General features: G+C 48.7%; 15 protein-coding genes, 12 long non-coding RNA genes and 1 pseudogene across 133 annotated transcripts; 15 read left to right on the top strand and 13 right to left on the bottom strand.

The window, feature by feature from the left end:
* Positions 1-8,629: 8,629 nt before the first annotated feature.
* Positions 8,630-29,296, bottom strand: CEACAM5 (CEA cell adhesion molecule 5). Of its 3 annotated transcripts, none has more exons than XM_077976282.1 (10): positions 29,098-29,296; positions 27,850-28,209; positions 22,664-22,942; positions 22,009-22,263; positions 20,175-20,453; positions 19,520-19,774; positions 17,684-17,962; positions 17,016-17,273; positions 11,188-11,316; positions 8,630-9,673 (listed from the first exon to the last, which is right to left on the bottom strand). In XM_077976282.1, exons 1-9 carry the CDS (start codon positions 29,159-29,161, stop codon positions 11,228-11,230), a joined length of 2,118 nt encoding a protein of 705 aa, XP_077832408.1. In that variant the 5' UTR covers positions 29,162-29,296; the 3' UTR covers positions 8,630-9,673; positions 11,188-11,227.
* A 16,025-nt stretch (positions 29,297-45,321) lies between these two features.
* On the top strand, positions 45,322-60,517 carry CEACAM7 (CEA cell adhesion molecule 7). Of its 5 annotated transcripts, none has more exons than XM_028838900.2 (5): positions 45,322-45,506; positions 46,387-46,746; positions 49,847-50,125; positions 56,342-56,469; positions 59,086-60,517. In XM_028838900.2, exons 1-4 carry the CDS (start codon positions 45,443-45,445, stop codon positions 56,431-56,433), a joined length of 795 nt encoding a protein of 264 aa, XP_028694733.2. In that variant the 5' UTR covers positions 45,322-45,442; the 3' UTR covers positions 56,434-56,469; positions 59,086-60,517. The 5 variants fall into 5 exon arrangements, 3 of the variants coding, with proteins under 3 accessions (XP_028694733.2, XP_014979571.3, XP_077839234.1); XM_015124085.3 differs by having other exon boundaries at positions 59,066-60,517; XR_013410720.1 differs by having other exon boundaries at positions 45,323-45,506; positions 56,342-57,929.
* Positions 60,518-69,365: 8,848 nt separating this feature from the next.
* Positions 69,366-100,358, top strand: CEACAM4 (CEA cell adhesion molecule 4). 19 transcript variants are annotated; one of them, XM_077983082.1, is made up of 11 exons: positions 69,366-69,576; positions 74,223-74,296; positions 74,927-75,067; positions 81,461-81,648; positions 82,013-82,142; positions 88,986-92,504; positions 93,429-93,788; positions 97,640-97,757; positions 98,770-98,822; positions 99,155-99,186; positions 99,661-99,969. In XM_077983082.1, the coding sequence occupies exons 6-11, from the start codon at positions 92,198-92,200 to the stop codon at positions 99,784-99,786; spliced, it is 996 nt and encodes a 331-aa protein (XP_077839208.1). In that variant the 5' UTR covers positions 69,366-69,576; positions 74,223-74,296; positions 74,927-75,067; positions 81,461-81,648; positions 82,013-82,142; positions 88,986-92,197; the 3' UTR covers positions 99,787-99,969. The 19 variants fall into 19 exon arrangements, with proteins under 19 accessions (XP_077839208.1, XP_077839202.1, XP_077839213.1 ...); XM_077983076.1 differs by lacking the exons at positions 74,223-74,296; positions 74,927-75,067 and adding an exon at positions 83,904-84,158; XM_077983087.1 differs by lacking the exons at positions 74,223-74,296; positions 74,927-75,067 and adding an exon at positions 79,644-79,687 and having other exon boundaries at positions 81,571-81,648.
* A 21,420-nt stretch (positions 100,359-121,778) lies between these two features.
* Positions 121,779-209,343, top strand: DMAC2 (distal membrane arm assembly component 2). 11 transcript variants are annotated; one of them, XM_077983110.1, is made up of 9 exons: positions 121,779-121,839; positions 130,989-131,192; positions 197,793-197,993; positions 199,633-199,722; positions 202,393-202,586; positions 204,978-205,058; positions 207,445-207,581; positions 207,684-207,846; positions 208,261-209,343. In XM_077983110.1, the coding sequence occupies exons 5-9, from the start codon at positions 202,414-202,416 to the stop codon at positions 208,436-208,438; spliced, it is 732 nt and encodes a 243-aa protein (XP_077839236.1). In that variant the 5' UTR covers positions 121,779-121,839; positions 130,989-131,192; positions 197,793-197,993; positions 199,633-199,722; positions 202,393-202,413; the 3' UTR covers positions 208,439-209,343. The 11 variants fall into 11 exon arrangements, with proteins under 11 accessions (XP_077839236.1, XP_077839237.1, XP_001102507.3 ...); XM_077983111.1 differs by lacking the exon at positions 130,989-131,192; XM_001102507.5 differs by lacking the exons at positions 121,779-121,839; positions 130,989-131,192; positions 197,793-197,993; positions 199,633-199,722 and adding an exon at positions 200,585-200,614.
* On the bottom strand, positions 154,375-157,645 carry LOC144337540 (uncharacterized). The gene is made up of 2 exons (XR_013410746.1): positions 155,633-157,645; positions 154,375-155,321 (listed from the first exon to the last, which is right to left on the bottom strand). It is a non-coding gene; the product is annotated as an uncharacterized LOC144337540 (long non-coding RNA).
* ERICH4 (glutamate rich 4) lies at positions 194,416-196,141 on the bottom strand. Its single transcript, XM_015124110.3, has 2 exons — positions 195,864-196,141; positions 194,416-195,180 (listed from the first exon to the last, which is right to left on the bottom strand). The coding sequence occupies exons 1-2, from the start codon at positions 196,035-196,037 to the stop codon at positions 194,962-194,964; spliced, it is 393 nt and encodes a 130-aa protein (XP_014979596.3). The 5' UTR covers positions 196,038-196,141; the 3' UTR covers positions 194,416-194,961.
* On the bottom strand, positions 202,392-204,997 carry LOC144337557 (uncharacterized). Its single transcript, XR_013410765.1, has 2 exons — positions 203,853-204,997; positions 202,392-203,555 (listed from the first exon to the last, which is right to left on the bottom strand). It is a non-coding gene; the product is annotated as an uncharacterized LOC144337557 (long non-coding RNA).
* A 3,181-nt stretch (positions 209,344-212,524) lies between the features above and the next one.
* B3GNT8 (UDP-GlcNAc:betaGal beta-1,3-N-acetylglucosaminyltransferase 8) lies at positions 212,525-215,893 on the top strand. Its single transcript, XM_015124102.3, has 3 exons — positions 212,525-212,658; positions 213,684-213,958; positions 214,432-215,893. The coding sequence occupies exon 3, from the start codon at positions 214,464-214,466 to the stop codon at positions 215,655-215,657; it is 1,194 nt and encodes a 397-aa protein (XP_014979588.1). The 5' UTR covers positions 212,525-212,658; positions 213,684-213,958; positions 214,432-214,463; the 3' UTR covers positions 215,658-215,893.
* Positions 215,894-216,248: 355 nt separating this feature from the next.
* On the bottom strand, positions 216,249-246,610 carry BCKDHA (branched chain keto acid dehydrogenase E1 subunit alpha). Of its 15 annotated transcripts, none has more exons than XM_077983041.1 (9): positions 246,493-246,610; positions 233,271-233,450; positions 233,080-233,166; positions 227,364-227,472; positions 221,814-222,061; positions 218,895-219,138; positions 218,495-218,636; positions 218,096-218,267; positions 216,249-216,812 (listed from the first exon to the last, which is right to left on the bottom strand). In XM_077983041.1, exons 1-9 carry the CDS (start codon positions 246,598-246,600, stop codon positions 216,642-216,644), a joined length of 1,461 nt encoding a protein of 486 aa, XP_077839167.1. In that variant the 5' UTR covers positions 246,601-246,610; the 3' UTR covers positions 216,249-216,641. The 15 variants fall into 15 exon arrangements, 12 of the variants coding, with proteins under 12 accessions (XP_077839167.1, XP_077839170.1, XP_077839171.1 ...); XM_077983044.1 differs by having other exon boundaries at positions 221,835-222,061; XM_077983045.1 differs by having other exon boundaries at positions 221,847-222,061.
* Positions 223,639-226,752, bottom strand: LOC144337532 (uncharacterized). Its single transcript, XR_013410735.1, has 2 exons — positions 224,896-226,752; positions 223,639-224,234 (listed from the first exon to the last, which is right to left on the bottom strand). It is a non-coding gene; the product is annotated as an uncharacterized LOC144337532 (long non-coding RNA).
* On the top strand, positions 227,793-230,822 carry LOC144337552 (uncharacterized). The gene is made up of 2 exons (XR_013410759.1): positions 227,793-227,852; positions 229,166-230,822. It is a non-coding gene; the product is annotated as an uncharacterized LOC144337552 (long non-coding RNA).
* A 422-nt stretch (positions 246,611-247,032) lies between the features above and the next one.
* Positions 247,033-278,208, top strand: EXOSC5 (exosome component 5). Of its 4 annotated transcripts, none has more exons than XR_013410724.1 (6): positions 247,033-247,245; positions 251,469-251,582; positions 252,778-252,899; positions 254,838-255,189; positions 269,894-270,060; positions 273,570-278,208. XR_013410724.1 is itself a non-coding variant. In XM_015124026.3 (6 exons), the coding sequence occupies exons 1-6, from the start codon at positions 247,098-247,100 to the stop codon at positions 258,148-258,150; spliced, it is 708 nt and encodes a 235-aa protein (XP_014979512.2). In that variant the 5' UTR covers positions 247,033-247,097; the 3' UTR covers positions 258,151-258,390. The 4 variants fall into 4 exon arrangements, 1 of the variants encoding a protein (XP_014979512.2); XM_015124026.3 differs by lacking the exons at positions 269,894-270,060; positions 273,570-278,208 and adding exons at positions 257,189-257,278; positions 258,058-258,390 and having other exon boundaries at positions 254,838-254,978; XR_013410722.1 differs by having other exon boundaries at positions 269,894-273,814.
* Positions 260,660-268,408, bottom strand: TMEM91 (transmembrane protein 91). 8 transcript variants are annotated; one of them, XM_015124017.3, is made up of 5 exons: positions 267,779-267,935; positions 266,146-266,384; positions 261,779-261,928; positions 261,107-261,178; positions 260,660-260,879 (listed from the first exon to the last, which is right to left on the bottom strand). In XM_015124017.3, exons 2-4 carry the CDS (start codon positions 266,353-266,355, stop codon positions 261,119-261,121), a joined length of 420 nt encoding a protein of 139 aa, XP_014979503.1. In that variant the 5' UTR covers positions 266,356-266,384; positions 267,779-267,935; the 3' UTR covers positions 260,660-260,879; positions 261,107-261,118.
* A 2,906-nt stretch (positions 278,209-281,114) lies between the features above and the next one.
* Positions 281,115-290,962, top strand: B9D2 (B9 domain containing 2). 3 transcript variants are annotated; one of them, NM_001261075.1, is given in 4 exon segments: positions 281,115-281,328; positions 281,743-281,834; positions 287,365-287,490; positions 290,385-290,962. In NM_001261075.1, coding segments are annotated over 3 exon segments (528 nt in total). In that variant the 5' UTR covers positions 281,115-281,328; positions 281,743-281,746; the 3' UTR covers positions 290,699-290,962.
* A 410-nt stretch (positions 290,963-291,372) lies between these two features.
* Positions 291,373-315,633, top strand: TGFB1 (transforming growth factor beta 1). 2 transcript variants are annotated; one of them, XM_015124025.3, is made up of 7 exons: positions 291,373-292,686; positions 296,874-297,034; positions 300,150-300,267; positions 303,062-303,139; positions 303,279-303,426; positions 314,275-314,428; positions 315,337-315,633. In XM_015124025.3, exons 1-7 carry the CDS (start codon positions 292,332-292,334, stop codon positions 315,493-315,495), a joined length of 1,173 nt encoding a protein of 390 aa, XP_014979511.1. In that variant the 5' UTR covers positions 291,373-292,331; the 3' UTR covers positions 315,496-315,633. The 2 variants fall into 2 exon arrangements, with proteins under 2 accessions (XP_014979511.1, XP_028695614.1); XM_028839781.2 differs by having other exon boundaries at positions 291,374-292,686; positions 303,276-303,426.
* On the top strand, positions 305,972-313,710 carry LOC144337531 (uncharacterized). The gene is made up of 2 exons (XR_013410731.1): positions 305,972-307,725; positions 309,187-313,710. It is a non-coding gene; the product is annotated as an uncharacterized LOC144337531 (long non-coding RNA).
* Positions 315,634-321,549: 5,916 nt separating the features above from the next.
* CCDC97 (coiled-coil domain containing 97) lies at positions 321,550-335,777 on the bottom strand. Of its 12 annotated transcripts, none has more exons than XM_077983066.1 (6): positions 335,682-335,715; positions 332,643-332,927; positions 329,709-330,164; positions 326,508-326,786; positions 325,901-326,030; positions 321,550-323,780 (listed from the first exon to the last, which is right to left on the bottom strand). In XM_077983066.1, the coding sequence occupies exons 3-6, from the start codon at positions 330,013-330,015 to the stop codon at positions 323,660-323,662; spliced, it is 837 nt and encodes a 278-aa protein (XP_077839192.1). In that variant the 5' UTR covers positions 330,016-330,164; positions 332,643-332,927; positions 335,682-335,715; the 3' UTR covers positions 321,550-323,659. The 12 variants fall into 12 exon arrangements, with proteins under 12 accessions (XP_077839192.1, XP_077839195.1, XP_077839193.1 ...); XM_077983069.1 differs by having other exon boundaries at positions 332,677-332,927; XM_077983067.1 differs by having other exon boundaries at positions 332,643-332,923.
* LOC144337539 (uncharacterized) lies at positions 329,406-333,163 on the top strand. The gene is made up of 2 exons (XR_013410742.1): positions 329,406-330,845; positions 331,337-333,163. It is a non-coding gene; the product is annotated as an uncharacterized LOC144337539 (long non-coding RNA).
* LOC144337542 (uncharacterized) lies at positions 333,496-339,167 on the top strand. Its single transcript, XR_013410748.1, has 2 exons — positions 333,496-334,039; positions 334,920-339,167. It is a non-coding gene; the product is annotated as an uncharacterized LOC144337542 (long non-coding RNA).
* On the bottom strand, positions 338,691-387,413 carry HNRNPUL1 (heterogeneous nuclear ribonucleoprotein U like 1). Of its 25 annotated transcripts, none has more exons than XM_077982959.1 (15): positions 385,154-387,413; positions 379,378-379,500; positions 374,559-374,712; positions 372,604-372,677; positions 370,719-370,858; positions 367,925-368,024; positions 365,852-365,964; positions 354,556-354,822; positions 352,609-352,731; positions 352,383-352,511; positions 345,041-345,209; positions 343,468-343,752; positions 342,163-342,452; positions 340,174-340,430; positions 338,691-339,704 (listed from the first exon to the last, which is right to left on the bottom strand). In XM_077982959.1, the coding sequence occupies exons 2-15, from the start codon at positions 379,493-379,495 to the stop codon at positions 339,512-339,514; spliced, it is 2,412 nt and encodes an 803-aa protein (XP_077839085.1). In that variant the 5' UTR covers positions 379,496-379,500; positions 385,154-387,413; the 3' UTR covers positions 338,691-339,511. The 25 variants fall into 25 exon arrangements, with proteins under 25 accessions (XP_077839085.1, XP_014979495.3, XP_077839092.1 ...); XM_015124009.3 differs by having other exon boundaries at positions 338,691-339,628; positions 340,209-340,430; XM_077982966.1 differs by having other exon boundaries at positions 340,149-340,400.
* Positions 357,044-359,532, bottom strand: LOC144337533 (uncharacterized). Its single transcript, XR_013410736.1, has 2 exons — positions 358,509-359,532; positions 357,044-357,581 (listed from the first exon to the last, which is right to left on the bottom strand). It is a non-coding gene; the product is annotated as an uncharacterized LOC144337533 (long non-coding RNA).
* On the top strand, positions 359,227-361,466 carry LOC144337537 (uncharacterized). Its single transcript, XR_013410740.1, has 2 exons — positions 359,227-359,510; positions 359,646-361,466. It is a non-coding gene; the product is annotated as an uncharacterized LOC144337537 (long non-coding RNA).
* On the top strand, positions 366,055-370,935 carry LOC144337551 (uncharacterized). Of its 2 annotated transcripts, none has more exons than XR_013410757.1 (2): positions 366,055-367,369; positions 370,180-370,935. It is a non-coding gene; the product is annotated as an uncharacterized LOC144337551 (long non-coding RNA). The 2 variants fall into 2 exon arrangements; XR_013410758.1 differs by having other exon boundaries at positions 366,073-368,756.
* Positions 385,954-431,138, bottom strand: AXL (AXL receptor tyrosine kinase). 8 transcript variants are annotated; one of them, XR_013410707.1, is made up of 20 exons: positions 430,881-431,138; positions 429,510-429,732; positions 429,122-429,222; positions 428,320-428,496; positions 418,829-418,909; positions 418,578-418,693; positions 411,406-411,616; positions 410,951-411,090; positions 410,240-410,390; positions 409,961-409,987; positions 406,527-406,659; positions 405,518-405,609; positions 399,907-400,002; positions 399,696-399,773; positions 395,652-395,744; positions 395,127-395,248; positions 394,388-394,497; positions 391,418-391,598; positions 390,411-390,580; positions 385,954-388,160 (listed from the first exon to the last, which is right to left on the bottom strand). XR_013410707.1 is itself a non-coding variant. In XM_077982951.1 (20 exons), exons 1-20 carry the CDS (start codon positions 430,963-430,965, stop codon positions 387,809-387,811), a joined length of 2,889 nt encoding a protein of 962 aa, XP_077839077.1. In that variant the 5' UTR covers positions 430,966-431,138; the 3' UTR covers positions 385,954-387,808. The 8 variants fall into 8 exon arrangements, 5 of the variants coding, with proteins under 5 accessions (XP_077839077.1, XP_028695607.2, XP_077839078.1 ...); XR_013410705.1 differs by having other exon boundaries at positions 385,954-388,224; positions 390,333-390,547; positions 391,439-391,598; XM_077982951.1 differs by having other exon boundaries at positions 390,411-390,547; positions 391,439-391,598; positions 410,951-411,114; positions 411,226-411,616.
* On the top strand, positions 395,484-400,425 carry LOC144337556 (uncharacterized). Its single transcript, XR_013410764.1, has 2 exons — positions 395,484-396,655; positions 399,088-400,425. It is a non-coding gene; the product is annotated as an uncharacterized LOC144337556 (long non-coding RNA).
* LOC144337548 (uncharacterized) lies at positions 412,287-417,621 on the top strand. Its single transcript, XR_013410754.1, has 2 exons — positions 412,287-413,418; positions 413,552-417,621. It is a non-coding gene; the product is annotated as an uncharacterized LOC144337548 (long non-coding RNA).
* Positions 431,139-443,247: 12,109 nt separating the features above from the next.
* On the bottom strand, positions 443,248-511,644 carry CYP2S1 (cytochrome P450 family 2 subfamily S member 1). 3 transcript variants are annotated; one of them, XM_077983030.1, is made up of 9 exons: positions 511,448-511,644; positions 511,007-511,164; positions 509,967-510,083; positions 509,570-509,730; positions 508,231-508,405; positions 449,216-449,359; positions 447,002-447,189; positions 444,678-444,819; positions 443,248-444,506 (listed from the first exon to the last, which is right to left on the bottom strand). In XM_077983030.1, exons 1-9 carry the CDS (start codon positions 511,627-511,629, stop codon positions 444,298-444,300), a joined length of 1,476 nt encoding a protein of 491 aa, XP_077839156.1. In that variant the 5' UTR covers positions 511,630-511,644; the 3' UTR covers positions 443,248-444,297. The 3 variants fall into 3 exon arrangements, with proteins under 3 accessions (XP_077839156.1, XP_014979491.3, XP_077839157.1); XM_015124005.3 differs by lacking the exons at positions 508,231-508,405; positions 509,570-509,730; positions 509,967-510,083; positions 511,007-511,164; positions 511,448-511,644 and adding exons at positions 453,506-453,685; positions 453,772-453,932; positions 454,471-454,620; positions 457,663-457,828; positions 458,927-459,369 and having other exon boundaries at positions 449,216-449,357; XM_077983031.1 differs by lacking the exon at positions 511,007-511,164 and having other exon boundaries at positions 511,428-511,644.
* A 5,887-nt stretch (positions 511,645-517,531) lies between these two features.
* Positions 517,532-522,365, bottom strand: LOC100425177 (cytochrome P450 2F2-like; annotated as a pseudogene).
* Positions 522,366-524,379: the final 2,014 nt, after the last annotated feature.

Genomic DNA, 524,379 nt, shown 5'->3' with positions numbered 1-524,379 from the left:
TTGTACAGCATGGTCATTTTTGCATTTTACTTTTTTGAGGGGGACCTGGGATTCAGTGGAATCCTTAATGTTTAAAGATCTAAATACTCTGCTTTCCAACTGTGCCCACTTTTCCCATATTTAAATTATTAGGCCCCACAAACTGCAAGTACTTTTTTGGCCCTTCTCCTTAATGGGCTCCATCCTGAGCTCAGTGGTCCAGCTGGAAAACACACACCTATCTAAAGAAAATAAATCTCCTCGTAAAATCCTAACGTAAATATCTATCATTTTGTGTTACCTTGGTGTCTATTTTTTTCTAAGCTAATTAACACAGGAGGCATCTATTTTTAATGTTCCTTTAACACACCTTAATTCCTTGAAGAGGCTTAAATTCTCTCTCAGTGCTTTGAGGTGTAAATTTGTTACCCATTTTATCTTAAAACTTGGTGAGGACTTCTCCAGATAAATGTTAACTCTTTCCATTTCCAAAGGTACTATCTGAATCCAACTGCTCTTTTAAACCAGTGAGTTCTACTGGTCCCATGGCTAAAGAAAAGCAAAACTCTGAAGTCTTTGTGTCTGTCTCTGTCTTTATGTGTGTATGTGTATGTTAAATGTTGTGTCAGACATATAAACATATGTCCGTACATATGTTTATACATTGTCTACACATGGTATCAAATTAATATAAAGATAAATGAGTACTCATAAATTAAACAAGACCAAATGCTTTTCAAGTTCATGCGATTTTAGCAATCTTTGGTAAACAAGAATAGTTTCAGAATTGTTGGTAAAAGAAAGTAGAAATGTCTTCAGAATTTAATGTAGACACTTTTGCCTGGGTCTATTGGACAGACAGGCCTATACTCTCTCTAATAGATGTTTTAAAGTCATAAAATTGTTGCTTCTATTATGTTTATATACATATATACATAAAGCAAAATATATATAAAACAACAATTATATATAAATTAAGCAACACTTACATATATTACATATTTATATAATAAATTGCTTAATTTGTCTGTGAGTGTACGTATTCGGATACAAAGGACCGTGATGAGGTCTGCGGGCAATACCGGGCCTATCTCCCAGCTGTGCCTCTTGCCCATGCTGAAAGAAATTAGACCCTCCAGGCATGATCATCAGAGGTCTGACATTTGTCCTGCATTCATTCTACATCTGGTACATGACTAAGATTGCTTACTTCCTATGTTTTTCACTGAAAATAAGGGTGTCTAAGAGTTAACAATGTAATGTAGGTATTTAAGACTGTTAGATATAAGAGAAACAATTCTATAGCAGTGTATAAGGAAAGTTAGGATGTGTTTCTGGTCAAACAAAATGTATAAGAAGTGATAAAAGTATAATATTTGTTAAAGGAAGAGTAATTTTGCCTAGTTTAGAGCTTTTTAAGGATTATTTTAAATTGAAGGAATAAAAAGAATGGTGGGTAATACTGAGTGGAGTCAGAAAGTTGGAGAAAGAAAGAGAATGAACAAAATTATAAAGGCTATAAAATGTCTTATGGAAATCTTACATTGTAGTCAAAACTGATACAAATTAAATAGACTTGTTTATAAGGTTTTATTAAAATTAGCTTCAGCATTAATGATACATTAAAACAAAGGTAACACTTGTTTTTTTTTTTCTTTTGAACAAGATTTTCATGTAGCATTAATAGGAGATAGTAAATTCTTTTTGTTTACCTTTTGAGAAAAAAGCGGGGGCAGAGACAGATTCAGTTTGCCTCGTGATGTCTTTATTAAGCCTTATGATTATTTGGGAAATAAAATCTCCTGTCAGAGTACATTTTCCTCAAAGAATGAAAGTTTTTGCCGGTCAGGCATGGTGGTTCAATGCTTATAATCCTAGAACTTTGGGAGGCCAAGGCAAGGAGATGGTTGGAGTGCAGGAGTTTAAGATCAGCCTGGGCCACAAATAGAGACTCTGTCTCTAGAAAAAACAACAATAACAAAATTAACAAGGTGTGGTAGCATGCACCTGTAGTCTCATCTACTCAGGTGTCTGGGTTGGGAGAATTGCGTAAGCTCTGAAGGTCAAGGCTGCAGTGAGGTATGATGGTGCCACTGCGCTCCAGCCTGGGTGACAGAGCGAGACCCTGTCTCAAAAAATAAACATAAATAAATAAATAAATAAAATAAAGATTTTTCCCTCTTAAAATTTTTGAACTATCACTTTGACTAAATTAATAACTATTATTTTACAGTGACCTATGACCAGTTTTGAACAGGTGTCTTAAACCTTTGATATTTGACAAACTTTCCAAAATCAAAATTTCAGGCCAAGTATAAGACTAAAACTTATTTTGCAAATAATTTGGGTCCTACTACAATTTGCCTTTGGTACAAATGGGGAACTGGCGAGAGAAAACATTATGTTTCAGAAGAAACTACAGTACAGCTGTTATTAAATTCTGGTGTTGCTCATTGTTTTTGAGTTTTGTTATTTCCTTACAATTTGTACTGAATCCTAAATTCTTTCCTGGATACAAGTCTTGAAACTAACATTTTCTTTTTTCTTTTCCTTTTTCTTTTCTTTTCTTTTTTTTTTGTGAGACGGAGTCTCGCTCTATCGCCCAGGCTGGAGTGCAGTGGTGCAATCTCAGCTCACTGCAAGCTCTGCCTTCCGGGTTCATGCCATTCTTCTGCCTCAGGAGCCCGCCACCACGCCTGGCTAAGTTTTTGTATTTTTAGTAGAGACGAGATTTCACCGTGTTAGCCAGGATGGTCTCGATCTCCTGACCTGTGACCCGCCCGCCTTAGCCTCCCAAAGTGCTGGGTTTACAGGCGTGAGCCACCACGCCTGGCCGAAACTAACATTTTCAAGTTTTTCTTCCATTTTTCTGACTTGGAATCATTAGAAATTAAAACTGTGCTTTTTCCTAAAGCCATGCAACCTGAAGCTAGACAACTTAAGTGAATTTCAGGAGAAATTACAACTTATATAGCAAGAACCTTCGTGCCTGCTAATATATGGACTACTCAAAAGGTTCACTTGACATCTCATTCAGACTACAATCCAGAGCAACCTGCCACTGCAATCTGAAGGTGCTTCAGAGGCTCTAGAAAAACTAGTCTGTAGGCTGCTCCAGATATTACAATTGAGCCAACATACAACTGAAACGGTTAGGGTGATGATTGCTCAAAGAATTGCTTTAATCGAAGAGGCAGCTGTGTAGCCTGAATAGGGCTCCACAATTACTTTCCCTTTGTTCCTGTAACTTGGCTTTGGTCCTTTTCTGAGGCGACTTCACTCCCTTCTCCATGAGACACAACTTCCTAGGAATGAGCCTTCCTAGTGATGTGGGATCAGATGAAACATACAACCACAAACTCATATTTTCCATAATGCGTTCTCTGAAAGATTTTGAGGAATAGGGGTTGGCCAGGTGCAGTGGCTCACGCCTGTAATCCTAGCACTTTGGGAGGCTGCAGTGGGTGGATCACTTGAGCTCAGGAGTTCAAGACTGGCATGGGCCTGTAGTCCCAGCTTCTACTTGGGAGGCTGAGGTAGGAGGATTGCTTGAGCCTGGGAAGTGGAAGTTACAGTGAGCCATGATTGCACCACTGCACTCTGGCCTGGGTGACAGAGTGAGACCCTGTCTCAACAACAACAACAACAAGAAAAAAAAAAAAAAAGAAAAGAAAAGAGAGAGAGAGAGAATAGCAGATCAGGGAGCGGGTAAATGTAAAGGGAAAGAAAAACTTCAGGACCCTCTTCAGGTCACAGGGAAAGTTAAGCTTTGAGACTGAGTCGTGAAACACCATCATCATTTCCGCAGATGGATCGCTGTTACTACAAAACCTTTTGTAAAAATGTTGTGCATTAGCCAGACCTCCATAGGAAGGCAAAAGGCCTTAGGTATTTCTGGATGACCGCCCTCACAAATTGCTCTTTGCTGGCCTTAAAACTTTCAAGATGTATATCCTCCCATATAACAAGGACATGTCGATTGTATCTTCGGTTCTAAAATCTAAGTCTGGTTCCTGAGGCTTCAGTCTTAGTCCTTAGGATTTCAGGCTGATAATGCTTATCTTTCTAGGCACAGAACAAGGACAAGAGCAATCATTCTTCCACCTACCTGCCTCTTCCTACCTGCCTCCCCCACTTTAAGGCCTCCTGAAAACTTCTTCAGAGAGAACACAAGCCACAGAGGTTTTCTGTGACTTGTGTTTTCCTAGGGCGTACCCTCAAGGTCTGGCTCAGTAAACAATTCATTTAGACGCTTGCCTCAGTCACTTATTTTGGGTAACCACCATTAGTTCTGCACAGCCCTTCAATAAACCATTCCCTGCCCAGGTGACGTGTACCTAGGTGACTCAGGTCTCCATAAGTCAAACACGCTTCTCCCTTTTCAGCTCCTCCACCCCACCACTCAGTGCTGTGTGCACTGGTCTGGCCCCAATTCCAAGCTGATAGTATTGACTTAAGAAAGCAAGGCCGGGTGGGGCGGGTTGAGAAGGAAGTCAGAGGCCACCAGCCATGGAAAGAGGCAGGTGGGGCTGTCACTGCTTAAAGATCTCACACTCTAGGTGTGTTTTATGACTGTTTCTGGATTTGAAATCTCCTCTTTGTGACCATTCCAGTGACTCATGCTTTTCCTACTTCCTTCTCATTACACTTACTGTTCCTAGTACACCTCATTTATGGACAGGAATGGCTGGGCAAATAGTTGACAGTGGAGTAAAAATGACTTTATGATGACTGGGAACCTGGACCTATTTTTTCTCCAAAGAGACTGAGGTTCATAAAAGCTAGTTCTTATTCAGGGCTGTGCAGTTGTGAGTGTGGCGTTAGGGAACAGCTGCATAAGTGAAGGGTGAGACAGAAAACAAAATGCTGGCTGTTTGTCAAATCCTGAGAGTAGAGGGGGCAAAAATCACTCTGGAAGGTGGATGTCATTCAGGAGACCTTGGAAATCTTAGGATGTCCTCTGCCCCATGGGGAGGGGAATGAGGTTAAATTATGGGGCTGGGTGACAATGGGTACACTACTTCACGTCTCTGCCTCAGTTTTAAAAATCTGTAAAAAACGGGGATGGTGGCACTCAGGATGTTTTGTGAGGACTGTGCTAGCTGGAAAGCTCTTAGGATAGTGCCTGGTGCATAGTGAGGGCTGCATCAGTCTGAGCTATTATAATAATGGGAATAGGCAAAGGTACCACCCTGGGCATGGAGGATGGGGAGGTATTTCCCAGCCATAGTCCTGGCAGGCCAGCTGGAGATGAAGATGGTGAAGGGGGAGGCTTAACCTCCAGGAATGGAAGGATTGGGAAACAGTAACTCATGCACAACATTCTGTGAAAATGCAGCAGGTATACTTGGAGTGGGTGTGGCTTCTGTCACAGTTATTACCTCCTGGGGTCTAGAATGTGTCCTAGAGTCAAATGATTTTTCTTTTTTTTTTTTTTTTTTTTTTTTGAGACGGAGTCTCGCTCTGTCGCCCAGGCTGGAGTGCAGTGGCCGGATCTCAGCTCACTGCAAGCTCCGCCTCCCGGGTTCGGGCCATTCTCCTGTCTCAGCCTCCTGAGTAGCTGGGACTACAGGCGCCCGCCACCTCGCCCGGCTAGTTTTTTGTATTTTTTAGTAGAGACGGGGTTTCACCGTGTTAGCCAGGATGGTCTCGATCTCCTGACCTCGTGATCCGCCCGTCTCGGCCTCCCAAAGTGCTGGGATTACAGGCTTGAGCCACCGTGCCCGGCCGTCAAATGATTTTTCTAAAAGCCAAGCCTAGAAACAGGTTTCTGGGGTGCCTTGCAAATTAGCATTCTTTACGCCAAAAGAAAGCATTCATCTTTTTAAAGGGAAGCATTCATCTTGCTAAAGGAATCCCCTCTTTTGGCCCAGCTCGTTATTTTTGTACTATCCAAATGTATAAGGTGTTAAGAGAAAGACTGAAGAAGAGTGAAATAAGAAAGTGCATGTATAAATTAACAGGGCAGAATTGGGACTGGTATGTGTAAATTAAGAGGAAACATGTATAGGTTTTACATGAACATAAAAAGGACTTGTTTTAACCAGACATCTCCATATAAATAATGTGGGCTCTCTCTCATGGATAACAGACTTCATCACGAGAACATTCCAGCAGAATCATGAGAGAATGGGAAGTGTGGCTTCTTTCCCAACTGGCAGCTTAGACTGAGTAAGTCACTGAAGAGAACGGAGATGAAGGAGTAGATGGATGAGGGTGACAGAAATAGGGTGGTGAAAGTAAAGAACTGCAAAGAATGTTTACCAAGGGCTCATCAGGTACCAGGCTCTGTGTCTAATGCCTTACACATCTTAGTTTACCCTTTCATGTAAATTTTCTGATGCAGTAAGAATCACTCTTGTGCTTCAGATGAGAAGAGGCTGAGAGAGGTGGAGTGAGTGGTCCAGGGTCATCCAGCCAGTTCATAGCAGAGCTGGTGTGTTTCACCCTCAACTTTGTGCACAGACAGAAAAGTGAGACACAGAAGGCAGGCAAAGCAAATTTTTGTTGTGGGTGAAGTTTATAAAAGGTACCTGTGTTGGGCAGAATAATGACCTCCTAAAAATGTCCACATCCTAATCCCTGGAGCCAAGGCATAATACTTTTATTTGGCAAAAAGACTTTCCAGATGTGATGAGGTTAAGAATCTTGAGATGGGAGGTTATTCTGGATTATCTGTGTGGGCTCAGTGTAATCAGAAGGGTCCTTGTAAGGGAAAGAGGAAGGCAGGAGGGTCAGGGTGAGAATGATGCAGCCTGAGAGACTCCACTGGCCATTGCTGGCTGTGAACTCATATCAAAAGACAAAATTACAGCAGCTTTAGTTATAAATCTAATTGGCTTTTATTTGGGATTTATAATTTGGGGCAGGTCCCACTTTACAAAAACAGTGATAGTTCCCCTTTGGCAATACAATAAACAGAACAGTGGGTTTTGTCAAATTTGAACAAGAAAAGAGAGCAGTAGAAATAAATGTATTGGTTAACATCAGGTTAATTCAGGTTACTTTTTTATAAAAATTAAAGTAAGGGGGACCTCAAGTAGATTGGAATCTCTTTTTTTTTTTTTTTTTCTGAGGTGGAGTCTCACTCTGTCATCCAGGCTGGAGTGCGGTGGCGCAATCTTGGCTCACTGCAATCTTTGCCTCCCAAGTTCAAGCAATTCTCCTGCCTCAGCCTCCTGAATAGCTGGGATTACAGGTGTGTGCCACCACACCCAGCTAATTTTTGTATTTCTAGTAGAGACGGAATTTCACCACGTTGGTCAGGCTGGTCTCAAACTCCTGTCCTTGTTATCCGCCTGCTTCGCCCTCCCAAAGTGCTGGGATTATAGGCGTTAGCCACTGTGCCTGGCCATTTTTTTTTTTATTTGTCTGTTTTGGGATCTATCTGCTTTCTTAAAATTTCAGTTGGAGTATGTAACATTTAACATCAGTGGCTCTATTTTGGAGTCTTTATACACTCACTTAGGTGAGAGTGTGACCGAAACTTAAAGCATTGACATTACTCTCAGCTACCATCATTTTGGGCTTCCATCATTCATAGGTTGTGATGTCTTCCTGATCACACATTCCTTTGAGTTTTGTCACCAGCCAAAGAGAGACCATTTGACATTTGATGGATAGCTGCATGCAAACATTTAAAGCTTTTAGAGATTACAGCACACCAGGGAGACTACTAGTGTGACTATCAGGAGAATAATACCAAGAGTTTGGAGTATGCACCTTAGGCAAGATGCAAACCAACTAAAATGGAATAAAGAATGAGCCAGATGAATCTACCCATTTTAACCAAGCAGGATGTTTGTTAATTTCTGCAACTGAGTCTCTGTATACCCATTGTATTTATTTATGTGCAACAAGAAGTGTCAGAAACAGCACAGGCTCTTTCCTGTTCAGCTAGTAGGTAGCAATTCTATTATCTAGCATCTCATGCCTGGGTTACATTAAAACAGGGAGTGAGAACAGGTGAGTCTAGAAGTGTAACTCTAAAAGGGACCACCATACATTTGAACCAACAGTTGTATTAAAGATGCTGCTAATGTCAGCCATTGAGTGGACTAAAGGATCTCTTATGTAAAAATTTGGGAGTGATATGAGAGATCTGATACTCTGTTAAGCTACCCTCAGAAGATACTTCCTGTGAAATTCTAATGACAGCATTATCCTGCCAAGTGAAAGAGGCAGCAATGAGCAAAGACAAATTAAGAGGGGTAGGAGCCTCATCATGGTGGGAAGCCTTGTTCTGACATCTTGAGAAAAGCTGTCCACAGTGTGAAGTTGTCAATTTCTTGTCCTGGTTTGCAGTTTCAGTGTCTCTAGTTATGGTGTTGAACATATTGGTGAGCTCTGAGTGGCCCACACCTTAGGCATGAGCGTTTTCTCATGAAATTTACGTTGAGTTATCCATCTGTAGCTTATAGAGCTTCAGGAACAGAGCAGACTTTGTTCTTAGTGATTCCATGACAGAAAATGGGATTGAAGAAAGTGAAAGAACGCACGGTCCACTCTAGCCTACAGGTGGATAATAAAAACTCAGTAACAATGTACAAAGTGACAGCCTCATAACAGGTGTACTATAGTTTTTCTTTTCAACATAATTTCTCTCCATAGGCATCTCTATTTCTACCAAAGATAACCCCAATAAGACAAATTTGTTTTCTTTTAAATAAGTTTATTTTCATCAAACTTGGCCTCATTCTTTTCATAACTGCGGCAAGAGTAGCGACTGACCACATAGACTTTTTAAAAGTTGCTTCGCTGGAAGTTTTAATAGGGAATCTCAGATTAAACTTTTAGAAGTTTAGTTGACACTAGGAAGCCAAACCAAGGCTGACTTCAGACTTTGTCTGCAGTACCTATGGGTTTATTACCTATGGGTTTATATCCTCAAATAATGACATTATAGTCAAAGTCTTAGTAATATAATCAATGTTTTCAAATGTATTCTATTATACAAAGAGCAGAGTTATTGAACTTGTACAATAAACATATTACCATACAATATAAATATTCATGAATAGTTTCCCAAGTCTGGAGCGATCACATAGGGAGAAAATGTAAATGTCTCAATGTTTATTCACAAAAGTATATTTTATCAAATTGTTGTAAGCTGTAGATAGCGCAAAGGAAAAAAAGTTTCCTGAAATCTGGGAAACAAGACATTTAAAGAATCAGCAAAATTTCAAAAAAAATTTATGAAAATATTATCCTCATTAGTTCATTTGGTCCCATGAAATTAATTATTTTCTCTGCTTGATCTTGGTCGGCAGTTTCATGAAGCTGTCAGTTTGTTCATTACGTTTTGGAAATTCTCAGACAGTCCAGTGGTATCAGAAACTTTCATTCAAGAGTACAGGTCAGAGTCTTTTCTTTCATATATATATATACTTTTTTTTTTTTTTTTTGATATGGAGTCTTGCTCTGTCGCCAGGCTGGAGTGCAGTGGCGCGATCTCGGCTCACTGCAATCTCTGCTTCCCAGGTTCAAGCGATTCTCCTGCCTCAGCCTCCCGAGTAGCTGGGACTACAGGAGCACACCACCACGCCCAGCTAATTCCGTAGAGATGGGGTTTCACCATATTGGCTAGGATGGTCTCGATCTCTGGTCAGAGTCTTTTCTATAAATATCCTTGGTAAAGAGGCAATTTTAGACTGTAGCTGTTGCAAATGCTTTAAGGAAGAATCAAAACAACTGTCTGTGAATGACAAAGATTTAAAATGAGTATGGTTAAAAATCTGATGAGAATTTATTATAGTAAGAACACAACTCACATAGAAATTTAGTTACTTCTGTGGCATATGACATTATGGCTGACAACCTGTTAGATTTCTAGAATTTCTTATATAACTTTTGGAGCACTCACATCAATAACATACCCATAAATATAACTTAAAGAAGGCTTAGCATCACTTATCATTTGACAGTGCTTCCCATATAATTTAACATGTCAAATAAGATGGCCTTTCCATTTAGCTTCTGTTTCTCAACTGGATTCCTGAGTTCCTGATGGAGCCCATTAATGAACAGGGCCAACAAAGTATAGGCTTATGTATGTTGAAAAACTCCATAGGCAATTCTAATACTCCTAGCTGAAAGTCATGGGTATGCCCCAAGTCCTACCTATTTAGAACAGGGTTTCTCCACCCTGGCTACACATTAGTAGCATCTGGGGAGGCTTAAAAACTATAAATGCCTGGGTCCCACTCCAGATCAGTAAATCAGAATTTAGGAGTGGGGCTTAAGTATCCATTTTATAAAATGTTTCTGAGTGATTCCCACGTGTAGCTATATTTTCCATCAGATTTCTCTGATTTCTCGTGACGTTCACTCCTTTCTATTTTGGTATTACGATTATTTTTCCGGTTTTGTCTCCTGTCATAGAATTAAGGACCTTGCCTTCTTCATTTCTGTATCTGCTATGAACACATGAATTGGTTATCAGGAAAAGGTTCTCAGCCACAGGTAGATTGTGTCCTGAGCTTAAGACTCATATGTTAATGCTACAGTCTTTGTTCTTCATGAGGTCAGAAGTTGCTTGTGATGAAGGGTGTGGGTAACTCCACAGTGCAGGTGGTGGAAGGAGGTCACCCTGTTTGACATGTTTTTAGGTGTAACATTGGAACTAAGAATTCTATGTTCATATGGGGTGGAGAGGCAGGGATGTGTAGAGAGATAGATCTAATTCGGATGACGGAATTATACAAGGGAGTGGTGGTAAAGGAATTGAGAAAGCTTAGTAAAGAGAAGAAATGTGAACTTATCTAATAGACCACAGTAGGTCCCTGTGTCTTCTTGAGTAGGCGAGTGAACTAGATTTTAGGAAGGTAATGAGGCAGTCATATGCAAGAAACATTTCAAAGACTGGCAACAAGGGGTCAAGCAGGACTTTGAGCAGTTGTTGAGGTTTATGGGAATGGAGAGAATGACACAAGTGAGAGATGTTAAAAAAGGACCCAGAGGCTTTGACAATGTATTGAATTTGGGAAACAAATGAGCAGAGGCTGGGGATAATTATGTCTAAGAGACAGTGGGGTACAGGGAGCATGAAGACCAGGGAAGAAGAGACCTGCAGGAATTAGTGCTGAGAAGCAGGAGCTTGGGGGTAGGAGGAGGAGATCCAGTCCCAGATACAGGCGAAGAAGTCCTTTCTCTCTCCCAAGCATGGCAGTCGCACTGCAGGAAACCGAACAAGAGGAAAGGCTGTCATACCTACCAGTCTTTCTTAATTGCAGGAACTACACCACGGCTGCTACATCAGAGCAACCCCAACCAGCATTCCAATTATGATGCCGACAGTAGCCCTAGCTGAGAGACCAGAACTTCCAGGTGCTGAATCGCCTGTCATGGAAAGAAAAGAGAAGGAATGAATGTGATGTTATTTTGCAGTGGAGTGCCCCAGGTTCCAGCTCTCAGCATGAAGTAGCCTCTACTTGTTCCTTCAAGGAATGCATTCGTTTTGTGGGAAGGTTGCAACTTTTTTTCTCTCTCACTGTGTTTCCAGTTGGTGATCAGTCTTCTGTCAATTCCACCCTGGCCTTTCTGCACTCAGATATTTCCGAAGGCTTTGAAATTTGAGAAAGACTGATTGCTATTTTTGCGTGGCATTAGAACTTTCTATCTTTTCATGGTTGCATCTTTTTCTCAGTGTCTCAGTTGTGGTAGGCAAAAATAAGAGTCTGTTGGGTCTCCATGGCAGAGACTTGATTGACAGAAAGCCCAGGCTAGTGCATTCTGTATTTACTGAGTCCGTTGCACAGAGAACTCACTTCTCATGGGTTCCCAGCAGGCGAATGAAAAGCCCAGTTTTGGGAAACTCTGCTTCTCTCTCATGGGTGAGGGGCTTGAGGATGCCCCACCAGCCTTGTGGAAACTCTGAGAACTGCATCACTATCTAAAACTCTCTCCTCTTTCTCCTTTTCAGGAATCAGATCTGCATCGTGGTCTGAGGTCTCTCTTAGGCTCCTCCCACTTCCCACTTTTCCTCATGGTGGTTTTCTCCAGTAAATTATCTTGCATCTCTAATTCCATCTTGGTTGCATCTCAGTGGATGAAAACTAACATACCAGGCTTGATTCTTTGCACTTAACTTTTTTTCTCTCCCCCATTTTTAGCCAGTAACCATGTCCTAGTGGGTTTTCATTTGGGGCTTAGCTCTCACCAGTCAACTCAAGCTGGTGATTAATGCTATGTTAGCTACTTTAAATGTTTTTCTGGTATCTCATTTGATCCATACAATAACCCTGTTGGGTAGGCATGATTTCCATTTTACAGATGAAATGACAGAGGCTTGGAGTAGTGAAAAAACTTATCCAAAGTCAAATGATTAGTGAGAAGTGGATCTAGGATTTGGCTCTAGAACTGCCTGACTTCAAGCTAATAATACCAGTAGTGATAATAGCAGCTAATATTTATGAAGTTTCCCTCGGTGTGTGGCATTTTGCTGAAGGCTTAATCGAATATTACGTTAAATCTTTAAAACAATACTATTGAACAGTCACTCTTATTGCAATTTTCCTTTTTCCCTCCATTTCCTGGTGATGAGAATTATTACAATTTTCAGTTGAAGAATTGAAGGCTCAGAGAAGTTAAGAATCTTGTGTGAGAAATTTAAAATGGTAAATACGTTAAAAATAAAGAGAGATCTCATATTAACAACCTAACTTTACAACTTCAGGATATAGAAAAAGAACCACCTCAAACCACAGATAGTACATGAAGGAAATAAGGATTAGAGTTGAAATAAATAAAATGGAAAATGGAAAACAATAGAAGGAATCAATGAAACCAAAAGTTGGTTCTTCAAAAAAGATCAACAAAATTGACAGTCATTTATTAGACTGGCTAAGAATAAAGAGAGAAGATTCGAATTACTAAAATCAGAAATGAAAATGGAGGTATGGTGGCTTACATAATTAATCCCAGCACCTTGGGAGACTCAAACAGGAAGATTGCTGGAGGTCAGGAGGGCGAGACCAGCCTAGGCAACATAGGGAGACAGTCTCTACAAAATTTCTTAGAAAACTATCCAGACATGGTGGCACATGTCTGTAGTACCAGCCTCTCAAGAGACGGGGATAGGAGGATCACTTGAGCGCAGGAGTTGAGGCTGCAGTAAGTTGTGATGGTACTACTGCACTCTAGCTTGGGCTGGGCTACAGAGTGAGACCCTGTCTCTTGAAAAGAAAAAAAAGAAAAAATATTGAGATATTGCCAGCAATGCTACAAATTCTACAGAAATATTAAGGACTACAAGAGTGCTATGAATAATTGTATGCCAGCAAACTGTTGAATGACCAAGATGAAATGGACAAATTCCTGGAAACACACAAAAAATTTAATTTTAATAGACCTATAATTAGATAGAACCAATAAAAGCATTTGACAAAATTCACCACTCTTTCATAACAAAAACTCTCCAATTATGAATGGAAAGAAACCACCTCAGCATAATAAAGGCAATATGTGGAAAGCCCAATACTAACATGATGCTCAGTGGAGAAAGACTGAAAGCTTTCCCTGTAAGACCAGGAACAAGACAAGAATGCCTGCTTTTGCCACATCTATCCAACATAGTATTAGAAATCCTAGCCAGAGAAATTAGGCAAGAAAAAAAAAGACATCCAAATTGGAAAGAGGAAGTAAAATGATCTCTGTTATCAGATAACTTGAACTTACATGTAGAAAACCCTAAAGATTAAAAGAACCTGTCAGAGTTAATAAATAAATTTGGTAATGTTGCAGGATACAAAATCAACATGCAAACATCAGTTGTACTTCTATATATTAACAATGAACAATCTAAAAGGAAATTAAGAAAAAATTTCCAATTTACATTAACATAAAATAGTATAAAATAGTTAGAAATAAGTTTAACCAAGGAGGTGAAAGGATTGTACCCTGAAAACTATAAAACATTGCTGAAAGAAATTAAAGACAACATCAATAAATGGAAAGACATTTTTTTCATGAATGTGAAAACTCAATATTGTTAGGAGGACAATACTGCCCACAGTGAGCTGCAGGTTCAATGCAATTCCTACCAGAGTCCCACTGACATTTTTTGCAGAAACAGAAAAACCTATCCTAAAATTCATATGGACTCTCAGGACTCTAAATTGCCAAACAACCTGGAAAATAAAGAACGAAGCTGGAGGACTCACACTTCCTGATTTCAGCATTTGCTATAAAGCCACAGTAATCAATACAGTGTGGTACTGGCATAAAGGAAGATATTGAAACCAATGGAATAGAATATAGAGCCCAGAAAGAAACGCTTGCATATATGGCCAAATTATTTTTGACAAGGGTGCCAAGACCATTTAATGGGGAAAGGATATTTGTTTCAATAAATGATATTGGGAAAGCTGAATACCCACCCACAAGAGCAAGTTGAATCTTTGCCTGACACCATATATGAAAATTAACCTAAAATGGATCAAAGACCTAAATGTAAGAGTGAAAAGTATAAAACTCTGAGAAGAAAACAGGGAAAAAAGCTTAATGACATTTAATTTCATGGTGATATCTTGGTTATAACAAGTAGGCACCAAAAGAAAAACATGGATAAACTGGACTTCATGAAAATTAAAAACTTTTTTTTTTATTGGAGTCTTGCTCTGTTGCCCAGGCTGGAGTGCAGTGGCATGATCTTGGCTCACTGCAAGCTCCGCCTCCCGGGTTCATGCCATTCTCCTGCCTCAGCCTCCCGAGTAACTGGAACTATAGGCACCTGACACCACACTGGGCTAATTTTTTTTTGTATTTTTGGTAGAGATGGAGTTTCACCATGTTAGCCAGGAGGGTCTTGATCTCCTGACCTGATGATCCACCCACCTTGGCCTCCCAAAGTGCTGGGATTTACAGGCATGAGCCACTGTGCCCAGCCTAGAAAATTAAAAACTTTTATATATCGAAGAACATTATCGAGAAAGTGAAAAGGCAACCTATGAAATGGGAAAAATATTTGCAAATCATATATCTGATAGGGAATTAATTTCCAGAATATATGAAGAACTATTACAAATCAACAACCACAAAAATCCAAAAACCCAATTAATAAATGGACAAAGGACTAAAGTAGAGATTTCTCCAAGGAAGAGATACAAGTGGCCAACAAGTACATGCAAATATGCTCAACATCACTAACACTTAGAGATATGCAAATCAAAGCCACAATGACACTCCACCTCACACACATCAGGATGGCTACAAAACAGTAAGTGTTTTCAAGGAGGTTGAAAAATTGGAACTCTAGTGCATTGCTGAGAGAAATGTGAAATATTAGCACCTATGGAAAATGGTATGGTGGTTCCTCAAAAGATTAAAAAAATAATTAACATTTGATCCACCAATTCCACTTCTGGACATACACCAAAAAGAATTGAAAGCAGCAATTTGAACCGACATTTGTATACTGATGTTCACAGCAGCATTACTCACAATAGCCAAAAGATGGGAACAACTGAAAAGTCCATTGAAAGATAAGTGGATAGAAAAATGAGGTATGTCCATACAATGGAATGTTATTCAATCTTAACAAGGAATAAAATTGTAATACATGGTGCAAAATGGATGAACCTTGAAGACATTATACTAAGTGAAATACAGCAGATACAAAAGGACAACTATTATATAATTCCATGTATGTAAGCTCATTAGAATAGTTGATTACCTAGAGACAGAAAGTAGAATGGAGGTTACCAGGGTTTAGGGGGAGAAGGAGTGAGAGTTACTGTTTATCGGGTACAGAGGTTTAGTATGTTTAGATGAAAAAGTTCTGGAAATGGATAGTGTGGTTACACAAGAGTATAAAGATACTTGATTTATTTTTCCTTTTTTTTTGTGACAAGAGTATCACTCTGTCACCCAGCCTGGAGTGCAGTGGCACAATCTTGGCTCACTGCAACCTCCGCTACCCAGGTTCAAGCAATTCTCCTGCCTCAGCCTCCCTAGTGGCTGGTATTACAGGCATCTGCCACCATGCCTAGCTTTTTTTTTTTTTTTTTTTGTATCTTGAACTCCTGACCTCAAGTGATCCACTTGCCTTGGCTTCCCAAAGTGCTGGGATTACAGGCATGAACCACCACACCGGGCAATATACTTGATTGATATTTATGCTGTGTCACTTAACTGTACACTTAGAAATGGTTAATGGTAAGTTTTATGTTAGATATATATACTGGCTGGTAGACTTACCCTCTCTATAAATCCACACTTTCTGGCACTGCCCCTTCCCTCCCATGCAGAGCCCCTGTGGCTGAATCTCCCTATTTCTCCAAGTGTGTGCCACTCACTGTCCTCTGTGCTGTGTCCCATGTGCTGGGTCCACAGCCTTATACAGCCAGTGACTTCAGAGCCAGGACACAGCTCAGGAGTCTGTCCCGAGGCTCCCTCTTTTCCCATTTCCCTGCAACCTGACCCGAGGGAGGCTGTGCTGTGGATTGGCAGCTCGATTTAACCAGATTCAGAACAGGCCACCTTTACACCTTCTCCACATGCCCCGGTCCCACACCAAGTGGAGCCAAGGCAGAGCCAGTCACCAGGTGAGCCGGGCGCAGAGCAGGGAGCAGAGTCTGAGTTGCTCCACCTTCATCCAAGGGGCTTCCTCCTCTCATTTGCGGAAAAAGTGTGAGCTTGTTTCAAAACCTCCTTGTTCCTTGTAGCTCGTAGAGTAGGTTAAAAAAACACAAAGAGGTGACAGAAAGGGACATATTGGTGATAGAGAGGAGAAACTCGACCTTAAGAACGCTTCTTTCTCCTGGACTATGAAGCCCCTTTCACTATAGGGGGCCTTCTGGGGCTAAGGGAGCCCCCTCCCCACATTCCAGGCTGGACCCGAGGTCAGCCATGAGATATCAGAGAAGCCGGGGAGGAAAGAGTCAGCCGAGATGGAGTGAGAGGGCTCAGGGTAGAATTTGGGATTTCCTTGTGCCCATGGAACACAGACTGGGCAAGAAAATGTCTTCTTGGCTCTTTTGTGAGAACCAGATAGACTCCACCCCAAAACGTGATGCTGGTGCTCTAGAGAAGCCACTTACCAGAGGAGACTGAGATGTTCTTGACTATGGAGTTATTGCGACCGGTAGCCAAGTTAGAGACAAAACAGGCATAGGCCCCGCTATTGTTTGATGTGATTTTGGAGATAAAGAGAACTTGTGTGTGTTGCCGCAGTGTCCCATTGATAAGCCAAGAATACTGCGGGGATGGGTTAGAGTCCGAGTGGCAGGAGAGGTTGAGGTTTGCTCCCGAACGGTAAGACAAGTCTGGGGGGGATATGATGGGGGTGTCTGGGCCATCTGGAACAAAGAGAACAAAACCACAGGTGATGTCATCAGAGGAAAGGGGAAGCTCCTGATTGTAGAAGGGCCACAGTGTCCTTCTGAGTCCTGTCCCAATCCTGTGTTAAAAAGTCCAAACCATAACCCTCATGTTCCCTGAGTCTGGGTCTGAGACATTCACTTGTTTCTCCCATCACAGGCTGTGGACCCTGAGCCTCCCAAGACAGGAGCAGCTCCTCCCCTCTTATTCTTGGTCCAGGCTGGGTTTGCCCTAGTTTTCCCAGGGCAGGAAGTTATGGCCAGCCTGGGTGTCCAGGAGTGGCGGTCTGGTCTGAATCTTTGGACCTGAGGAGAACTGAGAGTCCTAACCTCTGGCTGTATGGATTTGGATTGGAAACCAGGGCCACAGAGGAACAGAAGATACTCACAGGTGACATTCAGGGTGACTGGGTCACTGCGTTTTGCACTCTCTGAGTTCTGGATTCCACATTCATAGGGTCCTGTGTCATTCCGTGTGACACTGAGTAGAGTGAGGATCCTGTTGCCATTGGAGAGCTGCAGCCTGGGACTGACCGAGAGGCTCTGATTGTTTACCCACCACAGGTAGGTTGTGTTCTCAGCCACAGGTTCACAGGTTAAGGTCACAGCATCCTTGTCCTCTATGGGGTTGGAGTTGTTGCTGGTGATGTAGGGCTTGGGCAGCTCCGCTGTGAAGATAACAGAGAGAAGATTGCCCTGTGTGGCACCTTTGATTCCTCACAGGCATCTTTCAATCAGAGTTGGCATCTCCCACCCCTCAGCCCACCTGAGTCCTTAAAAGCTCAGGGCAGGTGTGTGTGTGTCACAAGACAGATGCACAATGATCTGAGGGCTCAGAGACTGTAAGGCTCGATGCTTTCTGTGGGAGAAGCACAGACTTTTCTCAAGTGTGAATTGGGCAGTAGCGTTGGGTTGTGGACAGACACAGGACCGGGGGTCACAGCCCCCAGCACTTCTGGTCCTTTCCTGACTGGCTGGCTGCCTGGCCCATTGGGGTCCTCACCTGGAATTGGAAGGAGCTGAGTTTCTTCCAGCTGCACGGTCCCGCACCACCCAGCCAAGGTATGTTCTCTCTGAGGCTTTGCTATTTAAGGACATCCTAGAGATGGGTGATGATGGGGATGGGTGTTTGAGCAGAAATAGTGCAGGAGACTAGGAGCAAGTCTAAAGGTGACAAGTCAAGGGTCAGACTGTGGGCCACAGGTGGGGCAGCTCTGCCCAGGAGTTTGATGGGAACAGAGTTTCATTTTGGGAGGAAGAAGAGTTGTGTGGACAGATGGTGGTGATGGTAGCAGAACAAGGGGAATAGATTTAATACCACTGAACTGCACGTGTAGAAAGGTTAAGATGGGAAGTCTGTGATAGATATGCACTGTTACCCTCTGTATAAATACACAATTTTTGACACTGCCCATTCCCTGCCATGCAGAGCCCCTGTGGTGCATCTCCTGATTTCTCCAAGTGTGGGTCGCTCGCTGTCCCCTGTGCTGTGTCCCATGTGCTGTGCCCACAGCCTCATATACCTGATGACGTCAGAGCCAGGACACAGCTCAGGAGCCTGCCCTGAGGCTCCCTTTCTTTCCATTTTCCTGCAGCCTGACTGGGACGACGGGAGGCTTTGGTGTTGATTGGCAGCTTGATTTAGCCTAATTCAGGACAGACCACCCGGGCTCCTTCTCCACACACGTGGGTCCCACCCCAGGTGGAGTCAGACAAGGCCAGTCACGGCGGGGGGGAGCCCAGAGCAGAGCAGGGAGCAAAGTCTGAGCTGTTTCTCTCTTACCCAAGGGGCTTCCTTCTCTCATTTGGGAAAAAAGTCTGAGCTTGTTTCAAAGCCTCAAATGTTCCTTGCAGTTCACCGAGTAGGCAAAAGAGCACAAAGAGGTGATAGAAAGGGACAGATTGGTGACAGAGAGAAGCAACTTGACCTTGAGAACCCTTGCTCCTTCCCACTCTGTGAAGCTTCCTCCACTATACAGGGCTCGGGGGCTGAGGGAGCCTCCTCCCCACATTCCAGGCTGGACCCGGGGTCAGCCATGAGAAATCAGAACAACACAGAGAAGAGAGTCTGTAGAGACACACTGGGGAGGTCCAGCGGGAGAATCTGGGATTTGCTTGTGCCCATTGGACACAGGCTGGGATAGAAAATTTCTTCCTGGTTCTTCTCTGAAAACCAGACAGACTCCACCTCAAAACGTGATGTCAGCGCTCGTGGATCCACTTACCATAGACTGTGATCGCCGTGACTGTGGTCCTATTGAGGCCAGTGGCTGAGTTATGGGCTTGGCACATATAGGATCCACTATTATTCACGGTGATGTTGGGTATAAAGAGCTCTTGTGTGGATTGCTGGAACGTCCCATTGACAAACCAAGAGTACTGTGCAGCTGGGTTAGAGGCTACGTGGCAGGAGAGGTTCAGATTTTCCCCTGCTCTGTAAGGTGTGTTTAGAGGGGAAATGGTGGGCGCATCCGGGCCATCTGGAGCAAAGAGAATAAAGCCACAGGTGATGTTGTCAGAGGGAAGTGGAAGTTCCTGGTCTGTGGAAGGACCATGGTGTCCCTCTAAGCTGAGTCACAACCCTAAAGTCTCAACCAAACCCCTCTTGTATCTACTGAGCCTGAGTCTGAGACATTCACCTGTTTCTCCCATCACAGGGTGTGGACCCCGAGCCTCCCCGGACAGGAGCAGCCCCTCCCCTCCTATTCTTGATCAAGACTTGGTCTGCCCAGGTTTTTCTGGGGCAGAAAGTCACAGACAGTCTGGATGTCCAGGGGTGACGGTCTGTGTACTTGAACCTGAGAGGGACTGAGAGGCCCGGCCTCTGATCCTGTGGATTTGGGCCGGCAGCCTGGGCCAGAGAGGAGCAGAGATACTCACAGAGGACATTCAGGGTGACTGGGTCGCTGCGTCTGACACTCACTGGGTTCTGGGTTTCACATTCGTAGAACGTTGTGTCGTTTCTTGGAATATTGAATACAGTGAGGGTCCTGTTGTCATTGGACAGCTCCAGCCTGGAACTGACCGAGAGGCTCTGATTGTTTACCCACCACAGGTAGGTTGTGTCCTGAGTCTCAGGTTCACAGGTTAAGGTCACAGCATCCTTGTCCTCTATGGGGTTGGAGTTGTTGCTGGTGATGTAGGGCTTGGGCAGCTCCGCTGTGAAGATAACAGAGAGAAGATTGCCCTGTGTGGCACCTTTGATTCCTCACAGGCATCTTTCAATCAGAGTTGGCATCTCCCACCCCTCAGCCCATCTGAGTCCTTAAAAGCCCAGGGCAGGTGTGTGTGTGTCACAAGACAGATGCACAATGATCTGAGGGCTCAGAGACTGTAAGGCCGGCTGCTTTGTGTGGGAGAAGCACAGACTTTTCTCAAGTGTGAATTGGGCAGTAGCGTTGGGTTGTGGACAGACACAGGACTGGGGGTCACAGCCCCCAGCACTTCTGGTCCTTTCCTGACTGGCTGGCTGCCTGGCCCATTGGGGTCCTCACCTGGAATTGGAAGGAGCTGAGTTTCTTCCAGCTGCACGGTCCCACACCACCCAGCCAAGGTGTGTTCTCTCTGAGGCTTTGCTATTTAAGGACATCCTAGAGATGGGTGATGATGGGGATGGGTGTTTGAGCAGAAATAGTGCAGGAGACTAGGAGCAAGTCTAAAGGTGACAAGTCAAGGGTCAGACTGTGGGCCACAGGTGGGGCAGCTCTGCCCAGGAGTTTGATGGGAACAGAGTTTCATTTTGGGAGGAAGAAGAGTTGTGTGGACAGATGGTGGTGATGGTAGCAGAACAAGGGGAATAGATTTAATACCACTGAACTGCACGTGTAGAAAGGTTAAGATGGGAAGTCTGTGTTAGATATGCACTGCTACCCTCTGTATAAATACACAATTTTTGACACTGCCCGTTCCCTGCCATGCAGAGCCCCTGTGGTGCATCTCCTGATTTCTCCAAGTGTGGGTCGCTCGCTGTCCCCTGTGCTGTGTCCCATGTGCTGTGCCCACAGCCTCATATACCTGGTGACGTCAGAGCCAGGACACAGCTCAGGAGCCTGCCCTGAGGCTCCCTTTCTTTCCATTTTCCTGCAGCCTGACTGGGACGACGGGAGGCTTTGGTGTTGATTGGCAGCTTGATTTAGCCTAATTCAGGACAGACCTCCCGGGCTCCTTCTCCACACACGTGGGTCCCACCCCAGGTGGAGTCAGACAAGGCCAGTCACGGCGGGGGGGAGCCCAGAGCAGAGCAGGGAGCAAAGTCTGAGCTGTTTCTCCCTTACCCAAGGGGCTTCCTTCTCTCATTTAGGAAAAAAGTATGAGCTTGATTCAAAGCCTCGAATGTTCCTTGCAGTTCACGGAGTAGGCAAAAGAACACAAAGAGGTGATAGAAAGGGACAGATTGGTGACAGAGAAGCAACTTGACCTTGAGAACCCTTGCTCCTTCCCACTCTGTGAAGCTTCCTCCACTATACAGGGCTCGGGGGCTGAGGGAGCCTCCTCCCCACATTCCAGGCTGGACCCGGGGTCAGCCATGAGAAATCAGAACAATACAGAGAAGAGAGTCTGTAGAGACACACTGGGGAGGTCCAGCGGGAGAATCTGGGATTTGCTTGTGCCCATTGGACACAGGCTGGGATAGAAAATTTCTTCCTGGCTCTTCTCTGAAAACCAGACAGACTCCACCTCAAAACGTGATGTCAGCGCTCGTGGATCCACTTACCGTAGACTGTGATCGCCGTGACTGTGGTCCTATTGAGGCCAGTGGCTGAGTTATGGGCTTGGCACATATAGGATCCGCTATTATTCACGGTGATGTTGGGTATAAAGAGCTCTTGTGTGGATTGCTGGAACGTCCCATTGACAAACCAAAAGTACTGTGCAGTTGGGTTAGAGGCTGCGTGGCAGGTGAGGTTCAGATTTTCCCCTGCTCTGTAAGGTGTGTTTAGAGGGGAAATGGTGGGCGCATCCGGGCCATCTGGAGCAAAGAGAATAAAGCCACAGGTGATGTTGTCAGAGGGAAGTGGAAGTTCCTGGTCTGTGGAAGGACCATGGTGTCCCTCTAAGCTGAGTCACAACCCTAAAGTCTCAACCAAACCCCTCTTGTATCTACTGAGCCTGAGTCTGAGACATTCACCTGTTTCTCCCATCACAGGGTGTGGATCCCGAGCCTCCCCGGACAGGAGCAGCCCCTCCCCTCCTATTCTTGATCAAGACTTGGTCTGCCCAGGTTTTTCTGGGGCAGAAAGTCACAGACAGTCTGGATGTCCAGGGGTGACGGTCTGTGTACTTGAACCTGAGAGGGACTGAGAGGCCTGGCCTCTGGCCCTGTGGATTTGGACCGGCAGCCTGGGCCAGAGAGGAGCAGAGATACTCACAGAGGACATTCAGGGTGACTGGGTCGCTGCGTCTGACACTCACTGGGTTCTGGGTTTCACATTTGTAGGATGTTGTGTCATTTCTTGGAATATTGAATACAGTGAGGGTCCTGTTGTCACTGGACAGCTCCAGCCTGGGACTGACCGGGAGGCTCTGATTGTTTACCCACCACAGGTAGGTTGTGTCCTGAGTCTCAGGTTCACAGGTTAAGGCCACAGCATCCTTGTCCTCCACGGGGTTGGAGTTGTTGCTGGAGATGTAGGGCTTGGGCAGCTCCGCTGTGCAGGTAACAGAGAGAAGATTGCCCTGTGTGGCACCTTTGATTCCTCCACAGGCATCTTTCAATCAGAGTTGGCATCTCCCACCCCTCAGCCCACCTGAGTCCTTAAAAGCCCACGGCAGGTGTGTGTGTCACAAGACAGATGCATGATGATCTGAGAGCTCTGTGTGGGAGAATCACAGACTTTCTGTGAATTGAGCGGCAGCACTGGGCTGTGGACAGACACAGGACTGGGGGGAGTCACAGCTCCTGGTGCCTCTCCTGGTCCCTCCCTGACCAGCTGGCTGCCTGGCCCACCTTGGGGTCCTCACCTGGAACGTTCAGGTGCTGAGTCCCTTCCACCTTCAGTTCTGCTTTGTTTCCCTAGGTGTATTTTTTCTGCAACTTCCCTGTCTAAGGACATCCTAGAAATGGATGGCGATAGGACTTCCCATTGTCCTTAAACCCTGTAGATATTGTACAGGCTGGCCTGGGACTGGATGTTTCAGCAGAAATAAGACAGGGGACACCAGAGGCAAGCCTGGAGGTCAGCTCAGTTGTCAGGCAGTGGAGGCACAAGGTGGGGCAGTTTTCCCCAGGTGTTTGATGATGACTGACTTGAGCCAGTGACCCCTAAAGATAGAGTGGAGTCCAGGGAATGATCTAGAAAAGAGTGAGGTGACAGGCAGGAGCTGCCTGGATTTAACAGCAGAACCATATGTATGTTCTTTGTCTTTGGTCTTTTTTTGTTTGTTTATTTTTCAAGACGGAGCCTTGCTGTGTCGGCCAGGCACGATCTTGGCTCACTGCAACCTCTGCCTCCCGGGTTCAAGCAATTCTCCTGTCTCAGCCTCCCAAGTAGCTGGGACTACAGGCACCCACCACCATGCCTGGCTAAATTTCATACTTTTAGTAGAGATTGGGTTTCACCATCTTGGTCAGGCTGGTCTTGAACTTCTGACCTCAGGTGGTCTGCCCACCTCAGCCTCCCAAAAGGCTGGGATTATAGGCATGAGCCACTATGCCCAGCCTGTCTTCAGTCTTTAATGTCCCTTCTCCCCTTGCAGAGGGCAGGCGAGGACCTGTGGATCTCTCCATAAATACATGTAGACATTTGCAAATGCAGAACTGACTGGTGGAAAAGAGAAAGCATGAACTGCTGGAAATCTGGCCCTCAAGGACCACGTGTGTTTGACAGTTATGAGATAGAACTTTGAGAAGAAATTTTGCAATTATTTTCTCCCATTCGACATTATGCTAAATGAAATAAGCCACTCACAGGGCAGATACTGTAGGATTCCACTTATATGAGGTCCCTAGAGTAGCCACACTCGTGGAATCAGAGAGTAGAATGGTGGTTATCAGGGCCTGGGAGGTGGGGGAATGGAGAGTTGTTCATGGCTCTGCAGTTTCAGTTACTCAGGATGAAGAGGTGCTAGAGATCTGCTGTTCAGCTTGGTGCCTATAGTTCATACAGATTGAGTATCTCTTATGCGTAAGGCTTAGGACTAAAAGTGTTTTGGATTTTTGACTGTTTTTGAGTTTTGAAAATATTTGCAGTATACTTACCAGTTTAGCATCCCAAATCTGAAAATACAGAATCCAAAGTGCTCCAGTGAGCTTTTCTTTTTTTCTTTTCTCTTCTTTTCTATCTCTCTCTCCCCTTCCCCCACCTTTTTTAAAATTTGAGATGGAGTCTCGCTCTGTTGCCAGGCTAGAGTGCAGTGGCACGATCTCAGCTCACTGCAACCTCCACCTCCTGGGTTCAAGCTATTCTCCTGCCTCAGCCTCCCAAGTAGCTGAGACTACAGGCACACGCCACCACACCCAGATAATTTTTGTATTTTTAGTAGAGATGGGATTTCACCATGTTGGCCAGGATGGTCTTGATCTCTTGACTTCATGATCCTCCTGCCTCGGCCTCCCAAAGTGCTGGGATTACAGGCGTGAGCTACCACTCCCAGCCTCCAGTGAGCATTTCTTTTGAGCATCATGTCAGTGGTCAAAAAATGTTGGATTTTGGAGCATTTTAGATTTTGGATTTTTGGATTTGGGATACTCAACCTGTAATACTATAATTTGCCCTTAAAAATTTGTCAGTAGTTTTGATCTCATGTTATTTTCTGACTATAGTTAAAAAAAATGAAAGACATTTGGGGGAAACATTAAATTTTTTCCAGAAGTGGAAATTGTTGTTAATGGCCTAAAGATCTAAGATCAGTTGCTGGAAGTAGTACTTCTCTTGATATTATACGAAGGTTTAGGTCTGCTCTCAATTCCAGTGGGATCACATTATGCTCAAAGGCAGATGCTGAAGGTGGTTTGAAATCAGTGACTCCCTGAGTAGAGAGAAGGGTATGAGTCCTGTTAGGAGGACAGAACTGGTCAGAGAGGAAGTCTTAGGTGTGTCAATTACATAAAGGGAGAAATGATGCCAAATTAGGAGAAGCGATGTGTGTTATGTTAGTAAGTTTAGAAAGCGCTCCCTGCCCCTGGTTCCTGTGCAGAGTTAGGCAAAAAGAGGAGAAGCCCCAAATCAGGCATGTGAAAGATTTTCTTCCTCTCCTATCAACCTCAGAAAGCACAACTAGAGTTTAAGTTTGTATAACTGGGCAAAGTCTAAGTGAGACGCCAGTGGCTGGTGCACTTCTCAGTCCAAGGGACCCCACCTTATGACAATGGCATCATCACGAGGACACAGGTATATGTAGAATGGACAGCAAACCCATCAGACAGCACCTGCTTGGCCAGCTGCACCTGGGGGAGGCCCCAGGATCCACTGGAGGATGTGAGCCCCACACCAGGATGAAGATGGAGTAGGTAGTGAAATGGGTGGAATAAGCATGTGGGCTTTGGGGACTGCAGACCTGTCCTTCTGCCTCTGACCTCCTGGTGAGTCAGTGTAGGAAGTGGATGGAGGAGTTGCTCATCCTTGTCCTGCTGCCTGTTCTGCGTGTTGGCCTCATGGAGGTAAAGAGCCCTGGGCGGGGACACAGCGGAAGCTCATTCTCCTGGTGACCTGTTGACATTGACTTGTGATGGAGCCTGGCAGGAGCGGCTGCTCCAGCTGATTTCTGTGCCTTCCCTATTGCCTGGGAAGTGGGCCAGGCCACAGTGTGAGCGGGAAGAAAACAGGACAGCCAGCCTTGTTCGAGGGAGTGTCTGGGGAAGGCCTAAGAGTGGAGGGAGATGTTCAGGGATAGGCATCTCAGCTGGAATGAAGAGGGAGGAGCACGGAGGAACAGGAGACAGTCAGAAATGCCCATGGCAATGAGACATGTGGGGTATAGTGACCTCAGAGACCCCAGGAGCAGGAGTCCCTTGGCTGTCCTGACCAGGACCAGGGAGCCTTGAAAACCCTCCCATGGCCAAGGAACCCCAGAGTCACATGAGATAGGGTTACTTTCAGGACAGGGAGTCAGAGGAATGGTACATGGATCTTAGCCCCTGACGGACAGGCAACCGGCCAGAACTTCCTAGGATTCTGCATCCAGGATCCAGTCTCTATAGAGATTATGGATCATTCCTTCATTCATTCCCTCCTTCATGAGAGAGCTACTGAGCAAGAGTGTGTCTCACTTTGGGCCTGTGTTGGCGCAGGGATGTGAGTGCGGAGAGAAAGCGAAATCCTTTCCTTTATCCTCCCATGGGAGTGACACTGACAAATCGGGAAACACAGGATTTCAGGTCCAGTGAGGGAGCTGTGGATCTAAGGGAGAGGCCTGGACAATCCTGGCACTGACCCTGACAGTTGAGGTGATTTAGTTCTAGAGTAAAACTGATTAGCTCTCCATTTACTTCTCACTCTCCAGACCAGAATCTCCACTTCTGAGCTGTGGATGCACAAGACAAAAGGAAGCAGACCCATGACTGGTCTCAGGTCTGCAAATGCCTGACAATAAACAGCCCCGCCCACCCCGGGTTGAGGAGAGGAGGCGGTTCTGGCTGCAGACAGACCTCATATGTCTCTAATCTGCCATCTATAGCCTGTGTGACCCTTTTTCGTGACTGTCTCCCTGTGCCTCAATTTCCTTTCAATAAGTAGGATAAGTGTTATTTGGCTGTGAGATTGTTTGTGAATTAACCTCAAAATATTTACTTTCACTTGATCTCAGCTCTGCACAGAGGAACTGCCCAAATGAAGAGCATTTATGTTGATTTGCCTCCAAGAGAGAGGGCCCTGGGCCTGATCCCTGGTGGACAAGGAGCTGTCGGGAGCATCTTCTCTCCTCTGTTCCTCCTTCTGAGGACACTGAACTTCCCATGGAGTCACCTATGTCCCCAGGGCAATGGACTGATGCCCTAGTAACCTTGTCTATCTATCCTCCCCACATTGAGTCTCAAGTAAAGGACAAGGCTCTGTCCTTGCCCAGATGAGACTCTGGGGACAGGGAACAGGTGTGGCCAGAAACTCCAATTCTGCATCCAGAATCCAGCTCCAGGAGCCACGGCCCTTGGACAAGCTGGTAAGTCCTTCCTCCCAGTCAGCCCTACCCAGGAGGCCACAACCTAGCCCTGGCACAGGCTCCCCTGGGTCACCTGGAGTCAGGAGCCCTGGGGCTGAGCTTCTCTGTGAAGATCCCAGGAAGTCCTTCAGGCCAGGCCCTGATCCAGTTCTCCAGGGTCTTTCTCAGGGTCAGGTTTATGGGGAAGGCATGGGGTGCTAGGCTGAGACTGACCTCCCCCTGCTGAGTCCCCCCATCAGACTGTCCTTCCTCTGCAGTGAGTGTCTGCAGGATCTGGATGCCAGAAAGGAATTCTGATCTGTGGAAGTTTGTCTCTTCTGTGTGTGTCCTGCACTAAATGTCCAAACCCTAACACGGCACGTAATACAGAGAGGGCACAGGCACAGCCCAGGCCTGAGAATCCCGTATGTGGGAAGTAGAACTGAACCCCAACACCCAGAGGTCATGGGGAATCACTCACGGTATACCCGGAACTGGCCAGTTGCTTCTTCATTCACAAGATCTTCCTTTATGACTTGTATGGTGTAGGATCCTGTGTCACTCTGGGTGACATTGTGGATCAGCAGGGATGCATTGAAGTCTATTGTCTCTCGACCGCTGTGTGCGGGCCCTGGGGTAATTTGTTGAGTTCTTATTACACATGATCCAATTCGACGGCTGGCATCCACTCTTTCTCCCTTGTACCAAATGTAGCCAAAAAGATTCTGGGACACATTGTGGGCAAGTAGAAGAACCTCCTTCCCCTCTGCAACATTGAACGGCCTGGATTCAATAGTGAGCTGGGCAGTGGTGGGCGGGTTCCAGAAGGTTAGAAGTGAGGCTAGGAGAGAGGAGAGAGCATCGGTCAATATTGGGACCTATGCATTAGGGTGGAAAAACGGGGCCCTGGGTCCTGAGCAGGTCTCTTCATCCCCCAGCCCCGGAGTGAGTGAGTGAGTGTGTGTGTATATGTGTGTCCTACTGGATCAAGGTCAGCAGCATGACTCCTATTCCTTAGCACCTCCGACCTTGGCATTTCCCTCTGTGGAATGCTGCTCCCCAGGGGTCTGCGCGACTGCCTCCCCACTGGCCTCAGGTCCTGCTCACATCAGGGCATTCTTGGGAGACTCCGTCCCTGACACCTCCTCTAGAGACCCTGGTTCTTTTCTTTCTGACCTTTCCCTGCTCTGTTCCCACCAGGGCTCTTGTCAACACCTGACCTCACATTCTAGATCTCTTTGCCTGTCTGCCTTCCTCCCCATGAGAGCATGAGCTTCATGAGGGCAGGGACTTGTGTGATCTTGGGTGCACATCAGTGCCTGGGACAGGCTGCAGACTCCTGTGATGAGCTCATGAGCCTTCTCAGGGCCCTCAACGGCCTGGGGTTTATTTTCCAATGTCTGCGGTAGGCAGGTGAGGACAATGTTTCATGCCCTGGTTATGTTTTTATTTAAAGTGTCATCTGATGCAGTTATTACGACTTTTAAAAATGTAGTGGCCAGTGACAATTAACTAGGAAAATAGAACGCTTGAGATTTTCCTGCCCTGTTCCAATTCCAGTTCAATTTGATTTTTCTGGTGTGACTCCTGTCCCTCTCTGATGTCCTCTTCCTTATTCAGGCTCCAACAGGAGCCCTCTGTCCGTCTCAGAGCCCTGTCCTCCCCGGGAGACCCCAACCAGTCTCTGTGCCGCCTCCTCCCACCCTCTCCCAGGTTGTCCTCCCCTCACCTGTGAGCAGGAGCGTCTGCCAGGGGATGCACCATCTGTGAAGAGGGGCTGAGGGAGACCCCATGGTCTCTGCTGTCTGCTCTGTCCTCTTCTGTGGAGAAGATCCTGAGTTCCAGGAACGCTCTTGTCAGGGCAGCTGTGACTGCCTGGTCTGCTGTCCTTCCTCCCTCTGTCCTGAGTCTCCTCCTACAGCAGGAGTACTTCTCGGCATCATGTGGGTCATGGGTGTGGTCTCTATTCAGGTGTCCTCTGTCCCCTCCCCTCTCATTTCTGCCTCTTTTGTCCCTCCTCCTTTTTCCCTTCTATTTTCAGTTCCCCAGACAAAGCTTTTTGGCAAGGTGGATGGACTCCCGTCCCCTGGGAGGACAACCTGCCTTCCCCAGTGCTGAACTCTACTGTGTTCTGGCCTTGGGTCTGTCACACCAGGGGGATTATTTTCCTTTGTCACAGAGAAACCCAGCTGGGCTCCGGGTCTCCCCACGCTCTCCAGTGCTCTGGGAAGGTGGGATTGATGTTCGGTAGGAAGGTGACGGAGGTGGCTCTGGGAGATAGAAAAGGGCTCACTGGGTGGTGACTGGGGAGGGACCAGCCCTCTGTCTCTAGTACCACCAGCCCGGCCTCTGACCCAGGGATGGAGACCCAGGCCCAGAGGTCTCAGGAGTCCCCAGCTTCGGCGTGTGGAGAGGGAGGTGTCTTGTGTGTCCTGGAAAGAGAGGACTGTGGTGGAGGGAGGTGGGTGGCTCTGAGCTCTGCTGTCCTTGGGGAAGGCTCCAGGGGGACCCTCCCTCTCCGTATCTGTGGGCTGAGCTGTGACTTAGGGCCTGTCCGTGTTCTCCCTGACTGTCCTGGGTGGTCTCCGTCCTCTGCGAGGCTGACTGTCCTGTGGTCACCCCACGTTCCCCATGGTGGTACCAGGAGGGAGTCGGGAGTTGCACAGGGACCCCTGGCAGAACATGGTACTCATAGAACCCAGAAAGGTACGAGAGAGAGATCAGAAGGGTCTGTTGGAGCAAGGGATGGAAACCAGGCTCCACCTACACTTCCTTAGCAAAGCCAGGTTCCTGTCCAGGGGAATCCATTTTCTGAGTGTTGTCTGTCTGCGATGTCGCCCCCTGGAGGGCAAAACGAGACCTGCGGCCTTGTCTGGAACTGCCCTAGGGATGCTGACCAGGGTCCACGTGGTGTGAGCTGACCCTGAACCCTGGATTAGGCTGCAGGGTCGGGGCGGCCCAGGTTCTATTCCATGCAGGCCTCTGTCCTCCCTTCTGAAGCTCCGGGAGTTGAGGACTCGTCCCTGGGGCAGCCGTGGGCACTTGCTGGCCTCCTCCCAAGCTGGTGCCAGTGCCCCTGTGTCCACAAGGAACAGACTCTGACTTCCGGGGGCCACACGGAGGTGATATGCTTCTTTTTAGATATCTCCCACACATTTAACCAGTATTTATTGAGCATCTGTCTCATGTCAGGCACTGGACTGGGCCCTGGGATTCCACAGAGAGCAGGACAGGCGTGGACCCTGCATCCACAGAGTTTTCCTGTAACAGGGAAGCAGGCGCTCAGTGAACTTCGTGGGGCTGAGGAGTTAATGGTAATGAGAGAAGGGCTGTGAGATGACAGCATTGGGGGCGTCGGAGCCTGTGAGAGACTGAGCTGTCCGGACATCACAGGGAGCTGCCCTGGGAAATGCCCTTTCAGCTGAGCCTTGGGAAGAAGCGGGTGTCGGGGACAGGAGCTGCCTGCAGAGGGAGCGGCCTCAGGTGGGCGGCCGCCGGGCTGCAGGGAGGAGCTGACAGAGTCTGTGTGGGGAGCTCGGAGGGCGAGGAGGACGTGGGCCGAGGTGACCCTGGTGAGGGTGGACCCTGCTGGGCTGTGGGACCGGTTGAAGGAGGTCAGCAGCCTCTGGGGAGGCTCCAGGTTGGGAGGAACTCTGCCGCCCTCTGGTGGACGGGGAGGGAAGTGGGGACAGCAGCGACCCCAGACCAGGCTGTTTTACTCAACACTGATCTGTAGACGTTGAACACGGGTCATGCACGTGTTGTGACTTTGTTTTTGTCTGCAGGAAGCTGCACTGTGCATGCCCCCAGGGGCAGTGATGTCTGGGGCTGAGCGCTGTGCGGGGATCTGGGAGTAGAAGATTGTATTAGTCTGTCCACGCATTGCTATCAAGAAATACCTGAGACTGGGTAATTTATAAAGAAAAGTGGTTTAATTTGCTCATCATTCTGCAGTTGTACAGGAAGCATAGTGGCTTCTGCTCCTGGGGAGGCCTCAGGAAACTTACAATCATTCTGAACGGTGAAGGGGAAATAGGAACGTCTTACATAGCAGAGCATGAGTAAGAGAGAGAGAGAGAGAGGGGAGAGGTGCTACACATTTTTAAAGAACCAGATCACGTGAAACCTCTATCACAGAAACAGTGTCAAAGCAGAAAATCCACCCACATGATCCAATCACTTCTCACAAGGCCCCACCTCCAACACTGGGGTTTACAATTTGACATGAGATTTGGGCGGGGACATAGATCCAAATCATATTAGAGAGGGAAGGGCATGAGGGGAAGGTGAATGTCAGGGGAGCAGAGAGGAGCAGGGGCAAGTCAATCTCACTTCTTATTCCCTGGGGACCAGAACAGGGGATCCCGACTCTGGGGACACAGCACCACACACTCTCTGTGTCCCTGCATCAGGGGAGGTGAGAGTTTGTTCCCTGTTCATGGGACCTGGCCTCACCTGCTGAGATGTCTTCACACTTACAGTCCCACCCTGGGCTGCAGCCACAGACTGGCCTGTGTCCTCCTCTCCTCTCCTGCCCATTCCTGGGGTTTTCTTCCTGCGCCATCTTCTCCCATCTGTGGCTTCATCTGCCCCTGTTCCAGGCAGCTACCCCTGGATCATTGCCCTGTCACCATATCTGGGCTCACTGGCCTCTGCCATTTGTTCTGAGCCATGAGCCCTGAGCCCTGTGAGCGAGGAAGGGTGAAGCTGGGGGCGGGGGGTGGGGGGTGGGAGCTGTCCAAGGTGCTGCCCTCTCTGGATAGCCTGAGTAAGGGACCCTGATGTGTCAGCAGGGAGGAGGCTCCGGGAGGGAGCTGTGTCAGGGATGCCTGGATCAGGGGGTGGGGGCACCTACGCCAGGGTGAGCTGGACCTGTGAACTGCAGGGACCCCGTTCTGTGTCATCCATCAGCTCCTCCAGCCCATCTTCCTCTCTGTAGCTGATTCTCTGGTGTGATCCCTGAGCCCATGCTAGAGTCCTCCTCACAATGCCTGATGGTTAGAGCTGTGTGTGGAGACTTAATGGGGCGGGGGGTCTCGTGTGCTCACACAGAATGCCCCGGGAACAGGCTTCATGACCTTCCTTGTCCCAACCCCACAACAAGATCTGGACAGTGGGCTGGGTCAGATAAAGTCAGAATCCATGAGAAGGGGGTATGTCCTGGCAGTGCTGAGGTTTGTGCCTCAGTCTCTTTGCAGATATATTTGTGTTGTGCATCTGCAGTTGGCTGGGAAGCCTCATGTCCTTACATCCTCGGTTATTGCTGTGCAGAAGGTCATGAGGGGCCTGTACATGGGTACAATGAGGACCGTCTGATTAAGACGGATGTATTTTACATGGTGGACTTTCCCTCTCCCAGTGTTTTTTAGATGTAGTAAAATATATAAGATAAAATATGCCACATTAATCACGTTAAGTGTACAATTAAATGCCATTAATTACATTCACAATATTCTACTTTCTCACCACTATATTTTTTTCCAGAAAATTTTCATCATCTCACATAGAAACTTCATACTATTAATCAATAACTCCCCACTTTCCCCTGCCCCTAGTCCTTGGTAGCCACTGATGCTACCTCTATTTTTTTTTTTCTTGAGGCAGAATCTCGTTCTGTCACCCAGGCTGAAGGGCAGTGGTATGATCTCAGCTCACTGCAACCTCTGCCTCCCAGGTTCCGGCAATTCCCCTGCCTCAGCCTCCAGTGTAGCCAGGATTACAGGCATGTGCCACCATGGCTGGCTAATTTTTGTGTTTTTAGTAGAGACGGGGTTTCACCATGTTGGCCAGGCTGGTCTCGAACTCCTGACCTCAAGTGATCCACCCACCTCCGCCTCCCAAACTGCTCGAATTACAGGTATAAGCCACCGCGCCCAGCCATTGATGCTATCTCTATGAATCTGCATAGTCTACATGTTTCATATAAGTGAAATCATACACAGGTATCATTTTGCTTCTTGGCTATTTCTCTGAGCATAATGACTTTAAGGTTCACCCACATTATAGCTTCATTCCTCTCTATGGTTGAGTAATATTCCAACGTACCTCATTTCTTTACCCATTAATCAGTTGAAGGACATGTTTTTTTTTTTTTTCCTACATTTTTGCTACTGTGAATAGTGCTGCAATAAACATATACCTAGAAGTATCTTTTTGAATCTTTGTGATTATTTATTTGGGGTATACTTAGGAGCAGAATTGCTGGGTCATATAATTCAATGTTTAATTTTTTTGAGAAACAGCCAAATTGTTTTCCACAGCTTGCTGCGCAATTTTATCTTCCCACCAGTAATGTACAAGAGTTCCATTTTCTCCACATCCTTGTCAACACTTGTTATTTAACATCTTAAAAAAGTACAGCTGTCCTTGTAGATGTGAAGTGGTATCCCACTGTTAGTTGGATTTTGATTTCCCTGATGTCTAATCAAGTTGAACATGTTTTTGTGTGTTTATTGGCTATTTTCATATCTTTTGTTGGATAACTGTTTATTCCAGTTGTTCACTCATTTAAAAAACTGGTTGGCCAGGTGCGATGGCTCACACCTGTAATCCCAACACTTTGGGAGGCCAAGGCGTGTGGTCTGGAGTTCAAGACCAGCCTGGGCAAGATGGTGAAACCCCTCTCTACTAAAAATACAAAAAATTAGCCAGGCATGGTGGTGGGCGCCTGTAATCCCAGCTACTCAGGAGGCTGAGGCAGAGAATTGCTTGAACCTGGCAGGCAGGTTGCAATGAGTTGAGATCATGCCAGTGCACTCCAGCCTGGGCGACAGAGTATAAATCTGTCTCAAAAACAAACAAACAAGCAAAAAAAAAAAAAAACCCACAAAAAACAAAAACAAAAACAAACCAACAACAAAAAAACTGGTTATCCTTTTATTATTGAGTTGGGGTAATTCTTTATATATACTTGATACAAATCTCTTATGAGATATATGATTTGCAGATTTTTCTTATTCTGTGGCTTTTCTTTCCACTTTATGATATCCTTTGAAGCACAACACATTTTTAACTTTGATGAATTTCATTTATCTATTTTTTCTTTTGTTAGTTGTGCTTTCGATGCAATATCTAAGAAATCATTGCCTTATCCAAGGTCATGAAATTTTACCCTTATTTATCTGTTCTTCTAAAAGCTTAATACATGTTTCTATTACATTTTCGTATTTGATACAGTTTGAGTTAATTTTTGTATGGGCTGCAAGGGAAGTGTCCAATGTCATGACTTTGCATGTGGTTATCCACTTGTCCCAGCACCATTTGAAGGGAGTATTCTGTCCCCATCAAGTAACCTTGCCACTCATGTCAAAGATCAATTGACAGCAGTTGTAAGGGTTTATTTCTCGTCCCTTAAGTCAATTCCATTGGTCTATATGCCCAGGCTTATGCCAGCACCCACACTGTTTTAATTAGTATAGATTAGTAGTCAGATTTGAAACTGGGAAGTGTGAGTCCATCGCTTTTGTTTTTTTCTCCCCAAGATTATTTCAGTTATTTTGTTTTTTTTTTAATTGTGTAGCTCAAGTTTAATGGTTTTTAATAAGGGGCCATTTCCCCCTTTCAGGAGAATTTGGCAGTGCCTGGAGACAATTTAAGAAACCTTTATCTAAGTAGATAAAATATCTTCCGTTTATTTGCTGAGTTGCTAGGTGAAAGCGTGCATTGCCTCCCATGGAAGAATTGAGAGACCCTGGAAGCACTTGTCCACATGGTGAGGGACAGTCAGTTTCATGATGATGGGCACAGAGGACATTGTTTGGGACACAATGTTGTTGGTGGAGCTGTACGCATCTCTACCCCTTTGTTTCTCCTTATTGCCTGTGTCTCCACTAGACATAGTAGATGCTGAAATCCTTGTTTATCTTCTGGAGTCTGGGTTTTGTTCGATCTGTCAGCTGGAGCTGGAGGAGGCACCTGGCAGGGCAGTGACCCCTGTAGGGAGAAGGGCTCTGTGGTGTGAAAGTAGCTGGGACCCAGAGGCACCTAGATGGCCTAACTGCTAAGAGTCTTGGCCAGCAGGTAGGTGTCCTAGGCACAAATGTGCCCACCGGACTGGAGGAAGGTGAGAGGCCATGGGTATTCCATGTCCTCTCCCAGCTTCCCAGCTCCTGGGTTGGTGCTGTCCTGCAGTAGGCAGGGGGTAGATGGGAATGGCCGCACATTAGGCTGGAAAACATGTGGTTCTCTCAGGCACTGTCACTGCAGAGGCCCGGTATGGGCACATGGGAGAGACCACCCTGTTCTCATCAGGGGCTTAGACACTGGTGTTCCCGCTCCTGGTGCTGCCTGGCCCTCAAGGAAGAGTGGCTCCTGGTCAAAGCTCCATCTCTCTCTCTGAGGCCTCAGCATGGTTTCACTGGTGCAGGGGTCTGGATACACCTCAGAGAGAGAGGCTCTGCAAAGCTTAGACACTGGTGTTCCCGCTCCTGGTGCAGGGGTCTGGATACGCCTCAGAGAGAGAGGCTCTGCAGAGCTGGACACCTGCTGGGGATGCAGAGGGGCCCCCACCACGCTCAGGGGGAGTAATCCTGAGGGTCCCAAGGCTCCTCACCACTACCAGGTGCCAAGAAACTCCCAGCAAATTGGGGCTGCCTTGTGGCAAAGCACCTCCAAGCCTCGCTGCCTGCCATGTGCAGTGATTGGTGGATCCCAGTTGGGGGCTTCTTAGCAGGTGGTCACAGATTCAGGGCTGGACCTGGTGCTCACAGTCTCTGTGTAAAATATGTGTTGTAGACCCCAGGCAGGGTTCTGTGGTGCGGTTTCAGATGTTCACGGATATCTGCCCCAGAGGAGTGGGCAGTAATTTGACTTCCAGAAATTCCTGACGTCTGCAGATCTGGGCGACAGCCAAGTGTTCAAGATTCCAGCGACCATTGGTGTGAGGGCACAACGTAAGCATCAGGGGCACTGCTGAGGCTCACCACCCTCCAGGTTGGTGCCCCTGGGAACAGCAGCGACATTCTGGGAACACAGCTCTACTAAGGTTAGGCTCCCTAGCCCCCTACTTTAACCAGGGAAGTTCAGGCCTCTGCTCTTCGTGATGCTGGTTGCAAACAGCTAACTTTGGGGAGGGGGCCCAGGAGCTGCCTTTAGTTTTGCATTTAAGATTTAAAGGGAGAAAGGACAATACATTCTGCCAGGGAACAAAAATTACAGGCAGCATATTGACTGAAGGGCACTCCTGTCATCACTGCAACACACATGGAATGCTTTTTCTAAGAAAAAAAATATCTGATTTAGTTTTACCAGCAACTGTGATACATGCTTTACTATTCTGGTTTGCTGTTAATGTAACTTTTGTAGTTTTAGCACTGGTAATAATTTTTTGTGGGCTGTCTTAGGATTTTAGACTCTCATTCATTCACATAAAGGTCTTCTTCTCTCTGAATAGTAATGCAGAGTCTCTTTTTCTATTTTCTCTGCTTATTCCTATACACAGATTACAGTCACATTTTCCCCAAGAGGTGGAAAGCATCTGACTACCAGAAAAAGGGTCCAAATGCCGGTAAGGTAACGATGATGGGGCCACAGGTGGAGGTAATTCAAAGAGGTGTGACAAAATTTATCTTGAGAACCTTCTCCTCAAAGTCACATGCAGAAGGCACCTCTTAGGCCTGTCACATTGTTGGAACGGATAAGGGACAGAAATTCAAGGATCAAATCCAAGAGTAGGCAACAGATTCTTCCCAGTGTCTAAGAGGTGGACGGGTGAATGGTGAGAATGTTAAAAACACCCTTCTTCTCTTCCTCCTAATGAGGGAGCACCCAAGGCTCTCAGGAAACAGAGAGGGACCAGGGCTGGGGACGCAGGTCACTGTCACCACACAGGGGCTGGGAGTGAGATGCCAACACTGTCCAGTCAGTGATTACATTTATTTAGGGGGATAGATTCCTCTTTAAGGAACAATATAAAAGTATATGAATTTGAACTTAAAGAGAAAAAAAAAGCATAAAGCATTTCTAGCCTATATTTTTCCTCTTAATAAGACATGTTTTCTAATGACAGATGTGGTTATGTTCATGTCTGAGATGTCTCCTAGATGGTGAGAGCATCAAAGTGGACAGTCCACTGCCTTGGACTGTGGGCTCATGTCACACATTTCTCTTTCCAAAGTCTACAGAATTCCCCACATCCCACTTTGTAATGTAACCCAGTGAGTGTCATTCCAGTTTGTGGTTACAGGCCCTTGGAAAACCCACTCTGTTCCTGTTGTGAGGTACAGGCAGCCGCGTGGCATCAACTCTACATATGTCTTCTCCTGGGACATCAAACTGCTGATTAAGTAAAACTGTTTTGAAAGATGTTGAAGTCTTCAGTTTCTACCCCTCTCACACTTGTGATTCTTCTCCCAAGAGGTGAAGGATTTCGCTGGTGAGTCACTTTTAGAGACTGATGTAGATCGGTGATTCCGCCAGAGGCAATTTCGCCCTCTAGGGGACATTTGGCAAAGTCTGGAGACATTGTTGGTTGTTAGAGCTTGGGGAGAAAGTCTTGCTGGCATTCAATGGGTAGAGTCCCCAGATGGTGCTGAACACCCTACAACTTACAGAACCCCACTAGCACGACCACCCCAAATGTCAATGCTGAGGAGTGGAGAGCTCTGCTGTACCCTCTCCCGGCCTCCCTAGGGCTTCCCCTTACTTGCTCCTCCCATCTCTCCAGACCACTCCCCTACCTCAGCCCCCTCTTTGCACCTCAGTCCTCTCCACCTGAGCCTTAGTACAAGGCCAGCCCTGATCTCTCAGCTCTCCAGGTCCCTTTTTGCTCATTAACAGGAGGCGCCCACTAGAGGGCGCCCTGGCCCTTCTTGGAGCGCACGTCCTCCCTTTCCTTCCTGAGACAAATGTGGCTGCTTTTACTGCCACAATCCCAGCCCTCCACACTCTAGATTTGCTCAGGGGGCAGCTCCTGGACAGGCATCAGGGACTCAAGGGAGGACCCTCAATCTGGAGATTTTGGTGGCATGGACTGGAGACCCGGAGCCACCCCAGAGCTCATGTCATTGGGGGAGGGGCTGGAGCTACACACTCAGGGTCCAGATGCCCCTGCTCTGTGTGGGCACTGGAGACATAGCCGTGCGCCTGTGTCCCTAAAAATTCTGTCACTCAGGATCTGTGTCCAATGGCTTTAGCTAGGCTGCTGTGGAAACTTTCACACTGGGACTTTCCCAGTGGGGGATGAGTCTTCCCTGGGATTTCAAGGTGGGCCCTCAGCTGGAAGAATCAGGAGGTATGTGGCAGTCTCCAGGGTGCAGGATCCCCTCAGGGACAGAGGGAACCGGTGGCCTCCAGGCCAATCCGTTACCCCGAGAGTCAGGCTTCCGGGCATGGGGGGCGTGTGATCCTCCCGACCCCACCTCCACAGGACCCCGTTGCTGGGTGGTCTGTGGGAATGTGACCTCCACTCCTTGCAATGCAGGAGAGGGACCCCAGAGGCCCTTTTGTGTGGAGTGAGACAGGAAGGATGCACTCTGGGGCAACAGTTGTGTCCCTGGAGGTGGGAGCTGTGAGAGGATGGGCAGCGGGGAGGCGCACAGCCCACCTAGTGCTGCAGGCTTCATCAGGGGTGGGAGCATTTCCTTGAAGCACTCAGCCTTGTCCAGAACATTCCAGAACTTCCCACTTCAGTACTTCTTTCCCACTGAGGCTCCTCAGGTCTGTCCCTGAACTCTCAGCTGAGCCTCCTGACCCGTCTGAAGCCCTGAGCCCTGTGTCACCCTCTGCCCCCGTCATCTTGTGAGGCTCTGTGGGACTCCCAGCTCTCCTGACACCCCTAGTCTTCAGAATGGAGGCCGAGTCCTGCCTTCCTGTCAGTCATGGGGCCAGCTCTAGGCTCCCTCGTCCTGACCATCAGTCACCCCCAGAAGGGGCGACAGTTGTGCTGAGGGGAGGAGCAGGGACAGGTGTCAGCCACCCTGTGCACCTGCAAGTCAGAGTGGGGGAGTGGGAGGACCCCAGGAGTGACTGAACTTCCTGATTTAGAGGGTGCTAGCCTGTGCTTAGGGAATTTGAGATTTAGTAGAAAAAGGAGGGTTATTTCCTATTTCGTAGGCACAGTAGTTTAAGTTTGGAATCACAGATTCCCCTTGTATGTCACTGTCAACCGCAGTCCCACCCACTGGGGCACGAAATTCGGAATCCACACCCTGGCCCAGGGCGGGCACAGGGGCTCCTGTGTCTGTGCAGCTGCTGCAGGAAGATGTGCTCTCTGTTGGGAAGAGTGCTCTTGCCTCCCTGGAGGGCAGTACCCAGCTCCCTGCAGCCCCCTCCCTGGAGGCTCCACCCTCTCTGAGTTTACCCCCTGCCTAGCCCCATCTCAGCCCACCCAGGGTCTCTGAGTTGATGGGGCCCAGGGCACTGTGTGGGTCATTCACGCTGTTTGCTCTGCCCGTGAAGCCTGCCTGGTGCTGTCCAGGATCCTGCACTTTCCCTGAGTGTGTGTGTGTGTGTGTGTGTTTGTATGTGTGATGGGCCTACACACAGGTGAGCTCTCAGGGTGAGGGAATTTGAGTCATTTAACAAACATTTATGTAAATGCAGGAATCATGGAGCAGGGCTTCTTCTTATGATAGACGATAGTTTGTGCTGTAGGTTGGACCACCCTTCCTAACTGCTCATGGCCTCTCTTTGCACCGACTTTGGGTCCCATCACTAAAGGGGATGCTGTTCCCCTCCTTCCACATTGGTCTTGGGCTTGGCCATGTGACTTACTGAGGCTGATGCATGCAGAGGAATGGTCTGGGTCAGTCACAGCCTTGCCATGGGGGCCTGGCATGGTGTCCCCACTCTCTCATGATCTGCCACGAGAACAGGGTCCCCTGGTGGCCCCTTCATCTCGGGTGCATTCAGGGATCCTGCTGTGTGTCACATCCCTGAGGTCCCCTCAGAGTCACCCTAGGAAAGGCCTAGAGTGCCGGCTCTTCCCATGCGGGCTCTGAGGTCGGAGCCTGGTTGCCCCCATCCATGGAGCCGCCTTCCCTTAGGCCTGGGTGTCCTCAGGAAACTCTGACCCCAGCAGCTCTGCTCTCCAGCCCCCATGTCTCTGGCCTCAGCTCCTGCCATGTGTGGGCATCACAGGGCTCTGTCCTGACCTCATGCTCTCCCCACGTGGTGGCCAAAGGAAAGCCTCTGCGGGAGGTTGAGGCCCATGGGTTGGAGCCTGTGTGGCCATCACAGGCAGCCTTGCCTGGGGCTGACTAAAGGGACGTTATGGTGATTCACTGGGAAGATGGGTGCTTGCTGGAGCTGTATGGACATGTTTACCAGGTGACAGAGGTCCCTGTTTTCATTACTTGCCATTGGCGCCTGCACTGTCTCCGTCATGATGGAATGAGGTGGAATTTCAGGCAAGGCCAAATTGCTTCCGTTCTGCTAGTTGTATTTTTTTCTAGCTAATCTGTCTATGTAGTAAAGGCAATGACTGATTTTCCGGTGTTAAAATCATCTTGCATACCTGGGGAATAAACTCAACGCAGTAAATCCTGGCTCCTTTTGGTCATGTTTTGTTTGTGGATTTTCCCTCTGTTCCCAGGTAGGGCCTGCAATTTTACTTCCTCATTGTGTCCTGGTCTGCTTTTGACATGAAGGTTTTACTGCCACAAAAGTGAGTTAATGAGTATTTGTGTTTCCTGTCCTCTGGGAGAGTTGTGTAAGTTTGATAAGAGCTGGTGTTTGTTTTGTGGATCTTTTTTTGTTTAACCCAAAGAGATTTTATCCTTTTTTTTTTTTTTTTTCCTAGTCTCGCTCTGTCACCCAAGCTGGGGTGCAGTGGTGCAATATGCTTATGCAACCTCCGCCTCCTGGGTCCAAGCGATTCTCCAGCCTCAGCCACCCTAGCAGCTGGGATTACAGTCACACACCACCATGCCCAGCAAATTTTTGTATTTTTAGTAGAGGGGAGGTTTCACCATGTTGGCCACGCTGGTCTCGAACTCCTGACCTCAAGTAATCTGCCCACCTCAGCCTCCTAAAGTGCTGGGATTACGGACATGAGCCACCACGCCCAGCTGATTTTACACTTCTTTTCCAGTGAAGTAAAATGAACATAGCAGTAATGTCTGCATTCCTTTGTGCTCATGAAAGCCCTGCCCAGATTAAGATATGGCACATTGCCTGCACTAAGTGACACTCCCATGACCCTCACAGCCATTGCAGGGCACAGGTCACCTCCACTCTGATCTCTAGCAGCAGAGTTGGATTTTCCTCTTGGAAACTTTATAGAGGTGGAATTGGTGATCATTTTCTATCAGCGATTGACTCCTTTCTTTCAACTCTATGTGTGAGATCATCCATGTTCTGTGCAGCAGCAATCCCTTCCTTTCTCATGTTCTAAAATATCCCTCAGTTTGAATGCACCACAGTTTTATCCCCTGCACTGTTGCACATTTGGACTGTTACACTTTTTGATTCTTCTGAACCATGCTGGAATTTGACACAGATTCTCCTGCCCAATAGCTGAACACATCTAAATTTCCACAAGCAACATCTCCACGTCCAGTTGTTCCAACTCTTGGTGTTGTCAATTGAGTTTTAAGCTTTCTCATATGGATGGATGAAGATTTGATGATGAGATTTGAGACATCTGTTTGTTGGTTGAGATTTGGGAAGGAGGAGGAAGTCAGAGGAGGGGCAGGAGCTGCTTTCATCTCTGGACAGAAGGATCCTTGCTGTGCCTCACAAAGCAGAGACCCTCAAGGTCCTGAGTTCTCAAGGACAAGCATGTGCTGCCCCTGCCTGCCCCAGGCACAGCCTTGAGGCCTGGTCTCCCAGGAAGAAAGAACTGGCCTCCCCTGGGTAGGGACTGTCCGCACATGTACTGTACCTGCAGGGCCTAGGGCTGGGGTTTTGTTGTGGTTTCAGGGTAACTGGGACGGATGCAGAAGTCACTGTGACCACCCAGTGTCGACCCTCTCAGTGGCAAAGGGAGGAGCTGGGGTTCTGTCCTCATTGCCCAGTCCTGGAGACCAGGGGTGTTTCCTGATGTGCCTTTCAGACTCTGATGAGAGTGTCCCCAGAGACTCAGCTTCTCCCAACACCTCTCAGGGAACAGGTCCAGGTCAGGGCTGTCCAGGGCACCTGGAGAAAGACCCAGAGTGGCTGGAGCAGAGAGGGTAGGAGGTGGGCAGAACCAGCAGCATCTGGCTGGGTAGAGGCACCCCTTCTTGGGCAGTGTCCCTAGGTTGTGACTATGGGAGGGAACGCGGCAGAGCCCAGGGAATCCCATGTGCCCACTCCCACAGACCCCCCATTCCTATCCCCCTCTCTGATAGGGCAGCCTCTCCTGACATCCATCTCCCCATCTGGGCTCCTGTGCCTCTTCAGACCAGGTCCTGCCTGCCCTTAGGCTTCTCTCTTGGGTGCCCCCAGCACATGCCATGACCCCTCCCAGCAACACAAGCTCCTGGCTTTACATGGACTCCCCAAAACCCACTGGGTAGATGTGGTCGGATTCTGGATGTTCCTTGAGGGAATCCCGATGGACAAAGGGAGAGGCCAGCCCAGGTGGGCCCTGCATGCCCATTCATCAGTCACCTGTCTGGGTGGGACACTGGGGTCCTCCTATCCTGGGATCCCCTGTCCTGCTCCTTCTCTAGCTGAACCCTGGCCAGCTGGTTCTATGGGGCATGGAATCCCCCACCCCATATACAGAGCAGGAAGCCACATGCTCCCACTCTCGTTCGTGGGACCTCATCTTACTTGCTGAGATGGCTTCACACTCACAGCCCCACCCTGGGCTGCAGCCCCACAGAGCCTGTGTCCTCCTTTCCTGCCCATTTCTGGGTTTCCCTTCCTGCATCACCTCCTCCCTGTGGCCCCACCTGCTCCTGCTCTGGGCATCTGCCCCTGGGTCACTGCCTGTCACCATCTCTGGGTTCACTGGCCTCTGCCATTTATTCTTTGCCCTGAACCCTGTGCGGGAGGAAGGGTGAAGCTGAGATGGGTGCTGTCCAAGGTTCTGTCCTTTCCGGACCGCTTAACAGTGAGGGACCCTGATGTGTCACCAGAGAAGAGGTGTGTGTCAGGAGTGCCCAGATCATAGGGGGCAGGAAAGGCTCGGGGAACGAGGGAGAAATCTATGATGGGGGAGAATCAGCGTCCTATTTTGGGAAACATATGCTGCTTGCAAGAGACTCTACTTATTCATAAAGATACTAACACACTGAAGGTAAAGGGGTAGAAAAAATATTCCATGCAAGTGGAAACCAAAAGTGAGCAGGAGTAGCTATATTTATATCTGTCTCTGAGGATGGGTGTGGGGAGACTTGAGGGGTGACAGGTGGCCCTGAAACCTGATGTCTCTGCTAAAAAATCTCTGGGTGGGTCCTTAAGGAGGCCCAGGAATTCTGCTGAGGAAGAGGAGGGGGAACTCCCCAGAGAGAGGGAGGAGGAGGAGGCACAGAGCCCCAGCCCCATCCCTGGATTCTGATTTCATCAGCCTCTGCTCCCTTATTCTGAGGACTTTTGGGGTCAAGTGGAGCCTTATCCACTCGGACACCCTGCCTCTTGTGAGGATACACGGACACGAATCCTCCCTTCTACCCACACATGCTCCAGCCAGCCCTCAGGTGTGAATACTGTGCAAGATTCCCCTAAGTGCACACAGAACTTGGCCTGACATAAGACTACAAATCTGATTTTGATGATTCGTTGGGGATAGACTAGAGAAGAGCTTGCGTGAGAGACACCTAGAATGTAAAGCATGCAGCAAACATGTGATCAACGCTTAAAGATCATGCTGAGTTAAACCCATCCTTTTTCCGTCTACACTTTCTTCATTGTCCACCAGAGGGCGGCAGAGTCCCTCCCGGCCTGGAGCCTCCCCAGGGTCTGCTGGCCTCCCTCAGCTGGACCCACAGCTTCCCCAGGGTTCACCCTCACCAGGATCACCACCTCGACTCACCTCCTCCACGCCCTCCAAGCTCCCCAGACGGACTCTGTCAGCTCCTCCCTACAGCCCCGCAGCAACCCAACTAAAGTCACTCTTTCTGCAGGCAGCTCCTGCCCCTACATCCTCTCCTCCCCAGGGCTCAGCCGAAAGGGCATCTCCCAGGGCAGGTCCCTGTGATCCTCAGAGCACATTCACAGCTCTACTCTCATTATCGTTAGCTCCTCAGTCCCACGAGGTTCACTGAGCGCCATGCCTTGCTCCAACAGACCCTTCTTGTCTCTCATGTTCCTGCTGTGTCCCACCTCTTCCTTCCTGGGGCCTCTGAGGACCCCGCTTTGCCAAGGGTTTCTGTGCAGCTCCCCATTCCCTCTTGGCACCACCCATGGGGAAGGCGGAGTGACCACAGGACTGTCAGCCAGACAGAGGCTTCCAGGTCAGGTAGAACATGGAAAGGACCTGAGCCACAGCTCATCCAAAAGACAGGGAGAGGGACGGTTTCCCTGAAGCCTTTCCCAAGGACAGCAGACCTCAGAGCCATACACCTCCCTCCACCACAGCCCTCTCTTCCCAGGACACACCAGATGCCTCCCTCCACACCCAGGAGCTGTAGCTCCTCCTGAGACCCCTGGGCCTTGGTTTCTGTGCCTGGGTCCGAGGCCAGGCTGGTGATACTGGAGACAGAGGGCTGGTCTCTCCCCAGTCATCCCCCAGTGAACCCCCTTCTATCCCCCAGAGCCACCTCTGTCACCTTCCTGCTGGGCATCATCCCAGCAGAAACCCAAGGCCCAGCTGGGTTTCTCTGTCACAAGGGAAATAATCCCCCTGGTGTGACAGACCCAAGGCCAGAACACAGCAGAGGTCAGCGCTGGGAAAGATTGGTTGTCCTCCCAGGGGACAGGGGTCCATCAGCCTTGCTTCTCATAGCTTTGTCTGGGGAACTGAATATAGACAAAAGGGAAAGAGGAAGAAGGACAAAAGAGGCAGGAATGAGAGGGGAGGGGACAAAGGACTCCTGAGCAGAGACCCCACCCCTGGACCATGTGATCTTGGAAAGTGCTCCTGTCCTGGGAGGAGGCTCAGCACAGAGGTAGGAAGGACAGCAGAGCTGACAATCACAGCAGCCCTGACAAGAGCGTTCCTGGAGCCCAAGCTCTTCTCCACAGAGGACAAGCAGGCAGCAGAGACCATGGGGTCCCCTTCAGCCTGTCCACACAGAGCATGCATCCCCTGGCAGGGGCTCCTGCTCACAGGTGAGGGGAGGACTTCATGGGAGTGGGTAGGAGGAGGGCCAGAGAGACTGGCTGGGGTCTCCTTGGGGGAACGGGGCTCTGAGAGGGACAAAGGGCTTCTGTTGAAGCATGAATATGGGAGAGGACACCAGAGAGGGACAGGAAACCAGAACAGGAAAATCACATTGAACTGGAATTGGCAAGGGTCAAGAAAATCTCACGTGTTCTCTTTTCCTGGTTAATTGTCACTACTTGCTACATTTTGAAACATGGTAATAATAACTATATCAAATGACACTTCAAATAAATACATAACCAGGGCATAAAACATTGTCCCTTGCCACCAACCTCAGACATTGGAAAATAAGCCCCAGGATGTGGAGGGCCTTGGGAACTCTCATGAGCTCATCCACTGGAGCCTGCAGCCTGTCCCAGGCACTGGGGTGCAATCCAGATCACACAAGTCCCTGCCCTCACAGAGCTCACACTCTCATGGGGAGGAAGACAGACAGGCAAAGAGATCTAGGATGTGAAGTCAGGTGTTGACAAGATCCCTAAAGGGAATAGAGCAGGGAAAGGTCAGACAGGGAACACCCAGGGCCTCTAGAGAAGGTGTCAGGGGAGGGGTCTCCCAAGGATGCCCTGATGTGAGCAGGTCCTGCAGTGTGGAGAGAGCCATGCAGATCCCTGGGGAAGAGGATTCCAAACAGGGAAATGTGAAGGTCAGAGATGCTGAAGGAATGGGGTGATGGTGCTTACATTGACCCAGTAGGACACACACACACACACACGCGCACACACACACTCTTCAAGATGGGGGTGGGTGAGGGAACCTGCCTGCTCAGGATCCAGGGCCCCATCTTTCCACCCAATATTGACTGATGCTCTCTTCCCCTCCTAGCCTCACTTCTAACCTTCTGGAACCTGCCCACCAGTGCCCAGACTAACATTGAAGTTGTGCCGTTCAATGTTGCAGAGGGGAAGGAGGTCATTCTGCTAGTCAGTAATGTGTCCCGCAATCTTTATGGCTACAACTGGTACAAAGGGGAAAGGGTGCACGCCAACTATCGAATTATAGGATATGTAACAAACAAAGGGGAAAATGCCCCAGGGCCTGCACACAGTGGTCGAGAGACAATACACCGCAACGGATCCCTGCTGATCCAGAACGTCAGCCTCAGTGACCCAGGAATCTATACCCTACACGTTATAAGCGAAGATCTTGTGACTGAAGAAGTAACCAGGCAATTCTACGTATTCTGTGAGTGATTCCTCCACGACATCTGGGTGCTGGGGGTCAGTTCTACTTCATACACACGGGATTGTCAGGCCTGGGTTGTGCCCGTGTCCCCATCTACACTTTATCCTGTGTCGGGGTTTGGGCATTTAGTGAAGGACACATACGGGGGAGACAAACTTCAACAGATCAGAATCCCTTTCCTGCATCCAGACCCTGCAGATACTTGCTGCAAAGGAAGGACAGTCTGATGGGGGGCGGGGGACTCAGCAGGAGGGGATCAGTCCCAACCAAGATTCTGTGCTCTCCCCCTGAAAAAGACCCTGGAGAACCGGGTCAGAGCCTGGCCTGAGGGGTCCCCTGGAATCCTCACAGAGAAGCTCAGCCCTGGAAGCACAAGTCCCAGATCCCTGTCCCAGGGCTCTTGACTCCAGGTGACCCTAAGGAACCTGTGCCAGGGCTGGGTTGTGGCCTCCTGGGTTGAACTGACTGAGAGCAAGGATTTGAGCTGTTTGAGGATCATGGCTCACGGAGCTGGTCACCAGCCTGGTCAACCCCAGGGCCTCATCTGGGCAAGGACAGAGCCTCATCCTTCACCTGAGACTCAGCCTGGAAAGGACAGATGAACAGGATCACTAGGACCTCAGCCCCCTGGATGAGGAACTTAAGAGAGGTCCTAGGGGAGTCAGTGTCCTCAGGGGGAGAAAGGGAAGAAGAAAGATTCTGCTTTAAGTTCCTTGTACACCAGGAATCAGGTCCAAATAACCCACTCCTGGGGGCAAACAATCAGAGATGCTGCTTATTTGGGCAGCTCTTCTACGCAGGGCTCTCGTCCAGGTAATCGTGATTATTTCAAGGTGAATTCACAGACAACAAGGCAAGCCAGAGACCATTTACGCTTTATCTCATTTTGTTAAAGGAAACTGAGGCAGAAGGAAATACAGCCACTGAGGCAGGCTCTCACAGACTGGGCAGACACATCAGAATCCCCAGGTCTGTGTCTGTAGCTACAGAGCTTCCTTCCTAGGCATCCATGCCAGAAGTGGGAGATTCCGGTCTGGAGAGTGAGGAACAAATGGAGGATTAGTTTTTACTTAGAACTGAATCTCCTGCCTCAACTATCAGAGTCAGTGCTGGGAATGTCCAGGCCTCTCCCTTAGATTTACACTCCTACCCGCCCTGGACCTGAAATCCTGTGCTTCCTGATGTGTTGGTGTCACTTCCACAGGAGGATAAAGGAAAGGACTTTGCTTTCTTTCCCCACTCACACCCTGCCCAAGCCAGGGCCCAACGTGAGACACAGTAGTTCTCTCATGAAGGAAGCAGGGAATGAATGGAGGAATGCATGATCCATAATCTCTTCAGAGACTAGAACCTGATGCAGGATCCTAAGAGGCTCTGGCACCTGTTCCCTGTCCCTCCAAGGGGCTGAGGCCCATGTTCCACCCCTTTTATCCCCTGCCCCTAAAGCCATCCCAGTGGGAGACTGAGACAGGAGGGTGTCTTGAGCCTAGGAGTTCAAGACCAGCCTGGGCAACATAGCAAGATCCCTGGCTCTTAAAAAACAAAGAAGCAACCCAGGTGTTGATTCTTATGACTGTGTAAATGCTTGGTCATGGGACGGGGATGAGCAACTCCTCTCTTCGCTCTCTACACTGACTCACCAGGGGGCCAGAGGCAGGACAGGTGTGCAGTCCCCAAAGCCCATAGGTTCATTCCACCCATTTTACTACCAACTCCATCCTCGTCTTGCTGCGGGGCTTAGGTCCTCCAGTCATTCCCGGGACCTCCTCCAGGTGCAGCGGGCCAGGTGTGTGCTGTCTGATGGGTTTGCTCCCCATTCCACATACACCTGTGTCCTCATGATGACACTATCATCATAAGGTGGGGTCCCTTGGAATGGGAACTGCACCAGCACCGTCTCACTTAGACTCTGTCTAGTTTGGATGAATTTGATCAAACTCTAGTTGTGTTTCCTTAGGTTGAGAGAAAAGGAAGAAAGTATTTCTCATGCCTGTGTTGGGCTTTCCTCCGTTTTGCTGGCTCTGCACAGGAGAGCTGGGGACAGGGAGCTCTCTGTAACTTTCCTAATATAACATACATCTCTTCTCCTAATTTGCCTTCATTTTCCTTTTTTTTTTTTTTTTTTTTGAGACGGAGTCTCACGCTGTTGCCCAGGCTGGAGTGCCGTGGCGCGATCTCGGCTCACTGCAAGCTCCGCCTCCCGGGTTCCCGCCATTCTCCTGCCTCAGCCTCCCGAGTAGCTGGGACTACAGGCGCCCGCCACCTCGCCCGGCTAGTTTTTTGTATTTTTAGTAGAGACGGGGTTTCAATGTGGTCTCGATCTCCTGACCTTGTGATCCGCCCGCCTCGGCCTCCCAAAGTGCTGGGATTACAGGCTTGAGCCACCGCGCCCGGCCTTGCCTTCATTTTTCTTGTTATGTCATTGAGAATCCTCAGATTTTCAGCCAGCCCCTGCTTGCCTCACTCACCCTTTATCTTCTTTTGGACTCTGCTGTGCTTTCCTGGCGGTCACTAGCTCTTGTCAGTCACCATCAAACACCCGGGCACTATCAAACACCTGCCCCACCTGGAGGCCCTGCAGTCTGAGTACTAAACTCACCTCTAGACTTTTTCCTGGTTTCCTCTGCTATGTCTCCTCAAACACCCATTGTTATCATCACCCGTCTCTGGGATACCCTTGAAAAAAAAAGGCTCAGAGAAACACGCCATGGCTGGGTGGTATAGGAGTGTTCAGCTGGAAGGAACTCAGCTCCTGCACATGCCAGGTGAGGACCCCAAAAGGCCAGGTAGGCAGTCATCAGGAAAGGACCAGGAGAGGCACCAGGGGCTGTGACTCATGGTCCCGGGTATGTCCATGACCCAAAGCTGCTGCACAATTTACACTTGAGAAAGTCTGTGCTTCTCTAAGACAAATCAGGCAGCCTCACAGTCTCTGAGCTCTCAGATCATTGTGCACCTGTCTTGTGATACACACACCTGCCATGGGCTTTTAAGGACTTGAGTGGGCTTAGAGGTGGGAGATGCGAACTCTGATTGAAGGATACCTATAGGGAAACCAAGGGTGCCACACAAGGCAATCTTCTCTCTGTTATCTGCACAGCGGAGCCACCAAAGCCCTCCATCTCCAGCAACACCTTCAATCCGGTGGAGAACAAGGATATTGTGGCTTTAACCTGTCAACCTGAAACTCAGGACACAACCTACCTGTGGTGGGTAAACAATCAGAGCCTCCAGGTCAGTCCCAGGCGGCTGCTCTCCGCTGACAACAGGACCCTCGTTCTACTGAGCATCACAACGAATGACAAAGGACCCTATGAATGTGAAATACAGAACCCAGTGGGTGCCAGGCGCAGTGACCCAGTCACCCTGAATGTCCGCCGTGAGTATCTTCTGTTCCTCTGTGGCCCAGGCTGCCAGCCCAAATCCACGCAGCCAGAGGCCAGGCCTCTCAGTCCCTCTCGGGTCCAAGTACACAGACCCTCACTTCTAGTCACCCAGGCTGGCCATGACTTCCAGCCCCAAGCAAGCCTGGGCAGACCCAGCCTTGACCAAGAGTATGAGAGGAGGGGCTGCTCCTGCCCTGGGAGGCTCAGGGTCCACAGCCTGTGATGGGAGAAACAAGCGAATGTCTCAGGCTCTGCCTCAGTGAACACAGTCGGGGTTTGGTTGGGACTTCAGTACTGTGATTTGGGTAAGGGGGATACCGCGGCCCTTCCACAGACCAGGAGCTTCCGCTTCCCTCTAAGGACATCACTTATGGCTTTATTCTCTTTGCTCCAGGAGGCTCGGACACCCCTGCCATTTCTACCCCAGACATATCTTACCAGTTAGGAGCAAACCTCAGGCTCTTCATCCCACCCACACAGTATTTTTGGCTGAGTGATGGAAAGCTTCTGCAACACATGCAAGAGCTCTTTATCCCCAAAGCACTGCAAAGAATAGTGTATCCTATACCTGCCATGCCCACAGATTGGCCACTGGCCACAATAGGACCACAGCCAAGATGATCACAGTCTGTGGTACATCGACCCCTGGACCATTGGCATCGTATTTTGAGGTGGGATCTCTCTGGTGTTAAGGAAGAGCTGAAGAAAATTTTCTTTTCCAGCCTGTGTCCCAAGGGCACAAGCAGATCCCAAATTCTCCCCTCTGAACCCTCTCACTGTGTCTCTGCAGACCCTCTTCCCTGTGCTTCAGTAATTTCTCATGGCTGATTACGGATCCAGCCTGGAATGTGGGGAGGGGGCTCCCTCAGCCCCAAAGCCCCATGTAGTGGAAGGAGCTTCACAGAGGGGAAAGCAGGAAGGGTCCTTAAGGGTTCTCTCGGCCATCAATACGTCCCTTTTTGTCACCAATTTGCGTTCTTTTGCCTAATTCATGATCTACAAGGAACAAGGAGGCTTTGAAACAGGCTCACACTTTTTCCCCAGATGAGAGGAGGAAGCCCCCTTGGATGAGGGAGGAGCAGCTCAGACTCTGCTCCCTGCTCTGCTCTTGGCTCACCTGGTGACTGGCCCTGCCCTGACTCCACCTGGGGTGGGACCTGGGTGTGTGGAGAAGGTGCTTGGGTGACCTGTCCTGAATCTGGCTAAATTGAGCTGCCAATAAAAGGCAGAGCCTCTCCTGGGTTAGGCTTCAGGGAACTGGGAGGAGAGGGAGCCCCGGGGCAGACTCTTGAGCTATGGCCTGGCTCTGAAGTCACTGGCTTTATGAGGCTGTGGACACAGCATAGAGCACAGCTAGTGATGAACATTTGGAGAAATAGGGAGATTTAGCCACTGGGGCTCTGCATGGGAGGAAAGGGGCAGGGCCACAAGATGTGTATTTATGGCGAGGGCAAGAGTACCAGCCACTATATATTCATAAAGGTGAAACCCTCATAACCTGAAATTTACCATATTAGCCATTTTACATGTACGGTTTAGGGCTGGGCGCAGGGGCTCACGCATGTAATTCCAGCACTTTGAGAGGTTGAGGTGGGTGGCTCGCTTGTGCTGAGGAGTTCAATACCAGCCTGCACAACATGGTGAAACCCTGTCTTCACAAAAAATTAGCAAAACATGGTGGCACATGACCTGTGGTTCCAACTACTTGGTAGGCTGAGGCGGGAGGACCACTTCAGCCCAGAATGTTGAGGCTGCAGTGAGCCTTGATTGTGCTACTGAATTCCAGCCTCAGTAACAGAGCGAGACCCTGTCTCCAAAAAGTATGGTTTAGTGATACCAATTATATTTATACTGCTGTGCAACCATCACCGCTATCCGTTTCCAGAACTTTTTCAACTTACCATACTAAACCTCTGCACTCAATAAACAATAACTCTCCACTCCTTCTAACCCTAGTCCCTGGTAGCCATTATTCTACTTTCTGTCTTCCTGTAATTGACTATTTTATTAATAAGTACCTCACATCAATAGACTTACACAAAATTTGTCCTTTTGTGTCTGGCCACATTTCACTTAGCATAGTGTCTTCAAGGTTCATTCACGTTGTAGTATGTATCAGAATTTGAGTCTCATGACTGTGTAAATGCTTGGCATTTTATTTTATTTTATTACTTGTTAAGATTGAATGAGTTTCCATTGTGTGAATATATTTCATTTTGCCTCTTGACTTATCATTCAGTGTACTTTTGGGCTGTTTCCACATTTTGGCTATTGTGAGTAATGCTGCTATCAACGTGGGTGTATGAATATCTTTTCAAATCCCTACTTTCAGTTATTTTGGGCATATGACCAGCAGTGGAATTGCTGCATCAAATGGTAATGCTTTGCTTAATTTTTTTGAGAAACGGCTTTGCCATTTTCCACTGTGCCTGCACCATTTCACACTCCCATCAGCAATGCACAAGAGTCCCAATTTTCCTACCTCCTCAAAACACATGTTTTGTGTTTTCTTTTCTTTCTTTTTTTATTAAATCCTAATGTGTGTGTGGTGGTGTGTCATTGTGGTTTTGATTTGCATATCTCTAAGTATTAGTGATGTTGAGGATCTTTGTGTGGGCTTATTGGCCATTTGTATATCTTACTTGGAGAAATCTCTGTTTTAGTCCTTTTCCCATTTTTAAATTGGGTTTTTGGAATTTTGTTGTTGAGTTATATTAGTTCTTTATATATTCTGAGAATTAATCCCTTATCAGATATGTGATTTGCAAGATTTTTCTCCCATTCCATGGGTTGCCTTTTCACTTTCTCGATAACGTCCTTTGATATAGAAATCTTACTTTTTATGAAGTCAAATTTATCTATTTTTTTTTTGTTGCCTGTGCTTTGGATGTCATAGCCAAGAAATCATTGTGAAATCCAATGTCATGAAATTTTCCCCCTATGTTTTCTTCTAAGAGTTTTACAGGTTTAGCTCTTACATTTAGGTCTTTGATTCATTTTGGGTTAAGTTTTGTATATGGTGTTAGGTAAAGATTCAACTCATTCTTGTTCATGGATATCCAGCTTTCCCAATATCATTTGTTGAAAAGACAACTCTTTCCCTATTGAATGACCTTGGTACTCTTGTCAAAAATAATTTGACCATATATGCAAGCATTTGTTTCTGGGCTCTCCATTCTATTCCATTCATTTCCATGTCTTCCTTTATGCCAGTACCACACTGTGTTGATTACTGTGGCTTTGTAGCAAATGCTGAAATCAGGAAGTGTGAGTCTTCCAGCTTCATTCTTTCCTATTATTTGACTATTTAGAGTACTGATATTCCATATGAATTTTAGGATACATTTTTCTATTTCTGCAAAAAATGCCACTGGGATTCTGGTAGGGATTGCATTAATATTGTCATCTTAATGATATTAGATCTTCCACTATGAAAATGGAATTTCTTTCCATTTATTAATATATTCTTTAATTTCTTTTGGCAACGTTTTATCATTTTCAGCTTACAAGTTTTTCACCTCCTTGGTTAAGTTTGTTCCTAAGAACTTTATTCTTTTTGATGGTAATGTGAATCAATTCTTTTCTTAATTTCTTTTCAGATTGTTCATTGTAAGTACATAGGAATACAACTGTTTTTTGGCTGGACGCGATGGCTTACACCTGTAATCCCAGCACTGTGGGAGGCTGAGGTCGTCAGATCATTTAGGGTCAGACGTTCGAGACCAGCCTGACCAACATGGTGAAACCCCGTCTCTATTAAAAATACAAAACAAAACAAACAAACAAAATTAGCCAGATGTGGTGGCACATGCCTGTAATTTCAACTACTTGGGAGGCTGAGGCAGGAGAATCATTTGAACTGGGGAGGCAGAGGTTGCAGTGAGCCGAGATCGTGCCACTGCACTTCAGCTTGGGCGATAAAATGAGACTCTGTCTCAAAAACAAAACAAAACAAAAAAAAGACAGGAAAAAAAGAAAAAAGAAATACGGCTGATTTCAACTGATTTTTGCTTGTTGATTTAGTACCTGCAGTTATACTGAATCTGTTTATTAGTTCTAAAATTTTGTTTTAATCTTTAGGGTTTTCCACACGCAAGTTCCTGTCATCTACAAACAGAGTTCATTTTACTTCTCTCTGATTTGGATGTCATTTCTTTCTTCTTGCCTACTTTCTCTTACTAGAACTTCCAATACTACATGGAATAGAAGTGGCAAAAGTAGGCATTCTTGTCTTGTTTTTTGTCTTAGAGGGAAAGCTTTCAGTTTTTCTTCCTGGAGTATGATGTTAGTGTTGGGCTTTTCAGATATTGGCTTTATTATGTTGAGGTTGTTTCCTTCTTTTTACAATCTGAGTGTGTTTATTATGATAGAATGTTGAACTTTGTCAAATTCTTTTATTGGTTCAGTCTCCCTAGTAGTTATTAGTCTATTCAGATTTTCTGTTTCTTCATGGTTCCATTTAGAAGGTTTTATGTTTCTAGGAATTTATTTTATCCAGGTTCTCTAACTTGTTGGCACATAATTATTCATAATACTCATAACACTTACTATTTCTGTAAAATTGGTAGTAATCACTTTCATTTCTGATTTGAGTAATTTCTATCTTCTCATTTTTTTTCTTAGTTGATCTAATTAAAGGTTGTGAATTTTGTTGAACTTTTTTGAAGAACCACCTTTTGGTTTCATTGCTCTTCTCTACTGTTTTTCTAGTCCACTCGAAACTTTATTATTTCCTTCATTAGCTATCTTTGGGTTTCATTTGTTTTTCTCATATATCCTTACATTGTGAAGTCAAGTTGTTGATTTGAGATCTTTCTTCTTTTTAAATGTAAGTATTTATAGTTATACATTTCTTGCACAAGATTCTTAACTTCTATGAGCCTTAGATTCCACAATTGAAAATTGCAATAAGGTGCCTGCTTCACAGTACTGTTTTGAAGATTTAATGTAATGATCAATGAAACATTCAGCAAAGTGCCACATGCAGAAGAAATGTTTCATAAATGTTAGCTACTGTTAAAGCTACCATTATTATTAGCCTTGAAGTCAGGTAGTCTTAGAGTCAAATCCTAGATCCACCTGTCACTAGCTGTATGACATTGGGTAAGTTTTTTCACCACTCTAAGCCACCTCTGTTTTCTACCTGACACTGTTATTTTACAGCTCAAATGAGATACATGTAAATAATTTAACATAGGGACTGACACATAGGAAGTACCCCTCAACAGTAGCTAATATTAGCGATTATTAATCATCGGTCTGAGTTGACTGATGACTGATGAGAAATTAAGCCCAAATTATTGCAACAGAAATAAAGAAGAAACAGAGGCAGAAGGTATTATATATACATTATATATATATTCACATATATACACACATATATACGTATACATATACATGGGAGAAAGAGGCATTTACACAAAAAATCCACTTGGATATGGTTACTGATTGATATGGGAGAGGGAAAAGAACAGAGTTAAATATGAAGTCTCAAGCCTGGTATGTGAGTTTTCATTCAGTGAGATGCAGCCAAGATGGGATTAGACACACAATATAATTTTGAGAGAAAAACACCTGTGAGGGAAAGTGGGTTGGGAGGGGGAGGAACCTGGGAGAGTCCTCAGATCATGATGCAGATGTGATTCCTGTGGAGGAGAAAGAGAAAAAAAAGAAAGTTTTAGATTGCAGTGCAGTTCTAAGAGAGTTTGTGCAAGACTGTTGGGAATTCTTCAAGCCCATCACCCTTCAGAGCAAAACAGAGTCTTACAGAACTTGACTTGCTTTCACACACCTGCTGGGAGCCTGTGGGAAGCGAGGTCTCTGTGCAAAGGAGGTGGTGAATTCAGAATGCACTAACTGCCACAACTGAGACACGAAGAAAAAAAAATGCAACCATGAAAAAGTGGGAAGTTTTAATGACATATAAGATTAGCAATCAGTCTTTCTCAAATTTCAAAGCCTTCAAAAATATCTGAGTGTAAAAAGGTCAGGATAGAATAGACAGAAGACTGGTCATCAACCTGGAAACCTGGTGAGATGAAAAACCTGAAAGAATTTAGTTGGCAAATCATCTCCCAGCAACCTTCCCACAGAAATAATGTATTCCTTGAAGGAACAAATAGAAACGACTTCATGCTGAGAGTTGGTTCCTGGGGTACCCCACTGTAAAATAAGATCACCTTCATTCCTTCTCTTTCTTTCCATGACAGATGAATCAGTACCAGGAAGTTCTCCTGACCTCTCAGCTGGGACCGCTGTCAGCATCATGATTGGAGTACTGGCTGGGATGGCTCTGATATAGCAGACCTGGTGTAGTTTCTGCATTTCAGGAAGAGTGGCAGATATTATGACCTCTCTTCTTATCCTATTTCCTGCAGGACTGACTGCCGTGCTTGGGAGAGGGAAAGGACTTCTTCACCTGTATCTGGGACTAGATCTCCTCCTCCTCCCATTACACTCCTGCTTCTCAGCACTCATTCCTGCAGGTCTCTTTTTCCCCGGTCTTCATTCTTCCTGTACTCCACTGTATCTTGGACATGACTACTTCCAGCCTCTGCTCATTTGTTTCCCCAGTTCAATACACTGTGAAAGCTTCTTGGTCCTTTTTAAAACATCTTTCACTTGTGCTTTTCTCTCCACCTCAACAACTGCTTGAAGTCCTGCTTGACTTCTTGTCTCCAGTCTTTGAATGCTTCCTAGCATATGACTGCTTCATTACCTTCCTAAAATCACCTACTCAAGAACCTGCAGGGGCCTACTATCTCCTATTAGATAAGTTCACTTTTCTTCTCTTCACGAATCCTTTTTACTTCCTTTACCACTACTCCCGAGTATAATTTCTCCATCCTAATTAGATCTGTCTTCCTATACATCCCTGCCCCTCTGCCCCATATACACATAGAATTCTTAGTTCCAATGTTATGCCTAAAAATGAGGTAACCTTCCTCCACCACCTGCACTGTGGAGTTACCCACACCCTTCGTCACAAGCAACCTCTGACCTTGTGGAGGACAAAGACTGTAGCATGAATATGTGAACCTGAGAGGAAACAACCTAAGTGTGGCTGAGAATCTTTTCCTGATAACCAATTCATGCGTTTATGAAAGATGCAGAATTGAAGAAGACAAGGTCCTTACTCCTGGGAATATAAAGCCTAAGACAGAAGATAAGACAAATGGCCAGGTGCATTGGCTCACAACCGTCATTCCAGTGCTTTGGGAAGCTGAGGTGGGAGGATTCTCTGAGCCCAGGAGTTCAAGGCTACAGTGAGCTGTGATTGTGCCTCTGCACTCCAACCTGGGCAACAGAGCAAGACCCTGTCTCCAGAAAATAAGATATGAAAAAGAACTGTAATACCAAAATAGAAAAAGATAAATTCCATGAGAAGAAAGAGAAATCTAATGGGAAATATGGCTACACACTGAAATCACTAGGAAAGAACAACTGATTCCCAGGCTCCACTCATACATTTTGATTTAATGGTCTAGAGTGGGACCAAGGGCATTGTTATTTAAGCTTTCCCACATGCTACTAATGTGCAGACAGGATGCAGAAACCCTGCTCTTATAGGGAGAACTTGGGCTTAAATCAATGGTTTGTAGCTAGGGTTATATATCAAAATTACCTCTGGCTTTTTCAACATACATAAGCTTATACATTGTTGGTCATGTCTGTTAATGGGCGATGCCCTGAACTCAGTAATCCAGTTGAGAAACAGAAGCGAAATGGAAATTCACCTTATTTGATTTGTTAAATTATATGGAAAACACTGTCAAATGACGTGATGCCAAACCTTCTGTAAGTTATATTTGCGGGTATGTTATTGATGTGAATGTTTCAAAAATTACATGAGATTTCTAGAAATCTAATATGTTATCGGTCATAGTATTACATGCCACAGAACTAACCAAATTTGCTTGCGAGTGGTGTCGTTATCATCAAATCTATCAAATCTGAAGTCCCATCAGATTTTTAACCATTGCCATCTTAAGTCTTTGCCATTCACAGACAGTTGTTTTGACTCTTCTCTAAAAGCATTTGGAAATGGTTACAGTCCAAAACTGCTTCTTTTCCGAGGATATGTATGGATAAGACTCTGACAAGTTGTCTTGAATCCGGGCTTCTGATAACTGTAGAATCATACCGTTGGGCTAAGAATTCCCAAAACTTTAATGAAGAGTCGTCTTCATGAAACTGCCAACCAAGGTCAAGCAGAACAAAAAATTAATTTCATGGGACTAAATGAACTCATGAGGGTAATGTTTTTATGAATTTTTAGTTGAAGTTTTGATGATTCTTTAAATGTTTTGTTTTCCGGATTTGAAGAAACATCTTTCTTTTAAGCTATCTATGTAGCTTACAGAAATTTGGTAAAATACAACTTGTGAACAAAAATTGAAACATTAATTTTTCTCCCTACGTTTTCCATCCAGAATCAGGCAACTGTTCATGGCTGTTCACATTGTTATGAGAATAGTTGTTTTCATAAGTTCGCTAAGAATCTGCTCTGTTTATAACAGGATACATTTTAAAAATACTGGTTATATTACCAAGACTTTGGCTGGGATGCCATATTTGGAAATATACGTAGAATGAACCCATAAGTACTGAGATGCTGCAGGCAAAGTCTGAAGTCAGCCTTGGTTTGGCTTCCTAGTGCTGAGAGGTTTTTAAAAGTTTGATCTGAGATTCCTTATCAAACCTTCCAGCAAAGCAACCTTAAAACGATCCTATGTAGTCAATCGCTATTCTTGCTGTACTTCCTATATAAAGAATCAGACCATGTTTGATGAGGCTCTACCTATTTTGTAAACAGGTTAGTCTTACTCTGATTAACTTTGGTAGAAACAGGGAGAGATGGAGAAAAGTTATGTTCAGAAGAAAAACTGTAATACAACTGTTATTGAATTGTAGCCCTGTATTTTGTTTTCAAGTTTTTATTATCTACTTGTAGACCGGACTGCCTGTTCCTTCAATGTCGTTTTCTCCTGTGGAGCCACTAATGATAAGACCTGCTCTCATCCTGAAGACTTATAAGCTGGAGGTGGACAACTCAATGTAAATTTCAAGGGAAAACCCTCATGCCTGAGATGTGAGCCACTCAGAGCTCACCAAAATGTTCAACACCATAACTAGAGACACTCAAATTGCCAACCAGGACGAGAAGTTGATGACTTCATGCTGTGGACAGTTTTTCCCAAGATGTCGGAACAAGACTTCCCATCGTGATGAGGCTCTTATCCCACTCAATTTTTCCCTGCTTATGCCTGCCTCTTTAATTTGGCAAGATAATGCTGTAACTACAATTTCACCATCAGTGCCTTGTGTAGGTAATTTGACAGAGTGTTGGATCTGTCATGTCATGTCAAACCCAAATCTTTACATGACCTAACGGATCCTTTATTCCACCCAGTGGCTAACTTTAACAACATCCCTAATACAACTGTTTGTTCAAATGTACGGTGGTCCCTTTTAGAGTTAGACCTCTAGACTCACCTGTTCTCACTCACTATTTTAATGTAACCCAGCCATGGGATGCTAGATAATAGAATTGCTCCCTATTAGCTGAACAGTGAGGAGTTTGTGCAGTTGCTGACACTTCTTGTTGCACATGGATAAATACAGCAGGTACTATAGATACTCAGTTGCAAAAATTAACAAACATGCTGCTTGGTTAAAATGGGTAGGCTCCTCATGTGGCTCATTCTTTAATCTATTCTATTTTATTTGGTTTGGCTCATGGGGTCTCTACCTATGGATCATACTCCAAACTCTTGGTGTTATCCTCCTGATTGTCACAATATTAGTTACCCTGGTGTGCTGTATTCTCTAAAACCTTTACATGTTTGTAGGCAGTCATTAGTCAAATGTCAAATATTCTCTCTTTGACTGGAATGACAAAAACTCAAATAAATGTGTGATTAGGAGGACATCATAACCTATGAATGATGGAAGTCCAAAATGAGGGTAACTGACAGTTGTGTTAATGCCTTATTTAGTCAAACTCTCATCTAGGTGAGAGCCTAGTGACTCCGGAATGGAGCCTGTCATTCTAAAGGCCACATACTCACACTGAAACATTGAGGAAGCAGGTAGATCTCAGAACAGACAAATTTTTCCTAAAAACAGGACAGTCCAGGCTATGTCAGCACAGTAAGAAAGTCCTTTCTGCTTTAACTCTTAGAAAAAAGTAATATGAAGTATTTTGAAATTAACCAATCAGTTTATTTAAATGAGTTTATTTATATTCTTCTGTTCCTGGATTCCCATTTTACAAAACCCACTGTTCCACTATTGTATTGCCCAGTGGAAGCTATCACTATATTTTGCAGAATGGAAACTGCCCTGACTCATGAATCACAAATAAAAGCCAATTGGATCTATAATTGATTTTGTTGTAATTTTGTCTTCTGATGCATGTTCACAGCCAGGGACAGCCAGTGGGATCTCTCTGGCTGCATCATTCTCACCCTGACCCTTCTGCCTCCCTCTTTTACTTACAAGGACCCTTCTGACTACACTGAGCCCACCCAGATTATCCAGAATAACCTCCTATCTCAAGACCCTTAACTTCATCTCACCTGCAAAGTCTTTTTTTTTTTTTTTTTTTTTTTGCCAAATAAAGTAGCATGCACAGGGTCCAGCGATTAGGATGTGGATATTTTCAGGAGGCCATTATTCTGCCCAACACAGGTACCTTTTGTAAACTCTACCCACAACAAAAAATTGCTTTGCCTTTCTTCTGTGTCTCACTTTTCTGTCTGAATCACAAAGAGCACACATTTCGAGGTGAAACACACCAGCTCTGCTATGAACTGGCTGGATGACCCTGGACTTCACTTCACCCCCTTCAGCCTCTTCTCATCTGCAGCACAAGGGTCACTCTTACTGCATCAGAAAATGACAGTGAATTGATACATTAATATGTGGAAGGCATTAGACACACAGCCTAGTACCTGATGAGCCCTTAGTAAACTTTTCTTTCAGTCTTTTCCTTTTGGCATCCCACATTCTCTCACCATCGCCCATCTTCTCCTTCACCTCCTTTCTCTTCAGTGACTTACTCAATCTAACCTTCTATTTAGCAAAGAAGCCACACAATCCCTTCTCTCACGACTCTGCTGGAATGTTCTGGTCATGCAGTCTGCTATCCACTCAAGGCAGTGGATATTATTTTTATTTTTATGCAGAGGTCTGTTTAAAACAAGAAGTTCTTTTTTTTTTTTTTTTTTTTTTTGAGACAGGGTCTCGCTCTGTCATACAGGCTGGAGTGCAGTGGTGAGATCTCCACTCACTGCAAGCTCCGCCTCCCGGGTTCACGCCATTCTCCTGGCTCAGCCTCCGGAGTAGCTGGGACTACAAGCGCCTGACACCATGCCCGGCTAATTTTTAGTAGAGACGGGTTTTCACCATGTTAGCCAGGATAATCTCAATCTCCTGAGCTCGTGATCTGCCCGCCTCGGCCTTCCAAAGCGCTGGGATTACAGGCGAGAGCCACCGCACTGGGCCAACAAGAAGTCCTTTTTATGTTCACATAAAATATATACATGCTTTCCCTTAATTTACACATACTAGTCGCACTTCTGCCCTGTTAATTCATACATACACTTCCTTATGTCACTCTTCTTCGGTCTTTCTCTTTACAATTTATAAATAAGGATAGTACAGAGGCAAAAAACCCTGACCCAGACCATAAGAGGGGATTTCTTCATTAAGATGAATGCTTTCCTTTAAAAAGATGAATGCTTTCCATTGGCAACATAAATGCTAGTCACAAGGCACCCCTAAAGCCCATTTCTAGACTTGACTTTCAGCAAAACCTTTTGATCCTAGGACAAATTCCTAGACTACTAGGAGACAATATTTGTGACAGAAGCCACACCCACTCTGGCTGTTCCTGCTGTAGGGTAAAGGTATTTTTCACAGAATGTTGTGCGTCATGAATATTGCTCAAGATTCCAAATCCAGAAACATATAAAGAGGGCGAGTCCCTGGAATGATCACAAAGGGGAGAAGATTTCAAATCCAGAAACAGTCATAAAACACACCCAGAGTGTGTGGCCTTTGAGCAATGACAGTCCCACTGGCCTCTTTCCATGCCTGTTGGCTTCTGAGTTCCTTCTCAGCACTGCCCCCCAATCCTTCCACTGTGGAGTTTAAGCCCCCTTAACCATCTTCATCTCCAGCTACCTGCGGGGACCCTGACTGGAAGGCACTCTGAATGCTCCGGGTGGCACCTTCGCCTATTTCCATAATTATAATAGCTCACACTGATGCAGCACTCACTATGCACCAGGCACTATCTTAAGGGGTTTTCAGGTAGCTACAGTCCTCATAAAAAATTCTGAGTGTCAGCATCCCCATTTTTACAGACATAAAAAAACTGAGGCAGAGAAGTGAAGTCATGTGATGAGTGTCATCCAACTCCATAATTTAACCTCATCCTCCACTTCATTTGTGCAGAGGACACCCTAGGGCTTCCAAGGTCTCCTGAATGACATTCACCTTCCAGAATAATTTTTGGATTATTTTAGGATTTGATCTACTTTCAGGATTTGATGAACAGCCAGCATTTTGTTTTCGGTCTCACTCTTCACTTATGCACCTGTTTTCTAACACCACACTCACAACTGCACAGCCCTGCATTAAAGATAGCTTTTATGAACCTCCAGTCTCTTCTGGGAAAACACAGGGCGGGCCTGGCTGCCAGTCAAATTACTCACAAAAAGTAACTTTTACTGAATTGTCATCTAGTCACACAGCCAGTCACTGGCCATAAAAAGGGTGCACTAGGGACAGAGGGTGCACTAGGGACATAAAAAGGGTGCACTAGGGAGAAGGAAATAGGAGGAGGGTGAGTCCCTGGAATGGTCACAAAGGGGAGAAGATTCCAAAACCTAGAAACAGTCATAAAACATACCCAGAGTGGATGGCTTTGAGCAATGACAGCCTCACCTCTCTCTTTTCATGCTTGGTGGCCTCTGACTTTCCTCTCAGCTGCCCGTCCTGGCCTTGCTTTCTTAGACCAATACTAATGGCCTGGGAACTGGGGCCAGACCAGAGCACACAGTAGTGAGGGTAGGGGAGCTGAAAAGTGGGAAGAGTATCTCACTCATGGAGATCTGACTCACCCATGCACACATCACCTGGGCAGAGAATGGATTAGTGAGGTGCTGTGCAGGACTCATGGTTTAAGGGATTGTACTAAGGAGTTGCATTTCTTTGATCCTGCCTGACTGAGAGCAAACAGGTAGGTTCAGAAGGCATCACAGCTTTTTCCTACGAAGGCATGGGTGTTATTTGAAACCATTGTGCTTCCCTTCTCCCTCTCTTGGGTTACATTTTTCTATCCACTTGTTTACTGAGTTGTGTTCCAGGAAAAACAAATCTCGGTTGAATTTTTTAAAGTCCCAAACATTCAGTTCAGTTCAGTTCAAGGTTGTCTCTCATCTTAGTGATGGCCAGACACAAGACTTTTTAAAAGGCCCTGCAGAAAATTTTGATAAAAGCCTTTGCATCACCCATAACACCTTTGGGGATCACTGAGCAACAAAAATGGTGAAGAAGAAATCTGTTATGTGCTGGAGACCTTTGTTTGCACCTCATCTAATGCTCACAACGACCCTTTAAGTAGGTACTATTATCCTTCTATCCCAAGACATCATTAACTAGTATTTTATCTCAGAATTGGTGAAAGGTGGAATCAGAATTCAGACTCACATATTTCTGAATCTAAAGCTTATATTTCAGTCCACACCACTGTACCTCCCAGAATTCAAAGAAACAAAGGATGACGGCTTCTAACACAAATAACCATACCAGCTTCAGTGAAGAGACAGGGACTGAAATGAGCTTTAAGATGAAGAACAATTTAGGAGGTGAGCAGGCAGGTAGGCATTTTATATGAAGGAGTCAAATAATTGGAAAGTGTTTAGACATGAGAAAGTCAAATGTGGGTCAAGTCCTTCCATGTAGATCAAGGAAGTAGATAGGGGTCGTGTTATGGGGGCTTTGAATGAGAACTTAAGAAATTGGAATTTCATCCTATAGATGATAGGAGTCACTGGAAAGCTTTGAGAAGGTAAGTAACATCACAAACAATATTTCCAGGAAGATTACTCTGACAGTATTGGGCAAGATGACTTAGGGAAGTGGTCTTCAACTCTGGGGACTCAGGATTATCTGGAAGTTTTTTCCCCTTTCTTTTTTATAACTTTCATTTTGAAATAATCTTACACTTCCAAAAATGTTCCAAAAATAGTCAGAGTTCCCATATTCTTTTCATTCAACTTTCCCTAGTATTAACTTTATAGATAACCAGAGTATAATCATCAACATTAGTAAAATGATCACTGACATCTTACAACGAATGAATCTGCAGACCCTATTCAAATCCTCTCTGTCTTCCCACTAATGTCCTTTTTCTGGATCAGGATCCATACAAGAACACACACTGCATCTCATTGTTCTGTCCTTTCAGTCTCCTTCAGTCTGGGACAGTTCCTCAGAATTACTTTTGCCTTCATGACCTTAACATTTTAAAAGAGTATTGGCGAGTTTTTTTGTGGAATGACCGTCAGTTTCAGCTTACCTAATATTTTCTCATGATTAAACTCAGGTTATCCACTTTGGGCAAAAATGCCACAGAGGCAATGCTGCACCTTCTACATCTGTCATATTAAGATGCCCAGAATTTCTCTATCTTTGATTATTGGGAATGTTAACTTTGAGTACTGGGCTAAAGTTCCTTCACTGTAAAATGACTATTTTCCTTGGAAACATTTTTAAATGACCAAATCCCAAGCCACACCATGGGGCAATCAAATTAGACTCTCTTTGAGGAAGGCACAGGCATTGGTATGTTTTAAATTCCCACACGTGGCTCTAACCAGTAGCCACAGTTGAAAACCAACAACTTATTCAGTGAAAATTAGAAACCTAGAAATCAGCTAGGAAACCGTTCCTCAGGCCCCTCTTTTAAAAAATAACATCAAGTTCCAGGCACAAGTAATTATATCTGGACTTCAGTAATTATATCTGAACCCACGGTAGGAGAATGGGAAGGTCAAAAATGATGGGTGAGTAGACTGCTGCTCAATAAAAAGAGAAGGCAGGACATCAAGTAGTGTCCAGCCCTCTTGTCCCATTGTTTCCTTAAACCTCAGAGAAATCTTTGCTGCAGTGAAACAACACACCATATAATTTTACTATCCTAAGCTTTATGTGAGTTCCTAATTGCCACTGACAGGGAGGGAATTATGAAGCATATGATAGAAATGTATGACTGCACATGCAAATATGCACACTTCCAGGTATGATTGAATGAACATCACGGAATCCAGGTCAGAGGTACACAACCTCTCCTAAACAACCTTGTCCTCCCCATCTGGTCTTTTGTCCTTCATCTCTTCTGAAGTAAGAGAGGAAAGACTCTGGTGTAAATTTCACGAAGTAGGAAAGTGAACACAATTTCTATCACCAGGCTTTTTAAGCAAGAGGATACTGTGCTCAACTTCCTTAGAGTTATTATCCTGAGGTTTTCATAAAGAAATGTCAACAATCTCTCCCTTGGAAGAATGTTTAGAAAAACTCTAAAACTCATTTTATCTCATTTCACACCAAAACAATCATCAACACAGAATAATTCTTTGACCAAATATGGGTGTCCAGGCACTATGCACCAGGCACTATCTTAAGGGGTTTTCAGGTAGCTACAGTCCTCATAAAAAATCCTGAGTGTCAGCATCCCCATTTTTACAGATATAAAAAACTGAGGCAGAGAAGTGAAGTCATGTGATGAGTGTCATCCAACTCCATAATTTAACCTCATCCTCCACTTCATTTGTGCAGAGGACATCCTAGGGCTTCCAAGGTCTCCTGAATGACATTCACCTTCCAGAATAATTTTTGGATTATTTTAGGATTTGATCTACTTTCAGGATTTGATGAACAGCCAGCAGTGTTGAAGTGTTCCCTTTTCACCGCATCCACAGCAACATCTATTATTTTTTAATTTTTTGATTATGGCCATTCTTTGGGAGTAAGGTGGCATTGCATCATGGTTTTGACTTGCATTTCCCTGGTTATTAGTAATGTTGAACATTTTTTTCCGTTGGCCATTTGTGTATCTTCTTTTGAGAATTGTCTATTCATGTCCTTAACCCACTTTTTGATGGGATAGTTTGTTTTCTTCCTTCTAATTTGTTTGAGATCCTTGTAGATTCTGGATATTAATCCTTTGTCAGATGCACCGATCGTGAAGATTATCTCTCACTCTGTGGGGTTGTCTGTTTACTCTGCTAACTGTTCCTTTGGCTGTGCAAAGGCTGTTTAGTTAAATTAAGTCCCATCTATCTATGTTTTTGTTGCTTTTGCTTTTGGGTTCTTGGTCATAAAATGTTTGACTAAGCCAATGTCTAGAAGGGCTTTTCTGATGTTATCTTCAAGAATTTTTGTAGTGTCAGGTTTAGATTTAAGTAATGATCCATCTTGAGTTGATTTTTGTATAAGGTGAGAGATGAGAATCATTTCATTCTCCTACATGTGGCTTGCCAATTATCCCAGCACCATTTATTGAATAAGGTGTCTTTTCTTCACTTTATGTTTTTGCTTGCTTTGTCAAAGATCAGTTTGCTGTAAGTATTTGGGTTTATTTCTGGGTTCTCTATTCTGTCCATTGGTCTATGTGTCTACTTTTATACCAGTACAGTGCTGTTTTAGTGACTATGGCCTTATAGTATAGCTTGAAATCAGGTAATGTGATGCCACCAGATTTCTTCTTTTTGTTTAGTCTTGCTTTGGTTATGTGGGCTCTTTTTTGGTTCCATATGAATTTTCAGGTTGTTTTTTCTAGTTCTATGAAAAATGATGGTGGTATTTTGATGGTGATATGGTTTGGCTCTGTGTCCCCAACCAAATGCCATCCTGAATTGTACTCCCATAATTCCCACGTGTTGTGGGAGGCACCCAGTGGGGGACAGTTTCTCCCATACTGTTCTTGTGGTAGTGAATAAGTCTCATGAGACCTGATGGTTTGATAAGGGGAAACCCGTTTCACTTGGCTCTCGTTCTCTTTTTGCCTGCTGCCATCCACACAAGGTGTGACTTGCTTCTCCTTGACTTCTGCCATGATTCTGAGGCTTCCCCAGCCATGTGGAACTGAGTCCAGCTAAATCTCTCTTTTGTAAATTGTCAAGTCTCAGGTATGTTTTATTAGCAGCATGAAAACTGGCAAATACAGTAAATTGGTACCAGTAGAGTAGAGTAAGGCACTGCTGAAAAGATAGCTAAAAATGTGGAAGCGACTTTGGAACTGGGTGACAGATAGGGATTGGAACAGTTTGGAAGGCTCAGAAGAAGACAGGAAAATGTGGAAAAGTTTGGAACTTCCTAGAGACTTGTTGAATATCTTTGCCCAGAATGCTGATAGCAATATGGACAATAAAGTCCAGGCTGAGGTGGTGTCAGATGGAAATGAGGAACTTAATGTGAAATGGAGCAAATGTGACCCTTGTTATGCTTTAGCAAAGAGACTGGCAGCATTTTGCCCCTACCACAGAGATTTGTAGAACTTAGAACTTGAGAGAGATTATTTAAGGTGTCTGGTGAAAGAAATTTCTAATCAGCAAAGCATTCAAGAGGTGACTTGGATGCTATTAAAAGGCATTCAGTTTTATAAGGGAAGCAGAGCATGAAAGTTCAGAAAATTTGCAACCTGACAATGTGACAGAAAAGAAAATCCTGGCCGGTCACAGTGGCTCACGCCTGTAATCCCAGCACTTTGAGAGGCTGAAGCAGGTGGATCATGAGGTCAGGAGTTTGAGACCAGCCTGGCCAACACAGTGAAACCCCACCTCTACTAAAAATACAAAAATTAGCTGGGCCTGGTGGTGAGCACCTGTAGTCCCAGCTACTCAGGAGTCTGAGGCAGGAGAATCACTTGAACCTGGGAGGCAGAGGTTGTGGTAAGCTGAGATCATGTCACTGCACTGCACTCCAGCCTGGGCAACAGAGTGAGACTGTTTCAAAAAAAAAAAAAAAAAAAGAAAAGAAAGAAAAGAAAAGAAAATCCCGTTTTCTGAAGAGAAATTCAAGCTGGCTGAAGAAATTTGAATAAGTAATGAGAAATCAAATGGTAATCCCCAAGACAATGGGGAAAATGTCTTCAGGGCATGTCAGAGGTCTTCATGGTAGCTCCTCCCATCACAGGCCTAGCCTAGGAGGAAACAGTGGTTTCATGGACTGGGCCCAGGGTCCCTGTGCTGTGTGCAGCTTAGGGACTTGGTGCCCTACATCCCAGCCGCTCCAGCCATGGCTGAAAGGGGCCAATGTAGAGCTCAGACTATGACTTCAAAGAGTGAAAACCTCAAGCCTTGGCAGCTTCCATGTGTGTTGAGCCTGCAAGAGCACAGAAGTCAAGAATCGAGGTTTGGGAACCTCCATCTAGATTTCAGAGGATGTATCAAATGTATGCCTAGATGTCCAGGCAGAAGTTTGCTGCAGGGGTGAGGTTCTCATGGAGAACCTCTGCTAGGACTGTGCGGAAGGGAAATGTGGGGTCAGCGCCTGCACACAGAGTCCCTACCAGGGCACTGCTTAGTGGAGCTGTGAGAAGATAGCCATCATCCTCCAGACCCCAGAATGGTAGATCCACTGACATCTTACACTGTGTGTATGGAAAAGCCGCAGACACTCAACACCAGACCACGAAAGCAGCCAGGAGCGAGGATGTAGCCTGGAAAGCCACAGGGGCAGGGCTGCTCAAGACCATGGAAACCTGTCTTTTGCATCAGCATGACCTGGATGTGAGACATGGAGTCAAAGGAGATCATTTTGGAGCTTTAAGATTGGACTGCCCCACTGGATTTTGGACTTGCATGGGCCCTGTAACCCCTTTGTTTTGGCCAATTTATCCCATTTGGAATGACTGTGTTTACCCAATGCCTGTACCTCCACTGTATCTAGGAAGTAACTAATCTGCTTTTGATTTTACAGACTCATAGGTGGAAGAGACTTTTCTTGTCTCAGATGAGACTTTGGAATTTGGACTTTTGAGTTAATACTGAATGAGTTAAGACTTTGGGTGGCTGTTGAGAAGAAATGATTCGTTTTGAAATGTGAGGACATGGGATTTGGTAGGAGCCAATGGTGGAATTATATGGTTTGGCTCTGTGTCCCCACCCAAATCTCATCTTGAATCATATTCCCATAATTCCCATGTGTTGTGGGAGGGACCCAGTGGGAGACAATTGAGTCATGGGGGCAGTTTCTTTCATACTGTTCTTGTGGTAGTGAATAAGTCTCATGATATCTGATGGTTTGATAAACGGAAATCTGTTTCTCTTAACTCTCATTATCTTTTTGCCTGCTGCCATCCCCATAAGATGTGACTTGTTTCTCCTTGACTCCTGCCATGATTCTGAGGCCTCCCCAGCCATGTGAAACTGTGAGTCCAATTAAACCTCTTTCTTTTTCTTTCTTTTAAAAAACTTATTCTTTACATTCTGGGATACACATGCAGAACTTGAAGGTTTGTTACGTAGGTGTAAATGTGTCATGGTGGTTTGCTGCACCCTTCAACCCATCACCTACATTAGGTATTTCTCCTAATGCTATCCCTCCCCTAGCCCTCCACCCCCTGACAGGCTCTGGTGTGTGATGTTTGCCTCCCTGTGCCCATATGTTCTCATTGTTCAACTCCCACTTATGAGTGAAAACATGCAGTGTTTGGTTTCCTGTTCCTTTGTTGGTTTGCTGAGAATAATGGTTTCATTTCATGTCCCTGCAAAGGGCATGAACTCATTTCTTATGGCTGTATAGTATTCCATGGTGTATATGTGCCACATTTTCTTTGTCCAGTCTATCACTGATGGGCATTTGGGTTGGTTCCAAGTCTTTGCTATTGTGAATAGTGCTGCAATAAACATATGTGTGCATGTATCTTTATAGCAGAATGATTTATAATCCTTTGGGTATATACCCCATAATGGGATTGCTGGGTCAAATGATATTTCTGGTTCTAGATCTGTGAGGAATCACCACACTGTCTTCAACAATGGTTGAACATTCCTGCCAACAGTGTAAAAGCATTCCTATTTCTCCACATCCTCTCCAGCATCTGTTGTTTCCTGACATTTTAATGATCACCTTTCTAACTGCCATGAGATAGTATCTCATTGTGGTTTTGATTTGCATTTCTCTAATGACCAGTGGTGGTTTAGCTCTATGTCTGTGCATATGTTTGTTGGCCGCATAAATGTGTTCTTCTTTTGAGAAGTGTCTGTTCGTATCCTTCACCCACTTTTTGATGAAGTTGCTTACTTTTTTCTTGTAAATTTGTTTAAGTTCTCTGTAGATTATGGATATTAGCCCTTTGACAGATGGATAAATTGTAAAAATTTTCTCCCATTCTGTAGGCTGCCTGTTTATTTTGCTGATAGTTTCTTTTGCTGTGCAGAAGCTCTTTAGTTTAATTAGGTCCTATTTGTCAATTCTGGCTTTTGTTGCCATTGCTTTTGGTGTTTTAGTCATGAAGTCTTTGCCCATGCCTATGTCCTGAATGATATTGCCTGGGTTTTCTTCTAGTGGTTTTATGATTTTAGGTCTTATGTTTAAGTCTTGAATCCATCTTGAGTTAATTTTTGTATAAAGTGTAAAGAAGGGATCCAGTTTCGATTTTCTGCATATGTCAAAGATCATATGGTTGTAGATGTGTGGTGTTATTTCTGAGGCCTCTGTTATGTTCCATTGGTCTACATACCTGTCTTGGTACCAGTACCATGCTCTTTTGGTTACTGTAGCCTTGTAGTATAGTTTGAAGTCGGGCAGCATGATGTCTCCAGCTTTGTTCTTTTTGCTTAGGATTGTCTTGGCTATGTGGGATCTTTTTTGTTTCCATATGAAATTTAAAGTAGTTTTTCTAAGTATCTTTTTAGTTATCTAAGAACTTGCTTTATGAATCTGGGTGCTCCTGTATTGGGTGCATATATATTTAGGAAGTGCATATCATTGAAGAAAGTCAATGGTAGCTTGATGGGAATAACATTGAATCTACACATTACTTTGGGCAGTATGGCCATTTTCACAATATTGATTCTCCCTATCCATGAACACGGGAGGGTTTTCCATTTGTTTGTGTCCTCTCTTATTTCCTTGAGCAGCGGATTGTAGTTCTCCTTAAAGAGGTCCTTCATATCCCTTGTAAGTTGCATTCCTAGGTATTTTATTCTCTCTGTAGCAATTGTGAATGGGTATTCACTTATGATTTGGCTCTGTTTGTCTATTATTGGTGTATAGAAATGCTTGTGATTTTTGCACATTGATGTTGTATCCTGAGACTTTGCTGAAGTTGCTTATCAGCTTAAGGAGTTTTGGGGCTGAGATGATGGGATTTTCTAATGTGTAATCATGTCATCTGCAAACAGAGACAATTTGACTGCCTCTCTTCTTATATAAATACCTTTTTTTTCCTTTCTCTTGCCTGATTCCCCTGACCAGAACTTCCAATACTATGTTGAATAGAAGTGACAAGAGAGGGCACCTTTTTCTTCTGACGGTTTTCAAAGGGAATGTTTCCAACTTTTGACCATTCATTATGATACTGGCTGTGAGTTTGTGATAAACAACTCTTATTATTTTGAGATATGTTCCATCAATACCTAGTTTATTGAGTGTTTTTAGCATGAAAGTGTGTTGAATTTTATCAAAGGCCTTTTCCACATCTATTGAGATAATCATGTGTTTTTTGTCACTGGTTCTGTTTCTGTGATGGATTACATTTATTGATTTGCATATGTTGAACCAGCCATGCATCCCAGGGATGAAGCTGACTTGATCGTGGTGGATAAGCTCTTTTTGTGTGCTGCTGGATTCGGTTTGCCAGTATTTTATTGAAGATTTTTGCATCAATGTTTATCATGGATATTGGCCTGAAATTTTCTCTTCTTGTTGTGTCTCTGCCAGGTTTTGGTATCAGGATGATGCTGGCCTCAGAAAATGAGTTAGGGAGGAGTCCCTCTTTTTCTAGTGTTTGTAATAGTTTCAGAAGAATGTACCAACTCCTCTTTGTACCTCTGGTAGAATTCAGCTGTGAATCCATCTGGTCCTGGGCTTTTGTTGGTTGGTAGGTTATCACTTACCACCTCAATTTCAGAACTTTTTATTGGTCTTTTTTTTTTTTTTTTTTGGTTGTTAGGCTATTAATTATTGCCTCAATTTCAGAACTTGTTATTGGTCTATTCAGGGGTTTGGCTTCTTCCTGATTTAGTTTTGGGGGGTGTATGTGTCGAGGAATTTATCTGTTTCTTCTAGATTTTCTACTTTATTTGCATAGAAGTGTTTATAGTATTCTTTGATGGTAGTTTGTATTTCTGTGGAATTAGTGGTGATATCACCTTTATCATTTTTTATTGTGTCTATCTGATTCTTCTCTCTTTTCTTCTTTATTAGACTGGATAGTGGTCTATATATTTTGTTAGTCTTTTCAAAAAACCAGCTCCTGGATTCATTGATTTTTTGAAGAGTTTTTCGTGTCTCTATCTCCTTCAGTTCTGCTCTGATCTTACTTATTTCTTGCCTTCTGCTGGCTTTTGAATTTGTTTGCTCTTGCTTCTCTAGTTCTTTTAATTGTGATGTTAGGATATCGATTTTAGATCGTTTGCACTTTCTCTTGTGGACATTTAGTGCTACAATTTCCCTCTAAACACTGCTTTAGCTGTGTCCCAGAGATTCTGGTACGTTGCATCTTTGTTCTCATTGGTTTCAAATAACTTATTTATTTCTGCCTTAATTTTGTTACTTATCCAGTAGTCATTCAGGAGCAGACTGTTCACTTTCCATGTAGTTGTGCAGTTTTGAGTGAGTTTCTTAATCCTGAGTTCTAATTTATTGTACTGTGATCTGAGATACTGTTTGTTATGATTTCCATTCTCTTGCATTTGCTGAAGAGTGTTTTACTTCCAATTATGTGGTTGATTTTAGAATAAGTGCTATGTGGTGCTGAGAATAATGTATAGTCTATTGATTTGGGGTGGAGAGTTCTGTAGGTGTCTATTAGGTCTGCTTGGTCCAGAGCTGAATTCAAGTCCTGAATATCCTTGTTAATTTTCTATCTCTTTGATCTGTCTAATATTGACAATGGGGTGTTAAAGTCTTCCACTATTATTGCGTGGGAGTCTAAGTCTCTTTTTAGTTATCTAATAACTTGCTTTATGAATCTGGGTGCTCCTGTATTGGGTGCATATACATTTAGGAAAGTTAGCTCTTCTTGTTCCATTGATCCCTTTACCATTATGTAATGCCCTCTTTTGCGTTTTTTGATCTTTGCTGGTTTAAAGTATGTTTTATCAGACATTAGGATTGCAACCCCTGCTTTTCTTGGCTTTCCATTTGCTTGGTAACTCTTTATCCCTTTATTTTGAGCATATATGTGTCTTTGCACGTGCAGTGGGTCTCCTGAATACAGCACACCAATGGTTCTTGATTCTTTATCCAATTTGCAATCTATGTCTTTTAATTGGGGGATTCACCCCATTTATATGTAAGATTAATATTGTTATGTGTGAATTTGATCCTGTCATATGATGCTAGCTGGTTATTTTGCCCATAGTTGATGCAATTTCTTCATAGTGTCAATGGCCTTTACATTTTGGTTTGTTTTTCCAGTGGGTGGTACCGGTTTTTCTTTTCCATATTTAGTGTTTCCTTCAGAAGCTCTTGTAAGGCAGTCCTGGTGGTGACAAAATCCCTAAGCATTTGCTTGTCTGTAGAGGATTTTATTTCTCCTTCAGTTATGAAGCTTAGTTTGGCTGGATAGGAAATTCTGGGTTGAAAATTCTTTTCTTTAAGAATGTTGAATATTAGCCCCCACTCTCTTCTGGCTTGTAGGGTTTCTGCAGATAGATTTGCTGTTAGTCTGATGGGTTTCCCTTTGTGGGTAGCCCGACCTTTCTCTCTGGCTGCCCTTAACATTTTTTCCTTCATTTCAACCTTGGTGAATCTGATGAATATGTGTCTTGGGGTTGCTCTTCTCAAGGAGTATCTTAGTGGTGTTCTCTGTATTTTCTGAATTTCAATGTTGGTCTCTCTTTCTAGGTTGGGGAAGTTCTCCTGGATAACATCCTGAAGTGTGTTTTCCAACTTGGTACAATTCTCCCCATTACTTTCAGGTACACCAATCAAACGTAGGTTTGGTCTTTTCATGTAGTCCCATATTTCCTGAAGGCTTTGTTCATTCATTTCATTCTTTTTTCTCTAATCTTGTATTCATGCTTTATTTCATTAAGTTGACCTTCAATCTCTAATATCCTTTCTTCCACTTGATCAATTCAGCTATTGATACTTGTGTATGTTTCATGAAGTTCTCATGCTGTGTTTTTCAGCTCCATCAGGTTATTCATGTTCTTCTCTAAACTGGTTATTCTAGTTAGCAGTTCCTGTAACCTTTTATCAAGAGTTTTAGCTTCCTTGCATTGAGTTAGAACATGCTCCTTTAGCTCAGAGGAGTTTGTTGTTACTCACCTTCTGAAGCCTACTTCTGTCAATTTGTCAAACTCTTTCTCTGTTCAGTTTTGTTCCCTTGTTGTGATCCTTTGGAGGAGAAGCAGCATTCTGGTTTTTGGAATTTTCAGCCTTTTTGTGTTGGTTTATCCTCATCTTTGTGGATTTATCTACCTTTGGTCTTTGATATTGGTGACCTTTGGATGGGGCTTTTGTGTGGGCATCCTTTTTGTTGATGTTGATGTTATTGCTTTCTGTTTGTTAGTTTTCCTTCTAATGGTCAGACCCCTCTTCTGCAGGTCTGCTGGAGCTTGCTGGAGGTCCACTCCACACCCTGTTTTCCCAGGTATCACCAGCAGAGGCTGCAGAACAGCAAAGATTGCTGCCTGCTCTTTCTTCTGGAAACTTCATCCCAGAGGAGCACTCACCAGGTGTATAAGGTCTCTGTCGACTCCTGTTGGGAGATGTCTCCCAGTCAGGTGGTATGGGCATCAGGGACCCACTTGAAGAGGCAGTCTGTCCCTTAGCAGAGCTCAAGTGCTGTGCTGGGAGATCTGCCGCTCTCTTCAGAGCTGGTAGGCAGGAATATTTAAGTCTGCTGAAGCTGTGCCCATAGCCACCCCTTCCCCCAGATGCTCTTTCCCAGGGAGATGGGAGTTTTATCTATAAGCATCTGACTGGAGCTGCTGCCTTTTTAAAGGTATGTCCTGCCCACAGAGGAGAAATCTAGAGAGTCACTCTGGCTACAGCAGCTTTGCCATGCTGCTATGGGTTCTGCACCCAGTTTGAAGTTCCTGGAGCCTTTGTTTACACTGTGAGGGGAAAACTGTCTACTCAAGCCTCAGTAATGGTGGACGTCCCTCCCTCCATCAGGTTCAAGCTTCCCACATAGACTTCAGACTGCTGTGCTGGCAGCGAGAATTTCAAGCTCATGGATCTTAGCTTGCCCGGCTCTGTGGGGGTGGCCTCCACTGAGCAAGACCACTCAGCTGCCTTGTTTCAGCACCCTTTCCAGGGGAGTAAATGGTACTGTCTCCCTGGTGTTCCAGGCACCACTGGGGTACCATAAAAACTCCTGCAACTAGCTCAGTGTCTGCCCAAACAGCCGTTTAGTTTTGTCCTTGAAACCCAGGGCTCTGGTGGTGTAGGCATCCAAGGGAATCTCCTGGACTGTGGATTGTGAAGACTATGTGAAAAGAGTAGTATTTGGGCCAGATAGCACCATGCCTCACAGCACAGGCTTTCATGGCTTCCCTTGGCTAGGGGAGGGAGTTCCCCAACCCCTTGTGCTTCCTGGGTGAGGTGGTGCCCCACTTTGCTTCTGCTCACCCTTCGTGGGCTGCACCCACTGTCTAACCAGTCCCAATGAGATGAGCTGGGTACCTCAGTTGGAAATGTGGAAATCATCCACCTTCTGCATTGGTCTCACTGGGAGCTGCAGACTGGAGCTGTTCCTATTTGGCCACCTTGCCATGCCCTCAATTAAACCTCTTTCTTTTGTAAATTGCCTAGCCTCAGGTATGTCTTTATCAGCAGCATGAAAATGGACAAATACAGATGAGAATTGCATTGAATTTGTAAATTGCTTTTGTCAGTATGGTAATTTTCCTAATATTGATTCTATCTATTCATGGGCATGGGATGTGTCTCCATTTGTTTGTGCATTCTGTGATTTCCTTCTTTCAGCAGTGCTTTGTAGTTTTCCTTTCACAGATATTTCACCTCCTTGGTTAGGTATATTCTTAAGTATTTTATTTTATTTTATTTTTGCAGCTATTGTGAAAGGGGTTGAGTACTTGATTCAGTTCTCAGCTTGGTCACTGTTAATGTATTAGAACTAATGATCTGTGTACATTGATGAATTCATTTATCAGTTCTAGAAGCTTTTTGAAGGAGTCTTGACGTTTTTCTAGGTGTACAATTAAATCATCAGTAAACAGCAACAATTTTATTTCCTCTTTATTGATTTGAATGCCCTTTATTTTTTTCTCTTGTCTGATTGCTCTGGCTAGGATTTCCAGTACTATGTTAATAGAAGTGGTGAGAGTGGGCATCATTGTTTTTTTCCCAGTTCTCAGAGGGAATGCTTTCAACTTTTTCCCATTCAGTATTATGTTGACTGTGGGTTTGTCATAAATGGTTTTTATTACATTTTGGTATGTCCCTTGTATGCTGATTTTGATGAGGGTTTTAATCATAAAGCAATGCTGGATTTTGTAAATGACTTTTCTGCATCTGTTGAGATGATCATGTAATTTTTGTTTTTAATTCTGTTTATGTGGTGCATCACATTTATTGACTTGTGAAGGTTATACCATCCCTGATCCCTGGTATGAAACCCCTTTGATCATGATAGATTATATCTTTTTGATAAGCTGTTGGATTTGGTTAGCTGGCATTTTGTTAAGAAATTTTACATTTATCTTCATCAGAGATATTGGCCTGTAGCTTTTTGTTTTGTTTTTTTTTTTGGTTGTTGTTATGTCCTTTCCTGGTTTTGGTATTGCAGTGATACTGGTTTCATAGAATAATTTAGAGAGGGTTGCCTCCTTCTCTATCTTGTGGGAAAGTGTCAGTAGAATTTATACCAATTATTCTTTGAATGTTTGGTAAAATTGTGCTGTGAATCTGTCTGGTCCTGGACTTTATTTTTTGTTGGTAATTTTTTGGTTACCATTTCAATCTTGCTGGTTGTTACCGGTCTGTTCAGGGTTTCTAAATCTTCCTAATTTAAGCTAGGAAGGTTGTATCTTTTGAGGAATTTATCCATCCTTTCTAGATTTTCTAGTTTATGCACATAAAGGCGTTCATAGTAGTCTTGAATGATCTTTTGTATTTCTGTGGTGTTGGTTGTAATATCTTCTGTTTTATTTCCAATTGAGCTTGCTTGGATCTTCTTTCTTCTTTTCTTGGTTAATCTTGCTAATGGCCTATCAATTTTATTTATCTTTTCAAAGAATCAGGTTTTGTTTTATTCATCTTTTGTGGTTTTTTTTGTTTGTTTGTTTCAATTTCATTTAGTTCTACTGTGATCCTGGTTATTTCCTTTCATCTGCTGGGTTTGAGTTTGGTTTGTTCTTGTTTTTCTAGTTCCTTGAGGTGTGACCTTAGATTGTCTATTTGTGCTGTTTCAGACTTTTGATGAAGGCATTTAAGGCTATAAACTTTCCTTTTAGCACCACCCTTACTGTATTCCAGAGGTTTTGACAGGTTGCATCACTACTGTTCAATTCAAAGAATTTACAAACTTCCTTATTGATTTTATTGTTGACACAATGATCATTCAGGGGCAGGTTATTTAATTTCCATGCATTTGCATGGTTTTGAAGGTTCTCTTTGGCATTGATTTCCAATTTTATTCACTGTGGTCTGAGAGAGCACTTGACATGATTTCAATTTTCTTCAGTTTATTGAGACTTGTTTTGTGGCCTATCATATAGTCTATCTTGGAGAACGTTCCATGTACTGGTGAATTGAATGTATATTCTGTGGTTGTTGGGTAGAATGTTCTGTAAATATCTGTTAAGTCTATTTGTTCCAGGGTATAGTTTAAATCCATTGTTTCTTTGTTGACTTTCTGTCCAGATGACCTGTCTAGTGTTGACAGTGTAGTATTGAGGTCCCCACTATTATTGTGTTGCTGTCTATCTCATTTCTTAAGTCCAGTAGTAATTGTTTCATAAATTTGGGAGCATAAATTTAGGTGCATATATATTTAAGATTGTGATATTTTCCTGTTGGATAAGATCTTTTATCATTATGTAATGTCCCTTTTTGTCTTAAACTGCTGTTGCCTTAATGTTTGTTTTGTCTGATATAAGAATAGCTACTCCTGCTTGCTTTTCATGTCCATTTGCATGGAATGTCTTTTCCCACCCCTTTACCTTAAGTTTATGTGAGTCCTTATGTGTTAGGTGAGTCTTTTGAAGGCAGCAGATACTTGGTTGGTAAATTTTTATCAATTCTGCAATTCTGTGTCTTTTAAGTGGAGCATTTAGGTCATTTACATTCAATGTTAGTATTGAGATGTGAGGTGCTATTCTATTTATCATGCCCTTTGTTGTCTGTATAGCTGGGTTTTTTAAACTGTATTTTTGTTTTATAGGTCCTGTGAGATTTATGCTTTAAAAAGGGTTTTGTTTTGATGTGTTTCCAGGATTTATTTCAAGATTTAGAGCTCCTGTTAGCAGTTCTCATAGTGGTGGCTTGGTAGTGGCAATTCTTTCAGCATTTGTTTATCTGAAAAAGACTGTATATTTTCTTTATTTATGAGACTTAGTTTTGCTGGATACAAAATTCTTGACTGATAATTGTTTTTTTTTAAGGAGGCTGAAGACAGGGCCCCAATCCCTTCTAGATTGTAGGATTTCTGCTGAGAAATCTGCTGTTAATCTGATAGGTTTTCTTTTATAGGTTACCTGGTGCTTTTGCCTCACTGTTCTTAAGATTCTTTTCTTTGTCTTGACTTTAGATAACCTGATGACAATGTGCCTAGGTGGTGATCTTTTTGCATTGAATTTCCCAGGTGTTCTTTGATCTTCTTGTATTTGGATGAGTAGGTCTCTAGGAAGGTCAGGGAAGTTTTTCTTGTTTATTTGCCCACATATGTTTTCCAAACTTTTAGATTTCTGTTCTTCCTCAGGAATGCCAATTATTCTGAGGTTTGGTTGTGTACCATAATACCAAGTTTCTTGGAGGCTTTATTCATTTTTAAAATTCTTTTTTCTTTGTCTTTGTTGGGTTGGATTAATTTGAAAACCTTGTCCTTGATATCTGAAGTTCTTTCTTCCTCTTGTTCAATTCTATTGCTGAGACTTTTCAGTACATTTTGCACTTCTCTAAGTGTCTTCTTTATTTCCTGAAGTTTTTATTGTTTTTCATTTATGCTATCTGTTTCACTGATGATTTCTTCTCTCATATCTTGTGTCATTTTTTGGATTTCCTTGAATTGAACTTCGCTTTTATCTGGTGCCTCCTCAATTAGCTTAATAATCTATGGTCTGAATTTTTTTTCAGGTAAATCAGGGATTTCTTCTTGGTATGGATCCATTTTTGGTGAGGTAGTGTGATTTTTTTTGGTGGGATGGGGGGAGGTTGTTAAAGAATCTTGTTTTGTCATGTTACCAGAGTTGTTTTTCTGTTTTCTTTTTGTTTGTTTGTTTTGTTTTTGTTTTTTGTTTTTCCTCATTTGGGTAGCCCATGTCAGAGGAAAGATCTGGGACTCAAGGCCACTGTTCAGATTCTTTAGTCTCACAGGGTGTCCCTTGATGTAGCACTATCAGGGATATGGCTTCCTGAGCACTGAATTGTAGTGATTGTTATTTCTCTTCTGTATCTAGCCACCTAGCAGGGCTACCAGGCTCCAGGCTGTTACTGTGGTATCTGCACAGAGTCCTGTACTGTAAACCATCTTCAGGTCTCTCATCTATGGATACCAGCATAGTATTTGGGCTGTCTCCTGGGTCCTGCAGGAGCAATCTGCTTCCTTCAGAGGGTCTGTGGATTCTCTCAGCTTTCCTGGTATAGTCCTGTAGTTGTTCTGGAGCAAGAGTTCCCAGCGTGATTCTCCACACACTGCTCTGTCCCTCTGAGCTGGAGCTGCAATGTAGTCCTGCTTCCTATCCACCATCTTCCCATAAATACCTTTTAGTGACAGATAATATCTGGGGATTTTTTTTTATTCTGGCACGAAGAGCCCAAGTGGAAAATATGAAAATCAATAGATAGGTCAGAATCTCTTCTTTCAGATTCAAATCCTGCTTGGCTCCCTACATGTACATCTCCTAGCACATGACGTATAATGCAGTGGGGTCAGAACTGTCATAGGAGATAGCTCCACACCTCTGAGATAGCTGCCAAGAATTGGGACAGCTGAAGAACATGGAGCTGGAGCTGAAGCTGATGGCTCCTCCGTGGCTGAGGATGTGCTGGAGGACTGTCCTGTCCAGGGACAGCACTGACAGCATTTTGGGGCATCCCCTTCAGTGCTAAACTCTTGTGTTTCAGCACACTGAGGGTGTGCAGTGGGCTCAGCCCACTGGAGAGGTGCTGTTCTGGCTTGCCGACCACAGAAACCCAAAGCTCGCAGTGCACTCGCTGCCTTCAGCCCTGATCACGGGGTCACTGCCGGTTTTTCCCTCCCTTCTTGAATTTTTATTCATCTGTCTTTGTCTTGTTATGTACATTTATGTTTATGAAGGGGATTCCCTGAAGGACTTGTTATCAGAAGCTCAGCAGGCCTAACTCTGGGAGCTCTGTTTGTCTGGCTAGTCACATTTGGTGAGCCCTGAAGGAATCGCTAGTGGAAACTCAGCCAGCCTAACTCAGGGTGACAGTCACTTTTCCATCTTTCCCAGAGACCACCCATTGAACTCCTGGTCAGAGGTCATATCCTCATACCTTGAATGGATCAAAGATGATATGGGCCAACATGGGCAAGTTTGAGCTTTTTTTTTTTTTTTTTTTTTTGAGACGGAGTCTCGCTCTGTCGCCGGGGCTGGAGCGCAGTGGCCGGATCTCAGCTCACTGCAAGCTCCGCCTCCCGGGTTTACGCCATTCTCCTGCCTCAGCCTCCTGTGTAGCTGGGACTACAGGCGCCCGCCACCTCGCCCGGCTAGTTTTTTGTATTTTTTTAGTAGAGACGGGGTTTCACTGTGTTCGCCAGGATGGTCTCGATCTCCTGACCTCGTGATCCGCCCGTCTCGGCCTCCCAAAGTGCTGGGATTACAGGCTTGAGCCACCGCGCCCGGCCAGTTTGAGCTTTGTCAGGTTGATACGTGGGTGCTGAGTTGGGTGACTAATGTCTGTGTTTTGTTATGTGTGTACCACTTCAGCCAGAATGGGAAAGGTTAATTTGTCTCTCCTGTGACTGCATCTTGCAAAATTGGGAGGCCTTTTGCTTATGATTCCATGAAGTGGAAAAGGATGATTTTCTTTTATAAAGTAGCTTGACCCCAACTCTGGTCTTCTGGAAGCCACAGACAAAGGGAACCCAGGAGAAACCTGACAAGCTGGCAAAAGGGTAAGATTTTTTTTTTTAACCAGTCAGGCTTCTGGCCTTTATCTCTGTGTGCAAATCAATTGAGCAAATGGTAAGAACAATTGTTTGTCTCCTCTATAATGTTTTAATTAATAAAAAATTTTAGAAAAAAATCTTCTGTAAGCTGAACACTGCCTGCTTTGGATTCCTTCTGGGAATAGCGATGGAGACTGCCCCACACTGTAGCTCAGTAGCTAAGGTTTGCCCTCTCACTGCAGTGGCCTGGGTTTGATGTCTAGTTCTGGCAGATTTTTCTGGTTTGATATCTGTGTGCCTTTTGCCATTTATTGATCTTATCCCCTTTCATGGACAGCTTCTGATTTCTTGGCTTGAATTTCTCTTTCAGTGAGCTATCTTTGGAATGAGCAACCTGCATTCAGAGATTGAAGTTGACTTATAGAGCCAATAAAAGCCCCTTGGAAAACCTGGTCTTGTACCTTGTCTATGTAGTCCCTTTACAGGATTTCTGATGTGAGGTAAGTAAAGAATGCCACTTTCTGACAGGCCCAGGAACCCCAAGTTACTTTGGGACCCTGCAATGGAGGAATTCACCCAGTTCATACAGGTATCTGCAGGCTCTGTTAGGATGAGCCCACCTATGTCTCAATAGCCTGCATATCAAGGGCTCCTGCTTACTGGGACATTTTGTAACTCCCTTCTCAGCCTATCTTCACAGTGAAAAATTATACCTATTTCCCCATAGAGCAAAAAGAGGACTTCAGGCAGATATCAAGATACCTGGTGGCAGAGCCTTCTAGGGATATTGGTTCCTAGTTATGGAGTTTAAGGCAACAGAGACATGATCAGGAATTTGTCTGCTACCTTTGGATTGATTGTTGAGAAGAAACTGCAAGAAGCCTTAGGGTTCAACAAAGGTCCCTCAATTTGCTAGCTCACGTAGTCCTAGACAATCTGTTGGCTACACAAAGGGGAGTTTGTGCAATTTGAAACATCCTTTGCTGCACCTACATAAACACCTCAGGAGAAGTTGAAATCTGGATAGAAAGAAATTTCCAAGAAACTTGATGGCTACCGCAGGTCTCTACCGGTGACCCCATGTCTGATTGGTTGGTTCTTGGTGTTATTTATCTGGATGCCTTAAAACTTCAGATCACTTCCACAAGAACTCTTGAGACTTGGGCTTTCACTCCCTATATTAGGGCTCAATACTTACAGTCTGCTGTTCACTTAAGTACTATGCTGGGGCTGGGGATGTGAATACTAATATCCTTGTCATGCAAAACTTGGGTCCCCAACCAGGCACTCATGAATATAGGAAGAAAACAACAAGACAGTTTCATTTCTCCTATCCTGGAATAAACCCCAATGATGTCCCCTATCATCAGGAAGAAGTTAGAGTCGTTATCAACCCCTCCCACCTCATCATCTGCTCACACCTCAGGAATGAGGAATGCTGAAGCCCAGGGGGGACTGAAACCACCCTTGCAAAATTATAATAGCGAGAGAAATCTAATGTAACTGGCTCCATCTTGCTTCTAACTTCACACACTATCCACCTTTGCTTATTCCTGTACATAGGCCAGCCTAACTATAGAAGGAATTTATAGTTTAACTAATCCCCTTCTTGTTCCGGAATTGAAACCAACTTTGTAAAACAAATGAAATGTCGCAAGGTTAGAATTATGGTAGGGGCCTGAATTCACCTAGGATATAGGTAGAGTTAAACAGGAAACAGTCATTGCTCCCCATCTATTGTTTTGTTTTGTTTTGTTTTTATAATTACCTACTGCTCAGGAGTCACGTAGCCAGTGGGCACAAGATTTATATGTTCTTTAATTGCTCCTATAGATTCTATTGCTGTTGTGAAATTTAAGTCTGGAGTTTGAGATGTTGTTTAGACTTTGCATTCTGGTGGACCAATTGACACCACCCAGACTGTTGACCTATGCTAAGAAACTAGCTCAACTTGTCCTGTGAGCTCCACCCAGGAACTTCCTTAGTGCACAAGACAATTTTGACACCCTCTGATTTCATTTCCAGCCCAACCAATCAGCAGTGTCCATTTCCTAGTCCCCTGCTCGCCAAACAATCCTTTAAAATCTTAGTCTCCAAATTCTTGGGGAGGCAGATTTGAGAAATATATCCCATCCTCTTTGCTTGGCCACCTTGCAAGTATTAAACTCTCTACTGCAACACCTTCTGTCTCATTTTTTTGTTTGAGAAATTTTATCTCCCACATTTCTGGAAAACACACGATCTAATTTGTTACTTAACAGGAAGGCCAGCATCACCTCACCTGTTCTCGCCCTCAGATGGAAACACTGACCTGGGACTAAAGCGTAGACCACCGGGCTGTGTACCCTGGCCTGAGCCATCCCCAGATATCAGGAGCCTCCAACCGGGAAACTTCCATACACTCTCCAAGTGACTTATAGCTGCACCAACAATTGCAATGAAAGTTCTAATCTCTTTCCTCCTTCTGTTGCTGCCACTAATACTAATGTCCATGGTCTCTAGCAGCCCAAGTCCAGGTGAATAAGATTAATTGCCTATGAATGGAAAAAAGGGAGGAGAAAATGTGGCACAGTGGGCCACATATGCATAAAAATGTAGCCTCTTTCAGTTACAGGGGTTTAGGGCAAGTTAGCCTTTCCCAATGCCAGCTTCCCCTTTACCAAAAGAAGTAAACCGTACTTATATACAAACGGTGTTAAGAGAGTTAAATAAGATAATGTATGGGAAAGTGTCCACAACTGTAGCTGGCAAATACACACACACAGCAAATCTTTGGCTCAACAAAGATTTGCTCTCTTGCCTTCTCCTCTAACCCCCCAGAAGAGTAATGCATTTCTCTGGGGCCAAACATGGTGGCAGTGGTGGGAGGGTGTTAAAGGCAACTGTACATGTATAGAAGGTCAAGAAGTCCTTGCTTATATTCTTTACAGTGCACCATACATGCCGCAAACATGTCTTAATGCTATTTAATGGTAAAGTAATAAACTAGAAAAATCCTGTCACCAGGTAGTGTCCATATTTATAACTTTATCCATAGCAGGCCCTGCTGTAGCAGCTCACATTTTGGGTAGCAAACCTTTGCCTAGGGGTCTCAAATTGCTCTGGGTTTTCACTATAAAGTGGTCCAGCCTTTCACAGAGCAACCATGCAGAAGAGAGCTCACCCCATGTATATTTTCACCTGGGAACACCATCTACCCAAGGGCCACTTTGATGTGAAATGGGTTTGTCACATACTCAGCATGAAATTGGTCCTAAAATCAAGAGATGTTTGCCCTTCTACACTACGATTTCCAACGTCCCCTTCTTTGTAGAGAGAGCACTTGGGAAGCTGCTGAGCCCTGTAGCCCTATGGCCTAGACCACCATTCAGAGAGGAAAGGCTTTTTTATCTCTATAACAGACACCCTGGCTTGAGTCCTCAGCCTGGACTCAAAGCTCCAGCCCCAATCTGCTTTTCCAGCGTGTCCCTCTCTACTCACTAAAAAAATACTCTCTCCCCACCCAAACTAGACTATTTGCCCTTCCCTCTACAGGTCTTGTGTTTTCCCATCAGCTCAACTTTGCTCATACACCCAGCTCAAAACCACCTTCCCACAGCTTCCCTCAGTTCCTCCCATAGCCAAACATGTGGTCTCCCTCCTGAGAGCTGGCTTAGCCCTACTGGACGCTCTGTTCTTGGCACTTATCATCTGCTGCCTGATGTTGAAGGCCTTCATGTGCCTCTCCTGCCTCCACCCCCTGCCTTTCTAGGCCGCAGCCTCCTTGGCAGCACAAATGGTGCACTGTTTCCATATCCCTCATGCTGTCCAGCTCAGCACTTGGCAAACATTAGCTCACTGCAAGAATGCATCCTCAGGTTTCTAAGTCCAACCAGGGCTTCATAGCAGCTCTACTGACATTTGGGCTGAACAATTCCTTGTGGTGGGGGCTGTTGTGTGCCTTGTGCATTGTTCAGTAGCATCCACGTAGCCTTTCTTCGCTAGATGCCAATAGCAGTCTTCCATCTCTCCCATCCCCACCCCGGTTATGAAAGCTAAAAATATCTCCAGACATTGCCACTTGTCTCCCCGGGGGAAACCACTCCCAATTGACAATACCTGCTCTACACCAATACTTCTCCACCTGGATACACATTTAGATTCACCTAGACATTTACACTCAGCCTGGAAGTCAGGGGGACCTAGATCCAAATTCTGGCTCTGCCACTCCCTTTGAAACCCTGGGCAAGGCAAGTTGCTTTACCCTTTAGAACTTCAGTTTTCTCATCTTAAGATGAGTAAATGCTCCTTCTCAGTCAGTTTTGGTGGCTCAAACTTGTAATCCCAGCACTTTGGGAGACTGAAACAGGAGAAGCATTTGAAGCTAGGAGTTTGAGACCAGCCCTGGCAACAAAGTGAGACCCTGTCTCTAGAAAATTTTTTTAAAAATTAGCTGAGTGAGGTGGTGTGCCCCTGAGGTTCCAGCTATTGGAAGGCTGAGGCAGAGGTTTATTTGAGCTGGAGGTGGTTGAGGCTGCAGTGAGTATAGTAACACCATTGCACTCCAGCCTGGGTGACAGAGCGAGGCCCTGTCAAAATAAATGAATAAATAATAATAATAAATAATCGATAAAATAAATGCTAAAAACACCACTTCTCAAGTCTCAACAGAGACATGTTGTGAAGATTAAAGGATCCACAATGTGAGCTGGAAAGGGTTCAATAAATAGACCGAGTGGAATTCTAAAGTCACTCCTACCAGCCTAAGTGCCCGTCAACCAACAAGTGGACAAAGAAAATGTGGTATATATACAACATGGACTACTAACTCAGCCATAAAAGGGAAAGTATGTCTTTTGCAGCAACTTGAAGGGAACTAGAGGCCATTATTCTAAGAAACTCAGGAATGGAAAAACAAATATCATATGTTCTCATTTATAAGTGGGAACTAAGCTATGAGAATGCAAAGGCATCGGAATAATGTAATGGACTTTGGGGACTTAGCCGGAAGGGGTGGGAGAAGGGTGAGGGATTGAAGACTACACATTGGGTACAGCGTACACAGCTTGGGTGATGGGTGCACCAAAATCTCAGAAACGACTACCGAAGAACTTATCCATATAACCAAAAACTATTGAAATAACAATAAAATAAAATTAAATTAAATAAAATTAAAAGTCGCTCCTAAAGCACGAGGGTGAGGAACCGGGAAAGCCCGCTGCGCCGCCAGGGGGCGCCATCACAAACCACGTTGGGTGGGTGGCAGCCTGGCTCAAACTTTGTTTCCTAGCCAAAGTTTTGCAAACCGGCCTGAGTCTGAGCTGCTATTAGCGGCTAAAGGAAATAATAGCTCCTCTATCCCCAAAATAATTCTCAAAATAAAACCCAATCTTATTATATACATATTTTTTTTTCTTGAAACGGAGTCTCACTCTGTTGTCCAGGCTGGAGTGCAGAGGTGCCATCTCTGTTCACTGCAACCTCTGCCTCCCACTTTCAAGTGATTCTCCCTCCTCAGCCTCCCAAGTAGCTGGGATTACAGGTGCGCGCCCACCGCACCCGCTAATTTTTGTATTTTTAGTAGAGGCGAGGTTTCACCATGTTGGCCAGGCTGCTCTCCAACACCTGACCTCAAGTGATCTGCCTGCCTTGGCCTCCCAAAGTGCTGGGATTACAGGTGTGAACCACCATGCCAGGCCTAATCTTATTTTATATCTTCAAATAACCACGTACATGCTCAGTATGGATTTCACAGCAGAGAGGAAAAAATATGAGAATATATGAGGACATTAGGCAATAAATTACTTAGATTACTCATTCCTTATAACCTTACTTATTAATTATAAAAGTACTTATAATAATAGCTGACATGTTAAGAAATCCTACGTCACAAGCATTGTTCTAAGCACTATACACTCATTTTGGCCTTACAGAAATCTAAAGCATTTAAAAATTTTTTTGACTTCTCATTTATCACGTTTATTTCTAACAAAAATCTTTAAAAATAGAGTTCCAGTTTATCCTTTATCAAGCTTTTTTTTTTTTTTCAAACAACATCTTACATAACCAACATAATTGTTCAAATCAGGGAACTAGCCTTGGTGCAATAATATTAACTAATCTGCAAATATTCAAATTTTGCTAATCATCCCACTCATGTCCTTTTTCTGGTCCCGACTCCAATCCAAGATCTGACACTGAATAACACTGTCACATCTCCTAGGCCTCCTCTAACCTGGGGGAGGTTCCCACTCTTTCCCTCTCTCAGGACCTTGACACTTTTGAGGAGGTCTGGTCCGCTGTTTCATAGAATGCCCCTCAATTTGTGTTTGTCTCATGTTCCCTTGGGATGTTTCAGGTTGTGTATTTTGGGCAAGATTAGCACAGAAGTGATGTGTCTTTCTCAGGACATCCCAGCCGGAGGCGCAGGATGTCCATATCTCTCATTACTGATGAGGTTCACTTTAAGCCCTTGGTTCAGGTGGTGTCTGCCAGGTTTCTCTACTATAAATTTACCATTCATCTCATTGTAATTAATAAGTGTCTTGTGGACAGATACTTTGGGAATAAGCAAGTAGCCTGTTTCTTCTCACCATACTTCCTTCCACCCCTCCTTGGTACTCAATACTTACAGCATCATTTTACTATTACCCATTAATTTTTAGAATCTATGGATGTTTCTTGATTCTTGCCTATAAACAATTATTACTGAGATGTTAGCCAGATAGTGATTTTTTATTTCCATAATTCCTTCTACATTTATTAATTGGAATTCTGCTATAAGAAAGAGCTATTTCTTCTTTCTTATCTATTTCTTTGTTCAATTATTTATATCAGCATGGACTCATGGATAATTATGGGTTGGAATCCATTGCTATCATTATTTATTATGTTGCTCATGTCCCAAAATTGGTAATTCTAAGCTCCCTGTTGACATCTGTAATCTTTTGAAACATTCCCATAATTTTTCCAGTGGTTCCTTACTTTCTGGCCTCACAAAAAGCTCCAGGCTTCTCTTGTGCTTTCCTGCCCCAGCCCTGGATCAGCTAATTTCTCCAGGGAACCCTTTCATGGGAGAATGATGTTTGTAAACCACGGGCACTGACACGTCCATTGCCAGTGGGTGCCCGTGCTTCTAGGCCCTCTAGTGGTCAGAGCTGGGAAATAACACACACTCACACTAGTGTACTGTTACCCACATTTACAAATTAGGTAAATGAGGAACAAGAAAAGTTAGGCAACTTGATCAAAATCACAGAACACATAGGTAGTGGAACTAGGAAATGAAAACAATGACAGATGCACCACAAGTCCTAACAAGTGGAAGTAACTTTCTTTCTTTCTTTTTTTTTTTTTTGAGACAGTCTTGCTCCGTCATCCAGGCTTGAGTGCTGTGGTGCCATCATAGCTCACTGCAACCTCCACCTCCCGGCTGAAGCAATCCTTATTCCTAACAGCTCTGCAAAGTGGATTTTACCATCATCATTTTTAAAATTGTGGAATCGAGTATCAAAGAAGCCAAGTGACTCGTGCAAGATGGCACAGTTAAGTGACAGAACCAAGCGAGTCCCAGGTCTCTCTGGATATAAAGTCCAAGGTTATTCCACTGTATCAGTGTTTCCCAAAACTGACTTTAGGTAGAACATAAATAAGCTTTTAAGAAACTTTAATAGTTATATGTTTATTTTAATGCATGTTAGAAACAATTTTAAGCAAATCCACAAAACCTCTAATTTCATGGACAATATTGCAAAGGACAAGGATGTTTTGTTTCAAACTCCTGGCTTCAAGTGATCCCCCCACTTTAGCCTTTCAAATACCTGGAATTACAGTGTAAGCCATTGCACGCTGCTGGGACAGGATGTTTTGTAAAGTAAATTTATTTAGAATAATGTATGAAGTCAATAATAATAAAGGTGGTACAAACTGTAGAAAACATTATAGAGATGGTCTATAAGTATCTGAGGCTTGGAGACATAATACTGTAGTACCAGGCTTCATCTTCAGTTACATCTGTAAAATTAAAGTCTCATAGTGCTGCAGAAAGGAAAACTAAGAATCTTAGACATGGATGTTAGCCCCATGTGTCCATTTCTAGGAACCCTCTCCCTGGACATTTCTGTGACCTCCTTGTTGGGAGTCAATCCAACCTTCCCCGCCATTAGAGAACACTAGGAAGACTCTGAATGCACAGAGGGGTTTCTGTGTCACAGAGAAAAAAACTGGGTTTGGGGACCCTAGGGACTCTCTGTGTGGTGCATAAGAGATCCACACCCAGGACACAGCGGAGGTCAGCACAGAGGAACGCAGCTCATCCTGTTATGGGACAGGGATCCAAATAAGAGTTGCTTCTCAAAGCATGTTCTGGGGGAGCCAAAATGTAGACACTGCACTCGTGGGAGGAATCGAGGTCTTGCAGATGGAGGATGCCCTGGGCACACAGCCTGGGACAGTTCTGATGCCCAGAGCAGGAGGTGCTCCAGGTTTCTCAGTGGGCTTATGGTATGCAAGGAAGTCTGGTGGACAAAGATTGATGCCGTAGGAAGTGTGAGGTGTCCTGGTGTCTCTGGATGACTGAGTGGCCCTAAGAAGACGGGACTTGTTGATGTCTTCGCAATTAGAGCTGGTGCCATTGTGGCATGCAGGAGGGGATGATCTGATTCTCTGTCCTCCTGGACTTGGGACGTCAATTCTGTGGGCTGTACATGGCCTCAGTGGGACCCACCCACAGGGGCTGGAATCTTGCTTTAGAGTGGTACAAGGGCAGGGCTGGAGCAGACCCTTAATAAACTCTATTTGCATTAACGTAGATAAATGACACAAGAACAGGGCTTTTACCCTAGTAGCATCGGGAGGGAATTCAGGGTCTTTCTAACAGTGAGGGGTCAAACCCAATTAATTCCCTGACATCATTCACTGACATCCCCTCCAGCCTCTAACATATGTCCTTCTCACAAACACACTGAAACTGGCACAAACTCTGGATATTCGATCCCAGGTGGATCTTCCACCAGGGCAGAATGACCACAAGAAAGTCAGGGAGTGACTCCCCACCCTCAAGGTCCCCAGTATTTGGGACATCTGCCTACGGTCCTTGCAGACATTTCACCAGGGGATCCAGGGGAACTTCTCCTGCAGGAGGGGACAGGATAACCCAGGATCTGCCTTTGTTTCCATCTCAGAGGGACTGAGGGTCATGGGGCCTCCCCTGTTCTAACAGAGGAACCAGGTATCCCTTTGTGGAGTCTCCAGGTGGGAACTGCCCCAGCTCCTGGGCCCTGTGGGGAGGCTTGGGGCAGACGACAGACAGGGACACAGACGACCTGGAGGTGGAACCCCCAGTGTTGTGATGGAGGAACACAGGGCACTCTGGGGACCACCTCCCAGGCCAGTGTCTTCTCTCTAAAGCCCCCAGAGACACCTTCCTGGGCCCTTCTTTTGAAACCTTGGGGACGGATGGCTGTTTCTGAGGCAGCCCATCTGCCTGCAGGACAGTTCTCCCAAATCAGGACCAGGAGTGCTCTGGACAACTCTCGTCCTCTCCCTGAGCTCATTCTGCACTGCGTGGAGTTGGGCATCCTGGGGACCCGCAGTGAACAGGACCAAGGGTAACCTGACCCTGCAGTCTGGAGGTCAGAGCCCACCTCTGCCCAGGGGCCAGGGCCACTCCTACCACATGAACCCTGGTCAGCATCCCTGGGGAAGTCTCTGACTTTTACCACAGGTCTCTTCTTGCCCTCCAGGGGCAACACTGCTCACAGACAACACACAGGAAATGGGTTCCCCTGGACAGGAAGCTGGCTTTGCTAAGGAGGTGGAGGTGAAGCCTGGTTTCCATCCTTTGCTCCAGCAGGCCCTTCCAGTCCCTCCCATGTGTCTGCTCTGTCTCCCCCGCTCCTTCCTGGAGCCTCTGAGGATCCTGCTCTGCCGGGATTCTCTGCTCAGTTCTCCACTTTCTCCTGGCACCATGCCTGGGGAAGGCACAGTGACAACAGGACGGTCAGCTTCGCAGAGGACAGAGGCCACCTGGGATGGTCAGGGAGAACATGGACAGGCCCTGAGCCACAGCGCAGCCAACAGACACGGAGAAGGAGGATCTCCCTGAATCCCTCCTCGAGGACAGCAGAACCCAGAGCCACCCACCTCCCTCCACCACAGTCCTCTCTTCCCAGGACAGGCAGGACATCTCCCTCCACATCCAGGAGCTGGGGATCCTCCTAAGATTCCCAGGCCTGGATCTGTGTCCCTGGGTCAGAGGCAAGGCTGGTGACACTGGAGAGAGAGGACTGGTCCCCCACAGTTGCCCCCCACTTTCTATCCCACAGAGCCACCTCTGTCACTTCCTTGCTGGGTATCATCCCACACTCCCTGAGAACTGGGGAGCATGAGGAGACCTGAGGGCCCAGCTGGGTTTCTGTGTCACAAAGGGAAACAGTTCCTCGAGTTTGGGAGACCCCAGAGTACCTCTGTGTGTGGTGACATTCCCAAAGGGTCAGTGCAGGGGTGACAGGTCACCCTCTCTGGGGACAGCGGACTCCATCAACCCTGCTTCTCAAAGTATGGTTAGGAAACTGTAATGTACACAGAAGAGAAAGGGGAAGGAGGGACAAAAAAAGGCAGAAATGAGAGGAGACGGGGCAGAGGGGTGACCTGGGCAGAACCCCGCCTCTGCCCCTGGCCCTGGGAAGTGCTTCTGCCCTGGAGGAGGCTCAGCACAGAAGGAGGAAGGTCAGCAGACCTAACAGTCACAGCAGCTCTGACAAGAGCATTCCTGGAGCCCAAGCTCCCCTCCACGGAGGACAAGCAGGCAGCAGAGACCATGGGCCCCCCCTCAGCTGCTCCCCATGGAGGGCACAGGCCCTGGCAGGGGCTCCTGATCACAGGTGAGGGGAGGACTCTCTGGGAGTGGGTGGGAGGAGGGAGCACGGAGACTGACTGGAGTCTCTTGGGTAGGAGGGGACAGAGGGCTTCTAGCTGGGGTCTCCTGGGGCTCTGAGAGGGGACTGAGGGCTTCTGTTGGAGGCTAGATAAGAGAGAGAACATCATGGAGGGGCAGGGGTCACCACAGGAAAATCTCAGTGAACTGAAATTGGTAAAAGGCAGGAAAATCTCAAGTGTTCTTGTTTCCTTGTTTCCTAGTTAATCATCACTGGCCACTACATTTTGAAAAATGAGAATAACAACTATTATCAGATGACACTTCAAATAAAAACACAACCAGGGCATAAAACACTGTTCTTAGCCAACAACCTCAGACACTGGGAAATAAACCTCAGGACTTGGAGGCCCTGGGAATGCTATGAATTCATCCATAGGAGTCTGCAGCCTGTCCCAGGCACTGGGGTGCAACCAAGATCACACAAGTCCCTGTCCTCACGGAGCTCACACTCTCATGGGGAGGAAGACAGACATGCAAAGAGATCTGGAATGTGAGGTCAGGTGTTGACAAGAGCTCCAGAGGGAGCAGAGCAGGACAAGTTCAGAAAGGGAAGACCCAGGGTCTCTAGAGGAGGTATCAGGGGAGAGGTCTCCCCAAAACACCCTGATGTGAGCAGGATCTGAGAGTAGCGTGGAGGGAGCCATGCAGACCCCTGGGGAAGAGGATTCCACACCAGAAAATGCCAAGGTCAGAGGTGTTGAAGGAATGGGGGTAGTGCTGCTGACCCAGGGGGGGACACACACACACGCGCGTACACACACACACTCCAAGACTGAGGGAGGAGGAGACCCGCTGAGGACCCAGGGCCTTATCTTTCCATCCCACTACCTAGGTCCCGGTATTGACTGATGCTCTCTTCACCTCCTAGCCTCACTTTTAACCTTCTGGGACCTGCCCACCACTGTCCAGTTCACTATCGAAGCCCTGCCGTCCAGTGCTGCAGAGGGAAAGGATGTTCTTCTACTGGCCTGCAATATTTCAGAGACTATTCAAGCCTATTATTGGCACAAGGGGAAAACGGCAGAAGGGAGCCCTCTCATTGCTGGTTATTTGATAGACGTTCAAGTAAATATCCCAGGGACTGCATACAGCGGTCGAGAGACAATATACTCCAACGGATCCCTGCTGTTCCAAAACGTCACCCTGGAGGACACAGGATCCTACACCCTACGAACCATAAACGCCAATTATGACTCCGACCAAGCAACTGGCCAGCTCCACGTACACCGTGAGTGATTCCCCCATACCTCTGGGTGTTGGGGGTCAGTTCCGCTTCACACACATGAGATTGTCAGGCCTGGGCTGTGCCTGCATTCCCCTCTGCATTTTGTGTTGAGATTTGAGCATTTAGTGCAGGACACACACATAGGAGGTAAACTTCAACAGATCAGAATTCCTTTCCTGCATCCAGACCCGGCAGACACTCGCTGAATGGAGGCGGAGTGGGGGGGCCTCAGCAGGGGGAGGTCAGTCTCAGCCAAGCACCCCGTGCCCTCCCCATGAACCTGACCCTGAGAAAGACTCTGGAGAACTGGGTCAGGGCCTGGCCTGAGGGGGTCCTGGGATCCTCACAGAGAAGCTCAGCCTCAAGGCTCCTGACTCCAGGTGACCCCGGGAAGCCTGGGCCAGGGCTTGGGCGTGGTCTCCTGGGCAGGGCTGACTGGGAGCAAGGATTTACAAACTGTCTGTGGGCTGTGGTTCCTGCAGCTTCTCACCAGCGCCGGCTCAACTCCCAGAGTCTCATCTGGACAAGGACAGAGCCTACCACTTTACCTGGGACTCAGTCCGGAGAGGACAGGTGGACAGGATTACTAGGGCATCGGCCCTCTGAATGGGGAGCTTAAGAGATGCCCTTGGGCAGTCAGTGGCCCAGGGGTAGGAAGAGAGGTGAGAAAATGTTCTCGGCAGCTTCTTGTCCACCAGGGATCATGCCCAGGGGTGCTCTCTCATGGAGGCAAATAATGACAGAGGCTGTTGATGTGAACACCTCCTCTGTGCCAAGCTTCATGTCAGATCCTGTGAATAATTTAAAGTTCATCCACAGACAAAGTGGCAAGCCACAGACCATTTCCCATTTACATATTGTATGGAGGGGAAACTGAGGCACAGAGAGATACAGACACTGGCCAGGGTGGGCAGATCGCAGCTGGCAGAGTCACGGGAGGACTGTCTGCAGCTACTGCCACGTCCTCTCCTTCTTCCCTGGTGCCTTATTAGGTGTCCGTGGACCTCAGAGCAGCCACCGGTTCAGATGTTTTCTTCTTAGGTGTCTACAGCTCAAAGGGGGAGATTCTGGTCTGGAGAGTTACGAGTAAATACAGAATTACTCAGCTCTTTCTTGACTAAATCACCCGCCTCAACAATTAGTCAGTGCTGGGGAAGTTCAGGCCTCCTTGCTCAGGTCCACATCCCCATCTCTGGACGTGAAATCGTGTGTTTCCTGATGTGTTGGTATCATTCCGATGGGAGGATAAAGGGGAGGACTTTGCTTTCTCCCCCTTTCACACCCTGCACCAGCCAGGGCCCAGGGTGAGACACATACTCCGTAGTTCTCTTATGAAGGAGGGAGGGAATGAATGAAGGAATGATCTATAACTTCTTCAGAGACACAGACCTGGATACAAGATCCTAGGAGGTTCTGGGCCCAATGTGAGACACACACTCTGTAGTTCTCTTATGAAGGAGGGAGGGATTGAATGAAGGAATGATCTATAACCTCTTCAGAGACACAGACCTGGATACAAGATCCTAGGAGGTTCTGGCCACCACACCTGTTTTCTGTCCCTCTAGGGGCTAAGACCCATGTCCCATTCCTCTGGCCCCTTTCCCCTAAATCTGCCTCTGGGAGCTGAGTCTCATCTGACTCTGGGGCTGCAGGGCTGTGGGAATGTTTTCAGGGGAGAGATCGGGCTTGCGGGGAGCCCCACACTTTTGCCTTCCGTCCTGCAGCTCTACCTGGTTCTCACTGTGAATATCCCATAATAATCCCCCCCATCCTTTCTGGGGAGCAGAAAAAAGTAAATATTTAAAATATGCCAGAGCATCTGTTCTTCTTAGCAAGTCCAGATAGTTACTAGCTGGCAGGAATAAATTGTTATTTTACCAGAGTCTAACCTGCTGGGGGTTTATGGGAGCCTAACTGACCGAGGGGAGGGGAAATATCCAACTTCAGTCCCCTCAAGCCATCATGTCCCACCTAAGGGGGAGAAAAAACCAAGAGGCACTTGTGACATTCACAGCCCAGGGCACAGACTCCATCCAGGACCACAGAACCCCTCCCTCCCGATACTCACCACCGCTTCACTGAACGTCTGCTCACCCAATTTCCTGTTGCCCAGTATATCATGTCCTGGCTTTCAACAAAAACTACAAGACAAACTAGAGCAAAAAGAAAAAATAATAATTCAGTTTGAAAGACAGAACAAGCATCAGAACCAGATGCAGAAGTGGCAGGGATATTGAAATTATCAGACCAGGAATTTAAAACAACTCTAGGGCCAGGAGCGGTGGCTCACGCCTGTAATCCCAGCACTTTGGGAGGCCGAGGTGGGCGGATCACCTGAGGTCAGGAGTTCGAGACCAGCCTGGCCAACATGGCGAAACCCCGTCTCTACTAAAAATTAGGCAGGCATGGTGGTGGGAGCCTGTAATCCTAGACACTCGGGAGGCTGAGGCAGGAGAATTGCTTGAACCGGGGAGGCAGAGGTTGCAGTGAGCCGAAATCACACCACTGCACTCCAGCCTGGGCAATAGAGTGAGATTCTGTCTCAAAAACAAGTAAACGAATGAAAAGGCAACTCTAGCTAATATGCTAAAGGCTGCAATGGAGAGCATAGACAATGTGCAGAACAGAGGGTGATGTGAGCAGAGAGATGGACAGGCTAAGAAAGAATAACAACAACATACATCTATCTATCTATCTATCTATCTATCTATCTATCTATCTATCTATCCGTCTATCTATCTGTCTATCTATCTATCACCTATCATCTGTCTCACTACACATATGCTAGAGATCAAACTCACTGTAACACCTGGATCTCAGGGTGGTTGTGAGGATGTTTATTAGGAGATTAAAGAGATTAAAGCAGAGTTACACACAGGGTGTGAGCTCCCTTGATGCTGTCAACTAGGGTTCTTATTTTTTGATATTGTTGTTATTAGCGATAAAATCAGGAACAATGCAGTAAAAATTTGGTTGTATCATGTACGAGTTCTGTGACCTTCCTTGGCTTACTGAGGCACCGTAAGTCTCAGATGCTAACTCTGCAGCTGGAGGTGACGCCCCCTCCCTCAAGGTGATGGGAGGATGAGAGGAGCTGTAGGTAGGTTGGTGCCCACTGGGCCTGGCACATCCCCTGAAAACAGTCAAAGAGCATCATCCCTGCTCATCAGCATTGAGCTGATGGCGAGGGCTCGCTGTCTATGACAATCATGGCATGGAAAAGAAGAAACAGAAAGATGACTGGGCATGGTGGCTCATGCCTATAATCCCAGCACTTTGGGAGGCCAAGGCGGGCAGGTCACCTGAGATCAGGAGTTTGAGACCAGCCTGGACAACACGGTGAAATCACTACTAAAAATACAAAAATTAGCCTGGCGTGGTGGCACACACCTGTAATCCCAGCTGCTTGGGAGGCTGAGGCGGGAGAATCACTTGAACTTGGGAGATGAAGGTTGCAGTGAGCCAAGATTGCGTCACTGCACTCCAGCCTGGGCGACAGAGAATGGCTCTATCCAAAAAAAAAAAAAAAAAAAACAAAAAAAAAAAAAAAAAACAGAGGGAAGAGGCATGAAGTGAGAGGAAGAAGGGATTTAAAGGCACAGGAGCAGGACGAGGTGCAGGCACCTGTGGGAGAATGTAGGAGTCAGTGCATCCCAATGTTTCAAGCCTGAGACACAGAAAATGGTGCAACCGTGGAGAGCAAGGGAGTCAGCTATGAGGACAGCACAAGAGACCGCACTCAGGCTCTGGAGCATTTCCTTCCTCCCTGACCGTGCCCCTGCCCTGCAAGGCCCCTCATGGTTTCCCTTGGAACAGACTTGGGCCTTGTCCCCTTTGCCTTCCCCTTTCTGCAGAAAACAACGTCCCAGGCCTTCCTGTGGGGGCTGTCGCTGGCATCGTGACTGGGGTCCTGGTCGGGGTGGCTCTGGTGGCCGCCCTGGTGTGTTTCCTGCTCCTCGCCAGGACTGGAAGGTACCACAGCTTTTCTGCAGCCTCCTCCCACCCCCCAGGCTGATTCCAGTCCGGGAGGACGGAGACCCCGCCCTGTATTCAGGGCCAGGCTCTCCTCGTCCTCCCAAGGGATCCTTCCCTCTCATTCCATGGCTCCTCCCTTGCCAGCTGCTGATCCTAGGCTGCCTCCTCCTTTATGAATGTGGCACCATTAAGTTTGCACCCCTGAGTGTGGTCCTAGTTCCCTAACACAGCAAAGTCACAGCTGCCTGGAGGGAGGAAGGAAGGGAGGGAGATAGGACGGGAGTGCTCAGAACCTGGTACCTCCTGCTGTTCATTGAATTTACCCACCCAGTGAGGGGGCGATTTGCAGGCTTGAGATCCAAGGTGGGGGTCCTGGAAACGGTCATGCAAAGCCTGGACAGGCTGGGTGGGGTCAGCATCCTGCCGTGATTGATGCTGTAACTGCTGTTACATGAGGTGTGAGACGGGAGAACCTGGACCTAAGGACCTGCTGTCCTTTATGTTTCTTGCCAAGGGGTGGAGAGAGACAGGAAAAACCCATTGCCCCATTTCAGCATCTCCAAGCCCGAAAGGAGGGTCTGGCCACGGCAGAGACACTGAGCTCTGGGAGAATCTAATGCATACTCCTTGCCTCCTCGTGCCCCCAGCTCCCCCAGTGTCCTGCACACACGGACGGCCCTGCTTTCCTTCTGGGGCCTTGACCCTTCCTCTCAGGCAAACCCCCCCGGTGGTCTGATTCCCTCCCTGTATCCTCAGTCCCTTTCCTGGGTCCCTGGGTCAATGTTCTCCTCACCCGGAGTCTGCCTGGGGGTCCTTCCTCTCTGGCCAGGACAGATGTGGCTGCTTAAGGCCTTTCCTCAGCTCCCCTCCTCAGCCTACCACGAAATTGATGGAGACAGGAGGCCTTCACTCCAGTCCTTGAAAATGGAATCCCTTCCTTGTCCTTATTCTGCCCCTAAACGTGTGATTTCTCCCTGCACCCTCATCAATAACCCTTGACCTTTCCTAGGGCCAGCATCCAGCGTGACCTCAGGACGCAGAGGCCCCCAGCCTCCACCCCCAGTGAGTGTCCCTTCAGCCCAGGTGTGGAAGGCCCTAGGTCTGCCCTACAGTGTCCACTCCTGCCGGTCACCCTCTGGGGGCCTCTGACCCTTTCCTTGGGGCTGCAAGGAGGATATCAGGAAACATGACACGGAGGACCCCGACTGGCTTAGTCAGACTGATCTGTGGGCTCTGGGTCGTGGGTCACCTCCTCAACCTCAGCTGCTCAGGTCTCCCCTGGGAAGAGGTTCCCTCTCCCTGATTCTCTGGGAGCTGAGGACCCTCACACCCTCCTGCAGGAGGGGTCCACGCCCTCCTCCCACCCTGCTGCTCACTCCTGTCTCTGTCCCCAGGCCACGGTCCCTCTCACAGATCCGCCTTCTCGGCAAGCCTGTTCCCTCCCCAGCCCCTTTCTACTGGGGTCCCAGTAGTGCAGGCTCAGGGCAGGGGGACCATCAACCCCACAGCACAGCACAGCCCCACCTTTCCCCAAACAGTCAGGTCAAAGTGAGCCCCTCTGGCCAAGGTCCCGGCCTCCCTACAGGGCCAGGACCACCCATACCCTGTGCTGACCCCACCCTGGGACCCTCCATCGCCTGAGGAGACCCCTGGAGTCCAGCAGGTGCAGAGTGGACACTGGGAGCATCAGTCAGGGGCCCACATTCACAAGGGTGTGGGGTGGGCCCAGCCAGGACAGGGGTCGGGGTACTGTGTCCACATTGGGAGGCTGAGCTCAGGGGCAGAGCTGGTCACTCCTGAGGGAAAATGCCTGGAAGTAGAGGCAGGGAAGTAAGTCCTGGGCTGGGCTTCCATGGATCTCCCTCGCTGTCCCCTGACATCCCCTCTCTCCCCTGCCCAGGCCCCCCTACCTGGCCCCAGGACAACCACTCCCCTGTATGAGGTGAGTGTGGGCCATGGATGTTCTGGTCCCGCAGGCCCCAAGGGACCCAGGATCTACCCCCAACAGCACCTGGCTGAGCTCTGAGATTCAGGAAAACGCAGTGAAAATGAGAACAGGGGGTGGTGAGCAGAGGAGGGAGGGGCCTGGGAGCAGGAATCCCCTGAGCACAGCCAGGTTCAGCACCAGAGCAGCCCTGGGTGGGCTCAGAGCCTGGGAGATGCCAGACCCTGTTTTAGAAGGCCACAGGGGTCGAGGCCTCTTCTCTGTTTTTACAGGAATTGCTACACTCTGACGCAAACATTTACTGCCGGATTGACCACAAAGCAGATGTGGTCTCTTAGGTTCCCCCAGGAGCTGCTCCTGTGGGTTGACGGAGGTACCCAAAGACTCCAGCCCTGGGGACAGGGAAGGACATGAAGCCTGAGCCAGAGAACCAGCTCTGAGTCCTGAGAAGACACTGGCCTGGGGACAGGGAGGAAAGGGGCCTCTCCTAAATATCTGGAGACCCTGACAGGCTGCCCTAGGCTCTGGATGGGCTGGGAAAAAGGCCTCCCATCACCACAGGAAGCGGGGGCTTTTGCAGGGAAAGTGAATGGGCCTGTGGCCCACCCAGAGTCACCTGGAAAGGATCTGAATAAAGAGGACCCTTCTTCTCATTGGCTCTTTTTCTGCTCATGGGAACTTAGAAACTCACCTGAAACTCCATGTCCATTCTCTCCCGGGTCACACAGGGAAAATATCTCCACCTTATCTCAACCCCAGTCTTTCTTCCCTGGGAGGCAGAAATAGGGGGTTGGGGGTCAGGCTGGAGTGGACCCTACACAGGAAAGGGTGGGATTCCCAGGAGCCCTGCCCAGCCAGCTGAGCGCTCGGCTGTCCTCACACCGCCCCAGGGACCAAGGCCATGCACAGCCCCAGCCTGGCTCCCTCTGTGAATGCATGAGGTGTCTCAGGAGCGCGGAAGTTGGGGCCATCTGATGTCCACACAAAGGTGAGCAATGCAGGAGCGTCCATGGGTGGTGCAGATCATGGGTGTGACCCCCACACAGCCTCCAGTGTCCTGAGCCCTCCTGCCCTCTTCACCCAGGCCCTGGTGGCCCATCTATCACTGTCCTCTGCAAATGAGCTTGCCTGTTCCCAAATCTAGGATCCTGGATACTTAGCCCTGGCCACCAGGTTCTCTGTCCCAGTGGCTACTGCTCAGGACATCTTGACTCTGGTGGGACACAGAGAGGGGCTGTCAGAGTAACCAAGGTGAATACAGACCCATAAGTCAGTCCTTGAACACTACCAAGGACTCTAGCCCCTCATTGCCCATCAGTTCCCACTTTACCCCCCGGCATGGATCTGACTGAGCAAGCCTCCTCTCCACACAGGAGCGCCCAGGTCAGAGGAGCAGGGCTCCCCCATCTAAAGCTCGTGCAGGCTCCCATGGAGATGGGACAACCTGTCTGCTCCTCTCCCTGGCCCACAGCCCTGCCTCACCTGCAGCTCCTCCACACACCTGGGCCAGCGGTTCTCAGCCCTTCCCTGAGGGCCCCTAGAAGGGTGATGGTCTCATGTAGGTTCACTTGAACCAAGTGCCACCTTCCCACAAACAAGCCAGTCCCTGCACTAAAGCACAGAACCACATGGTTCCCAAGGGTGTTCTGCCACTGCCACGGGTTCTTCATCATATGAGACTTAAGAAAACAATCGGCAATGGGTTGTTTTACATCAGGATTTGCATCGGGATTTAGCTCTAAATGACCCCCGATCCCACCTGCACACAGCATCAGATGAGACAAGATGAGGCCTCTTTAGTTTCCTGTGGATGCTGTGACAAATTCCCACAAGCTTAGTGACATAGAAACCTGAACCAAGGTGCCCACACGACTGTGTTCTTTCTGAAGAGCTCGTTTCCTCTCCTTTTCCACCTCCTAGAGGCCCCCTGCAAACTTGACTGTGTCCTCTTTCTCCATCTTCAAGGCCAGCAGTGCAGCATCTTGAAACTGTTCTGTGCCGTTTCCAACCCCACATCTCCACCTCCTCCTGCCTCCCTCTGTCACTTAAAAGGAAGGAGCCTTGTTATTTTGGATGCACCTGGGATAAACCACAATAACCTCCCCATCTCATGATCCTTCCTTTAATCTGTAAAGTGTCCTTTACCATGTGACATGTCCACAGATCTGGGGATGAGGATGTGCACATGTTTGAAATGCCCTTGTTCTGTCCATCACTCCTCTCAAGGCCATCTTCTCATCATCGTTCACCACAAACCACACACGGGCACCTGGTTGGGGTCATCCTGACTGTGGCGTCAGTTTCTGCAGTGACATCCCCAGCACCATCCAGGTCCTGAGAGAGGGAGACGGAGGGCTCTCCGTGCCCCTAGTACCTCTGCACCTTCTTCTTGGTGACATGCTCGGTTGCTAAGAATAAAAGAGAGCAGAGGTGACTGAAAGATCACAACTCACCGGCCCTTCAGTAGTTCCTGGACATCAGCACCACGGACAGTGACCCAGTGAGGCTCTTTTCCGGGGTGGCAGCAGGGAGCTTGCAGATAGGAAGGAACTGCAGGAAAAACTGCCCATTCTATTCTATATGAGAAGGACTGTAAGAAAGAGGACGCTATTACAGAGATAATGCTATTATTCTCCAATCCACAAATTGCAAAACATTTGCATGTCTGGACATCATGGTTGTTAGCACATCTGCTGCCACTCCCTGCAGGACTGATTGCTGCACCCAGGATGTGGTCTCTGAGGGGCTGAGAGCCTGCTTTGGCCTCAGGGAGAGTCTCTCTGCCCTTGACATTTAGGCCACTGTCTCTGCCTCCAACATGGTGGGAACCTTCCATGATTAACGTCTGATTCTCTGTGCCTGACCTTTGAAGCACATCCATCACTCAACCTGGAGCCTCTGCTGAGCTCAGCATCCTGCTCCTCCATCACCAGCTGAGCCCTTGGGGAGATGCTTGAGGGGATCTCCTGGGCTCCTCTGCCAGCTCCTCCAGGCTGAGTCTTGTGCTTGGTGTCAGAGGCCTTTGCCATCTGCTTGTTCTTCCCATAGGCAAATAATCCTCCTCAGGGACAACTGGGGCCTGAAGATCTATCTGAATATCTATCTATTTATCTATCTATATATCTATCTTTCTATCTATCTATCTATCCAAATATATATATATATATATATATATATATATATATATATATATACATATATATAATGAGAATACTTTATTAGGCAAAACCACATACTATGAAAATGTTTTAAAATGCAATAGGAGGAGATGTGAAGACACAAAGAACAAGTGTGTAGTGACACACGGCTATCAGAACACACTGAAGAATCCACACCGCGTCCGGGGGCAGTGGGTCACGCCTGTAATCCCAGCACTTTGGGAGGCCAAGGAGGGGCAGATCACTTGAGGACAGGAGTTTGAGACCAGCCTGACCAACATGGTGAAACCCCATCTCTACTAAAAATACAAAAAAATTTAGCTGGGCTTGGTGGCACATGCCTGTAGTCCTGGCTACTCGGTGGGCTGAGGCAGAATTGCTTGAACCCAGGAGACACAGGTTGCAGTGAGCCGAGATTGCACCACTGCACTCCGGCCTGGGAGATAGAGCGAGGCTCTGTCACACACACACACAATCCACACTGCTTCCCCACTTCACTTTACCCAGAAAAGAAATGTTCTAGGCCACTTCCTCCTCAGCACACATCCCCAGGGAACTAAAATATGTTCATAGTCACCCTCATCTTCCTCATTCCCATCATCTCCTACCCACAGAGGTATCTCTGGTCCTACAGACCCAGCCTTGCCTTCAAGAGGCACAAGTCCAACCCTTCCAGTGTCCCTGCTGGTCACACACAGCACTCAGGGTACACTGGAGGGCTTCTGTGCCTTGGACGGGAACAAACCCCACCTAACATCCCACACCTGAGAAGTCACCAGGGTCCTCTCTGCCCTGTCCTCATACTCAATGTCTGTCCTGGGTCACCCTTGTCATCTCTCCTGGAAACAGGCATGGCCCTTGACAGGTGAGGTTGAGGCTTTGTCTTTTCCGGAGTCCCTCCCACTCTGAGCTCAGCCCCACGCAACCCTCTCTCACCAGGGGCCTTGTTCTCTGGGTCCCTGGATACCTGGGTCCCTGCCATGTACATTTCAAAAAATAATGACCATGACTCTGGCCCTGACATCCTCATCCAAGGCATGTGTCTGACAAGAATCACCAGGTGAGACACCTGTGGCTCCACACACCTGAGGCTTCACTGCACAGGGGTGCCCTCATCCCTCTCCTCCCACCCCTAGGGACAGTGAGCATCACAGGCTGCCTTGGACCACCAGCTCCCCCTCCCATACACAGCCTCAGATCTATACTGACCTGCTGCATGGAGAGGCTCTGATGAACAGCAGGCATTAGGAAATCCCACCGAACCAGGGGCCACTCGCGGCCCCACCCCTCCTCATATCTATGACTGGGACAGACACACGTAACACACCTGTGCTCACCGCCCAGCCCCCAAGGTCAATCACAGTCTGCTTCTCCCCTAGACCCACTGCTCCCCACATCTTCCCTCCCCAGCTGCAGTCTGGGTGGCCTCCCTGCTGTTCTAACAGGCAGGTTCCAACCTTTGTAATGTTGCCTGCAATGCCCACCTTTTCCCTTCCCCATCCCCTTCACCATCCCCTTCCCCTTCCCTTTCCCTCTCCCCTTCCCCTTCCCTTTCCCCCTCCCCTTCCCCCCTCCCCTTTCCGTCCCCTCCTCTGTCCCTTCCTCTTCCCTTATCTTCTCTTCCCTTCCCTATAAACCCAAACATACTCACCCACCTACCTTGTGGTCAAAGTCATCAGCTTCCTGCTCCCCTCAGTCTTCTCTGACCCTGCATATGGAGGTGATGGCCCCTCCTAGAACACCCACCACTCACTGTCAGCCTTGCGTGTTAATCACAGGTTCTGCAGGGGTTACCTGTGTTCGGAGGTGTCACCTGTGGAACCAGAACTCTTGGAAGGACTGGCAGAGGGAACTGCTTAGGATATCTCAGGGATCCTGGCATCTGGTCTACCACAGAAATATTAACAACAGCACTTAGGGACAGGTGGAGGATGGACAGTTAAGAGGGTAAATATGGTTGATGTATGGGCAGAGAAGAAGAACACAGGAACACATGCAGTACTCAAATAATTATGCCAAGAAAGGTGAGGACATGGAGATGGACATTCCCATATACTTCTGATGGGACTGCAGTTTAGTCCCTACAGCAACATTGGCCTCATCATGTTTAATGTGCACACTCTGTGACCACTATCCTACTTCTGAAGACCTCCCTGTGCTGTGAGCTCTGAGAAGTCCGGGCTTGCCTGTTCTGTCTCTGCTAAAGCCAGAGACCAGCCAATAGCCCAGCACAGGGTACTTCATAAATACATGTTGAATGAATGAGCTCCGGGAACAGTACTCCACATGGTAGAGATATGTGCACGGGGATGTTCACTGCAGAATGTCTTGTCAGTGTGACAAGTGAGGAGAAGCCTCAAATCCAGCAACAGCAGTGTGGGTAAAAGATCATAGTGTAGCCATGCAATGAAACCAATGGAAAAACCACAATTAGAGCAAATCCACATGGATTAATGAAGGAGGTGCCCTCCACACATGCTGTACCTAACAGAATGTTGCCAAGTAAGAATGAAAGTTGATGATATTTGGGCCGTAAAAACTAGAAATCATCAAAATAAGAATGCATAGAAAGTATTTGAGAATGTTTACAATTTTACAATGCCTTGGCATCCGTTTTGGATAGAAGTTGGACTTTCTCCTACCAGAAGCAGGGCTCAGTCACCCTTGAAATGGCTTCCAGTTCTCCACCTCCTTCCAGTTCCTCAATGTGACTGATCAGATATCTGCTTTATACAACTGCCTCCTGGTGACCTTCTCCCTATGGGACTTCCAGATATAGCCTGTGTGACTGCCCCACTGACTCCACACCCTCCATGCTGCAGTGACCACCTCTAATCACCTGGATCTCGTGTCTGCTTGCATTAAACCCACCAATTAAAACTCTGAGAAAAATCTGTTTGGATAATACTCTGTACCCCAATAAAGGCCTTGGCCCTTGGGCTTCCCCTCTGTCCTCCCCATACTGCCCCTGAACTCTGTGTGTGTGTGTGTGTCCTCCAGACAGGACCTATATCCCCCAGGACCTGTAAGTAATAAATCTTTATTTTTATCTTATGTCTCTCACAATCATTGGCAAGAGCTCTGCATCTTAAAGATTGCAAATTTAAGCAATTGGTGTAGTCGGCACAATAGAGAGTACCTCTTCTGATTAGTACAAGATATCTCGGAGATACTGAGGCTTTTAACATCCTAGCTGGTGTGGCCGCCTCACTGGTGAGGCTGTTCTCTCCAGCGCAATTCAGTTGCTCCGCTTTGTGCTGCTGTGTTGCTGCTGTAGAGTGCAGCCAGGTTGTTCTCCCCAAATTGTTACTGAGTAGGAACTTGTAATGTGCTTTCAAAGTGGTCTACCCCATGCGAAGGGGGATTCTCCATCTAGGGCAAGGGCTAGGTGTGTTCCTGGAATCCTAATAGGGAAGACATCCACAGAGGGTGAACTCCACTCCTCCTTGGAATGAGGAGTGACATTTCCCATTTATTTTCCCCATGGAGGTGCCATGTACTGACTTTTTCTTTCACTGTCCCAAGGTTGAGCCAAGGTGAGCTATTGGGACCAGGGCAGGGTACCATTACTGTTAGCAAAACAAATGGGTGACAGCATGTGGAGGAGCTGTGGTTCTCCTTTAAGCAAAATCTTTAAAATGGCTTGTATTTCTAGATGGCTAATGTATATATATGTCTTTTCCTTTTTCTCCTTTTTCTTCTTTCTGTCTTTGGATTCTGGGGTACAGAATATTATCCAAACAGATTTTTCTCAGAGTTTTAATTGGTGGGTTTAATGTAAGCAGACATGAGATCCAGGTGATTAGAGGTGGTCACTGAAGCACGGAGGGTGTGGAGTCAGTGGGGCAGTCACACAGGCTGTATCTGGAAGTTGTAAGATTAAAACAACAGGGGGCTTTGGGTACCATCAGGAACTTGTCAAAAAAAATCCAAAGACAGAAAGAAGAAAAAGATATAGATAGATAGATAGATAGATAGATAGATAGATAGACAGAGATAGATATAGATATAGATATAGATATAGATATAGATATAGATACAGATATGCTGTCTAGAAATACAAGCCATTTTAAAGATTTTGCTTAAAAGATGGGCCTGGGTTGGGAGCAGTGGCTCACACCTGTAATCCCAGCAGTTTGGGAGGCCAAGGTGGCTGGATCCGCTGAGGTCAGGAATTCAAGACCAGCCTGACCAACGTAGGGAAACCTCGTCTCTACTAAAAATACAAAAAATTAGCTGGGCATGGTGGCAGGTGCCTGTAATCCCAGCTACTCGGGTGGCTGAGGCTGGAGAATCGCTTGAACCTGGGAGGCAGAGGTGACAGTGAGCCAAGATCACGCCACTGTACTCCAGCCTGGGTGATAGAGTGAGACTTTGTCTCAAAAAAAAAAAAAAAAAAAAAAAAAGGACGGGCTTGTTTCATTGTTGTTGTGGAGTCATCCCAGAGGGAGGCTACATCCTCCTCCCTCTTTTCCTCTTATCATTCTAGAGACAGAAAACTCAGCTTCAGGTGGCTAACCCCACCCCCCAAGAAAAGAAGCTACCACTTTGATTGACTACAAATCCAAGAAAAATAAAAGAGAAAGTTTAAACTTTAAGTACTGAGCAAACCACAGGTCTAGCAAACATAATGCTAGCCCTAGGTTACTTATCCATTTACAACAAACCCCTAGATATAGGAGGAAAAAATAAAAGGTAATTAAATATATACATATACAATATTTTAATATAAATATACACTAAATAGTTAAATTATGTATGTATAATATGTAACTAAATCAGAGTAAAGTTTCATACTTTGATTCTATTGGAAATTCAAAATTCATTTATTAACTTATATATTAAGGAGTTTATGTAAAAAAATATTTTTAAAAGGGCACCAATTTGCTTTTGTGCCTCTACAACATAGGATCTAATTTAACTTCACATTTGCTAAATACACTAATTGACAAATATTCATGGATTTAATCAATGCTGGGGCTCAAACTATAGCTAGCTGAAGACAGCAAGCCCTGATGGATGGCCAGCAGGCCTACACATAAAAGATGTTGAAGAGGGAGGCTGTTCTGATGGTTAGGTGTCAGAGCAGGCTGGGTGTTGTGATGTGGTCACCTGCAACTCCAGGGAGGTGTTCACTTGGTGTCCTACAGCCCCACTGCAGCTGGAACATAAGATTCTTATTCTATCCCTGAGAGCAACACTGTGATTGCATCCATTTTTATCCCTTCTCCAGCCAGATGGTGTCACCTCTTGTATAGTGAAACACCACTGCGGTTTGCCATGATAGTCCCTGGGTTTCTGTGTTTTATGTCCAAGTGAAAACTGGAAAGTTCCTGAATTCTCCTTTATGGAGCACCACTCATGAGATCTACACCAAGTAACCTTCTCTGGGTGGAACTAAACCCATTTTATATGATATTTTCTACAGCTGCCAACTGATTTTCTATTTACACCCATTATGTAAGGTCTTCTCTCTTGGAAAACAAAGATTCAGCCTCCATCATGTCTGTCGGCAGAATAAAAACATATCCTTCCATTTCTGTCTTTCCAATATTTTCCTATGACCGATATTTACTTATGAATGTCTATGTAATGTTATTCATATTCCAGTTAATTAGCTGTGATTTCTTCTGCCTGTACGCTACTTGTATTGTAGGTTCAAAAATGTGTATCCCTGAAGCACATCATGGCTCCAGAAGAGCCTGCTCTGAGCTCCCATGGAGCAGTTTACAGACTCATAGTGACACAATACTGTAGGACAGCCAGTCATCCAGGATGAATAAGGGCCACTCCAGATTGCCCTGATGGGCTGCCTCCCTCTGGTGACCAAAGACCAGATTGTAGCCCTGTAAAGCCTCCGACTTTTCCGTACTCGAATGAAGCTCATCCATCCAGTGACATTCTTACAACTTGAATTAGCAACCTACTCTAAAGTAAAATAGTAGGACACAGGGCAAAGTGAACATACACGGCTCCTTGTCAAGACTCATTAATGATCTTAAAATGGCGAAACCCAGTGGTAAACTAAGCACACACCTTTCAAAGTGACTTTGTGACTGCACAATTTGCCAGCTCATGATTCTGCCATCTCTGCCTAAAAGGACAAATGATAGCTTGATCTTCCATGCAAATAGCATGTCAAACTCAAGCCATGGGGCACCTATGGAAATGGTGAGCTCTGACTGTTTTAAACTCTAAAAGTAGGGCTTTCTTCCCTTTGAAAATTTTACATTTTGGTGTCTGAAAATTATGAATTTTAACCTTGCTCTCAACACTCCATTCCTTCTCTCATACCCACCTGCACCTGGAAGAGTGGCTGGTCAACTTCACTCTGCCAGCTTGAGTTACTCTCCCAGGAACAGGTAGGTCATCCCCCACTCAGAGTCCTCAGCCCTTCCTAGGATTTCCCCAAAGCCACTTACTTGCCAATCTACATTCTCCTCATCCCCAATCATGCCAAACACCAACATTCTTCACTCAATCCTTATGATTTGATTTGCATCCACTGCCTAGGATCCCAGACCTCCAAGACATCCTACACTTGTTGCCCACCTCTAGTTTCCACACCTCACCTCATGGGCATGTCTCTCAAGAATTCATTAAAGCACCCTGAGCTCAACACGAGAAGTCACAACGGCCGGTGAACCCAGATGGTGGATTCTATTTCCTACATCCCCTGTCCTGTTCATATACTTGGTTTCACAAAGTCACACTGAGTTTGTAAAAGTGATAAAGAAAGCAAAAGAATGAGAATGTAAAGTCAGAACTGAAGTGGATGACCCTGGCAGGAACCAGAACACACCCCGGGCAGTGACAGTGTGGCTCAATCTTCACTCTCTGTTGGTGCAAGCGAGGTTGCGCCTCCCATGTCCCCAAAAATTCATCTTTTTCTTTTTGCCTTTTTTCTCCTTTGCTTTCTTTCATTCTTTTCTTTCTTTTCTTCTCTTCTCTTTCTTTACTTTCTCCTTCCCTCCTTCCTTCCTTCCTTCCTTCTTTCCTTCCTTCCTTCCTTCTTCTTTCTCTCTCTCCTTCCTTCTTTCTCTCTTCCTTTCTTTTGTTGTCCTTGTTTGCTTTTTTCTTTTTGTTTTTGTTTGTTGTGTTTTTTATCATTATTTTACTTTAAGTTCTAGGGCATCTGTGCACAATGTGCAGGTTTGTTACATATGTATACACGTGCTATGTTGGTTTGCTGCACCCATTAACTCGTCATTTACATTAGGTATTTCTCCTAATTCTATCACTCCCCCTGCCCCCCACCCCAGGAAAAACCCTGGGGTGTGATGTTCCCCACCCTGTGTCCAAGTGTTCTCATTGTTCAGTTCCCACCTATGAGTGAGAACGTGCGATTTTTGGTTTTCTGTTCTTGTGATCGTTTGCTCAGAATGATGGTTTCCAGCTGCTTCCATTTCCCTGCAAAGGACACGAACTCATTCATTTTTATGGCTGCGTAGTGTTTCATGGTGTACATGTGCCATGTTTTCTTAATCCAGCCTATCATTGATGGATATTTGGGTTGGTTCTAAGTCTTTGCTATTGTGAATAGTGCCACAATAAACATACGTGTGCATGTGTCTTTATAGTGGTATGATTTATAATCCTTTGGGTATATACCCAGTAATGGGATCACTGGATCAAATGGTATTTCTAGTTCTAGATCCTTGAGGAATCACCATACTGTCTTCCACAATGGTTGGACTAGTTCACACTCCAACCAACAGTGTAAAGGCATTCCTATTTCTCCACATCCTCTCCAGCATCTGTTGTTTCCTGACTTTTTAATGGTCTCCATTCTAACTGGTGTGAGATGGTATCTCATTGTGGTTTTGATTTGCATTTATCTGATGGCCGGTGATGATGACCATTTTTTCATGTGTCTGTTGGCTGCATAAATGTCTTCTTTTGAGAAGTGTTTGTTCATATCCCTTGCCCACTCTTAGATGGGTTTGTTTGGTTTTTTTCTTGTAAATTTGTTTAAGTTCTTTGTAGATTCTGGATATTAGCCTTTTGTCAGATGGATAGATTGCAAAAATTTTCTCCCATTCTGTAGGTTGCCTGTTCACTCTCATGGTAATTTCTTTTGCTGTGCAGAAGCTCTTTAGTTTAACTAGATCCCATTTGCCTATTTTGGCTTTTATTGCCATTGCTTTTGGTGTTTTAGTAATGAAGTCCTTGCTCATGCCTGTATCCTGAATGGTATTACCTAGGTTTTCTTCCAGGGTTTTTATGGGTGTAGGTCTACCATTTAAGTCTTTAGTCCATCTTGAATTAATTTTTGTATAAAATGAAAGAAAGTGATCCAGTTTCAGCTTTTTGCATATGGCTAGCCAGTTTTCCCAGCACCATTTATTAAATAGGGAATCCTTTCCCCATTTCTTGTTTTTGCCATATTTGTCAAAGACCAGATGGTTCTAGATGTGTGATGTTATTTCTGAGGCCTCTGTTCTCTTTCATTGGTCTATATATCTGTTTTGGTAACAGTACCATGTTGTTTTGGTTACTGTAGCCTTGTAGTATAGTTTGAAGTCAGGTAGCGTGATGCCTCCAGCTTTGTTCTTTTTGCTTAGGATTGTCTTGGCAATGTGGGCTCTTTTTTCATTCCATATGAACTTTAAAGTAGTTTTTTCCAATTCTGCGAAGAAAGTCATTGGTAGCTTGATGGGGATGGCATTGAATCTATAAATTACCTTGGACAGTGTGACCAGTTTTCATGATATTAATTATTCCTATCCATGAGCATGGAATGTTCTCCCATTTGTTTGTGTCCTCTTTTATTTCGTTGAGCAGTGGTTTGTAGTTCTGCTTGAAGAGGTCCTTCACATCGCCTGTAAGTGGGATTCCTAGGTATTTTGTTCTCTTTTTTGCAATTGTGAATGGGAGTTCACTCATGATTTGGCTCTCAGTCTGTTATTGGTATATAGGAATGATTGTGATTTTTGCACATTGATTTTGTATCCTGAAACTTTGCTGAAGTTGCTTATCAGTTTAAGGAGATTTTGGGCTGAGATGACAGCATTTTCTAAATATACAATCATGTAATCTGCAAACAGGGACAGTTTGACTTCCTCTTTTCCTAATTGAATACCCTTTATTTCTTTCAGTTTTCTCAGCACCATTGCCTGATTGCCCTGGCCAGAACTTCCAACCCTATGCTGAATAGAAGTGGTGAGACAGGGCATCCCTGCCTTGTGCCAGTTTTCAAAGGGAAAGCTTCCAGTTTTTGCCCGTTCAATATATTGACTGTGGGTCTGTCATAAATAGCTCATATTATTTTGAGATACGTTCCACCAATACGTAGTTTATTGAGAGTTTTTAGCATGAAGGGCTGTTAAATTTTGTCAAAGACCTTTACTGCATCTATTGAGATAATCACGTGGTTTTTGTCATAGGTTCTGTTTAGGTGATGGTTACATTTATTGATTTGCATATGTTGAACCAGCCTTGCATCCCAGGGATGAAGCTGACATGATCCTGGTGGATAAGCTTACTGATGTGCTGTTGGATTCGGTTTGCCAGTATTTTACTGAGGATTTTCACATCGATGTTCGTCAGGGTTTTTGGCCTAAAATTCTCTTTTTTTGTTGTGTCTCTGCCATGCTTTGGTATCAGGATGATGCTGGCCTCATAAAATGAGTTGGGGAGGATTTCCTCTTTTTCTATTGGTTGGAATAGTTTCAGAAGGAATGGTACCAGCTCCTCTTTGTACCTCTGGTAGAATTCAATTGTGAATCCATCTGGTCCTGGACTTTTTTTGGTTGGTAATCTATTAATTATTGCCTCAATTTCAGAGCCTGTTATTGGTCTATTCAGGAATTCAACTTCTTCCTGGTTTAGTTTTGGGAGGGTGTATGAGTCCAGAAATTTATCCATTTCTTCTAGATTTTCTAGTTTATTTGTGTAGACTTGTTTGCAGTATTCTCTGATGATAGTTTGTATTTCTGTGGGATTGGTGGTGATATCCCCTTTATCATTTTTTATTGCATCTATTTGATTCTTCTCTCTTTTCTTCTTTATTAGTTTTGATAGCAGTCTATCAATTTTGTTGATCTTTTTAAAAAGCCAGCTCCTAGATTCATTGATTTTTGAAGGGTTTTTTGTGTCTCTATCTCCTTCAGTTCTGCTCTGATCTCAGTTATTTCTTGCCTTCTGAGAGCTTTTGAATTTGTTTGCTCTTGCTTCTCTAATTCTTTTATTTTTGATGTTAAGATGTCGATTTTAGATCTTTCCTGCTTTCTTTTGTGGGCATTTAGTGCTATAAATTTCCCTCTACACACTGCTTTAAGTTTGTCCCAGAGATTATGGTACATTGTGTCTTTGTTCTCATTGGTTTCAAAGAACATCTTTATTTCTGCCTTCGTTTCATTATTTACCTGGTAGTCATTCAGGAGCATGTTGTTCAGTTTCCATATAGTTGTGCAGTTTTGAGTGAGCATCTTAATCCTGAGTCTTAATTTGATTGCACTGTGGTCTGAGAGACAGTTTGTTGTGACTTCTGTTCTTTCACATTTGCTGAGGAGTGCTTTACTTCCAACTATGTGGTCAATTTTGGAATAAGTGTGATGTGGTGCTGAGAAAAATGTATATTCTGTTGATTTGGGGTGCAGAGTTCTGTAGATGTCTATTAGTTCTGCTTGGTGCAGAGCTGAGTTCAAGTCCTGGATATCCTTGTTAACCTTCTGTCTCATCGATATGTCTAATATTGACATTGGGGTGTTAAAGTCTCCCATTATTATTGTGTGTGAGTCTAAGCCTCTTTGTAGGTCTCTAAGGACTTGTTTTATGAATCTAGGTGCTCCTGTATTGGGTGCATGTATATTTAGGATAGTTAGCTCTTCTTGTTGAATTGATCCCTTTACCATTATGTAATGGCCTTCTTTGTCCCTTTGATCTTTATTGGTTTGAAGTCTGCTTTTTCAGAGACTAGGATTGCAACCCTTGCTTTTCTTTACTTTCCATTTGCTTGGTAGATCTTCCTCCATTGCTTTATTTTGAGCCTATGTGTGTCTCTGCACATGAGACAGGTCTCCTGAATACAGCACACTGATGGTTCTTGACTCTTTATCCAATTTGCCATTGTAGGTCTTTTAACTGAGGCATTTAGCCCATTTACATTTAAGGTTAATATTGTTATGTGTGAATTTGATCCTGTCATTATGATGTTAGCTGGTTATTTTGCCTGTTAGTTGATGCAGTTTCTTCCTAGCATTGATGGTATTTACAATTTGGCATGTTTTTGCAGTGGCTGGTACTTCTTGTTCCTTTCCATGTTTAGTGCTTCCTTCAGAAGCTCTTGTAAGGCAGGCCTGGTGGTGACAAAATCTCTCAGCATTTGCCTGTCTTTAAAGGATTTTATTTCTCCTTCACTTATGAAGCTTAATTTGGTTGGATATGAAATTCTGGATTGAAAATTCTTTTCTTTAAGAATGTTGAGTATTGGCTCTCACTTTCTTCTGACTTGTAGTGTTTCTGCTGAGAGGTCCGCTGTTAGTCTGATGGGCTTCCCTTTGTGGGTAATCCGACCTTTCTTTCTGGCTGTGCTTATCATTTTTTCCTTCATTTCAACCTTGGTGAATCTGACAATTATGTGTCTTGGGGTTGCTCTTCTTGAAGACTATCTTTGTGGTGTTCTCTGTATTTCCTGAATTTGAACGTTGGCCTGCCTTGCTAGGTTGCAGAAGTTCTCCTGGATCCTGAAGAGTGTTTTCCAACTTGGTTCCATTCTCCCCGTCACTTTCAGGTATCCCAATCAAATGTAGATTTGGTCTTTTCACATAGTCCCATATTACTTGAGGCTTTGTTCATTTCTTTTTGCTCTTTTTTCTCCAAATTTCTCTTCTCACTTTATTTCATTAATTTCATCTTCAATCACTGATACTTTTTCTTCCACTTGATTGAATCAGCTGTTGAAGTTTGTGCATGCGTCATGTAGTTCTCATGCCATGGTTTTCAGCTCCATCAGGTCATTTAAGGTCTTCTCTACACTGTTTATTCTAGTCAGCCATTAATCTACTTTTTTTCAAGGTTTTCAGCTTCCTTGTGATGGGTTCAAACATCCTCCTTTAGCTCAGAGGAATTTGTTATTACCGACCTTCTGAAGCCTACTTCTGTCAACTTGTCAAAGTCATTCTCCATCCAGCTTTGCTCCACTGCTGGTGAGGAGCTGCAATTCTTTGGAGTAGAAGAGGTGCTCTGGTTTTTAGAATTTTCAGCTTTTCTGCTCTGGTTCCTCCCCATCTTTGTGGTTTTATCTACCTTTCATCTTTGATGATGGTGACATACAGATGGGGTTTTGGTGTGGATGTCCTTTTTGTTGATGTTGATACTCTTCCTTTCTGTTTGTTAGTTTTCCTTCTAACAGTCATGTCCCTCAGCTGCAGGTCTGTTGGAGTTTGCTGGAAGTCCACTCCAGACCCTATTTGCCTGGGTATCACCAGTGAAGGCTGCAGAACAGCAAATATTGCAGAACAGCAAATATTGCTGCCTGATCCTTCTTCCGGAAGTTATGTCCCAGAGGGGAACCCATCTGTATGAGGTGTCACTTGACCCTTACTGGGAGGTGTCTCCCAGTTAGTCTACATGGGGGTCAGCAACTCATTTGAAAAGGCAGTCTGTCCATTCTCAGAGTTCAAACACCATGCTGGGAGAACCACTGCTCTCTTCACAGCTGTGAAACAGGGACTTTTAAGTCTTCAGAAGCTTCTGCTGCCTTTTGTTCAGCTATGCCTTGCCCCCCAGAGGTGGAGTCTACAGAGGCAGCAGGACTTGCTGAGCTGCAGTGGGCTAAGCCCAGTTTGAGCTTCCCCTGCTGCTTTGTTTACCTACTCAAGCCTTAGCAATGGCAGATGCCCCTCTCCCTGCCAGGCTGCTGCCTCGCAGGTAGATCTCAGACTGCTGGGCTAGCAGTGAACAAGGCTCCATGGGCATGGGACCCACTGAGCCAGGCACAGGATATAATCTCCTGGTGGGATATTTGCTAAGACCATTGGAAAAGCACAGTATTTGGGTGTGAGTGTCCTGTTTTTCCAGGTACTGCCTGTCACAGTTTCCCTTGCCTAGGAGAGGAAAATTCCCTGACCCCTTGTGCTTCCTGGGTGTGGCGATGGCCCACCCTGCTGCAGATTGCCCTCTGTGGGCTGCACCCTCTGTCCAACCAGTCCCACTGAGTTGAACCATGTACCTCAGTTGGAAATGCAGAAAACACCCATCTTCTGCATCCATCACATTGGGAGCTACAGACTGGAGCTGTTCCTATTCAGGCATCTTGGAACAGAGTCATCTTGCTTTTTTTTGAAACACTATCCCTTCTTGTCATCCAGGCTGGAGTGTGATCATAGCTCACAGTAGCCTCAAACTCCTGGCACAAATCATCCTCCTGCCTCAGCCTCCTGAGTAGCCTGGATTATATGCAAATGTTTCCACACCTAGCTGATCTTTCTTTCTTTTTTTCTTCTTTCTTTCTTTTTTCTTTCTTTCTTTCTTTCTTTCTTTCTTTCTTTCTTTCTTTCTTTCTCTTTCTTTCTTTCTTCTTTCTTTCTTCTTTCTCTCTCTTTCTTTCTTTTTTTCATTTTCTTTTTTTCTCTTTCTTTCTCTTTTTTTCTTTCTATTTTTTTTTTTTTTTTTGTGGCAGAGATGGGGTCTCACTATGTTGCCCAGGCTGTTTTTGAACTCCTGGCATCAAACAATCCTCTCATAGTTGTCTCCAAAGCATGGGAATTACAGGTGTGAACCACCATGACTGTCCTGAAAAATGTGATATTTAGCTTTCTATGCCTGGCTTGTTTTACTGAAAATATTGACTTCCAGTTCCATCCATGTTGCTGCAAAAGACATTATTTTCTACGGTTTTATAACTGAATAGTATTCTATTGTGTATATATACCACATTTTCTTTATTCATTGACCTGTTGTTTGACAGGTAAGGTGATTCCATATCTTTGTAACTGTGAATAATGCTGTGGTAAATATATGCGTGCAGCTGTCGTTTTGATCTATTCCTTTGATTAGATATCCAGTGATGAAATTGCAGGACTGAATGCTAGATTTGTTTTGAGTTCTTTCAGAAATCTCCATAATGCTTGCCATAAAAGTTGTGCTAATTTATATTCCCAACAACAATGTAAAAGAGTTCTTTTTTCTCCACATTCTCACTAACATTTGTTATGTTTTTATCTTTAATAATACGTATTGAGGAGTAAGATATCTCATTGACATCTCATTCTGCAGTAAGATATCTCACACTGACTGGAATAAGATATCTCATTATAATTTTAATGAGCATTTCTCTGATGATTCATAGGGTGGAGCATTTTTTTTTTTTTTTTTTTTTTTTTTTTTTTTTTTGAGACGGAGTCTCTCTGTGTCTCCCAGGCTGGAGTGCAGTGGGTGATCTCGGCTCACTGCAAACTCCGCCTCCCGGGTTCACGCCATTCTCCTGCCTCAGCCTCCCAAGTAGCTGGGACTACAGGCGCCCGCCGCCACGCATTTTTTTTCATATATCTTTTGGCGATTTGTATGTGTTCTTTTAAAAAATGTCTCCTCTCCAGGCACGGGAGCTCACACCTGTAATCCCAGAAGTTTGGGGGGCAGAGGCCAGTGGATCACTTGAGGGAAGGAGGTCGAGACCAGCCTGGCCAACAAGGCAAAACCTTGTCTTTACAGAAAATACAAAAAATTAGCCAGGTGCAATGGCACCTGCCTGTGGTGCAAGTTACTCAGGAGGCTGAGGCTTAGGAATTGCTTGAACCCAGTAGGCAGAGGTTGCAGTGAGCCAAGATCATGCCAATGCACTGCAGCATGGGTAATGAAGCAAGACCTGTCTCAAAAAAATAAATAATTCTGCCAGGTCTGGTGGCTCATGCCTGTAATCCCAGCATGTTGGGACGCCCAGGTGGGCAGATCACCTAAGGGCGGGAGTTTGAGACCAGCCTCACCAACATGGAGAAAACCCGTCTGTACAAAAAATACAAAACTAGCCAGGTGTGGTGGTGCATGACTGTAATCCCAGCTACTATGGAGGCTGAGGCAGGAGATTCGCTTGAACCCGGGAGGCAAAGGCTACGGTGAGCCGAGATCTCGCCAACTGCACTCCAGCATGAGCAACAACAGCAAAACTCCATCTCAATAATAATAATAATAATAAATAAATAATAAAAAATGTCTCTTTATGTTGTTTTCCCACTTTTTAATGGGATCCTTTGGAATTTTCTGTGTAGCTGAGTTCTTGTATACTCAGAATATTAGTCCTTTGTCAAATGAAGAGTTTACAGATAATTTATTCCATTCTGCAGGTGATCTGCTCACTTTGTCAAGAGGATTATTTCTTTGGCTGTGCAGCAGCTTTTTCGTTTAAACAAAGCTTTTGAATTTAATTAATGAAATTTTTCAGTTTTGTTTAAATTTGCATGGGTCTATTTTTTTATTTATTATCTGTACTTTTGAAGTCTTAGTCATGAACTCTTTACTAGACAATGATCAGAAGACTTTTCTCTAGATTTCTTCTCATATTGTTACCATTTCATTACATATATTTAAGTCTATAATTCATCTTAAATTGACTTTTGTAAGTATGGTGAGAAATAGGAGTCCAGCCTTATTCTTCTGCATATAACAATTCAATTGTCCCAACACCAATTATTAAAAAGGGTGTGTTTCCCCAATGTATTTTCTTGTCAGATTTGTCAAAGATCAGTTGGCTATAAATGTCTGGTTTACTTCCTGGGTTTTCTAGTATGTTACATCAATCTGTGTGTCTATTTTTAAACTAATACCATGCTGTACTGGTGACTATGGCTTTGTATTATAATTTGAAGTCAGAAAATTTGATGCCCCAAGATTTGTTAATTTGCTTCAGCTGGAAAGACTGAGTTGACAATTGCAGAGATGGCAGTTGCCCCTCCCTGCAGGTGCTCCATCTCAGAAAAACATCCGGGTTCCCACGACCACATAACCCTGGCTGCAGTTACTGAAATTCCCAAAGGAAGGTCCCACCCAGTGAGGAAAGATGAATCAAGGTCAAATTTAAAGAAACAGTCTGGCCACAATCAGGCACAGCAGCTGTGCTGCCTTGTAAGGGACCAGACCACCTAGATTCCTTGGAGCCTGCAGGCTAGAGTGTCTGAGTCCATAGAAACACAAGGATGGTGGCCGCTCTCACCTCCCCAGAACACTGTGGTCTCAGGTAGTGTCCATCCTATTGCCTCTGATTGGCTGGTATTCCAAGCCAGTGGGTCTTAACATGACAAGTACCTTGGAAGTGGGGCCCACAGAATTGGCTCCCTGGATTCAGGGGCCTTCCTGAGGGAAAGTAGAGATGGAACTCCTGACTTGCCCAGCTTTTCAAGGCCAGAGTATATATTCTTCCTGGGTCTCTGTGTGTGTCTGAGTGGCTGCTCCGCCAACACCTAACACGGCTCTGTCTATCAAACAGAAGGCCCTTATAGCATGAGCTAATGGGAGGATCTTTTGAACCCTGGGTTGCAAAGATCCATGGGAGAAGCATGGTTTCTGGGAGGGGTCACACACTCAGTAACTGCTTCCCTTGGCTGTGTGTGCAGGTTCCTTTGACTCTGTGCCAAAGAGTTCTCTAGTCTTTTACAATGATCTGTGTGTCTGTTTTTATACCAGTAACATGCCATATTGGTGACTGGCTTTGTGATATAATTTGAAGTCAGAAAATGTGATGCTGGCAGCTTTGTTCATTTGCTTCCGCTGGAAAGATTGAGTTGACAACTGTACAGATGGCAGTTGACCCTTCCCCCAGGGCCTCCATCCCAGAAAAAGATCAGGCTTCCCACCAACCATATAACCCTGGCTGGAGTTCCTGAAATTTCCATAGGAAGGACCTATCCATTGAAAAGGGATGAATCAACGTCAAACTGAAAGAAACAGTCTGGCCACTACCAGGCACAGCAGCAGTGCTGCCTTGTGGGGGAATCCTTTCTGCTGCAGACCAACTGGACTCCCTGGAGCCCACAAACTAGAGTGTCTGAGTCCAGGGAAACACAGAGATGGTGGCCGCCCCAACCCCCCAGATCTCGGTAGTCTCAGGTAGCCTCCAACCTATTGCCACTTGTTGGCTAGTATTCCAAGCTAGTGGGTCTTAACCTGAGAGGGGTCTTGGATGTGGGGACAGTAGAATGAGGCTACCTGGCTCCCTGTAATATGGCTCCGATGAGTGCAGGAACACCAGGGCTGTTGTTTCACACATTGAATTGAAGAAAATTACACAAATACACGTGCAGTGGTTTTAATGAGCACAGAGTTTAACAGTCAAGAAAGAAGGAAGATACTGTCCTCATACAGAGACAAAGGGAGTGGGGGCTCTGAAGCCTAAAGAGGAAACCCGGAGTGCTGGGGATACCAGCCAGTTATATTAAGAGGCTGTGGGAGGTGGTGTTTGATTTGCATAGGGCTCAGGGGATTGGTTTGACCAGGCATGTCATTTAAGTAAGCCCGCCTAAAAACTGGCGCTCCCACCCCAGCCTTTGAATATGCACATGCTTGGGGAAATGATGTCCTACACACATGCGGATATGTGGGGCAGCCATGTTGCCAGGTACAGGTTGGGAGAAGGGCCAGGTACAGGTTGGGAGAAGGGCCAGAAGAGGGCGGGAATCGCCATGTTTAGGTGGACCCAGTTTCTAATGGCCGGCATTTGCAGATCAAAGATTCCCAGAGGGCTCTAAGAGCCCGGGCTTTCCTGCTAGACAAGAATCCTTTCTGGAGTTGCTTCAAAAAGAAAGGAAACTTCCCAAGGACATCTTTTCCTCTATATCTGCCTAAAATAATTTCTTAACAACTCCTATAACACGTGAATTCAGCCCCCTTCCTGGCGGAATGTACAGACAGAACTCCCACCTTTCCCGGCTTCCCAATGCCAGAGTATGTAAAACTCCTGGGTCTCTGTGTGTGTCTGAATGGCTGCTCTGAAAACACTCCACACAGCCCTGTGTACTGGGCCCAAGGCCCTTATGATTTGAGCTCATGAGGGGATCTCCTGATCCACGGGTTGCAAAGATTCATGGGAGAAGCATAGTTTCCAGAGCGGGGTTACATAGTGATTCAATGCTTCTCTTGGCTAACGGAGAATGTTCCTTTGGCTGTGTGCCAATACCAGGTGGCTCATCACTCACCTCCCTTTTCTTTGTTCTGGTGGGACAAGTTGTTTGCCTAGTGAGCCCCAATGTGAGAACCTGGATATTTCTGTTCACACACTTATTTCAAAATTCACAGCGCTTTTCATTCACAGGAAGGCAGCTGCTTCTAATCGGCCATCTTGGCACGTGCCCTCCACTTCACCTTCTATAAAATGACGCCTGCTGTCCAGGGATAATGCCATTATATAACTTTGCCTGAAACCAACAGAACTCTCATTATACTTATGATGGGCTCATTTACTTCACTTCCAATGAATGTGGCCATGGAAATGCAAGTGGATGAAGTGGTCCATTCTCTTAAGGATGAGATAGAAACATGGTGTACTGACCAATTAATGACGTATGTCTGAAAACTAGCAAATGAGAACCTCAATCACCGTGTTTACATTTCTAATCAAGAAGATGCTCATCTATGTACTCAACAACCCAGGTTTCCTTGCATCTGAGCTGCTGAAGCGCTTCAAAAACAACATCTCATGTTTCCTAAAGAAGATGATGCCTGGACAAGCAGCACAAGTCGTTCAGGTTTATTTTCGGTTCATAAATTCAGCACGACATTTACACAATTGTCAGGAAACCTTATCAGCTAACGAGTCCTGCATGTTTCCTTTCATTTCAGGAGGAAGAGGGTAATTCAGTTGAGTTTCCTGAGCTACCCAGCTGCCGTGATTCAATAACCACCAGGAAATTTTGATGATGGTGCTCTCCTGAGCTCCTCCCTGTCCCAGGGAAGACAAAATCATTGAAACTGTGCAAATAAAGTGTTGCTTCGCTGGAATGAGGTCTCATGGCTGTTTATGCGGTGACTGGCTGCTCAGGACAGGGTAAGTCTCTGGGCTGTGCACTGAGGAGGGGAAACTCTCAATCTGGAGAAAACCCATTGCAGGGGACACCTCCATGGGATCTGAGGGACTGAGGATGAGGAGCTGGACTGGGTGTAGGGAAGGAGGAGGTTTCAGAGGGCAAAAATCTGGAAGTAAATCCTGGACCTGTTTGAAAATTTTCTCCCTCAGAAGAAGATTCAGGGAGGAATAAGGACAAACTGTGGGTGCCTTAAGGGGCATTTACTAATTTGAGATAACTCTAATGGGAAGCATAGTGACATTGGCCTCCTTGAGGTTTGAGGCCCCAGAGTAAATGAGGCCCAGATCCAGTCCATGGGGGTTGAGACCTTCAAGGGACACATTTTGATTGGGACAGAGTAAAGCGTAGCTGCAGAGGAAGCCCTGGCAGTGTGAAAGCGACCTTGGAGGGAGCCGGTGCACTCTGAATGCTTGGGAGCCCCCATCCCCTGTCCCTGCCTCTTTTTCTGGATTGTTTGGGCTCCGTGGTCTCTGCCATCTTCTGAGCTCTCCACGCTGCCCTCTTCAGGTTTCTCTTCTGGGCTCCAAGTACTCCAAAATCTTTCGGATCTGTATCTTTACTCCTGTTTTTAGCATGTGTGGGGCCCCAGGTTCCAGAAAATTTCTGGCCTGAAATCCACCTCCCCAGTCGCGGCGGATTCCACTTTAGCGAATCCGCACTGGGCAAGATCTTTCAAGCCCTTGGGGAAACTGACAACAACTATATGTGATTTGCCTTAAATAAAAAAAAAAGAAAAGAAAGAAAGAAAAGAGAAAGGAAGGAAGGAAGGAAGGAAGGCAGGCAGGCAGGCAGGCAAGCAAGAAGAAAACTAGTAAAAACGCTTTTCCTTAACTTCATCCTACTGCTTTTTAATTTGTTGTTATTTCTATTTATATCTTATTGTATTGTCTATTTCTTCAAGAGTTGCAGCAGTTGGTATTTTTTTTCTTGGTTCATCATTTAGTCTTTTTACTTAGAATAACAGTAGTTCACACACTACAGTTAAAGCGTTATACTCTTCTGCATTTTTCTGTGTACTTATGATTTCCAGTGAGATTTGTACCTTCAAATGATTATTGATTGCTCACTGATGTTTTTATTTTCCTGATTAAAGTGTTCCCTTTAGCATTTCTTATAGGACATGTCTGGCATTGATGAATTCCCTCAGTTTTTGTTTTGTCTGTAAAAGTATTTATTTCTCCTTTATATCAGAAGGATGTTTTTGCCAGATATTCTATTGTAGGGTAAAAGTTATTTTCCCTGAGCACTTTCAATATGTCAGGCCTGTCTCTCCTGTCCTGTAAGTTTCCACCAAAAAGACTGCTGCCAGATGTACTGAAGCTCCACTGTATGTTATTTGTGTCTTTTATTTTGCTGCTTTTAGTATCCTTTTCTTATCCTTGACTTTTGGGAGTTTGATTATTAAATGCTTAGAGGTCATCTTTTTTGGGTTAAATCTGCTTGGTGTTCTATAACCTTCTTGTACTTGGTTATTGATATCTTTCTCTTGTCTTGGGGAGTTCTTTGTTATTATCTTCTTAAATAAACTTTCTGCCTCCATCGCCGTCTCTACCTCTTCATTAAGATGAATAAATTTTAGGTTGACCCTTTTGAGGCTATTTTCTAGACTCTATGGGCATGCTTCATTGTTATTTGTTCTTTTTTCTTCTGTCTCCCTTTACTGTGTTTTTCAATTAGCCTGTTTTTTATTCAGGTTGATCCATTCTGCCTTTGAAGGACCCTGCTGCATTCTTTACTAGGCCTATTGCATTTTTCATCTCCAGGATTTCCGCTTGATTCTTTTTAATGATTTCAATCTGTGTGTTAAATTTATCTGATAGAATTCTGAATTCCTTCTCTGCATTCTCCTGAATTTCTCTGAGTTTCCTCAAAATGGTTCTTTTGAATTCTCTGTCTGAAAGGTCACATACCTCTGTTTTTTCAGGATTGACCCCCAGTCCCTTATTTAGTTCATTTGGTGAGTTCCTGTTTTCCTGGATGGTTTTGATGCTAGTAGATGTTCCCCGGTGTCCAGGCACTGGAGGGTTACGTATTATTGTAGTCTTCCCTGTCTAGGCTTATGTGCAGCCATCTTTCTTGGAATGATCTTTCACATATTTGAAATGACTTGGGTGTTACTGTAAAGGAAAACTGAGGCTGGAGTCGAACCAGGAACGAAGACACAAGGCAAATGGCAGTGAGAACAGCTTTTATTAGGGCTTGCAGGCGAGGTTCCTCGGTCCAAAAGTGTAGCCCGAGGAAGTCGCACTGAGGAAGGAGGGTAGGGGCTTCTTATAGCCTGAGAGGTAGGGAAGCTGGTTGTGCAAACAGGGCCTGGGAGGTCTTGAAACTACTAGGGCAGGAGTTGAGTAAGGGTCATGAGGAAGGGGTCTTTGGAAACTGTTAACCAAAACTGCTGTTTACAAACTTGTGGAATGCAGGTGAGCTGCAGGTCATGGGGGAGTGTGGTTACCCAGCTGGAACCTCTGACCTATGTAAGTCTGAAGGCGTGTTCAAAGAGGAAAGGAAGTCTCAAACAAAGGGCCTGCTTGAACAAAGGGCCTGCTACGCCAACTGGTGCCACCATGTCGGGTCTAGATCCCTGCCTAACATTCCAACCTCTTTCTAATAAGAAAAAAGGGGTGATGTGTTCATCTGGCTGCTTCCTGCTATTATGGGTCGTCGTGGGGTTTTTCGGAGGTCGGAACTTGGGTATAGGGGTGGAGCAGCATCTGATTGACAGTGATCCGGGAGACTTCTTTTATGCAGTTCTAGAGGAAGCGGAGGATACAGGGAGCTATGAGCAGTAAGAAGCCAATGATTAGTAAGGGGCTTAGGAAGGGTAGGACCAGCCGGCCATGGACGACAGCCACTACCTGAGTGGGGACTCTAATCCTGAGGTTTTTTTGTGGAGTCCTTCTCGGACTTTTTCTAGAGTGAAGAGGTTGGTTTCTACTAGTCCTGACTCATTGATGTAGTAGCAGCATTCTTCATTGAGGAACATACAGGTCCCGCCTTTGTCAGCCGTAAGGAGATCGAGTGCTCTGTGATTCTGGCCTGCCACCTGGGCCACTGAGGTGATCTGTCGTTGGAGGGAAGCCAGGGATTCTGCCAAAGCTTCGATTGCTACCTGTAATCGGGCTGAAAGGTCTTGAGAGGATCGGACAGAATGAGTTAAGGCTCCAGTTCCAAGGCCAGAGGCCACGAGGGATTCAGCTAAAGAGACTCCAATCATTAGCAGAAGGAATACTGCTCTTGCCTGGCGGGGGCGGGTAACAGGCAGAAGAGAGGATAGCTCAGCTTCACTGTACAGGGTGAGGCTGGGGACTAGGGAGATGGGAACACATAAGGTAGTGTTGGAAGCCTTGAGAGTTTTTGACAGGGTGGAGTTGCACCAAAAATACCCGCCTGGGGGTGCAGTGAGATTTGGAGGCGCCCATCCTGTCCAATTGCACCAGGAAGCATTAGGGGTGGAGTAGCAAAAGGGGAGTTGTTGTCTAAGCGGGTCTTGGAACAAAGAAACTTCCCCCAGGGTTTGGCCGGGATGGGGAAAGGAGGGGGTTAGGTTAGAGGAGTTAAAAGGGCTAGGTAAAGGTACCACAACCAGTGGGGGCTTATTTAATGCTGCACACAAGAAACAACGGGAGATGTTGTGCACTCTGACCATATGTACTACCTGGGCCCCTTCTCTGACTAAGGTTAGCCAAGAAAAAGGGTTACCACTGCCCTGAGGCTTGTTGTCTGAGTTGGCTGTGTTGTCTGGGTTGGCTAGAACTGAGATGACTTTTTCTTGTTTGATGTTGGAGGCCAGGCTGATGAAGCTGCTTGTGACCCTGACATAGGCTCTATAAATCTTGAGTCAGGCTACGGGATAAGATTCGTAGCCGTGCCGGTAAAGGCGAGCCTCTATACCTGATGCCCACTGAGGGTCCCACGGGTCAGGAATGGTAAAGAAGAATGTAGGCACTTCTCGTCGTATGATCTGACTAACTGAACTGTTGATGCCGGTTGCTGCCACTTGGTGTATGACATGTCAAGGTAAGTAAAATGCCTGTTACAATAATGATATGGACACCCGCCGTTGGTTTCTACCCAGTAATTGAGACAGTTATATTCTACCTGATCATAGAGAAAGCATATGACCGGGTTCCACCAGTCGGGGCAACTGTTAAAGGCGGAGAAGTTAAAGGTAACCTGACTCTGGCACTCTTAGGACCGGTAGTCAACTGTGGTTAAGATGTGGGAACTTATGTGATTGTTTTGGGTCCAGGTCTGTGACAGATAGAATCTCCAGCGGAATGGGTTGACGGGGGAAGTTTGGGTAGGAGTCTTACCTAGGCTCAGGAGTACTGGATAGCCGAGGAAGGTTAGGCAGAGGGTCGTTACCAGCACGCATAAGTCGTAGTTTAGTAGGGGCAACAGCCTGAGCTGTCCACCTGGAATCATGCTGGGTAGGTGCTTTTTTCAGCTGGGACAGATGATACCAGGAGGGAAGGCCGAGGAGCTTGGCAGCAGTGGACGTGGTAAGGATCATGGTATACGGTCCTTCCTACCGGGGAGATAAGGCTCGGGGCTGCAGCTGCTTGACCAGTACCAGGTCTCCTGGTGCTACAATGGCGGGATTTTTAGGGTTTGGGGAAGCGGGTGTGGGGAGACACGGGTCCGCATGTTTTCTTAGAAGCTCGCCTAGGAGGGTTAAGTAAGGGAGGTAGAAGCCTAAGGGAGGGGAGAGGGCTGGCAGCTCCTGGAAGAGGAACAGGCGTCCGTACAGTAGCTCAAAAGGGCTGAGCCCTGTGGGGGCCCAAGGAGCTGTCCTGAGAGGAGTAAGAGCCAAGGGAAGGAGAGTTATCCACGAGAGGCAGGTTTCTAGAGTGAGCTTGGTTAGATGAAGTTTAAGGAGGCCGTTTGCGCGTTCTACCTTACCAGACGACTGGGGATGGTAGGGAATGTGGAGCTTCCGGGTAATCTGGAGTGCGGCTGCCCCCTGCTGGGTGAGTTTGGAAATGAAAGCCGGACCATTGTCTGATTGGATGGTTCAGGGGAGACCGAACCTGGGGACGATGTGCTCTAGGAGAATAGTTGTCGCGACTTCTGCAGTCTCTCGAGTGGTGGGGAAAGCCTCAGTCCATCCTGAGAAGGTGTCAACTAAGGTCAGCAGGTAGCGAAATTTTTTATGTTGGGGCATGTGGGTAAAATCAGGTGGCCAATCTTCTCCTGGCTGGTGGTCTCTTAGCTGATGAGTAGGCCCTGGGTGTCTGGGCCTACCTTGGGGGTTAGTGGCTGAACAGGTGGCACATTGCTGATGTACTTTCTTAATTTGGGCCTGCAGTGAGGGAAGGTGAAAGGTGGGTTCTAGGAAGTTCTACATAGCCTTGGGTCCTATGTGGAGAGAGCGGTGTGTGTCAGTCAGTATATGTACTGCCTGAGTCTGAGGGAGTGTCATTCAGCTGTCAATGAACACCTACCCATCCTTGTTTCAGGTAACACTGGGGTGGGCCATCAGGGTTTGAAGTTCCTGGGAAGAATAGTCGGGGGAATATGTAGGGGGAAAGAAAGAGTAAAGGCACTCGGGGAGGGGAGGAAGTGAGGGCAGTGGCCTGTGCGGTGGAGTCAGCTAGGCTGTTACCTTGCAACACAGGTCTTTAGAATGCTGGTGGCTTTTGCAGTGGATGATGGCTACCTCTTTGGGGGCCTGGAGAGCATCAAGAAACCTCTTTATATGTGGTCCATTGACTACTGGCGTCCCTTTGGTGATAAGAAACCCGCACTCTTGCCAGAGAGTGGAGTGAGTATGTGCAATAAGGTAAGCATATTTAGAGTCTGTATAGATATTAACCCTCTGCCCTTCGGAGAGAAGTAAGGCACGGGTAAGGGCAGTGAGTTCAGCCTTCTGGTAGGTGGTGCCTAGAGGCAAGGGCCTGGTTTCAACCGTTTGGGTTGCTGTTACGACAGCGTATGCCACCTGTCTGCGGCCACTGGGGGTTAAGACAGAGCTCCCATCTATGAACAGGGTACGGTCTGTGTGTTCTAACAGCTGTTCAGAAAGACCAAGGCGGGCGGATGGCAAGGTGGTGAGAAATTCCGGGCAGGAATGTGTGGGGGCGGAATCGTATCCTGGAGTGGGCAAGAGGGTAGCAGGATTTAGAGGGGGTGAGGTGGTGAGAGTGATGTGAGGGTTTTCAATGAATAGCAGGTGGAACTGTTGAAGCCGGGACAGGGTGAGATGGCTGAGACACGTGTGTGATGAGATCTGACAGTCAGTGAGAAGAGTAGACTGTGAGAGGATGTCCTAGGGTAAGCTTGAGGGCCTCTTGGGTAAGTTCTGTGGCAGCTGCCAGGGCTCGCAGACAAGGTTGCCAGCCCTGGACTGTGGGATCTAACTGCTTGGAGAGATAGGCCACAGCCTGGTATGTGGATCCAACCGGCTGGGCTAGGAGGCCAGTGGCTACCTTCTGGCGCTCCTCGGTAAATAGATGAAAGGGCTGAAGGGGGGTGGGGAAAGAGAGAGCAGGGGCAGAAAGGAGACAGTCCTGAAGCTTCTTGAAAGAGTTGGCAACCAAGGAGAGGTTGGACAGCTGTCCGGTGGGTGTCTCCTTGGAAGCCTGGTAGAGGGGCTTGGCTAGGACCCCGAAGTTGGGAATCCAATGCCTGAAATACCCTACCAGTCCTAGGAAGGACAAGATCTCTTCCGCATCCTGAGGAGGCTGGAAAGTTTTAATTAGGCTTATTCTATCTGCCGTAAGGCTTTTTGTAGTGGGTGTGAGTAGTATGCCTAGGTAGGTGACAGAAGGGGTGCAAAGTTGAGCCTTAGCCGGGGTAACCCGATAACCTCGGTCACCTAGGAAATTTAAAAGTGTAGCAGTGTCTGCAAGGGAGCACTCCCAGGAAGGACTACATAGTAATAGATCATCTACGTATTGTAGAAGGGTGCTATGGGTTAGGGGACAGAGGAGGATGTCCCCTGCCGATGCCTGTCTGAAAAAATGGTGGCTATCTCAGAACCCTTGAGGCAAGACAGTTCAGGTCAGCTGGGAAGAAACATGAGTGTCTGGGTCTTCCCATGTGAAGGCAAACAGAAAGTGGCAGTCTGGGTGTAGAGGGATGGTAAAGAAGACATCTTTCAGGTCAAGGACAGTGAAATGAGTGGTGTCAGGGGGAACACGTGAGAGGAGTGTATATGGATTAGGAACAACTGGAAAGGTAGGGACTACTGCCTCATTGATGAGGTGTAGGTCCTGCACGAAGGGACAGGCCCCAGAGCTTTTCCGTACAGGCAGGATAGGAATATTGCATGGTGAGTTGGCGGGAACTAGAATGCGCTGTTGGAGCAGGCGTGTAATGATAGGTTTTAATCCCTATCGATGTTCAAGGGACATAGGGAACTGGGGTCTAGAGGGAAACTTGGAAGCGTCTTTTAGCTGGATGCGGACCGGAGTATGGTGCTGTGCAATGATTGGGTTGGAGATGTCCCACACCTTAGGGTTAATGGGGACTGGAACAGGAGTAGGAGGTCAGCCTGGCGGGGTTTGTCAAGTGAGAGGAGGGGGAAGAGGAACGCGAGGTGTGGGGAGGGGTTGGGTCAGAAGTGAACTGAGGCCCCTAGCTTGGAGAGGAGGTTTCATCCTAACAAGGGGACTGGGCATGAAGGAATGATAAGAAATGAGTGCGAGAAGAGGGAGCCATCCAGGCGGCAAGACAGAGGAGGAGTCTGGCAGTAGGTGGAGGGAGTGCCATCAATTCCCATGACTGTGACAGTGGAGGGGTGCCTGGGACCACTGAAGGAAGGCAAAACAGAGTAGGTAGCCCCCGTGTCCATAAGGAAGGATATGGACTTACCTGCTACCTAGAGCATGACCCTGGGCTCAGCGAGAGTGAGAGGGGTCCCCGAGTCCGAGTCTGGGCCTCTTCAATCTTCATCAGTGTCAAGGAGTTGGAAAGCGCCTCCAATACCTGGAGGAGGGTCGTCACGTGGAGGTGCAGCGACCATCCTTAGGTTGGGGCAGTCTGACCTCCAGTGGCCCATCTGCCAACATTTCGGACAGGGGCGAGTTGGCTCCTCTGGGTTGGGGCACTGCCTGGCCCAGTGGCCTTCGTTGCCGCACTTGAAGCAGGCACCAGATGGCGCTCGGGGAGTACCTCCTTTCTGGGAACTCCTGGAGCTGGCCAGCCTCAGGGCTGCAACCAAGGCCTGGGTTTGGAGTTGTACCTTCTGTTTCAGCCTGGCCTGTCATTGGGCCTCAGCTGCTTCCTCCCTGGAGTTGTAGACCTTGAAGGCCAGTTTGACTAAATCCTGGATGGGAGTTTGAGGGCCTTCCGGGTAACACCACCATGTTGCATCTAGATTCCTGCTTAACAGGGATCTCTTGATCCATGGGTTGCAAAGATCCATGGGAAAAGCATGGTTTCCAGGGTGGGATCACAGGCTCACTCACTACTTCCCTTGGATGTGGGTGAAGATTCCTTTGACTCTGTGCCATACCAGATGGATCATCACCCACCCCCCTTTTGTTTGTTCGCCTGGGTCAACTTGTTTGCCTAGTCAATCCTAATGTGACAAACTGGATATTTCAGGTCATGTGCTTATTTTGAAATTCATCACGCTTTTCATTCAGCAGAAACGTCTTGCTTCTAATTGGCCATCTTGGCTTGTGCCCTCCATGTCACCTTCTATAAAATGCCCCGATCTCCAGGAAGGATGTCATTATATAACTGCCTGGAACCAACAGAATGCTCATTTCACTTATCGCGGGCTCTTTTACTTCACTTATAATGAACGTGGCCATGGATGTGCTACTGGATGTAGTGGTTCATTTTCTGACAGATAGAAAAATGGTTTGCTGACCAATTAATGACATATGTCTGAAAACTAGCAATGAGAACCTTAATTGCCATGTTGAGGTACTAATCAAGAAGATGCTTATCTATGTACTCAACAATGCAAATTCCCTTGCTTATGAGCTGCTGTAATGCTTCAAAAACAACATCTCATATTTCCTGAAGAAGATGATGCCTGGACAACTGGCACAAGTTGTCAAGGATTACTTTCTCTTCATAAATCCAGCATGATATTCGAACGATTGTCAAGAAATCTTATCAGTTAATGAGTCCTGCACCTTTCCTTTAATTTTAGAAGGAAAGAGTAATCCGTTGAGTTTCCTGACCTATCCAGCTGCTGTGATTCAAAAACCAACAGGAAATTTTGATGATGGTGATTTTCCAAGCTCCTCCCACTCCCTGACAAAGGAAAAGGCATTGAAAATATGAAAATAAAGTGTTATTTGGCTGGAGTGAGGTCTCATGGCCGTTTATGTGGTGGCGTGCTGCTCAAGACATGGTGAGTCTCTGGGCTGTGTGCTGAGGAGAGGAGCCTCTCAAACTGGAGAAAACATTGCTAGGGACACCTCATGGGGTCTGAAGGGCTGAGGATGAGGAGCTGGACTGAGTCTAGGGAAGGAGGAGGTTTCAGAGGGTAAAATTCTGGAAGTAAATCCTGGGGGTGTTTGAAAACTTCCTCCCTCAGAAGTAGAAAATTCAGGGAGGGGTAAGGACAAACCGTGGGTGACTTAAGGGGCATTTACTAATTTGAGAGGACTCTAATGGCAAGCAGAGTGACAATGGCCTCCTTGAGGACTGAGGCCCCTGAATAAATAAGGCCTAGATCCAGTCCATGGAGGATAAATGCCCCCATGGCATTTATGCCCCCATGAGACCTTCAAGGGACATATTTTGGTTGGGACAGAGGAAAAGTACAGCTCTGCAGCCCTCCAACCCCTCTTTTTCCCCCATGCTGGCTCCGGGATCCTTCTGTGCTCAGACAACCTCCTCTGTGTCCCACTCTGATTTTTAGGATGCTTTGGGGCTCCCTAAAGGTTTCTGGCCTGAGATCCACCTCTTTCCAGGCTCCCTTCTTCTCTTGAAAGCCTTCCTGACTTTAGCCCCACTTCTGCCTCCGAGGTATGGACACCATCCTCTTCATCCTCATTCTTTTGACCCCCAGCTTCTTCAGAATCCTACCCTCTGTCTCATCTCATGAATCCTGTCCAGGTGTTTCTTGGCCGCTTCATCTGATACCCCTGACGTCACATGGCCAAAAGTCTACCCCTTCCCCAGCAACATGGGAAATAGACAAAATCCCAGGAATTTTACCTCAAAAGTGAGTGTGCCCACAGGGGCTCTTTTTATTATTATCATACTTTAAGTTCTAAGGTACATGTGCACAATGTGCAGGTTTGTTACATATGTATACGTGTGCCATGTTGGTGTGCTTCACCAGTTAACTCATCATTTACATTAGGTATATCTCCTAGTGCTATCCCTCCTCCCTCCCCCAACCCCATGACAGGCCCCGGTGTGTGATTGTTCATTTCCTATGAGTGATAACATGTTTTATTTGGTTATCTGTCCATGTGAGAGTTTGCTCAGAATGATGTTTTCCAGCTTCATCCATGTCCCTACATGAACTCATCTTTTTTATGGCTGCATAGTATTCCGTGGTGTATATGTGCCAAATTTTCATAATCCAGTCTATCATTGATGGACATTTGGGTTGGTTCCAAGTCTTTGCTATTGTGAATAGTGCTGCAATAAACATACGTGTGCATGTGTCTTTATATAGCATGATTTATAATCCTTTGGGTATATGTCCAGTAATGGGATGGCTGGGTCAAATGGTATTTCTAGTTCTAGATCCTTGAGGAATCGCCATACTGTTTTCCATAATGGCTGAACTAGTTTACAATCCCACCAACAGTGTAAAAGTGTCCCTATTTCTCCACATCCTCTCCAGCACCTGTTGTTTCCAGACTTTTTAATGATTGCCATTCTAACTGGTGTGAGATGGTATCTCATTGTGGTTTTGATTTGCATTTCTCTGATGGCCAGTGATGATGAGCATTTTTTCATGTGTCTGTTGGCTGCGTAAATGTCTTCTTTTGAGAAGTGTCTGTTCATATCCTTCACCCACTTTTTGATGGGGTTGTTTGATTTTTTCTTGTAAATTTGTTTAAGTTCTTTGTATATTCTGGATATTAGCCCTTTGTCAGATGGGTAGATTGCAAAAATTTTCTCCCATTCTGCAGGTTGCCTGTTCACTGTGATGGTAGTTTCTTTGCTGTGCAGAAGCTCTCTAGTTTAATTAGATCCCTTTTGTCAGTTTTGGCTTTTGTTGTCACTGCTTTTGGTGTTTTAGTCATGAAGTCCTTGTCCATGCCTATGGCCTGAATGGTATTGCCTAGGTTTTCTTCTGGGGTTTTTATGGTTTTAGGTCTAACACTTAAGTCTTTAATCCATCTTGAATTAATTTTTGTATAAGAAGTAAGGAACGGATCTAGTTTCAACTCTCTACATATGGCTAGCCAGTTTTCCCAGAACCATTTATTAAATAAGGAACCCTTTCCCCATTTCTTGTTTTTGTCAGGTTTGTCAAAGATCAGATGGTTGTAGATGTGTGGTGTTATTTCTGAGGGCTCTGTTCTGTTCCATTGGTCTATATCTCTGTTTTGGTACCAGTACCATATTGTTTTGGTTACCGTAGCCTTGTAGTATAGTTTGAAGTCAGGTAGCGTGATGCCTCCAGCTTTGTTCTTTTGGTTTAGGATTGTCTTGGCAATGCGGGCTCTTTTTTTATTGCATATGAACTTTAAAGTAGTTTTTTCCAATTCTGTGAAGCAAGTCCTTGGTAGCTTGATGAGGATGGCACTGAATCTATAAATTACCTTGGGCAGTATGACCATTTTCATGATATTGATTCTTCCTATCCATGAGCATGGAATGTTCTTCCATTTGTTTGTATCCTCTTTTATTTCACTGAGCAGTGGTTTGTAGTTCTCCCTGAAGAGGTCATTCCCATTCCTTGTAAGTTGGATTCCTAGGTATTTTATTCTCTTTGTAGTGATTGTGAATGGGAGTTCACTCAAGATTTGGCTCTCGGTCTGTTATTGGTATATAGGAATGCTTGTGATTTTTGCAAATTGATTTTGTATCCTGAGACTTTGCTGAAGTTGCTTATCAGCTTAAGGAGATTTGGGGCTGAGACTATGGTGTTTTCTAAATATACAATTCATGTCATCTGCAAACAGGGACAATTTGACTTCCACTTTTCCTAATTGAATATCCTTTATTTCTTTCTCTTGCCTGATTGCCCTGGTCAGAACTTCCAACACTATGTTGAATAGGAGTGGAGAGACAGGGCCTCCCTGTCTTGTGCCTGTTTTCAAAGGGAATGCTTCCAGTTTTTGCCCATTCAGTATGATATTGGCTGTGGGTTTGTCATACATAGCTCTTATTATTTTGAGATACGTTCCGTCAATACATAGTTTATTGAGGGTTTTTAGCATGAAGTACTGTTGAATTTTGTTGAGGGCCTTTTCTGTGTCTATTGAGATAATCATGTGGCTTTTGTCTTTGGTTCTGTTAATGTGATTGATTACATTTATCGATTTGCATATGTTGAACCAGCCTTGCATTTCATAGATGAAGCCAACTTGATCTTGGTGGATAAGCTTTTTGATGTGTTCCTGGATTTGATCTGTCAGTAATTTATTGAGGATTTTTGCATCGATGTTCATCAGGGATATTGGTCTAAAAATCTCTTTTCTGGTTGTGTCTCTGCCAGGCTTTGGTATCAGGATGATGCTGGCCTCATAAAATGAGATAGGGAGAATTCCTTCTTTTTCTATTGATTGGAATAGTTTCAGAAGGAATGGTACCAGCTCCTCTTTGTACCTCTGGTAGAATTCAGTTGTGAATCTGTCTGGGCCTAGACTTTTTTTGGTTGGTAGGCTATGAATTGTTGCTTCAATTTCAGAGCCTGTTATTGGTCTATTCAGGGATTCAACTTCTTCCTGGTTTAGTCTTGGGAAGGTGTTTGTGTCCAGGAATTTATCCAATTTTTCTAGATTTTCTAGTTTATTTGCCTAGATGTGCTTATGGCATTCTCTGATGGTAGTTTGTATTTCTGTGGAATTGGTGGTGATATCCCCTTTATCATTTTTTATTGCTTCTATTTGATTCTTTTCCCTTTTCTTCTTTATTAGTCTTGTTAGTGGTACATCTATTTTGTTGATCTTTTCAAAAAACCGGCTCCTAGATTCATTGATTTTTGAAGGGATTTTTGTGTCTCTATCTCCTTCAGTTCTGCTCTAATTTTAGTTATTTCCTGCCTTCTGCTAGCTTTTGAATTCATTTGCTCTTGCTTCTCTAGTTCTTTTAATTGTGATATTAGGGTGTCAATTTTAGATCTTTCCTACTTTCATTTGTGTACATTTAGTGCTATAAATTTCCCTCTACACACTGCTTTAAATGTGTCCCAGAGATTCTAGCACATTGTGTCTATGTTCTCATTGGTTTCAAAGAACGTCTTTATTTCTGCCATCATTTTGTTATATACCCAGTAGTCATTCAGGAGCAGGTTGTTCAGTTTTCATGTAGTTGAGGAGTTTTGAGTGAGTTTCTCAATCCTGAGCTCTAATTTGATTGCACTGTGGTCTAAGGGACAGTTTATTGTGATTTCTTTCCTTTTCCATTTGCTGAGGAGTGCTTTACTTCCAATTATGTGGTCATTTTTGGAATAAGTACAATATGGTGCTGAGAAGAATGTGTATTCTGTTGATTTGGAGTGGAGAGTTATGTAGATATCTATTAGGTCTGCTTGGTAGAGAGCTGAATTCAAGTCCTGGATATCCTTGTTAACCTTCTGCCTCCTTAATCTGTCTAATACGGACAGTGGGGTGTTAAAGTCTCCCATTATTATTATGTGGGAGTCTAAGTCCCCTTGTAAGTCTCTAAGGGCTTTCCTTATGTATCTGAGTGCTCCCATATTGTGTGCTTATATATTTAGGAGAGTTAGCTCTTCCTTTACCATTATGTAATGGCCTTCTTTGTCCCTTTTGATCTTTATTGGTTTAAAATCTATTTTATCAGAGACTAGGATTGCAATCCCTCCCTTTTTTTTTTTTCTTTTCATTTGTTTGGTAGATTTTCCTCCATCCCTTTATTTTGAGTCTATGTGTGTCTCTGCATGTGAGATCAATCTCCTGAATACAGCACACTGATGGGCCTTGACTCTTTTTTTTTTTTTTTTTTTTTTTTTTTGAGAGGGAGTCTGGCTCTGTCGCCCAGGCTGGAGTGCAGTGGCTGGATCTCAGCTCACTGCAAGCTCCGCCTCCCGGGTTTACGCCATTCTCCTGCCTCAGCCTCCCGAGTAGCTGGGACTACAGGCGCCCGCCACCTCGCCCGGCTAGTTTTTTTTGTATTTTTTAGTAGAGATGGGGTTTCACCGTGTTAGCCAGGATGGTCTTGATCTCCTGACCTCGTGATCCGCCCGTCTCGGCCTCCCAAAGTGCTGGGATTACAGGCTTGAGCCACCGTGCCCGGCCCTTGACTCTTTATCCAATTTGCCAGTGTATGTCTTTTAGTTGGGGCATTTAGCCCATTTACATTTAAGGTTAATATTTTTATGTGTGAATGTTATCCTGTGATTATGATGTTAGCTGGTTATTTTGCCCGTTAGTTAATGCAGTTTCTTCCTGGCATCAATGACCCTTACAATTTGGAATGTTTTTGCAGTGGCTGGTATCAGTTGTTCATTTCCATGTTTAGTGGCCTGGTGGTGACAAAATCTCTCAGCATTTGCTTGTCTGTTAAGGATTTTACTTCTCCTTCACGTATGAAGCTTAGTTTGGCTGGATATGAAATTCTGGGTTGAAAATTCTTTAAGAATGTTGAATATTGACCCCTACTCTCCTCTGGCTTGTAGAGTTTCTGCTGAGGGATCCTCTGTGAGTCTGATGGGCTTCCGTTTGTGGGTAACCTGACCTTTCTCTCTGGCTGCCCTTAACATTTTTTCCTTCATTTCAATCTTGGTGTATCTGACAATTATGTGTCTTGGGGTTGCTCTTCTTGGGAGTATCTTTGTGGTGTTCTCTGTGTTTCCTGAATTTGAATGTTGGCTTGCCTTGCTAGGTTGCAGAAGTTCTCCTGGATAATATCCTGAAGAGTGGTTTCCAGCTTGGTTCCATTCTCACCGTCACTTTCAGGTACACCAATCAAACGTAGATTTGGTGTGTTCACATAGTCCCATATTTCGTGGAGGCTTTGTTCATTTCTTTTTACTCTTTTTCCTCTAAACTGCTCTTCTTGCTTCATTTCATTAATTTGATCTTCAATCACTGATATCCTTTCTTCCACTTGATTGAATCAGCTACTGAAGCTTGTGCATGTATCACGTAGTTCTTGTGCCATGGTTTTCAGCTCCATCAACTCATTTAAGGTCTTCTCTACACTGTTTATTCTAGTCAGCCATTCATCTAATCTTTTTTCAAGGTTTTTAGCTTCCTTGCCATGGGTTCAAACATCCTCCTTTAGCTCAGAGAAGTTTGTTATTAAAAACTTTCTGAAGCCTACTTTTGTCAACTCATCAAAGTCATTCTCCATCCAGCTTTGTTCCATTGCTGGCGAGGGCTGTGATCCTTTGGAGGAGAAGGGGTGCTCTGATTTTTAGAATTTTCAGCTTTTCTGCTCTCGTTTCTCCCCATCTTTGTGGTTTTATCTACCTTTGGTCTTTGATGATGGTGACCTACAGATGGGGTTTTGGAAAGGATGTCCTTTTTGTTGATGTTGATGCTATTCCTTTCTGTATTTTAGTTTGCCTTCTAACAGTCAGGTCCCTCAGCTGCAGGTCTGTTGGAGTTTGCTGGAGGTCCACTCCAGACCCTGTTTGCCTGGGTATCACCAGCGGAGGCTGCAGAACAGCAAATATTGCACAACAGCAAATATTGCTGCCTGATTCTTCCTCTGAAAGCTACATCTCAGAGGGGCACCTGGCTGTATAAGGTGTCAGTTGGCCCCTACTGGGAGGTGTCTCCCATTTAGGTTAGACAGGGGTCAGGGACCTACTTGAGAAGGCAGTCTATCCGTTCTCAGAGCTCAAACACTGTGCTGGGAGAGTCATTGCTTTCTTCAGTGCTGTCAGACAGGGACGTGTAACTCTACAGAAGTTTCTGCTGCCTTTTATTCAGCTGTGCCCTGCCCCCACAGGTGGAATCTACAGAGGCAGGCAGGCGTCATTGAGCTGTGGTGGGCTCCACCCAGTTGGAGCTTCCAGGCCATTTTATTTTCCTATTGAAGCCTCAGAAATGGTAGATACCCCTCCCCCAGCCAGTCTGCTGAGTTGCAGTTTGATCTCAGACTGCTGCACTAGCAGTGAGCAAGGCTCCATGGGCATGGGACCCACTGAGTCAGGCACAGGATATAATCTCCTGGTAAGATCATTGGAAAAGCACAGTATTCAGGTGGGAGTGTCCAGATTTCCCTGGTACAGTCTGTCATGGCTTCGCTTGTCTAGGAAAGGGAAATCCCTAGACCCCTTGTGCTTCCCGGGTGAGGTGATGCCCCACCCTCCTTCAGCTAGCCATCCTTGACTGCACCCACTGTCCAATCAGCCCAATGAGATGAACCAGGTACCTCAGTTGGAAATACAGTAATCACCCATCTTCTGCATGGATCAGGATGGGAGCTGTAGACTGGAGCTGCTCCTATTCGGCCATCTTGGAGTGGCAATCAATGTTTGCTTTTTACATTTGAAAAAACTGCTGTCAGCTACCTAGGTATTAATAATTATTGCATCCTCTTGCTGATTCACCTCTTTATCATTAACTAGTGACCCTCCTTGTCTTTTGTTGTTACAGTCTGTGGTTCTAGTCTATTTTATCTAATATGAGTATAGCTACTCCAGCACTTTTTTGGTTTCCAGCTTCATGAAATATCCTTTTCTATTTCCCTGTTTTCATTTCCCTTTCAGTGTCTGTATAGGTGAAGTAGATTTCTTTAAGGCAGCATACAGTTGGGTCTTATTTCTTTATCCATTTAACCATTTAATTGGAGAATTTAGAACACTGTCAGCTTTACTATTCATAAGTAAAAACTTAAGACTGGGCTTAGTGGTGCACACCTGTATTTCCTGCAATTTAAGAGGGTCAGACAACCTGATCTCCTGGGGTCAGAAGTTCAAGACCAGCCTGGTCAACATGATGAAACCTTGTCTCTACTAAAAATACAAAAATTAGCCGAACATGGTGGCAAGTGACTGGCAAGTGACTGTAATCCAGTTTACTTGGGAGGCTAAGGCAGGAAAAGCTTGAACCCGGGAGGCAAAAGTTGCAGTGAGCTGAGATCACACAGACAAGTCATCTCCACTCTCCTCATCAGAACCTCTAGTTTACAGAATTTGTGAGCACAAATCAATGATGGTTATTTTTCTACTAATTAGGGATATTTTATTACACAGCAATAGACTTCAGCCAAAGGACTCATCGTATACTTACATGTCCCTGTCTGACAGCACTGAAGAAAGCAGTGACTCTCCCAGCACAGTGTTTGAGCTCTGAGAATGGATAGACTGCCTTCTCAAGTAGGTCCCTGACCCCTGTCTAACCTAAATGGGAGACACCTCCCAGTAGGGGCCAACTGACACCTTATACAGCCAGGTGCCCCTCTGAGATGAAGCTTTCAGAGGAAGAATCAGGCAGCAATATTTGCTGTTGTGCCCTGCAAGTTGACAGGGCTGGAATTATCACGGAAAAACTAAGGTGGCTATACTTGATTCCAAATGTCCAATTTTTCACAAATAAAGAAATTTGTCTTGTTTTTCCCCCCGAAATGAAGTTTTGCTCTTACGCCCAGGCTGGAGTGAAGTGGCACAGTCTCAGCTCACTGCAGCCTCTGCCCCCCAGGTTCAAGAAATTCGTCTTTTGAACAAGGAGACATTAAGGATACACTATGTGTATGCTAATGGTGTTTACAGGAGACTCAGAGAAGAGAGAAAGTCACTGGCCTCATGCAACTGATATTCTCAGGAGAAGAGAAAGGCAGTCAAGAAGGAAACATGTTGTATTTCAGATAGTTGTAAGTCCTCCACAAGAAAAGAAAGCACGTGAGGGACATAGGGAGTATGTCAACCATAAGGTTCCTGCTAATTCTATAAGTTGGTCAGGGATATCCTCCAAGAATAAGTGGCATCTGAGCAATCACCTGAAGGGAAGAAGGAAGGAAGGCTGTGCTTGGTGGCTCATGCCTGTAATCCCAGTACTTTGGGAGGCTGAGGAGGGCAGATCGCCTGAGCTCAGGAGTTCAAGACCCCCCAGGGCAACCTGGTGATACCTAGTCTCTACTAAAAATACAAAAAAAAAAAAAAAAAAAAAAAATTACCCAGGTGTGGTGGCGTGCAGCTGTAGTCCCAGCTTCCATTCCAAACTGATTTCTCTCTCTCTCTCTCTCTCTCTGTCTGTCTCTTTTATTTTTTGTAGAGATGGCATCTCACTCTGTCACCCAGTCATCAAGTAATTCTCTCATTCTTTCCTACTGTTTTCCAAAAGCATGGGAATTACAGGTGTGAACTACCCTGCCGGTCCTGAAAAATGTGATATTTGGGTTTTTCTGCTTGGCTTATTTTACCCAAAATAATGACCTCCAGTTCCTTACAGGTTGTTGCCAAAAACATGATTTTCTACTGTTTTATAACTGAATAGTATTCCAGTTTGTATATATACCACATTTTCTTTATTCATTCTTCTGTTGATTGACATGTAGGGTGATTCCACATCTTTGCCACTGTAAATAATGCTGCAGCAAATATATGTGTGCAGTTGTCGTTTTGATCTATTCCTTTGAGTAGATACCCAGTAGTGCAATTGCAGGACTGAATGCTTGTTTTATTTTTTGTTCTTTCAGAAATCTCCATAGTGTTTGCCATAAAATCTGTCCTAATTTACACTCCCAACAACAGTGTATAAGATTTCCCCTTTTCTCCATATTCTCACTAATATTTGTTATGTTTTTGTCTTTTTAATAATACCCATTCTGACCGGAGTAAGATATCTCATTGTCGTGGTTGTTGATATTTTTGAGACGGAGTCTCACTCTGTTGACAGACTCGAGTGCAGTGGTGCCATCTCAGCTCGCTGCAACCTCCACCTCCCGGGTTCAAGCAATTCTATTGCCTCAGCCTTCTGAGTAGCTGGGACTATAGGCGTGTGCCACCATGCCCGGCTAATTTTTTTGTATTTTTAGTAAAGACAGGGTTTCACCATGTTGGCCTGGATGGTCACAATCTCTTGAGCTAGTGATCCACCTGCCTCAGCCTCCCAAAGTGCTGGAATTACAGGCATGAGGCAGTGTACCCGGCCTCATTGTGGTTTTAATGAGCATTTCTCTGTTGACTCATGGTTTGGAGCATTTTTTTGAAATATCTTTTGGCCATTTGTATGTGCTCTTTTAAAAACTGACTCCTGTCCAGGAGTAGTTGCAAACACCTGTAACCCCAGAACTTTGGGAGGCTGAGGCCAATGGATCACTTGAAGCAAAGAGGTAGAGACCAGCCTGGCCAGCAAGGCAAAAGCCCGTCTTTACTAAAAATACAAAAAATCAGCCACGTGCTGTGGCTCGTGCCTGTGGTGTGAGTTCCTCAGGTGGCTAAGGCACAGGAATTGCTTGAACCCAGTAGGCACAGGTTGCAGTGAACCAAGATGATGGCACTGCACTGCAGCATGGGTTATAGAGCAACACCTGTCTCAAAAAAAAAAAAAACAAATGAATTAATAAATAAAATAAAAAATTTAAAAATTGTCTCTTTGTGTCCTTCGCCCACTTTTTAATGGGATTCTTTGGAATTTTCTGTTGTTTACTCTGGGTATTAGTCCTTTGTCAAAGGAAAAGTTTACAAATAATTTATCCCATTCTGCGGTTGGTCTGTTCACTCTGTTAAGAGGATTATTTCTTTGGCTGTGCAGCAGCTTTTTGTTTCAGTAAAGCTTTTGAATTTATAGAATTAAAATGTTCAGTTTGGTTTAAATTTGCATTGGTCTATTTTCGGTTTTGTTGTCTTTACTTTTGAAGTCTTACTCTTGAACTCTTTACTAGACAATAACCAGAAGAGTTTTCTCTAGGTTTCTTCTCATATTTTTATTATTTCAGTATATATATTTAAGTCTATAATTCATCTTCTATTGATCTTTGTAAATATTGTGAGAAAGAGGAGTCCAGTTTTATTCTTCTGCATATGACAATTCAATTGTACCAGCACCAATTATTGAAAATGGTGTGCTTTCCCCAATGTATATTCTTATCAGCTTTGTCAAAGATCATTTGGCTATAAATGTGTGGCTTTCTTCCTGGGCTTTCTAGTTTGTTACATCAATCCATGTGTCTATTTTTATACTACTACCATGCTGTGTTGGTGACGATGGCTTTGGAATACAGTTTGAAGTCAAGAAATGTGATGCTCCCAGCTGTGTTTATTTGCTTCGGAAAGGCTGAGTCGACAACTGCAGAGATGAAGCTTCCCCTCCTCGCAGCAGCTCCCCCTCCTCGCAGGAGCTCCTTCCAGAAAAAGATCACGATTCCCACTGACCATACTGACCATATAACCACATCTGGAGTTCCTGAAATACCCAAAGGGAGGCTCTACCCAGTGAGGAGGGATGAATCAGGGTCCCACTTAAGGAATCTCTCTGGCCACAATCAGGCGCAGCAGCTATGCTACCTTGTGGGGGACCAGACCACCTGGACTCCCTGGAGCCTGCAGGCTAGAGTGTCTGAGTCCTTGGAAACACAGAACTGGAGGCTGCCCTCACCTCCCCAGAAAACTGTAGTCTCAGACAGTCTCCAGCCTATTACCACTGGTTGGCTGGTATTCCAAGCCAGTGGGTCTTAACTTGAGAGGTGCCATGGAAGTGGGGCCCACAGAATGAGGATCCTTGGCTCCCTGGATTGAGCTCCTTTCCTAAGGGAATGTACAGTTGGAACTCCCGCCTTGCCTGGCTTTCCAAGGCCAGAGTATATAAAACTCCTATGTCTCTCTGAGTCTCTGAGCGGCTGTTCTGGCAACATTCTACATGGCTCTGTGTATCTGTCCCAAGACAGACCCTTATGGCATGAGCTAATGGGAGGATCTCCTGATCCATGTGTTGCAAAGATGCATGGGAGAAGCATGGTTTGCGGGTAGGGGTCGTGCACTCACTCGCTGCTTCTCTTGGCTGTAGGTGAAGGTTTCTTTTGCTCTGTGCAGATACCAGGTGCGTAATCACCCACCCCCTTTGTTTCTTTTCCTGGGTCAACTAGTTTGCCTAGTCAGTCCCAGTGTAGGAACCTGGATATTTCAGTTCAAAGTGCTGAATTCACCACACTTTTCATTCAGTGGAAGGCAGCTGCTTCTAATTGGCCACCTTGGCCTCTCCCCTTCAAGTCACTTTCTATAAAATGCCTGCCTCTCCGGGAATATCCATTACTTAACTTCACCTGAAACAAACAGAAGGCTCATTTCACTTATCATGGGCTCACTTACTTCACCTATAATGAACGTGCCATGGAAATGCTAGTGGATGACGTGGTCCATTTTCTTAGGATGAGATAGAAAAATGGTGTATGGCTTTTGAATCTAATTAAAATTTTAGTTTGGTTTAAATTTCCATTGGCCTATTTTTTGTTTTGTTGCCTGCACTTTTAAAGTCTTACTCATGAACTCCTTACTAGACAATGACCAGAAGAGTTTTCCCTAAGTTTCTTCTCACATTTTTACCATTTCAGTACATACATTAAAGTCTACAATTCACTTTAAATTGATTTTTGTAAACATGGTAAGAAATAGGAGTTCAGATTTATTCTTCTGCGTATGACAATGCAATTGTCCAAGTACCAATTACTGAAAAGGGTGTGCTTTCCCCAGTGTATATTCTTGTCAACTTTGTCAAAGATCAGTTGTCTGTAAATGTGTGACTTTCATTCTGGGTTCTCTCGTCTGTTACATCAATCTGTGTGTCTACATTTATACTTGTACCATGCTGTATTGGTGACTATGGCTTTGTCACATATTTTAAAGTTGGGAAACGTGACTCTCCCAGATTTGTTCATTTGCTTCAGCTGAAAAGGCTGAGTCCACAATTACAAAGATGGCAGCTGCCCATCCCCGGAGGACCTCCAACCCAGAAAGAGATCAGGCTTCCCACCAACCCTGTAACCCTGGCTGGACTTCCTGGAATTCCAACAGAGAGGACCTTCCCAGTAAGGTGGGATGAATCAAGGTCAAATTTAAAGAAACAGTCTGGCCACTGTCAGGCACAGCAGCAGTGCTGCCTTGTGGGGGAGCCCTCCTGCTCCAGACCAGCTGGACTCCCTGGAGCCCGAAGGCTAGATTATCTGAGTCCACGGAAACAGAGATGGTGGCCGCCCCAACGACCCAGAACTCGGTAGTCTCAGGCACTTGGCTTGGTATCTTGCCACTGCTTGGCTGGTATTCCAAGCCAGTGGGACCTGAGAAATGCTGTGAAGGTGGGGACCACAGGATGAAGCTCTCTCGCTCCCTGTGATATGGCTGTGATGAGTGGAGGACCACCAGGGCTCATGTCTCACACCGAATTGGAGAAAATGACACAAACACATATACAGTGGTTGTTTTTATTATTATTATTATTATTATTATTATTATTATTATACTTTAAGTTCTAGGGTACATGTGCACAACGTGCAGGTTTGTTACGTATATATACACGTGCTATGTTGGTGTGCTGCACCCATTAACTCATCAGTTACATTAGGTATATCTCCTAATACTATCCCTCCTCCCTCCCAACTCCCCATGATAGGACCTGGTGTGTGATGCTCCCTGTGTGCATCTCCCTGTGTGATGCTCCCTGTGTGATGCTTCCTGTGTCCAAGTGATCTCATTGTTCAATTCCCACCTATGAGCGAGAACATGCGGTATTTGGTTTTCTGTTCTTGTGATAGTTTGCTGAGAATGATGGTTTCCAGTTGCATCCATGTCCCTACAAAGGACATGAACTCATCCTTTTAAATGGCTGCATAGTATTCCATGGTGTATATGTGCCACATTTTCTTAATCCAGTCTGTCACTGATGGACATTTGGATTGATTCCAAGTCTTTGCTATTGTGAATAGTGCTGCAATAAACATACGTGTGCATGTGTCTTTACAGCAGCGTGACTTATAATCCTTTGAGTATATCCTCAGTAATGGGATGACTGGGTCAAATGGTATTTCTAGTTCTAGATCCTTGAGGAATCACCACACTGTTTTCCACAATGGTTGAACTAGTTTACAGTCCCAACAGTGTAAAAGTGTTCCTATTTCTCCACATCCTCTCCAGCACCTGTTGTTTCCTGATTTTTTAATGATTGCCATTCTAACTGGTGTGAGATGGTGTCTCATTGTGGTTTTGATTTGCATTTCTCTGATGGCCAGTGATGATGAGCATTTCTTTCATGTGTCTGTTGGCTGTATGAATGTCTTATTTTGAGAAGTGTCTATTCATATCCTTTGTCCACTTTTGATGGGGTTGTTTTTTTCTTGTAAATTTGATTGAGTTCTATATAGATTCTGAATATTAGCCCTTTGTCAGATGAGTAGATTGCAAAAATTTTCTCCCATTCTGCAGGTTGCCTGTTCACTCTGATGGTAGTTTCTTTTGCTCTGCAGAAGCTCTTTAGTTTAATTAGATCCCATTTGTCAATTTTGGTTTTTGTTGCCATTGCTTTTGGTGTTTTAGACATGAAGTCCTTGCCCATGCCTATGTCCAGAATCGTATTACCTATGTTTTCTTCTAGGGTTTTTATGGTTTTAGGTCTAACATTTAAGTCTCTAATCCATCTTGAATTAATTTTTGTATAAGGAGTAAGGAAAAGATCCAGTTTCAGCTTTCTACTTATGGCTGGCCAATTTTCCCAGCACCATTTATTAAACAGGGAATCCTTTCCCCATTTCTTGTTTTTGTCAGATTTGTCAAAGATCAGATGGCTGTAGATGTGTGGTATTATTTCTGAGGGCTCTGTTCTGTTCCATTGGTCTATATCTCTGTTTTGGTACCAGTATCATGCTGTTTTGGTTACTGTAGCCTTGTAGTATAGTTTGAAGTCAGGTAGCGTGATGCCTCCAGCTTTGTTCTTTTTGCTTAGGATTGTCTTGGCAATGCAGGCTCTTTTTTGGTTCCATATGAACTTTAAAGCAGTTTTTTCCAATTCTGTGAAGAAAGTCATTGGTAGCTTGATGGGGATGGCACTGAATCTATAAATTACTTTGGGCAGTATGACCATTTTCACAATGTTGATTCTTCCTATCCATGAGCATGGAATGTTCTTCCACTTGTTTGTGTCCTCTTTTATTTCACTGAGCAGTGGTTTGTAGTTCTCCTTGAAGAGGTCCTTTACATCCCTTGTAAGTTGGATTCCTAGGTATTTTATTCTCTTTGAAGCTATTGTGAATGGGAGTTCATTCATGATTTGGCTCTCTGTTTGTCTGTTACTGGTGTATAAGAATGCTTGTGATTTTTGCACATTGATTTTCTATCCTGAGACTTTGCTGAAGTTGCTTATCAGCTTAAGGAGATTTTGGGCTGCGACAATGGGTTTTCTAAAGATACAATCATGTCGTCTGCCAACAGGGACAATTTGACTTCTTCTTTTCCTAACTGAATACCCTTTATTTCTTTCTCTGGCCTGATTGCCCTAGGCAGAACTTCCAACACTATGTTGAATAGGAGTGGTGAGAGAGGGCATCCCTGTCTTGTGCCTGTTTTCAAAGGGAATGCTTCCAGTTTTTGCCCATTCAGTATGATATTGGCTGTGGGTTTGTCATAAATAGCTCTTATTATTTTGAGATATGTTCCATCAACACCGAATTTAGTCATGCAGTTTAATAGGCAAGAAAGAATGAAGAGTACCCCATACTGAGACAGAGGGAGGGTGGCTCCAAAGCCAAAAGAGGAAACCCGGAGTGCTGTGGATACCAATGAGTTATATGAAGAAACTGGAAGACGTGGTGTCTGATTTGCATAGGGTTCAGGGGATTGGTTTGACCAGGCATGTCATTTATGTAGCCCACAAAAAAACTGGCCCTCCCACCCTATCCTGTGAATAGGCACTTTCCAGTCACCCTGATTTCCTACACACATGGGGATATGTGGGGGTGGCTATATTGCCAGGCACACGTGGGGGCAAGGGTCAGAAAAGGGCGGGAATCGCCATGTTTGGGTGGATTCAGTTTCTAATGGCCGGAATTTGCAGATCAAGGTTACTGGAGAACTCTAAAAGTCGGGCTTTCCTGCTAGACAAGACCCATTTCTGGAGCTGCTTAAAAAGAAACAAAACTTCCTATGGACCCCTTTTCCTCCCTGTCTGCCTAAAATAACTTCTTAACGACTCCTATGACACCTGAATTCAGCCCCCTTCCTGGGGGAATGTACCAACGGAACTCCTGCCTTTCCTGGTTTCTCAAGGCTGGATTGTGTAAACCTCCTGGGTCTGAGTCTGTCTGAGCGACTGCTCTGCCAACTCACGAGAGTTGTGACATCAGCTCATGTGAGAATCTCCTGATTAATTGGTTGCAAAGATCCATGGGAAAAACATGGCTTCTGGGGCGGGGTCACACACTCACTGCTTCCCTTGGCTGTGCGAGAAAGTTCCTTTGGCTCTGTTCTGATATGGCGTGGTTCATCACCCACCCCCGTTTTCTTTGTTCTCCTGAGTCAAGTTGTTTGCCTAGTCAGTCCCAATGTGAGAACCTAAATATTTCAGTTCAGGCGCTTATGGTGAAATTCGCTGCGATTTTCATTCAGGGGAAGGCAGCCGCTTCTTATTCGCCATCTTGGCCGTCCCCTCCATGTCACCTCTGCACTTCTAGTTGGCCATCTCGGCCACTTCCTCCACGTCACTTCCTACAAAATGGCCACTTCTAATTGGCCATCTTGGCCCCCCTCTTCCACGTCACCTTCTGTAAAATGGCCCCCCTCTCCAGGAATGACACCATTATATATCTTTACCTGAACCCAGCAGCACGCTCATTACACTTTTCATGGGCTCATTTACTTCACGTATAACGAAAGCGGCCATGGAAACGCTAGTGGATAAAGTGGTCGATTTTCTGATGGATGAGATAGAAAAATGGTTTGCTGACCAATTAATGACATATGTCTCAAAACTAGTAATGAGACTCTTAATCGCTGGGTTGAAGGTTCTAATCAAGAAGATGCTCTTCTATATATTGAACAAAATAGCTTCCCTTGCTTCTGAAACACTTCGAAACATCTTACGTTTCCTGAAGAAGATGATGCCTTGACAAGCGGCACAGGTAAGGTTTACTTTCCGTTCATAAATATAGCACGATATTTGCACAATTGTCGGAAACCTTATCAGAAAATGAGTCTTGCATGTTTCCTTTAATTTTAGGATGAAGAGGGTGATCCGGAAGAGTTACTCGGCTTTGGTGTTTAAACAACCACCAGGAAATTTTGATTACCGTTCTCTCCGGAGCTCCTCTCTTTCCCCAGAGAAACAAAAGCATCAACACTAAAAAAATAAAGTGTTATTTGTATAGAATGAGGTCTCATGGTTGTTTATGCAGTGGGTCGCTGCTCAGGACAGGGTGAGTCTCTGGGTTGTGCACTGAGAAGGGGAGGCCGTCAAGCTAGAAAAGAATCCATTGCAGGGGACACCTCCATGGGGTCTGGGGGGCTGAGGATGAGGAGCTGGACTGGGTCTAGGGAAGGAGGAGGTTTCAGAGGGTGAAATTCAGTAAGTAAATTCTGGGGGTGTTTGAGAACTTCCTCCCTCAGAAGGAGAAGATTCAGGGAGGAATAAGGACAAACCGTGGGTGCCTTGAGGGGCATTTAGTAATTTAAGACGACTCTATCAGGAAGCAGAGTGACAATGGCCTCCTTGAGGACTGAGACCCCTGAATAAATGAGGCCCAGATCCAGTCCATGGGGGATGAGACCTTCAAGGGACATATTTTGGTTGGGACAGAGGAAAAGTGCAGTTCTGCAGCTGTAGATGAAGCCCTGGCAGTGTGAAAGCGGCCTTGGAGGGGCCCTGTGCACTGTGAATGCTTTTGAGCCCCCATCCCCTGTCCCCGCCTCTTTTTCTGGATTTTTCGGGCTCCGCCGTCTCCGCCATCTTCTGAGCACTCCACGCTGCCACCTTCACGTTTCTCTAATGGCCTCCAAGTACTCCAAAATCTTTCGGATCTGTGCCCCTACCCCTGTTTTTAGCATGTTTTGGGACTCCAGGTCCCTGAAGGTTTCTGGCCTGAAATCCACCTCCCCAGCCTCATGGATTCTGCTCTAGAGACTCCGCACTCCGCAGGGTTCCCAGGCCCCAAGGGACAAAAAAGTGATCTGTGCACTTCAGGGCTCCACACTCGGCAAGGCCTTTCAAGCCCTCAGAGTCCCCTCCTCAGGTTTCTTCACATTTCTGGACTGTAGTCACTCCATAAATGCCGGGATCTGATCCCCACCCCAGTGATTTGTTTTAGTTCCATGAGTGATGCTAACTGAATAGTCATCCTGAGAGTGATGAGAGGTTTTGAATTTGCGGCAAGTTTTAGAGTAGTGTGAGTGGCCTGAGATCGCGAAATTGGGGCTAGCGTTGGATGTGAGGTTAGGCTGGTGGAAAAATTTGCCCAGAACCAGAGGAGTGTGGGCTCACTGCGCGTGGTTAGGATCAGAACAGAATTGTACGGATGTATAGCTTTGGGGTAAAGAATAACATGGTTCAGAAGTGTATGTATTAGTCTGTTCACGCATTGCTATAAATAGTTACCTGAGGCTGGGTAATTATTTATAAAAACTCAGGTTTAATTGGCTCATGGTTCCACAGGCTGTACAAAAATCATGATGCTGGCCATCACCTCAAGTTCTGGGGAAGCGTCAGAAAACTTAGAGTAATGGCAAAAAGTACAAGGGAATCAGGCTCATCTTCCATGGCCTGAGCTGGAGAAAGTGGTAGGAGAGGTGCTACACACTTTCAAACAACCAGATATTTTTAGAACTCTATCACCAGGCAACACCTACAGTATGGTGCTAAATTATTCATGAAATATCGACCCCCATGATCCTCTCAATTCTCACCAAAGTCCAACCAGCCCCACCTCCACCACTGGGGATTACAATTTCACGTGAGGTGTGACTGGGGACACAGATCCTAACTCAATCAGTGGCATCCTGGATAGGGTCTAGTATAGAAGAAGAACCAGGAGTTGACTATGATCCTTAAGACTGCCCACAATGGCCAGGCAGGGTGGCTCATGCCTGTAATTCCAGCACTTTGGGAATCCAAAGTGGGTGGATCACCTGAGGTCAGGAGTTTGAGACCAGCCTGGCCAACATAGTGAAACCCTGTCTCTACTAAAAATACCAAAAAAAAAAAAAAAAAAAAAAAAAGACAAGTGTTATACTAGATGCCTGTAATCACAGCTACTCCGGAGACTGAGGCAGGAGAATCGCTTGAACCTAGGAGGCGGAGGTGGCAGTGAGCCCCAATCGCACTACTAAACTCCAGCATGGGCAACAATACCAAAACATCATCTCAAAAAAAAAAAAAAAAAGACTGCCTATGACCAGTGAGAGGGACACCAGCATCGCTGAGACGCAAGTGCTGGACATTCTTCATAGGTCAGAGCTCAAAGCAGGCCACACTGTTACAGAGATGGGCTCCATTCATAGCACCGAAGTGGTGAGATGTGGGAATGGCAGAGGCCAGCACTTTGCCATCAATGCAAGGTGGGTATAAGAAGCTGGCACCAGTGCTAGAGTGCGTCAAGGGAGGACTGCTTTGCAATATCTAGCACTTACCTCTTAGAATAGGTTTCATTAGGGACAACAGATACAAATGGCAGACAACTATGTCCCTTCACTAACAAGAAATAGAAGTCATCAAGATGAACAGAAAGCAGATGTCAGCAGCCCTCATATAAAGTCATCATACTTTATCCAGGTAAAACCTGAGACAGTTCTCACACAAGAAGGCCTAACCCAAAGAGACTGGGTTCTCATGAGGCAGGTTCATGCAAAACCAAGGGAAGCTTACAACTTTGGGATTCTCCAGTTTCCCTTGGAAAAGACCTACAATCATTTGCTTAAGTAAATGAGCACTGAACAAAGGTGAGTATTGTTATCTTTCAGAAGCTCTTGGCCATGAAGGTCTTGTTGGCATAAAACCCATGGTTTGGAAACATCACCATGACCCCTGTTAGAGTAATGGCCTAGGGCGATGGTCAGGAAACTGATGTATTCCTTGCCAACTTCTGCCTCTAAGTGTGTGCACTCTGTTCATGAACCTCTCTCCTCTATAGTTATGTTCCCAGGATCTCATGTACAATCAGGAGTCATAGACTTAGAAAAGGCAAAAATACAGTGTTTCTGTGGCCTGTGAGATATGACTTATAATTCTAGGAAAAAAAGAATTGCAGATGGAAAGCCTAAATCTGTCAATGCTCACCCAAGACAATATAATCAATAAAAATCAGTATCAACTCCCAAGGCAAATTATTTCTTGTATATAGATGGCAGAGATGATCACCACCATCAAAAACTCAAGGACCAGTGCTGTTGGTCCGGTCATCTCTTTCATGGAATTCACCAGTCTGGTATCTTCAAAATCCAGAAGGATGATGGCAGATGGCAGGAAACTAATGTGAACACCACCAGTTGTACCTCCACTGTAGCAGCAGTAATGGATGTTATCTCTTCATTATAATATCCAGGGAGAGGGAGAGGATGATATTATTCCCAATACTCTAAACACCCTGAGTGTACAGCCTCTGTGATATTTTTTATAATATCTGGGGGGGACAGAATTGTATTACTCCTAATATCTCAGGGGACGTGCCCCTCTGTGATAATGTTCCCAATACACAGGAGGGGAGATGATATTACTCTTAATATCACAGGGAGTGTACACCCCACTGTAATATTGTTTATAATATCTGGGGAGGGGGAGAGAATGATATTACTCCCAATATCACAAAGTGTACACCAACCTGTGATATTATTTGTAATATCCGTAAGGGGAAGAATAATATTACTCTCAATGTCACAGGAAGTGTACACCCTTCTGTGATATTGCTCAAAAGATCCAGTTATGGAGAGGATGATATTACTCTCAATATCTTAAACACCCTGTATGTAAACCCTCTGGGATGTTCCTCATAATATCCAGAGGGAGAGAGGATGATATTACTCCCAATATCGCATGAGGTGTACACCCTTCCTGTTATATTGTTTCTGATATCTAGGAAGGGAGAGGATGATATTACTCCCAATATCGCAGGGGGTTTACACCCCACCAGTGATGTTGTTCCTAATATCCTGGATGGGAGAGGATGATATTACTCCCAATGTCACAGGGGATGTACACCTTCCCTGCAATATTGTTCGTAATATCTAGAAAAAGAGAGGATAATATTATTTTCAACATTGCAGTAGGTGTACACCTTCCTTGTTACATTGTTGCTAATATCTAGGGTAAAAGATGATATTACTACCACTATTGCAGAAGGTGTACACCCCCCCGTGATATTGTTCCTAATATCCAGAAAAGGAGAGGATGATATTACTCCCAATATTGCAAGGGGTGTACATTCACCCTGTGATATTGTTCCTAATATCCAGGAAGAAAGAGAATGATATTACCCTTAATATCAAAGGGAGCGTCCCCCGCCCATGATATTGTTTCTAATAGTCAGGAAACGGAAGGATGATATTGCTCCCAATATCTCAGGGGTTGTACACCCTCCTCTTGTGATATTGTTCCTAACATCCGGGGGAGGTGAAATAGTATTATTCCCAGTATCACAGGGGGTGTACACACCTGTCGTGATATTGTTCCTAATTCCCATGGGGGAAAGGATGATATTACTCTCAATATCTCAGGTGAATGTACACCCTCCCTGTGATATTGTTCCTAATATCCAGGGTGGAAGAGGATGATATTACTTCCAAAATCACAAAGGGTGTACACCCCTCTTGTGATGTTGTTCCTAATATCCAGGGGGAAGCGGATAATATTACTCCCAATATCACAGGGGATTTACACCCCCCTTGTGATATTGTTCCTAATATCCAGGAAATGAAACGATGATATTACTGTGAATATTCCAGGGGGTGTCCTCCCCTCTGTGATATTGTTCCTAATATCCAGGTTGGGGAGACGATGATATTTCTCCAAATATCGCAAGGGGTGTACACCAACCCTATGATATTGTTCCTAATACCCATCGGGGGAGAGGATGATATTACTCCCAATATCAAAGGGGGTGTACACTACCTTTGTGATATTGTTCCTAATATCCATGAAGAATGAGGATGATTATTACTTTCAATATTGCAGGGGACGTACACGCTTCCTGTTATGTGGCTCCTAATATTCAGGCGAAAAGAGGATGATATTACTCCCAATTTCGAATGGTGTGTACACCCACCCTGTGATTTTTTTTTTTTTTTTGAGACAGAGTCTTGATCTGTTGCCCAGGCTGGAGTTCAATGGCACAATCTCGGCTCACTGCAACCTTTGCCTCCCAGGTTCGAGCAATTCTCCTGCCTCACCGTCCGGAGTAGCTGTGATTACAGGTGCCTGTTACCACGCCCGGCTAATTTTTGTATTTTTAGTAGAGACACGGTTTCACCATGTTGGTCGGGCTGGTCTTGAATTTCTGACTTCAAATAATCCACCCGCCTCGGCCTCCCAAAGTCCTGGGATTACAGGCATAACTTTCCCTGTGATATTCTTCCTAATATTCCAGAAAAAAGAGGATATTACTCCCAATATCGCAGGAGGTGTACACTCCCCCTGTGATATTGTTCCTAATATTCAGAGGGGGAGAGGATGATATTATTTTCTGTATTGCAGAAGTTGTACACCTCCCCCGTGATGTTTTTCCTAATACCCAGTGGGGGAGAGACTATTAGTCGCAAAATCACAGAAGGTGGAAACCCCCGTTTGATATTGTTCCTAATATTGGGGGGTGGGGAGAGAATGATATTACTCCTAGTATCTCAGGGCATGTACACCCCCACTGTGATATCATTCCTAATATCCAGAACGGGAGGGAATGATATTACTCCTAATATCACAAAGGGTATACACCCCTGCTGTGATATCGTAAATATTCTGTGTGTACACTCCCCCGTGTTATGGTTTGTAATATCCAGGGGGGAGAGGGTGATATTTACCCCCATATTATGGGGGATGTACACCCTTCTGTGATATGGTTCATTATATCCAGGGAAGAAAAAGGTAATATTGCTCCCCATATCGCGGAGAGCGTACACCCCCATGTAATATGGTTCGTAATATCCAGGAGTGGAAAGGATGATATTGCTCCTTATATCAAGGAAGGTGTACACCTTATTGTTATATGGTTTGAAATATCCAGAGGAGGAGAAAGTGATATTGCTCCCCATATCGCGGAGGGTGTAAATCCCCCGTGATGTGATTGGTAATATCCAGGAAAGAAAAGGGTGAAATTGCCCCCAATATCGCGGGGGGTATACTCCCTTCTTTGATATGGTTCATAATATCCAAGAGGGGAGATGGTGATATAGCCTGCCCTATCGGGGAGGGTGTTCACCCTCCTGTGATATTTTTCGTAATATCCAGGGAAAGAGAGGATGATGTTACTCCCAATATCGCAGAAGGTTTACACCATTCTGTGATATTGTTCGTGATATCCAGGGAAGGAGAAGATGATATTACTACCAATATCGCAGGGGGTGTAGAACTCCTGTGATATTTTTTGTAATATCCAGGAAAGGAGAGGATGATATTACTCTAATATTGCAGAAGGTTTACACCCCTATGTGATATTGTTCATAATAACCAAGGAAAAAGAGGATGATGTTACTCCCTATATCACAAAGGGTGTATACCCATTTGTGATATTGTTCATAATATCCAGGGGGAGAGAGGATAATATTACTCCCAATATAGCAAGGGGTGAAAACTCCCCTGTGACATTGTTCATAATATTTAGGGAAAGAGAGGGTGATACTACTCCGAATATCACAGTGGGTGTACACCCCCCTATGATATTGTTCCTAATATCCAGAAGGGGACAGGATCATATGATTACCAATATCGCAGAAGGTGTACACCTTCCTCTGATATTCTTCGTAATATCCAGATGGGGAGAGGATGATATTACTCCTAATATGACAGGGGGTGTACACCCCCTTGTTTTATTGTTTGTAATATTCAGGGGAAGAGACGATTGTATTACTCCCAATATCGCAGGGTGTGTACATCACTCTGTGATGCTGTTCATAATATCCAGGGGAGAAGAGGAAGTGTACACCCTCCCGGTGATATTGTTTGTAATATCAAGAGGTAAAGAGGATGATATTACTCCCAATATTGCAGGGTGCGTACACCTTTTTGTGATATTGTCGTAATATTAAGAAGGGGAGAGGATGATGTTACTAACAATATCACAAAAACTGTACACTCCCTGTGATATTGTTCATAATATCCAGGAGAAGAGAAGATATTACTCTCAATCTCGCAGAAGATATATACCACCCTGTGATATGGTTCATAATATCCTAGGGGAAAGAGGATGACATAACTCTCAATATCGCAATTCCCTGTGACATTGTTCATAATATTCAGTGGGAAAAAGGATAATATTACTTTCAGGCCGGGCGCGGTGGCTCAAGCCTGTAATCCCAGCACTTTGGGAGGCCGAGACGGGCGGATCACAAGGTCAGGAGATCGAGACCAGCCTGGCTAATACGGTGAAACCCCGTCTCTACTTAAAAAATACAAAAAACTAGCCGGGTGAGGTGGCGAGCGCCTGTAGTCCCAGCTACTCGGGAGGCTGAGGCAGGAGAATGGCGTAGACCCGGGAGGCGGAGCTTGCAGTGAGCTGAGATGCGGCCACTGCACTCCAGCCTGGGCGACAGAGCGAGACTCTGTCTCAAAAAAAAAAAAAAAATATTACTTTCAATATCGCAGGCGGTGTACACATTCCTGTGATATTATTTATAATATCCAGAGTGAGAGAATATATTGCTCCCAATATCACAGGAGGTGTACACTCCTCTGTGACATTGTTTGTAATATCCAGGGAGGGGAGAGGATACTATTACTCCCAATATCTCAGGGGATGAACACCCCCCCTTTGATATTATTCCTAATATTCAGAAGAGGAGAGGATGATATTACTTCCAAAATCGCAGGGGGGTGTACACTCCCTCTGTAATATTGTTTCTAATATTCATGAGTGGAAAGAAAGATATTACTCCCAATATTACAGGGGGTGTATACCACACTGTGATATTGTTCACAATATTCGGGGAGGGAGAGAATGATATTACTCCCAATATCAAAGTAGGTGTACATCTCCCTGTGATATTGATCGTAGTGTCCAGAAGTAAAGACGAGAACATTACTTCTAATATCACAGGGGATGTACACCTTTGAATACTGTTCATAATATTAAGGGGGGAGGGGATGATATTTCTCCCAATATCGCAAAGTGTGTGCACCACCTGTGACATAGTTCCAAATACCCAGAGGAAAAAAAGGATGTTATTACTCTTAATATCTCAGGGAGTGTACACCCTCCTGTGATATTGTTTGTAACATCCAGAAGAAAGAGGCTGATGTTACTCTTAACTTCACATGGGGTGTACTCCCCCCTGGATATTATTCATAATATCCAGGGGGGAAGTGGATGATATTAATTTCAATATTGCAGGGAATGTACACCCCTTGTACATTGTTCATAATATTTAGGGAGAGGGTGGAGTGTACACCCCACTGTGATATTGTTCGTAATATCCGGGAAAGGAGAAAATGACATTCCTCCCAATATGGCAGGGGGTGTACACCACCTATCATATTGTTCAAAATATCCAGGAGGAGTCCCAGCTACTCGGGAGGCTGAGGCAAGAGAACGGCGTAAACCCGGGAGGCGGAGCTTGCAGTGAGCTGAGATCCGGCCACTGCACTCCAGCCTGGGCGACAGAGCGAGACTCCGTCTCAAAAAAAAAAAAAAAAAAAATCCAGGAGGGGAGAGGATATGTCTCCAAGTATCACAAGGGATGTACACCCCACTGTAATATTGTTCCTAATATCCAGGGGGTAAGAAGATAATATTACTCCCAATACTGCAGGACATGTACACTCCCCTTATGATATTGTTCTTAAAACTCATGGGGAGAAAGAATATTTCTCCTAATATCACAGGGGGTGCACATCCACCCTGTGACATTGTTGCCAATACCTAGCAATGGAGAGGATGATATTACTTTCAATATCGCAGAGGATGTACATCCTTCTGTAACAATGTTCATAATATCCAAAGCAAGAGAGGATGATACTACTTCCAAAATTGCAGGGCGTGTACACCTCCCGATGATATTGTTCCTAATATCCAGTGGGGAAGAAGATGATAGTACTCCCAATATCGCAAAGGGTGTACACACCCCCTGTGATATTGTTCCTAATATAAAAAGAGGAGAGGATGATATTATTCCCAATATCACAGAAGGTGCAAAACCCCCTGTGATATTGTTCACAATATTTTGGGGGAGAGGATTATATTGCTCCCAATATCATAGGGTGTGTACATCCCCCTATGATATTGTTTGTAATATTCAATGGAAAAGAGGATGACATTTCTCCCTATATCACAGAAGGTGTACACCCCCCGTGATATTCTTTGTAATATCTAGAGGGGAAGAGGATGATATTACTACCAATAAAACAGGGGGTGTACACTTATTGTTATATTTTTTGTAATATTAAGGGGGGTAGAGAATGATATTACTTCAAATATCGCAAAGAGTGTACACTCCCTGTGATATTGTTCCTAATATCCCGAGGCGGAGAAAATGATGTGACTCCCAAAATCGCAGAGGGTGTACACCACCCTGTGATATTTTTTGTAATATCAAGAAGAGAACAAGATGATATTACATAATATCCACGAGGGGAGAGAATGATATTACTCTTAATATTGCAGAGGGTGTACACTTTCCTGTGATATTGTCCATCATATTTATGGTGGAAGAGTAGAGTATGATATTACTCCCAATATCGCAGGAGGTGTACACCCCCTTGTGATATTGTTTGTAATATCCAGGGAGGGAGGGGATAATATGAGCCTCAATATCACAGGGGGTGTTCACCCCGCTGTGAAATTGTTTGTAATATCCGGAAGAAAAGAGGATATTATTTCCAATATCCTAGAGAGTGTACACCCCCCTGTAATATTGCAGAGGGTGTACACCCCCCTGTGATTTGGTTAAGGGAGTGTACATGCCCCTGTGATTTTGTTCATATTATCTAGGGGGAAAGAGGATGATATTACCCCCAATATCACAGGAGGTGTAGAACCCCATATGATATTGTTCATAATATCCAGAAGGGGAGAAGATGATATTACTCCCAATATCATAAACACCCTGTGTGTACATCCCCCTGTGATATTGTTTGTAATATCCAGCAGGGAGAGCATGATATTCCTCCAAATATCACAGATAGTGTACACACCCCCATGATATTGTTTGGTATATCTGGAGGGAAAAGGATGATACTACTTCCAATATCACGGGGCCTGTACACCTTCCAGTGACATTGTTCCTAATATCTAGGGGGAAAGAGGACATTACTCCCAATGTCACAAGTGTGTACACACACCCCCGTGATATTGTTCCTCATATTTGGGAAGAAAGAGCATGATATTAATCCCAATATCACAGGGGATTTACACCCCTCACTGTGATATTGTTCCTCATATCCAATGTGGGACAGACCTATATTACTCCTAATATTGCAGGGGGTGTACACCCCTCCTTTGATATTGTTTTAATATCCAGAGGCAGAAAGAGTATCACTTCCAATAATGCAGGGTGTGTACACACACACTGATATTGTTCTTAACATTCAGATAGAGAAAGGACAACATTACTCTCAATTTGCAGAGTGTGTACCCCCTCCCTTGATATTGTTCCTAATATTCTTGGAGGAGGAGATGATGATATTACTCCCAACATCACAGGGTGTGTACACCCCCTTGTAATATTGTTCCTAATATACAAGGGGGAGAGGATGGTGTTACTCCCAATATTGCAAGGGGTGTACACCCCCCTTGTGATATTGTTCCTAATATCTCGAAGGGGAGAGAATGATATTACTCTCAATATAGTAGCAGGTGTACTCGTCCCCTGTGATATTGTTCCTAATATCCAGGTGACGAGAGAATAATATTACTCCCAATACCGCAGGATGTGTACATCCCCCTGTAATATTGGTTTTAATATCGGGGGTGGGGGAAGGATAATATTACTCCCAATATCACTGGGTATGTACACATCCCTTGTGGTATTGTTTCTAATATCCAGTGAAGAAGAAGATAATATTACTTTCAATGTCATAGAGGGTGTACACCATCTCTGTGATATTGTGCCCAATATCCAGGGGGGAAAGGATGATATTACTTATCAACATCCCATGATATTGTTTTTAATATCCAGGGGGGGCCGGGCGCGGTGGCTCAAGCCTGTAATCCCAGCACTTTGGGAGGCCGAGACGGGCGGATCACGAGGTCAGGAGATCGAGACCATCCTGGTTAACATGGTGAAACCCCGTCTCTACTAAAAAAAAAATAGAAAAAACTAGCCGGGCGAGGTGGCGGACGCCTGTAGTCCCAGCTACTCGGGAGGCTGAGGCAGGAGAATGGCGTGAACCCGGGAGGCGGAGCTTGCAGTGAGCTGAGATCCGGCCACTGCACTCCAGCCTGGGTGACAGCGCGAGACTCCGTCTCAAAAAAAAAAAAAAAAAAAAAAAATCCAGGGGGAGAGAATAATATTACTTCCAATATCACAGGGGGCATACACCTTCCCTGTAACACTGTGTTTAATATCCAGAAGGCAAGAGGATGATATTACTCCCAATATCAAGAAGATGTACACCCCCCTGGGATATTGTTCCTAATATCTAGGGGAGGAGGATTATATTACTCCCAGTATTGTAGGGGGTTTACATGCCCCTGTGACATTTGTTGTGGGAAGTCAGGGACCCTGAACAAAGGGACCTACTGAAGCTGCTGCAGAAGAATATAAATTGTGAAGATTTCATTGACATTACTAGTTCCCGAAATTAATACTTTTATAATTTCTTACACCTGCCTTTACTGCAATCTCTGAACATAAATTGTGAAGATTTCATGGACAGTTATCACTTCCCCAATCAATACTCTTATAATTTCCTATACCTGTCTTTACTTTAATCTCTTAATCCTGTCATCTTCATAAGCTGAGGATGTATGTCGCCTCAGGACCATGTGATGATTGAGTTAACTCCACAAATTGTTTGTAAAACATGTGTGTTTGAGCAATATGAAATCTAGGGACCCTGAAAAAGAACAGGATAACGACGACGTTCAGGGAACAAGGGAGATAACCATAAGGTCTGACTGCCTGCAGGGCTGGGCAGAACAGAGGCATATTTTTCTTACTGCAGAAAACGAGTAGGAGAAATATCACTGAATTCTTTTCCCAGTAAGAAATAACCCTGGGAGGCCGGGCACGGTGGCTTACACCTGTAATCCCAGCACTTTGGGAGGCCGAGGCAGGTGGATCACGAGGTCAGGAGATCGAGACCATCCTGGCTAACATGGTGAAACCCCGTCTCTACTAAAAATGCAAAAAATTAGCCAGGTCCGTGGTGGCAGCGCCTGTAGTCCCAGCTACTCGGAGGCTGAGGCAGGAGAATGGTGTGAACCCGGGAGGTGGAGCTTGCAGTGAGCCAAGATCGCGCCACTGCACTCCAGCCTGGGTGACAAAGCAAGACTCTGTCTCAAAAAAAAATAAAAATAAAAATAACCCTGGGACGGGAATGCATTCCCAGGGGAGGCCTATGGACAGCCACTCTGGGAGTGTCTGCCTTATATGGTTGAAGATAAGGGATGAAATATGCCCTGGTCTCCTGCAGTGCCCTCAGGCTTGCTAGGATTAGGAAATTCCAGCCTGGTGAATTCTAATCAGACCATTTCTCTGTTCTTGAACCCTGTTTCCTGCTAAGATGTTTATCAATGGCAATGCATGCACAGCGGGACATGGAACCTCATTAGTAATTCTAATTTCACACTAGCCTTGTGACCTTGCTCTGCCCTTCTGCCCTTGTGATCTTTTATTGCCATTTGAAGCATGTGATCTCTACGACCTACTCCCTATTCATACCCCACTCCTCTTTCGAAATCCCTAATAAAAACTTGCTGGTTTTACAGCTCAGGTGCACATCATGGAACCTGCTGATACGTAATGTCACCCTCGGAGGTCCAGCTGTAAAATTTCTTGCTTTTATACTCTTTTTCTTTATTTCTCAGACCAGCTGACACTTAAGAAAAATAGAAAAGAATCTACATTGAAATATTGGGGGCTGGTTCCCCGATAGACATTATTCCTAATATCCAGAAAGAAAGAAGATGATAGTACCCCCAATATCACAGGGCTTGTGAACCCCACCTGTGATATTGTTTCTAATATCCAGGAAGGGAGGGAATGATATTACTCTCAATATTGCAGGGAGTGTGCACACCCCCTGTGATATTGTTCTTAATATCCAGGGAAAGAGGGGATGATATTACTCCCAATATTGCAAGGGTTGTAAACCCCTCCCCGTGATATTGTTCTTAATATTTAGTAGGGGAGAGGATAATATTACTCCCAGTATCACAGGGGGTGTATACACCCTCTTTGATATTGTTCCTAATATCCAGGGGGGAGAGGATATTACTTTCCATATTTCAAAGGGTGTACACACCTCCCCGTGATATTGTTCCTAATATCCAAAAAGGAAGAGGATGATATCACTCCCAATATCACAGGAAGTGTACACACCCTCTTTTATATTGTTTCTAATATCCAGGGAAAATGAGGGTGATATTACTCTCAATATAGCAGAAGGGGTACACACCCCTGGGATATTTTTCCTAATATCCAGGGGAAAAAAGAAGTTGATATTCTTCCCAGTAGAGCAGGGAATTAATTACCCCTTTGTGATATTGCTTCCAATATCTAGGGGAAAAGAGGATGATATTACTCCGAATATCACACTGAGTGTAAACCTGTGACATTGTTGCTAATATCAAGGGGGGAAGAGTATGATAGTACTCCTAATGTCACAGAAGGTGTACACTTTCCCTGTGATATTGTTCCTAATATTTGGAAGGGAAGAGGATGATATTACTCCCACTATTGCAGGGTGTAGACCGCCCCTGTGATATTGCTCCTAATACCCAGGAAAAAGGAGAATGATATTACCCCAATATCTAAGGGGGTGTATACCTTCCCTGTGATATTACTTCTAATATCCAAGTGGGGAGAGGATGATTTTACTCCCAATATTGCAGGAGGTGTACACCCCTCTCCGTGACACTGTTTCTAATACTCAGGCTGGGAGAAAAAGTATTACTCCCAATATCACAGTGATATTGTTTACCTGTGATATTGTTTCTAATATCTAGTGGGGGAGATAATTATATTACTCTCAATATCACAGGGGGTGTACACCCCCTGGGATATTGTTTTTAATATCCAGAAGGGGAGAGGATGTTATTACACTCAATATCACAGAAGTGGTACAGCCCCCGGTGATATTGTTCCTAATATCCAGGGGTAAAGAGGATGATATTACTGCCGATATCACAGGGGGTGTACACCTCTTTCGTGATATTGTTCCTAATATCTGGGGGGCAGAGAATAATATCACTGTCAACATCACAGAGGGTGTACACCCCCTCTGTTATATTGTTCTTTATATTCGGGGGGTAGAGGATTATATTACTCCCAGTATTGCAGGGGTTGTACACCCCTCCTGTGATATTATTTCTAATATTTAAGTGGAAAGAGAATGATATCACTCCCAATATCAAAGGAAATGTGCACCTTTCCTGTGATATTGCTTTTATTATGTAAGGGGGCAGAGGATGCTATTAAGAACAATATCACAGGGGATGTACACCCATGTATTGATATTGTCCCTAATATGTATGGGGAAAGAGGATAGTATAATTCCCAGTATCGCAGAGTGCGTACACCCCCCTGTGATATTGTTTCTTATATATACAGGGGGAAAAGATATTTCTTCCAATATCGCAGGGGGGTGTACAAACCCCTCTGATATTGTTTTTAATATCCAGTGGGGGAGAGAAGGATATTACTCCCAATATCGCAGGGCGTGTACACAACCCCTGTAATATTTTTCCTAATATCCAAAGTAGGGGACAATGACATTACTTTCAATATCGCAAGGGTTGTACACTCCCCTGTGATGTTGCTTCTAATATCCACGAGGGGAGAGGATGATATTCCTCCTAATGTGGCAGGCTTTGTACACCTTCCCTGTGATAAGGTTTCTAACATCAAGTGGAGGAGAAAATGATACTACTCCCTATATCACAGAAGGTGTACACTTTCCCTGTGATATTGTTCCTGATATCCAGAAGGGGAGAGGATAATATTACTCCCAATATCACAGCAAGTGCACATACACCCTGTGATATTGTTCCTAATATACAGGGGTGGGAGATGATATTGCTCCCAATATCGCAGGGGTGTACACCCCCCAGTGATATTGTCTCTAGTTTCCAGGGGGGGTAAAGATGATATTACTCCCACTGTCACAGGGAATGTAAATCCCCCCATGATATTGTTCATAACATCCAAGGAAGAGAAGATAATATTACTCCCAATATCACAGGGGTGTACAACTACGTGTGATTTTTTTTTAATATCCAGAGGAGTAGAGGATGATATTACTCTCAACATCGCAGGAAGCTTACTTACAACTCCCTTGTGATATTGTTTCTGATATCCAGGGAGGTAAAGGATGATATTACTCCCAATATCACAGGGGATGTATGCCCCCCCCGTAACATCGTTTCTAATAACCAGAGGGTGATAGGATGATATTATGCTTAATATGAAAGGGGGTGTATACACCCTTGTGATATTCTGCCTAATATCCAGGGGGGAAGAAAATTATATTAATTTTAATATTTATGGGGGAAAAGGATGATATTACTCCTAATATCACAGGGGCTGTACACCGACCTTTTGATATTGTTTTTAGTGTTCAGAAGAGAAGAGGATAATATTGTTCCCAATATCAGAACAGGTGTAAACTCCTTCTGTGATATTGGTCCTAATATCCAGGGAGGGAGAGAATAATATTACTACCAATATAGCAGAAGCTGCCCACCCCCCACTGTGATATTGCTCCTAATATCCAAAGATAATAAAGGTGATATTACTCCCAATATCACAGGAGGTGTACACACCCCTTGTGATGTTGTTTTTTAATATGCAGGGAGGGGAGAGGATGATATTACTCCCAGTATCGCAGGAGGTGTATACCCCTGTGTGATATTTATTTTAATATTTATGGGGGAAGGATGATATTACTCCCTATATCACAGAGGGTGTACACCCTCTGTAATATTGATCCTATTATCCACGGCGGGATAGGTGAGATTACTCCCAATATCGCAGAAAGCCTACACATACACACACACCGGTAATATTGTTTTTAATATCCAGGAGGGAGGGGATGACATTGCTCCCAATTTCGCAGAGTGTGTACACCCACCGTTTGATATTGTTTCTAATATCCAGGGGTAAAGAAGATGATATTACTCCCAATATCACAGGAATTGTACACCACCTCTGTGACATTCTTGTGAATATCCAGGGGAAAAGATAATAATATTACTCCCAATATTGCAGAGTGTGTACACCCCTCAGTGATATCGATACTAATATTTTTCAAAAGAGGTTGATGTTACTCCCATTGTCACAGGATATGTACACTCCCCCTTGTGAAATTGTTCATAATATTCGGGGGGCAGAGCATAATATTACTCCCTATATCAAAAAAGGCGTCTGCCCTCCTTATAATATGGTTCCTAATATCCAGGATATTACTTAATCCAGGATATTTGTAATATTCTAAATATTAGGAACCACATCACAAGTTCCCGTGATATGGGGAGTCATATCACCCCTTCTCCCCCACTCCCCGGATATCACGAACCATATCACAGGGTGGTGAACACCCCCACGAGATGGAGAGTAATATCACCCCCCTCTCCCGCAGGAGGTGGACACCCAGGATCTTTAAGATATATTAAGTAATATCATCTCCCCTTCTGGATATTACGAACAATATCACATGGGGGTGTATGCTTTCTGCGATATTCGGATTAATATCATACTCTCCTCTTTTGGATAATATTAGGAACAAGATCACAGCAGTGTGTACACCCTTTTCGATATTGAGAGTAATATCTTCTTTTCCCTGCCTGCATATTAAAAACAGTTTCAAAGGAGGAGTGTATGCCACCTTCAATATAGGTCGCAATATCATTTTCTCCACCGCTGAATATTAGGGACAATATCACAGGGGAGTGGACACTTCCTGCGATATTGGGAGTAATGTCATCCTCTCACCCCCTGAATATTAGAAATATTATCACAGGGCGGATGTGCACTCCCTTCCATAATGGGTGTAATATCATCCTCTTTCTTTCTGGATATAGGAATAATATCACATGAGGATGTACATTCCCTTGATTTGGGGGTGTAATATCATTTTCTCCCCCTCTGGATATTAGGAACAGTATCACAGGGGGGTGTACATTCCCTGCAATATTGCGGGTAATATCGTGCTCTCCCCCTCTGGATATTAGAAACAATATCACAGGAAGGGTGTATACCTTTTGCGATATTGGATGTAATACCATCCTCTTCCCCATTGCTATTAGGAATAATATCACAGGGAGGGTGTACACTCCCCTGCAATATTAAGAATAATATAATCCCTTCCCTACATGGATATTAGAAATTATATCAGAGGGGTGGTGTACACTTCCTGCGATATTGGGAGTAATATCATCCTCTCGCTTTATTAATATTAGGAAAAATATCACAGGGATGGTGTACACCCCCTGCGATTTTGCAAGTAATATCATGATCTCCCCCCACCACTGGATATAAGCAACAATATCACAGGGGGTTTGTACATTTTCTGCGATATTAGAAGTAATATCCTCTCTCTCTTGAATATTAGGAACAATATTACAAGGGGTGGGTACAACCCCTGAGAAACTGTAATATCATTCTCGCCTTCCCTGTATATTAGGAAAAATATCACGGTGAGTGTACACTCCCAGCGATATTGAGGGTAATATTATTTTTCCCCTTCTGGGTATAAGGAACAATATCATGTGGGGGGGGTGTACAATCCCTGCGATATTGGGAGCAATATCTTCTTCACCCCCTGGATATTAGAAACAATATCACAGGAGGGGTGTACATTCTCTGCGATATTGGGGGTAATATCATCCTCTCCCCCGCTGGACATTAGAAACTATATCACAGGGGTGGTGTACATCCTCTGCGATATTAGAAGTAATATTATCCTATCCCACCGTGGATATTAAAAACAATATCTAGGAGGGGGTGTTCACCCCTTATGACATTGGAAGTAATATCATCCTCTCATTTCCTGAATATTGGAAACAATATCACAGAGGGCGTGTACACTTCTCTGATAATGGGAGAAACATCATCTTCTCCCCCTCTGGATATAAATAACAATATCACAGGAGGGTTTACACCCCCTGCGATATTGGGTGTAATATAATCCTCTCCTTCCCTGGATATTAGGGACAATATCACAGGCGCGGTGTACACCCCCTACGATATTGGGCATAATATCCTCGCCTTTTCTGGACATGAGAAACAATATCAGAAGAAGGGTGTACACCCCCTGCGATGCTGAGTGTAATATCATCCTCTTTTCCCCCAGATATTAGGAACTATATCACGCGGGGGTCTACACCCCCTGCGATACTGGATGTAATATCATTTTCTCCCTTCATAAATATTAAAAACAATATCACAGGGGCGGTGTACACCCCCTGCGATATTGCTCATAATATCAACCTCTCCCGCCCTGTGTATTAGTAACAATATCACAGGGGGGTTGTACACCTTCTATGATATTGGGAGTAATATCATCCTCTCCCCCGCTAGATACAAGCAACAATATTACAGGGAGTAATATCGTTCTCTCTTTTACTGGATATTAGACACAATATCACAGGGGTAGTGTTAACCCCCTGCGAAATTGGGAGCAATATCCTTTTTACCCTGGATATTAAAAACAATATCACAAGAGGGTGTACACCTTTTGCAATACTTGGAGTAATATCATCCTCTCGCACCCTGAATATTAGGAACAATATCACTGGATGGGTGTACACTCCATGTGGTATTGAAGGCAGTATCATCTCCTCCTCCCCTGAATATTAAGAATAATATCACGGGGGGATGTGTACACCCCCTGCGCTATTAGGAGTAATATCACCCTTTCCCCTCTAAATATTAGAAATAATATTCCAGAAAGGGTATACACCCCCTGCGATATTGGGAGTAATATCATCCTCTCCCCGACTGGATGTTACGAACAATATTACAGAGGGCGTGTAAAGAAAGTAATGTCATCTTCTCCCCCTCTAAATATTAGGAACACTATCACAGGGTGGGTGCACACTCCCTGCGATAATGAAAGTAATGTCATCCTCTCCCCCTCTAAATATTAGGAACACTATCACAGGGTGGATGTACACTCCCTGAGATATTGAAAGCAGTATCATCCTCTTCCAGCCTGGATATTATGAACAATATCATGGGGGGGGTGTACACCCCTTGCGATATTGGGAGTAGTATTATCCTCTCCCTTCCTGGATACTAAAAGCAATATCACAGGGAGGGTGTTCACCCCCTTTGATACTGGAAGTAATATTATTCTCTTTTATCCTGGATATTAGGAACAATATCACAGGGGGTGTGTACACCTCCTACAATATTGGGAGTATTATCCTCTCCCCTTCTGGATATTAGGAACGATATCACAGGAATGTGTACACTCCCTGCGTTATTGGCGGTAATATCATCCTCTCTTTTCATTGATATTGGGAACAATATCACAGGAAGGGTGTACACTCTTCCTGCGAAATTAAGAGTAACATCTTCCTCTCCCTCCGTGGATATTAGGAACAATGTCACACAGTTGGTGTACACCACCTGCGATATTGAGAGTAATATCATCCTCTTCACCCACTGAATATTAGGAAAAATATCACAAGGAGGGTGTACACCTCCTGCGATAGTGGGTGTAATATCACCTCATTCCGCCTGGATATTAGGAACAATATCACAGGGGGACGGGACATCCCCTGCGATATTGGCAGTAATATCATCCTCTCTCTTTCTGGATATTAGGACAAAATCACGGGGGTGTACATTCTTTGCGATATTGAGAGATTGGGGTGTACACCCTTTGCGATATTGAAAGTAATATCATCTTCTCCCCCTCTGGATATTAGGAACAATATTACAGGGGAGGTGCACACCCACTGCGATATTAAGAGTAATATTATCCTCTCCCTTCCTGGATATTAGGAAAAATATCACAAGGGGATGTACACCCTCCTGCGATATTAGAAGTAATATTATCCTCCTCATCCCTTCATATTAGGAGCAATATCTTGGGGAAGGGTGTAAACTCCCTGTGATATTGAGAGTAATATCATCCCTTTTCCCCCTATATATTGGGAACAATATCACAGGGGGTGTGTACACCCCGTGCGGTATTGCAAGTAATATTGTCCTCTCCCAACCTGGATATTAAAAACAATATTACAGAAAGGGTGTACATGCCCTGCCATATTGGGAGTAATATCATCCTTCCCCCCTCCCACCCCGGATATTAGGAACAATATTACAGAGGGAGTGTACGTCCACTGCGATATTAAGAGTAATATTGGCCAGGGGCAGTGGCTCACGCTTGTAATCCTAGCACTTTGGGAGGCCGAGGCTGACTGATTGCCTGAGCTCAGGAGTTCAAGACCAGCCTGGACGACACGGTGAAACCCCATCACTACTAAAATACAAAAAATTAGCCAGTCGTGGCGGCGTGCGCCTGTAATCCCAGCTACTCAGGAGGCTGACGCAGGAGAATTGCTTGAACCTGGGAGACGGAGGCTGCAGTGAGCCAAGATCGCACCACTGCACTCCAGCCTGGGAAAAAGCGAGACTCCATGTTTAAATACATATACACACATATATTTACATAACAATATTACAGGGGTAGTGTACACCCATTGTCATATTAAAAGTAATATTATCCTCTCCCTTCCTGGATATTAGGAACAATATCACAGAGGGAGTGTACACCCCCTGCGATATTGGGAGTAAAATCATCCTTCTCCTTCTGGTTATTAGGAACAGTATCACGGAGGGGTGTACACCTTCTGCGATATTGAGAGTAATATCCTGTCCTCCCCTGGAGGAGAGGAACAATATCACAGGGGTGGTGTACACCTTCTGCGATATTAGGAGTAATATCATTCCATCCCCCTCTGGATATTAAAAACAATACTACATGGGCGGTGTACACCTTCTGCAATATTGGGAATAATATCATCCCATCTCCCTCTGAATATTAGGAACAATATCACATAGGGGGTGTACACCCCCTGTGATACTGGGAATAATATCATCCTCTCCCCCTGTGAATATTAAGAACAATATTACAGGGGCAGTGTACACCCTCTGTGATTCTGGGAATTATATCATCTCCCCCATTAATATTGGGAAAAATATTACAGGGGCGTTTTACATCCCCTGCGATATTTGAAGTAATATCATCATCTCTCCCCTTAAATATTAGGAACAATATCATAAGGCAGTGTACACCCTTTGCAATATTTGGAGTAATATCATCCTCTCCCCTTTGTATATTAGGAACAATATTATATAGGGGGTGTACACTCATGCGATATTGGGAGTAATATCATATTCATCCACCCTGGATATTTAACACAATATTACAGGGGGGTGTATGCCCCCTGCAATATTGGGAGTAATATAATCGTCTCTTCTTCTGTATATTAAGAACTATATCACAGGCGGGGTGTACACACTGTTTGGAAAAGCTGAGTGTTTGGAGAAGCTGAGGCAGGGCTTCCATGTCTGACATAATGTAAAAAAGTCTTGGAACATGTCCGGGGTCCAGGGTCTAAAACCCCTTGTGGTCTTTGGAACACCAAGCTCTGTGCTAAAGGGTGGAAGGCTACCCTGATACACCATAACCTAAGCCCAGGGCATAAAACCCCTTGTGGCTTGGATAGAATCCAGGGCTCGTGGCTCTGGAATAGACTTGCTGGCTCCTTGCTCCTTGCTCTCCCAGGATCCATTGTATCTTGAGTTAAAAGAACCTGCTCTCCATTATCTCATGTGCAGAACATATGTTAAACTGTCACAACTGTCAATCATGTGCTTAATGCAACATGCCCTTTTGACCCCCACCTTCTCACCACCTGTTTCTTTGTTTGATCACCAATAAATAGTCTGGGCTTCCAGAGCTCAGGGCCTTCACAGCCTCCACACTCGCGATGGCCCCCTGGACCTACTTTCTCTCCCAAACTGTCTTTTCTCATTCCTTTGACTCCGCCAGACTTCCGTCACCCCCACGACCTGGTGTTGGGTCCGATCACCCCCACACACACCCTGCAATATTGGGGATAATATCATCCTCTCCCCTCCTGAATATTAGGAATAATATCACAGGGGTGGTGTACACCCTCTGCAAAACTGGGAGTAATATCATTCTTTCCCCCCTTGATATTAGAAACAATATCACAAGGGGGTGTACACCCTTTGCGATATTTGGGTTATTGCCATACTGTTTTCCCCTAGATATTAGGAACAATACCACAGAGTGGGTGTACACTCTCTGTGATATTGAAAGCAGTATCATCCTCTTCTCCCCTGAATATTATGAACAATATCACACGGGAGTGTACACCCCCTGCAATATTGTGAGTAATATCCATCCTCTCCCCCTCTGAATATTAGGAACAATATCATAGAAAGGGTGTACACCCCCTGTGATACTGGGAGTAATATCCTCTTCCCTTCTGGCTATTAGAAACAATATCACATTGAGAGTGTACATCCCCTGCAATATTGGAAGTAATATCCTTTTTCCCTCTGGATATTAGGAAAAAGATCACGGCAGGGGGGTGTACGCCACTTCGATATTGGGATTCATATCATTTATTCCTCCCCTGAATATTAGGAACAATATCATATGAAGGGTGTACACCCCCTGCGATATTGGGAGTGATATCATCATCTCCTCCCCTGGATATTAGCAACAATATCAAAGGGGGGGTGTACACTCCCTGGGATATTGAGAGTAATACCACACTTTCCCCCTATGAACAATATCACAGGGATGGTGTACCCCCTCTGAGATATTGGGAGTAATATCATCCTCTCCAGCCTCTGTGTATTAGGAACAATATCACAGAGGTAGCGTACACCCCCTGTGATATTGGGGGTAATATCATCCTCTCCACCCCTGGACATTAGGAAATATATTACGGGGGGGGGGTGTAAACCCCCTGCAAGTAATATCATTGTGAGTAATATCATTTTCTTTTCTTTTCTTTTCTTTTTTTTCTTTTTTTTTTTTTTTTTGAGATGGAGTCTCGCTCTGTCTCCCAGACTAGAGTGCAGTGGCCTGATCTTGGCTCACTGCAACCTCCACCTCCCAAGCTCAGGAGATTCTCCTGCCTCAGCCTCCCTAGTAGCTGCGACTACAGGTTCGTGCCACCATGTCTGGCTAATTTTTTGTATTTTTAGTACAAATGGGATTTCATTATGTTAACCAGGATGGTCTCGATCTCCTTACCTCATGATCCACCTGCCTCAGCCTCCCAAAGTGCTGGGATTACAGGCATGAGCCACTGCGCCCTGCAAGTAGTATCATTTTTTTTCTACCCCCCGGATATTAGAAACAATATCAGAGGAGGGTGTACAGTTCCTGTGACATTGGGAGTAATATTATCTTCTCTTCCCCTGGATGTTAGGAACAATATCACAGGGTGTGTACACCTCCTGCGATATTGAAAGTAATATCATCATCTCCTTCATTGGAAATTAGGAACAATATCACAGGGGTGTCTAAACCTTCTGCAATATTGGTAGTAATATCATCCTCTCCCCCGCTGGATATTAAAAACAATATCACAGGAAAGCTGTACATCTGCTGTGGTATGGAGAATAATATCATCCATCCTCTCTTCCCTTGGATATTAGGAACAATATCACAGAAGAATGTACACCTCCTGCAATACTGGGAGTAATATCATCCTCTCCCCCACTTGATATTAGAAAAACAACACAGATGTGCACACCCCCTGTGACTTTGGGAGTAATATCATCCAATTCCTTCTGGATATTAGGAACAATATCACAGGGTGGGAGGTGTAGGCCCCCTGCTATATTGGGAATAATATCATCCTCTTCTCCCGTGGATATTAGAAACAATATTACAGGGGCTGTGTAGACCCTCTGCGATATTGGGAGTAATATAATCATCTTCCCACCTGGATATTAGGAACAATATCATAATGGGGGTGTACACCCTTTGCGACATTGGGAGTAGTATCATCCTCTCCCCCCCGGATATTAGGAACAATATTATGGGGGCGGTGTACACCCACTCTGATATTAAGAGTAATATCGGCCGGGCGCGGTGGCTCACGCCTGTAATCCTAGCACCTGGGGAGGCTGAGGTAGGCGGATTGCCTGAGCTCAGGAGTTTGAGACCAGCCTGGGCAACACCGTGAAACCCTGTCTCTACTAAAATACAAAAAATTAGCTGGTCGTGGTGGCGTGCGCTTGTAATCTCAGCTACTCAGGAGGCTGAGGCAGGAGAATTGCTTGAACCTGGGAGACGGAAGTTGCAGTGAACCGAGATCATGCCACCGCACTTCAGCCTGGGAAACAGAGCGAGACTCTGTCTCTTAAAACATAAAAAATTATTTAAAAAAAAAAAAAAGGCGGGCACGGTGGCTCACGCCTGTAATCCTAGCACTTTGGGAGGCCAAGGCGAGCGGATCATGAGGTCAGAAGATCGAAACCATCCTGGCTAACACGGTGAAATGCCATCTCTATTAAAAATACAAAAAATTAGCCGGGCGTTGTGGTGGGCACCTGTAGTCCCAGCTACTCGGGAGGCTGAGGCAGGAGAATGGCGTGAACCTGTGAGGTGGAGGTTGCAGTGAGCCAAGACCGTGCCACTGCTCTCCAGACTGGGCCACACAGCAAGACTCTGTCTCAAAAAAAAAAAAAAGAAAAGAGTAATATCATCTTCTCCCTTTCGGGATATTAGGAACGATATCACAGGGGGAGTGTAGTACACCCCCTGGGATATTGGGAGTAGTATCATCCTCTTCACCCCTGGATATTAGGAACAATATCACAGGGGGTGTACACTCCCTGCAATATCATCCTTCTCCTTCTGGTTATTAGGAACAATATCCTCCTTCTCCATCATCCTCCTAATAAGGAACAATATCACGGGGGGTGTACACGTTCTGCGATATTGGGAGCAATATTATCCCATCCCTCTCTGGATATTAGAAACAATACCATGTGTACACCCCCTGTGATACTGGGAATAATATCATTCTCTCCCCTCATGAATATTAGGAACAATATTATAGGGGCGTTGTACACTCCCTGTGATATTGGAAGTAATATCGTTTCCCCCGTAAATATTAGGAACAATATCACAAGGGGGTGTACACCCTTTGCGATATTTGGAGTAATATCAACCCCCCTGGATATTAGGAACAATATTACAAAGGGAGTGTACACTCCCTGCGATATTGGGAGTAATATCATCTTCACCCACCGTGGATATTTAACACACTATTACGGAGTGGGGGAGGTTGTACACCCCCTGCGATATTGGGAGTAATATCATCTTCTCTCCCCCTGTATATTAAGAACAATATCACAGGTGAGGTGTACACCCCTGGCAATATTGGGAGTAATATCATTCTTTCCCCCCTCCTAAATATTAGGAATAATATCACAGGGGTGGTGTACACCACCTGAGATATTGGGAGTAATATCATCCTCTTCCCCCTAGATATTGAAAACAATATCACAGCAGGGTTTACACTCCCTACGATATTGGTAGCAATATCATCCTCTCTTCCACCTGATTCTCTGTAGGACACGCACAGGGACTTTGTGAGAACAACAAAGAAAGCCAAGAGGTGAGAACACAAATGTCTGCCTTTAGGAGGATGCCCAGGCCGGTGCTGGGGCAGGGAGCCTAGGAAGGCCATTCGGGTTGACAGCAGCCAGGATCTGTGTGTCCAGTAGAGGGCGACCCTTCACACTGCTGGCTTTGGAAAGACTCCTTCCATTTTACAAAAGTGTAATTAAAACAAGGCTGCCATTAGGGGTTGCTAAGGTGATGAGCTCTCGCCTCTTCTGGCTTGTGGAGGCTATGACATTCCTTGTCTCATGCCCACATATCGCATTGCCCTTTCTCCCCAAATTCAGGCTCACATCACCTTCTTGTGAACTTAATCTCTCTCTGCCTCCCCCCTTATAAAGACACTTGTAGGCCAGGCGCAGTGGCTCATGCCTGTAATCTCAACACTTTGGGAGGCTGAGGCAGGTGGATCACCTGAGGTCAGGAGTTCAAGACCGGCCTGGCCAACATGGTGAAACCCCATCTCTACTAAAAATACAAAAAATTTAGCCAGATGTGGTGGCAGACGCCTGTAATCCCAGCTACTCGGGAGCCTGAGGCAGGAGAATCACTTGAACCCAGGATGCAGAGGTTGCAGTGAGCCGAGATGCACCATTGCAATCTCGCCTGGGCGACAAAAGCGAAACTCCATCTAAATAAATAAATAAATAAATAAATAAATAAATAAATATTTTTATAAAGGACATTTGTGATTCCATTAGGGTATAGCCAGATAATCCAGGAGAATCTCCCAACCCTGAGATATTTAACCTAGCCAGGCATGGTGCTGCAATCCCAGCACTTTGGGAGGCTGAGCTTGGAAGATCTACTGAGTTCAGTTCAAGACCAGCCTGAGCAACATTGTGATACCCTGTCTCTACTAAAAATACAAAAATTAGCCAGGCATGGTGGCATGAACCTGTAGTCCCAGCTACTCAGGAGGCTGAGGCACAAGAATCGCTTGAACCCGGGAGGTAGAGGTTGCGAGTGGAAATCACCCCACTGCACTCCAACCTGAGCAACAGAGGCAGACTCCATCTCAAAAAACAAAACAAAACAAAAAAAGGTATTTAACCTTATCACATATGTGAAAGCCCTTTTGTCATAGAAAGTCACTTTCACAGGTCACAAGCTATAATTCCCATTTATGTGGGGGGCCCTTATTCAGCCCACCACACAAGAGAAACTTCAGAATACTCAGTCCATACACAGAAGCATTTGAATAAAAGCCTCCATTTCCTGCCCTGCATACTAGAGCATGGTAAAGTCTTTTCCTCTTAGTCATACCTCCTTCTGCTGCCCCGGAAGTAGATGGGTTCCCTTGCCCCTCTCCAGCTCTAACGTCTGAAATTGGCGCCATTTTACCACATCGTACACTCATTGACAGGCCACTTTCTGTCAGATCGACGTAAATCCCACGTAACTTCTCTTCAGGGGTTAGTCATAACGTAACTTGGTGTGAAACCAACAAAACCGCCTATTATGTTTGCCATGGATTCATGTATGTCATATATACAGAACAGGATCATGGAAAGTTTAGCAGAGTTGGGAGCTGATTATTTCACCCAAGAGACAGGAAAATTGCTAGAAGATAAATTAATGGCATATGGAATGATCGAGGCGACTATCTTAAGGCTGATGCTTATGTTTCCAGTCAAGAAGATACTGGTATATGTACTAAGGAAAACAGCTTCATTTACATGCAACCTGTTGTACACGCATTCTAAAGACGACATACATTTCTTCAAAAAGATTATGGGACACCAACCAAAACAAGTAAGTGTTGCTTAATTTCTGTTTATAAATCTAGGATGATCTCTGCATTATAGTAGGGAAATCTTAAAAGACAACATCACATACTAATGGTAAAAAAATGATGCGACATGAAAAAGTAACAGCATGAATACATCCAATTGCTATTTGTGAATTGAAAAACTAAATTTTAAAAAAATTAGCAGATTGTGAATGCGTTACTAATGATAAATTCTGTATATATATATTTTTTTTTTTCTGAGACAGAGTCTTGCTCTGTCACCCAGGCTGGAATGCAGTGGCACGATCTCAGCTCACTGCAACCTCTACCTCCCGGGTTCAAGCAATTCTCCTACCTCAGCCTCCTGAGTAGCTGAGACTACAGTCATACACCAACAGGCCTGGCTAATTTTTGTATTTTTAGTAGAAACAGGGTTTCACCATATTGTTCAGGCTGGTCTCAAACTCCTGACGTCTGGTGATCCACCCATCTCGGCCTCCCAAAGTGCTGGGATTACAGGCATGAGCCACCATGCCCAGCCAAATTCTGCAACTCATACCCATCTTTCTGCGACTACACTAAAGTTTTTCTTCCTGAATTGACGATGTTTCTGTGGTCTTACATATCACCGCAGAGCAATTTACATCGTTACTATTACTTTCATCTCACTAACTCCTCCTCCAGTCAAAAAAAAAAAAAATTGTCTTTAAGCTATGGAAATGAAGTGTTACTCAGCTGGGGTGACGTTACGTTGTGTTTCTGGGGTGTGACTTCCTGCTCATGTTGGGGTGAGACTGTGGGCTGTGGGCTGTGTGCTGAGGAGGAGGTCTCTCGATCTGGAGAGAACCCATTGTTGGGGAGACCTCCAAGGGGCTGAGGGGCCATGAGCCTGCCCGGGTTTAGAGCGCAGGATTCTGGGGTTGAATCCTAGGAATATTTGAGAACTTCTTGCCTCAGGAGGGGAAGATGCCTGGAGAATAAAGACAAACTATGGGTGTCTTGAGGGGCATATCCTAATTTGAGAGGAATCAAACCAAGGATGGAGTAGCTATGGCCTCCTTAAAGACTGAGATTGGGGAATAAACAGGATTCACAACGAGTTCATTGAGGAAGAAGCCATGAAGGGACAATTTTTGGTTGGGACAGAGGAAAGCTGAAGCTCTGCAGCTGGGGAGAAAGCCCTGGCAGGGAGAAAGTGACGCTGGAGGGGCCCTGCACACTCTGAGAGGCTGGAACTTCTAACCTGCTCCAGCACACCCATTTTCTGCAACCTTCTGCATTCTGAGCATTTGAACCCTCATTTCTCACTCCCCTTTTCTTGATTCTTCTGGGCAGCACATACTCCAAGGTCTTCCAGGCCCTCAATTCCCGACCCCCACTTCTGCAGTCATGGGGGACTCCAGGCACTGCAAGAATTTGAGTGGGAGCCTTGTTGCCTCTGATTGATTTATTGGATTTTTGGAGCTCCCCGCTGTCAAAGTTTAGGGTCCTGGATGCCCGTCCTCCCCAACCTGTCCTTTCCATTCTTGGAGCTAAGCTCTCTCCCACACCTCCCACCCTGTCAGGGCCCTCGTTTCCCTCCTCCTTCCCATCCCCATGCCCAGGCTCCTATTTAGCCTCTTGCTAGGATCTGGTATTTTCATGAACCACCAACTCACCTGGAGTCCTACTAAGGGGCAAGCAGGACTGAAGGAGGTCTTAGAGAGTGATAGTGGAGATTTTGTTTTTCCACAGCATCCCTCATCCACCCCCATAATGTTGCCACAGCCCCACCCAGACCCCTTTTTTAGAGCAAACTGCCCAAATCGCTCCCAGGTCATTGTCAGACAAAGGAAAACACCAGCCTTCACATTGGAAACCTCTTTCCCCCATGTCTAATTCCCACCCAAGTCGCCCTGCATCTTCTTCCCTTCCCCCAACCAGATGTTCATAACCCTCCTCTGCTCAGACACCACCTCCCACCCTCCTGCTCTCAAACTCCCTTCCTCTTTTGCAGGTTTCCTGCCTTCAGCTCCACTGCTGCCTCTGCAATATATGCATGCCCTCCACTTCCTCCTCATTCTCACAATATTCTGCCCTGGTGGGATTCTAACCTCCCTCTCCACTGTGTGCCAGCTCATCTGCTGTCCCTGATCTAACCCTTGGATGCTTGAGCCCCAAGATCTTTCTGTCTAAAAATCTATGAGCCTGGCTCCCTGAAAAGACAGAGAGGGTCGGGCATGGTGATGGACACTTGAAAGGTCGAGGTCGAGTAATCACTTGAGCCCTGGAGGTCAAGGCTGTGATTGTGCCACTGCACTTCAGTCTGGGCAACAGAATAAAACCTTGTCTCAAAAAAAAATTTTTTTAATAAATAAAAATTTTATTTTATTTTATTTTATTTTTATTTTATTTTTTTTTTTTTTTGAGACAGAGTCTCGCTCTGTCGCCCGGGCTGGAGTGCAGTGGCCGGATCTCAGCTCACTGCAAGCTCCGCCTCCCGGGTTCACGCCATTCTCCTGCCTCAGCCTCCCGAGTAGCTGGGACTACAGGCGCTCACCACCGCGCCCGGCTAATTTTTTGTATTTTTTAGTAGAGACGGGGTTTCACCGTGTTAACCAGGATGGTCTTGATCTCCTGACCTCGTGATCCGCCCGTCTCGGCCTCCCAAAGTGCTGGGATTACAGGCTTGAGCCACCGCGCCCGGCCATAAATAAAAATTTTAAAAATAAAGCTCCAGGCCTTCTTCCCATGGCTCTGAGTAGGCTTACAGGGGCCCTCCTTAAACCCACTTCTTTCTCAGCTGGATCTGGGGAATCCTTCTTTCCCTTAATGAACTCATTTGCACAGGCACTGTGCTCCAGAGCTCTCACTGTCTCCAATCTCCCCTCTGCCCAGCACCCTTTCTCTCCTTGCCCTCACTCTCCACCTCTAACTTCCCACATCCCAGAGATTCTCTGGAGGCTAAAGCAACTCCATCTTGGATGCTGACCCACCATGTTCACTTTTTTTTTTTTTTTGAGACAGAGACTCGCTCTGTTACCCAGACTGGAGTGCAGGGGCATGATCTCAACTCACTGCAGCCTCTGCCTCCCAAGTTCAAGTGTTTCTTCTGCCGCAGCTTCCTGAGTAGCTGGGACTACAGGCACACATCACCACACCCAGCTAATTTTTTTTTTCTTGTATTTTTAGTAGAGACGGGGTTTCACCACATTAGCCAGGCTGGTCTTGAACTCCTGACCTCGTGATCTGCCCGCCTCAGCCTCCCAAAGTGCTGGCATTACAGGCATGAGCCACTGCGCCCAGGCCGGAAAGAGGATGCTCTATAGATTTCCCCCACAAGAGATGGCCTTGCAGGGCCATTCCAAAATATGTCAAAGAAATACATCTGGGGATAAAATACTTTGATTTCCCTTAGGGCATGTTATCTATTATGTGATGCCATACCAGAGTCAGGTTGGAGTCGGTTATCTTATTGCTACAAAGAGTCTGTTCCATCAGTCTTGGGATCTCTATTATTCCTTCTTATTTCTTGAGACATGGTCTCACTCTGTCACCCAGTCTGGAGTGCAGTGGTGCAATGTCCATTCACTGAAACCTCTGCCTCCTGTGTTCAGGTGATTCTCGTGCCTCAGCCCCCTGAGTAGCTGGGATTACATGTGTGCGCCACCACACCCAGCTAATTTTTGTATTTTTAGTAGAGACGGGGTTTTGCCATGTTGGCCAGGCTGGCCTTGAACTCCTGGCCTCATGTCATCTGCCCACCTCGGCCTCCCAAAGTGCTGGGATTGCAAATGTGAACTACTGTGCCCAGCCAGGAGCTCTGTTTTAATGTTAACGCTGGTCACTTGTGCCTGAACTCCAAAGGGAAGAAATATAATGAGGTGTGTCTGACCCCCTCCCTTCTCATCATGACCTGAATTCGTTTTTCAGGTTTAGGTGGGATCCCCTTGGACAAGAGGGGCTCTATTCGGTTGGTTGGGGGGCTTAGAATTTTACTTTTTGTTTACAATATTTCTCCTGAAAGAGTTAGGGGCTCACAAGGAATTTCCTTGTGAACAACTTGTGAGGAAAGTCATCTGGGAAGATATGTGGCCTCTGTCACTGGGGTATTCTGCTTTACCCCAATGATAAGGCAATGACACAGGGTTGTGAAATTATAGCTATGTGTTTGGGGAAAAAAAGGAAAGCAGTATTGTGTGACTATGTTCCCAAACTTCACTTGCCCTTAGCCATAGTGACCGGGAGATTTGGGGCCGGGAGATTCTGTTTTCTTTCACAATGAAATAGATACAATTAAATGTATAGAAAGCAAAAAAATAAAAAGATGGAAATGAGGAAACTCTGATTCCTGGGTGGCCACGTAGTTACCCATGGCACAGAGCTGCAGTTACTGAAGGTAAAGTTTGCAGTGGAATTTAGAAATGGATCCAAATCTTGGAGGAGTCAGTTTACTGGATGCCTAAGAAAACACAAACAAAATAAGAAAAAAGGGTACTATTCAATGCCATAGTTATTGTTACCTATCACAGCTAAAGTAAAATTAAAACAGAATGCTGGCTTCAATCTTGACGCTACACTAAGATTAGATTTCAGTGAATGTAAGTCTCAGCCACTAGCTCAGAGCCACCTCCCAAGGATGAAATCATGTAGAGACAATAGAAAGTACTTCTGAGAATTGTGGTTACCAAAAACCTAGTAACTGTGGGGGAGGAGCAAAACAAAGTAGAGAAACCAGAGGGCACAGTCTGAAGGAGACTGCTATCAGCAGCTTCTGGAGGAGCCTTTACTAAAATGGATGATGAGATTAACTGGATGATGAGAGTGTACAAAGGGGGTGTACACTGCCTTCGAGTGTACTAATGGATGATGAGAGTAAAATGGATGATGAGAGTAACTAATGGATGATGAGAGTAACTAATGGATGATGAAAGTAACGATGAGAGTAACTGGGGAGCAGGGCTTTTGGTTTCCTTTTCTTTTTTTTTTTTTTTTGTTTTGTTTTTGGTTTTTGGTTTTTTGTTTTTTTGTTTTTGTTTTTTTTTTGGAACGGAAGTGTCACTCTTGTCGCCCAGGCTGGAGTGTAGTGGCGTGATCTCGCCTCACTGCAACCTCCACCTCCCGGGTTCAAGCAATTCTCCTGCCTCAGCCTCCCAAGTAGCTGGGACTACAGGCGCACAACACCACACCCAGCTAATTTTTGTGTTTTTAGTATTTTCTGGTGGGGGTCCAGGTTTCTGAAAACAACTCAGAGACATATGTTAAGATGTTATCTTTCTTTAGTTTTCATAGGAAACCAAATACGTTAGGACTCCAATTTCCTTGGCTATTGTTTTAAGCTACCATTACCTTCTTGTTGATCAAGTTGCTCATATACTTCTCAAGGCTAGCTAGATGCCTGGAATTTCCCTTGAAGGAAGTCAAGATTTTCCTTTATCTCCATACTGGCTGATGGGGACCGAGTAAGCCCGCAAGAGGGGTCCCTGCTCCATCTTAAGGAGCTGCTGGATTCTACAAGTGCCTAATAAACAGCTCTCGCCTGACCGACAAAGAGCTACTTGCTTTCTGCATAGCAATTCCAAAGTGAACAGACAATATCCTGTTTGGAAGACTGCCACTCTGTTAGAAGCAGCATCAGGAAAACCTTTCTTTTGAGCTATTTATAACTAACAACAATTGACCAAGTATACTTTTGTGAGTGAAATTGACCTTTCTCCCTACAAGAATTCTCCAACATTTGGAAACTATTTGTGAGTATTTTCACTTATGGCAATATAATTATTGGCACAAGCTCAATCAGATTCGGTTTTCTTTCATAACAGGAACCATTGGAGATGCTCGTTACTCTTTGAAGGCTTACAGCGGAATGAATTCAAATACGACTTATTTGAGGAATTGAAGTTGACTTTATGGAGCTGATAAGAATCTTCTTGGAAAAAAAAAAGACTGGGTATATTTTCAATACACTTTCCTTTTAAGGTCCCTTACCTGTGGAAAGTAAAGAATGTCACTTTCTGACAGGCCCAGGAACCTCAAGTTATGTGGGGATCTCAGGAAGATGGGGGAATTCACCCAGTTCGTACAGGTGAAATTGTTGTTGCAAAGATTATGAATATGAGAGAAGTCTAGCATGGCTGACTTCATCTCATGTCTGGCCTCAGGCCGGCTGCCCTTGCTCACTCTTGGGCATAGGCCAAGCTAGCCATGGGAGGAATTTAGTTTATAGTTTAACTTTGAAGCAAGGATGATAATACTTACTCCCTAAAATGAACCCCTTCCTTGCTCAGGGACTGAAACTACCTTTGTAAGACAAATGAAAGCCCACAAGATTAGGATTATGAGAGGGTCCTGAATTATGCTAAAACACAGGTGTAGCTGACTGATAACCAGTATTGTCCCACAGCTTGCCTTTCTATAATCTCTTGCTCCTCAGGAGTCACATGGCCAGAGGTCCTGAGATTTCTGGTCCTGTGACCCCCACCCAGAGACGGACTTGGTGCATGAGGACCATTTTCCACACCCCTATGATGTCATCCTCAAACAATCAGCAGCACCCATTCCCTAGCCCCCTGCCTGCCAAACTATCCATAAAAATCCTGGCCCCTGAGTTATTAAGGAGATTGATTAATAATCCCAGCCCTGCCCCTTGGATTGCTCTGATTTAATTAAACCTCTACTGCAATACCACAGACTCAGTGAATTGGTTTTGTCTGTGCAATGGGCAACAAGAACCCGTTGGGTGGTTATACAGGTACTACAAGCACAGGCTGATGGCAAATTATTGGTTTTGCTTCCTGCCCTTGGTGTTTCTAAACATCTAGTCCAAAATTACTCGTGAAATGTCCAGCAAAGCCAATTTTAAAAGAGGCTATCTGGCCAATCACTATTCTTTCTGCACGTCATTGCAAATAATCAGGTTACGGCTGGGCACGGTGGCTCACGCCTGCAATCCCAGCACTTTGGGAGGCTGAGGCAGGTGGATCACCTGAGATCAGGAGTTCGAGACCAGCCTGGGCAACATGGTAAAACCTTATCTCCACAAAAAATACAAAATTAACCAGGCATGGTGGCATGCACCTGTAATCCCAGCTACTTACGAGGCTGAGGGAGGAGAATCACTTGAACCTGGGAGGCAGAGATTGCGGCGAGCTGAGATCACACCACTGCACTCCAGCCTGGGCAATAGAGTGAGACTCTGTCTCAAACAATAATAATCAGACCAAGTATAATGAGATTAAAATTTATTTTGCAAATAAACTGGTCCTACTATAATTTATCTTTTGTAGAAATGTGGAAACTGAAGATAAAAAAATTAGGTTTCAGAAGAAAACTCTAGTACACCTGTTATTAGATTCTAGCCCTAAACATTGTTTTTGAGGTTTTTATTATTTACCTGCAATTTGGACTAAATTCTGAATTATTTCCTGACTACAAGTATCCAAAGAATAAATGGGTTTTCATTTTCTTTATGATAGTTTTAGTTGGCTTCTAATGCAACAACAATTTTTATTGTATCCTGTGTGCATTCTATTCCTACTATTCAAATTATTAATGTTATAGATCTTTCATTGTAGTACTTCTGAATTAACCAAAATCACAGTATTCTGAAGATGATTCTACAAAGCCTGCTGATGATTTCTACAAAGCCTGCTGTATTGTTGCTGTAGAAAACACATTGATGCAACATGTTCACCCCAACCTCCTCCCTAAAGGCTCAGGGCCCATCGCGGAAGAGGAAGGCGCGTGAGATTGTAAGAGCCAAATTAGGGGGATGGAGTGTGGAGGATAAGGACACTTCATCTTGGTTACTTACCTGCCAAATTGACTTCTGATGAAAGCCAACTCCAGAAATGTGCCTACAGTTTCTCCTTTCACCTAAACGCTGCCCTTGGTCAAATCCTTCTCTTCTTCTAAGCAATCAACTTCAATTCCTTGTATAACCCACAGTATAAAAGGGCTTTTATACCATTCTATCCTATTGCATGTAAGCCTTGGGTCTGGGAGGTAACAGTGTGGGACTCCACCATCTCATCTCCCTGCCACCCAAACATGCCTGTTCTTCCCTAAGCAATATTAAATTTTTGTACTTCAGAAATTTGATTTGTCAGCCTCTTTCTTCAGATGCTCAGCTTCTTTGGCCTTTGGGAGTAGTTTTGCATAGGCCTGTTCACAACGGGATGTTCTGGGGGGTTTGGGGGTGTTGTTTTGCTTTGTTTTTTGTTTTGTTTAGAGACAGGGTCTCACTCTGTCACCCAGGGTGGAGTGCAGTGGTGCAGTCATGGCACACTGTAGGCTCAAACTCCTAGGCTCAAGCAGTCCTCCCACCTTGGCCTCCCAAAGTTCTGGGATTACAAGCATGAGCCACCATGCCCAGCCCTGGTACTTTTCTTTAAAGACATTTACACAGTGTAGGAATTACTGTGGGTGCACTGCTCAGATCCCCTTCCCCAGGATGCTCATTCCTACCTCATAGATGATCTTTCTGCAGAGATTTGACCTCAGCTGAAGGGCAGTCACCTGGTCCAGGTGGTTGCTGTTCAGCTCCTTCCCGAGAACAGCCAACAGCCAGGGACGTGCTAGCACAGAGATCTAAGGGCGACCAAGGCAAGCCCACTTCTGTGCTGTGGTGCATGCTCCAGAGCCTCCCTGGGATCGGACTTGAGGGTCTCCAGCCAGATCTGGTCTTTGGTGCTTTCCTTGAGCTCCCCAGCACACTCCTGCAATGCACCTCTTTTTTCTTTTTTTTTTTTTTTGAGATGGAGTTTCACTCTTCTTACCCAGGCTGGAATGCAATAGTGCAATCTCAGCTTACCGCAACCTCCGCCTCCCGGGTTCAAGTGATTCTCCTGCCTCAGTCTCCCAAGTAGCTGGAATTACAAGCATGCACCACCACGCCAGGCTAATTTTGTAGTTTTAGTAGAGATGGGGTTTCTCCATGTTGGTCAGGCTGGTCTTGAACTCCTGACCTCAGTTGATCCTCCCGCCTTGGCCTCCCACAGTGTTGGGATTACAGGCATGAGCCACTGCACCTGGCCCAATGCACCTCTTGAATCACCTCCTCATGCTTTGCTTTCAGAGAGCATGGTCCCCAACATGTGATGCCAGCAAAGATTCTAGAAAGCCCCGTGACCATCACTTCTGGGTTTAGATGACTCCCCCAGCCCCCGCCACAAAATGGCAGTGACCACCTCATCACAGAGGTGCTGAGGGTCTGCAGGGCATGTGTCTACTGTGAGGTCACTGATATTTCACCTGGAGTAAACCGAGGTGAGCTACAGGAGATGTTCCACAGGCACATAGTCTCTGTGGTTTTGAACATCGTGGGGGAAATGAAAGTAATAGGAGTGTGGAGTTGAATGGCTACCAACAAGTGCCACTGATGCATGGAAGAGAGAAAAGGATAGGCTCAGACCTATAGCTCAGCAATTTAAAGTACATATGAGAGCCGCAAGGGATGTTCATCTCCTGAAGCCAAAGGACAGGTAGAGCTCAGGGCCAGGAACAAGACTTCATCACAAAAAGGCAAAACTTCAAAAAAGGCGGGGAAGGGCTGCACCTCACCCCACGATAGGTAAACAATAAAAGCTTCCTATTTAGGACCCTTTCTGACCCAGCCCTATGCATGTCTTTCTCTCTTCTCTTTCCTTCCTTCCTTCCTTCCTTCCTTCCTTCCTTCCTTCCTTCCTTCCTTCCTTCCTTCCTTCCTTCCTCCTTCCTTCCTTCCTTCCCTTCCCTTCCCTTTCCTTCCTTCCTTTCTCTCTCTCTTTCTTTCTTTCTTTCTTTCTTTCTTTCTTTCTTTCTTTCTTTCTTTCTTTCTTTCTTTCTTTCTTTCTTTCTTTCTTTCTTTCTTTCTTTCTTTCGAGTTTCACTCTTGTTGCCCAGGCTGGAAGTGCAATGGCACGATCTCGGCTCACCACAACCTCCGCTTCCCGGGTTCAAGCGATTCTCCTACCTCAAGCTCCGGAGTAGCTGGGATTACAGTCATGCACCACCACGCCTGGATAATTTTGCATTTTTAGTAGAGACGGCGTTTCTCCATGTTGGTCAGGCTGGTCTCGAACTCCTGACCTCAGGTGATCCGCCCGCCTCAGCCTCCCAAAGTGCTGGGATTACAGGTGTGAGCCACCGCGCCCGGCCTCCTATGTATCCCTTCCTATTGTTCATTCTGATTTGCATCCTTTTGCTCTAATAAAACTTTAAAAAATAAGTATAGTACTATCCTGAGTTCTGTGAGACACAGTAGCAGACCATCCATCCTGAGAGGGTCATGGGAACCCCTGAATTTACAGCAAGTTGGTCAGAAATGTGGGTAGCCTGAGATCCTTAAACCTGGGGCTTACATATGATGTGCTCAGTCTTGTGACAGAATTTTTCCACAAAGAGCGGACTCTGGGCTAACTCCGGGCTAACTCCGGGTTATCTTTACTAGTCAGCATCAGAAGTGAATTGCACTGCAATACAGCAGTGAGGTAAAGGATCAAAAAGTTCAGAGATGGGCATTTTGGAAAGTGGCTTTTTATTTTTTTGAGATGGGGTTTCACTCTGCCGCCCAGGCTGGAGTGTAGTGGCACCATCTCGGCTCACTGCAACCTCCACTTCCCAGATGCAAGCGATTCTCCTTCCTCAGCCTCCCGGGTAGCTGGGATTACAGGCATGCACCACCACGCCCAGCTAATTTTTGTATTTTTAGTAGAGATGGGATTTCACCATATTGGTTAGGCTGGTCTCAAACTCCTGACCCTGGGATCCGCCCGCCTTGGCCTCCCAAAGTGCTCGGATTACAGGTGTGAGCCACCGTTCCCGGCCAGAACGTGTCTTTTATAGAAGAAAATAACCCAGCAGCTGAGTAGGATGGTGAGGAGGGCTGGTGAGCACTGCAGTAGTGAGAGGGACATGAGCATCACTGAGATGCAAGTAATGGTCATGTTTCATAGGTCAAAGTTCAAAGCAGGGGACAGTTACAGGGCAGGGCTTCATAGTACCAGTGTGATGAAAGTGTCTGGGAGTGGCTGAGGCCAGCACTATGCCATGGGAAGCAAGGTGGGCCTGAGGAGGAGGCAGCAGCAGCAGCCTGCAGCAAGTGGGGCTGCCCTGCAGAGACCTGAGTCATGTTATAGAGCACAGTGTCTGTAAGGCCAAGAAATGTGGACAACCAAGTGTGTCAATTACTAGACATACTCAAGAGGAGCAGGAAGGGCAGGGCACGGTGGCTCATGCCTGTAATCCCAGCTACTCAGGAGACTGTGGAAGGAGAATCGCTGGAACCCAGGAGGTAGAGACTGCAATGAGACCAGATCATGCCACTGCACTCCAGTCTGTGCGACAGAAGCGAGACTCCATCTCAAAAAACAAGAAAGAAAGAAAAAAGGAAAAAAGAAAAGCCTATGTATACTTCTCAAGAAAATACAAATAATCAAAACCAATATCACATGCCTGGGCACAAATTTCATATATATAACAGATTTAAGCATATAAGGGTGATCATCCTCTCATATCTCAATATTTTTTAGTTTTCCATTTTTTTTAACTAAAAGAAGTTAATGCCAATTATATACTTTTTTTTTTTTTTTTTTTTTTTTTTTGAGATGGATCTCACTTCTTCGCCCAGGCTGGAGTGCAATGGTGCGATCTCGGCTCACTGCAAAGTCTGCCTCCTGGGTTCAAGCAATTATCCTGCCTCAGCCTCCCAAGTAGCTGGAATTACAGGAGTGCGCCACCATACCCAGCTAATTTTTGTATTTTTAGTGGAGACAGGGTTTCACCATGTTGGCCAGGCTGGTCTTGAACTCCTGACCTCAAATAATCTGCCTGCCTCAGCCTCCCAACTTTCTGGAATGGTAGTCGTGAGCCACTGCGCCCTGCCTATGTATGATTTTTTTAAAAATTTATTTGCATAGGTTTTTGGGGAACAGGTGGTATTTTGTTACATGAATAATTTCTTTAGTGGTGATTTGTGAGATTTTGGTGCACCCATCACCCGAGAAGTATACACTGAACCCAATTTGTGGTCTTTTATCCCTCACCCCCTTCCCACCCTTTCCCCCTGAGTCCCCAAAGTCCATTGTATCATTCTTATGCCTTTGCATCTTCATAGCTTAGCTCTTGAACCCTTACTTTCTGTTTGGGAGAGAAGACATATCATCTATAAGTAGATACTGTGTAAACATTCCATTGCATGAATATCCCATAACTTATCTATTATTTGTGTTTGGTTATTTGCTGCTATGTAACAACCCCACTCCCAACTAAATGGTGTGACGATGTCATGGTTCTGTGAATCAAAAATTCTGAGAAGTCAAAACCAAGGAGTTTTGTCTCTGCTCCATGATGCCGGAGCCTCCGCAGGGGTGAGGCAAATGGCTCAGGGTAACTGAAAAGCTCAGGGTTGGAACAGCTGGGGATGAGGTCTCTATGTATAAGATGATTCTTCACTCACAGGTCTGAAACTATGGTGGGGACAATCAGAAGGCTCGGCTCAGCTGCGACGGTCGCCTGAGTCCTACACATGACCTCTCCAACGTGGTGATCCTGAAGCAGTTGGGTCTCTTACACAGCAGCTCATACTTTTTTTTTTTTTTTTTTTTTTTTTTTTTTTTTTTTGAGATGAAGTCTTGCTCTGTCACCTCCAGGCTGGAGTGCAGTGGCGCGATCTCAGCCCACTACAGCCTCTGCCTACCAGGTTAGGTTCAAATGATTCTCCTGCCTCAGCCTCCCAAGTAGCTGGGATTGCAGGCACACGCCACCAAGCCCAGCTAATTTTTGTATTTTTAGTAGAGACGGGGTTTCACCTTGTTGGCCAGGCTGGCCTTGAACTCTTGATCTCAGGTGATCCGCCCACCTCGGCTTCCCAAAGTGCTGGGATTACAGGCGTGGGCCACTGCGCCCGGCCAAAGCTCACACTTTTTATGATTCAGCCTTAGATGTCACATCGGGTCACTTTCCCCACACTTGTTAGTGTTAGAAGTCACAAGCCCACCCATACTCTGGGGACCTGGCACACAGACCCCACTCTCAGTGGAAGGGGTGGGAACACCACCATTCTCCTGCTGATGGGCATTTGGGTAACTTCCTGTTTGAAGCTATTAAGATTGGGCTGTGTGGCCGGGCTCGGTGGCTCACGCCTGTAATCCCAGCACTCTGGGAGGCCGAGGCAGGCGGATCACGAAGACAGGAGATCGAGACCATCCTGGCTAACAAGATGAAATCCCTTCTCTACTAAAAATGCAAAAAAAAAAAAAAAAAAAAAAAAATTAGCCGGGCGTGGTGGCGGGCGCCTGTAGTCCTAGTTACTCAGGAGGCTGAGGCAGGAGAATGGCGCTAACCCGGGAGGCGGAGCTTGCAGTGAGCCGAGATGGCGCCACTGCACTCCAGCCTGGGAGACAGAGCAAGAATCCATCTCAAAAAAAAAAAAAAACAAAAACAACAACAACAACAACAACAAAAAACAAAAAACAAAAAAAACTGGGCTGCTGTAACTATTCTAGCAGGTGTCTTTGGTGAGCACCTACTCGTGTTTCTCTTTAGTATATGCCCAGGAGGGGAACTGCTGGCTCCTAGATACTGTATGTTCAGGGTCACACACACTTCCGCGGGATTTTCCAAAGCACTTGTACCAAGGCATACTCCCAGCACCTGTGTGACTGCTCCAGCCGTCCCACAGTCTCATCAGTTCTATTGCTGATATTTTCATTTTAGCTTAAGTTATATTTAATAGGAAAATTACCATTGCCTCCGCGCCTCGTTCCTGCCTGTAGAAGTTTCTCACAGCTGTTGCTACAAGTGGTCACAAATGTGTCACTTAAACCCACACGAAATGATGTTCTTGTGGTTTTGGAGTCAGAAGTGTCAACGGACGGTGCTGGCAGGGTTGTGCTGACCTGGAGGCCTCAGGGGAACATCTGTGCTGCTTCTCCACCTTCTAGAGGCTGCTGCCTCCCTTGCTCCAGCCCCTTCCTGACACCACTCACCCTCGTACTTCTGTTATCACATCCTCCCCTTCTCTGTGTTCAAGGCTCCCTCTGTCTCTCTTGCAAGCACACTTGAGATTCCATTGAGGGTCACCCACATAACCCAGGAGAATTTCCCCACCTCAACATCCTTAACTTCATCCCATCTGCAAAGCCCTTTTGCCATAAAAGTTACCATTCACAGGTTCCAGGGATTGTGACATGGGTAGCTTTAGGAGTGATTATTCAGCCCATAACACTGCCTGTCTCCTGCTCACCAGAACTTGGAGTTTCTGTCTCAACAGGAGCCCCCTGTGTGGGAATAGCCTGTCTCAACGACGCCCGCTATAGGGACCGCCTTCCTCAAAGGACCTCACAGTCCCGTCCCACCGCTGTGTAAGGTCTTCGCCTTGGCTGGAGGGGCTGCAGCGGTGTGTCTTGGCGCCACCTTGTGGAGATAGGGCATCACAGCAGGTTGGGGCCCAGTAGAAGCACAACCAAGCCCCATGGGTAATGTCTAAAATTTTCTGGCCGGGCGCTGTGACTCACGCCTGTAATTCCTGCACTTTGGGAGGCCGAGGCGGGTGGATCACACGAGGACAGGAGTTTAAGACCAGCCTGGCCAACATGGTGAAACCCCCTCTCTACTAAAAACTACAAAAAAATTAGCCGGACAGGTGGTGCACGCCTGTAATCCCAGCTACTCGGGAGGCTGAGGCACGAGAATCGCTGCAACCCGGGAGGCAGAGGCTGCAGTGAGCCAAGATCACGCCACTGCACTCTAGCCTGGGCGACAGAGCAAGAATCTGTCTCAAAAAAAAAAAAAAAAAAAAGAGAGAGAGAGAAGAGAAAACAATGGCGAGTTTGTTTCTGTTTAAGCTGAGACATCCATCTTCTCCTGACTTCGGATATTTGCCCTCCTGGTTATGAAACTTGAACTGAATACACCACCAACTTTCCCAGTTTCCAGCTTGCAAATGGCAGATCGTGAGACTTCTCAGCTTCCATAATTACATGAGCCAATTTAAATACACAAATGGGGTTCTCCAGAAAAACAGAATAAACTATATAGATACCTAACTTATTGGTATATATACCGAAATTATACGTATAATTAAATTAAATTATACTTTAAATTATACATATAATTATATATATAATTTATTCTGTTTTTCTGGAGAATCCTTACTGATACAAATGTTGAGCATCTTTTCATCTGCTTATTGACTTAATAACGTGTATATCTTCTTTGGGGAAATGGCTATTCAAGTTCTTTGCCCATTTTGTAACTGAACTATTAATATTTTTCTTTATATTGTTGAGTTGTAAAGGTTCCTTATATATTCTAGATATTAGAGCCTTATCAGATATATTTGTGCAACTATTTTCTCCAATGTATAGGTTGTCTTTTTCTTTCTTTTCTTCTCTCTTTTTTTTTTTTTTTTCATTGAGACAGTCTCACTCTGTCACCCAGGCTGGAGTGCAGTGTGGCATGATCTCGACTCACTGCAGACTCGACCTCCCAGGCTCAAGCAATCCTCCCACTTCAGCCTCCTGAGTAGCTGAGGTTACAGGCACTTGCCATCGCACCCAGCTAATTTTTGTATTTTTTAGTAGAGCCGAGGTTTCGCCATGTTGCCTAGGTTGGTCTTGAACTCCCTGACTCAAAGTGATCTGTCAGCCTCGGTCTCCGTAAGTGCTGGAAGGGTGAGCCACAGTGCCCGGCAATCTATTTTCAATAGGGTTTTTTTTTTTTATGTATACACAGGTTTGGAATTTTGATAATGTTCAATTCATCCAATTTTTTTTTTTTTTTTTTTTGGTTCTTTCTACTGGACCACCACTCTTGAGCCCTCTAATCCAACCTCCACTCGGCAGCCAGAGAGAGCTCTCTAAATGTAATTACTGTTTCCCTGCTCCACCTGCTCAAAGCCGTGTCACATTTGTGATTTAGAACAGTATTTCTCAAACCTAATTTGCGAAGGCAGCAGCTGGAACTCTTCTTATGCACAGAAGCTGATTTGGTTGGTCTGGCATGGGTCTGGGAGTGAGCACATCTACCAAGCGGCTGCTGGGGTAGCTTGTGTTTTCCACTGATGATCTCAGCAGTGTTTCCTGTCCCACATGCTCCTCCAGAACGTTGTACTCGCCCATGAAAAGGTGGAGTCTATTTCCCCTTCCTTTATTTATTTTTTTGAGATGAAGTTTTGCTCTTGTTGCCCAGGCTGGAGTGCAATGGCACCATCTCGGCTCACCGCAACCTCCGCCTCCTGGATTCAAGCGATTCTCCAACCTCAGCCTCCCGAGTAGCTGGGATGACCGACATGTGCCACCACGCCCAGCTAATTTTGTATTTTTAGTAGAGATGGGGTTTCTGCATGTTGGTCAGGCTGGTCTCGAACTCCCGACCTCAGGTGATCCGCCTGCCTTGGCCTCCCAAAGTGCTGGGATTACAGGTGTGAGCCACCACACCCAGCTATTTCCCCTTCCTTTGAACCTGATCAGGATTTTGCAATGGCATCAACATGGTGAGAGTGACCCTGCATGGCTGATGAGGCTGGGTTACACAAGGCGATGTGGCTTCTGACTGGCTCCCTCTCAGGATACATGCCCTTGGAACCCATTCTCTAAGCTCCTTGGGAGCCCAACCTAGCCCATATGGAGACAAGACAAGAAGAGAAACAGAGGCCCCCCAGCCCTCAGCCAGCATCAGCTGCCAGACAGGAGAGCAAATGCACCTTCAGTGATTCTAGCTGAAGCCTCAGACCGCATGGAGCAGAGATGAGCAAAATGCACACTGTCACTGTTTTGAAACAACAATGTTTGGGGGCTGTTTGTTATGTAGCACTAGATAGCTGTAACAATGCTATTACTGCTGTGTTCCATGAATGACTGCACTTTGAGTAGCAGGGGGCTAGATCACTAGATAACCCCCATGGCTTCTGTATATGCTATTTTTCTACTTTTATATTCTTTTCTTTCACTTTTTTTTTTTTTTGAAACAGAGTCTCACTCTGTTGCCCAGGCTGGAGTGCAGTGGTATAATCTTGGCGGACTGCAACCTCTACTTCTCCGATTCAAGCAATTATTGTGCCTCAGCCTCCTGAGTAGCTGGGACTATAGACATGCACCGCCGCGCCTGGCTAATTTCTGTATTTTTAGTAGAGACAGAGTTTTGCCATGTTGGCCAGGCTGATCTCAAACTCCTGACCTCAGGTGATCCACCCGCCTTGGGCTCCCAAAGTGCTGGGATTACAGGCGTAAGCCACCATGCCCAGCCCCATTCCCTTTCTTTACTTGGCTCATTTTTCCTTGTTGCCTCAGTTCTCCTCTAAGATCACTTTCCTGACATTTCAGCCTGGGCCTGTTGCCTTCTCTGGGTCCCCTCAGCCTCCTGTGCCTCCATCATCACAGCCCTGATCCCTCAGATTATACTTCCTCTGTCCCCACTCTGACCATCTTCGCTGTCCCTGGGTAGGGATGGGTATCTTCTCCCACTGGTCTGGGAGACCCAGTCTGCCTGGTGCAGACTTGGTCACTGCTGGAAGGAGCTCAGTTAGTGTGGTGCTGAGGACAGCACTGGTGGGGCTGGTCCCCTTCACCCAAACTCCCGCTCTCTTCCATAGATTTCACCTCTGTGGCCCAGGCCATGGCTTAGGGCAACTCTGCTTAAACATCGAGTCCATCCTCCATTCTGTTCTTGAATAGGGAGCAGCTGTTACACCAGCCTCTCCCTTGTACCCTCCACTCATGTCTTTCTCCCCAAGAGACACGGGACCCTGGCACTTGTGAAGCATGACCCAGACCCTGGGGCCGTGGCATCCAACATCCTCATTCCCTATGACTCCTACTGTCTAGATGTAGCTGCCAAGAGACCCCCAGACTCCCCAGGCCTCTGTCTAGAATGCCAAGAGAAGGCGAGAACGCCGTGCCACTGCATGCTCTGTGGGGTCTCCTTCCCCCTTCCCTGGCTGCTGGGCGTGACTTCAATGTTCTCCCCAACCCCCAAACAGCAGTACTGATAAAAGCTACAGACCTGGCTCAGGTTAGCTAATGAGGACCAGGCTGGGAATGAAGCCTGAATCCCTAAACCCCAGTCCTGCACCCCACCCCAATCCTGGGGTCTCCACTGGACAAAAGGAAGCAGCTTGGTTTTCCGTTGGTGTTGTTTTGAGATAGAGTATCTCTCTGGCTCCCAGATTGGAGTGCAGCGGCGTGATCTTGGCTCACTGCAGCCTCCGCTTCCTGGGTTCAAGCAATGCTCATGCCTCAGCCCCCCCAGTAGCTGGGATTACAGGTGTGCGCCACCACACCCAGCTAATTTTTGTATTTTTAGTAGGGACGGGGTTTCACCATATTGGCCAGGCTGGTCTCAAACTCCTGACCTCAACTGATTCCCCAGCCTCGGCCTCCCAAAGTGGAAGCGGCTTATTTTTAAGGAGAAAACTCCCATGGAAAGGAATCAGCACCTCCTCTGTCAACATTTCACTTCTCTGAAAAGACCCGCACTTCCAACTACAAAGTGCTTTGTAAACACAAGAATGAGGCTGGGCGAGGTGGCTCATGCCTGTAATCCCAGCACTTTGGGAAGCTGAGGCAGGCAGATCACGAGGTCGGGAGTTTGAGACCAGCCTGACCAATATGCTGAAACCCCGTCTCTACTAAAAACACAAAAATTAGTTGGGTGTGGTGGCGCGTGCCTGTAATCCCAGCTACTCAGGAGGCTGAGGCAGGAGAATAGCTTGAACCCAGGAGGTGGAGGTTGCAATGAGCCGAGATCATGCCACTGCACTGCAGCCTGGGCAACAGAGCCAAACTCCATTTCAAAAAAAAAAAAAAAGAATGAGAACACATGGACACAGGGAGGGGAACAGCACACACAACAAAATTTAAAAACAGGTGAAAATAATTTTAGTAATATTTTTACTACTACTGATATGATCAAAATATTATTATTTCAACAAGTAATTAATCTAAACATGATTGAGATGTCTTATGTTATTTTCATCATACTAAGCCTTTAATATTTGTTGTGTATTTTACACTCACAGCACATGTCAATTTGGACTCCCCATGTTTCAAGCACTAAATAGCCATGTGTGTCTGCTGTCCGTCTACCATACTGGACAGCGTTGATCTGAAATCCCATCTGTATGCATCACCATCACATTTGCAGAGACCCCATCTCAGCAGCACAGCTGAGGCTCATCTGCAAAAGCACCTGCAACTTCTCTACAACCTCCCACATCACCTCCAAACACATCCTCATGTCATCTGCCAACACACCCATAGCTCACAGGTCAATGTCTAAATCTCATTGCAGGCATCTTCAGAGAAAGCACTTACTAAAGGGGTATACTTGATTCCACATCTGATTTGACCTGCAAATCTCCCCTCCCCTTTGCATACGTTTGCATCTAATTTGTATGTCAACCTAAATGCACTGGCAGAGCCTCAGATCATCATCTCAAAGTCAGGGGGGTGTGGAGCTGGGCAGGCCTCCAGGTGTTCCTCCTCCTGCTTCCACTGGGGCTCTTGATCCTCCTCCTCTTCCTCGCTGCTCTCCTCCTCCTCCTCCAATATGGTGACCAGTTCCTCCCGCAGCGCCCCTATCTCCAGCCCCAGGCTGCACAGCTGTCCCAGCAGCTGGACATCAACTCGGCGCAGGTTCTCCTGCCGGTAGGAAGGGGACGTCACAGGGATGCCACCCCAGAGAGCAAGGGTCTCGCCAGGGCCTGGATGAGAGCAGGTCCCAACTCATGTCCTGGCCATGGTGCCTGGGCAGGATCCTCACTGTGCCAATGGATCCTAACTGCCTTCCTGCTTCTCAGAGTGTATCTTGATCTCTAACTCTGTCCCTGTCTTTGTCTCTCCATTTCATTGTCCCTGACTTCTCTCTCTGTTTCTCAGTAATATGTCTCCTCCCTCTCTTATCTATCTCTGTCTCTGTTTCCCTTTGTCTGTCTCTGTCCCCATTTATTTTTTGTCTTTCCATGCCCCTGTCTCTCTGTCTCTGTTTTGCTATTTCTCTGCCCCTGCCTTTGGCTCTCTTTCTCTCGCTTGCCCTGTCTCCGCCCTCCTCAACTTTCTCAAATTCAGTCTGAGTCCCCTGTCTCTGTTCCTGCTCTCAGTCTCTGCTTCCCACCTCTGCCCCTCTCTTTTGGGATCTCCCTGTCCCACCTCTGTGCCTGTCCCTCACTCTCTGTCTGTCTTTCTGTCTGTACATGCCTCTCATGTCTCTGCTTCTGTCTCTCAGATTCTGTCTTTCAATCTCTGGCCCTCTCTATTTTCCTTCATTTCCATTCATTCTCATTTACTCTCTCTCTCTCTCTTTCCCTTCCAAACCCCTCACTCACCAGCTCCTCCCTGATCCACAGCAGACTATCCCAGGCACCTCCAGTGTCTGTCCCTGCAGTCCTGAGGGTCTGACCAGGGATTTCCACTGGTGGGACCTCCCTCAGGGCCTGGGGGGGTGGGCCCAGCCCCGGAGGCACCAGTCCAGCCTGACTCAGCTGCCTCCACAGCTCCATGGTCTCTGAGCTATGGCTGCCAGGAGCAGGAAGTAGCAAGGTCCAGGGTGGCCCAGTCCCCCGGGGAGCTGTGTGCGTGGTGGAGAGTAAAGGGCAGAGGGAGTGGGATGGGGGTTCCTGGCAAAGGTATCCCAAAGTCCACTCTTCAGAGAAAATCAGCTGGCCTTGTGCTTTTGTTTTTCCTTCTGAAGTCTAACCTCAACTCTGCTCAAAGGGTTCAAACACAGTCTCTTGCAGAGGTCAAACTCTGCCCCTCCCTGCCTATCTCAGGTCTGACCCCTCAGGGGCGCTCAGTGTCTGTAGATGCCTGGCACCCTCTGTCCTTCCACCTGCCCCCCACCACCACCGCCTCTCCAGCCTCTCCTCAGCCTCCATTTGACCTCTGGCTTCCCCATAGCTTGGTTCTTGCTTGTCCTCTCAGCGCAGGTCATCCCAGGGCTTTCCCACCAGTGTGCCTTTGGGGGCAGGAATGGCTCCCAGGGGCACCAACAGAGCAATCCCTCAGCTGGAGTGCCTGTGTCCAGGCTGCTGGCCTAGGGCCGAGCAGCCAATTCTGCTGACCCTGGACTTGCCTATGGGTATATCATCCTTGCTAAGGGTGGGGCTTCTGCTGTGGAAAAGTCTGGGAAGCACTGCAGGCCTCTCTCGGCCTTGAACCCTTCCTTCAGACCCAAGGTGCTTATATATATATATATATAACGGTAGATCACGAGGTCAGGAGATCTAGACCATCCTGGCAACAGGGTGAAACCCCGTCTCTAGTAAAATACAAAAAATTAGCCAGGCATGCTGGCGTGTGCCTGTAGTCCCAGCTACTCTGGAGGCTGAGGCAGTGGAATAGCTTGAACCCGGGAGGCAGAGGTTGCGGAAAGCCGAGATCACGCCACTGCACTCCAGCCTGGCGACAGAGCAAGACTCCATCTCAAAATAAATAAATGAATTAATTAATTAAATTATATAGATAATTTTTTTTTTTTTGAGACGGAGTCTCGCTCTGTCACCCAGGCTGGACTGCAGTGGTGCAATCTTGGCTCACTACAACCTCTGCCTCCCGGGTTCAAGCGATTCCCCTGCCTCAGCCTCCTGAGCAGATGGGGTTACAGGTGCACGCCACCACACCTGGTTAATTTTTGTATGTTTACTGGAGACGGGGTTTCACCATGTTAGCCAGGCTGGTTTCAAACCCCTGACCTCAGGTGATCTGCCTACCTCGGCCTCCCAAAGTGCTGGGATTACAGGCGTGAGCCACCAGTCCCAGCCAATTTCATGTATATGTCACTGGCTTCCAAATGTTTGGTCTCAGTCCTGATCTCTCCCTTGAGTTCCACACCCTAATTCTGCAGCCCTGATGAAGGGCAGGTGAGTCCCCAAATTGGGGCTTAGCCCTGGAGGTTTCTTGGCTCCACTCAGCCAAGAATTCAAGAGCAAGGGAGCAAGCCGTGGAAGAAAGCAGGTTTACTGAAGCGGCTGTGTACAGCAGAAGGACAGCTCCTGGCAGAGTAAGGCTACCCAGAGTAGCAGCACGTGGGCTGTGGGCTGGCAGTATTTATACTCACTTTTAACTACACGCAAATTAAGGGGTGGGCTATTCAGAAATCTAGAAAAGGGGTAGTAACTTCTGGGTGTTGCCATGGCATTTGTAAACTGTCATGGCGCTGGTGGGAGTGCCTTAAGCCAATGAGCAGTGAGGGCAACTAGAGGTTGCCTTTATGTCATTTGCTGGTTCCGGACACTTTATTTATTCTATCCTGTCAGGACCAGGAAATGAGTCCTGCCGCTCCTCTACTTCAGCTCCACCAGGGTGTCTCAGACACCTCAACGTGAATGTGGTCAACACAGAACTCTCAGTTGGGAGCCCCATCATCGGACGCATTTCCTGTTGCTGCTGTAACAAATGACCACAATCTTAAAACAACACAAAGTCACCGTTACAGTTCTGGAGGTCAGAAGTCTAAGGTGGGTGCACAGGGCTGGGTCGCTTCTTGAGTCTCTAGAAGACTGCCTATTTCTTAGTCTCTTCCAGCTTCTGCAAGCCACCTGCCTTCCTTGGCTCTTAGCCCCTTCCTTCATCACCCCAACCTTCTCTATCTATGATCATCACATCTCCTGTTGATGCTGACCCTCCTGTCTCCCTCTGAGAGGCCCCTTGTGATTATATTGGACCTACCCAATTGCCCATGGTAAGGGTAATCTCCCATCTCAAGATTCTTAACTTTGTCACGTCTTCAAAGTCCCTTTTGGAGACAGTCTCACTTTGTCACCCAGGCTGGAGTGCAGTGCACAATCTCGGCTCACTGCAACCTCACTGCAACTTCCACCTCCTAGGTTCAAGCGACCCTGCCACCTCAGCCTCCAGAGTAGCTGGGATTACAGGCATGCACCACCACACCCAGCTAATTTTTGTACTTTTAGTAGAGACTGGGTTTCACCATGTTAGCCAGGCTGGTCTCGAACTCCCGACCTCAGGTGATCCACCCGCCTCGGCCTCCCAAAGTGCTGGGATTACAGGCGTGAGCCACCGCGCCCAGCCCCAAGTCCCTTTTACCATAGAAAGTAACACAGTCACAGCATCCAGGGATTCACAGGTATGAGTATCTGGGGGAGAGGGTCCATTATTCAGCTGCCACACCCACCCTCCTAAACCTGCTGCTCTTTCAGTTTCCTCATGTGCACAGCCATGCCAGTCTGCTTTTAGTTTCTCAATCTATTGGCTTAACCTTCAAAACAGATCCAGGATTTGAGCACTTCTCACCATTTCCTCTGCCCCATCCCCATTCATCTCTTGCCTAGACTGTTACAGTAGCCTCTTGTACTGGTCCCCTGCGTCCACCCTTGCCCTCTAAGACAAGGTTCCCCTATCCCTGGGCCGAGAACCAGTACCAGCCCCTGGCCTGTTACGATGTGGGCCACACAGCAAGAGACGAGCAGCAGGTAAGTGAGCATTACCGCCTGAGCTCCGCTTCCTGTCAGATCAGCGGTGGCATTAGATTCTCATAGGAGGCAAACCCTACTGTGAACTGTGCCTGTGGGGGATCCAGGTTGCCTGCTCCTTATGAGAATCTAATGCCTGATGATCTCAGGTGGAACAGTTTCACCCCAAAACCATCCCCACCCCACATCCTGCCCCCTGGTCTATGGAAAAATTGTCTTCCACGAAACCAGTCCCTGGTAACAAAACGGTTGGGGACCACTGCTCTAAGGTACATTCTCCACCTGGCAGAGAGAATCTTTACAAAACGTAAATCCGATTTTAACACTCCCTTCTTCCCACTGTGAATAGAATAAAACCCTACCAGGCCTGCACCGTCAGCCCCTGCCCACTTCTTAACCCAGTCTCCTATCTCTGTCTACAAGCTGGTTCCCACCTCAAGGCCTCTCTGCTCTAGAGGCTACCTCTCCCTGCAGCTCTTTTCCCTTAGATCTTTGAATGGCTCTTTCCTTATCATTCACTTCCACTTCAATGTCACCTCTTCAGAGAGGCCTTTGCTGATGGCCCTACGCCCCAGTCACTTTTTTTTAATCTGCTTATTATCAAAATTATCTTGCTGATTCCTTTGTTTCTTATCCATCCTCTCCCATATCCATGCTGTCCCAGCCCAGAATGTTGACTCCCTGAGAGAGGGACTGGGTCTGTCCTGCTCACTATGGTAATCTCAGCACCTAGAACAGTGCCTGCCATCATGTGGTAAGTGCTCAGTAAATATTCTTGGAATGAATGAATGAATACTGCTATCCACAAGACTTCACAATGGCTCTGCATGCTGCTATCTAGCTTTGAACTCCGAACTGGTCTTGAGATCTCACCTCAGTCTCTAACCTTGAAGTCTAACCTCTTCACCCACTCTTTCTCTTACCTGACCCTAATTTTAAAAAATGACGTGGTCAGCTTTTCGGCCCCCTCATTCCCTGTTTTAAAGAGGAAGCTGGAAGAACAAGAAAGCTCAGGGAGACTGCAATTGCAGTCACGAAAGAAAGAGACTCTGCCGGGAAGGACACCCCATCTTCTCCTAGGGAAAGATTGTGGAGTCCTGTTTTTTTTGTTTTGTTTTGTTTTTCAACTTTTTGTTTTAAGAGACAGCGTCTGCTGTGTCGCCCAGGCTGGAGTGCAGTGGCGCAATCACAGCTCACTGCAACTTCGACCTCCCTGGCTCAAGCATCCTCCTGCCTCAGCCTCATAAGTAGCTGGGACCACAGGCATGCACCACCATGCCCGGCTAATATTCTATTTTTTGTTTCCCTATTTTTTTGTGGAGATAAGGTCTCCCCTATGTTGCCCAGGCTGGTCTTGAACTTCTGGCTTCAAGCGATGCGCTCGCCTCAGCCTCCACAAAGTGCTGGGCTCACAGGTGCGTGAGTCACCGCGCCCGACCTGTTGTCTGGTTTTGAAGCTCAGAGAGAGGGCGCTGTGAGCAATCCCTAAACCCTAGGAGAGTAAAAAGTGCGTGCACCTTTAAGAGGACGGTTAGAAAACGCGGGGCGTGGCCACAGGAGAATAAGTTCGCCCTGGCCCAGGCTAGTCGGATAAGACCGACCCCTTCCGGTTACGTAATCTTAGCAAGATGGCGGCTCCCTGGGTGGTAAGTGACCGGAGTTCTAGAGCCCTAAATTTGAAGTCCGCTCTGCAGCCTCCGCATTCAAGCCTCTGTTGGCGGCCACGAGAGCAAAAAGCCGTGAGGCAGCGGGCTAAGACTGGCAAGCCCCGTACTGGGAGTGCAAACCTGTGGCTATTGGGGGCCAGGAAGGATCTGTGGGGGTCGCAGGCGGAGGAGACGCTTTAGCGAGGCAGGGACTTGGCTGAGAGTATCCAGTGGGGATGAGGGAGTGACCTCCGAAGAGCGACGCGACTAACCAATCAGAGGGAGGGATGACACAAGGAGCTAATGGACAGGCAAGGGTGGGGCCTGTAGGATAAGAGGGCTTGAAAGGGATTAAGGATGTGGGATTTGGTCCTAGGAGACCGAAGGATAAATGTAAGAAAAGTTCGTGGGAAACTGCCTAATTTTTACAGAAAACTCAAAAGCATGATGGGCGGGGGAACCAAGAGGTCAATTTGGGGGTTCCAAGGGCATGATCTGGGTGAAATTAAGAGCAGAATTTGAGATATTCTTTCAGAGGATTTAGAAAGAATTGGGTAAAATCAAGGAATGAATTTAGGGAAAATTAAAGAGGTTGGCAGCTTCAAATTTTTAAGGAAAATAAGGGTGTGGGTAAAATTATCGACAGAATTTGAAAAAAAAAATTGGTTAAAGCAAAGAGAAACTGGGGTAGATTAAGAGGAGACCTTGAAAGCAAAATTGAAGCGTGTGGGGGCTTCTTCCCTGTGGCCACACCTCTCCACTTTCTTACTCTCCTCTTCAAAGCTCATGCTTTTTTTACCCTTCTCGGTTCGGGGTGTCCAATCTTTTGGCTTCCCTGGGCCACGTTGTTCGAAGAAGAAGAATTGTCTTGGGCCACACATAAAATACACTAACCATAACTGCTGAGTCAAAAAAAAAAAAAAAAAAAAAAAAGGCCGGGCGCGGTGGCTCAAGCCTGTAATCCCAGCACTTTGGGAGGCCGAGGCGGGTGGATCACGAGGTCAGGAGATCGAGACTATCCTGGCTAACATGGTGAAACCCCGTCTCTACTAAAAATATAAAAAACTAGCCGGGCGTGGTGGCGGGCGCCTGTAGTCTCAGCTACTTGGGAGGCTGAGGCGGGAGAATGGCGTGAACCCGGGAGGCGGAGCTTGCAGTGAGCCGAGATCACGCCACTGCACTCCAGCCTGGGAGACACAGCGAGACTCCGTCTCAAAAAAAAAAAAAAAAAAAAAAAAATCACACAAAAAAATCCTTCTAATGTTTTAAGAAAGTTTGCATGTTTGTGTTGGGCTGCATGCAGGCGGCGGATTGGACAAGCTTGGTTGGGTTTAGGGATTGCTCAGAGCGCCCTCTCCATGAGCTTTGGAGATACGTTTTTAAGATTATATTTTGGTGAAAGAAGTCATTTGGGAAAACGGGAAAACCCCAGGAGAAGAACTGGGTAATTAAGGGGCAAATCTATGGGAAATTAAGAGGTCAAATAATGCAGGTTTTGAATAATAAGAGTTTGGGGGAAAGTTAGAGGAAGAATTTAGGAAAATCAACAGTATATGCCTAGTCAAGGAGAGAATTTAGGGTTGACTAAGGGGAGGAGGAACTTGGAAAAAACATGGGAAAATTTTTGGAATCTCAGACAATTTTGAAGTTTTGAAGGAAGAACTTAGGGCGAGTTGGGAATCAGAGGGATTGAGGTTCATGGAGCAAGAACTGGGGGATCCAGCTCTGTGTCTCCCAGGAGGCTCCAGGCTCAGCTCCTTTCCTCTCCCCGTCCCCAGTCCCTGCGCCTGGTGGCCCCCATGTGGAATGGGACCAGGGGCATCCATCGCCTGGGTGGGGCAGTGGTCCCAGAGGGCAATCAGAAGAAGGAAAGGAAGATGCTCCAGTTCCTCAACAACCATTTCTACGATGTGGAGGCTCTGAGGGGTTACTTGCTCCAAAGGGAGATGTCCAAGGTGCATCTGAAAAATCGGTGAGAATCCCTGGCCTGCAAGACCCTGCGGAGACCCTGGCCCACCAGAGCCCAGGTCCTGTCCTTGCCATTCCCAGGCAGCACTGTGGCTTCCAGTGCCAGCCTTGTTGTCTCTTGCAGCTCTATCTCCAACCTGTACCCTTCTCAAGGACTCCAGCTCACATAGGCAGCTTGCCACCCACCAGCTCCACTCAGAGTCTAACTGGCATCTCAAACCTAACATGGCTAAAACCAAACCCTGATTTCTCCCCAAAAAACATCTGCTCACTCCCAAGCCTTCCCATCCCAGTAAACACTAGTGCTGCCCACCCAGTTGTTCAGGCCAAATTCTTTTTTCTTTTTTTTTTTTTTTTTTGAGACGGAGTCTCACTCTGTCACCCAGGTGCAATCTCGACTCACTGCAAGCTCCGCCTGCCAGGTTCACGCCATTCTCCTGCCTCAGCCTCCCGAGTAGCCGGGACTACAGGTGCCCGCCACCACGCCCGGCTAATTTTTTGTATTTTTAGTAGAGATGAGATTTCACCATGTTAGCCAGGATGGTCTCGATCTCCTGACCTTGTGATCTGCCTGCCTCGGCCTCCCAAAGTGCTGGGATTACAGGCCTGAGCCACCGTTCCTGGCCTGTTCAGGCCAAATTCTAAGGATTCATCCCTAATTCCTCTCTTGTGCTTCCCTGCCCTCCACATCCAGACCATCAATAAAATACTAGAATATCTCTGATTTGACCAGTTCTCACTGCCTTCACCATTCATAACCTGATCCAAGTCCCTTCGTTTTATAATTGAATCACTCAATAACTGGTTTTTTGTTCCTATACTCTTTTTTTTTTCTTTTTTTCCCGAGACGGAGTCTTGCTCTGTCTCCCAGGCTGGGGTGCAGTGGCACAATCTAAGCTCACTGCAACCTCTGCCTCCCGGGTTCAAGCAGTTCTCCTGCCTCAGCCTTCCGAGTAGCTGGGATTACAGGCACCTGCCACCAGGCCCGGCAAATTTTTATATTTTTAGTAGAGACGGGTTTTCGCCATGTTGGCCAGGCTGCTCTCAAACTCCTGACCTCAGGTGATCAGCCTGCCTCGGCCTCCCAAAGTGCTGGGATTACAGGCATGAGCCACCACGCCTGGCCAAAATTTGTTTTGTTTGAGACGGAGTCTCGCTGTTCTCCCATGCTGGAGTGCAGTGGTGTGATCATGGCTCACTGCAACCTCCGCCTCCCGGGTTCAAGCAATTCTCCCACCTCAGCCTCCCAAGTAGGTGGGATTACAGGCACACGCCACCATGCCTAATTTTTCTATTTTTAGTAGAGCTGGGGTTTCACCATGTTGGCCAGACTGGTCTCGAGCTCCTGACCTCGAGCTCCTGACCTCAGATGATCCACCTGCCTCAGCCCCCCAAAGTGCTGGGATTACCGGTGTAGGCCACAACACCTGGCCTGTCCCATACTTTTTTATAATCTACAAAGCAGCTCAAGGAATCTTATCATCACCAGCTCAAAACCTTCAAATGAGAACCAATCTCCAAGGCCTAAAACATAGCCCCTACTGAGCTTTGAGACCCCCCCGACCAGGACTCCACTGGCCCCCTGTCAGCATGACATCCCAATTTCTTTTTTTTTTCTTTTTCTTTTTTTTTTTTTTTTGAGACTGAGTCTCGCTCTGTTGCCCAGGCTGGAGTGCAGTGGTGCAATCTTGGCTTACTGCAAGCTCCGCCTCCCATGTTCACGCCATTCTCCTGCCTCAGCCTCCTGAATAGCTGGGACTACAGGTGCCCGCCACCGCGCCTGGCTAATTTTTTTTGTATTTTTAGTAGAGACGGGGTTTCACTGTGGTCTTGATCTCCCGACCTTGTGATCCTCCCGCCTCAGCCTCCCAAAGTGCTGGGATTACAGGTGTGAGCCACCGCGCCCGGCAACATCCCTATTTCTTATTTATTCAGCCATCCTAATTTGAGTCTCTGAGCCTTTATACTCTGTTCCTTCTCACCACTCAAATCTCTGCTCAAATGTCACCTCCTCCAATTAACACCCAAACTCAGCCTCCACCGTCCCCACCCCTCTGCTCCCCACCCCTCCCAGTCAGCCTCTCTGCTTTATTTAGTCATGGAATTGACATTCTCTGCAATTTGCTGTTATTTCCTGGGTTGTTATCTGTTTCTCCCTGTATAATGGCTTGGATTACTGCACTAATCTCCAGACTGGGCAGGGATGTTATCTGCCTTGGTCACCACTTTGCCCCCAGTGCCCAGCACTTAGTAGGTGGGCAATATATATTTTCAGCCTGACTCTGTCTGTCTGCATGCCTGGTTTGCTGGACTCTGCCCCTCTTAACAGCACTGGGGCATCGTGAGGGCTGTGATGCTCCCCAGGCCTCACCCTTAGCTACCGTTTTTTCTGCAGATCCTTCACCTGGCTGGAGGAGCAACATGGTCCATACAGTGCAGGTGCCTTTTTCATCCTGAAGCAAGGAGGCGCAGTCAAGTATGACCGCTAAGGCTGGGGGCAGGTGGTGGGGTATCTCTCTCACGTCCAGGCTCTGCAGTCACACAGGCTTCAGAGTCCCCTGGTCTCTGCCGCCTTCTGGCTGTGTGGCTTGGGACTTGTTCCTGAGTTTTGTCATGTGTAAAATGGGATGGTGATCATTTCTAACCTACAAGTTTTGCTATAAAGACTGAATGGGGGCCAGGCATGGTGGCTCACGGCTGTAATCCCAATGCTTTGGGAGGCCAAGGTGGGTGGATCACCTGAGGTTAGGAGTTCGAGAGCAGCCTGGCCAAAATGGCAAAACCCCGTCTCTACTAAAAACACAAAACTTAGCTGGGTGTGTGGTGGTGGGCGCCTGTAATCCCAGCTACTGGGGAGGCTGAGGCAGGAGAATCGCTTGAACCCAGGAGGCGAAGGTTGCAGTGAGCCGAGATTGCACCACTGTACTCCAGCCTAGGGGACAGGGCAAGACTCAGTGTCAAAAAAAAAAAAAAAAAAAAAGACTGAACGGAGCTGGGCACAGTGGCTCATGTCTGTAATCCCAGCACTTTGGGAGGCCGAGACAGGAAGGTCACTTGAGGCCAAGAGTTTGAGACCAGCCTCAGCAGTTTTGTGAGACCCTGTCTCTACAAAAAATATTTTAAATTAGCCAGGTGCAGTGGCACATGCCTGTGGTCCCAACTACTCAGGAGGCTGAGGCAGGAGAATCGCTTTAGCCCAGGAGGCTACAGTGAGCTATAGTCACACCACTGAACTCTAGCCTGGGCAATAGTGAGGCCTTGTCACAAAAAATAATAGGCAGAGCATGGTGGCCCACACCTGTAATCCCAGCACTTTCGGAGGCCGAGGCTGGTGGATCATCTGAGGTCAGGAGTTCGAGACCAACCTAGCCAACATGGTGAAATCCTGTTTCTACTAAAAATACAAAATTAGTTTGGCATGGTGGCGCACGCCTCTAATCCCAGCTACTTAGGAGGCTGAGGCAGGAGAATCCCTTAGAAGCCGGGAGGCAGAGGTTGCAGTGAGCCGAGATCGCGCCACTGCACTCCAGCATGGGCGACAGAGCAAGACTCTGTTTCAAAATAATAATAATAATGGCTGGGCGTGGTAGCTCACGCCTGTAGTCCCAAGCACTTTGAGAGGCCAAGGCAGGTACAGCACTTGAGCCAGGAGTTCAAGATCAGCCTTGGCAACATAGTGAAATCCGTCTCTACCAAAAATACAAAATTACCCAGGCATGGTAGTGCATGCCTGTAATCCCAGCTACCCAGTGAGACCCTGTCAGAGAGAGTGAGAGATTGACTGTGATTTTGCGATGTAAGAGGCCTAGCAATGCATATGTGCTCAATATATTTTTTTTTTTCTTTGAGACAGAGTCTTGCTCTGTCGCCCAGGCTGGAGTGCAATGGCACAATCTTGGCTCACTGCAACCTCCTGGGTTCAAGCAATTCTCCTGCCTCAGCCTCCCAAGTACCTGGGATTATAGGCGCATACCACCATGCCTGGCTAATTTTTTGTATTTTTGGTAGAGACAGGATTTCACCGTGTTGGCCAGGCTGGTCTCCAACCCCTGACCTCAAGTGATCCACCCACCTCAGCCTCCCAAAGTGCTGGGGATTACAGGCTCACGTGAGCCACCGGCAGCACCTGGCCTGTGCTCAATACTGTTTTTCTTTCTTTCCTCCTTCCCCGCCTCCTTTCTCCTTCCCTTTCTCTTTCCTTTGCTTTTTTCTTTTTCGGAAAAGACAGTTCACATAGACTTCATCTACCCCTCCGTCTGGTTTGAGCACTTCCTCTGGCAACTTCCTTAGAAACAGTATACATGTTTGAAAATGTCCCTTAACTTTTGCCCATCTACCAGGATTCTTGCATTTACCTTTTTGCTCTTACGTTATCTGTAATCTCGCTGACCCTCAGTTTCTAGGTATGTAAAATTGGCAAAACATTCTTTTTTTTTTTTTTTTTTTGAGACAGCGTCTCCCAGGCTAGAGCACAGTGGCATGATCACAACTCACTACAGCCTCGACCTCCTGGGTTCAAGCAATCCTCCCACCTCAGCCTCCCAAGTAGCTGAGACCACAGGTGCAAGCCACCAAGCCCACCTAATTTTTGTATTTTTTTGTGAAGACGAGGTCTCACTATGTTGCCCAGGTTGGTCCTCAAACTCCTAAACTCAAGTGATTCTCCCACCTCAGCCTCCCAAAGTGCTGGGATTACAGGCATGAGCCACTGCGCACAGCCAGATGGAGTCTTTTTCTAAGATGGAGTTAGTTATGTCAGGGGTGACCTATACATATTATATAGGGCTGGGGAAGGTTCCGAAGAGGCTGGAGGCCTGGGGCAGGTTCGGCTGCCCTACTGACACTCCCTCTCCCGTTTCCAGGTTTCGAGACAAGGAGTGGATCAGGCCAGATAAGTATGGCCATTTCTCTCCAGAGTTCTGGAATTTCCGGGAAGTGCCTGTCGAAGCTGTGGATGCCAGTGACTGTGAAATCAACTATGAGGGCCTGGACAACCTCCGTGAGTGCGGTGGGGTGGAGATGGGACAGGCCTCCATGTTTTCCCTTTGGTGATGGGCTTCAGAAAGGCCCCTGGTGCCATCCTGCCCTCTCCCTACCACAGTCCTCCTGAAGGAGCTCCAGTCCTTGTCGCTGCAGCGCTGCCCCCACGTGGACGACTGGTGTCTCAGCCGCCTCTACCCACTGGCCGACTCGTTGCAGGAGCTCTCGCTGGCCGGTTGTCCCCGCGTCTCCGAACGGGGCCTTGCCTGCCTCCACCACCTCCAGTGAGACCTCAGCTCAGGCTGGGCCCCGTATGCAGGCACCTCTCCCACCTCACACAGATGCAGGAGAGGAAGTGGGGAGGAGCAGTGTTGGGCAGTTCTCATATCCCCCTACCTCCATCACAGACCTAGAGTATTTGTGGTAGATGAGTAGTCACAGTGAGTCTCTGGAAGAATTAAATGACTCCTGGTTTTTCTTCCTTTTTGTTTTAGTCAAAACTCTATGATATCGATGCTGTTGCAGAACAGTAGGAGCTAGAGTTGCGTATTTGCAGTTAACACACTGGGCTTCGTGTGCCTGGACAGCTATAAAGATTTTATTTTAGGAAGCTAAGGTTGAAATTTGGGGCCAGTACCTCCCTATACACACACACACTGTCCTTACACTGGCTTCCTGTCCTTCTCCCCCTTTTTCAGGAACCTCCGCAGGCTGGACATCTCGGACCTCCCTGCCGTGTCCAACCCAGGCCTCACTCAGATCTTAGTGGAGGAGATGCTGCCCAATTGCCAGGTTGTGGGGGTCGACTGGGCCGAGGGCCTGAAGTTGGGGCCAGAGGAGCAGCCTCAGGACACAGCCAGCCCTGTCCCTGCCTAGCCTTCAGCCCTGTCCCCACTCGAGTGGCTTCTCAGCGGGCTGCATGGAATGTCTGGTAGCTCGCCACACTTCTGGCTTCCATTTGTCTTCACTCAACATGGGGGTGGGGGAATGGTGCTGGCCAATCACAGGGAGAGAGCATGAAGTCCCAGTATTTATTCCTGGCTGCCCTTGGCTAAAGGTCACAGCTCCTGTCACCCTCAGACAGCCCTTTCCATGCCCCTCTTCAGGCCTGGGGAGGTAAAGTCTCAGGCTGTCAGTAGCTGCAGAGAGCCACACTCACCTTGTCAAGAGACTCTTCTCAAACTGTCCTTATGTGAGTGCACTGCCATTTCTTGCAGGGCCCCTGACTGACACAGGAGCTGCTACTGACACTTTACAGGGATGGTTCTCCCCCGTACAGGGCCTCTCTGCTCACTACAGGACGTGCAGCATCCTTTGCCCCACTCACTAAAGGCCAGCACACCCCAGGCCCCATGGTATTGCTGGTTATGGATTTATTGACTTTATATTCCAAATTCAGCTTTTTTGGTCTGCGTTTCTGTAGAAAGGGGATAAGCTTTGTCAGTAGAGGGCACCAAACAGGCATTACAGGAGGAAAGGCGCCTCCTTCCTGGTTCCTGTTGGTTGTGCTTCCGCCTCTGGACCCCGCGGTGCGTGTGGCTTCCCCAGCACCCAGCTCCTGAAGCACCAGGCGGTCAGCAGCTGCCCTTGGCACCCTCCAGCCCCCAGAAGTTGCGTAGGAGACACAGCACCTCCACTGAGGCACCTCTCTGGGAATAACATTCCCCAGCACCCCAGATGGATTTCCAGTCAATTCAGAAGCATTTCACCAGTGAAGCCCTCATTCCAGTTCACTGTTAAAGCCAGTAATTCTCTATATTAAACTTTCCCTGTTCAAGTTACTCTGTGGTTTTTCTCTCCTGACTGCATCCTGATGAATACAGAGTTGATACCTGGAGTGTCCCAGGAATACACTATTAAGATAGGATTCCAGGATTGGTTTGGTTGTGCCTTTGGGCTTGGGCGCAGTGCTGAGCTCTTGCTGATGGGAAACCAGATGCCAGAGGCCCAAGGCATGCAATGGCATCATAATCCCACAAGCGCCTGTGGTTGACAGAGATGAGGCACGTGCCTTGGGACCCCCTGTGGCTGCTGTGCTCAACAGCTGTGGTAGTTGTGACAATTCTAAAGACTGGGTATTGGATGGATTCTCCAGAGTGCCCCTGAGTGCCCACAGACAGTGACAAGCGTGGGTCTGCTAACTCAGCTCAAGTCACAGTCTGAGAACTAGACAGCTTCCATGACAGCCCCCACATTTTTGTTTTTTGTTATTTTGTTTTTGATACAGTCTCACTATGTCGCCTAGGCTGGAGTGCAGTAGTGCGATCTCTTGGCTCACTGCAACCTCCACCTCCTGGTTTCAAGCGATTCTCCTGCCTTAGCTTCCCAAGTAGCTGGGATTACAGGCACGCACCACCACACCAAGCCAATTTTTGTATTTTTAGTAGAGACAGCATTTTGCCATGTTGGCCACGCTGTTCTCAAACTCCTGGCCTCAGGTGATCCACCTGCCTCAGCCTCCCAAAGTGCTGGGATTACAGGTACGAGCCACCATGCCTGGCCCAAAAGTTTTTACTTCTTTGGAATGGGGTCACCTAATTGGACCCAGAGTAAACAGGCAATCTTGAACCCCCAAGTCACTTCAAGCGAGTGACTTATCAGTGTCTGAGGAACCTACCAGCCTTCCTTTGCTTAGAAACTCTGTGATGTGACCCGGCGCAGGGGCTCACGCCTGTAATCCCAGCACTTCAGGAGGCCAAGGAAGGTGGATCATGAGGTCAGAAGTTCAAAACCAGCCTGGCCAACATAGTAAAACCCCATCTCTACTAAAAATACAAAAAAATTAGCTAGGCGTGGTGGCGGGTGCCTGTAATCCTAGTTACTTGGGAGGCTGAACACTCCCGAGTAGGAGGATTACTTAAACCCAGGAGGCAGAGAGGTTGCAGTGAGCTGAGATCACACCACTGCACACCAGCCTGGGCAATAGTGCAAGACTCTATCTCAAAAAAAAAAAAGGGGCCGGGCGCGGTGGCTCACGCCTGTAATCCCAGCACTTTGGGAGGCCGAGGCGGGCGGATCACAAGGTCAGGAGATCGAGACCACGGTGAAACCCCGTCTCTACTAAAAATACAAAAAAAAAAAATTAGCCGGGCGCGGTGGCGGGCACCTGTAGTCCCAGCTACTCAGGAGGCTGAGGCAGGAGAATGGCGTGAACCCGGGAGGCGGAGCTTGCAGTGAGCCGAGATCGCGCCACTGCACTCCAGCCTGGGCGGCAGAGCGAGACTCCGTCTCAAAAAAAAAAAAAAAAAAAAAAAGAGGCCAAAAAAAAAAAAGAGGCCGGGTGCGGTGGCTCATGCCTGTAATCCCAGCACTTGGAGAGGCCAAGGCGGGCAGATCATGAGGTCAGGAGATCAAGACCATCCTGGCTAACATGATGAAACCCCATCTCTTCTAAAAATACAAAAAAATTAGCCGGGCGTGGTGGTAGGCGCCTGTAGTCCCAGCCACTCGGGAGGCTGAGGCAGGAGAATGGTGTGAATCTGGGAGGCAGAGCTTGCAGTGAGCGGAGATCACACCACTGCACTCCAGCCTGGGTGACAGAGTGAGACTCCGTCTCAAAAAAAAAAAAAAAGAAATCTTGTGATGACCTCACCAGGGGCAGACACCTTGAAAGTGGTTGTCCATTCTTTTTTTTTTTTTTCTTAATTAGAGATAAGATCTCACTATGTTGCCCAGGCTGGTCTCAAACTCCTGGGCTCAAGTGATCCTCCCCTCTTGGCCTCCCAGAGTACTGGGATTATAGGGGTGAGCCACTGTCCCACCCCAGTTTTTTTTCTCATGGCCAGCTCTTACACAGAAATAACGGATACACCCCTTTCTTCTTAAGACTCACCACAAGCGCCCCTTGCTGCCTCTAGACCCATAAATACCTAGGGTCAAATCGGCTTGCTCCAGGTAGACAGGTGCCAGCTTTTACACGATGAGAATGACAAGGCTTCGCAAATATACAGAGTCAGAAACTTGGGGAATGCATGCAGAAGTGGATTTTAAGCATGTGACACCAATGAGGGTGGATGTAACACTAGCTCAGGCCAAATTTACTGGCATCAGTGCGCTTTCCAGAGCTTCTGGATTTCATGGGTTACCTTGTGCAGCTGGACGTGGTTCTAATAGCTTGCTTGGGTACCTAACCGGAACTTGGATCCAACAGTGGCCTAAAGTTAATGAGGCAGAGAGACCAGAACTGCCCTAGCGTAAGATGGATGAGGGGAGTCCCAAGGCTTGGGGAGATGGAAGTGTTGGATTGGAATGATCATGTTCCACCAGCATGTCCACCCTCCAACCATGTTCCCCAAGAAGGCACCCCTTACTGGCCAATCCCATGGTAGAGTTAATCATTCTGTATATTGAACTTTCCCTATTCCCATTCCTGTGTGGTTTCTCTCTCCTTATTGGACCCAGGCTGAGGCACATGGCAAAGGCAAAAAGAAAGGCACCCTCCGAAGCTTCCTTTTTTTTTTTTTTTTGAGACGGAGTCTCGCTCTGCCGCCCAGGCTGGAGTGCAGTGGCCAGATCTCAGCTCACTGCAAGCTCTGCCTCCCGGGTTCACGCAATTCTCCTGCCTCAGCCTCCCAAGTAGCTGGGACTACAGGCGCCGCCACCTCGCCCGGCTAGTTTTTTGTATTTTTAAAGTAGAGACGGGGTTTCACCGTGTCAGCCAGGATGGTCTCGATCTCCTGACCTCGTGATCCGCCCGTCTCAGCCTCCCAAAGTGCTGGGATTACAGGCTTGAGCCACTGCACCCGGCCCCTCCGAAGCTTCCTAATGCTTCCAGGAAGAGCAGCGCCCCCTGCCCCCAGAAGCTAGATGAGCCCAGGGGTCTGGAGTCCCTCTCTCCCAGCCCCAGGGTAGAGTGAACTTGCAGACTCCCTCAGGAGGTGCTCGGGCTCCTGCCCCCAGCCCCTAGCTGTCATTTCCCACTCCAGCTATTATTCCATTAACATTCACCACTTCCTCCCCACTCTCTTCCTCCAGCTGTTCCCACAGGCTCCATTATTCAAACTTGGGGGGAGGAAATCAGGGCTGGACAGATCAACTGCTGCTGCTGACAGACTGGGTTCCTGCCATGATGGGGACAGGCCTGCCCCCAAACAAGGGTGGAGTGAAGGGGTCAGCCCAGGCTTAGTGGGAGCCCCTTAGTCCCACCCCATGTCTTGGGAGGTCTTTAGAGAGCTGATGCAGTACCAACAGCAGGGACCTCTGGAGGGCAGGGATGCAAACACAGGCAGACACCCTCTCCTGCCCCAGGGAGCTGGATGTGAGTGTTCCCAGAGTCACAGCGCCCCTGGGGGAGGGGCGGGGCCCAGGGCGAGGCTGGCTCCAGGGCTGGAGGTTGGGGGTAAGGTAGGAACGGATTCCCACCCTGCTGGCAGGCAGCCCGGGTGGAGGAGGTACAGGGGGTCAGCTTAGCTCCCGGGGTTCCCTGTGGGCCCCACCCTGTCACCCTCTATTGCCCTTGAAGCTCCAGTCTTTTCCTCTCCTGTTCTTCCCCTTGGCTCCCTCTCCGCCACTCACTCCCCAGGTCTGGCTCAGAAGCCTGAGTCCCTCCCCTCTGCCCTCCACCTGCCTCTCTCAAACTCTCTTTCCCCCGTGAGCACCCCACAGGGCTTCCGCAACCCCTTATCTTTCTCGGATCTCCATTTCCCTCCCCCTCTCCCTCCTGGCCACCTTCCCACTTTTCCTGTCTTCTCTCTCTCCCCCTCAGCTCTCTCCATCGCCTGTCTCACCCCAGTTCTCCTCTCTCTGCTCCCGGGCCGTCCCTTCCCTCTCCACAATGTCTCTGTCTCTCCTCCTCCTCACCAGCCCCTTCCCCCTCCACCCTGACTGGGCAGCCACAACAAACATCCCTCTCTCTGGCGGGCCCGCCGATCCCTTCCCACTCAGCACATTCACTGCCGCCTCCTGGCCATGGGCGCCGCCGGGTGCCAGCCTCTCAGCCTCCCCATCTCTGCCTCAGTGGGACCCTGCCTCACCCTGGTCACTCTGACACTCCCCAGCCCAGGCCCAGCCCTCAGTCTCACCCTCCCTGGTACCCCCTCCCTCCCCAGGCCCTGGTTCTCCCCTCCTAGGCCTCGCAACGCCCCCGTCTTGTTTCTGTGGCTGCCCCCTGCACCCTTCCCAGCTGTCTTACCAGAAACCAGCCCTAACACGCCAGAGCTCCATCTCTCAGGTCGGCCTCCTGCCCTCCTCCCTCCCTCCCTCCCTTCTGCCTCAGCCCCGCCCCGGCCCCTGGGGCCCTCCCTGCTCCCGCTCCGCTCCCCTCCCCGCCCCTCTGGACTGGCTGGGCAGGGCTGGGCCTGGCCGGTCGACAACGCAGGGGCTGGGGCAGGCAGATCAGAGGGAGCTGAGGCCTGACCTGAGGCCAGCACCCGGAGCTGGTGGGAGCCAGACCCAGAGGTAAAAAGGCGTGGGATCCCTGGTTCCCCTGTCCCTGGGGTGGGGATGTTGCGGGAGGCACGCTGGGTTTCTAACCCCAGGGAGCTAGGAATCGTGCTCCTGATTTCCTGGTGAGGGCGATAAATGGAGGGAGAGGGAGGAGATAGACGGCAGGGTCCCTTGTCCTGGATGGAGACAGGGAAGAGGTAGACCCTTGGGCTCTTAGGAAGGTGGAAACATTTGGACGGAGTGGGAAGAACAGGGTGCTGGAATGGGATTGGAATGGGGGATTCCTAGGTCTAGGAATAAGGACCAACGGGGTCCCTGGGTCAGGGGAGCTGTTTAGGATCTGGGACTGAGAGAAGCTGTTACGGGGGTTGGCAGGGACTATGGGAGATTGTGAAGCTGTCTGCCTGGGCCCTGGCTGGGCCCTCTCTGGAGGCCCATCCCCACACCCCAATGGCCTCCGTGGCTCCCCTGTGGCTCCCTTGTAGCTCCCGCGGCCGCCCCTTCCCTGGGCCAGGTCATGCGCTGCCCCAAGTGCCTTCTCTGCCTGTCAGCACTGCTCACACTCCTGGGCCTCAAAGTGTACATCGAGTGGACATCCGAGTCCTGGCTCAGCAAGGCCTACCCCAGCCCTCGGGGCACCCCGCCAGGCCCCACGCCAGCCAACCCCGAGCCCACCCTACCTGCCAACCTCTCCGCCCGCCTGGGCCAGACTGGCCCGCTGCCCTTCGCTTACTGGAACCAGCAGCAGTGGCGGCTGGGGTCCCTGCCCAGTGGGGACAGCACTGAAACGGGGGGCTGCCAGGCTTGGGGGGCCGCCGCCGCCGCCGAGATCCCTGACTTCACCTCCTACCCCAAGGACCTCCGTCGTTTCCTGCTGTCAGCAGCCTGCCGGAGCTTCCCACAGTGGCTGCCTGGAGGTGGTGGCGGCCAAGTCTCCAGCTGCTCGGATACTGATGTCCCCTACCTGCTGTTGGCCGTCAAGTCAGAACCAGGGCGCTTTGCAGAACGACAGGCCGTGAGGGAGACGTGGGGCAGTCCAGCTCCAGGGATCCGGCTGCTCTTCCTGCTAGGGTCTCCGGTGGGTGAGGCAGGGCCTGACCTAGACTCACTAGTGGCCTGGGAGAGCCGTCGCTACAGTGACCTGCTGCTCTGGGACTTCCTCGACGTCCCATTCAACCAGACGCTCAAAGACCTGCTGCTGCTGGCCTGGCTGGGCCACCACTGCCCCGCCGTGAGTTTTGTCCTGCGAGCCCAGGATGATGCCTTTGTGCACACCCCTGCCCTGCTGGCTCACCTGCGGGCCCTGCCACCTGCCTCGGCCCGAAACCTCTACCTGGGTGAGGTCTTTACGCAGGCCATGCCTCTCCGGAAGCCAGGAGGACCCTTTTACGTGCCCGAGTCCTTCTTCGAAGGTGGCTACCCAGCCTATGCAAGCGGGGGTGGCTACGTCATTGCCGGGCGCCTGGCACCCTGGCTGCTGCGGGCGGCAGCCCGTGTGGCACCCTTCCCCATTGAGGACGTCTACACTGGCCTTTGCATCCGAGCCCTGGGCCTGGTGCCCCAGGCCCACCCAGGCTTCCTCACAGCCTGGCCAGCAGACCGCACTGCGGACCACTGCGCTTTCCGCAACCTGCTGCTAGTACGGCCCCTGGGCCCTCAGGCCAGCATTCGGCTCTGGAAACAACTGCAAGACCCAAGGCTCCAGTGCTGACTCTCGGTGGGGAGGGCGGAGGTGCTGACCTGGCCCGGGCCCTGGCCTGGGCCTCTGGGGCCTGCCCCTGGCTCAGCCCCTCCTTCCAGGTCTTGATGGGAGGGAGGAGGGCCTAGAAGCTGGACAACTTAAGCCACTCCTTGGCCTCCCCAGCCAGGGGCCTGGGCGGGAAAGATGGGCTGGTGGGCTGTTTTTGCCTACTTTTGTTTTTGAAAAACATGCACTCCCCACTCTGAGGCCTGGGGTTGTTTTTTCACTGTGGGGCCCTGGAGTGGTGGGGAGCAGGGCTTGGCCACACCCTGACCTTCATCCTGGACGCTCCCCTGCACCCTTGCTGGGCAGGGCTAGCTCTGCTGGGCTCCCCGTCACTCTGCTGGACAGCAGACTTGCCCCATTCTGTGAGAGAGCAGGAGACCATCTCTGGAGGATCCCCCCACCCCCATCCTGTCTGCTGGAGCTAACCTTCCAGCTTGCGAAAGCTTCCGGGGGAAGTAGGTATCTCAAGGGCCTTGACCTTATTTATCTAAGGTGGAGAAGCTGGGGGTGGCCTCAAATCACCCCCAAACTCCAGGAAACAGAGACCAGAGGTGGTAGAGAGCCAGGCGCAGAGATGCAGTTTATTCGTGACCTCTGCTGGCCACTCGCACCTGCGCAAGTTCCACAGGCTGACCTGCCATGTCCACCCCATACCCAGAGGGGCTTCTAGTCCTGTACACCCCCTCACCCAGCCCCTGGGAGAAGGCACTGTAACAACAGGTGAAAAGGGGGCTGACGGAGCCCCAGCAACTGCAGCAGATCCTATCCCCCGACAATGTAACAGCCTGGAGGAGCAGGGGTGAAGAGCGGCAGCCGCCCGGGCCGCCGAGTGTTTTAGAGGGAGCTGACTGGGGAAGAGGGTAGTGTGCTGCCAGGTCCCCCTGCTCCCCTTAGAGTGGGCTACCTCTCGGGGTAGCTGAAGGCGGGTGGGGGTGGGCTGAGCAGGCCTCACTTATCAAAGTGCTCCAGTGGGTAGTGCTCCCCGTAGGTCTGCAGGTGGCGGGCCAGGGACTCCTGCTGCTTGCGGAGCTGGGCGGGCATCTCCTGATACACGTCTGAGAAGAGCAGGTTGGGGTTGGGTTTGGGCTTCCGCTCTGCCTGCTCAAAGGCCTCCATCACCTGTGGGGACATGGGGCAGTGGGCAGGCAGCCGGCCTCCCATGCAGGGCCCTGCCTCCTCCTGCGGGGCCTCGGCAAGGAGTTAACCACTCCAAGCCTTTGTGTTCCCACCTGGACAATGGAAATGATCATCCTAGCAGAGGTGTAACGAAAAACCCCAAATCCTAGCAGGGATCAGGTGCTATGCAAGTGTGTGGATTCATTTAAGGCTTTCAGCAGCCCTAAGAGGTAGGCAGCTGAGCAATGAGGAAACTGAGGCACAGAGAAAGGCAGGGACTGGACGCACAGTGCTGCCCTATGCTGGGTGCTGCCCTCACCGCTGGGTTGCAAGGCTCCTGGCTCCTAATGACCAGGCCAGGGAGGGTGGCACACTGATTCTGGGCAGGGCACATACACTGCACACGGTTCGCCACCTACTCCTCAAACCAGCTTCTTCTTTTTTTTTTTTTTTTTTTTAAGAGATAGTCTCACTCTGTTGCCCAGGCTGGAGTGCAGTGGCGCCATCTCGGATCACTGCAAGTTCTGCCTCCCAGGTTCAAGCGATTCTCCTGCTTCACCTTCCCAAGTAGCTGGGACTACAGGTGCACATCACCACACCTGGCTAATTTTTTTTTTTTTTTTTGAGATGGAGTCTCACTGTTGTTGCCCAGGTTGGAGTGCAATGGTACGATTTCAGCTAACTGCAACCTCTGCCGCCCAGGTTCAAGCAATTCTCCTGCCTCAGCCTCCCGAGTAGCTGGGATTACAGGCACCCGCCACCATGCCCGGCTCATTTTTGTATTTTTATTAGAGACAAGGTTTCACCATCTTGGCCAGGCTGGTCTCAGACTCCTGACTTCAGGTGATCCGTCCGCCTTGGCCTCCCAAAGTGCTGAGATTAAACGCATGAGCCACCGCGCCCAGCCCTAATTTTTGTATTTTTAGTAGAGACAGGGTTTGACCATGTTGGCCAGGCTGTTCTCGAGCTCCTGACCTTAAGTGATCTGCCACCTCGGCCTCCCAAAGTGCTGGGATTACAGGCGTGAGCTACCAGGCCCAGCCTCAAACCAGTTTCTGAAATGGGCACCACCAGCATCCCCCTTCAAAGACAAGGAAGTGGAGGGCAACGTGCCGAGGACACAGAGCCAGGACACACATGGCCCCAGCAGCCTGGCTCCACAGGCCACATCTGAGACATCACTGGGGTTATCCCTGAGCCTCCCAGTTCAGTGTCCCGCAAATCCTTCCCGAGCTCTGCAGGCCACAGCAGCCCCCACCACACCCTCCTGGGCGGGGTGCCCTCACCTTCTTGCGGGACTGCTTCCTCCAGGCCTTCTCTTGCTCCTCATCCCACCAGCCTTGGCTCAGCAGGTAGTGCCGCAGCCGGGAGATGGGGTGGTCCTGCTTGTCCCAGTAATTGACCTCGTCCACCGAGCGGTACGCCGAACTGTCGTCACTGGTGCTGTGGTGCCCGATCCTGCATAGGGGCAAAGGGCCCCAGGTCAGTGTGGGGCTCCCTGGAGTGGGGGTCAGGAGGGAGGATGGGGGATGGACTAGGGAAGGAGGAGTGGAAACGGAATAAAGGCAAGGGGGAAATGCAACATCAGGTGATAAGGCCATGTTTTGGAGACAGTGATCGATATGAGGAAGGTGCTACAGTGGCTGTCAGCGCTGTGGGGGTGCTGATGGGGGAGCGGCGGGTACCTGTAGGTCATGGCCTCGATGAGGAAGGGCTGGTTCTCTGCCACAGCGCGCCGTCGGGCCTCCCTTGTGGCATTGTACACAGCAAACACATCATTACCATCCACGCGGATTGACATGATGCCATACCCGGGGCCTCGTGCCGCTGTGGGGACACAGAGAAGGCGGGTCAGGCCAGGGCTGAGATGAGGAACATGCACAAGGCCAAGGGGACGAGCAGGGAGAGGACAGAGAGAGCAAGGCTGAGTGCTCAGGACCTCGACTCCTGTGGCTGACCAAGTGCCAGACACCACAGGACACAGGAAGGACCAGGAAGGAGGGCAGGGGTGGCAGGAAGGTGGGGGGATGGGAGAGGGAAGGAGATGATCCCGGCGGGGTGGGGAGCAGCCAGTAGCGTCCATACCAATGCCATCGCCGCGATACTGCTCGGAGGTGGGCGTGGAGATGGCGTAGCCATTGTTCCGGCAGAAGAAGATGATGGGGCACTCAAGTGTGGCCGCGAAGTTGAAGCCGGCGTGGGCATCCCCCTCGCTGGCCGCCCCCTCACCGAAGTAACAGATGACGACCCTGTTGGCATTGGCCCGCTTGGCTGCGTAGGCTGCCCCCACCGCTGCAGGGGATGAGAGGGTGGTGAGCAGGGGCGAAGACTTACACGCACTCACTCACACTCATTCACACTCACACGACCCAGGGCTCTGAGGCTCAGGCCAGCGGTCACCAGGCTTCAAGGGGAAAGAAAACACCTGAGCTCCTGATGCCCCCAGCATCTGCCCATCCAGGTCTCCTCCCGCTCAGCTGAGAGCAGCTCCACCCTTCCAACTGCTCAGGCTGAAGACTCCAGCATCATCTCCAACAAGACTTCCCACCATCCCCCACATCTGCTCCACCTTCAGAACCTGACCCCTCTCACCTCCTCCTCAGCACCACCCTTGTCAAGCCCAAGTTACCGAGCAGCCTCCTTACTAGCCCTTCACACACTGCCCAATCTGTTACCCACAGGGAGGCCTGCGGATTCCATGAAGAGGTGAGCCAGGCCAAGGAGGAGCAGACTCCTCCCCACCCACGGCTCCTGTCCCAGTGTAAGTAAAAGTCAACATCCCTGCAAAAGGCAAAGGCCTTGAGGCCCCACCCAACCTGCACCATCTGCACCCCTCCCACCACCTCTGGACTTTACCTCCAACCACCCCACACCTGCTCACCCCATACCCGCTCACTCCACACCTGCCCCTCTGGGCTCCTCCCTGCTCTTCAAACACACCAGGCTCACACCTGCCTCAAGACACCACACAGCTCCCTCCCTCACTTCCTCTGGTCCATACTTCAGTGTAGTGATGGCCCCCAGCTACCCCCACAGTGTACCACGCCCCACTGGCTTGGCTGCTCCCTACAGAACCCCCACCCTCATATACTCCAGGCATTCCCTCTCCATCTTTGTTACTGTCCATCTCCCCCACCACGATGGCAGCACCTGGAAGGCTGAGGTTTGCGTTGCTTTTGTTCCCTGTACTTGGAGTGGCACCAGCACATGGCAGGAACTTCTTACATTTGAAGTGACTTAGCAGGGACCCAGAGGGAAGGTTAGGGGCAGGTGCCAGCCTTGTGGAAACCCTATTACCTTTAGTTCAAATGCCCCCTAAATGCCTCCTCGTCTGAGAAAGCTTCCCTGCCCACGTCCCACCTAAAAGGCTCAAACTGCTTCTTGTTTCCCAACAGAAGAACAGTATGAGCTAAGGGGTGTGGAGCCTTCTACTGTGCCGGGCACAGTGCTGAGGCCTGGAGAGACACAAACTCATGCATCTCAGCTGCCCTAGGGCAAAGAAGCCAGAGCCCAGACCAACCCTAGATCAGGCTACAGGCCCCAGAGGGCAGAAAGGGGCTTCCTTGTTCTCCACGCTATGAGGGTGCAGGCCTGGCACCCGGTGGGTTTGCTTCCCAAACAAGCCTTTTATAAGGGAAGGGGCTTCAGGGCACCTACAGTAAGCTTTGGGGAAGCTTGCTTGACTCTAAGGACTGAGGAAGACAAAGGTCAGGGCCAAGAACCCAGGCTCTGGAGGTACACAGTCCATGACTTGAGTCCCTGCTCCTCTCCCTCTGTGCTATACGACCGTTAGTGAGTGACTTCCCTCTTTGACTTCAATTTCCTTTTTTTTTTTTTTTTTGTTTTGAGACAGGATCTCACTTTGGCTAGAGTGCAACGGCACAATCTCAGCTCACTGCAACCTCTGCCTCCCAGGTTCAAGCGATCCTCCTGCTTCAGCCTCCCAAGTAGCTAGGATCACAGGTGTGCATCACCACACCAAGCTAATTTGTGTATGTTTAGTAGGGACAGGGCTTTGCCATGTTAGCCAGGCTTCCTGCACTTTTTTTTCCCACTCGCTTGCTCTCTCTCTCTCACACACAAAACATGGGCCTCCTGCTCTTGAAAACAGGAACAAGAGCAAATAATAACCTCTGTCCCCATGGCCACAATGAGGGTCCTATTGGACGATGAATGTGAAGCACTGGCACAGTGGAACCTGGTGCACATGTTGGCTGTGTTTGTGAGCAGACAAACGCAGTGGGCATGTGGTTGGGAAATCCAGAGTGTGGTCGCACAGGCTTCAGGCCCCTGAATGGGGTGGGGACAGCAACAGAGCCCTCTTCTGAAGGGTCCCAGACAAGAGGTGCATTCCAAGCCTGGAACACAGGCCGGGTACAGTAGCTCACATCTGTAATCCCAGCACTTTGACAGGCCAAGGCAGGTAGGTCACTTGAGCTCAGGTTCAAGACCAGCCTGGCCAACACGGTGAAACCTTATCTCTACAAAAAATACAAAAAATTAGCCAGGTGGAGTGGCATATGCCCATAATCCCAGCTACTCAGGAGATTAAGGCAGGAGAATCACTTGAGCCTGGGAGGTGGAGGTTACAGTGAGCCAAGATCACACCATTGCACTCCAACCTGGCTGATGAGAGTGAAACCCTGTCTCAGACAAAAAAAAAAAAAAGTGGGCTGGGCACAGTGAATCATGCATGTAATCCTAGCACTAGCTGAGGCAAGGTGTTTGAGACCAGCCCGGCCAACATGGTGAAACCCTGTCTCTATTAAAAATACAAAACTTAGCTGGGCGTGATGGTGCACACCTATAGTCTCAGCTACTTGGGAGGCTGAGGCAGGAGAATTGCTTGAACCCGGGAGAAGGAGGCTGCAGTGAGCTGCAATCGCACCACTGCACTCTAGCCTGGGCAACAGAGCAAGACTCCGTCTCAAAAAAAGAAAAAAAAAGTAGTAAGTCTGGAGCACAGACCAGGGCTCTGGTGGTGTCACCAACCCAGAATTCCACCCAGAAGGGAGGCAGAAGAGCTGAGGCCTGGACAGGGGTGTGACACTGGTCTGCATGTGTGCAAGGTCCAGGGCATGCATCCTCACCCTGAGGGATCTGTGTGGCCAGTGGAGAGGAGATAGTGACGAAGTGGCGTTCCTTGCAGCCGTAGTGGACAGGCATCTGCCGCCCCTTGCCCAAGTCACTGATGTTGCCATAGCACTGGGCCATGAATAGTTCCAGGGGGTAGTCGCGATACATCAGCACACCTAGGAGGGGAGGAGGCAATGGTTAGCTGAGTGGGCAGTGCAGGGGGTCAGATCGGCCCGTGGGTGACCCGCAGCATGCCGGCAGACAGACAGGAAAGCTCGGCCTTGTTTTTAAGAGGGAGACTGATGTTCAGACTGACTGACTGCCCAGCAAGGCCAATCTGATTTTTCAAAAGAAAGCAGAAATCTAGCCTTTTTCTTTCTTCCTCTTAGTGAGACACTGTCTGGTCTTTAAGTGCTTTCAACTAATTCAATTACCTTTAAGAAATATTCTAACCATAAATCATCACTATGGCCAGGCATGGTGGCTCATGCCTGTAATCCCAGCACTTTGGGAGACTGACGTTGAAGGATCGCTTCAGCCCAGGGGTTGGAGACCAGCCTGGGCAACATAGTGAGGCCTTGCTTCTACAAAAAAAAAAAAAAAAAAAAAAATCAAAACATTGGCCAGGCATGGTGATGTGCGCCTGTGGTTCCAGCTACTTGGGAGGCTGAGACAGAGGACTGCTTCAGCCCAGAAGTTCAAGGCTGCAGGCAGCTGAGATTGTGCCACTGCACTCCAATCCGAGCTACAAAGCAAGACCCTATCTCGAAAAAAAAAAAAAGAAAAACATCATCGTTATGAACCAAATAACAGCATAGACCACTAATTTACAACTTCTAGACTACAGAAGAAGTACTCTAACCCACGTACGGCAGTAAAACCCTTTCTTCAAACAAAACCTCTGGTGAACGCCCACCTGCCCATCAAAGGGAACCGCTCCAGGTGAAGGCGGCCCTTCCTCCTGAGTTAGAAGACAGAAGGGGGTTTGGGATTGCCCTCGGACAAGCTCTTTGCCCCACCTGGATAGTGAGACAATCTTCACATCCACACCTTAGGGGCAGCGCTGTGGATCAATGCTGCAAGCACTCAGACCAGGAACATTATTCAGAGGGAGCTCTCTAGTACAGTGCTTTCCAAACCCTTTCTTTACTGCAGAACCCCGTCTTTAGATACAAATTTAATGGTGATCACATTACACACAGCAGTTACCGGTTTTTTTTTTTTTTTTTTTTTTTGAGACAGAGTCTGGCTCGGCCACCCAGGCTGGAGTGCAGTGGTGCAACCTGAGCTCACTGCAACCTCCGCCTTCTAGTTCAAGCAATTCTTGTGCCTCAGCCTCTCAAATAGCTGGGATTCCAGGTGTGCACCACTACACCTGGCTTTTTTTTTTTTTTTTTTTTTTTTGAGGTGGAGTTTTGTTCTTGTTGCCCGGAATGCAATGGCACAATCTTGGCTCACTGCAACTTCTGCCTCCCGGGTTCAAGCGATTCTCCTGCCACAGCCTCCTGAGTAGCTGGGATTACAGGCATGCGCCACCACATCCAGCTAATTTTTGTATTTTCAGTAGAGACGGGGTTTCTCCATGTTGGTCAGGCTGGTCTCAAACTCCCGACCTCAGGTGATCCACCCGCCTCAGCCTCCCAAAGTGCTGCAATTACAGACATGGGCCACCGCGCCCGGCCCACTTGTTAATATTTTAGTTAGAGTTGAGGGTGATTAGCATTACTTCAACTTTAATACAGGTTTATTGGTATTTTCTTTTTTTTTTTTTTTTTTTTTTTTTTTTTGAGACAGAGTCTCGCTCTGTCGCCCAGGCTGGAGTGCAGTGGCCGGATCTCAGCTCACTGCAAGCTCCGCCTCCCGGGTTTATGCCATTCTCCTGCCTCAGCCTCCCGAGTAGCTGGGACTACAGGCGCCCACCACCTCGCCCGGCTAGTTTTTTTTGTATTTTTTAGTAGAGACGGGGTTTCACCGTGTTAGCCAGGATGGTCTCGATCTCCTGACCTCGTGATTCGCCCGTCTTGGCCTCCCAAAGTGCTGGGATTACAGGCTTGAGCCACCGCGCCTGGCCTATTGGTATTTTCTCACACATGCTTTTGAATGGACATAACACAAATCCACATAACATGTGGCTGTGGTGCATATGTAACAGATGGAAACAGGAGTTGCTCTGGTTAAAGAGGGAAAGAAAGGCCTTGTAGAGGGCCAAAGAAGGTCCAAGGCACTGATACAGGATCTTGGAATCAGGCTTTCTCAGAATGTGGTACTGGGTCCACCCACATGAGAAGGACTGGGTAGGGGCGAGGAAGGTGCTAAAAGTACAAACTTGCCAGGTGCAGTGGCTCATGCCTGTAATCCCAGCACTTTGGAAGGGTGAGGCAGTGGATCACTTGAGCTCAGGAGTTTGAGACCAGCCTGGGCAACACGGTGAAACCCCATCTCTACGAAAAATAAATAAAAAAAAAAACAATTAGCCAGGTGTGGTGGTGTGCACCTGTGGTCCCAGCTATTTAGGAGGCTGAGGTGGGAGGATCACTTGATCCTAAGAGGCAGAGGTTGCATGAGCCGAGATCATGCCACCGCACTTCAACCTGGGTGACAGAGTGAGACCCCGTCTCAAAGAAAAAGAAAATACAGACTCACAGGCTGATTTGCACCAGGAAACTCCAAGTCCAGTGGGAACTGCTGCTCTTGCTTGACACCTGCCACCTCTTTTCTTGTTGGTCTCAGAGACAGGATCTCACTCTGTCACCCAAACTGGAGTTCGGTGGTGGAAACATAGATCACTGCAGTCTTGAACTCCCGGGCTCAAGCAATCCTCCCACTCAGCCTCCTGAGTAGCTGGGACTACAGGTGTGCACCACCATGCCTGGCTAATTTTTGAATTTTTCAGCGATGGGGGTCTCGCCATGTTGCCCAGGCTGGTATCAAATTCCTGGGCTCAAGCAATCCTCTCACCTCGGCAACCCAAAGTGCTGGGATTACAGGCGTGAGCCACCACACCTGGCACCTGCTTCCTCTTAACACTCCTTTTCACTGGGTGCCACTCCCTGCCGGTGCCACCACTGACACACCACGTATAGCTCTGGGAGGACAGCCAAGAGCTATCTCTGGGTCAGACAGCCATGCAAGGACTCAGCTCCACTCCTTAGGAGAACATGGCCTGAGCCCGTGACCTAACCTCTGTTGACTCAGGTTCTTACCTGGCTTTTAGAGTTGACGGTAATGCCTGCCTCTCCTGCCTCACATGGATGCGGGAGGTGCCTCAATGAGGCAACACCATCGGGGCCTGCCCTAACCTCACCCAGTGTGCCCTTGCTCTGCAGTGTGGTGAGGGGAAATGACAATCTCCAAGGCTAAAGAGCACTTATAACAGCACCTTGGCTGGCTGGGCATGGTGGCTAACGCCTGTAATCCCCAGCACTTTGGGAGGCCAAGGCAAATGAATCACTCGAGGTTAGGAGTTTGAAACCAGCCTGACCAACGTGGTGAAACCCCGTCTCTACTGAAAATACAAAAATTAGCCAGGCATCGTGGTGCATGCCTGTAATTCCAGCTACTCAGGAGGCTGAGACAGAAGAACCACCTGAACCTGGGAGACAAGAGGCTGCAGTGAGCCAAGACTGCGCCATCGCACTCCAGCCTGGGTGACAGAGTGAGACTCCACCTCAAAAAAAAAAAAAAACCGCCAGGCACAGTGGCTCATGCCTGTAATCCCAGCACTTTGGGAGGCCAAGCAGGGTGGATCACGAGGTCAGGAGATCAAGACCATCCTGGCTAACACAGTGAAACCCCATCTCTACTAAAATTACAAAAAAGTTAGCCAGGTGTGGTGGCGGGCACCTGTAGTCCCAGCTACTCGGGAGGCTGAGGCAGGAGAATGGCGTGAACCCAGGAGGCGGAGCTTGCAGTGAGCCGAGATCACACCACTGCACTCCAGCCTGGGCGACAGAGCAAGACTCCATCTCAAAAAAAATAAAATAAAAATAAAGGAGAAGAATAAAAGAACAGCACTCTGGTGTCAAGAGCCCAGGGAAACGCTACCTATCATGATGAAGACCACTCTTCTCACTTCACAGATGACAGACAGCGTCACCAAGGCAAGCGGCCTGCCAAGTGAAGCCTAGAGTGGGTCTGACTCAACTCCTTAGCCTGCACCATGCTGCCTCTGCACGAGTCCCATTTGCAGCTGCCCAGACACTTCTGCTGACCCTCAGTGCTGGACAGTCACTCTCTCCTGTGTGGAGAGCTCAGTGGCTCCCATGATTCCCATGAGGCTTGCTCAGTCCTGCCTGGTGCCCTCACAAAAGAGACCCCTTCAGCAAAAACAGGTGCAGCGCTCAGCACAGCTGGTGGGGCCCCAGCTTGCTGCCCGGCGTCTGGAAATCTCATTTTCCGCATGGATGACACTCAACCTGACAAACATCACAGGGCGTTTGCCCTCCTAGAGCATGTGGGGCCAGGGGCCTGGTCCAGCTGTGAGCAGTAGACAGTCCAGGAGCAGGCTGCAAGTCATGCTGGTCCATGGGGGCTCTGGACAGCCACGTGGTCTGGCCTGGCGGAAGGGCTGTCCCAGGGTGAGGCCCCAATCATGACACCAACCCCTGCCCCTGAGCGCTCACTCTGTGCTGAGGGCACTGTGCCAACTGCCCCAAGACTCCCCTCAACAGCTGTCTTGGGAAGGGCTACCATCCCCCTTATGAATGAGGAAACAGAGGCACCGGGCAGTTAAGCAACTTGCCCCAGGCTGTGCAGCATCTAAGACAAAGGGTTAAGATGTGCCTTCCTAGCCCTATCAGTGCTCGCTGACACTCAGAGGGTAGTCCCCTTGCAGGGCCCCACACCAACAAGCTCCCTGGAACACCCCACTCACTGCTCCCTGGGCTCACTCCTTCGCTCCCAGGCACTCATTCCTGCTCAATGATTTTCTTCATTCCTGGTCTTTGACCCTTCCTTCCTTTCACTCATCCAGGCCTGCCGGGCCCCTCTGATCTTGCACCGCACTCAGGTCCGTCAAGGTTCTTCCACCTGCTCCTGCTCCCTGAAGGATACAGCACCTGAGGAGGGGCCAGAGGATCCCTGAACCAGGCAGACAGGGTCTCCAGCACAGACCATACCCACAGCGAGCGCCGACCTCACTGCATCCTCCCAGCGACCCTTGGATGCAGGCACCATCATAATCGCTCTTCTGGAGATTAGAAAACTGAGGCTCAGAGAAGGGAAGTGATGTGCCCGAAACCTGACAACTGGTAACAAAGGGTTAAGAGCACAGACCCTGAGCCACTACACTTTCCAGCCTTCAGAGTGGGAAGACCGCCCCCCTCCAGAGTCCTGACCCTGGCTTGTCTCTTTCTGGCTTGGAAAGCTCTTCTTCCAGCTCCTTAGACCTTCCTGGCACTGTGCTGCTCCTGGAAGAACACTCAGACTAACTTGTACACCTCAATGGGGACCACAGGGCCAAACCACAGACAGACGTACCTGCCTCCCGGTACTGGCCAAACACCAGGTCTGTGTTGTCCAGGGCGGCGGCACTCCCCACGTGCGTGCCCTCCTCGCCATAGTTGGTCATGTAGAAGGAGATCCGGCCCTGGGGGTGGAGGGGGGACCGGGGGCCCACACTTGGTTATGCTGGGCAATGACAGAGAGCCATCCAAACCCTACCCAGCTTCTGACACCTCCGTGAATTTGCAGCCTGCCTGAAGGCCAGTCCTGGGCCAGGCCATGCTAGGGTTCCTGCCTTTATGGAGATGCTGCCAGACTGCTTAGAACTGCCAGAGGGATCGAGGTGCTGTGATAGGAGCCCAAAGGAAGCACCTTTTCCACCAGGGAAGGGCATCAGCAAGGACCAATGAACAAAGATGGGGTGGGTGGAGGGTTCCAGGCAGAGGGAATGCTAGACCGTGAGGACCGAAGGGCTGGGATGTATAGTGGTAGGGGTGGGGAAAGATGAGGAGGGAGAGGAAGGTGGTACCCAGATAACAAAGGGAACGATACATTGATTTTACTCTGGGAATGGTGGTAACCTGCCAACAGGTCTTCTCAAGGGAGCAATGTGGTCAGACCTGTGTTTCAGAATTGCTCTCAGGCTGCAGTGAGGGAAATGGATGGAACCATCAAGGCTGACTGCAGTGAGCCAGGAGAGAGGGGACAGAGGCCCAGCTTGGTAGCAGGGGGAGGCGGGAGAGGAGCAGGTGGATGTGTCTGAGGAAGCTGAGTTGGCTGTGCTAGGGGGCAGCAGACCCTGTCAGCTGGCCACATCAGTGCCCAGCTTCCTTCTCCCAAATCCCCTATTCTGAGCCTCGAAAAGACATGCGCTCAGGTTACTGGCCTCCCTTGCAGCCAGAGGTGGCCGTGCGACACAGTTTTAGCCAGAGATTTCAGTGGAAGTCTGCTTTTGCTTTCTGGATAGAAGAGACCACTGCTGCTGGTGCCAGCCCCATCCACTCCCAACTTCTTCCTGCCTTGCAGACAGCCAAGAAGCCTGGACATGCAGCAGCCATGCTGAGAACACAAGGCCACAAGCAGAGCACGAAGACCAGCTCACCAACAACAGTGAAGCAGAGAGAGGACGGGGCTGGGTCCCAAAGTGTGCTGCTGAGCAGCTGAGCAGTTCCTAAGGAAGTTATCTACAGACAGGCTAGGCGTGGTGGCTCACGCCTGTAATCCTAGTACTTTGGGAGGTCACGGCAGGTGGATCACTTGAGGTCAGGAGTTCGAGAGTAGCCTGGCCAACATGGTGAAACCCCATCTCTACTAAAAATACAAAAATTAGCCAGGTGTGGTGATGGGCGCCTGTAATCCCAGCTATTTGGGGGACTGAGGCAGGAGAATCTCTTGAACCTGGGAAGTAGAGGTTGCAGTGGGCCGAGATTGCGCCATTGCATTCCAGCCTGGGCGAAAGAGGGAGATTCCGTCTCTAAATAAATAAACAAAAATAACATAAAAGAAAGGAAGTATCTATAGCTTGGTGCGGTAGCTCATATCTATAATCCTAGCATTTTGGGAGGCCGAGGCGGGCAGATCACCTGAGGTTGGGAGTTTGAGACCAGCCTGACCAACATGGAGAAACCCCATCTCCACTAAAAATACAAAATTAGCCAGGTGTGCTGGGGCATGCCTGTAATCCCAGCTACTCAGAAGACTGAGACAGGAGACTCGCTTGAACCAGGGAGGCGGTGAGCCGAGATTCTGCCATTGCACTGGGCAACAAGAGCAAAACTGCGTCTCGAAAATAAAAAAAAAAAAAGAAATATCTACAGAGGGAATGAGAGGGGAGAAAGGGATAGCAAGGGGAAGGGAGGAGACAGGGATGAGATGAGGTTTCTGGTGTGGGCGAGCGGGTGGATGGTGGTGCCCTTCACTGAGAAACGGACTAGGTGAGGCAAAGGAGCACGCCTGGGAGGAAGATGTCGAGGTCAAGTTCAGACAGGATTAGTTTGCTGTGGGACATCCAGGGCGAGAAGCCAAGCAGGGCTCTGACAAGCAGTCTGGACAGGGCTCTGGGCAGCCCTGGCATACGGATGCACATGAGATCACACAGGGCCATGTGTAAAGCGCAACAAAGGCAGCCTGGACAGCACCTTAGGGACACCCCGGGGTCAGTGCACCTCACGGCTCGGCAGTGCCCTCCTCCGTGTGTTCCCAGGCCTGGCTTTCCCGTTGCTGTGGGGGAAACTGATGAATGTGTGCTTTCATCCAAGTGGGGAGCCAATTAAAAGTTAATGCACATTCCAGTGCCAAGTGAGTGGGTGGCGCTGAGTACTGAGGGCCTGGCAGGACTGTCCAGGTTAGCGTGGGGAGGAGCCTGCAACCAGCCCACTGAGGATCAGGACTCCGGGCTACTGGCAGAGGCTCCTGCTTGCCTTCCCAGTATCCTATTCCCCTCCTCTGTTAACAGAGGTCTCAATCTCCCGCAGGCAGCAACTGCCTGGACTAAAGGATTATTAATACATTTCTCAGTCTCCCCTGCAGCTACGAGTGGCCCATGAAATGTATGCAGATGTTACTAGGTGGGACTACCCAGAAAGCTCTAAAAAGGTAGGGGGGTGTGATGGCTGGGATGTGCCATGTCTGGCCTTCCACCTTCCCTCTACTTCCTGCCTAGAATGAGGCGTGATGGAGAGAGCTTCAGCAACCATTTTGGCTCATGAGGGGACCTCAGAGAAGGTAGAAGCCAATGCTATGAGTGGCAGATCTAAGCAATGAAAGAAAACTGGGTGTCCAATGACATCATGGTGCCACCAGACCTGCCCCAGACCACCTGTTTCCAGAATTTTTTTTTTTTTTTTGAGACAAAGGCTCACTCTTTAGCCCAGGCCGGAATACAGTGGTGTGATCTTGGCTCACTGCAACCTCTGCCTCCCAGGCTTAAGTGATTCTCCCACCTCAGCCTCCTGAGTAGCTGGGACTACAGGCATGCACCACCATGCCCGGCTATTTTATGTGTTTTTAGTAAAGATGGGGTTTTGCCATGTTGGCCAGACTGATCTCAAACTCCTGACCTCAGGTGATCCACCCACCTTGGCCTCCCAAAATGCTGGCATTACTATGAGCCACTGGGCCCGGCCCAGGTTTCTTTCATTCAAAAGAAGAAATTACTCATCTGTATAGGCTACTGCTTTTGTTTTTATTTGTTAGGGTTTGGGGTTTTGTGTGTGTGTGTGTGTTTTTTTGTTTTGTTTCATTTTTTGTTTTGTTTTGTTTTGTTTTTGGAGCAGGAAAGAGGTCTGTAACTCACAGCTGAACACAGTCCTAACAGAAGCAGGCCGCACGGTGACGGGTGAGGTGACCTTACTGAGAGCTTCCTCTGTGTCAGCCAATAGGCACGAACCCTACTTGCTATGTCTCACAGAATTTCTACCCCTGCCCTTTAGGGTGGTTTTATCGTTAGCCTCATTCTTTAAAACAATGAGGAAACTGAGGCAAAGACAAGAAAAATCACCTGTCCGAAGCCACAGGTGTGACTGGACCCAAGCCCACTGGACTCCAAAGCCCGTGTGTGCAACTCACAGCGGGGCAGGAGGGAGCCTATGCGTGCAGGGGTGGTATGGCCTGGCACTGAGGCTGTGGAGAGAGGAGCAGAGAGCACCAAGCCACAGGAGAACAGGCAGGCAGGGTGGCCAGGAAGGGCTGGACTTGCTCCTGTGGCCGCTGGACGCCCAGGGAAGTTTCTGGGCAGGGTGAAGACACTACCCTAACTCGGCGAACCCATGCATAGGATTCCTGTGAATGAGAAAGTCTGGGAGTGGGCTGCCTGCCCGAATCCACGCAGTGTCCACAACAGGGTCACCTGGGCACTTGACACAAATGCAAATTCCCAAGCCCTGGAGAGGTCCTGACCCCACGAGAATGGCGGACATCCAAGGGCCTGCCTGCCCAACAAGCTTCCCACTTTTCTCAGAGGAACCCCCAGCCCCGCCCTCCATCTCTGTGGCCTGGGAGATGGACTCTACTCCTCTTCTCCCTCAGTTCCTGGCGGGGCACATAGCCTGGGCTTGGCCAATCAGTCACAGTTATTGGTTCATGACAGGGTCTACAACCAAAGCTTGGCCAATGAGTGCCAGTTCTGGGCCTTGTGCTGAACTGTCAAAGACGATTCTCTTTCCACTGCTAAGTGGAAAGGATAATAATTGCAAGATGGATAGGATCATCGTAAATAAGAAGAAGCTAATATTAAGTGGTAGCTAAATGCCAGTTTTGCTGTTCCTAAGGCCATATTCCACCATCAACCCTCATGCCAACCTCATGAGGCAGGTGCAGATAAGAAAACCAAAGCACTGGCTGGGCGTGATGGCACTTTGGGAGGTGCCAAGGTGGGAGGCTCACTTGAGCCCAGGAGTTCAAGACCAGCCTGGGCAACAACGCAAGATCCCATCTCTACAAAAAATTAAAAACATTAGCCGGGAATGGTGGTCCATGACTATAGTTTCAGCTGTTAGGGAGGCCAAGGCAGGAGGATCGCTTGAGACCAGGAGGTCACGGCTACAGTGAGCTACAAGTGCACCACCACACAACAGTCTGGGAGACAGAGTGAGACCCCGTATAAACTAATAAAATAAAATGAAATAAATAAAATAAACTAGGCCGGGTGCAGTGGCTTATGCCTGTAATCCCAGTACTTTGGAAGGCTGAGGCAGGCAGATCACCTGAGGTCAGGAGTTTGAGGCCAGCCTGGCCAACATGGCGAAACCCCATCTCTACTAAAAATTCAAAAATTAGCTGGGTGTGGTGGTGGGTGCCAGCTACTCAAGAGGCTGAGGCGGGAGAATCAACCCAGGAGGCAGGGGTTGCAGTGAGCCAAGATCGTGCCACTGCACTCCAGCCTGGGCAACACAGCTAGACTCTGCCTCAAAAAATAAAATAAAATAAAATAAAATAAATAAAAATAAACAAAATAAAATTAAATAAATAAAATAAGAAATAAATACAATTTTAAAAATAAAATAAAATAAAATAGAAAACTGAAGCACTGAAGTTCTAAACAACTTTCCCAAGACCACAGAGCTAGAAAGGGGCAGAACTAGGACTTCAGTCTTACAGACTTGCTTCAGAGCCTGTACCCTACACCCTTTCTCTCTGCCTACCTACTCTGCATGAGCCAGGAGCTGCCAGAGCCTACCACCACCTGGAGAGGAAGAAAGCCAAGGCAAAGGAGAACAGAGCGAGAGAAGGTCTAATGACAGCTTTTGAGCCCCCTGGATCCAGCTGTGCCCCAAAAGAGGACCCTCTGGAGGTATGGTAATTTGAGTCAATAACTTCCCTCTTTGTTGACACTGGCTTGACTGGATCCTTGTCCCCTGATACTAGGATTTATCAGGGGATCATAGCACATTCCACATGGGCCTAGGGTGGTCCCCTGGAGCACTCCAGGAAGCAATGGGGACCCACCCTGTTTCTCAGGACCGTGTGTTTCCAAGAGGAAGGGCTGTCAGGCCTTCTCCCTGCCCTCTCCCAGCACAGGCAAGCCCCCAGCCAGGCACACAGTAGGTGTTTTTAGTGATCAGGTCCATCCTTCTGCCCTAGGGCAGGACTGCTCTCACACTTTTCCTCCAGAGTCCCGAGAGAACCCTCCGAACTCTATGGAACCCCCCCCAAAAAAGAATCTCTCCTCCTTGAGAGCCATCCTTTGGCCCAAACACAGGTAGGGGACCTCAGGTAATTCCAGCCCCCTGCCCCCAGGCCTGTCCCCACGCACCTGCCGCTGAGACTCATAGAGGATGCGGTCCATGGTGTTAAGCAGTGTCATGCTCTTGTAGAGCTTCAGCACCTTCTCCTTTGGCAGCTGCGGGTGGAGGCAGACAGACGTGGGGCGGTTGGGACCAGAGAGGAGACAGGCAAGGGGCCTGGGCATGGGGGGCATGGGAAGTGGGGAAGGTCGCCTCTCACGTGGGGGTCCTCGCTGGGGTTGATGATCTGGCCTTGCCGGTCCATGACACGGTAGATGGGGATTCCAGAGATAACATTGGGCTGGATGAATTCCAACTTGTCTATAAACTCAGCCGAGGCCCCTGGGAACTGGGGCTTGTCATCCAGAGATGAGAACTGCTGCTGCTGCCTGTGCGGGTGCTGGGGGAGAGAGCAAAGGAGAACACCCACATCAGAAGCAGCACCCAGGTTTCAGCTGGCTCAACCCCGGCGGCAGGCAGGCGGCATGGTGGTTGAGCACATGGCCCCAGTGAACGCTGGAGCCTGACTCGCAGGGTCTGAGGCCCAACTCCAGTACTTTCTCACTGCGACACCTTGGGCAACAGACTACAACTTCTGTGTCTCAGTTTCCCCATCTGAAAAACCGGGATGAAAACAGTAACACCTATCCCATAGAACTGTTGTGAGATTAAATGACTCAATAAAGTGGCCGGAAAGTCAAGAACTGGTACCTATTACTATTCTCATTACCATAGGCCCAAACTCTTCATACTGGCAGCTACTTCTATTCTCATTATCATAGGCCCAAACTCTTCATCCTGGTATTCAAGGCCTCCCCATTCTGGCCACAGATGCCCCCTCCTCTCTCTCTCCCACTGTGATCACAGACACACACGCCCACTGCAGGATGCCCTCTAGGGATCCAGACAGGCTCTCTTCTGACCCCTATACCATACACCAGCGAAGCTACTCAGGACAGAGCTTAAGTCTTTGAGCTCTTAAGAGTCAGACTGCCTAGGTTCAAATCCCTTACTGGCTTTGGGAGGCCGAGGCAGGTGAATCACTTGAGGTCAGGAGTTCGAGATCAACATGGCTAACATGGCGAAACCCTGTACCCACTAAAAATAGAAAAATTAGCCGGATGTGGTGGCACATGCCTGTAGTCCCAGCTACTCAAGAGGCTGAGGCAGGAGAATCACTTGAACCCGGGAGGCGGGGAGTTGCAGTGAGCCGAGATTGCGCCACAGCACTCTAGCCTGATGACAGTGAGACTCCATCTCAAAAAAAAAAAAAAAAATCCCTTAGTGGGTGATATGGCAAAATAACTTCCCTCTTCATGTGTCCTCTTCCTTGTCTATAAAAATTGAGAACCCCTCATGGAAATGAGAGGCTTCAACAAGATCATGTGAATAAAATGTTCAGCAAAGTATCTGTAAGCCACATAACAAATGCTCAAAACAATCTTAGCTATTCTCATTTCTCCCTCTCATCTCTGCTTGCTTCACGAGAAGGTCTCTTTCCCTATTGCCTGGCAAACTGCTACACACGCTTCAGTGTCCACTCTACTCTGGTCCCAGCTCCCTCTGCGAGCCCAGACTGACTCATTCAACAAATGTTGGAGCACCTGACATGTTCCAAGCCGTGTGCTGGGTTCTGGGGGCCTAAGACAGGCAAGATATCTGTCCTTGCTGCCTAACAGGGAGGGCGGACGCTGAACAAGTAATGATGACAGTGGTTCATATTATCCTACAGCAGAAGAGGGAGGGTAAGGCTTCCCTGGGGAAGTGATGTTAGAGCTGAAACCTGAGGGATAACCAGGAGGCAGCGAAAGCGCATTCCAGGCAAGGGGATCAGAACATGCAAAAGACAAAAGTGGCCAGGCACAGTGGCTCACGCCTGTAACCCTAACACTTCAAGAGGCCGAGACCAGCCTGGTCAACATGGTGAAACCCCACGTCTACCAATAATACAAAAATTAGCTGGGCGGGCTTGCGCACACCTGTAATCCCAACTACTCAAGAGGTTGAGGCAGGAGAATCACTTGAATCTGGGAGGCAGAGGTTGCAGTAAGCCCAGATCGCACCACCACATCCCAGCCTGGGCAACAGAGACCCTGCGACATACACACAAAAAAAGACAAAAGGCGAGGAACAGTGTATCCTTCATGGAAGACAGAAGGAGCTCAGCGCCTGGCAAGGTGGCTCACATCTGTAATCCCAACACTTTGGGCTCAACAATTACTTGAGCCCAGGAGTTCAAGACCGGCCTGAGATCATATCTCTACAAAAAATTTTAAACATTATCCAGGCATGGTAACATACACCTGTAGTTCCAGCTGCTTGGAAGGCTGAGGTGGAAGACTCGCTTGAGCCCAGGAGGTGGAGGTTGCAGTAAGCCTTGATCACACCACTGCACTCCAGCCTGGGCAACAGAGCAAGATGCTGTCTCAAACAAAAGAAAAGTTCAGAGGGGCTGGAGGAGTCCTGCAAGGACATCACACCTCCTCAGGTCAGATGAGGAGTGGCTGAAAAAGTCCAGGGGACCTGTGAGAAGCCTATAAATGCTCAAAGGGATATGAACTCACTGGGACTCTTAGCTCTGGAGCTAGGCAGCCTAGAACTTGCCAAGACGTTGCAACAGCTCCCCCTTATGAAGCACCTGTTGTAAGCCAGCTGTGTCTGGCATGCACAAGCCTACTGACTCCCCGGGGAATTTGTGAGGGGGATTATCTACCATTGCCCTTGAGTAGATGAGGAAACTGAGGCCTGGGTAGGTAAAATAACCTGTACCAGACCACAAATTTAAAAAAAAAAAAAAAAAAAATTGGGCTGGGCACAGTGGCTTACGCCTGTAATCCTGGCACTTTGGAAGGCCAAGGCAGGAGGATCACATGAGCTCAGGAGTTTGAGACCAGCCTGGGCAACAGTGAGAAACCTGGTCTCTACAAAAAAATACAAACATTAGAAAGGTATGGTGACACACACCTGTGGTCCCAGCTACTTGGGAGGCTGAGGCAGGAGGAATGCTTGAACCTGGAAGGACGAGGCTGTAGTGAGCTGAGAGTGTGCCACCACACTCCAGCCTAGGGGACAAAGTGAGACCCTGTCTCAAAAAAAAAAAAAATTACATCAGGACTGGGCTTCTAACCTGGGCGAGGCTGAGATTCAGGCTCATAGACGTCCATGCTCCTCACCCCAACTACCCCTGCAGCCTGATTTTCAAATATCTGCGACTTTTCTTCCCACTACTTCCGGGATTCCTCCGAGGTCAGTAATGGTGGCTTCACTTCCCACAGACGTTAAAGAAGGGCGGGGTTTGCCACGAGCTGGATCTCACACATGGGTGCTCAAATGTGTTCCTCCATCTTCCTTTAACTGCAGTGAACAAGCCGTCAACAGTTCCAGCGGGGTAGCATGTTCAGTGTGTGTGTTTATTTGCATTTGTAGTCGTGAGGAAATTACACTCCCAATGGCAGGGCAGATTCAGGCCTGGCAATGTCACCATAGGCCTCCCCTTGTGAGGAGGAAGCAGCCGGCCTCTTGCAGCACATCGCTTCCCCCTTCTGAGTACCCAGCAAGCCAGAAACTGACTTAGAAGATTCTTTTGTTTCTTGTCTCTCTCCTACACACACCACAATCCCAGGAAGGCAGAGACAGCGTCCAGGTTGCCTTCACAACAGGCACTCAAGAGGGAATTCCTGAGTGAATGCATGAATGGGCGGTTAAGTTCCCTGGCTCTGGAGTTCAAATGCCCTGGGTTCCAATTTCTTAGCTCATCGTGTGGCTCTCTGCAAAAACACTTCATCTCTCTGAATTTCCTTATCTGTAAGAAGGCTGCAGAACGCCACATGAAAAGCTGTTAACTCACACAAGCGGTTCCAGCACTGATCTGGGATGTATTACATACTCAAAACTTGGTAAGAGAGAAAAACAAAACCTAGGAAGGTGAGAAGTGGGAGAAAGGGAAGTGACTACGCTTTATGAGGATGGGGAAAAGAGGAGCTGGGGAGAACTAATTGTACCTTAAAGTGGATTTTAAAATCAAACTGTGGCAATGTGCAGCGGCTCATGCCTGTAATCCCAGTACTTTGGGAGGCTGAGGTAGGAGGATTACTTAAGGCCAGGGGTTCGAGACCAGCCTAGGCAAAACCCCTGTCTCTGAAAAATTGTAAAATCAGCCAGGAAGGCTGGGCATAGTGGCTCACGCCTATAATCCCAGCACCTTGGGAGGCCAAGGAGGGCGGATCACCTGAGGTCAGGAGGTCGAGACCAGCCTGGCCAACGTGGTGAAACCCTGTCTCTACTAAAAATACAAAAAATAGCCGTGCATGATGGTAGGTACCTGTAATCCCAGCTACTTGGGAGGCTGAGGCAGGAGAATGGCTTGAACCTGAGAGGCAGAGGTTACAGTGATCCGAGATGGTGCCATTGCACTCCAGCCTGGGTGACAAGAGTGAGACTCTATCTAAAAATAAATTAAATAAATAAATAAATAAACAATAAATAAAATAAAATTAGCTGGAAATGGTGGCATGTACGTGTAGTCCAGATACTGGAGTTGCAGGAGCCTGAGGTGAGAGGATGGCTTGAGCCCAGAAGGTCAAGGCTGCAGTGAGCCATGACTGCACCAGTGCATTCCAGCCTGGGCAACAAAGTGATACCCTGTCTCAGAGAACAATAAAACCAAACTATGGCACCAGCAGATACTCCAGAGAGGGAGACTGAGGCACAGGGGAGACGGCATGCTGATGGAAGAAGACCAAAGGCTGAAGTCTTCAGATGGGCACTAAGAGGGGAGGCCAGAGTCTGAAAACAAACCAGGGTGTCAGGGCAGGACTGTCAGCCTCTAGAGGCTGGACGGCTATCTTCATGGCACCCCAGTGTGCTCCATATACTGGAGCTGGACCTTGGCTGTACCCTCCTCCCCTTTTTGCTGGGCTGGTGGAGATGACGGTAGTCCCCAGCCCCAGGGTTGCACCAATTCAGTGAGCTATGCAAAGGGCTCCGCACCGCCCTGGTCCTGAGGAAATGCTCCATAATGGGAGTGGGTGGTCAGATGCCTACAGAGGAAGGATGCGACTCCACCCATCCGTTCTTCTAGTTTTTGGTAGGGGATGGGGGTAGTCTGTCCTGGTGGCCCAGTGATTTACAACGGCAGAGGCTGCACAGATTTACACAAAGCTTCATGCCATGTCCTCTCCCACCACGCAGGAAAGCACAACCTGCCCACCCTGGATGGTCTGGTCTGCCCAGGAAGTACTGGGGTGGCCCTGGTGGAGTCATTTGAAGGCACCATGGCTAAGCGCATGGACTCTAACTGAGCAGACCGCTGACTGATTGTGTGACATACACTCCCTGAGCCAAGAGCAGTGGCAGACGCCTGTAATTCTAGCTACTGTGGAGGCTGAGGCAAGAGGATCACTTGAGTCCAGGAGTTCGAGGCCAGCCTGAGAAACATAGTGAGACCTCATCTCTACAAAACAATTAAATAAATAAATAAATAAATAAATAAAATTTAAGGCCGGGTGTGGTGGTTCACGCTTGTAATACCAGCACTTTGGGAGGCCAAGGGGGCCCTACAAAAAATTAGCTGGGCATGGTGGTGCACACCTGCACTCCCCAACTACTCGAGGGGCTAAGGTGGGAGGATCCCTGAAGCCCAAGAGGCTGCAGTGAGCCAAGATCACGCCACTGCACTCCAGCCTGGGTGACAAGGTAAGACCTGTCTCAAGGAAAAAAAAAAAAAGAAAACTTTTTTTAAAGAAAAACTCCGAGCCTCAGTTTCCTCCTGTGTACACCGAGGGTGGTATAAGTACTTACCTCATGGGTTGTCATGAGGATTAACTGAGGTGACCTGTGTGGACTGCTCAGCCCAGTGCCTGGCACATAATGAGTGTTTCATAAACACGAGTAGCGAATATGTATTTCTCATGATTGTTCTTGTTAAACAGATACTGAACATTTGCTCCAAATCATGCCCTGAATTGAGGGCTGGAGACAGGGAGGGATGAATGACAAACACTGAACACACAAGTTACAATCAAGAGGTGATCTTACTCACATTGCTTCACCTGAGTAGCCTAAAAAAATAAGTAAGTGTCAAGCTGACAGATAAGCCAAATGAAAATAAAGAAATAATATGGCTGGGCGCGGTGGCTCACGCCTTTAATCCCAGCACTTTGGGAGGCTGAGGCAGGTGGATCACTTAAGGTCAGGAGTTCGTGACCAGCCTATCAGACTGATCACGATGGTGAAACCCCATCTCTACTAAAAATACAAAAATTAGCCAGGTGTGGTGGCATGCACCTGTAGTTCCAGCTACTCAGGAGGCTGAGGCAGGAGAATCGCTTGGACCTGGGAGGTGGAGGTTGCAGTGAGCCAAGATGGTGCCACTGCACTCCAGCCTGGGTGACAGAGTGAGACTCCATCTCAAATAAATAAATAAATACATACACACATAAATAAATAAATAATGAAATTTTGGCCAGGCACAGTGGCTCACATTAATCTCAACACTTTGGGAGGCCAGGGCAGGCAGTTCGCTCGAAGCCAGGAGTTCAAGATCAGCCTGGTCAACATGGCGAAACCCTATCTCTACTAAAGACACAAATATTAGCCAGGCATGGTGATGCATGTCTGTAGTCCCAGCTACTCGGGAGACTGAGGCACGAGAATCGCTTGAGCTGAGGTGGCAGAGGTTGCAGTGAGCCAAGATCGCCCCACTGCACTCCAGCCTGGGCGACAACAAAGCAAGACTCTGTCTCAAAACAATAACAACAGCAGCAAATAAATAAGTAAATACATACATACACACAAAATTTTAAAATTAAAAAAAAAAAAAAAAACGGAGATTTCAGAGGAGGCAAGATGTATAGTGGTTACCCATGTGGGAGGTAGGATGAGGGCCTCCAGGGCTAAACTGACAGTTGTTGAATTGGGTTCTGTCTCTTTCCAGTCACGTGGCCTTGGACAGGAGCCAGTCTCTGTGGACCTGCGTGCCCTCGTGGAGATGGCATCCACCTCACAGGCTGGTGGAGAGGTGGGGAAAGTATCTGCCGCAGCTCTGGCAGGAATGCCTCACCAGCTAGCATCAGATAGTACCCCTCCAGCAAGCACCAGCATCAGATGGCACACCTGGGAAAGCTTCCTAGAGAAGGGGGAGTTGAACCGAGGGGTCAGAACATTTCAGTCCTAGGGAACAACAAACGCTCCAAGACAAGAGAAGAAAGCCTGGCAGCCTGGGACCCTGAAGACTGACGCGGCTGCTAGAGGTCAATCAGAGAATAACTACATGCCGAGGTGCCACTCAACACTTTATTTACGCCTATGTGCTCACTGAACCCATAAGGTATCCAGGCAGGACAGGCACTGTTATCACAACTCCATCAAAGACAGGTGGTAGGTGAGGCTCCGAAGGGCTAAGCGACTTGTTCAGGTCCAGTGCATGCAAGGCTTTGTGGATGGTGCCAGTTAACTCCAAGTCCTCTGTATCGAGGGTAGCTAAGGCCATCCAAACCCACTCTCTCCAGAGCTCAAAGGCACTCTGCCCTAAAACAGAGTAAAGAGTTGAGCCCCCCTTCCCAGGATATCTCATGAGAAGGGAAAGGCGTGCAGATTAGGCAGGTACCACTGTCCCTGTTTCACAGACAGAGACCTGGTGTTTGGGGTCTGGAACGCTTCCCTGAGGAATTGTCATGTCAGCCATCATCTGAAGGACCTCATACCTACAAAGGCCTCCAGGCGGGAGGAGGCACATTCAAGGAAGGGAAAGATGGCCAGGGGGACTGAAGTGGAAAGAGGGAAAGACAAGAAAAATCACCTGCCTGGCCACATGTGGTGGCTCACACCTGTAACCCCAGCACTTTGGGAGGCCAAGGCGGGTGGATCAGTTGAGGCCAGGAGTTCGAGACCAGCCTGGCCAACGTGGTGAAACCGTGTCTCTATTAAAAATATAAAATTTAGCTGGACATGCTGGCATGTACCTGTAGTCCCAGCTACTCGAGAGGCTGAGGCAGGACAATCGCTTGAACCCAGGAGGTGGAGGTTGCAGTGAACAGAAATTACGCCACCACACTCAGCCTGGGTGACAGAGCAAGACTCCATCTCAAAAAAACATAAAATAAAATAAGCCAATACTGGACTAAGAAGGATGCTACAAGACTTGAATCTACGCTCCATCCTTTCTCCTCCTAGCAGCCTGGTACCATGAAAAGAAAATGGGCTTTGGAGTCCAGAGCTCCAAGTTCAGACCTCACCTCTGAGCCTCAGTCTCTCCACCTGTAATAGGCGAGTACTACCAATAAAGGCCTTGCACTATTGGTGTATTAAACATAATAAAAAATTAGAGTTGGCATTGTAAACCATACAGCACTTCAAGATGTGAAAAAGGAGGCCAGGTTTCTTAACACACTACCAAGTAAGAGATGGACCCATCATACACTTAGAAGACCGTAATGACCATCTTCATTCATCCCACAATACACACTGATATGGTTTGGCTGTGTCCCCACTCAAATCTCATCTTGAATTGTAGCTCCCATAATTCCCACATGTCGTGGGAGGGAGCCAGTGGGAGGTAACTGAATCATGGGGGTGGATCCTTTTTTTTTTTGAGACAGAGTCTCGCTCTGTCGCCTAGACTAGAGAGCAGTGGCCGGATCTCAGCTCACTGCAAGCTCCGCCTCCCGGGTTTATGCCATTCTCCTGCCTCAGCCTCCTGAGTAGCTGGGACTACAGGCACCCGCCACCTCGCCTGGCTAGTTTTTTGTATTTTTTAGTAGAGACAGGGTTTCACCGTGTTAGCCAGGATGGTCTCGATCTCCCGACCTCATAATCCGCCCGTCTCGGCCTCCCAAAGTGCTGGGATTACAGGCTTGAGCCACCGCGCCCGGCGGGGGTGGATCTTTCATGTGCTGTTGTCGTGATAGTGAATAAGTCTCCCAAGATCTGATTGTTTTATAAAGGGGAGTTCCCCTGCAAACACTCTGTCTGCCTGCCACCATGTAAGATGTGACTTTGCTCCTCATTCGCCTTCCACCATGCTTGTGAGGCTTCCCCAGCCATGTGGAACTGTGAGTCCAATAAACCTCTTTTTCTTTATAAATTACCCAGTCTTGGGTGTGTTTTTATTAGCAGCCTGAGAACGGACTAATACACAAATTGAGTACCTACCACTTAGAGATACTGCACAGGGCACTGGAACCCCCAGATAGGCTGCCCCTGATGAGCTGGGTCACAGAAATAAAGTCACTGATAATTAGCACAGGCCGAGCTCCAGGTGCTTCCTGACTTCCAACAGGATAGGGACTCTACTCACCGCACTAGCCAGGGTCAGAGAGGTGAAATGACTTAGCCAAGCCCAGGCCTGGGGTAGTGGCTGAGAAACTGACTCACGATTCCTTGACAATCTGAGTTTCCTTCCTCCTCCTTTCCCTGAGCACTAAAACATCTGCTATGATAACAGAGACAGGAAGGGAGGTGAAAATCAGGCAAACACATCTGCAGGGCAGCATGGTATTCAATGAAGGAGTGGGCAGAGGAGGGGCAAGAAGTCAGGGACAAGTAAAGCAGCCCCACCCCTCCTTCTAATCCGACCTTCCTCAGTGAACCCAGTAATTCAATCCAATCTGTCCACAACTATACAGCCTCTCAACCTTTCCCTGACTATTTCTTCATCTCCACCTGGAAAAAACTGCATGATCTTAACCAGGCGCAGTGGCTCACACCTGTAATCCCAGCACTCTGGGAGGCCGAGGTGGGTGGATCACCTGAGGTCGGGACCAGCCTGACCAACATGGAGAAACCACATCTCTACTAAAAATACAAAATTAGCCAGGCATAGTGGTGCTTGCCTGTAATCCTAGCTACTCGGGAGGATAAGGCAGGAGAATCGCTTGAACCCAGGAAGAGGAGGTTGTAGTGAGCCAAGACCCTGCCATTGCACTCCAGTCTAGGCAGTAAGAGCAAAACTCCATCGCAAAAAAAAAACAAAAAACAAAACAAAACAAAAAACCCTGCACCATCTAATATGGCAGCCACCAACCACTTGGGCTATTAATTTTATTTTTGAGACAAAGGGCTGCTCTGTCACCTAGGCTGGGGAATAGTGGCGCGATCTCAGCTCACTGCAACCTCCACCTCCCAGGTTCAAGCAATTCTTCTGCCTTGGCCTACCAAGTAGCTGGGATTACAGGCACACGCCACCATGCCAGGCTAATTTTTTTGTATTTTTAGTAGAGACAGGGTTTCACCATGTTGGCCAGGCTGGTCTCGAACTCCTGACCTCACGCAACCTGCCCACCTTGACCTCTCAAAATGCTGGGATTACAGGCGTGAACCACCGCGCCCAGCCCACTTGTGGCTACTTAAACTCATAATTGAATAATATGCCCAGACAAGGTGGCTCACCCTTGTCATCCTGCATTTTGGGAGGCTGAGGCAGGAAGATTGCCTGAGTCCAGGAGTTCGAGATCAGCCTGGACAACATGGCAAAACTCCATCTCTACAAAGATTTAAAAATTAGCTGGGCGCGGCCGGGCGCGATGGCTCATGCCTGTAATCCCAGCACTTTGGGAGGCCAAGGCGGGCAGATCATCTGAGGTCAGGAGTTCAAGACCAGCCTGGTCAACATGGTGAAACTCCATCCCTACTAAAAATACAAAAATTAACTGGGTACAGTGGTGCACGCCAGTAGTCCCAGCTACTCAGGAGGCTGAGGCAGGAGAATCACTTGAACCTGGGAGGTGGAGGTTGCAGTGAGCCAAGATTGTGCCAATGCACTCCAGCCTCGGCAACAGAGCAAGACTCCATCTCAAAAAAAAAAAAAAAAAAAAAAATTAAAAATCAGCCAGGCATGGTAGCATGTGCCTGTGGTCCCAGCTACTTAGGAGGCTGAGGTGGGGGGATTGCTTGAGCCCAGGAGGTTGAGGCTGCAGTGAGCCATGATCATACCACTGCACTCACTCCAGCCTAGGCAACAGAGTGAGACCTTGTCTCAAAAAAAGAAAGAAAAGGCTGGGTGCAGTGGCTCATGACTTTCAAGGCCGACAGGTGGATCACTTGAGGCCAGAAGTTCGAGACCAGCCTGGACAACATAGTGAAACCCCATCTCTACCAAAAATACAAAAATTAGCCAGGCGTGATAGTGCACGCCTGTAATCCCAGCTACTAGGGAGGCTGAGGCAGGAGAATTGCTTGAACCCAGTGGGCAGAGGTTGCAGTAAGCCAAGATTACACCACTGCACTCCAGCCTGGGCAAGAGAGCGAAACTCTGTCTCAAAAAAAAGGAAAAGAAAAAGAAAAAAAAAAAAAAAGAAAAAGAAAAGAGAGAAAGAGGTACAGAAAGAAAGAGAGCAACAAAAGAGAAGAGACAAGACGAGACAAGACAAGAAAAGAAAAAGGAGAGGGGAGGGGAGGAGGAGAGGAGAAGAGAAGGAGAGGAAAGAAAGAAGAGAGAAAGAACAGGTGGGAGAAATAAAGGGGAAAAAACAATAACTCTAAGATAATACAAATTTAAAGATATATTAAAAAATTAAAAGTAGGGACTTCTTCCCTCCCCATTCCTCACCACAAATGAAGGAGGGGAAGCAAGAGGAAAGGTAATCAGGAGATTGAGACAGGAGAGAAAGATTTAATCAGCCTTAAATGACCTTTCCCTACCCTGCCCCAGTCCTGCCCACTTCCCGCCCCAGTTGCCCAGCCAATAGGCTCCTGGGACTGAGATCAGCGGTGGAGGATATGAACTGCTCCAAAAAAAAAAAAGTGAAAAGGTCTCCAGCCCAAAGGCAGGAGACTGCCCTACCCACATCTTGCTCCTGCAGCCCTTCTGCATTTACCTGTTTCAAGTGACTCCATTCCTAGATACCTACTACGTCCTACTCCTGGCCCATCCTCTTCACCCTCCTCCCGTTTGTCCCCCTACCCAGAGCTTCTTTCTACAGATTCCATCTTCTCCTCCTTATGGATTGGGGATCAGAGGATCAGACTCAACCTCACAAGATCTTTTAAGATTTTTTTCCGCAGGGCCTCACCAGTCCAGGCCTTCCCAAGGTCACCCTTTTCTTCTCCCCATCTCCAACGTCAGTTTCTGTCCTTTCCCTCTACCCTCACTATCAACAATGACCAACATTCCTATTGCCCTTATGATGTGCCAGGTCCAGTCCTTAGCATTTTACATATTAATTTTTCACAGTCCTATGAGGTGGCCACTGTTAATATTTTAGAGAGGGAAATTAGGTCCATAGATCCAGAGAGGTGCAGTCCGTTGCCCAATACACAAGTGGAAAGTGGCAGAGCAAGGACATGAACCCACCCATGTAACCACTACTCTCCTATCTGTCAAATGTAGTTCAAAGCTCTTCTGCAACCCCTTGCCTCTCCCCCTCTAAAGAGAGGCTTCCACCCAGGTTTTTTGCAGTGTAATTTTGACAGCATCCACCTGAAGGGATTGTGACCCTTTTGACAAGAAACAAAGCCTTCTCAAGTGTTTCTAAGAAATGTGGGCAAAGTGCCCTATCTGTACCTCTGTCCCTCCGTTTTTCCCCTCATTAACTCAACAAATATTAATCATCTCCTCTGTACAGTGTCCAGAACACACGAGTTCCCTGTCTTGATATTCGATCAGGAGACACAGGAACCAAACAAAATTTTTACACAATTCATTTTAAAATCAGAATTGTGGCAAAGGAGCAAAGAAATACAAGGCCCTATGCAGCCTGCGATAAGGGGACTTGCTCTCTTCTTTCTTCTTCTTGAAGAGGGATCTTTGCCCAGAAGAAAGTCTCTCCTTTATAAAGTCAGTTTCATTCTCCAAAGCCTGAGGGAAAAGGTCTCGCGGTCTTCCCCTGTCCCTCCAAGGAACCTCCCCTGAATACGAGTGGCAGTTAATAAGGAACCCCCGGCCGGGCGCGCTGGCTCACGCCTGTAATTCCAGCACTTTGGGAGGCCGAGGTGGGCGGATCACGAGGTCAGGAGATCGAGACCATCCTGGCTAACACAGTGAAACCCCGTCTCTACTAAAAATGCAAAAAAAAAAAATTAGCCGGGGGTGGCGGCGGGCGCCTGTAGTCCCAGCTACTCGGGAGGCTGAGGCAGGAGAACGGCGTGAATCCGGGAGGCAGAGCTTGCAGTGAGCTGAGATCCGGCCACTGCACTCCAGACTCCGCCTCAAAAACTAACTAAATAAATAAATAAGGAACTCCCATCCCTCTCTTCAAGTCGTCTCCCTTCCTCAGGGCCCACAAAGAAGTTGCAAACGGGTTTTGTCCTCTCCTGAAGAAGTGGAAGTTCTTTTCTTCTAAGGAAGTGGCAGATCTTCCCTTCGGTGTCTTCTCCAAGGGGTCTCCCACTCTTTTTCCCTTCTGTGACAGCCCTTCCTTCATATCCTTCAGGGACCCCACACTCTGAAGATAGCCTTTACATCCCTAATCCCCTTTGGGAAAACCCCCTGGGGCCCAGGTACTCACAGATCTAGCCAGTCCCCGAGCCCCAGGCCGCCACAGCAGCAAGAGGGCAGCCTGGCTCAGGCCTCGGTTTGGCCGCCAGACCCTCGCCGCAGCGATCGCTACCGCCATCTTGGCTAGCAACCACTCAGCGGTAGGGCACTCACGTAGGCTAGATTCGGGGCTGCCCCTTTATGTGCCTGACACAAACTCCAGCACCATCTGACAAGAAAATCACCTTCTTCCCATTCTGTTGTAGATAGAATGCACAGAGATTTGGAGAAGAAAACCTATCTACCCAAAATTTTCCCCAGTCGCCTCATTGTAGTTACTCCTGTAACAGGCAAAGAAGAGGGCAACCTGACCACGGCCTCAGGGATTTAGGGCCCGGGGGCCCAGAGTAAAACAGGTCACTGCCAAGGCCTGCCTCCTGTTCTCAACTGTCCAATGGCGTTGCCAGAGTTAGGAGGTGGGACTGGGCGGAGCCAGATTGTTGGTAAACGCTAAGCCACGTGCGGACGCCAGGACTGACGGCCGAGCCCAGCGCGTGCGCAATGGTTACGCAGAGTGTTCGCAGCGCGCGCTGCCGGGCGGAAGTGATAATCGCAGCCGCACGTGGGGTCGGCGCGATGGAGGAGGAGATGCATACTGACGCCAAAATCCGCGCTGAAATTGGAACAGGGTGCAGCCCTCGGGGTCCCGGCTGCAGCCTCCGGCACTTTGCCTGCGAACAGAACCTGCTGTCGCGGCCAGATGGCTCTGCTTCCTTCCTGCAAGGTAAGAACTTACCCAGGTCTTTTGGAGAGGGACTACCATGTACCGTGCAACGGAGTGCCCATCTCCCCATGATACCAGCTGGTAAATGTCACTCCTGCGTTGATACATGATTTCTTGTCCGATTGAATACTACTACATACGCAGGGATACATACATCTCTCCCTCACGACTAGAAAGGAGAAGATAGCTCCATCTTTGTAAATATGTCTGAGAATGACAGGCGGGGCAGACCGTCCCCGCAAGAATTGATATTTCAGAATAGGGAAAATCACCTCACCAGGGTAAATATCGCCCTTAACTAGGTTCCTCCTCCTCACCCCCGCCCCCGCCCGCCCCACACACACGCCCGCTAGGTCCTTGCATCCCGGACTGACGCAAACCTGTCAATTTGCATACTCTGGACTGTGGCGGATCTTTCACCCACGTAAATACTCCTCAAATTGAAGATAATGTCACTGCCCTGGGTTGAAAAATACATCCCCACCGCTACCTCACTGCATCTCTCCACAGGAGTAAATATCCCTAAGATTAGGGCAAGTCTTACCTATAGGGCAAATATCCCCTTCCCCTAGCTAAATAACTCTCAGAACCAGATTAACTCCAAGAATATTTCTCTTTAACGTTTGAGACAGGAGGCTGGGCACAGTGGCTCACGCCTGTAATCCCCACACTTTGGGAGGCCAAGGCGGGTGGATCACCTGAGGTCAGGAGTTCGAGACCAGCCTGGCCAACATGGCGAAACCCCGACTCTACTAAAAGTACAAAAATTAGCCAGGCATGGTGGTGGGCGCCTGTAATCCCAGCTACTGGGGAGGCTGAGGCAGGAGAATCTCTTGAACCCAGGAGGCAGAAGTTGCAGTGAGCCAAGATTGTGCCATTGTACTCCAGTGTGCACGACAAAACAAGATAATGTCTCAAAAAAAAAAAAAAAATTTTGAGACAGGGTCTCACGATGTTGCCCAGGTTGGTCTTGAACTCCTGGACTCAAGCAGTCCTCCTCCCAAAGTGCTCATATAGGTACCAGCCACCACGCCCAGCCCCAATACATTTTAACAAAATCTGGCTGCTGTGTTGATTGTGGGGAGTATGGGGGAAAACAGGGAGGTGATGGTGGCTCCAGCCAGAACAGGAGTAGTGGAGGTGATGAGATTCTGGATGTAGTTTGAAAGTAAAACGGACAAAACTTACCTATAGTTTGGTTTGAGTGCGAGGAAAAAGAGTCAGGCATAACTAAGGTTTCTGCCCAGATCTGTACAAGTCTGGAAATCAGGAGAGAGACCCAAGCTGGACATAGGCAATTTGGAACTCTCTGGCTGTATATATGGTATTTCAGCCTATTGACTGAACGAAGTCAGTGTAGATGGAAAAGAGGTCCCAGGACCAAGCCCTAGGCCTTCCAACTTGAGCAGTCAGGGACTTGTGACAAGCAAGCTAAAGGAGACTCAGAAGGAACGCCCAGAGACTTAGGGGGAAACCGGGAGAGGGTGGTGACCTGGGGCCAAGAGAAGAGCGTGTCTGAGATGTGAGGGCTGACAGCTGTTTCGGCCTTACTGACAGCCGGGTCAATGGAGGGTTGATCATTTGGAGGTCAGTGGTGACGATGTTGAGCTGCCGCAGTGGAGTGGTGGGGTCACAGGAAAGGAAGAATAGACAGCTGTTCAGGAGTTTTGCTGTAAGAGGATCAGATAAGTGGGGCAGGAATTGAAGATGGTTGTGGGGTCAACAGGGGAGAGAATTGCTGGAGCCACGTCTTGAAGAAGGTGAGAGGGGAGGGACTCTTGTGCTCAGGCGAAACACAGGCAGTTCATCTGGAGCCAGAGGCGAGTTCTATTTTGGTTTCTCCAGTCCTCAGGGCAGTTTTTCCTGGAACTAAGCACACCTTCCGTGTAAGGGCAAATTGGGCATCCCAGGAAATACCGCCTTAACCAGGGACCTTCCCGGACCCTCCCTCAGGCTTAGCACTTATGCTGAATTGAGATACCTCAAGTTTCTTCGAACCTAAGAATTAAGAAGGGGCCGGGCGCAGTTGCTCACATGGGTTGCTCACACCGGTAATCCAAGCACCTTGGGAGGCCGATGAGGGTAGATCACCTGAGGTCAGTAATTCTTTTTTTTTTTTTGACACAGAGTCTCGCCCTGTCACCCAGGCTAGAGTGCAGTGAAGCGATCGTGGCTCACTGCAACCTCCACCTCCCAGGTTCCAGCGATTCTTCTGCCTCAGCCTCCCGAGTAGCCAGGACCACAGGCGTGTGCTCCCACGCCCAGCTAATTTTTGTAGTTTTTAGTAGAGACGGGGTTTCACCATGTTGGCCAGACTGATCTTGAACTCCTGACCTCGTGATCCACCCGCCTCGGCCTCCCAAATTGCTGGGATTACAGGCGTGAGCCACCTCGCCCAGTCGAGGTCAGGAGTTCTGAGACCAGCCTGGCCAACATGGTGAAAACCCGTCTCTACTAAAAATACAAAAATTAGTCGGACAAGGTGGCACGCACCTATAATCTCAGCTACTCTGGAGGCTGAGGCACGAGAATCACTTGAGCCTGGGAGGCGGAGGTTGCAGTGAGCTGAGATTGCACAACTGCACTCCAGCCTCCTGGGTGACAGAGGGAAACTTTGTCTCAAAAAAGAAAATAGAGACAGGAGTCTTGCTATGTTGCTCAGGCAGGTCTCAAACTCCTGGCCTCGAGCAGTCCTCCCACCTGGGCCTCCAGAGTGCTGGGATTACAGGTGTGAGGCACCATGTCTGGCCTCAAATGTTTTGGGTTTTTTTTTTTTTTTTTTTTTTTTTTTGAGACGGAGTCTCGCTGTTATTGTCCAGGCTGGAGTGGAATGGTGCCATCTCGGCTCACTGCAACCTCCGCCTCCCCGGTTCCAGCAATTCTGCCTCGGCCTCCCGAGTAGCTGAGATTACAGGCACCCACCACCATGCCCAGCCAATTTTTGTATTTTTAGTAGAGATGGGGTTTCACCATGTTGGCCAGGATGGTCTCAAACTCCTGACCGCAGGTGATCCACCCACCTCAGCCTCCCAAAGTGCTGGGATTACAGCAGACAGTACTAGAAGCCAGGCTATTTATTTCTTCGGTCTTACCTCCTGTACCCCATTTATAGCTTCTGGGGAAATAAGCAGGAATCAGGATTCATTCCAGATATTATTCCTTTCTCAGGTGTCCAGACTGGACTGGTGCAGAATTTGGGGACCAGTGCCTAAGGGAAGAGCTGGGCTGGGGAACCTTTGCAAAGAGAAGTTGAGAGCAGTGACAGTAAGAGGGAGGATGGTTAGCTTTCAGGAAGAACTTCCTGTTAAAAGTTACTAATAGTGGCCGGGCATGGTGGCTCATGTCTGTAATCCCAGCACTTTGGGAGGCCGAGGCGGGCAGATCATGAGGTCAGGAGTTCGAGACCAGCCTAACCAACATGGTGAAACCCAGTCTCTGCTAAAAATAAAAAAATTAACTGGGCATGGTGACTTGAACCTGTAATCCCAGCTACTCAGTAGGCTGAGGCAGGAGAACTGCTTGAACCCGGGAGGCAGAGGTTGCAGTGAGCCGAGATCACGCCACTGCACTCCAGCCTGAGCAACAGAGCGAGACTCCATCTCAAAAAAAAAGAAAGTTACTAATATCAGGGCTAGGCATGGTGGCTCACACCTGTAATCCTAGCACCTTGGGATTACAGTTGCCCAGGAGTTCGCAACCTGCCTGAGCAACATGGCAAAATCCCCTCTTCACTAAAAATACAAAAATTACCCAGGCATGGTGGCACGTGCCTGGAGTTCCAGCTACTTGAGAGGCTGAGGCAGGAGGATCGCTTGAGCCCAGAAGGTTGAGGCTGCAATGAGCTGTGATGGCACCACTGCACTCCAGCCTGGGCAATGAGAGTGAGACCCTGCCTGAATGCCTGAATGGATGAATGGATGAATGTTAATAATATCAGCTAAAGTCTGTTGCGCACTCAGCATGAGCCCCGCAGTGTTCTAAGTGTTCTCTTTGAATTGTGTCCTTTGATCCTCACAAGACGCTAGCGGGGAGCGACTGCTATTTTCCCCATATTACAAATGAGGATACGCAGGCAGAGAAATGAAGTGAGTACTCAAAGAATCACTGCCAACAAATGGCGGGGGTGACATGGGGAGCCCTGGCCATCATGCTCAGTGCCACGAATGGGGCCCCAGGAGCAGGGAAGCTGTGAGTGAGGCCCTCCCGCCCTGCTGTCTCCTCAGGTGACACCTCTGTCCTGGCGGGTGTGTACGGTCCGGCCGAGGTGAAGGTCAGCAAAGAGATCTTCAACAAGGCCACACTCGAAGTGATCCTGAGGCCGAAGATCGGGCTGCCTGGTAATTGGGCCCTGCTGAACCTCTGAATAGTGCCCAGTTTGTCATAACCGGCCCCCAGCTCTTCCCTACCAGCTGCCCCGAGTCTCCACTCCCCGCTTTGGTCCCCACTCAGCTGTTTCTGTCTTTAACTCTCTGCCCTGTATCTCATCTTCTGTTGCTTCTCTCTCTGCCTCTAATTTCTCCCTCCTTCTTTCTCCCTCTCTCTGCCTCCACTCATTCATTCCATTAACCTGTTTTTCTTTTCATTTATTTATTTATTTATTTATTTATTTTGAGATGGTGTCTCACTCTGTCACCCAGGCTGGAGTGCAGTGGCGCGATCTTGGCTAACCGCAACCTCTGCCTCCTGGGTTCAAGCAATTCCCCTGCCTCAACCTCTCGAGTTGAGGTGGGCACGCCACCATGCCCACTAATTTTTTGTATTTTTTTAATAGAGATGGGGTTTCACCATGTTGGCTAGGATGGTCTTGATCTTCTGACCTCGTGATCCGCCCACCTTGGCCTCCCAAAGTGCTGGGATTACAGGCATAAGCCACTGCGCTTAGCCATTTTTTAAAAATTTTAATTTCATATTTTTAAGACGGAGTCTCCCTCTGTTGCCCAGGCTGGAGTGCAGTGGCTTGATCTCGGCTCACTGCAACCTCCGCCTCCCAGGTTCAAGCAATTCTCCTGTCTCAGCCTCCCGAGTAGCTGGAATTACAGGCGTTAGCCGTCACGCCTGGCTAATTTTTGTATTTTTAGTAGAGACAACGTTTCACCATGTTGGTCAGGGTGGTGTCAAACTCCTGACCTCAAGTGATCCACCCGCCTCATCCTCCCAAAGTGTTGGGATTACAGACATGAGCCCCTGTGCCTGGCCCATTAACCTGTTTTTCCACCCTTTTACCCTCATATCCTTCAATCCCCACTGGCTGGGCCTACTAGGGTGGGAGTGGGCGTGGGTAGCAGCATAGACATGGAACTCCCAGGTCTTCTTCCCCTGGATGGTTCCTTTGGTGGATGCTGGAGGTAGCAGGGGTCGGTGGACAGCAGTCAGGCCTTGCCTTCTTCCTACTGGAATCTTCCATCATCCCAGGTACCTGCACCATCCCAGGCTGAGACTGTGGGCCCTTTCCAGGGGTTTGGGTGGGGCGTATGGAGGAAGGTGAGCCACATGAAGGGGAAGACCCTGACAACCGCTCTTCAATTTCCCCAGGTGTTGCAGAGAAGAGCCGGGAGCGGCTGATCAGGAACACGTGCGAGGCGGTGGTCCTGGGCACATTGCACCCCCGCACCTCCATCACTGTGGTGCTGCAGGTTGTCAGCGATGCTGGCTCTGTATCCTTTCTCCCAGGCCTCCTCCTCCAGGAAGTCTCCTGATTGCTTCCCTTCTGGTGGCTATATATATGCTGTCTGCTAGCCAGAAAAACTTCAAACACTTAACAGGTACCAGCTCACTGAAGAAGGAGAGCAAACACCCTGGGTGCTTACTTATGTGGCAGGCACTGTTCTGTGTGCCTTACACACATTAACTCATTTAATATAGCACATGCCCTTAATGATCCCCATGGAAGTGGCAAAGCCAAGACTTAGACCCAGACCGTCTAGTTCTAGAGCCCAAGGACCCTGGCAGATGAGTGTTCTTATGTTCGCATGTTTTAGGTGACAAAACTGAGGCCCAGAGAGGGGAAGGGGCTTGCCCAAGGTCACACAGCTGGAAGGCCGCACAGGCGGGACTCAAGCCCAGGCCCGTCTGACTCCAGAGCCTGTGCCAATCACTTTTGTGTTTTTGGTTTTTTCTTTGTTTGTTTGTTTTTGAGACAGGCTCACTCTGTCGCCCAGGCTGGAGTGCAGTGGTGCAGTGTCAGCTTACTGCAACCTCTGCCTCCCGGGCTCAAGCGATTCCCATGCTTTAGCCTCCTGAGTAGCTGGAGTTACAGGTGCCCGCCATCACAGCAGGCTAATTTTTGTATTTTTAGTAGAGATGGGGTTTTGCCGTGTTGACCAGCCTGGTCTCGAACTCCTGACCTCAAGTGATCAGCCCACCTTGGCCGTCCAAAGTGCTGGGATTACAGGCGTGAGCTACTGTGCCCGGCTGGCAATCACTTCTACTCGGCACCTCAGTGGATTTCAGGCCCTCAGTGCTGGGGGCGCCCTGAGCAGACAGCGGCTGAGTCAGAAGCTTGGCCTTGAAAGATCTCCCTGTCTGAGGTGAGGGAGGTTGAGGTTGAGGACCAGAATTAGGCACTGTAGAAGGCTTTACTGGAACATGACCCTGAACTGGATAGACATTTTATGGATGGGCAGAGAGAGAAAGTATTGTGACCCCATTTTACAGAAGGGGAAAGTAAAGCCCAGAGGAAGTGGTGGAGGATCAGCAGCAGAACTGGAACCGGCTGACTCTAAAGCTGTGGCCTTTGTGTGGCCTGCTCCGCCTGGAGAAGACACACATGGAAACTGAGGCAGAGCCAGCTGACTCCCAACCTGTGCTGTCTTTCCACTTTGAGCTCCCTGCAGGCAGCAGCGCGATGGCTCTTCCTCCATTGCCCTGCCAGCTCTGTCACCGCAGAGTGGCTGCTACCCAAGTTTTGAGCCTGGCTTTGCCAGTGCCTCCCCCACGTGACTTTGGAAGGTTTCTTCCCTTCTCTGACCCTACTTGCCAACAAATGTGTGGTACGTACTTCAGTACATACCTGTTGAATATTATATTCCCCGTCTAACAGATGAGGAGATTGAGACTCTAAGTCATTTGTTCAAAGTCACACAGCTGAGAGAGCAAAACTGGGTCTGGAACCCAGGGCTACTTGATCCCCAGACCACTTTTAAGCACTCTTGCCATACTGCCCTTCTGTGACCGATTAGTGATGTCTGCCACAGGCATCAGCCTGGTCGGGGGAGGCATGGATCTGCTCTGCTGGCCAGGCCTACAGTAGAAACTTCTTAGGCTGGGCACAGTGGCTCATGCCTGTAATCCCAGCACTTTGGGAGGCCGAGGCAGGTGGATCACCTGAGGTCAGGAGTTTGAGACCAGCCTGGCCAACATGGTGATACCCCGTCTCTACTAAGAATACAAAGATTAGCCGGGTGTGGTGGTACATGCCTGTAATCCCAGCTACTCAGGGGGCTGAGGCAGAAGAATCGCTTGAACCCGGGAGGTGGAGATTGCAGTGAGCTGAGATCACACCATTGCACTGCAGGCTGGGCAACAAGAGCAAAACTCCATCTCCAAAAAAAAAAAAAAAAAAAAGAAACTTAACCATTGCCTGTGGTGCTCAGCTCCTGGCCTGTTGTCTGAATGCCGCCTGCATGGCATTGGTGGATGCAGGTGTGCCCATGCGGGCTCTCTTCTGTGGGGTCACCTGCGCCCTAGACTCTGATGGGACTCTCGTACTGGATCCTACATCCAAGCAAGAAAAGGTAGGTGTGAAGATTGGGGTGGCTGAAGGGCAGAGGCCAGACAGCTCCCCCTCCCTTCCTCCAGGCCTCACTTCTCTGCAGATAATAGGCTCATGCCACCTCGATCCCACTTAGCAAGGGCTGCTCTTATCGTCGTGGTTCATTTAGCAGCAAGTGCTAGAAACCCAGCTCAAACTTGCTTAATTAGAAAGGAAATGTGGGGCCGGGTGCGGTGGCTCACACCTGTAATCCCAGCACTTTGGAAGGCCGAGGTGGGCAGATCATCTGAGATCAGGAGTTCAAGACCAGCCTGACCAACATGGAGAAACCCCGTCTCTACTAAAAATACAAAATTAGCCAGGTGTGGTGTGGTGGTGCATGCCTGTAATCTCAGCTACTCAGGAGTCTGAGGCAGGAGAATCACCTGCATCCGGGAGGTGGAGGTTGTGGTGAGCCAAGATCGCGCCATTGCACTCCGGCCTGGGCAACAAGAGTGAAACTCCATCTCAAAATATAAATAAATAAACTAGAAAGGAAATGTATGTCCGGGTGTGGTGGCTTACACCTGTAATCCCAGCATTTTGGGAGTCTGAGGCGGGAGATCACCTGAGGCCAGGAGTTCGAGACCAGCCTGGCCGACATGGCGAAACCCCATCTCTACTAAAAATACAAAGGTTGGCTTGGCATGGTGGCACGTGCCTGTAATCCCAGCTACTCGGGAGGCTGAGGCATGAGAATCACTTGAACCCAAAGGGTGGAGGTTGCAGTGAGCTAAGATCGCGCCACTTCACTCCAGCCTGGGTGAAAGAGTGAAACTCCATCTCAAAAAAAAAATAAAACCAGGACATTAAACAGCATCAGGATGTCCTTGCTTCACTTCTCATCCCTGCCTTTCTCTCCACGTCAGCTTCATTCTCTCGGCCAGCATCTCTCCTGAGGCTGGGACTGACCCCTTACGTTCCATTTCCATCTTAAGAGGCTCAAAAGCAAACAAGAAGACAAGAGAGCTTTCCTCGTCGGCTCAGGTGCAGTGTCCTAAGCTCAGGTTATTCTGAGTTTTCTGCCCAGTGCTATAATGGTCCCCTCCAGTCAAGAAGACAGAAACCACTTGGAGAGTTTCAGATGGAGGGAGTTAAATGCAGGGACTTTGTAACAACAGTGTTGGAGGAGCTAGAGGAGGAAAAAGGAACCAGGAGTGACACCCAAAGATGAGAAACCCCTCCCAGACCTGGGCTGAACCTGCGAGCCAGCTCCTGCTCTGTCATGTTGGAGACATCATCTCAATTGGTTCTGCATGCACATAGCATGTCCTGCCTCTGCCCTGGCCACTGAGGTCCAGAACCCACCCCACCTCCATGGCTGTCACACAGCCACGGCCATCAGCGCCTGCCATTGTCAGTGAGGACCAGGGTGCTGCTCTTCTTCCATTCTCCCACCTCATTACTGCTGGAAACTAGCTGGTAAGGGAGTCTGGGACATACAGCTTGCTGGCTTCCAGCCCCTGTGGGGCAGAGCATGGAAGGGTGACTGGGAGGCCGAGAGGCACCAGATAAGTGAGTGGCACTGTGGCTAGCCCCTTGGGGCAGGAATACTAAGCTTGAAAGCCCCTGTCAGAACCGCGTGGTTGGAATAAGGGGCATGGAGTACAGTTCTACAAAGGAAAGGCAGAGGGCTATACCCGGGGAAATAGGGAAGGAGTGGTGTAGACAAAAAATGACTGCGCTTCATGCTTGATAGGTGAGCACCTGGCTGTGGAAAGGGAGAGGCCTGGAGGCCAAGGGTCCGGAGTCCCCTCAGTGGGACTGGCTGCAGGTGTGTGGTGGGAAGCGGGGTGTTGAGACAGGGTCTCACTGTCGCCCATGCTGGAGTGTAGTACGATCACAGCTCACTGAAGCTTCAAACTCCTGGGCTCAAGCAGTCCTCCCACCTCTGCCTCCTGAGTAGCTGGGAACTCAGACATGCACCCCCATGTCCAGCTACTTTTTTTTTTTGTTTTCTTTGTTTTTGTTTGTGTTTTTGTTTTTTGTTTTGTTTTGTTTTTTAAGAGATGGGGTCTTCCTCTTTTGCCCATACTAGTCTTGAATTCCTGGCCTCAATCAGTGTCCTGCCTCGGCCTTCCAAAGTGCTGAGAGTATTGTCATGAGCCACTGTGCCTGGCCAAAGCACTGGCTGAGATTTTATCTGGGGGGAAGGTCCTAGGTCCCCCTCCACCTTCTACCCCTTGTACCTAGGAGGCCCGGGCAGTCCTGACCTTTGCCCTGGACAGCGTGGAACGGAAGCTGCTGATGTCCAGCACCAAGGGGCTCTACTCGGACTCTGAGGTACCAGCATGGGGATGAGGCGAAAAGCCAGAACCTTCCTTCCCACTGATATACGGTCTTGTCCCAACTCTGCCCTGGATTCTGAGAGGCCTCAGGAGAGCCTCTTACATTTCTTCTTGTAAAAAAGAGGGAGTTTTCAAACTTCATGGTCCCAGAAACCTTTGCGGAAATGTTTAAGGGAAGCCCAATTTATGAGACAGGCAAAAAGAGGATGAGCTCTGTTTGAAGTCAGAAGAGGGCCTGTGATGGTCCCCCAGCTCCCAGCTCAGAGTGGTGAGCCACGGGAATTCTGGGTCTCAGGCTAAGAGACAGAGCCTGGAAACTCTTGGACCAGACTGTCTGCAAAAGCATGTCCAACCTGGACTTCAGGAATCTAGGAATACATGGCAGTGAAGACTGGGAGTCTCTTGATTCCGTGGCTCTTAGATTATTTAGGCTCAAGGGGCCCATGGCTGTAAAATCCCAAGACCACTCCAATTCTGTGCACTCTCCAATTCCATAGCTCTGCGAAGCTGGGGCCTCCAAGGTCTGAGGATACCTGATTGGTCTGAGTCCTGTTGCTGTCAGAATCTGATCTTAAAGCCCTTCGCCCTTTTCCTGATCTCTAAAAAACAGCTCATGAAATGGGAAATAATCCCTCACCACCTGCCTCACTTGGGGGCGGGGGAGTGATGGGAGGTTAAGGGAGTCAGGTGGGGTCAGCAGAAACTCCTGGGTCAACTAAGTCACGTGTGCATGCAGGGCTCAGCCCCCAGCACTGACCGGTCTCTCCCGCACAGCTCCAGCAGTGCCTGGCTGCGGCCCAGGCCGCTTCGCAACACGTCTTCCGCTTCTACCGGGAATCGCTGCAGAGGCGTTACTCCAAGAGCTGAGGCAAGCTGGGGCAAAGGGCCGCTCCCACTGCCTCCACCCACTCACCCCCTGTAGCCTGAAGCAAACCAGCAGCCCAGCCTTGCCTCTCTGTCCTGTGGGCTCCTGTGAGCCTGCAGCTCTGTAACCACAGGGCTCCTGTGGGGAGGCCTTGGCCTGTGACAGCCCCCAGCAAGGATAACATTCAGAGGAGCTCACATTTATGGAATAGATGAGTCAATAAATTAATTCACTTTAACAAATGTCTGTTGAGCACCCATTGTGTGCAGGCCCTGCTAGTGAGATCCCAGAGGAGCAGGGAGCTAAACTGGAATTTGTCAGATGGTAGTAAATCTATAACAAAGTAAAAAGCAGGGAACAGGAGTTTGGGAGAGTCCCTTTATGGAGGGCAAATTCAGTACCTCAGGCATCAGTGCCTCCACAGAGCAGGGCACCTCAGAGGGGCCCTGAAGGAGGAAAGGGCATGAGCTCTTGGTTAACGTGGGGAAGGAGCCCCCAGGGACTGGGGACCAGCTTGGTGAACAGGGTGGCCAGAGCCAGTGAGCAAGAGCAGGAGAGCAGATGGGGCTGCGGGGAACGGGCAAGCATGCAGGTGGGACCTTGTAAGCCATGGGGGGAATCTCACCCACTAACCCTGTGAGATGGGGCTGTTGTTACAGTCTCTGTCTTGTTTTGTTTTGTTTTGCGACGGAATCTCGTTCTGTTGCCCAGGCTAGAGTGCAGTGGGGTGATCTCGGCTCACTGCAACCTCCGCCTCCCAGGTTCAAGTGATTCTCCTGCCTCAGCCTCCTGAGTAGCTGGGATTACAGGCGCATGCCACCACACCCGGCTCATTTTTGTATTTTTAGTAGAGACGGGGTTTCTCCATGTTGGTCAGGCTGATCTCTAACTCCCGACCTCAGGTGATCTGCCCACCTCTGCCTCCCAAAGTGCTGGGATTACAGGCATGAGCCGTCGTGCCTGGCCTAATTTTTGTATTTTTAGTAGAGATGTGGTTTCACCATGTTTGCCAGGCTGGTCTCGAAATCCTGACCTCAGGTGATTTGCCTGCCTGGGCTGCCCAAAGTGCTGGGATTACAGATGTGAGCCACTCTGCCCAGCCTAATTTTTGTATTTTTAGTAGAGACGGGGCCAAACCCTGCCTGGAGTTGGAGGCAGTCCCATTCAAACCAAATGGCCTGCGATAGGGAAATGGATGCATCCTTAAGGAAACATGGAAGTGTTGGCACCTGGACAGGGAAAACACATCTGCCACAAGCACTTAGCAAAGGCACATAGGAAGTGCTCACTAAGCACACTAAGAGGGGCTAGATATTATCAAGCAACAAAGGTCAGGCTCGGTGGCTCACGCCTGTAATCCCAGCACTTTGGGAGGCTGAGGTTGGTGGATCACCTGAGGTCAGGAGTTCGAGACCAACCTGACCAACATGGTGAAAATCCATCTCTACTAAAAAATACAAAAATCAGCCAGGTGCGGTGGTGCGCGCCTGTAATCCCAGCTACTCAGGAGGCTGAGGCAGGAGAATCGCTTAAACCAGAAGGCGGAGGTTGCAGTGAGCCAAGATTGCGCCATTACACTCCAGCCTGGCAACAGAGCAAGACTCCGTCCCAAAAAAAAATTAAAAATACAAAAAATTAGCCAGGCATTGTGGCACACGCCTGTGGTCCCAGCTCCTTGGGAGGCTGAGGTGGGAGGATCACTTGAGCCTGGAAGGTTGAGGCTGCAGTGAGCCAAGATCGTGCCACTGCACTCCAATCTGGGTGACAGAGGGAGATCCTGTCTCAAAAAAATAAAAAAAAAAAAGCTCAGAGGGAGACAGCAACAGCAGTCATTTCCATATATGATGCCTTTAATCCTCACTACAGCCCGAGATGTGCAGAAAGTCCCATTTTACAGAGGAGAAAAAATGAGGCTTCAAGAGAAGTCACTTGGGCCAAGCTTACATAGCTAACAGGTAGAGGAGTAAGGGCTTGGAACTCAGCTCTCTCCAGTTCTCTGCTAACCACCAATATTGGAATGAGAACATCCTGCTGTTTAGAAACCGGCAGGCATGGCCGCTCATGCCTGTAATCTCAGCTTTGGGAGGCCAAGGCGGGAGGATCAGTTGAGCCCAGGAGTTTCAGACCAGCCTGGGCAATGTAGCGATGATGCCTTGTCTTTACAAAAAAAAAAAATTTTTTTTTTTAATAATCAGCTGGGTGTGGTGGCAGGTGCCTGTAGTCCTGGCTACTTGGGAGGTTCCTGGGCTCAATCAGGAAGATTGCTTGAGCCCAGGGGTTCAAGGCTGCAGTGAGCCGTGATTGTGCCACAGCACTCCAGCCTGGACAACAGGGAGACCATCTCTCAAAAAAAAAAAAAAAAAGTCCTCTTCCCCTTTTCCAGCTCAGGTCTCAGGGGGCAAGCACCCTGGGGATGCCCACCACAGCCCGTCACCCTGACCAGTCAGTCCCCTGTTGGTCTCAAGCACTCCCAACCCCTTCCATCCTCTCACACACATGAACAGACTCTGGTTTGCTGCAAGAGTGTCTGGTGTTTAATCTCACGTTGCTGCCGCCCGATGAGCGGTGGCCAGGAAGGGGAGGGGTTCCAGTCCAGCTCGCTCCCGTTTCTAGATGCTCCTGCCGCCGCTGCAGCCTCATCCGCCAAGATTCTCCACTCTCTGCCCACAGATTTGCTGGGCTGCCGGCCTCAGGGTTCACAGTGAGGGCTGTAGGGGCAACTAGGGCGGGTCTCGGGAGGCAAGGTAGGCGGCCAGGGTCACCAGGGCAGCCGCATACGTGCACACGCCCAGCCCGACGGCGAGGACCCCCAGCAGGAAGGCACGGCGGGAGGCGGCCCCTGCCCCCTGGATGTCCCCCTTGGCCCAAGCCTTGTTGGTCTGTAGAGGCAGTGGGCAGCAGTGACCCAGGCATCCCCTCAGTCCCAGACCCTTCCCCTGGTCTCCCCACCCAACATACCCATTCATTCATTCATGCATGTATTCCAAAAGCAGATACGTAGCACCTACTATAGGTCAGGCACTGGGGATGCTGAGTGATTAATAAAAACATTAAAATGGTATATGCCACTGTTCTAACTCATTTGATTCTCACATTGGCCTAGAGGTAGCAATTATTCCCACTTTACAGATGAGGAAAGTGAGGCACAGGGAAGTTAAGTGACTTGCCCAAAATCTTGCAGAGATCTGGGCACCGTGGCTCACGCCCGTAATCCCAGCACTTTGGGAGGCCAAGGTGGGAGGATCACTTGAGGTCAGGAGTTCAAGACCAGCATGGCCAACGTGGTGAAACCCCGTCTCTACTAAAAATTCAAAAATTAGCCGGGCATGGTGGCGCGTGTCTGTAATCCCAGCTATTCAGGAGGCTGAGGCAAGAGAATCACTTGAACCCAGGAGGCGGAGGTTGCAGTGAGCCGAGATGGCACCACTGCACTCCAGCCTGGGCAACAAAGTGAGACTCAAAATATATATATATTGCAGAGAGTGGCAGACTCAGGATTTGAGTTCAGGTTCTTAACTAACACTCTGGGCTGCCCTCCACCTTCCCGCCTCAGGTATATGGCTCTTTGTTTGTGTGGGGCATTTTTCTCTTTTATGCCCAGTCCCCTCCAAGTCCCACACACAGACTGACCTTCTGGGCTAGACAGAAGGCAGCGATGCCCACAGGCCAGAAACAACACAGCATGGAGAAGACAGCCAAGCCGAGGTGGTCGTGGGGTAGAAATGGTGAAAGACGGCTGCCGCCATCCCAGTCCGAGTCACTGTCACTGGATGACATGTCCTATGGGCAGGAAAGTGCCCAGGTGGGCATCTCCAGCCACCTTTCCTGCCCCATTGCTCTGCTCTCCATAGCCCTCAAAGGCCAATACCTGCCCCCAGGGCTTCCCCAGAGATACAAAGAGAAAAAAATGTTCAGAGATGGGCTTTTGGTGTTTGAGATAGGGTTTCGCTCTGTCACCCAAGCTGGAGTACAATGGCACAGTCTCAGCTCACTGCCTCCCAGGTCCAAATGATTCTCCTGCCTCAGCTTCCCGAGTAACTGGGATTACAGGCACGCGCCATCATACCTGGCTAATTTTGTATTTTTAGTAGAGACAGTGTTTCACCAAGTTGGCCAGGATGGTCTTGAACTCCTGACCTCAGGTGATGCACCCGTCTCGGCCTCCCAGAGTGCTGGGATTACAGGCATGAGCCACCACACCTGGCCAGAGATGGACTTTTGACATTTGTTTCCTGGAGCCCTCTAAAGGGAAGCTTCAGAGAAGCTTCAGGTCTCCAGAGAAGAGCCCCAACCACACCCAGAGTTTTCAGTTCATTTTCAAGGGGTTCACGGATCCAATCATGGATGCTACAATTGTTTATAATGTCTGAGTGAAAAGCCCCTGAATGACCGGGCGCAGTGGCTCATGCCTGTAATCCCAGCACTTTGGGAGACCAAGGTGCGTGGATCACCTGAGGTCGGGAGTTGGAGACCAGCCTGGCCAACATGGTGAAACCTCGTCTCTACTAAAAATAAAAAAATTAGCTGGGCATGGTGGGGTGCCCCTGTAATCCCAGCTACTCAGGAGGCTGAGGCAGGAGAATCACTTGAACCCAGGAGGTGGAGGTTGCAGTGAGCTGAGATGGAGCCACAGCACTCCAGCATGGGCGACAGAGCAAGACTCTGTGTCAAAAAGAAAAGCCCCTGAATGGGGACAAACGCCACTGAAACAAGGAAACTGCAAAAAGATGGAGATTATTGGCCAGGCACAGTGGCTCACACCGGTCATCCCAACACTTAGGGAGGCCAAGGCAGGAGGATCATTTGAAGCCAGAAGTTTGAGACCAGCCTGGGCAATATAGCAGACCCCATCTCTACAAAAAAATTTAAAAATTAGCTAGGCATGGGCCGGGTACAGTGGCTCACGCTTGTAATCCCAGCACTTTGTGAGGCCAAGGATGGCAGATCGTGAGGTCAGGAGATGGAGACCATCCTGGCTAACACAGTGAAACCCCACCTCTACTAAAAATACAAAAACAAAATTAGCTGGGTGTGGTGGCACGCACCTGTAGTCCCAGCTACTCGGGAGGCTGAAGCAGAAGAATGGCATGAACCTGGCAGGCAGAGCTTGCAGTGAGCCGAGATTGCGCTACTGCACTCCAGCCTGGGCAACAGAGTGAGACTCCATCTCAAAAAACATAAAAAAAATGAGCTAGGCATGGTGTCTTGTGCCTATAGTCTCAGCTACTTGGGAAGCTGAGGCAGGAGGATGGCTTGAGCCCAGAAGTTTGAGACTCCAGTGAGCTATGATCACATGTCTGCCCTCCAGCCTGAGCAATGGAGCAAGACCCTGTCTCTAATAAATAAATAAAAGATTGAGATTATAAAATGCTCCAATGGCCTAAATGATTAGGGCAAACCTGCCAGCTGGAAACTAATGTACAGTCTAGATTTTTAAACCTTTTTTTTTTTTTTGAGACGGGAGTCTCGCTCTTGCCCAGGCTGGAGTGCAGTGGCTCGATCTCCGCTCACTGCAACCTCCACCTCCCAGGTTCAAGTGATTCTCCTGCCTCAGCCTCCTGAGTAGCTGGGATTACAGGTGTGCACCACCACACCTGGCTAATTTTTGTATTTTTTTATTTAGTAGAGACTGGGTTTCACCGTGTTGGCCAGGCTGGTCTTGAACTCCTGACCTCGTGATCCGCCCGCCTCAGCCTCTCAAAGTGCTGGGATTACAGGCGTGAGCCACCGAGTCCAGCCTAATTTTTGTATTTTTAGTAGAGATGGGCTTTCACTACATTGGTCAGGCTGGTCTTGAACTCCTGACCTCAAGCAGTTCATTTGTCTTGGCCTCCCAAAGTGTTGGGATTACAGGCATGAGCCACAGCGCCTGGTCCCACATGCTTTTATTACCATGTGACTTTGATATCCCTCCCATCAAGGGATGAGTTCTGTGTCCCGTCCCCTTGAATTTGAGCAGACTCATGACTCACTTGTAATTAATAGAATGTGGTGGAAGTCATGTTACGTGACTTCCAAAGCGAAATCAGAAAAGGTGAGGCAGCTTCTGCTTTGCTGCAACATTCATGCTGCAGGCTGGAGGTACATAAGCAGCCTGACTGCCCTGAAGCTGTTATGCTGTAAGGAATCCCAAAGCAGCTTATATGGAGGGACCACATATGGAAGCTCTTAAGACTCGGCTGGGCACAGTGGCTCACGCCTGTAATCCAGCACTTTGGGAGGCTGAGGTGGATGGATCACCTGAGGTTAGGAGTTTGAGACCAACCTGAGCAATACAGTGAAACCCTGTCTCTACTAAAAATACAAAATTAGCTGGGCATGGTGACACAAGCCTGTAATCCCAGCTACTCGGGAGGCTGAGGCAGGGGAATTCGCTTGAACCCAGGAGGCGGAGGTTGCAGTGAGCTGAGATTGCACCATTGCACTCCAACCTGGGCAACAAGGGCAAAACTCCATCTCAAAAAAAAAGGAAGCCCTAAGACACCATGAAGAAAGAGAAAAGTATCCAGCCAGCTCCTGACTGTTCTAGTTCCACCCACCAGCTGAATGCAACCTCATGAAAGACCCAGAGGCAGAACCATGCAACTGAGTCCCAAATTCCTGACCAACAGAAACCATAAGAGTTCATCGTGATTGTTGCCTGCCTGCCTGCCTTGCTTCTCTTCCTTCTCTCCTTTCTTCCTTCCCTTCTTTCCTTCTTTCTTTCTTTCCTTCCTTTCTTTCTTTCTCCTTCCTTCCTTCCCTTCTTTCCTTCTTTCCTTCCTTCCTTTCCTTCTTTCTTTCCTTCTTTCCTTTCCTTCTTTCCTTCCTTCCTTTCCTTCTTTCTTTCCTTCCTTTCCTTCTTTCCTTTCCTTCTTTCCTTCATTCCTTCTTCCTTCCTTCTTTCTCTCTTTCTCTCTTTTCTTTCCTTCCTCCCTCCCTCCCTTTCTCTTTCTCTCTCTCTCTCCCTCTCTCTCTTTCTTTCTTTCTGTCTGTCTCGCTCTGTTGCCCAGGCTGGAGTAAGGTGGTATGGTCATAGCTCATTGCAGCCTCTACCTCCTGGGCTCAAGTGATCCTCCCACCTCAGCCTCCCGAGTAGCTGAGACTACAGGAACGCGCCCCCACACCTGGTTAATTTTTTTTTTTTAAACGGGGTCTTGCTAATTTTCAGAGGACAAAATGAAAAATTAAATAAAAATAAAGATGGAGTCTCGCTATGTTGCCCAGGCTAGTCTAGAACTCCTGGGCCCAAGCAGTCCTGCCTCGCCTTCCCAAAGTGCTGGGATTACCAGTGTGAACCATTGTGCCTGGCCTGGAATGAGAAATTATAAAAAGTGACATTAACTTTAAAAAAAAAAAAAAAAAAAAGGGAAGGCTGGGCATGGTGGCTTACACCTGTAATCCCAGCACTTTGGGAGGCCACGGCAGGCAGATTGCTTGAGCTCAGGAGTTTGAGACCAGCCTGGGCAACATGGCAAAACCTCTTCTCTACAAAAAATACCAAAAAATTAGCCAGGCATGGTGGCACATGCCTGTGGTCCCAGCTACTCAGGAGGCTGAGGTGGGAGGATTACTTGAGCCCAGGAGGTCAAGGTGGCAGTAAACTATGATCGCTCCACTGCACTCCAGCCTGGGCAGCAGAGCGAGACCTTCTCTCACACACACACACACACACACACACACACACACAGAAAAAAAGAGAGCAGAGTGGACAAAAGCCAGAGGTGCATGCACTCTGAAGACACCAAGCAGCAGAGTCAGAGATCAGAGGGAAGACAAAGCCAAAGGCCAGGCAACAAAGATGAGAGACAAATCTGGAGAGAAAAAGGTAAAGAAACCAGGAGAGACATAAAACAAGAAGAACCATAACTGGAAATCTCAGAAGCCCAGGCACAGCTGGGAAGTGAGACTCCAGGCCTAAGGCAGATCGGCACAGCTGTCAGCCTGCCAGATGCTGGCCGTAGTGGGGCTCACTCCAGCCCCTTCCCATGCCTTCCACTAAGGTCTGCTGTTCCTACCTCAACATCGGGGGGCCTTGGTTCCCCCAGGCCAGCGCTCACAGAGGGAAGAGGCGGTGACAGGAACTGCAGACCCCTCAGGGACTCGGCAAAGGCTATCTCTCTTAAGGCGGACCCCAGCTCATGCCTGCCAGGCTTCTGGGCAGGGGTCTCACATTCTGTGCTCTCCAGCAGAGGCTGTTGAAGCTCACGAAGACTAGGACTGTCCATGGCTTTGGGAAAACTCCAAGAGGGGTTTCCTAGGGGTAGGGGGAAGAAAAAGACAAGTTGTAAAAGTCTCACTTCACTCAACTTCTGACCCCTTGCTTTAGAGAGACCCAGGCAGAGACCAGTGAGTGCAGTGGTCCTCAGACCCATTTTACAGATAGGGAAACTGAGGCCCAGAGAGAAAAAAAGATTGGCCTCATGTTACAAAGAGAACTTAGGACATTCAATTTTGGGCATTTCTCTCTCTTTTTTTTTTTTTTTTTTGAGACAAAGTCTCGATCTGTTGCCCAGGCAGATCCACCACTGCAGATCCACTAGAGTGCAGTGGTGCGATCTCAGCTCACTGCAGCCTCTGCCTCACGGGTTCAAGCCATTCTCCTGCCTCAGCCTCCCAGGTAGCTAGGATTACAGGCACCCACCACCATGCCCGCCTAATTTTTTTAAAATTATTATTATTTTTAGTAGAGACAGGGTTTCACTGTGTTAGCCAGGCTGGTCTCGAACTCCTGACCTTAGGGGATCCACCAGCCTCGGCCTCCCAAAGTGCTGGGATTACAGGCATAAGCCACTGCACCCAACCAAATTCTGGGCATTTCTCTCAGGCAAAAGCCACATACCCATCACACTTACCCAATAAGTTGCACCTGTTGAACCATGCCTTACACACTTACCTGCCCCACGAACACCCCCAACACCCATCCCAGGTTCATACCCTGTGACCACCTATCCAGGTCCATGCACCCCTCCCAGTCACGCACACACCCATACCCTGCCCCCAGTGCTGCCTGGAACTTCACTCTAGTCTACATTCCCCCTCCTCTGTCCCCTAGACCTGCCCCCCGAAGTCCCCTGCCACACAGCCCCATCTAGGCAAGCCCAGCCTCCACCTCCACACATTCATCTCCCAAAGGACTCCTTGCATATTTTCCCCAAACGTCAGCATCCCTTTCAGGCCCCCAACCTCCTTACACATTTATCCCAATTGACTCCATGCACAACCCTACTCCCCACTGCATCACAAACCACAGACACCTGTGCACACACACGCACCCTGGCCCTTTCCCCTATTCTCATGACCTCTTGCATGCCTGCCTCACTCATCAGGCCCAGGCATCCCTGCCCTACTCCACCCACACACCCATGACTCCACACAACTCCCACACACGCACCAGCTCTCCAGAATCCTTGGCACACCTGGCCCCACAAACACCCTCAACCCCAGCACACATACACGTACACACGCAACACAACCAGAAAGAATATTCTTCTTGTCCTACGATCCCCCTGGGAGGTCCCCAAGCCTCCTGCCCGCTCATTCCAAACCTTGACTGAGCCGATTTCCTCGCCAAAGCTTTGCCCTCTCATCCCCAACGCCAGGACCCAGGGGAGGGACTGTGACCCCCACCCACCTACGCCCCTCGCTCACCGCTCACGATAAGAGGCCGGGGGCCTCCTGAACCCCCGCAATGTCACCCGCCCAGACCCTGCCACCGAGGGTCCGAGGGGCGCGGGGACCTGGCGCTTTGCTCTTCGCGGGTCTCGGCGCCCCGGTCCCGCTGCGTGCGGGGGCGGGGACGGGGCGGGGCGACGGCCTCCCAGGCTCTGTCCCTCCGCAGCGTCCGGCGAGGGGGACCTGAAAGCCGACTTCAGCGTCCAGGAGCGGGTTCCTACGACTCCCGGGGGTCTGGGAGCAGGCGGGAATCCTCGGAGAACGGTAGCCCCTTCCTCGTGAGTCCAGGCCCAAGCTCTGCCGGAGCAGAGGGCACCCCTGATTCTCCAGGGCCTTCCCGGCTTGGCCCCGCCTCCCTTCCCCTTTGCGCAATAATAGCCAATAATAATAACAGCAACAAGGACAGTGCGCCCTGTTCTAAGTGCTTTGCAAATAAACTTACATACACATGTATTCCTCAGCAAAACCCTAAGAGGCATAATTGTTTATTGTCCGTTTCACGCGGGAGTAAACTGCAAGCCGAGGTTAGGTAAATTGCCTAAGGGCATATCATTGGTTCATTGAGAGCAGACTGTACCCAAGCCCTGTGTGAAACGCTTTACATTCATCATCGCATTCATTCCTCCTCTCAGTAGCTCCGCGTTTTGTTGTTGTTGTTGTTGTTGTCGCTGCTATTTTAGTTTGGGGTTTTTGTTTGTTTGTTTTGTTTTGTTTTTGAGACGGAGTCTTGCTCTGTCGCCCATGCTGGAGTGCAGTGGCATGATCTCGGCTCACCGCAACCTCCGCTTCCTGGGTTAAAGCGATTCTCCTGCCTCAGCCTCCCGAGTAGCTGGGAGTACAGGGGCAAGCCACCACGCCCAGCTAATTTTTGTATTTTTAGTAGAGATGAGATTTCCCCATGTTGGCCAGATTGGTCTCGAACTCCTGACCTCAGGTGATCCGCCCGCCTCAGCCTCCCAACGTGCTGGGATTACAGGCATGAGCCGCTGCGCCCGGCCAGGTTTCTTTTATTTTTTAAAAGACGGGGTCCTGCTCTGTTGCCCAGGAATGCAGTGGCACGATCATTGCTCGCTGTAGCCTCAGCCTCCCAAAGCGGTGGGATTACAGGTGTGAGTCACCGCGCCTGGCCTATTTTGTTTTGGTGTGTCTTTTTGCCGGGGGGGCGGGTGCTGAGGGGGTGTTGGCTTGTTTTTCGTCCCTGTTTTGCAGATAAAGAAACAGGCTCACGGGCCAGGCCGGTGGCTCATGCCTGTAATCCCAGCACTCTGGGAGGCCAAGGCGGGCGGATCATGAGGTCAGAAGACCCAGACCATCCTGGCTAACACGATGAAACCCTGTGTCTACTAAAAATATAAAAAATTAGCGGGGCGTGGTGGCGGGCGCCTGTAGTCCCAGCTACTCTGGAGGCTGAGGCAGGAGAATGACATGAACCCAGGAGACGGAGCTAGAAGTGAGCCGAGATCGCGCCACTGCACTCCAGCCTGGGAGACAGTGAGACTCCATCTCAAAAAAAAGAGAAAAAGACTCACCTGTATGCTCACTTGGCCACAGTAAACAGCTGGTACCAAGCCCAGCAGACTGTAACCCAGGGCTGTGTTCCTGTGGCCCTTGCTAAGCCAATGGGCGAGGAGGAAGCAGAGACAGGTGGGGTGGGAGTTTCTAGGGAAAGAAGGCTGAGGAGTGGGGTCCAGTAGGGGGTGATGCTTCGATTGTCAAGTGGTACAGTGATGTTCATGAGTCAACATTTGGACCCACATAGACCTGGTTTCCTTTCCAGGCTCTTTTTGTTGTTGTTGTTTTGAGACAGAGTTTCGCTCTTGTTGCCCAGGCTGGAGTGCAACGGCGTGATCTGTGCTCACCTCAACCTCCGTCTCCCAGGTTCAAGCGATTCTCCTGCGTCAGCCTTCCGAGTAGTTAGGATTACAGGCATGTGCCACCACGCCTGGCTAATTTTGTATTTTTAGTAGAGACAGGATTTCTCCATGTTGGTCAGGCTGGTCTCGAACTCCCGACCTCATGTAACCCACCAGCCTCAGCCTCCCAAAGTGCTGGGATTGCAGGCGTGAACCATCGCTCCCGGCCCCTTTCCAGGCTCTTTTTTTTTTTTTTTTTTTTTTTTGAGACGGAGTCTGGCTCTGTTGCCCAGGCTGGAGTGCAGTGGCCGGATCTCAGCTCACTGCAAGCCCCGCCTCCCGGGTTCACGCCATTCTCCTGCCTCAGCCTCCCGAGTAGCTGGGACTACAGGCGCCCGCCACCTCGCCCGGCTAGTTTTTTGTATTTTTTTAGTAGAGACGGGGTTTCACCGTGTTAGCCAGGATGGTCTCGATCTCCTGACCTCGTGATCCGCCCGTCTCAGCCTCCCAAAGTGCTGGGATTACAGGCTTGAGCCACCGCACCCGGCCTTCCAGGCTCTTTAAGGCACTGAGCGTGTGGCCTCTAGACAGTGCCTTTACCTCTCTGACCCCCGATTTCTTCACCTGCAAAATGGGGATAATGCTCCTTGCCTCTTATGTGAGACTCTATGTACTTAGAGTTGCTGTAACAACAAATGTCCAACATTGGGAGCCTCTCTGAACCTATTTTGGTTCAGGTGCTGCCTAGGAAATAGAAAAATAAAAAATGAACGAATATCCAACATTTATCCAAAGCCGGGCAAAGAAAGCACTCTGAACACATTTGATGGTGTTTATTAATATTATTATTTACATCCATCTCCATCGGACTGATTACAAGACTCTCCCTGTCTTGCAAGCTTCCACCTTCTTCATGGAGCCTTGTATAGGCCTCCCTTCCCAGAAGCCCTCCGTCTCACCAGACTGGAGGATTCCCTGGCCTTTGTGGGGCCGGAGTTCCCTCGCTCCAGGGCTCCAGGGCTCGGTGCCAAGAGTCCAGATGCTGGCGCTGGCACTGGCCCCACTCCCGGGGAGAACAGATGGTGTCTGCAAGTGCACTTGGCTCAGCCAGTTTCTGGCAGACGACAGAAGCAGGGAGGGTAGACAAGAGCGTGAGGGGGCAGGATTGTTTCACCCAGGAGGGATGCCCTGTTACTGTCTATCTTAACCTTGCTCTCATTCTTTTCATATTTCTATGAAGTATACTATAGGCCGGGTGTGGTGGCCCACGCCTGTAATCCCAGCCCTTTGGGAGGCCGAGGAGGGAAGACTGCTTGAGCCTAGGAGTTCGAAACCAGCCTGGGCAACATAGCAAAACCCCAGTCACCGAGGCTGGAGTGCAGTGGCATGATCTCAGGTCACTGCAACCTCTGCCTCCTGGGTTCAAGCCATTCTCCCACCTCAGCCTCCCAAGTAGCTGGGATTATAGGCACTCGCCACCATGCCCGGCTAATTTTTGTACTTCTAGTAGAAATGGGGTTTCACCATGTTGCCCAGGCTGCTCTTGAACTCCTGACCTCAAGTGATCTGCCCGCCTTGGCCTCCCAAAGTGCTGGGATTGTAGGCATGAGCCAGCTCGCCTGACCAAAAACGATTTAAAAAAAAAAAAAGAAAGAAACATACCGGCCAGGCATGGTGGCTCATGCCTATAATCCCAGCACTTTGGGAGGCCGAAGTGGGCGGATCATAAGGTCAGGAGTTCAAGACCACCCTGACCAACATGGTGAAACCCTCTTTCCGCTAAAAATACAAAAATTAGCCAGGCGTGGTGGTGCGCACCTGTAATCCCAGCCACTCGGGAGGCTGAGGCGGGAGAATCACTTGAACCCGGGAGGCGGAGGTTGCAGTGAGCCAAGATCATGCCACTGCACTCCAGCCTAAGGACAGAGCAAGACTCTGTCTCAAAAAAAAAAAAAGAAAAGAAAAGAAAAGAAAAGAAACATACCACATATTTTTCTTGTTTGTAGTTTGAATCCTGCCACATCAGTGTCGACACAACAAGGGCTGAGATTTGATCTTGTTTTTTTCACTACTGTGCCTCAGGGCCTAAAACAGTACCTGGCAGAAAGTGGGCCTTTATTACATATGTATGGGATGGGGGCATGAATTACCACCAGCCTCCAGCCTCAGTTTTTCACCAAATCATTGAGCTTTGGGTCCTCTTATCCCTCTAGGCCATCCTGGAGATTAATTCACTTCCAGTTAGAGCTCTCTGGCTGCTGTTAGCCTCGTACAGTCTAAGAGGCTACACCTCTTAGTGTTTGCCGTGGGTCTGGAATATTAAACATGAGATTCCAGCTGGGCACAGTGGCTCAAGCCTGTAATCCCAGCACTTTGGGAGGCCAAGGTGGGAGGATTACTTGAGCCCAAAAGTTCAAGACCAGCCAGTGCAACAAAGTGAGATTTTGTCTCTACAAAAAATAAAATCAGCTGGGTGTGGTGATGCATGCCTGTGGTCCAAGCTACTCGGGAAACTGAGATAGGAGGATTGGTTGAGCCCAGGAGGTAGAGGCTGCAGTGAGCCATGATTGTGCCACTGCACTCCAGCCTGGGCAACAAAGTGAAACCCAGTCTCAAAACTAAAAAGACAAACAAAAAATCACGAGATTCCAGCAAGGATTGTCAACAGAGACTGAAACTATTAATTTGATTTGATAAAGAACAGGATATTTATTTAGTCTCAAAGTATCTTCCCCTAGATTACTTATTATAACAAAAAAAAGTATTCATGGAGAAAATTGGCAAACATCACGTTAACCAGATGATACAAGTTAATATCACCATTAACAGGACAAATTGACCTTAGTTGCCTCTGACGTGAAGCAAAGAGGGAGACACATATCATTTCTTTGGTTTTCCTGCCAAAATGCATAACTTAAATCTAATAATAAGAAACATGAGACAAAGCCAAAATGAGGGACACTCTACAAAGGAGGTGGCCTATAACCTTCAAAACATCAATGTTATGAAAAAACAAAGTAATAATAATAATAACAATAAAATAAAGTGCTTGTCAGGTACAGTGGCTCGTGCCTGTAATCCCAGCACTTTGAGAGGCCGAAGCAGGAGGATTGCCTGAGCCCAGGATTTCCAGACAAGCCTGGGCAACAAAGTAAGATCGATCCCCATCTCTCCAAAACTTTTTTTTTTTTTTGAAAGGAAGTCTCACTCTGTCGCCCAGACTGGAGTGCAGTGGCACGATGTCAGCTCACTACAAATTCTCCCAGGTTCAAGTGATTCTCCTCCCTCAGCCTCCGAGTAGCTGGGATTACAGGCACACACAACCACGCCCGACTAATATTTATATTTTTAGTAGAGACAGGTTTTCACCATGTTGCCCAGGCTGGTCTCGAACTCCTAGCCTCAAGTGATCCCCTCCTCCGACCCCTACTGCCTCAGCCTCCCAAAGTGCTGTGATTATAGGTGGGAGCCACTGAGCCCGCCCCGTCTCTCCAAAACTTAAAAAAAAAAATTAGTCGAGCATGGTGGCACACACCTGTAGTCCTAGCTACTTGGGAGGCTGAGGTGGGAGGATCACTTGAGTCCAGGAGTGGCTATGATGGCCACTCCACTACAGTCTGAGTGACAGAGCAGGACTCCAAGTCAAAAAAAGGGGGGCCAGGAAGGAAAAAAATCCTGTTGTATGCTATGACCTGGATGACCCTTGAGGACACTATACTAAGTGAAATAATCCTGTCATAAGACAAATACCGTAGGATTCCACTTACATGACGTACTTAGAGTAGTCACATTCAGAGAGATAGAGAATAGGATAGTGGCCGGGTGCGGTGGCTCACACGTGTAATCTCAGCACTTTGGGAGGCCGAGGCGAGCCGATCACAAGGGCAAGAGATCGAGATCATTCTGGCCAACAGGGTGAAACCCCGTCTCTACTAAAAATACAAAAATTAGCTGGGCTTGCTGGTGCACGCCTGTAGTCCCAGCTACTTGGGAGGCTGAGGCAGGAGAATTGCTGAAACCCGGGAGGTGGAGATTGCAGTGAGCCAAGATTGTGCCACTGCACTCCAGCCTGGAGACAGAGCAAGAATCCATCTCAAAAAATGAAAGAAAAAAGAAGAGAGAAAAAAAGAAAGAAAGAAAGAAAGAAAGAAGGAAGGAAGGAAGGAAGAAAGGAAGGAAGGAAGGAAGGAAGGAAGGAAGGAAGGAAGGAAGGAAGGAAGGAGAAGGATGGAAGGAAGGAAGGAAGGAAGGAAGAAAAAGAAAGAAAGAAAATAGGATAGTGGGCTAGGCGTGGTGGTTCACACCTGTAATCCCAGTACTTTGGGAAGCCAACCAAGGTGGGCAGATCACCTGAGGTCAGGAGTTCGAAATCAGCCTGGCCAACATGGCAAAACTCTGTCTCTACTAAAAATACAAAAGTCAGCCGGGCATGGTGGTGCATGCCTGTAATCCCAGCTACTCAGGAGGCTGAGGCACAAGAATTGTTTGAACCCGGGAGGCAGAGGTTGTGGTGAGCTGAGATCTCACCACAACACTCTAGCCTGGGTGACACAGCGAGACCCTGTCTTAAAAAAGCAATAAAAAACAGGCTGGGCACGTTGGCTCATGCCTGTAATCCAGCACTTTGGGAGGCCAAGGCAGGCCGATCACCTGAGGTCAGGAGTTCGAGTACAGCCTGGCCAACATGGTGAAACCCTATCTCTACTAAAAATACAAAAATTAGCCAGGGGTGGTGACACATGCCTGTAATCTCAGCTACTTACGAGGCTGAGGCAGGAGAATCGCTTGAAGCCAGGAGGCAGAGGTTACAGTGAACAGAGATCACGTCGCTACACTACAGCCTGGGCAACAGAATGAGACTTCGTCTCAAAAAAATAAATACGCAGCCGGGCACAGTGGCTCACGCTTGTAATCCCAGCACTTTGGGAGGCCGAGGCGGGTAGATCACAAGGTCAGGAGTTCGAGACCAGCCTGGCCAATATGGTGAAACCCCATCTCTACTAAAAATATAAAAATTAGCTGGATGAGGTGGCATGCGCCTGTAGTCCCAGCTCTCAGGAGGCTGAAGCAGAATTGTTTGAACCCGGAAGGCAGAGGTTGCAGTGAGCTGAGATGGAGCCACTGCACTCCAGCCTGGGCAATAGAGCAAGACTCCGTCTCAAAATAAATAAATAAATTAATTAATTAATTAATTAAAAATAAATAAATAAATAGGCAGGGTACGGTGGCTCACACCTATAATCCCAGCACTTAGGGAGGCTGAAGCAGGCGGATCACCTGAGGTCAAGAGTTCGAGACCAGCCTGACCAACATGGAGAAACCCCGTCTCTACTAAAAATACAAAATTAGCCGGGCGTGGAGGAACATGCCTGTAATACCAGTTACTTGGGAAGCTGAGGCAGGAGAATTGCTTGAACCTGGGAGGCAGAGGTTGCGGTGAGCCGAGATCACGCCATTGCACTCCAGCATGGGCAAGAAGAGCGAAACTCCGTCTCAAAAAATAAATAAATAAAGTGAAATAAATAAACTGAAAGAAAATAGGATGGTGATTACCACGAACTGGGGAAGAGGGGGGAATAGGGGAGTTGTTTTGTTTCAAAAATGTGTTTAGTTTGCAAAAATTTTAGTTTTGCAAGATGAAAATGGTTGTGGAAATTGGTTGCACAACAATTTAAATGTACTTAACACTATTGAACAATACAGTTTTAAACAGTTAAGATGGTAAATGTATATTTTACTACAATTAAAAGGCTTATTTTTTTATTTTTTTATTTTTTGAGACAGAGTCTCACTCTGTCACCCAGGCTGGAGTGCAATGATGCAGTCTCAGCTCACTGCAACCTCCACCTCCTGGGTTCAAGTGATTCTCGTGCCTCAGCCTCCCAAGTAGCTGGGACTACAGGCGCTCACCACCATGCTCAGCTGATTTTTTTTTGGTATTTTTAATAGAGACGGGATTTCACCATGTTGGCTAGGCTTCTCTCGAACTCCTGACCTCAAGTGATCCGCCTGCCTCGGCCTCCCAAAGTGCTGGGAATACAGGCGTGAGCCACTGCGCCCAGCCTGTTGGTTTTTTTTTTTTTTTTAGAGGTGCCCTCTCACTTTGTTGCCCAGGCTGGAGTGCAGGGTGCCATCATAACTCACCACAGCCTGGACTTCCTGCACTCAAGTCATCCTCCCGCTTCAGCCTCCAAACTAGCCGAGATGGCCAGGCGCAGCCATACATGGTGAAACCCCATCTCTACTAAAAATACAAAAATTAGCTGGGCGTGGCAGCAGACACCTTCAATCCCAGTTATTTGGGAGGCCGAGGCAGGAGAATCACTTGAACCCAGGAGGCAGAGGTTGTGGTGAGGAGAGATGGCACCATTGCACTCCAGCCTGGGCAACAAGAGTGAAACTCTGTCTCAAAACAACAACAACAACAATAAAAAACAAAGTAGCTGGGACTGCCAGCTGTATGCCATACTTGGCTTAAAAGCATTTTGTTGGCCGGGAGCGGTGGCTCAAGCCTGTAATCCCAGCACTTTGGGAGGCCGAGACGGGCGGATCACGAGTTCAGGAGATCGAGACCATCCTGGCTAACACGGTGAAACCCCGTCTCTACTAAAATACAAAAAAAATTAGCCGGGCGAGGTGGCGGGCGCCTGTACTCCCAGCTACTCGGGAGGCTGAGGCAGGAGAATGGCGTGAACCCGGGAGGCGGGGCTTGCAGTGAGCTGAGATCCGGCCACTGCACTCCAGCCTGGGCAACAGAGCTAGACTCCATCTCAAAAAAAAAAAAAAAAAGCATTTTGTTTTTGCGACAGGGTCTCACAGTTAGTTGCCCAGGCTGAAGTGCAGTGGCACAATCACAGCTCACTGTAGCCTCCAACTCTCAGCCTAAGCGATCCTCCCACCTCCCCCACCAGAGTAGCTGGGGCTACAGGGGCATGCCACCACACCCAGCTAATTTTTTGTAGTGACGGGGTTTCATCACGTTGTCCAGGCTGCTCTCAAACTCCTGGATTCAAGCAATCTGCCCGCCGTGGCCTCACAAAGTGCTGGGATTATAGGTGTGAGCCACTGTGCCCAGCCCCATATTCTATTGGTTAAAGGCAAATTACGAAAACTAGCCACACTGAAGTGAAGGAGAATTGGGCTCCACCTACTAAAAGGGGGCTGCCCAAGAATCTGTGGATATATATATACACACACATATATATACATATAAATACACACACATATACACATACACACACACACATACATATATATATATATATATTTTTGAGACGGAGTCTCGCTTTGTCGCCCAGGCTGGAGTGCAGTGGCGTGATCTCCGCTCTCTGCAAGCTCCGCCTCCTGGGTTCACACCATTCTCCTGCCTCAGCCTCCTGAATAGCTGGGACTACAGGTGCCTGCCACCATGCCCAGCTAATTTTTTGTATTTTTAGTAGAGACGGGGTTTCACCGTGTTAGCGAGGATGGTCTCGATCTCCTGATCTCGTGATCCGCCCGTCTCAGCCTCCCAAAGTGCTGGGATTACAGGCGTGAGCCACCGCGCCCGGCCTCTGTAGATATATTTTAAAACAGCTTCAGGCCGGGCATGGTGACTCACGCCTGTAATCCCAGCACTTTGGGAGGCTGAGGCAGAAGAATTGCTTGAGCCCAGGAGGCAGAGGCTGCTGTGAGCCAAGATCCCACCACTGCACTCTGTCCTGACCCACAGAACGAGACTCTTTCTCAAAAAAACCCAAAAAACAACAAAAAAAAAGGTGACAGGTTTTCACTCTGTCACCCAGGCTAAAGTACCTTGGCATGATCACAGCTCACTGCAGCCTCAAACTCCTGGGCTCAAATGATCCTCCTGCGTCAGCCTCCTAGGTAGATGGGACTACAGGCATGTGTCACCACACCCTGCTATTTATTTATTTATTTTTCTAATTTTAAATGTTTTTGTAGAAATGGAGTCTCAATATGTTGCCCAGTCTGGTCCAGAACTCCTGGCCTCAAGTGATCCTATTGCTTTGGCCTCTCAATGTTTTGGGATTACAGACAGGCATGAACCACCAGGCCTGGCCAACTTCCGACAATGTGGTTAGATAATTCAAACTTAAAGCTGCTGGAACTTTAAATTATTCCGAGCCTTGAGAGGAATGTTGCTCTGTAGCCTGAGTCACGTAGCATGCAGTTACAACTTCTGCTTTTTCCTGTAAATGATTAAGAATGACCAAGCAGTGCCAGAGATAAGATCGCCTCAGAACATTACTCCTAGGCCGGGCGTTGTGGCCTCACATCTGTAACCCCAGCACTTTGGGAAGCAGAGGTGGGAGGATCACCTGAGCCCAGGAGTTTGAGACAAGCCTAGGCAACATGGTGAGACCACGTCTCTACAGAAAAATTTATTAAGAAATTAGCTGGTCATGGTGGCACATGCCTGTAGTCCCAGCTACTGGGGAGGCTTAGGTGGGAGGCTTGAGCCTGGGAGTTCGAGGCTGCAGTGAGCTGTGATTGTGCCACTGCACTCCAGCCTGGGTAACAGAGCAAGATCTTATCTCAAGAAAAAAGAAAGAAGAAAGAAAGAGTACTCCTCCTCACAGAATGTTAACGCAATCTTCCCTGCAGCATAGCAAGATGTACTAATGAAATCGCTGTAACATATGTACTGGCCTTGTAGCCTGGAATAAACTCTATAGTTAATCATATTTTCTTTCCTTTTCTTGTTTTTTTTCTTTTCTTTCTTATTTATTTGTTTGTTTGTTTTTGGTGAGGTGGAGATTTACTCTTGTTGCCCAGGCTGGAGTGCAATGGCGCAATCTCGGCTCACTGCATCCACCGCCTCCCAGGTTCAAGCCATTCTCCTGCCTCAGTCTCCCGAGTAGCTGGGATTACAGGCATGTGCCACCACACCCAGTTAATTTTGTATTTTTAGTAGAGACGGGGTTTCACCGTGTTGCCCAGGCTGATCTCGAACTCCTGACCTCAGGTGATCCACCCGCCTCTGCCTCCCAAAGTGCTGAGATTACAGGTGTGAGCCACTGCGCCCGGACTTTTTTTTCTTTTTAGAGAGTAGAAGTCTTGCTCTGTCGCCCAGGCTGAAGTGCAGTGGTGTGATCTCGGCTCACTGCAACTACCGCCTCCCAGGTTCAAGTGATTCTTCTGCCTCAGCTTCCCAAGTAGCTGACACTACAGGCATGTGCCACCACACCCATCTAGTTTTGATATCTTTAGTAGAGACGGGGTTTCACTATATGTTGACCAGGCAGGTCTCGAACTCCTGACCTCAGGGTATCCACACGCCTTGGCCTCCCGAAGTGCTGGGATTACGGGCATGAACCACTGAATCCGGCCTCAATGATATTTTCTGAATCTTGTTATTTATGGTTGACAGTAATTTTTTTTTCTCTTATTTAACATGTATACATGGGAGCCTTCAGAATGAAGACCCCAGCTGGGAGCAGTGGCTCATGCCTGTAATCTCAGCACTTTGGGAGGCCAAGGTGAGTGGATCACCTGAGGTCAGGAGTTTGAGACCAGCCTGGCCAACATGGCGAAATCCTGTCTCTACTAAAAATACAAAATGGAGGCAGGAGGTGCCAGCCAGGTTGTGGAGAGCCTTGTCATGCATGGTAAGACTTTGGCTTTTACCCTGAGTGAAATGGGGACCACTAGAGGGGTTTGAGCAGATGGGACCTGACTTAGGTGTTCACAGGGTTCCAGATGCATGTGGGCTGCAGACTAGGAGGGTTGGGAAAGGAGACCCCAGAGACAAGGTCCCTGTCATAGTCCAGGTGATAGATGAACTTGGACAGATGAAGGTGTTGGGCGACAAAGAGGTGAGAAGTGGATTTTAGGGTGCATTTCAAAAGTAGAGACAGTTAAGATTTCCTGATGGACAAAATGAGGGCTTGAGAAAAGAGAGAGCAAGGCTGATGCCACCACTAGGGGACCAGAGGCCCCAAGAGCTGAAAGGTTAGAGCTGTCTTCCTCACCCACACAGCATCCAGAAAGATATAAAAAACCCATCTCTACTAAAAATACAAAATTAGCTGGGTGTGGTGGTGTGCGCCTGTAGTCCCAGCTACTTGGAAGGCTGAGGCAGGAAAATTGCTTGAACTGGGAGGCAGAGGTTGCAGTAAGCTGAGATCGCGCCACTGCACTCCAGCCTGGGCGACAAGGCGAGGTTCCATCTCAAAAAAAAGAAAAAAAAAAACTAACAAAAATCCAAAATTATAAGGAGGGGGCAACATTTCAGTAGGATAACATTTATATTAAACAATTCACTGGAATATTTCACTAGTTGATATATGCATTATTTTGTTATTTTTGTAGAGATGGGGGTCTCACTATACTCGACCTTCTGGCCTCAACAGCTCTTCCCGCCTCAGCCTTCCAAAGGGCTGGGATTACAGTCATGAGCCTAGCCAAGGGTGGCTTTTAAATACTCGTGTCTATTGGCCTGGCTGGGTGGCTCAGGTCTGTAATCCCGGCAGTATGGGAGAGCAAACTGGGAGGCTAGCTAGAGCCCAGGAGGTCAAGACAAAGGCTGGGCAACACAGCAACACAGCAGGACTCCATCTCTTAAAAAAAAAAAAAAAAAGAATTAGCCAGCCGTGGTGGCGCATGTGTGTGATGCCAGCTACATGGGAGGCTGAGGTAGGAGGATCCCTTGAACCCAGGAGTTCAGAGGCTGCAGTGAGCTGTGATCAAGCCACCGTACTCCAGCCTGGGTTACACAGTGCGACCCTTTTATGGAGTCTTGATGGGACCTGATGACTGGCTTGATGTGGGAAATGATGGCATCTATGATGGCATCCAGGGACATCTCCATTTCTTGATTGAGAAATCAATCAATAGAAAAGAGGATTTTCTGCAAATAAGGGGATCCCAGTTCCTCATTTCTCTTCGCTACCCCAACGGTTCCTTGCTCAGACTCAAGCAGTTTAACAGTGAACTTGGTAGTAGCTTGGTAGAAGTTGGGTAAGTCCAACTTCCTTCCTTGTCCTTGAAAAACCTAGGGGAACTCTAAAACGGAAGCAGAACCCACTCCCCAATTTCTCCACTCTCTGTGAATGAGGAGTGATTTTTTTTGCTTTGTTTTCCAGTTATGAGGTAGGGGATGTACATGAGGTCCTGGAAGGAATTCCTCCTTGGTCATAGTTCAGTCTCTGATTTGTGATCCCGGACCATAGAGAGCTCTTCGGTGGGGTCCTCACGCAGCACGGAGCAGTTACGGATTTGCTTTTTTTGGTAAAGAGGACATCTGGGAGAAACTGCACTCAAACTTCCTCAGCCACACTCAACATGGCAGCTTCCTAGCCACGGCCAAAATGGCGGAACCCTTTGCCGTAGCTGGAGAGACGCTATTTTCCCAAAATGGAGCGAGAGGAGGAAAATGTCCATCACAGTTTCACCCCGCCTCCCGGGGACGGCTAACACCAATCAGTGGCGCGGAGGGCGAGTACAAAGCCAGGGGAGGAGCCTGCTGTTGCTCCAGCAACAACCACGGAACCCAAGGCGAGCGCGGACGCGGAATATCGCGGATTCCATTTCTCGCAGCCGGGAAGGTCCTGGGAAAGGCGCGAGCCAGGCCTGGTAGGCGCCCGCGGAGAAAAAAACGAGTCAACTCAACCCCATGAACTACAACCCCCGTTGCCGCTTTCGCCCCTCCTAACCGTTAAGTGCGCTAAGGTAGGAATAACGCATGCGCTGCGCTTGGAGGCGTGGCTAAGTCGGCCCGGAACTCAACGCATGCGCCTTATAGAGCTTGCTGGGTGAGGGAAGCGGGGTGGCTGACATGACGCGGAAGGCGGGTCTTTTCGCTCGTGGGCGGGGCTTTCCGCTGACCTGAACCCAAAGAAGGTATTTTAGACCTCGCAGAGTTAAATGCTGGTTCCCCCCAGACAAGGGTCCCCCCATTTTTTCCAGGCTTTCATGGGTTGGCAATTAGGATCTGTGGTCAAGACCTCAGCCTCAGGGGTGTGAGGAAGCTAGCTTGGAATCCTAGTACTACCCTTTACTTGCTGGGCCTCAGTTTCCCCTCCTGTCAAATGGAGATAATATACTTACCTCACAGGGTTGTGATTATATTTTTTCCCATCCCAGGGCCATGGCTGAGGTGCACGTGATCGGGCAGATCATGGGGGCCAGCGGTTTCTCGGAAAGTAGCCTGTTCTGCAAGTGGGGCATTCACACAGGTATTCCCCCAGGCCTGGTTAATTTCCACACCAAGACCCCTAGCCTAGAGGCTGCATGCTCCTTCCTCGACCTGTTAACGCAGCGCCTTAACCTCATCTTCCATCAGCTCTCTGTACTCCAGGCTTAGCCCACACCCTGTCCACGTGAGTCTCAAGCTCCCATCTGTTTTTTCGTTTGTGCAGGGGCTACGGACAGGGTCTCTCTCTGTCGCCCAGGCTGGAGTAAGGTGGTGTGATCATAGCTCACTGCAGCCTCGAACTCTTGGGCTCTAGTGATCCTCCCACCTCAGCCTCCTGAGAAGCTGGGCCTACAGGCACGCACCACCAAGTGTGGCTAATTTTTAAACTTTTTGTAGAGACAGGGTCTCGCTATGTTGCCCAGGCTGGTCTCAAACTCCTGGGCTCAAGCAGTCCATCCGCTTCAGCCTCTCAAAGTGCTTGGATTAAAAACATGAGCCACCACATCCCAGGAAAGTAATTTTGTTCATGCTTCCCCAACTGAGGCCCTGTAGAGTCATGGTATAGTGTAATGGTTAGGGCCATGGGCTGCCAGATCTGGATTTAAATACTAACTCTCCCTTCTATTAATTGGAGACCTTTGGACTTGACCTCTCTGAGCCTCAGTTTCCTTGTCTGAAAGTGAAGCTAATAGCAGCCAAGAAGCAGCACAGGTTTGAGGTTAAGAGCACAGACTGCCTGGGTTCAAAACTAGTTATTGCTTGTTAATGCACTCTTGGGCTGATTATGTGACCTTGGGCACTTCTCTTCACCTCGACTTCTCTGTTTGTACAATGAGAGTAATAGAAATATTTACCTGTTGAAGTTGTCATGAGTACTAAACAAATATCAACAGCACTTAGAATAGGAATAGGGCTGGAATATGAAGTGCCCATTCAGTGTTTGCCTGGCTCATACAAGACTTTGATGGGGTCTTGTTTGTAAAGCCTGGGGTATGTGGTTGCCTGGCACAGATAAATGTCCATGAAACAGATGTGGCCATTTGGCATTATCATGTCTTCAGGCCTGAGTCTTAGTCCCTTTTTTTTTTTTTTGAGATGGAGTCTCTCTCTGTTGCCCAGACTGGAGTGCAGTGGCGCAATCTTGGCTCACTTCAAGCTCTACCTCCCAGGTTCACGCCATTCTCCTGCCTCAGGCTCCCATGTAGCTGGGACTATAGGCACCCGCCACCATGCCCGGCTAGTTTTTTTTGTATTTTTAGTAGACAGGATTTCACTGTGTTAGCCAGGATAGTCTCGATCTTCTGATCTCGTGATCCACCTGTCTCGGCCTCCCAAAGTGCTGGGAGTACAGGCGTGAGCCACCGCGCCTGGCCGTTTTTTTTTTTTTGAGACAGAGTCTCACTCTGTCGCCAGGCTGGAGTGCAGTGGCACAATCTCGGCTTACTGCAATCTCTGCCTCCTGGGTTCAAGTGATTCTCCTGCCTCAGCCTCCCGAGTAGCTGGGATTACAGGCGTCCACCACCACACCCAGCTAATTTTTGTATTTTTAGTAGAGATGGTGTTTCATCATGTTGGCCAGGCTGGTCTCGAACTCCTGGCCTTAAGTGATCCGCCCGCCTAGATCTCCCAAAGTGCTGGGAGTACAGGTGTGAGCCACTGCCCCTGGCCTCTGGTCCTTTTTGATTCTACAGGTAAGTGAGGTAGAAGTTGAGATTCCCAGGAAATCAGGACCCTCCAGTTGATGGAAGAGAGGCAGACTCTGGAGTCAGACTTGGTTTCCAGGTTCCACGCCACCACTCACCTTCTCTGTGACCCTGGGCAGATGCCATCCCCTCTTAGAACCTCAGTTTCCTCATCTGTTCTTCATAGGGCTGTTGGGAAATCTTGCTTTTAAGCAGCCTGACTGAGGGCCTGGTGCTTCCCTCACTCAGCCCAGAAGGGAGTAATGACTAACCTGATTTTTATTACTTCAGGGAGTTGCTGGGGGTGTTGACCCAGCCAAGAATACTGAGGCAGTTGGATGAACGGCTTGGGCTCTGCAGTTAGAGCTGAGTCTGAATCCAGTTCCATGATGGGACCTTGGTCTGCTATAGTCACAGCTATGTCACCAGCATGGAAAACAGTGCTTGGCACACAGCAGGTGCTCAATAAATGTTCATGAACTTACCTTTTCAGAGCCTGTGTCTTTACCTGTTAAATGGGGATTATATTAGCTCCCAACTCCTAGGATCACTAATTTGTCCAAGAAACATTTATTGAGCACCTTCTGTATACCAAGAGCTGGGTTTGTGGTCTTGGAGATCCAGCAGTGTGCAAGGTCCCTGTTTTCCTGGGCCATACGGTAGGGGAGACAGAAAATAAATAAGCAGGCCAGGCACGGTGGCTCATGCCTGTAATCCCAGCACTTTGGGAGTCTGAGAAAGGCAGATCACCTGAGGTCAGGAGTTTGAGACCAGCCTGGCTAACATGGTGAAACCCCATTTCTACTAAAAATACAAAGAATTAGCTGGGCATGGTGGCATGTGCCTGTAATCCCAGCTACTTGGGAGGCTGGGGCAGGAGAATCACTTGAACCCGGGAGGTGGAAGTTGCAGTGAGCCGAGATGGTGCCGTTGTACTCCAGCTTGGGCAACAGGAGCAAAACTCTGTCTCAGAAAAAAAAAAAAAAAGAAAAGAAAAGAAACAGATAAACGAGTGCAGTTGGGTGTGGTGACTCACCCCTGTAATGCCAGCACTTTGGGAGACCGGAGCAGGAGGATCACTTGAGCCCAGGAGTTTGAGACCAGCCTGGGCAGCATAGTGAGACCCCCGTCTCTACAAAGAAATCACAAATTAGCAGAGCATAGTGATGTGTGCCTGTGGTTCCAACTACTCGGGAGGTTGAGGTGGGAGGATTGCTTGATCCTGGGAGGTTGATTGCAGTGAGCTGTGATTGTGCCACTGCACTCCAGCCTGGGTGACAGAGGGAGATCTTGTCTCCTCCTCCTCAAAAAAAAAAAAGAAAGCAGCACCGTGATTACAGACAGTGGTAAGTGCTAGGATGAAAAGAAAAGATGTGACAGAAACTAGTGTTTGGAGAAGAGGGTCAGGGAGAACCCCTCTGTGGAAGTGGCACTTGAGCTGGGCCCTGAAGGATGAAAACAAAAGCTAGGGATGGGGACATCCAGGAGCAGAGCTTTCTAGGCAGAGGGAACAGCCAGTGCAAAGGCCCTGAGGTGGGAAGACAGAAGTGGGACAGTGAGGCCAGAGGGTGATGAGGGATGGGGAGAGTGATGGGAGATGAACTCAGGGACGGGAGCAAGAGCCAGGCCATGTGGGCCATGGTGGAGAGTGTAAACTGGGGAGTGAGGAGGGAATTAAGAGTCCTAGAGGGTGAATTAAATGAATGCATTGCCTAAAGTGCTTAGCATAGCATCTGGGATTTAGTAAGTACTCGGTGTATTTTCTTATTTTTTTCTGAGATGGAGTTTCACTCTTGTTGCCCACACTGGAGTGCAATGGGAACATCTTGGCTCACTGCAACCTCCGCCTCCTGGGTTCAAGCGATTCTCCTGCCTCAGCCTCTTGAGTAGCTAGGACTACGGGCGTGCGCCACCATGCCCAGCTAATTTTTGTTATTTTTTTTAGTAGAGACAGAGTTTCAGAATGTTGGCCAGGATGGTCTCGATCTCTTGACCTCATGATCTGCCTGCCTCGGCCTCCCAAAGTGCTGGGATTACAGGCATGAGCCACCACACCCGGCCATACTCAGTACAACTTCTCTCTTTCTTTGATTTTTTTTTTTTTTTTTTGAGACAGGGGCTCACTCTGTCGCTGAGGCTGGAGTGCAGTGGCACAATCATGGCTCACTGCAGCCTCAACTTCCCTGGGCTCAGGTGATCCTCCCACGTTGGCCTCCTAAGTAGCTGGTACTACAGGCATGAGCCACCATACCTGGCTAATTTTTATATTCTTTGCTTGGCTTGGTTTGGCTTGGGTTTTTGTTTGTTAGTTAGTTTCTGAGACAGAGTCTTTCTCTGTTGCCCAGGCTGGAGTGCAGTGGTGCGATCTCAGCTCACTGCAACCTCCACCTCCTGGATTCAAGCGATTCTCCTACCTCAGCGCCCCGAGTAGCTGGGATTATAGGCGTGCGCCACCATACCTGGGGCTAATTTGTGTGTGTGTGTGTGTGTTTGTGTGTGTGTGTGTGTGTGTTTTTAGTAGAGATGGAGTTTCGCCATTTTGGCCAGGCTGGTCTCGAACCCCTGACCTCAAGTGATCCACCTGCCCTGGCTTCCCAAAGTACTGGGATTACAGGCATGAGCCACTGCACCCATCCTAATTTTTGTATTTTCAGTAGAGACAGGGTTTCGCCATGTTGGCCAGGCTGGTGTCAAACTCCTGACCTCAGGTGATCTGCCCGCCTCAACCTCCCAAAGTGCTGGGATTACAGGCGTGAGTCACTGCACCCGGCTTGTTTGTTCATTTTTTGAGATGGAATCTTACTGTGTCACACCAGCTGGAGTGCAATGGTGCAATCTCGGCTCACTGCAACTTTTCCCTCCCAGATTCAAGCAATTCTCGTGCCTCAGCCTCCTGAGTACCTGGGATTACCGGCACCTGCCACCACTCCAGACTAATTTTTGTATTTTTAGTAGAGACGAGGTTTTGCCATGTTGGCCAGACTGGTCTTGAACTCCTGACCTTAGGTGATCCGTCCGCCTCAGCCTCCTAAAGTGCTGGGATTACAGGCATGAGCCACCATGCTCACCGTGCTCAGCCTTAATTTGTGTATTATTTGTTTTGCCATGTTGGCCAGGCTGGTCTTGAACTCCTGGACTCAAACGATCTGCCTGCCTTGGCCTCCCAAAGTGCTGGGATTACAGGTGTGAGCCACTGTGTCTGACCACTCAGTGCATTTTAGCTATCATTATCACAGTAGGATCGAAATTGTTATGTGTGTTTCAGGATGTGCTCCTGGAGGGTACCCTTGACCTCCTCTTAATCCTTGGACTAGGCTTGTAAATGTGGGGTGTGAATAGTAATAAAATGATATTGAAGACTTACCCGTGCTCACTATGCTCATTATCCATTCATGGATTAATGGGTTAATGGATTAGTGGGTTATCACGGGAGAGGAACTGATGGCCTTATAAAATGAGAGAGAGATGTGAGTGGCATGTTAGCACACTAGCCTTGGGACTCTTCAGAGAGTTCCCCCAGCAAGAAGGCTCTTACCAGATGGGGCCCCTCCACCTTGGTCAGTCTCCCTTAACTGTGAGATAGAAATTCCTTTTCTTTGTAAATTACCCAGTTTCGAATATTAAGAGTAACAGAAAACAAATGAAGACAATGGGGAATGCATTATTAGCCCTTTTTATAGATGGGGAGACCAAGTCATAGATGACTTGCCCAAGGTTGCAGAGGCAGGAAGAGGTAGTGCCAGGATTTGAACCCAGATACTTGGTTCCAGAGTCCACGCTTCATAACCCCTACCAGTAGATGCCACAGAGCAACAGTCCTATAGCCACAGTGGCATTCCCTTCCCAGTGGCTGCCTCCCACCCCTCTATGTCCCCGCTGTCACTGCAGGGGCGGCGTGGAAGCTCCTGTCAGGCGTGCGGGAGGGCCAAACGCAGGTGGACACCCCCCAGATAGGGGACATGGCCTACTGGTCCCACCCCATCGATCTGCACTTCGCCACCAAAGGTCTTCAAGGTGGGTACCACACCTGGTCCCGGGGCCAGGCTGAGGGGAGGGGACGAGTAGCCTCTGAGGCCCCTCGGTCTGGGAACACCAAGACCTGTCCCTGCTCCCCATACCACGTGGGTCCCTTTTGCAGCAAGTCTGGCCCTAGAGAGGCTGAGCTAAGACTTTCCCAGGCCTGCTCAATAGGCGATCCCAAGTTTGTAGGATTAGGGCAGAGTCCAGGGTGGAGCGGGAGATGGGAAGGTGGGGGTCAGGGTGGGAGGGAAGGTGGCATTCAAGTAAAGAGACAAACCGAGAGTTTCCAATAAAGAGGAAGCCGGGAGGCAGGGTCTGAGAGAGGCAAGGGCTGTTTCTCCAGGAAGGGGCTCCTCGGCTTGAAAGTAGAGCCACTGCTCAAAGGGGAAATCAGTACTGGGGGAGGAGCGGCATCAGAAAACCTTTTGGTAGGAAATGTGGGTTCCTGAAGATGAGTCGATTCTGAGAAATTGCCTAGGTAAATGTGCCGTATATTTCACCAATATAAAGAATGTTTACCTGGTGCCTGCCCTGTGTCCAGCCTGTGTTGGGTGATGCCAGGGAGACACTGGGGATCAAGGCAGTGCCCCTTAGCCTTCTCCTCACAGAGTTCACCATCCTATGGAGGGGACACGCCTCTCTCCAGACAGTGGCACCTGAGTGGGCAGGACTAAGATAGGCAATTTGGAGAGGCCGTGGGAGCCCACAGGAAGTGCCTGACTCTGTCAGGGAGGTCACAGAGGGCTTCCTGGAGGAGGGGGCTTCTGCGCTTTGCTGTGAAGGGCCAGTGGAAGCTAATAAGGCAGAGGGATAGAATAAGGTTCTAGGCAGAGGGAGCTACATGTGGAAGACTCAAAGGGGAGAGTGAACAAAGGGTGTCTAGCGCACTGAGGGAGAGCGGGACGGCAGCAGGGAAAGGTAGCAGGGGACAGTTCATGCAGGACCTTGAGTGCCAGGCTGAGGAGCTGAGGCCATCTCCTGAAGGCACTTGGGAGCCAGAGCAGGTGATGGACAAGTGAGATTTCACTTTTTTTTTTTTTTTTTTTTTTGAGACAGTGTTGCTCTGTTACCCAGGCTGGAATGCAGTGGCAAGATCTCAGCTCACTGCAACCTCCGCCTCCTGGGTTCAAGCAATTCTCCTGCCTCAGCGTCATGAGTAGCTGGGACTACAGCTGTGTTCTACCATACCTGGCTAATTTTTGCCTTTTTTTTTTTTTTTTCTTTTAAGTAGAGATGGCATTTCACCATGGTGGTCAGGCTGGTCTCGAACTCCTGACCTCAGGTGATCCACCTGCCTCGGCCTCCCAAAGTGCTGGGATTATCGGTGTGAGCCACCGCGCCTGGCCGAGATTTCACTCTTAAATAATCTTTCTGTCCTTTAAGCTGGAGCTGGGGAAAGAAAAACTTTCCGGTGCTGTGCGGGTAAGGTGGGCAGCTCTAATCTTTCAGCTCTTGGGGCCTCCGGTTCCCCAGTGGTGGCACCAGCCTTGCTCTCTCTTTTCTCAAGCCCCCATTTTGTCCATTAGGAAATCTTACTGCCTCTACTTTTGAAATACACCCTAAATCCCACTTCTCACCCTTTTCTCGCCCAGCATCTTGATCTGTCCAAGTTCATCTCTCACCTGGACTATGACAGTAATCTTTTCTCTGGGGCCCCCTTCCCCAACCCCCGCTAATCTGCACCCCACATGCAGCTGGAACCCTGTGAACACCTAAGGTCCTGTCTCCGCTCTGCTCAGAACCCTCCAGTCGTCCCCATCTCACTCAGGGTAAAAGCCAAAGTCTTAGCATGCATCACAAGGCTCTCCGCAACCTGGCTGGCACCTCCTTCCCTTCTCCTCACCTCATTCTGCTCTAGCCATGCTATCCCCACCAGGCACACTCTGTCGGGGCTCCGGCCATGCCGTCCCCACCAGACACTCCCCTCTCAGGGCCCTGGCACTTGCTGTTCCCTCTGGCTGGGAACACTCTTCCTCTAGATGGCCACATGGCCTACTCCCTTCCTTCCTTTTAGCATTTGCTTAAATGTCACCTTCTTAGTGAAGCTTCCTTGATCCCCTTCTACAGCCATATCCCCACCCTCACCCTACCCAGCTCTGTTTTTCTCCACAGCAATTACCACCATCCGATCTAACGTATAATTTGCTTATTTACTACATTTGTTGTCTAGGATATCAGCTTCACGGGGGCAGGAATTTTTGTCTGCCATCCATGTTCATGTCCGCCGTGTCCCCAGCTAGCTAGAACAGGGCCTGGCACAGGGGAAGGGGTCAGCATGAGATGAGATGAGATGGAGCTGGATCTCCAAGGGTTTTGACTACTAGACTGAGGAGCTGAACTGTGTTCTGAGGACATGGGCAAAGCTATGGAAGGAAAGATGTTTCCAGATGCCAGGTGGAAGGTGGATTAGAGAGGGGCAAGAAAGAAGGCCCTGGGCCCAAAGAGAGCAGGGCAGGAACATGAGGAGGGAAGGCAGGAGGTGACCCTGACAAGACCCACGATGGTTACCTGGGGACTGGAGGAGCAATGGGCTGCCCTGACATGGGGTCATGGAGGAGGATAACACAGAGAGGAAATTCAGCAGAGGTCTGATTAGAAGGGCCTTGAATGTTGAAGAGGTTGGACTTTATAGTGAGGGCACTGGGGAGCTATGGAAGGATCCTTAGCAGGGGAGTAACATGGATTTGGAAAGATCTCTGGCAGTTGTGTGGGGATAGATGAGAAGATGGGAGTCTAGAAAGGAGGCTGGGTTGGAAACCCTGGGACAGAAACCCAGAAAGGAAAGGACTGGGCCTGGGGTCTCCGGTGAGTATCAGGGAGGGGGGAATCAGGAGCAGGAGTCTGGTCACCACCCATCCCTCCTTTCCCCTCTCCCTGCTTTCCTGCAGGCTGGCCCCGGCTCCATTTCCAGGTGTGGTCCCAGGACAGCTTTGGCCGCTGCCAGCTTGCAGGCTATGGATTTTGCCATGTGCCCAGCAGCCCGGGCACACACCAGCTGGCCTGCCCCACCTGGCGGCCCCTGGGCAGTTGGCGAGAGCAGCTGGCACGGGCTTTCGTGGGTGGTGGGCCACAGCTGCTGCATGGGGACACCATCTACAGTGGGGCCGACCGCTATCGCCTGCACACAGCTGCTGGTGGCACCGTGCACCTGGAGATCAGCCTGCTGCTCCGCAACTTCGACCGCTATGGCGTTGAGTGCTGAGGGACCCTGTCTCCAACGCCACCACCATCCACACCCTGGACACCCAGTGAGGCACAGTGGTCAGGAGCACGGACTCTGGAGACCATCAGAGCTGGACCCCAGCTAAGGACTCCTGTCCTTGCTAGGACCTCTGGGTCCCTCTGGGCCCAGTTTCCCTACCTGTAAATTGGGGAGAGTAAATGTATGGGGTCGCAGGATGTTGGATGACAAGAGGCTGCTTAGCCACATGGGAGGTGCTCAGTAAAGGAGAGCAATTCTTACCGGTGTCTGCCTCCTGACCCTTCCATCCCTCAGGTGTCCTGTTGCCCCCTCCTCCCACTGACACCCTCCGGATGCCCCCATCTTGACAGACCCTCTTCCCCTACCCTGTGTGCCAGCCTCACACTGTCCTCCCGTTCTGGGTCCCCCTCCTCTGGTCGGCTCCCCTGTGTCTCATCCCGCGGATTAAGCCTTCGCCTGGTCCTCTTTTTCTGGTGACCCACACCGCCCGCAAAGCCACAGCGCATCTGGATCACCTGCTTTGGTGGCTCTTGGCCGCCAGGAGGCAGCACCCTGTTTGCGGGGCGGAGCCGGGGTGCCCGCCCCTTTCCCCCAGGGCTGAAGGGACCCCCCTCAGAGCCCGCCCACGCGAGATGAGGACTGTGGCCCAGCCCCCCCATGCCCTCCCCCTGGGGGCCGCCCGCGCTCCCGCCCCGTGCGCTTCCTGGGTGGGGCTGGGGCGGCTTCAAAACCCCCCGCCGACCCAGCCGGTCCCCGCCGCCGCCGCCCTTCGCGCCCTGGGCCATCTCCCTCCCACCTCCCTCCGCGGATCAGCCAGACTGCGAGGGCCCCGGCCGGGGGCAGGGGGGACGCCCCGTCCGGGGCACCCCCCCGGCTCTGAGCCGCCCGCGGGGCCGGCCTCGGCCCGGAGCGGAGGAAGGAGTCGCCGAGGAGCAGCCTGAGGCCCCAGAGTCTGAGACGAGCCGCCGCCGCCCCCGCCACTGCGGGGAGGAGGGGGAGGAGGAGCGGGAGGAGGGACGAGCTGGTCGGGAGAAGAGGAAAAAAACTTTTGAGACTTTTCCGTTGCCGCTGGGAGCCGGAGGCGCGGGGACCTCTTGGCGCGACGCTGCCCCGCGAGGAGGCAGGACTTGGGGACCCCAGACCGCCTCCCTTTGCCGCCGGGGACGCTTGCTCCCTCCCTGCCCCCTACACGGCGTCCCTCAGGCGCCCCCATTCCGGACCAGCCCTCGGGAGTCGCCGACCCGGCCTCCCGCAAATACTTTTCCCCAGACCTCGGGCGCACCCCCTGCACGCCGCCTTCATCCCCGGCCTGTCTCCTGAGCCCCCGCGCATCCTAGACCTTTTCTCCTCCAGGAGACGGATCTCTCTCCGACCTGCCACAGATCCCCTATTCAAGACCACCCACCTTCTGGTACCAGATCTCGCCCATCTAGGTTATTTCCGTGGGATACTGAGACACCCCCGGTCCAAGCCTCCCCTCCACCACTGCGCCCTTCTCCCTGAGGACCTCAACTTTCCCTCGAGGCCCTCCTACCTTTTCCCGGGAGACCCCCAGCCCCTGCAGGGGCGGGGCCTCCCCACCACGCTAGCCCTGTTCGCCCTCTCGGCAGTGCCGGGGGGCGCCGCCTCCCCCATGCCGCCCTCCGGGCTGCGGCTGCTGCCGCTGCTGCTACCGCTGCTGTGGCTACTGGTGCTGACGCCTGGCCGGCCGGCCGCGGGACTATCCACCTGCAAGACTATCGACATGGAGCTGGTGAAGCGGAAGCGCATCGAGGCCATCCGTGGCCAGATCCTGTCCAAGCTGCGGCTCGCCAGCCCCCCGAGCCAGGGGGAGGTGCCGCCCGGCCCGCTGCCCGAGGCCGTGCTCGCCCTGTACAACAGCACCCGCGACCGGGTGGCCGGGGAGAGTGCGGAGCCGGAACCCGAACCGGAGGCCGACTACTACGCCAAGGAGGTCACCCGCGTGCTAATGGTGGAAACCCACAACGGTGAGCTCGGAGGGGCAGGGGAGCCGGGAGGGGGGCCCCCAGGGGGCGCCGGAGTGCCGGGGCCCCGGGTAGGAAGTGACTGGCAGAGGAAACTGGCTGGAGGAAGAGGACCCCCCGGGGCAAAGGGAACGTGGGATGGTGGGAGGGGGGTGTCCGAAAGAGGATGGCACTGAGTCCCCTACCCCCCAGGTATCTGGTCTTGGAGAGGAGGAGATAGCGAAGTGGACCGCTTCTAGAGGGCGACAGAAACATGCGGGGTCGTGGGGGTAGTGCCCTAGAGGGATAGAAGCAATAGGGGGACGGTAGAAGGCTCCCTCCTCCAGGACGCGTTGAATTGGGGAGGGGGTCGTGGGGTAGGAGAGGGGGGAGAGGGGAGCCCGGTGTGGGAGAAGCGAAGACCTCAGCATTTGGGAAAGGAGAGGCACTGGGGCAAGTTGACCCAGAGCTTGGGGGTCCTGAGGTGGAAAGATTCAAGGACAGAAAAGCTGGATGAAGGCAACCCTAGGGGGTGCGAGAAAAGTGAGAGCGGACCCATTTCCAGAGGCTGCGAGGAACACGCGGGATGCGGGGGTGGGGGAGAGTCGTAGAAAGAGAAACAGAGGTGGGTGTGATAAATGTGGGGAGAAAGGGACGGGAGGTTATTGGAAGGAGGAGGCAAGCGGGAGAGGAGCGGAGACCCAGGAGTGTGCCCGGGATGCAGAAGTGTCCTCGGTGTTTCACACGGGGATGTGAGGGACAGAGTGGGGAGCCCAGAGGAGGAATTGAGCTTCCAGAAGACCTAGAATCCTGGGTCATGGGAAGAGCTTTACCGAGAGGGGAGACAAGCGTGGGAAAGGTGGTGTGAGCGGGGCGGAGGAGAGATACCCAGCGCCATCCACGCCGCGAGCACTGAGCGCCCCCCGCCCGTCCCGCCACTCGCCGCAGGATGCAGGGGAATGGGCTGAGCGGAGTCCAGCCGCAGGGGAAGTGCTGGGTGGGGAGTGACTCTACGAGACCGAGGTGAGAAAACCAAGCTGGGAGGAGTGAGAAAGCCCCACGTGGGTGCCACGCGCGGGGGGAGGAGCCTGCGCTTCCACCAAGGGGCAGGAGGACCCCGCTGCGCTAAATGCTGGCAGTCTGGACCCCAAAGCCCCAGTTCCTCTCGAGGTGGCTGGGGAAACCCCAGCGTCCGGCCGCCTCACTCTCCTCCCTTCCCTTTCCTTCCCATGCCCCCGGCGGGGGCGGGGATCGCGCGCGGAGCCCGGGGCGAGACGGGGCAGGTCTGGTCCCCGCCCTCCTGGCTGCGGCGCCTCCCGCCCTCCTCACCCCAGCTACGGGCGGGGCTCCCACTGAGCCGGCCCCGTCCATCCATGCGAGGACCCAGGCGTCCTGCGTGGTTCAGAGCTTTGGGAAAGATCCCTTAGGTTTCACTGACTTTTGGGCGGTGTGGGCTTGCCGGTCGCCGGCCCATTCTTGCGCCAGTTTACGGCTCCAGCCCAATGACGCGCACACTGCACCCAAGTCTCAGCCTTGCCTTATCTTCCGTGCTTCACCTTCGTTGTAGAGGCTCCTTTAACACTGGCACCTCCAATCCTCTTCTCCCCAACAAATGCACATGTGTCTCTTCTCGCACGTGTGTCCCCATCTGCCTCTTTCTTTTCGTCTCCGTTAGTCTCTCTGTCCACGCATGGTTTTTGTCTCTGCGACTATTTTCTCTCCCTTTCTATTTTTCTCTTCCACGGTCCTCTCTGTCTCTAGCATCTGACCGCCTCTCCCTCTCGCAGCACCCTCCAACCCTTCCTTTCCCTCCTCTTTCTCTTCCTCCCTATCTGTCTTCCCCAGCCAAGGCTCTGCCTTTCCTTTGGGGTTTGCTGAGTAACCTCCGGGCCAAGAATAGGGCTTATTGGGGCTGGGTGGGGAGGGAGACTGGGGAAGAGGAGGAGGATCTAAGGGCGCCCTAGGAAGCGGTTTCCTCTGGCTTTCTCACCAGTCTCTTTTCACACCCCCACTATAGGAGGCTGGAAGCAGTTGCCCCAGTTGATCCAGGAGTTCATGGCCTATTCCCTCATCCTCAACCCCAAACTTTTCCTAAACTAGAAAATAACTTGGCTGGGCGCCGTGGCTCACGCCTGTAATCCCAGCACTTTGAGAGGCCAAGGCGGGTGGATCACCTGAGGTCAGGAGTTCCAGACCAGCCTGGCCAACATGGGGAAACCCCGTCTCTACTAAAAATACAAAGATTAGCTGGGCGGGGTGGCGGGCGGCGCCTGTAATCCCAGCTACTTGGGAGTCTGAGACAGGAGAATCACTTGAACCTGGGAAGCGGAGGTTGTGCCACTGCACTCCAGCCTGGGCGACAGAGACTCCCTCTCAAAAAAGAAAAGAAAAGAAAACACCTTAATTCCTTTTGTCCCCACTACAGCCGTTCCTACCCAGAATGAACTTCACTTTCCCTAACCAGCTGGGGAAGGGAGTTAAGGGTGGAAAACGAATAATAAAAAGTAGAACAATCACTTAGGGGATAAGAGCACAGTCTCTAGCTGGGTGGGTGCGGTGGCTCATGCCTGTGATCTCAACATATTGGGAGACTGAGGTGGGAGGATCCCTTGAGCCCGGGAGTTCCAGCCTGCAGTGAGCCATGGTTGTGCTACTGCACTTCAGTTTGGGGGACAGAGTGAGACCCTGTCTCTTGGTGGGGGGGATGGGAAAAAAAAGCACAGTCTCTGGAACTAGACAGCTTGAGTTTGAATCCCAGTCTGCAGCTATGTGACCTTGGGGCAAATCTTAATCTTGGTGCCTCAGTTTCTCCATCTATTAAATGGGTATAATAATAGTATAAGGTTGTGAGGTTAAATGTCTTCATCTTTGTAAAGTGCTTTAAATAGCATCTGGTAAATAGCGCTGTTTGTGGTTTTTTTTTAATTGTTGTTGCTTTTTTTTTTGAGACAGAGTCTTACTCTGTCACCCAGGCTGGAGTACAGTGACTCAATCTCGGCACACTATAACCTCTGCCTCTCAGGTTCAAGCGATTCTCATGCCTCAACCTCCCAAGTAGCTGGGATTACAGGTGCCCGCCACCATGCCTGGCTAATTTTTGTATTTTAATAGAAATAGGGCTTCATCATATTGGCCAGGCTGGTCTCGAACTCCCGACCTCAGGTAATCCATCCACCTCGGCTTCCCAAAGTGCTGGGATTACAGGTGTGAGCCTCCGTGCCCAGCCAGTGCTCTTAAATGTATACATGATTGAGTGACCAGTGTATACAGAATTGGTGCCACATGGCTTGACCTGGGTCATCTAATTTCCCACTATAATCCTGGAATGGGTTCTAGAGTCGCTCTGTCTTGCGTTACAGATGAGCACCTGGCTCAGAGAGGAATTCATTTGCCCAAGGTTACACAGAGTCTGGGTGGGAGTGCAGGGAGCTTAATGTTATTGCTGGTTTTCAAAGAATAACAGGAAACTGACTTCAGAAAGAGGGTGTTAACTGCCCATGGTCAGACAGCCGAGAGGGAGCAGAGGTACTATCTGAGTCCAAAGCCTGTGCCCTTGATCCTTACTCTGCATTTTAGGGGCTCTTGCATTTGGGGCAAGGAAGGCCAGAGCAAACAGAGTGGTTCCCCTTAGTGCCAGCCTTAGTCGACTTGACAGATGATGCTACATGAGAGAGGAGTGTGGTTAGGACCCATTTTACAGAGGAGGAAACAAACCCCCAGGGGGAGAAACCACTTCCTCAAGGTCACACAGCTAAAAAGTATCACAGTCAGGGCTGGGCGCGGTGGCTCACGCCTGTAATCCCAGCACTTTGGGAGGCCAAGGCAGGTGGATCACCAGGTCAGGAGATCGAGACCATCTTGGCCAACATGGTGAAATCCCATCTCTACTAAAAATACAAAAATTAGCTGGGCGTGGTGGCATGCGCCTTTAGTCCCAGCTGCTTGGGAGGCTGAGGCAGGAGAATTGCTTGAACCGGAGAGGCAGAGGTTGCAATGAGCAGAGATCACGCCACTGCACTCCAAGCCTGGGTGACAGAGCGAGACTCTATCTCAAAAAAAAAAAAAAAATAAAGAATAAATAAATAAATAAAAGGTATCAGTGACTGACTCCACCCCAGAGTTGTCAGCTCCAAAACTCCTAGACTTGGGAGCACCAGCTCCCCTCACCTCTGCCAAACCCCTGATCACCTCCCTTCATTTCTCCCTGCTAGAAATCTATGACAAGTTCAAGCAGAGCACACACAGCATATATATGTTCTTCAACACATCAGAGCTCCGAGAAGCAGTACCTGAACCTGTGTTGCTCTCCCGGGCAGAGCTGCGTCTGCTGAGGCTCAAGTTAAAAGTGGAGCAGCATGTGGAGCTGTACCAGGTGAGGACATGAGCCAGAAGGAAGGTCAGGGCATGGGCTGGAGAGGGTGAGCTGTGACCAGCGGGGTGGCTGTGGGTGTGCTGGCTACAAGGTCCACCTAGATGGTCCCTGAAGGATAGAGGAATACAGACCATACAGTCCTAGGACTCTTTTTTTTTTTTTTTCTTTTTTGAGACAGAGTCTCGCTCTGTTGCCAAGCTGGAGTGCAGTGGTACGACCTCAGCTCACTGCAGTCTCCGCCTCCTAGGTTCAAGTGATTCTCCTGCCTCAGCCTCCCAAGCAGCTGGGATTACAGGCGTGCACCACCATACCCAGCTAATTTTTGTATTTTTAGTAGAGACGGGGTTTTACCATGTTGGCCAGGATGGTCTTGAACTCCTGACCTCGTGATCCACGTGCCTTGGTCTCCCAAAGTGCTCAGATTACAGGCGTGAGCCACTGCGCCTTGCCTTTTTTTTTTTTTTTTTTTTTGAGATGGAGTCTTGCTATGTCGCCCAGGCTGGAGTATAATGACTTGATCTCGGCTCACTGCAGCCTCCGCCTCCTGGCTTCAAGTGATTCTCCTGCCTCAGCCACCTGAGTAGCTGGGATTACAGGCATGCACCAACACACTGGGCTAATTTTTGTATTGTTAGTAGAGATAAAGTTTTATCATGTTGGCCAGGCTTGTCTCGAACTCCTGCCCTCAAGTGATTCTCCTACCTGAGGCTCCCAGAGTGCTGGGATTACAGGCGTGAGCCTCCGCACCAGGAATCTAGAGCACTTTTAAACATTCAGACTCTTTGCATCCTAGGACGTTAAACACTTAGAAGGCTGGAATCTTAGGAGTTGGACTCTTTAAGGACACAGGATTCTTGAAAGTTGGGATCTCTGAAAAGGTTGGGGACTCTAGAATCATGCTGTCCAATGTGACAGCCGCTAGTCACATTTAATTTTATTAAAATTTAAAGTATTTAAAATTAAATTAAAAATTTAGGGCCAGGCATAGTGGCTCACATCTCTAATCCCAGCACTTTGGGGAGCCGAGGCAGGCAGATTGCTTGAGCCCGGGAGTCCGAGACCAGTCTGGGAAACATTTTGAAACTTGGTCTCTACAAAAAATACTAAAATTAGCCTGTTAACGGTGATGTGTGCCTCTAGTCCCAGCTACTCAGTAGTCTGAGGTGGGAGGATTGATTGAGCCCAGGAGGTCGAGGCTATAGTGAACTGTGATTGCACCACTGCACTCCAGCCTGGGTGATGGAGCGAGACCCTGTCTCAAAAAATATATATATAGGCCAGGTGTGGTGGCTCATGCCTGTAATCCCAGCACTTTGGGAGGCCAAGTGGGTGGATCACTTGAGGTCAAGAGTTCAAGACCAGCCTGGCCAACATGGCGAAACTCCATCTCTACTAAAAATACAAAAATTAGCCAGGTGTGGTGGCGGGCACCTGTAATCCCAGCTACTCAGGAGGCTGAGACGGGAGAATCGCTTGACCCTGGGAGGTGGAGACTGCAGTGAGCGGAGATCATACCATGCATTCCAGCCTGGGCAACAGAGCGAGACTCTATCTCAAAAAATAAAAATGAAAAACAAATCCTCATTCTCACTGGTTGTATTTCTAGTGCTCTATAGTCACATGTGGTTAGCAGCTACTATTTTGGATGTTGCAGAAAAAGAACATTTCCAGAAAGTTCTTTAGGACAGCACTGCTCTAGAAGATAGGGAGCTTCCAAGAGGACTGGGGCATCTGGAAGGGCTGGAGGCTCTAGCAGTTTCTATGAGCTAGAATCCACATCAGAGGGAATGTTAAACTCATACGATGGTAGATTTCAGACTTTCATAGTGAGAGAACTTTGTCCTATGTTAGCTTGGCCTCTTGGAGTCTGGGGAATTCAGCTTTATTCTGCAGGCCCTGGAGTGGTCTATCCAGCCCCAGAAAATTCTTTTTTTTTTTGTGGTGGAGTTTTGCTGCTGTTGCCCAGGCTGGAGTGCAATGGCACGATCTCAGCTCACTGCAACCTCTGCCTCCCGGGTTCAAGCGATTCTCCTGCCTCAGCCTCCCGAGTAGCTAGGATGACAGGCGTGCGCCACCACGCCCGGCTAATTCTGTATTTTTAGTAGAGACAGGGTTTCTCCATATTGGTCAGGGTGGTCTCGAACTTCTGACCTCGGGTGATCTGCCTGCCTCGGCCTCCCAAAGTGCTGGGATTACAGGCGTGAGCCACTGCGCCCAGCCCAGAAAATTATACTACACAGATGTTGGGTGCCTCCAGCATCTAGGTGCGGCTTGGCAGACTCTTGGGTTTATAGAACATTAGTCTTCTAAAGCTTCTCAGGCTCATTAAATGTGCAAATCTTGGGATATTATCAAACATTTGAATCACAAAATGACTTCTAAGTTACTGACTTAGAATTCAGGGTGTCACATTTGCAGAACTGCATGCTCAGCAAACCTCAGAATGTTTGCAGCAGAATTTTATTGTATTTGTTATTTATTTATTTATTTATTAATATTATTTTGAGACGAAGTCCATCCTGCCACCCAGGCTGGAGTGCAGTGGCGGGATCTTGGCTCACTGCAATCTCTATCTTCCGGGCTCAAGCAATTCTCCTGCCTCAGGCTCCCAAATAGTGGGGACTACAGGCGCACGCCACCATGCCTGGCTAATTTTTGTATTTTTAGTAGAGATGGGGTTTCACCATGTTGGCCAGGCTGGTCTTGAACTCCTGACCTCAAGTGATCCACCGCCTTGGGCTCCCAAAGTGCTGGAATTACAGGCGTGAGCCACTGTGCCCGGCCCAGAATGTTAGCAGCGGAATTTTAGCATTGTGGGCTGTCCACGCTGAGTGGGGCTTAGCATTTCACCAGTGAGGAAACAGGCCGGAGAAGAAAACACGTTCGACTGAGCTGTGTGAAGGTGTCTTGACCGCAGCCTGGGCGTTTTCTCCACCCTTCCTCTCACGGGTGCTGTGGGGGTGGATGGGTGCCACAGGACCACACAGCGTGGCTGTCTGAGAAGGTAGTGCGTGGGAACTTTCTGGAAGCAGATGGGGTGAAGGGTTGAGTTAGTATATGAGGGGGCGTGGCAGCATATACCCACTGTCTCTCTCCCAACTTCATCATCCTCTAGAAATACAGCAACAATTCCTGGCGATACCTCAGCAACCGGCTGCTGGCGCCCAGCGACTCGCCGGAGTGGTTGTCTTTTGATGTCACCGGAGTTGTGCGGCAGTGGTTGAGCCGCGGAGGTGAGGATCACTTGTGTGTCCCACCCCTGTTTCTCAGTGGGGTGCACCCCATTGTGTTGTCTTGGGGTCACTTTACCTAGGATCCCTCTCCGCCCCATACTGGTGTGAAAGTACTGAGACCTGGCTCCCCTCTGTGGCCTGGAAACCCGAGTGATTGGCTAATCTGTTTCCTGAGCACCTCTCTGCCCTGCCCTGTGATGGGTGATGCTAAGGACAGAGCAATGACCAAATCAGCCCCATCCTTGCCCTCATAGAGCTCATATAGTTCATTGGGTGGGTAGCTGGGGAACAGATCTGTAAGGCAGTGATGACCCAGAGTGGGTGGGACCGGGATGGGGAGCCCAAAGAAGGTACCTGACCCAGCCCAGAATCAGGGAGGGCTTCCTGGAGGAGGGGCACCATAGCTGATGTTGAAGGGATGAGTAGAATGGTCAGGAAAAGGAGAGGTGTAAGAGTATTCTGGGGCTGGGCACGGTGGCTTACACCTATAATCCCAGCACTTTGGAAGACTAAGGAGGATGGATCGCTGGAGTTCAGGAGTTTGAGAGCAGCCTGGGTAACATGGCAAAACCCGGTGTCTACAAAAAAATACAAAAATTAGCCATGCATGCTGGTGCGCGCCTATAGTCCCAGCTGCTTGGGAGACTGAGGTGGGAGAATCACCTGCGCCTGGGAGGTCGAGGCTGCAGTGAGCCATAATCACAGTACTGCAATCCAGCCTACACGAAAGAGTGAGATCCCATCTCAAAAAAAAAAAGAAAAACAAGTGTTCCAGGCAAGGGGAACAGTCTGTGCAAAGGCCCAGAGGCCAGGGAGCCTAACTCATTTGATCTGTCCCAGAGATGACTGTCTCTGTCCAGTTCCTGGCAGGGGCCATGGTGCCCGTATCTCTCTCCCTCACCTCCCTCTCATTCATGCTTTTATTCAATCATTGCCCACAGGTTCCTGCTGTGTGTCTGGCCCTGTGCTGGGTGGTGTGGGGGACACAGTGGTAACCAAGACAGCCCTCAGTTCTGCCCTCATGGGGCCCACAGTCACTTCTGGACACCGAAGAGATCTTGCCCCACCAGGCAGGAATGACCTAGAATGATTGAGGATGGGACGGGGAGGCACGGGCAGAGAGGACAAGGCTGGGACAGAGAGGCATGCAGGATGGGGGATGCCCTAAGCGCTGTTGGGAGCCCAGAGAAGGCTCCCAGACCCATCTGGGGAGTCTAGGAGGGCTTGCTGGGTGAGCGTGATTATGTGGAGACTCACAGGATAAATAGTAGTTTGGCCACATGAAAAAATAGGGATTGGGGGCACGGTGACTCACGCCTGTAATCCCAGCACTTTGGGAGGCCAAGGAGGGTGGATCACAAGGTCAGGAGATCGAAATCATCTTGGCTGACAAGGTGAAGCTCTGTCTCTACTAAAAATCCAAAAAAAGAAAAAGTTAACCGGGCATGGTGGTGGGCGCCTGTAGTCCCAGCTACTTGGGAGGCTGAGGCAGAATGGTGTGAACCCAGGAGGCGGAGCTTGCAGTGAGCCAAGATCGCACCACTGCACTCCAGCCTGGGCAACAGAGCAAGACTCAGTCTCAAAAAAAAAAAAAGAAAGAAAAAATAAGGATTAGTGGGCCAAGCACAGTGGCTCACGCCTGTAATCCCAGCACTTTGAGAGGCCAAGGTGAGTGGATCACCTGAGGTCGGGAGTTCAAGACCAGCCTGACCAACATGGAGAAATCCTGTCTCTACTAAAAATACATTAGCTGGGCGTGATGGCACATGCCTGTAATCCCAGCTACTTGGGAGGCTGAGGCAGGAGAATTGCTTGAACCCAGGAGGCGGAGATTGCAGTGAGCCAAGATCGCGCCATTGTGCTCCAGCCTAGGCAACAGGAGCAAAACTCCGTCTCAAAAAAAAAGAAAAAAAAAGAAATGAGAAACAAAAAATAGGGATTAGGGAGCAGGTGGGCACCGAGAGGAGTGTCCTGGGCTGTTCGATAAAGGCCTAGAAGGATTTCATCTGTCTTGGTCAATGCTGAGTCCCAAGCACACAGCATAGGCTTCGGCACATCGTGGGAGCTTAGAAAATATCATTCACTCATTCATTCAAGAGATTGATGCTGGCTGGGTGCAGTGGCTCATGTCTGTAATCCTGGTACTTTGGAAGGCCAAGGCGGGAGGATTGCTTGAGCCCAGCCTGAGCAACATAGCGAGACCTCTGTCTCTACAGAAAATTTAAAAAGTAGCCGTGTAGGCTAGGTGCAGTGGCTCATGCCTGTAATCCCAGCACTTTTGGAGGCTGAGGCCAGTGGATCACCTGAGGTCAGGAGTTCAAGACCAGCCTGGCCAACATGGTGAAACCCCATCTCTACTAAAAATACAAAAAATTAGCCGGGCGTGGTGGTGCACGCTTGTTATTCCAGCTACTTGGGAGGCTGAGGCAGGAGAATGGCTTGAACCTGGGAGGCAGAGGTTGCAGTGAGCTGATATCATGCCACTGCACTCCAGCCTGGGCAACACAGCCAGACTCCATCTCAAAAAAAAAAAAAAAAAAATTAGCCATGCATGATAACACGCGCCTGTGGTCCCAGCTACTCGGGAGGCTGAGATGGGAGGATTGCTTTGGCCTGGGAGGTTGAGGCTGTAAGACCTTGTCTCAAAAAAAAAAAGAGCTGCAGCGAGTGGGCAGAGTGGGGTGGGTGGGGGAGGCAGGAAGGAACCCCTTGGGCTTTGCTCCTTCCTTCCTCTTCCTCCAGGGGCTGGGTAAGCTGCACTCTCAGACTGGCTTCCCTCTCCCCACTCCTACAGGGGAAATTGAGGGCTTTCGCCTTAGCGCCCACTGCTCCTGTGACAGCAAAGATAACACACTGCAAGTGGACATCAACGGTGAGGCTTGCTTCCCTGGCCGTGCCCAGCTGTGACGTGTGTGCATGTGTGTGTCCCCATCTGCCCCACGCCCCACTTATCTATCCCTCTGAGAGTGTGTGTGTATGTCCTCTATCCCCTGACTCCCACACCAAAGCAGGGTTCACTACCGGCCGCCGAGGTGACCTGGCCACCATTCATGGCATGAACCGGCCTTTCCTGCTTCTCATGGCCACCCCGCTGGAGAGGGCCCAACATCTGCAAAGCTCCCGGCACCGCCGAGCCCTGGACACCAACTACTGCTTCAGGTGAGCCTTGTATCCTTGAATGGAGACCTTCCAGGCTGGGGGCATGACTGCCATCTGCTGACCAGGTGCTCCAGGTTGGACACCTGGCTGGTGCCGTGCTTGGACTGGGCGTCTGTCTCCTTTAGCTTGGAGGGCTCAGGGGATGAGGTCTGGGTGTAAGAACCGAGAGTCTTGTGCTGGGTGCGGTGGCTCACGCCTGTAATCCCAGCACTTTGGGAGGCCGAGGCAGGTGGATCACCTGAGGTCGGGAGTTGGAGACCAGCCTGGCCAACATGGTGAAACCCGTCTCTACTAAAAATCCAAAAATTAGCCAGGTGTGGAGGTGGGCGCCTATAATCCCAGCTACAAAAAACAAAAAGCCCCACCCCCCCAAAAAAAAAAAAAAAAAAAAAAAAAGAACTGGGAGTCTTGTAAGGTTGGGATCAGGTTGCTTTTTTTTTTTTTTTTTTCATTTGAGACAGAGTCTTGCTCTGTCACCTGGGCTGGAGTACAGTGGTGCAATCTTGGCTCACTGCAACCTTTGCCTCCCGGGTTCAAGCGATTCTTCTGTCTCAGCCTCCCGAGTAGCTAGGACTACAGGCATGTGCCACCATGCCCAGCTAATTTTTTGTATCTTTAGTAGAGACAGGGTTTCACCGTGTTAGCCAGGATGGTCTTGATCTCCTGACCTTGTGATCCACCTGCCTCAGCCTCCCGAAGTGCTGGGATTACAGGTGTGAGCCACCATGCCCAGCCTTGCTTTCTTTTTGGAGTGTTGGAATCACAGAATGTTAGAAAGTTGAACCCTGAGATTGTTGGAATTCAAAGTTGGAAGGTCACCATCGTGAATCCCTAAACTGTTGGCAGGTTGAGGTTCTAGAATGCTAGAATTTGGTGTTAATTACGGAAATGGAGAATGTCGGACTCAAGGGAAGCTGAAATATTGGGATCCTAGAATTTGGGAATTCGGAATGGGAAGATGGCCCATGTGGAATTCTGCACCGCTGGCCGATTGTGGATACCAGTGTTGGCGGGTTGGAGTCCTGGAATATTGGGCTCACAGCGGTAGAATTCTGTTTTGAAACATTCACATCCACAAATGTTGGAATTGGAGAAAGCAGAATATTGGTATCCCAGCATGCTGGAACTCAATGTTGGAATATTAGAATATTAGTATGCCGGGATTTTATTAATAGAAAGTGGCAGCAGGCTGGGCGCGGTGGCTCACGCCTATAATCCCAGCACTTTGGGAGGCTGAGGTGGGTGCATCACCTGAGGTCAGGAGTTCAAGACCAACCTGGTCAACATGGTGAAACCTCATCTCTATTAAAAATACAAAAATTAGCCGGGTGTGGTGGTGAGCACCTGTAATCCCAGCTGAGTAGCTCTGCAGGTACCCAGGGTGGGGCAGGAGAATCCCTGGAACCTGGGGGGCGGAGGTTGCAGTGAACTGAGATCACACCACTGCACTCCAGCCTGGGCAACAGTGCGAGACTCTATCTCAAAAAAAAAAAAAAAAAAAGAAAGTGGCAGCTTGAACCTCTTGAGTGATGGCTCGGAACTTTGGAATGTTGGGATGCAATATTGGCATACTGGAATTCAGGAATGCCAAGATCCTCAAAGGTTGAAAAGTATGAATCCTAGAGAGTTGAAGATGCTGTCAGAATGTTAGAATCATAAGATGCTGGAATGCTAATACTGCAATCTAAGAAAGCTGAAATGTGGTCGGGCGCGGTGGCTCAAGCCTGTAATCCCAGCACTTTGGGAGGCCGAGACGGGCGGATCACGAGGTCAGGAGATCAAGACCATCCTGGCTAACACGGTGAAACCCCGTCTCTACTAAAAAGTACAAAAAACTAGCCGGGCGAGGTGGCGGGCGCCTGTAGTCCCAGCTACTCGGGAGGCTGAGGCAGGAGAATGGCGTAAACCCGGGAGGCGGAGCTTGCAGTGAGCTGAGATCCGGCCACTGCACTCCAGCCTGGCGACAGAGCAAGACTCCGTCTCAAAAAAAAAAAAAAAAAAAAAAAAAAGAAAGCTGAAATGTTGGATTCCTAGAAAGTTGAAATGGAGAGTTAGTATGTTGTAAATTTAGAGTGATCATCTGACTTTATTCCTCCCCTGCTTAAAATATTTTGGTGGTGTCTCTGGGCTTTGTTACCTGCTGTTTCCCTGCCAGAAAATCAGCCCTGCTTCCAGGCTCCTTCACCACCAGATCTTACCGCCATCAGCCCAGCAACCCTGTGAATGAACAAATTGAGGTCTTTTTTGAGACGGAGTCTCGCTCTGTTGCCTAGGCTGGAGTGCAGTGGTGTGATCTTGGCTCACTGCAACCTCTGCCTCCCAGGTTCAAGCGATTCTCCTGCCTCAGCCTCCTGAGTAGCTGGGATTACAGACACGTGCCACCACAGCCGGCTAATTTCTGTTTTTTTTCAGTAGAGACTGGGTTTCACCATGTTGGTCAGGCTGTCTCGAACTCCTGACCTCGTGATCCGCCCACCTCGGCCTCCCAAAGTGCTGCGATTACAGGCATGAACCACTGCACCCTGCCACAAATTGAGGTCTTGAGTGCCAACAGCAGCTGACATTACAAAGGGAGACAGCCAGCCATGTGAGCCTCTGTAGGGAGGAACCCAACATCGCCTGGGAAGTCTTGCCGAAAAATCAAAACTGAAGGCCGGGTGCAGTGGCTCATGCCTGTAAGCCCAGCACTTTGGGAGGGCAAGGCAGGCAGATTGCTTGAGCTTAGGAGTTCAAGACCAGCCTGTGCAACATGGTAAACCCCGTCTCTCTACAAGAAATACAAAAAAGGCCGGGCGCGGTGGCTCAACCCTGTAATCCCAGCACTTTGGGAGGCCGAGGCGGGTGGATCACGAGGTCAGGAGATCGAGACCATCCTGGCTAACATGGTGAAACCCCGTCTCTACTAAAAATACAAAAAAAACTAGCCGGGCGTGGTGGCGGGCGCCTGTAGTCCCAGCTACTCGGAGGCTGAGGCAGGAGAATGGCGTAAACCCGGGAGGCGGAGCTTGCAGTGAGCCGAGATCGCGCCACCGCACTCCAGCCTGGGTGACACAGCAAGACTCCGTCTCAAAAAAAAAAAAAAAAAAAAAAAAAAAAGAAATACAAAAAACTAGCTGGGCTGGGTGGTGTGTGCCTGTAGTCCTAGCTACTTGGGAGGCTGAGGCAGGAGTGCTTGAGCCCAGGAGGCTGTGATTGCAGTGAGCCAGGATCACGCCACTACACTTCAGGACAGAGCAGGACCCTGTCTCACACACACACACACAAAATCAAAATCAAACCTGAATCTGATCAGGACTGTAGATGCTAACAGTTTCCTAGAAAGACAAGAACAGAGGAAATGGTCAGCAAAACTCAGACTGCGAGAAACCTGACCCAGTTTCTTCATCAAATACAATGCAAATAAGGGGAAAGCGTGCACACACACACACACACACACACAGTGACCCTGGAACAATAGGGGTTTGGAGTGCTGACCCCCCATGCAGCCAAAATTCACCTTTTTTTTTTTTTTGAGACGGAGTCTCGCTTTGTCTCCCAGGCTGGAGTGCAGTGGCGCGATCTTGGCTCACTGCAAGCTCCGCCTCCTGGGTTCACGCCATTCTCCTGCCTCAGCCTCCGAGTAGCTGGGACTACAGGCGCGCACCACCATGGCCAGCTAATTTTTTGTATTTTTAGATGGTCTCGATCTCCTGACCTCGTGATCCGCCCGCCTCGGCCTCCCAAAGTGCTGGGATTACAGGCGTGAGCCACCGCGCCTGGCCAAAATTCAACTTTCGACTCCTCAAAAACTTAACTACTAATAGCCTAGTGTGGACCGGAATTCTGCTTTATCCATAACATAAACAGTTGATTAATACTTTTTAAAAAAATTTTTGGAGATGGAGTCTCACTCTGTCATTCAGGCTGGAGTGCAGTGGCGCCACCTTGGCTCACTGCAACTTCTGCCTCCCGGGTTTAAGTGATTCTCTTGCTTCAGCCTCCTGAGTAGCTGGGACCACAGGTGACCACCGCCATGCCCGGCTAATTTTTTGTATTTTAGTAGAGACAGGTTTTCACCGTGTTGCCCAGGCTGTTCTCGAACTCCTGAGCCCAGGCAATCCGCCTGCCTCAGCCTCCCAAAGTGCTAGGATTACAGGCATGAACCACTGCGCCCGGCTGAATAATACATATTTTGCATATTTTATGTATTATGTCCTATATCCTTTTTTTTTTTTTTTTTGAGACGGAGTTTTGCTGCTGTCACTCAGGCCAGAGTGTCATGGCACAATCTCGGCTCACTGTAATCTCCACCTCCCAGGGGTTCAATTCTCCTGCCTCAGTCTCCTGAGTAGCTGGGATTACAGGCACCTGCCACCATGCCTGGCTAACTTTTGTATTTTTAGTAGAGGTGAGGTTTCACCATGTTGGCCAGGCTGCTCTGGAACTCCTGACCTCAAATGATCTACCCTCCTCGGCCTCCCAAAGTGCTGGGATTGCAGAGTGAGCCACCGTGCCTGGCCGTATTCTTTGTTTTGTTTTTTTTTGTTTTTTTTTTTGTTTTTGAGACAGAGCCTAGCTGTGTTGCTCAGGTTGGAGTGTAGTGAAGTGATCTCGGCTCACTGCAACCTCCGCCTTCCAGGTTCAAGCAATTCTCCTGCCTCAGTCTCCCAAGTAGCTGGGATTTCAGGCGCATGCCACCACACCCAGGTAATTTTTGTATTTTTAGTAGAGACAGGGTTTCACCATGTTGGCCAGGCTGGTCTCCAACTCCCCAGGTGATTCATTAGCCTTGGCCTCCCAAAGTTCTGGCATTATAGGCTTGAGCCACTGCTCCCGGCCTATGCCTGTATTTTTTAAATAAAATAAGAGAGGAAAGAAAATGTTCTTAAGAAAATCATGAGGAGGAGGAAGTATATTTTCCATTCATTGAGTGGAAGTGGCTTATAAAGGTTGTCACGTTGAGTAGGCTGAGGACGAGGAAGAAGAGGTGTTGGTCTTGCTATCTCACGGGTGGCAGAGGTGGAAGAATAATTCACCTGTCAGTGGTGAATTGTGTAATTGGACCCATGATGTCCAAGGGTCAGTCTATATATAGTTGACCCTGAATATATATAGAAAGAGAGAGAGAGATGATTCTGTAGATTTTGAAAAAAGTTCTAAGAGAGGCCAGGCCTGGTGACTCATGGCCATAATCGCAGCACTTTGGGAGGCTGAGGCAGGTGGATCACTTGAAGTCAGGAGTTGGAGACCAGCCTGGCCAACATGGTGAAACCCTGTCTGTACTAAATATACAAAAATTAGGCCGGGTGTGGTGGCTCACACCTGTAATCCCAGCACTTTGGGAGGCCGAAGTGGATAGATCACCTGAGGTCAGGAGTTCAAGACCAGTCTGGCCAATGTGGTGAAACCTCGTCTCTACTAAAAATACAAAAATGAGCTGGGCGTGGTGGCGGGGACCTGTAATTCCAGCTACTAGGAAGGCTGAGGCAGGAAAATCGCTTGAACACAGGAGGCAGAGGTTGAGGTGAGCTGAGATCAAGGCCCTGCACTCCCACCTGGGCAACAAGAGTGAGGCTCCATCTCAATAAATAAATAAATAAAATAGGCCGGGCGCGGTGGCTCACGCCTGTAATCCCAGCACTTTGGGAGGCCGAGGCGGGCAGATCACAAGGTCAGGAGATCGAGACCACGGTGAAACCCCGTCTCTACTAAAAATACAAAAAATTAGCCGGGCGCGGTGGCGGGCGCCTGTAGTCCCAGCTACTCAGGAGGCTGAGGCAGGAGAATGGCGTAAACCCAGGAGGCGGAGCTTGCAGTGAGCCGAGATCGCGCCACTGCACTCCAGCCTGGGCGACAGAGCGAGACTCCGTCTCAAAAAACAAAAAAACAAACAAACAAACAAAAAAAAACAAAACAAACAAAAAAATAAAATAAAAATACAAAAAGTAGCCAGGTATGGTGGCAGGCACCTGTAGTCTCAGCTACTTGGGAGACTGAGGCAGGAGAATCACTTGAACCTGGGAATCAGAGGTTGCAGTGAGCCGAGATTGCACCACTTCACTCCATCCTGGGTGACAGAGTGAGACTCCATCTCAAAAAAAAAAAAAAAAAAAATTCCTAAAAGAGATATCAACCAATTGCAATGTGTAGACCTTACTTGAATCTTTATTTACAGAGGCTTTTAAAGAAATAGATATTTATGAGACAGTTGGGTAAACATGAACTCTGTCTAGACATTTGATGATATCAATGAATTGTTAATTTTCTTACATGGTATTGTGACTGTGTTTTAAAGTAGTCTTAATTAGAGATACATTTGAAATATTTATGGATGAAGCAACATTGGTGGATTGCATGTGCTTTGAGATAAACCAATGTCGGCTGGGTGCAGCGGCTCACAGCTATAATCCCACCACTTTGGGAGGCCAAGGCAGGAGGATTATTTGAGCCTAAGAGTTGGAGACCAGCCTGGGCAACATGGTGAAACCCCATCTCCCCAAAACAATATATATATCTCTCTATATGATGGGCCTGGTGGTGTGTACCTGTAGTCCCAGCTACTCAGGAGGCTGATGTGGGAGGTTGGCTTGAACCCCAGGAGGTGGAGGCTACAGTGAGCTGTGATTGCACCACTGCACTCCAGCCTGGGTGACAGAGTGAGATCCTGTCTCAAAAAAAAAAAAAAAAAAAGAGATAGTGGATAGGGGTAGAGATGCAATGGAAATTGGCCATGAGTTGATATTTTTTGTTGAAGCTGCTTTTGTGTGCATTTGAAACTTTCCAGCCTGGTGTGGTAGCTTACACCTGTAATCCCAACACTTTGGAAGGCCGAGGCGGGTGGATCACATGAGGTCAGGAGTTCGAGACCAGCCTGGCCAACATGGTGAAACCCGGTCTCTACTAAAAATACAAAAAAAGTAGCTGGGCATGGTGGTGCGTGCCTGTAATCCCAGCTACTCGGGAGGCTGAGCCAGGAGAATTGCTTGAACTTGGGATGTGGAGGTTGCAGTGAGCCAAGATTGCACCACTGCACTCCAGCCTGGGCAACAGACCAAGACTCCATCTCAAAAAAAAAAAAAAAAACTTTCAGAGGAAAATTTGTTCTTAAGGCAGCTCGAACACTACCTCCTTCCTAACCCCTTTCTCCAACATCCAAGGTGAATGTGAGGCCTCTGGGCCTCCCCTGGGGCCCTAAGTAGATCTTTTACTCAACAGTCTCTGTTGGGACTTTTATTTTAAAAAAGTTTTGTAGAGACAGGGCTCATTATGCTCCCCAGGCTGGTCTTAAACTCCTTGGGCTCAAGCAATTCACCGGTCTTGGCCTCCCAAAGTGCTGAGATGACAGGCATGAGCCACTGCACCCAGCCTAGGTCTTGTGCGACTGGACGGAAGAGGCTTGGCAAGGGCAAGGGCTGTGCGTATCCCAAGGCCCAGTGCAGGGTAGGCCCCGAATGCGTCCTGAGAAAATAAGTCAGAGGATCACCTAGAGGGCTTGTTCAACACAGACTGTTGTTCCCAGTCCCACACACAGTTTCTGATTTCAGTGGCCTGGGGTGCCGCCTGAGAATCTGCATTTCCCACAGTTCCCAGGTGATGCTGCCGCTGGTCCTGGGAGCCCATGTGGAGAGCTGCTGACTTGGATAACAGTATCACAGACTGTTCAAATCCTAGGACCTCAGAACGCCAGCTAGGGTTGAACTAGGCATTAAAGATGATTCTGAGCCGGGCGCAGTGGCTTATACCTGTAATCCCAGCACTTTGGGAGGCCGAGGTGGGTGGATCACCTGAAGTCAAGAGTTCGAGACCAGCCTGGCCAACATGATGAAACCCAGCCTCTACTAAAAATACAAAAAATTAGCTGGGCATGGTGGCGCATGCCTGTAATCCCAGGTACTTGAGAGGCTGAGGCAGGAGAATTGCTTGAACCCGGGAGGCGGAGGTTGCAGTGAGCCAAGATCACACCATTGCACTCCAGCCTGGGCAACAGAAGTGAAACTCCATCTCAAAAAAAAAAAAAAAAAGATGATTCTGGACACTAGTTCTTCCCCTTTCGTGAGTTCAGAACCTCCTGTGAGAAAGTGAAAACCAGGAACCTTTTCCCCAGAAATACATGCACACATACACGCATGTGCATATGATCTCAGGCACTCAGGACCCTCCTCAAGCCTGCCCATGATGGTCCCTTGGCCCTCAGGTTAACACCGTATTTGATCTGGTAGCACCTACCTCTGAACAGATGAGGAAACTGAGGTCCAACCAAACTGGGTGGTACAGGCTGAGTTCACAGGGATCTCAGTTTCTTGACTTCCTTCTCAGGCTTCTGTGGCTCTTGGAAAGGCTTTATCTTGCCTCCAGGTTATCCGATGCCACTTGAAGTTGGGTTCAAGCAATTCTGCTACCTCAGCCTCCCGAGTAGCTGGGATTACAGGTGCCCGCCACCATGTCCAGCTAATTTTTGAATTTTTAGTAGAGACAGGGTCCTCAAGTCAGCCTGCCCTAGCCTCCCAAAGTGCCGGGATGACAGGTGTGAGCCACCGCACCTGGCTGGCCCCACTAATCTATGAGTGGAGGTTGCAGTGAGCCAATATCGCGCCACTGCACTCCAACATGGGTGACCGAGCGAGACTCTGTCTCACAAAAAAAAAAAAGCACTGTCAACTTTTTCTTTCATTTTCTCTTTTCTTTTCTTTTTTTCTTTTGTTTTCGAGACAGAGTCTCACCCTGTTGCCCTGGGTGGAGTGCAGTGGTGTGATCTTGGCTCACTGCAAACTCTGCTTCTTGGGATCAGGCGATTCTTGTGCCTCAGCTTCCTGAGTAGCTGGGATTACAGACAAGCACTGCCACGCCCAGCTAATTTTTGTATTTTTAGTAGAGACGGGGTTTCGCCATGTTGTTCTCAATCTCCTGACCTCAGGTGATCCACCCGCCTTGGCCTCCCAAAGTGCTGGGATTATAGGCGTGAGCCACCGCGCCCAGCCTCTTTGACAGTTCTAAGTAGTAAAACAAATCAGAAGAAGGCAGACAGAGAGTAATAGATATTGGGAACTATTATTTTTCCTATTCTGATTTAAATTGCTTTATTATGGAAAATTTCAAATGTATACAAAACCAATGAAGATAATGAACGCCTGTAAACTCTCATCCAGCGTCATCGGTGATTAAGATTTTGCCCCATTTCAAATGTATGCATTTTTATATTTTCTTACATAACTGCAATACCATATTGCACTAAATGGAACTAACAGTCACTTGGATATTTTGGAAAGGATGGCTCAGAATGGTATCTCCGAGGAGGTGATGTTCAGTCATGTAACTGATATTTACTGAGTACCTACTGCATTCCAGGCACCGCTTTAGGAGTTAAGGGTCCTTGAGTGAAGGATATTTGAGCTAAGGTTTAAATGACGTGAAGGGGCCAGGTGCGGTGGCTCATGCCAGTAATCCCAACACTTTGGGAGGCCAAGGCGTGCAGATCGCGTGAGCCCGAGTTCGACACCAGCCTGAGCAACATAGTGAGACCATGTCTCTAAAAAGAACAACAAATTAAAAAGAATAAATGGGCCGGATGCGGTGGCTCAGGTCTGTAATCCCAGCACTTTGGGAGGCCGAGGTGGGCGGATCACGAGGTCAGGAGTTTGAGACCAGCCTGGCCAACATGGTGAAACCCTGTTTCTACTAAAAACACACAAAAAATTAGCCAGGTGTGGTGGCACACGCCTGTAGTCCCAGCTACTCGGGAGGCTGAGGCAGGAGAATCGCTTGAACCTGGGAGGCGGAGTTGCAGTGAGCCGGGATCGTGCCACTGTACTCCAGCCTGGGAGACAGAGTGAGATTCTGTCTCGAAAAAAAAAAAAAGAAAAAAAAAAGAAGTGAAGGAACAAGCTGGAGTGGGTATCTGTGGGACTAGCAAGATGGAGAGGGAACAGCAGATGCAGGAGCCCTGAGATAAGACTGTCTGAGGAACAGACAGGATGCCAGTGTGGCTGGAGTGGAGTAGGCGTGAGAGAGGGAGTTGAGATCAGCCAGATTTGCTAGCACCTTGTGGCTCACGGTGAGGACTTGGGCATTTGCCGTGAGGTGGAGCCAGGTTCAGAGCAGAGGAGTGACATGACAATTTATAGCATGACCCTGGAGGGCAGAGATTTCTGTCTCTTTTTAAAAAATTGAAAAACAATTTTTTAGAGACAGGGTGTTGCTCTTTGTTGTCCAGACTGGCATGCAGTGGTGTGATCCCAGTTCACTGCAACCTCGAACTCCTGGACTCCAGCGATCCTCCCACCTCATCCTCCCAAAGTGCTGGGATTAAAGGCCTGAGCCACCATGCCTAGCCTATTTCTATCTATTTCATTTGTCCTCAGCCCCCAGTAGATCCCAGCCCAGCACACAGTAGTAGCTCAATAAACATTTGTTGCACAAACAGAGCAGATCAGTTTACATGGAGCCGTGTTATTTTGTATGTTCCAGGGTGTGGGCATGCCATGATTTATTTAGCCCCCCGGGGGATGGTCATCTGGCTTCTTACAGGCTTGTCTTAAGCATTGCATGAGATTATTACATCGCTCTTAGCACAGTGCTTGACTGGAGAAAGTGCTTAATCTGTGTTAGTGATTATCATGACTATTTGTGTTGTTATTAACATGGGGTGCAAGGGAGACCCAGATGGAGATAGGGCTGGGGGGGCAACTTAGGGTGACACACACCTGGGGAGGAGGGGCACACCGCTCCTGTGGTGGAGGGGCGCACCGCTCCTGTGGTGGAGGGGCGCACCGCTCCTGTGGTGGAGGGGCGCACCGCTCCTGTGGTGGAGGGGCGCACCGCTCCTGTGGTGGTAGCCCCTCCCTACCCCTGACGCGTCTCTCCTGCCTGCAGCTCCACGGAGAAGAACTGCTGCGTGCGGCAGCTGTATATTGACTTCCGCAAGGACCTCGGCTGGAAGTGGATCCACGAGCCCAAGGGCTACCATGCCAACTTCTGCCTGGGACCCTGCCCCTACATTTGGAGCCTGGACACACAGTACAGCAAGGTACGTCTGGCCCACCGGGCTAGGAGGTGCGCTTGGGGGGAGCCAGGACAGAGGAAGAGGAGAGAGAAAGAGAAGTCAAGTCAGAGAGGTGAGTTGGCAGGATGGGGAGAAAGAGGGATGGGGTGGGAAAGGGAATGGATAAAGAGATGGGGAGAGAGGCAGGAAGCTAGAGAAGGGCTCTGAGCAGGGGGCAGAGGGAGATGAGATATGAAGGCCCACAGAACTGAAGTAACAGAGGGGTGGGGGTAAAGGGGAGAAGACAGGGAGATGGAAGGAAAAAGGCAGAGAGAAATGGAGAGACAAAATGAGAGAGGCAGATACAAACACAGAGTTAGAGCAAGGAGAGACAAAGACATACAACAAGGCAAGAGGCGACGACGAGGAAGGGTAGAGACTGAGAAAGAAAATCAGGCGGGCACGGCGGCTCACGCTGGTAATACCAGCACTCTGGGACACTGAAGCAGAAGGATCGCTTGGGCCCAGGAGTTCGAAAATAGCCCGGGCAGCTGAGTGAGATCCCATCTCTACCAAAAAAAAAAAAAAGAAAGAAAAGAAAAAAGCCAGGAGTGGTGGCGCTTGCCTGTGATTCGAGCTACTCCGGAGGCTGAGGCGGGAGGATGACTTAAGCTCAGGAGGTTGAGGCTGTAGCAAGCCTTGATCGCGCCCCTATACTCCAGCCTGGGTGGCAGAGCGAGACCCAGTCTCAACACAAAAAGAAAATCAGACAGATGGGGAGAGACAGAATATGATAGGATGTTAGAAGATAAGAGAGACCGAATTGGAGATGGGAAGAGGGGGACAGGGATGCGGGGAGAGGCTGGCCCGGTAGGGGGTGGGGGATGGGGCAGTGGAGGGCCATCTTCCTCCCTCCACTATCCCTGAGCCCTGACCCCGCCCGCCACCCGCAGGTCCTGGCCCTGTACAACCAGCATAACCCGGGCGCCTCGGCGGCGCCGTGCTGCGTGCCGCAGGCGCTGGAGCCGCTGCCCATCGTGTACTACGTGGGCCGCAAGCCCAAGGTGGAGCAGCTGTCCAACATGATCGTGCGCTCCTGCAAATGCAGCTGAGGCCCCGTCCCGCCCCGCCCCACCCCGGCAGGCCCGGCCCCGCCCCGCCCCGCCCCCGCTGCCTTGCCCTTGGGGGCTGTATTTAAGGACACCCGTGCCCCAAGCCCACCTGGGGCCCCATTAAAGATGGAGAGAGGACTGCGGATCTCTGTGTCATTGGGCGCCTGCCTGGGGTCTCCTTCCCTGACGTTCCCCTACTCCCACCCCATCTCTGTCCCTCTCTGCCTCCTCCTGCCTGTCTGCACTATTCCTTTGCCCAGCATCAGGGCACAGGGAACCAGTGGAGAACACTACTGTAGTTAGATCTATTTATTGAGCACCTTGGGCACTGTTGAAGTGCCTTACATTAATGAACTCATTCAGTCACCTTAGCAACACTCTGAGATGCAGGGACTCTGATAACACCCATTCTAAAGGTGAGGAAACAAGCCCAGAGAGGTTAAGGGAGGAGTTCCTGCCCACTAGGAACCTGCTTTAGCGGGGGATGGTGAGGAAGACAGTAAAAGATGGTAGTTCAGGCCAGGCAGGGTGGCTCACGCCTGTAATCCTAGCACTTTTTGGGAGGTCAAGGTTGCAGTGAGCCCTGACTGTGCCACTGTATGCCAGCCTGGGTGACAAAGCAAGACCCCACCTTTTTTCTTTTTTTGAGACAGTTTCACTCTTGTTGCCCAGGCTGGAGTGCAATGTCGAGATCCTGGCTCACTGCAACCTCTGCCTCTTGGGTTCAAACGATTATCCTGCCTCAGCCTCCCGAGTAGCTGGGATTACAGGCATGCGCCACCACGCTTGGCTAATTTTGTATTTTTTTTAGTACAGACGAGGTTTCACCATATTGTTCAGGCCGGTCTCAAACTTCTGACCTCAGGTGATCCGCCCTCCTCCTCGGCCTCCCAAAGTGCTGAGATTACAAGCATGAGCCAGTGCCCCAGCCAAGACCGCATCTTAAAAAACAAAAACAAAAACAAACAAAAAAAGGCTGGGCATGGTGGCTCACACCTGCAATCCCAGCACTTTGGGAGGCTGAGGCAGGGGGATCACTTGAGGTCAGGAGTTTGAGATCAGCCTGGACCACATGGTGAAAACCCGCCTCTAATAAAAATACAAAAAAAGGCTGGGCGTGGTGGCTCATGCCTATAATCCCAGCACTTTGGGAGGCAGAGGCGGGCAGATCACAAGGTCAGGAGTTCAAGACCAGCCTGACCAACATGGTGAAACCCAGTCTCTACTAAAAATACAAAAATTAGCCATGGTGGTGCACGCCTGTAATCTCAGCTACTCAGGAGGCTGAGGCAGGAGAATCACTTGAACCCAAGGGGTGGAGGTTGCAGTGAGCCAAGACCGTGCCACTTCACTCCAGCCTAGGTGACAGAGCGAGACTCTATCTCAAATAAATAAATAAAAATGCAAAATACAAAAAAAAAATTAGTCTGGCATTGTGGTGCACACCTGTAGTCCCAGCTACCCAGGAGGCTGAGGCAGGAGAACCACGTGAACAGGGGAGGCAGAGGTTGCAGTGAGCCAAGGTCGCGCCACTGCACCCCAGCCTGGGCAACAGAGTGAGACAGCATCTCAAAAAACAAACAAACAAACAAAGAACTTGTACTTGAGGAAGACAGGAGCCATGGCAGGGTTTGACCTAGGTGCTCAGAGGGTTCGCCGTCTGGCTCATGGTTGGGAGTGGACAGAAGTGTCAGGGTGAGGGTGAGCACAGAGAGACCAGCTGTCCAGGCAAGAAACGGCAGCAGCCATGGGTGGGTCTGCCTCTGCAGTCTCTGTTTCTTCCCATCTGCTATGGTCCTGCTCGTGAATTAATTCCCTCCCGCTTCCTCCTTCTCCTGGCTCTCAGTTTCTGCTCTTTCTCCCAGGTTTCACTTCCCCACACCCAGTGATTGTCCTGGGAGGGAGGACAGTGTGAGTGCTGCCGTTCCTTTGCCTGGGGCATGAGAGCTGTTGGTAGCACTGGGTCTGGGTGCCAGGGACCTGAGGCCCTCCCAGCTCAGGGTAGGGGTAGAAATGTGGTTACTCCTCTGGCCTCAGGTCCAAAAGCACAGAGGGCTGAGGGAGGAGTGGGGAGGCAGGAGTTCACTATACAAGGACATGCCAACAAATGGATCGCTATAGAGATGCTGAGGCCTGGCCCAAGAGGCAGAGTCACAAGCTAGGACACAGTGACTTGGCTGTGATCGCTGCAGCCCTGCGAGGATGTGGTGTGTGTACACACGCAGACACACTCACAAGGGGGAAAACACGGACGGTGCCCCACACTACACAAACATTCACCTCTCAAAGCCGCCGCGGACACACAGAGACTCCTGCAGGGCCCATAACACATGGGCTGTGTCATTTGGCAGCAGCTACAGCCCACATATACACAGATACAAACAGAGAAAGTGTCAGCCCATCACATAAACACCACCCAGCCTCGGAGCCTCACTGGGACACAACAGGAGCAGAGACTTCAATAGGGACCTGGCACAACACAGTCATATACAAATATATTCCATAGGGTCATGGTCGCAACCACCGCACACCAGACACTGATTCAGTGTCATGCACGCACACGCATCACGGCATCAGAGCCCGGACAGGAAATGGATCCCCCAACAGTTACCTCCTCCCCCACGGGGTCACAGTCACAAACAGGTCCAGGGTGCATGTCCACGGTCGGACCTGTCACAGTCCCACCAGACACACCCCACACGGAGGTCTGACACGTCACAACCGCACAGACGGCAGGTCGGTCTTACCCACTCAGTCTGACATCCCACACCCTCCACCACACACGCACAACTCCAGCCTGGGGAGTCCCACAGGGCCCCATAGACTGCAGCGACCCCGTCACGCCCAGACACACTGTCACACCCAGGGTCCCAGACGGAGCAGACACACCCCCAGGGTGGCAGACGCGGCCCTCACACGCCCAGCCCCAGCTCGTGCCTCGGCCTGAGGACAAGTGCTGGCTGCACACTCGCGGTGTGGTCGGCCTGCCCGACACGCCCTCGTGACACACCCCGCCCACCTGCCCCGGGCTGCCGGGTGAGCTGGCAGAGCCCCACAGGGTGGGGAGGGGAAACTGTGGGCTCAGCACCTTCCCCTGGCCGCGTGCGCACTGCCCCTGCCCTGCCACCCTGGCACCCAGGCCCGATGGGTGGCTTAGCCCCATCGGGACAAGTCTGCCCCCACCCGTGGCCGACCGCAGGGGCAGGGCAGGGGGTTTGGGGCTCCCCGCTCCCTCCCCCCGCCCCGCCCCTGCCTCTGCAGGCAGCCGGGGCCACGGAGGGAAGTCGTGGGGGAAGCCTGGGTTCCGGCTGGAGCCCCAGCTTCCTGTGCAGTCCCCGTGGGGCAGGAAGCCGCTGGGGGAGGCCAGCTTAGGCCTTCCTGCCCCCTCCCCCCGGCCCCCAAGACGGGCCTGGGACCCGGGTCCCCGAGGGGGAGTGGGAAGGTTGGGGGGTGAAAGAAAGCCCCTTCCTCCTCAATCTCTGGATATGCAGTGTTTGAGGTTCCAGTGTGGATTTGTGTGTGTTCAGGACCTTATTGTGTGTGTGCGATTCCAAGCTTTGTGGTGTGAGTTGCATCTGGCATGGGTGTTCTGGGGGCCTGTGTGCTGTTTGGTATGGATGGTCTTGTCTGTGTGTGTCCCCAGCACGTGTTCGCTCCGTGTGTTTGTGGCTGCGCTGCATTTCTGGGGTGTGCGTCTGCGTTTTGTATTTCTGCTGGGCAAGCTGTTGTATTTTCTGTGGGTTTTATGCTCTGGCACTGTTTGATTCTCCAAGTCGGCCATCTATCTGGGGCATATTGTGTGTCTGATATTTTTCTCAACATCTTCACTGTTCTTCTGGGTGTAAATTTGTGCATTTTTTAGTGTAAGTTTGACTTGAAATGTGGTGTTTTCTGCATATGTTAATCGATCTGTGAGTGATGTTTTTTCCAGGAGAGGGGAGTGTGTGTGTGTGTAAGAGTGTGTGTAAGACGGGGTCTTGCTCTGTCGCCCAGGCAGGAGTGCAATGGCACAATCTTGGCTCACTGCAAGCTCTGCCTCCCAGGCTCAAGGGATTCTCCTGCCTCAGCCTCCCGAGTAGATGTGATTACAGGCACCCACCACCATGCCTGGCTAATTTTTGTATTTTTAGTAGAGATCGGGTTTTACCATGTTGACTGGGCTGGTCTCAAACTCCCGACTTCGTAATTCGCCCACCTCGGCCTCCCAAAGTGCTGAGACACAGGCGTAAGCCATCGCGCCCAGCCGTGTGTGTGTTTCTTACATATGAGGTGGGTGAGTTGTGAGTTGTTACTGGGTTGCACTGTGATCAGTGCATGTGTGGCTGGTATTCTGAGCATGCTTGTCTACGTGGTGTGCATCCAGCATGCTTCCTGTGGTTCTGGGTGTGTGTGTGTGAGGGAGGGCTGTACTTCGGGGCTGTGTGTGTTCGTCTCAGGGACTGGTGTTCCCAGCTGTGAGTGCTGTGAGCAGGTGCTAAGTGGTGTCTGCGTGCTGTGTTCCCACATGCAGGCTGGTGACTGCAGTATGTGGAGTTGTGTGGGTCTGTTTTGCATCACCGTTGAGGGCATTTCACATTCTCAGGTTCTCAGCAGGGGTGGATGTGTGTTCCCAAGTGGCTGTGAGTGTGGGTCCACATTGTGTGCTGGTGTTTTCAGGGGAGGGGAACAGGGTACATCCATGAAGCCGCCTGCGTCGTGAGCGCCCAGTGCCTGTTGGCCTCCATACCCAGCGCAGGCTGTGTCTGTGGCGCGTCCCCTTGCCGGCTGGTGCCACGCTGGCTCGGAGCTGGCTGTGGCAGCAGGCAAAGCAGGGCAGGGCAGGGGCTGTGGTGGGCACTGGACCCACGCCCAGCCTCGGTATAAATATCCCAGGCTGCCGGCGGCTGTGTTTGCTGTGTTTACTCGGCCTCAGCCCCGGCCCAGGGGCGGCAGCAGCCCAGCAGGTCCTGGGGGCGGGGGTGACCAGGCCACAGCACAGACATTTCCTTCTGGCCAGACAGGCCCCGCAATCTTGCTGCCCCCTCCTGCGCCCTTTCTGGGTGGGCGAGAGGCAGTGACCCCTCATTCTGGACTTCCAGGGGCTGCCAGTGAGGCTCCGACCTGGATATCCCAGCTGGGCTTTCCAGAGTGTGGGAGACAGAGGAGATAAGGGGCACGGGGGGGGGGGGGGCAGGCCAAGACACACAGCAGGGAGAGAGAAAGGGCAAAGTGAGGGGAGGACAGAGCCCCCCAGAGGGAGGCTCCAGCAGAGAAAGGGACGGGGAAACGAAGTGACAGGAGCTGAGAATGAGATGGAGAATGGCTGGGGACACGGAGTGGAAAAGGTGGGGAGGAGAGGGAGGGAGGGAGGGAGGGAGGGGAGGGAGAGGCATGGGAAAAACAACGGAGGAGAGGGAGGAGAGACGGAAAGTCACGGGGAGACACCGACAGCCAGAGGTGCGGAGACAGAATGAGAAGAGAGAGTAGTGGCGGCAAGGGAGGAAGGCAGAAGGCTGGAAAGAAATGCAGAGAAGCAGGGAGAAGGGACTAGGGACAGAGGGATGGAGTGACTGGAGCTGGAGGGGGACTGTGCAGGGAGGCAGCTCACTTTGGCAGGACGCATGGAGGTGTCAGACGTGGGGGGCGGGGTGGCGGCCAGGCCAGCGAAGGAGGCCAGGGCCTGTCAGACGGACAGGAGACACGGGGGTGGAGGCCGGATGCCCACCTAGGGGCTCTCTCCCAGCGGGGCCCGCCCTCCCTGACTCAGCCTTTCCGCCTATCCCGACCCCAGGAGAACTGGGAGGGGGATGGGAGGCGCCCGCCCTGGGGGCCCACCACCCCCAGGTCTCAGAGGCTGTGACCAGGGGGTGTGTCTCCCGCCATCCCTGCCCCACTCTGTCTCCACCTCTCTTCCTGTCTCCCCATCTAATCCCTGTCCCTGGGACCGGCTCCACCTCTGTCTGTCAGCTAGACGCTCACGTCTTGACCATCTGACTAACCCTAATTCTGACTCAATTTCTGTGTCTCTCATTGCTTTTTAAAAACCTACACAACAAATTTACGTATTGCAAAGTATATCGTAAACACATTTAATGACCAAGTGATACACTGGTCAAAAATGTGCCTATCACCAAGGATTGACCCCTTTCCCGTGGCCCAGGCCCTCTGCTCTTACAAATGGGGCACAAATACAGGCAGGTAAGAGACACACAGCTCTCATCTCGCCAAGGTCCTGGAGTCTAGCTGCCGCTTCCTCCTCTGGGAAATAGAGGAGTGACATCGATAGTGCCTAGCGCATAGCACTGCTGAGACAACGCAGTGATTCGGGGATCGATCTCTGAATCAAGATGACCGGATCCCGTCTGTGTGCGGGACAGTGGCTAGCACGGAACGTTTGTTAGGCCTGCCCGCCATCTGACCCTTCTCAAACCTTCCTGTCTGAGGACATCTGCGTGCACACTTGTCCCTCCAATGCTGTCCCACTCTGGATGGCCCTGACACCTGACAGGCCAGACAGCTGGGTGGTTTCTAGGACCTTCGTGATTCCAGGCCTGGGTTCCTGTTTCATTTCTGCCTCTGATAGCCGAGTGCCCTTGAGGAAGCAACATCTTTCTGGGCCTCCCTTGACCCATTTCACTAGTTCACAGGGCTGAGAATCCAACCTGGTGTCAGGCACTTAGCTCGGGCCTGGCAGAGGACAGAAGTGCTCGGTAGCAGAGGCTTTCATTCTTTAATAGTTGCTCTGAACATCTTGTCTGCCTCCGTCCAGCTCTCACTTTCCCTGTCTGGCTCTAATTCTGGTTGACCCAGAGGACATAGCTGAGGCTCAGAGGTCAGGAACCGTGGGCTCCAGGAGGCAGTTCTGAGGGTCCTTCAGGCTCAGCCACGGCAGGATACCACCATTCCATCTCAGAGGCATGAGGAGTCCCTAGGCCCCATCTTGCTGACCCTTGGCCTGTGCGCCCCCTCAACAGTGGCCAGGCCCTTCTGTATGTGTGTCTGCTGGGGGAGCAGGAGCTGGGTGTGGGGGCATGGGAAGGCGGGACGCCTGGGTTCCCACAGGCACGGTGGCTGAGTCACCAGGCGGCCATCTGGCTCCCATTAGCCCAGGGCGGCAGGGGGCTCCATGGGGCGGGCCCTGCGGCCAGCTGGGGGCAGGGACGCTGGGGCAGGCTGTGTGTGGGATGACTCAGGACCCATGATAACAGCCTGTGCGCATTTGGGGAGTGTAAACAGCAGAGGGAGAGGAAGGCGGATGAAGGGAAAATTGTGGTTGGGCAGAGGGGGGCTGGTGGGGCTGAGAGGGGTAGAGTCCCTCTCCCTCTACACTCAAGCTGGCAGGCCCCGTGACTCCCAGCCTGGGTCCTGGGGAGAGAAGAAAGCTGCCCCTAGCCTCCCTGCCTGGGGTCTCCTCCCTCCCCTGGGGCTGCATTACTCAGTGGTCAGGGTTCTGCTGCCTATAGCAGCCAGGTTTGAGGGAAGGGGGAAGAAGGGGCGCAGAGCCTGGAGCAGGGGATCAAAACCCAGAGATAAAGGCTGAGAGACAGATAGAGAGGGACAGTGACAGCAGAGGCCTAGAGAGGTGGAAATGTACAAGCAGAAAGAAGAAGAGGCCCAGAGTGAGGCAGGAGACATGGGAACCTAACAGAAGCAAGGAGGCTCTGAGTGTGAGACACAAGGCAGACATAAACAGAGAGGGGGAGACAGACAGCATGGGAGGCAGCCGCGCTGGGGCCCAGGGGTCAGCACCGGAACCAAACTGGCCACTTCCAGCCACGAAAGGCCCTGCCAGCTGGCCTCCGGCAAGGGGAGGACTTTCACCTTGGGCCCTGCGGTGGAGACAGAGCCTAAGGCAGAGAGAGAGGGGGAGAAAGGGAGAGACAGCCAGCCAGAGCACTGGAAAGAGGGAGCGGGGGTAGGGAGAGAGACAGAAAGAAGGCCAGACAGACACCAACAAAGACAGAGGCAGGAGACAGGGTGGGAGACAGGAGAAAGATAGGGAACTCCAGAAACAGAAGGGGTGGGGGTTGTCTGAGATGAGACTAGACCCAGTGAGAAGGTGGTGTGCGTGGGTTGTGGGACGCTGCCCTGGTGTCCCCCTAGAGAAAGGGTCACTGAGCCGGCCTGGAATCAGCTGCCTTGCTGGGGTCAGGGATAGGGCAGGCGGTGGGAAGGGTGGCAGCCATCAGTCCCCATCCAGCTCTGGGCTGGGCGCGTCCTCAGGTTCTTCCTCATCGAAGTACCTCTCCTCCTCATCCCGTGCCACAATGTCCAGGTTGTCAAAGTCGGGGTTGTCGTCTACTGTGCTGCAGGGGGAGGAGGCTGTCAAGGACTGGGTCTTTCTGGGACCCTAGGATGCCCAGGTCAAAGGCCTGGAGCACCCTGATGTCAAAGGCCATGTGCTGGCAGCCATCAGAGCTGACCTTCCCAAGGGGGATGGTGTTTATAATTCTCAGGGTTTAAAACTCAAGGAAACATTTTCCAAATCAGAGTCTGCACAAAAACTCTGGGCTGGGCATGGTGGCTCATGCCTGCAATCCCAGCACTACAGGAGGACAAGGCAGGAAGATGGCTTGAGCCCAGCAGTTGGAGCCCTGGGCAACATAGGGAGACCCTGACTCTACAAAAAAAACTGAAAAAGTAGCCAGGCGTGGTGGCAAGCACCTGTAGTCCCAGCTTACTCAGTTGGCTGAGGCAGGAGGCTTACTTCAGGCCAGGAGGTCAAGGCTGCGGTGAGCCATGATCAAACCACCACATTCCAGCCTGGGTGACAAAGGAGACCCTGTCTAAAAAAAACCCCAAAGCTCTAGTTTTTCTTAAAAAGCTGTAAAATGTGGCGACACACGGGCTTACATTCTCAAGCAGGCAGTGGCTCTCAACAGAGAACCACCTGGGGGTGATTTTGCCCCCATGGCATTTTGACATTTTGACATCATCACTGGGGGCTTGCTACTGCCCTCCAGTGGACAGAGGCTGGGGATCAGCCAGAGCTGACCACAGGCAGGACAGCTGCCCATGCCCTAAGGCAGCAAGTAAACCCAGTAGCACTCACTTGGGTCACCAAGCCTAGCTTGATCTGGCCACGCAGAGATCTCCTACCCCCGTGACCCCTTGCGACTGCTCCAGCCCCTTCTGCCCCTCGATGCTGTGGGGGGCTCTGGCACCTACGGTGGCCTCTGCCAGGAATGCTCCTCCCCCCACTTCCTGCAGGCCTTTGCTGTTACCCACTTAGAGAGGCCTTCCCTAGCCACCCTGTCACTCCCCGCCTGTTGCTTCACTTTTCCTCATGGCCCAATCACTATGAAGTGCTAGAAGATTCTAGATCTTCCTCACTAGAGTGGGACCCCTTTCCAGGCAGGAAGCCTCTCACTGGTTTTGGTTCCCGCCTTATCCCCAGAGCCTGTGGACATCACAGACGCTCAGCACATGCCAACTGAATGCACAGATGGGGGACATGTCGGAACCACTGCTGCCCTCCCGAGGCGATACACTGTGGTCCCTGCCACCCCCAATTTCCTCCTGGGCCCCTGGCTTGGGAACAGCAGTGATGCCTGCTGACTGAGGGTCCCTGTGGTCCAGGCCCTCTGCTCACCACTTTGCATGCAGGAACTGGGGCTCTGAGCAGGCCTGCCTGGCTGGAAGTGGAGCAGCCAGATTCCATTCAAGAGCTGGGGATCCCAGAACGGGAGGCGGCTCCAGTGACCATGGCTGGGCCTCATGGCAGTGGCAATCACAATTCCCACTTTCCTGATGAGCCCCCCTCAGGACGGACGTAGGGTCTGCCTACGTGTGGTCACACATTTCACATGTCATCAGGGCTGGATGTGAAACCAAGGAGGGTGCTCTGCTGCTGGGCCCAGTGTTGGGGACCACAAGGCAAAACTACCTTAAATGACAAAACCAATCTTTGACTGACACATCACTCTTCTGGGTCCTTTTCCAAAGCAGGTGGCTCACATGTCTCAGCCCTGGGGTGCTACTGGAGAAATGGACAACTGTAACTGTGGGGGCTGCCAGCACAGGCCCCTCCACGCTGGGCATGAACCCTGCCAGGGGTTACTTCCTGCAGCACGAGGAGGTCCAAGGTCAAGCGGAAGAGGCTGGGCTTCCTAGGTAGACTTGGGGTAGTAGCCTCTGCCACTTGTCAGGAGGGAAGTGTTTCAGGGTTTCATTGATACTGAGCTATATGTCATCCCTGCCCACCCCCTGCCTTAGAGGTGAGGAGACTGAGGGTCTGAGATAGACCAGGCTAGTCCAAGGTCACCCCGTCACTTCCTTTGGCTGTTCAACCACACATCCTGGAACTGTTTTGGGGCCTTCTAGCTCCACGAAGGGAGGCCCCCATAGTTTGGTTAAGGGTTCTGCATGTGGCCAAAGGCCGTGGGATGCTGGGATAGGGGATGGGAAGGTGGGGGCACAGGAGCACCTGTAGTCAAAGTCCCCATCCTTGCCATCTAGGAAGCGCTGGTGCATGCGGCTGGTGAACTCCTCTCGCAGGATCAGCCTCTCCTCCGAGTCGGGGACCCAGGCCTCCGAGTCCTTGCCTGACCTCTGGTCTGCAGAGGGAGAGCAGAGGGGGTGTGAATGCGGGTGCACTCGGGCAGGCACTGAACAGAGTCCACAGAGAGCTGCTGCTCCTGCGCCAGCCTTGTGCTGGGTGGCTGTGGGAACACAGCAGTGACAGAGATGGCCCGGGTCCCTGTCCTCCAGGGACACACATAAAACACATGACCATACAGTGACCGTATCCTCAGGTCAGGATCTGAGACCTAAAGGGTGGGAGGAGAGGCATTCCTGGCAGAGGGAACAGCCTGAGCAGACCTGGAGGCGAGGGGTCATTTGGTGTCTTGGAGTGGGGGATGGGGATGTTGCAGCGGTTGGAATGGCACACAGGGAGAGTCAGGCCAGGCAGGAGAGGGACACAATGTCGGCTTTTGCAGGTTGGGGGCCCAGCCTGCTGCCATGAGGTGGAGACAGACAAGCCTGGGGCTGGGGTGTCTGGAATCTGGGGTCTCCCTGCTACTGGCCCTCACCTTCCTCATCACTGTCCTCCTCCTCCTCTTCTTCCTCCAAGCAGGCCTCCTCCTCCTCCTGCTGTTGGAGCAGACGCTGCTGAAGCTCCCGCTCCTCGTAGGACTGAAGCAGCAAGTTGGAGAGTGGGCAGGCAGGTCTCCCGGGGGACCCGGGCTTAGGGGGCTGGTGGGTTGGGGTGCGGGCACTGAGCTCCTCCTGGGTGAGGTACTGTCCGATGTACTGCTCGTATAGCAGGGGGGCCCGGAAACGCATCTGCTCGTCACTGAAGTACTCGCCCCCTGCAGAGGAAAGACAGGGTGGGCATGGGGTGAGCAACTGAGCAGACGTGTCCAGGTAGGTATGCGTGTGATCATGCTTGTGGGATGATGTGCACACACCCAAAAACACAGGCAAATATGCAGGCACCTGAGGTGTGCGCGAGTACTCATGCAGGCACCTGAGGTCATGTGCACATGATTACTCGTGCAGGCGCCTGAGTGTGTGTGTGGCCTGGCCTGTATCTTCCTGTGTATCCATGCATCCAAGCATGTGTGTGCACAGGCAGACCTGGCTACATCCTGGCCTCTGAGGCTCTGATGGTCCGGAGCTCATGTACAACCATGTCAAGGCACGATGCGCAAGCTCCTGCCCATGATGTGTGCATGGCCCATGTACACACACATCTCCCGTCAGGCCTAGCATATGCCCATGGACACCTGTCTGTCTGGGTGTCAGCATGCAGGACAATGCAGCAGAGGTTGTGTGTCTCTAGGTTGCGCGCCTGTTTGTAGGGCCCCAGTCTGGCTGGCAGTGGACATGCCTGCACTGTGAAGCGTGTGTGTGCATACATCCACATGGATCTGGCATGTATGTACAAGGGATCAGGTCAGGTGGGGCATCTGCCCATGTGAGTATCCCTGAGAAAGCCAGGTCGTCCTGGTGGTGGAAGGCCTCAGATCCATCCTCTCAAGTGCTCCTCTCTGCAGCAACCCGTTGGTGGGCCTGGCTTCCCCACTGCCCCAAAACCTGGGTTCCTTGCATCACCCCTGGCTGCCTGTTCCTGCAGGAGCGACTCTGTCCCTCAGATAACAGTTAAACTTGCCCTGGTCCCTGCCCTCCACTGGTCCTAGCCCTGTCTTCAGAGCCCAGGGCAAAAAAACTGCTCAGACTCCTGGCCTCTGCAGCACTGTAGGCTGTGACTGTCCCTGTCCTGCTCAGCTTCCCAACTCCTGCCAGCTCTCTTACCCTCAGCTGTTTCTGGCATCCTCTAGCAGATTCAGTTTTTTGAGATGGAGTCTCACTCTGATGCCCAGGCTGGAGTGTAGCTGGCATGATCTCCGCTAACTGCAACCTTTGCCTCCTGGGTTGGAGTGATTCTTCTGCCTTAGCCTCCTGAGTAGCTGGGATTACAGGCACCTGCCACAGTGCCCGGCTACTTTTTTTTTGTATTTTTAGTAGAGACGGGGTTTCACTATGTTGGCCAGGCTGGTCTTGAACTCCTTATCTCAAGTGATCCGCCCGCCTCGGCCTCCCAAAGTGCTGGGATTACAGGCGTGACCACAGCGCCCAGCCTCTAGCAGATTCAGTTTCTATCCCTCCTTCTCCCCAACTTGGATTATCACCCACCCTGGCTCTGGATCCCTCTCCTTCTCTTATCTCCATCTTTCTATCTTTCCTGCTTTTCTCAGTTTCTGTCACCTACCCCCACCTCATTCATCTTCCTTCTTTTTTTTTTTTTTTTTTTTTTTTTTTGGCAACCACCACCACCCAGATTCATGTGATTCTCCTGCCTCAGCCTCCCAAGTAACTGGGATTACAGGTGCCTGCCACCACGCCTGGCTAATTTTTTTGTATTTTCAGTAGAGATGGGGTTTCACCATGTTGGCCAGGCTGCTCTGGAACTCCTGACCTCAGGTCCACCCCCACCTCGCCCTCCCAAAGAGCTGGGATTACAGGCTTGAGCGACCGTGCCCCTGGCCCATCTTCCTTCTTTCTTCATCCTCATTTCCACATCTGTGTTTCATTTTTTTTTTTTTTTTTTTTTTTGAGACAAAGTCTGGCTTTATTGCCCAGGATAGAGCTTAGTGGCGGGATCTCAGCTCACACAACTTCCACCTCCCAGGTTCAAGCAATTCTCCCATCTCAGCCTGTAGAGTAGCTAGGGCACCACCACACCCAGGTAATTTTTTTTTTTTTTTTTTTTTGAGAGGGAGTCTCGCTCTACCCAGGCTGGGGTGCCGTGGCCGGATCTCAGCTCACTGCAAGCTCCGCCTCCTGGGTTCACGCCATTCTCCTGCCTCAGCCTCCCGAGTAGCTGGGACTAGAGGCGCCTGCCACCTCGCCCAGCTAGTTTTTTGTATTTTTTTTTTTAGAGACAGGGTTTCACCGTGTTCCCCCAGGATGGTCTTGATCTCCTGACCTCGTGATCCACCCGTCTCGGCCTCCCAAAGTGCTGGGATTACAGGCTTGAGTCACCGCGCCCGGCCAGTAATTTTTGTATTTTTTGTAGAGACAGCATTTCGCCATGTTGCCCAGGCTGGTCTTGAACTCATGAGCTCAAGTAATCTGACCGCCTTGGCCTCCCAAAGTGCTGGGATTACAGGCATAAGCCACCGTGCCCAGCCTCTCACTCTCTTTATGAACCTCTCTATAATTTGTGCCTTCTCCCTAATGACAACTTAACTCACTCTCTGCTTCATTCACTCTCATCTTTTAACTTTGGTTCTGGTGTTGTGGTCACAAGGATGCTTTAATTATGCCATGGTCAAAAAGCTATCTTTTTTTTCCGTTCATGGCTTTCACAGTGTGTCTTGTTCAGAAGGCTTCTGTGTCCCCAAGGTCATGCACATACTCCTTTTGGTTTCCCCTGATGCCTTTGTATATGGTACGAGGTAGGGATCTCATGTTTTGTTCCTTAGGTATGACCAATTATCACAGCACTGTATACTGTGTCCTCAGCCTACCAATCTGAAATGCCGCTTCTGTCATCCACTAAATTCTGATCTACTCTCATTGTCTGTCCTATTCTCTTCCCTGGACCCCTATCTCTCTACCTTACTTTACATTTCTGCTTCAGTCTCTTCCTGTGTCCCTATCTCTGTCTCAAAACTTCTCTCTCAAGACCCCTGCCTCTGCTTTTGTATTCTTTTCTCTAATTCCCTCTGCCTCAGTCTCCCCTCCCTCCCCATCTGTACCCACTCTCACCCATCTGGCCCCCACACCTTGGATCAGCTCTCGCAGGGCAGCATAGCGCCGGTTACGCAGGCGGGTACGCAGGGTGCGGGGCCGGGCAGTGCCCTGCCGGGCCACCTCAGCACAGTAGAAATCTGCACGGTGGTCGCCACGCACGTGGCCAAAGCAGGCCAGGTGCTCCTCACGGAGGCCTGTGCGGAAGCGCTCCAGGAACACCAGTGGCTTCTCATGGTACAGCTGGGCCAGGATGGCCACTTTCTCACGCTCTGTCAGATCAGGTTCACCCTGCTGCTGGCTGCAAACAGGCAGGCGGCTGGCGGCTACAGCGTGCAGCATGGCACTCACTGCTGCATTTTCAGCACCGGAGGTGTCACTGTCCAGGGCCACTGGTGTTGCCTCAGCTGCTTCCACTTTGTCCTGGGGTTTAGATGGGACTGGTGTCCGGCTCAGCTCACCCCAGTGCCCAGGTCCAGGCTCTGTGCAGCCTGAGGAAAGGAGAGATTTGTTAGTTCAGAGGTGGGAGTGTGGGAAGGGACTGGGGGCTTAGTCACTCACTCAGCTCACATTTACTGGGCACTGACTATATTCTGGGCACTGTTCTGGGCACTAGAGAAACCACAGTGAGCAAAAGTTGACATTTTAGTAGGGGACACAAACAATTAGCAACATAATTACCGAAAGCATAATGTGGTAGGTGTTTCCGGGAGTTATGCGGAAAAATAGAGGGAAGGAGGTGGAGGAGGCTGCAATTTTATTTTCCAGACAGGGTCTTGCTCTGTCACCCAGGCTGGAGTATAGGGTGCAATCACGACTCACTGTAACCACCACCTCCCAGGTTCAAGCAGTTCTCTGCCTCAGCCTCCCAAGCAGCTGGGATTACAGGTGCCTGCCATCATGCCTGGCTAATTTTTATATTTTTAGTAGAGACGGGGTTTCACCATCTTGGCTGTGCCAGTCTCGAACTCCTGACTTTGTGATCCACCCGCCTTGGCCTCCTAAAGTGGTGAGATTACAGGCGTGAGCCACTGCACCCAGCCTACACCCTGCCAATCTTTAAATTAAAAAAAAAAAAAAAAAAGTTTCAGTAGAGATAGGGTCTCACTAGGTTGCCCAGGATGGTCTCCATCTCTTAAGCTCAGGCGATCCTCCCACCTCGACCTTCCGAAGTGCTGGAATTACAGGCGTGCACCACTGGACCCGGCCTAAGTTTAATTTTTTTTGGTAGAGACAGGGTCTTGCTGTGTTGCCCAGGCTGGTCTTGAACTCCTGGCCTCAAGTGATCCTCCTGCCTCAGCCTTCCAAAGTGCCGAGATTACAGTGTAAACCACCATGCCTGGCCAAGGCTGCAATTTTAAATGGAAGGCTCAGAGAAGGCTTTGCCAAAAAAAAAAAACAAAAAACCTGACATTTGATTAGAGACCTCAGGTGGTGAGGGATTACGCCATGAGATCTCCTGAAAAAGAGAATTCCAGGCAGAGAGAACAATTACTGCAAAGGCCCTGAGGCCTGACTTATTGATCCACTCAATTCTTTAAATCATTAATTCACTATCTCACGTATTCATGCATTCACCCAACCACTCTTTAGTAACTCTAAATCTTAGGCCGGGCGCGGTGGCTCACGCCTGTAATCCCAGCACTTTGGGAGGCTGTGGCAGCTGGATCACCTGAGGTCAGGAGTTCGAGACCAGCCTGACCAACTTGGACAAACCGCGTCTCTACTAAGAATACAAAATTAGCCAGGCGTGGTGGCACATGTCTAATCCCAGCTACTCAGGAGGCTGAGGCAGGAGAATAGCTTGAACCCGGGAGGCAGAGGTTGCAGTGAGTCAAGATTGTGCCATTGCACTCCAGCCTGGGCAACAAGAGCAAAACTCTGTCTAATAAAACAAAGCCAAACAAACAAACAAAAAACTGTAAATCTCTGAGAGACCCTAAGTCAGGCAATGCTGAGGATCCATAGGATGAATCCAGTCCGACTCCTGCCCTCAGGGAGCACCCAGTCTGATATGGGAGATAGTCAGGATCAACGATAATACAGGCAAAGAAAACAGGAAAGGTGGCTGGGTACTGTGGCTCACGCCTGTAACCCAGCACTTTGGGAGGCCGAGGTGGGCAGATCACTTGAGGCCACAAATTCGAGACCAGCCTGGCCAACGTGGTGAAACCCTGTCTCTACTAAAAATACAAAAATCAGCTGGGCATGGTGGCGGGCGTCTGCAATCCCTGCTACTCAGGAGGCAGAGGTACAAGAATCGCTTGAACCCAGGAGGTAGAGGTTGCAGTGAGCCGAGATCAGCCATTGCACTCCAGCCTGGGTGACAGAGTTAAGACTCTGTCTCAAAAAAATGGAAGGAAAACAGGAAAGCGGAGCGCTGGGCAAACCTTAGTGAGAGCTGTTTCCCAAGAGTGGAGGGAGCAAGCCTGTGGCAAGCAGGAAATACGTGAAGACAGAATATAGAGACAACTCCTTTAGGCAGCGTGGCTGGGTTGGGAAGGAGAGAAGTCACGGGTGACGTTACATGTGTAGTGTGTATCAGGGAGGATTTAAATCACTGATGCAGCTGAAGACTGAGCTGGACAAGGGCAGGGGCTGTGGAAGAAGGAACAGGATCATGAGTGAGCGAACTGGAAAGATGTCAGGAGGCTGAGTGGAGGAGCCACGGGGCTGACGTGCTGGGAGGTAAGGGAGGCATCCAGGGGAATGGTCCGACTGCTGCCACACGGGCCTCCAGACTCCTCAGGAGAGAAATGCTGGGCTGGAGACAGAGCTGTGGTTGGCATCAGAGTCAAGACAAGAACCAAAGCCAAGAGAAATGAGAGGTAGGGATGGGGGAGTGGAAGAGGGATAAGAGGGTCCAGGAAAAAGCACTGCACGGATGCGTGGAGGACATGCCTCTGAAGCTAAAAACTGGCTGTGCTAAAGATAGCTACATCTTAATCCCTGGAGCCCATTACTGTTACCTTAAAAAAAAAGAGGCCAGTTGCAATGGCTCACCCCTGTAATCCCAGCACTTTGGGAGACCGAGGTGGGCAGATCACTTGAGGTTAGGAGCTCAAGACCAGCCTGGCCAACATGGCATAGCGCTCTACCAAAAACACAAAAAAATTAGCCAGGTGGGGTGGCGCACGCCTGTAGTCCCAGGTACTCAGGAGGCTGAGGTAGGAGAATTGCTTGAACTCCGGAGGCAGAGGTTACAGTAAGCCGAGATCATGTACTCCAGCCTGGGCAACAGAGCGAGACTCTGTCTTAAAGAAAAAAAGAAGGCAATGTCAAAAGGGGAAGTAGAGATTGGAGTGATGTAGCCAAAACCCACGGAATTCCAGAAGCCACCACTGGCTGGAAGAGGCAAGAAATGGGTTTTCTCCCAGAGCCTGTGGGGGAGCACGACCCTGCAGACACCTGGATTTCAGTTTAGCAACACTGACTTCAGTCTTCTGGCCTTGAGAACTATGAGAGAATAAAGTTCTGTTGTTTGAAGCCATGCAGTTTGTGGTACTTTGTTACAGCACCCCTGGGAAACAAAGTCAGGCTGAGAAGGAGCAGCCCAAGAGACAGGCAGGAAATCAGGCACTGTGGTGTTGCAGAAATCAAAGGAAAACATGCAAGAAGGATGGAAGGGTCAACAGCATTTAATTCTAGTCCAGTCTAGTAAGAAAAAAACCTGAATGGGCCGGGTGTGGTGGCTCACACCTGTAATCCCAGCACTTTGGGAGGCTGAGGCAGCAGGATCTCTTGAGGTCAGAAGTTCGAGACCAGCCTGGCCAACACGGTGAAACCCCATCTCTACTAAAAATACAAAAAATTAGCTAGGCATGGTGGCAGGCGCCTGTGATCCCAGCTACTTGGGAGGCTGAGGCACAGGAATCACTTGAACCTGGAAGGCGGAGGTTACAGTGAGCTGAGATCATGCCACTGCACTCCAGCCTGGGCAACAGAGTGAGACTCTCTCCAAAAAAAAAAAACCCAACCTGAATGAGGTGACTGGATTGAACAACATGGAGGAAGTCAGTGGGGACCCTAATCAGAGCAGTTTCTTAGGAGAAAAGTCAGACAGTCATGAGCAGGAGAAGAGGAAATGGAGACCAAGTGTACATGACTCTCTGAAGGAGACAGATGGGGCCAAGAAACAGATTTTTTCTTTTTCTTTTTTTGAAACAGGGTCTTGCGCTGTTGCCCAGACTGCAGTGCGATAGTGCAAACAAAGCTCACTGCAGCTTCGACCTCCTGGGCTCAAGTGATCCTCCTGCCTCAGCCTCCTGCGTAGCTGGGACCACAGGAATGCACCACCAAACCTGGCTAATTTTTTTTTTTTTGAGACAGAGTTTTGCTCTGTTGTTACCCAGGCTGGAGTACAGTGGTGCGATCTCTGCTTACTGCAACCTCTGCCTCTTCGGTTCAAGTGATTCCGGTTGGTGCCTCAGCCTCCTAAGTAGCTGGGATTACAGGCACACACCACGACGCCTGGCTAATTTTTGTGTTTTTAGTAGAGATGGGGTTGCGATATGTTGGCTAGGCTGGTCTCCAACTCCTGACCTGAGGTGATTTTCCTGCCTCGGCCTTCCAAAGTACTGTGATTACAGGTGTGAGCCACCGGGCCTGGCCTTAATTTTTAAATTTTTTTGCAGAGATGGGGCCTGGCTATGCTGCCAGTGCTGGTCTCAAACTCCTGGGCTCAAGTCTCACTCTGTTGCAGAGGTTGGAGTGCAGTGGTGTAATAATCTTAGCTCACTGCAATCTCAAAGGGTTCGAGTGACACTCCCCACCTTAGTCTCTGGAGTAGCTTGTCCTAGCTACTCCCTAGCCACCAGGCCTGGCTAATTTTTAAATGTTTGTAGAGATCAGGTTTCTCTCTGTTGCCCAGGCTGATCTCAAACTCCTGGGCTCAAGCAACCCTTCTGCCTTGGCCTCCCAAAGTGCTGGGACTACAAGTGGGAGCCACTGCACCAGGCCTTAAGACTTTTTATTTAGGTTAAATTTTTTATCTTTAGAAAATTTCAGCCGGGCGCGGTGGCTCACGCCTGTAATCCCAGCACTTTGGGAGGCCGAGGCGGGCGGATCACAAGGTCAGGAGATCGAGAACACGGTGAAACCCCGTCTCTACTAAAAATACAAAAAATTAGCCGGGCGCGGTTGTGGGCGCCTGTAGTCCCAGCTACTCGGGAGGCTGAGGCAGGAGAATGGCGTGAACCCGGGAGGCGGAGCTTGCAGTGAGCCGAGATCGCGCCACTGCACTCCAGCCTGGGCGACAGAGCGAGACTCCGTCTCAAAAAAAAAAAAAAAAAAAAAAAAAAAAAAAAAATTTCAAACGCACACAAACGTAGAAAGTACAACGACACCTCTCCCCCTACCTCCATATACCGATCATCTCCATGTGGTTTCCACAATAACCAATTCTTGGCCAGTGGTGGTTGAGCCACCCTTCCAACCACATCTCACCCGACATCGGATTACTTTGAAGGTTGTGGGGAAGCACAGAAATTGACTAAGGACTTTGAAAGGAGCCTGGCTGGATTTCGGGCTTTGGGGGAAAGGCGAGTTACAAAGAAATGAGGGAATCGTTAGATTGGGATAAGTTAAGTTTGCATGAGGCAGGTAGAAGTTTAGCCTGGAAAAGTCGGAGGATTCGTCTAGAGCGAGGGAAGGCTCAGCGTGGTATAGGGAAGGAGGTAATTTGAGAAGGGCTGGTCTGAGGCAGTGCGGAAATTAGGCCGGGATAGAGAGGTTTCTGTTAACTCACTGCCTGGTAAGGAAACGAGTTAGTCAGGGACATGGAAAGGATTGGTCTGGAACTGGGAAGAGGTTAATTTAGGGAGGAAGGAATGGAGGTCAGCCCCCGACAAGGGAGGGGATAATCCGGGCAAAGTGGTGAAGAGGACCGGTAAGGCTGAGGGGGCCGGGCGTCCTCCTAAAGCGAGTCCTCCTTGCGTTCCTGGGGGAATCATTTCCTAGAGACACCGCAGCCGCACCCACCCGCCGCCTCCGCGTGACCAAGATCTCACCCTTATCGGGTTCCTTCGCCGCCGCCGCAGTCGCCACGGCCTCCATCCTGATTCTCTCGGACTTGTCAACCGCCGGGCGGGCCCCGCACACCAACTTCCGGCCCACGCACGCAAGAGACATTTTCGCCTGAGAATGTTCCGGGTCCGGGTGCGCCGCTGCGCCCAGGCACCAAAGTTCCGGGCCTAAGGCAGACGTTGCATTGCTCATGCGTGTCTCTCTCGGGCTCCGCCCTCCGCAGCCAGGAAGGAAAGGGGCTCCCCGGAGAGTGAGAGGCCCTTGACTCTGCTATCAGTCAGTAGGAACCAGAACCGTTGTTCGTTTGTTCACTGATGTGACTCCAGCTCCCAGCGTGCTTAATTTTGGGATGGTTAAAGGACTGTCCCCCGGAGCCTGGAGCTGACATTCTCTGAGGGTTCGTGCTCTGGTTTAGACCCCCGCCTACCCTTTTCCTTTCTTCACCCCTTCAGGAATTCAGGAATATTTACTAAGCCTTGACTCTTTTTTTTTTTTTTTGAGACAGGGTCTCGCTTTGTCGCCCAGACGAGTGCAGTGGCGCCATCACAGTTCACTGTAATCTCACATTTTTGTGCTCAAGTGATCCTCCTGCCTCAGCCTTTGGAGTAGTTGGGGACTACAGGCGCGCACCACCGCGCCTGGCTAATTTTTAAATTATTTTGCAGAGTCAGGGTCCCACTTCGTTGACCAGGCTGGTCTCCAACTCCTGGCCTCAAGCAGTCCTCCTGCTTCAGCCTCTCAAAGTGCTGGGATTACATACGTGAGCCACCAGCCTGGCTTACTTCCATCATCATACCCTGTCTCTGGCTGGCATGAGATGGGTGATGAGATAGAACTTCCCATTTTGTGTTCCCAGGACCTGGAGGAAATCCGCAGGTGTGAAACAAGACAACTGTGGTCCTTATTTCCCTGTGGGATGGGTGGGGCTCTATTTAGGTGTTACCAGCATAGTAGACAGACATGTCACCAATAACCATTCAGTGGCCAGGGCTTTGATGGATCCAGAGGGCTGAGGGAGCTGCCCACCCCAGGCTGGAGGGTCAAGGAAGGCTTCTTTCTGGGAGGGGACCCTCAAGCTAAGACCTGAAGAACGAGTAGGAGCTGGGTAAGAGGAAGGTAAGGAAGAGTCTTGAGGAGGATGGCAGGTACGGACAGTTCTGGTTGCTACAAGCACTTCAGTACCGTCAGGGCGTAGGAAACGAGCTCTAACTTGAAAGCCATGATTGGGCTGTGGAGGTTTTGAGAACCTCATGAATTTTTATGCAATTCCATGTGCCTCTGTATTCTCCAATGCAGTGGTTCATGGCATCATTTGTGGGTTCCAAAAAGGATTTATGGCTCCTCAGAACTAAATAACCACTGATTTGATATTCAAAGGGGGAGCAGAAGAAGATGGAGCCAGCGAGGTTACCAGGTGCTAGGCCATGCAGGACCTGCATAAGCCATAGTAAGTGGCTTGACTTCTATATTCTGAAGGGAGTGGGCAAGGGGATCAAGGGACTGGAGATGAGATGTGTGTGAGGACGACTGTGGCTGTGAACAGAGGAAGAGCTTCCTCATTTGCATTCCCTTAAGGTCTGGCGATGTGGAAGAAAGCCAAGGAGGTCCCTATTTACCACCCCAGATACCTAGGCACGGTGCCTAGGCATTACCAGGAGAGACCAGCAGAGGGCGCTGTAGCCCAGCACATGGACATGCAGGGAAAGGCTTCCCAGACTAAAGGCCCTAGCCTCTCCCCGCCACCTCCTCTCTGGGGCACTCTAGGGTCCTTTTAGCCACCAACCTTGGTTCCTTCTCTCGTTCTGATGCCCTACCCGAGATTCTGAGACTAGTCAGCTTCCCTCCCTTGTTTTTGTTGTCCATCTCCCCTTCACAAGGCTCTGAGCTCCCACCAGGGAAGATTGGGGCTGAATTGGCTTCTCCTGTGGCCCAGCATTGTCTCCCACAAGGAGCCAGGAACACAGCATGTACTGAGGGAATGAAGACGTAAGGTTGCTAAGGGAGGAGGACGATGGGCCATAGGGATGCAATCTGGAGTCTTTTACCCTGGCTCACTGCTCCAGGAAGCCCTCCCTGCACACCAGCCCAGGCTCTCACAGCTGACCACTTCGTGCTGGCAGGTCTTTGTTCTCTCTGGAGTGGGAGCTCTGTGAGAACAGGGTCCAGGACTGCCGTGGCCATACTGTGTCCCCAGCACTGTCCAGGGCAGCTGAAGAACACAGCAGGTGGCTCACACACACTGCCTGAAACATGAAGCTCCTGGAATCCTCATGAGCCCCAACCACAGAACAGGCAGTAACTGTCCTCCGTGCTGCACACAGGCCAGGTCTGAGGCAGGTGGTCTGTGGATGCCCAGTGATGATCCTGAACAAACCAGCCCTGGTCTCTGCCCCATCAGTCCCACCCATCCCTCCACCTACAGGCCTGTTCCACGTCCTTTACTCAAAAACTCCTGGAGGGATTTTAGACCGTGAGAAGTAGAGAACCAGAAAAGCACTTTAAAAATGAACCAGATGATTGTAAACCAGGGACCCTTGTTTAAGTGTGCATTTTTGGCACCAAAATTGGGGCCAAGCATATGAATCCCTCAGTAAGTTGGTTTAATGAATGAGTAAATAATTTCCCTTTAAAAGGCCCCCACCCCAATTAATGGCCAACTGCAGTTAACACTTCAGGGTTTTAACCCTGCTTCCTTCCTGCTAGGAGGTGCTATGTCATTTATTCAAAGAAAACAAAATGAAACCAAACAAAACAGGGCAAACACATTTCTTAATAAGTGCAGTTTGTTAAAATCATGTTAAAACATATGAGTCAAGGGGAAGTAAAAATAAAGGGTATCACTGTAGGAAAAGCTTTTGGGTCTGGCACCTGGGAGACCACTGGAGAGGAGGCAGTGGGAGAAACTTCAAGTTCTGAAGGGAAGGAGCCCCCCAACCTCCCCTCCTTCCCTCTCACCCACTGAATCCCACCAGAAACTACCAAGACGCCCGGAATAAAAGGTTTCAAGTTCAATAGTCACACTCTCTCCAAATACAAAAAGCAGTTACAATTCAACTGAACACAGAAGCTTGTGTGCAAAGTTATGGGGAACTGGGGCATCGTATAAAAAGTCGGGTTAAAGATGATTCTGTGGTTTGGTTTTGTTGTGTTTTGTTTTGTGGCTCTTCCTCAGTCACCTGAACTCAGGAAAGAAATGCTTATCTTGATGAAATATCAACAGCCGACCCACAGTAAAAACAGACAAATTCTAAAAATTAAAAAAAAGCGCATAATTACCAAAAAAATATGTCACTGCTTCCTCCCTCCCCATTTTGCTTTTTAAACTTTTTTTTTTTTTTTAAAGTTTTGATTTTTTTTTTTAATCCTGAAAAGTAGACAGTAAAACAGCTCCTGGGAGAATTTACAACCAACTGCATGAGGGTCTGGGAAGCTGAGGGGTTGGAGCAGGGTTGGGAGAGTGAACAGGAAGGGATTCTCCCCTCAGTCACTGTAGCCTCACTGTATGACCAAGGGAGGCGGGGATTATTTAGTCAAAAAGGAAGAAGGTAGGAAGAACAGGAAGTGGAAGGTTGGGGAGGTGGGGACAAACAGAAAATAAAAGGTCATTGTTGCCTGTTTGAATCCAGAGAAAAATGCCTGGCCCTATGGAGGCGAAGGAAGCCCCTCGGAGGGGAGGCAGTGGGCTGGAGGGAGGCAGCCCTGGGATGACCCCATCCCCAGCACCACGGGATCTGGCGGGGGCAGAGGAGGGGCAGAGGCAGGCGCTGGTGGAGGAAGCCGGCAGGGGCCTCTGGGAGCCTCTGGGTCACACTGGCTACTGTGTGCTTGTGCCACCCTGTGTGTTCCCGGAGTAGCTCCCATAGTCGTAGTTCCCGTAGTATGGCGGCCACTGGCCCTGGTTCTGATAGTACTGGTTCCACTGCTGGGCATACTGGGGAAAGAAACCAAGAACACCAAGTTGTCCTGCATCTAACCCACATTTAGCCTCCCCACCAGCCCACTCTCCTCTAGGGCAGAGACAGGTGCAGTGACAACAGTTGAACACGGGTCCCCTGGCAGAGAAATCAAGGCACCTCGGGAAGACCTGATGCCACACAGGTAGGCAGTTAGGGACTGAAGCCCAGGTCTCAGCTTATCAACCCAGTGCCTTTTGGGTATAGCTAGATATCATAGTCAAAAGATTTAGTAACAGGTATGGGGGCCTGGGCACCAACCTGCAGCAGGATTTGGAGCCCCCTGGCTATGGTGCTGAAAGAGGACTCTGAGGCCACTGCTACTTAGGCCAGCCCTTCCCCTTTGCTCGCTGGACTGCGGAGGGGGCTAGGATACCAATTACCTAGCAACCAGTGCAGAAGTGTTGACCAAATGGAATGGCTGCACCAAATGAATGCCAGGCCAAGGCCAGCAGGCTGTCTTTTTAGGGATAACCAGGCACTTGAGTCTGGGAATACACACCCAGGAGGGGCCCATGGAAGCCTCTCCATCCAGTTGGCCCCCGGTCTGGCACCTACCTGCTGATACTGGTTATAGCTGGGCTGAGGGTAGGTCTGTGCAGTGGGGGGTGGCGGTGGGGTATAGGGAGCTGGGTTGTAACCGCCGTAGCTCCCATAGTTGTAGGCAGGTGGTGGAGGAGGTGGAGGCGGTGGGGCTGTGTAGCCCTGGCTGTAACCTCCCTGGTTGTAGGGTGGCTGGCTGTAACTCGGCTGGAAAGTGGAGGGAAAAAAGCCAAAGCTCTGTGAAATAGAGGAAATCTGCAGATGTGAAATGCTGGGATGGAAAAAGGGCCTTTGTAAGTGGTTGGCCCACAGGGGCCCTTCCCTTGCCTGGTGGACATTGTTTGTGGGGCTGAGAAGGAGGAGAGTCAGCTCCATGCCACGGCAGGGCAGGATGAAGGGCAAGCCCCAGGGCTGTGATCTGGACTCTAACCCCAGCTCTGAGACCCCCAGGGAGCAAGGTACACGGCACTTCTTGAAATCCCAGTTTTCTTTTTTATAAAATGAGAATCACAATAGAACAAGAACAACCCCTTCAGCTTGCCCTGAGTATCCAATAAGCTTGTGTGTATAAACCACTGGGCACTCAACAGGTGGCGGTAGTTGTTACTGGAAGATCTGCTGAGAAATAGTAATGGCAATTTACTAAGTGCTTCCCAAGTACAGGTTGGATCATTAAGTCGTTTGATCTCCATATAGAATCTGGGGGTAGATCCCACTAGCCCTGTTTTAAAGAGAAAGAAACTGAGGCTCAAGATGATGAAATTTCTGGGCGAAGGTCACACAGCAAAAAGGACCTGACCCCAGGTTTGCCTAGTCCCAAAGCTAGAGTGCCACCCATTCCTCACAACAAACCTTGGAAGTGAGTTGTTTTTTTTTTTTTTTTTTTTTTTGAGACGGAGTCTCGCTCTGTTGCCCAGGCTGGAGTGCAGTGGCCGGATCTCAGCTCACTGCAAGCTCCGCCTCCCGGGTTCACGCCATTCTCCTGCCTCAGCCTCCCAAGTAGCTGGGACTACAGGCGCCCGCCACCTTGCCCGGCTAGTTTTTTTTTTTGTATTTTTTAGTAGAGACGGGGTTTCACCGTGTTAGCCAGGATGGTCTCCATCTCCTGACCTCGTGATCCGCCCGTCTCGGCCTCCCAAAGTGCTGGGATTACAGGCATGAGCCACCGCGCCCGGCCGGAAGTGAGTTTTACTAACACCTTTATGAGGAAAACGAGGCCCAGAGACGGGAAGCTATATGTCTAAGCTCACAGAAACAGGATGTTGTGAGGCTGGGGTTTGGATCTGTGCCCACCCAACTTGTTCTAGGAAATATTCTAGTTAGAATATTCTAGTTAGACTGGGCCTGGGAACCATCCATTGGTCTCCGGGCAGCTGATTCCAGGCCTGGCATGAGGAAAGTGCTCAGGAAATGGCTGTGAAATAACTGAAGACCTTTCTGGTTTACAGGAGGCTGTGCATACCAGAGCCAGGGCACTGGCTTTCCAAGAACGGGAACTGAACCTGGAGCTGCTCAGGACTGAAGCTCTCTGTGCAGAGGGCAAGTCCTCAGCAACCTTAGAGCCCTGGTTATTATGTCCAAAAGACAAAGAGGTCAGCCAGCCTGGGCAAGGGTGACTCCAGTCAAGTGCTTTCTTGGGGATTCAGTGAGGTTACTGACACAGCCAAGAATAATGTACTTGCTGGAGGGATCAGTGCTTATAACCCATCCCCTTGAGGGTGGTGGTGGGAGAAGAACAGGTTCTGGGAAGGTCTCCATTTACTCCTGGGTTTGGAGGGGATCTGGGAATGTGTAGCGTCCATCTGAGTCAAGATCACGGCCAGGGAGAAAGAAGGGCAGGCTAGAGGTAAGACTGAAGACCAGTAGCTGAGGCATGTGTTGATTTCCCCAGATCCGCCTCCACTTAACTTGCTCAGGTTCAAGAGCACACATGTGATTCCTACATACAAACATACACCCGTTCTCTCACCTGTGGAGGGCTGTAGCTGCTGACGGTGGGGGTGCTGGTATTGGCGCTTGAGCCAGGGATGTTGCTGTTCTTGTTGTAGGTGCTGGCCCCTGGGGGGTTCCGAGCAGGGCTGTAGCTGGGTGGTGGTGGTGGCTGCTGGGGTGGCGGCTGTGGTGGCGGAGGCTGCTGTGGTGGCGGTTGTTGCTGGGGAGCCCGGTTGTAGCTGCCTCTGTTGTTGGAGTTGTTGTTATCCCGGTTGTTGTTACCCCAGCGGTTCTGGCTATAGCCACCACCTCCGCTGCGGTTGAAACCTGCATTGGAGAAATCCAGATGAAAGGCGCCATCATTCCCAAATTGCAACCCCAGGGAACTGGGCTGTCTTGGTGACTACTATGAGCTGGCATGGCCAGGCGCAGAGCCAAGAACTCAAGGTGAACAAACAAAGCATGTCCTCTGGGATTCTCTAGACCCCCGGGCATACTCCCGTCCCAGCCCTTAAGACAGGTTTGTCTCATCCACTGGACTGCGGGATTGGTGAGGCAGGGACCAGGGCAGTCTTGGGTTTCTGTATCCCAGCATCTCAATAGCTGTTGAATATGCAGGAAGGAGATGCTCAAGGAGATGAAGCTGGCAGGGCGCAGTGGCTCAGGCCTGTAATCCCAGCACTCTGGGAGGCTGAGACGGGTGGATCACCTGAGGTCAGGAGTTCAAGACCAGCCTGACCAACACGGAGAAACTCCATCTCTACTAAAAATACAAAAGTAGCCGGGCATGGCGGTGCTTGTCGATAATCCCAGTTACTCGGGAGGCTGAGGTGGGAGAATTGCTTGAACCCGGGAAGCAGAGGTTGCACTGAGCCGAGATCACGCCATTGCACTCCAGCCTGGGCAACAAGAGCAAAACTCCGTCTCAAAAAAAAGAAAAAAAGAGAGGAAGCTAAGCACTGGGGACATCCATGAACGAGTCACATCTAGTCCTTTTCAGACTTGGCCAAAGATGTAGCCCCCATTTCTAATAGATTTTGATCTAGACCCTATTTCCAAGGAGCTCATGGTCAGATGGGGGAAGGTTCACAAAAATGACAGCAACGTGACAGAATGTGCACTGTGATACACAAATGGGCAAAGGGCTTCATAAGCAATGTCCGGGGAGTGGGACAGTGGGAGCATTTCTGAGGTCTCCGTGTCTGACTTGTTTCAGTTTTCTACCAGAGTTTAACTCACAGCTGGAACTCAGAAAACTTCAGTTGCTGATTCAATAAGCAGTCGAAGCCCAGCCCCAACCTGGGAACAGAAAGTGGAGAGTGCTGTGTGTGAGATGTCTCACCTCCTCGGTAGTTGCCTCCTCCACCGCTGCCTCCCCCTCGGTTCTGGAAGCCGCCACGGTTGCCTCCAGGGGGTCCTCGGTTGTCATAGCGCTGGAAGCCACCGCCACCCCCGCGGCCCCGGAAGCCACCACCACCTCGGTTGTCAAAGCGCTTTTCAGGGGGTGGCCCAGCCTTGCGGCCTTCCTCGTTGTACTGCCTCACGAGCTTGTCTGCTTCCTCCCGCTGCAGCTCAATGAATAGAACCTCATCCAGGAAGTCCCCAACATCTGGCAACGTGAAGTTGGCTAGGAGGAAGGGAGAGCCCCAGAGGGAACAAGAAGAAGAGGTCAGTACCTTCTGAAGTCTGGTCCCCTCCACCCAGAAGAATGGCCTTCCAGAAGGGAGAAGGTGAAGAAAACTGGAGTAGTGAATAAGAAAGAGGCAGACAGAAGGGCCGGCGCGGTGGCTCACGCCTGTAATCCCAGCACTTTGGGAGGCCGAGGCGGGTGGATCACCTGAGGTGAGGAGTTCGAGACCAGCCTGGCCAACAGGGCAAAACCCTGTCTCTACTAAACAAATACAAAAATTAGCCAGGCATGGTGGCGGGCACCTGTAGTCCCAGCTACTCGGGAGGCTGAGGCAGGAGAATTGGTTGAACTCCGGAGGCGGAGATTGCAGTGAGCCAAGATCGTACCACTACACTCCAGGCTAGGTGACAGGGCAAGACTCCATCTCCAAAAAAAAAAAAGAGAGAGAGAGAGAAAAGAGAGAGAGAAAGAGGTAGAAAAAGCCCCAACTCCTCAGCCTGCTGTCAGGGGCTAACAAAGACTCCTCCCTTTTCTGAAGAGGTGGCTAAGACCCACCTAGCCACAGTGCTCAGCTCCCTCAGGCCTCACCCCAGGGAATGGGTCAGATGGATGGCATCACCATCCCTATTTTTACTGAGAAACAAACTGAGGCTTGCCCACAGTCAGCCCATCTGGGGCCAGAGGCACGGTGAGCATGCAGGACTTTCAGCTTTAGCTCGCATACATCCTTTCCCTCATGCTGCCCCCAGTCCCATCCCACCTGAAAACCCCGACACAAGGCCGGGCGCGGTGGCTCAAGCCTGTAATCCCAGCACTTTGGGAGGCCGAGGTGGGCGGATCATGAGGTCAGGAGATCGAGACCATCCTGGCTAACATGGTGAAACCCCGTCCCATCAATACAAAAAATTAGCCGGGCGAGGTGGCAGGAGCCTGTAGTCCCAGCTACTTGGGAGGCTGAGGCAGGAGAATGGCGTGAACCCAGGAGGTGGAGGTTGCAGTGAGCCGAGATCGCGCCACTGCACTCCAGTCTGGGCGACAGAGCAAGACTCCGTCTCAAAAAAAAAAAACCAAACCAAACCAAACAAAACAAAACCCCCACACAAGAGAAATGGGTAGCTTTTCCATTCACAGCTGTGGTAGACAAGGAAGGGACAAAGTAGAAGCAAAGAAAGAATAAGATCAAAAAAGAAATCATTAGGGAGCCAGGGAAGGGCAAACTGAGTAAAGAGCTTCTTCTCTCCAGGACCCTGCAGTGATGTTCCTCTGGGAAGCACTCATTTCCTACCTTTCATTTCTAAGACCGCATGATCTGGGACATCCTTCCCTTCCTCGTCGGTTCGCTTTATTGTTCGGTCTTTCAGGTCCTCGTCAGTGGGACAAATCACAATGGCTTTGCGCTGGAAGCCTTCAAATGGTCTCATTTTTCGTCTCTGGGCTGACCCATAAACATTTGTCTAAGGTAAGGTAACAGAAGAGGCAAGAGATGGTACATTAAGAGTTGGTTTTTTCCTCTGAGGGGTATTATGTAGGCCAGGGACTGAGAAAAGGATATTAGTGCTCCTTGTAAGCAGAGAAACTCAGGAAACAGCTCTTCTTTACTTTGAAGATTCCTGAGTCACCCTCAGCAAATGAATTGACTTAGGTAAGTGGCTGCAGACAGGCACAGGGCAAAGGACTCCTAATGGTTGGGACTTTGCTTTTTAATCCTATTTGTTCTTGGTACTGGGCCTTACAATTTCTTTCCCCTATTCTAAAAGTTAATACATACTCTTGGTAAAAAATTCACAGTATAAGGCATAAAGTTTAGAGGAAAAACCCCTGCATTCCCTTAGTGCCAGCCCTACTTCCCAGACAGAATGAAGAATGAATTTCTTCTGTGCGCTTTTAGAAGTATCTGTGTGATTTTACACAAAAAGAATTGTATTATGCACATCCTCCTAAGGCTCTTTTTCATGTAACATGAAACTTTCTCTAAAGCTTTTCTGTGCAGTATTCTTTTTTAATGGCTGTATAATACCTATAGATTAGCTATGCTGCTAATTAACCAGCTCCTTTGGACATTTGTTCTCGTTAACATTGGTACTTTTATTCCCTCAGTCCTTCTCTGAAACATCAGCCTCACCCACAAGCTTCTAACCAGCAAGCTCGACAGGTCAGGAGTCTCTGCTTCTCACAAGTGCAGTTTTGCTCCTAATGTTTCCTTCTCTTCCTCTAAGTGATGGCAGGTGTGTCCTGGGCTGGTGCTGGCAGAGCGGTGCTCTAGCACATATGTGGTTGAGAGCAGTAACAACATCAGCTTCCATTTACTGAATACCTCCTTCATGTTGGGCCCTTTGGGAATGGGGTCTACCTCTGTTGGACTCAGGGTTCCATAGACTCAGCCTGTATACTTGAATCATGTGGACACTACTTAAAAAGTGAGCAGCCCAAACTTCATTTGAGACTTCCTGAGCCTGAACCTCTAGAAGTGAGACCCAGGCATCTATACAGGTACCCTCCCTATGGAAACTCGGGAACTCAGCAGAAACGGAGTAAGGAGTTTTTAACTGCATTTAGACAATTTTTTAGTGGCTCTAACAGACACCCAAGAAAGAAGCTACAGATGGGGAAAACAGTCTGTAAAGGGGCACGTACAAATGAACAACAAAAGAAATGTATTCTGAAGATACGGCCTAGTTGGGTGCAAAGAGTCTAGGGTCAAGTCCTGGTGTGGCTACTAACGCACCTTGGCCAGTCCTTACGGTTGCCTCATCTGTAATACGGTGTTGAAAAGCCTCCCTTCCTGGGCTGGCAAGAACTGAGTAAGAGAATGTCCATAAAGCAACTGACAAAGTGCAAGAAACTACCCAAGTAGGGGGACACAGGTGGCCTCCAGGGCGGGAGACACCTTGATGGGGAGGAAGGCAGTGCACTGGGATGGCCCAGCCTCAGCCTCTGTAAAATCAAGCTCTGAAAAGGGAAAACGGCATGGATGTCTTATGGTTGCTGTGAAGACTGAATGAGTCCATGTGAGTAAAAGACCTCATCTAAGCCCAGGCCCTGGCTCACAGCCAACACTCCACAACTGTGAGCTGCCACTGATGTAGTCATCACTGGGTAGATATTTATACTGTCATGTTGACTTGAAGCAACTCAGACCAAAGAAAAGGTTACGCTTATAGTGATCTCCCAAGCAGAAAGACAGGGACAGTGAGACAGGGTGGAAAGAACGCAGGCTTTGGGGAAGAAACTTGGGCTTGAAATCCCCGCTGTGCCCTTTACTATTTGTGAGACTCCAGACAAGGCCTCAAGTAGCCTGAGTCTCAAATTTCCTCGTCTGAAAGACAAGGATCATCACCCTCGTCCTGGCTCTGGAGAGGATTTGCAGATGTAAAAATCTCTGGCAAGTGCCAAGGGGGGTGGGCAGTGAAACAAGTCAACACCCAGAGTGGATCTGAAAATAAGGCCTATAGGACTGACTATCCAGGAGAGGCTTCTCAGTGGAAAGTACCAAGGAAAATTGAAGCTTGAGGAAAAAACAAGGTTACAAGAGATCCTCTTCTAAGACATAGGAACAGGGTGCTAGATGTGGATTAGCCAGGGGCCAGGGACTCCAGCACAGATCTGTTGGAAGTTCTGGGCCACGGGTGCAGCTGCTTAAACTAACCAGATCCTCTGGCCCTGAACCATGCGCCAGGAAAAAATGTTCTTCCCTGTCCCCCAGGCAAAGTGTCCCTACCCCCATGAAGGAGGCTGTGGGCAGTCATGTGGGTGACAGGCACACACATACTTGTTCTTGGGGTCTTGGACACTGGCCCACAAAGAGCCCTTGGGCCACAAATGGTTTGAAAAGGAACATCATGTTACAGAGGAAAAGTTAAGTCCCCCTTCCCCGCTACTCTTCTTTGACTCCATTCCTAAAAGCAAAGCAGAACGTGGCATCTGGTCACAGGAAGAAAGAGTTTGGCTTCCTCAGCTAAATATAATTTTCTTCTGACACAAAAGCCCACCATAGGTAGGTGCCAGGGTGAATATGACCCCAGACCATTCTGCCTTTTGTTTTGTTTTGTTTTGTTTTGTTTGCTCCTAAGTGATCCTACTTTGATTCCTCTGAACTGCCAGGGCATGGAGTGACACGTCCTGAGGTCTTCCATGTGGTACAACCGCCCTGTCAATGCACTGATGAGGAGACAGAGAAGAGAAGCAATTCTGCCAAGACGGCTAGTCCCTGCAGCTTCATGGGATGGGAGGAATGGAGGCGGAGCAGATTGGACTCATAAATAGCTGGCCTTTGTCCTTGGAAGTGGGCAGACTCTGAGAGATGGCTTCTCAGGCACTTCGGAATTGAGATGCTGAGAATCCTCAGCAATGATTTTTAAGACTGCGCCTCCCTCCACTTACTCCTTGGCTTAGGGAAGGGAAGAAGAGTATCTAAACCACACCAGCAGAAATGCAAATACTTGGCTTTCCTGGAGGAAAGGGAATTAGCTGCTGGTGGCTGTTGCCACAGCAAACACAGTGAGGTCACAGCCCCTGGACCAGCCCAGCACTTCTGTGGTCGCTGGGGGCTGCTGGCGGCTGTTGCTATGAGACCAGCACAACAGCTAGGTCAGCTTTTCCAGTTGCTTTCGTTCCCTCTGCCTAGCTCCTGCTTCTCCCAGTCCCACCCTGCTTGAAGATGTTGATTCTGAGAGAAAATGTGGCTGGCTGTGTTCCCTGGCCCCTGTGACACAGACTAAGGGACAACAGGTTTCTCAGAGAAACTATATGGGGAGTTTTGGTGTGTAACAGTCTGAGGGAGAGAGGAGGGAACACAGCAGGTACGAGTGATGACGTAACAGCCCAGGCTCTCTCAAGCCCCACTGTCCCTGTCTACTCTCACTTGTCACAGCTCACCAGGGTCATACTGGCAGCAGGAGAAACCTAGCTAGATCTGAGGAGCAAAGTGAAGGCCATGATGAGTAAAGATTTGCTTTGGACTCGAGTGAGGTGAATTCCAGTCAAAAGAACCACATTTATAGGAAAAGAACTGGCTAGAGTATGAAAAATAGAATGGGCTTCAGGCTCTAGGGATGATTGGTCAGGGGTGAAGGAAAGAAACATCCCTTTTCCAAGGCCTGCAAATAAGACGCAGGTTACTGTGGGATACTGTTCTAGCCCTGGGTTTCTGTTTCAGGCAAAAGTATGGCACCTGCTGACCAGGATGCAAATGAGGACTAGAATGACATGTTCTGACTGTGATGTCAACCCATCCGGCCCTGATTCTAACTGATGCCTGGCCTGGCTCTGGGCTGCTAGAGCCCTCTAATGGAACTCCTAGGCAACAGTGCCCTACTCTGGGGTGGGTTTGGGCAACATGGCCCTGCGGAGGCTCCCCAGAAGCCTCCAGAAGGGCAACTTGTTTGCCTCACAGCAGGCCAGTCAGTTCCTGTTCTGTACTCCATTTTGAGGCCCTCTGGGACAAGGCCAGAAAGCATCTCATTCCAGAGGCTTCCCACCTCCAACAGAGGACCCCAAAGAGCCACCTGAAGTAATGTGGCCTTCCCCCTTTCTCTCTCCTCTGCAGCCTTTTACTAGCCAGGCAAATTTATCCATATTCCTCCGGATGAAAACCTAACCATGACTCCCCACTCTCCTCAGAACAAAGCCCCAACTCTTTTAATCATCCTCTGTGCCCTGACCCAGACATTCCACCTCCAGAAAGCTTCCCCAAATTCCCACCATGGCCCCAACCATTCTAGACTATGGCTGTTTGGGAAGTCAGCAGGGCTGTGATCTATCAGCATACTGAGTGTGTGACTTAGCAGTCCTACAGTCCTCTGTAGAGGCCTCAGTTTCCTCTCTGGTCCACCTCTTTTTTCTCCTCTGATGTTCCACAGCTGTGATGCCCACATGACCTGAAGAGGCTACTCAGGTTATCATAGAATGTAGGTCAAAGCCCCCATATACCTGAGAGTTTGTGCCCAATAACATACATCCCAGGGTAGGCGTTAGAGTCCTGGCCAGACAAACGCAGAATCCTGGCTTACACGGGGCCCACCTGGTTTCTGCGGACAACCTCTCCTTCCCTCTCAAGGATGAGCATTTCTGAGGCCAACCTACATAACATGAGGCTGGAAGAGCCAAATGTGGGGAGGTCTGACCACTCAGGAAAAACTAGTGGAGGCAAAAGATGGTTCTGGGCTGAGATCCAGGAACTGCAGGGACTTTGCCTGTAGTATGGGTTTCCCCTTTGGAAATTCCACCTAGCCCAGGAGACAGCTATGCATCATCAACTTACCTGTCACTGCCAAAGCTAGTGGAATGGAAGTGCCAGGATTGGCCAGGGGCCTGCTCTGAACCTTCTATACACAAACACACAACTTCCCTCTCCCTCTTTCTCATACCCAGAGTTTTCTGGAACCCACTTTTCGGGTTTAAGCCAAAACAGGTGAAACCACTGGCTTTATACTCCCTCCCTCAGCCTGAGTAGCCTATGGCTTCAGGCCCCGAGTCAATCCTCCAATCTGTGGTTAACCAGAGAACTCTCCTCCCCAGCCTTCAGAGTTTAGGTTCTCTGTCTCACTGTTGGCCCAGATCACTTGGCCTGACCCACATGTCCCTTAAGCAGGAGGCTGGTAGCCCCAAAGACCACAGGCATACCCGGTACAGCCCTAGACCCTGTCCCTGAACAAGCCGGCAGCAGCCAAGAAGGCTGACAGTAGGTCTTCAGAGTGCAAAGCTGTCATGGGCCTGGCTTCCAGAGAAAACCCACTTCAGCATCCTGGACAGAGATGTTAGACGATCCACTCTAGACTATAATCATTCTACCCTGGGCCACGTATTTGAAATGGGTTTCATAGCTGATTTAACCAGCAAACCAAGAAAAAGACAGGCAGGAATACTGGCTGGGGTATCCAAAAGAGGTATGTATCCTCAGAGTATTAAAATGGTATTACTGCTCTCCCTTTCACGACAATGAGTCCAAATGGGGTCAATTCAGACTAAAATTCTAAAATGCCCTGACAAGGAGGATCAGGCAAAGCGAGGCCAAGGGTTTAAAAGACAAATCTTCAAAGCGGAGAGAACACTGATTGTATACAATACTGATGGGGCCGAGCTGGGGGGATAACCATGGATGGCTTTTAGACTATCCTGTGCTCAACTGTTTTGTGCAGGATCCTCATTCCTATGTGAAGGCAACTTGGTCCCTGGTGATTTCCTTCTAACAAGCCCACTACAATTCTGACAAAGCCAAACACTGTCACCACCTCCACTCTTATCAGGAGCCCTTTAAACTTATGGTCACCAGGCCGGGCGCGGTGGCTCAAGCCTGTAATCCCAGCACTTTGGGAGGCCGAGACGGGCGGATCACGAGGCCAGGAGATCGAGAGACGATCCCGGCTAACACGGTGAAACCCCGTCTCTACTAAAAAATACAAAAAAACTAGCCGGGCGAGGTGGCGGGCGCCTGCAGTCCCAGCTACTCGGGAGGCTGAGGCAGGAGAACGGCGTAAACCCGGGAGGCGGAGCTTGCAGTGAGCTGAGATCCGGCCACTGCACTCCAGCCTGGGTGACAGAGCAAGACTCCGTCTCAAAAAAAAAAAAAAAAAAAAAACTTATGGTCACCAAGCACCTAGGCCTACACGTATGGAAGGCACTTCAGGAAGGCTACAAGGGCAGGATGTGACTTAGTTTACATATTTACTCACTCATAGGTTCTTAAGAAAGCACAAATGCAAGGCTAAAGGGAACAGAGGCTCATTCACAGATCCCCAAATACAGAAAATAAGGAAACACCCTTTGTTACTTGTGAAAGCCTTCAGGACAAATGTTAAGTATGACGTTGAATAGGAAATAACCATGTCGAACTCATTACTCTGAGACAGGAATCTCTAATGAGTTTTGGGTCACTCATCCTTTTGAGAATGCTGAAAGATAGGGACAAAAACATTGTCTAAGGTTTTTTTTTTCTTCTTTTTTGTAAAAAGGATACACCTGCACCTGCGTACAATATTTATGTTCAATTGCAAAGCTTCCAAGGTCCCTGATGTTAAGAACTCCACCATTAACTGAAATGTAGGTAGAAAATATGACTTAGGTATGTACCTGCCAGTCATGCGTATTTGTGAAGAGAATATGATGGAAGCAATAATAGCATTTACCTTACAGCACTGCTGTTGGCATGAAAGCTACTCTACCTATTCTGTAGAGTATTTAACAATAATCACCAGCTACTAAGTGCCAGGTCCTGTGTTAGGTGTACAGATGCTATTGAGATCCCTGTTTTATAAACCAAGAGATGGAGATTCAGAGGATAAAGTCAGCTGCCCAAAGGCACAGAGCTAGGTAGTAGCCAAGCTGGGATTTAAGCCCCAGTCTGTCAGGCTCGGAAATCCATACTCCTTCCATTTTGCTAAACAGTATTTACGTGATGTTCTTTGGGGCTGCTGATGAGTCTGAGTAGTAAGTAGGCCTAGATCATGATCCTAGTCTGGGCTCAGCTGTGTGCAGGACCATGTCATCATGTATGACAAGGTCTGACCCCCCGACTAGCACAGCAGTCCATCATCATTATGGGGAAAAAAGAAAGGGACCCGAGGGAGATTCCCAGGCATGCAAGGGGTCCCCTCCCTTTTCCTGAGGACACAATGGTTATCATTAAGTACCTGATCTAGGATATAGTTGCGTTTCTTGCGGGCAGCAATCTGGATGAGGCGGTTGAGGCACTGGGTGGCCTGCTGGATCAGGACGTCCCAGCGGCCAGCATAGTTCCGCTGCCGGCGTAGGCCCATCACCTGCAGGCAGGAATTGGTGAGGGGTGAGTGGTTTTAGTTGCACGGCAGCACTCAGTAGGTGGGAGGTAAGTAAGGAGAGTCCAGTGGCTGTCCTTACCCGCATCTTATCCATGATGGCATTGGTACCCAGGATGTTGTACTTCTTGGAAGGGTTGGAGGCTGCGTGTTTGATGGCCCATGTGGTCTTGCCAGCAGCAGGCAGGCCCACCATCATCAGAATCTACAAGATCAAGACAGAGAAGGTGTTGCGGCGTGGTGGTGTGGCACCACTCACCTTGTTGGTGACTGTTTTGAGTGTGACTCTGGACCTCTGAGCTGTGGCTGCCTCTGCAAAGTGGAAGCAATAATAGCATCTACCTCACAGTACTGGTTTTGGGATTCGAAAAGATCGGGCTTGTGAGACTCTGAGCACAGTGCCTGGGACAGGGTGAGCATTAAGTCAAGTGCTGGCCAGGCACGGTGGCTCACGCCTATAATCCCAGGACTTTGGGGAAAAACAAAAACAAAAACAAAAAACCAAGTGCTGTCATCATTAACATTTATAGGATTTTGTTTTTTTGAGACAGGGTCTCACTCTACTGCCCAGGCTGGCGTGTAATGGCCCAATCACAGCTCACTGCAGCCTTGAACTCCCAGGCTCAAGCAATCCTTCTACATCAGCCTCCAGAGTAGCTAGAACTACAGGCACAAACCATCACACCCAGCTAATCTTTTTCTCTCTTTTTTTTTGGTAGAAATGAGGGTCTCCCTATATTGCCCAGACTGGTCTCAAACTCCTATACTCAAGGGATCCTCCTCCCTCCTTGGCCTCCCAAAGTGCTGGAATTATAGGCGTTTGCCACCAAACCCAGCCCATTTACAGGATTACGTGACCCCTCCCCGCCAACAGCCCAGGGCTGCGTACTGGGACTGGCCCCATGGAGTGGGTAGAAGTGGTACAACTTTCTTGAAGTATGAAATAGGAACAGAGCTGCACACACTAGGACATGAATTGCATCTAATCAGTACATTTAGAATTTGGTAAACGCAGATGCATCTTAAATGCCCGACTAGAGGGGAACGGTGAGTAGTTTGTAAGGCCATTAAGAAAGACGTTCATTTCCTTGAAGGATCTTTAAAGAAGAAAAAAAGAATGATGTTCAAAGAGGGGTTTTCATGTGATGGGATAAAGCTCACAAAATAATGTGAAGTGAAAAGGGCAGGGCATCATAATGCTTATACCATGAAATCTCAATGATAAATGTTTGTGAGCATAAAACAGGCACTTAGCACATTAAAAAGAACGGATGGCCTCCAAAACTCTGCAAGTAAACTTCTTTGTAGATGATGGCATTATGAAAATTTAAATTTTTTTACTTCTTCATTTTCTAGAACAAGCATAAATAACTTACACATACAAGAAAAATATTGTTTTAAGAAAAAAGACACTAGTATAGCTCTTGGAATCAAATCATCCCAAAGGCCATTTATCTCTTATGATAGCTCTGGGTGAGAGGTGGAACTTACTCAACCTCCTTCAAGAACACTCGGTGGGCCAGGCTCAGTGGCTAAAAAAGTTAGCCGGGCATGGTGGCATGTACCTGTGGTCCCAGCTACTCGAGAAGCTGAGGTGGGAGGATCACTTGAGCCTGGGAGGTCAAGGCTGCAGTAAGCCGTGATCGCACCACTGCACTCCAGCCTGGGTGACAGAGCAAGACCCTGTCTCTAAAGAAAAAAAAAGAACACTTGGTGGCACAGTGCACTCCCCAAGAAGCGCCTAGTGTCCTTTTCTGCTGTAAGAAAACCTTCCTTTTCCCATATTCTGGCCTCGCTTAAGAAGAAGAGGGAATCTTTCTGAGATTTAGGTAGCCTCTCTGACTTCAACTTAGATCACACCAACAACCCTCACCTCACACTCAGAGCAGTTTTTCAGCTCTGAGTCCAACCCTAAGGAGCTGGACAAAGCGGCCTCTTGCCCCAAGGCTACTCACGCAGTAAGTCTGTGTGTGTGTGTCTCCTCTGTCTTGGAGCAAGGTGGCCACCAATACATTCTGGCCCCACTCACCTCACATTCTGCTTTGCTCTTTGGTCCAACGGTGCCCCGGATCCGCTCACTAAGGGGAAGATGCTGGATGAAGGTAAACCCCGGGAGGACAGAACAGTAGGGCTCTGCCCTCTGTCCAAAGTTGAACTCCACTGCGCAATTCTTCACCAGGACATGAGGATAGAGGGCCTGACCCCCCAAGGCTTCTTTCTGGATTCGGAAGGCAATGCCCATCCACTTTCCATTCTTGGTAAAGGACAGTTCCACGTCATTTCCACATTCAAAGTCCTAGCAGAAAAAGCCAAAGGAATATGATTGCCAACTCTTGCCGTAGGCACTGGGAGTCACACGTGGGAGACAGTAGATGCAGGGAGTAGAATATGGAGAGCTTTCCAGATTGAAGTGTATCCTTCCCCAACATACAGGTAAGCTGGGCAGCATCAGTGAACATCTCAGAGAATGTCCAGCCCAAAGTCCTCCTTGCCTAAGACCCCAAAGTTGGTGGATATGAAGCGAGTAAACAAGAGTTTTTTTGAGACAGGGTCTCACCCTGTCCCCCAGGCTGAGTGCAGTGGCATAGCTAGCTAGGGCTCACTGCAACCTCAAACTTCCAGGTTCAAGCAATCCTCCCACCTCAGCCTCCTGAGTAGCTGGGACTACAGGCATGTTCCACAACACCTGGCTAATTTTTAAGCTTTTTGTAGAGACGGGGTCTTGTTATGTTGCCCAAGCTGGTCTTGAAATCCTGGACTCAAGTGATCTTCCCACCTTGGCCTACCAAACTGTTGGAATTATAGGCTTGAGCCACTGTACCCATCCTAAAGCAGGTAATTTTATGAAGCTCTGGCCGGGCATGGTGGCCCAAGCCTGTAATCGCAGCACTTTGGGAGGCCGAAACAGGTGAATCACGAGGTCAGGAGATTGAGACTATCCTGACTAACACGGTGAAACCCCGTCTCTACTAAAAAATACAAAAAACTAGCCGGGTGAGGTGGCGGGCGCCTGTAGTCCCAGATACTCGGGAGGCTGATGCAGGAGAATGGCGTAAACCCCAGGAGGTGGAGCTTGCAGTGAGCTGAGATCCAACCACTGCACTCCAGCCTGGGCGACACAGCGAGACTCCATCTCAAAAAAAAAAGAAGCTTTAAGTATTTGAGTCTTGTGCCTAGACTGAGATGAAGACGAAGGAAAACGTGATCCAGTCCTGTCCTGAAAACTGATGAAGAGCCAGGTGCAGTGGCTCACGCCTATAATCCCATCACTTTGGGAGGCCAAGGCAGGAGGATCACTTGAAGCCAGGAGTTCAAGTACAGCCTGGGTAACAGAGAGACCCCATCTCTACAAAAACAAACAAAAGAAACCCAAAAAGGGCAGTCTATGAGTATAACAGTGGAAGAAAAGCCATAGCAGGGCCTTTTTGAACTGAGTTCAGCTTGTTCAACATGTTCCCTGAGTTCATACTCTTTCTGATACGTATGTCTGCGTAATCTGGGACCGACAGAGCTTAGGGACCAGTGGGGAATGAGACAAGGACACTCTATCATAATTCAGTAAGATGACCTACCTAGAAGCAAGTTTCTGAGGAGATTTCTTAGTTGCTTGTATATAAGCCTAGCAGTGACAGAACATAACGTCAGGTTGGCTGAGGCATAAAAGATGAGGGGGAAGTAATTCAGGAACCGCTGAAGAGCCATGCAGGGACCACATTCATTTATTCTGTAACAACTACTTATTGAATTGCTAAAGTTAGTAATTAAGATTCCCCTCTTTTTGTTGAGACAGAGTTTCGCTCTTATTGCCCAGGCTGGAGTGCAATGGCACAATCTCAGCTCACCACAACCTCCACCTCCCAGGTTCAAGTGATTCTCCTGCCTCAGCCTCCCAAGTAGCTGGGATTACAGGCATGTGCCACCATGTCCAGCTAATTTTGTATTTTTAGTAGAGATGGGGTTTCTCCATGTTGATCAGTCTGGTCTCGAACTCCTGACCTCAGGTGATCCACCTGCCTCAGTCTCCCAAAGTGCTGGGATTACAGGTGTGAGTCACTGCGCCCAGCCCATTTTAGAAGGTGGATGGCTTCAGTTCTACCATTTACTAACTTGTGGCCTTTGTTACTTCATCTTGTTTCTTTATCAAAAAAGGGGGGAGGTAATAATATTTTATACAGCCTATGTTTATTCTGCTAAATGGGCTAATACATTTAATACACAGTGAGCACACAAGGAATGTTAGCTATCACTGCAAGATGCCAGGCACTGTGCTAGAAATTAGGGGCTGGGACTGAAGTGCTGGGAGGGGACATGGCCTACCTTGGCACGTGAGGGATTCTAAGTTACCACAGGAATTTGAACTTGATGCTGGTGGCAGAGCAGAGTCCCTGACTTATTTTGAATAGTGGAGCAGCCTGCTCAAAACTGTGTTTTGGAAACATCGCTTTGGCTGCAGGATATGAGAGGCTCTTTTTTTTTCTTAGTGTTTTTGTCCTCTTTAAAATTTATATTTTTAAAACTTTTGGTAAATATTTTTCTAAATGCCCATCTCAGAGAAGAAAAGACTCAAAATGTGAGATTAGATAGCAGACAGAAGCAAAATACAAGGTTCAGTCTCTGATATAAAAGTACAATTTCTTTCTCTATTCAGGTGACCACCTTGGGAATTGCCCTTCAAGAATCGACAGAAGCACCCTCCCTTGACCAGCTCCCCCATTAACCTCCTCAGTGCTCACAGGGCGCAGCTCTGTGTCAGACACCCTCATGCTTGTTCATCTCTAAGCATGCGCCCACGTCAAGACCATGGAGAGCGGCTGGGTATAGTGGCTCACGCCTGTAATCCCATCACTTTGGGAGGCCGAGGCGGGCGGATCATGAGGTCAAGAGATCAAGACCATCTTGGCCAACATGGTGAAACTCCACCTCCACTAAACATACAAAAATTAGCCAGTCATGGTGGCGAGTGCCTGTAATCCCAGCTACTCAGGAGGCTGAGGCAGGAGAATCGCTTGAACCAGGGAGTTGGAGGTTGCAGTGAGCCAAGATCGCGCCACAGCACTCCAGCCTGGCAACAGCTAGACTCCTTCTCAAAAAAAAAAAAAAAAAAAAAAGACCATGGAGAGCAGATATGACTGTGTAAAGGTGTTAGCCTTCCTTATGGCCACCAGCTTCACTATATGAACTTACCATAATGCACAAAACCAGCGCCCTCAACCAACTAATCTACCACCAACAGAGCCATCTGACCAAGAGGCAAGCGGAGTTGTGTTGTTCCTGCTAAAACACTTCTGTGTCAGTCTCAGGCCTAAAGACTCAAACTCCTGAAGTCTGGCATAATTCAGAGCCTGCAATTTTTACAGTCTGGCGTCTCACACCTCTTTCTGTTATCCCGAGGCTCTAAGTATCATACTCTTTATGGTTTGCTGAAATGGGTTATTCTGTTCTTCACTTGGAAGGCTGTTTTGCCTTTTTGTTTTGCAAATTGAGAACTTGAGATTTGACACCAATGTCCTCCCGTCTTGTTCCAGGAGACCAATGATTTTTACACTGCCACCAACTCCTCACTCTGAGCCTTTTTAAAGTTGTGGTAGCTTCTGAACAAAGAAAACTATACAAGGAATCTTAAGACTGGATGAAGAGATGTTCTGGTTGAAGCAAGAGTCAAGGCCTAGGTTCCATACTGCCACATACCCAAAGAACCTCATACTCTGATAGAAAAGACTTTGGCAAACACTGTCACACAGTGACAAGTTAAATTACTGCAACGTGTTTGGAGTGTAGTCTTGGTGGTAGCTATCAAAATTTAAAAATATACCTTTGACTCAGAATCTAACTTTCAAGAAGAAATACATTCCCCAAGAATGCAAAATTGTATGTGCCAAATGCTCATGCCAGCACAGCAAAATGTGCTCCAATGGGGAAGTAGGAGTGGCTAAATTGCACAGGAGATCCATATGTGGGGCTACAAAAAGATCTCCAAGTTACTCCAGTAAATGGAAAAAAGATGAGCAGCATTATCTGTTCCAGGAAACAACTTTCAGAGCCACTAACAGGAAGACGGGCTAAATTAAAGCAGGGTACCCAGACCCCTGCATCAGAATACTAGACAGCCATTAAACAGTCACTAAATACAAAGCTGCAAAAGTAATGACATGTCCACTAAAGGAAGGGACTAGGTTAAATCAATTATGGTAGTTACACAATGACTACAGACAATATAAAAGTACAAAGAAGCTCTCTTGGTAGTGCCATAAAAAGATCCCCACCAAGGCTGGGCACAGTGGCTCATGCTTATAATCCCAGCACTTTGGCAGGCCAAGGAGGGCAGATCACCTGAGGTCGGGAGTTTGAGACCAGTCTGACCAAAATGGTGAAACTAAAATACAAAATTAGCCGGGTGGGATGGCACATCCCCATAATCCCAGCTATGTGGGAGGCTGAGGCAGAATCACTTGAATCTGGGAGGCAGAGGTTGCTGTGAGCTGAGATCGTGCCATTGCACTCCAACCTGGGCAACAAGAGCAAAACTCCATCTCAAAAAAAATTAATTAAATAAAAAGATCCCCAAGACATATAAGTTTAAAAAAGAAAAAAGAGAGAGATGAAAAAAAAGAGTGGGGAGGGTGTATGTGAAAAATGGGTGGGTGGGGTGCGGGGGTGGGTGTCTAAAGAAGACTTTACACTGTATCCCCTTTTACATTCCTTGATTTTTTTTTTTTGGAAACCCTATTCTTGAAAAAATCAATTCACAATGATTAACTATTAAGAAACAATTTTGACTAAGCTAGATCTATATATTGTCTATGTGGACAGGGAAAGATGGCCAAGATTTACTGTTACATGGGAAAAAAATCCAAGGTTTAAAACCGAACAATCTGTAGAGTATAAACACAGTTTTCATTTTTAAAATGTTTTATTAAAAACATATTGAGGGCCAGGCGCAGTGGCTGACACCTATAATCCCAGCACTTTGGGAGGCTAAGGCAGGTGGATCACCTGAGGTCAGGAGTTCGAGACCAGCCTGGCCAACACAGTGAAACCCTGTCTCTACTAAAAATGCAGAAATTAGCCAGGTGTGGTGGTGCGCACCTGTAGTCCCCGCTACTCGGGTGGCTGAGGCAGAAGAATCGTTTGAACCTGGGAGGTAGAGGTTGTGGTGAGCTGAGATTGCGCCACTGCACTCCAGACTGGGTGACAGAGCGAAACTCTGTCTCAAAAACAAAACAAAAAAAAGATATTGAGATCCTGCAACGCAAAGAAAGGCTGAGAAACTGTTTCAGGCTAAATGACACTAAAGACACATGGCAAGAGAATGCAATGTGATCCCCAATCAGATCAGATCCTGAACTAGAAAATCAGCTGGACGAAAGAATATTGTTGGGACAAGTGACAAAATTTGAATGTATAGTAGATAATAGCATTATATCAAGTTTTAAATGTAATAACTTTACTGTCATTAATATCTTTACTCTTAAGAATCAGCTGGGTGTGGTGGCTCACGCCTGTAATCCTAGCACTTTGGGAGGCCGAGGCGGGCGGATCACAAAGTCAGGAGTTTGAGACCAGCCTGACCAATGTGGTGAAACCCCGTGTCTACTAAATATACAAAAATTAGCTAGGTATGGTGGTGTGCACCTGTGATCCCAGCTACTTGGGAGACTGAGGTAAAATAATCACTTGAACCTGGGAGGCAGAAGCTGCAGTGAACCGAGATCACGCCACTGCACTCCAGCTTAGGCGACAGAGCAAGACTCCGTCTCAAAAAAAGAATACACACCAACCAGGAATGGTGGCTCATGCCTGTAATCCCAGCACTTTGGGAGGCCGAGGCGGGCAGATCATCTGAGCTCAGGAGTTGGAGACCAGCCTGGCCAACATGGTGAAACCCCGTCTCTACTAAAAAATACAAAAATTAGCCAGGCGTGGTGACAGGCGCCTTAATCCCAGCTACTTGGGAGGCAGAGGCAGGAGAATCGTTTGAACCCAGGAGGCGGAGGTTGCAGTGAGCCGAGATAAAGCCATTGCACTCAAACCTGGGAGACAAGAGCAAGACTTCTCTCAAAAAAAAAAAAAAAAAAAAAAAAAAAGAGCAGACACCAAGCCTGGCACAGTGCCGTGCACCTGCAGTCCCAGCTACTAAGTTGGGATGGATGGCTTGAGCCCAGTTCTGGGCTATAGTGCACTATGTCGATCGGCTAAGTTTGGCATTGATATGGTGACCTCCTGAGAGTCAGGGACCATCAGGTTGCCTAAGGAGGGGTGAACTAGCCAAGGCAGGAAACAAAGCAAGTCAAAATTCTCATGCTGATTAGAAGAGGGATCACTGCCTGTGAAAATGCTGCAAGACCCTGTCTCATTTATTAAAAAAAAAAGGAGGAAGGAATACAAGGAATACAGACCGAAGTAATGAAGACACGATATATGCAACCTCCTCTCAAATGGGTCAGATGAAAACACAGCTGACTCTGAACAACACTGGCTTCAAGCTGGGCAGGTCCACTTACATGCACACTTTTTTCATTCAATAAATATACTGAAAATATTTTTTGGACACTCGCAACAATTTGAAAAAACTCTGATTCCTATGACTAGAAATACCGAAAAAAAAAAATAAGGAAAAGTTAGGTATGTCACGAGTGCATAAAAATTGTAGACACTAGGGTCTGGCACGGTGGGTCAAGCCTGTAATCCCAGCACTTTGGGAGGCCGAGACGGGCGGATCACGAGGTCAGGAAATCGAGACCATCCTGGCGAACATGGTGAAACCCCGTCTCTACTAAAAAATACAAAAAAAAACTAGCCAGGCGAGGTGGCGGGCGCCTGTAGTCCCAGCTACTCGGGAGGCTGAGGCAGGAGAATGGCGTAAAACCCGGGAGGCGGAGCTTGCAGCGAGCTGAGATCCGGCCACTGCACTCCAGCCTGGGTGACAGAGCGAGACTCCGTCTAAAAAAAAAAAAAAAAAAAAAAATTGTAGACACTAGTCTACGTGTTAATTGACTGTTTATGTTATCAGTAGGCTATTAGTTTGCTTTCCCCCCCCCCACCTCAGTCTCCTGAGTAGCTGGAACCACAGGCATGTGCCACCAGGCCCAGCTAATTTTTATTTCCATTTTTGGTAAAGACAGGGTTTCCTTGCGTTGCCCAGGCTGGTCTTGAACTCCTGGGCCCAAGTGAACCGCCCAGCTTAGCCTCCCAAAGTACTGGGATTACAGGTGTGAGCCACTGCACTCAGCCAGTAGTTAAGTTTTGGGGAGTCAAAAACTATACGTGGATTTTTGATTACATGGGGGTTGGTGCCCCAACCCCTGCAAAGTTCAAGGGTTAGCCCATTGTTTAGGGACAAGTAAACCACTTTGACCCCTTCTGTACTAAACTCATGGGGTTCTTGGTGGCATTCTCCAACATCAAAAGAACTTTAAAAGGGAACCACATATTGGAAAGGTATTTCCTAACTTCAGAAACAAAGCATCAATGGAACCAATCTAGAAAAAGTATTTTCATTGTCCACACCTTCTTGTAGTACAACCAAAAGACTGGCAACTGGTGTTGAGGATTCAGGGCTTGAGAGTTACCAGCTTTACAAGTAACAACAGTCCTGATCGTAAATCTGACAGAATTTGCTGGGCGTGGTGTCTCCGGCCTACAATCCCAGAACTTTGGAAGGTCAAGGAGAGCAGACTGCTTGAGCTCAGGAATTTGGTGAAACCCCATCTCTACAAAAAATACAAATATTAGCTGGGTGTGGTGGTGCACATGTGTAATCCCAGCTACTTGGGTTGCTGAGGTAGAATAGCATGAACTGGGGAGGCAGAGGTTGCAGTGAGCTGAGATCATACCACTGCACTCCGCATTAAAAATCTGTTCAGGCAGATGTCCTTTCTCTTCAATTATATCTTAATGATGCCTGGGAACTTGTTTCTTGCCTCTTGATTGGCAGAAGCTGCCTTTCCTGTTAACAATTTTTAAGCCACACCTCTTTCTAAAGTTATTAAACCATCCTTTGCTGGCATTAAATTCAGCAGCTTTAGATCTTTCACCTTTCTTTTGCTTTATGTTGTCATATAATGACTTCACTTTTCTTGAATTATAGCCTATAGGTATGCCTTTCTTTTTTTTCTTTTTTGAGAAAGAGTATCGCTCTGTTGCCTAGGAGGGAGGGAAGTGGCGCGACCTCGGCTCACTGCAAGCTCCGCCTCCTGGGTTCACGCCATTCTCCTGCCTCAGCCTCCTTAATAGCTGGGACTACAGGCGACTGCCACCACGCCCGGCTAATTTTTTGTATTTTTAGTAGAGATGGGATTGCACTGTGTTAGCCAAGATGGTCTAGATCTCCTGACCTCGTGATCCGCCTGCCTCAGCCTCCCAAAGTGTTGGGATTACAGGTGTAAGCCACTGCACCTGGCAGGTATGCCTTTCTTATAGCCACCCTGTACCTACACAAAACTGCAGTATTTATTTATTTATTTATTTATTTTTGAGGCAGGGTCTCATTCTGTCATCCAGGTTGGAGTGCAGTGGGACAATCATACCCCACTGCAGCCTCAACCTCCTGGGCTCAAGCGATCCTCAGCCTCCTGAGTATCTGGGACTACAGGTGTGCACCACCACACCCAATTAATTTTTATGTTTATAAAATACTAAAAGTTTGTTTTCGCCATGATGCCCAAGCTGGTCTTCAACTCCTGGGCTCAAGCGATCTGCCCACCTTGGCCTCCCAAAGTGCTGGGACTACAAGTGTGAGTCACAGTGTCCGCCCTGCATTCTCAATATATGATAAAAAGTGCAAGGTTTTAGCGCCTGCTAGCATAGCAGTAGTGATGGCTTCGGGAATGTTTTCTTTTTTTTTTTTTTACAGTGGTCCTTATGCTGGATTAATCTTGAAATGGCAGGCAACTACAGCTGTAGACCTCAACCTACAGTGCATTATCAAGCAATTCAAGTTTTTCTTGTAATGTCATAACTTTTTTCTGTTTCTGAGAAACACTTGCAGCATCACTAGTGGCACTTTGTTTGGATCCCATGGTGTTACTCAAGGCTTACAATATTGCAGTAAACATAATTAAAAAATACACAAGAATTGCGAGAGATCACTTTTTACTGTGATACACAATTTACTGAAAAGAACTGCTCACATGAAGATGTACAACACACAGTGCCAGCTTGGCCAACATGGTAAAACCCCATTTCTACTAAAAATACAAAAATTAGGCCAGGTGCAGTGGCTCATACTTGGTAATCCCAGCACTTTGGGAGGCCGAGGCGGGTGGATCGCCTAAGGTCAGAAGTTCAAGACCAGCCTAGCCTACATGGTGAAACCTCATCTCTACTAAAAATGCAGGCATCTGTAATCCTAGCTACTCAGGAGGCTGAGGCAGGAGAATCTCCTAAACCCGGGAGGCAGAGGTTGCAGTGAGCCGAGATTGCACCACTGTGCTATACAGCCTAGGCAACAAAGTAAGACTCCGTCTCAAAACAAAACAAAAAATCCCAGCTACTCGGGTGGCTGAGGCACAAGAATCACTTGAACCCTGGAGTTGGAGGTTGCAGTGAGTTGAGATCGTGCCACGAGACTCCAGGCTGGGTGACAGAGAAAGAATCTGTCTCAAAAAACACAAAACAAAAAACAAAGGAAAAGCAATTATGATTTAATACTGTGCTATTATGTTTGTTTACATTTCTCTCAACTGTGAATGGTACCATGTAGTCTGTGTTTGTGTGCACAAGTTTTGATAAGTTTTAACTTTTTGTAATAGATTTGTGGATATTTTATGCTAGTAAATGATGAAATAGACTAGTATCTACTTATATTTTATGCATTCATGACATGCTTAACTTTTTCTTAATCTTACTGATATTTCTAGGCTATATGATTTGTCTGTTTTTTCAAATTGTTGCAGATCTCCAAAGAAGTTTCCAATATATTTATTGAAAAAAATCTGCACATAAGTGAACCAGAGAAATTCAAACACATGTTGTTGAAGAGTTAACTCTATGTGTATGTACACCATAAACATGAAAATGGTAAAGCAAATGTGGCAAATGTTAGAATCTGGATAAGGCCCTATAAGAATTCTTTATTCTCAAGCTTTTCTCTGAGTTTGAATTTATCTCAAAGTTAAAAAAAGAAGAAGGGCCCCAGAGTTGTGGCTCACACCTGTAATCCCAGAACTTTGGGAGGCTAAGGCGGGCAGATCATCTGAGGTCGGGAGTTCAAGACCAGCCTGACCAATATGGAGAAACCCCGTCTCTACCAAAACTACAAAATTAGTCGGGCATGGTGGTGCAAGCCTGTAATCCCAGCTACTTAGGAGGGTGAGGCAGGAGAATAGCTTGAACCCAGGAGGCGGAGATACTAGTGAGCCGAGATCGCACCATTGCTCTACAGCCTGGGCAACAAGAGCAAAACTTCATCTCAAAAAAAAAAAAAAAAAAAAAAAAAGAGTATGTGTGTACAAATATGAAGGAAGGCAAAAGAACAAGCCTCAGAGGATGAATCCGTCTGGGTAGTCACTTCCTCTGGGGCCTCATAGCACATTTTACAAACATCTCTTATAACTCCTAATGTTAACAGTATTAAGTCATATTTACTGAGCACTTACTGTGTGTCAGGCATTATTATAAGTGCTTTTAAAGGATTAACTTAATGACTCCATACGAAATTCTGAGGTAGGGGCAAAGATTCTCATTTAGAGGGAACTGAAAAACAAGGAGTGTAAATTGCCCAGGGCTTGAGTGGAAGAACAGAACTGGGTCCAGGGAATCCAGCCCAGAGCTGACAGCCATATTGCAAAGCATGGTGACTGCTGTTCACTGCTCTCAAAGACTGAAGTATGGCAGCAGCAGCTGTTCTGTTTTGCATCATCTCTACTCTTCCAGAAGGCAGTCCATTGTAGGAAACCTGGCTCAACCAATGTGAGATGAAGAAAGGGAGAAGTTTTGGGATAAGATGATGCCAACATGGGGCAAGAGCCAATACCACTGCCTTCAAGAGCAGACAGGCTATTTCCTAGCAATGAAAGATAAGAAATTCCTAGGTTTGTTTAGAAAATGTCACTCTGGTACCTAGGAATGGAGGAAGGCTATGCACACCTGAAGTCTGCAAACCTCTTCAGAGTGTCATCCGAAAACTTTGCACACGAGACCAGAGGAGATGGAATGACAGAATTTCCCACAAAATGACAGTAAACATTCCAGTCTGTCAAGCAGAGACAAAGAAGTATGGCGAGAGTGGCTGGATATGGGGCAGACAATGGATAGAGGTATCCTGAAAAAGAAGTCTGTAGCCCAACATCTGGTTCTGCCAACTCCCACAGGCTGCTAGCACTCACCGCAAAGCAGCCAATCACATCGTTCTCTGCAAACTTGTCTCCGTAGTTTTCAAACCGGCTATTGGTGGACTTCTTCCCAGTGCCTCCATAGCCATAGGAGAAAGGCTCTTCGCCTGACGGAAGAAATAGGCAAAGGCAGGTTAAACCTGCGATGGTCATAACAGCCTCAATGGCTGCCACATACTTTTATTTTTGAAGAAAAAAATAATTTTCTTTACTGGTTTTATTAATCAGATGCCTTTTTAATATAGGGATGGGGAAGGGTGAAAGGAAGCCCTTAATGATGAACTTTGGAGGGCTTGATGGGTTTCGTTGTCCAGTCTGGGAGTAGCTCAACTGAATTACTCTGCACAGAAGGGAAATTTGAAAAGAAAGGGAGGAAAGGAAGACAGGAGCTGGGATGGAGGAGAATTGTATGCTGAGATGCAACCCTTCCTTGTGACACCCAATATTCAGTCCAGTCTACTCGTGGTAGAAATCAGTGAAGGGGCTGGATTTTGCTCCTCGAGACCATGAGGACTGACCCCTAGGAAAGGTACTGTATTTCCTCAGGTTACAGAATTGGGTGCTGATGTGATATAACTGAGAGATTCCAAGGGCTCTGGCTGACACCTGACCTAGAGATTCCTGGGCAGAACCCAAAGAATATGCTGCTAGAAAAGCAGGGGCCGACAAGCATGAATACCAGGCCTGGTTCTCCTATGAACCAGCTGTGTGACCCTGGATATGGTGCTTGACCCTTCTGGGCTGTTTCCCATCCCTATCAACTGCCACCACCTACATCTCAAAATGGAGACAGAGATAAAATGAGATGACCTATGAGTCTTTTTTTTTTTTGTGGTAATATATCTACCTTTTTGAGGAGGTACCAATTTGTGGGGTACATGTGCAATTTTGTTACATGCACAGATTGCATAGTGGTCAAGCTTTTAGGGTATTCATCACCTAAAAAACGTACATTGTACCCATTAACCAATTCCTCATCCTCCTCCCCCTTGCTACCCCCTAACACTTCTGAGTCTCCATCATCTATTAATCCACTCTCTAAGTTCATGTGAACACATTTTTTAAACAAACACTTATGAGTGCGAATATATCTACTTTTAAAGATTAGTCTTAAGCGGTCAGGCAATTACGGACCAGGATAATGGCTCAAGTGTTAAAACAGCAAAAATTTGCAATGAATTTAAATGAGCTACAGAAGGGGACTGGTTTAATAATGCAATTATAAAATGGAAAATTATGCAGTAGTCAAAAAGTTGTATTTATTTACAAAAATATGCCCATCATATATTAAAACAAGGCTATACAAGGTAGTCCTAGTGTGATCCAGTTTGGATATGTACAAAAAAAAAATGTCCAGAAGACTACAAATGGAATGTTAACATTGGTTAATTTATCTCACAAGTTTAGGAAGGATTTTCATTTTTCCCTTTCTGTATGGCCTGAATTCTTATAAGCAACACATATTATTTTCATAATTGAAACATTTGTATGATCATAAACGGAAGGCAGAAGGTGTCAGAATTGGTCAGAATAATCAGTTACTTAGGACCAGAAGGTCACTGAAGTCTGAGGATGGGGACCCACAAAATTCAAAATCTTTCAATAGGCAGCCCCTACCCCTCTCCCAACTAGCCCTGGTCTCTGTTTTATTTTTTAACTTAATACTGGTCTCTGCTCCCCTTTTTCCTCTAGGTTAGGCTCTGGACAGAAAATACACACAGAACTTAATGGAGCTTGGGAATTTATTTGCAGCTTGGTTTAAGGGCAGGAGACACTGATCCTTTTTACAGAAAGGGAATAGATTCCTAAAGAGAACTTTGGACCCTCCCCTAAAAGATGAAGGATAAGAATTGATTCTTCACAGAAAAGTTGTTTCATGACCATAGTCCTCTGAGTTGAATACAGCATGACAGAGAGAGTGGCATATACCTAATCCTTGTACCTGTTCCACTTCACTCTAGTTCTATTCTAAGTCTGACACTAGAAAGGGAAGCTTAGGAGGCTTGAGAATCCAAGGGTAGGGACAGTCACTCTCTTCTCTGGACTGCATAGCTGACCCCTCCTTACCTAGCTGGGTGCTGCAGGAGTCCAGGGACCAGCCGATACGGACCACATGGGGGTCAGGCTCTGTAGACGGAAGGTGCTTCACAGAGATTTCCTCATTGATCTAAGGAAAGAGGACAAAAGGGCTCAGGGTTGCTTCTCTGGAGGCTGTAGGTTATGAGGCAATATAAGAAGGAAGCACATCAGGCATTAAAAGAAAGTAATGGCTTTTCTTGCTGGAGAAGCATTTAAGCAGCTCTGAAGAGCCTACTGAACAGAAGCCAGGGCCTCCAAAGGGATCAGCAGAGTACAGGGCCACAGAGACAGGCATTTCAAAATACAGTTATCTTTTAGTGTAAGAGACTCTCGTAACATCTGATAGAAAGATAAACTGGTACAGTGTCTTTAGAGGGCAATCTAGAAGTCTGTCAAAACTGTAAATGGCTGGGGATGGTGACTCACACCTGTAATCCCAACACTTTGGGAGGCCAAGGCAGGAGGATGGCTTGAGGCCAAGAGTTAGGAATCAGCCTGGCCAACATAGCAAGACCCCATCTATACAACAACAACAAAACCCTGTAAATGCACATGCTCTATAACTCAGTATCCTACAGAAACGCTAATATGTGTACAAGTATGTCTATGTATATGTGAATATATTTGTGTATGCAACATTCTGTGCAGCATTAGATGTGTGTGTATATGTGTGTGTATATATTTTAACATTAGAAAAATATCAATAAGGCACCGATTATGGTATATCCATGCCACAAAATATGATGCAACAGTTAAGAAGAGTGAAGCAGGCCAGGCATGGTGGCTCACGTCTGTAATCCCAGCATGTTGGGAGGCTGAGGTGGGTGAACACCTGAGGTCAGGAGTTCGAGGCCAGCCTGGCCAACATGGCGAAACCCTGTGTTTACTAAAAATACAAAAAATTAGCCATGCGTGGTGTCGTGCACCTGTAATCCCAGCTACTCAGGAGGTTGAGGCAGGAGAATCATTTGAACCCGGGAGGCAGAGGTTGCAGTGAGCAGAGATTGCGCCACTGTATTCTAGCCTGGGTAACAAGTGAAACTCCATCTAAAAAAATAAATAAATAAATAAATAAGGGAGCAAAGCAGTACGTTGGGCTAATGTACTGCCATTGAAAAAATGTCCAAGATACAGTATCAAGTTAAAAAATAAAAAAAAAAAAAAGCCTTCTGACTTAATTTCGTATTAAGAGACTACTAGACTGCCGAATATCCGTGTCTACCTATGGCCTCACTGGCTTTTCAGATACACATTTCAACATCTTTGAAATCAGGATCCATCTCAAAATAAATGTGATGAGAAAGCACTGTGTAGGCTAGGTGCGGTGGCTCACGCCTGTAATCCCAGCACTTTGGGAGGCCGAGGCGGGCAGATCACCTGAGGTCAGGAGTTCAAGCCCAGCCTGACCAACATGGAGAAACTCCATCTCTACTAAAAATACAAAAATTAGCTGGGCATGGTGGCACATGCCTGTAATCCCAGCTACTGGGGAGGCTGAGGCAGGAGAACTGCTTCAACCTGGGAGGCAGAAGTTGCAGTGAGCCAAGATCATGCCACCGCACTCCAGCCTGGGAAACAAGAGTGAAACTCCATCTCAAAAAAAAAAAAAAAAAAAAAAAGAAAAGAAAACACTGTGTAGTTTATTTAGTTGGCAGTGTTTCTCTATGAGAGGGACATAAAATAATGTGCAACTTACATCAGTGATGTCGTGGTCAATAAAATATAACCCTCTGTGTTTCAGCTTCTACCTCTAAAAACTGGGGCTAACAGTACCTGTTTTCAGACGGTACTATGAGGATTAATGGAGATAATCCATGTAAAGAGCCTGGTGCTGTATCTTGTGCATGCAAAGAGCTCTATAGTATTAGCTATCATCTGTAAGTATGGATACACAAATAGATAAGAAATTGTTAACACAGAAGTTCCCTCCAGGGAGTAGGATGGAGACTGAGAGGACATGAGAATAACCTGGGCTTTTTTTTGTTTTTAGACAGTCTCACTCTGTCGCCCAGGCTGGAGTGCAGCGGCATGATCTCGGCTCACTGCAACTTCCACCTCTTGGGTTCAAGCAATTCTCTGCCTCAGCCTCCCGAATAGCTAGGATTGCAGGTGCCCACCACCACGCCCGGCTAATTTTTTGTATTTTTAGTAGAGACGGGGTTTCACCATCTTGGCCAGGTTGGTATTGAACTCCTGACCTCGTGATTCACCTGCCTCAGCCTCCCAAAGCGCTGGGATTACAGGCGTAAGCCACCGCACCCGGCGAGAATAACCTGTTTTATCCTGTACTCTTCTGTGCTGTCTAAACTTTTGTTAAACATGAGCATGTATTATTTTCATAAACATAACTTGACATGGAACGGTGCAGAGATCACAGCAGATGCTGGCCTAAGCTGGCAGTTCTTTGTCCTGTTTTCCCTCTGGCCTCCCTTTACTAAGTGACACCTGAGTCTATTCTTTCTAGATCACTTTTCTTCCAAACAACGTATTTTCTCAGTTCTACAAACATGTCATCACTACACTGGTTGACTATACAATACCTGGGTCAACTCTCACCAAGGAAATATCTGCTTGATGAAGCAATGTATGGTTGGCCTGCTTTTCTGATATGATATTTAGCAATGATGTAGTTCTCTTGAGTTCATCACAGTTTTGTCTGCTTGGACACAGTATTGCACGATCCAGTCTCTTTTCCAGTTGTAGCTCTGACCAAGGTGGCTGGTGTCAGGATATTACAATGGACGGACCTCTCTGACCTTCCCCTTCTCTTGTTCCTACTCACCTTCATCTCGAAGCACACACGGCCCCTTCTGACCCCATAGCTGGCACGGGCTCCTGACCACAGGTAGGCAAAGCCCTCAATTGTGAGCGGATAGCCACTACTCCGATCTCGGGCCACTTTGAAGTGGAGGTCGCAGTTATCTGTGAAGGAAAAAGCCCAGTTGGTTCATGTTTTTGTTTTGTTGAGACGGAGTTTCGCTCTTTTTGCCCAGGCTGGAGTGCAATGATGTGATCTTGGCTCACCCCAACCTCTGCCTCCCAGGTTCAAGCGATTCTCTTGCCTCAGCCTCCTGAGTAGCTGGGATTACAGGCATGTACCACCACACCTGACTAATTTTGTATTTTTTAGTAAAGACAGGGTTTCTCCATGTTGGCCAGGCTGGTCTCGAACTCCTGACCTCAGGTGATCTGCCCGCCTCAGCCTCCCAAAATGCTGGGATTACAGGCGTGAGCCACCATGCCCGACCTGGTTGATGTTTTAAAAGTCCTAAGAAACAGGCAGAGGGAAGTTCCCCAAGTGCTGACCAGGAGTACACAAGTGAACACATCTTGGGGGCTTAAGCCATCCTCCCACTGCAGCCTCCTGAGTAGCTGGGACTACAGGGATATGCCACCATGCCCGGGTGATTTTTATATTCTTCGTAGACAGGGTTTTGCCATGTTGCCCAGACTCAAACTAGATTTTAGAATACAAAAAGGTTGATCACCACCACCATATATTCCGCCCTCTGTGCTAATTCTATCAAGTTGGGAACCAGACTTCTGTTTCCAACAGCTATACAGGGATCTGACCCTGATCCACACCTGCCACCCAGGAACCAATGCCCAGGTGCCCCATAGGCTCCTAATTCCTCTCATAGGCCTAGGATTTTCCTACTGTTGCTCTTACCCTTCTCAATATTCAAGCAACCAGTCATGCCTCCAAGAAAGCCTTTCCTGACCATCCCTCCCATGAGGCACTCTCCTTTCTCTGAAGGCTGACCACTGTGGTCGGTACATTTCCATTTCATCAGACACTGCCTCATGAACCACTGCCCCCCAACACTTTTTAAACAATGTTTACCTCTACTCTGGGTAGATTTTGTCTTTGAGAGCTTGCGATATTAGAGACCGTATATATCTTTATCTCTTACAAAAGCATGTAGCCAGTGCTTTATAAACATAAGCTTCTGTAGAAATAGATGAATAAATTGCTGCTTATCTTCTGCTCTGTTGAGAAGTGCAGTGTTCTCAGACCTGACTGGGCTTCTGGGTGCATATAAAAATTTAGATTCACAGGCTCTTCATTAGACTCTGACTAGGAGGTCTGAGGAAAAGGACCTTTATAAGAAATCCTCCAAATGCTCAGATGCGCAGCAAAGGTGAAAGCCACTTATCCAGTGGAAAGAAAGCTGAAGTGGAGGACAGACAGCAGGGTGGGCCAGGTTTGTGCCTCAGAGGACACAGTGACATTGGTTTCACCAAGAACGTGAGCAGCTGATGGAAACGGGAACTAGTTGTCAAAAGAGTTAAGTTTCCCCAGCAGCACTCAGATTCCCTTCCTGATTAGATGACAACCTCTGTGTGTACAGGGCAGTTCAGGGTTTTCCAAATTGCTCCTGTATCCACTGAGGAGTCTCCCTGAAAGTCCTCTGAGGTTATTACGGCAGAATTAACTGAAGGGAAGCTCAGAGAAGTAGAATGACTTGCCCAGGGTCCCACTGCTAGAGTTGGGAGTAGGTCTTCTGCCTCCAAACCAGGACTCTTGCTCCAGAGCTAAGCTGTGTGTCACATGTGGACTAACAATGTCTTTGGACGGTGCCAGGCAGGGATTCTGGTGAAGGTCAAGACACAATTTCCCCATACTGACTATAAGGCAGAATTAGATGGGCACTCCAAAGACTTACAGGTGTCAATAGCAACAAGGGTATCATCAAAGTCATCTTCATCCTCTTCAGCAGGAGGCTGAGGAGAGCGGCCCCTGTGTTAGAAACGGGGGTTAAGTCACACAAGAACAATACATGAGCACAAAGGAAAGAAAATGAATGTTCTGCTATAATCTACAAGTGGCCTCCAGACTGCTTCCTGAATCTCCATTTCTTCCCACAGAAGTGGGCAAAAGAACTCTGGAACCATACATCCTTGCAATGAGAGCAATGACCATCAACTCCTAGGGTGGAGACAGGGATTGGAGAGGGCATGCTCTGCTGAAGGGGGCATCAGAATCATTTAGGGAACTTTTTTGCTCTTTTTTTACACCCTAAGATTCTAATCCATACCCTCTGCATGTTGACAACCACTTCCACACTGATCTCCGTTACTGTTTGGAGGCTGTGGTATCTCAAAAGGGTGCTGTCCAGGAAGGGGCATGTGCAAGAGCCTAGATAAATCCCAATAATTACTATCTATCCATGTACCAGGCTTCTTAAAATCCTACATCTGAGAGAATTTGAGATGACCCATTTTTTTCAGTGTCCTAAATTATAAATGATATTCATTTTCCTACCAAAACACTAAAAAAGGGACTTAACACTGTTGGTTTCTGCTGTACAGGAATGAGGAAGAAGGGTAGAAAGGTAGAGTCTAACTAACACTCAGGGTCCTGCCTGGACAGTCTGGGTGGTCACAGTGCACTGCATGCACAGATGGGGAGCCCATGCCCATTTGGCTGCTGACTCTCCCAGCAGCAGCCTTCCCTCTGGTGGAGGGCCCCTCTGGCCTCGCCAGGCCAGGGCTAACACAGATGAGTCTCTTTCCTGAAGAGCAGCTCAGAGAAGCAGAATGACTTGCCCAGTGTCCCACTCATGAAGGAGACTCATGAGACTCATCTTATGAGTCTGTGCTCATCATATGTTAAGTCCATTCTACGAAACTTTCCCTGCCAGCCCAGGATCAGAGCGAGTGTTCTTCCTCTGCTCTCCATCAGCAAGTAGCTTCTAGGCCTCTGCTCTGTAGCAAGCAGTGGAAGAACACCATATGAGGTGGGCTCCATGTCCTAACTTAAGTCATAGCCTGGGACATCCAGGCCCTGTCTCAGAGAGTAACAAGCTAGTAAGAAGGTGGACTCTGCCAGATAGGAAACAGAATGTGTCAGATGACTAATCCAGGTGAGTACAGTGGCCATTGCTAGTTTTCATAATTGCAAAAGGCTTCAGATAGGAGCTGAAGGAAGGAAGGAAGGAAGGAAGGAAGGAAGGAAGGAAGGAAGGAAGGAAGGAGGGAAGGAAAGGACTTGGTCTGGAGGGAAAGGAAGGAAGGGCTTGTTAGGGAAGAGAAATGACCAAAGCAGAGGCTGCTGCCTCTTCTGAGCTCCTGAAACTTACCTGCATCCTGACTACTCACCTCAGAGGTTGTGGCTTACTTATGTATGTGTCTGAGTCCCCATACTGGAACAACAGAAGGCAAAACTCACTGCCCATCTTTATGTTGCTAGTGTCCAGCCCAAGAGTGGGCACTTCGTGACAGCACTATGAGAGCTGACTGAACGAGCGGATGAATGGGAAGAGGATGTGTGTTTGGGAGTAGTGTTACGAAACAGATCTTTCTTTCATTACAGATATCAAGCAGCTGACTGCAGGGGCAGTAAGGCAAAGGACAGAAAAGGCAGGCTGGCATCTCACACATGAAAAGTCTAAGATATTTACAAGTTACCCTGCAGGTAAGAAGGGAGGAACTGGGGGAAGGACCAAAAGTTTAGGAAAGTTGAATCTGGTAGTAAGCACAGGAAGGAACAGAAAGAGTGTGAAAGCAGAGGGAATCTCTACTCAGCCCCTCTAGATTAGTGCAAATGTCCCCAGCAAGCACGAGGCTATGGATATAGAGACCTACCAGAGCAAGGGTGACTGCTGCCTCATACACCCACCTCCTATCCTCTCGGTGCTCAAAGTACCCCCGTCCCCGGTTTTCTTCATAAGGCCTCTTTCGACTCTGGAATTGCTGCCTGTCTGGCTTGAGTTGAGAAGCTTCAGGCGGGAGGAAGCTGGTGGGTGCTCCTTGCTTCATCTCTGTCTTCATTTCTATTGTCAGGACAAATTCAGACGGTCAAGACACTTGCAAGCTCCCCAGCTATCACTTTTCTGGTCCCTTTTCCCTTGGGAGATGTGAGCAGGATCCTCACTACAGTGATGAAGGGCTGGGCACAGGCAGCTTGCTGAGTTCAATAGAAGCCTGTTGAGCCAACCAAGGAGGCCGTACTGGAGAACAGGGCTAGGATCTGAGATGCCATGACCCTACATTCTCCAATTTCTCCTCCCGAAGAACCTCAGTTCTTACAAAGCTTCTTCAGTGTAGCAAGGGAGGGGGAGAGGATGAATTCAACAGGGTATTGTGGTCCTGCAGCTAACTCTACGGGCTTTAGTTGCCCTACCCACAGAGGCCAGAATCACTCCGGTTAAGCCATCCTATAGGTGCAATAACCTCTTTAAGTCATACCACTAACAGAAAGTCAGGATGGGATACCGTGCTGTGGACCATGGGTAAGTCCTAGTCTCAGGCAGACTCCAGGAATCAGTGCCGAACCAAGAGCAAACTATAGATGTAGGCTAGCTTAATTTCTCCCACAGCGTTAATCCCTGATGCCGAGGCTCATTCACATCTACTCATTTCTGCATTCAACCCCAGACCATTTTGGATCATTCCCCAGCTTTGGCATGTGGATCACATCACTCGGAAAAGGCTCCTGGTTCTCTAGGGCAGGGATGGTGCTCAGCCATCCTGAAGAGAGCCTCCCTGGTTCCCAGCAATAGGTTGGGCTCACACAGGGCTCCTGATGAATGTCTGTGGATAACGGCACAGAAAATATTCTCCTGGGGCTGAATGATCCTACAAGTCTCACAGAGCCTGACACAAATCTGCAGTTTAACCTACATTCATTAAAGTTCTGAGCCACCCACAAGAAATGTCTGGGGATTTAACTTTGTGGATGAACCAGAATGGCATTAGACAAAATCAACCAGATACACTAAGAAAAGGCACTGGGGGGCCACAACACAGTAAGAGCAGCACAAAACTGGGGGTCAGTCCGGGCTCCATCAGTTCTCAATAGTGGGACCCTGCTTTCCAAATAGTAAGGCACAAATGATAAGGAATGCTGCTTATTTACCAAAAGGACTAGCCTGGGAGCAAGTTTCCTAGGTTCTAGCCCCAGCTCTGCCATCGGACAAGCCAACTCCTCAATCTATAAAATGGGGAGGAGAGGCCAGGCGTGGTGGCTCACACCTGTAATCCCAGCACTCTGGAAGGCCGAGGTGGGCGGATCACGAGGTCAGGAGATCGAGACCATCCTGGCCAACATGGTGAAACCCTATGTCTACTAAAAACACAAAAAAAATTAGCTGGGCGTGGTGGCATGCCTGTAGTCCCAACTACTCGGGAAGCTGAGGCAGGAGAATCACTTGAACTTGGGAGGCGGAGCTTGCAGTGAGCCAAGATCGTGCCACTGCACTCTAGCCTGGGCAACAGAGCAAGACTCTGTCTCAACAAAAAAAAAAAAAAAAAAAAAAAGGAAGGAGAGAGTTGGCAACACGGGGAACTTTGTTCTATAAAAATATATACTTAACATGCTTGGGAAATCCTAAGTTTAAACAATACAACACAAGGTTTTTTGTCTATTTTTCATTAAAAAAAATATTTTCGGCCGGGCGCGGTGGCTCAAGCCTGTAATCCCAGCACTTTGGGAGGCCGAGACGGGCGGATCACGAGGTCAGGAGATCGAGACCATCCTGGCTAACACGGTGAAACCCCGTCTCTACTAAACATACAAAAAACTAGCCGGGCGAGGTGGCGAGCGCCTGTAGTCCCAGCTACTCGGGAGGCTGAGGCAGGAGAATGGCGTAAACCCGGGAGGCGGAGCTTGCAGTGAGCAGAGATCCGGCCACCGCACTCCAGCCTGGGTGACAGAGCGAGACTCCGTCTCAAAAAAAAAAAAAAAAAAAAAAAAAATATTTTCAGCAACACCAGCCCACGACGACACAAGGTTTTTAAATTTAATTAAAAAAAATTTTTTTTTGGAGACAGAGGCTTACTGTTGCCCAGGCTGGAATGCAGTGGTGCCATCACGGCTCATTGGAGCCTCAACTTCCTAGCTCAAGCCATCCTCCCACCTCAGCGTCAAGAGTAGCTGGGACTTGGCTGGGCTCAGTGACTCATGCCTGTAATCCCAGCACTTTGGGAGGCCGAGGCGGGCAGATCACCTGAGGTCAGGAGTTTGAGACCAGCCTGGCCAACATGGTGAAACCCCATCTCTACTAAAAATACAAAACTTAGCCAGGCATGGTGGCAGGCGCCTGAAATCTCAGCTACTCAGGAGGCTGAGGCAGGAGAATCACTTGAATCTGAGAGGCAGAGGTTGTAGTGAGCCGAGATCGCGCCATTGCACTCCAGCTTGGGGAACAAGAGTGAGACTTTGTCTCAAAAACAAACAAACAACAAAAAAGAGTAGCTGGGACTATAGGAATGTGCAACCATGCTCAACCACGCTCAGGTAATATTTTTATTTTTTAAAGAGACAGGGTTATGTTGCCCAGGCTGATCTTGAACTCCTGTACTCAAGCAATCTTCCCAAAGTGTTGGGATTACAGGCATGTAACAGCCATCACACTCGGCCTGTTTTTATTTTTGAGGCAAAGTCTTCCTGTTGCCCAGGCTGGACTGCAGTGCACAATCATAGCTTACTGCAGCCTCGAACTCCTGGGCTCAAGTGATCCTCCTGACTCAGTCTTCTGAGTAGCTGGGACTACAGGCATGTCACCGTGCTCAGTCAAATTTTAATTTTTTCTAAGACAACAGGGGTCTCACTATGTTGCCCAGGCTAGTCTTGGATTCCTAGGCTCAAGTGATCCTCCTGCCTTGGCCTCCTAAAGTGCTAGGATTACAAGCACGAGCCACTACGCCCTGACCTACTTTTTAGTTTTTTTTTCCTTTGAGACAGGGTCTTACACTGTCACCCAGGCTGGAGTGTAGTGGTGCAATCATAGCTTACTGCACCCTCAAACTCCTGGGCTCAAGTGATCCTCCTACCTCTGTCTCCTGAGTAGCTTTAACTATAGGTGTGTGCATGTACACAGTCATAGCCACGCCTGGCTAATTTTTAAATTTTTTGTAGAGAAGGGGTCTCACTATGTTGCCCAGTCTGGTCTGGAACTCCTGGTCTCAAATGATCCTACTACCTTGGCCTTCCAAAGTGTTGGAATTATAGGTGTGAGCCAGCACACCTGGCTTGAGGCTTGACACACAGCTGTTTTTTTTTTTTTTTAATTCAGGACTTCTCAGAGCCTTTAATGTTCTAACGAGCATAGTGAATTTCCAAGAGATGATACAGCACATGCTACATTTTCCAGACACATTTGGCTAAGGAACCCTTTTCTGAGAATCCCCTAATAATATCCCCTGGAACAATAATCTTCAGAACATGAGAAATACCAGATTAGACTTAGAAGGCTCTTTCTGGCTCCCCCATTCTAGGATCCTAAATAAGATTCAAACATTAGTCTAGGGGGTCTCAACTCTCCAGGGTCCTGATACTAACATCTTTTTTTTTTTTTTTTTTTTTTTTTGAGATGGAGTTTCACTCTTGTCACCCAGACTGAGTGCAATGGCACGATCTTGGCTCACTGCAACCTCTGCCTCCCGGGTTCAAGTGATTCTCCTACCTTAGTCTCCCAAGTAGCTGGGATTACAGGTGCCCGCCACCACACCTGGCTAATTTCTGTATTTTTTTTTTTTGGAGACAGAGTCTCACTCTGTTGCCCAGGCTGGAGTGCAGGGGCACAATCTCTGCTCACCACAAGCTCCGCCTCCCGGGTTCATGCCATTCTCCTGCCTCAGCCTCCCGAGTAGCTGGGACTATAGGCGGCCGCCACCACGCCCGGCTAATTTTTTGTATTTTTAGTAGAGACGGGGTTTCACCGTGTTAGCCAGGATGGTCTCCATCTCCTGACCTCGTGATCCGCCCACCTCGGCCTCCCAAAGTGCTGGGATTACAGGCTTGAGCCACCGCGCTGGGCCTAATTTTTGTATTTTTAGTAGAGACGGGTTTCACCATGTTGGCCAGGCTGGTCTTGAACTCCGAACCTTAGGTGATCCGCCCACCTCGGCCTCCCAAAGTGCAGGGATTAGAGGAGTGAGCCACCGCACCGGGCTGATACTAACATCACTTTTTTTTTTTTTTTTTTTTGAGACAGAGTCCTGCTCTGTCACCCAGGCTGGAGTGCAGTGGCCGGATCTTAGCTCACTGCAAGCTCTGCCTCACGGGCTCCCGCCTTTCTCCTGCCTCAGCCTCCCAAGTAGCTGGGACCACAGGCGCCCACCACCACGCCTGGCAAATTTTATTTTTTGTATTTTTTAGTAGAGACAGGGTTTCACCATGTTAGCCAGGATGGTCTCAATCTCCTGACCTCATGATCCGCCCGTCTCAGCCTCCCAAAGTGCTGGGATTACAGGCTTGAGCCACCGACTAACATCACTTTCATACAGATACCATGGAACCTCCCCTCTCCCAACACTTGGAAGTAGGACTGAGATCTTTCCTTTAAACAATTCTTGCCAGAGTGACAAAGTCTAGATGAATTCCCCAATAAAAAAGATGCATAGTTTCTCTGGGAAGACACACTCTAAGCAGAGGGTAAAGGTTCCACGTAGATTCTGTTTCCATCCAAAGAGATGAAACATGTGTATTTTCCTACCTGGGCGATAGACCTGCTGCTGCTCCATTTCCAGTGGTCTCCTCTCGTAGCCGGACTCGTTTTCTTGTTTGATGACTTGGGTATCGTAGAATTGGTTCTGCCTGGTAATATTGTCCATGGCATCTTAAAACAAAATAAAAAATGGCCAATTAGAGGGGCGGTTCATGGAGAACCCTGGACCAAAGGGTCCAGAAGGCATCTGTGGGCCCAGGAGCTCAACTTAAGAGTGGTAAGAATAACAATATTAACTATTCATGGAGTGCATACTATACTCCAGAGCCTGGGATACAGCTGAAGACAAACTTGCCCCACTGAAGCCTTCAGTTTAGGGAGACAGACAAATCTTAAAACAAATACATGCAAAAATTTAATATGATTGTGTTGAAGGCTACAAAGTAGTACCAGGAGCTAAGAAAGGGACCTGGAAAATAACAGATAAGCCTTGACTCAAAGGATACATAGGTGATGACTCAGTGATGAGAATGGAGAATGTTACTGGGGTTGGGATAACACATGTGAAAGCTCAGAGGTGGAACTAAAACCAGAGATTCCCTCAAGAACCTTGCAGCCCAACCCAGAGAGAATTTTAGAAAGCTAGGATGGGCAGCATACAGGCTTTCCTCCCCAGGGGCTAGCTCTCAGTCAGGGCCCCAAGGGCCCTACTACTGGCTATGCCAGGAGCCATGGGACAGAACCAAAGGGAAGGAGAGACTATTCTGCCACTTGCTAACTGACTGGATACCTTCTCAGAGGATAAATACATCTGGGCACAAACCAGGTGCAGCCCAAAGCGAAGAAAGTCACAGGTCACGTGGTTTGCTACAGGTCTGTTGACCAAGGTTGAAGGAGGGCTTAAGGAAGGCATGAAGGGGGCTCAAAGGACTTTGTTGTAGCAAGTAACGGAGAGAGGAAGAAACAGCATTATCTCCTTAATTGGAACACAGGGCCCTTTCCAACTATTCTGCTGCTTCCAGGCTCCAAGCGCAGTACTCCGCTTCCCACAAAGCCTCTTTTCCTGAGCATCTCTCCTGTGTCCACAGAGGCAGCCTCTCCTGGAGAGGCTATGATTCTAGGGTCCTTCTCCACTCCCTAAAACATCCCCCTTCTAACAAAAGGCAGGCCCAGTGCTAAGCCCCTCACACATGCGATTTCATTCATAACACCCCCGGGGGCTAGAGCGAACACACTATTTGTTGATTAACCCCATTTTACACGTAAGGAAACCAGGCTCACAGAGATGAAGTGACTTGCCAATATCTTTAAGCCAGATTTGAAACGAAGTCTGTCTGAGTCTAGAATCTACGCTCCAAAGCACCTAATTCGCTTTCCTCTCAGAGACGACTCTCTGGCCAGACCACCAGGTAACTACTACCCCACTACCCTTTCTTGCTAGGCATTCCTGCCACGGTCCCTCCTGCTCTAGACACACACACACAGGCCCACTCCTTTCTTCACAAGTCTCTGCAATGGGAAGTTCTCTTTCCAGCACCTGGATCCTAGATAATCTCTAGGCCATTGCCTATCCCAAATCCACACTCGAGTTATCTCCCTCCGGGAAACTCTATCTCTTATGAACAAGTATCCAATGCCAATCCCAAATCTTGTCTCCACTGTTACCTCATTTCTGTCCTCATTCCCTTAGCCCCAAGTCCCATGGTGCCCTCTTTTCGGAAAAACTCCACAAATTCTTACGCCAGAATCCCTTCTACTTACTCCTTAACCTTTCCAGTCCCCCCATTTCCCAGTCCTACTAGAAACCTGCCCTGAGGCCTGGTGCAGTGATTCATGCCTGTAATCCCAGCACTTCAGGAGGCTGAGGTGAGCAGATCACTTGAACCCAGGAGTTCAAGACCAGCCTGGGCAACATAGCGAGACCCCATCTGTATTTTTAAAAAAGAGAAAGAAAGCAAGCTCCTTTTCCTTTTTTGAGACAAAGTTTCACTCTTGTTGCCCAGGCTGGAGTGTAATGGCATAATCTCGGCTGACCACAACCTCCCCCTCCCAGGTTCAAGCGATTCTTCTGCCTCAGCCTCCCAAGTAGCTGGGACTACAGGCGCCCACCACCACGCCCGGCTAATTTTTGTATTTTTAGTAGAGACGGGTGATGGGGTTTCACTATGTTGGCCCGGCTGGTCTTGAACTCCTGACCTTGTGATCCGCCCGCCTCGGCCTCCCAAAGTGCTGGGATTACAGGCGTGAGCCACTGCACCCGGCCCGAAAGTTGCTTTTTTCTAACTGAAGATTCACTCCGTCCTATACCAGGGTTTCCTCTCCTCAGACAACCGCAGATCTACCCGAACCCATTCCCAGAGTCACACCTCCTGGCTGATGCAGAGTTCTGTGCTTCCCGCTGAAGGCCCCCACTCCCTGGGTACACAAATAACTGCTTCTGGGAACCGACCATATCTCTGGGAGACGCTCAGGTCCAGAAACATTCCCCACACTCCACTCTGAGGCCTCCAGTGAAGTCAACAGGTTTTCTTTCTCTTTGCTCCCTACAGCCTCCCCCCTCCCCATATTCGCTAAGCCAGATACATACTCCTTCTGTGCTGGACACAGGATCCTCTGTCTCCTGCCACATATTTCATCCACTTGGAATGTTACCAACTCATCTGCCCCCATCCCACCCGCAGCTACCCCGTTCTCCAAAAAGCCCACAGTTAGCTCTAGACCATTCAGCAGCAGCCTCAGAGTTATTTGTCCTCAGTCTTCTTAGCTCTAGACCCCCAGATCCTTTGTTGAGGGAAAAATCCTCTCCCCCTCCAGCCTCTGGACACCAGGGCTCCCTACACCTCTTCTAGAAGCCAACCAGAAAGTCCCCAGATCTCCCAGCACCAAATGTCCAGGCTGTGCCTGCTTCAAGGGTGGCCTTCCAGCCCCGGAAGAGAGATGGGGGTGCCCCCTCGTTCAATCTCCCGCAGCCCCTAAATGCTCACCAGCCAAACTCCAAAGCACTGAGTCCATTAGACCCTCCCCAGCCACAGACACCAGCGCCTCCACCTCACCCACCCACCCCCGAAGCAAATAGGAGAACTCCCAGGATCGCATCCAGCGGCATACTCCAGGATTCTGCTTCCTCAAAACTCTCGCAGCCCCGCACACCTGGACATTCTTTCCCCACCCTGGAAACACGGCTCCCCACCCCGCAGCCCACACGCTGGGCTGGCCAGGCCGCCAAGCCCAAGGAGCTCCGAACCCCAAGATCTCCATTTTCGAGACCCTCCCAACCCAAATGGAAAACCTCTTGTTCTTCCGACTCTCTTCGGCTCCAGAAACCAGTTTCCGGTCTCCGATCCCTACGGTAAGGAATCCTCCCCGCCACCCCCGTCCCTCACCTCCGAAACCCAGAGGCCCCTCCCCCAGTGTGCCCCCTGCACCGAGCGTCTGGATCCACCCTCCGGTCGTGCCGGGGCCCTTGTCCCCAGATCCTTTTCGGCGGCGGGTAGCGGGATCCCCCGATCCTCAGGTCGTCTCCCCGACCTCAGGCGCTGGACTCCCGCGTCCCACAGCCCTTTCCTCGGCCCAGGCTCCGGGCTCCCCGGCCCCCGCCCCGCGCACTCTCACAATGTCCGTCCGGCCCCGAGTAGCCGCCGGGCTCCGCGTGCGGCTGCAGCCCGGGCGGCGGTGGCTGCGCGGTCCCCTCCAGCTCGGAGCCCCCCTCGGTCTCGACCTCCTCGTTGATGTGCCCGGGTCGCCCCGGTTCGTCGTCGGCCTCGAGCTCCCGCTCGTCGTCAGGCTCCTCGGCCTCCAACGCTGCCTGCAGCCGCTCAGCAAGCTCGGCCTTGAGGCCTCGAGTGTCCAGGCCGCGGCGCTGCAGCTCCTCGCGAAGTTCGTTCACCTTCAGACGGCGCACATCCATGGCCCGGGCCCCCGGGGTGGCCCCCGAGCCCGGCCCGGCCTCCCAGGGCTCTGTCCCCCTTAAACCTTTCCTGTCAGGAGGCGAAGGGGGAAAGGGGGGGGGCCCACTCCAATGGCGGCGGCGGCTCAAAATGGCCGCCGCCACCGCCTCCCCCTTCACCCGTGCCTCGTCCGATGTAATACGAGTGCCAATTGGTCAGTGCATGGGGCAACGGGCGCGGGCCCGGAAACCTAGCCAATCAGAGTGCGGTTTTCAAAACAACGGCAACGAGAAGGCCTACGAGCTACCGGGTAGGAAGCGTTGGCCTACGTCGAAGCCGAGGCCGGAGCGGAGGGCGGGAAAAGGCAGGAGGCGGAGCGTGCGCTGATTGGGTAGCTCTCGCGCGCCGGCTGCAGTAAAGCCCAATGAAAATAAGGGAGTAACCCTTTGGACCAATCAGCGGTGAGATCTCAGAATGAGCGTCCGACGGCCTTTCCTGCGCAGTCCTTTCATCAAACTAAGTGTCTCTGTAACACACATTCCGATTGGTGTATATCTCCCGCCCCTTGAGGAGTCCGAGCGGGTAAAACCACTAGAACCAATCAAATGGAGGGTCGTCAGAAACCCCTCCTTCCTGTTGCCTTTAAGAAACCGGAAAGAGATGAATTCACCAGGGGCCCGCCCCTTGCCGTTAGGGCGGTTTCAAAACAATCTGCCCACCAATCGCAGTTATTGTCTTAGCTCACTAAAGCGTAGAGATGGCTCGTTTTAGGAAAAATGCCCCAGATTGGCCGTGCTTCAGAGGACTGCCTCACAAATTTCGCTGTAGGAGGAGGTATACGAAATAGATATTAAGTGGATATACAGTTCGTAATCTGGAAGGAACCCAGTTGCCTTTAGTAAAAGCAAAATTTTGACTTTAGAGAGTCCCGAAGGTTTGACTATAGAGACTAGACTAACAACGGGAGGCTAGTTGTAAAGGACACGGCCTCCCCTTCCCTTGGGTAGTCCGCGGCGGCCTTGCTCTATGGTCGGTGCCTGACGTGGAACGGGCGCTCTGCACGCGACCATAGAGCCTTCCCCTTACGAAAGACATCCAGAAGTTCACCGACCGCCCTCTCCAATCCTCTAATCGGCTGTTCCCGTAAATCGGGCTGTCTGGCGTCTGTATTGACAAGCTCAAACCCACGGATCCGTCATTAACCTTCGCGCTCATGAATACAAAAGCCACAGAGCTTCCCTGTGTCTAATGCTGCACCACCTGTCGCCTCTAACTCAGAAAACAAAACTCGAGTAAGACGCAATCGGGATACATGATGCAGACGCCCACTGCCTCCTGAGCCACACGTTAAGCCCGCAGAAGCCACACACCATCTCTACTTAGACAAAGGCACACCCCGCAGACGTAAACAAACAGGCGTGCGTCAGATCAGACGCATCCAGTTCTTTTGTTTTGTTTTGTTTTGTTTTGTTTTGTTTTTGGGACGGAGTCTCGCTCTTGTTGCCCAGGCTGGAGTGCAGGGCCTCGATCTCAGCTCACCGCAACCTCCGCCTCCCGTGTTCAAGCGATTCTCCTGCCTCAGCCTTCCGAGTAGCTGGGATTACAGGTCCCCGCCACCGCGCCCGGCTAATTTTTGTATTTTTAGTAGAGAGAGGTTTCACCATGTCGGCCAGACTGGTCTCGAACTCCTGACCTCAAGTGATCCGCCCGCCTCGGCCTCCCAAAGTGCTGGGATTACAGGCGTGAGCCACCGCGCCCGGCCCCAATTCTGATCTGCTTTGGGTAAGGTACCCAGCTGCAGTGTAGAGGTGCCCACTACGGTCCGCAGAGGCAGGCGGCATCGAATGATAAAGATAACACAGGATAGTTGCACTACAAGCGAACACTACAGCAACCCAGACACACAGCACCCACTCAGCAGCGGGACAGACACTCACGTGGGCCCAGAGGTTCCAGTCCAGACACCCCGCCCCTCGCCCACGTCCGACTTCCTCTCTCTCTCCTCCCAGCTTCCCACAATGATTTGTTCTAAAAAAGTTTGTGGCCCGGATTGAACTGTCCCTGGTTCTCAGGAGTCGCCACTGGAGGGCGTCCGGGCGCTGCCAAGGGTTTCTCCATTTGCTGCTGGCCACACCCGCGAACGCCTGCTCGCCAGTGCATGCCAGACACGGTGGGTTGGTCTTGGCTGGAGGCCCCTTGTGGGTCCGTGATGGTCGAAGGTGTTCTGTGCCTGTGTTTCTATGTCAGTCTGAACGTTCGGGGCTGTGAGTACCTGTTGTAATCTCCACGTCTCTTGAGTATTTGTGTCACTTGACTCTGGGTCTGTGTCTCTTCCTATTCGTGGCAGGTATCTGCCTGAGCATGTTTGTAAATATGTTTGTGTCTGTGTAATTCTGTGTGTCTGTGTTACTCTATGCATCTGAATTTCAGTCTTTTTATTTGTGACCAGGTCCTCCCGGGTGTGTCCATTAATTCATGTGTCTGTTACTTTGCGGGGCACTGGTGTGTGTGTGTCTGTGATGCTGGATCCGTATGTCAGTTCCTCACTGGGCATTTCTGAGAGCATGCGTCTCTTGTTTGTGTGTCTTTTTGTCTATCTGTATGTTCATCTCTACCCTCTTTAGTGAGGAGAGAATTCCAAGACCCCACCAAGCCTTCTTTTTTCTGATGGGGGAAACTGAATTGCCAGGGAACGGGGCCACATCACAGCTAAAAGGAGACAAGAGGAGACAGAAGCTCATTGATATACAAACTTTTATGTGACCTGAGCCCCTCTGAAGGCACCAGAGTCCACACTGTATACTCAGAAGATGAAGGATTGGCTCAGGGGGGCAACATAACCCGGAAGGCGGGAGATCGTCCATCCCCTGCGGGAAAGGAGGCATCCCTAATGCATTGCACAGGCTTGAAGGGGGCACACCCCCACAGGAGGGGAGGAGGAAGCAATGGTGGCTAAAAAGGAGACGGGCATCCCAAAGAATACTACAGTATAGGGTTAGAACCTTGGAATTGCACTTAATAGTCTAGACCTGTGGACCTTTAGACTCTTAGAAACTTAGAACATTTGAGCCTTAGAATTACAGTGCTTAGAACTATAAGATTTTAGAAATGTGGATTCTTGGATGCTTAACCATGGTCCTAGAGAGGCAGAATGCAGCAAAGAACCTAAAGGTGTCCAACATTAGAAATGATTAGAACTTGGTGTCTAGTTAGTCACAACTGAGTGTGAGAGTCTTATAACTTAGATACTTAGGATCCAGAATCTTGGACCAATGGAATCTAAAGTGCCTTGAAACAGAACAAACCATTAGGATCTTATTTAATCGTCTAGAATCTTGGAGCATCTGATCTAGAATCTTAGACACAGAGAATCTAAGATCTTAGAGTAAGTCTTAGACTATCACATCTTAGAACACTGGACCTTAGAAACTCCATCTTTAGACTCTTAAAACTTTTGAATTACAGATTCTAGAGCTTTTGACCCTTAGGATGTAAGATCTTATACAAGAGAATCTGTTATCATAAAGCCTCAGAAACTATAATTGATCATCATTAGAATCTTAGAACTTGAGAAGATAAAATTTTGAAGGCTTATGGTCTAGAGTCTTACAGCCAGAGTATCTAGACTCTCAGAGCCTTAAAACATCATATTTTAGAACACTAGGCCTTAGAACCTCCATGTCTAGAATTAAAGAATCTTTAGAATCTAGAATATTACATTCTAAGGACTCTGAACCCTAGAAAAATAAAAATCTAGAATCATAGAGCCTTAGATCCTAAAATCAGAATCTTAGAGCTTTAAAACCTAAAACCTTGAGGCCTTATCAAAAATATTAGAACCAGAAAATCTAAAACCACAGAATCTCAGAGCCTTACAATAGTAGGTCTTAAGGTTGAGTGCAGTGGCTCACGCCTGTAATCCCAGCACTTTGGGAGGCCGAGGTGGGTGGATCACTTGAGGTCAGGAGTTTTAGACCAGCCTGGCCAGCATGATGAAACCCTGTCTCTACTAAAAATACAAAAATGAGCCAGGTGTGGTGGCGGGTGCCTGTAATCCCGGCTACTTGGGAGGCCGAGGCAGGAAAATCATTTGAACTTGGTAGGTGGAGGTTGCAGTGAGGCAAGATTGCACCACTGCACTCCAGCCTGGGCGACAGAGCGAGACTCTATCTCAAAAAAAAAAAAAAAGAAAAAAAAAGTAGGCCTTAAAACCTTAGCATTTTAATGGAGTTAGAGACTTTGGAATTTCAGGTCCTTAGAACCAAAGACTCATAGCATCTTTGAAACCCAGAACCTTTGAATCTAGACTCTTTAAACTTTAGACTCTAGAGTCTTGGAATGTTAATACCTGGGAGGACTTCACATATTGCAATCCAACCCCTTCCTTTTACAGATGGTGATGCTACTGCTTTCAAGGTGATGCTACTGTACAGAGAAGGGGAGGGACCTGTCTGGGATGGAGGTGGGATAGGTAGGAAGATAGGGCTTCAGGTGGGGATAAGGCCTGGGGTGGGAAAGTGGGGAGGTGGAGTTTCCCCCAGTGGCAGTGCCTAGCTTGGATCCTGAGAGGGAGTCCCAGGTGGAGGGTTGTCTCAGGCGCCATCCTCCTGCCCTGGGGCTGCTGGGGAGCCCCTATCAGCAGGCTGAGCGGGGCTAGGGGCTGTGGAAGGGCAGAGGACATAGCGTCCAGCAGGATGGACCTCAGCCGAAGTGAGGCAGCTACAGGAATCCTTAGGGTCTAGCTGGGTTGGGGGGTCAGCTCCTCCAGCAGCGCCGGGAGGTTCAGGATAACCTCCACCTTCATCCATGTTGACATAGAGGATTTCGTCAGGCTCCTGGGCAGGAGGCAAGGCCTTCAGTGTGTTCTCCAAATCTTCCCGCAGCTCTGTAAAACTTGGCCGGTCCTGGGGATTTAGCTCCCAGCACCGCGACATCAAGGCATACCTAGGGCAGCAAAACGAGGGTTGGGAGATTGAGCAGGGACTCAGAAGGGGGGCATTCTGGGAGCCTGGGGACGTTTTAGGACACTCAGGGGACTGGGGGCATTTTAGGGGACTGGAGGGAGCCTCAGCAGTTTGAAGCCATCTATGGGGATTTGGGAATTCCCAAGAGTTTCTGAGTTGGGTCCTGGGAGACTCAGGAGCTGGGAAGGGTCTTGGGAAACCTGGCTGGGTATGGAGTAGTATTCTGATGAGGGTTTGCTAGAACAGACTTTCCCAGCTCCCCAGAGCAGACTTGCATCAAAGCCTGGCTATGCCTCTTACAAGCTGTGCTGGTTTAAAATAGATCCATAAATTCTTTGACCCTCCTCCCCGCAAAAGATGGAGAATAAATCGTCTCCTCTTGAGCATGGGCAGGACTTAGTGACTTGCTTCTGATTTGGCAGAAGCAATGGCGTGTGTGACTTCTGAGACTAGGTCATAAAAGGCATGCGGCTTCCTCACACTTTGTCTTGCCACGTTGTGAGTAAGATCAAGCAGTGCCACCAAGGGTTCCACCTGGCAACGAACTGAAGCCTCCTGCCACAGCCATGTGAGTAAGCCACCTTGAAAGCAATCTTCCAGTCCCAAGCTTCAGATGACTGCAGCCCCCAATGATATCTTTGTAACTTCATTAGAGATCCTGAACCAAAATCACTCTGATAAGCTGTTCCCAATATCCAACTTTCAGAAACCATGGGAGATAATAAATGTTTGTTGTTTTAAACTACTCGATGTGGGGATATAGATAATAAACACACCAGCTGTGCAACCTTTGACAAATAAATCGCCCTCCCAGACTGGGCACAGTGACTCACGCCTGTAATCCCAGCACTTTGGGAGGCTGGGGCGGGTGGATGATGACGTAAGGATATCAAGACAATCCTGGCTAATGCAGTGAAATCCCATCTCTACTAAAAATACAAAAAAAAAAAAAAAAAAAAAAATTAGCTGGGCGTGGTGGCACGTGCCTGTAGTCCCAGCTACTTGGGAGGCTGAGGCAAGAGAATCGCTTGAACCTGGGAGGTTGCAGGGAGCCAAGATCAAGCCATTGCACTCCAGCCTGGGCGACAGAGTGAGACGCGAATAAATAAATAAAAATAAATTACCCTCCCTGTAGGACTGGATTTTCTCATCTGCAAAATGGGAATCGTAATGATACCTCTCCACACCATATGGCTGTGGTAAGGACCAAATGATCTAACACATGCCAGGCACCTAAAACAGTGCCTTCTAGTCAGTTCTATAAAAATATTAACTGTTGGCCGGGTACGGTGGCTCAAGCCTGTAATCCCAGCACTTTGGGAGGCCGAGACGGGTGGATCACGAGGTCAGGAGATCGAGATCATCCTGGCTAACATGGTGAAACCCCATCTGTACTAAAAAATACAAAAAACTAGCCGGGCAAGGTGGCAGGCGCCTGTAGTTCCAGCTACTTGGGAGGCTGAGGCAGGAGAATGGTGTAAACCCAGGAGGCGGAGCTTGCAGTGAGCTGAGATCCGGCCACTGCACTCCAGCCTGGGCGACAGAGCAAGACTCCGTCTCAAAAAAAAAAAAAAGTTAACTGTTATTTTTACTCCTCTCAGCTCTTGGAGTACCCAAGGTGGACTGAGGAGTCTGAAGCCCCAGGCTGTCTCCTCCTGACCCAACCAGGCTCCTCTCTTTACCCTCAAAGTGCTGGCTAAATGTCACGGCCTTCTCTGCATGCTCTAATACTGCAGAGTTTGATAAGCATTCCCTAAAGGATCCTGCAAACATCTCAGAGGAGACCTGAGTCTGCAGAAGGTCAATAAAACAAACTGGAGGGTTTTGCAGAGAGTCCTGGGTGTTGAGGAGCAGGTCGGGGAAGCATGGTGTGCTCAGGAGTCTGGAATGAGAAGTCTCTGGGAGTGCATGTTCCAACAGCAGGGCCGCCAGGTAAGACTGTGCTGTTCTTCACTACCCAAGGATACCTGGCTTGGGGACGGGGAGCCAGGGGACTGGTTCAGCCTGCATTCCAGACACAGACAAAGGAGGAAAGGGTGTCTTCAGCTGATTTGCACCCCACTGGCCAGTGGTGGCCCTACTCAGAGCATTGGTGAGGGGCAAGTGGGTCATTCAGCATTCTCAGGGATTCTGTCCGGGTTATAGAGAGTACTGGACCTGTGAGGGCCATGTGGGGGTAGTCAGGGGTTTGGAATGAATTCTGGGTTGGGGGAAACCTAAGGGTCCTCACAGTCCATCCAGACAGTCCGCAGGCTGCTTCAGGCGATTTCCCTGGCGCAGATAGTCATAAATCTCGCTGTTCTCCACGCCTGGATATGGGGTTTGGCCTCTTGTGGCAATCTCCCACATTGTCACCCCGAAGGACCACTGTATGGGGCAGAGGGGAGGGAATTAGACGGTCTCTCCTGCACAGAATCACCCGCCCCAATACCCAGGTTCATGGATACACCCACACTTATGTACACATGTTCACAACCATCTTCTGGGAGCGTCACAAGTATTCACAGAAACATAATACTTTAGCTGGGCGCGGTGGCTGACGCCTGTAATCCCAGCACTTTGGGAAGCTGAGGTGGGCGGACCGCCTGAGGTCAGGAGTTTGAGACCAGCCTGGCCAATATAGTGAAACCCCATCTCTACTAAAAATACAAAAATTAGCCAGGCGTGGTGGTGGGCGCCTGTAATCCTAGATACTCGGGAGACTGTGGCAGGAGAATCGCTTCAGCCCGGGAGGCAGAGGTTGCAGGAAGCCGAGATCATCATGCCACTGCACTCCAGCCTGGGTGACAGCATGAGACTCCATGTCAAAAAAAGAAAAAAAAAAAGAAAAAAAGAAAAAAATATATATGTAAAGTATTTGACACAGGTATACACATGAATAAGTAACTTTTGTGGATGCATACACATGCTCACCATCACACGCATATACACACTTCATGGACACATGAGCTCATGTGCCACTCTGCACACCCTGGCTGTCCACATTCTACGAGTGTGTGCGCATGCACACATAATCACTGCAGCTTCTTCTAACCTAAACTGTCTACACTGCTACCATGCACACATGGGCCTGTATTTATCCTGGGCATGTATGCACCACTGTTCAGAGATGCCCACCATACTCCAAGACATGCCTAGCCCATGTAGACAAGCCCCTGCAAAGGGAAGCCAACATGTCCCTGTGACCCTTGCATTCACAGCCGCCCAGTCAGGCCATGCCCTCCCATGGCTCCCCACTCTTGGTGGGGATGCACGTACCACATCACTCTTGCTCGTGTAGACACGGTCAGCTAGACTCTCAATGGCAATCCACTTGACTGGCATCTTGGCGATACGTCCCTGGCGGTAGTAGTCCCCGTTGTAGATCTTCTTGGAGAGCCCGAAGTCCGCCACACACACGGACATGTTCTCATTCAGCCTGTTTGGATTGGGGAAAGGAACAGGGTCAGGGCATCGGTCACGTCCACCAGGAAGTCTGCCCTGGCTCTCAGACACATCTGCACCTCCTCCCCTCACTGTCCTGGCTGCGGGGTGGGGATATGTCTCCCAAATCTTCACCCCATTCCAGAAGGGAACTGCTTTACTTCTTGTTCACTCTGTCAAATGAGGATGGGACAAAGGGCTTCCTCAGGCCTTCCCAACTTTGGCTCTTTGCTAGATTCTAAGGTCCTTCCTTGAGTTTGATTCCTTGATGAAAAAGCATTTTTTTTTCTTGAAGTATAGTGTACATACAGAAATGTGCACAAGTCGTAAGTGAGCAGCTCACTGAATTTTCACACACACACCCGTGTAACCAGCAGCCAGATTAAAAAACAGAACATGGCTGGGCACGGTGGCTCACGCCTGTAATCCCAGCACTTTGGGAGGCCAAGGCAGGTGGACCACTTGAGGTCAGGAGTTCCAGACCAGCCTGGCCAACATGGTGAAACTCTTGTCTCTACTAAAAGTACAAAAATTAGCCAGGTGTGGTGGTGTACACCTGAAATCCCAGCTACTTGGGAGGCTGAAGCAAGAGAATCAGTTGAACCCAGTAGGCGGAGGTTGCAGTGAACTGAGATCGCGCCACTGCACTCCAGCCTGGGCAACAGAGCAAGTGAGACTCTGTCTCAAAAAAAAAAAAAAAAAAAAAAAAAAAAAAAAAATGGCCAGGCACAGTTGCTCAAGCCTGTAATTTCAGCACCTCGGGAGGCCAAAGTGGGAGGATCACTTGAGGCTAGGAGTTCAAGACCAACCTGGAAAACAAAACAAGACCCTGTCTCTACAAAAAAAATTAAAAACTAGCTGGACATGGTGGCACATGTCTGTAGTCCCAGCTACTTAGGAGGCTGAGGTAGAAGGATAGCTTGAACCAGTAGTTGGAGGCTACAGTGAGCTATGATCATGCCACTGCACCCCACGCTAAAGGACAGAGTAACACTCTGTCAAAACAAAAAAGAAAAGAAAGAAAGGGAATGAAAGAGAAAGCAAGGGAAAGAGAGAGAGGGAGGGAGGGAGGAAGGAAGGAAGGAAGGAAGGAAGGAAGGAAGGAAGGGAGGGAGGGAGGGAGGGAGGGAGGAAGGAGAAAGAAAAAAAGAAAGGAAGGAAGGAAAGAGAAAGAAAGAGAGACAGAAAGAAAGAAAAGAAAAAAGAAAAGGAAGAAAATCCATGGGACAGGACATTCATACGATGGAATACCATACCACACAGCAAAGAAAAAAAGCAAACTACTCCTACACAGATTCATCTCAAAAACATCATGCTGAGCCATAGAAGCCAGACACAAAGCAGTACAAACTGCATGATCCCATTTGTATGACTTTTCAGAACAGGCGAAACTAACACTGAGAAGTCAGGATAGTGGGTACCACTTGGCGGTAGTGATTGGAAAGAGGAAGAGGCATGAAGGAGCCTGCTGGGGCTAACAAATATTCTTTACCTTGATCTAGTGGTTACATGGGTCTATACCCATAAAATTCATTGAGCTGAGCTTGCACGTATACGATGTGTATATTTTAGTGTATGGAAAATATACATCAATTTTTTGGAGATGGGGTCTTGCTCTGTTGTCCAGACAGTAGTGAAGTGATAGCATCATGGCTCACTTCAGCCTCAACCTCCTGGGCTCAAGCAATCCTCCCACCTCAGCCTCCCAAGTAGCTGGGACCACAGGCATACACCACCATGCCCAGATAATTTATTTTTTGTAGAGGCAGGGTTCACTATGTTGCCCAGGCTGGTCTTGAACTCCTGGGTACAAGTGATCCTCCTGCCTCAGCCTCCCAAAGGGCTGGGATCATAGGTGTGAGCACCTGGCTCGGCACCTGGCCGAGATTAATATTCTAACTCTGTGGTTCCATTCCCTCCACCCTCTACCCTCCCCTTACCCTCTATTCTGGCTTTTGGGGGATTTATTGTTCTTTCTTTTTTTCTTTTTTTTTTTGAGATGGTGTCTAACTGTTGTTACCTAGGCTGGTCTCGAGGCTCAAGCAATCCTCCCACCTCAGCCTTAGGAATGGCTAGGATTACAGGTTACTATTTTCTTTTTTCTTTCTTTCTTTTTTTTTGAGACAGAGTCTCGCTCTATCACCCAGGCTAGAGTGCAGTGATGTGATCTCGGCTCATTGCAACCTCCGCCTCCCGGGTTCAAGCAATTCTAGTGTTGGGATTACAGGCACACACCACCACACCCGGATGAATTTTGTATTTTTAGTAGAGAGGGGGTTTCGCCAAGGCTGGTCTCGAACTCCTGGCCTGAAGTGATCCACCCGCTTCGGACTCCCAAAGTGCTGGGATTACAGGCGTGAGCCACCGCGCCCTGTCTGGCATGTTTTCTGCTTGTTCATTGGTGGGGAGTTTGGTTTCCTTATACAGTGTGGCCGCTTCCAAAGGGCAGCCCCAGGCAAGTCACCCAGCATGGAGCGGGACAGAGATGGGGCTCACATGTCCCCACCCCCATCGGTCACCTCAGCCGCTTTGCTCACCTCATGCTGTGCACTGAGCCCACCTTCTGGTCTCTTCCCTCTCCACATCCAAATGCTCCTTCCAGATCTCAGTTCAGGACCCACCTCGTCCAGGAAGCCTTCCCAGACCCCCTTACTGACTTTCCTGGCCCTGAGTTCTGACCTGCCCTTCGTGGGTGTCTAGCCCCGCTTCCATCCTAAGAAGGGGGGAGGGAGCTCCCTCAGGGAGTGTGGGAGCAGCGTGGGGGTGTCCCTGAAAGGCACTCACATGCAGTTCCTGGCCGCCAGGTCCCGGTGTATGAATCTCTTGGTACTCAGATATTCCATGCCACTGGCGATGTCCGCCATGAACTTCACTAGCATCTGAGTGGGCAGGTACTGGGGAGCCAAGGCAGGTGGGAGGAGAGGTCAACAGAGTCCCTGATGTGATCCCTCCTCCCTCTATCCCTTTGTGCAATTCTAGCTCTGCCCGAATTGGTTTCCCATGGCCCTGACAATTCAACCCAACCCCTCTCCATGGCCTGCAAGGTCCTATAAACTTGCTCCAGCCTTCCTTTCGGACTTGATCGCCTATGTTCTTGCCCTTGACTGACACTCCCCAGACTCCCCTCTGGTCTTCAGACAAACAATGATCATTCCCACCTTCCAGCCTTTGCCTATGCTGTGCGCTCTGTTGGGATCGCTTCCTGCCCAGATCTCCAGACATCCCCCCAGCCCCAACTCCTTCACAATCACCTCCTCAGCAAGATCTTCCACGTCCACCCAAATTCACTGCCTGGCCTCCTTATCATCCATCCTAGTGTATTTCCTTCCTAGCACTGAAACACTTAAATCATCTTGCTCAGGTATTTATTAGCTTGTTTATTGTCTGCCCCTCCCCTGCTGGAAGACATGCTCCAGGAGAGTAAGCTCCTGGTCACCATGGTCTTCCCAGGGTCTGAGCAGCCCTGGGTACCTGATAGATACTCAGTTAATATTTGTAGACTGGATGACTAAATGTCCCTTACCACTGGCTGGTCCCCAAGCCGGGAATAGAGGAGGAAGCTGTGTAGGTCTCCATGCTTCATGAAAGGTAAGATGACCACAGGTGCTGGAAAGCTCTCTCGTTCAGAACCCTGGAAACAGACACCTGAGCCCCCCAGATAGCCCTGTCACTCCTACTGGGCAGAAGGGGAAGCCAAGCCCCCTCCCAGCCAGCCTCCAGCGTCTCCTTCTCACTCCCCATCCAATCTGGCCACCATATTGTCTGGGGGGTACTGGCAGTGGCAAGGACCGAGCTGCAGAGAAGCCGTTTCCAGCACAGTTCCCAGGGACATTTCCGGAGCCCTCCTGGGGACCTCAGCTATTTCTGGGACTGGTCAGAGGTCACATTCCAAGCTGAGGGAGAGTAGGAGGGGGAAGCTTGCTGACCCTGAAGGAGCGGGGAGCAGGAAGCCTGGAAGTTTGATCTTCCCATGGCCAGAAGAAGGGGTCTTCCCTCTGCAATGGCCCCCATGGGGCCTGTAGACCCCTTGAATCTGCTCCTCTCTCACCGATGAGCCTCATGACATTGGGATGGTCGAATTCCTTCATGCAGACTGCTTCACTCAGGAAATCCTCCAGCTCTGACCTTGTGCAGATGGCAACTTGAGGGAGAGAGAAAGGTGGGTGTGGTGGAGGGGAGGAGAGGGAGGACTCTCTCTCCACCTCCTCTCCATCATCATCATCATCATCATGATCACTCATCTTCATCAAACATGATTAGTAAGTACCAGGTGCCATACTCAGCATTTTATGTGTGTGTGTATATATATATAGAGAGAGAGAGTGGGTTTTTTTGTTTGTTTGTTTGTTTTGTTTTGTTTTTGAGATGGAGTCTCACTCTGTCGCCCAGGCTGGAGTGCAGTGGTTCGATCTCAGCTTACTGCAAACTCCGCCTCTCGGGTTCAAGCAATTCTCCTGCCTCAGCCTCCCGAGTAGCTGGGACTACAGGCGCCCACCACCACACCTGGCTAATTTTTTGTATTTTTAGTAGAGACGGGGTTTCACCATGTTAGCCAGGATGGTCTCGATCTCCTGACCTCGTGATCCGCCCGCCTCGGCCTCCCAAAGTGCTGGGATTACAGGAGTGAGCCACTGCGATTGGTCAACTTTGTATATATTAACTCATTTAATCTTCTTAGGTGCTACTATTATCATTCCCATTTTATTGTTTTGTTTTTTGTTTTTGAGACAGGGTCTTGTGCTGTCACCCAGGATGGATGTGATCACAGCAATCACAGTTCACTGTGGGTTCAAACTCCTAGGCTTGCCTTCCTGAGTAGCTGGGACCACAGGCACGCACCACCATCCCGGATATACATACATACATATATATATATATTTTTATACATACATATATAAAATATATATATTTATACATATATATATATAATATATATATTTATACATACATATATAAAATATATATATACACACATACATATATATAATATATATATTTTTTTTCTTTTTTTTTGAGATGGAGTTTCGCCCTTGTCCCCCAGGCTTGAGTGCAGTGGCTCAATCTTGGCTCACTGCAACCTCTGCCTCCCCATTTCAAGAGATTCTCATGCCTCAGCCTCCCAAGTAGCTGGGATTACAGGCATGCACCACCACGCCCGGCTAATTTTTGTATTTTTAGTAGAGATGAGGTTTTACCATGTTGGTCAGGCTGGTCTCAAACTCCCCACTTCAAGTGATCTGCCTACCTTGGCCTCCCAAAGTGCTAGGATTTCAGGTGTTAGCCACCATACCCGGCCAATTTTTTAAGAGAGGGAGTCTTGCTATGTTGTCCAGGCTGGTCTCAAACTCCTAACCTCAAGTGATCCTTCCATCTCGGCCTCCCAAAGCACTGCGATTACAGGCATGAGCCACTGTGCCTGGCCTATCTCTACTTTAAAGATGAAGAAAGCAAGGCACAGAAAGGTTACAGAGTCTGCCTAAGGGAACGAACACACGGCTTGGAGGTGGAAGAGGCAGATCTCAAACCCAGGCAGTCTAGCTCCAGGGTCCACCTGTTCACAACCACCCAGGCTGCTCCCTAGCACTTCCCTACCTGCCCTGGGGACCCATACAAGTATCATCCCATTTAACAGTTCAGAACACTGTGGCTCACAGAGGCAAAATGACTTGCCCAAGGTTGCACTGCTGGGATTCAGACCCAGGCCAAGACTATAACCAGTGAGAGGTTGTGTGGGAAGGATCGCTTGAGCCTCAGAGGTTGAGACTACAGTGAGCTGTGATCCTGCCACAGCACTCCAGCCGAAGCAACGAGTAAGACTCTGTCTCAAAAAACAAAAAACGTAGGCCAGGTGTGGTAGCTCATACCTGTAACCCCAACACTTTGGAATGCTGAGGCGGGTGGATCACGAGGTCAAGAGATCGAGACCATCCTGGCCAACAGGGTGAAACCCCATCTCTACTAAAAATACAAAAATTAGCTGGGCGTGGTGGCAGGCACCTGTAGTCCCAGCTACTTGGGAGGCTGAGGCAGGCGAATGGCGTGAACCCGGGAGGCGGAGCTTGCAGTGAGCCGAGATCATGCCACTGCACTCCAGCCTGGGTGACAGAGTGAGACTCTGTCTCAAAAAACAAAAACCAAAAAACAAAAAACGTAAACCTGAGGCTGGGTGCAGTGGCTCACAGCTGTAATCCTAGCACTTTGGGAGGCCAAGGCAGGCAGATCACCTGAGGGCAGGAGTTCGAGACCAGCCTGGCCAACACAGTGAAACCCCGTCTTTACTAAAAATACAAAAATTAGCTAGGCGTGGTGGCGTGCGCCTGTAATCCAACTACTTGGGAGGCTGAGGAAGAAGAATCGCTTGAACTCAGGAGGGGGAGGTTGCAGTGAGCCGAGATCACGCCACTGCACTCCAGCCTGGGCAGCAGAGTGAGACTCCTTCTCAAAACAAAACAAAGCAAAACAAACAAACAAACAAAAATAACCTGGTACACAGGAGGTGCTCAATAATGAATGAGTGGGTAATGACTTCATAGCCCAAGCTTTTAAGCCCTGTAGTTCAGAAAGGATCATTCTCTACTCACCACCAGCCCCAATCTGAACCCCCTATGCTTCTCCTTCCCTGTGTGTGAAGAACTTAGCCCTGGACTTCCTCTGCTATGTAACCCTGAAATGGCTCCTGCCCTCTCTGATGATGTAAATAATATAGTCCTAGTCCACATTAACAAGCATGTCCTACTTGCCACCCTCAGCATGAAGTGCTTTGCCTCACAGCTTTGGAAGGTGGGGACATTAGGGTCCTTTTTTCCAGATGACAGGTGGGAGGCTCAGAGAGGGAAAGTCATTTGCCTGAGATCGCATGGCTGGTAAATGATTCAGCCAGGTATTCCTCATTCTAGAGCTTCTCCTGCTCCGCTATGTATCACAGCGGGCCAGCCCCTGAAAACTACAGTTCCCTGGCTCCCTTTCCTAGTGGTTTCCTCTTGGGATTTGCCAATGAGAGGTAGGCCCTGATGGGAAACTGGCAGGTAGCGGGGAGGAAGGGAGAAGTCAGGGTATTTCACCCTCTCTCTGCTTCTGGTATTCCCTTGGTGGTGGTTGTGTCTCCCGTGTGTGCATGTGTGTGTTTCAATTTTTTTTTTTTTTTCAGACAGAGTCTTGCTCTGTCGCCCAGGCTGGAGTGCAGTGGTGCAATCTCGGCTCACTGCAAGCTCCGTCTCCAGGGTTCAAGCGATTCTCCTGCCTCAGCCTCCCGAGTAGCTGGGATTACAGGTGCCTGCCACCACGCCTGGCTAATTTTTGTATTTTTAGTAGAGGTGGGGTTTCACTATGTAGATCAGGCCAGCCACGAACTCCTGACCTCAGATGATCCACCTGCCTCAGCCTCCCAAAGTGCTGAGATTACAGACTTGAGCCGCCACGCCCAGCCATGTGTGTTTTATTTTTTTAAAACAAAGTCTCACTCTGTCACCCAGATTGGAGTGCAGTGGCATGATCATAGCTCACTGCAACCTCTGCCTCCCAGACTCAAGCGATTCTCCCACCTCAGCCTCCCAAGTAGCTGGGACTACAGGCATGTGCCACCATACCCAGCTAATTTTTTGTTATTGTTATTACTATTATTTTTTTCATAGAGATGTGGTTTCACCATATTGCCCAGGTTGGTCTCGAACTCCTGGACTCAAGCGATCTGCTGCCTCGGCCTCCCAAAGTGTTCTTCTGGGTTTTTAGCTCCCACAGAGCAACCTCTAACTTTGTGATACCAGCTCCTGCCTGGTGTCCCTAGCTGTGGATTCTGGTAACACCACTTGCTCCCTCTGTCCTTCAGGCCTAGGGATGGAAGTGACTTCCTGCTGCTGCTCATCTCTGGTTTCCCTCCCTGCCCCAGATGTTCCTTCAGCCCATTTCCCACCTTTATACTAATCTCCCCATATTCAATTCCTTCTGTTGAAGTACCTGGCAGGGGCTCCATTGCCTATCTGGAAACAACAGAAGTTCTAGGCTATGGTTAACTTGCTGTTAACTTTTCTGCTCTCTTCTTTCTCAGGGGCATAGGGAAGGGGCTGGGGGTCCCACACATGTGCATATAACTCACTCTTCATTGTCTTCACAGCCACCTTGAGGATGGAGTCGTCCTGGTTGAGCTGGCCTTCCATCACGGCTCCAAACTCTCCTGTGGGGGGCCAGAGGGAGACACTGACCTCACATGGCCTGTGGGGACTGTATTTCCTATAGTTGGGTGGGAGTGTGGAAGTGCAGGATCTCAGAAGTTCAGAAGGATGTGTGTATGCTGCAGGGGGACTCACCTTCTCCCAGAGTCTTCCCCAGGGCCACCTTGTGCCGGTCCACCATCACATCCCGCAGCTTCTCCTTCAGCTCTTCACTGATGCCCAGGCTGTTCACTGCATGCAAGGTTGGGGTGGACAGAGCCATGGGGCAGGGCTGACATTCAGGTGACATTCACCCACCAGTAGGGATAGACCCATTATTGAAACACTGATATACTTCTGCACTGATTCAAAATTAACTACTGCCCTCAGCACCCGCCACTTCCACCCCAGCTCCTCCTCTGGACCCCCTGAACCTTCTCTCAAAGGGAACTAAAGGCGTAAAGCCTGGCCACACTCTTGCTCCAGTGGGCACCCTGATGGGTCAGTGCCCTGCTGTACCAGTTGTTAAAAATATTTTGTTTGCCGGGCACAGTGGCTTACGCCTATAATCCCAGCACTTTGGGAGGCAGAGGCAGGTGGATCACTTGAGTCCAGGAGTTCAAGGCCAGCCTGGGCAACAAGGCAAATCCCTGTCTCTCCAAAAAAATACAAAAATTAGCCATGTGTGGTGGTACATGCTTGTAGTCCTAGCTACTGGGGAGGCTGAGGCAGGAAAATTGCTTGAACCCAGGACACAGAGGTTGCAGTGAGCTGAGATCACACCACTTCACTCCAGCCTGGGTGACAGAGCAAGACTCCGTCTCAAAAATAAAATAAAATACAAATATTTATTTTGCCGGATGCAGTGGCTCATGCCTGTAATCCCAGCACTTTGGGAAGCTGAGGCTGGTGGATCACTTGAGTCCAGGACTTTAAGACCAGTCTGGGCAACATGGCGAATCCCCGTCTCTAGAAAAAATACAAAAGCTAGCCATGTATGGTGGCACATGCCTGTAGTCCTAGCTACTCAGGAGGCTGAGGTTGGAGGATCACTTGAGCCCAGAGGTGGAGGTTGCAGTGAGCTGAGCTCATGCCACTGCACCCCAACCTGGGTGACAGAGCAAGACCCCATCTCAAACAACACACACACACACAAATATTTCTTGCTATTGAAGTATAACCTGCACAAATTGTAAATAAGCAACTCAGTGTATTTTCTTTTCTTTTTCTTTTCTTTTTTATTTTTTTAAGATGGAGTTTCGTTCCTGTTGCCCAGGCTGGAGTGCAATGGTGCAATCTCAGCTCACTGCAACCTACGCCTCTCAGGTTCAAGCAATTCTCCTGCCTCAGCGTCCCGAGTAGCTGGGATTACAGGCATGTGCCACCACGCCTGGCTAATTTTGTATTTTTAGTAGAGAGAGGGTTTCTCCATGTTGGTCAGGCTGGTCTGGAACTCCCGAACTCAGGTGATCTGCCCATCTTGGCCTCCCAAAGTGCTGGGATTACAGGCGTGAGCCACCACGCCCGGCCAACTCAGTGGATTTTCACAAATCAAACACAAATGTGTAACTAGCACTCAGGACAAGAACAGAACATGACCTGCCCTCCTAGGGGTAGCCACTTTCTTGATTTCTGTTACAATAGATTAGTTTTGAAATGTTATAAAAATGGAATCACATAGTATATTCTCTTTCGTGTCTGGCTTCTTTCACTCAACATGATATCTATGAAATAGTTATAATCTAGTTGTTGTTGGGTGTAATTGTAATTTATCCATTTTCATTGTTATATGATCATTCTCAAACAAATTGACATCAGGACACCTTTACATTGTTAGAATTATTGAGGACTAGAAAGAGCTTTTGTTTATGTGAGTTACATATATATATGTGTGTGTATATATATATATCTCAATATTTCTGTATTCAAAAATAAAACTAGCTGGGCACAGTGGTTCACGCTTGTAATCCCAGCAATTTGGGAGGCCAAGGAAGGAGGACCACTTGAGGCCAGGAGTTGGAGATCAGCATGGGCAACATAGCCAGACCCCATCTCTAAAAAAAGAAAAATTTTTTTTGGAAACAGAGTCTCACTCTGTCGCCTAGGCTAGAGTACAGTGGCACAATCTCAGCTCACTGCAACCTCCACCTCCTGGGTTCAAGTGATTCTCCTGCCTCATCCTCCTGAGCAGCTGGGATTACAGGCGTGTGCCACCACACCCAGCAAATTTTTGTGTGTTTTTTTTTAATGTAGAGGTGGGGTTTTGCCATGTTGCCCATGCTGGTTTCAAGCTCCTAGGCCTCAAAAGAAAACCTATGAGGTTTATTTAATTTTTTTTTTTTGTTTTTTTTTTGAGAGAGAGTCTCACTCTGGTTCTCCAGGCTAGAGTGCAGTGGTGCGATCTCGGCTCACTGCAACCTCCGCCTCCCAGGTTCAAGCGATTCTCTTTCCTCAGCCTCCCGAGTAGCTAGGATTACAGGCATGCACCACCACACACATACAAAAATTTGTATACTAAAATTTTTGTATTTTAGTATACAAAAATACTAAAATTTTTGTATTTTAGTAGAAATGGGGTTTCACCATGTTGTCCAGGCTGGTCTCAAACTCCTGACCTCAAGCAATCTGCCCGCCTTGGCCTCCCAAAGTGGTGGGATTACAAGCGTGTGCCACCGCGCCCAGCCTGATAGATTTTTAAAACAAGAATATACAAGGTCCATCAGCTGTCAGAGTGATGGATGACATCATCCCACATCAGGGAGCCTCTGGAAAACTGCACTGAATGCTCGTGAATGAGAAAGCAGAAGAGCAAATAATGTCTTGGTAATAGTATGAAAATAGATTTGACCTTATGGGCCCCCTGCAAAGGTCTCGGGGACCACAGGGGACCAGGCTCACACCCTGAGAATGGCTGCTGTATGTTACTCAGTTAAATCACCGGAACATCGTTGCTTCTTCCTTCTCTTCTTAAATAAATGTCTTTCCCAGCCCTTTCCAAACATCCCCCTGGGGCCCTGGTGGCTTTCTCGTTGTGTGCTAGGAAGAGACCTAGCTCTTCCATTTTCTTTCTGAATTTCTGTTTCCCTAACTGAAAGATGAGCTCCTTTTTTTTTTTGAGACAAAGTCTTGCTCTATCACCCAAGCTGGAGTGCAGTGGCCTGATCTCGGCTCACTGCAACCTCTGCCTCCCAGGTTAAAGCAATTCTCCTGCCTCGGCCTCCCAAGCAGCTGGGACTACAGGCGTGCACCACCACACCTGGCTAATTTTTGATGGGGTTTGACCATGTTGGTCAGGCTGATCTTGAACTCCTGACCTCGTGATCTGTCCGCCTTGGCCTCCCAAAGTGCTGGGGATTACAGGCATGAGCCACCGCGCCTAGCCTGAGATTTTTTTTTTTTTTTTTTTTTCCTGAGACAGAGTCTCTCTCTATCGCCCAGGCTGGAGTGCAGTGGCACCATCTCGGCTCACTGCAACCTCCACCTTCCGGATTCAAGTGATTCTCCTGCCTCAGCCTCCCGAGTAGCTGGGATTACAGATGTGCACCACCACGTCTGGCTAATTTTTGTATTTTTAGTAGAGACAGGGTCTTGCCATGCCGGCCAGGCTGGTCTCAAACTCCTGACCTCAAGTGTCTGCCTGCCTAGACCTACCAAAGTGTTGGGATTACAGGCGTGAGCCACTGCGCCTGGCCAAAAGAAGAGATTTGACTGGGCCTCTGAGATCCCCTCCTTAGCTGAGACCTTCCATGACTTTCCAGTCTTCTAATGGAGAGTCTATAGTTCTAAGATTTTATTATTTCAAAAATATAAGGGTGTAGAGTATATGCATATAACTTTTCAGGCCAAGATCGATTCTATCTCTCTACCAATCTATAATTCCAAGAGGTAGTAGAGTGTGGCAGTTAAGAGTATAGACTTAGGCCGGGCGCAGTGGCTCAAGCCTGTAATCCCAGCACTTTGGGATTATAGAGGCCGAGACGGGCGGATCACGAGGTCAGGAGATCGAGACCATCCTGGCTAACATGGTGAAACCCCGTCTCTACTAAAAATACAAAAAAACTAGCCGGGCGAGGTGGCGGGCGCCTGTAGTCCCAGCTACTCGGGAGGCTGAGGCAGGAGAATGGCGTAAACCCGGGAGGCAGAGCTTGCAGTGAGCTGAGATCCAGCCACTGCACTCCAGCCTGGGCGACAGAGCGAGACTCCATCTCAAAAAAAAATAAAAATAAAAAATAAAAAAAAAGAGTATAGACTTCAGGCTGGGCGCGGTGGTTCATGCCTGTAATCCCAGCACTTTGGGAGGCCGAGGTGGGTGGATCATGGGGTCAGGAGTTCAAAACCAGTCTGGCAAATATGGTGAAACCCTGTCTCTACTAAAAGCACAAAAATTAGCCAGGCGTTTTGGCATGTGCCTATAGTCCCAGCTACTCGGGAGGCTGAGGCAGGAGAGTCACTTGAATCCAGGAGGCGGAGGTTGCAGTGAGCCAAGATCATGCCACTGCACTCCAGCCTAGGTGACAGAACAAGATTCTGTCTAAAAAAAAAAAGTATAGACTTCAGAGCAAAAGTGCCTGGGTTCAAATCCCAGCTATCCAATTTACAAGCTGTGTGGCCTTGGGCAAGTGACTTAATCACTCTGCTCCAAAGCTGCCTCATCTGTGAAGTGAAGGTGATAAGAAACCCACCTCCAGCTAGGCGTGGTGGCTCACGCCTATTCTCCCAGCACTTTGGGAGGCCAAGGCAGGTTGATCACTTGAGACCAGGAATTCCAAGAACAGCCTGGCCAACAAAGACGGGGTTAGTAAAACCCCATCTTTACTAAAAATGCAAAAATTAGCCAGGCGTGGTGCCATGTGCCTGTAATCCCAGCTACTCGGGAGGCTGAGGCATGAGAATTGCTTGAACCCGGGAGGTGGAGGTTGCAGTGAGCTGAGATTGAGATTGTGTCACTGTGCTCTAGCCTGGGTGACAGAGCGAGACTTTGTCTAAAAAAAAAGAAAAAAGAAACCCGTGTCCTTGGGTTGCTCTGAGGGTTAAATGATACATGTAGAATGCTTAGAATGGAGCCTGTCACGTAGGTAGTGCTAGGGTTGCCTGTGATTATTATCACATCATCACCATCTAATCTCAACATTATTTCATCATCATCATTTCTTCGTGATTGTCATTATCTTCATCATTAGCATCATCACTGCATCTTCTAAGATCCAATGGCTCTGAGGTTTGGTGTTTCTTTTCTTTCATTTATTTATTTATTTTTCTTTCTTGAGACAGGGTCTTGCTCTGTCACCCAGGCTGGAGTGCAGTGGTGTGATCATGGCTCACTGCAGCCTCGACCTCCCTGGGCTCAGGTGATCCTCCTACCTCAGCCTCCGGAGTATCTGAGACTATAGGGGAATGCCACCATACCTGGCTTTTTTTTTTTTTTTTTTTTGGTAGAAACAGGGTTTCGCCATGCTGCCCAGGCTGGTCTCGAACTCCTGGGCTCAAGTGATCCTCCCACCTCGGCCCCCCAAAGTGCTAGGATTACAGGCATGAGCCACCACACCTAGCCTTGGTGTTTCTAAGATTTACTGTGTCTAAGATTCTATTCCTTGAAAGTTCTCTGTGGTTCCACAAATCTGTTATTTCTAGGGGCTGTGATTCTGCCATGCTAGTATCCCAAGGCCTTCAGAAACGTTTGGCTGATACATCTATAGAAGCCCAGCAGGTCAGATTCTCTATAGCCTTTAGCTCCAGGCCAGGGCAGTGGGGCACAGGGTTCACTTACAGGTAGCTTCAGTGGTCCGGCGACTGTAGGACTTGCGCACGCGGTACCTGACTACCAGTTCACCTCTTTCCACTGTTGGCTCGAACACTTCTCTGGGGGGGGCGGGGGAGTAGGTGAGGGCAAGGAAAAACCATGTGGAACCCCCTCCCCAACCAGCAGTTGAGCAAGTACCATCTCAGCCTCAAGCCCTGCCTGCCCTCTCTGCTAGCATTTGCTGAGCATGTCTTGGACAGCTACCTTCTGCCTTCCGTTCACTCCACACACCCCCTTGCCCTCATTCTTTTTTTTTTTTTTTTTTTTTTTTGAGACGGAGTCTCGCTCTGTCGCCCAGGCTGGAGTGCAGTGGCGCTATCTCGGCTCACTGCAAGCTCCGCCTCCCGGGTTTACGCCATTCTCCTGCCTCAGCCTCCCGAGTAGCTGGGACTACAGGCGCCCGCCACCTCACCCGGCTAATTTTTTTGTATTTTTAGTAGAGACTGGGTTTCATTGTGTTAGCCAGGATGGTCTCGATCTCCTGACCTCGTGATCCGCCCGTCTCGGCCTCCCAAAGTGCTGGGATTACAGGCTTGAGCCACCGCGCCCGGCCCGCCCTCATTCTTTTTTTTGAAACAGGGTCTCACTCTGTCACCCAGGCTGGAGTGCAGTGGTGCGATCTCAGCTCACTGTAGCCTCCATCTCCTGGGTTCAAGTGATTTCTGTGCCTTAGCCTCCCAAGTAGCTGGGACCACAGGCGTGTGCCACCACGTCCGGCTAATTTTTGTATTTTTTAGTAGAGACAGGATTTCGCCATGTTGGCCAGGCTGGTCTCAAACTCCTGACCTCAAGTGATCCACCCGCTTCAGCCTCCCAAAGTGCTGGGATTACAGGCGTGAGCCACCGCGCCTGGCTTCCCTTGCCCTCATTCCAATTCTTGGTCATCACTCCTCCTGCACCAGCCTCCTCACTGGCCTCCCTGCCTCCAGCCTCTCCATCCCAGGCCACACAGCCTCCCCATGTGGTTCCAACTTACCCATAACGGGTCTCCTTCTTTCGCCGGTGGACAAGGAAGAGAGCCAAGATGAGGACACAGGCAGCGGCCACGACTGCTCCTAGCAGTATATACCACCAGGGCCACGAGAAGGCAGGAGCTGAAGTTTCCTTCACTATCGGGGGTACGAGGAACAGGTCATGGATGAGGCCTTGGATCCAGCTCTCTGGGACCCAAAGGCGTGATGTTGGAGGGAGGCAGAAGGCCTCGGTAAAGATGTGCACATACTTGATGCGGTGTGTGATGGATGCATTCACATATCTGAATAGGCTGGGCTGGACAGGGTATGCAATGGATGTGATACAAGTGCATGTTAAGGCAGGAGTGTGTGAAAGTTGTAGGATGGGTGAGTTGAGAGTGGGATGGAGGCCAGGTGCAGTGGCTCACGCCTGTTATCCCAACACTTTGGGAGGCCAAGGTGGGCGGGTTACTTGAGGCGAGGAGTTCAAGACCAGCCTGGCAGACATGGTGAAACCCTGTCTCTACTTGAAAGAGATATATATACAAAAATTAGCTGGGGTGCTGGTGCATACCTGTAATCCCAGCTACTCAGAAACTGAGGCAGGAGAATCGCTTGAATCTGGGAGGCAGAGGTTGCAGTGAGCTGAGATCGCGCCACTGCACTCCAGCCTGGGTGACAGAGCGAGACTCCATCTCAAAAAAAAAAAAAAAAAAAAAAAAAAAGAGCAAGTGCCAGCACAGCTCAGTTGGTAGAGCATCAGCCTTTTAACCTGGTGGTCCAGGGTTCAAGTCCCTGTTTGGGCGTTTGTAGTTTTCCTTACTTTAAGCTACCACATATTACCCCACCAAGATCCAAAAAAACAGAAGAGTGGAATGGATATTTGAGGAGTGTGCATTGAGTGTGGAATGGGAGAGAGAGATGTGTGGAATGGGTTATGAGTGTGCCAGGAGGGCTAGATGAACATGAGATGGGTGTGGAGAAACCTCAAGTAGCATAGGTTAGTGTGAGAAATGTGATGATTGTGCAAGGAGGGTGGACTAGAGTATAGATAAACAGGTGAGTGGGGAAGGAGATCCTTGCAGTGTAGGACGGTGCATGAAGCGTGTGCACGGAGGGCGAGGCTGGTGAATGAAGGACTAAGGAATATCTTTTTTTTTTTTTTTTTTTTTTTTTTTTTTGAGACAGAGTCTCGCTCTGTCACCCAGGCTGGAGTGCAGTGGCCGGATCTCAGCTCACTGCAAGCTCCGCCTCCCGGGTTCACGCCATTCTCCTGCCTCAGCCTCCCGAGTAGCTGGGACTACAGGCGCCTGCCACCTCGCCCGGCTAAGTTTTTGTATTTTTAGTAGAGACGGGGTTTCACTGTGTTAGCCAGGATGGTCTCGATCTCCTGACCTCGTGATCCACCCGTCTCGGCCTCCCAAAGTGCTGGGATTACAGGCTTGAGCCACCGCGCCCAGCCAGGAATATCTTTTGAGGAGAATGCAATGACTACAAAAGGATTTTCTTTCTCTCTTTTTTTTTTCTGTTTTTTTTTTTTTTTTTTTTTTGTGAGACAGGGTCTCATTCTTTCACCCAGGCTGGAGTGCAGTGGCCCAATCTCAGCTCATTGCAACCTCTGCCTCCCAGTTTCAAGCAAATCTCCTGCCTCCGCTTCCAAGTAGCTGGGATTACAGGTGTGCACCACCATGCCCGGCTAATTTTTGTATTCTTTTTTTGGTAGAGACAGGATTTCACCATGTCTCCTGAGTAGCTGGGACTGCAGGTCTGTGCCACTTGGCTAATTTTTTTTTTCTTTTCTTTCTTTTTTTTTTTTTATTTGAGACAGAGTCTTGCTCTATTGCCCAGGCTGGAGTACAGTGGCGTGATCTTGGCTCACTGTAACCTCCGCCTCCCAGGTTCAAGCAATTCTTGTGCCTCAGCCTCCCGAGTAGCTGGGATTACAGGCTCGCACCACCACGCCCAGCTAATTTTTGTATTTTTAGTAGAGATGGGTTTTCGCCATGCTGGCCAGGCTGGTCTTGAACTCCTGACCTCAGGTGATCCACCTGTCTCAGGCCTCCCAAAGTGCTGGGATTACAGGCGTGAGCCACTGCACCCGGCCACAAGGGTTTCCATAAAGCAAGGAATGAGGGTGAAATAAATATCCAAAGGGATATGATAAGCATATACAGGGTTGAATGGCTGCTGGAAAAGTTGGGGGTGTGTGAAGTGGGAAGAGTATTCATGAAGTCTTAGATACAAGGAGTGAGCAAGGAACTTTAAGGATGTAATTGCAGTGTGACAGAAGTGTGCAGTGAGCATGCAAAAGATGTGAGAAGGGCAGATGAGGAGTATGGGGTGCACAGAAAGGGGGTATAAAAAGGGCAGGGGTGGAATGGAGTGTGTAAGAAATAAAGATCGTTATGTGCTGAGTGTGCAAGGGGTTCAGGGTGAGTGTGCAGAGTGAGATGGGTTGGGATTAGTGAAGGGTGAGGGAATGATGTCTATGGAGTGTGGGGTAAGCATGCAAGGAGAATCAGGTGTGGGAAAGTTGTGGACAATGTTTTTCAGTGTTTGCAATGTGAAAGGTATGGTAAGTGCGTACAAGGTGTGCAGAGTTTGTGAATGAGAAGTGTGGTTGTGCAATGGGCCTTGGGATTCATGTGGGAGGAATGGATTATAATGGGATGTATGTGAAAGGAGGGTGGAATGAGCTTGGAAAGGGTATGTGAAGAAATGCAGGAAGGGATGTGAGGAATACTGAAGGCTAGTGGGTTGAGTTACAAGAGTGGGCTGTAATAGTGCCCAGAGGAGACAATGAGTGTAGGAGGAATGTTTGAGAATTGTTAGAGAAATATTTGAGAGGGATGGATGTGAGGAGGATACCTCATTCCTCCATCCATCCACCTTTCTACCCATCCCTTCATCCATTCATCCACTCACAAATCCATCCATCTGTCCATCCATCCATTTATCCAACCATCCATCCATCCACCCATCTACCCATTCATGGATCCACTCACCACCCAGTCATCTTTTATTCATCCACCTATCCACCCCATCTATTAATCCATTGACCCACCCACCCATCCACCCTCTATATATCCATCCATCCATCCACCCATCCGTCTACCCATCCATTTATCCACTCACCATCCAGTCATTTATCTGTTCACCCACCTATCCACCCTCTATTCATCCATTGACCCACCCACCCATCCACCCTCCATATATCCATCCATCCATTTGTTCATCCATCCACCCACCCACCCACCTGTCATTCCCTGAATACCTACAATGTGCTATGCTAGGCCATTATAGGCACCTCCATCAAGGACCACACAAACTCAAGAAGTAAGTTAGAGTGATGAGTTCAAGAAACATGAAAGGGATGTGCAATGAGTATGTATGGTGACAGCACCCCCACTAGGTGTTGAGGGGAGGGAGGGAGGAGATGGGGTGTGGAAGCCCTTACCCAGCTGGTGGACTGGCTGTGCTTGCCCTGTGAGAAGAAAGGACAGAGGAGACGTGCTCAGAGAGGACAAGACTGGCGTGGCACAGGTAAGGGAGTGAGGGTGTGGCACGGGTAAAGGAGTGAGGCCATGGCATGGGTAAGGGAGTGAGGGCGGCTCTCGGTAAGGCTCGGGGTAGGAACAGGGCCTAGGTTGCGGTAACTCTGAAAGGTACAGGGAGTAAGTCAGGGCTGTCAGGGAGAAATAGGGTTAAAGCAGATTGGGCATGGCTTTGGACTTACCTGGGCGCCAGGCCTCCAGGGGTACTGGGAGGCTCCAGGGTCCATCCCCAGCAGCAGTGTAGGCTGCCACACACACTGTCAGATTGGACACAGACCCGTCCCCCTGCAGCTCCAGGGTCACCTCTTGCCTTAGCCCTATGTCCATTAGCACCTAGGGGGTCCAGAAGTGGCATCAGGGTAGAGCCTCACCCCCAGCTGTTAAGCCTTCACTCTTGGGCTCAATGCCCCATCTCTTTCTCAAAGCCCTCTCCCCATCCTCCAACTCCTCATCCTTCCTTGTCCTCCCCTTCATCTCTCATCCTCATCCTTTAACCTGTATCCCTCCATCCCCTTCTAGCTTCCCTTTCCATCCTCTCTCCCTACGTCAGGGTATTGCTAGCCCTGATAGCAGTGCCTTTGTGCAAATTGGGAAAAGGTACCCCTTCCCCAAGGTGCTATACAACTATCTGCTGTGAAATCGTTATAGTAAATACGAGTCTGCTGAAATGCTTTTGCAGTGGTTCAAAAATAGCCATTCCCCATGCCCTCCCCTAGACCCCCTTATTCTCCCCAGAATGTGAATATGAACCTTCCCTGAACGTGCCCCTCTAGGCGTAGAGCAATTGCATACTACCCAACGTGCACAACCGTCCATGTCTGCCCTGATATCTTCTCCTCCCTGTCTCCCTCCCCCGCCAGCCACTCCACTCCAGTCCCACCAGCAGCACCCACCTCTGGGGTGTCCTGGCCTTGATACGCCAGCCGGTACCCTAACAGGGTACCCTGCAGGGGCGCCCGGGGCTCCTGCCAATGCACGAAGGCCTGGCTCCCATTCCGCGTGGCACTAATGTTCTCAGGGGGGCCCAGGGGCACTGGAGGACAGGGAAGAGGGGAAGCTGGCACCCCCACCTCTTCCTGACCCCCTCCCCTGTTCCCAGGAAATGGGTGCAGGGTGCCAAGGGCACGCACGTGGGCAACTCGTGGAGGCCTCCCATGAGCGGAAGCACAGGGGACAGAAGGGCTGGGAGAGAGGCCAGTGGGCAGTGCTGCTGAGGGGTCAGAGATTGGACGGGAAGGAGATTGAGGCCATGAGGGGTAAAGGGGTGAAAGGGGACAATGGGGGTGGCACTGATGTAAGCAAAGTCCAGTGGGGTAGTGGTGACGTCTCCCTCCCCAGCCTTTCTTACCTCCCTCCGGCGTCTCCACAGGAAGCCAGTGTGTCCAGGATGAGGGGCCCTGGCTGCTGGTGCATGCCACACGGATGTGATAAGGGGTGTGAGGATGGAGGCTGCCCAGCCGAAGCTGGTGGGGGGGCACAGATGCTTGCAAGGTGAGGGGCTCCTCTGGGGGGTCTGGTTCTCCCGCCTGGATGCCCACCTCATTGTCTGACAGCATAGCCTGGGGAGAGGGAAGGGTGTGAGGACAGAACGACCAAGCAATCACATGAGATGGTCACACAGCTCCCAGTGGTGGTGGTTCTAGTGTGACTACACAACTTTGCAAGGGGGTGTGTGTGTGTGTGTGTGTTGCAGCGCCATGCTGGGATAACACAGGCACCTGGATTTGCAAACCAAGGAGATCATTTGGTTGTATACGACGCGGTTCCAAAAGCCACCTCTGGCAAGACTCTTCCCTCTCTGAGCTTCGGTTTTCTCCTCGGGCAAATGGGGCCTTAGAGGATCAAATGCCTTACAGGATTGTTTAAAGATTAAATGTAGTTATGCCCAAAGGATGCCACAGTGCATGGCGGGTGGTCAGCACCAATAATAATGATGCATAGTGTGATGACAATAATAATGCAAATAGACTGGGCACAGTGGCTCCCGCCTGTAATCCCAGCACTTTGGGAGCCCGAGGTGGGCGATCACTTGAGGTTATGAGTTCGAGACAGGCCTGGCCAACGTGGTGAAACCCTGTTTCTTCCAAAAATATAAAAAATTAGCCAGGTGTGGTGGTGCTCGCCTGTAATCCCAGCTACTCAGGAGGCTGAGATAGGAGAATCACTTGAACCTGGGAGGCAGAGGTTGCAGTGAGCTGAGATCACATCACTGCACTCCAGCCTGGGTAACAGAGCAAGACTCTGTCTCAAATAATAATAATAATAATAATAATAATAATAATAGCATGATATTGTGAGATTCCATTTATATGACGTTATACTACAGGCAAAAGCATGGTTCTAGAAGCAGAAGTGTGGTCATCTCTGGGGCCTGAGGGAGCCTTGTTGGGGACTGGAAGGGTCTATGTCTTGATTTGGACGGTGGTTACATGGTGAATATGTGTATTACACAATCTCAAGGGTGTCCAATCTTTTGACTTTCCTGGACCATAGTGGAAGAAGAATTGTCTTGGGCCATACATAAAATACACTAACACTAACGATAGCTGATGAGTTTAAAAAAAAAAAATTCACAAACAAATCTCATAATGTTTTAAGAAAGTTTATGAATGTGTGTTGGGCCTCATTCAAAGTCATCCTGGGCCACATGTGTTAGACGACCTTGATCTAGATGTAGACTGAAGATTATGCATGTCATATGTCTCATTTCTTTTTTTTCCTTTACTTTTTTTTTTTGGAGATGGAGTATTGCTCTGTTGCCCAGGCTGGAGTGCAGTGGCGAGATCTTGGCTCACTGCAACCTCCATCTTCCAGGTTCAAGCAATTCTCCTGCCTCGGTCTCCCAAGTAGCTGGGACTACAGGCACCACCACGCCCGACTAATTGCTGTATTTTCAGTAGAGACAGGGTTTCACCATGTTGGTCAGGCTGGTCTTAAACTCCTGACTTCAGGCAATCCGCCCGCCTCAGCCTCTCAAAGTGCTGGGATTGCAGGTGTGAGCCACCATGCCTGGCCTATGAGTCTCATTTCATCACCCGAGCTGGAGTGCAGTGGCATGATCTCGGCTCACTGCAGTCTCCACCTCCCAGGTTCAGGCAATTCTCGTGCCTCGGCCTCCCAAATAGATGGGATTACAGGCATGAGCCACCACGTTTGGCTAATTTTTTTTATTTATTTTTATTTTTTAGACGGAGTCTTGCTCTGTCACTCAGGGTGGAGTGCAGTGGCACGATCTCAGCTCACTGCAACCTCCACCTCCCAGGCTCAAGCAATTCTCCTGCTTCAGCCTCTCGAGTAGCTGGGGCTACAGTAATGCACCACTATGCCTGGCTAACTTTTTTGTATTTTTAGTAGAGACGAGGTTTCACCATGTTGGTCAGGCTGGTCTCAAACTCCTGATCTTAAGTGATCTGCTGCCTCGGCCTCCCAAAGGGGCTGGGATTACAGGTGTGAGACACCACACCCGGCTTTTTTTGCATTCTGTGTAGAAAAAGCGTTTCACCATGTTGCCCAGGCTGGTCTCAAACTCCTGACCTCAGGTAATCCACCCGCCTCAACCTCCCAAAGTGCTGGGATTACAGGCGTGAGCCATTGTGCCTGTCATGTCATATATTATCTTAATTAAAAAAGAAAAACATGTCCAACATTTACTGAGTGCCATTCTTAGCCCTTGACAAATCTGAATTCATTTGGCCTTCACATCAACCCTGTTGTCCTGTGGTAAGTATTATGCTTATTCCCACTGTACAGATGACAACACTGAGGCCCAGAGAGATGGAATCACTTGCTCAAGGTCATCCGTTTGTCAGTGATGAAGCTGGGACCTGAACCCCATCCTGTCCCCATAGTCTTCACTCTACTGGCGGTAAGAATATCAGTAATGGTAATAATACCTCTTGTCTGTGCACAGAGGCAGTTTAGCCTAGTGCTGAGGAGCACGGGTGCTGGATCTGGGGCTCAAATCCAGGCTCTACCATTCCCTAGCTGTGTGCCTCAGTCTTCTCATCTGTAAAATGGGATGACAGTGGCTCCCTACCTCATGGGGTTGACTGAATTGGGGCATATAAGCATTTAGAAGACTGCTTGTGCATACGGAGTGGCATTTATTATTTTATTTATCTATTTATTTATTTATTTATTTGAGATGGAGTTTCGCTCTTGTTGCCCGGGCTGGAGTGCAATGGCGTGATCTCAGCTCACTGCAACCTCCGCCTCCCAGGTTCAAGTGATTCTCCTGCCTCAGCCTCCTGAGTAGCTAGGATTACAGGCGTGCACCACCACGCCCGGCTAATTCTGTATTTTTAGTAGAGACAGGGTTTCTCCATGTTGGTCAGGCTGGTCTCAAATTCCCAACCTCAGATGATCTGCCCGCCTCAGCCTCCCAAAGTGCTGGGATTACAGGCGTGAGCCACCACGCCTGGCCTGACACTTATTATTTTATGTGTGTTTCCTGGTAACAAGTGTCAAGCTCTGCATAGCAGCACAAGTTCCCATACCTATTCTGCCCCAGGAATGGCACACTCAGGGTGGAGGGGGCCACCGCTGGTGTACACATCTGTATAGCCCTGCCACATGGAACCACAAAACCCCCATAACCACACAACTCACAGCCACGCACCTCAGGAATGCTGCAGCCAAGGACTTCCCCTTCACCCTGGAGACCCCAGCCATATAGCCACACAGTATGTCAGGAAGGAGTTTACTGCCACAGGGTGTGGGATCTAAAGCCAGATTCCTTGGATCTAAGTCCTGGGTTGGATGCTGTTTGCTGTGTGATCTAGAGTGAGTGTCTTAACTTCTCTGAGTCTCAGTGTCTGTCTCTGGAAAATGGGCATCACAGTTCCTACTTGTCAGGGTATAAGGTTTAATGACATGATGCATATAAACTGCTTTGCACGTTATAATTATCAACAGCTAACATTTGTTTTCTTGCTTTCTTTCTTTTTTTTAGGCAGGGTCTCACTCTGTCACACAAGCTGGAGTGCAGTGGTGCAATGACAGCCCCACCTAATTTTTTAATTATTTGGAGAGATGGGGTTTCACCATGTTGGCCAGGCAGGTCTCAAACTCCTAGGCTCAAACGATCCACCTGCCTCGGCCTCCCAAAGGGCTGGTATTACAGGTGTGAGCCATGGCACCCGGCCTAGCAAACATTTCTTGAGTGCCAAATATGTACCAAGCTCCCTGTCAAGCACATTCCTGGATGAACTCATTGACTTTGCACTACCACCCTATGGGGTCCATTTCTTTTCTCATCCCCATTGTACAGACAGGGAAGCCAAGGCCCAGAGAGGTTCAGCAACTTGCCCAAAGTCACACAGCCCCCATGGGGGGAGATGACACCACCACGAGACCTGGGGAGGACTGGGGGCAGATGGTGGGTACAAGGAGGGGGTGAGGCTGTCACCATGCCTGCTCTCTGACCCACAGTGACAAACAGGAAGAGGAACCTCTACCAGGACAGAGGGGAGATGGGTACAGACAGTTGGTCTCCCCATGCCTGCTCCCACTTCTCTTTTCCCTGGGACGGCTGTGACCCTCCCACTGGAACTCTTCAGCCCTAGCCCGTGTGCAGCAGGAAGTGAGACCTGGAGAGGGAAGAGGACACACTTCTGCTTTCCTGGGAACACTTGGTGGATGTGGGCAGGGGTGCAGCTGATGCCTGACCTGGCATTTGAGGTCTCCCAAATCCGGCTGGCCTCTGGGATTGAATCTCAACTTAGGCTTTCTAGCCCCGGGGAGGGGTGGAGGGTAGGGAAAGGTCACTTCCCCTCTCTGGGCCTCAGTTCCTTACCTTGAAAAAGGGAAGATTAATAGCTACTATTTTTTTTTTTTTTTTCTGAGACTGAGTCTCACTCTGTCACCCAGGCTGGAGAGCAGACGTTCAATCATGCCTCACTGCAGTCCTGACTGTCAGGCTCAGGTGATTGTCCCACTTCCGCCTCCCGAGTAGCTGGGACTACAGGTGCGTGCCACCATGCTCAGCTAAATTTTTTGAATTTTTTGTACAGACATGCCTCAGCCCCATGAAGTTCTGGGATTACAGGCGTGAGCTATCATGCCCAGCCAACAGCCACTATTTTCTAGGTTTAAAATGACAAGCAGATGGGGTTGTGCTCAGGGCATGTAAGTATAAGACAATTCCTGTTTAATCAAGCACTGACTCTAAACATTTTCTCAGGGCCCGGCATGGTGGCTCACACCTGTAATCCCAGCACTTTGGGAGGTGGAGGTGGGCGGATCACTTGAGGTCAGGAGTTCGAGACCAGCCTGGCCAACATGGCGAAACCTTGTCTCTACTAAAAATATAAAAATTAGCTGGGCATGGTAGCGGGCACCTGTAAGCTAGCTACTCAGGAGACTGAGGCAGGAGAATTGCTGGAACCCAGGAGGCTGAGCTTGCAATAAGCTGTGATCATGTCACAGCACTCCAGTCTGGGTGACAGAGTGAGACTCTGTCTCAAAAAAAAAAAAAAAAAAGAAAAGAAAAGAAAAAAACAAAAAACAGTTTATAAGGAGGTTAGGAGCATGACATGGGTTTGCTATGACCTTGGACAAGCTGGTTAACCACTCTGAGCCTTAGTTTCTTCATCTGGAAAATGGGTGTATCCATAGACCCTCCTTCACAAACATAAGAGGAGGTGTGCGTAAAACTTTAATGCAAGGCCTGATGCACAGTGGACACTCAGTAGAAGTTGGTCATTCTTCATTACTGTCATCTACCACCATAGGCACTGTCCACCCCCTATCTCCAACATTCTAATCTCAGAGAACTTCAGACCAGAATTCAGCCTTATATTTACAGATCTGTGAGTTTGGTTTTGGTTTTGGTTTTCTTCTTTCTGTCTTTTTTTTTTTTTTTTTTTGAGACGGAAGTTCGCTCTTGTTACCCAAGCTGGAGTGCAATGGCACAATCTCGGCTCACTGCAACCTCTGCCTCCCAGGTTCAAGTGATTCTCCTGCCTCAGCCTCCCGAGTAGCTGGGATTACAGGTGTGTGCCACCACACCTGGCTAATTTTTTGTATTTTTAGTAGAAATGGGGTTTCACCATGTTAGCCAGGCTGGTCTCGAACTCCTGACCTCAGGTGATCCACCCGCCTTGGCCTCCCAAAGTGCTGGGGTTATAGGTGTAAGCCACCACAGCTGGCCTGGTTTTAGTTTTCTTACTCTAGGAGGAACTTGAGGGCAGAGTCTGGGTCTAGCTCATCTGGGTTGTAATATATCCTTCTAGCAAATATTCCCTACTGTATGTCTGGTCCTGTGCTGGGCAAGAATGAGGAGGCAGTGGTGACTGGGACAGCTCCAGCCCTGCCCATCAGAGCTTACATTGCAGTAGGGGACAGACCCATCCCTGGACAGTGACCACACAGAGTAGCCAGGGCTGGGATGGGAGAAGTGGAGGGTTCTGGGTAACCAGTGGTGACAGAAATGGCTCCAGATCCTGCTGTCTCAGGGCTCCCACTCTGGCTAGAGTTAATATCACTAATACTAAAAATAATTTAGACAGCTGATCATTTTCATTTTGTTAAATTTGTTTTTTGGTTTTTTTTTTTTTTTTTTTTTGAGACAGTCTCGCTTAGTCGCCCAGGCTGGAGTGCAATGGCGCGATCTCGGCTCACTGCAAGCTCCGCCTCCCGGGTTCACGCCATTCTCTTGCCTCAGCCTCCCGAGTAGCTGGGACTACAGGCGCCCGCCGCCTCGCCCGGCTAATTTTTTGCATTTTTAGTAGAGACGGGGTTTCACCGTGTTAGCCAGGATGGTCTCGATCTCCTGACCTTGTGATCCGCCCGCCTCGGCCTCCCAAAGTGCTGGGATTACAGGCGTGAGCCACCGCGCCCGGCCTGTTTTTTGGTTTTAAGACAGAGTCTCGCTCTGTCACCCAGGCTGGAGAGCAGTGGCGTGATCTTGGCTCACTGCAACCTCCGCTCACTGCAACCTCCGCCTCCCAGCTTCAAACAATTCTCCTGTCTCATCCCCCTGAGTAGCTGGGACTACAAGCCCATGCCACCAGGCCCAGCTCATTTTTGTATTTTTAGTAGAGATGCGGTTTCGCTATGTTGGCCAGGCCAGTCTCGAACTCCTGACCTCAAATGATCCGTACACCTCGGCCTCCCAAAGTGCTGGGATTATAGGCATGAGCCACTGTGCCTGGCCAATTTTGTTAAGTTTGTTTCCTATGTTCGATATACCATTTTAAGTTGGTAATTTGCATTCACTCATTGAATTCAATTCACTCATTGAATTTTCACACTAAGCATTCCGGGTAGGCACTACCATTATGTCCAATTTGTAGACGAGAGAACTGAGCCCCAGAGAGATTAAGCCTCCTACTCAAGCTCACACAGTCAGAAGGTGGTGGAGCTAGGATTCGAACCCAGGACATCTGGCTTAACCCCCCCAGGCTCTACTGCTTCTCAACAGTGGCGGAGAAGTGGTGGATTCCCAGGGAGAGGGTGAGGGTTGTGGATGTGGGTGGAAGGAGGCCTGAGACTGAAATGAACCAAGTTTGGGCGTCTCACCTGCAGGGTGCAGTGGGTCAGGGGGTAGATGCCGCTCAGGCCTGGAGTCCAAGCCACCTCCAGCTCCGTGGGTTGGCGGGAGACCAGATGGAGGTTACGGGGCTGCTGGGGGAGCACTGTGGACAAACAGGAGGGATTGACCCTGGGGAGCCTTTGCTCAAAGCTCCCTACCCTGCTCTCTGCCCCCACTCTGACCCCAGACCCAAGCCCTACCCTCTGATGCCCAGCTCCCCACCTCCCAACCCTGTCACCTGTGATGGTGGCCGTGCGGGATGTGGTGACCCCCTTGGCGTTATGGGCTTCGCAGGAGAAAGAGGATGTCTTGTTCAGCCCTAGGGAGTCACATGAGGGAAGGGCCCAGTATCAGAGAGGGGCAGGAAGGGCTCCCGGGCCATGCCGGGCCACTCCTACCACGGTCGGTGCAGCCCACACAGGCACTTGCCTGAAGGGAGAATTAGCGGAGTTGAGGGCAATGAGTTAGGAACACAGCCTCCATCCCCAAACGCAAGGATGGCTTGGCTTCAGCCCTAACCTCCCGCCACACAGACGCACATAGTACAGACACACACAGCCACACACAGGCACAGGCACACACGTTCTCACACACATTCTTACACCTCAGAGACACACTTATACACACACAGACATATACTCACACAGACACACACAAAGACTCACACAGCCACACACAGGCACACACACTCATACACACACATAGACACACATACACAGACACACACAAAGACACACAACCACACACAGGCACACACACTCATACACACACATAGACACACATACACAGACACACACAAAGACACACAACCACACACAGGCACACACACTCATACACACACATACACATACACAGACACACACAAAGACACACAACCACACACAGGCACAGGCACACACACTCATACACACACATAGACACACATACACAGACACACACAAAGACACACAACCACACACGGGCACAGGCACACACACTCATACACACACATAGACACACATACACAGACACACACAAAGACACACAACCACACACAGGCACACACACTCATACACACACATAGACACACATAGACACACACAAAGACACACAACCACACACAGGCACAGGCACACACACTCTTACACCCCAGATAGACACACACTCATACACACACATAGATACATATGCTCACACAGACACACACACAGCCACACACAGGCACACACACACATTCTTACACCCCAGATAGAGACACATACTCATAGACACACATATAAACACACATGCTCACACACATGCACAGCCACAGAGACACAGCCATACACACACACACAGTCTGTCTCACACACACAGATTCTTACACCTAGATACATACTCATATATACATATATAGACACACAGAAACACACATGCTCGTATATATGGACATAGACACATATATACATACACATAGACACACAAAAGCATACACAGACACACACACACAGGAGACACACAAACATGCACACACATGCACAAACACAGGCACCCTAACTCACAGGGTCACACGTATGGGCACACACACCTGCTAGACACACTTAAGGAAACCGGCCCATGGCTGTGCATCAATGGAGACGTGTCTGTTCATCTCTAAGCTCGCCTCCTACCAACCCCTCTCCCGCTCTCCCCGTCACACGCTCTGCTCCGGCCACACTGGCCTCCAGGGTCTCTGGAACGAATACATGAAGCATGTTTCCACCCCGAGAACTGTGCACTGTTCCCTGTGCTCAAAACAGTCTTCCACAAATGTCCACGTGACTCGCACCCTCTTCTTTCATTTTTGTTCCTCAACAACACCTCTCAGTCCGCTGGGGCTGGCCACCCTGTTAATATTGGAGCTTGGCCATGCGTGGTGGCTCATGACTGTAATCCCAGCACTTTGGGAGGCCGAGTCAGGAGGATCGCTTGAGGCCAGGAGTTAGAGACCAGCCTGGGCAACATGGTGAGACCCCATCTCTACTAAAAAGAGAAAAATTAGCCGGGTGTGGTGGTGCACACCTGTAGTCCCAGCTACTTGGGAGGCTGAGGTGGGGGGACTACCTGTGCCCAGGGAGGTGGAGGCTGCAGTGAGCTGTGATCGTGCCACTGCACTCCAATCTGGGCGACAAAGTGTGGCCCTGTCTCAAAAAAATTAAAAATAATAAAATGAAATATAAAGGCTGGGCACAGTGGCTCGCGCCTGTAATCCCAGTCTTGGGAGGCCGAGGCAGGTGGATCGCCTAAGGTCAGAAGTTGGAGACCAGCCTGGCCAACATAGTGAAACCTCATCTCTACTAAAAATACAAAAAATTAGCTGGGCGTAGTGGCAGGCCCCTGTAATCCCAGCTACTCAGGAGGTTGAGACAAGAGAATTGGTTGAACCCAGGAGGCAAAGGCTGCAGTGAGCTGAGATCACGCCACTGCACTCCAGTCTGGGCAACAAGAGCGAAACTCTGTCTAAAAAAAAAAAAAAAGAAAAAGAATAAAATAAAATAAAATAAAATAAATAAATAAAAAATAAAATAAAATTGGAGGTAACTGGAGCTTCCCCTGCAAATCTACCCCCTTCTCGCTTTACTTTTCCTCTTTGGTTCTTCTCATAGCCCAGCATACTTTACCTGCTACCCAGGTACCTTGTCCATTGTCAGTTTCCCCCACTAGAATGTCAGCTCCAGGAGGGCAGGGGTTGTGTCTGTTTCGTCCCCTGCTGTGTCAGGATGGTCTGGCACACAATAGATGTGCCATAAATGCGTGTTGAACGAGTGAGTGAATGTGCGTTCAGCTGTGTACTTATGAGTATCCCTGGGCATAGGTGCAGAAATGTGAGTGTGTGTAATTCCACAGGGGAGTTCATGTATTGTGTCTTGACTGTTTTTTTCTTTTCTTTTCTTTTTTGAGAGTCTCGTTCTGTCACCCAGGCTAGAGTGCAGTGGGATAATCTTGGCTCACGGCAACCTCCGCCTCCCGGGTTCAAGTGATTCTCCTGCCTCAGCCTTCTGAATAGCTGGGATTACAGGAGCGCGCCACCACACCCGGCTAATTTTTGTGTTTTTTAGTAGAGATAGGGTTTCACCATGTCGGCCAGGCTGGTCTCAAACTCCTGACCTCAAGTGATCTGTCCGCGTCACCCTCACAAAGTGCTGGGATTACAGGCATGAGCCACCGTGCCCGGCCTTGAGTAACTGTTTTTGAGTGAAGGTGGATTGCCTTCACTCCCTAATGTGGTGGTGGTGGTGGCGTTGGTATCACAGGCGTGCACACACAGAAGCACATACAAGTACAGAGGCAAACACAAGAGACACAGACCTGCAAGCACACATAGGTACCCAACACACACCGCTATACAACATGCATCAGTCCCCCTTTATCCGAAGTTTCACTTTTTGAGGTTTCAGTTACTCTTAGTCTAAAAATATTCAATGGAAAATTCCAGATATAACTCCTAAGTTTTAAATTGCACGCCGTTCTGTGTACTGTGATGAAACCTCATGCCATCCCACTCTGGTTGGCCTGGAACATGAATCCCCGCTTTGTCCAGCATCTCAGTGCTATAGCTGATACCTGTCTGTGGGTCACTTAGCTATCAGATCGACTGTCCTGGTATTGCAGTGCTGGTGTTCAAGAAACTCTTATTTTTCTAAATAATGGCCTGGCCGGGTGCTGTGGCTCACGCCTGCAATCCCAGCACTTTGGGAGGCCGAGGTGGTGGATCACTTGAGGTTAGAAGTTTAATACAAGCCTGGGCAACATAGTGAAATCCCCATCTCTACTAAAAATACAAAAAAAAAAAAAAAAAAATCAGCCAGGCATAGTGGCGGACGCCTGTAATCCCAGCTATTCGGGAGGCTGAGGCACGATAATCACTAAAACCCGGGTGGCGGTGGTTGCAGTGAGCCAAGATCCAGCCTAGGTGACAGACCAAGACTTTGTCTTAAAAAAAAAAAAAAAAAAAAAAAAAAGCCCCATTGTGCAAAATAATGATGGCTGCAATTCGGATAGGCCAAAGAGAAGCCTTAAAGTGCTTCCTTTTAAGTGAAAAGGTGAAAGTTCTCCACTTAGAAAAAGATAATCAATGGCCGGGCGCAGTGGCTCACGCCTGTAATGCCAGCACTTTGGGAGGCCGAGGTGGGTGGATCACAATGAGTTTGAGATGAGCCTGACCAACATGGTGAAACCCTGTCTCTACTAAAAATACAAAAATTAGCCAGGTATGGAGGTGCACACCTGTAATCTCAGCTACTTAGGAGGCTAAGGCAGGAGAATTGCTTGAACCCGGGAGGTGGAGGTTGCAGTGAGTGGAGATCGCACCATTGCACTCCAGCCTGGGCAACAGGAGCTAAACTCCGTCTCAAAAAAAAAAAAAAAAAAAGATAATCACGTACACTGAGGTAGGTAAGATCTACAGTAAGAAAACAATCTATCTGCGAAATTGTGAAGGAAAAAGAAAGTTATGCATAGTATACATAGGGCTTAGTATTATTCATTGTTTCAGGCTTTTGCAGGGGTCTTAGAGAATGTATCCTGGTGAATAAGGGGAACCCCTCAACACAGATACACATAGAAACATAGTCAGCCCCCCAACACACACACACACACACACACACACACACACACACACACACAATGTCTGTGCTAGGGTGTAAGAAGGATCAAGTTTTTCGTTTTGTTTTTTGAGAGAGGGTCTTGCTCTGTCACCCAGGCTGGAGTGCAGTGGCACAATCACGGCTCACTGCAGCCTTGATTTTCAGGGCTCAAGCGATTCTCCTGTCTCATCCTCCCGAGTGGCTGGGACTACAGGAGGCCACCACACTTCGCTAACTTTTAAATTTTTTTGTAGAGAAGAGGGGAGTCTCACTATGTTGCCCAGACTTTTCTCAAACTTCTGGCCCCAAGCGATCCTCGCGCCTCGGCCTCCCAAACTGTTGGAATTGCAGGCTGAGCCACTCCGTGCCTGGACCCGGGACCAAGTCTTGTAAGTGCAACTGCAGTTCTCCGTGTTGTTTACGCGTGTGCCTGTGCATCTGCGTCTGTGTTTCTGAGACGGTATGTTTGTGATCCTGCGTGTATCTGTGGATGGCATGTATGTGCGTATGTTGAGTATCTGTGTGCGTGTCTCTCGTGTTTCCTCCGTGCGTGTACGCCTGTGTTCCCACCGCATTCGCAAGGGAGGCTCTCCATCCGCAGACACAAAGTTTCCTTTTCTCCATCAGCGGAGGGAGTGGAATGGGGCAAAGTCTGCAGAGGCCGGAAGCGGGTGGGTAGGGGAGCTCCTCAGTCGCCGCTTCCTAGGTGGCCGTTCCCAGCCAAGGTCAGGTGCCCGCTCCCACAGCCCCCGCGCCCCGAAGGCCCCGCGCCCGCAGCCCCCGCGCCGCCAGGAGGAGAAACAGTACAGTCCCGGGCTGGCGGCCCGAGAGGGGGCGGGGAGCCTGGGTCGGGTCCAGCCACCTGGCACGTGGGGCCCCGCCAGGGTCAGCGCGCGGGAGCTGGCGCCGCCGGCCGGAGAAGCCCTGGGGCGGGAGGTGGGTTCTGGAGCCGGGTCCCGTTCCGACCGCAGCATTCCTGCCCCCGCGTGAGTCACCGGGGGCACCTCCCCACCCCAGCGCTTCCGGCCGGCTTCGGGGGCGCGGAGCCAGAGCCGGGATACCCCTTCCCAGGCCCCAACGGCCGCACCTTGAGTGAAGGGGACAGGAGGAACTGGGACCCCTTCCCTTCCAGAATTCTCTTGCTTTACCGCAGGAGGACAGGAGCAGGCCGACTCCAGATGTGCTTTCCAGATGTCCTGACCATCCCCCCCCAACCCCTGCTCTCCGCCCCAGCTTTTCCAGAGAATGAGAGGGATGGAAGGAGGAGGGGCACGCCCTGAGTCAGATAGAGGGACAGAAGCACACAAACGGACAAAATTCCTTCACACAGCAACCCCCCCAACACACTCACAATGACTCACACTTAAACACACAGGGGCTGTTATTAGCACAGAAAACGCAGCACTTGGTAAGTTAACAGCACACAGATATGCAAGGGCTGATGTCACAAACACAGTGACACAAAAACACCGTGACTCACACATATACACATGGACTGACACTGATGTACGTTCATAAAGAGACATGTATGCATACAAGCCAACGTGGGACAAACACATCAACACAAACAAATCAATTTGTACACAGTCGCACGTGTACAAATTGATTACAAACACCTAGCAGCGCAATATACATCTAGGCTGATGCCAACACACACACAAAACTAAACGTCCCTGTATATTGAGAGACACACACCACACAACAGCATACATGGAGTTGAGGTGGACAGATGCACACCAGGACACAATGAAGGGTTATGGTGACCTGCTCAGACACAGACACACTGATACGTACCAATACATAGCCTTTATCTATGCCATAAGATGGAGCTGGATGCACCCAGGTTTCATGTTCACCGAGACACAGACTGATACAAAAACACATTTGCGCTGGGTGCAGTGGCTCACGCCTGTAATCCCAGTACTTTGGAAGGCCAAGGCCGGTGGATCACTTGAGGTCAGAAGTTCGAGACTAGTCTGGCCAACAGGGTGAAACCCTGTCTCTACTAAAAATACAAAAATAAGCTGGGCGTGCCTGTAATCCCAGCTACTCAGGAGGCTGAGGCAGGAGAATTGCTTGAACCCGGGAGGCGGAAATTACAGTAAGCCAAGCTCGTGTCACTGCACTCCAGCATGGGTGACAGAGTGCGACTCTGTCTCAAAAAAAAAAAAAAAAAAAACACCAAAAAACAAAAAACAAAGAAACACAGTTTCGTAGATGCGCAGGCCTGATGCAGACACAAGGATGGAGACACTGCCATGGACACATAGATTGACACAGACACACATGTATACGCTGGCTGGTAAGCATCCTTGGGTCATGTACTCAGAGGCAGCAGGGGCCAGTGCACACACAGGGAGACCAGAGAGAAGCAGAGAGGGCTGTTGCACACACACACACAGATCTGTGACGACAGTCATACACCAATGTGCCTTACCCTGTGACATATACACACATGCCACAGACACATCTATGGACACACACAGAAAGCTGGTAAGAGGCTGAGGGTTGAGTGCAGTGGCTCACGCCTGTAAATCCCAACACTTTGGGAGGCCGAGGTGGGGGGATTACCTGAGGCCAGGAGTTCAAGACCAGCCGGGGTAACATGGCAAGACCCCGTCTCTACCAAAAAATATAAAAATTATCCAGGTATGGTGGCGCATGCCTGTAGTCCCAGCTGCTTGAGGGGTGGGTGGGTGCTGAGGTAGGAGGATTGCTTGAGCCCAGGAGGTGGAGGCTACAGTGAGCCATGATCACAGTACTGCACTCCAGCCTGGGTTACATAGCGAGAGCTTGTCTTGAAAAAAAATAAGGGAAAAAAAAAAAGCTGGTAAGAAACACAAGTTATCCATGGATACATGCTGATTCTGCAAGGGAACAGAAGCTCTCACTAGGACACGCTCACACCCATAGCTGCACACCTGTGGGCTGACACTACCACCTGCATACAGAGAGGTGTGCAGCATAGCCCCAAACCCACTACCCTCCATGCACACTTTACTTTCATACAGTGAGTCTCAGCTGTGAACACACAAACACAAAAATGAGGGACAGACACAGGCTGACACTGGTATACTCAGTCATGCACACATACACAGACACCCATACACGGGCAACCCCTAAGAAACGTATAGAGAGAGACATACTATGACGATCCAAACACACACTGGGACAGAACCCAAGTTGAAGGAAATATACTTAGTCACACACACACACACACACACACACACACACACACACCACACAGGACATCCGCAGAAGCCCACCCTCGCCAAGGCACACGCTCACACAGTGGTTGTGCTGACGGATACACTAACACTCAGATCCAGAACACACGGATATCCAGACACCCCACCACACCACACAGACATGCACAGACCCTCACACCTGTGCAGCCCCCATTTCTCTCCCTTCCCTCCCCTTCTTATGGGACCTGCCAGGCTGACTCATGCCCCATCCCCAACCCTGGTCCCTACTCAGGCACTCGAGCCATGGGCCTGAGTCACTCCTCTGGGGTCAGCATGCTCACCAGGTCTTCCTTGCAACTCAGGGTCCCAGGAATGCTAAGAATGTGGGCTCCTCCCTCCACCCTGGAGACCCCCAGCCAGGAGGCCCCCCCTCATTCCAGCAGAGAGAGGCAGCAGGTTGGGAGTGTGGGAAGCTGATGCCCTCAAGGCTGTAGCCTCCTTCCTCTATGGAGCCTCTGCCATCTGCTCCTCAGTCTTTCCTCCTTCAGTAGGGAGAACCCCCTGAGTCCAGGGTCCCCCAGTGATGCCTCTGGCCACTGTGTAACCCTGAGCTCCGTCCTGCCTTGTCTGCATGGTGCAGAAGGGAATGGTCACCAAGAAGGAGAGGGTTTCTGTCACTCAAACTTCCCTGTCCTGTCTTTTGTTTGGTTTGGTTTTTTGTTTTGAGACAGAGTCTTGCTCTGTCACCCAGGCTGGAGTGCAGTGGTGCGATCTTGGCTCACTGCAACCTCCACCTCCTGGGTTCAAGCAATTCTCCTGCCTCAGCCTCCCAAGTAGCTGGGACTACAGATGCCTGTCACCACGCCTGGCTGATTTTTGTATTTTTGGTAAAGATGGGGTTTTACCATGTTGGCCAGGCTGGTTTCAAACTCCTGGCCTCAAGTGATCCACCTGCCTCAGCCTCCCAAAGTGCTGGAATTACAGGCGTGAGCCACCATGCCCGGCCTCTCTGTCCTGTCTATGTACAACTTGGGTCACTGTGGCCTGTCCCTTCCAGTGTCTTTCTGTCTCTCTCTGTCTCCCACTTTTTTTTGTTTTGTTTTATTTTGAGACGGAGTCTTGCTCTGTCACCCAGGCTGGAGTGCAATGGCGAGATCTGGGCTCACTGCAAGCTCCGCCTCCCGGGTTCACACCATTCTCCTGCCTCAGCCTCCCAAGTAGCTGGGACTACAGGCACCTGTCACCACGCCCGGCTAATTTTTTTGTATTTTTAGTAGAGACGGGGTTTCACCGTGTTAGCCAGGATGGTCTTGATCTCCTAACCTCGTGATCTGCCCGCCTCGGCCTCCCAAAGTGCTGGGATTACAGGCGTGAGCCACTGCGCCCGGCCTCTGTCTCCCACTTTCTTCCTGTTCTCTCTTCTTTGGGTTCAGTTTCCCCAGTGGGGACCGGGCTGGACATCCTCCCTTTGACCGAGGTCAGCAGGGCTTGTTAGGGCAGGAGATGGGCCGGTTGTGGAGGGAGGCGGAGGAGAGGAGGGCACAGTTGATTCTGGTGCCCTGCTTGGGTCACGGGCTGACAAAGGGGCACCAGGCCCACACACACTCAGGCCATGGAACAGCTCAGAGGGAACCCAGGACAAAGAATTCTATTCAGAGAGAGGCTGGGGTGAATGGAGGGAGAGAGAAGCAGAGAGACAGAGAAAGAGACACATACAGAGAGAGACAGAAGGACACACACACCGAGAGACAGAAAGACCGAAAAAGGCATTCGGAGAGAAACAAGGTTTAAGTAGAGACAGAGAGGCAGAGACAAACTCAGAGGGAGAAACAGAGAGACAGACAGTGAGGGACAGAAGGACAGTCAGACACCCACGCAGAGGTAGCAATGCTCTCTTGCTCCTGACTCCAGCCCTGCCCGGCCCCCTGTGCAGAGCTGACCCACATCCCCGGACTCACCTGGAACATGCAGGTTGCGCTGGGGACCATGACCTGGAGCTGTGGCCAGGGGGACAGCATCCTGGAGCCAGAGTAGGTCCACGGGCTCTGGGGGTCCCTGGGCTTGGCAGCTCAGGTTGAAGTGGGTGTTGGCGGCCACAGTCCTGTCCTCAGGCTCCTCCAGGAAGTAAGGCAAGCCTGTGGGGGTGGGCAGTGGTAGAGGCTGGGGTCCCTCTGAGCCCCCAAGATGTCTGACCCACACTAGGATGCTGTAGGCTTTGGGCAGCAAACTCACCCTGCAGGGTCATTGACCTGCCTGTATCTGATCCCCCGAGGGCACCTGAGCCATACCCAACACACGTGACTCCAATATATGATTCCTCCCATGTCAGACCCCCCAAGATAGCTGAGCTCCTCATGTCTCTCTTCCAGAATGTCTGACAGCTCATCCTCATCTCACTCTACAGATGAGAAAAATGACACCGCTGGGATCGTGGGGAGAGGGGTACGTTGCGTGCCTCTGATGCCTCATCTGATGCCCAGAATGGCGTCCTGTGACCTGATCGTGTCTGATGCCTAGGACATCCAACCACCCCCAGGAAGTCTTTTCACCCAGAGCATATAATCCCCCAGCCCTGGCCCCGTAACTTATATGGACTCCCAGCTTCTTGACCCCCCAAAACTCTGACATTCTTACTGTATGTCGCCTACGGTCATCCCAAATCCTCCAGCACCCTTTGACCCCTCAGGATTCCTGACTTCCCGCAACTTGTGAGTGCCACACATCCTCTGACCCCTCAGGACCCTTGACCCCAGAGCTCACCCTCCAGCCCTACGTAGCCAGGCTGGGACACGAAGTTCTGATGTCCCAGAAACACCAAACACTGGTACTGTCCCGCGTCGGAAAGCTGTAGGGAGGCGATTCTGACAGGGCAAGAGGAGAGACAGAGAGGTTTGGGGTCAGAGTTGGACACTGGGAGGGGGTCTGTCAGAACGGAAAGAGGGTGTCCAGCCTGGAAGCTCGTGACAACCAAGAAGTAGCTCCTATTATTAACTCATTTTGCAGAAGAGGAAAACGAAACCTAGAGGTTCCATCACACACTCCAAGCCGCACAGCTGACAAGTGGTCGAGCTGGGGTTCCCACCCAGGTGGGCTTTCTGCCCCCTGCATGACGGAGGTGAGGGTGGGATTTGGGGATATGGCCACACACCTGAGCTGGCTGACCACTATCCAGTCATCCTGCTCATCTTCACCCAGGGGCACCTGGGTCTGGGTACTGTCCGCGAGCTCCAGGATCTGTCCGTCCCGAAGCCAGTGTACCTCGGGGGGCTCTCCCTGAACCTGGAGCTGACACCGAAGGGTGCCCGTGAGTCCCCGGGCACCTGTGATATTCCCTGGGTTACCCACGAAAGGACTTTCTTCAGCCTGTGTGCCTGCAGGGGCGATGGGAAGAGTTAGCTTAGGAACCCCCCAGCTCCTTCTGGCCCTCAGTTCCACCCTGTCCCTGCCTGCCCACCGGCCGCCAGGACCCCGCCAGGCCCTTAGGCCCACATAGTTGCAGAGTGACCTCAGAGCCGGGTGGAGGGCGGAGGCTCTGAGGGGAGGATGGGAGTCCTCCCAGGGGACTGGGATCCAGCGTCCATCCCATCGGGAAGGAGGCTCGGGATCTGGCAGCCTCCCACGCCCTGCACTGCCTGGCAGGGCCAGCCCCTGCCCCCTTCGTCCTCTCTTAGGTCTCTAGAGACTTAACAGATCATGCTGGTGCTGGTGGATGGAGGGGAAGAATCAGGGGTCGGGGGAGGAAGATAAGGGTGGTGGAGGAGAGAGATAAGGGTGGCGGAGGAGTGAGAAGCCAAAGAAAGTCAGGCAGGGGAGACGAGACAGAGAGGAGCAGAGATACAAGGAGTGACAGAAAAAAATGAAGAAACAGCCCTCAAGAGAGAAGACAAGGTGGGGGCGAAGGGGGGATACAGTCACAGAGGGAGGCTGAGAAGAGAGAGAGACTTAGAGAGCAGGGAGAGAGAGAGGCAGAGACTGTGAGAGAGAGAAACAGAGACCCACAGAGATAACAGAGCTGGAGGCAGAGACAGAGAGACGAAGTGAGAGCCTCCTCCCCAGAGATGGCGTGGACTGGTGGGGTAGGGACAAGTTGGAGGGGGGTGTTGGCAGGGAGAAGGGTTTCCCCCAGGGCTCCAGAGCCCTCCTCATCCCGCCGCCTGACTCGGTCCACTTGGGAAAGATTTCTTCCTTCTCGGCAACCCCCAGCTCAGCCCCTCTTCCCATGGCCCCCTTCTCAGGTCCAGCCCCCACCCCTGCCCTCAGCTTCTCCTTGTCTGTCTGTCTCTCTGGGTCCTCTCTCCGTCCCCCCTGCCCTTCAGTTCCTCTCTCTGTCTTTCTCTCCCTCTGCCGCACTTGGTGTCTCTGAATCTGTCTCCTTCTCTTGAAGTCCCTTTTCTGTGGTCCCAGGGAAACTCCCTAAGCCAGCCCAGCCCCCCCCCACACCTGCCATCATCCCCCACCTCCTACCCCTGCCCCAGCCCCTCCGAGGGGGTCCCTGCCCCAAGGAGCCCCCATCACTCACCCCTGGGGGCCATGCACACCCAGCCGCACAGCGCCAAGCACCAGGCCAGCGGGACCCTGCCCATCCTGGGGCACCGCCACGCCATGGGTGCCAAACTTTCCTCAGAAGTTGTTGGGCTCCCAGCAGGGGAGGGGGCAGGGCCGGGCTGTCCCCGGCCCTCCCCCCAGCTCCGGGCTCTCTGGATTTGGCACTGCCTGCCTGGCACAGCGGCAGGGGAGGCCCTCGCCACCACCGGCTCTGCTCAGCAGCCGCCTTCTCAGCACCCCTGCCTCTTTCTCTCACTCCCAGACTTGGGCAAACCCTTTCTCCGCCCCTGGCTCCCCCTTTGCCTCCGCCCACCAGGGCCAGAGCCCAGGGGCCACCTGGACAGTCAGGGGTTAACTCAAGAGAGGAGAGGATCAGCCCTTTCTTAAAGGGGCCAGGGAGGGAGCTGAGGAGGGGGAAGGGGACCCTAGTGGCTGTGCCCCCAGTCCTGGGCCAGTGAGGCCGTGTCTCTCTATCCGGGCTCTGGGCGCTGTCCCTCTGGGCTCTGTGTCTGGTAAACATTCCTCCAGAACTCCACTCCCCTCTCAGCTCAGGCCGTGACGCCCCTCTCCCCGCCTCCACCCCCAGCCCAGCCCCAGCCAGGCCTCCTTGGCCCTTCACTCCCCCTCACTCTCACGGCTCCTCGGACAAGGACACACACACACACACACACTCTTAGACGTCATTGACACGCAGAGGCTAGGACAAGCAGAGACACGCAGAGAGACCCAGACGGGCAGGGGCATGCTACTGGCCCACAGACACACAGACAAGCCGGGCCAGGAGCTCAATTCCTGGAGAAACCTCGGAGACAGGAGGACACTACTGGGTGGGCGTCCATGGGGGACACTTACTTAGGGAGACACAGATCTTCAGACACGCCAAAACCTGCGTGGACGCCTAAATGAGACACCAATATACAGGCGACATGGAAGGGGACCCAAGTTGGAATCCCAGTGCTACCACTAACTGTGGGCTACTGGCAAGTGACTGGCCTCCTGAGCCTCAGTTTGTCCATCTGTAAAATGGGAATAAGAATAGTTGTTGGCCGGCAGTAACTCACTCCTGTAATCTCAGCACTTTGGGAGGCCAAGGTGGGAGGATCACTTAAGCCCAGGAGTTTGAGACCAGACTGGTCAATGCAGCGAGACCCCCATCTCTACAAGAAGTTTAAAAATTAAAACTTGAGGCCGGGCGCGGTGGCTCAAGCCTGTAATCCTAGCACTTTGGGAGGCCGAGATGGGCGGATCACGAGGTCAGGAGATTGAGACCATCCTGGCTAACATGGTAAAACCCCCGCTCTACTAAAAAATACAAAAAAAAACCTAGCCGGGCGGGGTGGCGGGCACCTGTAGTCCCAGCTACTCGGGAGGCTGAGGCAGGAGAATGGCGTGAACCCAGGAGGCGGAGCTTGCAGTGAGCGGAGATCTGGCCACTGCACTCCAGCCTGGGTGACAGAGCAAGACTCCGTCTCAAAAAAAATAAAAATAAAAAAATAAAAAAATAAAATAAATAAAAAAATTAAAATAAATAAATACATAAATAAAAATTAAAACTTAACTGGATATCATGGCATGTGCGTGTGGTCCCAGCTACTGGGAAGGCTGGAGTGAGAGGAACACTTGAGTCCAAGAGATCGAGGCTGCAGCGAGCCCTGATCATTCCACTGCTCTCTCCTTCTGGTGGGATCGTGTATCCTGGTTGTTGCAGACCTGCTGCCTACATATCGGCTCTGCTGCACCTCCATTTCTCTGCCCTGTGTGTTTGGCACGTGGAGGGCTCTGCATGTCTGGACGTCTGTGAGGAGGAGGCTGGGCATCTATCCCTCTGCTCTTGGCCACCTCTGTTTGGGTACTGGTATCCCTATGGTGCATCATAAAGTCCTATCTGTTTGACCTCCTGATGTGTCTTCTGCCTGCCCCTTGCCAGCACCCCTAGTCTGATCCTCCCTTCTCCTGCCTCTATATTCTCACTCCTTTCTCCCATTTAGCAACCAGAGGACTGTTTCTGAAAGTCAAATCCTACCCCGTCCCTTCTCTGCTTGCCCATGGCCTCCTGCTGCCCACAGGGCAAGCTCCCAGCTCCTTGTCACTGGCCACTTAGGGCCCTTCACCATTGTCTCCCTGGGCTGTGTCTTTTTTTTTTTTTTTTTTTTTTTTGAGACAGAGTCTCGCTCTGTTGCCCAGGCTGGAGTGCAGTGGCTTGATCTTGGCTCACTGCAACCTCCACCTCCTGGGTTCAAGTGATCCACCTCAGCTTCCTGAGTAGCTGGGATTACAGGCGTGCACCACCACCCCAGGTTAATTTTTGTATTTTTAGTAGAGATGGGGTTTCACCATGTTGGCCAGGCTGGTCTGGGACCTCAGGTGATCTGCCTGCTTCGGCCTCCCAAAGGGCTGGGATTACAGGCGTGAGCCACCGCGCCAGCCATGGGCTGCTGGCTTCTGTTGCTCCTTCGAACCTGTCTCCCACTCGACAGTCAGAAGGCTTCTTTCCAATCTCAAACCAAACCCTTTCCCACCTCTGCCCCAAACCTTTCAGCAAAACCCTAAACTCCTTATGTTTCTGTGACCCTCCCCTCGCCTCCCCAGGCTTCTCTCGCTTTCTCACCCAAAGGACCCCCTCAGAGGCCTTGGAGCAACCTCCTGCAGCACTTTGTCCCCAACTCTATCTTCCCTTCTCCATCACATCACTGCCTGGCCCCCACAGCCCAATCTAGGGTCCTCGTGTTGTTCCCTCCCCAACACGCTGTCCCTTTCCTTGGTAACACTTTGCCTGGGTTGTCACTATATATTTATTGGCATGATTATGTGTCTCACATCTGTCTCCTCCCACTGGTCTGTGGGCTCTGCGGGGCAGGGACTGGTTATATTTTGGGCACTGTTGCATCTTCGCCACTGTTGCCATAAAGGGGACAATTCCTTATTGTGGCTTTTTAATTTTTTTTTTCTTGAGACGGAGTCTCACTCTGTCGCCCAGGCTGGAGTGCAGTGGCTATATCTCAGCTGACTGCAAACTCCACTTCCCAGTTCAAGCACTCTGTCATCTCACTGTGTCGTCTTGCTCTGTCATCCAGACTGGAATGCAGTGGCACCATCATAGTTTGCTGAAGCCTCAAATTCCTGGGCTCACGCGATCCTCCTGCCTCAGCCTCCCCGAGTAGCCAAGACTATGTGTGCAAGCACACCTGGCTAATTTTAAAAAACTGTTATAGGGGCCAGACGCGGCGGCTCTCATGCCTGTAATCCCAGCACTTTGGGAGGCTAAGGTGGGCGGATCACGAGGTCAGGAGATCAAGACCAGTCTGGCTAACACGGTGAAACCCCGTCTCTATTAAAAATACAAAAAATTGGCTGGGTGCGGTGGCTCACGCCTGTAATCCCAGCACTTTGGGAGGCTGAGGCGGGCGGATCACAAGGTCAGGAGATCGAGACCATCCTGGCTAACACAGTGAAACCCCGTCTCTACTAAAAATACAAAAAAATTAGCCGGGCGTGGTGGCGGGCACCTGTAGTCCCAGCTACTCGGGAGGCTGAGGCAGGAGAATGGCGTGAACCCGGGAGGCGGAGCTTGCAGTGAGCCAAGATCGCGCCACTGCACTCCAGCCTGGGCGACAGAGCGAAACTCCGTCTCAGAAAAAAAAAAAAAAATACAAAAAATTAGCCAGGCATTGTGGCGGGTGCCTGTAATCCCAGCTACTCCAGAGACTGAGGCAGGAGAATGGCGGGAACCCGGGGGGCGGAGCTTGCAGTGAGCTGAGATTGCGCCGCTACACTCCAGCCTGGGTGACAGAGCCAGACTCCGTCTCTAAATAAATAAATAAATAAATAAAATAACAACAACAACAAAAAAACTGTTTTAGGCCGGGCACAGTGGCTCATGCCTGTAATCTCAGCATTTTGGGAGGCTGAGGTGGGTGGACCATGAGGTCAGGAGTTCAAGTGCAGCCTGGCCAAGATGGGGAAACCCCGTCTCTACTAAAAATACAAAAATTAGCTGGGCACGGTGGCGGATGCCTGTAATCTCCGCTACTCGGGAGACTGAGGCAGGGAACTACTTGAATCCGGGAGGTGGAGGTTGCAGTGAGCCAAGATCATGCCACTGCACTCCAGCCTGGGTGACAGGGCGAGACACAGGGTCTGGCTATGTTGCCAGGCTGGTCTTAAACTCCTAGCCTCAAGCATCCCACCTGGGCCTCCTAAACTATGGGATTATAGGCGTGACCCACTGTGTGACCCACTGTGCCCAGGCTGATCTCTTTTTTCTTTTTTTCTTTTTTTTTTGGTTGGGGGGATGGTCTCTTGCTGTCACCCAGGCTGGAGTGCAGTGGTGCAATCCCAGCTCACTGCAACCTCCACCTCCCAGGTTCAAGATATTCTCCTGCCTCAGCCTCCTGAGTAGCTGGGACTACAGGAACCCACCACAATGCCCGGCTAATTTTTGTATTTGTAGTAGAAACGGGGTTTCACCATGTTGGCCAGGCTGGTCTCGAACTCCTGACCTCAGGTGATTCTCCTGCCTCAGCCTCCCAAAGTGCTGGGATTACAGGTGTGAGCCACCACGCCTGGCCTATTGTGGCATTTTTGAGGGGTGCAAATATGTGCAAAGGTCTCACATATTTGTTGGGGGGCCCCTGTCCACCCAAGGGCTCAGTGGACCCAGCTGGTTGATGGCCTACTTGAACCTGTGAATTCATTCACTCATGAACAATATCAAACATTTGCTGAGTACCTGCTATGTGCCTGCAATTTACTTTGAAATGCATTTTAAAAAATGAGACGGGGGCCGGACGTGGTGGCTCATGCCCGTAATCCCAGCACTTTGGGAGGCCGAGGTGGGTAGATCATTTGAGGTCAGGAATTCGAGACTAGCCTTGCCAACTTTTAAAAACTTCATCTCTACTAAAAATACAAAAAAAAAAAAAAAAAAAAATTAGCCAGGCATGGTGGTGCACGCCTGTAGTCCCAGCTACTTGGGAGACTGAGGCAGGACAATCTCTTTAACCTGGGAGGTGGAGGTTGCAGTGAGCCAGGATTGCGCCAATGCACTCCGGCCTGGGTGACAGCAAGAGACCATCTCCCCTTCCGCCCAAAAAAGAGAAAAAGAGATGGGGCTGTGCCCAGTGGGTCGCACCTATAATCCCACACTTCAGGAGGATCACTTGAGGCTAGGGGTTTAAGATCAGCCTGGCAACATAGCCAGACTTTGTGTCTTCCAAAAAAAATTTTTTTTTTTAAATTTTTTATTTATTTTTATTTTTTGAGACGGAGTCTCACACTCTCACCCAGGCTGGAGTGCAGTGGCGCCATCTTGGCTCACTGCAAGCTCCACCTTCCGGGTTCACACCATTCTCCTGCCTCAGCCTCCCGAGTAGCTGGGACTACAGGCGCCCACCACCACACCCAGCTAATTTTTTGTATTTTTAGTAGAGACGGGGTTTCACTGTGTTAGCCAGGATGGCAATTTTTTTTTAATTAGTCAGGCGTGCTTGCACACATAGTCTTGTCTACTCGGGGAGGCTGAGGCAGGAGGATCGCTTGAGCCCAGGAGTTTGAGGCTGCAGCAAGCTATAATGGCACCACTGCAGTCTAGTCTGGATGACAGAGCGAGATCCTATCTCCAAAAAAAAAAGAAGAGGAAAGATGGACAGGTGGTGCTACGGGTGGGGCTTCTACAATGAGCAGACAAGTCCACATCCTCCTGGAGTTTCCATTCAAAGGGGAAGAGAAATAACACTCACATAAATACTTATCATGTTGCAAGATGTGCAGTGAAGAAAAATAAAGGAGGGGCCGGGCACAGTGGCTCATGCCTATAATCCCAGCACTTTGGGAGGCCAAGGCAGGAGGATCACCTGAGGTCGGGAGCTTGAGACCAGCCTGGGCAACATGATGAAACCCATCTTTGCTAAAAATACAAAAATTAGCCAGGCACCATGGCTCACACCTGTAATCCCAGCACTTTGGGAAGCTGAGGCAGGTGGATCACGAGGTCATGAGTTCGAGACCAGCCTGGCCAACATGGTGAAACCCTGTCTCTGCTAAAAATACAAAAATTAAATTGGTGTGGTGGCACGTGCCTGTAGTCCCAGCTACTCGGGAGGCTGAGGCAGGAGAATTGCTTGAACCCAGGAGGTGAAGGTTGCAGGCAGTGAGCTGAGATCATGCCACTGCACTACAGCCTGGACAACAGAGCAAGACTCCATCTAAAAAAAAAAAAAACCAACATTTATCTGGGTGTGGGGGTACATACCTGTAATCCCAGCTACTTGGGAGGCTGAGGCAAGAGAATCGCTTGAACCCCGATGGCAGAAGTTGCTTTGAGCCAATATCGCATCATTGCACTCCAACCTGGGCAACAGAGCAAAACTCCGTCTCAAAAAACAAACAAACAAACAAAAAAAGAAAAAGCAGGGGATAGTGAGAGGTGTGGGTGCTGTTTTAGGATGTTGGGGGAAGGCCTCTCTCAGGTTATGATTGAGATCTGAAGTAAATTAGCAAGTGAGCCCTGTGGGGAAGAGTATTCCAGGTGGATGGAACAGCCAGTGCAAAGGCCCAGAGGCAGGCGTGTGGCAGGCGTGTGAAGAACTGTGAAGAGGCCTGTTTGTGGCTGGAACAGATGTGGGCAGGGGTAGAGGGAAGGTAGGCTTGGAGTGAGGGTGAGCCTTGGACTGGCAAAGACTTTGACCTTTGTTTTAACTATGATATCAACAGCAGTAACACCATCTGATCTAGGGTTTAAAGGATCCCTCTGCTAAGGCAAGTGAAAGGTTGACACGTTCTTGCTCTGTTGCCCAGACTGGAGTGCAGTGGCATGAATACAGTTCATTACAGCATTGACCTCCTAGTCTCAAGCGATCTTCCCACTTCAGCCTCCCGAGTAGCTGGGACCACAGGTGTGCGCCACAATAACTGGCTAAATTTTTTAGTTTTTCGTAGAGACAGGGTCTCACTTTGTTATCTGGGCTAGTTTTGCACTCCTGGGCTCAAGAGATCCTCCCGCCTCAGCCTCCCAAATTGCTGGGATTACATGCGTGAGTCACCGCACACCTGGCTGGTTGGCAGAGTTTCTAACAGAGGGATCAGGACCTGGACACATTAATTTTAAGTGTCACTACACATGGGACCATCAGTTATTGCAATGCGATGCAACGAGATGTGGCCTAGAACCTCCAGTGAGGATCTCTTGCCAGAATGAGCCTGAATCTGATCTAATTCCCAGTTTACAGGAGATCCTGGGAACAGAAGGACATCTTGAACAACACCACAAAGATACTGTCAGCCTAATCCAGAATGTGAAAAATTGTACAGGGCCAATGACCCAGTTGATTGAGGAAATCAATGGCATATAAAAGAATGGGTAACAGTTACAGATTTAAAAAACTTCAAAGACATTTCAAACAAAATTCAGATTCTGATTTGAACAAACCAATCTTAAAAGACATTGATATCCCAGCACTTTGGGAGGCCAAGGTGAGAGGATTGCTTGAGCCCAAGAGTTGGAGGCCAGCCTGCAAAATAAAGGGAGACCCCATCTCAAAAAAAAAAAAAAAGTTTTTTAAAATTAGCTGGGTGTGGTGGTGTGTGCCTGTAATCACAGCTACTCAGGAGGCTGAGACAAGAGGATCGCTTGAGCCTGGGAAGCAGAGGTTGCAGTGAGCAGAGATTGTGCCACCGCACTCCAGCCTGGGCAACAGAGCAAGACCCTATCTTTAAAAAAAAAAAAAGGACAGCCGGGCGCGGTGGCTCACGCCTGTAATCCCAGCACTTTGGGAGGCCGAGGCGGGCGGATCATGAGGTCAGGAGATCGAGACCATCCTGGTGAACACGGTGAAACCCTGTCTCTACTAAAAATACAAAAAATTAGCCGGGCATGGTGGGCACCTGTAGTCCCAGCTACTTGGGAGGCTGAGGCAGGAGAATGGTGTGAACCTGGGAGGCAGAGCTTGCAGTGAGCTGAGATCGCGCCACTGCACTCCAGCCTGGGTAGCAGAGCAAGACTCCGTCTCAAAAAAAAAAAAAGGACAGGCGAGGCACGGTGGCTCACACCTGTAATCCTAGCCTATTGGGAGGCCAACGCGGGCGAATCACCAGGTCAGGAGTTCCAGACCAGCCTGACCAACATGGCGAAACCCCGTCTCTACTAAAAATACAAAAATTATATGGGTGTGGTGGTGCACACTGGTAGTCTCAGCTACTTGGGAGCTCATGAGGCTGAGGCAGGAGAATCACTTGAACCTGAGAGGCGGAGGTTGCAGTGAGCCGAGATCGTGCCACTGCACTCTAGCCTGGGCAACAGAGCAAGACTCCGTCTCAAAAAAAAAAAAAAAAAAAAAAGGACATTTATGAGACTATCAGAGAAATGTGAAAATGTGAACACTGATTATGAATACAATGAATGAATAACAGAATTGTTCATTGTGATAGGTGTGAAAGTGAGTATTGTAGTTTTGACTTTTAAAAAATAAACTTTAACAGGGAGTTATTGTGTTTGTTGTTGTTGTTTAAGATGGGCTCCCTCTGTCACCCAGGCTGGAGTGCAGTGGAGTGATCATAGCTCACTGCAGCCTCGTCCTCCCAGGCTCAGGTGATCCTCTCACCTCAGCCTCCTGAGTAACTGGGACTACAAGTGTGCACCACCACACCGGGCTCACTTTTTGTAGAGAGAGGGTTTCCCTATGTTACCCAGACTGGTCTTGAACTCTTGGGCTCAAGAGATCCACGTGCCTTGGACTCCCAAAGTGCTGAGATTACAGGTGTGAGCCACCACGCTCGGCCAGAGTTATTATTTAATGGGTAGTTTTTGTTGGAAACAATGGAAACATTTTGGGCATAAATAGTGGTGATGGCTATACAACATTGTGAATATATTTTTTGTTTGATTTTTTGAGACAGAGTTTCGCTCTCGTTGCCCAGACTGGGGTGCAGTGGCATGATCTCCGCTCACCGCAACTTCCACCTCCCGGGTTCAAGCGATTCTCCTGCCTTAGCCTCCCGAGTAGCTGGGATTACAGGTGCCTGCCGTCACGCCTCGCTAATTTTTGTATTTTTAGTAGGGACCGGGTTTTACCATGTTGTCCAGGCTGGTCTCGAACTCCTGACCTTAAGTGATCTGCCCGCCTCAGCCTCCCAAAGTGCTGGGATTATAGGCATGAGCCACCACACCTGGCCCCATTGCCTTAATTTTAAAAGAAGAAAACCTTAAACTTCATTCCTTTTCAAAGTACACTGACATATAAAAAAATAGTAATATTAAATCCAAGAAGAACTTAGCACATATTTATTTCCTATGAAGTTCTAAAATTTTTTCACATTTCTTTCGGGATTTTTTTTTTTTCCCTTGAATCAGAGTCTTGCCCTTTTGCCCAGGCTGATCTTGAACCCCTGGACTCAAGCAATCCTCCTGCCTTGGCCCCTCAACATGCTAGGGTTAGAGGTGTGAGCCACTGTGCCTGGCCCACATTTCTCACATCTTATCAATTTATTAAGACTTTAAGATGGTAATGCCTCAGCCAAGGTGTGGCCAGCTAGGAGGTGGCAAAGTTAGGATCTGATTCCAATCTCATCTTTCAGTTCTCTATTATTCTGTTTTGTGCTACCTCTGTAGAACTTAAGCCAATAAAGTGTTAATATCTTGGAATTTTTTTTTAACTTTAGCTAATGATATATGCATTGCTTAAGTTTTTTGATGAACTGATAGGTGCAATTTCGTCAGAAATGCCTAAAAAATCCTGAACTGGTCTGGGCACAGTGGCTCATGCCTGGCCAACATGGCGAAACCCCATCTACACTAAAAAAACAAAAATTAACCAGGCGCTCGCCGGTAATCCCAGCTACTCAGGAGGCTGAGGCAGGAGAATCGCTTGAACTCGGGAGGTGGAGGCTGCAGTGAGCCAAGATCATGCCACTGTGCTCCAGGTTGGGTGACAGAGTGAGACTCCGTCAAAAAAAAAAAAAAAAATCAGCCAGGCGCACTGGCTCACACCTGTAGTCCCAGCACTTTGGGAGGCCAAGGCAGGTGGATCACCTGAGGTCTGAGGTCAGGAGTTTGAGGCCAGCCTGACCAACATGGAGAAATCCCATCTCTACCAAAAACACAAAAATTAGCCGGGCGTGGTGGCGCATGCCTGTAATCCTAGCTATTCGGGAGGCTGAGGCTGGAGAATTGCTTGAACCCGGGAGGTGGAGGTTGCGGTGAGCCGAGATTGCGCCATTGCACTCCAGCCTGGGCAACAAGAGCAAAACTCTGTCTCAAAATAAATAAATAAATAAATAAATCCTGAGCTGGTGGCCACGTGGGTAGAAATGTTAGAAAGCAGTGTAGCGAAGTGCTAGTGGGAGAACCCTGGGGGTGCACAAGGTGTTCCTTGTACAATTCCCTCAACTTTGCTGCATGTTTGAAAACTGTCTTCATAAAATGTCAAGGGCAAAAATGTCCTTAACTCTTAGAAACGTGTATTAAATTACTTTCTGTAATTTGCCTTAAAATAATCTTTAAAAAGCAATAGGTAAAGCCTGTAATCCCAGCACTTTGGGAGGCCGAGACGGGCGGATCACGAGGTCAGCAGATCGAGACCATCCTGGCGAACACGGTGAAACCCCGTCTCTACTAAAAAATACAAAAAACTAGCTGGGCGCGGTGGCGGGCGCCTGTAGTCCCAGCTACTCCGGAGGCTGAGGCAGGAGAATGGCGTGAACCCGGGAGTCGGAGCTTGCAGTGAGCTGAGATCCGGCCACTGCACTCCAGCCCGGGCGACAGAGCCAGACTCCGTCTCAAAAAAAAAAAAAAAAAAAAAAAAGCAATAGGTAGCCAGGCACGGTGGCTCACACTTGTAATCCCAGCACTTTGGGAGGCCAAGGCAGGCAGATCACCTGAGGTCAGGAGTTCAAGACCAGCCTGGCCAACATGGCGAAACCCCGTCTCTACTAAAAATACAAAAATTAGCCAGGCTTGGTGGCAGGCGCCTGTAATTTCAGCTACTCAGGAGGTTGAGGCAGGAGAACTGCTTGAACATAAGAGGCGGAGGTTACAGTGAGCTGAGATGGTGCCACTGCACTCCAGCCTGGGAAACGGAGTGAGACTCTGTCTCAAAAAAAAAAAAAAAAAGATAAATAAATAAATAAAAAGCAATAGGTAAAATAAAAATATCAGGACAGGGTACAGTGACTCACACCTGTAATCCCAGCACTTTGGGAGGCTGGGATGGAAACTCTTGAGGCCTGGAATTTGAGACCAGTGTGGGCTATATAGTGAGAACTTCTCTATAAAAAATAAAAATAAGAAATTTAGCCAGGTGTGATGGCATGCATCTGTAGTCCCAGCTGCTTGGAGGCCGAAGTGGGAGGATCACTTGAGTCTAGGAGTCCAAGGCCAAGGCCACAGTGAACTATGATCATGCTACTGCACCCCAGCTTAGACAACAAAGCAAAACCCCATCTCAAAAAAAGAAGAGGCAGAAAAGGATATAGATGAAGTAAAAGCTGCAGAAAGTTGATGACTATTGAAATGAGGCTGGGTGCTGCGCACCTGAGGGCTCACTGTATCATTCTACTTTTGTGTATGTTTGCAAACTTCTTTGCTAGATAAGAAATTCATCTAGCAGCGGCTCACGCCTGTAACCCCAGCACTTTGGGAGGCCGAGGCGGGCAGATCACCTGAAGTCAGGAGTTCGAGACCAGCCTGGGCAACATGGTGAAACCCCGTCTCTACCAAAAATACAAAAATTAGCTGGGCGTGGTGGCACATACCTGTAATCACAGCTACTTGGGAGGCTAAGGCAGGAGAATCGCTTAAACCCGGGAGGCGGAGGCTGCAGTGAGCCAAGATCACACTGCCATACTCCAGCCTGGGTGACAGAGTGAGACTCCGTCTCAAAAAAAAAAAAAAAAAAGAAATTTAGAAGTGCGTCTGGTTTCCTTGTGAAGAGGAGGCAAGAGAAAAAGTGTGGAAGAAGTGGGAGTGGGTTTAGGGTCTGTGTTGCAAGCTAGTTCCTGTGCTCAAGTTTGAAGAGTTCTTGTGCTTTCAAGTTTGAAGAGTCTCTAGGGTCTGGATCTAGTTGGCTTCAGGCTTTCCCTGACTGAGGAAGCCCCCAAGGTCCGCAGTCCAGCTTGGGTTACCCTCTCCTTCCCCACTTCTCACCGCCGGACACCTTGGCCCTTTTTGAAAGTGAGGCCCAGGGCGGCCCCAGCCCTGCCCCTCCTCCCAGCTCCACATCTGGTCCTGATGTCAACAGCCAGGGTGGGCGGTGGCCATGTTTTTCAGCTCCCGCCCAGCCTCAGGGGAGGGGTGGACTGCCCTGTCCCCACCCCTTACTCACAGTGACTGACACGGGTCACACACGCAGTAGGCTAAAGGCCAGGAACAAACTTTAATTCCCAAACCGGACCCTTAAATCACAAGGACGTCAGATCTGGCTCAATCCCTGACAGGGTGAATTGGAACCTGGCCCCTACTTGGTCTCTAACCCCTTCCACTGGGTCTAGTGGGGACTCTGATGCCGAATAGGGGCTGTAGATCAGTGAGGACGTATGTGTGTGTGGAGGGGTAGCAGGAGCCGCTTGGTTACATAAGCACGTGTTGGGGTGGGGCAGGTGTCCCTCTGGTCTGAGGGTCCTCGTATGTCCAAGGTCTCCGTGCATAATTGCAGACCCAGATGTCTCTGCATTTGGGAGAATCAGGGTGCTTAAAAAGGGGTGACTGAGGGCTGCACTTGCGAAGGTGGCTGGGGACTGTGCCTCCGTGGGAGCGGCGTGTCTAAGTGGGAAGATACTCCGGGAAGTCAGGACGATGTCATATGTGGGTAGCTGTGTGGACCAGTGGTTGGGGGTATGTGGACATCGGTGGTCACAGGCTGGGAGAGTGGTGCAGCCACGAGAGGGAGCATGTGTCAGGGCCATAGATAGTGACGATCTCTCTGTGGCATGACTCAGGAGGGGGGCATGCTGTTCCCTGTGCCAGGCACCAGAGACAGGGACACTGAGAAGTTTGATGAATGGAGAGGACGTGTGAGCTGTGAATATGTGTGGCTGTTTCTGTGGCTTATAAAGGTGACAGGCAGACTCCCACATTTTGGGTGAAGATCCAGGGGAGTTGGTGGGTTACCTGGCTATGTGCTCGTGATTGCAGATGGACTATATTTATGTCTGTGGAAAGCTAACGCAGCAGTTGCTTTGTGGCTCTTGTAGTTGTGTATGAGTGTGTGGTTGTGCATCTTAACAGCAGCATGAGTCAAGTAAGTGAGTGTGTGGGCCGTGGGACAGTCTCCGGAAAACAGCTGCAGGTGTGTAATGTGGCTGCCTGCAGTGTACACTTTGGAGACATTAACCCTGTCCATACCCACAGCTGAGGCTGGAGGCACCGTCCCGGGCACCCACCACCTCCAAGTTGCCTTCCTTCATGTGGTCTGCGTGGTGGAATGAAGGTCAGTGGGACGGACTTGCAGTTGGAAGGCTGGGGGGATGTTGAAAAGGCCACTGATGGTGGGCTTGAGGCTCAGGGAGTCCAGTGGGCACGGGCTCTCCAGGGAGAAGGCTTGCAGGATGGTGGTGAAGAAGAGGAAGAGCTCTGCTTTTGCCAGGCCCTCTCCAAGGCAGACACGCTTCCCTTGTGAGGAGAGAGAGAGAAAGGGCTGAGCCAGTCCTCCTCACACCTAGGCCCATGGGGAGAACAGGGGGGCTAACAGTAAGCCCAGGGTGCAGAAGGGTGCCCCCAGCTGGCACAGATGCCTGGAGTTTGCCAGCACCTGCTCGTGATACCCAAGGCTGCAACAGATACCTAAAGAGAAGGGCAGGAACGCCTCATGCTTCCTGAACCGTCCATCTGCATCCAGGAAACGGTCTGGGTTGAACTCTTCTGGGTGCTTGAAGATGCTGGGGTCATGCAGGATGGAGCCAAGGAGGGGGAAGACCTCCGTGCCCTGAGGGGAAATAATAATCAGGCTACAAATCCCTTCCCACCCCAGTCTATTCGGTCCTCGAGTATGGAGCACAAGTCTGGGGTGCCAGGGACACGAGTTTACAAACATAACGGCATCAACATTTGTTGAGTGTTGAGTGGCATGCAGCAGCTCATGCCTGTAATCCCAGCCACGTGGGAGGCTGAGGTGAGAGAAGCATTTGAGCCCAGGAGTTTGAGACCAGCCTGGGCAATATAACAAGACCTTGTCTCTCCGAAAAATGAAAAAATTAGCCAGGCATGGTGGCGTGAGCCCATAGTCCCAGCTGCTCAGGAGGCTGAGGTGAGAGGATCACTTGAGCCCAGGAGTTCAAGGCTGCTGTGAGCTATGCTTGTACCACTGCATCCCAGCCTGGGAGGCAGAGAGAGACCCTGTCAAGAAAGAAAGAGGAAGAGAGGAAGAGAGGAAGGGAGGAAGGGAGGAAGGGAGAAAGGAAGGAAGGAAGCAAGGAAAGAAGGAAGAGAGGAAGAGAGAAAGAGGGAAAGAAAAAAAAGGAAAGAAGGAAGGAAGGAACGAAAGAAAAGAAAAGAAAGTTGGGCGCAGTGGCTCAAGCCTGTAATCCCAGCACTTTGGGAGGCCGAGGCGGGCAGATCACGTGGTCAGGAGATGGAGACCATCCTGGCTAACACGGTGAAACCCCGTCTCTACTAAAAATACAAAAAAATTAGCCAGGCGTGGTGACGGGCACCTGTAGTCCCAGCTACTCGGGAGGCTGAGGCAGGAGAATGGCGTGAACCCGGGAGGTGGAGCTTGCAGTAAGCCGAGATCGCATCACTGCACTCCAGCCTGGGTGACAGAGCGAGACTCCGTCTAAAAAAAAAAAAGAAAAGAAAGAGAGAGGGGCAAAGAATACTATATGCAGGCTGGGTGACCTTGGCAAATCTTCTAGAAACTTTTCAAGCTCTCAGTTTCCTTATCTGTAAGATGGGCATGATAATGGTATAGGGTTGCTTTAAAGATTAAATGAGATAATAGATATGGAAAGCACTCAGAATAACCCCTGGTGCAGAGCAGGTCCTCAAGCCTGGATACCTGTCATTATCATCACTCAAGTGTTGCTGCCTGGTACACAGGACTGGCTCCCAAGTAGCTGAGCTGGTGTTTGTTTTACAAGCATTATCTTACAGCTCCAAGTTGATACTATTATTGTTTCTAATTTAGAGGAGGGATATATTGAGGTTCAGAGGGAGAAGTGATTTGCCCAAGGCCCCATTTACAAAACAGGAGGGGGTAGGCCAGGCGCGGTGGCTCACACTTGTAATCCCAGCACTTTGGGAGGCCGAGGCTGGCGGATCATGAGGTCAGGAGTTTGAGACCAGCCTAACCAACATGGTGAAACCCCGTCTCTACTAAAAATACAAAAATTAGCTGGGTGTAGTGGCACGCACCTGTAATTGCAGCTACTCAGGAGGCTGAGGCAAGAGAATCGCTTGAACCCGGGAGGCGGAGGTTGCAGTGAGCCGAGATCGTGCCACTGCACTCCAGCCTGGGCAACAGAGCGAGACTCCATCTCAGAAAAAAAAAAAAAAAAAGGAAGAAGAAAAAGAAAATAGCCGCAAAGCAGCACTGGATCCTAACGGCCGCAGATTTGATTCTGCAGTGAAGGTGGAGGGAGCTGCTTGCACTAAACCGCTGGGGTTTCTGGGGAAACATCGCCCCCTTTTGGTTCTGCATCAGAGCTGCTCTCCAGTGAAGGGCACTGAGATTGAGGGAGAGAGACAGAGGAGAGAATGTGTCTGCATCAGGGGCTAAGGGTCGAGAGGGCTTCCCTTAGTCCTGGACTTGCTCCTCAGTTTTCAAGCTGCTTCTCTGTATGTTACCTCATTCGACTGTCCCGACCACTTTGGAAGGAGATAGAATTAGGAGATCTCTGGGGCAGATGGGGCCCAGAGATAGAGTCAAAGGGCAAGAAAACATAAACCAAAAAGAAACAGAAAGAGTTAAAAGATGCAGAAAGGGAGGGAGTGTCAGAGAAAGAAGGAGGAGAAAGATGCAGTGGGGAGTAGAGGAGGAAGAGAGAGAGAGAGAGAGAGAGAGACAGACTGACTAAGATCAGAGAAAGTCAGGGAGACACTGATAGCAGCCAACCCGGGCTCAGGCCCCGAGGCAGAGAGCCATGGGCCGCGGCTGCACGCATACCCACCTGGGGCAGGGTGTAGCCTCGGAAACGGGTGGTCCGCATGAGGGTGCGGGGGATTCCCATGGGCACCAGCGCCAGCAGCCGCTGTGCTTCATGTAGAACCGCGTCGGTGTAAGGGAGGCGGGTACGGTCCCCTAGGCTTGGTGCCCGGCCAGACCCCAGCTCCTGAGTCAGCTCCTCACGTACCCGCTCTGCAAGCAAGAGGAGGGCGGGAGTCGGACAGCAGGTAGGGCCCAGGGATCCTCCCCTCAGAAGCCCATCTGCTTGCATAGCTGTAGTTTGGGGTGAGGCTGACAGGTGGGGAGGAGTAGTCCCCCAGCCCTCACTGAGCCCAAAGACCACACATCTTGTGTGTTGGGTGTTCCATCTATCTTCTCTCTCTCTCTTATTTTATTTTATTTATTTATTTTTTGAGACCGAGTTTTGCTCTGTTGCCTAGGCTAGAGTGCAATGGCGCGATCTCGGCTCACCACCTCTGCCTCCCGGATTCAAGTGATTCTCCTGCCTCAGCCTCCTGAGTAGCTGGGATTACACACTGTGTCACCCAGTCTGGAGTGCAGTGGCGCGATCTCGGCTCACTGCAACTCCGCCTCCTGGGTTCAAGAGATTCTCCTACCTCAGCCTCCCGAGTAGCTGGGACTACAGACGCCTGCCATCATGCCCGGCTCATTTTTGTATTTTTAGTAGAGACAGGGTTTTGCCATGTTGGCCAGGCTGGTCTCAAATTCCTGACCTCAGGTGATCCGTCCGCTTTGGCCTCCCAAAGTGCCGGGATTACAGACGTGAGCCACCGTACCCAGCCTTCTCTTTTTTTTTTTTGAGACAGGGTCTTACTCTGTTGCCGAGGCTGGTGCAGCAGTGCAATGATGGCTCACTGTAATAGCCTTCACCTCACCTAATGGGCTCAAGTGATCCTTTCACCTCAGTCTCCTGAGTAGCTATGACCACAGGCACACACCACCACGCCCAGCTAACTTTTCTATTTTTGGTAGAGACAGGACCTCACTATGTTGCCCAGACTGATCTTGAACTCCTAGCCTCAAGTGATCCTCCCACCTCAGCCTCCCAAAGTGCTGAGATTACAGGCATAAGCCACCATGCCTGGCTCATCTATACTTTCTTAATTCCCATAGCACCCTTGTGAGATAGGTATTGTTATCTATCCCCATTTCCTAGATGAAGAAACTGAAGACTCAGAGAACCCAAGTCATTGCCAGAAGTCACAGCTGGTTCCACTCCTGCAACACTACCAGGACCTCAACTCCCAGGTCAGCCCATCCCCATGACCCGCAGCAGCTGCCTAACCCTAAAATGCTGGAGTTGGGCCGGGCACCTTGGCTCATGCCTGTAATCCCAGAACTTTGGGAGGCCGAGATGGGCAGATCACTTGAGGTCAGGAGTTCGGGACCGGCCTGGCCAACATGGGGATACCCTGTCTCTCCTAAACGTACAAAAGTTAGCTGGGTGTGGTGGTGCACACTTGTAATCCTAGCTACTCGGCAGGCTAAGGCAGGAGAATTGCTTGAACCCAGGAGGCTGGAGGTTGCAGTGAGCCGAGATCACACTACTGCATTCCAGCCTGGGCGACACAGGGAGACTCTATCCCCTATAAAAAAATAAAAAATAAAAATAAAAAACCAATTTGACCCTGCCCTTCCCTGCTCAAAGTCATTCCATTGCTCCCCATGGCTCAGCATAAGGCACCTAATGTATCACTAAGGCGGCGAGGCCCGCAGACACCTGCCTTGTCTTTCACTATGCCTCATACTGCAGTCAGCAACTCCTGAACCTCCTCTGGCTCCCGGACATCCCAAACGCCGTGCCCATTGATGCCTCAAAGATCTAGCTCAGCCTGTCTGCTCGGCCTGCCCACTCTTCCCTCTAAAACTCTCACTTTTTGTTTTTTGAGACAGTGTCTCCCTCTGTCACCCAGGCTGGAGTGCAGTGGTGTGATGTCAGTTCACTGCAACTTCTACCTCCTGGGCTCAAGCAATTCTCATTCCTCAGCCGCCCGAGTAGCTGGGATTACAGGTGCATGCCACCACCTGTATTTTTAGTAAAGATGGGGTTTCACTATGTTACCCAGGCTGGTCTTAAATTCCTGTTCTCAAGTGATCAGCCCTCCTCAGCCTCCCAAAGCTCTGGGATTATAGGCGTGAGCCACCTTGCTCAGCCGAGAACCCTCACTTCTGTTCCCAAGGTGGAAAAGGCTCTTACTTTGGACATGAGGGTATTTCATCAGGAGCAGGAGGGTATAGCCGACCGTGGCGCTGACCGTCATCGTCCCAGCGAACAGCAAATAAATGACTGTCATCAGCATGTTCTTATTGGTGAATTCTGTGTCTGGGTTTTGTTCCTCCTGAAAGAAACCAGGCAGAGGGGCTGAGAGAACACAGCCTTCGGGAAGTAAATGTCCAGAACAGCCAAGCCTGGGGTCAGCACTACGAGTTTTGTCACGGGGTTTAGATAAATTTTGGGGAAGGTTGGGAAGTCGACTCTTTTTTTTTTGAGACAGAGTCTTGCTTTTTCGCCCAGGCTGAGTGCAGTGGCACGATCCTGGCTCACTGCAACCTCTGCCTCCTGGGTTCAAGCAATTCTCCCACCTCAGCCTCCCGAGTAGCTGGGATTACAGGTGCGTGCCATCACGCCCGGCTAATTTTTGTATGTTCAGTGGAGACGGGGTTTCTCTATGTTGGCCAGGCTGGTTTTAAACTCCTGACCTCAGGTGATCCACCTGCCTCTGCCTCCCAAAGTGCTGGGATTACAGGTGTGAGATACTGTACCTGGCCGAGAAGTAGACTCTTGATGTTAGTTCTCTCTGGTTGAAATATTTTTTAAAATGGGCCGGGCGTGGTGGCTCAAGCCTGTAATCCCAGCACTTTGGGAGGCCGAGACGGGCGGATCACGAGGTCAGGAGATCGAGACCATCCTGGCTAACACGGTGAAACCCCGTCTCTACTAAAAAATACAAAAAACTAGCCGGGCAAGGTGGTGGGCGCCTGTAGTCCCAGCTACTCGGGAGGCTGAGGCAGGAGAACGGCGTGAACCCGGGAGGCGGAGCTTGCAGTGAGCTGAGATCCGGCCACTGCACCCCAGCCTGGGTGACAGAGCGAGACTCCGTCTCAAAAAAAAAAAAAAAAAAAAAAGAAATATTTTTTAAAATGAAAGAGAATACTACTAACAAAAACACAGAAAGTTATAAGCATTGATGAAGATGTGAAGACTTTGAAACCCATGTACACCATTGGTGGGAATGTGAAATGATGCAGCCCTGTGGAAAACGGTACAGCAGTTCCTGAAAAAATAAAAAATACGGATGGGAGTGGTGGTCACATCTGTAATCCTGGCACTCCGGGAGGCTGAGGCAGGTAGTTTGCTGGAGCTCAGGAGTTTGAGATCAGCCTGGGGAACATAAAGAGACCTCATCTCTCCTAAAAATAAAAAAAATCAGCCAGGTGTGGTGGGGCACACCTGTAATTCCAGCTACTCAGGAGGCTGAGGCAGAAGGATCGCCTGAATTCAGGAGATCAGGGCTGCAATGAGCTATGATTGAACCACTGGACTAGAGCCCGGGCAACAGAATGAGACCCTATCTCAGAAAACAAACAAACAAAAATTAGAATTATAGAATTACCATATAATCCAGCAATTTGACTTCTAGGGATATAACCAAAAGAATTGAAAGCAGAGGCTGGGCATGGTGGCTCACGCCTGAAATCCCAGCACTTTGGGAGGCCTAGGCAGGTGGATCACCTGAGGTCAGGAGTTCGAGACCAGCCTGGGCAATATGGTGAAACCCTGTCTCTACTGAAAATACAAAAACAAAATTAGCTGGGTGTGGTGGCGGGCACCCGTAGTCCCAGCTACTTGGGAGACTGAGGCAGGAGAATCACTTGAACCCTGGAGGTGAAGGTTGCAGTGAGCTGAGATCGTGCCACTGCACTGTAGCCTGGACAACAGAGCAAGACTCCATCTCAAAAAAGAAAAAAAAAAAAAAGAATTGAAAGCAGGGACTTGAAGAGATACACTCATGTTAATAGCAGTATTATTCACAATTGCCAAGAACTGGAGGCAACCTGTGTCCATCAGTGAATGAATGGATACAGAGAATGTGGTATATACACACAGTTGAGTATCACTCAGGCTTAAAAAGGAACAAAATCCTGTCACAAGCTATAACATGGATGAACCTTAAGGACATTATGCTAAATGCAATGAGTCAGTCACAAAAGGACAAATACTGTATGAATCCACTCATATGAGGCACCTAGAACAGTCAAATCTATATAGACAAAGTAGAAAGGTGCCAGGCACAGTGGCTCACGCCTGTAGTCCCAGCACTTTGGGAGGCTGAGGCAGCTTGGTCACTTGAGGCCAGGAGTTTGAGATCAGCCTGGCCAACACAGTGAAACCCCGCCTCTACTAAAAATACAAAAATTAGCCAGGCGTGGTGGCGCACGCCTGCAGTCCCAGCTACTGGGGAGCCTGAAGCAGGAGAATCGCTTGAACCCAGGAGGCAGAGGTTGTTGTGAGCCAAGACTGCACCGCTGCACTCCAGTCTGGGTGACAGAGTGAGATTCTGTCTCAAAAAAAAAAAGAAAAAAAAAAAAAAAAGGGTGATTGCCAGGGGTTGGGGAAGGGAGGAGCAGGCAGTTGTCTTTTTTTTTTTTTTTTCCTTTTTGTGGAGAACGGGGTCTCGCTATATTACCCAGGCAGGTCTCGAACTCCTGGGCTCAAGCTATCCTCCCGCCTGGCAGTTGTTTAATGGGTATAGAGTTTCAGCTTCACAACGTGAAGAGTTCTGGAGACTGATTGCATAACAATGTGAATGGCCGGGCGCGGTGGCTCAAGCCTGTAATCCCAGCACTTTGGGAGGCCGAGACGGGTGGATCACGAGGTCAGGAGATCGAGACCAACCTGGTGAACATGGTGAAACCCCGTCTCTACTAAAAAATACAAAAAAAAAACTAGCCGGGCGAGGTGGCGGCGCCTGTAGTCCCAGCTACTCGGGAGGCTGAGGCAGAAGAATGGCGTGAACCCGGGAGGCAGAGCTTGCAGTGAGCTGAGATCCGGCCACTGCAACTCCAGCCCGGGAGACAGAGCGAGACTCCATCTCAAAAAAAAAAAAAAAAAAATGTGAATGTACTTAACACTACTATACTGCATACCTAAAAATGGTTAAGATGGTAAATGTTATGTATATTTAACTATAGTTAAAACTAAAAAAAAAATGCAATAAAAGAGAAAAGAAATGGGGCAATAGAGTTAAGAAAAATTTTTCTTTCTCCACAAACAGGGAGGCTGCATTTAATTAAAGAATGTGGCCTCATTCTTCCAAAGTTCGTACAATTAAAAACTATTTATTTCCTTAGGAGTCCCCTTAATTCTAGTTTTCTTACAGGGCATGGTGGCTTATGCCTACAGTCCCAGCACTTTGGGAGTTCAAGGCGGCAGGAAGATTACATGAGCCCAGGATTTCAAGACCAGCCTGGGTAACATAGTGAGAGTCCGTCTCTACAAAGAAAAAAAAAAAATTGGCCGGGCGCGGTGGCTCAAGCCTGTAATCCCAGCACTTTGGGAGGCCGAGACGGGCGGATCACGAGGTCAGGAGATCGAGACCATCCTGGCTAACACGGTGAAACCCCGTCTCTACTAAAAAATACAAAAATCTAGCCGGGCGAGGTGGCGAGCGCCTGTAGTCCCAGCTACTCGGGAGGCTGAGGCAGGAGAATGGTGTAAACCCGGGAGGCGGAGGTTGCAGTGAGCTGAGATCCGGCCACTGCAGTCCAGCCTGGGTAACAGAGCGAGACTCCGTCTCAAAAAAAAAAAAAAAAGAAAAGAAAAAAAAAATTTAGCCAGGTGTGGTGGTGCGCACCTGTTGTCCCAGCTACTTAGGAGCCTGAGGCAGCAGGATTGCTTGAGCCCAGGAGTTCAAGGTTGCAGTGAGTTATGATTTTGCAACTGTACTCCAGCCTGGGCCACAGAAAGAGATCCTGTCTCTTTTAAAAAAAAAAAAAAAAAAAGAAAGAAAAAGAAATATTGTTCTCATATAATTAATAAAGTGGACTTTACTAACATAAATTGATATTGCAAGGCTTCCTAATAAACCACCATAATTCACATAAAATTGTGAATTTACATAAAAGTCTGGGGAGGCTGCAGGGGGTGGGATGAAGTGATCCTGGGGATTGATGGTGTGGGACCGTGGGCATGGGGCCTGAACACAAGGGCCGAGGTGGGAGGGAGAAAGAGGAGAAATGCTGGAGAGACAGAGAGCCCGGCACAAATGCCCAGGTTGGGGGCGGGAGAGGCAGGGAGAGCAACTCCCTGAAAGAGACAGAGATGTGCAGAGAAGGGACGCACACGCACACAGACACTCATACTCACAGAGACATGCAGAGAGAGAAAGAGAGAGGGACCCAGTCGAGGTCCCCAGGGACACCTGGCTGGGGACCTACCAGGTTACCACACCCATTCAGAGAGGGGGTCCCTGCACCCTTCCCGCACCTGTGCCATCTTCAACAGGAAGGCATCGACCAGGTCACGTGCGGGACCCGAAGCATCCAAGTTCCCCTGGTGCTGCTGCACCTGCCGGACTGTGAAGGCAGCTAGGGTGCTGACGTGGTGGAGGAGCTGCTTGTGGGGGCCTGGCAGGGGCCACAGGAACCAGGAACACATCTCATAGGTCTGTGGGGAGAAGGACGGCTAGTTCTCATGGGACCTTGGCAGGAACCTTCAGGGAAGGTAGTTGGAAAGGGGTCCCACCCACTCACCTGACCCCCCCGGGAGCTGACTCCCAGCAGGGTACCACCAGCTGCCCGGACCATGGCCTGGAACTCCTTATCCTCATAGGAGAAGCGGAGGCCAAAGAGGAGGGAGCAGACTACGTTGGAGGTGGCCTGGGCCAGCAGCAGGGAGGGATCGAATGGGCGTCCTGGGTGGAATGGGGGCAGGGAGGTAGGCTGTGATGGAGCCAGGCAGAGGGGAGCAGGTTGGGGCTGAACCCAACCAGAGAGAGACAAGGAGGCAGGGAAAGACAGATGGACAGACAGTGCAGGGAGAGAGTTAACAGGCAAAGAAGGAGACAGACAGACAGGGACAGAGAAACAGACAGGGAGAAAGAAACTGAGTGACCATCACACGGACAAGGAGAGAGAAACAGAGGTAGACTTAGGGCCCGAAAAATAGAGGAAAGGAGAGAGAAAGAAAAGAGACAGAGAGAGTGAGATGGAGACCCAGGAACAATGGGATGATAGCACCAGGGACACACAGAGAGATGTCGTGACAGCCTTGGAGAGACAGTGGGACAGAGACAGAGGGCGGGGGTGAACAGAACCCCCAGCCCAGCCCTAGAGTCCAAGGCTTCCCCTCCCGCCCATTCCAGGACCTGGGTTGGGGCCACCCCCAGCCACAGTAGGAGAGTTTTCCTTTTCACTTGGCTGGAGACCCTGGGGTGACCCCGCCATGCTGACCTTCTGTCCCCTGGAATGCCTCCACCAAACACCGGGCCTCCGCCTGGATCAGCTCCTCGCCTTCTCGCTTCCCCATGCCCAGGTCCCGCAGAGCAAGCATGGTAAACTTCCTCAGCTGCCTCCACCGCTCCCCGTTGGAGAAGAAAACCCCTGCGCAGAAGGCTAGACTCAAAGAGGGAAGAGCACCTCTGCCCATTCCCCCTTCTTTCTTTCTTTCTTTCTTTTTTTTTTTTTTTTTGAGACAGAGTCTCGCTCTGTTGCCCAGGCTGGAGTGCAGTGGCGTGATCTTGTCTCACTGCAACCTCTGCCTCCCAGGTTCAAGCAATTCTCCTGCCTCAGCCTCCTGAGTAGCTGGAACTACAGGTGCATGCCACCATGCCCGACTAATTGTATTTTTAGTGGAGATGGGGTTTCACTGTGTTAGCCAGGATGGTCTCGATCTTCTGACCTCATGATCTGCCTGCCTCAGCCTCCTAAAGTGTTGGGATTATAGGCGTGAGCCACTGCGACCGGCCGATTCCCCCTTCTTTCTAGTGAGGTTCTCTGAGGGGGACTCTTCAGGCTCCATCTGAGTCCATTCCAGCCTAGCCCAGGGATGAGGATTTAGTAGGTGTTCAATAAATGCATAATCAAAGTGGTTCTCCCATCCTTTGCCCTTGGGTAAGGGAGTACATTCTCCTGAAAAGTAGGCAGCTGGGATGACCCAGGCTCCTTCTGTTTTGTAATTATTATTATTATTGAGACAAGGTCTTGCTCTGTCACCCAGGCTGGAGTGCAATGGCACGATCTCGGCTCATTGCAACCTCTGCCTCCCAGGTTCAAGTGATTCTCCTGCCTCAGTCTCCCAGCTAGCTGGGATTACAGGCGTACACCACTACACCCGGCTAATTTTTATATCTTTAGTAGAGATGGGGTTTCGCCATGCTGTCTAGGCTGGTCTTGAACTCCTGACCTGAGGTGATCCATCTGCCTCAGCCTCCCAAAGTGCTAGGATGACAGGTGCGAGCACCGCACCTGGCCTGCTCTGTAATTAACCAGGATGAATGAAGAGTTCTTTCCTCCTTTCTTCTTTCCTTGCATCCAACCATCCCATCATTTATGGAGTCCCACTGGGTCCTGGGTCCTGTGCCCCATGTAATTCGGAGGTTGAACACAGAGGGAGGATGGAACTGTACCGTTTTCCTCCTTTATCCAAGACACTTGTTCCAGACAGACCCTCCCTGTCCAACGCCAGCCTGTCGTGGCCTCTTGGGCACCTCCCCTTGGGCATCTCCTGCCCTGGCCCCACTGTGTTCCAAAGTGATCTCAGCATCTCTCCTTTCTCTGTTTCAGCCCACCATCCATTCCCTGGCCAGAGCCCCAGGCCTCTCCCAATTACTCCTTCCTCCCCATCCCCTGGCCCCAGCCCTGGTCCATCACCCTGGGCTCCTAGCCTCCATTTTCATCCCCTTCAGGCAGCAACCACAGGATCTTCCCAACTCTGACTACAGCTGTTCCCTGCTTAAAACCGACTGCTCCCAGGAAAAACAAAAGCCCAAACACTCTGGCATGACTCACAGACCCCGCATGACCAGGGATTTCCCTGGCTTCTCAGCTTTGTTACTTAGCCCACTACGACTATACTGGTCTCTCACTTCCTCAAAGGGGTCAGGATCCCCTGTCTAGGCCTGTGATCCTGCAGTTCCCTCTGCCTGCATCACTCTCACCCCCTTCCATCCCATCCTTGGTGAACTAATTTGTTCATCCTTCAAGGCCCAGCTCAAATGCTACCTCCTCTGAGAAGCCTTCCCTGATTCCCTCTTTACCCTCGTACAGGTGCCTGTGCCCTGTGTTTGCCCTCAAATCTGTCCCTCTCATTTTAGGATTATATTCCCTCCCTCTATTATCTTACTGCAGTACAAGCCCGCCTCTCCCATAGTAGGAGAGGACACCACACCTGTCTGAGTCATCTCCGTGTACCTGGTACTCAGTATAGGACCGGGCATAATGATCATTTTTATGTTTGTTTGTGTTTTGCGGAGGCAGGGTCTCACCATGTTGCCCAGGCTTGTCTCAAACACCTAGGCTCAAGTCATCCTTCCAATTCAGCCTCCCAAAGTGCTGGGGTTACAGGCATGAGCCACCATGCCCAGCCTGAAAATTCACCAGTTGAATGAATGAATGCTTCTCTCAAAGTCATGCTTTTGTAGGTGCTGGTCTTTCTGCCTGGAACACCCTCCCCACTCATCTTATGAGTGTCAGCTTTGACAGCCTGTCTTCAGGAAGACTTTCTGAATCTCCCTCGCCAAACGAGCTGGGTCAGGTACCTCCTCTAAATTCCTACAGTCCTAGGGCTTCCTTCAGCCTGGCCCTGATCCCTCTTGCCCTGACCCCTCCCCATCCCACCCTGACCTTTCCCCCTGTGCTTCCCCGTCTTGGCCCCGACCACTCTGGGCTGGCACCGTGTCGCGAGTCTGTTTCCCCACTGGCCTCGGTGCTCTGGGGAAGCAGCACCAGTGCTGTCTTAGTCACTGTTGAGTTCCTGGCAGCACCCAGCATGGGCCTCCTGCTTTCTGTTGTAACACAGAGAACTGCCTCTATCATTGGAGGGCTTACCCACCCATCCTCAGGACCTTGAAAGCGCTCTGGAATCTTTCTGAACCCTCAGGGCTTTACCTGGATCACTGATGGTTATCACTGATACCACAACCTGGTGGTTAATGGGTGCTCACTCTGCACAAGGCTCAGTCCTCACTCAATCACTCAGTCCTACATGATGGGCACTGCTTTTTGCTTGTTCGTTTGTTTGAGATGGAGGCTCGCTCTGTTGCCCAGACTGGAGTGCAGTGGCATGATCTTGGCTCACTGCAACCTCTGTCTCCCGGGTTCAAGGGATTCTCCTGCCTCAGCCTCCCGAGTATCTGAGATTACAGGTACGCGCCACCATGCCCAGCTCATTTTTATATTTTTAGTAGAGACATGGCTTCGCCATGTTGGCCAGGCTGGTCTCGAACTCCTGACCTCAAGTGATCCACCCACCTCCGCCTCCCAAAGTGTTGGGATTTCAGGCATAAGCCACTGCCTCCCAGCCGATGGGCACTGTTATCACTCCATTTTACAGATGAGGAAACAGGCATTAAGCCATGGGCAAAGGTCACACACCGGTTAGTGGTGGCAGGCTGTGAGTGGAGGGCCTAGCAGCCCTTGACTTACCATGGCCATCAAAAGTCCGTTCCAGCATCGCTATGGTTCCCCGGCCACTGAACTCTTCAGCCTGACCTCCCAGGGCCTCTCGCACAGCCTCCTGCCCAACCAGGACCACCACGGGCCGCCAGGGTCCCAGGTAGATGGTGAACACCGGTCCGTACTTCTTACTCAGCTGGGCACAGGGAGGAAGAAGAGGATGCTGTGACCTCTTCCAGCCAAGTTGTCTCCATCATGGCCCCTGTCACTGGAGGAGCCACCGAGTTTAGCTTCTACACCCTTTACCAGGAACCTGCCCCCACCCCAGCAGAAATAGCTGAGGCTCAGTTCTCTTTTTGTACTAGGCTCCCGGGCCTCCTCCCTCAGTACGTCCTTCAGTGGCATCCCCCAACTTCCTGTCATTCCCTTGCTTCCTGCTGAACCTTAACTTCTGACACTGGGCAATCCAGAAGCGGTTTGGGTCTCCCCTAATTCCTTAGGGCCCCCCTACCTACCAAATATCCAGCCACCCTTTTCAGTCACCGCAAAACCCTCAAATTCTAGAGCAGACACTGCTGAGTATCTGCCCCATCTCTTCCCCCACGACCCCACCCCTTTTTCTATGTCCTTGAAGTCACCCAGAATCCTTTTGAATGGGAAACTTCAGGCCTCTTCCCACTCCGACCCGCTATCCCCTAAGGCTGGGGCTGCCTCTGCCTTCTTTCTTGCTCTCCTTCCCTCCCCCATCCCAGGAACTCCCAGCTGAGCTCCACCCATCCTCCCATCCCGCATTCTGAGCAGACAGATTCCTTCAGCGGGACCCCCTCTCTGAGCCTGCAATCCTCCAGCCTCTTCTTTGCCTCCAACTCCCGCAGGGACGCCTCCCCCTTTTCTTCTTTGTGCCCTCTTCAGCATGCCCCACCTGTATGGCTCCAGCTACCTCTCCCTCTGGGGCAAGCCCAGCCGCATCAGCTTCTCCTTGGCTGGAGGACTCCTGTCTCTCTCAGCCTCGGTCCCTGCCCATCACCTTCCCAGGATTCTCTGTAGGCAGAGGTCTCTGCCCCTCCTAGCCCTGGTCCCCCACCCCACGATCCTCTCTCCCGGGCACCTCTCCGGTTCTCAGCCCTGGACAACCTGCTGCAGCCCCCACCCCAGGAAAGCTGCAGCCCCTTTGCCTTGGGACCGCTGCCCCTGCCTCCTCCCTAGGATACCCGAAAAGCCCCTCGCCCTGGCAATCGGGTTTCTCTCCCAGGGACTCCCAGCCCTTAGCCAGGACGTCCCCTGGGCCCCTCACCCGCATGAGCCCCGAGTACAGCGCCCCGGGCCGTAGCTGCAGAAGGTTTCCCAGCAGTGGCAGCGGCGTGGGCCCGGGGGGCAGCTGGCCTCGGGCCCGGGTCCCAGACAGCGCCAGCGTCAGCAGCAGGAGCAGCGCCAGCGCCAGCAGCAGCGCCCAGGTGCCGGTCGCCTCCATCTCGGCAGGTCGGCTCCTTCTCCTCTCCCAGGCGCTCCGCGCGGCTGGGTTAGTTAGGGGCGGGAGCCGGGCGTCTCCCTCCCCAGCAAAGTCAGGCGCGGGGCGGGGCAGCTAGCCCAGCCCCCTGCCTGCTGGGCAGGCTTATCTCCCCGCCGCCGGGTTTCTCCCGGACCACCGCCGCCGCCTGATGTCTGGAGCTCATGCTCCAACGGATGTCTCGGAGGTCACCCAGATTTACGCGGGGCTCGGGCGGCGGAGACAGCGCCTTGGGCCCCCGGGTAGGGAGGAAGCAAACAGAAGAACCTGGAAGCCAGAGACTTTGGCCGCCTAGAGGTTGCCACACCCTGCATCTGGCGTTGACCCCGCGCCACCCCCCCCAGCTCTACCTCCCTCATTCATTGTTCGGGAGTGGGTTCGTGTGTGCGTGTGTGTATGGGGTGTCTTTCAGCCAGTTTTCTCCAGCATCTTACATCTTCACGAACCGAGAGGAAGGACTTGACCTTTAAGGATAAACAATCTGAAGTCCAGGGAGATAAATCGGTTGGTCCCAGGTCAACTCGGCTGAGTGGCAGAGTTAAGATTACGACTTGGGCGAGTCAGAATGATTGAGTCATTCATTCATTCACTTAGAGGCAGTTTGCAGAGCGGTTAGGACGGTGATGGCTGAAGCCAGACTGCTTGAATTCACAGCCTAACTCCTCTGTGCCTCTGTTAGCCTTGTAAAATGGGGCTAGTTTTCAGGATTAAATAGTACATCTGTGCACACAATTTAAAGCAGACGCAGGTGCACATGTAACAAGCACTAAATAGATGTTAGCTAGTATTTCTGCAACTAATTGTTATTGAGGTCTTACTGTAAACAAGACTTTGTTCTAGACCCGAGGATGCAGCTATGAGCGACGGAGAGAAGGGCTCTGACCTTCCTGAGCTCATATCCACATGCAGATGAAGTCGAGATGAAGACAATTTCAGGAAGTGAGAAGGCCGGCCAGGGGAATGCGCTTCTTGAGAAGGAAGAATGTTAGAGCCATTTGTGCATGAATTATTACAGGTTTGGTTCACTGCTGTATCCCCAGCATGTAGTGCAGTGCCTGACACACAGTAGGCGCTCAATAAATATTTGTTATATCTTCAAAGATTGAATTTAGGAGACAAGATTCATGAAGTCTGCAGGGGCCACCTTGCAAGGTCTTGGAAAAGACTGCATTTTATTTCTATTGCAAACAGAAGCTGTCTGGAGGGGTTTTCAGCGGGCAGTTACTTTGTTTGATTTGCATTTTCATTTCATATTTTATTATAAAAATATTAAAATTTCAAACATACAGTGAACACCTGTATACCCATCAGATTCCACCATTTTATTATCCTTTCTTTGTTGCCTATTCTATTTTTGTTTGTTTGTTTTTTGTTTGAGATAGAGTCTCACTCTGTTGCCCAGAGTGGAGTGCAATGGCATGCAATCTCTGCAACCTCTGCCTCCCGGGTTCAAGCAATTCTCCTGCCTCAGCCTCTCAAGCAGCACTGGGATTACAGGTGCGCACCACCACGCCTGGCTATTTTTTGTATTTTTAGTAAAGATGGGGTTTTGCCATGTTGACCAGGCTGGTCTCAAACTCCTGACCTCAGGTGATCTTCTCTCCTCAGCCTCCCAAAGTGCTGGGATTACAGGCATGAGTCACTGTGCCCGGCCCATTTTTCATTACATAGCTATTAATTTTACCTATCTATTCATTGATTTGTTTTAAGCATTTCAAAGTCAGTTGCAGACACCAGTACACTTCACTCCCAAATACATCAGCATGCATATCAGTAGCTAGAGCTCAGTATTTGTTTGAAGATACTTTTTGTTCCTCAAGGTATCCTATATACAATGAAATGCATACCTCTTAAGTGTATAATTAGATGAGCTTTGACATGCATATGCTGGAGTTTTAAAATATTAGACTCTTAGAATTTTCACAATTTTTTTTTTTTTTGAGACAGGGACTCGCTATGTTGCCCAGGCTAGAGTGCAGTGGCACGATCTTGGCTCACTGCAACCTCTACCTCCCGGGTTCATGTGATTCTCCTGCCTCAGCCTCCTAAGTAGCTGAGATTACAAGCACCCACCGCCATTCCCAGCTACCTTTTGTATTTTTAGTAGAGTTGGGGTTTCACCATGTTGGCCAGGCTGGTCTCGAACTCCTGACCTTGGGCGATTTACCCGCCTCGGCCTCCCACAGTGCTGGGATTACAGGCATGAGCCACTGCGCCCGGACTTCAATCTTGCAATTTTTATTCTAGTCCAGAGCCCTTTCCCTCAAGAGCATAGCAGAATGCTCCCTGGAGTCTAGGGAATCCTTGACTGCGGTCTTCTCTAGCATCGATTCTATCCTCTGACACCCAGGGGTGCCCCGAAGCCAAAGGAGGAGGGGTGGGGAGGCTCATATGCTCTTGCTATGAAGTAAATACCAGTTCTCAGTTCCTCCTTTGCCTTGTTCTGGAAGGTTTCTAGGACGTTCCAAATCCAACCTGGAGCCTATCTGCTCACTCTGTTCTACCCCTGGGAGAACTAACAGACATCTCAAACTTCATGGATCCAAAAGAATTCCTGATTCCCCCACCTCCTGCAAAATGGGCTCTACCAGCTTCCCACCCCATCTGGGAATACTTTCTCTCATCTCCTTCCTTACCTCTGTAAAAGGTATCATCATCTTTTCACTTGCTGATGACAACAAAATATAGGAGGAGAGGCTGGGCACGGTGGCTCATGTCTGTAATTCCAGCACTTTGGAAGGCCGAGGTGGGCAGATCACCTGAGGTCAGGAGTTCGAGACCAGCCTGGCTAACATGGTGAAACCCCACCTCTACTAAAAATACAAAATTAGCCAGGTGTGGTGGCGCATGCCTGTAATCCCAGCTACCCGGGAGGCTGAGGCAGGAGAATCGCTTGAACCTGGGAGGCGGAGGTTGCAGTGAGCCGAGATCGCACCATTGCACTCCAGCTTGGGCAACAAGAGCAAAACTCCATCTCAAAAAAAAAAAAAAAAAAAAAAAAAGGAGGAGGGGAAAAAATTAGTTTCATTAGACAACACATCCTTCTGGGTTATCAGATTCTGGTGTTTGTTGTTCATTGTTTTTACAGCCATCTTTCCCCCTGTTGCAATAGTCTTTTTGCATAATGTCTCTACTCACCTGAGACCACATCTGTTTTTATTCATTTGTTAACCTTGATTTCTCTCTTTGACTTTAAACCCAATTTGTCAGCAAATCCTGCTGGCTCTACCTCCAAATACATTCCAAATGTATCCATTTCCTCCTTTCCCTATCACCCTGATCTAACTGACACCAGCCCTGATCCAAGGTACTGTCATTGCTTGCCAGGATTTTGCAGTAGCCTCCCCACTGAGCTACCTGCTTCCTCTCTCCTTCTCCCACTCCTCCACAATTCATTCACTGGGTGCCAGCCAGAAAGGTCTTTTTAAATGCAAGGAGAAAACTAATGTGCCGTGAGAGGGAGGAGGGATCAGTACAGACTCCAGGGAGCATTCTCATTTTGTTCTTGAGAGAAAGGTCTCCAGCCTAGAATAAAAATAGCAAGAATGTTGACCAGGCACAGTGGCCAAGGCAGGTGGATCGCCTGAGGTCAGGAGTTTGAGACCAGCCTAATAAGCATGGTGAAATCCTATCTCTACTGAAAATATAAAAATTAATCGGCCGGGCGCGGTGGCTCATGCCTGTAATCCCAGCACTTTGGGAGGCCGAGGTGGGTGGATCGCGAGGTCAGGAGTTCAAGACCAGCCTGGCCAAGATGGTGAAACCTCGTCTCTACTAAAAATACAAAAATTAGCCAGGCATGGTGGTGGGCGTTTGTAATCCCAGCCAGTCGGGAGGCTGTGGCAGAGAATTGCTTGCTTGAACCCGCAAGAAGGAGGTTGCAGTGAGCCACGATCTCCCCACTGCACTCCAGCCTGGGCGACAGAACGAGACTCCATCTCAAAAAAAAAAAAAAAAAATTAACTGGGTGTGGTGGGTGGTGGTGCACTCCTGTAGCCCAGCCACTCGGTTGGCTGAGGCAGGAGAATACTTGAACCTAGGAGCTGGAGGTTATAGTGACCCAAGATTGTGCCACTGTACTCCAGCCAGGGCAATAAAGTGAGACTCAGAGTCATATATACATATATATACATATATATATATATGATTCTTGGATATATATATAAAGATTCCAAGTCTAATGTTTAAAGATGATGATGATTGCAACATCCTATAGATAAGAAAACTTAAAAGTTCTTGTGGGGCGCAGTGGCTCATGCCTGGAATCCCGGCACTTTGGGACGCTGAGGCGGGCGGATCACAACGTCAGGAGTTTGAGAGCAGCCTGAATATGGTGAAACCCCTTCACTACTGAAAATACAAAAATTAGCTAGGCGTTGTGGCATGCACCTGTAATCCCAGCTACTTAGGAGGCTGAGGCAGGAAAATCGCTTGAACCCAGGAGGTGGAGGTTGCAGTGAACTGAGATCATGCCATTGCACTCCAGCCTGGGCGACAGGGTGAGACACTATCTCAAAAAAGGCAGGATTGCTTGAGCCCAGGAGTTCAATATAGTGGGAAATATAGTAAGACCCCATCTCTCCAAAAAGAAAAATTATTCGGGCATGGTCGCACATGCCTGTAGTCCCAGCTACTCAGGAGGCAGCGGTGAGAGAATCACTTGAGTCCAGGAGGTCGAGGCTGCAGTGAGCTGTGATGGCACCACTGCACCCCAACCTGGACAACACAGTGAGACCCTGTCTCTCAATAAAATAAAATAATAAAGATTTCAGGCTGGGTGTGGTGGCTCACACCTGTAATTCTAGCACTTTGGGAGGCTGAGGTGGGCAGATTACCTGGGGTCAGGAGTTCAAGATCAGCCTGGCCAACATGGTGAAACCCCATCTCTACTAAAAAAGTACAAAAAGTTAGCTGGGTGCAGTGGCACATGCCTGCAATCCCATAATCCCAGCTACTCTAGAGGCTGAGGCAGGAGAATCGCTTGAACCCAGGAGGCAGAGGGTGCAGTGAGCCGAGATCACGCCATTGCACTCCAGCATGGGCTACAGAGTGAGACTTCATCTCAAAAAAAAAAAAAAAAAAAAGAGTCCAGAACAAGACTTTCCACTATCCTGGTAATAAAATTCAAGCCCCTCACGGTGACCTACAAGGCCCTTCAGCATCTGTCCATTGGTTGCTGAGTTTGACATCATCTTGGCCCACTGTCTTCTCTGCTTATAATACATCACTTGTTTCTGTTTCTCCAATGTCTAGCCAGCCTCAGGGCCTTTGCACTTGTCCTCTGTCTGAAGTGCTTGTCCTGGAAATTGAGGTTGGCTCATTCTGTTCCCTTCTCAAAGACCAGCCCCCTTGCAGCAGAGACCCTCCCAGACCACGCGAGCTGAATTAGTTTAACTCCCTTCCCCATCCCAGGCCCTGCTTTTTTTATTAGAGTACTGTATGCATATTAAATTAGTTAACATTGTAAACACTTAATAGTGCCTAGCTTATACTAAACTTTTCTTTAGAGGCAGGGTCTCATGTTGTCTACGCTGGTCTCAAACTCCTGGGCTCAAGCAATCCACCCATCTCGGCCTCCCAAAATGCAGGGATTATAGGCTTAAGTCACTGCGTCCAGCCTATAGTATGCTTTAAATTGTTCGTTAAATATATAAAACATTTTATTTTTTCCTTTTTTTTTGTTTTTGAGATGCAAAACAGCACCACACCACCTGGTGTGGTGGCTGGCACCTGTAGTCCCAGCTACTCGGGAGACTGAGGCAGGAGAATTGCTTGAACCCAGGAGGCAGAGATTGCAGTGAGCCAGGATCACGCCACTGCACTCCAGCCTGGGCGACAGAGTGAGACTCTGTCTCAAAAAAAAAAAAAAGAAAGAAAGAAAAGAAAAGAATAAAAGGTTCATTCATATCCATACAGCTGGCTCTGGATTGCTAATTTTAACGCCTGGGAGGTGTTTCAGAGAAGGCTTTGGCACAACATCTCCATCCATTTAATCTCCCATCTGATCAGATCTCTAGGTCGTTTCTGATCTTTTCCTCTTAGAATCAGTTCTGCATCTATCTCTGGGTTGAGAATTCCCTCATTTCAAACACCTGAGTCATGGGGTTCTGTTTTCTTCTGCCTCTAGCATCTGGCTTTGATCTGCCGGCTTCTGCCCTCCGTACATTCTATTCTGGCTCTTTCCCGTCCCATCTAGGCCCCACCCATTCTCCTCTCAGAGCCCCAGGCCTCCAGGTTCAGTTCCCCTCCACCCTCTTCTCTGCAGCCAGAGGATCTTGAAACAGGGCATCTGCGATTATTTGTCTGAGCTGGTTTCCTCTCCTAGCCCAAAGTGGGGTGAGTGCAGGGACAGGGCTTGTCTGCCTTCCCTAGGCCTGCCATGAGATGAGGAAGACACAGTCATTAAATGGGATGAAAATGTACCTGTCTCAACAACTGGCTTCTTGCTCATAGGTGGACAGCGATCTTGGCTGATGAAAATATGTGGATTGGCAGGTTAGTGGAGACAGGGGGAGTGGAAGAGGGGTGGTGGGTAGGTAGTAGGATAGGCAGGAACTGGAGTTTAACAGTTTAGCAGGAACATGTTTAGGGGATGGAATGGAGAGGAGCGTGGATGCCGTGGATGCCAAAGCTTGAGGTCTGGGGGCTGGAAGCTCTGTTCTGGAAACACAGGGGAACCAGAGTTACTGGAATTCAACTCATTTCCCTGCTAACACCACTGCCTTTTTCTTTTCTTTTCTTTTTTTTTTTTTCGGAGAAGAAATCTTGCTCTGTCGCCCAGGCTGGAGTGCAGTGGTGCAATTTCAGCTCACTGTAACCTCCACCTCCTGGGTTCAAGTGATTCTCCTACCTCAGCCTCCCGAGTAGCTGCGATTACAGGCACGCACCACCACACTCAGCTAATTTTTGTATTTTTAGTAGAGACAGGGTTTCCCCATGTTGGCCAAGCTGGTCTCAAACTCCTGACCTCAGGTGATCCGTTCGCCACGGCCTCCCAAAGTGCTGGGATTTCAGGCATGAGCCGCTGCTCCCGGCCTCAAAGCAGACCAATTTAACCAGCGTTCCACCGATGTCCATGCCGAACCATGGGAATGGCAGCCTGTTCTTTCTCCTGGAGTCCATCCTCCTCTGCAGCCAGATTTCTTGGCCGGAGAGTCGTGCTGAGGGAGCACCCCACTGCGTCTATTACGTAACTTTAGCCAAGTTGTCCAACCTCGGTTTTCCTCATCTGTAAATGAGGCTTATAACTGTACCTAGTCCTCCTCTGAGCGCGATACTAACATATCATCTTCATCTTCAGATGAGGAAACTGAGGCTCAAGGACCCTAGGTCACCTGCCCAGACTCACACAGCCCCTAAGTGTCTATGGCTCTGGGATGCTCCTTCTCTCCTTCTCCCACTACTCTCTTCATCTGGGGGCATTTTTTTTGCTCCACTCCTACCCCCCAATATGCCCAGAACAGAGTGGTGCCTCTGGGCTGTGACGATGAAGAAATGAAAGAGTGCACTCTTCTCTGACGCCCACCTTTCCATATCTCAGTGGGACCGAAACCACTCCCACACTGTTATCTGCCTCCACCCTGTACCGCCCTGACTTTCTGTACTAGGCACACACACACCAGGGGGTGCCCCCAGCCTACAAGTCACCCCTTTGGGTTTTTGGAGAATGGGGCAGGGGAGAGGAGGAGGATGGTCCAGAGACAGACTGAAAACCCTGGAGGCGAGGGGTGTGCGGAGAACCAGAGAGAGACGGACAATAATCCTTTCTTCCTTCCCCTCCTCCTCCTCCTCTCCTCCGTGGGTTCCAGTCTTAGGCTGGCTTCATTTGTGACCCTGGGCCTTTGACTGAACTTCTCATCAGCAGGTCAGGGATGACATGTGAGTACAGCCCTCGGAGGCTTATGGGAATCATATGATGAATACCTGCGCAGCATTTAGGGAAATCCTGGCACATAGCCAACCTGTGCCGGCTGGCGTTTACTGCCCTCCTGTTCTCCATGCTTTTTCTGTGCCAGGTGTGGCACCGAAATCTTACAACAGCCTGGAAGTCGGCACCTTTATGATCTCCACTTTATTATGCTTTTCATAGGAATTCAGTTACGTAAGTAATAGATGATTATGGGTCGATTACAAACTTCAGCTGGGTGCAGTGGCTCAGGCCTTTGGGAGGTCAAGGTGGGAGGATCGCTTGAGTTCAGGAGTTCAAGACCAGCCTGGGCAACATAGCGAGGCCCCCATCTCTATAAAAAATTTAAAAATTAGCTGGGTGTGGTGGCAGACGCCTGAAGTTCCACCTGCTTGGGAGGCTGAGGTGGGAGGATCACTCAAGTTCAAGGCTGCAGTCAGCTATGATTGTGCCATGGCCCTCTAGCCTGGGCAACAGAGCAAGACCTTGTCTCCAAAAAAGAAAAGAGAAAAATAAAATTTCAAAGACTACAGAAAAAGAATTCCCTTTCTCCCTTCAACCCACTACTCCCTGGTTGCTGTCAATTTCAGTCCCACCCCCAGCTGTCCATCACCGGCCACTCCTGCCATTACTATTGTTCTCCTAAAGCTGCCGGAGTCAGCTTGGCCTGGTTCTATTCTTTTCTATCTTTCTAGCAGGTAAGACCCACTCTGAGTGAGTCAGGAGGTTAGTGCGTTACTTTTTTTTTTTTTTTGAGACTGAGTCTCGCTCTGTCACCCAGGCTGGAGTGCAGTGGCGTGATTTTGGCTCACTGCAACCTCTGCTTCCTGGGTTCAAGTGATTCTTTTGCCTCAGCCTCCGGAGTAGCTGGGATTACAGGCACGTGCCACTACGCCCAGCTAATTTTTGTATTTGTAGTAGAGATGGTGTTTCACCATGTTGGCCAGGCTGGTCTCGAACGCCTGATCTCAAATGATCTGCCTGCTTCAGCCTCCCAAAGTGCTGGGATTACAGGCGTGAGCCACTGCACCTGGCCTCTATGTGTCACTTTGGAGAATAAATAAATAAATACATAAAATATTAGCATCTGGTACAGATAGGAGTTTAAAATATAAATAAATATATTAGCAAACAGAATCTTACAAAATATAAAAATGTTAATAAATCATAGTTCAGTTGTCGTTATTCCAGGAAGAATAATTTAACATCTGAAAATGACTCAGTATTATTTAGACTAAAGGAGAAAAGCTGTATGATGATCTCAATGGATCTAAAAAAGTATCTAACAAAATTCAACACCTATTCATGATTAAAAAGAAAAAAATGGCTGGGTGCGGTGCTTACACACTTTGGGAGGCTGAGGCAGGCAGATCACCTGAGGTCAGGAGTTTGAGACCAGCCTGACCAACATGTGAAACCCCATCTCTACTAAAAATACAAAAATTAGCTGGGCGTGGTGACATGCACCTGTAATGTCAGGAGGCTGAGGCAGAAGATCGCTTGAACCTGGGAGGTCGAGGTTGCAGTGAGCTGAGATCGCGCCACTGCACTCCAGCCTGGGTAACAGAGTGAGACTCTGTCTCAAAGAAAAAAAAAATTCCTAGCAAACTAAGAATAAAATGCCTTAATCTAATCAAGTTTCCTACAGCAAACTTATACCTAATAGTGAAACACTGAAAATGTTCCATTTCAGAATGGCAACAAGACAACATGTCTACTCTCACTACTTGTATTGAACATGGTACTGGAGGACTTAACCCATTTACAGATGAGGAAACTGAGGCTTGGGCGTGTTCTGTCACTTTCCCGAGGCCAGCCAGTCAGTAACTCCCAGGCTTTGGGCCCGAGCCGCGGCTCTCTCTGAATCCAGAGTCAGTGCCACACTGCCTGGAGACTCTAGACGCTCAGAATTGAGAAATTTTCATCTTGGGACCCCATTGGAGACCCTCTGACCCATCCCCTTTGTTTTACAAAAGAGGTTTTAGGGCCAGAGTCAGGAAGTGACTTGCACAGAGTCGTCTGCCTAACAGGTGCAAGGTTTGAGGGGAAACGCGAGGCATGGGTGGGAACCTCTCCCTGTTGACATTCTGATATCTAGGACTTTGGCACAATTTATTTTGAAGATAAAGAAATACCTAAGGCAACCAAGGTACGTGACAAGTTGAATGAGTCCCTTAATCTCTTGAGAAATTTCTCTAGGAGACAGGGGTATGGCTGAGATGACCTCGGGGAAACCTGAACCAGAGGCTCCAACAGTTTGCATTCTTTTCCAGCGCCTGAATGAGCAGGGGCCGGACAGAGTCACAGGATCAGTAGACATTCCAGGAAAGTGAAAGTTATCAGTCCGTGTCCTGACCACAGGCAGGGACTAACTGCTGATCCAGGCCTTGGAACGAATCTTAACCCTGGACCAAGAGTGAACCCTAACTGCAGCCACAGAGGGAGCCGGGAGAGCCTGGGCAAAGACCAAGAGAAAGACAATATATAGTATATTGGGGGAGTCTGAGTTGTTTAGGCCAGAGGGATCTCTGACTCTTGTTGCCACATAAAAGCCACTCCAGGGCCGTGTGCGGTGGCTCAAGCCTGTAATCCCAGCACTTGGGGAGGCTGAGGCAGGTGGACCGCTTAAGTCCAGGAGTTCGAGACCAGCCTGGTCAACATGGTGAAACCTCATCTCTACTAAAAATACAAAATTAGCCCGGCATGGTGGCACATGCCTGTAATCCCAGCTACTTGGGAGGCCGAGGCAGGAGAATTGCTTGAACCCGGGAGGTGGAAGTTGCAGTGAGCCGAGATCGCACCATTGCACTTCAGCCTGGGCAACATGAGTGAAGCTCCATCTTAAAAATAAGTAAATAAACAGGCCAGGCACAGTGGCTCATGCCTGTAATCGCAGTGCTTTGGAAGGCTGAGATGAGAAGGTAGGAGAATCGCTTGAACCCGGGAGGCTGAAGTTGCAGTGAGCCAAGATTGTACCACTGCACTTCAGCCTGGGCAACAAAAGCAAGACTCTGTCTCAAAAAAAAGAAAAAAAAAAGGGGGGGGGGTCCGGATGCGGTGGCTCACGCCTGTAATCCCAGCACTTTGGGATCAGCTCACTGCAACCTCCACCTCCCGGGTTCAAGGGATCCTTTGTCTCAGCCTCCCGAGTAACTGGGACTACAGGCATGTGCCACCACACTGGGCTACTTTTTGTATATTTAGTAGAGACAGGATTTCACCATGCTGGCCAGGGTGGTCTCGAACTCGTGGCTTCAAATGATCAGCCTGTCTTGGCCTCCCAAAATGCTGGGATTACAGGCGTGAACCGCTGCACCCGGCTGATGGTGTTATTATTTTTCTATTGCTGCCATTAACAAATTTCCACAAAGTTAGTGGTGTAAATCAACACAAATTTATTCTCTTACAGTTCTGGAGGTCAGAAGTTTGAAACAAACCTTAATGGGCTAAAGTCAAGTGTCAGCAGGGCTGGATCCTTCTGGAGGTTTCAGTGGAGAATCTGTCGCTTGCTTCTCCCAGCCTCTGGAGGCTGCCTTCATGCCATGGCTTCTGACTGCATCACTCCAGTCTCTGCTTCAGCGGTCACATCTTCTCTGACTCTGAACTTTCTTTCTCTCTTTTTTTTTTTTTTTTTTTTTTGAGATGGAGTCTTGCTTTGTCACCCAGGCTGGAATGCAAAGGCACAATCTTGGCTCACTGCAGCCTCCACTTCCCAGGTTCAAGTGATCCTCGAGCCTCAGCCGTCCGAGTAGATGGGTCTACAGGCACGTGCCACCACACCGGCTAATTTCTATATTTTTAGTAGAGACAGGCTGGTCTTAAACTCCTGACTTCAGGTGATCCACCCACCTCGGCCTCCCAAAGTGCTGGGATTACAGGTGTGAGCCACCGCGCCTGGACGTTTATCACTACGTCTAGTTAAATCAGTGTTGAATGTTTGCATGATGACTCTGCAATAGATGAGTCCACAGTTAGGCCGTGTAGTAAACTATTCAGTGATGACATTTCCTTTCTCATACAGGCTTGTTTATCCTAAAGTCAATAACTGTCTCGTCTTTCATTTACTTACTCTTCCAATCACTTGTTAGTATTTTTTTTTTCACTTGTTGGTATTTTATCACTAGATTCTGACATAGCCATACAACTCTCACCGTGATCCAACATGTCAGGGAATCAGCATCTTTTTTTTTTTTTTTTTTTGAGATGGAGTGTCACTTTGTCACCCAGGCTGTGGTGCAGTGACATGATCTTGGCTCACTGCAACCTCCACCTCCCAGGTTCAAGTTATTCCGCTGACTCAGCCTCCTGAGTAGCTGGGATTACAGGCACTAGTAGAGACAGGGTTTCACCATGTTGGCCAGGTGAGGTCAAACTCCTGACCTCAAGTGATCCACCTGCCTTGGCCTCCCGAAGTGCTGGGATTACAGGTGTGAGCCACAGTGCTCTGCCAACATCTTGATACTCAAAAGAACCTCACAGGCCACCTTTGAAGGATGCTAAGGAACTAACTCATTGTGAAAACTAATAAGGAAAAGAAAGAATCAGGCATGTCTCTTGCTTTTTCTTTTCTTTCTTTTTTTTTTTTTTTTTTGGGACAGGGTCTCATTCTGTTCACCGAGGCTGGAGTGCAGTGGCGCAGTCATGGCTCACTGCAGCCTCAATCTCCCAGGCTCAAGCGATTCTCCTGCCTCAGCCTCTGTAGCAGCTGGGACTACAGGTGCCCACCATCATACCTGGCTAATTTTTAAAATTTTTTGTAGAGACAGAGTCTTGCCATGTTGGCCAGGCTGGTCTTGAACTCCTGGGCTCAAGCAATCGGCCCGCCTCAGCCTCCCAAAGTTCTGAGATTACAGGCATGAGCCACCACGCCCTGTTGTCTCTTGCCTTCTGTATAAAAACTGTACATTAGGACCCCATTTTTCCCAAGCCGAAGATCTCAGTACTTAAAGGTTTTTTTTTTTTTTTTTTTTTTTTGGAGACGGAGTCTCGCTCTTTCTCCCAGGTTGGAGTGCAGTGGCATGATCTTGGCTCACTGCAAGCTCCGCCTCCCAGGTTCACGCCGTTCTCCTGCCTCAGCCTCCAGAGTAGCTGGGACTAGAGATATCCGCCACCACGCCGAGCTAATTTTTTTTTTGTATTTTTAGTAGAGATGGGGTTTCACCGTGTTAGCCAGGATGGTCTCGATCTCCTGACCTTGTAATCCGCCCGCCCCGACCTCCCAAAGTGCTGGGATTACAGGCGTGAGCCACCGCGCCGGCCAGTGCTTAAAGATACTAACATAATTATGTATCTGCTTTTTCCTGTCTGTATCATCTATATCCATTTCTATATTCGTATCACATGTCTATACTATATTTATATCATCTATATTTGAATCATCTATATACCATTTATGTCTATATAATTTATCTTTTTATTTATATTATCTATCTAAATCATCTTTTTTTTTGAGATGGAGTCTCGCTCTGTTGCCCAGGCTGGAGTGCAGTCGCTTGATCTCAGCTCACTGCAGCCTCCGCCTCCTGGGTTCAAGCGATTCTCCTGCCTCAGCCTCCTGAGTAGCTGGGACTACAGGCATGCGCCACCACACCAGACTAATTTTTGTAATTTTTTTTTTGACATGGAGTCTCACTGTGTTGCCCAGGCTGGACTGCAGTGGTGCGATCTCTGCTCACTACAAGCTCCACTTCCCAGGTTAAAGCAATTCTCCTGCCTCAGCCTCCCGAGTAGCTGAAACTATAGGCACCCACCACCACGCCCAGCTATTTTTTTGTATTTTTAGTAGAGGCGGGGTTTCACCGTGTTAACCAGGATGGTCTGGATCTCCTGACCTTGTGATCCGCCCACCTCGACCTCCCAAAGTACCGGGATTACAGGCGTGAGCCCCCAGGCCTAGCCCTAAATCATCTTTTTATTGTATAAGCATACATCATTTATCTGTACATATATGCTAATATATTCATATTCTATATTTATATCTAATATTTCAGAATAACTTATCCCTGTTATATTGCTGAGAGACTCATGCACAACCACTCCTTTCCATTTTCCAAAGACTTCAGGTTCCAGATTCCAGCCATCCCAGACTTTTAACTGCCTTTTACCTACAAACACACACAAAAGTACCCATGCAGATGTAACTCGCACAGGGGAAACCCCTCACCCCCCCACCAGGTTAAATGTGCCTCTGGTCTCCTCCAGTGATAACAGGTAACATCCCAGGACTCTCCAGCCCTCTCCAGCTCAGCACCCTGCACCTTATCCACTCTCCCATTCTTGTGCCCCCTCCGAGGGTCAGACCCTCCAGGCCTCCAGGTGGTGCTGTGAGCTGTAGCGGAGGTGGGAAGGTTTAGGAATGGCGGGGGCAGGGAGACAGAAATGGCTTGAGTGGAAGAAGGAAGACATAGAGGGAGAGAGAATAGTAATGGATCCCATTTAATTCTCAGAAATCCTGAGGGAAATGTACTTATGATTCCCACTTACAGATAAGGAAACTGAGGCTCAGGAAAATGACACAATTGCTTAAGTTCACACAGCTCGGAAGCAAATGAACTAGGACTGAACTTATACGTTGTGGCAACAAAGCCCTTTCTCTCTTTTTCTTGAGATGGAGTTTCGCTTTTGTTGCCCAGGTTGGAGTGCAATGGCCCTATCTTGGGTCACCGCAACCTCTGCCTCCGGGGTTCAAGGAGTCTCCTGCCTCAGCCTCCTGAGTAGCTGGGATTACAGGTGCCCGCCACCAGGCCCGGCTAATTTTTGTATTTTTAGTAGAGATGGGGTTTCTCCATGTTGGTCAGGCTGGTCTCGAACTCCCGACCTCAGATGATCTGCCCACCTCGGCCTCCCAAAGTGCTGGGATTACAGGCGTGAGGCACCACACCCAGTCAGCCCTTTCTCTTAAGCACTGACAATACATTGCTCTGGGTTAATGTGTATGGAGGTGGGTGGTGCTTTCAGTTGATCAAAATTATCTGTGTGAAAATAATGATAATATAAATAACAACAATAGCTAATATTTATTAAGGGCGTCCTATAAGGACTTGTGTTCAGCCCTTTGCCTACACGTCTTGCTAAATCTTCACATACCACCGAGAGGCAGGTAACATTTTCTTTTTCTAAAATTTAAAAATTTTTTCCTTGTATCCACAAATTAGTTTCATTTCATTTAATTAATTTATTTCATTTCTTTTTTTGATACAGAGTCTGACTCTGTCACCCAGGTTGGTTTGCAGTGGCATGATCTCGGCTCACTGCAACCTCTGCCTCCTGGGTTCAAGTGATTCTCTTGCTTCGGCCTCCTGAGTAGCTGGGATTAGCACCACCATGCCTGCTAATTTTTGTATTTTTAGTAGAGACCGGGTTTCACCTTGTTGACCAGGCTGGTCTTGAACTGACCTCTTCCTTCCCCTCCCCTCCCCCCTCCCTTCCCCCTCCCTCCCTCCCTTTTCCTTCCTTCCCTCCCTCCTTCCCTCCCTTTCTTTCTTTATCTCTCTCTCTCCCCCTCCCTCCTTCCCTCCCTTTCTTTCTTTATCTCTCTCTCTCCCCCTCCCTCCTCCCTCCCTGCCTCCTTCCTTCCTTCCTTTTCTTTCTTTCTTTCTCCTCTCCCTCCCCTCTCCTCCCCTCCCCTCCTGGCCCTTCCCTTCCCCCCTCCTCCCCTCCCCTCCCCTCCCCCTCCCCTCCCTCTCCCCCTCCTTCCCTCCTTCCTTCCTTCTTTCCCTTCCTTCCCTCCCTCCCTCCTTTCCTTCCTTCCTTCCTTCCTTCCTTCCTTCCTTCCTTCCTTCCTTCCTTCTTTCTCTCTCTCTCTCTTCCCTCCCTTCCTTCCTTCTTTCTCTTTCTTTCTTTTCTTCTTTCTTTTTCTTTCTTTTCTTTTCTTTCCCTCCTTCCCTCCCTCCCTCCCTCCTTCCTTCCGTCCTTCCTTCTTTCCTTCTTTTTCTTTCTTTCTCCTCTCCCTCCCCTCTCCTCCCCTTCCCTCCCCTCCCCTCCCGGGCCTTCCCTTCCCCCCTCCTGCCCTCCCCTCCTCTTCTCTTCCTTTCACAGGGTCTCAGTCCATCACAATAATCACAGGCTCACTGCAGCCTCTAACTCCTGGGTTCAAGCAATCCTCCTGCCTTAGCCTCCTGAGTAGCTGGAATTACAGGTGCACCACCACAACTGGCTAATTAAAAAACTTATTTTATTTTATTTTATTTTTTTTGAGATGGAGTCTCGCTGTGTCGCCCGGGCTGGAGTGCAGTGGCCGGATCTCAGCTCACTGCAAGCTCCGCCTCCTGGGTTTTTACGCCATTCTCCGCCTCAGCCTCCCGAGTAGCTGGGACTACAGGCGCCCGCCACCTTGCCCAGCTAGTTTTTTGTATTTTTAGTAGAGACGGGGTTTCACCGTGTTAGCCAGAATGGTCTCGATCTCCTGACCTCGTGATCCTCCCGTCTCGGCCTCCCAAAGTGCTGGGATTACAGGCTTGAGCCACCGCGCCCGGCCTTTTTTTTTTTTTTTAAGAGAGGGAGTCTCACTATGTTGCCCAGGCTGGTCTTGAACTCCTGGCCTCAAGTGATCCCCTTGCCTTGGGCTCCCAAAGTGCTGTGATTACAGGCACGAGCCACCTCACCTGGCCAGTCTTTTCCTTTGTTTGGTGAGATGCCCCAGGGCTCTGGTGTGCATTCTCCCTCATTGAAATGGGTCAGTGAACCTGGCTTTGTTAGACTACAAGTTAGTTCCTGGTCACCTTAGATTGATGGGTGAAGGGGTTGAGAGTGTGTCACCTCAAATTTGCCATCCTGGCATAAACATTATTTTGAGCTGAAGACGATCGAGAAATAGCAGACACATGAAAGAACTCTGCCCGCCCCTTCTCTTCCAAGAAGAGCAGGATGATTAACAGCCAGTACAATCTCTAGATTCTTATCATCCCAGAGATGGCAGGAGAGGAATCTATATAACAAGCCTTACTAACCAGCCCTTATCTTCCACTAGTTGTCGGATATATTTACCTTCCCACACTTTGCTGTCCCCGGAAGCTCAGAGTTCTTTTCCTGTGTCTTGTCATTCTCTACGAATTTATTGTTCTTTTTGTTGATCTGGAATCCAACTCTGTCGCCCAGGCTGGTTTCCAGTGGCATGATCTTGGCTCACTGCAACCTCTGCCTCCTGGGTTCAAGCGATTCTCCTGCCTCAGCCTCCCAAACAAATTTATTGTTCTTTATTAAGATGCTATGGCTGGGCATAGTGGCTCATGCCTGTAATCCCAGCACTTTGGGAGGCCGAGGGGGCGTTGGATCACCTGAGGTTGGGAGTTCGAGACCAGCCTGGCCAACATGGAGAAACCCTGTCTCTACTAAAAAATACAAAATTACCCGGGTGTGGTGGCACATGCCTGTAATGCCAGCTACTTGGGAGGTTGAGGCACGAGCATTGCTTGAACCCAGGAGGCAGAGGTTGCCATGAGCCAAGATCCTGCCATTGCACTCCAGCTTGGGCGACAGAGTTGGATTCCAGATCAACAACAACAATAACAACAAAAAAAGATGCTATGTAAGCTCCACGTTCATCAGCAGAAGTCGGGCCATGTGCAGTAAAGCCTTAACTCTACAGGCATGGGTGCTTAAGTCTTAAACGTTCCAAAGAAAAAAAGTGGCCCCTGACCAGCTCCTTAACCTCTAACCCTTTGGAATATCCTGCCTGATAACACTATCTGGGCCTTGGGCAGGACGCAGGGATAATTTATGCTAACAATATGACTCATGGTAAGTGTCTGTGTTTGCATGCCTAGGGCTTTGGGCAACACTGTATTAGTTTGACCTCTGCAGGCTGGAGACTGAGGAGCTAAGTCACTTGGGTGCTCTATGCCTGTGTAACTGACCCCCAGTGAACACTTTGGGCACCAAAGCTTGGGTGAGCTTTCCTGGTTGGAAGTGCTCCATGCTTGTCATACCTTCTTGCTGGGGAATAAATCCCTGTCCACATGAGCCCACCGGAAGAGGACAGGTGGAAGCTCATGGGATCTCCCTCGGACTCCACCCTGTGAGCCTTTTTTTTTTTTTTTGCTGATTTTTTTTTTTTTTTTTCTGTTGCCCAGGCTGGAGTGCAGTGGCACAATCTTGACTCACTGCAACCTTTGCCTCCCGGGTTCAAGCGATCCTCCTGCCTCAGCTTCTTGAGTAGCTGGGATTACAGGCATCTGCCACCATGCCTGGCTAATTTTTTTATTTTTAGTAGAGATGGGGTTTTATCATATTGGTCAGGCTGGTCTTGAACTCCTAGCCTCAAGCGATCTGCCCACCTTGGCCTCCCAAAGTGCTGGGATTACAGGCGTGAGCCAATACGCCTGGCCCAAAGGTTCTTTATGAACCTTAATGTGGTCCTTAATGAGAACTTGATTTCCTCTGAACCTGTTTACCTCCCATTTATCTTGGTAAGTGATATTACCACGCCCTGATTGCTGGAGTCATTAGAGATCTAGGAGTCATTCTTTTTATTTTATTGGAATCTAACTTTTTTTTTTTTTTTTTTGAGACAGAGTCTTGCTTTTGTCACCCAGGCTGGAGTGCAGTAGTGCAATCTCAGCTCACTGCAACATCTGCCTCCTGGGTTCAAGCAATTCTTGTGTCTCAGCCTCCCAAGTAGCTGGGACCACAGGCATGTGCCACCATGCCTGGCTAATTTTGGTATTTTTAGTAGAGATGGGATTTTGCCATGTTGGCCAGGCTGTTCTCAAACTCCTGGGCTCAGGCGCTCTTCCTGCCTTGACCTCCCAAAGTGCTGGGATTACAGGCATGAGCCACCACGCCCAGCCTGTTTCTAACTTTATTATGAAAGTGACATTCAGATATCTACGAAAGTAGGGAGAAGAAAGCAATAAACTCCCATCACCTAGTTTCACCAATTACCAGCATTCTCCTCAGCTTATTTTATCTATTCCTGTTTTCCGAAGAATTTTAGACAATCCCAGATATTTGCCCCATAAATATCTCAGTATGCATTGCTTAATGATAAAAAGTTTAGCAGTACCATCATGCCATTATTCCAGCTAGCAAAAATAATAATCCTTTAATTTCATCTAATACTCAGTCCATATTCATACTTCTCCAGTGATCTCAGAAAAGTCATTTTTGGTTACTTTGTTCAAAACAGAATGCAAAAAAGTCCTGAGATTGCGTTTGATTGCTATATTCCCAAAGTCACTAAAAAAACTTTATCAAAGTATAATTGACGTAAAACAAATGACTCATGTTTATTTATTTATTTATTTTGATTCTCTCACCTCAGTCTCCCAAGTAGCTGGGACTACAGGCCTGGCTAGTTTTTTTGTTTGGTTGGTTTTTTTAGAGACGGGGTTTCGCCATGTTGCCCAGACTGCTCTCGAACTCCTGGACTCAAGCAATCCTCCCCACTTGGACTCCCAAAGTGCTGGGATTACAGGTGTGAGTCACCACACCCATCCGCTGCTCGTATTTAAATGAGCATTTCCATAATCTCCCCAACATTTCCTTGTATTTTTTGTAATCTCTCCCACTTATACTCCCATCCCTATTTTCCAAGCAACCACTGATCTGTTCTCTATTGCTATAGATTAGTTTGTATTTTCTTGAGTCTTATATAAATGGAATCATATAGTATGTTCCTTTTTGGGGGGAGGAGTTCAACATAATTATTCTGAGATTTATTCATGTTGCTGTATGTATCAATAGCACATTCCTTTTTATTGCCAAATAGTATTCCATTGTGTGGATGTACCACAGTTTATCCATTTACCTATTGATGAACATTTGGGGTGTTTGCAATTTTTGCAAATGGCTATTAAAAATGCAGCTTCTATGAACACTTGTATACAAGTTTTTGTTGTTGTTGTTTGAGACAGGGTCTTGCTTTGTCACCCCAGCAGGAGTGCAGTGGTGCAATGACAACTCACTGCGGCCTTGATCTCCTGGGCTCGGGTGATCCTCCTACCTCAGCTTCTTGAGTAGCTGGAACTAGAGGCAGGCGCCACCATACCTGGCTAATTTTTAAATTTTCTGTAGAGATGAGGGTTTTGCCATGTTGCCCAGGCTGGTCTCTTGAGCTCAAGCAATCCACTCGCCTCGTCTTCCCAAAGTGTTGGGATTATAGGAATGAGCCACCTTGTCCTGCCACAAGTTTTTATATGAACATATAATTGCATTTCTCTTGAGTAAATATCTAGGAGGGAAGGGGCTGGATCATAAAGGTAGGTTTAACTTTTTGAGCAACTGCCATACTGTTTTCCCAAAATGGTTGTACCATTGTACATTCCCACCAGCAGTGCATGAGAGTTCCAGTTCCTCCCTCTCCTGGCCAACACTTGATATGACAAGTCGTTTGGATAGTTGTGTAGTGGTATCTCATTGTGGCTTAAATTTGAATTTCCCTAATTACTTATGATATTGAGCATTTTTACATGTGCTTTTTTCTATCTGTGTGTCTTGTTTGGTGAAGTGTCTGTCAAATCTTTAATTTCCTATCTTTTGTCCTGGAACGTATCATTCCAGTTGAAATCAGGGAACCCATTTCAGTGGCTGAAACGAGCCATCTGAATTTTTTACTTCTATACCAGCCATTACAGGGCTTTTCAAAGATGGTAGTTCTTCTGATGCCAGTATATTTCTCAATGTCATTGTGAAAGGCATATTTCCTTAGGAGATATTGTTAGGACATATGTGATCTTCTAAACTTAACAGATACTCTTCAACATTTATTATTTCAGTCTTTGTTTGTTTGTTTTGAGACAGAGTCTTGCTCTGTTGCCCAGGCTGGAGTGCAGTGACACAATCTTGGCTCACTGCAACCTCCGTCTCCCAGGTTCAAGTGATTCTCCTGCCTCAGCCTCCTGAGTAGCTGGGGTGACAGGCACGTGCCATCATGCCCGGCTAATTTTGTATTTTTAGTAGAGATAGGGCTTCTCCATGTTGGCCAAGCTGGTCTCAAACTCCTGACCTCAGGTGATCCACCCACCTCCAGCCTCCCAAAGTGCTGGGATTACAGGCGTGAGCCACCATGGCTGGCCTCAGTCTTTGGATTTCTTCCTCTACATTATACCAACAAATCTATAGTGTAACAGCTTCATTTAGTTTAGTCTAACAGAGCAAATAATTAGAACCACTTCTAGAAAGTTGAGCTAGCAATATATCTAGGATGTGTTTCCATACCAATACACACAGCCTTACAAAGCACTATGTGACAAATTATCTGGTTTAGCAGGTGCAGAATCCTTTCCCACTTAGAATCAGCTTTCTTAAAAGGGTATAATTTACATTCCATGAAATGCACAGGTTTACAGTTTAGTCAGTTATGACAAAGGTGTACACCCATGTAACCCAAATCTCTCTCAAGACACAGAACATGTTCATCACCGTAGGAGCATTCCTAATGCCTTTTCCCAATTAATAACCATTTGAAAAGCAATCACTGTTGTGATTTCTATAACCACAGATTAACTTTATCTTTTCTAGCACTTCCTGTGACTAGAATTCTATATAATATACTCTTTTTTGAATCTCACTTAGCAAAATGTTTGAGATTCACTCACGTGATTAGTTAGTGTGGTAGTAGTTCTTTCCTTTTAGTAGTTAGAATGTGAGTAGTTCATTCCTTTTAAATTGTTGAGTAGGAGTCCGTTGTATAAATAAAGCACAGTTTAAGTTTGTTTATCCATTCTCCTATTGATGGACAGCTGAGCTGTTTCCAGTCTCTTGCTGATAATAGAGCTGGGGTGAACCTTCTTTTACAAAGTTTTATGTAGACATAAGTTTTTATTTCTCTTGGATAAATACCAAAGGGAGAAATGGCTGGCTCATAGGATAGATGTCACTTTCTCCCAACACTATTAGGAAAAAATTTCAAACATAAAGAAAAGTTTAAAGAATTGTATAATAAACACCCATATACTCATCACTTAGATTCTACAATGAACATTTTCTCATGTTTGTTTTGTCATATCTATCCTTCTATTCTCCCACCAAACCGCCTTATTATTTATTTATTTTATTTGTATTTCTTGCTTTGTCACCCAGGCTGGAGTGCCGTGGAGTGATCACAGCTCACTGTAACCTCAAACTCCTGGCCTCAAGCAATCTTCTCATGTCAGTCTCCCAAAGCACTGTGATTACAGGCATGAACCACTGCGCCTGGCCTATTTATTTATTTTTGATACAGAGTTTCGTTCTTGTTGCCCAGGCTGGAGTGCAATGGCACAATCTTGGCTCACTGCAACTTCAAAAAGTGATTCTCCTGCCTCAGCCTCCCAAGTAGCTGGGATTACAGGCGTGTGCCACCATGCCCGACTAATTTTGTATTTTTAGTAGAGACAGGGTTTCACCACGTTGGTCAGGCTGGTCTTGAACTCCTGACCTCAGAAGATCTGTCCACCTTGGCCTCCCAAAGTGCTGGGATTACAGGCATGAGCCACCGCGCCTGGTCTTTTTTCTTTTGTTTTTGAGACAGGGTCTCTGTCACCCAGGCTGGAGTGCAGTGGCATGATCTTGGCTCACTGCAACTCCCGCCTCCTGGGTTCAAGCGTTTCTCCCACTTCAGCCTTCCAAGTAGCTGGGACAACAGGCATTCTCCATCACGCCCGGCTAATTTTTGTATTTTTTGGTAGAAACGGGATTCACCATGTTGGCCAGGCTGGTCTCGAACTCCTGACCTTGAGTGATCTGCCCACCTTGGCCTCCCAAAGCGCTGGGATTATAGGCGTGAGCCACTGCGCCCGGCCGGATATAGTCTTTTTTTTTTTTTTTGAGACAGAGTCTTGCTCTGTCGCCCAGGCTGGGGTGCAGTGGCCGGATCTCAGCTCACTGCAAGCTCCGCCTCCCGGGTTTACACCATTCTCCTGCCTCAGCCTCCCGAGTAGCTGGGACTACAGGCGCCCGCCACCTCGCCCGGCTAGTTTTTTGTATTTTTTAGTAGAGACGGGGTTTCACCGTGTTAGCCAGGATGGTCTCGATCTCCTGACCTCGTGATCCGCCCGTCTTGGCCTCCCAAAGTGCTGGGATTACAGGCTTGAGCCACCGCGCCCGGCCCGGATATAGTCTTATATCTACTCTTGTGTATGTTTGAAATCATCCACAAATAAAACAATTTTTTCAAATGAAAGTAAAAATGAAGGACATGAATAGACAATTCTCAAAAGAAGATATACAAAATGGCCAACAAACCTATGAAAAAAATGCTCGACATCGCTAATTATCAGGGAAATGCAAATAAAAAACACAATGAAATACCACTTTACTCCTGCAAGAATGATCGTAATTAAAAAATCAAACATACAGATGTTGGCCGTGGATGTGGTGAAAAGGGAACTTTTACACGGCTGGCGGGAATGTACACTAATACAATCACTATGGAAAACAGTATGGAGATTCCTTAAAGAGCTAAAAGCAGAACTATCATTTGATCCAACAATCCCACTACTGGGTATCCACCCAAAGGAAAATAAGTCTTTATATGAAAAAGACAGCTGCATGCACATGTTTATAGCAGCACAATTTGCAGTTGCAAAAATATGGAACAAACCTAAATGCCCATTGACCAGTGAGTGGATACAGAAAATGTAGTGCAAGCGTAGTGGCTCATTCACGCCTGTAATCCCAGCACTTAGCGAGGTGGAGGCGGGTGGATCATGAGGTCAAGAGATCGAGACCATCCTGGCCAATATAGTGAAACCCCATCTCTACTAAAAATACAAAAATTACCTGGGCATGGTGGCGCGCGCCTGTAGGCTGAGGCAGGATAATCGCTTGAACCCGGGAGGCAGAGGTTGCAGTGAGCCGAGATGGCGCCACTGCACTCCAGCCTGGTGACAGAGTAAGACTCCGTCAAAAAAAAAAAAAAAAAAAAAAAAAGGTAGTGTGTATTCACCAAGGAATACTACTCAGCCATCAAAAGGAACAAAGTAATGACATTTGCAGTAACCTGGATGGAGGTGGAGACCATTATTGTAAGTGAAGTAACTCAGAAATGGAAAACCAAATATTGTATGTTCTCACTTATAAGTGGTAACTAAGCTATGAGGGTGCAAAGGCATAAGAATGATCTAATGGACTTTGGGGACTCAGAGGGGAAGGGTGGGAGGGGAGTGAGGGCTAAAAGACTACACATTAGGTATAGTGTAAACTGCTCAGGTGACAGATGCACCAAAATCTCAGAAATCAGTACTAAAGAAATTATTCCATGTAACCAAAAACCACCTGTTCCCCAAAAACTATTGAAATAAGAAAAGAAAAAAGGGTGAAAAGTGGAAGGGGTGCCGATTATAACTTACCTGCCTTAGCGGGTTGTTAAGGGGAGCGATTAAATAAGTCAATTTAAATTAAATGGGTCGGGGGTGGTGGCTCACGCCTGTAATCCCAGCACTTTGGGAGGCCAAGGCGGGTGGATCACGAGGTCAGGAGTTCAAGACCAGCCTGGCCAACATGGTGAAAATGCAAAAAATTAGTAATTTGTATTTTGTGAAGATACAAAAAATTAGCCGGGCGTGGTGGCCGGCGCCTGTAATCCCAGCTACTCGGGAGGCTGAGGCAGGAGAATCGCTTGAACCCGGGAGGCGGAGGTTGCAGTGAGCTGAGACCGCGCCACTACACTCCAGCCTGGACGACAGAATGGGACTCCGTCTTAAAAAAAAAAAAAAAAAAAAAAAAAGAAATCTAAGTAAAGCACTTACAACAATGGCCGGCACACAGTAAATGCTGTGTGAGTTGCGGTTCTTCCAGGCCAGAAGCGGCACAGATAAGTTACCACCAGGTGGCGCTGTATTCTCCCCGCTCCACAGGTTACTCAGGCTCAGAGTCCTGCGGGGGCATCACAGCAGCCCTGAATTCGAATCCTGCTCTGCCACTGCCTGGTTGAGAACTTTTACTACCTGCTTAACTGAGATAATTACTGGCTCTAGGACTCGTTTTATTCATTTCATTTCATTACTTTTTTTTTCGAGACGGAATCTCTCTCTGTTGCCTAGGCTGGAGTGCCGTGGCACAATCGCGGGTCACCTCAACCTCCGCCTGCAGGGTCCAAGCGGTTCTCCTGCCTCAGCCTCCCAGGTGGCTGGGATTACAGGCTCATGCTCGTATTTTTAGTAGAGATGGAGTTTCACCATGTTGGCCAGGATGGTCTTGAACTCCTGATTCTCTGTGATCCACCCACCTCGGCCTCCCAAAGTGCTGGGATTACAAGCGTGAGCCAACACGCGGGGCAGAAAGCTGGTTTTCTTGAGAGGTGATGAAGACTTGAGGCCACGTCAATCATACCTGAGTTAGAATTCCAGTTCCAGCACCTACAATCAATATTTCCTTTGATAAATGACTTCACCAGTCTGCTCTTCAGTTTCCTCCTTTAGAAAATGAGTATTTTAACAAAACCTGTCTCTAGATAACATACAGCAATCACGATGGATACACCATGAGATTTCAATGTGATACTGTAGGAAATCCTTTAATGCAAGACTTGGCACAAAAAGCAACTCCTAGCAACCTTAAAATATTAAGACTAATATTAAACTAGTACTTGAGGGCTTGTTGTGTGTCAGGCACATAACACCATGAATTCTCATAGTAACACCATGAGACAGATAATACTGTCATGATCCCCATATTATGGAAGAGGGAACTGAGGCTCAAGGAGATGTTACTTGTGGAAAGTCACACATTTGGGATTTAAAATAAGGCATTCTGTCTCCAGAACCCATATTACTCACCATTATGCTAGACTGGACTCCCTCACCCTCCTAACCCATCTTGTGTGCCCCAAATTCAAGTTTCTTCTGGGCCCGAGGTCTTTGAACAGCCGGAGGTTTTCCATCCCTTCCATCTTCTGTACTGGAGTGGATGACTCAAGAAGTAGAAAACCGGCCGGTTGCGGTGGCTCATGCCTGTAATCCCAGCACTTTGGGAGGCCGAGGTGTGTGGATCACTTGAGGTCTGGAGTTCAAGACTAGCCTGGCCAACATGGCGAAACCCCGTTTCTACTAAAAATACAAAAATTAGCCGGGCGTGGTGGTGCGCGCCTGGAATTCCGGCTACTTGGGAGTCTGAGACATGAGAATTACTTGTACCAAGGAGATGGAGGTTGCAGTGAGCTGAGATCATGCCACTGCACTCCAGCCTGGGTGACAGAGTGAGATTCCATCACACACACACACACAAAAGGAAAGGTAAGAAAAGAAAAGAAAAAAGGTGGCTGGGCCCAGGGGCTCACGCCTGTAATCCCAGCACTTTGGGAGACCGAGGCAGGTGGATGACCTGAGGTCAGGAGTTCGAGACTAGCCTGACCAACATAGAGAAACCCCGTCTCTACTAAAAATATAACATTAGCTGGGTGTGGTGGTGCATGCCTGTAATCCCAGCTACTCGAGAGGCTGAGACAGGTGAATTGCTTGAACCCGGGAGGCGGAGGTTGCAGTGAGCTGAGATTGTGCCATTGCACTCCAGCCTGGACAACAAGAGTGAAACTCTGTCTTAAAAAAAAAAAAAAAGAAAAGAAAAAAAGGGGGAAAAAAAAGCAGTACGAAACCTTCTGCTCTTTGACCATGAAGATCATGATAATACTGTAGGGTAGTGATACTCTGCTGAAATCATGCATCAGAATTGCCTGCAGGCCTTGTTGAAACACAGGTTTTGGGTTTCTGATTCAGTAGGTCTGGAGTGGGGTTTAGGAATTTGAGTTTTTAACAAGTTTCAGATAGCTAGGTGTCTGGTGCATGCCTATAGTCCTGGCTACTTGGGAGGCTAACGCAGTAGGATTGCTTGGGTGCAGGAGGTCGAGGCTGGAGTGAGCTGATATTACATGACTGCATTCCAGCCTGTCTTAAAAAAAAAAAAAATTCCAAGGTGATGCTGGTGCTGCAGGTCTGGAGGCTGCACTTTGAGAACCACTGAACTATAGCAGAACAATAAGTTTGAAGGAATCTGGGTCCATGATTGACCACAAGGAGGGGAGCCAGCTTATCGTGCTGGACTATCTACTTCAAGGGGGGCACAAAAGAGAGAAAGAAACTTGTATTTTATTTGAGTGACTGCATTTTGGGTTACAACAACTTGGCCTTTACTTTAATTAATATAGACATTTTTCTGGCTGTTTTCCTGCAGATGCCCTGATAGATATCCTTGTTCCCACCAGCCATTGGTAACTTAGCCAACATCTGTCAGCAGGTCCAGTTCTGTGGATTCCCCTCAGGGTGCGGAGCTTCCCTTCCTTCCTTCTTTCCTTCCTTCTTTCCTTCCCTTCCCTTCTCCTTCCTTCCTTCCTTCCTTCCTTCCTTCCTTCCTTCCTTCCTTTCTTCCTTTCTTCCTTTTCCTTTCTCTCTTTTCTTTTCTTTGATAGGGTCTCGCTCTGTCACTCAGGCTGGAGTGCAGTGGTGCAATCATGGCTCACTACAGCTCCGAACTCCTGGGCTCAAGTTATCCTCCCACCTTACTCTCCTGAGCAGCCGGGGCTACGGGCTCATGCTACCACCCCCAGCTAATTTTCTTATTTTTTGTAGAGACTGGTCTCGCTATGTCGCCCAGGCTGGGATTGCAGGCAGTAGCCACCGCACCTGGCTTCAGAGTGATTTTTCTACAGCACAAATTTGATTGTGACTTACCCTACTTTAAATCTCCCATGGTTCCAAAGACCCTAGAAAAAGTCAAAACTCCTCGGTGGGACATTCAGAGATTTTCCTAAGAATCCGAAGGACCTCTCATGGTCCATGTCCCAAAATTTTCCCCGATGGACCCTCTGGGCTATTTTTTTCCTCTTGTTACCTCTAGCCAAACGCAGCACAGTTCCGAGCCTCCTGCCCTTTCCTCTCGCTGTTCCTCCTCCCTGAGGTGGCTTTCATGGTTCAGGCTGTGGCCAGGACCAGTGTGGAGTCAGTAGCTTGGATGGCTGGTCCGGGTCCAGTGCTCACTGAGTGACTAGGATCTGGTCTCAGAATGTGACAAAGATCTGGGGTCAGCGTTCAGGCGGAAGCAAGGTTTCGGGTTCAGGTTGCCCTTTTTTCATTTTTTCAGAGTATTTACTGACCTATTGTCAGCTGATATTTTGAGATATCCAAGCCCTGGCCCATTCTGGCGCCAGAGAGAGTCCAAGGGCTAGGCTAGGATGGCTCCTGGGTGTTAATAGTCAGGGAAGGGGTTAACTGCTGTATTAAAGAACCCAAAATCTCAGTGGGGTTCACAGTCATGGGCCTCCATGTCAGATCTGAGCATCTGAGTCCCCTGCCCACCCCTGGAGCCCCAGGATCCCCTCCCTGCTCAGCTATCCCTGTGCCTCCCCGTGCCATCCCACAGCTGCATTTGGTTCATTAGAAGGGTGGGGAGCAGTAAATGTGTTTGACCAACTCCTACGTGCCAGGTCTAGGACACACATGTCCTCCCTGAATCTTCAAAACAACCCTGTGGGCCAGGCGCGGTGCCCCACACCTGTAATCCCAGCACTTTGGGAGGCCGAGGCGGGCAGATCACATGAGGTCAGGAGTTTGAGACCAGCCTGGCCAAAATGGCGAAACCCCATCTCTACTAAAAATACAAAAATTAGCCAGGCGTGGTGGTGCTCACCTGTAATCCTAACTACTCGGGAGGCTGAGGCAGGAGAATCGCTGGAACCTGGGAGGTGGAGGCTGCAGTGAGCCGAGACGTCTCCATTGCACTCCAGCCTGGGCGACAGAGCAAGACTCTGTCTCAAAAGAAGTTCAGAAGAATTCCTTGGGAGATTAAGGACCCACACCTGCTTTGTCCACAGAGTTTATGTCCTCAAGAAGGGTGTGAGAGAGATACACAGAGAAATGTCTACAGATACAGGGCTCTTTTTTTTTTTTTTTTTTTTTTTAAGATAAAGTCTTGCTCTGTTGCCCAGGCTGGAGTGCAATGGTGTGATCTCGGCTCACTGCAACCTCCGCCTCCTGAGCTCAAGTGATTCTCCTGCCTCAGCCTCCTGAGTAGCTGGGATTACAGGCACGCACCACTATGCCCAGATGATTTTTGTATTTTTAGTAGAGACGGGATTTCACCATGTTGGTCAGGCTGGTCTCAAACGCCTGACCTCGTGATCCACCCGCCTCAGCCTCCCAAAGTGCTGGGATTACAGGCATGAGCCACCGCACTTGGCTCAGATACAGGGCTCTGATGCAAGAGCTCTACTTCTTCCCCATTGCCATCCCAGTTCCCTCGGTCACAGTTTGCTGCGGATCTTGCATGAGGCCTTTCCTTCTCTGGTCCACACTTCTTTCATCTTCAAGTGTCAGGGTAGGTGAGGTGATCCCTTCCTGCTCTGAGGTGGACTTTGGAGAGAGACAACAGTCTTGGATTCAAGCCACACCTTGGGCATTCTACTTGCTGGTGACTTTGGGAAAATGGCTTAGCATCTCTGAGCCTCGGTTTCTTCATCTGTGAAATGGGGGCCAAGCTGTACAATGCCTGTCAAATATTTAGGTAGTGCCGGCTGACAGCAGGCTCTGTAATGAGAGCTTTTTTCTGAGACAGAGTCTTACTCTGTTGCCCAGGCTGGAGTGCAGTGGTACAATCTTGGCTCACTACAACCTCCACCTCCTGGGTTCAAGCGATTCTTGCCTTAGCCTCCCAAGTAGCTGGGATTACAGGCACCTGCTGCCACACCTGGCTAATTTTTGTATTTTTAGTAAAGACGGGATCTCACCACGTTGGCCAGGCTGATCTCGATCTCCTGACCTCAAGTGATCCGCCTGTCTTGGCCTCCCAAAGTGCTGGGATTACAGGTGTGAGCCACCGCGCCTGGCCTGTAATGAGAGCATCCTTGCTGTGACTGTTGTTGAAAGTGTAAGGAAAGCTCTTGCTTAAGGGTTTTGGAGACGGGCAGACCTAGGGTCGAATCCAAATCTGTCACTTTTTTTTTTGAGACAGTCTTGCTCTGTTACCCAGGCTGGAGTGCAGTGGCGTGATCTCACCTGCCTTGGCCTCCCAAAGTGCTCGGATTACAGGTGTGAGCCACAGTGCTCTGCCAACATCTTGATACTCAAAAGAACCTCACAGGCCACCTTTGAAGGATGCTAAGGAACTAACTCATTGTTGTGAAAACCAATAAGGAAAGGAAAGAATCAGGCATGCCTCTTGTTTTTTCTTTTCTTTCTTTTCTTTTTTTTTTTTTTTGAGACAGGGTCTCATTCTGTCCACCTAGGCTGGAGTGCAGTGGCGCAGTCATGGCTCACTGTAGCCTCAGTCTCCCAGGTTCAAGTGATTCTCCTGCCTCAACCTCTGAAGCAGCTGGGACTACAGGTGCCCACCATCATACCTGGCTAATTTTAAAATTTTTTTGTAGAGACAGAGTCTTGCCATGTTGGCCAGGCTGGTCTTGAACTCCTGGGCTCAAGCAATCTGCTCGCCTCAGCCTCCCAAAGTTCTGGGATTACAGGCATGAGCCACCACACCAGGTTGTCTCTTGCCTTCTGTATAAAAACTGTACATCAGGACCCCTTTTTTTCCTAAGTCGAAGATCTCGGTACTTAAAGATACTAACATAATTATGTATCTGCTTTTTCCTGTCTGTATCATCTATATCCATTTCTATATCCATATCACATGTCTATACTATATTTATATCATCTATATTTGAATCATCTATATACCATTTATGTCTATATAATTTATCTTTGTATCTATATTATATATCAAAATCATCTTTTTTTTTTGAGATGGAGTCTCACTCTGTCACCTAGGCTGGAGTGCAGTCGCTTGATCTCAGCTCACTACAGCCTCCGCCTCCCGGGTTCAAGCAATTCTCCTGCCTCAGCCTCCGGAGTAGCTGGGACTACAGGCATGTGCCAACACACCAGGCTAATTTTCGTATTTTTTGTGGAGATGGGGTTTTTCCATGTTGGCCAGGTTGGTCTCCAACTCCTCATCTCAGGTGATCCATTCACCTTGGCCTCCCAAAGTTTTGGGATTACAGGCATGAGCCACCGTGCCCGGCCAGCTCCTACCTCTTAAAGTTGTGGGAGGGAAATACAAGTTAAAAATCACAATGAAGGCCAGGCGTGGTGGCTCACGCCTGTAACCCCAGCGTGTATTAGTCCATTTTCATACTACTCTGAAGAAATACCCAAGACTGGGTAATTTATAATGAAAAAGAGGTTTAATAGACTCACAATTCCACGTGGCTGGGAAGGCTTCACAATCATGGTGGAAGGTGAAGGAGAAGCAAAGGCACGTCTTACCTGGTGGCAGGCAAGAGAGCGTGTGCGGGGGAACTGCCTTTTATAAAACCACCAGATCTTGTGAGACTTATTCACTATCATGAGAACAGCATGGGAAAAACCCACCTCCATGAATCAGTCACCTCCCACCGGTTCCCTCACACGACACATGGGGATTATGGGAGCTACGATTCTAGATGAGATTTGGGTGGGGACACAGCCAAACCATATCTCAGCACTTGGGTAGGCCAAACGGGAAGGAATGCTTGAGCCAAGGAGCTTGAGACCAGCCTGGGCAACATAGTGAGACCCCATCTCTAAAAAAAAAAAACAAAAAAACTTCAGGGTAGACACCTATAGTCCCAGTTACTGGGGAGGCTGAGGCAGGAGGATTGCTTGAGCCCAGGCAGTTGAGCCTGCAGTGAGCGGTGATCGTGCCACTGCACTCCAGCCTGGGTGACAAGAGAGACACTGTTTCAAAAACAAAATAAAACCACAATGAGATACTACCCTATTTCAGCCAGAATGGCTATTATTAAAAAGTCAAAAAACAATAGATGTTGGTGTAGATGTGGTGAAAAGGGAACGCTTACACACTGCTGATGGGAATGTAAATTGGTGCAACTTCTATGGAAAACGGTATGTGGATTTCTTAAATAACTAAAAGTAGATCTACCATTTGATCCAGCAATGCCACTACTAGGTATCTACCCACAGGAAAATAAGTTGTTTTATCAAAAGGACACCTGCATGTACATCTTTATTGCAGCACAATTCACAATTGCAAAGATATGGAACCAACCTATGGATTTTAATCTACTCAGCCCATCAACCCTGAGTGGATTAAAAAATGTGGTATATATTTTTTATGGAATACTACTCAGCCATAAAAAGAAGGAATAATGTATTTTGCAGCAATTTGGATGGAGCTGGAGGTCATTATTCTAAAAGAAGTCATGCAGGAATGGAAAACCAAGTACTGTATGTTCTTTATTATAAGTGGGAGCTAAGCTATGAGGATGCAAAGGCATACAGATGGGTCTAATGGACATTGGAGACTCAGAAGGGGGGAAGGTGGGAGGGGAGCAGAGGATAAAAAAACTACATACTGGGTGCAATGTACACTACTCAGATGACAGGTGCACTGAAATCTCAGACTCCACCACTATACAGTTCATCCATATAACCAAAACCACTCATACCCCCACAAAGCTACTGAAATTAAGTAGTAAGTAAATAAATAAAAAGTTGCCCCAAAAAGTTGTGGAAAGGTTAAATGAGTTAGCAACTGCGAAACGTTTACGACATTGCCTGGCACAGAGTAAACAGTTAATAAAGGCCAGTTTTTTTTTTTTTTTCTTTTCTGTTGTTGTTGTTGTTGTTTTGAGATGGAGTCTTGCTCTGTAGCCCAGGCTGGAGTGCAGTGGCTCACTGCAACCTCTGCCTCTGGGTTCAAGCAATTTTCCTGCCCCAGCCTCCCCAGTAGCTGTGATTACAGGCACCTGCCACCATGCCTGGCTAATTTTTGTATTTTTAGTAGAGACGGGGTTTTGCCATGTTGGCATGTTGGCCAGGCTAGTCTCGAACTCCTGACCTCAGGTGATCCGCCCGCCTCAGCCTTCCAAAGTGCTGGGATTACAGGCTTGAGCCACCGCGCCAGGCTGAAATTCACAATTCTAACATTCAACCTATTTATGACGTTATTTACTCTTTGAAGCTTGTAAATCAACTTTTGGGGGGATATAATAACCGGGCTATAAGATCAAAGTGAATTACAATTTGAGATCATGTAATTTATAGTCCACACCAGGATTGTTTTGAGAGTCCAAGAGGTGCTGTTAATAATTAAGCCAGGACAGGTGGCGTCATCTGAACTGAATCCTGAAGATCCAGATTGGAAGGACCATCCTTGCTATAAACTCACCACTCCACAGGGAGGCAGCAGAGAGCAAATCCTGCCGCTGATGTTACCAAACAGGGATCTCTGAATTATCCACTGCGCAAGCTCTCTCTGCATCACCGGTCTTACTCAAGGACTGAGTTGGGTAGAAGCCAGGTGAACGCTGACAGTCCTCTCCCCTACATTCTGGGCTCAGAGCCTAAAGCATGGGTGGGAACCCAAGCCTGTCACCCTGCTCCTGTGGGGACTGGAGAACATAACCTTTGGGGCCCCTCCCCTGCCCACACCTGCCTCAGAGGCTGCCTGGGCACAGACAGGTCTGCAGCTACAGACATCTTTTTAAAACATAAATCAGAGCGAGTCCCTTCTCTGCTCAGAATTCTTCCACAGGCTCTGTCTCCGTCACCTCTCCGTCCTCATTCCCGGGCAACGTATTTTCATACATTCTCTAATACATCTGCCTTTCTTTATCTACAACTGTTTTGGTACAATCTTTTACCCCCGTGCCACCAGCCCAAATAGTTGTGGCTCCCCTGTGACATCTACCACTTACTCCCCCCGACAGACGCAAATACCCTACTCAAACCAAACCAGACAGACACTCCCCTTTAAATTGTGTAACTAGTTGTGCATATGGGGGCCAGGGAAGGGCTCCTCTGAGAAGGTGACTTCTGAGCAAGTTCTGAAGGAGAGAAAGAAGAGAGTTGTGATGAAGTCTGAGGGAAGAGCATTCCAGGCAGAGGGAACAGCCGGTGCAAAGGTGCTGAGGTGGGAGAAACCCTGGAATCCGCAAGGATATGGAGGAAGCCAAGAGTGCTGGAGTGAGTTAGGAAGAGAGTGTAGGAGATGGGCTCAGAGAGGGGTTTGGGGCTAGGCCAAATGCTTTTGGCTTTTACTCCAAGTGAGATGAGAGCCAATGGGGGAGTTTTGAGTAGAGGGGGAATGTGACCTAACGGGTTTTATGAGATCATTTGGGCTTTGGCACTGGAATAGACATCTGGTTGTAATAATCATCAAAATAGCTAAAATTTCTGTTTACTATGTACCATCAACTTCCTGGATCCTCACAACCACATAGCTTAGGCAGTATCATTATGCCCATCATATAGGAGACTGAGGCTCAGAGAGATTGAGCCAATGGTCCAGGGTCACACAACACATAAGTGGAGGTGCTGGGATTTGGGGTGACTTTAGTCTCAGTAGTTGCACTATGGTACTGATGTAGTTTGAATATGTGTCACCGCCCAAATCTCTTGTTGAATTGTAGTCTCCGATGTTGGCGGTGGGACCTGGTGGGAGGCATTTGGGTCATGGGGGCGGATCCCTCATGGCTTGGTTCTGTCCTCTTGATAGTGAGTTCCTGCGAGATCTGCTTGTTGTAAAGCGTGGCCCCTCTCTGCCACTCTCTGTCTTGCTTCTGCTCTCACCATGTGACCTGCCTGCTCTGCTCTGCCTTCTGCTGTCAGTAAATGCTCCCTAAGGCTTCCCCAGAGGCTGAGCAAATGCCTGCACCATGCATGTATAGCCTGCAGAATCATAAGTCAATTAAACCTCTTTTCCTCATAAAATACCCAGTCTCAGGTATTTCTTTATAGCAAGACAAGAATGGCCTAGTATAGGTACTCTGTCCAGAAAACTGCAATCTCAGCGCTACTTGAGTTAAGGCCAGGCAAATCAGGACGAGGAATTAATCCCTGCAAGCTCCCACAAATCTGGGGAGAGGCAGGAGGAGGCCTGGGAGGTCCAGCTTTGATCCTTCATGAAGCATTTCCCTCAGCTTCTCAGCTGGCTTGAGCGATTCCTGTTTCCTCAGCCCTCTTTAGCTCCATCAGCCCATCTCTAGCTCCCTGGCCTATCTCTAGCTCCCTGACAATCTCTACCTCCCTGGGCCAGTCTCTAGCCCCCTTGACATGTCTCTAGCTTCAGCAGTCCATCAGTAGTCTGTAGCTCCCCTGGCCCATGTCCAGCTCCCTGGGCCTGTCTCTAGCTCCCTCCACCTCTCTCTGAATGTCTACGTCTCTCCCTGTGTCAATTACACTTCATCAGACACTTATAATGTCTCCATCCCCTGGCATATTGAGTCTCATGTCCATCCCCACAATGACTCTATAGGGTTGGTGTGTTAGTTCATTCTCATGCTGCCAATGAACACGTATCTGAGACTGGGTAATTTATAAAGAAAAACAGGTTTAATGGACTCACAGTTCCACGTAGCTGGGGAGAGCTCACAATCATGGCAGAAGGCAAATGAGGAGCAAAGACACATCTTACATGGCGGCAAGCAAGAGAGAGAGTGTGTGCAGGGAAAACTGCCCTTTGTAAAACCATCAGATCACGTGAAACTTGTTCACTATCACAAAACAGCATGGGAAAATCCACCCCCATGATTCAATTACCTCCCACTGGGTCCCTCCCACGACATGTGGGGATTATGGGAACTATATTTTGAAATGAGATTTGGGTGGAGATACAGCCAAACTGTATCATTCCACCCTGACTCCTCCCAAATCTCATGTCCTCACATTTCAAAACAAATCATGCCTTCCCAACCACCCACCAAAGCCTTAACTCATTTCAGCATTAACTCAGAAGTCCACAGTCTCAGAAGTCCTCATCTGATCCAAGGCAAGTCCCTTCTGACTATAAACCTGTAAAATTAAAAGCAAGTTAATTATTTCCTAGATACAAAGGGGGTTCAACCACTGGGTAAATGCACCCATTCCAAAAAGGAGAAATTGGCCAAAACGAAGGGTCTATAGGCCCCATGCAAGTCCAAAATCCAGCAGGGCAGTCAAATCTTAAAGCTTCAAAATGATCTCCTTTGACGCCATATCTCACATCCAGGTGGCGCTGATGCAAGAGGTGGGTTCCTGTGACCTCAGGCAGCCCTGCCGCTGTGGCTTGCAGAGTACAGCCCTGCTCCTGGCTGCCTTCACGGGGTGGCATTGAGTGTCTATGGCTTTTCCAGGTGCATAGTGCGAGTTGTTGGTGGATCTACCATTCTGGGGTCTGGAGGACAGAAGCGTAATAGGTGATCTTTTGTGTCTAGTTGCTTTCACGTTGAACGCTATTTTTGAGGGTCGTGCCTGTTGTAGACCACAGTCACACACTGCTGTAGTCTTCCCCCATCCTCGTTCCCAGCTGCCTCTTCCTACTGCTTCCCTCTGTCAAAAGCCTCCTTGGCCCAGGTTCCCTGAGCTGTGGGATTCTGCACTGGTGCTTTGGATTCTCTGATATGTTCCTTCGAATCCTCTGAGAATTAAATAAACCTCTCTAAAGCCTGACCTCCCCAGGTCAAGAGGTGATCTGTGCCATTTCGTGTGGGAGTCTTTTGTTGTTAGGTCCCTAGGGATTTTTCTGGAAGGAATGTTGGTGAGAATGCCTCTCTCACCTCAATGCCAACTCTGTGAAGGGCCAAACCATTGTCTTGCTCATCACTGTACTCTCAACACAGCATGTGGCATATAACGGGTGTTCAAAATATTTGCTGAGGAATGAATGGATGAATGAGTGGCTAATCAGCATCCCCTACCCCCACAGCCCTCCCAAAATGGAGCTAGGCCTCCTCCATCAGACTATGTTTCCTCCATATCCCACTTTCTTCTGAGACCCAGAATAAATTCTCATCCCCAAAGGGCCCAGGATGCCCCCAATTCTGCCTGCCAGTTACTCTCGATCCCCTGTGCTGCAATGCAACCTTTTGGTAAAGCTTAGCGCTATTCTTGCAGTGGAGCCAGTCTAAATCCAGCCTCCAGGCTGGATGCGGTGGCTCATGCCTATAAGCACTGTGGGAGGCCGAGGTAGGTGGATCACCTCAAGTCAGGGTTTGGAGACCAGCCTGACAACATACTGAAACCCTGTATCAACTAAAAAAGATACAAAAATTAACTGGGTGTGGTGGTGCACACCTGTAGTCCCAGCTACTTGGGAGGCTGAGACAGGAGAATGGCTTGAATGCAGAAGCCAGAGGTTGCAGTGAGCCAAGATCCCACCACTGCACTCCAATCTGGGTGACAAAGAGAGACTCCATCTCAAAAATAAATAAATAAATAAATAAACCCAGCCTCCACACATTCCACCAGCAGGATCACCACCCTTTCCTGAGGGAGGTGCTGCAAGTTTAATATCTTTATCACAAGGCTACATCAGCCAGGCTGTGACCAATGGGAAGCTGGCTCTGGGACTCAGCCCTGAGATGCTAATCTGTTGGTCTCTGCAGCACCTGCCACCTTTGGGCTCCTTGTAGCCTCTGAAAAGTTAGCAGGGACTCTGCCAGTGCAAATGCATGGCACATCTTCCCACACCAACCACAGAAATAGAACAATAGAGCAACATGTCTTTTAAGAGCAACAGCAGAGTGGAAAGTGGGTGGAATGAGGACCACGGCGCCCTCAGCCTTCTCACTCCTCATTGTCCTCAGTGGCCTCTTGTTACTCTGGCTCTGGGGCCATCCCACCTCCCACGGCTGCCTCTCTCCTAGGCCCTGGCCTCTGCCCTTCCTCGGTGAGCACTTTGCAAATAAACCACAGGGCTTTCTCAAGTACGTCCAGATGCTGAGATAGGGGAGTGCAGAAGGGATGGAAAAGGAGGAGGTGGGTAGACGGGAGACAGCTCACAGGCAGCAAGGCAGCTGGGGTCAACTTTGGGTAGGACTCCACAGATCAGCTTGGGAATTCCTTTCTGGCTTATATATTAATTACCGAAGCTTCTGGAATTCTTTTTTTTTTTTTTTTTTTGAGATGGAGTTTCACTTTTGTTGTCCAGGCTGGGGTGCAATGGTGCAATCTCGGCTCACTGTAACCTCTGCCTCCTGGGTTCAAGTGATTTTCTTGCCTTAGCCTCCTGAGTAGCTGGGATTACAGTCATGTGCCACCATGCCTGGCTAATTTTGCATTTTTTTTTTTTAAGTAGAGACAGAGTTTCTCTATGTTGGTCAGGCTGGTCTCGAACTCCCGACCTTAGGTGATCCACCTGCCTCAGCCTCCCAAAGTGCTGAGATAACAGGTGTGAGTCATTGAGGCTGCCTGGTTCTCATTTATTTAATTACTACTGCTGTCGTGGTTTGCTTTGGTCCCTGTGGGTTCCCCCACCCACCAGGACAAGTGCCTGACACTTAGTAGGGTTCACAATAAATATTTGTGGAATAAATAAGAGCTGAGCCTTCAAGGGGTCCAAAATACTTGCACACAGTTTTTCTAGGTAGGCACGATGACACCCAGCTGCACGACTATTTCAGGGTATTCATCGGCTCCTCTGGTTGATCTTTTGACACTTGCATAAGAACTCCCACTTCTCCAAATCTGGGGGCCACATCTTTAGAGTTCTCAGCTCTCTGTCTCTCAGGAATGAAAAAGACAACATCGCCAATTGGAGCCAGAGTGCCTGGATGTTGAATCCCAGCTCCATGCTGGTGCCTTTGAGAAGTGACTTAAGCCCTCTGTGTGCCTTATTTCTGCCTCTGTGAAGGGAGATCATGGTAGCGCCTCTCATGTGGGGCTGTTTGATGATTTGGTGAGGCAGGTGCAAAGAGCTTTTGGCACTTGCAAAAAGCGTCTGGGGTATTGTGTGCTGTAAGAATGAGCTGTAATGATTATCATTGAGGCTTGTCGTTGGGATTAAAAGAGATTGGGTCTGTCAGGGCCTGGCGCACAAGAGGTACTAGAAAAATAATGACATGCTGGCTGCTCACAAGGCTTCCCAGGCCACGCTGGCATGTCTGGGCAGGGCCACCCACCCCCGAAATCGGACGGTATTTCTCCTCCCTGCTGCCACCCTCCGATTCTGCCCCAGGCAAGTCTCTGCCTCCTTCATTGGGCTGTTTCTTCTTTTCCTGTGTCTCTCTGTCCTTCTCTTTGAACTTCTAGATCAGTCACTCTGTACTTCTCTGACTCTCCCCTCTGAGACTCTTTTTCACTTGTCTAGATCTTTCCAGGGCTCTGGGTCTGTCTATATCTCCATCTACACCTTTCTGAGTGAGCATCTCTCTGTCCACCTCTTCCTTTCTCTCTGTGCTCCTCTTTCCATCTCTGTCTGCTTCTCTCTCTGATGGTGTCCTGTGTCTTTCTCAGATTCCTTCTCCCTGTTTCACTGGGTCCCAGTTATTCCCTCCATCCCTTCCCACCTTCTTCCTTCCCTCCCTCTCCTTCCCCTCTTTCCCTCCCTTCCTCTCCCCCTTCTCTCTCTCTGGCTCTTTGTTTTTCTTTCTCTCTCTGTCTCTCCCTGATTCTCTCTGTCTCTCCCTTTCTTCCCATCTCTCCCTGATGCTCTCTCTCTTTCTCCAGCTCTCTCTCCTCCCCCACCTCTGCCTCTCTCTGTCTCTCCCTTGCGTCCTCTCTCTCTTCATCTCTCTCTCTCCATCTCTCTCCCCCCCATCTCTCCCTGGTGCTCTTGATCTCTCTTTCTCTCTCTCCATCTCTCTGTCTCTCTCCTCCCCCCCCCTCCATCTCTCCTTCGTGCTCTTTCTCTCTCCTCCCAATCTCTCCCTGGTGTCTGTGTCTCTGTCTCTTTTCATTTCTCTCTCCATCTCTTTCCCTGTCTCTCTCTCTCCCACATATCTCCCTGGTGATCTCTGTCTTTCTTTCTCTCTCCCTGTCTCTGTCTCTTTCTCTCCATCTCTCTCTCTCTCTCTCTCTCTCTCTCTCTCTGCCTCTTTCTCTTCCTTTCTGTCCCCCTGGAAGCTTTTCTCTTGCTCTCTTCTTACTTACCGATGCTCTTTGCCCAGATACCTCCCCTTCTGGCTCTCTGCCTGTGGGAAGGAGTAAGGTGGAGGTGATTATGTAATTGTTATGATTCCAGAGGATGGGGGTGAGGGATAAGGAGGAGATCAGGAAGGAAGATTTTCTTTCTTCTCACTTATCCATCAATTTGGCCTCATATATACCTCCCCCAGCTCCACGGCTACTGAATTGGGCGGGTAGGTCAGACCACTGCCTCCCTCCCCAGGGGAAGGTCAGAGAATGAATCATACAGAACCAGAGAGAGTTGAGAGTCTCAGGCTGGGAGACAGAGGCTGCAGTCAGGTGGAGCTTCCCAAAGGGGACAGGCAGGCCTCAGGGCTCTCCCTCAGCCTCCAGAAAAGGTGAAAAGAAGTGGAATCAAGATGTCAGTGGAGGTTTTGGGGAGCCCCCAACTCAGCTGGGCTGAGGCCTGAGGAATCCAGTTTCTAAAGCCCCAAAACAGAGGCCTTTGAGAGCAGAAGGAGGGATGCCTGGCTTCCTCCCCAGCCCACTGGCTCTGGAATTCAACAAGAAAGTGCTTTGCTGGTTGTGCCCTATTGTGTGTGTGTGTGTGTGTGTGTGTGTGTGTATGTGTGGCACTTCTTGGTCACTATAGTGTGTCTGAAAATTCCATAAGTCATTACCCCACCCACTAGAGAAAAATGCAAAAGATTTACACTCCCAACACCTATACATCAGCACCAGGGATCTCCTCATCCCAGCCACAGGTCTCAGTATCTCTTATCCACCTCCTGATACATTCCAGCCTGTCCCAGGCTGTCCAGGCAGGCTCACCACACTCTTTCCATCTATCTATCTATCTATCTATCTATCTATCTATCTATCTATCTATCTATCTGTCTGTCTATCTATCCATCCATCCTTTTACCTTTTCATCCTTCTGTCCATATAGCCATAAATTTATAAAAATATCCATTCATTATTTCTTCTATATAAATATCTTTCACTCTATTATCTACATATGGACCAATTAACTTTCCATTTATCCATCTATCCAATATTCCATCCATCCATTCATTAACTCGTTCATCATTCAACAACTTACTAATATTTACATCCACCTTTCCAATCATTATTTATCTATTTCAATCCATCCATCGATTAACCCTTCACCCATCTATTAAGTCTTTCATCCATCCACCCGTTAGTCATTCTAGCATAAACCCTTCCTTACATTCATCTCTCAGTTGAGATAATTTCATTAAATTTCCATTAAAGTTCTAGCGCATTGGAATAAGACTCTCAAACCACACATTTGGTAATCTCTAAATGTTTCTTACTACACAGTAATCCCTTTTGTGTAGACATATCAATGTACAAGTGTGAGCTTCTGTGTACGTAAGTATCCAGAGAATCCAAGTGGCATATGGAAAATAGAATTAATATCCCTATTAATATTAAAATAGAATTAATATTAAAGGTAGTTCTTCTAATATCTCATAAAGAAAAAGAGGTGGGGCCTGGCCGTCCAAAGAGGTGATTTAAAGCATGATATTTACCGTCACAAGATTATTCCCAGGCTCTGCCCTCATTAGCTGTGGAAGTCATAAGCAAGACATTTACAACTTTTGGGGCCTTACCTAACTCATTTGCAAAATGAAGATGATAAAATCCACCTCACAGACTTACAATCCTGCTCTTAAAAACTTCACACTTTTTTTTTTTTTGTAAGAGAAATAGAGCTGGGCTAGGGCTATTATTTGAATCCAAACACAGACAGGTACAGGCAAGTATCAGATGTTCATATGTACACAGCATGGCCTACGTGCACGGTGAATGACCAGAATACGTGCACAAAAACATCCATACACTTGTATGTAGTCAACCAGTTGTGCACACGTACACACATACGTGCATATGCACATTTGTTGAGTATCCACATCTAGCTGGACCCAGAAATGCACGTCATAGACATCCCCCAAGTGGCATATCCCAAAGCACGTGTGCACTCAGGCTACACGCACAGACAGACAGAGACTGGCAAGCATTCAGGAACAGTGGCATGAACACACATGCACCTCATCAGGCACTCACACAAACGTGCATGTGCAGACATAAGTTGGAATGGATGCCCACTTATCCAGCACAAACACACACCCCACAAAGCCTTGTGCATGCATAAACTCATCTATCAACAGGGACATGCTGAAACGTACATGCACACAGAAACCTCAAGCATGCACCCAGAGTGACACACACACAGACAGATGTATAAATAAGGATAAACATGGCAGAAGCATTTAGCAGAAACCACTGGACAAAATGACACAAACATGCAAAGATGCAGGTGCACACAGGGCAGTTGAGGGTGTAGTGGGTGTTCTCCCCAGCTACAAGGCTGACTTGCAGGGAAGAAGAAAGAGAAAGACAGAGAGACAAGATCATAGACAAGGGGAGAGAAACAGGTGGGCAAAGTCCTGTGCAGGGCTCCAGGCCCATCTAGAATAATGTGAGAGTCTAATGCTTACCTGTCCTCTTGCAGGAACTTAAAGTGGTGAATATGGTAAGTTTTATGTTATGTGGGGTTTTTTTAACCACTATAGAAATATATAAATATAATGACATTTGAGCCCATCTCCAAGAAAAGGCACAATGTCACATACGACCAAAATCTGCATATGATATCAGGAGCTCATGGACTCCCTGAGATCCACTGATTAAAGTTTTCTTGATCACTGGATATATTCTGAGTGGGTGGATGGCTTCTCTGCCCTGCTCATATTTATACACTTCTTCCTCCAGGGGCCTCAAATCTGTATTGTCAGGGTTAGGTGCATCACCCATGTTCCTGGTTGATGTATAGGGCTTAAGTTAGATTTGAATTAATTCCTTCACTGAGCAACAGGGGTGCTATGGGTGATTTTCCTGTAACCCTGAGCATCAGGGTCTTTGTTGCAAAAGAGGCATAGGCAGCAGCAACAGAGGTCCTGGTGAGCCATCTGCTCTTAGAAGAGTGGATTTCAGCATGCCACCGAATGGCTGCTTTTTTCCCTCTTCTCTCTTTTCTTTGATGGAGTCTTGCTCTTTTCTTTTTTTTCTTTTATTTTTTTAAGATGGAGTCTTGCTCTTGTCGCCCAGGCTGGAATGCAATGGCATGATTTTGGCTCACTGCAACCTCTACTTCCTGGGTTTAAGTGATTCTCCTGCCTCAGCCTCCCAAGTAGCTGGGATTACAGGTGCCTGCCACCATGCCCAGCTATTTTTATTTTTTTATTTTTCATAGAGACGGGGTTTCACCACTTTGGCCAGGCTGATCTGAAACTCTTGACCTCAGGTGATCCAGCTGCCTCAGCCTCCCAAAGTGCTGGGATTACAGGCGTGAGCCACCACGCCTGGCCATCTCTCTCTTACTCTCCAAAGATTGCTCTTTCTTGAATGACTACCCAATGGACTCATACATTGCACCAAATATAGTCTTCCCCCTGAGTGCTCTACAGATGGGGGCCCAACGCCTGGTTGGGTGACATAGCCAGTTGGTGGCAGGGAAAAGTCTCTTTCCTGAGTCTAGCATCAGTCACAAGTGCATTCTAAGACACACAGACAGGTCCAGGCTTCGACACATGATCCATGGCCACATTAAAGAGGGTCCTAATCCCATCGTCCTGTCCTTTAATGCCAATTAATTAACAAAACTTCTGACCGAGGTTTACTAAACCTGTAAGGTAAGCTCCGTAGTGTAGGGTCCAGCCCTACGTGGCTTAGCGTGTGCGGAGAAGAGAGATTGTAAGAAATAATGACACAAGACAAAGAGATAAAAACAGCTGGGCTCAGGGGATCACTACCACCAAGACGTGGAGACATGTAGTGGCCCCGAATGCCTGGGCGCACTGGTATTTACTGCATACAAGACAAGCGGGGCAGGGTAAGGAGGGTGAGTCGGCCAAGTGATTGATAAGGTCGAGCAAGTCACGTGATCGTGGGACGGGGGCCCTTCCCTTTCAGATAGCTGAAGCAGAGAGGGAAGGCAGCGTACGTCAGCATTTTCTTCGGTGCACTTGTAAGAAAGATCAAAGACTTTAAGACTTTCACTATTTATTCTACTGCTATCTACCACAAACTTCAAAGAGGAACCAGGAGCGTGGGAGGAACATGAAAGACCACAAGGAGCGTGACCATTGAAGCACAGCACCACAGGGTGGGGTTTAGGCCTCCGGATGACTATGGGCAGGCCTGGATAATATCTAGCCTTCCACAAGAAGCTGGTGGAGCAGAGTGTTCCCTCACTCCTCCAAGGAGAGGAGATTTCCTTTCACAGTCTGCTAAGTAATGGGTGCCTTCCCAGGCACTGGCGTTACCGCTTGACCTAGGAGCCCTCTAGCGGCCCTTATGCGGGCATGACAGAGGGCTCACCTCTTGCCTTCTAGGTCACTTCTCACAATATCCCTTCAGCTATACTCACCAGTTATATTTTTTGTATCAGTAATACAAAAAGAGTAATATTAAAAGCTAGTGATTAAAAGTGTTTGTACTAACGATTGATAATGTCCAAATATAATCATCTCTATATTTAATTTGTATTATGACTATTTTATTCTAACTATTTTCTTTATTATACTGAAACAGTTTGTGTCTTCAGTCTCTTGCCTCGGCACCTAGGTAATCCTTTACCAACACAGTAAGACTCAACAATGAAATACAAGGCAGCACCGCTCAAGGCACAGGCTGGCTAGCAGGCAGCAGCTGAAAATGCATGCTCAGTATCCAAGTAGTGGAGTGGCTTAGCAGGTTAGCAAGCCAAAGCAAAAGAAGAAAGACCCCTGGTGATGGTAGTTAGAGTCTAACAATCCACAGTGTCAATTGTTATAGTCACTCAGAGAGGCAGATGAACACCCACCCAAAATTTGGTGCAGGTGTCAAAACTGATGATGCCACACACACACACACACACACACACACACACACACACACACACACACTGAGAGTACATGGAAAGTTTTATTGCTCCCATAATGAGGCCTCTGGGGAGAGTGGGACAGGTCCTTGATTTCCATGGTGGCTAAAGGCTGAGGGTGGTGTGAAAGTCCTACTGTACTCCTGCATGGGCAGCAGCTTGTGTGGTTTCAATCTTCCATAGGCACCAAAGGAGAGAGAACCTGGGCTTTCTTCATTATTATTATTGTCATCATTATTATTATTTTAATTGACACATAATAATTGTACATATTTATGGACTACAGTGTGATGTTTCAATACATGCGTACCAAGTGTAATGACCACAAATTGGGGTAATTAGAATATCTATCAACATAAAATAATATGGGACTGATTTATCATCATATTCACAGGTTTTTAAGAATATTGCACCAAATATGAAATATCTTGAAATATTTCAGTGAAATATCTTGTGAAACCATTTTTAGAAATTTTGCCTACCTTGGTCCACCCTCCCACCCTCAAAGATTCATGTCCCTTTCACATGCAAAATATATTATTCCCCTCCTGAGGTTCCTGAGTTTTTTCCATTACATCAATTCAAAGATTAAAATCTTACCTGCATATAATCAGCTCACAAATACCAAATCTCATAATATAAATCCGGTGTGGATGATGGTATAATTTCACTACATCTGTGGACCCTCAGCAGTAAAGAAACAAGTTATCTGCTCTCAATATACAATGATGAGACAGGCAATAAGATAACAGTTATAGACATTGAAGTTCAAGAAGAGGGAAAATGGAAGACAAAAAGGAGTCACCAGCTCAAAGCACTTTTGAAATCCAGATGGAAAAACTCCAACTGAAGCTCCTTGATTAGGTTTCAAGGCCCACAAAACCTTCTCCATAGTTTTTGATCCTGTCCTCTGGGCTTTTGGCTATGCCCTGTTAGTGTTGTTAGTGCTGCTAAAACAAAATAACTGAGGATGGGTAAATTATTATTATTATTATTATTATTTTTTGAGACAGAGTCTCGCTCTGTCGCCCAGGCTGGAGTGCAGTGGTTCAACCTCAGCTCATTGCAAGCTCCGCCTCCCAGGTTCACGCCATTCTCCTGCCTCAGCCTCCCGAGTAGCTGGGACTACAGGTGCCCGCCACCACGCCTGGCTAATTCTTTTGTATTTTTAGTAGAGATGGGGTTTCACAGTGTTAGCCAGGATGGTCTCGATCTCCTGACCTCGCGATCTGCCTGCTTCGGCCTCCCAAAGTGCTGGGATTACAGGCATGAGCCACCGCGCCCAGCCCGGATGGGTAAATTATAAAGAATAGAAATCTATATCTCATGGTTCTGGAAATTGGGAAGTCCAAGATCAAGGAACCAGATGGATTGGTGTCTGGAAAGGGCTGCTCTCTGCTTCCAAGGTGGCACCTTGTTGCTGCCTACTCTGGAGGAAAGGAACTCTTTCCTTTCCCATATTATTTTATGTTTTTATTATTTTATGTTGACGGATATGCCAATTACCCTAATCTGATTTTTACACATTGTACACATGTATTGAAACATCACACTGTACTCCGTAAATATGCTCGGTTATTCGGGAGCAGGCTGTTCAGTTTCCATGTAGTTGAGCAGTTTTGAGTGGGTTTCTTCATCCTGAATTCTGGTTTGATTGCACTGTGGTCTGAGAGACAGTTTGTTAGAATTTCTGTTCTTTTACATTTGCTGAGGAGTGCTTTACTGCCAACCATGTGGCCAATTTTGGAATAAGTGCAGTGTGGTGCTGAGAAGAATGTATATTCTGTTGATTTGGGGTGGAGAGTTCTGTAGATGTCTATTAGGTCCCCTTGGTGCAGGGCTCAGTTCAAGTCCTGGATATCCTTGTTAGCCTTTTGTCTCATTGATCTGTCTAATATTTACAGTGGGGTGTTAAAAGTCTCCCTTATTATTGTGTGGGAGTCTAAGTCTCTTTGTAGGTCTCTAAGGATTTGCTTTATGAATCTGGATGCTCCTGTATTGGGTGCATATCTATTTAGGAGAGTTAGTATCTTGTTGAATTGATCCCTTTACCATTACGTAACGGCCTTCTTTGTCTCTTTTGATCTTTGTTGGTTTAAAGTCTGTTTTATCAGAGACTAGGATTGCAACCCCTGCCTTCTTTTGTTCTCCATTTGCTTGGTAGATCTTCCTCCATTCCTTTAGTTTGAGCCTATGTGTGTCTCTGCATGTGAGATGGGTCTCCTGAATACAGCAAACTGATGGGTCTTAACTCTTTATCCAATTTGCCAGTCTGTGTCTTTTAATTGGACATTTAGCCCATTTACATTTAAGGTTAATATTGTTATGTGTGAACTTGATCGTGTCATTATGATATTAGCTGGTTATTTTGCACCTTAGTTGATGCAGTTTCTTCCTAGCATCGATGGTCTTTACATTTTGGCATGTTTTTGCAATGGCTGGTACTGGTTGTTCCTTTCCATGTTTAGTGCTTCCTTCAGGGTCTCTTGTAGGGCAGGCCTGGTGGTGACAAAATCTCTAAGCATTTGCTTATCTGTAGAGGATTTTATTTCTCCTTGAAATGAAACTTAGTTTGGCTGGATATGAAATTCTGGGTTGAAAATTCTTTTCTTTAAGAAAGTTGAATATTGGCCCCCACTCTCTTCCGGCTTGCAGAGTTTCTGCAAAGAGATCTGCTGTTAGTCTGATGGGCTTCCCTTTGTGGGTAACCCGACCTTTCTCTCTGGTTGCTCTTAACATTTTTTCCTTCATTTCTACTTTGGTGAATCTGACAATTATGTGTCTTGGAGTTGCTCTTCTCGAGGAGTGTCTTTGTGGCATTCTCTGTATTTCCTGAATTTGAATGTTGGCCTGCCCTACTAGGTTGGGGAAGTTCTCCTGGATAATATCCTGCAGAGTGTTTTCCAACTTGGTTCCATTCTCCCCATCACTTTCACACACACCAATCAGACATAGATTTGGTCTTTTCACGTAATCCCATATTTCTTGGAGGCTTTGTTCATTTCTTTTTACTCTTTTTTCTCTAAACTTCTCTTCTCGCTTCATTTCATTCATTTGATCTTCAATCTCTGATACTCATTCTTCCAGTTGATCGAGTCGGTTACTGAAGCTTGTGCATTTGTCACATAGCTCTCGTGTCATGGTTTTCATCTCTATCAGTTCGTTTATGGACTTCTCTGCATCGGTTATTCTAGTTATCCATTCTTCCATTCTTTTTTCAAGGTTTTTAGTTTCTTTGCGCTGGGTACATAGTTCCTCCTTTAACTCTGAGTTTGATTGACTGAAGCCTTCTTCTCTCAACTTGTCAAAGTCATTTTCCGTCCAGCTTTGTTCCATTGCTGGTAATGAGTTGCGTTCCTTTGGAGAGGGAGATGCGCTCTGATTTTTTGAATTTCCAGCTTTTCTGCACTGATTTTTCCCCATCTTTGTGGTTTTATCTGCCTTTGGTCTTTGATGATGGTGATGTACTCATGGGGTTTTGGTGTGGGTGTCCTTTCTGTTTGTTAGTTTTCCTTCTAACAATCAGGACCCTCAGCTGCAGGTCTGTTGGAGTTTGCTTGAGGTCCACTCCAGATCCTGTTTGCCTGGGTATCAGCAGCGGAGGCTGTAGAAGGTAGAATATTGATGAACAGCAAGTGTTGCTGTCTTATTCTTGCTCTGGAAGCTTCATCTCAGAGGTGTACCCAGCCGTGTGAGGTGTGAGGTATCAGTCTGCACCTAGTGGGGGATGTCTCTCAGTTAGGCTACTCAGGGGTCAGGGACCCACTTGAGCAGGCAGTCTGTCCATTCTCAGATCTCAACCTTTGTGCTGGGAGAACCACTGCTTTCTTCAAAGCTGTCAGACAGGACATTTACATCTGCAGAGGTTTCTGCTGCTGTTTGTTTAGCTATGCCCTGTTCCCAGAGGTGGAGTCTATAGAGGCAGGCAGGTCTCGTTGAGCTGTGGTAGGCTCCACCCAGTTCGAGTTTCCTGGTGGCTTTGTTTACCTACTTAAGCCTCAGCAATGGTGGGCACTCCTTCCCCAGCCTCGCTGCCACCTTGCAGTTAGATCTCAGACTGCTGTGCTAGCAATGAGGGAGGCTCCGTGGGCGTGGGACCCTCTGGGCCAGGTGTGGGATATAATCTCCTGGTGTGCCGTTTGCTAAGACCCTTGGTAAAGCGCAGTATTAGGGTGGGAGTTACTCGATTTTCCAGGTGTTGTGTGCCTCAGTTTCCCTTGGTGAGGAAAAGGAATTCCCTTTGGGGGGACTATCTTAAAGCACTTAACACAGTGTCTGGCACATGGTAGTGCTGTAGAAGTGCTTGCTATTCTAATTCACGTGCATAAGTCCTGCCTGTGGGTGAGGGCTCAGTAGATGGAACAGCGGTGGCTGATACAGTTGGGATTGTTAGGATTATTAAGATGAGAGCTAATTTGAATGGGCCTGTGTTGTCTGCCCACCCCACTCCCAGCCTCAATTCCCTCTGCCTGGCTTTGCAACTCCCTGCACTGGCTGCTGGGGTGTAGCTCCTGTATGCAGATGAGAAAGGAGTCGATGAAGTCCCGTGGGGAGTTGGGATCCAGTGTGTGCTGTTTGTGCTCCACCTTCTTGGCTATGAAGTCCTCCAACCCTTGCAGCTCCTTAAAGCCCTGTTGCTGTGGTCCTGGCAGGTGTTTCATCACCAAAGAGAACATCTCATAGCGCTGTAGGTTACAGAGAGAGGATGGGAAGGGAAGGACTGCTGTGAGGGGGAAGGAGCTGATGGGAATGGGACTTGCGTCAGAGAAAGAAAGGCACTGGGTTGAAGGCACTTACGTGCCCAGGTGTTCAGGTATTTCAGTGGGGCTGGATGGGAGCATATATCTAAGTTTTCATGAGGGTTAAGGGAGAAGGCTACTGTCCAGGAATTTAGGTAAGATGGATTGAGGCATACATCCAGGTTTCAGTGAGGCTGGATTGGAGCACACAGCTAGGTGTTTAGATATTCAAGGCAGGATGTGTTGGAAGACACCCATTCAAGTGTTTAGCTACTCAGGTGGGGCTGGTATGAGGGGAGTGTCACCTGTCTAGGTATTTAGGCATTCAGGTGGGGTTGGCTGGAGACAGCTCTCCAGATACTTATTGGGTCTGGATTGGGGGCTTTTGTTCAGGTGTTCAGGTATTAAAGTGGGGCTGGTGAAGATGTTGAAGTGGAGGGGATACCTGTTCAGGTGTTTACCTATCCAAGTGGGATGCATCGGGGGCACCTCTGTAAGGTGTGTGATTGGAAAGCATTGGGGAACACTTATTTGGGTGTCTGGGGAATAATCTGTCTAGATATTTATGTGTTTAGGGTGTTGGTTAGGGCAGCTGTCCATGTTTTCAGGTGTTTAAGTGGGTGAAGTAGAGGGCGCTTGGCCAGATATTCCAGTGGGCTAATTTGGGACATTTGTGTAGATGTGAAATGATTATGATGGGCTGGATTTTGCAGCACCAGGTGTTCAGGTATGCAGGAGGGGGGTAGAGGCAATCACTTGTCCAGGTGTTAAAATATTCAGAAGAATTGGGTAGGGAGCATCTGTTAGAAATTTTGGTAAGTTGGGGATGGGAACACGTGCCCAGGTGAGAGAGCTGAGCTGAGGGCTTGCATCCTGCCAGCAGGCTCTGTTCTGGGGAGCATCTGTTGAGCTATCCAGGTGTCCTTGGAAACTGGGTATTGGGCACCCATCCTGGGTTCTGTTGCAACTGCCCAGTTGTCCAATATTGGGGGCTGATTTTGAGGGCACACTGTCTGGAGGGGGGTGGGAGTTTGGGGCACCTGTCTCCAGGTAGGGGAGCAGTTGGCAGGTTGTGGTCGGGGCATCGCGGGCCGGGTTGCAGCCGGTTACCTGCCCCGTGGAGGTTGCGGTGAACTGGAAGCTTCCCAGCATCATGCGCAGCAGTGACAGGAACTCTTTGTCCTCATAGTCAAAGCAGTCCCCAAAGACAATGGAGCTGATGACATTGGAGACAGTGCGGCTCAGGAAGAAGGCGGGATCCATGTTGGAGCCTGCGGGTGTGGCGGGAGAAGGGGGTTGGAGAGAGAGTCAACTCAGAGGTCTGATGCTAGTCTGAGAATTCCAGGAGGCAGTGCGCTGATGAGCCAAATTCCCTGCACCAGACTTCAGGGTTGAGAGCACAGGTGCCTTTCCCCACCTAGTCTCCGTCCCCAGACAGAACACGCTAAGGTTCCTTGCCCTGAGCGTTTTCCTTCTCCCACCTCCGCACTCCGCGTGCCCTGCCCACAGCGCGTGCCCCGGAGGGCCTCGATGAGGAAGCCCGTCTTGCCCACCCCGAAGTCCCGCAAGGTGGCCATGGAGAAGCGCCGGGGCGACTTGGCGCTCTCCCAGGTGCTGAAGGTCACTCCGGGGGAGGTGAACCCAGGGGTGGGGAGAGGTCGGGGGCGACGGGGGCAGGCGCGGAACCCGCGCGCAGGGGAGCAGCAAAGTCACTCAGAGAAACACAGAGAGAGACAGAGAGGGAGTAGGAAGAAGAGGATCAGAAAAGAGGCCCGACAGAGAGATGCACAGCGAAACAGAGGGAGACGGGACACTCCACAGAGTGTAAAGAGGGAAGGAGGGAGAGAAAGAGAGACAGAGATGGGAGAAGAGGATGGAAGGAGGGGAAGTGAGATATGGGGAGATCTGGGAGGAGGAAATAAAAGTGGTGAAAAAGTCTTTTTGTTTTGCTTGTTTGTTTTTGAGACGGATTCTCACTCTGTCACCCAGGCTGGAGAGCAGTGTTGTGATCTTGGCTGCTCACTGCAGCCTCCACCTTCTGGGTTCAAGCATAAAAATGGCGAAAGATTCTTAAGCTGAGCTGGAGAAGAGGGAAAAATATGGAGACGAAACAGAGAGGGTCTGGAAGGAGGAGAGATTGTTACCAGGAGATGCAGCTGGAGATGTGGAAGTAGGAATACCGTCATATCCTAAGACAGAGGAAGAAGAAGGAGAGGGAAGGGGAGAGAGGAGAAACACAGAGAAGAACAGAAGCTGAGAAGCACAAAAAGACAAATTTAGACAGAGGACCAGGGCTGGAAAACAGAAACTCAGGATGTCCTCAGAGATAGAGACAGGGGAGAAAGAGGAGACTCCAGTGAGAGAGGCTGGGAGAAATCTGGACAGGGATGCTGGAGACAGGCGAGAGGGAGATGCCTCCATGAAGGGAGCTGGGGAGAGACGGGGGCTCTGCCTCAGACTTCAGTGGGTAGGAAAGTCAGGGAGAAGGCTGGGGACATGGACGTCATGGAGTCTGACTGGCTAACTTCCCCTCTGGGACCCCCTCACCATAGCCTTTGAAGACCCAACTGAAAGTGGCTTGCTCGCCTTGCCTGCTGAACTCCTCAGCCTGGTCCACCAGAGCCTCCTTGACGGCATCATGTCCGCACAGCACCACCACCTGCTGGGGCCCCAGGTGAATGGTGAACACAGAGCCATAGCGCTCACTGATTTGATGGAGGCGGGTGGGAGTGGTTAGAGGGAGCAGCCGCTACTCCAAATGGACCCAGCACTGATATTTCATGTACTGGGATGCTTTGCCCAGTCAGGTTCTCACGGTCAGGGAGCTGGACATCCCAAGACCCTGTCTTTCCTTGCTAGGACCCTGATGCTGAACCTCCAAAACTCTCCTTTCCTAAGACTCTGGTCCACAGTGGTCAATCCCCGCCACAAAGCCTCAGCCAACTGGGCGGCCTGCACCCAGTGCCACCCATCTCCCTGCCTTGGGACACCTTCATGATGGAGGTGTACATCTGCTCTGTGTTCAGCTGCAGGTAGTTTCCAATGAAGGGCAATGGGGTGGGTCCTGGAGGCAGCTTTCCCCTGCTCTTCCTCTGCTGCCAGACAGACATCAAGACCATCACAGTCAGGCAGGCCAGCAAGGCCACCAGGAGCAGCCCTGAGGCCAGCATGGTGGCAGTGGGATGATAGATGGTGATGGCTGGGGTGGTTTGCTTTTATACTGCCTGAAAAAGAGGGATGGACTTTGGCTGATTACAAAATCATATCATTTCACCTCCCCACTACACCCCCCACCATGAACCCCACCTAGCTTGGGACACAGCCAGCAAAGGAGGAGAAGGGTGACCCCAGGGCAGCTGAATAAGGAGGGGACCTCTAGACTAAATCTGTGGTATTTCAGGAGGGGTGCCCCAGGGCTGTGGATTCAGGAGGGGGCATCAGATAAACTGTACAACTGAGGAGTTTGGAATATTTGCATAGGGGAGCACCTGGACTTTGGATTTGGGGTCTGAGAGTGAGAATGCACCCCAAAGTTGTTGATTTGGGGGTTCCAGAGGAGAAGAATGCAAAGGTCTGGGTTTTATTACGGTGGGACAGAAGTGTGGCTGTGCATTTGAGGGTCTTCTGGTGAGGAGGATGCAGGGTTAAGGGTCTCAGGAGGGGGGATTCCAGGTTTATGGACTTGAGAGTCTTGGGGCTGGGAAGACCCAGGGTGTGGGTGTGGAGTTTCTGGGAGGAGGAGTGTGTAGCAAGCCCAGCAGCTCCTCCCAGAAAACCTAGCAGCCCAGCACTGGGCCCAGGGACTGACTTGATTTTGCTTTGGCCCAGAGCTGTCTCTTAATGCAAAGAATCCTCATTGGAACCTCAGAGTGAGGCTAGGATGGGTGCCATAGAACCTCCACTGCACATCTCTGGTTGGGAAAGGGGTGGAAGACCAGAGCCGTATTTCAAGGGAACTTTCCCCACACCTGGAGGAGAGTACCTCGCGTTATCAGTTGGCAGAGGGATTGGCCAGGTCTGGAGAAATAGTAATAACAACCCCCAAATGGTGGAAACATCTCAAGTGTCCCAAGGGTTGTAATTTACAAAGACCTCCACTGGTTTCCAACCCAGATCCTTAGGGAGATCCACTAGATTGGTTGTATCATCCCTATTAATATTATTATTGTTATTTATGTTTCTCATTTTATATAAGGGTCCATGGAGGACAGAAAACAGACAGTGGGCAGGGGACACGTGTGAGTGGCCCTGAACTCCCGTCTCTCCTGCTCTGTGTCCTTAGTTCCCCTTTCTGGATTTGGTTTACCCACCAGTGGAAAGGGAGTATTTAGGAAGAGAGGATCATATCTGAGGGTGAGCTAAGTCTTCTTTGAGGGCGATTTCTGCTTTGTCAGGGGCTAGTACTATTAGCAGGCAGAGGGAACAATCGCAGAAGAGATTGGGGTAAACTCCAGTGTTAGGCACAGAGGCAGAGCCTGGGGTGGGTGGGAGTGGAGAAGGGATGAGTAGCCTCCTGTCCTTCCCTCAGGGAAATTCTTCCTTAGTAAACAGGACAGTTACCCTTTGGTGAGCACGGCTGTATATGGGAAGATTAAGTCTAGGTGTGTATGATCTGGTTGAATCTTTGTAACAATGAGGTTGGTTCATCATCATCCTCATTTTGAAGATGAGCAGATCTAGACTCCATAAATCCTCTTGAGTGAGGTCACACAGGGAGTAAGTGAGAGAGCTGGGATGTGCACTCTCTCCTCGTCCCCCTTCAGTGACTGGCCTAGATCACCCTGGGATTCAAGCGCGGGCCAGGCTTAGCAGGAGGTGAGTGCTGAGAGTGGCATCAGCAGTGGACACAGGGATGACCCTGGTGGGCTCTGATTTCAGCATTGTTAGGGTCCACCAAACTGGACTGTTTCCCCCTCCCATAGACCTAAGCCCAAAGGCCAAAAAGTAAAACTCCCTACCCAAACCTGCCTGTAACTGTTTGACCAGAGGCCAGCTGTCCCAGGATGCGGTTACGATGTCTATCTTGCATAACAGAACTGGCAAGTAAAACATCTCCAGGAAGTGGTCAGCCACCTGGCACAAAGGACCACCCCCCTTTTGTTTTTCCTTCACCCTGACCCAGTTCTATGTCTTATAAAACCTTGCTATAGCCTGTAAGCAGGGCTGCCTCCTCTGCTTTTGTCAAGAGGTAGCGCAGCAGGACTGACAATAAATCATCTTGCCTTAACTTGGATCTACTGGCCTCATTCCTTTCTTGGCTAGCCTTCTAATTATCCCTTACATCTTGGTGCCAAAAATTGGGAAGGTGGTAGAGTTTGGCCTCCCTTTATTTCTGTCTCCTTCCCTCCCCACTTTCCCCGGCCGAACTCCCCCTTCCAGAACCTGCGGGAGACCCAGAGGATTTCCTACTCCTTTCCATTGCCGGCAGACACATCCAACACCAAGGCAGCCTCAGGGGTGAGTAAAGGAGACTTTTGCCTTCCATCCGGAACCCTTGTCCGCTTCTTCCTTCCTGAAAGAGACACAGCGCTGAGCCAAGAGTTTCCTCCTCCCAGCCTCTAGGCCCTCTAGGCCCTCGGTGTCTCCCTTTCAGGGATGCCTGAGTGGGGAATTGTTGTACTTCTCCGACTTGAACCGTGGGACAAGGGACTCCTTCTCCCACCATTCTAGTCTCCAGCCAAGTCTCCTATCTCTACCCCTCCCTTTCTCATTCCACTATAGGAGCCTCCCAATCCACTCCGTCAAAGACATCCCCGCCTCGTGTGTCTCCTCCATAACCTTAATGCCCTTGACCTCCGATCTGAAATTTGGCCAAAAAGGCTCATCTTGTATTGTAATACAGCCTTGCCTCAGTATAAATTGGACAGTGGCTCCCAGTGGCCTGAAAATGGCACATTTGATTTTAACATCCTCAGGGACCTAGACAACTTTTGCTATCGCAATGAAAAGTGGTCTGAAATCCCTTATGTTCAGGCCATTTTTGCCCTCTGTAGCCTCCCCTCCCTCTGTCAGCTCTGTTCCGCTTTCCAAATCCTCCTTGCCAGCTCTGAGTCAGACTCATCCTCAGCTTCCCTTCCTTCTGATGATTCCTCCTCCTTTGACCCTGCCGACTTCCCCCTGCCCCGTCAACATAATCCTCCACCCGATCATCACGACCCTCCACCCTAGGCTCCTGCTCCTGCCCTCCGTCTTTCCCCGCTCTCTCCAATCACCCAGCTCCTGACTCTGATTCATCCTCATCTCCACCTCACACCCACTCTGGAACTCAGAATGCCCAACAACCAGCCCCCATACTTCCCCTCCGAGAGGTGGCCGGAGCTGAAGGCATCATTCACATCCACGTTCCCTTCTCCCTCTCCGACCTCTCCCAAATTAAAAAACATCTCGGGCCCTTTTCTTCCGATTCTGACACTTATATCAAAGAATTTAAATACCTTACCCAATCTTATAAACTCACTTGGCATGATCTCTACATTATCCTCTCTTCTACCCTTCTTCCAGAAGAGAAGGAAAGAGTGTGGCTCGCAGCACAGGTACATGCCGACGATCTTCATCGGCAAGACCCTATTAAGCCCGTAGGGGCTGCTGCAGTTCCCTGGGAGTAACCCCTCTGGGAGTACCAACCCACAGACCCCGACCGGGTGTCTCGTAACCACACGATTACTTTGAAAGAAATCAGGCACATTCCTCAGCCCCGGGCTCAAAACAAACAGGCCCAGTACAAACACATCCCACCATACATCTCTTAACTTCCTGAGCCCAGTACAAACACATCCCACCATATATCTCTTAACTTCCTGAGCCCAGTACAAACACACCTCTCAACTCAGAGACTACCATATATCTCAACTTTAGAAAAACACCACCTGGAAAGTCCCCGATAAGGACACAGCCATTTGTGGTTTTACTGAAAGCGCGGGAACCAATAGAAAAACTGCTGAATGTATAACTTAAAATGTAAACCAATTGTAATGCTGTAACCAAAAGAATTCCCTTGTTCCTATTTACATCGGGCTCTAAAAAGCAAGCACTCGCATTGTTCAAGGCCCTCTTGTATGCTGTGGAATGGAGGGACCAAGTTCGAACTTGTAGTAAAGGATCCTTGCCGCTTGGCTTTGACTCTGGACTCTGGTGGTCTTCTTTGGGGAACAAACGGTCTGGGTATAACAACTTCCCTCATCGTAGGCCTTAACAAAGCAGCCCATAAGGCCGTAAATTTTGAAAAGTGCAAAGAAATCTCTGAAAGAGCCGATGAAAACCCTGCCAAATTTCTTTCCCGCCTTACAGAGGCCCTCCAAAAATACGCCCGTGTTGACCCCACCTCCCAGGAACCATTGTTCTTAATATCCATTTCATCTCAGTCTGCTCCTGACATACAGCACGAGCTCAGAAAGGTACAAGAGGGCCCTCAAACCCCTCGACAAGTCCTTCTTAACCTGGCCTTTAAGGTCTTCAACAACAGAGACGAGCAAAAGAAATTAGATAAAGTCCAACAAGATTGTGCTAAATACCAGCTCCTAGCAGCAGCTATGTGTCAGCCTACCCAGGCTGCCCAGGGGCCGGTAGTGATGGGGGTTCCTTTGGCAGTAAAGAATACTTTCTTTTGCCAGATGGCAGTGTGGGAATGAAGGATGTGATAGGCATATTTGGAGTTTGTATAAATGTTGACTTATTTGCCTTTGGAAAGGGTTAGGACTTTGGTGAGAGCTATAAGTTCTGCTTTTTGGGAGGAGGTTCCTGGAGGTAGGGGCCTGGCTTTAATTACTTGGTCAAGAGAAACGATTGAGTATCCAGCAATTTTAGGGGAGCCGGTCGGCCTGGAAGAGGAGCCGTCTATGAATAGCTGGTCATTGGGGTTGGTGAGAGGATTGGAGGGAATGTTTGGGAAGTGTGGCTGCAGGGGGTCTAGGAGGTCAGTGTCAGAATGAGTAGGAAGGGAAGAGGGTATGAGGAGTAAGGATGCTGGGTTGAGGGGAGCACTTTTGGTAAGGCAGAATTTGGGATTTTTGATAAAGAGGGCATGGAGTCCTTGAATCTGGGAAGGAGGAAGAGAGCTTAATGCTTGGTAGGAGAGGACATCTTGTAGATTATGAGGACTGTAGATGGTGGTATTTTGGCTGAATGTTAGTTTCCTGCTTTCTACAGCTAAAACAGCCGCTGCTGCTAGTGCTCTAAGACAGGTTGGCCACCCTTTGACTCTGTTGTTGAGTTGTTTAGAGAGATGGGCTATAGGAGCAAAGGAAAGAGGATTTTTGTTGTTGTTGTCTTAAGACACCAAGGGCTCTTATTTGGTTTTTGGCAATATAGAGATAAGAGCGGTTTGGAGTTTGTGGAAGTTGGGGAGTATGTTATGTGAGGAGATTAGGGGTTTATTGAGGGGGCCTTTGGCTGCTTTATAAAGGGGGTGAACTAGGAGGGCAAAGTTGGGAATCCATATTTTTTAAAAATCCTGCTAGCCCTAGGAAGACATGATTTTTTTTTTTTTGAGGAAGTTGGAGATAGGCTGTCTATTAAGGCTGCCTGTGCTGGGGTTATGGCTCAGGACCTGGGGGAGAGTTTAACTCCTAAGTAGGTCACGGTGGAGTGGAAAGGTGGGAGGAGGTTTTGGTTTGTTTGTAGGGAGAGGCCCTATAGCCTTTATTAGTAAGGAAATTGAGAAGGGTGGCTATAACCTGTAAGCGGGGCTGCCTCCTCTGCTTTTGTCAAGGGGTAGCGTGGCAGGACTGACAATACATCAGCTTGCCTGAACTTGGGTCTATTGGCTTCATTCCTTTATTGGCTGTCCTTCCAATAATCCCTTACAAGCATCAGGTATGGCCAGAGAGGGAGTGGCATCGCGTTGGCTTTGGGACTGCCCCCAGGTGTACATGAGGATGGGAAACAAGTTAGCACTGAACTTGACACCAGGAGAATATTAAAGTCATGTTCGGTGCCAAGAAGGCTCTGTGTCAGGTGTCACTGAGACTGGGCTGCCACTGCGTGGGCAGAGTAAAAGGTGCCAGGAGGAGCATGGGTGTGGAAGTCCTGTCAGCCAAGAAATAAAAGTTTACCTCAGAGCTGCACACATCTGACTCCATCTGCAGTTTAGGGCCTTTATTGACCAAGGAGGGTGCGGAGGTTTGAGGGCCAGTGAGCCCACTACAGCGGAGCCTGACCTCAGCAGGCCACTAGCTGGAGCTGGAAGGCTGGGGGGACACTGCCCAGGCCAGTGAACTGCAGGTGACGTTGATGGTGCCAGGGTTTACCACAGGGAGCAGGAACCTCGGTAGGGTGGCTGTAAGGAATAGGAAGATCTCCAAGTGGGCCAGGCCTGCGCCCAGGCACATCTGCTTTCCCAGGTACACGGGTGCATAGTGAGCACCATGCACCCCAGAGCCGGTCCAGGCTGGTCGCCTTCCTCCCCTGCCCGCACCTGAGGCAAAGGGCATGAAAGGGTCATTGCCCTGGAACTTGCCCTTGTCCAGGAAGTTGGTAGCGTTGTCCAGGAAGTTGGTAGCGTTGTCCAGGAAGTTGGTAGGGTTGAAGCATTCTGGGTGTTTGAATTGAGTGGGGTCAGTGTGCAGTCACAAGCAGGGGAATCACAAAGGTGCCCTGGGGGTACATGCAACTTGGTTTACCTGTGGGCTTGGTGAGCATGTGCACCTCCTCCATCCAAGGCCCTTTTTAAAAGCTCAAGGGAATAGGCCAGGCAGGTAGCTCATGCCTGTAATCCCAGCACTCTGGGAGGCCGAGGAGCATGGATCGCTTGAGGTCAAGAAGTTCGAGACCAGCCAGGCCAACATGACGAAACCTGTCTCTGCTGAAAATACAAAAATTAGCCAGGTGTGGTGGCGGATGCCTGTAATACCAGGTATTCAGGAGGCTGAGGCAGGAGAATTGCTTGAACCCAGGAGGCAGAGGTTGCAGTGAGCCGAGATCATGCCACTGCACTCCAGCCTGAGTGACAGAGCCACACTCCATCTCAAAAAAAAAAAAAAAAAAAATTAAATAAATAAAATAAAATAAAAGCTGAAGGGAAGGCAGACCTACCATCCTGCTCCAGCGGTAACTGATTGTGCTTCAGTCTGCACAGCGCACACCTGCTGATTCTGGCTCATCTCAGAACACACCTCATGCACCTGGGCCCCGCACAGGATCCCCAGACTCAGTGGGCACCTTTGGCTAGACAGTGGCCGTGCAGGTGGGTGTCAAGGGGGAGGGTGCACGGCAGCCCCAGCGGCACCACGCTGATGAAGCGCTGGATCTGGAGCAGCACTGCGTTGGTGTAGGGCAGTCGCTCGGGGTCGTCCAGGCTTGGGGCGCGCCTCCGCCCTACCACAGGGTCCAGCTCCTGCACCTTGGCTGGGGCTGGGGTAGGCTGTGAGCTGCGCACTTCCAGGACCCTCCAGCCATCCCCAGGCCGCAGCCTCCCATTCTGGGTCTCTAGCTTGCAGACCTGCCACCTCTGGGTACTTAAGCAGAATGAGAAACCCGTAGCACAGGGTGGTGCTCGTGGTTTCGGTGTCGCCAAAAAAAAAAAAGGTGCATCATCATTACCGACGTCTCCTCCTGGAAATGGCTCTCTGGGTCTTGCTGTTGCTGTGGGCAGAGAAGACGGGCATGCTGCCGCGTGCCAGGCACCTGTTGATGGGAGGCAAAGATAGAGTTTAGGGAGCTGGGAACCACGCCTTACCCATCTGGTCAAGCAATTGATGAAATCGCGGGGCTCCGCCGGCTGCCGCATCTGCCGGTGTTGTTGGATTTGCTCACAGATGAAGACCCACAGCTCCGAAAGTTTCGGAAGATTCGGCGGTGCCGGCCTGGGAGCCAGTCCATGAGGGACGGGGAAATGTACATCTGGAGAGAGAGGATCTCAACAAGGGCCCTGGACGAGGCCACTAGGTCTTAGTTTCCCTTCAGGGAGATTGGACCAGGACGTTGATATTGGAGGTTCTAGAACTCTTCCAAGAATCTAACTGTCCCATTCTAATGATCCACTGTAGGTAGGTCTGTGTACTCGGGATTTGGCATAAGGCTGGACGCACAAGGGAGAGACTGTGGCCGGCCCTCTCACCTCGCCCCATCTGGAGCTCATGATGCGGAAGTTGTCACTGAAGAGGTTCAGGAGCCTCAGGAACTCCGGGTCCCCGTAGCCATAGCGGTTCCCGAAGACAAGAACAGATAACATTGGATACAGCATTATCCAGTAGTCGCATGGGGTCAAACGGGGCTCCTGGGGGTAGGAACAGGACGGTGGTCATAATGCGTGGTCCTGCCCCCAGCCAGCCCCATGGGTTTACTGGCTTCCTTCCACCCAAATACCTTCCCGTGGCCCCATCTTGGCAGTCCAAGGGCCACTCCCACACCAGGCCCTTCTGCCCTCCCAGCCAGGCCGCACCAATGGTGGCTTGCATTTCGTCTAGCAGACAAGCCGCCTCCTCCAGGACATGCGCCTGGATGGTCCGTGTACCTAACCCCAACTCCTTCAGCGCTCCAACTGCAAAATTGCGCAGTGTCCACCGGCGCGGCCCGTTAGAAAACAAGATTCCTGTGGTGGGGACAGGAAAGGAGGCGGGCCCGGGAGTTGGCCAAGCCCCATCCAGGAAGCGCCAGGTCACTGGCTACATCCCTTTCGGGGCCTCCGACTCCTGCGGCCGACTTCCTGCGCTTTGCTTCTTTACCCGACCTCTAAGTGCCCTATCCACGCATTGGCCCCGCGTTTGCTGGGCTTGATCTCTGACCTAGGCTGGCTCTCGGGCTTTGACTCTTAGGCTCTTCTCTCCTCTTGGCTGCAGGATGAACCTCGATTCGAACCTTACGCTTTAGCGCCGCCGCGCCCTCTCTCGGCCGTTTGCACCTCATTAGCTGGAGTCTCTATTAGGTCCCGCCCCCATTTGCCCGCCTCTACCGTTTACGGGCCCAGCCTGAGGTGTGCAGGCCGGCACGGCCAGCGCCCGGGCCTCACCGTGTCCGCGTGTGAAGCGTTCGAAGACTGCCATGGACCCGCGGCCGGAGAAGGCATCCGCCTGTAGCACTAACGCGTCCCGCAGCGCTGCGTAGCCGCACAGCACCACGGCAGGGCGCGGGCCCAGCTGCGCTGTGAACACCGGGCCCCAGCGGCCGGAGAGCTACAGGGAGCCGGTGCTCAGCTGGTGCCCATCGGGTTTCTCATCGGAGCCCTCGCCCCCAGCTCTCTCTTCCTTCAGACTCAGGAGTCCTCGTCTCGGGCCCTCATTCTTCAGGCCCAGGAGTTCAGATCCCCAGCTCCTTCCTCCCTGAGATCCAGGAGTCCAGGCCCCCACTTCCTTCTTCCCTTGGGACCTAGAAGTCCAGCTTCCCAGCCTCCTGCACCCTCAGAGTCGGGCTCCTACGCCCTCAGTACTCAGCCTCCCCACCTTGAACCAGGAGAACAGACCCTCTGCTCCCCTCTTCCCACAACCTGATTTCCTGCTCTGGGCTCCTTCCTTACCACCCAGTGTCCCCACCCCAAGCTGTCCACTCCCTAGTCTCCTTTCCTAGAACTCAGGAGTCCTGAGCACTCATCCTTCCTGTCCTTCCTCAGGGTCTTAGAGTACAAGCCCTTAGCTGTCTTCATTCAGGAGGAGTTCTAGTCCCCAGCCCCACCTCCACGGATCCAAAATTCCGTTCCCCCATTCCTGTAGGGAATGGAGTGCGTGGTCCGTGCCTCCGGACTGCAGCTGCAAGTTCCCCAGCAATGGGAGTGGCCTGGGCCGGGGAGGTAGGGACCCCCGCATCCGAGCTCGGCACCCACCCTACCCCCACCGCGCCAGCGCCAGCACCAGAAGCCACAACAGCAGCGCTGCGATACCGGCTATCATCATGCCTGCAGTTCTCCACGCCTGCACCCCTTCATCTCTATTTGATTTCCAAGGGGTCTTAGGGGTGGAGCAGGGGTGGACACCCGATGTGGGAGGAGTGGGTGTCTCCCGGTTGCTCCTTCGGTGGATTCCCCAACCCGACGTCTCCACCCCGCCCCCAGCCCTAGTGGAACTGTGCCCTGGCTGGCAGCTTGCTTTTCTTTCTTTTCTTTCTCTTTCTTTCTTTCTCTCTCTCCTTCTTTCTTTCTTTCTCTCCTTTCTTTCTTTCTCTCTCTCTTTCTTTCTTTCTTTTCTTTCTTTCTTTTCTTTCTTTCTCTTTCTCTTTCTTTCTTTCCTTCTTTCTTTCTCTCTCTTTCTTTCTTTTTTTTTTACACTTTATGTTCTAGGGTACATTGTGTGCCTGCCTCAGCCTGCCCTACTTAGCAACTTTCGTGCACCAGCATTTTCATGTCAACACACCTGGCCAACAGGTGCAGCCTCCTGAGCCCCTAGCACCTTTGAGTCCAATTTACTTGGCCTGCAGGTGTGTATTCCTCAATCTCCGGGCCACCTCTGGGCCCCCTGAATGCTGTACCCTGGACCTCTGATTCCTAAATACACACTGACTCTCAAATACACTTCTTCTTCTCCTTCTTCTTTTTTTTTCAGACAGAGTTTAGCTCTTGTCACCCTGGCTGGAGTGCAGTGGTGCCATCTCAGCTCACTGCAACGTCTGCCTCCCAGGTTCAAGATTCTCCTGCCTCAGCCCCCCGAGTAGCTGGGATTGCAGGCATGCACCACCAGGCCCGGCTAATTTTTGTATTTTTAGTAGAGATGGAGTTTCACCATGTTGGCCCGGCAGATCTCAAACTCCTGACCTCAGGTGATCTGCCTGCCTCAGCTTCCCAAAGTGCCGGGATTACAAGCGTGAGCCACTGCGCCTGGCTCAAATAGCCTTCTAAGGACACCCCTGACACTCCTGCGCTCTGTGCCTGTGATTCCTCGGAGCTCACACCTGAGCCCTTGTCACTTCCATTGTTCTTGGGACCCTGTGTGCTACGCTTGTTCCCCAGATCCACCTTCAATTTCCCTGGCTTCTGGGTGTCCATCAGCCTGGCACTTCTGTGCCTCTCCTTATTTCTTCAGGGTGTCTTTCTGCATGTTGACCCCCTTGTACCTCCATATTCTGTCTTGCCCTGAATCTACCATCTGTGTTCCCAAGGCACTGGCTCCCAGATGCTCCCAAATGTTCTGTGCCCATGCCGCTGAACCCCCTGGTATCCAGTCCCCCAAGTCCCTGTCTGAGGCCAGGCCATGACGGCAAACAAACTTATCCCTCATTCTCTCATCTATCCCCCCCACAACCCCCTATCCTAGGGCACAGGCTAGAGGGGGCAGACTCAGGCCTGGATGGGCCAGGGCTGGGGTGGTGGGAGCGGTGAGGTTGGGGCTGTATTTGAAACAGACTGTTCAGGAATGTGGTCCACCCTCCTGCCTGTCCCTGCTTGGCCAGATCCAGCCTTCCTCCGAGTGCCTGGCACAGGGCCCAGACCTGGGGAGATGGTGGAGGGTCTGTACAGAGCCTGGGACTGGCATTGTCTCTGGGAGGGTCTCTCTGTGTGTCTTTGTTTCATCTCTCAGTCTCACTTGCTCTCTCTCTTATCTTTCTTTCTTTTTTTTTTATACACAGTTTGGCTTCTGTCCCCCAGGCTGGAGTCCAGTGATACAGTCATGGCTCACTGCAGCCTCAACCTCTTGGGATCAAACAATCCTCCCACTTCAGACTCCTGAGTAGCTGGGACCACAGGTGCACACCACCGCGTCTGGCCAATTTTTGTGTTTTTTGAAGAGACAGGATCTCATTGTGTTGCCCGGGCTGGTCTCCAACTCCTGGGCTCAAGCAATCTTTCTGCCTTGGTCTCCCAAAGTGCTGGGAGTATGGGCGTGAACCAGCGCACCCAGCCTCCCTCACTCTCAGTCTCTGTGTTTCTGTGTTCATCGCTCTCTCCTCTTTCTGTCTCTTCCCATCTCACTCTCTTTTCTCTCAGTCTCTCCCTCTGTTTGTGTCTGTTTTCTGTCTCTCTTTTCAGTATGTCTGTGTCTTCCTCTCTCTGTATCTCCCCCAGTCTGTGCTTCCCTTTATCTCATCCTGGCACTTCTGTGCCTCTCCTTATTTCTTCAGGGTGCCTTTCTGCGTGTTGACCCCCTTGTACCTCCATATTCTGTCCTGCCCTGTCCTGGGTCTTCCTACCTGTCAGCCTTTCTGGAACCTGGTGACTGACAGGGGTTGTGGGGCAGGGCCCCTGCTCAGAGCTGCTGACTCCACGGACAGTGGGGGTGTGGCGGGGCACGGTTAAGCCGCATCCTCCCCCAGCCCTACCCCACCCTCTGTGACAGGCTTTAATGGATCCTCTTTATCATGGCCTCTGGCTCTCTCCCCAGCTCCTGACTCTTCCTCTGTTTTGATCGGGTGGGCTGTCCTCCGCAACGTCAGCTCTTCTAGAGCAGGGATTTTGTCTGGTTCGCTTCTGTATCCCAGCGCTTAAAACAGTGCTCAGTACAGCAGTAGGTGCTTAGTACATATTTGTTGAAAGAATGTCCAATTTTTCTTCCTCCCTACTTCTCTTTGTTTTTTTTTTTTTTTTTTTTTTTTTATAGAGACAGGGTCTTGTTAGGTTGGCCAGGTTGGTCTTCAACTCTCGGTCTCAAGCAATCCTCCTGCCTCAGCCTCCTAAAGTGCTAGGATCACAGGTGTGAGCCACCGTGCCCAGCCTCTTTCTTCCCTCCCCTCCCCTCTTTTCCCTTTCTTCTTCTCTCCCCTTTCATCTGTCTTGTTCTGTTACTCAGGCTGGAGTGCAGTGGCACCATCACAGCTCACTGCAGCCTCGACCGCCTGGGCTCAAGTGATCCTCCCACCTGAGCCTCCCAAATAGCTGGGACTAGAGGTGCGTGCCACCATGCCTACCTAATTTTTAAAATATTTGTGGAGACCAGGTCTCATTATGTTGCCCAGGCTGGTCTCTAACTCCTGGGCTCAAGTGATCCTCCTGCCTTGGCGTTTCTATCTCTTTGTAATTAGACTGGATTTCTTTGTTTCTCTCTTTTTCTTTTTCTTTTTCTCTC

Source organism: Macaca mulatta, chromosome 19 (assembly GCF_049350105.2).
Source record: "Macaca mulatta isolate MMU2019108-1 chromosome 19, T2T-MMU8v2.0, whole genome shotgun sequence".
NCBI classification, from domain to species: domain Eukaryota; kingdom Metazoa; phylum Chordata; class Mammalia; order Primates; family Cercopithecidae; genus Macaca; species Macaca mulatta.
Note: the sequence above shows the minus strand (reverse complement) of the source record. Positions and strands in the feature narration are given on the sequence as shown.

Excerpts from the sequence above, each read along its gene's own strand:
- AXL (XM_077982951.1), bottom strand. The coding sequence starts at position 430,965 with ATGGCGTGGCGGTGCCCCAGGATGGGCAGGGTCCCGCTGGCCTGGTGC. Across the intron at positions 428,497-429,121 it reads TGGCTACGTAGGGCTGGAGG|GCTTGCCTTACTTCCTGGAG; the intron begins GTGAGCTCTGGG and ends CCACCCCCACAG. Across the intron at positions 406,660-409,960 it reads ACAGCCAGTCCACCAGCTGG|TGAAGGAAACTTCAGCTCCT; the intron begins GTAAGGGCTTCC and ends TACCCCCGATAG.
- CEACAM7 (XM_028838900.2), top strand. The coding sequence starts at position 45,443 with ATGGGGTCCCCTTCAGCCTGTCCACACAGAGCATGCATCCCCTGGCAG. Across the intron at positions 45,507-46,386 it reads GCAGGGGCTCCTGCTCACAG|CCTCACTTCTAACCTTCTGG; the intron begins GTGAGGGGAGGA and ends TTCCCCTCCTAG. Across the intron at positions 46,747-49,846 it reads CAGGCAATTCTACGTATTCT|CGGAGCCACCAAAGCCCTCC; the intron begins GTGAGTGATTCC and ends TTATCTGCACAG.
- ERICH4 (XM_015124110.3), bottom strand. The coding sequence starts at position 196,037 with ATGGAGCTGTGGAGGCAGCTGAGTCAGGCTGGACTGGTGCCTCCGGGG. Across the intron at positions 195,181-195,863 it reads TGTGGATCAGGGAGGAGCTG|GAGAACCTGCGCCGAGTTGA; the intron begins GTGAGTGAGGGG and ends TCCTACCGGCAG.
- B3GNT8 (XM_015124102.3), top strand. The coding sequence starts at position 214,464 with ATGCGCTGCCCCAAGTGCCTTCTCTGCCTGTCAGCACTGCTCACACTC.
- EXOSC5 (XM_015124026.3), top strand. The coding sequence starts at position 247,098 with ATGGAGGAGGAGATGCATACTGACGCCAAAATCCGCGCTGAAATTGGA. Across the intron at positions 251,583-252,777 it reads GCCGAAGATCGGGCTGCCTG|GTGTTGCAGAGAAGAGCCGG; the intron begins GTAATTGGGCCC and ends CAATTTCCCCAG. Across the intron at positions 257,279-258,057 it reads GGCTCTACTCGGACTCTGAG|CTCCAGCAGTGCCTGGCTGC; the intron begins GTACCAGCATGG and ends TCTCCCGCACAG.
- CEACAM5 (XM_077976282.1), bottom strand. The coding sequence starts at position 29,161 with ATGGGGTCTCCCTCAGCCCCTCTTCACAGATGGTGCATCCCCTGGCAG. Across the intron at positions 20,454-22,008 it reads CACGGCGATCACAGTCTACG|CGGAGCTGCCCAAGCCCTAC; the intron begins GTAAGTGGATCC and ends TTATCTTCACAG. Across the intron at positions 17,274-17,683 it reads AGTCACCCTGAATGTCACCT|ATGGCCCAGACACCCCCATC; the intron begins GTGAGTATCTTC and ends TCTTTGTTCCAG.
- CYP2S1 (XM_015124005.3), bottom strand. The coding sequence starts at position 459,103 with ATGGAGGCGACCGGCACCTGGGCGCTGCTGCTGGCGCTGGCGCTGCTC. Across the intron at positions 444,820-447,001 it reads GAGGCTACACCCTGCCCCAG|GGCACGGAGGTCTTCCCCCT; the intron begins GTGGGTATGCGT and ends ATTTCCCCTCAG. Across the intron at positions 444,507-444,677 it reads GTTCCTGCCCTTCTCTTTAG|GGAAGCGTGTCTGCCTTGGA; the intron begins GTATCTGTTGCA and ends TCTCCTCACAAG.
- TGFB1 (XM_028839781.2), top strand. The coding sequence starts at position 292,332 with ATGCCGCCCTCCGGGCTGCGGCTGCTGCCGCTGCTGCTACCGCTGCTG. Across the intron at positions 300,268-303,061 it reads GCAGTGGTTGAGCCGCGGAG|GGGAAATTGAGGGCTTTCGC; the intron begins GTGAGGATCACT and ends CCACTCCTACAG. Across the intron at positions 314,429-315,336 it reads TGGACACACAGTACAGCAAG|GTCCTGGCCCTGTACAACCA; the intron begins GTACGTCTGGCC and ends CGCCACCCGCAG.
- DMAC2 (XM_077983109.1), top strand. The coding sequence starts at position 200,972 with ATGTGGGATTTGGTCCTAGGAGACCGAAGGATAAAT. Across the intron at positions 207,582-207,683 it reads TGAGGGCCTGGACAACCTCC|TCCTCCTGAAGGAGCTCCAG; the intron begins GTGAGTGCGGTG and ends TCCCTACCACAG. Across the intron at positions 207,847-208,260 it reads GCCTGCCTCCACCACCTCCA|GAACCTCCGCAGGCTGGACA; the intron begins GTGAGACCTCAG and ends CCCCTTTTTCAG.
- CEACAM4 (XM_077983090.1), top strand. The coding sequence starts at position 92,198 with ATGTACACAGAAGAGAAAGGGGAAGGAGGGACAAAAAAAGGCAGAAAT. Across the intron at positions 93,789-97,639 it reads TGGCCAGCTCCACGTACACC|AAAACAACGTCCCAGGCCTT; the intron begins GTGAGTGATTCC and ends CCCTTTCTGCAG. Across the intron at positions 98,823-99,154 it reads GCCCCCAGCCTCCACCCCCA|GCCACGGTCCCTCTCACAGA; the intron begins GTGAGTGTCCCT and ends CTCTGTCCCCAG.
- TMEM91 (XM_015124016.3), bottom strand. The coding sequence starts at position 266,355 with ATGGACAGTCCTAGTCTTCGTGAGCTTCAACAGCCTCTGCTGGAGAGC. Across the intron at positions 261,929-266,145 it reads CAAGGCCCCCCGATGTTGAG|GACATGTCATCCAGTGACAG; the intron begins GTAGGAACAGCA and ends TCCTGCCCATAG. Across the intron at positions 261,179-261,778 it reads CCTTCTGTCTAGCCCAGAAG|CATCCCCAGTGCCTGACCTA; the intron begins GTCAGTCTGTGT and ends TTAATCACTCAG.
- B9D2 (XM_015124021.3), top strand. The coding sequence starts at position 281,747 with ATGGCTGAGGTGCACGTGATCGGGCAGATCATGGGGGCCAGCGGTTTC. Across the intron at positions 281,835-287,364 it reads CAAGTGGGGCATTCACACAG|GGGCGGCGTGGAAGCTCCTG; the intron begins GTATTCCCCCAG and ends CTGTCACTGCAG. Across the intron at positions 287,491-290,384 it reads CGCCACCAAAGGTCTTCAAG|GCTGGCCCCGGCTCCATTTC; the intron begins GTGGGTACCACA and ends GCTTTCCTGCAG.
- HNRNPUL1 (XM_077982954.1), bottom strand. The coding sequence starts at position 383,236 with ATGGATGTGCGCCGTCTGAAGGTGAACGAACTTCGCGAGGAGCTGCAG. Across the intron at positions 374,713-379,377 it reads GCAGCAGGTCTATCGCCCAG|AAATGAAGACAGAGATGAAG; the intron begins GTAGGAAAATAC and ends TCCTGACAATAG. Across the intron at positions 352,732-354,555 it reads AGAGCAAAGCAGAATGTGAG|ATTCTGATGATGGTGGGCCT; the intron begins GTGAGTGGGGCC and ends TTGATCTTGTAG.
- BCKDHA (XM_077983039.1), bottom strand. The coding sequence starts at position 246,600 with ATGGCGGTAGCGATCGCTGCGGCGAGGGTCTGGCGGCCAAACCGAGGC. Across the intron at positions 227,473-233,079 it reads TCTATGAGTCTCAGCGGCAG|GGCCGGATCTCCTTCTACAT; the intron begins GTGCGTGGGGAC and ends CTCCACCCCCAG. Across the intron at positions 218,672-218,791 it reads CCTCCTTCCTGGTCCTTCCT|CCCTGGCCTGACCCGCCTTC; the intron begins GTGTCCTGTGGT and ends TCCTCATCTCAG.
- CCDC97 (XM_028839778.2), bottom strand. The coding sequence starts at position 335,727 with ATGGAGGCCGTGGCGACTGCGGCGGCGGCGAAGGAACCCGATAAGG. Across the intron at positions 326,787-329,708 it reads CCTGCGAGAGCTGATCCAAG|GGGGCGAGTACTTCAGTGAC; the intron begins GTGTGGGGGCCA and ends TTTCCTCTGCAG. Across the intron at positions 326,031-326,507 it reads GGAGGACAGTGATGAGGAAG|ACCAGAGGTCAGGCAAGGAC; the intron begins GTGAGGGCCAGT and ends CTCCCTCTGCAG.